We start from the raw sequence: 576,716 nt of genomic DNA, 5'->3' as shown, positions 1-576,716 counted from the left end.
GATATCAGTGGGGAAGAGATGCTTAATCCTCTCATAGGGAGACATCCATAGAAAGGGGCCTATGGGCAGAGGAATCAGTATTTTGAAATATAACATTATCCACTACATAGTACACAGGTGTCTAATACTTTTGTTCTTGCATATTTTGATAAGATCTGGGAGAGTAACAGGAAATGTGATGACTCTAATTTTACTCTTGGGGAAACCAAGACCCTACAGGATGAAGCAGCACCCACATTGCCTGGGAGAGTGAGTGTCCTGACTTGTCCTCCAATACATTGCCCCTTCTCGGGGTTTTATTTCCTTTTCACCCAGACCCAGACCTTCGATTCATCTTCTGATGCTTTATGATATCCCCTGATAACATTTTTACTTGTGGGATTTCTCTTAATATTAAAGTTAGGCCTTTCTATTGAAGAAAGAAAGAAATGCAAATGGAAAGAAAACGCAGTCTTCGGTTTCTAGTCGAGAAGCCCTGTATTTAACACCTTCTACAGACCATTAATATCTCATTTCTTAGAAGAACATTGAAGTGATCAGCTGGGTTGGTCTGTCTGTCACGGTTCTGACCCTGCTTCCGCCTGGTTCTGGTGGAACAAGACTCTAATAGGGAATTAAAATCAGGCCTCCAGGGTCAACCTCATCCTCTCCTCATTTTAGAGTGAAATGGACAGAAATGCTGAAGAATTAAGAAGCAGGTGAGAACCCAGACAATATACAATGAATATCTGCTTTGTCAGAAAGGGTACCTAAAGTTTTTCTGGCATAATCTGAACTTCCCTTTGGAAATGGGATGATATTTAAAGAAAAAAAAAGTGTGTGACTAGAAATGGAATTGAATGTGGCTGAGACAAAGCTTGGAGATGCTAAGGAGCCTCTTTTAAAATGCCCATGAGCAGCAAATAGAGATTTTTTTTTTCCTTCTGGCAAGTGAGACTCTGATTCTATAACCTTCATACATATTTAACAGCAGTTGACTTGAATTGACTCCAAAAACCTTCAACCTCATTTAACTTACCTCTATTTTGCTGAAAACATAAACTCAGAGTTCAAACTAGAAGAACATGTAAGTGATAGCAAAATAGGCTGAAAAGGCAGGAATCATGTAATAATAATTTGGAAAGCAGCAAAAGTCTGTAGCTATGATCACCAAGGGAAATCTTGAAGTAGTGGAATGTCTCTCCATCTTTTGGATATGCCTGCATTATGCCATGTACTGCTTATAAAACACTGAACTGGGCTTCCCTGGTGGCACACTGGTTGAGAGTCCGCCTGCCGATGCAGGGGACACGGGTTCGTGCCCCGGTCCGGGAAGATCCCACATGCTGCGGAGTGGCTAGGCCCGTGAGCCATGGCTGCTGAGCCTGCGCGTCCGGAGCCTGTGCTCCGCAACGGGAGAGGCCACAACAGTGAGAGGCCCGTGTACCGCAAGAGAGAAAACAAAACAAAACAAAACACTGAACTATTTCTGAAGCTTCAGAGAAAGATGGTCAAACACATCTTCATTTTATTAAATTTTCTGTTAACAGTTTTATCTGTTTGATGTTTACTACCAGAGAAAAGACACATCATTTTCAAGGAATACCCACAGGAGGGTGGTTGTTTCTGTTTGAGTGAACTATGGTGTCAGGCATTGAAATAAACAAGAGATCAAAGTGAATATTCACCCAATTTTAAATGTTTTGAATAACACTATTCCCTTGCTGAATCCCTTGGTGTGATTCTGCTAAGTGGCAAATAAATAAGAAAAAATCTACTTAGGAGCAAGAGTTAAAGAAATTGCACAAAGCGGGTACAGATGGATGCCGTGATGACTCATAACACTGGCTTTAAGTAGTCAGCTTAACGCTGATGTCCTCGTAGGCTTTTGAGAACTCAAGTGGCAATTTCATGTTTGCATAGCACCCTGGAGTCTCAGGCTTCAGGTGATCTCCCCATGCTCTTGCTTTCTTCTGTTGGTAGAGACTACTTTACATATGAGGGTTGAAATTTAGGGGTGAAATTGACTTTTTAAAGATGTTTAATTAGATTTTACTGCTTTATTTGCATAAACACAGTAATATTATACTGAGTTGTGGTAACTACTGTAGGATACAAATCTTTCTCCCAATTGCTCTTTTTTATCTAAAACTGCCAAAGCTAGCTATCGTATCTTTAGTCTTCACCTACGCTGTTCTTGTTTCCACTTCAGCTTTATGGCCAGAGAACCTTAACACCACCTCCCCTACAATGATACACACACACACACACACACACACACACACACAAAGAGTCACCACCACTGTGTCTAAGAAGGCCATGGTAACATTATTCCATTTTCTTTCTACTTCTGTGTAGCTTGTATTCCACCTTGTATTTTAGAAGTCTGGCTACATGATATGTCTCTCTCTCACCAAAAAGGTGCTATGCTGTGGTGGCTTATATCAAGGCTGGCAAACACTTTCTGTAAAGGGCCAGGCAGTAAGTATCTTAGGCATGCAGGCCATGTGGACGACTTCTCAGTTTGGCCACTATAATGCAAAAGCAGCCAGAGACAACTTGTTATCAATTGGGCACACCTTTGTTCCAATAAAACTTTATTGACAAAAGCAGGGGGCTGACCAGATTTGGCCTGTGGGCTGTAGTTTGCTGACCCTTGGCACAGGGTGTGAACTTTGGAATCACACTTCCTCACTTTCTGGCTCTGTGCCTTTGGGCAAGTCACTAACCCCTCAGTTTTCTCATCTTCATGGCAACAATGATCACACCTGCTTTACAAGGTTGTCTGAAGTTTAAATTAGCTGATACATGTAAAGTTACTAGATTTATGCTTGGCTAAGGATAAAGTCAATATAAATGTTTGCTATGGTTATAACCAACTTGAGCAAAACATACATTATATTTATTTTGATATTTCTTTGTACGCCCATGATCTCCTCACTATCCGTAATGCATAGAGTACAAGTTACACAGATGTTCAATGATTATGTGTTGAATTACTCTTGCCCTTACTTCTTTACAAAGAATAACTCACTACTTTATTTTCTTACTCTTCCCTCTGGTTAATAGATCATGTATATTTATTGCCTTCTTACTCCTGCAGCAAAATTTTATTTTGAGCTGCTACAACCAATATGGTTCCCCCCCCTTTATGGTTTAGACCTAAACTTTTAAAGGGGGCTTTCCTAAAGAGATTGAGTCTTTTGTTCTGACTAAATATTTTCATGGTGCTCAGAGTCTAAGGTATTCCCCCACTGATCCTCCCCTCCTGGTATTAATGCCCACGTGTAATCCCTTCCCCATGAGTTTAGGTGAGACCTGTGACTTGTTTCTCAACAGTAAATTACGGCAAAGGTGATGATATGTCACTTTCATGCTTGTGTGACATAAGGTTGTAATTTCCATCTTGCCAGTAGGCTCTCTCCTTTGATGCCTCCCTTGAGGGCTGATGAAGTAGCTGTCATATGGAGACATGAGACAAGGAACTGAGAGTGACCACCAGCCGATAGCGAGCAAGGAACTGAGTCCTCAGGCCAATAGCGAGCAAGGAACTGAGTCCTCAGGACAATAGCCAGCAAGGAACTGAGTCCTCTGGACAAGAGCCAGCAAGGAACTGAGTCCTCAGGACAATAGCCAGCAAGGAACTGAGTCCTCAGGACAATAGCCAGCAAGGAACTGAGTCCTCAGGACTATAGCCAGCAAGGAACTGAGTCCTCAGGACAATAGCCAGCAAGGAACTGAATCCTCTGGACAATAGCCAGCAAGGAACTGGAGTCCTCTGGCCAATAGCCCCCAAGTAACTGGAGTCCTCAGGACAATAGCCCACAAGGAACTGAGTCCTGCTGACAACCGATCGAGCTTGGAAGCAGATTCTTTCCCAGTCCAAATTCATATGAGACCCTGGCTCTGGCCACACCTGGTAAGAGCCTAGTGAGGACCCAGCTCAACTGTGCCCCCTGACCTTCAGAAACTTTGAGCTAAGATGTGTTGATTTAAGCCACCATGTTTGTGGTAATATTGTTATGCAGAAATAGGTAACTAATACAACATTGAACTATTGGATTATAACAGCAATTATTGAACATAATTACAGTGGTTTCTTATCAAGGATTTGGTTTGTCAATCATCAAAAATATTTACGAATTGGTTTTTAATGGCATCATGCTCATCAGCTTGGTTCCCTGCCAACACTGTGATACTTAATAATCTACTAAAGCTCATGCATAATCCAGGCTTCTTGGAAATTCAGTTCTCAGGAAGAATTCTAAATCTAGAAGACTGTGTCAGAGAAAGAACAAACTCAAAATTTTGTGAAATAAAAGAACTAAAAAAAAATTGAAAATTGAAATATTACAATTGTTCTGTGACACAGAAGCAAGGAGTTACTCTTGGTTCTAAATACAGACAAATGGTAGCTGGGCTTGATGGGCATGCAAACCATCGATATTATTCCTTCTAAACATGCCTCATACATAATAATGTATTATGTACAGGGCATAGCCGGTACAATAATAGTCCTCAGAATTAGTATGCTTGACCTAACGGCTTGAATATATACCAACTTCCTGAGCAGCCAACTTCCTACTGTGCAGGGCTTAAGCACTGAGGGAAATAGGTCCTAGGTAACTAGTAAGTTATCTATTTTCTTTTCCCTGTAAAGGACAAAGCACATGCGTAACCATGAGCTGGATGGACGAAACCAGTTTCTCCCATACCTGCCAGTGGTTTCCCTCAATTTCATAACCCAAAGGATAACAGGGCCATGTTTAAGTGGAATGGGGGTGATGCTGTAGCTTGGGGGTGGCTCCTTAATTATACTGTGTATTTACTTGTGTATAGGGAATGGACCACCAGAGGAGCTGCTTATAGAACGTGAGTGTGATGAGGATGCTTGAAAGCATGACCTCATCACCTGTCAGTGGAGCATAAACAGCTGGGCCCATCTCTCAGACAACTGGCTAATTTTATGAGGCAGCTTGGCATTCTCAAATACAGGATGATAAAACCCTACTGGATTGGACAGACTAATGGAGGTGAAGAGAGCTTTTCTCTCTCCTCCCTTGGACTCTTGGGAGACACACTCCCAAGAGAGGGGGAAAGGAGGTTATGATCAAAGAATGACCTACAAAGCCACTCAAGGCTCCATGTAAGTCTGAAAACTGAAACTTCCCCTTGATAAGGCGACAGGCAGAGAACTGACTGCTGGGAGAGTGACTTCACTTATAATCAAAGGTCACAGAATGAAGTTTTCAGCCAAGCTTTCTATAGAGTCATTTTTATGGGTTCAGGGTTCTGTTTAACTGATTAGTAGCTTCGAATCTCCGCTTAGCTTTGTCCTTGTAAGTGGAAACTACCTAATTGTGTCTCTGAGTCACATTACTTCAGTCCATTTCTAATTGGAAGACATTTTGTTCTTCCACAGGCATCATTTACAGTAATAATCCATGGAGTCATCACACCTAGACTATCAAAACTTACTCTACCTACTTCTGACAGCACGAAAATTGTAGTTGATTAATACTGTGGGACCATTCTGAATAAACTTCGAAGCTTGTCCTGATCAAAGTCGTTGCTTGCTGCATCGGTTTCCTGGTTGATTCCAGATTCAGCTCAGAGCTCCGAGGCTTGTAACTCCAGGCTGACGTCCAGCAGAGTCCCTGGAACCGTCTTGCCTCTGCCCTCTCTGTGTGAACTAGACTGGAAAGGTCTGCTTATCTGAGACCTTTGCTGTGCCCAGACCCACTATCAGATCCAATGGGGCTCCCAGCATCCTTATTGCAAAAAGAAATCACAACTGGCCATTGGTCCAAGGCTTCTCAGCTGATGGTAATCTAATTCTTTTCCAACAGTTGTATTGTTTTTGAAAGAATGTGCTTTCCATGCAGTGCGGGGGGTAGCCTGCCTACACTTTCAGATAACTAGAGGAGAATCTCTAGGAAAGTTATTTGAGACAGCTCGTGTGAGCCTTTGATTGTGTGTGTAACTGAGAACACCAGTGGTAAATTCTGGTTTTTCATGCCAGCAATTGGTTGTAACTTTTTTTATTTTTAAAGAGTACTTACATTAAATCCGTTCCTGGAGCCATCAGACCATGAAGTGCCCTAATTTAACACATGTGCTTTACTGCTCTCACCACCAACCCCAAGGTTAGAGATGTGATGTGTTCCTGTCCCAACAAGCCGGTGTCCTCTCCGTTCAAACCAGTTGCTTCTCTAACTCTGGGGTACATATGTCACCCCCAAAGGCAAGTGTCTCTAAGCTTCCAGGAAACTTTTCCAATGCCTGGGTAGTCTAGATCAACCAAAATGCTACATTATGCCACCTGCCAGGCTGCCTGTCTCCTCTGTCTCACCTCCCTGTCCCCCCAGCATCCACTTTCCTCCCCATCTCTCACCTGGAAACCTGAGTCAACTGCATTAACAACCCGATGGAACGAGGCAGCTAAAAGGAGGCCTTTTCATGAATCCCACAGTCCATTAACAACAGCTCAAGATTAAGGATGAGCAAAGAGTGCCAGCTGTCAGGAGAAGAATAGCCACACACGGGGCAGCTCAGTCATGCTTATCTCATACCCACTGGGGCTTTCAAGGAGCCATCCGGATCACATGCTGCACTCACGCTATAATTAGAAGAGGGGTCTAGTCATGGTTTGATATTTTCTCTTGCACCCTCGGTTCCTGTTCAGACAAAACACATTTCCTTTCTTTCTGTTGGTGATATAACAGCCTTCTGTGTTCACTCTTCCCTTTCTGCAGAGTTCTGAGATGAAAAGAAGTTCAGTCATGCTGCCCTTGATGTTAAGACATCCCACCCCCCTGCCACCACCGTTGGCCATTTCCTAGTCTGTTCCCGAGTGGTTTGGGTGGGCAAGGCCCAAGTTCTAGTCTCAGGGTGATCAGTGGTCGCTCACGGTGTGTGTTGGACACTCCCTACCACTACGTGCAGGGGAGAGCCGGTCAGAGGAGGAATAATGGAGACTCTTGCCTGGATCCCTCCAAGCTCCTCCTCCTTGAAGAAAGATGTCCTGGGTAAACTAGAAGCACCTGGGGCCCCTGTGAGTGTTTCCTACCTACGGCATACCAGTTTTAGAAGACGCCTTCCTGTCCTGCAGGGCACCCTTCATCACCCTTTCCGCCTGAGCCCAGGTTCGCCTCCAGCAGGAGACCTCCTCTGACCCCTGCCGGCCGGGATGGGGGCTGCCGCTCCCCCGCCATCCCCCCGTGGGCTGCACCACTCACACTGTAGTATCCTCCTCCTCTCCTGGGTCTGTGACCTCCACCTGACTGCACGCTCCTGAAAGCCAGGCTAATCCACGTCCTATTCCTTTTTATATTTCATGCCTGGCACACAGTGGACCCTCAACAAATAGTTTTGAGTGTGGTCATAAAAACATGACAGCAAAGAATATCCAAAGCAAACTGCTCCTCTGAGGAAAGGAAATGTTACAGAGTAAAACTGCTCCCGACAACACCACTGACTTGCCTCTTCATTTCCTGTCTGGTAGGTTGGGGTTTCCGGTTTCCTGTGAGCCCTGCCTCAACCTTCCACCCACTACATGGGAGTAATAATAATAATACTTGCCACCCTCTTACCACTGGTGAAATCTGGGAATGGTTGAGGTTGGAGGAAAATAAGTAAACAGGGTTTTGATTTTCCTGAATACTATCTAAACTTTTTTCTTTTCTTTCTTTCTTTTTTTTTTCGGCCACACCATACAGCTTGTGGGGTCTTAGTTCTCTGACCAGAGATTGAACCCGGGCCCTTATCATTGAGAGTGTGGCGTCCTAACCACTGGAGCACCAGGGAATTCCCTGAATACTATCTAAAGAACAGAGACACATGATGAAGCTTCTCATTTTTATTATCACTCTCCCTCCCATACTCTGGGCAACTGCTCTCTCTCTCTCTTTTTATTATGTAGCTGAGATTTTGTTTTGTTCTGTTTTGTTTGGAATATAGTTGACTTACAATGTTGTGTTAGTTTCAGGGGCACAGCAAAGTGAATCAGTTATACATATATCCACTCTTTTTTAGATTCTTTTCCCATATAGGCCATTACAGAGTATTGAGTAGAGTTCCCTGTGCTATACAGTAGGTCCTTATTAGTTATCTATTTTATATATTGTAGTGTGTAATGTCAATCTCAATCTCCCAATTTATCCCTCTCCTCCCTTTCCCCCCTGGTAACCATAGGTTTGTTTTCTCTCTTCTTGTATTCCTTTCCTCTGAGCTCAGGCACAACCTTAGGGCCTCCACACCCAGGCCAGGCAAGTCCCCCAGGCGTATCCCCTCCCAGGAGCTGCAGGGCACACACATGACAGAGATTTTTCCACTTGAAGGATGGCTGCCTCTGAGACAGGCTGGGACCTGGGACCCTTTGCTTCAGTGCTTGCACCTGGACAAATATCTCCTCAAGCAACAAAATACAAAGAAACTATAAGGACCTAAAAATAACTGCGTGCATGCACAGTTGGGGCAAATTCTGGACAAAAGATACAAGAAGGCCAAAAACCCAACTGCCACTTGTGAGGTGTCAGGAACAAAAGCAGGGTCCCATGCCTGATCCTTGCACACAGCACCATCAAGGGGGTGCGCAGACCACCTAAGCCTCTCCTCTGTCCCCACCCATGAGCCCACCCCTACACTCACCCCATTTAAGGGACCACCTCGCCCTCATTCAGGGATCGAGCAAGGTCACCTGTTACTTGCTTTTACTCCCTTGTGCTGCAGGACAAGCCCCGATAAAGCCTTGCCCGAATTTCTCATCTGGCCTCTTATCAATTTCTACTGATTAAGAAGTCCAAGAACCCAGGGCAGTAACACCTCCAGCTGGGAACCACCCCTGCTTGCAAGGAGCGTGTATACTCGGCTATTCCCAGTTTTACAAACATGGAGGGATGGGTGCCCCTTCCCTCCTCTCTATACCCCACTAACTGCCCTTGGTTCTAATCTCCCTAGGGTAGAAGTTCCTCAGTGTTAGAACTCAGAAACTACTGCTAACTGTGAGAGCTGAAGGGGGAAATCTCTTCCTCTCCCACCCACTGGTAACCAGGGTCTGGGCCCTTGACCTTAGACAGAGACACTTGGAATGTATACTCAGCTGCTCACAGGAGGGGGTGGGGTTCAGCGGTGGAGGCAGCATGCTGGCCACGTGTCCGGGTCCCTAGCCTCTAGAGCCCCCTTAATTCCCACCCACTTTCCAAGCCTGCCCTTCCCAGAGTCTGGGAGCCCTCTGTATCCTTCCAATAAATGCCCCAAATTTTGTGTTAATGTGCACCATTTTGTTCTAAAATACTTATTATTATAAAATCGCAGCCCTCTCTTCTGCCCATACACACCCTTTCGCCTGTCGTTGAAATGTGATTGATTTCATTTTTGGTTACACTTCCTTTTTTTTTTTTTTGCGGTACGTGGGCCTCTCACTGTTTTGGCCTCTCCCGTTGCGGAGCACAGGCTCCAGACGCGCAGGCTCAGCAGCCATGGCTCACGGGCCCAGCCGCTCCGCGGCATGTGGGATCTTCCTGACCTCTCTCTATGGCTTGTACGTGGCTGTCTTCCCCCTGTGCCTCTTCACATTGACTTTCCTCTATGGGTGTCTCTTTCTCTTCACATGACATTCATTTTATCAGGGCATCAGTCATATTTGACTAGGGCCCCATCCTAATCCAGTATGACCTCATCTTAATTTATTATATCTGCAATAATCCTATTCCTAACTGAGGTCACATTCTGAAACACCTGGGTTAGGACTTCAGCATAGAAATTTGGGGGCCCGTACGTTTCAACCTATAATAGTCTCCGAGTTTCATGTTGGAGCTTTCCTCAATTGTCTGGTATATGACAGAAGAGGCTGTCCTCTTGTACATAAGGGTAGGGCACTAAAAATTGAACTGGAAGCCCCATATGGGTGAGTTCCACCTGGGCTAGTGTACTACTATGTTAGCATCCATAGGTCTATTCTTGTGAGCTGATCAAAAACAACAACTTTCTATCCTCCACTTGCAGGGTATAAGCCTAGGTGCCAGCATTCTGGGAGCTAATTACAGGAAGAGGGCTGAGGTTTCCAGAATTCAATATATAACCATTATTCAAGTCTTTGTTTTACAAAGATTTTCCCACCCTCATCCGTGCCTGTTTTCCTCCAACCCAGAGATTCTTGTTTTGCCTTCTCCAAAGAACAAATACCCGATCTTCCGATGGGTGGCAGTGAGGGTTGTCAGCTGTCTGACTCTTCAGAGTAGAAGGGGGATTTGGAGGTCCGATTACTGCTTACCAGATTTTAAGCCCCACCCTGACCCCACTTCCAGAGTTACCTTGTGCCACCAATTCCTGAGCCTTTGGGTCTTCTGGGGTGCAAACCAAATTGTATAACAGCTTTTTCCTACCTCTCTCTCGAAGGAATTCTCTTTCCTTAGGTCTTCTGGTCAGATGACCAGTAAACCATTTTCTTTCCAGCTTCTAACAAATTTTTGATCTTATCTTTTCCTATTTTCACTGTCCTTGGGTATTTATACCATTAAAAAGTACATATATATATGATATATTAATTTTATTTCTTTACATAAATTGAGGAAGAAACATAAAACCAAATCTAAATATATTACAAGGCATTCAGGGAGGTGTGTTTTGTTGCCCACCAGAAAAATTATCTGAAATTTACTTTCGAAATTAAGATAGACTAATTTTTTTTTTTTTTTTTTTTTGTGGTACGCGGGCCTCTCACTGCTGTGGCCCCTCCCGTTGCGGAGCACAGGCTCCAGATGCGCAGGCTCAGCCGCCATGGCTCACGGGCCCAGCCGCTCCGCAGCATGTGGGATCTTCCCAGACCGGGACACGAACCCGTGTGCCCTGCATTGGCAGGCAGACTCTCAACCACTGCGCCACCAGGGAAGCCCAAGATAGATTTATTTAAAAGCACTATCCTGACTCCTTTTTTGTTTTGAATATATCGAGACTTTATTTCTCAAAGTCTCAGTAAATGGATTGAACAAATTCTGTCTTACAAGGTTAACATTCCAAATGTTCCAAAAAATCACACTCAACACATTCTTCCAGTTGCTTCAAAACCCTTGGGCTATCTGTGACAGGAAACTCTGAGAGTGGAGGGCCTCGGGGGTCAGCAGGCAGTCTACTTTGGTATATACTGACTTACTATGTTTTTAGTGGAATTTGAGTAGGGAGCACAGGTAAACACATGAATTCAATTTACCCAGTTTAACTAGAAACTCCTTAAACCAGTTTTGGGCTTAGAACAGCCAGAATTGGTTTCTGGTACATGTAACCAAGAATCCTGGCTGTGGGGAGGACAAGTGGGCAAAACTGAAGGGGGCTTGAATGAGGGCTGAAGCCACTGCTCCATCTCCAGACACATCCACCCTGCACTTTGGTCAGATTGTAGCCAAACTGGTTGCAGATGCCCGGCTGAGGTCAGGCTCTTTCTTTCCCCCATGTTTTTCCTCATGCTTCTCTCTGTGTCTGGACTAATCTTTCTGTTTCCCCTTCTCACCCCTGACTGCCAGGTTAAACACTCACCTTTCAAGAGTCAGTTCAAGACTTACTGACTTCATCAAAGCCTATTCTAGCCCATCAGGCAGAATCGGTCCCTCCATACTCCCCACCAACACACATCACATGCATGATGTTAATTTCATTGTATTTTTCTGTTAACCTGTGTGACTCCCTCTGGACTCTAGGCCCTGCTAGATGGAAACTGTTTTGTGTTCAGATTTCCCGTGCCTGACATACAGCAGGTTTTAAATAATCTTTTGATCTTTATGGACCAGTGAATCCATGAGGAGACATATCCCAGAGAAATAGGTTCTAGTATGTTCTCTGGATCTCATAGTGGGGATTCCACAGGAAGAGCATGTTTGTACACAACACTGTATAGTTCCTGGACAGATGTGGCATATTCGATTTCCTCCCCAGTCTGAACTATCATTTGAAAGCTGTAAACTGCCTCCATTTCTCCCGCTTGGTCTCTCTCCGGAAGGTGAAGAGGAGAATGGACCACAGGAGCACATGGCTTCCTGCCACCTTCTTCCTGGCTCTGCAGACACACCAGAACTTCTCTGAGCCTCCTGGAGAACACATGATAGTATCCATCTCGGCATCATGGTCCGAAGAGAAATAGCAGTCATTTCCTTGAGAGGGTCCCTCGGATGACAATAAATTTTATCAGACCAAGGTCACTTCTGTCTCTGAGTCCCAGATCTTTTAAGGCCAGGGCCACGGTAGCCCTCACAGGCCCAGCCTGGATGGGCTGTGTACACCAAGGTGATGGGGGCAGGGGTAGGGAGGATGCCTCTGAACTCAGATGGCCTCTATCTGTCAGAAACTTCTGATGTTGATGATAGTCACTAGCTGGTTCCAGCCGTGATCAATTCAGTGTGTCATTCGTGTATCACCCCCTCACCCCAAATATACTGACCCTCTGTTGCTCACTAGACAAGTTGTTAAACATTGAAATAAAATCATTAAAATTGCCTACCATTAGTAAGTGTCCACTATGTGCCAGGCCTCGTACTCAGTGTTTTATGTGATGATCTCATTCCATAGTAACCATCCATGGGCAGGGAAACAGAGGAGGAAATGAGACTTAAAGCAGGTCAGTAACTCAGCACAGGTGATAGGGATGGAGAAGCGGTCTGATTCCAGAAGCCCGGTACTCACGGGCCGCCCTCAGCTGCCTACTGCCTACGTGGGAAATGGTCCTCTCCCTTAGGAAGCTCCGCCCCAGCCCTTCCTGACCCACGGTTACCTCCTTGCTTACCTCCTTCTTACCCCAAGAAGATTCGATTGAGAGAAGAATATTATTCTTTCGGGACCAGAGAATTAAAAACAAGAGCCCATGAGAAGCCCAGTCATTAAAGTATTCAGTTTCACATCGATGCCATCCCGAGGCTAATAGAGCTTTTCAGGATGACTGCCGCACCCTCAGCACCAACTCCTCTTTGTCCTAAGGCCTCTGTCCTATACCCAGTGGATGTGTCAGCCAGGGGTCACCAGTTTCCATTTGAAAAATAGTACATCAGAGATTTTAAAAATCCCTGACAGTTAGAGATTAGCTGACACGTTTTGACTTTTAAGGCCAACAACGGGGGGCTCTCAGGATTATGTTTTCCACTTTCAGAAGTGGACATGTACACCCTGAGAAACGATTTGTCACTGCCTGGTTTTACCTTTCTGCCTGGAAAATAAAGATAATCACATCCCCTTCTTGATTTCAGCCAAGTCAGAAAGCGGTAAGGGGCAGGACCATCTTGTGGGAAAAACCACCAGTCCCCGGGGACTTTATGTTTTAGATGCACTGGTTTGAGCAATTTACAGAGGACGTCCTGTCTCTCTCAGAGACCCCACTGTCACTTTCATAAAGCCAGACTCACACAGGGGTGCAAATGAGGACAGGTGAAGAATGAACAATATGATGGCTTGGGGATAAAATAAAATGTTGGTACTTAAAAACAGAGGGCTTTGGGTTAGATCTGTCATAAAGTGGTACAGATCTGCAAAGTCTGTTTACTTCTCTTACTAAAGAAAGGGCTATATTACTCTACAATTGAGTGTAGTGGTTAAAAAGAAAGAAAAAGAAATAGAAAAAAAAAGGTATGAAATAGAGCCCCAGCCACTCTAGCTATCACTCAAACAATTAACCACCTCTGTGGGCACCTAACTGAACAAAGCAGAAATAATGAAAAAAAATGACATTGTCTGTAGAAGTCAAATGACATCATAGAGGCCATTTCAAACACAAAGCTCTTCATCCTGGAAATCTTTAAGCTCCTCTCTTGCTCAGTTTCGGTCTAAGAAAAGATTAGGATGCTGCAAAATTGTCTAACCTAGATTCAGGGATTCATGACATGCAATGCAGCAAACAGATTTGCTCACGCTCACACCCAAAGGGAAAACCATGGGACACACGTCAGGAGAGAAAATTTGGTGGCAGGTGGTCAAGTGCCAGTATCTGGATCTGTTTTGCTAAATAAATAAAAATAAAAATAAGTTTTATGTTCACTCTCAGAAAAATAGATTTTAAATAGCTAACATTTTTATTGTGTTTTATTGTGTTTATTGTGTTTCTACAGATTTAATCAATCAATAAAATGTGGCTAGGATTTTTCCTGAAACCCCACAGCTAGTTAGTAGCTGAGCCAGGATTAGTCTTCTGCTTTCCATCCTATTTCTGTTGTCACTTGCCACCCAAATTCAGCGAACCCTTCTTATTTCAAGTATTTTTTCTTTGGTAATTGCTGACTTTCCCATATTTTTTAACAGCATCTCCACTTAATCTTTTCTGGACATCTTAAAAACTGGAGCATGTTTATACACTCAAACATTTTCTCATTTGACTAAAAAAAATTCACTAGTAAACTGTTTCTCTTTATGTTTTGCCTAATCCTGTGAGCAGAGAGAAACAGCCCCTGCCTTCCCTCTGACTTTCTCTGGCACAATCCAGACCATCATGGACGCACCCGGAAAGGCTGGCCTGCTGCCTGCTGGCGGGAAACAAAGCTGCACGTTGATGGGTGGTCCCTGGGAGCACCTGGCTGGCTTCTGGTCCATCTGTAATTCTTAACAATCCCACAGATAGATAGCATTTTTACTGGATAAGAAACTGAGGTTCAGAGAGAGGTTAAGTTCCCTGCTTAAGCACACAGCTAGGAAGTGGCAGATCTTGCGTTTGAACACAGGTCGGCCTGTCACAAAAGTAAGTGTGGTTTACACTACACGCTGCTTCTCCTTGGAGGGATAGGATGCTGAAGTGAAAGTGTAGGGTTCTGTGTTAAAGCTAGGCATTGATCTTTCTGGAGATTATGGTCTAAAAGGGATAAATCATAAGAATAAGAATGATGTCATATCTATATATAGTTACCATCTTGTGCAAGACAGAGTGAGACCAACATAATATCTTTGATGTCCAGCAGACTGTAGAAGCGCAATAAACATTCAATAATTACATAAAGGAAGGGAGAAATGCAATCCCAAGGTGAACAGGACGCTGTGTGTATACTGGCACATCTTACAGTCTGGCTAAGGAGACAGAAGCATCCCTAACTCTATTCACGTTAAAGCAGGGTTTCTTAACCTTTGATGCATATTAGATTTACGTAAGGAGGGCAGTGGGCAAAGCTTCTGAAAAATACCAACATCCAGCACTCATCCCAGGCCAGTTAAAGCAGAATCTCCCACCAGGTGGGACCTGGTGGGTATTTTTCAAAGGCTCCCCAGGTGGTGCTGATGTTTTACCAAGACTGGAGACCACCCACGTGTACACGCTGCCTCTGCCATGAGGGTCAGAGAATGGAGGTATCAGTGCAGCATGATCGTCACAGGTCTGATGGGATGAGGTATTGGAGAAGGTCTGTAATTAACACCAGTGACAGTGCCAAGAGATGGACATTGACCAGGCAGCCAAGGAGGAGCAGGGAGTCACCTCCAATCACGGGTCGAAGCACAAGCTCAGGTCTGAAGTCCAAACTCGGGACCTCCAGGAGGCCACTGGTGACCCCAGGATGGCAGGTGTGGCAGGAACACAGCGTGAATTCAATTTGATGCTGGACTTTGAGATGCCGAAGGTAACTCCCTGCGGGCAGCTGGAACTGGTCCCTGGGAGCCTGGCATGGACTCGGCATGCATGGAGGTGAAATAAAATTGTGCTCTGTTTGGAGGTCTGGCTCCATCCCTCTGGAACTCAAGGGCCTCCCCTGTGAAATAAGGGGGTGGCCTCAGAACAGCACTTTTAAGCCCTGCTTTTGGAGTAATAGGCAGTGGTTCTCCAGTTTTATAAATAGGCGACTCAGTTGAGGGTTTTAGTAAAATGAAGATTCCCAGGCTCCCTCCTGGGACTCTGATTTGGTGGGTTGCAGGTGCGGGTGCAGAAGGCAGAAGTCTGGGACTCCTGCAAACAGCCTGGGGCCTACTTTGAGAAGCATGGCTTTGAGACAGGCTGGAACCTGGGACCCTTTGCTGCAGTGCTTGCACCTGGGCACACGTCTCTTCAAGCAACAAAATACAAAGAAGCTATGAGGGACTGAAAATAACTGAGCGCATGCACACTTGTGTGCAAATTATGGACAAGAAGATACAAAAAGACCAGAAAAACCCAACTGCCACTTCTGAATCAGGGTACCGCGCATGCCCCCTGCACTCAACATGCCCCCTGCACCAAAGTGGTGGGCAAGCCACCTAAGCCACCCTTCCAGCCCGACCCCTGGACACATCCTTACCTTCACCCTGTATAAGGAGGTAGCTGGCCCCACCTAAGGAAGCGAGCAAGGAAGCCTGTTACTTGTTTTCACTCCCCTCTGCTGCAGCAGGGGCCCCAATAAAGCCTGGCCTGAATTTCTTGTCTGAACTCTGATCAATTTCTATTCGTTGGGAAAGGCCAAGAACCCTGGTCGGTATCCGCTTCTCCATTGCCCCCTCCAAAAGTTTACTTCATTTGTCGTGTATTTTCAACTTCTCTCTCTCCTGTTACCTTTTGCTTCCAAATATTTTCAAGTCATCTTCTCCAGATGGTAGGAGCCTCAGGGGCAGGGGCCCTGGTGTGTTCATCTTCATAGGCCATCGGCACCGAATGCATAGGAAGCAACCATACATGTTTGTTGGCTTGAAGCCTTCCCATTTCGACGTGTATTATCAATATACCTGAAATTTATATCCTAATTAAAAACTGACCTTTGACTAAGAACCCTTTAAGAGGGAAAGGCTTTTATCAAATTCATTAGAGTCATTCCACTGTCAAGTTTATTTGCTCATCTGAACTGAAGTTAACTTAGATTTATGCTTTCATTACTACTACATGATAACGAGCTTGAATTTCACAGATATGTGTAAACTGCATTTTCAATAATAATTGTTACTATTGATATTTATATGTCTTTTATTCCTACAACAGGCCTGTATTAATTAATGTTTTTTTCATACTAACAGATGTCATGAAGTAAAAGGTCTCAGGGTAACTCCTGGTGAGAATCATTTCCACGTGTCCTTCCAATGGGCACTTGACCTTGGGAGTGCTCCGGGCAGGAAGTGAGAAGGCAGGCAGAGCTCAGATCCCCTGGGACAGTAGAGGAATTTGTCGGGGGAAAAAAGCTGCTTGAAGAGGTGAGGTTTGAATTGCAATTTAAGGGTGGGGGCGACACTCACAGCCACATGCCTGACACCCAGGGCGAGAGCGTGTCAGGAAGCTCAGAGCCCTCCTGGAGAGGGTGACACCGCCACTCAGATGGATGGCTCGTCTCGTTAATTAAGTCCGGGACCATATTCTTTCACAAACCTCTGACTGTTGGGCTGCTTCCACATGTCTGATTCTGAGCTCATTACAGACCTGTTTACAGCCTATTCCTGCATCTTCAGAAAAAGCATTTTCCCCCATTTCTGCTCCCAGCCCTTCCGGGTTCTCTCTGATGTGTCTGTGACCTAGTGTGACCACCTGGTTACCAGGTGTCCACCCACAGCTGGTGCTTTCTCTCCCCTCCACCTGCGACTCACACTTGGGCCCCGGGAGGGGGACACTCCTGGATTCAGGACACCGAGTTTCCTTCATCCCACCCTCCGCTGAGCCAGGGTCTGCGGAAGGCTCCTTATTTCCAGTGGCAGTGCCTCACCACCCTTTTTGTCATTTCAAGTCATCAGGTTCTTACTTATCTTTCTGGATCTTCTGAGGAGGATCCAGGTCTGTTAGACATTGGGGCTCTGCCTTGTTTTTTTTCTAGGCTTCCTGTGGCCTTTCCCACTTGCCGCAGAGTGAGTGGGCCGCCTCCAAGGGGCAGCCTCCAAATGCCTGCGGTCAAGTTCCCTCACACGTGCCTCCCTGCCCCTGGCTGCCGCTCTGCCCACCGCAGCCTCTTTCCTGCTCCCGGCCTCCCGGCCCATCCCTGCTCCACCCTCACCTATGCCGGGGACCTTCCACAGGCCTCCTCTGGTTTCTTGGGTCCCCAGAGGTCTGTATGAGTCTGTCTAGTTTCCCGCGAAGTTCTCACATTGAGTGAGTCAGAGAAACGAGGTGGGCACGAGGGCATAAAACGTTCAGTGGATGCAGTCCTTCCCAGCAACCGTCGTGGGATGTGGTACCTGCCAGGCCCTGGCGCCACCTGAAGGGGTACCCAGGGATGAGGAGAGATGACGTCACAACCATATGTCTGCTTGGGGGCTCCTCTCTCACAGCTCTGGTACCTACGACTTTCCAGAAACCGAAACCTGCTTTCCTGGATGCCGTGACCAGCCATGTTTGTGGTGCCTGGATTCTCCCCTTCATTCAGCAGGGTCCTTGCTCCCCCAACTTGTGAGGCCCAAGTGTTGCGGTTCCAAAAAGAAATGCCACTTGCAAACAAGAAATCAAAGACAGTGGGGTTTTTGTGTGTGCGTGTTTGTTTTGTTTTTTACTCAAAACACTTTCATCTTCTGGATTGAAAATGGGGAAAGCCTCTTTTTAAAAACTATGCCATGTCATGCCCAGTTCATGCATGAACGCTGGGGGAGGAGGGGGCAAGCCAGCATTTGGTGAGAGAGAAAAACAGATTATCTTTCATCAGCACTCAAGAAGCAAAGACCCTTTTCGAGCAGGAAATAGACTCCTCTGCTGAGGATGCAGCCTTGGCAAGAGGTGTTTCTAGAGCTCAGAGTCAAGAAGTCACTGCCTCGGGCCTCTAGGTAGAATGTGAGTCTGCAGGAACCTTCCACGGGATTCGGAGATCTCCAAGTCATGGTCCCCCCGTCTCCAAATCCTAGCACAAGCACAGGAAATGCAGTTTTTTAACGATGGACGGATGTCACCTCAATGGGCTTTTTTTATCCTCTTGAAATTTCTGATCCTGTGTTTTTATACCAATATTCAGATCCTGCAGCTACACTCCCTACCTTGGACGGTTGAATTCCTGGCCTCTCTGTGAGTTCTTCTCAATCTGCCGTTTCAGAAGGGATCTCAGGAGCTGCATTTATAGCAAACATCCTATTCCTGCTGTGATGCTAATAAGCGGGCCCGATTTCCTTGCCTTTTAATAAAGTCATCAGCAGAGACAAGTGGGCCTCAAAGGGGGGTGCAGAGAGGCGTTTATCCTCCATGGGGCAAGGGCTCTCTTCTGCATAATTGACAGTAAATAAAACTAATGTCTAATTAAGAGGTTGCTATAGCTTAAAATAGAGCTCCTTGCTTGGGAATTTAATGCCTTGGATCCTGGTTTAGCGGAGCTCTGATTGGGCACACTTTTGTGTCCTGATCCAATCAGTCAATGGCAGCATGTGCTGGACCCAGAAGGGACCTCAAGGTTCAGGAAGGAAGGATGTTGAGGTGGACACGTGCGGAGCCTTAGGCATTTCTGGCAGCGAGTGCCAGGCGGCATGCACAGTGACAAGCAGCCAGCAGTGGGGCAGACAGGTGGCCAAGGCCAGACTTCAGTTCCCAGGAGGACAGGTAGGAACAAGACAGACAAAGAGAAGCCTCCACATAGTTCAGAGAATATGATAAATATCATTACCGGATAAGCAAGAGCTTAGTCATAAGGAAGGAAATAGGAAAAAAAGGCAAAGCTTGGTTTCGGGAACTACAGAACAAGGTCAAGGGTGCAAAGGACAGCCCGTCCTATGTACCACACTCCACCCCAACGCACACCCACCAGGCCAGACACACGCACTGTAATCAGTGACCACGTTGAGTGAGTCATCCACGTGCTGTAGCTCTAACCTGCCTTTCTCTCCAGCCCCAGGGCACAGCCCTAGTTCAGACCACCCGCACCCCTCCCTGGACACTGGGACAAGGCCTCCTCCCTCTCTGAAAAGACACCCCCCCCGCCCCCAATCCAGTCCCTCTGAGGCAGCCGGGAGGAGCTTCTGAAGATGCCACCCCCATCAGGTCGGTTTCCTGCTGAAAGCCAGGCTCTGGCTCTGACTCCTTTATCAGCATCCTGGTTCCTGCCCCCTCCACCCCTACCTCGGGGTCTTCTTCCAGCTCCAGGAAGCTTTACACCTTCTTTCTTGCTCACAAGACCTTGCAGAGCAGTTCTTGCAGCGCAGAGCGGACCATCTCTTCCACTGGTAACCCCTGGTGTGGTCGGTTTCTACTCCAGCCTTGGAGACCAGCTTAGCCTTGTCTTCCTCCAGGAAGTCTTCCCTGATCTCCCAACTCTGAAACAGGTGCCCGTAGATCCTCCTACGACCCCTCGGTCACACATATAGCATGTGCTATTGCTACCCTCGTAGCAGTTTCTCCCACCACCAGGCCTGGAGCCTTGTTATCAGTGTGTGGTCTGTGGACCACCAGTATTGGTATCCCTGTCAGAAATGCAGAATCTCAGGCCCCAGCCCAGACCCTGCTTTCCAGCCGGGTCCCTGGGTGGTTCACACGTGTGTTAAAGTCTGAGGAGCACGGCCCTCCAGGAGAAGCCCCCTGAGAGCAGGCATTTGCTTTGCTTGTTCACTGTGATCTTCACAGGGGCTACACGATGGCCACACAGTACATGCTTCTTTAAGAGGTTAATTAATTAAGAAGAGGGGATTGGTTCTGAAATCACCCTGAGGTTCTCACCTCTCCACAGCTGGGAGCAAGATTAGTCCAAGCGGAGGCTGGAGCCCGGGGGGTGGGACCCGGGCCCTGGAGGACCCCACGTAGGTGGTGGCACCAGGGCTTAGTGGGCCAGGGGATTTGGGTCCTGCCTGCACCCAGTGAACCAGCCGAGTCACACTGGAAAAATCCCCTTAACTCTCTCTGGGCCTCATTTATTCATCTATAAACCACATGAAAATATCTTGCTGTTCTCCCCAAAGTCTTAGGAGGATTCTCTGAGACAACTTGGTAAACAGAAATCAATTACACGCGGGCGCGGGTGAGGAATCCTTGTTTGATCTGCCCTTTGATCTTGAACCCCAGCCCTGCACCTGCTCTGCACAGCCATCACCCTGCAGTGGGCGGGGCCGGGCTCAGGGGCGGGACTGGGTGCTGGCCGGCCTCACAGATCCCCAGCAAGGCCAAGAGCTTCTCAGGAGCACCGTGCCAGCTGCAGAGGAGCTGGTGGCCCTGCCATGGCCTGGCGTCTCTCCGCATTGAATTTATTCCAACCATTCAATAGGGATAATGAGCAACAAGAAATCTATCAGCCCCACATCAGCCCGGTAATGCTGACCCCATTTAGTAAATCTGATGATACTTAGCATATCAGCCTGTTTGCTTTCTTTCCAGCAAACAGTCATACATGATTAAACTCTCTCCTCATTTCCATATTAATAGCACACCCGTGTGAAGAATTCAGGAAAACACATTTCTGGAAATCTCAATTTTGATTTAAAATTTTCCAGTGTTGCGATGAACAGCAGCACACCGCCTTGCAGAATATCCCCTCCCATTACGGGCTCAGAGGAGATGCTGCTCCCTTTCTGGCAGCTGCTTCCAGGGGTCAACAGCTCCATCACTAAACACTTTCTTCCCCATGGGTTTCTGAGGTCTGCAACTTAGACATGCTTTTTGCTATTCTCTCCTTATTGGGAACAGAGGAGAGTCTCCTAGGGATCTGGGTAAGATCCGTCCTCATATTTCATAGTGATAATAAAATGATTCCATCCCCTTCCAGAATCTGGAATCTGAGACCCTTCCTCTTCTGATTGGATGGTTCCATTTCCTCTCACTTTTTTTCTGAGTTTGGCCTGAGACCAGTTTGTGGTTAAAGAATAGAGAGAAATAGGGGTCCAGCTGAGTGCCAGGTCTCCCTGCTTGCATCTTGCAGGCTGACAGCCGGTCACGTCATCATTTTTTTTTTTGAGTCTTAATTTTATTTTATTTTATTTTTTTATTTTTTATTAGTTTCTTCTTTATAACAAAGTGAATCAGTCATACATATACATCTGTTCCCACATCCCTTCCCTCTTGTGTCTCCCTCCCTCCCACCCTCCCTATCCTACCCCTCCAGGCGGTCACAAAGCACCGAACTGATCTCCCTGTGCTATGCGGCTACTTCCCACTAGCTATCAACCTTACGTTTGGTCGTGTATATATGTCCATGCCTCTCTTTTGCTTTGTCACAGCTTACCCTTCCCCCTCCCCATATCCTCAAGTCCATTCTCAGTAGGTCTGTGTCTTTATTCCTGTTTTACCCCTATACTCAGCCATAAAAAGAAACGAAACTGAGCTATTTGTAATGAGGTGGATAGACCTAGAGTCTGTCATACAGAGTGAAGTAAGTCAGAAAGAGAAAGACAAATACTGTATGCTAACACATATATATGGAATTTAAGAAAAAAAAATGTCACGGTCACGTCATCTTGCTTGCGGAGATACGGCTGCTCTAAAGCCCCATCTTCACCTCTTAGGAAACCGCCAGGAGGGGGCCACAGCTGCAGGCTCTGAGGGCAGGCAGGGCAAGGTTCACGTCCTGGCTCTTTGGTAGACAAGCCGTCTTGTTTTGGGCAAGAAACTTACCTAACACTGTTTCTTCACCCATCAAAAGGGGAATCAGAATCATATCCGCTTCATAAGGTTGCTGCGAGGAATTTTAAATAAGTGATACATATAGAGCACCTAGCTCAGTGTCTAGAATACAGTCAGTGCCCAGTCAAAGTTGGCTATTGGTATTTTGTTTTTGTTGTTTTAAATAGTGTATCACCATTCACTGTTCCCCTCAGCATCCCCTCAATAGTGGTGAAGAGAAAACAGTTCCCAGCTACCACCCATCTCTCTTGGTCTCTCCTGCAACAGGACTGGGGTAGGGGTGGTGGGGGGGAGGAGGGAAATTACAGGAAAATGAGGCAGGCTCCTTCCACCTCTGCTCTCACGCTGTGTTTGGGGGACGAGGAGATGCACTTTTTAGCCCCACTCGGTCTCCTACCATGTGGGCAAGTACTCAGTTTCTTTTTTTTTTTTTTTTTTTTTTTGCGGCACGCGGGCCTCTCACCGTTGTGGCCTCTCCCGTTGCGGAGCACAGGCTACGGACGCTCAGGCTCAGCGGCCATGGCTCACGGGCCCAGCCAATCTGCGGCATGTGGGATCTTCCCGGACCGGGGCACGAACCCGTGTCCCCTGCATCGGCAGGCGGACTCTCAACCACTGCGCCACCAGGGAAGCCCAAGTACTCAGTTTCTTAAAGCTCTAAAACTCAGGGATTCCTCAGAACTTGTTTCAAGTTTCTTGTATTCCTGGATTGGGTGTCATGAAAGATGGTTATGAAACTTCAGCCTACTTCTGGACCCTGCCGTCTGCACTCCAGGTTTTCTGCTCCAGATGATTCGTGATTCTTGCTCTGTGAATCATTCCAGATAATTTGGGTTTGTTTGTTTTTTTTTTAATCACAAAACACAAAGCAGTGAAAATAGCCCTCTTTGGTTTGGGACTGGGAGTAAATGGATGAAAGCAGGAAGGAGAAAGAGGACCCCTCTATCTCTGCTCTGTTGTTGCGCTGATTCTGTGCACATTAATTTCTGGATCAGGGATCCAGGGTGTGCCGGCCTGAGCCCACCGCAGAGAGGCCGCGGGGCACCCTCCCTGCGGCGACCACAGAGCTGTTTCAGCACCTCTTCCCACTTTCATCCCTGCTTCAGGCTCACAGATCCCTGTGCCTCTGGATGTCTGCCTGGGAAACACCATATGTGTGAACTAAGTTTATAAAGCAGTATGTTTAAGAATAAATTTCAAGATGCTATTTTTCAGCAGCCTATGAATCACTTCAACTCATTTACAAAAACAACTGTCTGCCAGAGGAAATTCGTTTTTGATGACTGTGGAGAGAATGAAAGTCGTAATACATGGGGCTTTTCCCTCCTATAGTCATGAGCTATCCTGCCCGGAGGGATAAGAACGGACAGCCATATAACTTACAGATACAAGCTCCGGGAAATAAAAATATATCTCGTGCAGAAGACAGTGGACGCAGCCTCTGGTTTTCAGAGCTGCATCGTGTTTTATCAGACAACGTGGATCTTATTCTGATCTTTCACCCGAAGTAGGAAGATGAATATAATTTTTTAAAAAAGATTTGATAGAGTTTCTCTGTGCCTTGATTGACCAAAGAGCTATTTATCTCACCACCTAAAAAGCATGTCTGGAGGATACTTCCCCGGGATGAATGTGAAGTGAGGGACAGGGTGCTGATAGAAGGTGGTTGGTGAGTCCCTGATGGGTGGAGAGAATTCGCGTCAACAGCAACCGAGATTTTCTACCCAGGGTGGGTCTCAGATGCATTGTTTTTATGTTATCGGATTTTGCTGCCTTTTTGTGTCTCTGGGATTGTGCCTCCTGAGCTCTCTCTGCTCAGTGTTGTTTTTTTTTAAGTATGATTTTTTAAAATTGAAATATAGTTGATTTACAAGGCTGTGTTAATTTCTGCAGTACAGCAAAGTGACTCAGCTATACACATATAGACATTCTTTTTTATATTCTTTTCCATTATGACATCACTTATATGTGGAATCTAAAATACAGCACAAATGAACTTATCTACAAAACAGAAACAGACTCACAGACATAGAGAACAGACTTGTGGTTGCCAAGGGGGAGGGGGTGGGGAAGGGAAGGGTTGGGAGTTTGGGATTAGCAGATGCAAACTAGTATATATAGAATGGATAAACAAGGTCCTACTGTATAGCACAGGGAACTATACTCAATATCGTGGGATAAACCATAATGGAAAAATCTGTGCCATCTGATCTGGAGCAGGGGAGCTGGGGCCAGCTCGTGATGATGAAAGATACGTGGAAAAAGCAATAGGCTCTGCTTCATCAGGAGCGAAGCCAGGATTTGGGTCACTCATTCCCGTGGATCAGAGCCCTGTGCAGTGACTTCCTCACTTCTTCAGGGAGCATCCCAGACTGTGCCTGGGAATTGTCTCGTGAAAATCAGCATGTCACAGAAATGTGCACCCGGGAACTGCGGACCGCTCCAAGATGGATTGCAGCAGGACTAAGAAGTCTTTATCTCCAGAACCTGTGAATATTAGCTTATATGGCAAGAGAGACTTTGTCATTAAATTATCTTGAGATGAGACTATCCTGGATTATAGGGTTGGACCTGGTGTCATCACAACAGTCTTTATAAGAAGACAGAAAGAGTCAAACCAGAGGAGAAGGTGATGTGAGGAAGGAGGCAGAGGCTGGAGGGATGCACTTTGGAGATGGAGGAAGGGGCCACAAGCTAAGGAATTCAGGCAGCCCCTGGAAACAGAAAAAGGCAAGGAAACGGATTCTCCCCTCTGAGCCTTTAGGAAAAATCTGTCCTACAGATCCCTTGACCTTACCCCAGTGAAACTGACTGAAATGTCGACTTCCAGAACTATAAGAATAAATATAAGTCGATTTATGCCACTGAGTTTGCAGCAATTTGTAAAAAGAAACAAATATGGTGTTTGAAGAAAAGTTTGTTGAATGAAAAAAATAAATGAATGACTATGAATAAGTGAATGAATGAATGAATTCAAGAGGTTCTGAAAGGAACCCCTGATCAATACCTAGTTTTCCTGCTTCCTACATCTAATTCTAATGGACAGCGAAGAGCATTCTTTAGTGGTCCTCAATATTTCTCTGGAGACCCAATTGAAATGCAAAGGTTTTAGCTGGGGTTCTGTGAAGATGGTGAACTAACCTCCCCACACCCATTGGCTGCCATTGTAGATGGGGCAAGATTGAGAGAATGTAAGGGAAGGCGGGACTCGGTGGGGACGGAGGATTTGAAGGGCCTGGTGAACTAGGTCTCTCTAAGGCAGGAGGGGAGGTCTTGGTTACACAGAGGGTTGCCCAGTGCAATATCCTGATGGCCCAGTCTTGATCTGGGAAGGCGACCAAGGGCAGGATGGAGAAAGACAAGAGTCATCAACATCACCCCACCTGCCTCCAAATTTTTCCTTGGCTGCTTTGGGTCTTCGTTGCTGCGTGTGGGCTTTCTCTAGTTGTGGAGAGCGGGGGCTACTCTTCGTTGTGGTGCGCGGGCTTCTCATTGTGGTGGCTTCTCTTGTTGTGGAGCACAGGCTCTAGGTGTGCGGGCTTCAGTAGTTGTGGCGCGTGGGCTCAGTAGTTGTGGTGCACGGGCTTAGTTGCTCCGCAGCATGCGGGATCTTCGCAGACCAGGGATCAAACCCATGTTCCCTGCATTGGCAGGCGGATTCTTAACCACTGCGCCACCAGGGAAGTCCCTCTTATTTCTTTCTAAGGACAAATTCTTATCAATTTCAGGTACAAAACTTCAGGATAAAAGTATTTTTGTTCAATATACATTTCAATTTCCAGTGACTGACATGCCCTCTTTTAACGTTAATTAGAAACCAAACTGAATAAAATACTTGACTTTGACATACTGTAGTGATTTTAAAAGACTTTTCAACTCCAGTACCAAAAAACACAAAACAGTAATTCAAAAGGCTATTAGCATGGCCCTCCCACCACCTTGCGGGCACAGGGAAAGGCTAAATTAATCAAAATGGTAATTGTGCCACAAATCAATTACTATTTAGGGTTTTTCCTAGTGAACCAGAAATTCTTCACTAAGCCACAATCTTAACTTTTTTTTTTGCAAAAATAAGCCATGTCTTATAAGACACACACACACACACACACACACACACACACACACATCATGGGTTATTAGCCGAAAGGCGATCATCTCCCTCATTTTCTCAAAAAGCATATATCATTCACACAGAGCCAGAGCATAATTTGAATGAAATAGAATGCGATTTTCCTTAGCTTCAAATGAATTGGAGTGGGAGATAATAATGTTTTCTATCTTTTTCTTATCCAAAAAGATCAGCATTCAGCTCTAAAATAAAGAAAAATTTCCCTGTGTTTCAGATTTAATTACATTATATTTAATGCAGTTTCTAAATTTTAACTACTTCTGATTCTTTCAACTGTTCAGAAAGGCATACCAAGACCTTCAGATCTCCCAATCTAATGAAAATCAAGCCCACAGGCATCAGCAAAAGCAGGATGTCACCTGACCTTCTCAAAAGGCTCTCCGGGCCTCCAGGTCTCTATGCTGGAACTGCATCTCTCCATCAAACTAAAAAATATAAAAATTAAAATTTCAATCAAATCAAATGTCTTCTGAGAAAGAGAGGGAAGGAGAGAGAATACTTGGGTCTAAGTTTTCAGTAAACCATCCTTCACACATAGATATAATTTTACGCTGGACTGGAGCAGTGTTTTACTTGCTACTATGATCTATTTTTTACCAGCCCTAAGAAAACTCTAATGCTCTGGGGAAGAATAAAGAAGGACATTCTAAATTAAGTTGCATAAATAATTGTTCACACTTTCTACTTGAGCGTCTGTGTGTGCATTTCATTGGCTTTCATGTTAGCTATGAAGGGGCCAACAGTTGTTTTCTACCCTTTGCCTATGCACATATTGCTGGATGGTTCTAAATTGCAGCTCCTGTTTTCTTAACTAAGTAATGTTTGATTCTATGCCTCTTGGATTTCCTCATCTCCCAGATTTTGCTCAGTTCTCCAATTCCTGTTTCATTCTTGCCCATAAGTCCGTAACTTTTGGCTTATTCTCACTGGGAAAGTTACTCATACTTTATGTGTACTGATAAATTATAGAATGTCTGTTCCTAGCCTGGTATTTCTTTAGACTGCTGATTTGTCTAACAACAAAAGTGACGTGACAGATACTTCTATAGCAAATGAGAATGATCTTCTCTTAAGATCACAGGTTCAGTGGGGTCAGAAGAAGGACAATATGCTTGGAATAATCTATTTTACTACAAGTTCTAGATTTCTTTAAAGAAAAATAATATGCTATTAGGCAGAAGTTTTTAGCTCTAAGGCCACAGGCAAAGAATTTGTCATCTCTTATCTTCTCTTGAATGCTTTTACAATGCTTCTCTGACCCCAGTGTTTTAGTCCAAGCGTATGTTGGCAGCCATTTGCACAGTGGCACTAAATACGAACTTCAAGGGGAAGAAAGCCACATTTGGAAGACAACTCATCTACAGACTTTAAATGTTTCAGAGCCACTGAATCACAAACCCCAGGGGATAGGGGTGGGGAAAGAGGAAGAGCCCAGCGATCTGTGTTTTAACAAATTTTCCGGGTGCATTTCTAACAGATGTCTGCAGGAGGCTGATGTCGCTGGTCTGAGGACCACACTTTGAGAACCAGTGGATTGTGTTAAGCTTCCTGGGGAAGCTGAAAATGCAGATGAAGAAGTTACAAAGACATTTTTGCCTATGTCAACAAATTGAATGATGGGGAAGACTACCTCCAGATGATATGTTTTGTGTTGGTGAAACTGGTCTCTATCAAAAGCAAATGTCTTGGGCTTCCCTGGTGGCGCAGTGGTTGAGAGTCCGCCTGCCGATGCAGGGGACACGGGTTCGTGCCCCGGGCCGGGAAGATCCCACATGCCGCGAAGCGGCTGGGCCCGTGAGCCGTGGCTGCTGAGCCTGCATGTCCAGAGCCTGTGCTCCGCAACGGGAGAGGCCACAACAGTGAGAGGCCCACGTACCGCAAAAAAAAAAAAAAAAAAAAAAAAAAAAAAGGGCATTTGGTACAGCTCAATAAATGTCAATGAATGTTTAAAAAAAAAAAAAAAAAGCAAATGTCTTCAGGGACCTACATCTTTTTTTTTTTTTTTTTTTTTTTTTTTTTGCGGTTCATGGGCCTCTCACTGTTGTGGCCTCTCCTGTTGTGGAGCACAGGCTCTGGACACGCAGGCCCAGCGGCCATGGTTCACGGGCCCAGCCGCTCCGCGGCATGTGGGATCTTCCCGGACTGGGGCATGAAGCCGTGTCCCCTGCATCAGCAGGTGGACTCTCAACCACTGCGCCACCAGGGAAGCCCGGAACCTACATCTTGAGTGAAGAAACATGAGCCCTAGCATATAGGGCTGCTATGATGTCTGGACTGTGAATCTAGATACAAATGCCAGCAGAGATTTAACTGTGCTAGTATTTTAATAAGGTTTTTGCTATTGTTTTTGTTACCTCTCTGTCTACCAAGTTTTCTAGGTTTTGAGTGATCCATTTAACCCTATTTTTTCCCACGAGTCCTGTAGCTTTAATCATGTGATTTTGCAGAATATAAAGATTCTTAGGAACACAAATATGGCATTAGACTAGTAGATTATAAGTTAATAAAGTGATAAATAATAATAGAAAAATAGTATTAGAATATAGCTTTATTAGAGCTAAATAAAGAAATTCTTGTCAAATCTAGTGATAATGACCCAAGTGCAGAGGATGGAGAAGAACCGGCAGATGTCGGTGAAGTTGATCAATCAGAGGTTTTGTGGGCCTGATGAACACTTGTGGCAAGATGGAGTTAAACATCTTCCCCGAATTCATCAAAACATCATGTCCAGCTGCTAAGTTAGAACAGCCCTCGGTGCCAAAGTTTGGGGGATTAAGTTTGGGGACAGAATACCTTTAGCCCTTGATCTCTCCTTAAATTAAACAAGCCTGCTCTCCTTGACCATATTCTGGACATCACTCCTCTCTCCAAATGCTTCCCTTTGGCGATTCTCTGTTTAACCCTCGTATTGCCAACCTGTTCACGGTCTGTCCACAAGAGACAACGGTTTGTTCTCCATGAAAACGGATCAGTGGGAGGCAATCCTGGGAGGCTACCAGGAGGAAGCAAAGGACAAGCAGCACTAGTGGCAGGTGAGGAAAGAGCCCGCGGGAGAGGGTCCCCGAAGTACAGAGATTTGAGGTCTTGTCCCATTGTGGTCTCCGTTTTTTTCTGCTGAGGAGTTAGCATTTCATCTTATTGGGTTTCCCCCATAAGCTGAAAGCACCTGCACAGCAGTGGGTTATGACATGGGACAGGATTCTTGAGCTTAGAGAAGCTAACTCTTCTATAATGAGTAGTGAGCCTGCTTTGATTTACTCTGAAAAGAGGCACCATTTCTCTTCTGAGGCTTTCAGGAAACTTTCCCTGTGTTCCAGAAGGAGATGCTATTCCTTTTTCAGGTCTGTTCGTATACAAACATCCTTGAAAAGATAGTCTGGAACAAAGGGCAGGTGGTACCTTGCTTGCAAGACATGCAGAATCAAAAGAGACCCACGGGACTTCCCTGGCAGTCCAGTGGTTAAGACTCGGCGCTTCTAATGCAGGGGGTACGGGTTCGATCCCTGGTCAGGGAACTAAGATCCCACATGCCGTGTGGCACAACCAAAAAAAAAAAAAAAAAGAGACCCACGAAGAATTGTCTCCCAGCCATTTGTTTCCAAAAACTAGTTTATAAATGTTTTAAATGTGTATTGCAACTTCTTATGGAAATGATATTGTCCCTGGTGCTTAGAATAGTAGTCCCACTAATATTGAAGTCTGGTACCTTTGAACCCAACCATTAAATGCAGTAAGGCTTCTCTAGGTAAATGCCTGGAAGTAAAAGAACTGGGGCAGGGTGTGGTGATGCCAAAGAGTTAGAAAGAGATGGATCCCAGACTACTATGCTTCATTTGGTTTTGTATTCATGATGGCTGGCACACAGAAAATTATTTCCCATATATTAGAGATTTAAATTGGTCATTGTGTCCCATTTCTTATACTAATGACAAATTGCTACTACCCTTGCCATTTATGGGACATTTACTACATGCCAGGCACTATGCTGAGATATACATAGATAGATAGTATATGTGTAGTATGTATGCATCTAGGTGTGTGTGTATATATGTGTATTTATCCTACGTATATATATATATATATATATATATATATATATATATATATATATATATACTACATAAAATTGTGTATACTTGTATATAATTCTAACAACAAGCCCACATGGTAAGTACTGTTATCTCCATTTTACAGATGAAATACTGAGCCCAAGAGCAGGTAAGTAACTGGTTCTACATAAGTCAGCAATTTTTCTGCTATTTGAACTCAAGTTTGCCTGACTCTAAAGCCCTTTTTTTTTTTTTTTGGCCATGCTGCACAGTTTGTGGGATCTTAGTTCCCTGACCAGGGATCAAACCTGGGCCCTCAGAGTGAAAGCTCGGAGTCCCAACCACTGGACGGCCAGGGAATTCCCTCAAACCCATATTCTTAAGCCCTGCCTCATTCTACCCTCCTACCAAGAAGCATGAACTTAGACACCCTTTGCCTTCTCTAGCCTTACTTTATAATCATCATGATTTATTTATGCTTTTTTGGGCACAGTTCTTATAGAGGCAATCTTTTCCACTAACAAAAAAATCATGGAAGCTACTAGATTTTTCCCCTCCTTATGTCCTTCCTCTGCTGGGCATTTACTCAATCAGGGCTATTTAGTAGGATCAACAAGGCCTTAGGAGGATTGGAGTTCCCTTCAAGAGCAGTTGTCTAGGGGGCAAAGCACATTCTCTCACACTGTTTCCATTTCCCGACCTCTTTCCATCCTTTGTACCCCAGTATTTTGTAACAGGTATTTTGGCTGGACAGGATCGTTGTTATAAGAGAGTTGATAAAATTCTCCATGCAGGGACTTCCCTGGTGGTGCAGTGGTTAAGAATCCACCTGCCAATGCAGGGGACACGGGTTCGAGCCCTGGTCTGGGAAGATCCCACATGCCGCGGAGCAACTAAGCCTGTGAGCCACAACTACTGAGCCTGAGCTCTAGAGCTGAGCCACAACTACTGAAGCCCGAGCGCCTAGGGCCCGTGCTCCGCAGCAAGAGAAGCCACAGCAATGAGAAGCTGCACACTGAAACGAAGAGTAGCCCCCACTTGCCGCAACTAGAGAAAGCCGGAGTGCAGCAACGAAGACCCAACACAGCCAAAAATAAATAATAAATAAATAAATTTATATTAAAAAAATTCTCCATGCAGACTGAGCTGAAACAGAGTTGGAGGAAACCTCTTCTTCCCCCTCGCCCCAGGAGGCCAGCATGCCAGGTCTCAGATAGGGGGAAGCTGGCACCTTTCACAAGGTGGTTGAATTCTTATAAAGAGCATCCTGGGCACCTGGACGCCCAGGCTTCTTCAAGTGGTCCTGCCGACCAGGGCAGAGAGCACAGGTGAGTTCTGGTCCTACTGGAACCTCTCATAGACCTGCGACTCATCTGACTGAGAAGGGACTGCCATTGATAATGACAAGAGGCTGTAAGTAAGTGTTAGAATATAGTGTCTGATGGACTTTTGTCTGATTGGAATATTTACTGCAAAGGAAAGCTTATTATAAAAGGTGACAGTTAAGGAGTCCCTTTTTATTGGAAAGAAAACACTGCATGAGATGGGGATTACTGATTCTGAAAGGGTCCTGTTTCAGAGTTCATCAAGATGCCTGTTAAAATGTAGACCCTTAGGTTCTACTGAATCAGAATATGCCAGAATATTGAGAATCTGCATTGTTAACACCAATTCAAGAGATTCTTTTGCCTGTGGAAGTTTGAGAATTGCTGATTTAGGATAGTTTATTTTCAGATTTGTCACTATAATGCGATATTTCAAGCTCTGTATTTGTGTTTGCCCATTTTGTTTAATAAGGAGAGATTCCCCACCCCCCCTCCAAGTGACTAAGAGTACCCAAGGGAGGGTGGTTTTAAAATTATTCTATCTAAGACCACAATTATAAATTAAATTAGGTCCTTCTTAAACTCTTCTGCTTTATATTTTTATTTAGGAGTATGTGGATGTCAGTGACTGACACATTCTCTATCTCAGCTTTCAACCTTAATTTCCACAAGTAATGCTGGACTTGACACTACCTTGGAGGAGAAACTGGTCAGTGCAAAATCTAATCTAATGCAGGGGCATGTTAAATCTCAACAAATCCAGTTCAATATTCTGTAAGGGGAGCTGGCGTGGAGCCTAAAAGAAAATGTTTAGCCATCTTTGAAAAGAGAAAGGTTTCTACCAGAAGTGTTGTAATGTCCTGTGATCATTCCAGGATGTCTTATTTATTATGACTCACTCATCTGACATCGCGGTTGTAATGCTTTAGACAAATTTTGCATCTTAGGCAATGGAAGAGAGTGTGGATGGAGGGGAGGGGACTTAAATTTAATTTTCATGATTGAATAGAGAAGTTAATGGTTTAACACTATGCCCTGCTTACTAAAATTGAACAGCAAGAGGCCATCCACATTTATGGAAAAGGACTCTTGACTTGGTGAGAACATTGAGGTTGACCTGAAGGAAGAAGTGAAAGACCTGAGTTTAAAGAGAAGTTGATTGAGACTGTTGGTTAGGATTCTCTAGGGAAGTGATGGAAGCAAGGTGCAGGGTTGGGTTAGTTTTCTTGGGCTGCCATAACAGAGGATCATAAACTGAGTGGCTTAAACAACAGAAATTTGTCTCACAGTTCTGGAGTGTGAATGTCCAAGATCAAGGCACTGGCAGGGCCATGTTCTCTCTGAAGACACTAGAGAACATCTGTTCCAGGCCACACTCCTGGTTTCTGGCAATTCCTTGGCTTGAAGCAGCTAATTCTGGTCTTCACATGGCATTCTCCCTGTGTTCTTGTTTCTCTCTGTGTCCAAATTCCCCTTTTTATGAGGGTACCAGTCATATTGTACTAGGGCTCACCCTATTCAAGTATGACCTCATTTTGACTAATTACATCTGCAATGATCCCTTTTTCCAGATTAGGTCACATTCTGACCTTATCCTGGGGGTTAGGACCTATATGGATTTGGGGGGGACAAAATCCAACCCATCACAAAGTATATGAGAATCTGTGAAATAGCTTCAGAAAAAAAGGATGTGAACAGTACATTGATGGTGAAAATTTCTTCTAATTTCTCCAGTGCTATCACAGGGTTCATTTTTCCATCTCTTTTAGAAAAGAAATATTCAATACTAAAGTAGAAAGTTCCTTACAGTCCACGTAATTTTGTATCTTATGATGTAGAGGGGAAAACCGAAGTCTCCAGAAGTAAAGCAAGGTGCTCAGAGTCAAACATTATAGTAGAAGTTCTAAAACTTGAAACTGAGTCTTCCTATTCCCTAGTCTTTGTCACCTTACAAGGAGCTGGTATACTGTGAACAGCTTTGCCCTTGAAACCAAACACTGGCTGTCATTCTCTGCATGTTAAAGGTACGGGCCAACACTTTCAGGAAGTAAAATCAGGCATCTCTTAAGTTGCTCCTTTCCGTTATTCACTGCATGGACCATATGACACTCCAAGGGCACAGACTGAAGTCTCATGCTGCGGCTCGGATGGTGCCCTGGGCTTTACACATCTCCCCTCTCTTCTCCAGCTTTCCCTTCACAAGTTCCCTGTCCTGTTGTCCCAGAGCCCAGCCCAGCTCCAAGATGGGTGATAGAAAATGTGTTCACCTAGCTTATTTGTTTCTTAATAGGTGATAGATGCTATTTTAATGGTAATAAGCCCGTTCTCCACTCTCTCTCCCTTTCTTCAAAGTCTTTTGGGTTTTTGGAGTGCCTGTCTTTGGAGAATATGATAAGACTTATCATTTCTGTGGTTCATTTTGGCCAAATTGAAGAGCTCAGGGTCATTAGGAAAAAGCAGGCAGTCATCATGGATGACTTTGCACCTTCAAATTGCAAAGAGTTGGTCACCATATCTTTTGTCTGTTCTTAAGACTTTGGTGTCTTGTGTGGTCTACAGTGAATTTAAGACATTGAGGGGTCTAGAGCTGCTATTGCAGTTGGCATGCTGTTCAGCTTCAAGACTTGCCTTGAGCTGTCTGGACAAACTCTACAGTATATTTAATCACACGGAGGTTTTTTTTCCCTCCCAAATTTCATCTTTTTCAACCTATTCAAAGATAAGCTTGAAATAATGCTTTCATGCTGTTTTCACGTAACTCTCTCTGTGCACAGGATTTCAAAAAGCAAAATATTGATCAGAACAACTCTCCTGGTTTGTCTCAGAAAATATCTATTCCCTGAAACAAGTTATTACCTTCAGTTGCTTTGGAAGATGCATCAGATTCACTCTATCAAGTTTATAATTGGAAAATGGCATGAGATTAATTATGGAAATGCTTTTCAATTTTAATAGTCAATTAACAGGCAACTGTATGAAGACCACAATAATTACATTGTTCTATAAGCATTGCACTAGAAGTCTTATTTTAGTATACTTCGACTTTTAAAAGAGAATCTGATTAGCACTATTTGTTTAATGAATTTGACATTCAAGGGATGCATGAATTTCCTTTGGATGTTGAATTATAAATTAATGCTTAGCAAATTAACATTGATTTTCTTTATCTAGGACCATCAGCACAGAGACATTTTCCTGCATGAATGTCTTCCATAGTTGGCATTAGGTTTAGGCTTAAGATTTCAGAAGGAATGTCAACTCCCACGGACCCTATCAAATGTATTCCTTCCTCATATTCATGGGATCTTTAGGTCTAAAGATCTATCCTATTCCCTTCAATGTGGAAATTGCTTTTCTCTTCTTTGACCAACAGGGAATATAAGTGCTAGCACAGTCTACTGAAGTTGGTCCTGGAAGTGTTCAATTTTAGTAAAGCTTAGGACTTATTTTGATATTATAATTGTATGCTGTCAAACACAGATGCTAAGTGTACAGTTAGATGAATTGGGACACATGTATGACCGACAGATGAATTGGGACAAATGTATAACCGACATTCAAATCAAGACAGGTAACATTTCCACCACTCTAGGAAGTCATATGATATTCTACAGCAGTATCTTGATAAGAGGTCTCTCTCTACACAGACCTACTGTAGCCCAAACTGCCTAAGAGTTTGCAGTTAAATTGCCTCCTTCCTCAAGGCTGTTATGGATTCATGTACTCATTGGTGCCCTCCCATCCCTTGGACCTTTGCTGGAGCACTGACTTTGGAGTCTAAAGAAACTAGGTCTCACCTCTTGGCTCCGCCCCTACTTAGAGTCATTGAGAACGTCTGAACTTTAGTTTCCTTATTTGTAAGCTGAGGATGCTAAAACCTACCTCATAAAGTTGTTGTAAAGATTAAAATACATCAAAGCACCTGACATTCAGAACATGCCCAGCTGATGTACCATTCCTCCATCTCTGGTTAAAATCTTGGGTGCTAGGTATTTTCTCTCCCTCTCTCCCACTCCAAGCAACCAATCAAAAGGGTATATTCTAGTCCTTTAGGATAATGCATTTGAAGGAGATACTTTTCTAATCAGAAAAACGAATCCTTGTTGATGCATTAATAAACTTGAATAATTTAGTGTTTCCCCTCCCAGGTAACATGTTTGCATTTTAACTTAAGCCTGTAAGAGATGCTGTTTTAACCCAAATAACGGACTTTGAGCTGAAAAAGTCAGGAGATTGGGGAACGGTGTAATATTTGAGGCCAGGCAGTTCCATTTCTAAATTTCAGACAGCCATCTGTCTGTCTGTGTGCCTGGCTGCCTGTGTTAAATGTAGGTGATTTTTCTCTGAAAAAGATGTGTACACGTTGTGGGCAAATTTGGAACAAGCTGGTTTAAACGGGCTCATGCAGGCATTAAACTCAGCACGTGGAATCTAAGTGCTGTCGCGAGGAGGCTGCCTTCTCACGGTTGGATGGCAGTTGCTGCTTAGCGAGTGAGAGGTAGAGGCCAAAGATCAATGCCCGGGAGATCTGGGCAGCAAGCAATGGCCTCTCCCCCATGTGTTCCTGTTGGTGAAAACCACCCTGTGGTTTCTGGAAGCACAAAGAGTGTACCCAGGAGGGCAGCTGATCAGCTTCCCATTTAAGGACTGGGAGTTTGGGGTTAGTAGATGCAAACTATTATGTGTAGGTTGGATAAACACCAAGGTCCTGCTGTATATAGCATAGGGAACTACATTCAATATCCAAAGATAAATCATAATGGAAAAGAATATAAAAAGGAATGTTAATATATGTATAACTGAGTCACTTTGCTGTATAGTAGTAATTAACACAACATTGTAAATCAACTATACTTCAATTTAAAAATTAATAAAAAATTTTTTTAATGTATTTTAAATTCAGGACCCCCCGATGAGTGTTATCAAAACATTCCAGATGAGCATAGAGGAGGGCTGCCCCTCTGTTTCCCTACCTTCCAATCCCTGAGCTGATGCAGTGCTAGCTATGCCTTTGTTTTTCCTCTTCGTTTCTTATAGAAAGTGGCTTCTAGCCTCAAGAACCTCACCATGTGGCTGTGACTGTTTGGAGTTCTGCCTTCCCATCATGGATTTTTTTTTTTTTTTAACATCTTTATTGGAGTATAATTGCTTTACAATGGTGTGTTAGTTTCTGCTTTATAACAAAGTGAATCAGTTATACATATGTTCCCATATCTCTTCCCTCTTGCGTTTCCCTCCCACCCTCCCTACCCCACCCCTCTAGGTGGTCACACAGCGCCGAGCTGATCTCCCTGTGCTATGCGGCTGCTTCCCACTAGCTATCTATTTTACGTTTGGTAGTGTATATATACACTACCCATCATGGATTTTAAAGCCTTCTTTGCCATTGGCTAGTCCCAGATTTTGTATCAATTACTTCTCCACGTAGACGGACACCCACTCACCTTTACTTTCATCTACTCCTCTAGAAAACCATACGATTTGTCTTGGTCACATAAGATACTCTATGATTGAAGCAATGTAAGTTTCTCTTTCCTTTTTCTCCTTGTGTGACTTTGTAGATTCTGGATAATATTAAGAACTTCAGGGAGGGGGCTTCCCTGGTGGCCCAGCGGTTGGGAGTCCGCCTGCCGATGCAGGAGACACGGGTTCATGCCTCGGTCCAGGAAGATCCCACATGCCGCGGAACGGCTGGGCCCATGAGCCATGGCCGCTGAGCCTGCGTGTCCGGAGCCTGTGCTCTGCAACGGGAGAGGCCACAACAGTGAGAGGCCCGTGCACCGCAAATAAAAAAAAAAAAAAAAAAAAAAATTCAGGGAGTTGTATGCAGTCTGATCCCAAGCCACTGCAAGCACTGATCCCAAAGCAGACGACTCTGATCCCATTATCACTCAGCTTGAGACTGATGTTGTGATGTTCAAAAGTGAGAATTCTTTTAGCTGTATACAAATTTCGTTGCAAGTATGTTTTCCCAACTTCAATTGCTTTAGTAAGTCATTAAAGGAAATACATTCAGGCATAACCCTCGGCTTCCCTTCTTTTTTGGCAGGCATTTGGAACTCACACTTAACAGGAATTCTCACAATCAGAATATCTATCAGGGAGCTGGATATGTATGACCCTGGGCACAAATGTAGTACAGTATAAAAAGTAAGAAAAATCAGATACTAGCGCCATTAAATCTTTGGCTCTAAATTGCTTTCTTTACACCTGTCTATTCAGTAGCAAGTTGTCAACGGAATATATGGAGGGAAATTTCAGCTTACAGAAAATAGTTAATTAGACCAAATGAATTAGGGACTGAGTGGAGGGTGCTCAGCAGAACACTGTGTTCCCTTGGCCATTAATCTAGTTTATGAAGAGCTGCCCCCCTGGGGATTTCTTCATAGTTTGCTTACAATACCTGCATCAATTGTCAATGTCAATGGCATTCGCCAACTAGGCAACTAGGCCAAAGCGCATTTTTCTTTCTTTTTTTTTTTTTTTGCGGTACGTGGGCCTCTCACTGTTGTGGCCTCTCCCGTTGCGGAGCACAGGCTCTGGACGCGCAGGCTCAGGGGCCATGGCTCACGGGCCCAGCCGCTCCGCGGCATGTGAGATCTTCCCGGACCGGGGCACGAACCCATGTCCCCTGCATCGGCAGGCGGACTCTCAACCACTGCGCCACCAGGGAAGCCCAGATTTTTCTTTCTTAATGTGACTCAACCCTCCATTTTACTGGTGTCAAGAAGAGGCAGGATGGTGATCAATGAATCTGATGAACATGAAGAATGTGAATGACCACTGAGTAATCAGTTTTGCAGCTTTTCTTTAGTCATCTTGGAGCAATTATGAGAATGCAATTCACTGGGTGTGTTACTAAAACATAAGTTTAGGGATTTTAGCAATATTCATTTTGAGACAAAATGCCAAGAAAAAATAGTGACCATGAAATTCTTGAAGCTTCTATTTGAAAATAGTCTGTTCAGTTCAGTGTGTCAGTGATAACCGTCACTGCAGAACTATTCCATTTTTAAGTACTTTTGGCTAATTTTAATCCAGCCACCTTCAGATCCCTGGACTTTCTGCATGGGCTGTGGGATAATTCTGATAGTTTAGAGTGAAACTATTCAGTATATGTAAGCCGGAGGCCACGTGTTGACTCTGTACTGGTGCCCCAAACCTTGGCAGACCTTATTATGGAAGATAAATAAGAAGTGTTTCCCACCCGTCCTTACTTTCCACAGAGTGAACTTTAAATCAAATTTTTAGCTTTATGTCACTTGAGGGGGCAGTGGGAAGGGCTTTCAGGTGGATGGAGGGCTATGATTAAAGCTTGCAAATGGCTGAGAACAGATACATGGTAAATGTATTTTTTTTAATTCTTTTTTTTTTTTAATTGTGACTGGGATTTAGAGTAGACAGCATTAGCTGGTGCAGAAGAAGGCACGTGATATACTCAAGGGTAAGAAGGGGTATATGTTTGATAAAGAACAGTTTCCTACCATCCAGAAAATGAATTTGGTGGGCAGATCTTTGCCACGACAAAGCATCAGGGAAAAAAATATAGGTGGAACCCAATACACTGAAACAATAGTGGATCAAATAACATCGCTAAGTGCAGGAGAGAATTCTGGAATAAGACATAAAGAGCAGCAAGCTTAGAAACCTTGCCTCTTCACTGGACTCAGGGGCCAGGGCCCCTCTCTGGGAGACCAGTGGGCTTCTGTGGACACCTCAGACCAGGTGTTACTCTTTTGTTCCCATTCAGAGTGAGGCGGGGTTCCCAGAGACTCTTGGGTGCTCCAGGATCAAGGCAGCATGGGATGAGCTTCAAGTACCAAGCTTTTCCGTCTTGGGAAACTTAGAATGGAATGCCTTCTGATCTGTCTCTACTTTGATAGAAAACCAGTAGGAGAGGAGGTGGCTCTGGAGTAAAGCCAGTCATCAACCTCCTGGTGTTCAGACAGTAGAGGGAGCTTTGTTGGATTCACTCTGCTCATGACCTTAAGCATCTTCATCAAAACTTGTGCAGAGTTGAATTCATGCCCGTCTCATCTGTGTTAATGGGTACGTGTTTGTGGGTGTGAGTACTTGAACTTGGGAGCTCCGTGGTGTTCTTTTACACTCATACTTTTCTTTCCGTGGATTCATACGTAGAGTTTCTTATTTCAGAGTCTTTAAAATACATATTTTACAAGGTATAGGTAAAACTCTTCAGGGGTTCATGAGAAATATAATGTGGCCAGGTACACGGTTAGGAGTCTCTTCAAGAACCAAGGCAACAGACGCGCTGAGAAGCAGATTGCATGGCCCCAAATGCCCAGCTGGGGAAGTGCGTGGGCTGAAACCATATAGCCCTCACCTGGACATGCCATGTGCCAGGGCTGCAGGCCCTGGAGGGAGGGTCATCTCTTTGCTGTTTGCCCGCCTGGGAGGTACAATTGAATAAATGCATGGTACACTCAGGTGGAAGCCTGGCTGAGAAGCCCCTGCTGTCAAAGGAAAAGAAACCACCTCCTTCAAGATGAAATGGAAGATCAAAATCATCTCAATCCTGTGTGGGTTTATGAAATTAACTGTATACTTATTTACTCACTCATAAAGGTTTTGAGTGCCTCCCGAGGGCCAGGCATTGGACTAGGTGCTTGGGTGGTCCTTACTATCATGGGCAGCAGAGGGTCGGAGGGACAGTCACGTGAACAAGAGAAGTGATACTATTGAATCAGTGTTGTAACCAAATTTACAGAAGATGCTAACAGGGGCCCAGAGGAATTAGAAATGCAACAGTAGTTACCAGCAGTTAGGGTGGAGGAATGTAAGTCTCCTTCTTGAGCCTTCAAATCAGGAATTATGTGAATGGTACAGCCACCTGCTTCCAGTGATCCTATCCCTCGTGTAGCCCTTTATTCCTTTCTCTTTGGCTGTTTTCCCCTTATTCCAGGGACCAATACCCAAGCAATGAACCTCTACAGTCTAATCAAGCCCCATCAAAGGGTATCTATTGTGGGTCCCAATCCTTCAATGCCACCTAAGAGAGAGATGAACTAATTGGACAAATGAGCTTATCCTAATAATGAGTGATTGTGTTTTATCCATTATGTCTCTGGGGTAACATGCATTTTAATGAGGCCCTCAAATCCTTAACCTAAGAGATTCACTCATGCAGGGGTGATAAGCTGGCAAGGAAGGTGTTTGGGAACAACTGGTCTTGGGTCATCTGAAATCACAGCACATATGGAGACCATTCCTCAAGCAAATGAAGTAATAAAAAGTTTATCGTAAGCCAGGAAAAAAGTTCCGATTTAAAACTACAGAGCTCAAACACTTATTAGCATCGTTTTTTTTGGATTCCTCCAAAGAATTACTAGGAAGGCCTTTGATGTATCAAATATTAAGCCTTTGATGTATCAAATGGTCTATGCCTGGAGGGATTCGTTCTGATTAGAAAATTCTGGTCTCTGGTCTCTCTCCAGGCCTTGAATGACTTGTGTATCCTTTCAGTAACAGGCAAGTGGCAGCTGGCATCGTTTGGGGACGGTGCCGTGTTTGTAGTGGCATGCTGTGTGTCTGTCCATCAAAGACAGTTCAGCTCCCGTCCTGCTGAGGGAGCTTGGTGGGGCTGGCAGGAGGGCTTGCTGATCTTGGGGACATTGTGCACGATATTATGACTGGGTGTTTTCATGCATCTTTTTAAGGAGGCACACTCCTTTCTGGGTCCCTGGTGCCTATGGAACCTCTGTTTTCTTTGTCTCCCAGGAAGGAGGGACAACCTGGTGGCCTTCAGGTACCTAATGCTTCTCCTTTTGTATGTGTCTTTCACCTGAGCTCTTTGGGTGTGAGGCAGAACAAAACTAAAGCAGAAGGCCTTTCACAAGGAAGGCTTCTTAATACGACATGATGTGCTGGACTGCTCTCCCCGCTGAGTGGTGTATGTGATGGCATCTGGGGAAGGACAGTGGACGCTGGGCAGGGCTGCGGGGAGGGAAGCTGATACCCTGATGTTGAACAGCCATTTGTGTCACATCAATCATGGTTCATCTACGATCTGATCCTTAAAGAATGATCTGAAACAACTCTGCTTAAGTATTGTTCAGTGGTCATGCCCCTATGTCATATGCACTCTGGAGGAAAATGAAAACATACCCTTACAGGGAGACGTTTGCCCGGTGTTCTGCAGAAGGGTGATCGGAGATGCTGCTGACGTGGGTCTCTCTCTACCCCGCCATCCTCTTCTCGCGGAAACCACTCTGGGTCCTGCTGTCCCACAGAGCCTCCACCCACAGAGAAAGCAAAAGCCAGAAGAGTTCCAGGTTTGGGCCACTTTCTGTGAAGGCCGCTGCTCACGGGCCTCCGCACAGTTTAGCTAAAGTAGCAGGTCTTTTGCTAGCTAGATGCAGTGACTCCAGCTTTACCCTTCCAGTACTGCTTACTTTTTTTTTTTTTTTTTTTTTTTTTGCGGTACGCGGGCCTCTCACTGCTGTGGCCTCTCCCGTTGTGGAGCACAGGCTCCGGACGCGCAGGCTCAGCAGCCATGGCTCACGGGCCCAGCCGCTCCACGGCATGTGGGATCTTCCCGGACCGGGGCATGAACCCGTGTCCCCTGCATCGGCAGACGGATTCTCAACCACTGCGCCACCAGGGAAGCCCCTGCTTACTATTTTTGAGTGAACATGTTAAGCCATACTTGGGTTTATGGCTCACCAGGTGAATCTGGAATGGCGTATTTGTTCTCCCTAAATAACCGCTTGCCCTGCAGAGCGGGAAGTGGTTTTTGGCCTCTCGGTGAATTCAGGGTAGGTTTGTGTTACTGATGCCCCAGGAAGCAGCTGTTGGGTGGCATGAAAGCACCTCTCAGAGGTAAGTTAGAGCTCTGCTTGGTACTTTGGACTCATCATGTGGACAGTGGAAAAACACAATCTCCCCGTTGTGAAGATTAAATTTGAATAAGGGCACAACGGGCCCACACACATGCCCACTGCACATACTTGATGCTGCTTTAACCTGATATCAACACATTTCAGCTGGGGACGAGAGCCACACTCCAGCCTCCCTGGGAAAGTGCTGAGTGATGAGATTGTGCCCAGGGTGGAGGTGGCCAGGGTTTGGGGACTGGTTCCAGACCGTTGGCAGATAGCTCTATTTTTCCTCTAGGCCCCAACATGGACCGGTGATTAAGAGGCCCAGATGCAAACCCCACTACCTAAGGGATTTCCTCCAAGTAATGGAATTACATGGAAAGCCTTTTTGAAATTGCAAGGGAGTAACATATTGAAAATCAAATTCTTATGCAACCAGATGATGACCTGGTCATCTCACATGTTCCCCAGAGCTTGTTGAAGATGTCAGACAGAGGATGTGGGCTGTGCGGGGGGCCCATGGCTCGTTCCTCGGCGCCCAGGAGGACTTCAAGGCCCTGGGACCCGAGCTCCTGGGCCTCCCGGGGACTGCTGCTTCGTGCTAAGAGCAGCAGCTGTCTCTGCCGGAGCCTGTGCCCTGAGGCTTAGGGTGTAAAAACTGCTCCCCAAGGTGCCGCCTTTAAAAACAGCAGAGCTTCAGTGCTGACAGTCCCCGTCTTATTTATAGCCAACCCTCATGCTAACTCGGAGCAGGGAAACCAAAGGAGTTGTTCTAGTTCACTTTTGAGCAAATCAGAGGCCCAGGCCCCACCCAGGCTGACTCCATCCAGCCCTGAGGTTGGGTCCTTAGATGAGTCAGGTGAGCAGCCCAGGCTAGGAGCCCCGGGAATCAGCTGCAGGATTAGTAGTGATGGTCCCCCAGTCTCAGTACGACAACGGGCCATTTCTGCATGAGGCCAGGAGAGGATTTCTCTGTTGCTTTTGCACTGCTGTCTCTAAAGAACGAGCCAAGGTCCACTGCAGCAGCTGGGAACCTGGGCATCCTTCCCGGGTGGTGAGCATCACTCCCGTGAGCGCAGGGTCATTACAGAGAGGGTTCCTGGCCCCTTTACTGGGAGAAACCCTACTGTGAGCACATCCCTAGTGAAGGAGGGGTCCTAATCTCCGCTACCCCCGGTGTAATCACATTGAAATACCCAGAAAATGTGGCAGAGGTTGATTGCATTTAATGGGCCTCCGTCAGCTGCGAGCTCACAGGTTTGCCTGCATCACTTCAAAGCTACCAGTCTGAATGCCAGGCTGCCAAATGAGACCTGCTCAGCAAGTTAAACCCGCAATCTCATTCTTCAACAGCTGGTAGGTCCCTTGTGATGGTTTGCACTATGCAGGCCAACCATAGGAACCCCTTAGATGCTCTGTTTCTCCAACGTCATATTTGTTTAGGAGGTTGGATGTGGCAGACATAATCTGTCTTCAACCACCAGATAGTTCAGACAGGCAGATAGAATTGACTAGAAACAGTCTTCTTCTGCAGGTGGATCGTGGACAGAAGTGTTCTTGCTAAGGGGCTATCACACGCTTGGCTATAACATACGCGAGATTCCTCTCTGGGTTTGTAGTGACCAGTGACCTTTTCTGACCTATAGCCCATGCAACAGTAATCTCTGAAATTTGAGCATCTGACCCAAAAAGTAGTTTTTGTTTCTTCGAATCCATGGAATCATGGCATGTGGATCTTTGAATCATTTTAGCTCAATTCCCTAGTTTCACCCCCGAGGGAGCAAAACTCCCCGAGTTTGTCAATGATTAAAATACAAGTGCATATACAGGCACGCACAGATCTGACTCCTGATCCAGTGCTTTTCCTATGACGCCATGATGCTTCCCATCTGATGTCTGATCTAACGAAATGAAAATGCGACATCCACGATGTATTAGTCAGGATAGGGCAGGGTAGGCTGTGGTAACAAAACCCCTCAACTCTCAGTGGCTTAAACCACAAAGGCTTATTGTTCAATCACCTCCCAGGCGAGGGGCAGAGAGTTCCACTCCTCATCATTGCTCAGAAACCGAGGGTGGGGCCCCTGGGGGGAGTGCTTGCCAAGGTGCTGTGACCTCATACATTCTAGGTGTTAACCTGGAAGCAACAGCCTTCACTTCTGCTCTCATGGAAAGACATGCGCGTGGGCCCTGATTGCAAAGGCCTAAGGACTCGTGGTCTCTCTGAGCACTGAGTTTGACACCTTATGGGGTCTCTATTTTACAAGCCTTCAGGGTGCACCTGCTCTAGGCCACGTACTACGTGAGCTGCTGAGACCATTAAGAGAAGTACTTATGCTGGAGGGTGCGTAAACTGCAGGGAATAAGGGGTGTGGAAAAAAGGGGGTTAGACTTGTAGGAAGATAAGTTACAACAGGACAGATGCCATAACGAAAGTACTGGTGGAGTCCTTTCCACTTCAGATAAGAGAACAAACACGACTGAGGAAATTGAAAAAAGCTAACAAAGTAAGTGACATTTGAGCTGGGTCTTGAATAAAGACCAGTATATATTCCTTAAGAACACATTGTAGTCTCATTTGAAATAATGCCTTTGCCCTTGTGAATGTTCTCAGAGGTTAGCTTTAGTCCTGTAAATTTCTTGACAAAGGGTCAGCATTCTCTGCAGCCTCAGGGCAAGAAATAGATTACCTTCCAAAGACTTGAGAAGTAATCCATGAGCACAGCTGTCTCACCAGTATGAGCTGAACTGTGTGACCCAGAAGGAGGTGGCCAGGGACCAGGTAGGTGCAAATAGGAGGTGAGCTAAGATGGTCATGGTCTTAACATAGAATCAGAACAGGAGGATTTAAAGGAATTTTGTATTTTCCTTGCATGAAAAGACCGTCTAGAAGATACAGTTTAGACACCCTAACTTAAGAATTTGAGATATTCCAGAGCTTGTAGCAATGGAGGAAAAGAATGTTAACTAAAATGATCCCAGAAAATCTAAGATTCGTTGTCACTGAAGCAAAAAATACAGCTCATGACAAGCATTCGTTTACTGAAGCCTTTCCCACTCAGGACAGCTAACAGTTAGCAGTTGCAGCTGCTTCATTTTCCCTTCCTCCAGAATAAGGAAAATTCCTTTCTCCTGTTGTCTTAGCAAGAACTCTCACCCAGATTCAGAGAAGTGATTTTAATGGTGACGAGTACTACAAGAATTTGCCGTGTGCCAAGCGTAATTCTAGGCACACACAGACTCATACCCAAACCACCCTCATTGTAAGAACCACCTGTATCTTTTTTTTTTTTTTTTTTTTTTTGCGGTACGCGGGCCTCTCACTGTTGTGGCCTCTCCCGTTGCGGAGCACAGGCTCCAGACGCGCAGGAGCAGCGGCCATGGCTCATGGGCCCAGCCGCTCCGCGGCACGTGGGATCTTCCCGGACCGGGGCACGAACCCGCATGCCCTGTATCGGCAGGCGGACTCTCAACCACTGCGCCACCAGGGAAGCCCAACCACCTGTATCTTTAAGTTACAAACTAAATGATGAGCAACTGCAGAACTAGGGCTTGAACCCTGATAGGCTGACTTTCGAGCCTGAATTCTTACTCATTCCACTACATCTGTCATAAAATGCTTTAGCCTAAAGAAAAAGCGAATGACAGTACTTCCTCCTTCATTAAAAAAAAAAAAAAAAAAAGCTGGTAGGTTGGTTTTAAAGTAACTAGGCTGCAAGTTTTTTTCTGCAGGTACCTAGGTGTATACAAAACTTGTCTTCGTTAAAAATGACTTGTAATATTTAGTCATTTTCAAACACTTCCCTCGCTCTCCGAGGACTTGGCTAAACAGATTCAGGTGGATACTGAGTTTGTTTGAAGTCCGGACCGGCTGTCACTCTGCTACCCAAACCAGGTTCTTTTTGCCCCAACGCCCAGCGAGCCAAACACTCAACCTCCGAGGTTTGCAGCAGAGAGGGCTTGATGCACAAGCCAGCCGAATGCAGACAGGGGAGAAGCAAGTCTGAAATCCGCCTCCCGGAAGCCGGGGCCTCCGGCGGGCATTTACGGGATGAGCTGGCGTCACAGGCGCAGGGATCGTGGGGACCAGGGAAAGATGATGGGAAACAGGTGCGGCATCCTCGTTCTGAGCAGGCGCAGCTCAGCCACAGGCTTCTTGCCCGTTCAGAAACCGTCTTCGGTCCTCCGAGGTCAAATGTCATGGGGCATTCGCGCATGCCCAGTTGGAGGGTGGGTTGTCCTATCCAGTCTTAACCAGCTCAGCTCCAACTAGGCACCGCTGATCCAAGTTCCTGGAAGACAACTCCGGCAAACGTCTCATTTTTAGGCTCCGTGCAGCTCGGAGGAGGAGCGAGCTTTCTGCAGCGACTGTTAAAAGGACCTTGATAAGGCAGATGGCCTTTGATAAGCTTGTCAGGTGGATCACCTGTATCTTTGTCGCCCGTCCCCTGTCAGGCAGTTACCTGCGAGCGTTTTAAAATACCTACTGATATGGACTGAAATCAAGATGTATCTATTTGCTCTACCTTTCTCTTGAACTCTGGAATAACTACATGTAATAAGTTGCTACTCACATTACCTTTCCAGGATAGTATATTTTCTTAAGCTACTTAAGCTTTTTAAGAAGCCATCATTGACCAGCTGCCGGTAGAAACTTCAGGTGAGTTAGGAGGGAGGCATTTTTTCGTAAAAACTTTCTGTTGTACTTTTCCTGTCTACTTTGTTAAAACACTGGTCTTTTTGATGGAGTTGTAGGTATTGGAACCTAGAGGCACGTTCTGTGGCCCCCACACTCACATATGCATAAGCTGCAGGACCTGTTTCTGGGCGCCGTGTCTCTGCTGCCTGCACCCATCTGCCACCACTCTCAGCAGGGACCCTGCACAAGCGTGCACACTGCACACGGCAGCGCAGGCCAGGCTTTCCCACAAATCCAGTGTCTCTGGAAGAACAGAGCTGCTTGAAGAAGCTACCATTAGAAGAAGTTGCCGAGAAGCAACGAGGCTCAAGTCAGAAGTTCCTGAATGGGTGCTGATGGTGCGTGGTGGATGAAAGGTGAGGTGGGGGACAAGAATGCAGAAATGGGATTCCCAGCATGTCAGCCAGGCTGAGGGGGAAATCCTCTGCTTTTTCCAAGGGTATAGGTGGGGATGCGTCGATCAGAGAGGATGTGTTATAACAAAGTAATTTTATGTGGTACTGCACTAAAATGAAACTATGCTAGCTTTGACTTTTCAGTGTCAAACTTTGGCTGTTCAATTGATGGGTCATATTGTCTAGATGGTCGGAATAAAGGTGATGAGGCAGCCCTGTGCCCCATTTCGGTAACTTTAAATCCCTTGTTTACCCCAAATTCTGGAGGGAGCTGTTGGTGAAACTAGCACAGATGTCACAGGCAGCAAAGGCTTCAAATCCCACCTGACCGTCCTCAAGCCTCCAGAACAGCTTCATGGAGAAGAATGGTAATTACGTTGATTGAATCCTCATGACTGAGCTCCTTTTTCAGCTGCTTTGATTTATTCTTTTGAGTAAAACGAGTTTTCAATGAGCATTACAGAATCGGCAATACCAGAGAAAAAGAGTGGCAGTAGGATGTATAACTCGAGATGCTGTTCCAAACAGCTATTGAATTCCTTGAATTATTCGCGTTCTAAAGCCCTGTCCCACCCTCCCTAAACCTACAAGCAGTTGTGATTAGGGAGGAAGACTGGCATCACAGAAAAGCTCCTGGATCTCCTGGGAATGACACCCTGACCCTTGTCTAAGTAGCAGCAGCTTCAAGCAGTAGAGCCCCGTGTCATGTCTTGCCCTTGATGATTTCTTATATGACTAGAGTGTAATAAATATTTTTGAATGAAGCCTTCATATCCTAAAGTAATAGCCTCTTAACAACAGGATCACCAACTAGTCCAGGTTTGTCCAGGATTTGACTGGTCTTGACACAAAGTTCAACATCTGGGAAACCCCTCAGTCTGGGGCAAACTGGGATGATTGGTCCCCCTACTTAAAAGGCATTTAAAATGCATCTTCCCTAGGATCCAATGTGATTCTATATTTGTTCTGTGGTCTAGAGTTCTTGTTACATCCATATTCTATAGGCAGTCATCTGCATTATCAGAATGGCACCAGGGAACGCACCTAGCTGAAGGGAGGGGTGGGTATGTTTTGGGCAGGGGGATTGGCTAAAGTTTGAGAGAGCAGGAAGATTAATGCCATATCGGAGTCAGACTGCATGGCTTCTTTTACACTATAAATATTGTATGAAGTGCTGATGTAACCTTTACTGCAGCATGACATGGGATTTGGCTGTTTTTATGGCTCGTGATTAAAGTAAGAAACAAGTCTCTGATTAGATTATTCTTTTCTCCCCACAGACCTCTGTCCTTCCCATTTCCAAGAATGCTATTTTATTTATACAGTCAATCTAACTCAGCCTCCAACACCAAAATACGTGGGTCACAACCTAGAAAATGTATCCTAAGAAATATTGTTTATTCTTTGCCCCAAATTATTTATAAGCTCAGATACTGACTTTGATATGCACTTCAGGGGAATAAAAAGAGTTGAGACTTGTAAATTTTGCTTCCTTTTAAAAAGTATTATTATCTGTGTGTGGTAAAATCCACTTGAAGTTCTCTTGAGGCTGCATAAGGAAATAGATGGGTTTTTAATGATTTTAGTTTGTTGCAGTTGCAGATAGCTAAATACAGTCAGCTGAAAAGCAAATTGAGCTCTAAGGAACAGAATTCAATCTATTGGCTTTCTCCTTCTGGTCTATCCTACACAGTAACTTAATTATTTGTGAAACTTTTAAACTCAATTGACTCCCATGGAATTTATCCACGTTGGAGGGTGTTTAGTGTTACACTCATTATATCTTTGGGGCCTGGTCCAGCAATTAGCAACTGGGCTTTATTCAGTCATAAAGAACTAAGTATGTGTGAAATGCCTGTGTGCAGTGTTTCATGTCTTTAAATTATGTCTGTTTTTAAAATTCAGAACATTTCATCTGCTTATTATGCTGAAATGCAGTAGAACTATCAGGTTCAAATAGAGGAAATTTTTTTTTGTCTCTTGTAGCCCTTTAGACAGATTTATTGGGTGGGAATTTAAAAATTCAACTGTGAGTAGAGCTCAAAATCAAAAAGATCCAATATAAATAACATCAGAGGGTGAGCCCTCATAAATCAGCAAGTCTGATGTGAAAAATAGGTATACGTTTAAAATCTTGCTCTGGCTGTTAGATGCCACCTACTGGCCATAATGACTGTCTGATACAACTAGCCATCATTTCATCGCAGAGGGAGAATCCTCAGGACCTGTTGTTAAAATTCAAGTAGCGTTATACGGCGTAGTCGTATAATTGTGCAAATCAATCACGGAATAAGCATAGCTACATTTTGAAATTCAGATTGCATTTTGAAAAAAAAACTACTATGAACTTAAAGTCTTGTGTAGATTTTACTTGATTTTTAAAAAATTTTGGTCTCCCAGGAATATCTGAAGAATATCTGTTACAGGACCATCTAACTGCTGTTGATTCTACAGCCTAGCTTTTTTCCAGATGTATTATCATGTACAGGCATCAGGATATAGTTCTATGGTCATTGTACCTTAATACGTTTTGTAAAATCGGTCAGATTCCAGCTATTGTCTGTGTAGAATACGGCAGGTGCCAACTAAGATGGCTCACGTGCTATTGACGGACACACACAGGCTCTATCTGCATTTCTACATTTAAGAATGATTAGCACTGGTATCCAGCATAGAGGAAGTTAAATATATAAACCAATCTCTTGCCCTTCACATCTATAAATTCTAGCACTTGAGTATGGGGACTGTGCTTGTGCTCTAGGTAGGAATAATAAGGTACAGTATGAACAAAGGAGTTAACAGTTCCTGGGTATCTTAAATTAGAGGGAAACACACATATAGCGTATTCTGCTAATGTTCTAGAACAGGTGTTGCTTAACTACAGCCAGCAAACAGGATCCAACCTGCCCCCTGTATTTGTAAATAAAGTTTTATTGGCACATAGCCATGCCCATTTGTTTACACATTGTCTAAGGGTCCTTGTGCATTTCTAAGTGGGCTGAGTCATTGAGACACACCCCAGGGCCCAAAAAGCCTAAAATCTTTACTCTCCGGGCTTTCACAAAATTTTTGCTGATTCCTGTTCGAGAAACTTAGACTCTTTATTTCATTAAGGCTATCTTTTATTTAAAATTCTAAATCAGCGTCTTTGCTTCAAGTAGCAGAAACTTTGCCACAGCTCTGGCTTGCCGTGAGAGATGGTTCCACCCGAAGGGAGGGGGGACCCAGGCTGCTCTGGGACAGCTCCGCTGGCTGGCCCAGGCTGGCTGGCTCCAGGCTCCCAGGGACAGCCCAAGGCTGCCCTCTAGGGCCTAGTGCAATGGGAAGGTTTGTTCCTGAACAGAGCAGAGGGGCCTTTTCCTTCCCCTTTTGGTGTCCAGTGGCTGAAACACATGTAGGAATGCTGGTAATAAAATTAACCTTCATGTTCACTAAGCTGGAGCTACCAGAGGCAGTGGAGGGACGTGCTTTCTAACAGTTTGGTGAATTGTGTCAGCAGCTTTGCATTGTGCAGACCATAACCACTTAGAACAACTTCACATGGCCCAAGGATCAGAGGAGCCAAAAGGGGAAGCAGTCGGAAACATTGGGCTGGCCAGAAAGTTTGTTCAGGTTTTTCATAGCATCTTACAGAAAAAACTGAACGAACTTCTTGGCTAACCCAATATATGAAAAGCAAAAGCCCACTTGTCTTTTTTAAAAAGTAAAGGCAAATAGGCCAATTGACAGGGGTTTGGGGAAGTGATATTTTCAAATACTATTATAATGTGGAAAAGAGATTCAGGAAACCCCCAAAGGTGATTTTTCAAATGCCCCATTTATACTTGAGACCTTTCTTTTTTTTTTTTTTTTGCAGTACGCGGGCCTCTCACTGTTGTGGCCTCTCCCGTTGCGGAGCACAGGCTCCGGACACGCAGGCTCAGCGGCCATGGCTCACAGGCCCAGCCGCTCCGCGGCATGTGGGATCTTCCCGGACCGGGGCACGAACCCGTGTCCCCTGCATTGGCAGGTGGACTCTCAACCACTGTGCCACCAGGGAAGCCGAGACACTTCTTTTTGTTAAAACTACCTACATTGGTGATAACAATGGAAAAAATAGAATTTATATAATTTCTTTCAAGGTCCTTCTGGAGGCATAATCATTTACCCTAGAACATGTTCAGTGGTAAAGAGAGGGAGAGCTATCATTTATCTCCAATTTCAGTGAAAAGAAAGACAAGATTCAGAACAGGATGTGTCATGGCTGAACTGGGTTTGGATGACAGCTGACTATTTCCTGGCTGTGTGATGTTATGGTAAATTAGCTCTTGGGGTAAAAAATCTCTAAGCCTCAAATTCTCTCAGCTGTAGAACGAAGATACTCAAAGATGTATGCGAAACAGCTAACACAGTCCCCTCCCATGTGTGCAGTAAAATGTGAGCCGTGGTGATGAGTTACTAGATGTGTCTTGGGGACCTCGATACACTGTATATAGTTTCCTCGTATTTTAATACTAATTTGACTAGGTTAACCCAGTTGTTCGAACCTCAGCTGTAATTAGAATTATCTGGGAAATTACATACATACACACAAATCCCTCTGACTGCCTGCACCCTGCCTCACAAGTCAAATCAGGATTTCTGTTGTGTAAGACCCAGGTATCAGTATCTTTGGTTCTGACATTTCCATTAGGTTCTTTTTTTGTTTTTTTTAAATAGGTTCTATGTCTTTGTGGAAATTCTCCTTCAGGCATGTTGTCAGTCTTTCCCACTAGATCTTGTGGCATCTTTTTTCTTTTTCTTTTAAATGTTATCTTGGAATCATTTTAGATTCACAGAAAAGTTGAAAGGACAGTACGGAGGGAGCCCGCATACCCTTCACACTGCTTCATCTGATGTTCACGTCGTGCCTAACCAGAGTCCAGTCACCAAAACTAAGAAATTCGTAGTTGTACATTATTGTCAAGTAAACTACAGACCTTGTTTGGACATCACCAGACCTTTCCAGTGATGTCCTTTTTCTGTTCCAGGATCCAGTCTAGGGTCCCACCTTGTATTTAATTGTCAGGTCACCTGAATCTCCCCAGTCAGTGACAGTTCCTCAGTCTTTGTCTTTTATAACCTTGACACTTTTGAAGGTACTGGTTTTTGTAGATTATCCCTCGATTTGGGTATGTTGGGTGTTTTCTTTTTTTTTTTTTTTTTTGGTACGCGGGCCCCTCACTGTTGTGGCCTCTCCCGTTGCGGAGCACAGGCTCCGGACGCGCAGGCTCAGCGGCCATGGCTTACGGGCCCAGCCGCTCTGCGGCATGTGGGATCTTCCCAGACCGGGGCACGAACCTGCGTCCCCTGCACCGGCAGGCGGACTCTCAACCACTGCGCCACCAGGGAAGCCTGGGTGTTTTCTTATTAGACTGAGTTTATGCATTATTAGCAGACACTGCAGAAGTGATGCACTTATCCCAGTGTATTATAACAGGGGCACGTCATGTTGCTGTGTCTTACATTGCTTTGATCACTTGGTAAAGGTGATGTCTTCTGGGTTTCTCCACTGTGAAGTTATCAGTTTTTTCTTTGTAGTTTATAAACCTCTTGGGGAAAGACATTGAGACTAAGCGAATATCCTGCTTCTCCTCAAACTTTGTTCACTGACTTTAGCAACCATCGGTGGGCCTTGCCTGCAACAATTCTAACTGTTGTGTCGAAGGATAATTTTCTGTTTCTGTTATCGCTTCTACGTTCATTCATTAGAATTCCATAAGAAGGCTGTTTCTTTCCCCTCGTTTATTTCTTCAGTTATCTGTTGGTAACTGTATGGACTTCAGTATGGACTCATGAGTATTTATTCTATTCTGTGGTTTATAATCTAACACCATCGTCATTTATTTTGTTGTTCAAATTGTTCCCGCCTCGACCGTCAGCAGCTTTTTCACATTGGTGCCTACGCCTTTTGACATATCCCATCCTCTTCTGAGTACTTCTTTCTACAAGATGCTCTAGTTTCATCCTGTATTTTCCCCACCCCGTGCCTACAATCAGTCTGTTTTGCAAGGAGCCCTGATTCCTTCTCTTGGAGGATGGAATTTAAAAACCAAGACCTAGGTTCTGAGCGTGCTCACTGCTGCTGTGGTGCCCTTGCCTCCAGGTGCTCTCAGTGGATGGAGTTTGGAAATACGTGTATGGATACTAACCCATCTCTGAATTTCCACCTCTATCTGCCAGATACACCCACGCACGTTCATACCCATGTCTCCAGTTCCCATCCAAGTTCCCATCCAAGTTCCCATCCCAGGGTCATTCTCGCCTTCCTCTGCTCCTAATTTGTAACTTTTTTCTCTGACGGTGAGAAACTTGTCTCTCCTTATCAAGCCCAGGACACATGTAAAGTAGTTGCAGAATTGCTGGCATTTTGAGAAACAAATTTACTAAATGGAGTTCAGTATTTGTGTGTCGTTCTTTGTGTCTTTATCCTGTGGCTTCTTTATCAGAGTTATTTTAAAAGTCCTTGTCTGGTCATGCCCATGCAGTGAAGCCATCTGGGTCTGCTTCCTATGACTCTTTCCTATTTTTGACCATAGATCACATTTTCTTGTCCCTTTGGTGTGTCTTATGGTATGGCTTTTTATCTGAATACTTTTTTTGTAAAAGAATGGTAGAAATGAAAGTAAATAGCATTTACTCCACATGAAGACACGTCCCTTCTTGGTCAGGCTGCTGGAGTGCGGGGATGGGCTGACTCAGTCTGATCTTTGGTTGAGCTGGTCTCAGCCCTGTGGCAGCTTCACTTTGGTTCAGTTCATCACCAATTTCAAATGCTCTAAAGCAGGACCAGCACTTGTCTTACTAAAGGGCCTGAGAAACAAGCACTGGTGACATGCCGGGGAGCTCTTTTGCTTGGCAACTGAGCCATCAGCTGTCTGGACCGTGGGAGACTTTTCTCTGCTTTCCGTCCTAGCTGCTGGCTGCTCTGGATCCCTGGGGAGGTTTTGTTCTCTAGTCCTGCCCCCTCCACACACTTTCTGGACCACTGGAGGGCTCTCCCGCCCTGCCGCCCAGCACAGCCGTACACTCTGTGGAGGCCTCAGATACCTCCAAGGTATTTGCCCTCCCATCGCCTTTGGTGGGCCCGTGCCTTGCACTTGGGGGGAGCGTTTCATGCTGTCGGGGGATGGCTCTCAGATCTCTGATGCTGCCCCTGCCTTTGATATGCTCTCTGTGGTAGGCAAGATAATGGCCCCCCAAAGATGGATGTCCGAATCCTAATTCCCAGAAGCTGTAAATATGTTAGATTACATGGAAAAGGGGGATTAAGGTGGCGGATGGAATTAAAGTTGCCAGTCAGAGGACGATAGATAAGAAAGGAAGATTATGCTGGTTTATCCTGGTAAACCCAGTGTAATCACAGGGGTCCTTCAAAGTGGGACAAGGAGGCAGGGGCACAGAGATAACGATGTGCTGGCTTTGAGGATGGAGCAAGGGTACCACCAGCCAGGGCTGCAGCAGCCAGGAGAGGCTGGAAGAGGCCAGGCGTGGACTCCCCCCTTGAGCTCCAGAGGGAATGCAGCCAGGCCAGCACCTTGGGGTTAGCTCAGTGAGACTGAGCGTCAGACTTCTGACTGCAGAACCGTTAGATCAGGAGTTGGGGTCGTTCTAAGCTAATAACTCTGTGGCTAATTGTTACTGCGGTAACAGTAACGTGATACACTACCCCCCAAGCCCTCAGGGAAGACCTGTGGGAATGAGTTGCAGGTGGGGGAAGTCTTGCCCCGTGGTCAGAGCCCTTGGAATTAAGATCACATGACCTTGGGCCACTCGTGGTCATGAAAAGCTCATGAAGGGGTGGTCTGGTGCTATGGGCTGAATTGTGTTCCCACATAATACCTAAGTTGAAGTCCCAACCCCCAGTACCTCAAAAGTAACTGTATTTGGAGAAAAGGCCTTAAAAGAGGTAATTCAGGTAAAATGAGGTGTTTAAGGTGGGCCTTAATCCAATATGACTGGTGTCCTTATAAAAGGACACAATTTGAACACAGACCTGTATGTGTACAGACGGAAGAACTTGTGAAGACACAGGGAGAAGGTGGCTGTCTACAAGCAAGGAGAGAGGCCTCAGAACAAGCCAGTCCTGCCGGCACCTTGATCTTGGACTTCTCACCTCCAGACTGTGAGGGAATTCCTGCTGTTGAAGCCGCCCCTTCTGTGGAGCTAACACAGCCGGTCTCTCCTTGCTCCTCTTTTTACACAGGGTTTCTCACAATTCTCCCAGAATTCATTGAGTTTACATGCCGATTTACACATTTCCAATAATTAGTCCCTGAGAGTCTCATTATTTAAGCGAGGGGGCCAACTGCGTTCGGAAGTCTGAACTCCTCACTCAGTTAGTGGATGAGTATCGTTATCAGTACTAAGTTAGACTCACCCAGGAGGTCCTCAAAGGAAGCGGCAAAGAACAAAGTATCTAGGTGTTGAAGAGATTTCAAGGTCATGAACATAGAGATGGTTCAGACTCAGTTACCCTCTGCAGAGGCAGAATACGTCTGCGGAGGCCCATCCCAGAGCTTTGTGTGTCCCTCTCGCCTTCGGGCGTTTCCCAAACTCTCACATACTTCCCCAACCCTCAGAGCAGGCATTCACAGTCACCTCCGGTGGACCACATCCATGCTGGTTGTGCCCTGCAGGTCCTCCCAGCGGGAGGTCAGCTTCTTCTCAGAAGGTGGCTTGACAGGCAGGGTCAGGGCAGCAGCAGAGCTCAGCAACTCGGTCATTGTAGAGCCGTGATGGTCCCCACTGTCCACCTGCCAGAGGGGTTTGAAATGGCCTATCTGCTGGTTAGGGCACTTTGACCCCAGGTCACAGAAAGAAATGGAAACCCTTGCTGTATGGCCTCCCTTTTTTTTTTTTGGTATTCCAAGATAACTTTGGATGTCTGTTGGTCTTTTAAGCTAGGATATAATATATTGATTCGTTTTCTTTTAAGTCACATTTCTTTACATAATTGCACTGACTTTTATCCCAACTAGAGTTTCCCAATCTCTTCTATCAAGTATTTAGAATATCTTGGGTTACTTCTGGGAAAGCTAACTTCTTACGTGTGGCTTTCCCAAGGTTTACATTTAAGAAAATCCTATTGAAATAGAACAGAACATCCCTCTCACCTGGGAGCTCCTGTAACAATAATCGTTACTATGTGATTATATAGTAAAGTGCTAGCAGCTAAGAGCTCTTGAGTTCTTGCCACGTGCCAGATTCAGAGCCATTTATTTCATATCTAGTGTCTCATTTAATCCTCAAAACAAACCTCGGAGACACAGGAATGCTTATTTTCCCCCATTTTATAGATGTAAAAACTGACATTTAGCAAATTGTAGTTGCCCATGTTTTTAACTGCTGTAAGATGTGGTCTCTACCCAGCAGGATGGGCATGATTGGTTCCATTAGACCAAAATTTCAGAATCAGGCATTATTTTAAGTGGTGGATAAGATATAGCTTGGATAGCTGTATAAAATGTAATTTGTCTAAGTTTTGGGATGGACTTAAACTTCTGTTTCAGAACTAACCATGTTTCATTAGATTGTTGTTGTATAGGTTTTTGTATTTCAGGGACATGATTTAGCTCACGGCATATCCAACGCCATGAAGCAAGGAAAGCTTGTTATAATAGAGTACCATTGTGTGTATTAACACACCCATTAGAAAAGTTTCCTCAGAACTAAAGGATTTATAACCCGCATGCTTAAACAGAATCAGGCTGAAGACTGCAAAAGAGCTGTCATATGGTCTAATTTGATGGATACTTCCTGGATACCTTGAACCTTAGGGCCTCTGCTTCCAGGAAATGTATAGATAGACACTCAGTGAGGGTACCTTCAGAAGGCTCATGTCCAAGAACCTGACAACATAGCCCACTGGAGACCTTTTTTTCTCCTTTTATCACTCAGAATCTGCCCAATAGATCAGTGGTTCTGAAAGCAGCTACTAGCAGTGACCCATGACAAGTTTCCACCAGTTCCTGGTTTCCTATAAAGTAAGAACTATGTACTTGGGAACATCTCTGTTAGAATATTTGACTAATGAGTCCTATGTTCAGGCCCCAGGCTTTGCTGGGAGAATGTCTGGAGTCTGTGATCGTGAGTTCTATCTCAGTTCTCCATTGCTGGAAGAAATATTTTCATACTCCCCTCCTGTTTTCAGTTCTATATTTTTTGTGTTGTGTTTGAATTCCTTTGACATTTCTTACAGTGATGTTGTTTGCAACCTAAGTAAACCCACCTGGATTCTGGATAATAACTCGTATCTTACTGTTTTCAATCATTAATATTCATATGTAATGACTATGATTCTCAACAGGGGGGCAGATCTGCCCCCAAGAGACACATGGCAACGTCTAGAGATATTCTTTTTTTTTTTTTTTTTTTTTTAATAACAAATTTAATCAGTTATACATATACATATGTTTCCATAACCCCTCCCTTTTGCGTCTCCCTCCCACCCTCCCTATCCCACCCCTCCAGGCGGTCACAAAGTACCGAGCTGACCTCCCTGTGCTATGCGGCTGCTTCCCACTAGCTATCTACCTCACGTTTGGTAGTGTATATATGTCCATGCCGCTCTTTCACTTTGTCACAGCTTACCCTTCCCCCTCCCCATATCCTCAAGTCCATTCTCTAGTAGGTCTGTGTCTTTATTCCTGTCTTACCCCTATGTTCTTCATGACATTTTTTTTTCTTAAATTCCATATATATGTGTTAGCATACAGTATTTGTCTTTCTCTTTCTGACTTACTTCACTCTGTATGACAGACTCTAGGTCTATCCACCTCATTACAAATAGCTCAATTTCATTTCTTTTTATGGCTGAGTAATATTCCATTGTATATATGTGCCACATCTTCTTTATCCATTCATCTGATGATGGACACTTAGGTTGTTTCCATCTCCGGGCTATTGTAAATAGGGCTGCTATGAACATTTTGGTACATGTCTCTTTTTGAATTATGGTTTTCTCAGGGTATATGCCCAGTAGTGGGATTGCTGGGTCATATGGTAGTTCTATTTGTAGTTTTTTAAGGAACCTCCATACCGTTCTCCATAGCGGCTGTACCAATTCACATTCCCACCAGCAGTGCAAGAGTGTTCCCTTTTTTCCACACCCTCTCCAGCATTTATTGTTTCTAGATTTTTTGATGATGGCCATTCTGACTGGTGTGAGATGATATCTCATTGTAGTTTTGATTTGCATTTCTCTAATGAGTAAAGATGTTGAGCATCCTTTCATGTGTTTGTTGGCAGTCTGTATATCTTCTGTGGAGAAATGTCTATTTAGGTCTTCTGCCCATTTTTGGATTGGGTTGTTTGTTTTTTTGTTATTGAGCTGCATGAGCTGCTTATAAATTTTGGAGATTAATCCTTTGTCAGTTGCTTCATTTGCAAATATTTTCTCCCATTCTGAGGGTTGTCTTTTGGTCTTGTTTATGGTTTCCTTTGCTGTGCAAAAGCTTTTAAGTTTCATTAGGTCCCATGTGTTGATTTTTGTCTTTATTTCCATTTCTCTAGGAGGTGGATCCAAAAGGATCTTGCTGTGATTTATGTCATAGAGTGTTCTGCCTATGTGTTCCTCTAAGAGTTTGATAGTGTCTGGCCTTACATTTAGGTCTTTAATCCATTTTGAGCTTATTTTTGTGTATGGTGTTAGGGAGTGATCTAATCTCATACTTTTACATGTCCCTATCCAGTTTTCCCAGCACCACTTATTGAAGAGACTGTCCTTTCTCCACTGTACATTCCTGCCTCCTTTATCAAAGATAAGGTGACCATATGTCCGTGGGTTTAACTCTGGGCTTTCTATCCTGTTCCATTGATCTATCTTTCTGTTTTTGTGCCAGTACCATACTGTCTTGATGACTGTAGCTTTGTAGTAGAGTCTGAAGTCAGGGAGCCTGATTCCTCCAGCTCCATTTTTCGTTCTCAAGATTGCTTTGGCTATTCGGGGTCTTTTGTGTTTCCATACAAATTGTGAAATTTTTTGTTCTAGTTCTGTGAAAAATGCCAGTGGTAGTTTGATAGGGATTGCATTGAACCTGTAGATTGCTTTGGGTAGTAGAGTCATTTTCACAATGTTGATTCTTCCAATCCAAGAACATGGTACATCTCTCCATCTATTTGTATCATCTTTAATTTCTTTCATCAGTGTCTTATAATTTTCTGCATACAGGTCTTTTGTCTCCTTAGGTAGGTTTATTCCTAGATATTTTATTCTTTTTGTTGCAATGGTAAATGGGAGTGTTTCCTTGATTTCACTTTCAGATTTTTCATCATCAGTATATAGGAATGCCAGAGATTTCTGTGCATTAATTTTGTATCCTGCAACTTTACCAAATTCATTGATTAACTCTAGTAGTTTTCTGGTAGCATCTTTAGGATTCTCTATGTATAGTATCATGTCATCTGCAAACAGTGACAGCTTTACTTCTTCTTTTCCAATTTGGATTCCTTTTATTTCCTTTTCTTCTCTGATTGCTGTGGCTAAAACTTCCAAAACTAGGTTGAATAAGAGTGGTGAAAGTGGGCAACCTTGTCTAGTTCCTGATCTTAGTGGAAATGGTTTCAGTTTTTCACCATTGAGGACGATGCTGGCTGTGGGTTTGTCATATATGGCCTTTATTATGTTGAGGAAAGTTCCCTCTATGCCTACTTTCTGCAGGGTTTTTATCATAAATGGGTGTTGAATTTTGTCGAAAGCTTTCTCTGCATCTATTGAGATGATCATATGGTTTTTCTCCTTCAATTTGTTAATATGGTGTATCACGTTGATTGATTTGCGTATATTGAAGAATCCTTGCATTCCTGGAATAAACCCCACTTGATCATGGTGTATGATCCTTTTAATGTGCTGTTGGATTCTGTTTGCTAGTATTTTGTTGAGGATTTTTGCATCTATGTTCATCAGTGATATTGGCCTGTAGTTTTCTTTCTTTGTGACATCCTTGCCTGGTTTTGGTATCAAGGTGATGGTGGCCTCGTAGAATGAGTTTGGGAGTGTTCCTCCCTCTGCTATATTTTGGAAGAGTTTCAGAAGGATAGGTGTTAGCTCTTCTCTAAATGCTTGATAGAATTCGCCTGTGAAGCCATCTGGTCCTGGGCTTTTGTTTGTTGGAAGATTTTTAATCACAGTTTCAATTTCAGTGCTTGTGATTGGTCTGTTCATATTTTCTATTTCTTCCTGATTCAGTCTTGGCAGGTTGTGCATTTCTAAGAATTTGTCCATTTCTTCCAGGTTGTCCATTTTATTGGCATAGAGTTGCTTATAGTAATCTCTCATGATCTTTTGTATTTCTGTAGTGTCAGTTGTTACTTCTCCTTTTTCATTTCTAATTCTATTGATTTGAGTCTTCTCCCTTTTTTTCTTGATGAGTCTGGCTAATGGTTTATCAATTTTGTTTATCTTCTCAAAGAACCAGCTTTTAGTTTTATTGATCTTTGCTATCGTTTCCTTCATTTCTTTTTCATTTATTTCTGATCTGATTTTTATGATTTCTTTCCTTCTGCTAACTTTGGGATGTTTTTGTTCTTCTTTCTCTAATTGCTTTAGGTGCAAGGTTAGGTTGTTTATTCGAGATGTTTCCTGTTTCTTAAGGTGGGATTGTATTGCTATAAACTTCCCTCTTAGAACTGCTTTTGCTGCATCCCATAGGTTTTGGGTCGTCGTGTCTCCATTGTCATTTGTTTCTAGGTATTTTTTAATTTCCTCTTTGATTTCTTCAGTGATCACTTCGTTATTAAGTAGTGTATTGTTTAGCCTCCATGTGTTTGTATTTTTTACAGCTCTTTTCCTGTAATTGATATCTAGTCTCATAGCATTGTGGTCGGAAAAGATACTTGATACAATTTCAATTTTCTTAAATTTACCAAGGCTTGATTTGTGACCCAAGATATGATCTATCCTGGAGAATGTTCCATGAGCACTTGAGAAAAATGTGTATTCTGTTGTTTTTGGATGGAATGTCCTATAAATATCAATTAAGTCCATCTTGTTTAATGTATCATTTAAAGCTTGTGTTTCCTTATTTATTTTCATTTTGGATGATCTGTCCATTGGTGAAAGTGGGGTGTTAAAGTCCCCTACTATGAGTGTGTTACTGTCGATTTCTCCTTTTATGGCTGTTAGTATTTGCCTTATGTATTGAGGTGCTCCTATGTTTGGTGCATAAATATTTACAATTGTTATATCTTCTTCTTGGATCGATCCCTTGATCATTATGTAGTGTCCTTCTTTGTCTCTTCTAGTAGTCCTTATTTTAAAGTCTATTTTGTCTGATATGAGAATTGCTACTCCAGCTTTCTTTTGGTTTCCATTTGCATGGAATATCTTTTTCCATCCCCTTACTTTCAGTCTGTATGTGTCTCTAGGTCTGAAGTGGGTCTCTTGTAGACAGCATATAGATGGGTCTTGTTTTTGTATCCATTCAGCCACTCTGTGTCTTTTGGTGGGAGCATTTAGTCCATTTACATTTAAGGTAATTATCGATATGTATGTTCCTATTCCCATTTTCTTAATTGTTTTGGGTTCATTATTGTAGGTATATTCCTTCTGTTGTGTTTCTTGCCTAGAGAAGTTCCTTTAGCATTTGTTGTAAAGCTGGTTTGGTGGTGCTGAACTCTCTCAGCTTTTGCTTGTCTGTAAACGTTTTAATTTCTCCATCAAATCTGAATGAGATCCTTGCTGGGTAGAGTAATCTTGGTTGCAGGTTTTTCTCCTTCATCACTTTAAGTATGTCCTGCCACTCCCTTCTGGCTTGTAGAGTTTCTGCTGAGAGATCAGCTGTTATCCTGATGGGGATTCCCTTGTGTGTTATTTGTTGTTTTTGCCTTGCTGCTTTTAATATGATTTCTTTGTGTTTAATTTTTGACAGTTTGATTAATATGTGTCTTGGCGTATTTCTCCTTGGATTTATTCTGTATGGGACTCTCTGTGCCTCCTGGACTTGATTAACTATTTCCTTTCCCATATTAGGGAAGTTTTCAACTATAATCTCTTCAAATATTTTCTCAGTCCCTTTCTTTTTCTCTTCTTCTTCTGGAACCCCTATAATTCGAATGTTGGTGCGTTTAATGTTGTCCCAGAGGTCTCTGAGACTGTCCTCTGTTCTTTTCATTCTTTTTTCTTTATTTTGCTCTGCAGCAGTTATTTCCACTATTTTATCTTCCACCTCACTTATCCGTTCCTCTGCCTCAGTTATTCTGCTATTGATCCCATCTAGAGTATTTTTTATTTCATTTATTGTGTTTTTAATCGATGATTGATTCATCTTTAGTTCTTCTAGGTCCTTGTTAACTGTTTCTTGCATTTTGTCTATTCTATTTCCAAGATTTTGGATCTGGGAAATAGAATCTTGGATCATCTTTACCATCATTATTCTGAATTCTTTTTCAGGTAGAGTGCCTATTACCTCTTCATTTGTTAGGTCTGGTGGGTTTTTATCTTGCTCCTTCTCCTGCTGTGTGTTTTTCTGTCTTCTCATTTTGCTTATGTTACTGTGTTTGGGGTCTCCTTTTTGCAGGCTGCAGGTTCGTAGTTCCTGTTGTTTTTGGTGTCTGTCCCCAGTGGCTAAGGTTGGTTTAGTGGGTTGTGTAGGCTTCCTGGTGGAGGGGACTAGTGCCTGTGTTCTGGTGGATGAGGCTGGATCTTGTCTTTCTGGTGAGCAGGTCCACGTCTGGTGGTGTGTTTTGGGGTGTCTGTGGACTTTTTATGATTTTAGGCCACCTCTCTGCTAATGGGTGGCGTTGTGTTCCTGTCTTGCTAGTTGTTTGGCTCAGGGTGTCCAGCACTGTAGCCTGCTGGTCGTTGAGTGAAGCTGGGTGCTGGTGTTGAGATGGAGATCTCTGGAAGATTTTCGCCGTTTGATATTATGTGGAGCTGGGAGGTCTCTTGTGGACCAGTGTCCTGAAGTTGGCTCTCCCACCTCAGAGGCACAGCACTGACTCCGGGCTCCTCAATTTGGGATGATGTGTTGTCTATTCGTGTATTCCACAGATGCAGGATACATCAAGTTGATTGTGGAGCTTTAATCCGCTGCTTCTGAGGCTGCTGGGAGAGGTTTCCCTTTCTCTTCTTTGTTCTCACAGCTCCTGGGTCTCAGCTTTGGATTTGGCCCCGCCTCTGCGTGTAGGTAGCCGGAGGGCGTCTGCTCTTCGCTCAGATAGGACAGGGTTAAAGGAGCAGCCTCTTCGGGGACTCTGGCTCACTCAGGCCGGGAGGGAGGGAGGGGCACTGAGTGCGGGGCGAGCCTGCAGCCGCAGAGGTCGGCGTGACGTTGCACCAGCCCGAGGCGCGCCGTGCGTTCTCCCAGGGAAGCCGCCCCTGGATCCCGGGACCCCGGCAGTGGCGGGCTGCACAGGCTCCCGGAAGGGCGGTGTGGGCAGTGACCTGCGCTCGCACACAGGCTTCTTGGCGGCGGCAGCAGCAGCCCCAGCGTCCCACGCCCGTCACTGGGCTCCGCGCTTTCAGTCGCGACTCGCGCCCGTCTGTGGAGCCCCTTTAAGCAGCGCTCTTAATCCCCTCTCCTCGCGCACCAGGAAACCAAGAGGGAAGAAAAAGTCTCTTGCCTCTTCGGCAGCTCCAGAGTTTTCACGGACTCCCTCCCGGCTAGCTGTGGCACATTAGCCCCCTTCAGGCTGAGTTCTCGCCGCCAGCCCCAGTCCTCTCCCTGCGCTCTGACCGAAGCCCGAGCCTCAGCTTCCAGCGCTGAGCGCCCCGGCGGGCGAGCAGACAAGCCTCTCGGGCTGGTGAGTGCCGCTCGGCACCGATCCTCTGTGTGCGGATCTCTCCGCTTTGCCCTACCCAGGTATGTGGGGAGTTTCTTGCCTTTTGGGAGGTCTGGGGTCTTCTGCCAGCGTTCAGTAGGTGTTCTGTAGGAGTTGTTCCACGTGTAGCTGTATTTCTGGTGTATCCGTGGGGAGGAAGGTGATCTCCGCGTCTTACTCTTCCGCCATCTTACCCGGAAGTCTAGAGATATTCTTGATTGGCACACATAGAGGACAGAAGTATTCCTGGCATCCAGTGAGTAGAGGCCAGGGATGCTGCTAAACATCTCACAATGCACAGGATACCCCCGAACAGAATGATTTGGCCCAAAATTTCAATAGTGTTGGGGTTGAGAAATCTTGGCTTAGGGAAAGCACTTCTAAAAATATTGTGTTTTTAACTTATGCTTAATTTTAGTTTGTCTACATACAGATTTTCATCATGCTTTAATCTTATTAATTAAATGATGCTTGTTTACTTTTCAATTAGCATTAAATAACTTTTCCTATATTCCATGGCTATAGAAAGATTTGTTCAGATCTCTATAAAGGCTATGATGACAGTCGCTTTGGGGCAGAAATCTTAAGTAAAATTGATCTGTGCTCCAGGCATAAGAAACAGCAGGAATCTGGGTGCTATCACTGTGAATACTCCAAATATCAAGCTCCTGGAAGCATAAAGCAAGATCATAGGGTACCAACAAAGACAGATTATTTGGAAGACATAGATGCAAAGTGTATCTCAATCCAGTCCCAGAAGTCAGAGAGGTCAGTAGGTGCTGCTGCTCTGTTTCCTGGGTAGCAGAGGATGATGATAAGCCAAACGACAATATTGCTACAGTCGAGACTGAAAGAAGGCAATTCATGAGTGAGGTGTTCATTTCAAAGGAGATCTTCACTATTGATGGAGAGACTTCACTGCCAGCCAGAACCTGAGCTTCTGCCAGTTCAACCAAATGTAATGAAGGAAGGAGATGAGGGATTAGAGAGGGCAGCGCTGACGGACGGCAGTTTGCGAAGAGTTGAATCAACATAAATTATATCTCATCAGTGAGCAGGGAAGAGGGGGAGGATGTACTCCAGGGCTCGGCTTACCACTGAGCTGGCGCATGCACCAGAGCACAGCCAGCAAACCACCAGGTGTCTTTCAGAGTTGGACGCAAGTGCAGGGGTAGAGAAATGCCCTTGGTTGGAAAGCCACCTGGATTACAAATCGTGGGTAGAAGTCTATTTGAAACAATACAGTACTAAAAGACATGGATATTGGGGGTATTGGAAGGCCTCAATCATAGACTACAGACAACCACAAGAAAAAATTGCTGATAACTAGATATGACTGATACACAGATACTAGTTGTAAGTATCTATATAACTAAATACTTCAAAATAAGACTCACCAGTTCAAAATCAAGCCACCAGTTTAATAGTGTTTGAAATAAATGTAAATATTATTTTCTGAGGTTGAGGAGAGTTCACCTAAACCACATATGAAATGTTCAAATAATAAAATTTTTTATCCTGTAGATTTGAAACTTGCTTCTTGGAGATTACATAATTAAACATTAACGTTAACTTTCCAAAATTTCATAACTATCAAGGGAAATAAAAAGTCAACCTGTCAGCCTTAATACATTATAATAACATACAATACAAAGTAATATAACAGATATGAATAGACATATGAATGACTGGGAGTCATGGCAATTATTGCTTTGGGAGTTAAGTAAAATGGAAATATGACAAATATCAGGTGCGTGTGAAGTAAAAATCGTTTAACAAAATCTCTGAGTGCAGATTTTTTTCATTGCTTTAAAAATTTGTTCTAAGTTTTCTTCAGTGTATTGAAGCTTACAAACCAGAACCTAGTCAGAATATCCAGACCAGCAGATGGTACTAATAGGAAAACCAATGGTCCCTGAGATTTTTCAAGGGAATTTAAAAATTATAGAAGGGGAAAATTCCAAAGTGAATGTCAAATAGGTTAAAATCTTGTACTTCCATTATGTACATCAAAGCAAAGGAATGGATTTGGGAAAAAGGAATGTAAGGCTTATGACATATCCTCCTTTGTCTCTCATTTTGAATTATTATTGACTGTTGGGAAAATTTTACAAGCCTCGAAGATTGTTTCTAATCCACAAATATGTTGTCTCAAGCTTCCACGCAAACCAGTATTAGAGATGCTGTCATAACAATTGTTCAAACTGGACAAGCAGCCGGTGGGTCACTACTCACAGGGGACCAGTAGCACAGCAACAGGCTGACTTTTGCAAGGAGCCCTTTGCAGCTCAGAATGAGTTTGGTTGCCCTCCTAGATGCTTCCACCATTTGAGGGTTTTGTTGTGAAGGCAGAAAACAGTATTTAATATTTAATGAAGTCATTCTCTGCTGATGTTTCTTGGCAGATGTGCTCTACTTAGTAGACTGTCGGAAAGAAAATGTAGAGGCAAACGCATTAAAAATTATCAGACATTTTCATAGCCTCTCCCGAGGTGTCTCTGAAGGGTAATTACCTTGTGCACAAGACGGAAATGAAATGGGGAAAAACATTTTTGTATAAAAGTACAAGAAGCGATTTTACTGTTGGCAGGAATCATAAGCTCCAGATGCATTATTTTTTGCTACTTCCAGCTTCTTCGCTTTTTATCCAGATGAGTTCTGCATTATATGCAGAACTTACAGGGCTTACAGAGGAACAATAAGAGACTTTAATAATTCATATCTGAGAGGAGTGAAAATAGAAGGGCACATCTTATTATGAGGACATCAAATAGATAACTTATTCTAACACATAGAAAATGCTACAAACCGTTCTAGTTCCTACTAAGAAAGCCCATTCTTCTCTGTCTTGGAAATTTCTGATATTGGAGGGCCCAAGATTCTTGGACAAGAACCCCTTCATTTCCTAATGGTTTGTGCCCCTTTGGAGTTTAATGAAGATCTGGACATAATTTTGTCAGCTAGCAAGAGGAGAAAGGGAGGGGAGGAGAGAGGAAGGAAAGAAGCTAGGAGAGTCAGAAAGGTCATTTCCCTGTCATGCTCTGGGCTGCTCTGATGGGAACTGGCAGCAGACTGTCGCCCCAGGAAGCAGCGTTGTAAGTGGCCTCAGCCCAACATTGTTGAACAAACTTAAAGTGTGTGCTGCTTCCCCTGGACCACGTTCTGTCATTTGAATCTGAAATGGCAGCTGCGTCAAAACAAGTTTGCATTATGTAGACCTAATTCCAATTTTTAAAATGCTGACTCAAAATCCTATGTAACCAGCAGCAATCAATTATATTTGTCAGCTTCTTTGAATACGGTTTATGAATTTCTCAACACACCAGGACTAGATTCCATGCCGCCACATGAGAGAGAAGCTGTGTGTTCTGAATCAATAATAATAACGACCATTTACTGGACTTGCAACGTCCGACAGTATGGCAGAACAGACATGAGCTGGGGATTGCAGGGGAGTGTTTGGTCAGCTGAAGTCCTGCTGGATTTGGAATAGATTCAGACAAACACGCTTGTTCAAGCAGTGCTGAGCTTATGAGCAAACAAGGGGAGTCTTCAGTAGCCAAAACATGCAGACATAAAAACCCCAAACAAGAAAAAGGTGACAGTGGGCTGAAAATGGACTTGAACATAGGCCAACCCCAAATCTGGATTTTTTCCTGGAGGCAAATGCCCACCCCAGCAGTGGATTTGGAATTTAAGCCAGGGACCCACAACGAATGGAACAGACAAACTTGGAGATGCTAGGAGTTCCTGCAGGCACCTTCTCTGTGGAGAAAAGCATCCCCAGGACTCAGAACTTTCATGGAATATGTGGTCAAAGATAGTCAAATTAAGTGAAATATAAGTGAAATATAATCATCATATGCCCAAGGAAACAAACCACCATTAAGTGACAGCAAAACAATCAGTCTGAATACTTCACCTTTTCGGGACTTTCCTGGTGGTCCAGTGGTTAACTTCGCCTGCCAATGCAGAGGGAGCAGGTTTGATCCTTGGTTAGGGAGCTAAGATCCCACATGCTTCGTGGCCCAAACAAAACAAAAATGACAAAATAAAAAACATAAAACAGAAGCAATATTGTAACAAATTCAACAAAGACTTTAAAAATGGTCCACATCAGGGCCTCCCTGGTGGCGCAGTGGTTGAGAGTCCGCCTGCCGATGCAGGGGATACGGGTTCGTGCCCCGGTCTGGGAGGATCCCATATGCCGCGGAGCGGCTGGGCCCGTGAGCCATGGCCGCTGGGCCTGCGCATCCGGAGCCTGTGCTCCGCAACGGGAGAGGCCACAACAGTGAGAGGCCCGCATACCGCAAAAAGAAAAAAAAAAAACTAAAAAAAAAAAAAAAAAAAAAATGGTCCACATCAAAAAAAATCTTTTAAAAAATAAAACAAATAAACATTCCACCTCCTGCACAAACACCTCAGATTATTGGAGTGGTCAGATTTGGAATGGGAAAGAACTATGATGACAAAATGTGGGTTAAGAAAAACAGGAACAGGGCGTTCCCTGGTGGTCCAGTGGTTAGGACTCTGCGCTTTCACTGCCGAGAGCGTGCGTTCGTTCCCCGGTTGGGGAACTAAGATCTGTGAGCCGCGAGGCGCGATGAAGAAAAAAAAATCTTACAATTAAAAAATTAAAATAAAAAACAGGAACAAAGGATTATCAAAAACATGCAGTTGAAAATTATAATTCTTGAAATGATCTAAATAGCATATTTTACACAAATGAGAATTAATATTATTCTTGAAATGAAAGAGTAAGCCCTGCACCTCCTGAAAAAAAGCATCAAAAGATGTCAAAATTACCCAGAATGCAGCCCACACACACACACGCACAGAGGACAGAATGAGAAGACTTGACATAAATTTAGTCGGGGTTTGAAAAGAAAATGAATAGGACGGAAGGACAGAGGAGAAAACCAATTTGACTGCAGAGATATCAACGGATATAATAGAAGCAAAATACCAGGGAATAATATCTTCAAAATGCTGAGAAAAACATAACTGCCAACTCAGAACTGTATACAGTGCAAATTTTTCTTTTAATAACTAGGGTGAATAAAGACATATTTTCATATATACAAAAACAGATTATGATCAGCAGAATTTTATCAAAGGGATTCCTAAAAGGTATATTTCAAGAAGAAAGGAAAATCATCACAGAAAGAAGTTCTAGTGGTTTAGGAAGCACTGCTTAGTTAAAAAAAAAAAAAAAAAAAGGTAAGTATGTAGGAAAATCTAAGTGAATATTTTGTATATAAAATTAAAATACCAAATTGGGTGAAATAATGAGCTAAAATACTGATTTTTAAAATACCATATAAGTTGGAGGGTGATTATTAGATCTGGCCTTCTAAGGCCCTGTTATTATTCAGGAAGAATGTTAAGATAGTGATGCATGGTAACATTTTGAGGATGAACACTAAAAGAGTGGAAACAATGAATCACAAATCAGTATAGGGAAAAAAGAAGAGTAAAAATAAAGCAATTCAAAGGAAGAAAAAGGGGAAAGAGGTAAAAGAATCATCAAAAAGCAGGACAAATAGAAGACACACCAAGTAAGAAACTTGTAACAAGTTTAGGATTTTTATTCCCAGCTGTATAAAAGATCTGATACCTGGAATGACTTTCTCAATATGAGCGAGTAGAATTTTGGACAAAATGAAAATAAATTGTTTAAGTACATGGAATATTAGATGGTATAAGATTAAGAAATCCACAAGATCCCCAAAGTTGAGTAAGAGCAGGAGCCCAGAAAGGAGACACCACAGCCAGGTTTCACCCTGAGGGTTTCTTCTGGACTTGTGCCCTCCCCTCTTTGGCCACTGCACAGGGATTATGCGTGAGATCCCAGGGCCTGCGTGAGGTGGGAGAATCTAATAGGAGCCATCTGCATAAATCTGTGATCCTACAGAACCACACCCTTTGTGTCAAGGTTAGCATGAAATAAACCTACCACGCAGAAGAGGCCAGCAATGAAACGCCATCTTGCCCTTGGTACTGGGTGAAGAGAGGAAATCTCCTCTGAGGATTTATGTCTGTAAGCTTATCTTCATGAGGGCTTTTGGTCCAAATTCGTATTGCCAACATGTACAAATTGCCAACATGTTCCAAAGAGACTGCAGACAGAGCATTTAGAACAAGACACTGTCTTAGAACAAGACACTGTTAGCATTATACTCAAGCACACAAATACTCCCTGGAAGAACACAACTTCAAATCAAACCTGAAAGAATTCCTACCAATTGCTTTCTAAGGAAAGTAAGCAGCTTCCAATCTAAAGCAACACTTGTGGATGAAAAACAAAATGAACAAACAATGGAAAGAGACAAAGACTTCCGGTATTGGAGCCATCACACCCAGATTACATGATAACTTTAATATGCTTTAAGAAATAAAAAGAAGATTGAAAGATGAGCAGAGTGCAGAACCTACCCTGTGGATTAGAGAGAGAACTAAACAGAATTCTAGAGCTGAAAGATACCGTGATTAAAAATATAAAACTTGGGGCTTCCCTGGTGGCACAGTGGTTGAGAGTCCGCCTGCCGATGCAGGGGACGCGGGTTCATGCCCTGGTCCGGGAGGATCCCACATGCCGCGGAGCAGCTGGGCCCGTGGGCCATGGCTGCTGGGCCTGCGCATCCGGAGCCTGTGCTCTCCAATGGGAGAGGCCATGACAGTGAGAGGCCCGCGTACTGCAAAAAAAAAAAAAAAAAAAAAAAAAAAATATATATATATATATATATATATATAAAACTTGGACACATTGAACAAATAACGCTGCTGAAAAAATTTGCAAATGAGAAGATAGTTCAAAAACACTATCCGGAATTCAGTACAAAATACAAAAGAGGTTAAGAAACAAGGAGACATGAGTGAGATTTGACATATTTAATCAGGGTTTCAGAAGAAAAAAAAAAGTTTCAGAAGGTGAAAAATCAAGCAGAGACAAAATTGGAAGAGAGAATATCAGATCCAGGAAACCCAGTGACAAACAAGAGACATAATTAAAACAAACAAACATCTAGATACATAATGAAACTTCAAAATACGAAAAAGAGAAGATTTTATAGAAACCAGAGAGGAAATGGGGAACATGAACTGACTATTAGACTAATGCTAACTTCTCAAGCAGAGTGATGGAAGCCAGAAGACAGTGGAATAATAGCTCTGGGGTGGTGAAAACTGACCATTTGGAATTCTACACTCAGAATATTTTTCAAGAATGAAGACAAAATAAAGCACAAAAGGAACAAACCGACAGCTTCCCAGGTTTACTACCCAAAACCCACATTAAAAGAAATAGTACAGAATACACTTGAGTAGATTTTAAAAATTCTAGCCATGCTCTGTTTACACCACAAACATAAGAATGCAAAGATTGACGGAGCATGGAGAAAGATTTATCAGATGACTATCAACCAAAAAGATACATTTTAATCAAATATGCCGGAAGATAGTTGACATAGCTAGTTAACATCTGATAAACGATTTCAAGCAAAAAGGAATACTAGTGGTAGAAGTTCAAAATGATAAAAAGTTCAATTCAGGAAGATATGAAATGCTAAAATTGTAATAGCATAATGTAATTTTGTTTAAATAGAACCGCAGAGAGAAGACAAATACCTGTAGGAGATTTTAACATATTCCCCCCAGAAATTAATAGTTCGAGCAGACAAAAGTGAGTAGTGATTGATATAGAAGGTTTAAACAGTGCAATGAAAAGGTTTAGGTGGTGCAGTATTGCCTGCAACAATTAAGGAATGCACATTCTTCCGAACACATGGGAACGTTTTCAAAAATTGATCACCTGTGAAGCCATAAAGGTACCTCAGCAGAGACAAAGGACTGTTATCACAGAAACCATATTCCCTGACTAAAATGCAACTAAGTTCAGAATAAAACTAAAAGCGTTCCATATGTGTGGAAATACTTAAAACTTTTAAATAACTCATAGGTCAAGGAAGAAGCAAAATGCTATGTGTCAAAAATTGTGAAATGCTATGATACTAGCAGGGAAATATACAACCCTTAGTGCCTTCATTTAAAAGAAAAAGGATTGTGGGCTGGCCTCCCACAGGAGTGGCCAGGCTGGGCATTACCCAGCAGCACCTCGCGGGGTCCTTCTTCTTCGAGTCCTTCTGCTCCACTGCATTCCCCGTCTTAGCATCCTTGTTGGTTTCTTCTCCAATCACACGTAAGCCTGGGTGTTTCAAGTCAGGCATACCCCGTTCAAATCCCAGCTCCTCTATTTCCTTCCTTGCTGAGCCTCCATGACCTCATCTTTACAACCAGGCTGACAGTCTGTACAGGTTTGTTGGGAGGACTGGGTGAGAGTCTGTGCGTGAAGTGCCTGGTTCTTGATAAATACCTGGTATGTGATAACCCGAGGCCACACTGTGTGGCCAGAGGTGATTTCTCAAAGTGCTGATGGCTCCGCTGGAAGAGGCCTGCTGCCCCTCACGTGGTCAGTGGGCTCAGCAGCACTGACCCCTCCTCCCATGCCCATCCCACCCCTCCACGCCCTGGCTCTATCTAGCATATCCCAAATAAAGTGACACTGTGTGCAGAGTCTGCATCCCTGGGCGCAGAGGGCAAGGGAGGAGTGGGAGTGGGGGTAAAAAAAGAGAAAAAAATTGGGCTTCCCTGGTGGCACAGTGGTTGAGAGTCCGCCTGCCGATGCAGGGGACACGGGTTCATGCCCTGGTCCGGGAAGATCCCACATGCCGCGGAGCGGCTGGGCCCATGCGCCATGGCCACTGAGCCTGCGCGTCCGGAGCCTGTGCTCTGCAACGGGAGAGGCCACAACAGTGAGAGGCCCGCATATCGCAAAAAAAAAAAAAAAAAATTAATTAATTGAAAATAAATAAAATAAAAAGGATTAAAATTAAGGCACTAAGCATCCAACATAAGAACAAAAACAAACAAAAACAGCAGATTAATCCCAAAGGAGATCTAATGAAAGAAAGTAATCATAAAGATAAAAGAAACCATTAATGAAATAAAAATCAAGTATAAAGGAGAGAATTAATGCCCAAAGTAGGTTCTTTGAAAAAGATGAATAAAACAGAGAAGCCTCTGTAAAGGTTAATCAAGGAGAGAGAAAGTAAGATATTAGGATGAAAGGTGGACTTAACTATAGACGCTTCGGAGATTTAATAGTTAAGAATTACTATGGCCCATTTTAAGCCCAGTAATTTGAAAATTTGTATGGAATGGATTAATTTTAAAATAAACTTGCTGCACTGACTCTAGAAGAAATAGGAAATCTGTATATTCTTACAATCAGTAATAAAATTGAGTGGGCTTTGACAAATTTGACTCTTAAAATTAGGGACTTCTGTTTATGGAAAGACATCAAAAAGTGAGTGTTAATACCAACCACAGACTGGGAATAGAAATTTACCACATACATAATAGACAAAAAAAGATTATCCAGAATGCTTAGTTGCTGCCTAAAGAGATGGGCTACAGACATGAACAAGCATTCCACCAAGAAGAAAATACAACAGATCATAGGCGAACAACAAGATACTCCTCCATCTTATTATTAATTAGGCAAATCAGAATTAATATTCCAATATTATTTTCTTTCTCAATCTTCAGATTGGCAAAAAAGTTAGAAGCCAAATACCAAGTATTATGAGGATGTGGAGCCAAAGGAACTTCCGTCACTTGTACTGGGAGTGTATATTTGTATAACCATTTTGGAAAACAGTTTGGCATTGCCTGGGGAAACAAAAGCATGCATACAGGGCTGCAGTTCCACTCCTGGAAAATCCTGCACACGTGCACTGGAAACACACAAAAGTATTGATCGTGCTAGCATAAATGAGTGAATGGGTGTATGAACAATGCACAAACAAATACTGGGGATAATGCAAATGTCCATCAACACAGTGGATAGATAAAATTTGGTACAGTTGCAAGAAGGACTATATGTACACAGCTGAAACTGACTAAACGATAGCCTCACACAATACCACGTATGATCTTTAAAACATAATGGTGTGTGCTTATAAGAAACAAACTCAGAAAAATCAATTCCATATGATTGCATATTTGTAAGTTCAATAAAAACACTACACAATGTGTTTGAGGAAGCACATGCATGGGTGATAAAACTAAAAGAAAAGCAGGGTAATGGTTAAAACGAAAAAGAGATTGGTCACCTTGAGGTGAAAAGAAAAGTTGCAATTGAGGGTGGGAATATCTGGAGTAATGACAAATTCAATTTCTTTTTTTTTTCAATAAGGAAAATAGTACATAAATTTTGCAGTGTGGCTTATAATTTCTTAAAAGGGAACAGTTTACATAGACATCAAATTAACATTTGAATGTTGATATTGAATCACATACCAGTTGACTTCTACAAAGTTATTTAATACAACATTCTGCTTTTTTAAAGGTAAACCTATCAGAACCATACATTATTGTTTAAAATTAATTTCCTCTCCATCATTGATAGTTTATTTTGTGATTTTAAATTCTGCCTAGTTTCAATGATGGCGGTTTAAAGTTCAAAGTGAGTATTTCTGAAAGCTGTTGTTATTGTTATTTAAGAAAATGCATTATTTTTTTTTCTGCGGTACGCGGGCCTCTCACTGTTGTGGCCTCTCCCGCTGCGGAGCACAGGCTCCGGACGCGCAGGCTCAGCGGCCATGGCTCACGGGCCCAGCCGCTCCGCAGCATGTGGGATCCTCCCGGACCGGGGCACGAACCCACTTCCCCTGCATCGGCAGGCAGACTCTCAACCACTGCGCCACCTGGGAAGCCCCAGAAAATGCATTATTTTTAAGGGTCAGTAAATTTTCTGCAGCATTACTAAGTCTTCATAAAATGACATACTTTTTTTGAACAAAAAGACATAAACAAAGCTAGAATAAAGTCTGACATTCAATGCTAGTATAGAATTATAATTTTTGAGGCAATTGGCTGTTCATGAAATTTATACAAAATAAGTCCTTTTCAGCTTATGCACTGCAAGCATTTTTTAAACAATTGCTGTTTTTTTTTGTTTTGTTGCTCAGTAATGCACCATTTTTTTCCCTGTATTTTGACTCCCTCCACCCCTTTCTCCCACCCCCCCGCCCCCCACTGTCTTTGGCAATCACCAGTCTGTTCTCTGTATCTATGAGTTCTTTTTTTCAAGGTTCCCACATAAGGGAGATAATATGATATTAAATATTTGTCTTTCTCTGTCTGATTTATTGCACTCAGCATAATGCCATTGAGGGCCTTCCATGTGGTCACAAATGGCATGACTTCATTCTTTTCTATGGCTGAGTAATATTCCGCTCTGTGTGTGTGTATGTGTGTGTGTGTGTGTGTATACATACCTGTATGACATCTTTATCCATTCATCCATTGGTGGACATTTGGGTTGTTTCCATATCTGGGCTATTATAAATAATGTTTCAGTGAACATGGTGGTGTGGATATTTTTTCAGTTAGTGGTTTTGTTTTGTCTTCAGATAAATACCTGGAAGTGGAATTGCTGGGTCACATGGTAGTTCTATTTTTAATTTTTGAAGACCTTCCATACTGTTTTCCATAGTGGCCAATTTACATTCCCACAAACAGTGCAGGAGGGTTCCCTTTTGTTCACTTCCTTGCCAACACTTATTTCTTGTTTTTTTGATAATAGACATTCTGACAGGTGTGACGTACTATCTCGTAGTTTTGACTTGCATTTCCCTAATCATTAGTGATGTAGAGTATCTTTTCACGTCAATATGTGTTGGCCATCTGTATGTCTTCTTTGGAAAAATGTCTGTGCAGATCATCTATTTTTTAATCAGATTTTTTTGTTTTTTTCTATTGAGTTGTATGAGTTCTTTGTATAGTTTGAGTATTAGTCCCTTATCAGATATATGATTTGCAAATATATTTTTCCATTCAGTAGGTTGCCTTTTCAGTTTGTTGATGGTTTGCTTTGCTGTGCAGAAGCTTTTTAATTTAATGTAGTCCCACTAATTGATTTTTGCTTTTGTTGTTTTTGCTTTTGGCATAGATTAAAAAAATCATCCCTAAGACTGATGTCAAGGAGATAACTACCTATGTTTTCTTCTAGGAGTTTTGTGGTTTCATGTCTTACATTCAAGTCTTTAATCCATTTTGAGTTAATTTTTGTGTATGGTGTAAGATAGTGGTCCAGTTTCATACTTCTGCACGTGGCTGTCTAGTTTTCCTAACACCATTTATTGGTAAGACTGTCCTTTCCCCATTAGGAAAGTTTTCTTTGTCATAAATTAATTTACCATATTTGCGTGGGCTTACTTTTGGGCTCTCTCTTCTGTTCCATTGATCTATGTGTCTGTTTTGTGCTAATACCATACTATTTTAATTACTATAGCTTTGTAATATAATTTGAAGTAAGGGAGAATGATGCCTCCAGCTTTGTTTTTCTTTCTCAAGATTGCTTTGGCTATTCAGGATTTTTTTGTGGTTCCATACAAATTTTTAGGATTATTTGCTCTATTTCTTTGAAAAGTGATACTGGGGTTTTGATAGGGATTTCAGTGAATCTGTAGATTGCTTTGGGTGATATGGACCTCTTAATAATACTGATTCTTCTAATCCATGATCATGGAATATTTTTCCTTTATTTGTGTCTTTTTCAATTTCTTTCATCAGTGTCTTGTAGTTTTCAGTATACAGGTCTTTCACCTCCTTGGTTAAATTTATTCCTAAGTATTTTATCCTTTTTGATGCATTTGTAAATGGGATTGTTTTCTTTTTTTTAGAAGATGTTGGGGGTAGGAGTTTATTAATTAATTTATTTTTGCTGTGTTGTGTCTTCATTTCTGTGCAAGGGCTTTTTCTAGTTGTGGCAAGCGGGGGCCACTCTTCATCGTGGTGCACACGCTTCTCACTATCGCGGCCTTTCTTGTTGTGGAGCACAGGCTCCAGATGCGCAGGCTCAGTAGTTGTGGCTCACGGGCCTAGTTGCTCCGCGGCATGTGGGATCCTCCCAGACCAGGGCTCGAACCCGTGTCCCCTGCATTAGCAGGCAGATTCTCATCCACTGCGCCACCAGGGAAGCCCCCTTGGATTGTTTTCTTAATTTCTGTTTCTGGTAGTTTGTTATTGGTATATAGAAGCAATAGATTTTTGTGTATTGATTTTTTTATCCTGCAACTTTACTGAATTCATTTATTCTAATAGTTTTTTGATAGAGTCTTCAGAGTTTTTAATATATAATATCAGGATCTTCCTGCAGCCGAGGGACAGTCTGTGGACCAAATAGAGGGGGGTAGGAGATGGGGTGATGGGGGGTGCCTCCCATATAAATGTACTCAGCGTAGAGGTTCTCCAACTTTTGGTCTCAGGAATCCTTTGCACTCTTAAAATTACTGAGATCCTAAAAAGCTTTTGTGTTGTGTGTGTGTGTGCGTGTGTACTATGTTAGAAATTAAAACTGAGGAGGTGTTTAAATGCAAGAATACACAAGCACATGTTTGTTAGCCTTCCACTGAGAGTGTAGTAGAATATCTTTGGAGAAACGTTTGGTGATAGATGTAAGATAATTAAAATGAATACCCCTTAATCCGTGAATTCATACAGAGTCCTAGCATAAGGAGTAAGGAAATGATCTATGACCACAGGTATGTGTGTGTTTGTGTTACACAATACAATTTATGATCCTCAAAGGAAACAACAACTATTAATATGATAACAATGGCAACAAAATAAAATGTTTATGTCTGATTCTGGTTCCACCACTTAGAAAATCCTTATCAATCCTCTATAACATCAATACCCTCATCTACAGAATGAGAATAATTATGATACCTACTTTATAGGGGTGTTGTGAATATCAAATGAGATTAGCCATGTCCAGTACGTCACATAGTTCCTGGCATACACTAAGTGCTCAATAAATGTCACATATTTTTACTGTTATTGCATGTGAAATACCATTCAATTGTATAAGCAATTAAAATGGTATACAATTAAATTTATTTGCATCAAAATGCATTCATAGTATACTAAGTAAAAGGTTAACAAGACAGCCTATACAACCTACTTCCATTTTTGTAGAGAACAAAATCTATCAAAAATTCTTTGAATGTATACACAAGTCATTAACATTGAGCCGTGCAGGTTATGTATGCATTTTTTTTCTGTGTATCTATATCTTCTAATTTTTCTTCAGTAGCAATGAACCTGCGTGATAAAATGTTTTCCTTTGGAACCGTACAGTGTACTGACACCAGAGGGCGCTGATGCCTGTGAGTTTTTCCCCCTGTGCTAACTTGAGGGTGGAGCCCACGGTGAGCTGTCCAGGGGCTGAAGAAGGCGAGAGCCTCAACCCAGAAGAAAGAAAGAATAGTAGCGTCCCTCCAACAAACAAACAAACAAACAAATACCTGCACATTAGGAGCTACTGATGCCAGGATTCCTCCCCCTGCAGTTTCTGTTAGACTTTCTGGGGGTGGGTCCAGATATCAGCATTAAAAAAAAAAAAAATTCCTCGGCAGTTCCAGTGTGTAGCCAGTATGGCGAATCCTGGATGCGAAAGGAAAGTAAAAGCCATGTGATCCCTTGTGCCAGGAAGGATGGGGAGGAGATACGCCTGTAGCTCTTACTCCCTCCAAGACGTGGTCCAGCTGCCCCTGCTCCAGAGCGGTGAGCCTCCTTCCTGCCTCTCCCGGCCCCTCCTCAGCTCTGGGAAAGACCAAGACTCCCAGGTCTCCTCCACAGGCCCCAGAACACAGAGCGGGGGCGGCTCTGAGGGGCTGATGCTCCACACAGACTACAGTCAACGCTGCTTCCTGCAGAGGCGCCATGTAGTGAGTTCTTCCCAAAGCTGAGGCTTCCTTGTTCTACCACAGACCCAAGCTCCAAAAGATGCTCATGTCATGATGAAGCAGCTTACCTACAGCTCCCCACAAGCCCTGCTTCTGGCTACAGAGAACAGTGCCTGGAGCTGGCGGTCGAGGGAACCCTGCAATCTGATTTCTTGGCTGCATGATTTGGGGCAAGCAGGACCCAACGGCCCAGGAAGCAGGAAAGGGAGAGAAGTAAGGCTGAGGACAGAGGGGAGTGCTGTCAGCCACGGTGGGCCATAATCCTCTGCCTGCAGAGCGCGGAAGACTGGCCCTGCCCCTCTCCAGTCCCAGCCCCCTTCGTGCCGCGTCCGGCTGGTCCTTGGCATCTTGCTGGGTGTATGGTTTACCTGGGTGGGAGTGACCGCGGACGTCCTGAGGCCTGCAGTCCCCTCATTCTCCTGGTGTGCGCGAGTAGAATGTGAGTCTCTCCTGGGGTTTTCCAGAGAGAAAACCATGGAATGCAGGAAGGATGTAACCACATAATGGTTTGATGGAGATTCTCGATTCTGCGCTGTTATTTGTTTTCCTCTCCTCTTCTCTCCCCTCAACATACCCCGATTGATACTGACTTGAGTTGAGTGGAAAAAGAGAGCAGGGCCCAGTGGTGGTTAGAATGTTTTCACTAGTGAAGAGTGTTTTCCCCAGAATTTCACTGGTTTGGTTTCATCACTGAAGGCAAAGAAGCAGTAGCTTTAGCTGCTGTCCTCTCCGGGACCACTTCCGGTAGGTTTCTTGTAAAGATCTGGTGGACCGTCGCTCGGAGAATGCTGGAGAAAATAAGCTTCGCGTATCCCCAAATTAGTTACCAATGGCTGCGTAGCATACCAGCCAGACCTTAGTGACACAAAAGAGCCAGTTTTTCTTTCTCACCATGCTGTGGGGTGGTAGGGACTCATCTGCTGACCTCGTGGGTACAGCTGGGACAGATGGGTCTTTCTATCTACTTGATCTTTCATCTTGGGCTTCTTCCTGGCATGATGGTCTCAGGGCAGCATCCTGAGATGACCTGGCAGATGGTCGCAGGGAGCACAGGAAGAAGCTAAAAGGCATCTTGGGACTTCAGCTCTGGAATGTGAGCATCACTTCCACTGTCTTCAGTTGGTCCAGGCCAGCCACAGCGGGAAGCACTCCATCTCTTGATGGAAGAAGTGGCAAAACATCTGGGGCCATATTTAATATATCACAGGATTTCTAGTTCTAGGCACTAATCAACATTTTGAGTCAATTAATTCTTTGTTCAGTGGGCGTGGGGAGCAGGGGAGAGAGGACTCTCCTGTGCATTACAGGATGTTTAGCAGTATCCCTGACCTCTACCCACTAGATGCCAGTAGCATCCCCACACCCCAGTTGTGACAACCAGAAATATCCCCAGACATTGCCAAATGTCCCCGGAAGGAGACAAAATCTCCCCCCAGTAGAGAACCACTGATCTGTTCCAGGTGTTGATTTCTTTTTCTAAGATGGATTCTCTATTTCTTGGTATCAGTACCTACTTTGTCAGAACAGCACTGACTCAGATCTGCCTGTATACATTAATAGCCCCATCGAGACTAACTCACTTGGCCAGAACAAGAAGTTACCAGCAGAGGTACGCCCCTCTGCTGAGCAGTATGAAACGTATCATCACATTTGGACACTTGTAAGCATTAGGAAGCAATCAGCTTTTCTTTTCTTTCCTCCCTTCCTGCCTTCCTTTTTTCTGTTTCCCACAATCAACATCCACTGATTTTGTTGGGCCCTATGGGGCCACGACAGGCTGGTGGAGGCCTCTTCAAATGAGAAGGGAAAAGATTTTCAGTGTGTGGATGGGAGTGGAAGAAGCATTTTACAATTTGCTAGGATTTGAGTTCATTTTTGTTCACATAATAGAAAGATTTACCAGCTGTTACATTCCTAGGTCACACAGTTTGGGAGTAATATTTGTAGAATGGTACTTTTTATGGCAGCTCTTTATTATTTCAACAATTATTTATTCCCAAGCAATGATTAATTTTCAGCTTTTTCTTCATTGTTCCCTTCCCCCAAATATCAGAGATGCAGTAATCATTACCAAATAACAGGCAATCTTAATATCTCCAAATATCTTAATATCTCTTAATATCATCCAAATGCTGGATGCATTTCTGGTTTGAAAATGGCATATACGCCCCTGCTTTAACAACCCAGCTTTTTTTCCAGCTCGGTGGGGCTGTTTGTGCTGATGCTAATGTCACCTGAGAGGTGTTGCTGACACCATTATTTCTTGAAAGAGACTGAAGGACCCAGCATTTTTATGTTCAGAAAGCATCCCATTTTGTCATCTTGGTTCTTTGATGTTGCCAGGCATTACTGAACTGTGAGAAGCTGAGAGGAAATTCATATTCCACAGAAAATATACTTTGCTCAGTAAAGAAGGAACATAATATTGGGGTAGAACTTTCTGCTTACGGAACTGGACATGCAGAGCGGCCAATGGTGAAAACCACCAGGAAGATGCCCTCAAGATACACGTCCCACGGCAAAGCCCTGGCACCGCTTGCCTTATAAGTAAAGGGCTCCCCAAATTTCTTTGTTGTTGAAAAAGAAGCTGATTTGGGGAACTGGAGCCAGTTTGCTCGAGTTAGGTGACGCCGCTAACACAGCTACAGCGCTGCCTTCACAGCCCTGATGAATTGCTGCCAGATTGTAATTGGAACCTACACATGAAAAAGACTCTTTTTGAGGTCTATAAATAGTCACAACACAGCGGAAATGTAGCAGCTATAGAAATAGTTACAGCAAATAAGAACTTCCTTTAGGAAGCTGCAAACTCTTTTTCCTTTTTTTCTCTCTTCTCTTCACCCCCGTCAACTCTTCGTGCCAGTTCATATACCTGCTTCCTTGTCCCTGGAATGATCCCCTAATCTACGTTTGCAGTACTGTCCATACAATATCTGCTCACTTCTGTTGCTCTCCAAAACTGGGCCAAGTTTCTCCAAAACTTGGTTTTCAAAGGCTCTGGTGTATATAATTTAAATTTTCATTTTCATTAATGTATTGGTTTAGGTCCTTAAGCTCTAGGGTCCAGAGAGCTATTGAAATCACCTGATAGGTGTTTGTTATTGTACCTCCTCAGGGGTTGTTTACTGTACCCAGGTGTCATTCACCCCAGCTGTAAGCCTTCTAAATCAAGGGTCACGTTAGATCTTTGAGATAGATGCCTACTGTTTAAGGGGTTAAGACTTGCTTCTCAAGAGCCACAGGCCTCTTCTAATACTTGGAGAACCCAAGGGCCCCGCACCAAGGAGACTATGTTGACCAAAAATAGTTTAACACTGAAAGATCTCCAGGCAGAATTGGGCCCTCATCTTTAAACAAAGCATGGGCTTCACTTTTGAGTTCCTTGTTTTTCAAATGGTTAAACAGTCTTGCCTTTGGCCAGTTGTGCCCATTTCACCAGGACCAGCATGTTAGGGGGCTCAGTATTTTCAGTCATATGAGACGTGATTGTATCATGTTAGGCAGGAGCATGGTTTTCTTAAGTCTTTATCTGGAAGTTAAATATGGTCAAAGGGGCGCGTGTCAGATGGCAAGTCAAGGACAGACGGACTCTGGTGTTTTTTCACCTGTGTCAACTAGGTTAAGTTGGATCTTTTTTTCCAGAATATACTGCCCCGTATAATTCTGAGTTAGGAATTGGCCAAAAGACCAATTTGCAGAAGGAGGAAGCAAAGCAGCTGCCATTATCCTGGGAAGGTGAGATGATATTACATCAGATGCAGAGGTGCTGGGGGTCCAGCTTGCCTTTGCTCTCCTCCACCCCACGCCCAGCTCTTGCTGACTGGTGACTGGGAGGGAACAGCGGCAGCTCCAGGCCCACCCCCAGACACTTGGTGCTGGACCCCGTGGGTGTTGGTACACAGGAACCCTGGGTAGTTCAAAATGATGTGCCAAACCAGCTGAAGGAATTTTGAGGCGTGAGTGGGAGAAGAGTGCTCATTTCAGGAAACCCAGACGATTGCTGATGACTATAACACCGGTCATAATAGCTGGCATGTATTGATCACCAACTATGTGCCAGACACAGGGCCTTATATACCATATATCATTTATTCCTCGCAAAAACCTTCTGAGGGAGGTACAGTTGTCATCATCCTATTTTGCACGTGAGAAAATTTCGGGGGTTAGGTCAGAGCTGAAAACGCTTGTTCTTAACAACTATGGTATATATATAGATATATATATGTCACCTCTCCACTTGTCACACATTAAAATTATTTGTTTATGTATACATATCAGTGTCTGCCACTAGAGTATGATAGTCCAAGGTCAAGAAGTGCATCCTTTTCATATTTTCACTGTTAAACACATGGTCTGAAAACTAGAAGGTTTATGATGAACATTTGCTGAATAAATGGACACATAAAAGGGACGGTGGTGGGCGATGTGATCGGCCTCGGTACCACAGGTCAAGAAAAATTGGCAGTGACCCTTGCCATGGACTGCTGTTCACATTGTCAGGATGTGAGCCTAGCTGCATAAAAGAATTCAGAAAGAATACAGAGTGGGCTTATGCTATTGATGGGCATAGTAATGATAGAAAGAAATGTTTATTATCTAACTTGCCTCACATTTTGGACAAGGGGAGAGGGGCAGCCGGGGAGGCCATTCACTTTATAGAAAAAGCCTAGAATATCTTGAAACATGGCAGTGATTTTTACTTTAGGGAGCATGGACATCTACTCAACAGTAGGGGGAGCAAGATGCAGAAAAATCTAAAATTGTAGCTCACTAAACAAAAAATGGGAAGCTCTCTGAGTCACCTAGGGATAAAAGCATGAGAAAGTGATTTTACAGAAAGCAGTCTGAAAATGGGGTGTTGATAAATTTTAAAGACTGACTCTTCTGTTGAAAATGGTTTTGGAATTGCTCACCAGGACAATTCTAGCACAAAATGGTTCGGGGAAGATTTCACAAGGGTCAACGTAGGTGTTCAGTAAGGATAAAGCAGGATAGATTGTTTTTAACCTAAATCGAGTGATTCATCCTTTGACAGTGGTAAAATTCCCACCATGTTTATGCCAATTAGACCCAGCCTTGAGCCCTTTATTGCGGTCTATGGAAAACCAGAACTGAAGTGAAAATTAATGGTGCTATTTAAATGAACTACCCTAGGCATAAAATAGCATGATAAGATAAAATTTGCATTGCTATTGCTGTGTTTTGCTTAGCATTATATTCTACCTTGAAATTCGAGAACTTCATAGACTGGTTCTAGGAAGACTAAACCAGAGAAAAGCACGTTCACATCCAGTGTGTGAACTCCACCAATGATTGTTTATGGTGTGACACTTTGAGTTCTTCAAACACTCTCCCTAGCAAATCTTCCCTTGAAAATGCCCCCCAACTGGCATTGGAACAAACATAAGCTCTTTCAAAATTATTTTGACCATCTCTGAATTTCCTAATTAGAGTCTAAGGAAAAAAAAAATCCTGTCTATTTAAAAGGAGCAGCTTAGTTGCATAATGAATTATTCCTATTTTCTTTTATTTTAATTTAATTATGCAAATTTGGTATGAAATCAATTCCAGTGCCTATAAAATTGACATTTGTTTGTTTTGTTTTACTTTCAGGGCTTCTTTCTAGTTTCATTAAGTCCACTTGGCAAAGCCTAGAGCTTCTAAAACATTCAGGCCTTCACTTATGCTCATAATATTGACTATAAAGTGCATAATGAAAATACAGGCTACTTGATAGGAAAATCAAAATATAATATCCAGGGCTTCCCTGGTGGCACAGTGGTTGAGAGTCCGCCTGCCGATGCAGGGGACACGGGTTCGTGCCCCGGTCCGGGAAGATCCCACATACCGCGGAGCAGCTGGGCCCGTGAGCCATGGCTGCTGGGCCTGCGCGTCTGGAGCCTGTGGTCCACAACAGGAGAGGCTACAACAGTGAGAGGCCCGCATACCGCAAAAAAAAAAAAAAAAAAAAAAAAAAAAATATATATATATATATATATATATATATATAAAATATCCAAAGTGGCCATGAAGTCTTACATATCTACTTTGCTACTATAAATATGAGCACCTTTTCTCCTAAGTCTGGGCTATGACAGGATTCCATGATGTAGAAATTAAGTTTTGGTATTTGGTGATTTTCTTAAGGTTGCAGTCTGTGTCATAAGAACTATTATCTGCCTGAATCTAGGTTTTCCTACTACGCTGCTTTTGTTCATAGACCTCAAGATAACGCAGTAAGTTGCAAAAGTGACCTTGCTCCATGTTGCACTGGGACCACTGGTGCACACGTGAATACCTCTGAGATCTCCATTCCTCTGTCACTTCTGCAACTCAGAGTCCTAGGAATCTTCCCACTTGATATTTTTATCATCAGTCCTAATGTTCATTTCAACAGACTGATTCCTGAATCTATTGATAACAATTCCAGGCCAAGATCCGGACATCAATCTCAGGCACTCGTATCAGTTTCAGGACATTATTAAAAATGCCCCAGATTTTAAGAGGTCCTCTGGCTTATCTTCTCAACCATCTTCCCTTCTTCTGCCTTAAAGACTGCATGGAATACTTATAAGTCAAAAGATACAATGGCTGGATTATTTATTCTGAGACCCTGTTTAATATTTTATCACTGTCTTTCTTCAGTGAATTAAGTGTGCTAAACAATACTGGGCAAGAGAGAAAGCATTTAAGTACAGATCTGTATTGCTGTTGAAGTTGTTCTTCCTAACGTGGGCAAATGTAATCAGAGTTGAGTGAAACAGGACTGTGACACTTCTAGGACCTCATCATTTTCAGGGGATAGAAACGTCTTTGCATTCAACCACCAGCTCCAGGGCTTAGAATCCAAAACAGCCTTTTAGAATTGGAACTTACAGTTGCTTTCCAAATGACTGTGGGAGCGTGGCTAAATAATTATACCTCTCAACCATTGTGTAAACCAGTTTAATTAACATTTTTCAGGCATGTCACAGTTATACAATCACCAAATAATTTTCTAAAATTATGCTGCATTAGAAATCGCCACACATCAACTTGGATTATTTTTACTCATGGCTTTAATCATGCCTGAAAGAAGTTTCTTCTTTTCATACCATTTTATTTACTTTTTTTTTTTTTTTACTATTATTTGGTACTTCCATTGAAGATGATTCGTTCTTACAGACTAGCCAGATGCTCTGTTCACTTTGTGTTATGTTTAATTGCCATCGACTTAATCAAAGATGGCAGTTTTTTTCAAGCAGTTATAGCATTATTAAATTTCTTTTTCATTTGCTTTATAAATAAAAAAAATTTTGGAAAGCATCCATCCCTAAATCTCGACTTAGAATATATCATAAAAATAAAAGAAAGTTTTTAGGGTCCAATGTCCGCGGGATGAAGAAAGGAGGACATTGCAAACATGCATTTTAATTGTGTTTTGGTAGCACATGTATCAAGAAGATATCATTCAATTTACTCTCTGAGAAGATATAAAAAACTGGGCACAAATAATTATTATTAGTAAAGTACTCAGATTACTCTTTGGGCTCCTCTAAGCCTATTACGATTATTATTATTATATAAATAATTATTATGACTGTTATTATAAATGCTTTCATTTTTTTTCTAAAATAGTAATCCCAGGCAAGACTAATAAATCAAGAAATGTTCCGAGGCATAAAGCTGAAATGAAATTAGGAATACAAATGGAAGAAATTGTACAACCGAATGTGCAAGCACCGAAGTAATATTTTGTGCTCCAAACACATTGAGATGTGTGCTTATATAAGCAGAAGGATTAGCATTTAGGTCACCAAATTAGTCTTTTGAATTTTCTTGCTCTATCAAGAATTCTGTTTTCTTCCTGACATCTTTTACCATGCCGAATTAACTGTAGCACTTTAGCTACCAGTATTTCCACATTTTAAATCTCTTACCGATAAATGTATCTCTATGAAAGATTTATTTGGTGGCTCGGATAATGACACTGCAGTTGATAATATATCTATTGATCTTGATCTGTAATAGAAAGTGCTTTTGCAAAGTTCTCACTTTGATGGATTAGAAAAAAGAATGAACACACTTTATATTTTTGCCTTAACTGTTTACGCACTAAAAAGATTTTGAAGAAATCAGAATGTGCAAAATTCAAAGGAAGAGAATAATACTTTTTTTTTACTTTATTAGAATATTTGTATTGAAAAAAGTAGATTTTCTCTCTATCTTTTAGTTTGCAGCTTTATGTGTAAATGAAGTATTAGGCTGCATTTATACAGTGCCAAACCATTATTCTGGCTGAATCTGGTTTCAGTGACTATCCCCAAATGACTGGCTACTTAGAAATTTAAAAGCATAGTCTTGGTGCTAGTCCATAAAGAATACCTAGACTTATCTCGTTCTTATTTGCATCCGGGACAACTAGGCCTTAGATAATCTTTCCTTTTGCTATAAACATTGATGTGAAAAAAAATAGGAATGGGATGCTTTATTAATAAAGATAAATTATTTTTGCTCTGACATAAATGATGTTGCAAATTAATGTACAAATGCATTCATTTATCACGTCTAGATTCTGGAAAAATGCCCTGCAGCCTTGATAAAAGAGCCCCGAGTTCATGCTGTTTCCAATCCTCACAGCATGTGGATCAACGCATTGTCCACCATGCTGGAAGCACATGCACGGCACTGCCACGTGGCTGATTGCCCATGCAGTCTTATCCCCTTTATACCACACAGAGAGAAATGATTTCCAGAACTTGAACATTTAAACTAAATGGTTATTTTAAAGCAATATATGATTCAGCAAAAGTAATTCTTGCTCATAAAGACAGCTTAGGTCCAATGAGAATATGGTGAGTTCCCATGTACTGATACTTCACAACTAAAAAGTCCTGCCTGTCAAGGTCAGTTATAAATGGGGCATAATTAAACGTCTAATAAATATCTAATGGTAGAGAATATATATTTTAAGTACTTTAATGCCCAAATTACTTTAATCTTTTTTTTTTTTTTTTTTGCGGTATGCGGGCCTCTCACTGTTGTGGCCTCTCCCGTTGCGGAGCACAGGCTCCGGATGCGCAGGCTCAGCGGCCATGGCTCACGGGCCCAGCCGCTCCGCGGCACATGTGATCCTCCCGGACCGGGGCACGAACCCGTATCCCCTGCATCGGCAGGCGGACTCCCAACCACTGCGCCACCAGGGAGGCCCTACTTTAATCTTGATTCCAAAAATGCTTCTACTAGTTATAAAAGGAGATACTTATCTATCTATCTGTCCATAGATAGTTTTGTTGTTTTTCATTTTTTTTTGAAACAAACACCTCGCTCTGTCTGCAATTGTGGGGAGTCTCGGAAAGAGACACATTGTGTTATGACAGTATAGCTTGTTAAATTGTGTTTTCCCTCCATGCAGTTGCTCAGGCTGGTCCCACTGTTTGACACACCTTTCCCACCTTCTTGCACCCAGCTGACACATTTTCTTCGTTTCTCAAGATTCAGCTGTAGGGTCCACATGATAACTCTCGTAATTCTTACATTGTATTGAAATGATTGGTTATGTGCCTGTATCAACAGTACTACTGCAAACCCCGTGGTCTGGAACTGTGTCTGCGTCATAGCTTCACTCCTCACACCTAGCACCATGGTGCCTGCCTGCTTCCTGACCCTCAGTTAAAAATCTGAACTGATCCGAAAATGAATTAGGTATTTTACCCAAAGAGCAGCAGCTTCAGCTAAAGCTGTTTATTCCTTCAGGTGAAATTATTTTCTTTTAAGTTATAAGCTATATAAAATGGAGTAAGGCAATTACCACATAACACAAAGGAATGGCCAAAGTCCTGCATTGAGACAAAGTAGTTTTTTGCCCTGTCTTGCTTTGATGGACCTAATACACCAGTTATAATAACTTGTGTACTTTCTCCCTTTGAAAGTATAGACATAGTTTAAAGATAGTTGAGTTTCTCAACAGGAAAGCAATTTGTAAATATGCAGATAAGTTTCTCTTCTTCATTGTTAAACATTATTAGACGTTTGGCAATCCCTAGTATCAAGCAGATTAGTGTCAGTGATACAATGCTACGTTGAATTTCTTAAATATTGGAAAATATACTCCACCATACATTTGCTGAAATAATATTTTCTAAGGAATAAAAGTTACCATAATGTTTCATTGTGAAACAATCCTTGGCATACAGATAATCTGCAAACAAGGGTAACCAAGTGCTCATGTGTGAAACAAAAAGTTTTCCTAGCCTAACTTTTTGTTTTTTGTCTTTTTTGCACGATGCTGGCTCTCCCACATCTGGATCTGCCCCCTTGTTTCCTCTCTTGTGATTGACAGTCAGCCTTCTCGCCCTTAGCAGGCCTCAGGCACAGCGTGGGATGAGGAGCGCAGGTAAAGCAGCACCGGTGCTGAGTCAGGCACAAGCTTTACGATACTCTAGGTGAATCTGCTTAACTTTTTTTAGTCTTTTGACGGCAATATTATGAGCAGAAAAAAACCTGTTATTTTAGTAATGGTTCAGCCAAACATCCCGTTTGCCATACAGGGCCAGTTTAAACTTGAATAAATATATTTGAGATGCTAGAAACCTGAAAGGACCCTGGCTCAGGGATGCAGCCTAAAGTCCCAGGATGGGGCCGTTTATAACTCCTGCTGTGGTTCGTGCCTAGAGGGACCCACCACCTGACCTAGGGCTTTTCTGCCATCAGAGAGAAATAGACAGCACACACAAAAGAAGTTGCTCCCCGGGTGTTTGGAGGTGGCAGGTAGCTGTTTGACTAAAGTTGTTAGTGCAGATGGACTCCCCAATTTGTGGTGACTTTAAATCACATATAATTTTCATATCCACTTAAAGAAAGTCATTCCTTTTGAAGAAAAGACCTAGGAGATGATTTCCCTAGAGAGAGACAGGAAAAAGAAGTGCCTCAGAATCCTTTTCAGAGTCTGTCATTCAAAAGTGAATTTTGGGGCTTCCCTGGTGGCGCAGTGGTTGAGAGTCCGCCTGCCGATGAAGGGGACACGGGTTCGTGCCCCGGTCCGGGAAGATCCCACATGCCGCGGAGCGGCTGGGCCCGTGAGCCATGGCCGCTGAGCCTGCGCATCTGGAGCCTGTGCCCCGCAACGGGAGAGGCCACAACAGTGAGAGGCCCGCGTACCGCAAAAAAAAAAAAAGTGAATTTTAAATTTACTTATTTATTTTGGATTTTTAGTCCAAAATAAATAAGTAAACAAACAAACAGTCTGGGTCTATAGAAAACAAATTCCACAAAGATCAGTCCTATTCTTCATGTGACTATAAAATGTGTGTGTGTGTATATATATGTGTGTGTGTGTGTATATAATATCTTGGCAAAAATAGTATTCTGATCAAAATACAAATTCATATACTTTGTTCTAATTTAATGTTCTTGGCAGGGTTTTCCTTTTCTCCAGTCCTCTAACTCAAAAAAAAATTTTCAAAACTGCAGAAAAACTAGCATAGAAAAAACGTTTGTCAAGATAATTTTTAAAATCCAAACACATCTGCTCATCACTTTAAGTCTTCATCCAGCCTCTCTCCCAGCCCACTCCCCTCACAGAAAGGGGTTGGGACCACGGGGGCGCAGGGAGAGGGGGGATAGCCTGGGCTTTCTGATGTGACCAGCCTCCGTAATCATGTCCAGAAACAGCCAAGTTACGTGGTTTGCGTATTCACTGCTTGTTATATAACATTCTGATGCCAGGACCATGAAGAGCACACATCCAGCGCTCGTTCATTCCATGGTCTACTGGGGGCATTGCAGAGGCCTCAGTCCTCACTTTTTAAGTTCTCTTCTTTCTAATATGCCTGAATTATAGAGACTTTTCAGTACAGTCAGTTATTGGTTGTCCCTAACAACTGAGCAGTAAATTTAACCTACTAGTTACTTTTCTCTATTTTGCCTTTAATAATAGTAGTTAACATTTACTGAAGGTTTATTTGTGCCAGGAGTTGTTCTGAGTTCTTTAAGTATATTAGTTGATGTACTTTAATTAAATAATTAATTCTGTGCGTTAGATGCTCTTTATTACCTCCATTTAACCCCGGTGCAGTGTTCTAATCCCCACCCCCCAAGTCAGGCTTCCAGCCACCATGCTATGTTGCCTTACTCTTTAGATTTCAAACCTAACATTATTCTGTTAATAAATAGCTGTTTAGCCATTGATTCTATTTTAACTAAAACTTTAAAAGCTTTTAAAAACACTTTCTACGTGCCAAGGTCGTTGTAAGCACTCTACACAGGTGTGAATTCATTTGATCTTTGCACTAGTCCTATAAGGGTAGGTACCATTATTAATCCCATTGTATGAGGAAGGAAATGGAGACAAAGAGACATTGAGTAGCTTGCCTATGGTCCCCCAGCTAGTATGATAGAAATTCAGGGTGTGGAGGCAGTGCATATGCCAATTGTTGCAATTCTTTTAACGTTCTAGTCCTGCCCCTGCTGTTTGCCTTCGAACAAATTATTTCATCTTTCTGATTCTTAGCAACCTCATTTATGAAGGAGGGGGGCTGATTCCGTGATCTTTTAAGATCTCCTCAACAAACCCTGCAAAGTCGCACTGAAAAGCCTTGATTATGCCAGTCTGAAGACTTAAGTGCAAACTCCAGCTTTTAAATGGCTGTGCATTCTGATTCCTCCGGATATCTCCAAGAATGGTTTCTGGAAAGGGATCAAGCAGGATGCTAAAAATGTAGAAAATATTTCGATGGTCTCCAGAAATGCCAGCTTCAGCTCAGCATGTGCCAGTGGGTACAGATAATCTTCAACACTCGGTGTAAATCCTGGCTCCACCATCCACCAGCTGTGTAAGCTGGGCGAGTACTCCATCATTTTGAGCTCAGTGTCTTTCTCTGTAAAGTGGGGATAATAATAATCCTACCTCGATAGAGCTGAGTGAGGATTGAGTGAGGAGTCACCGAGATCACATGTCCAGAGCGGGCAGAAGAGAACTTGGCCCACAGAAAGTAGTAAGTAAACATTTAACATTATTATTGCAGAAGATCTCTGCTCCTATGAAAGGGAAGGATTGCGAATCACTATGGTCATAACTACAGAGGATTCCTTTCTGAGGTCTGATGGCAGCCCAGCTCTTCCCAAGATTTGGAAAATTGGGCTCATTCTTTATCTCCAGGTTAAAAAAAAAAATCCAGTTAAATTGCTTAATGGTTAGGATAGATGTGACTTGATACTGAGCTAAATTAATTTGCTGAAGTTACTTAATTTCAGAGGGCCTGTGTCCAGATCAATATGAGCTAGAAGTTTTCATTTAATCTGATTAATATAACAAGGCAATCAGCGTTGTTAAGCCTAGTCAATTGGTTGGACTGAATTTTCTAAAGTTTGTAAGATATAAATATTCTGCCTGCCCCTTAGTTAAACTAAGAGGAAGTGGCTTAATTATTTGCTAAACGTTTTATAATATATTTTCTGAGGACTGGAAACAGCATTTTAGAGGACTAGAACCTATTTTCCCATTTAGACAACTCATCAAACTCTCTCAGTATATAAATTACCCAGTATGCAAGGTAATGGAGAAGAAAAACTAGGAAATTTTGAAATACTTTTGTAAGTGTGATAAAACAATTGAGACTTGAAATTTAACACTGCCTGGAGGTATGATTATACTCGCTTGTCACCCTTCTTAGAGGAAACTCACTTTTGCTCTATGGAAGAGCCAAATAAATTAATCCACAGCTTTAAAGTGTCTTATTAGCTTAATGCAAATTCAATCTGGGAAGAAATTAGGTCCTTCAAAAATTGATCACAGAACGTGACACTAAATGGTAGTTTATGAAGTAGTATATTCATCTGGCAAAGTTGTATGTACAAATATGATACGATTATATCCAGGACAAAACAAATACCCGGAATTTAAGTAAAGCTTTCAGACCTGAAGGCAATCAGAGAGATTATGTATCTTCCACCAGGGGCCCAGAGGGATTAAGTGATTTGCCTAAGGTTACACAGATAGTAAATGGATATTCCAGATTTGAGCCCCGGATTTCTTGAGCTCAAGGGGAGGGAAGGCCCATTCTTCTCCAGCATGCATTCAGACATTGTTATAATGGTAACAATTCCAATAACCACCGTCTTTGAGCCAAGCACTCCTCTGAGCCAAGCACTCGACCCGGCTCTGTCCACAGGACCCCTTGTCCCACCCCTCACAGCTCTATGAGGTTTGTCTAGTAATTCTCCTTTTATAGACGGCATCACTGAGACTCAGCATTTGTGACTTGTTCAAGGCTACACAGCTAGCAAATGCCAAAAGCTGGGGTCCAGCCTCACTCATGAATCTGCACTCTTTCTGCTGGACCCACTGTTTCCCTCATGGGAGCCGATATGGCCATACCTTTGACAAGGTTTTCCTTGAAAATCAGTATTTTAACTTCCTGCAATGATAGCCTGAGCTGTGCGTTACTGTAGAACTTGTAACCGAGTCGGTGAAAAAAAGCCATACCGTTCCCAAGATGCTCAGCTCACACTCCACGGAAGAGGGCATCAGAACGGTACATTAATTACCGTTTGTCTACTGGTCTTGAAAATTGCCTAATTGACTTTTAATAAAGTCAAGCATAAACAATCTACCACATTATTAAAACATCACCTGCTAGCCTATGTAGGCCACGGATTCAAGATCATCAACTTAAAAGCAAAAATCAAACGGTCAACTCCAAGAGGATGACGGCAGAACATTAAGCCTGATGCTCTGTAAATTAATACTTAGAGGTAAACTAGAAATACTGTAGAAGATTAGTTTATTTAACGTTTCATTCTATTTGAAAGACACACTCCCAAATGTTCAATTCTACCCTCTATTTAAAAGTTAAAACTATGATGGAAATTGATTGAGGATGGTGCTGGGCACTTTGCGGGAAGAGAGCTAGAATCACAGTAGCAGTATCCTAGCAAAATATCTTAGATTTACCAGCTGAACTGCCTAATGTTTTATGGGTGTTAGAAGTATTAGTTCCAAGGCAAAATGAGGGAGTATTATGTTTGTTTGGAAACTTGTTTTATTAAAAAAGATTTTTTCATGTTGATGCTATTTTCAGTCCAGGTGTGATAGTACTCCATAAAGTATCGTGTACTTGATATAGTAAATGTAGGAATGTAACAGTCCATCTAGGCGCTGGCCCCCTCTGGTCTCCATTAGACGCCCTAGTAGCAAAATGTAAATTCCCTTTTCAAAAATAGAGAGGCCTTTGGGCAACTGGATGAGCAGAGTGGGGTGGGGCGAGGAAAGTGCTCTTTCCCGACAAACGCATGCTTTTGGCTTTGACTTCATTTAGTAATATCAGTTCTCAAAGAACTGAGATAGACCCTTCTGTGCTCCGCAAAAGCATAGGAGGCAAAAGCTTGTCATTCACAAGCAGCTGTGGACAAAACCAGCGGCAGAGTACAGGTTAGGGAAATTAGGGGTCCAGAAAAAAAGTTGGAGTAAAGTGCACAGTTACTGTCAAAAATATATTATTTTGATCCTAAGAAAATTAAGAGAATTTTATCCATGAACTAGATTGCTGACCTTTTAATACATTTGGTTTTCATAGAACATACAATCACCATCGGACATATAAGACTAGTTTGCTTTTTTTTAGAAAAAATTGCTTGGAGTTATCTACAGGAATCTCGTGAACGCAATTCAAGGCTAACATTCTGCAGCTCTTTGGGTAGTGGACGATTTCCTCGGATAGATCCCCAAGGACAGAGGGAACTGTTAAGCTCACTGCTTCAAGCAGGCGTTTCTCCTATTTTCTCACTCTTTTCTCGCCTCCTCTTTCCCTAAATGCCAGTAGTTTCCAGTTCTCCGTCCTCGACCCCTGGGGCGTGAGATCGGGAAATCATGAAGAGTTTCTCCTCGTTTGTAAACTGCCTCCGCACCCGCTGGGGGGGCTCGCCCGCTGGGGGCTTCGGGCCGGGACCCTCCGGGGGACTCTGCTCCGCCCCCGGGGAGGTGGCGGCCTCACCGTCTGGACTTTCACCAGCCACCCGGTCCACCACCGACTCCAGGGAGGTGCCGGCCTCCCGCAGAGGGGTGTAGCCCTTATTGCTGCAGGACGGGTCATCCGACTGGGAGCTCGGCGAGTCCGGCCCGGCGGGGGGCGAGCGCTCCCGCCGCAGCGGGGGCTCGGGGGAGGCAGCTGGGGCCGGGACGGTCGAGTCCAGGTCCGCGCTGCGCGAGGCGGGCGGGGGCTCGGGGGACGAGGGCGCCCGGTAGTCCGGGAGCCCGCTGGTGCTGCGGCGTCGCAGGGCCGCGTACCTGCCGGTCCTGGGCAGGCGGCCACCCTGCCCCCTGGCGGTGCACGCGGCCGCCGCGCCCGCCGGCTCCTCCGGCTCGCGGGGCGCCCAGCGCGCGCCGCCCCGGGCGCCGCGGAGGTCGGTCAAGCTCGAGTCGAGCTCGCCCCGCGGGATCTCCCGGGAGCCGCGCTCCCCGGGCGGCCGCTGCCAGCCGCGGCTCGCGCCCGCTGCGTCCCCGTCCCCGTCGCGGTCCCCCGGCAGGGGCAGCAGCGCGAAGGCGCTCAGCGAGGAGCCCACGAGGGAGCTGGCAGTGCTCTGGCGCCCCCAGCTCTCGGGGGGGCTGCAGGGCGCCGGGCTGCTGCTGCTGCTGGCGGCCGCGGTGGCGGCGGCGGCCCGGCGACGGCCGGCCACGCCGGAGCGCTCGCGGTAGATGCTGTACACGGCCTCCGCCAGGCTCTGGGGCTCCCGCGGGCGGCTCGGGGACGAGGCCAGGTCTGGGGGGGACGCGGCGCCCCGGGCCCCGCCCCCGCCCAGCGCCGCGGGGTGGGGCCACGCACCCCTGCCCAGCATCGCCGTCGCCCCGAAGGCGTCCCCGGCGCCGCCGCAGCCTCCGGGCTTCAGCTCCAGGCCCCGCGACTGCACGTAGCTGAGGAAGCCGTTGAGCGGCGCGGCCCCTGGGGGCGCCGAGGTGGGGGCGGAGGACGAGGAGGCGGCGGCGGCGGCGGCAGCAGCCGCGGCGGCTGCCAGGTCTTTGGCGCGGAGGCTGTGCACGTCGATGACGGTGGAGTAGAGGTCCCGCAGGTTGATGATCTTGGTCTTCCTGTCCCGGTTTTCATGGAGCACTGCGTTGGCGCAGATGAAGAGGAAGATGCCGATGCCCATGATGAGGGGCCCAAAGACCTTGAGCTTGTCCGAGTGCAGGTAGCCGGAGAAGATGCGGAAGAAGAAGCCCACGGACGTAGAGGAGGACAAAGAGGGCGCGGGGGACCGTGCTGGAGGCGTGCTCCTGGGCGCGCCCACGGAACTGGCGGTGACACCCTCCGGAGGCCCCGGGTGCTTCCTGGACCGGTTTCTGCTGCCACTGCTGCTGCTGTTGGTCATGGTGGGGACGCGGTGGCCGCTGCCCGCGGGCGGCAGCTGCTTACCCCCCTCCCTGTTGGTCCCGTTGGCCTTGGGCCAGTAGCCCACCACCGCCAAGGCTATGCCCACCAGCAGCACCAGGATCCCGCAGAGGGCGATGAGCCCGGAGACGGAGCACAGCTTCAGCTTGCCTTTCACCACCACCACGTCGTTCTTGCGCCTCTTCTTGGCTTTCCGCCTGCGCTTGGGGACCTGGCTCGGGGGGCGGAGGGGATCCTGCTTTCTGGCGGAAATCCTCAGCAGGCCGCCGGTGGCGATCATGGCGAGCAGGTGCAGTGCGGGGCTAGCCCCTGGGGCGGAGGCCTGTGCTGGGGGGGGGGCACCAGCTGCCCACTAGCTGCTCCGCCACCTCCTCCCACTGCAAAGCAGAGGAAGACAGTCAGAGGGTGTAGGCTTGGCTGCAGCAACATCCCACGCGCTGCCATGGTCCCGCTCCCGGATCCCACCACGTGCGTGCCCCTCGCCCCAGGGCCATTACCCGCTAACGGGAGTGCCCTAGGTAGAGACCAGGGTGTGCGGGAAATGGATTAGGGAAGAGAAGCGCTGTTGCAATAATTGATCAGAGACGATAAAACACTTTGAGAGTCCACCTCCTTCTCCCCCCCCCCCGCCTTCCTCCACTCACTCTGTAGGTACTATTCCAGCAGTGCTCATTTCAAACGCTCCTGCCTGACAGCCAACGGAGTTCTGAGCATTAGTAAAAGCTATCAATAAATGTGGGACTCGGCGGTAGGGGGCGAGGGCTTTCCTGGCTTTCTCAGGGGAGCTGCCCCAGAGTTCCAAGTCTCTAACGGAGCAGAGAGATCTGTCAGTGTGGGGCCCACAGTCCCGAAAACAGTCACAAAAGTTACTGATTTACAAAGACAAAAGGAAATCATTTCACTGGATGGGAGTTAAAAGTCATATCCTGGCAGACGGATTATTTACCCGAGATAATTAATAAAGAGTTCATGGCTAGGAGAACAGCAGAGAACTGTCAGTGCTCTGACCATGGATCTCTCCACCAACTGGTCTCCCAGCCATCATTGTTCTTACAGCTAGAGGCAAGCTGATCCCTCTCACAGCCGCTTCCTCATTTCTCTTTTGCAACATCTGGACAGCTTCTTGGGGTGGAATATTTAGTTTTAGGTAACTGGTTATGTAACTGCGCTCTTCCTTCTGGCTTCCTCTCCTCCCTCAGAGGAACTCCCTTTAAGGTATCATGTGCTAGATCTCATCAGGGAATTTGAGAAGTCCCCCAGAATCTCCAAGAGAAAGATCTTTTTCTCATATGGGAAAATGCCAATCTAAAACCAAACCAAAACAAAAACTAAGAAACAAACTCTGCCATAATAGCATTCTGACCCCTTATTACTGTGCCAACAGCACATTCTAAAGAATCCAAATATTCAAATGAGGCAGTGAACTAGGTACAGCAGTCTACATAATAACGACTTGTAGAATGACATTTCCCCAAGTGAGAGCTGTTTTCATCTTTTTCTCATGAGGTCATTTTTAGGAAAGGACGGCAGCAACAGCCAATGGACTCTCCTATAGGAAGTTTAGTCGTTTATAATAAAGCTCGGGTAGGTAAATGCACAGACGCATCTCTGTGGATATCTGTCAGCTTCTAAAAATTTCAATCCTACTGGATCCCCAGAGTAACACATTTTGTTCCATTGGTTGTGTTCCCTTCTGTAATAGAGATGTTAAAATTAAGGGCATTGTATGAAATTGAAAGGCTTAGATATCACTCACAAGCCTTTGGGAATTATATCCTTTATAAAATAATGTTTTAGAATAAATTACCCTTTGGAAATGTGGGATTACCTAAGTAATTTTTGCTTTTAATTGGTGCCTGGGTGAAGAGCTTTGGCCCTTGATTCACCTCCATCATACCAGTTCAGGCAGGATCATTCCTCCACTGGTGGAAAAGCAAATGGTAATCAACTATTTCCAATGCTTGCAAATCAGTATCTCCTTGAACTTAGTTGGTTTTCAGTAAGGAGGAACGCCAGGTGGGTTAGAGAGGGGTTAAACATGAGGTAGGTTACAGAGGGTTAGTAGAGAGACATCTATAAACCTTTTGAATTTTGTTTTTAAGGAGCTGCACCAGTAAGTACAGATTGAAAAAAACAAACCCAAAACCAGAGTAGCTTACTGTCCATCCCTTCCTCCCACCCCCAAATGAACACATTCATTACGTAGCTGTAACACAAAGACTGCTTAGACTCTATCATCTTTAATGTAATAATCTGAAGATCTGTGATTATTTTAAGAAGGATTGAGGAAGCCAGACATTTTAGAAGCAAACCCAGACTCAGTTGGCAAGGTGGCTCTCCCAGAGGAGAGACATTTTGTTGGGCATTGATATGGATGCTGGACGTCTTGGGAGAGGAAGGTCCACACCTGTATTTCACCTCAGCAAGGCAGCTTTGGCTCTGGGTGGAGTGTAAGGAAGACTGGAATGGGTTTCAACAAATCGTTTACAGAAGATCTTTAAAATTAGTTCAACAGCTAGTAATTAACTCCCTAGTTTATTATTCCCTCAGCTCTGCTGAAGCCTGAACTCCTTTATTATGTATTTCCATCTGACGGGAAATACTGATAAAGGTCAGATGGCACGGAAAACCCACCTTTGAGGTTTTCTTCTTACAGAACGAAGGAAAACAAACTTATCATTCGAGCTTGGCTGCCCTAGCAGTTTACTGCCTGGTGCTGGTCTTTGGGTGGTTAAGGAATGGAGGATGGGGAAGCAAAGGAGGGATGTCTAAAAATACAACAGCTTCCAAGAGAGACATTCAAGTTCTCGGCTCATGAAGGATTAAACCCCACTCGGTGTCTGAGGCTCAGAGCCCACAGGACTGGGAGCGCCCTGCCCTGCCCGGGACTCGACCCAGGTCCTCGACCCCCGGTCCCTCACTGGCAGGGAAGCGAGCCCCTTGCCCTCCTTATTAGGTCTGCTTATTTATGTTGGAGTCACATGAGTGCAGCAGCTGGGAGTCCGCCTCTGGAAAGAAAACAGGCAGGAGCGAAGTGAGGGCAATCCTGAACTCGCTTTTATCTGGGCAGCGCATGCTGTGTAGCCCGCCCAGGAAAATTACTCTCCCGAACACCCGCCCGGGGGACCCAGGCTCGGGCAGGAGGGCTGGGGAGGGGCCGCTCGGGGGCCGGGGACAGACAGAATTGCTCAAAATGGCAGCACTGGAAGCAAACAATATCGCTCACTTACCCGGGAAGACTGGGGCAGCTCGAGGCCAGAGAACGGGCGCTCGGGCTACACAAAGGAACCATGGAGAAACTTTTTCAGCCCGAGCCGACGGCGGAGCGCAGGGACGGCGCCTCGGGGCCCTCCATCCGAGCGCGGCTCAGCAGCCCGGCGGGGGCGAGCGCCCGCCCGGGGTGCGCAGCCCCCTACGGTGCCGGGGCGGGAGCCATTTCCAAGAGTTTCCAAGAAGTGTCGGGTCCTCCGCACCCTGCATCCTGCCTGGAACCGCTCTCCTCGCCGCCGCCGCTCCGGTCCCTCGCCGTGCCCTCCCGCGGCGCTCCCGGCCGGGCCGGCGCCTCTTTGTGTGGCTGCGGCGCGCCGGGCTCCGCCGGGTGGAGTTGAGCCCGCGGCGGCGGCGGCGGCGGCGGCGGCTCGCTCGGCTCGGGGCGGCCGGACCCGCGGCTGTTGCTAAGAGACCGGAGCCATGACACAGGGAATTTGCTGCAGGATGGCAGTCGGTACCCGGCCCGACTCGGCAGCTCAGGGGCGCACCCGCCCCCCGTTCCCCGCCTCCTCCCCGGCTCCCCGCACCACCCCCCCGCCGGCCTTCCCCCGCTCCCACCACTTCCTCTCCCGCGGGCGCGCGTCCCTTCGGAAGAACCGCTTCCCCGAGGACTGGGAGGCGCGAGGGGAGGCGGAGGAGGGGGCCCGGGCCGAGGGCGCGAGCGCGGAGGGCAGGGCGCCGGGCGCCTCGGCCTCGGCCCTCCCATCCCCCGGGGCGCCCCGGGACCGCTGCCTGCCCTGGCTGGGAGCTTTGTTCTTTTCCTCCCAACTAACCTGTCTGAGCAGCGGGCTGGAGGGGGCCCAGAGAAAGGGCCGCCACTCCGGGAGGGGCTCCCCATCAGCATCCGAGGGGCGCTCTCGGGGAGCACGGGGTAGCGCCCCCGTCTCCCTTCCTCCCTCCCTCCCCGCCTCCCCTCTCCTTTCTCCTCTTTTGTTGCCTGTACTCTCGGACACGACACAGCCTTTGCTGTTCCCCCCCTCCCACTTGGGAGTTGGCAGTGTGGACGCAGAGCGAACACAGTAAGTTGTCCCCCAGCGAACTCGGGCCCGGCCGAGCGGAGCCGCCCCCGCCGAGCTGCACGCCCCGCGGGGCTCGTGGCAGCTGCGGTCCGCTGTCCTCGCGCTCCAGCCCAGCCGGGCTTTGTGGCCGGCCTCCCCGGGACCTCGGCGCGGGCAGCTGGGGCCCATCGGAGATTAGAATCGGCTCCGAGGCTCTCGCTGGGCAGCCCCTCCTGCTCCGACCCGCGCGGTCATCAGCAAACATGGAGAGGAAAACTGTCATTCTCCAGGAATCAGGGTTAGAATCAGAGGGGAGGTGGGGGTAGGGAGGCCGTCCAAACTCCCTACGTCATTTTTAAAAAGCGAGAGGGAGAGAGAAATCCTGTTTCCTAGCTCGTCCCTGCCCTCTCAACTGTAAAGTAAAAATGACAGGGAGAAAAGAATTTCAAAGTGGAACTTCCCCGTGGAGAATTGAGAAGAAAGTAAGAAAGTTTTCAATTATCTATTGAAATGGGGCAGCCGAGGTTCAAGAAGAAAGCAACAGAAGAGCAGGTGCTGTCTGAACTTTGGGGTCCAGACAGAAATATTCGGCTGGGGGCGCTGTTGTCTATTCTGAGTTTGGCTGTTTAAGGGTCCACGGGTCCCACCCAGGAGGGCTTTGCTGCCCACAGTTCCAGTTACAAGATTGTTCCTCAAGGTGCACAGCATTCTCTTGTGTTTAAAGCTAGAGCTTGCACTTTGCAAAAAGAACAATAAAGACCAAACATGTACGGGTTTAAAGAGAGAAGTGTGATGATATGGGGATGGAGATGGTGGGGAGACAGGAGGGGGTGGAGGAGAAATGTTTCCTCAGAGGAAACCTCCTGCACCTGCTTGTTTGGAAGGTGGCCTCTGTCCCCCTTTTCAAGCAAATAATGAAGCTGGATTATGATCAGGGTATTCAGAACCCACCACCTTCTACCTCTCTGTTCTTGCTCAGATTCAGAATGCTAGAAAACAAGCCGTAACCAAGGGAAAGTTTTCAATCCCACATTGGAGTGTTTCCTTTTAGAGAAATCACTGCAAAGAAGAAATCACTTGGTCTAATAGTGATTTGAAAAGGTTTTTGGGTTTTTTTGGGGGGGGGCTCTGAGCATCTAGACTTCTTGAATCCCAGTAATAAACTGGTGTTTTGCACAAAGATTGGATCTAAGATCTCATTTCACTACACAGCTAGCTGCCAGGGGCCACGGGTGGCAACTCCTATCCTCCTGGGCCTCTGTTTGCTGAGCTGTGTAAACAGGAATCATGCTGCAGAACTTCAATACAGCCTGAGGTGGATTAAGCCATTAATAGTTTCAAATTTTCTACATAAATTATAGCCCTTATTTGCACAGTTAAAACTCATTTGAGGGATGTGAGGAGAAAAGAAAAGCATCCTTTTCTAGACAAACAGGCCTTGGGACATATTTTTCTTATGTTGGTGACTGCAATAAAATTTATGGTTTATTATTCAAAGGCTTCCTTCCAAACTAAGTTCTTTGGAACTTTGAACTGTTTCATTTCACTTGAGTGTTATCACCTTCAGTAATTTTGTTTTCAGCTCAGGGTATCAGAGGAAATCAGATCACATCTGTTTCCAGTGGAGTCCTTTATCACCTCTGTAATAATATATCAACATACATTCCCACGCGTTTCCAAGTTATGTAGTTACTTTGAAAGGAACAATGATGCTCTTGGCCCTTCTGGAGTTACTTTCTTTCTAATTACACTGGCCGTTCAGTTGGGATGATTTCTGAGATTGTGGGACACTCCCTTTCACCCTGCTGGAAACTGAAGGGCCAAGGCTACCTAATCATAATAATTCACCGGTGTCTCAAGAACTCGGGGCTCAGCCCAACATTCAGAACATGTGGTAGCAGGACAGTAATGAAGGCCTTGGGGAAAAAAGAGAGAAAAGATGAGCTTAGTTTAGTTGGATTAAACTCTGACCTGAAATCTTTCATCTGCTCTTTTTTTTTTTTTTTTTTTTTTGCAGTATGCGGGCCTCTCACTGTTGCGGCCTCTCCCGTTGCGGAGCACAGGCTCCGGACGCGCAGGCCCAGCGGCCATGGCTCACGGGCCCAGCCGCTCCGCGGCATATGGGATCCTCCCAGACCGGGGCACGAACCCGTATCCCCTGCATCGGCAGGCGGACTCTCAACCACTGCGCCACCAGGGAGGCCCCATCTGCTCTTTCTTAAAAACAACGCTTATGTAATGTATTCCGTTTCATAAGTCATTCACAGTCCATTTACTGACCCTGATCACTTCATCACCCTGGGCTGGCGGCTTGCTTGCCTGTGCTCCTAGGGCCACTCAGGGGAGACACCATGGTGGCTGGCCTGCCATAGGCCCACTCAGGCCCCCCTTGGCCTCCAGGAATGTGCAGTGGGAAAGGCTTTGCTTGTGTCAGCCGCTCAGCGATTCCTACCTCTCCCCACACCCTGATCGCACAGATTGTTCAGGCTGCAGAAACAGAGGTAGTTTAGGGCCGTATATTCTGGAACCAGTTTGTATCCTCCAGAAACTAACGATGTAATTTAATCAGATAAGTAAATGATGTAATCTTCTCTGCCTCGGTTTCCTCATCTGTTACGGGGATCATGACGCACACCTACCTGATAGCGTTACTGTGAGGATTAAACCAGGTTAGTTCACGTTCACTAACGCTTAGCGCGTGGTAAACACTCATTGCATTTAGCCATCATGCTCGTTAGCCTGCACATCTTCTCCCAGCTTGTTACCCTCACTCTCCCGTTGTGTTCGCATTTGCCAGCATCTACATGGGAGGTCCCTGCACTTAATCACTCTGAAATGGAGTTACAGGATCAGCTGTGGTGATTGCACGACACCTGCCCTTGTGGCCCACGTGGCGATGGCCCAGTGCCACTCAAGAAGCCCACTCTCCAGGGGAGTGGAAACATTTTCCCCATTGCTACCTCACTCATTGTGCAATTACAAGGGCGCTTTCATTTCAGTTTGCTGGAGAACCCAGATTTCAAACTCATGTCAGTCTAGAGGCAAATTAGGAGTTTGCAGAAACACAACCAAGAGGACAGTCTTCAGACTGGAGGTTGAGGACTTCACAGAAAGGACTCTAAAGCCTTCTTCTGGCCTCTCTACAGCAGAAGAAGGAAACCACTATCTCGAGGTTGAATAAGGGACGCCAAACATCTCACTCCTCCTCTCTCTTTTTTTTTTTTTTTTTTTTTTTTTGCGGTACGCGGGCCTCTCACTGTTGTGGCATCTCCCGTTGCGGAGCACAGGCTCCGGACGCGCAGGCTCAGTGGCCATGGCTCACGGGCCCAGCAGCTCCGCGGCATGTGGGATCTTCCCAGACCGGGGCACGAACCCACTTCCCCTGCATCGGCAGGCAGACTCTCAACCACTGCGCCACCAGGGAAGCCCTCCTCCTCTCTTCTTGTTCCCTCTTCGTACCCCTGCCGATAAAAGACAATAGGACAAATAAAAACACGACCAAAGAAAACAATAAACCAAGCAATAGATTTAGCTAATAAAATCTCACATGGAACATACGCTCAAAAGCTATGTGTTGTTTAGCTGAAATTCAGATTTCAGCGGGCACAGTCTTTGATCTTTATCCCCACCATTACATACCTTGGTAGCCTCACACTTTTTTCATGGCACATGCAAAGGACAAAAGGGCCTGCTAAAACAGAAAACAGGAAATGCAACAGTGGATTAAAGCCCCATTAGATTTCTTTTGGAACAGAATAGGCAAGAAAGAAAACACCCAGCAGAGCCTGGATGGAGCAATAGAACTTAGAAGCCCAAGGATGGGAAAGCTTTGGTTTCTCACAGTTAGAGGTTACGTGGTTTGTGTTTCTAGCCCTTCCCCACGGACACTGCTATGCCAGAAGGACTGGCGCTTGCCTCTGCCTTTATTCCCCAGAGTCCCACAAATGAACCTCTGAGAGAAGGGACTCAGCATCGCTTTCAACAACTTCTGTTTGGAAACTAAGGGTAAACTCATGCTGTGTCAAGGTCACGATCCAGCCTGTTTCTTGTGTTTCTGAAAGTTGTCAGTGTTCAAGCCCAAATGCTTACACCACAAAGGAAAGGAAATGATGAAACGTCTAAAGAGGCCTCCGTAGAGCACATCGTACGGGGGCCTTTACCTCCATTCCAGACAAATGGCATGTGGCAAAGACAGCCTTCGTGTTCTGCCTTCAGCACCATTCATTCTTAATTTTGCAAATCACCAAGCTCTAGAGACCGACCAGTGGTTGTTTTCTCTAATAAGTAGGTTCATTTTTGTACATTCAGTTTCCCCCTATGGCCTGCATTTTCTACCATTTTCCAGGTACACCGTCAAAACTGGATTGTGTGCTTCATAAGATAATTGAGGTCTAAAGTGAGAAACCAGGGTGTGTTGGCAGGCCTGAAAGCTGATCAAAACCGAGCTTGGGAAGGGCTTTGCAGACAGGGCTCTATCAATGGAACAGCCAAGAAGAAACCCGCAGCTTGGGCTTCCCTGGTGGCGCAGTGGTTGAGAGTCTGCCTGCCGATGCAGGAGACACGGGTTCGTGCCCCGGTCCGGGAAGATCCCACATGCCGCGGAGCGGCTGGGCCCGTGCACCATGGCCGCTGAGCCTGCGCGTCCGGAGCCTGTGCTCCACAACAGGAGAGGCCACAACAGTGAGAGGCCCACATACCGCAAAAAAAAAAAAAAAAGAAACCCACAGCTAAATGTGCCCTATGTTCCCAAAACATATCCTGAATGTCCACACTGACACTGCTCCCATTATTTCTTGTAATCCACAAGCACTACAGGTAGAAGACTTGTCCTACTGAGAACTAATAAAAACTCACATGTCCAAGCTCCTTTCAAAATTAATTGTGATGTGAGCTGCTGTGAGTACCCAGCAGGAAAGGAGAAGCACAGACAAGGAACTCATTTTCAAAAGTAAAGAAACATAAGATTAGTGCTTGTGTGACAGGTCTCTGACTCATCCCACAGGCATTTTCTTAAGGGCCTCTTGTGTGCCCAGCTCTTTGATTCTTTCATTTATTCACTCAACAAATAACCTACTATGTTATAGTTACCATTCTAGGCACCGGTGGTAGAGTGATGAACAGTGTAAACAAAATCCCTCTCTGGGGTGGGGGTGGGGGCAGATAATAAACAAGTAAGTAAACAAGCGAGGACATTTCAAACCTTGATGAGTGTTACGAAGAAATTAAAAGAGGGTGCTGTGACTGGTCAGAGGGGGCATCGAGAGAGAATAATTTCTGTCAGTGCTCAGGGAGGGCCTCGCCAAAGAGTGGGGTTTGCACTGAGAACTGAAGGCTGAAAGGGAGCCGACCCTGTGAGAGTATTCCCGGAGAAAGAAGAGATTAGGGGACACGGCCCTATTAGCCTGTAATTTAGTTAGATTCATCAAATAATAACCAGTGACCAATGCAAGGCAAGAGGGCAAAATCTCTAAGTGCTAGAGGACTTCAGAAGAAAATGATCATTGGGGAGAAAAAAACCAGTTAAGGAATACCTCGTGGATATGGATCCCACCCTTGACTTGGGGTAGATTTGGGCCAGTGGAGGGCAGGGGTAGAACTGGGCTTGTGAGCATAATGACGTGAACATGACCTTTCTGATGGGTGTAAGGGGCCCAGGGAGTAGGGGCCAAGCATGCCACTGATGGAGATGTTCAGATGCTTAGAACGGGAAGGAACCTTCAGATGCTCTAGTCTCTTGCTTCTCCTTGTGTGGTCTGTGGACCAACGGCATCAGCATCACCTGGGAGCTCGTTAGAAACGCTGCATCTTGGGCTCCATCCCAAACCTGCTGAATCAGAATCTGCATTTTAACGAGATGCCCGGATGATTTGTGTGCACATTAGACTCTGAGAACCACTGCTCCGGCCCAATCCTGTCATTTGAGGGATGAGGTGACAGAATTCACCTCATCCCCATCTTTGTGTGCATCCGTGTGTGAGAGAAAGAGAATTCTGCTTTTAACTCTGTTTCAAGTAGTGCACCCAGAAGTACGTAACATCTGTGGCCAAATGTGTGGGTTTTTTTTTTTAAATACATTTATTTATTTAATTTATTTATTTTGGGCTGCCTTGGGTCTTCGTTGCTGCGCGGGGCCTTTCTCTAGTTGCGGTGAGCGGGGGCTACTCTTCATTGTGGTGCACGGGCTTCTCACTGCAGTGGCTTCTCTTGTTGCGGAGCACGGGCTCTAGGCGCACGGGCTCAGTAGTTGTGGCTCGCGGGCTCTAGAGCGCAGGCTCAGTAGTTGTGGCGCACGGGCTTAGTTGCTCCGCGGCATATGGGATCTTCCCAGACCAGGGCTCGAACCTGTGTCCCCTGCATTGGCAGGCGGATTCTTCACCACTGCACCACCAGGGAAGTCCCCAGTGTGTGTTTCTTACACAGGGCAGCAGCATGTTTTTTAGCTCAAACGGAAGAGGAAATTAAAATGTGGTGGCTTTCGCAGGTGTATGCGGCATTCTAGGAAACGGGTTTGGCGGAGGTGAGGCCTGGGTCCAGCTTTCCGAAAGGTCAGGTTTGCTCTCCTCCGGGCTTTGACTCTTTGGATTCAGACCATTTACACTGAAGCAGCTCTGCCCCTCCTAGCTGGGTATGAGATGGGTGGTGAGATGCCTGAGTGTCTTATTGCCTGACCCCTCCCTCTCAAGGTGGCTGTGGGGAAGAAGTGAGATGGCCAGGAGCAGCGTGGGGAAGAGGCCCTCCGGGCCCCCATCATCACCGCCACCCCAAGAAGCACCCCTAAGTGAACATAGGGAAGTAACAACTGAGTACTTGCTACGGAAATGCTCCTCCTGCCATCGTATCGTTAAGCCTATTCTATGTAGAAATTTTGGAGCTGCTACTGTAGATGTTGCTTGGGGTACAGGTGTGGAGGCCTGTGCAGCCTTATTCAGGTGTTGGTGGTTGTGATGATGGTGGTGAATCCTTACAGGGGGCTCATCGCGCATTGGGTGCTGGAGATGCAGTGGAGGGCAGAGGATGCCTATGAAGCTTGGGTCGGATCCAAAGACAGGGAAGCATTCCCCAGGGTGCTTTGCGCTTCCCAGTGAGTCCCAGCCAGGCAGGGGGCAGTGACTGCCACTCTCACCTCCTTATCTTCTAATCTTTGATACTCCTGCAGTCATTGTGGGTTTTCTTTTTGTTTGTTAATAAATCCTGAAGTGTGCTTTTCCTTTGCCTTTGGTTACTAAGCTTCACCAAGATGGTCACTTCCTCCGTAGATGGGTCTGGAAATGGCTTTAATTGCACTTGTAAAGCTTGGGATAGATTTCTTCATTTTCTCTCTGATGGAAGTAAATGGCATTTTCATACATTTATCTCCTATTTGTTGTCCCAGAAGGCAGGGTCCGGATCCCTTTCACTTCTGTACTGTTCTCCAGTTTCCAACTTAATTCCCTTCAGAGGAGCACATCTGTGGTGCCTGCCCCGCTACCCCTCCCTGAAAAAATAGTCACTGAACAACTACTTGTGTGGGAGCCAGATACTGTTCTAGTCCTCGGTTTGGAACAATACAAAATTATATATTTTTTGTGTATGTGACTATGGACTTGGGAAATTAGATTGATTTACTAGGGTGACTGAGGAGACCTTTATACCTGTCCAAGGACGGAGTATTGACAAAAAAGCAGCGTTTCCTCTTAAGTATCACTGTGAAAGGAGTCTTCACCAGACTATAACTTGAGTTCATACTGGGAACAGGTTATTGCTTCCTTTCTAAAACAAAGAGTGGGAAAAAGTTATGCATGTTATGTCAGGAGAAAAGCTGATATTATAAAGCCTATATAATTTTATTCAAAAGGATTAAGATAAAATTAAAATGTATCTACACTTGGAAAATGTGTCAGATATTTTGAGAGTAATTGTGTTTTGAAGTAGGCCTGGGTTTCCTCATTCTCACGCCCGGGGCCATTGCGACCATCACGTGAGTCCCATGCTTTGCTCCACTGTTCAGGAATCCAGGTGATAGGCCTCACGTGACCTCACCCTGTTTTGGAATCCCCGCTGCTGACCTACTGAACATGTAACTACAGAATCTTAACGTTTGGGGCTTAAGATCGTTAGAAGTCAAACGACCACAAGGAGGAATTAATTTTACATTTGAAGGGGGTGCCACCCAATTCATTTTTTAGTACACACCCCCTTCAGATGACCCCACTGTAACAACTGTAATATATTTAAATCCTTTTAGAGTATAAATAGTCAGAGCCAAAGAGAAAACTGCCTGCCCCTAACGACCATCACAAAGCACATAGATGTCTAATACATAAAACCAATAAATCAGCCTTGATAGAATATTTTTACCCAATGAAGAACTCTTATCAGAACCACAAAAAAAGTTACATGATTAATGTGGGCTCGAAGTAATATTAATATAAATGTTTTTCTGAAGGGGAAAAGCACACACATTTTACCCCACTAAATTTAGTTTCAAATTTCTATAAAATCTTACTGAAAACAATCTCAGCTGGCTTCTTTATACTGAAGAAGACAGAAGCATCATGACGTCAGAAAAGCATCACAAGTATTAATTTTCTGGCGAGAAAGATGCCAACATGATTTCTTGACAGGTGAAGTAAAGTGATTACACCGCTTTTTACAGAGCTGAAATATTGGTGTGGTATACTGGAAAATGATATGCAGAAAAAGCAGAGATAATGCCTCAAAATATTTCTGCTTTTTATTATTCTCCAAAGCCACTTCCTCCCAGGATTAGGGTTTGGCAACACAAAGGTCTGTAGTGCTCTGAATATTTACAGCAAATCGTATAAGAGTTTAATATATTCAGCTCACTGAAGGGCAACTGTGTCACAGATTGCCTTCCAGTGCCTCCTGATCACTTATAACTTCTGGCTTTTGATGACATTAATATGAATGAAATGATAGAAAAATTATACTTTCTGGAAATTTGATACCAGTCAATGTTACAGCTCTACTTTTTTTTGCCAAGGAAATGATGTTTTCCCCATTTACAGAGATAACTATGTTATGATCAAGGCAGAGAATTCACAAAGCAAAGGAGGAGAATGAGAAAAAATGGTCATTTGCAGCAGTCACTTTAAGAGCTTATACATCAGAACATATATTTAATGGCTTACTTTAGAAGTACTAGAACTCAGAGAATAGCTGCAGCTTCCTTTTGTAAGCAGTAAAGGAATCTCTCCAGGAGTCTGCAAAGGCTGAGGGCACAGGTGAGGGGGTGTGGGCCGAGGAGGGTGGTGGTACACAGAGTTGTCGATCTCAACTCAGAGGAAGTTACAGAGCTCCAAGGATTCCATCAGTGGAACCAGCTCTCAGGTTTTCTGTGCCTGTCTCTACTGGCATGTAGAGACATCAAAAAGTCAGCTAGCCTTTCTGTCTCTGAGCAAGACGGGGTTCTTAACCACGTCGAAATGATAAGTTTTTTACCCTTTTCCTGGGTGATCCTTAAATGTCCTATTTATTTATTTAAAGGATATGGAAAGTCAAACTAGATAATTTGATTCCCTCTTTGCCTTTGCAGCTGTAAAAATCTCAAGGTCATAGTGCATAACCTCTTGGATATCATGCATATTAATGCAGTATTTAAATGATGCATAATGTTGAATAGTTGGTATTGAATGATGGGATTTGAAGAAAGTACTAGCTGGCTTTTAAAGATTCCTTACTGTCTTCTGGTCCCTCATATTCTCACTTAAAGCTGTGGAAACCAGGGATAGGTCATTTCTGTAATGTTTATTAGGCCACTGTGTTTCACTGGTTTGTACAAACTGTAGTAAAATTACAACATCCCAAAACAGAAGCGATTGGGTTTGGTTTTATCCTGCTCTGGACTTTGCCCTCACTTGGGTTAGATTCTCAATCTTCTTCAGGAGGTGGGATGTTTGAAAATCTCAGAGCTCTTCTTGGACTATTTTCAGATACCAAACAAAATTAATTCACGTATGCTTTCCGACTGAATCACAAACCATCTAACATTAGATTCGTACATAAGCATAGAGTAAGCATAAAATATTGAATACTTATGGAAGAAAACCTTAAAACTGTGAACCTTTGTCTGATAACATTTTTTTTCCTAAAAATTGGAAAAGAACACAATCATTTATTTGTACCACGGGACACTTTGACCTAGTTACAAACACAAGTCTCCTCCAAGAGTATAATTTTAAAAACATGGGCTTAGCTATCATAATGGTTAGATAACTAAGAATGTTTGTCTTCAGCCATTATTTTTGCTTTTGCCTCTTTGACCTTCAGGATCACCCTGCAAACACATACCTGTTTCTTCTTCTCTCTCTGCTCTGGCTTCTTTCAGCAACACTGCTTTTCAGGTTTCCCTAGCTCATTAACTACCTTGTTTCTCTGGACAATACCCCAGAGGTATTATTCGGTGACACTTTTCCTCAGTTGAATCTGTTTCTTCCCCTGGCGCATTTTCTTTATCCAAGCAAATCCTTTGCTATCATTTCTCTATCCTTGTGGGTGTCTATCCACCTCCTTCGTTTGGTCTGTTAGTGAGGGTACTGTTTACTCCCTTCTCTTGGTCATTAGTGAACCCACAGAAGGTTCAGGATCACCGGGGGAATTGCTCTTCTGGTTATTTGTATTCAAAACTTCCCTATCCTCAGAGGGACAAGCACCTAGGGGCCTGTATTGTTTGAAGACAGAGAAAGGGTTTAACCCACTCTGAGTCCATCTTTGAAGAAACATTTCGTGAAATGTCTCTCTACGTAAATCAGGTAACAAGCTCAAGTTGCATTCTAACAGCTGTCTCTATTTCCCTCTGCAGCATTGTATCAGGAGTGTTCACTCCATGGATTATCTAACACTTTTTCATCACAGGATCTCTGTATGAGGTGGATGATGGGGGACTAGCTGTTTGTAAACATCTCTAGGAGGTTTTCAGGGGGGGGTTTCTTCCTTCACCCCCCCCCACCCTTGTGGGATTCTCAGACAGACGGTCTTCAGTCTCCTGAGGGAAGCTCCTCTTCCTTACCAGCGGCACTTCCTCGCTGTGCAGCCTCTCTGGCCCCCTGTTCTTCTTCTTAGCAGGCCCCAGGAATGCTGCTTACCTTCTCCTCTTAGTAAGTGGTATCCATCCACTCTCCTCCTTGGGGTTTCTCTCTCTCCAAGCTCATTCTCGGAGTGGGATGTTTCTTCCTGGCTACCACCTTTCTTATACCCTCCAAACAAGTACATTTGTTAGAGTTTTGCCGTCAATCACGTGGGCCAAGAGCCTGCTTCATATAAATAATACACCTGAAGAAGTTACAGGGATTACAGGATCTTACAGACTGATGAGATTGTCATGGAATTCTCATTGGCTTTGTCACAGGGTGTTTTATCTCTGAGAGTGTGGCTCACCCATCGTCCCCTCCTGGCCTGTAGTTAGCAAAGATGCACAGATCCATTCTCCGCCGTAGCCCCTCTTCCCGGCATCGTGGACCCGATGAATCAGGGTAGAATCTTAGGTGCATGCTAGTCTAAAAAATCTGGGTCCGTCGCATCTCGGAGAACTTCTGGATTGGAAAGATGGCCCTGGCCTCTACCTGGACCACTGATTCCTCCACTTCTCATTCTCACTCACTCATTCCTGTCACGGCTCTACCACTTCAACAGCTATTTTAAGATTTCAGGCAAACTGTCCCTTCATTCAGCTAGAAAGTAAGCTCAGTGAGAGCCGCTGCTAGGTCTTGCTCACTGCCATGTCCTTAACGCCAAAGAAAGTGACTGGCGAGCATCTATCATGTACTTTCCACGAACAAGACAGTGAATGGATTTGTGGGCAAAGGGGAAGTATACAAAAGTGAAATGGAAATTTACGACAGCATCCCATTAACCTAAGTAGAAAAATTAGAAGGAGGTTCTAACATTTGAACAACTGCAGGAACACACCATTTTTCTGGATATAAAGACTCAATATTGTAAAGATGTCAATTATTCCCTTAGCTTAATGCAATTCCAATAAAAATCTGACTTGGGCTTTTCCTTTTAACATATCAGCATTAATCTAGGGGTCTACTCAAGACGTGAAAACACATTTCCACATAAAACTTGTACGTGAATGTTCATAGCAGCATTATTCATAATAGCTAAAAAGCAAACAACTCAAATGCCCATCAAGTTGTAAATGGGTAACCAAAATGTGGTGCATCCATACAATGAAATACCACTCAGCAATAAAAAGGAAGTATACTGACACGCTACAACATGGACGATCTCAAAAATATTACGATCAGTGAAAGAAAACATATGTAAAAGATCAGATATTGGATTCTGTCACTCTGTTTATATGAAAAGTCTAGAAAAGCAAATCTATAGAGATAGAAAATAGATTTGTGGTTGCCTGGGCCTGGGGGTGGGATTGGGGAGTGATTGGAAATAGGTACAAGGTTTCTTTTAGGGTGATGGAAATGTTCCAAAATGAGACTGTGGTGATGGTTGTACAACTCTGCAAATAAACTGAAAACCATTGAATTGTACACCCAAAGTGCATCGATTTTTTGTTATGTAAATTATGTCTCCATAAAGCAAAAGAGAAATTCTTAAGTTTTTATATAAGAATGAATAGAGAGGTATGTGGAGCCAAGGGACTTTTGGGAAAAAAAAGAAAGAAAAAAACAAGCTGTGACAGGACATTAATTATTTCCTTTGGGAAAAGGCTTAGAAGGAGAATTTCTGGATTAAAGGATATACACAAAGTGAATAATAACAGTAATTGAATACCATACACCCATACTGATAATAAACAAAGCTAGGTCTAAACTTCACACCTTAAGTAAGGTGTAATCTAAAATATATTAGATTTTAAAGCAAAATGTAGAATTATAAAATGTTTAGAAGCAAACAGGAAAAAAATCTGTGGGACAAATTTGGGCTTGTGAATAGTTCTTCAACATGCATAATCCATACAAGAAAAAAAGTCAATAAATTGGACCTCATCAAAATTAAAATCTTCTGCTCTGTTAAAGACTGATCCTGTTAAGAGTGTGAAAAAATGAGCTACAGACTGTGGTATTCGTAAACCACGTAGCTGACAAAGGACTCATATCTATAATATATAACATTATAGATATAGATATAATACATATCTATACATATCTATATAGATATAATACATATCTATAATATATAATATAGTTCTAAATATATAGAACTCAGAACTCCACAGTTAAAAAAACAAAATCCACTTCGAAAATGGGCAATAGAGATGAACAGATATTTCACCAAAGAGGATTTTTGGATGACAAATAAGCCCACAGAAAGATGTTCAACCTCACTAGCCAGTAGGAAAATGCTAATTAAAAGCATGATGAACTATCACTACATTTCCACTAGAACAACTGAAATATATATAAAAAAAAGAAAGAATGGCAATATCAAATGCTCGTGGTGATGAGAAGAATCGGGGTCTCTCATACATCGCTGCTGTGACTGTATAATCGTAGTCACTGTTAAAATTATTCAGTGGCTTTTACAAAAATTTAACACACTCTTTTTTTTTTTTTTTCGGTACGCGGGCCTCTCACTGTTGTGGCCTCTCCCATCACGGAGCACAGGCTCCGGACGTGCAGGCTCAGCGGCCATGGCTCATGGGCCCGGCCGCTCCTCAGCATGTGGGATCTTCCCGAACCGGGGCACGAACCCGCGTCCCCTGCAGTGGCAGGCGAACTCTCAACTGCTGCGCCACCAGGGAAGCCCTATGCAGTTTTTAATACTTGTATTACATTGCACACAAATGGGTTTTCCTAATTTCTGAGCAGCAGTGAATATTATCTTTCAGGGGAAAAAAAGGATTTTTTTTGCCATTTTGAAAGGTGAATAATTGTATTGAAATACAATTAATTAATTGTAAGATAAATAAAATTCTTAAATTTGCTATTTTTGTTATTAGTGAAATTAATCACCTTTTTGATATTTGAAATTCTTATTTTAGGAATTGCCAGCTTTTTTCTCTTTATCCCTTATTTCTAATTAAGATCTTTTTTAGGTATTGGAAACACTTTTATCTGTTTTTGTATGTTTTATATGTTTATTGTTATATGGATATCAGCTCTTTGGTGACTATACTGAAACTTTTTTCCTCATTTTTTTGTTTTTGAATTTTCTTTTTGATATTCATTAATTAAAATGTTAAAATTTTTATGTAGTGCAAACTATCCATTTTTTTTCTTTACGACTTTGGTCTTTGATTCCTGGTTAGAAGGAATCTTGTTATCCTGTGATCCAATATATATTCACTCACATTTTCTTTAATTTTTTAGTGGTCTTTTTTTTTTTTTTTTTTTTTTTTTTTTTTTACTTTTAAATGTTTAATCCACCTGGAATTCATTCTGGAGTATAGTGAGAAGCAGGGACCTAACTTCTTTTTAAAAAAACTGAATAGCTAATCTAGCAAGATTTATTAAAAAATCTTGACCTGCCCACAAAAATATCATTTTTGACATGTTAAAAAATCATTCATTGATTTAGCCATCTATATATTTTTAAATTATTTATATTATTTTTATTATTAGAACTTTAATAATTTACTCTAATTATAATTTTACAATACATTTTGCAACACATTTGTATCTGCACACTTTTTTTTTTTTACCAATTTACTAAACTTTTTTTTTAACTTTTTATTTTATATTGGAGTACAGTTGATTAACAATGTTGTGATAGTTTCAGGTGTATGCAAATTGATTCAGTTATACATATACATATATCTATTCTTTTTCAAATTCTTTTTCCATTTAGGTTGTTACATAATATTGAGCAGTTTCCTGTGCTATACAGTAGGGCCTTGTTGGTTATCCATTTTAAATATAGCTTTTAACTTTAAAATAATTATACATTCACAGGAAGTTGCAAAGATAGTTCAGAGAGGTCTCATGTACCTTTCACCCTATATTTCCCAGTGGTTTTGTACTAAAGTACAAAATCAAAACCAGGAAATTAACATTGATACAATGTGTATATAGAGTTGCATTGATGCAATCAAGTATAGTCTATCACCACAAAGATCTGCCACCTTCTACCACTTTATAGTTACACACAGCTCCCTCCCTTCCCACCTTCCCAACCCCTGACACCATCCATAAAGCCCTGACAATCACTGATCTGTTCTCCATCTCTACAATACTGGCATTTAGAGAGGTTCCCTGAAATGCATTACACAGTAGGAACCCTTTTGAGATTCTTTTCTTCTTTTCTTTTCTCTCAGCATGAGGCCCTCAAGACTCATCCAAGTTGTTGCCTTTGTGAAAAGTTTGTTTCTTTTTGTTGCTAAGTCGTCTTCCATGGTGTGGACGTACCAAGGTCTGTTTAGCCATTCACCTACTGAGGGACATTTTGTTGTTTCCAACTTTCGGCTATTAAATATGAAGCTGCTGTAAACAATCGTATACAGGGTTTTGTGTGACTGTAAGTTTTTAATTCTCTGTGATAAATGCTCAGACTTGTGAGTGCTGGGTCATATGTTAAGAGTGTGTTAAGAAAAAAAGAAATGTTAAGAAAAAAAGAAAATAAGAACAGATCTTGTGAAGGAATTCTTGAACCAACTACAAGATATGAAATGTCAAATCTGTTTACAAATGAAGAAATGGACAATTATAGAAATAGAGAGCAGATTAGTGGTTTCCAGGGGTTAGAGATGGTGGGGAGTGGGGAGGGGTGTGGTTATAAAGGAGTATCCTAAAGGAACCTTGTGGTGATGGTGGAGTTAAGTCTCTTGATTGTTGTGTTGGTTACATGAGACCACAGATGTGATAGAACTGCCTGCAGCTACACACACACAAGTACATATTTAACCAGTGAACTTCGAGTAAGCTCTGTGGCTTGTACCAGGGTTAGTTTCCTGGTTTTGATATCATATATAGTGACGCAAGCGTTAACACTGAGTGGAAGCAGGGTGAAGGGTTCACAGGACCCCTCTCTACACTCCTTTGCAACTTCCTTTGAGTTTACAATTATTTCAAAATAAAAAGGGTTTTAAAAACCTTAAAAATATAGAAGAAATGGAGGTACAAGAAATGGAGGTACATGGAACTTCATAGTTTAGCCGAAGTCATTTTAGGATCCCTTCTCCTGTTTCTATCTCTTTTAAAAGTGCCTCCAATCCATCCACCAACACGGTGAGCCTTCTTGGGTGTGTAGGTCTTTCCTTGGCATCTATTGCACTTCTTCTCAGGAAGATTCCTGAGAAGGAACATGATTCTGAGCTTCTGAGAGCACAAAATACGTTGTTTTTTGCTTGTCTCAGGCAAGAACTTTAAAGTAGGAGAATACAGGCCTCCCTTCTTACATCTACAGCCTTCCTGGCTTTATCCCCATAATTCTAAAACAGGAAAGTTAATATCCTAAAATCCCACCTCTCATCCACTTGCGTCTGGCTCTTTGTGACTTCCTAGGTTTCATCCCGTGAATTTGATCAATTAACCCATACTAATGGGAAACATCTGTACGCTGGTCCCGGAAGACTCGCCAAAGCCCTTCTGGAGACAGCGTCCCTCCCCCTCCTCCTCGGGATGACCCCAAGTGACCCCAAGTCACTCAACGAATCTGAATTTCAGGGGTGGGGGGAGGTGGGGTCAGGCTGGTGGGGAACCTCTTTTAAATGTTGGCAGACGCATCCTGGCCAGTGGGTCTAAAGAGCTATTTGAATTTTCAGGAAGAACATGTAGTACGCCGGGAAGGCGCCAGATGGACCCCGAAGCAGTCCGCGTAGCCACAGGAGCGATACTGCGTGACTAATAGGTGCTTTGCACGCCTTTTGTCAGCGTAAACATCATCTTGTCAGTCTGTTAGGACAATGCAACCTAATAATAATTCTCAGCATTTGTCAAAGGCAGAGATCTTCACACACCTAGGTTTATATTCAAGACAACGCTGTCAGTGGGCTTTGATTATTTCCATTGTACACATGGAGAAATTGAGGCAGCATTTTACAGAGAAAAAGATGAGCCGGAGTGAGAATTAACCCAGGGGACAGTCTCTATACTTCTTCCCTCTGAGTTTGCTACAAAAATATCATTTACGAATTGTGTGAAATGATGATAGCGCCAAGACCACCGATTCAATCAAGAAACAGCACCTGCGTTGTAGCCCCGTTTATTTTTCACTGACCAGAGGTAGCTCTGAGCAGCAGTTGAAAAGGTGAAAAGTCACCACTTCCATTAACCATCTCTCGGGCTACCTACTGAAAGCAAAATGTCTGAAGAGCTTCTCCTTCTGGCTTCGGTTAGAAGTGCTTCCTTCTACCAAGCTCTGAGCCTTTTCCCAGAGGACTTCCTGCTTCTTTGCTTAGATAGCTCCAAGCAGACGTGGGCGTGCCATGTTTCCCAAAAGAGTTGCCTAAGACCCAAAAGGTTATTTAAAATAAAAATATACACCCAAACTCATTAAAATCATGGCAGAGGGAAAGTAGGGCAGAAGGCGAGGACCGATGACTGAGAAATGGCCGTTACCATGGTAATAACAGGGTGGGCGGGGCTAATTCTGGCCCCTCAACATTTACTTTAAATCACTGGTTCTCAAATGCTAGGGTGCATCAGAATTACCTGGAGGGCTTGTTAAGACACAGGTATCTGGCCCACCTCCAGATTTGCTAATTCAGTAGGTCCAGAGTGGGATCTTATAATTTGCCTTTCTAATAAGTTCCCAGGTCTAGCCTGAGGGCCAAATCTGTTTTGCCACATGTTTTGGTAAGGCCTGCAGGCTAATAATGGTTCTTACACATGGAACCTTTGCAACTGATTCCACAACAGGAAACACTAACTTTGAACTCCAGTTAAGGGAAATGCTGCCCCTGCAAAAGTAATTTCGTTCTTCTCATTAGTAGATCTGTATTACAAAAATTCATCAATAAAACTGGGGAATTTTGATTTCCTCCCTTGTTACATAAGTACCCAGATAATATCCTCAATTTTGCCTCTTGGCTCACAAAGCTTAAAATATTTGCTCTCTGGCCCTTTTCAGAAAATATTTGCAGGTCCCTGGTTGAGCAGATGCTGCGCATCTGGGAATGACTTTGAGGGCCACTGCTCCAAACTGATTTCCAAAACGCCCCTTCTGCTCATGGCACAGCTGGCCCTGACCTATTACGAGACACGCTCCTCAGTGTTTCTTGTTCCACTCAAGGCAGGGAATCTGCGGAGCTGAACAGAATGTGGCGAATGTCTTAGCATTTGTATAGAAGAGTAGAGAAAAGGGATTTGAAAAAATACGGTCTTTAGCCCTCAGCAGATTTTACAGGAGGAGAAATTTGTTTTGGGTGTGGTCCCACCTCTTTCTATAAGCCTTGTCTCCTTGGCATCCCAAGAGCTTGGTACTCTGGGGCTTTCCTGACTGTTCAAGGTCCCCAGCTTCTGCCCTCCACGTGGACCCACCCCACCCCCCACCGCTCGCACCCGTGGCTCTATAATCCCGTCCCAAGCTAAGTGCTGGGTACGTAGTCTGAAGAGTGACTCTTCTGAATTTGTAAATCTGTGATTCATTTCAAATATTTGTGGCACATATACTTGCTTCCTTTGTCATTTAATATAGAATTGTATGTTTATATATATATATATATATATATATATATATATATATATATATATATATATATATATATATATATTTGGCCTCGCCATGGGGCATGTGGGATCTTAGTTCCCCAACCAGGGATCGAACCCGTGCCCCCTGCATTGGAAGCTCGGAGTCTTAACCACTGGACCTCCAGGAAAGTCCCTATGTTGTAACATTATTTGGAAATGATTGAAAAATGTCAACTTTTTAAAGAAGGTGACCTTTTTCTTGCCCCCGCTCTCCAGCAGATTTTTGGTATTAAAAACCGCTGAAGGTTAAGTTTCCTTTCGTAGCTTGTCTTGAAGAAGGAGCACCACCCGGCTTCTGCCTACTAATGGAAACCGGAATTTTCTCCAAGGAAAGCTCCACCATCTTGACTCTCCTAACCAATGGATAAGTCAGCCGGGGTCTTCTTCCAGCCTCTTCCATGGGCTCAGACTGCAGGAAAACCCCGAGGAAAGCAGAGCGATCTCACAACAGGATGAAGATTGCTTTTGCTGTCGTGTTTAGCATGTCCCATGGCAGAAAATTACTCACCGCTTTTCCTTTTCCTTTTTAAATTTGGGCCCACAATTTGGAAGCTCCTGGCTTTTGTGAAAGCTGGGAGAGAGTAGTATAGTGTGGTAGTTAAGAGATCTAGAGTTGAAGACCTAAATCTGAGTCATCACTTTATCCCTGAGAGTGTGAGCTCGGGCCCAAGGCATGGGTGCTCTTCACGCCTGTTCCCCATACCTGCAATGGTGTGACATCACAGCTACTCAGAGGTGAGCGTCAGGATTAAAATAGGTAATTTGAAGAGTTTGTAGGACAGTACCTGGCACATAGCTTAGTGAGGGCTCCATAAATTGTAGCCTTGGTGTAAGTTTATGTATAGCACTGTATTAACTGGAAGTTAATAATTTATGCATCTGTGCGCCCACTAAACCCATCCATCCATCCATTTACTTGATAAATATTTTTGAAGACCTGTTATAAGCCAAGCACTCACATGGATTTGGGGGTGCAGTGTGAGCAGGCCAGATGAAGCTCCAGCCCTCTCACAGCTACATTTTAGCGGATTGTGGATTCTCAAAGATGGAGATCCTGTCCATGCTTCTCCATCTTGAGCCCAGGATAGCACTTAACCTAGAATAGATGCTTAAAAAGTACTTATTAAAGAATGACTGGGTAATTGACACTTCTGAAAATGCAGAGTCAGCTGTGGTGAGGCCTCCTCTTGGCTGGGACTTGGCTACCACTTGGAGCACCATCTCTGCAATGTGCTGCTGGACGGAGATCAGAGCTGGGCGTCCTCAGAGCTCTGGTGCAGTCTTGCTCTGGGGGCCGTGCCAGGACCTCTCTTCCCAGGGAGCGCAGAGGGGAAGTGATGACTCCCGGAGAGACGGTGGTCATTCAGACAATGGTCTTCTTATTAATTGCAGGATGTAATTCCGTACTGAATTCCAAGTGGCAGCAACACATAGATTGTTTTCCTACATAACTCGATGCTCTTTTCATTGCCATGATGAATCGAACTAACTGTTCGGCTCTTAGTGAGTTCTGGGGAAGGAAACACAGTATTAGGCTGCTTTGCACGTTGAGAGGCAGAGAAAGCTTTCAGATTATGGAGCAATTAATTAAAGAACAATCATGAAAATGTTCCTGATAATTCACATCAAGCAGCTACTCATTGTTCCTTTATTATTTCGGATAATATTCATGATTATTGTTTAATTTGTTTTTAATATGGATATACAGTTTTATGTAATCCTTTTGTAATTGTGAAGCACTTAGAGGTCCAGGTGCTCTGAGATACTTCTTTATTCAATTATCCAACTTTTAGAAGAATCCCGTTATGCAATTAACCCAGCTTATTAACAGGCATACATTCCGTCTCTTTTTTGCATGTAAATATAACTATAAGCTTATTTGATTTAAATGTTAAGCTTCACAGCAAAAGCCATATTGCCATCTCTGTGTGAGTCTAACTAATGTTAATGCATCCATAGCCCCTACTAGGGAAATCTACGAATAGTCAACAAATATTTCTTGGGCAGTTACCTTGTATAAGGTATGAAGTTGGAGTTTGGGGGCTAGGTATACAAAGAAATTTGTCAAGGTTTGTTCTGGATCTCTAGGCACTTTTAGTTTTGTTTGGAAAATAAGACAGATAGCATAGAATGATAACTAATCATATCAGGCAATATGTGTTGAGTGTCAAATGATAAGATAAGAAATAATTGCTGTAGAAGTTCACAGGAGACGGCAGTCTTGACGGTCACACTGGCTGTGGAAGCCTTGCCCACTTAATCGCGTCCACTTCTTGCAAGTTTGCCCAACTTGCCCGATGAAATAGAAGGATGGCAGGTTGAGTCTATTCCTTTGCTACTCGAAGTGTGAGCTGAGAACCAACAGCTTCAGGGGCACCTGAAAGTTGGTCAAAAATGCAGAATCCCAGCACTGCCCCAGAGTTTGAATCAGAATCTGCCTTTTAACAAGACCCACCTCCACAGTGATTCACAGAACATAAGGTTCTTAAGAACGTAGCCTGCACACCAATAAATAACTTGCTTTGTACCTGAGTAAAAATTAGACTAATGTTTGCTAATCTCCTTCTCACCCCAATTAAAAAAAAAAAAGAAATTGAAGGAAATCATTCATTCAGCAAGCCTGTATGTACCTTCTGTGTGCTAGACATTTGGTGTTTGTTCTGGTTATACTCTAAGTATACATAGGTAGCCCCATTAATGCTGGTGACTGCAGAAGACTCCAAGGTCTGAAAACCAAATATATTCTTAACACTCAGGGATCTTCTCTCATCAACTAGCAAACCTGGGTCACCCCAAGAAGTGGGATAAGTTAGAAACGCCTGTGGGCAAAGGGTGATGCCCAGGGAAGGAGGGACTGTAACATAGGTGACGGTCCCACAGCAACTACGATTTTGTGTTTGGTTTCCTCCTGTGCTGAATTCTATATCCAACAGCCTACTGGACATTTCAACATGTGTGTCTAACAGGCTTCTTAATCATCAAGCTCCAAAGAGAATTCTTAATTTTCTCTCACAAACCTGTTTTCCCTCTGATCTTCCTCTTCTTTTTTTTTTTTTTTTTTGCGTTACGCGGGCCTCTCACTGCTGTGGCCTCTCCCGTGGCAGAGCACAGGCTTCTGATGCGCAGGCTCAGCGGCCATGGCTCACGGGCCCAGCCGCTCCGCGGCATGTGGGATCCTCCCGGACCGGGACACGAACCCGTGTCCCCTGCATCGGCAGGTGGACTCTCAACCACTGCGCCACCAGGGAAGCCCCGATCTTCCTCTTCTTGATAAGTGGCACTGCTATCCACCGAGTTAATCAGCCAAAAAGAAGTGATTCTGAACACTTCGGTTTTCCTAGCCACATTACATCTGATCCACGAGCACTTCTTGTCTATTCCACCTCCAGGACGTGATCTTGGAAACATCCCCTTCAGTTCATCGCCATGGGCACCACCCACCATCTTGCGTCAGGGGCTGTGCTGGTCACCTAAGTGGTCTTCCTGCTTCTGCTCTTGTCTGGTCCAATCTCATCTCCATAAGGCAGGCAGCATGGTCTTAGAAAAATGTCAGACTCTTCATACCATTTATCTGCCCCAAACTCTGATTTCCTGTTTATCTTCAAATTAGGTTTGACATAGACACACTACCATGTGTAAAATAGATAGCTAGTGGGAACCTGCGGTATAGCACAGGGAGCTCAGCTCAGTGCTCTGTGATGACCTAGATGGGTGGGATGGGGTGGGGGGAAGGAGGTCCAAGAGGGAGGGGATATATGTATGCATATAGCTGATTCAATTTGTTGTACAGCAGAAACTAATACAACATTGTAAAGCAATTATACTCCAATAAAAAATTAAAATAGAATAGAATAAAATAGCAACCAAGAGACCCTGTTTGATCTGGGTCCCGTTGCCCCTCCCCCTTCCCCCATCTCCCACTATGTCCAGCCAAACTGACGTTTTACTTATTATTTCAATGTGCTCAGCTCTTTTCTACCTCAGGACCTTTGCATTTGTTTCCTCTGCCTAGAACGGTCTGCCCAGTTCTTCACATGGATGCCACAGCCTCGTCCTGCAGAGCTCAGAGTAACTGTCCTGCCTCAGAGAGGCTCTCCCTGGAGTTCAGCTGGTCAGCAACTCCAGCCCCGTTTATTTATTTTATGGTCCTAATGACAATCTCCAATCACATTTAAAATTTTTTGTGTGTTTTGCTTATTTGAGTCTGCCTTTCCAAACCCGAATATTACCCCCCAAGGGCAGAGACCTCATCTCTATTTCCCAACATACAAATGTGTGAATGGATGAAAGTGTAGGTTCTAGATCTGTGTGGCTGTGTTTTTGTCCTCTTTCAGAGTAAATATGAAATGCTTCTTTATTTCATGACCCAACTTTTAGAAGAATCTCATTATTCAGTTATCACAGATGATTAGCACAGGTACCCACATTCTATCTGTGCACACATGTATGTGTAACATAGAGCCAGATACATTTTGCAGGTAGAATAGAGGTGCCTCAAGCTAGCTGATCATCTAAAGGAAGGAGCACATTCCCAGCACCCAATTCTCTCTGTAATGCAGTCAAGGGTTTGCTTCTGGGATCCATTCCAAAGAGCACTGTGGCCACTTGTGCGTACATGAGCTTCCCTGAATGGAACACTAATAATAGAGGTAAGAGGTGGGTGAATCTCCAGCCCTGACAGAAAGTGTGGGTGAATCCCTATATCCTGACTTAAACATGAAGGAAATAAGCTTCACTTTCCTTAAGTGGTTTGGATTGTTAGGTCCTCTTGACCTATAAGAAAATTGGTAATAAAAAATAATTGTAAACACTTGTCTGTTTCCATGTCTAACACAATAGTAAAGAGGCTCACATTGGCAAGTGTGATGGGCAGGATAATGCACCCGGCCCCCCACAAAGACGTCCACATCCTAATTCCCTCCAGAACCTGTGATTATGTTTCCTTACAAGGCAGATGTGGTTAAGGACACTGAGATGGGGAGACTATCCTGAATTATCTGAATGGGCTCAATGTCATCACAACGGTCCTTAAAAGTGTCAGAGAAAGAGAAGTGATGACAAAAGCAGAGTGTGAGAGTCAGAGAGAGATTCAAAGATGCTTCTCTTCTGACTTTAAAGATGGAAGGAAGCTGTGAGCTAAGGAAAGCAGCATCTTCTAGAAGGAACCAGCCCTGCTGACACCTTGACCTGAGCCTGGTGAGACCCATTTCAGACTTCTGATCTCCGGAGCTGTAGGATAATAGATCTGTGTTGTCCTAAGCCAGTAAGTTTAGAGTAATGTGCAGCAGCAGCAGTAGGAAACGAATACAGTGATAGTGGCTGGTAAAGACGCATCCCTTCTTAGTTTTCTTTTTCTTTAATAAAGTAGTGCCAGATTGATACATATACATTATTGCTACTGTGTATAAAATAGGCAACTGATGGGAACATACTGTAGAGCGCAGGGAACTCTACTTAATGCACTGTGGTAACCTAAATGGGAGGGAAGTCCAAAAGAGAGGGGATATCTGTATGTGTGTGGCTGATTCATTTTGTTGTGCCGTGGAGGCTAACACAACATTGTAAAGCAACCATCCTCCAATAAAAATTAATTTAGAGGGCTTCCCTGGTGGCGCAGTGGTTGGGAGTCTGCCTGCTGATGCAGGGGACACGGGTTCGTGCCCCGGTCCGGGAGGATCCCACGTGCCGCGAGGCGGCTGGGCCCGTGAGCCATGGCCGCTGAGCCTGCGCGTCCGGAGCCTGTGCTCCGCAACGGGAGAGGCCACAGCAGTGAGAGGCCCGCGTACCACCAAAAAAAAAAAAAAATTAATTTAGAAAAAACAAGGTAAAAATTAGAGGAAAAAAAATATAAAGTAATTCCAGTGTTCCAAAGCCTTCCACATGGTCCTAATAGAGATTCTAAAATTCAAAGCACTTGAACTCGAAAGAGCGTCACCGCATCCCTCACTCAGAACCCCCTTACTCTTGATGTCACACGCAGTACTCACAGCTTTGTTAACTAGTTATCCAGCCTGCAGCAGATTTAAAATAACAAATGAGGAATTTTTGGAGCAAAAGTAATGACAGTTACAGTATGTGGCGATGGATGGCCTGGCTGTGAGAGAAAAGATAGAAAACGCACAGAGAGGCCACAAGAGGCAGACGCTTAGTGGTAATGGACGCTGAGGAAAGTGACAGCTCCTGGAGGAGAATTACTCACTAACATCACAACACATTACTCACCGTTTGACTCGTGACCCTGAAACGTGGAAAAAAGGCTCAGTCATACCTAAGATACCTCCCCATATGGAGGGAAGTGTGCCCTACATTTAAAAGAGATATCCATCAAGCTTAGTTAAAATAAAACTGCTCTGATGCTTCAAGGTAGCCAATTATCTGGAAAGGATTCTTCTCTAATGATACTGAATAGTGTGGTATTTTGAAGGCCGTCTCTTCTTCTCATAAAAACGATCATCTGACGTGGTTTTCTAGAAGATAATGAAGGGCCTCTCTGTGGGACTTGATTCCTATATCCCTTCTGGAAAATGGCATGAAGTGATGGATGGACTTTTGATTGCAGTTCGAAAAGGCTGCTCCTGCCCTCTCACCATCCCTGGAGAATAGCTGTCGACTGAAAGGCATTCTCAGCAAGCTTCAGCGCTAAGTGCTTACAATACAGTTAGACGGAGTCATAGTTGACATTTAAACATTTTTCATTTTTCACTTTTAACCACCCTGTAAGCATTCATTAATTAAGCCTCATCAGGCACTGAGGCGGAAGAACTGCCTCCAGTATTCTGTAGTTGAAAACAGTTTGTAGATGAAAACATTGGCAAGTTCACCTAATGATGCAAAGGAGGGATGGGTCTCCCACAGACCACTGCAGTATTTTAAAGCAGTGCTTCTCAGGAGGAGCCTGGTGTTCCTGAAAGGAGCCTATGTTTCCATACATGTAACCCAAAACGTCCCCTGGAGACTAGTTGTTGCCATGCATGTGGTCTCATCATGTGGACACTGGGAACCGGGGTGGTACACATACTGTAGCATATGCCCCCGTGCTGTTCTCCTCTCTCCTCAGCTGCTCCTACTCTGGGCCACGCGCCATCATTTCTCACCTGGACGCGGGCAAGAGCCTCCTGACAGACCTCCTGCTGCCCCCCTTGCCCCTACAGTCTCTCTGCTCACAGCAGCCCAAGCGGTCTTATAAAATCTGACATCGGGTCAATGCCACCCCCCTGTTTATACCCCCCCACACCATGATCCTCATCACACTTACAATCAAGGTCAGTCTTCTTACCTGGACTTCAAAGCCCTGTGGTGCCTGGTCCTGGCTGCCTCTTGAAAGCCAACCCCTGCCCATTACCCTGGCCTCTTTCTCTGCGTTGAACATCGCAGGCCCATTCTCTCCTCCAGGCCTTTACATTGGCTGTTGCTCTGATCTTCCCCCGACAGCTTCTTCCCGTCTCACCTCAGAGGTCAGCTCCTCAGAGAGGCTTCTCCTCCAATCTACAGAGACTGGGGGGCCTATAGGAGCACCACGGTGATTCACAAAATGCACATTAGTTTGAACATGTTTGCTAAAGGCACCATGGGTTTTGGTCATTGGGAATTTCTTTTCCCAATTTACAGTGGTCCGTGAAAGTGTCTGGCATTAAAATTTGGTCCTGATACTTGAAAAATTGTAAAAAGGATAAATTCCAGTATGAAAGAGAAAATAATTATGAAATGGGGACACAATTCTTTTTAAAAAGCTACTTGATACTAAAAATGATTCCACCAGTATATCCTGAGGTTGTTATTAAACATCGATATTTAGAACATTTCTCAAAAGTAATTACATTCTGACTTTAACGCTGTAGATGTAAATACCTAGCACAGAGTCAAGCATCGATTACTGGTAGTTCCTTGCCCCTCAGCTATGGGAGGACCTGTTTTCCTAAGCTTCTCAAAGCCACATGAGACTCTACGTTTATTCCTCAGGGCTTAGAAAAGCTTCCCGGCAACACAATCAGGGCCTGTAAAGAAGAGAAAATTACTATCAGTCTTACTGCAGGCAATTTAACTATCAGTCAAATTGTGAAAGAGTAAATGTATCCTATAAAATTTCCATTTGGGGAGCAAATAAGTTTGTTATGTCAGTGAAATGTGAGACTGAAGCTGAAAAAATATTGGATGGTCTCTGGCAAAAAGTGAAAAAGATGCAGAATGTTTTGAAAAGATTAAAAAACCCCAACCGGGGAAAATGTATACTGTGTGATGGGACAGTAATGTGTATAACCACATTGCCTCTCTGCGGGGGTGGGTCCCTGTAACCTGCGATGCTCTTGTGTGTGGAGCATCTCCGTGCATTTGGGAGAAGGACCTGGAAAGGGCAGAACTGCTCTGCACAGCTGCAGGGAGAGATGGGGGAAAGAATTCAGAGGGCGGTCCAGGAAGTCAAGGGGGTGGGACTGAGGAGAGGAGTCTGGGTAAGGGGTGAGGAAAGGGTGGTGAGAAGCCTCCTTGATGGAGGGGGTGGACAAAGAATGGCCAAAAGGATATTTAAGGACAGGAATATGTACTGTGGGATGCTCTATCATTTGACGTATGTTGAACACGTGACCTTTTCTCATGATCCCCCAACCCTCACTAGAGCTGGCTTTGTATAATGGGGTGTGTGTGTGTGCGTGTGTTGAGTTAGAAGCTGAATTTCTCATCTGTTTATTAGCAAGACACCAAGTGAAAAAGTGGCCATGAAAACATAAGCCTTTCAGGAATTCAAGGTTTCTTGGCTTTACGCTTCCATAGGGAGTTTAGCCTGACCTGATATGGTTCCTAAGAGTCTGGGAAAGCCACAGTGATGTCTGGGTTATGACTCCTTAGAAGCTTCCAGGGGCTTGTGGGTGGGAAGAAGTAGTGAAGGACTTATTGTAGCGCCTCCTTATAATGAAAGCTGTGTGCTCACTGATGGTAATATTTAACTGGGAAGCCAGAGCTTTTCTCTTATTGTTTACGCATCTTTATTTGGAGGACAGGCTTCAGTGCTGCACACCAACACCGCAACACTTTTCATTCTAGTTTTACTAAATTCCTACCTGGGCACATGTTCAGGAATAATAGAAACATAAATTTAGTTTCATTGAAGAAAATTCCCTGAGGTGTGATAGGATAATTGTTTCACAAACATTTGAGAAATAACAGTAAGTGCCAAGGAGGGAGGTGTTGCTTTTTCAAGAAGTCATTAGAATTTTCGATACTATGCCAAACTCAATGTGGTATAAAAGGCAGCTGCAACAGATATGAAGTCATCGTATTTAAAATCTGATGCAGTTTATTCCACACAGCACATTTCTATTGAAGTGGGAAAAAAATAGTTTTGAAGTAATCCAGTTAAAGATTCCTCCCTGGGGCAGCACCTGAAAATATTAGAACTCGGGTGGATGAGAAGTGAGAGAGGGTCTTCATTTGGGCTTTAGTCTGAATTTCTAGTCTGTGAGTTATTGTGGTTCTTTATTAAGCCAGCCTGCTGGCTTGAGGCTTGTAATATCTCCAGTTCTCAATGACTTTTTTTCATATACATTTCATATATTTTAAATGTGCCCTTTGAATGCATTAATATGAAATGTTATATGAGAATGTCAATCTCCCAATAAAAAGAAAAGAAGGTTTCAGTTTTGAGTTTTGTGTTTGGGAAGATGACTCAGTGACTTGGAGAGAAATCTACTGCTGCGCAAACAAATATAGTTCTGAAAGAACAGGCTGAAGTTATAGCTCCTTTCCTCTAGGCAGAAATCCTTCTGTTTCCTATAGGCTACGATGACAATTATATGAATCTGTACAAGGTTCTGAAAATAGGCAGACGTATGCAGTGGGCAGGTTAGCTTTAAAAGGGACCACTGCCTTAGTGGAGAATGAAGCTTCCATGTTGGCTGGAGTTTGAAATGAGTCATCTTTATCTGTCAGCATTGAAAATTAGAGGATGCTGTTGCTTTATCAAACTTGACAGTGAAACTTTCTGGAAAAATGCAGCTAGCAAGGTAGCACATAAGTGGCGATGGGGAAACTTCTTTAAGAGGAAGGGAAAGGAGACAGTGATGAGATTCCCTGTGGCTCCCCTGCCCCCCACCTTCCCTCACGCCTTCCCCACACCACCCCCCAGTTAGTTCCATTTTCCCCAATTAATTGGATGCCCTCAACCCCGCCCCCCGCCTCTGGCACACATGCGTTTACTCAGCCTAGGAAACTCCAGGCCAGAGAATTCCTAAAAGCTGTCTCTCGGTTGAAAGTCTCTCTGTCCAGTACCCATGGAGGCTTAGGTTACGCCACATGATTGCAAAGAATGTGAAACTCCTTCCAAACCAGCTGCCTCTGTCCACTGGAGCAGGGCAGTGATTTCTCAGGGACAGATCTGCATTCAGCTGGACAGCACACTGTAGCCACCAATGAGTCACACAGCTTCTCCGTGGCCTGTAAAGGACAGTTGATTGTCCACAAGCCGGCTTCAGCGGCCTCATCATTATCCCTCGGGATCCCACACCTCTTTCCTCTCAAAGACTTCAGAGGCGCTCTGAAAGGGACCCCTGCCTATGTGGAGAGTGAAGCCTGCTTGTCTGTTGAACTTTGAAACAAGCCATCGTTATCTATCAACATTGAACGTTAGGTATGTTGCTGCTTTATTGAATCTGGCAGTGCAATAAAAATGAAAAAAGAAGCAAGTTCTTTGCATCACTGGAGCGTGGTTAATGTTGTCAACATGCCCCTTTTTTTTTTTTAAGGAGTTTGCTGCAAATCAATGCCTCTTGGCTTCAGATATAAGGATAGTTTGTATTTGTCGAAAACCTACCATATGTCAGATACGCTGCTTGGCATTTGGCGTACTTGGTCTTGTAAGATCACTGCATCCTTCCTAAGGATGGACGTGTTACCTTCACTTTACAAATGAGAAAACTGCAGCTCAGGGATGCTGGGTCCTGTCATTGACAGATGCCCACGCAGGTGGTTTTGCTGCATAATCTGATCTTTCCATTATATGATGTTTCCCTCTTTATAAGAAAAGGAGTGCTGATGAAAAACTGTGGAATAGTCATTTGCCACCAGTCAGTGGGTAAGTGGGGGTCGTATTTTGTTTTGCTGTAGATAAAGAGTTGGCTTAGTAGGAAATCAAAACTAGAGGAAAACATTTGCTTTTCCAGATGAAGAAAATGTTACAAGTTTATTTAATAGTTTTATAAGTGATGTGGATCAGAGAGTACACAGGGAGATCTCCAAAATTAAAGATGGAAGTGAAATGTCAGACTGACAGGGATAAGCCATAGTAAGATCTCAGGAGGTTTTGTGAGTGGGTAGAGAAATAGCAAATGAGCTCTAGCGTGGGTGACTGTAAGGCAATATATTCAGGGAAAATAATATAAACTTTGCTTATGATATCTCTTGGTTTCAATACAAGAAAAGAAGCTTAGACTCAATATAAAATATTATAACATACATAATATTTCATATTTTTATTTTATTAAAAAATTTTTTTCTATGGGTGTATAGCTGTTTTACAATGTTGTAGTTTCTACTGTACAGTGAAGTGGAGTTCCCTGTGCTATACAGCAGGTTCTTATTAGTTATGTATTTTATACATATTAGTGTATACATGTCAATCCCAATCTCCCAATTCATCCCACCACCACCACCCACCCTGCGATCTGTTATTTTTTGACCTTCAAAAGGAAGCAGGGAGAAATATTAATTTTTAATAACACCATTTTATAGAGAAAATAAAGACCTAGGTGGCCGCAGTGGCTTCCCAAGGTCACTCTGGTAGTTAGTAAGTGACCTCTAACTAGAAACCAGGACCACAGAACACAGCCCATGCCCTTCCTCCTCCTTGGGTTCTTCTGTGGAATCAAAAAGCCAGTAATGAATGTGAGATTATCATCAGGAGACATCATCTCATCCTTACTATATCAAGGTCAAGGGTTCTGGCTTTGGAGTCAGACATACTAGATTCTACACCCATGCACTACTTGCCAGAATATGTGTCACAGAAGAGATTATTTAAGCTCTAGAGAGGGTTAGTTCTTCTTGTATACAATGGAGATGCACAATAGCACCTGCCTTACAGAAGCATGTTAAGAATGACATGAGGTAAGAGATGAAAATACCTAGCACAATGCCTGGCACATGAGTATTTAATGAATGGTCATTTTTCTTGTTGTCAATGGAGAGGAAGGTGCAGTGAATTCATGCTTTGAGTACCGTTGGTGCTCCAAGCACACAGCAATGATTGATGAAAAAAGAAAAAGAAAAAGGTGAATAACCACAGCGGGCTAAACATTCAGCATAAACCTCCCCTACACCAGAAATGCAACAACAATGCAAACAGTGGTTAGACTGTACACATGGGCCTGCGGGGGTCTCTGGGACAGGAAGCAGGCAGGGCAGGGGGGCTGCTGCAGGAGAGAGAAGACCACAGCCTTGCAGCCGAGGGGGGCCGGCAGCAGGCTGGGCGCCTGAAGCCTGGGGCTGGGGCGGTGCTAAGCCGTCCCTTATGAGAGGACAATGTGGAAAACTGCTGCAGACAAGCTGCTGCTTCAAGGAAGTTGTGGACCAGGGAGAGCAGACTCAGGGGCAGGGAGGAGCCTCAGGAAACCTCCCCCCCCACCGACTGGGAGGCTGAAGCTGAGATCATCGCACCGAACAGGAGGTCTGACATAATAACCCTAACCCTGGGCAATGGGTGCAGGCAGGTGGGTGAGGGTCACCCCTACCTTATGGACAGGGAGTTTGGAACACAGAGGAAGGAAGAAAGAAACACAAAACAAATAGCCAAATCAAACACCTCACAATGATCCTGCAAGTCTGTTGGCTTCCAAAAGTTTTTTGGTTCGTAAAATGCACAAAGACTTTTGAAGCTAAGAAAGAAAACAAAATTGATAATTAACATGAATTAAGTCCTGGAGTTAAAATGGTCTGTCAGCCTGAGAAACACATTTACAGGTAAGTTTAGAATGCTGCAAGAGATAAACACAGAGTATTCATAAAAAGAACAAAAAATTGTGAAACAAAACCCAAGCAGAAATAAAACAAGGTCAAGTAGATATGACTAAGAATCAACTTGAAACTTTGGAAACAAACAGTGTTGTTATTGGAATTAAAAACTTAATAGACAATTTAAACAATAGACTGGACACAAAGAGAGAATCAGTGAACTTGAGGATAGTGCTGAAGAATTACCCTAAATGCAGCACAGAGAGACCAAAGTCAAAATACACAAGAGAATTTCAGAGGCATAGTGGATGAACTGATAGAATTAATGGCTAAGAGCTTTCCAGAATTGAAGAAAGACGTGTCCTCAGATTGAAAGTACCTACCAAATGCTAACAAAGCTAAATGGAAACAAATCTAAGGCTTGACATCAGAGTGTAAACATAGAATATCAGGAACAAAAAGAAAATTACAGAAATCACCAGGGAGAAAAGACAGATTATTGGCATAGGCGTAGCAATTAAGAGAGACTTCTCATCAACAATAGATGCCACTGGACTTCCCTGGTGGTGCAGTGGTTAAGAATCTGCCTGCCAGTGCAGGGGACACGGGTTCGAACCCTGGTCCGGGAAGATTCCACATGCCACAAAATAACTAAGCCCATGCGCTACAACTATTGAGCCTGCGCTCTAGAGCCCTTGAGCCACAACTGCTGAGCCCGCATGCCACAGCTACTGAAGCCCGCGCACCTAGAGCCCATGCGCTGCAACAAGAGAAGCTACCGCTCACCACAACTAGAGAAAGCCAGTGTGCAGCAATGAAGACCCAATGCAGCCAAAAATAAATAAATAAAAACAAAAAACCAACCAAACAAAAAACAGTAGATGCCAGAAAAGAGTGGACTTCAAATACTGATGGAAATCATTTTCAACCTTGAATTTTATACCTACCTAGACTATCATTCAAGACTGAAGGCAAATCAGAGACATTTCAGACACATAAAGACACAGACCTTCACTGTTAAAGGTATTATCAAGAAGAAAGGGAACCTGAAGGGAATTCATGAGATGGGGAGGGGACAATAATACATACAGGAATTAATAGAATATGTCAGTAAATGTTATTAAAAAGAGACTATAAAATAGATAACTATATATTAGATAACTAATATAAAACAGATAACTAACTAGGGGTATGGTTTTAGTTATGCAAAAAACTTCTGAATAGATAAATATGCTAAATTTATAGTTTGGTATGTACATTATATATTTTAAAGTAATTACAAAAATAATATAACTATAATCTCTAGTTTCCAAACTGTCCATGGGAGACAAAAGTTGGACGTATAGAAAATCATATTCAGTAGAAATAGGAAGAGGAAATGAAGTGGACAAAAGGGATGATAAAAGAAAACAGTGTGATATGTAGATATTAGTTCAAATATAAGAGTGATTACAGTTATGATTATAGCTACCCACTAGCAAAAGGCAGAGGCTACTGGAATGAATAAAACAAAAATCCAGCCATATGTTGCTTTTAGAAGTCATACATAAAACAAAATATTACACATATGTGGAGGATGAAGATAAGAACAAAGATAAACCAGGTAAATAACTACTAACCAAATTTAAAAGGTAGCTAGTATAGCAATATTAATATGAGGCAAAATAGAATTTAAGAGAAAAAGCATTAACAGGAATAAAACAGCAGCAAAATATACAATCAGACAAGAAGCTATAACAACTGTGAACTTCGTAATATAGAGATTAGAGCTAAAAGACATGATTAGCATTTATAAAACTATGTCCATTGGCTTCATTTTTGTTCAGTTCAATAAATTGTGTTAAATCTTAGCTAAGCACTCACCTGAAGTTTTGGCTAAACTTACCAGGAAATTCTTTTTCTTTTTTTATGGAGAGTGTTAAAATTTGGCTGATATGTTCCATCTTGGCTGAAAAAAATAAATACGGTTGGAAAGGTTTAGTTAGGTAAATGAAATACAGAGCTAAATTTGTTATTTAGGAATTTTTTTGTACACCCTTAACCCCAAATGTTAGGATTTAAGCGGGCAACCAAGCTCTTCCATAAAATATCTGTTTGTTCTGGTGTCAGAAGCAGAAGGTTGTTCTGGATCATTTTTCTGACACGAGATCAACATTCCTTCTGTCATTGAATGTATGTGTGATGAAAGTACGTAAACCGCAGAAGTTCGTTCAGTGTGACCCCTTGGTATTGTTATTAATGCCCATTAATAATTCACACAGAGCTCCACGATTCTGGTCCTCCCTTCTGGGAGGCTGTGTTCTGAAAATCCGACAAGCTCTGGGTCAAGGACAGACATTCTGACGTAGGGGTGGAAATAGGAAACAGAATGAACCCTGAAGTACAACACTCTCCCCTCAACCAGCTCCGTCCATGACCTCTTTTGCCTAAAAAGCACCTCACCAGGCTTACACGCCAAACCCTGGAAACTCTTTTGTGGTTTTTAATGATTGTTGTGCATGAGTACTAGCAATGAGGTGTTCATAATCTTTTTGGGTAGGCATTTTCATTCATTAATTACAGAGGATCGATCATTTCACAATACATACAATTATTGAATCCTCATGTTGTATGCCTGAAGAAAATGTAATGTTCTATGTCAATTATATCTCAATAAAAATAAATAAAACTGGCATCGCACACACACACACACACACACACACACAAATAGCATTTTTAAAAGAAGAAAATAGTTGACGCTAGGAAGTGGCAACATTCTGCTCTGTAAAATTTCCCCCAAAGTAAATTATATATAATTTCCAGTGATAGAGCATATTTCACATGAAATTCTTTGGGCTTCTTTGAAAAAGAGATATGCTCCCTGTACATTCGCAGTCATTATTTTGGAATCTAGTCTTTGTTTTCAGATCCCTGGGGGATATTTTTCTTAAGATTAAAATAAAGAAGAAGAGGATCAGCTGATCAGAATGAAGAGGAGCCCTTCGAGGGCCCCCATCCGTATCTCTCCTCTCTGTAGGTTCGGGAATTAGGCAGGGGTGCGTGGGGAGGGGCGGGGCTTTGAGGATGGAGAGCAGGTGTGTAGGTGCATGCCTACTCATGCGCTTCTACCACTTGCAGTACACACACCAGAAGGAGATTGCTTTAAACAGACTGAATTGACTTGCAACAAGCTCTCCATTGTTTGAAGCTTGTTCCCCATTTTGCGGGTCACCAGACCCGGGCACTTTAGCACATCTTAGCTGGGCCCTGGGGGAACAAGGCACAGAAGAGTGTTCTAATGTTCTAAAGGCATATCGGATGCCAAAGGATGTGGCCCAAGCGGAGGAGAAATCTTCAGATGACTGACCTAAGTGTAGATGCCAGCACATTCCTTGTTCTGCGCTTATCAGAATAAAAATCTCATGCCTCGAAGGAGCTAGTGGACGACCTCCAAGGTCTTAACCATCTATAATTGTGCTGTTCTGGCTCTCCTGGTACTCACATTAGCCCAGTGGGGTAATGAAATTTGAGACATCTTTGCAACTATAATACTGTACAAGGGGATGCTTTATCAGCTGGCTGACTGGCCTGATGTTTGTATTCCATGTATCTTTTTCTTTCCGTAATGCTTTAAAGATAATTCTTGGTGCCTCCTGTAACTTCTGTGAGTCTCAGCCTCATGTTTCTGAAAGAAAAAAAAACACACACACACACACACACACACAACCCCCGCCTTTCTCTGCAGTTTGCAGACCTGCTCTTTGGTTATCCACAAGGCGACAGCCTTAGAATCAGGGGTGCCCCGGAGCTGACTTGTCCTGGCTCCAAGAGCAGATTTGGCCCGTCTCTTTCCAGTTCTGCATTCACTGATGTCATGTTGGCAGCTGGAGATCCACCATGATGGGCGTACTTAAACCATGGAAACTGGCACACACTACAGACCAGGGCTTTTTCTCCTGAAGCCAGTTGTTAAAGATTTACCAGCATTCCACTGCCTGGGATCCTCTTAGACCACGGTTCATTTCCCCTAAGACAACCTTCCAAAGCCGGAGGCAGGGTCCTCTCAGAGATTGCTCTGCTTGGCAATTTGGAAAGTCATGACCACAAATGCACCCCACGGCTTATAGGCATCTGTGTGTCTGTTAGCGTAACACTGAGTAGCAAGCTTTTTCTTCCAAGGTTAGTAGGAATACAGTTATCCCCAGCCAACAGAATACCTTCTAAAAATTCCCAACAAAAATGTGTCCTTTGGCTGAAGTTCTTGATTCTCTCCTATTAAATATCGCCTCCTCACTGTAATTTAATAATAATTATAAATAAAAATAATACATTATAGTAATTCTTGCCAAACATGATTTCCTATCAGTCAAGGAATGAAACGTTGAATGAGTATTTATCATATGTAAGACACAGTGACAGGCAGTACGCTAGATACAGAGACAGATTGTGTAGCCTCAGTTATCATCTTCAGGAAGCATATAATTTAGAGCAAGGCAAGACATGCACACATGAAAAGTTATGTGAGAGAATTTCTAGAACATGTATAATTTGAATGTATCCAGTCACCTTAAGGTCAGTCTCAGTACATTGTTACATCAAAACACACACACACACACACACACACACACACACACACGACCCTGTTGGAGATTCTTTATAAAGGTTTCTGAAGGGTGGACACCAGAAGACAAAGGCGGGAATTGCATCTTACATTATAAAGCAGAACTTTCTGAAAAAGCAAAACTTTCTGAAAATCCTCTGTCTCTTCCTCCTCTTCCTTCTTGGCCTTTCTTTATCCTCCTCTCTCAGGCCACATGTGGGTCATACGCTCCCATCTCTCCAGATATTCTTGAGAGTTTGGCAAAACAAGGATCCTTCGGGGAACCCACCATCCTTAGAAGGGAAAGGAGAAAGAGGGTGTAAGTCCATATGATTTCATGGGCTTCTGCCTCAACTAAAAGACAACAGTTCAACAAGTGTCATAAGGAATATTTGAAGTCAGAGGTCACAAGTTGGGAGTTTCAAATTCAGAGGGAGAAGAAAAGAGGAAAAGGCCATTCTGGGGGGTGGGAAAGCTTTAAGAAGGAGAGACTGGTAGGTGAGTAGAAGGTCTCAAAATAAAGAGAAGAGAAAAGGAGTGATCCCGGCTTCTAGCATCTGTGTTACCAGTGAGTCATTGAGGCCCCGCGGGGAGGGTGGAGTCAACATTCCACAGGTGTGCAGGTAAGCATCTCTTGCTTTTATCTTATCACTTGCTTCCACTTCCTCAAAGTGGCCCCAAATCCACCAGCCTTTTGCCCTCTCCCCAAAGAGGAGAAGTCGCTTGTGCTTCACGTAGACTGAGTGAAGGACGGACAGATTTCAGGACATCTCCAGGTTGGTACAGAGTAGGCTCATACCTCAGATTTTTGGCCTAACCAGGGCTCCAACTGCTAATGTATTGAGTGGGAAAGTTTTTCCAAATAACTTTACGATAACAGCATATTTATCAAAGAGATAAGCATGGGTCTCCCTCGCTGTGCACAGTTCTACACATGAACCTCAGTAACTGGCCGGACAGTAGCACTGCCAGGCTGTTCAGGTCACAAAACATTGGCTACCAAATTCAGAGGCTTTTTTTTTTTCTCAGTTTTGGACCAATCAACTAGAAAATGTTTCTAGACCAGTTTTTCCTCTTCTTGTCAATGCAGACTCCAGTGACTTTGGGGAAAAGGGGCAACTTGGCAGTGAACTCTATTGTCAGAAACTTTGCAAAGTTCCTGGCTTGAGAATTTTCAGCCTCCTCCTTCCAGCCCAGTTGGTAGGTTCCGAAATCTCACTGCACCATTATGAGTCATTTTCAAGACCTAAAGTTACCTCGGTGATTCTCACACCTTCCCTTGTCTTTGTGATGACAGAGCTGTGAGCCTGGGACATGGGGAGTCTAAGGCATTATGAAATCTCTGTATGAAGTCGTTAAATCCACAGCAACCTGATTTCCTTCATTTTCAGGCCTGAACATCTGTAATAATCTAAATAGCTTCTTTCCTGCTAACAATCCACTGAGAAGCACCCTCACTCTCTGACAGCATCAGAGGCACTTGAATCATTCAACCGAATCTCGCCGGGGCGTCAGAGATCACTGACTCATCTGGATTCTGGAAGGTCTTTCCATCAGAAGCAGCAGCTCCTTCTGGCCATGTGACCTTCACTGAGTTGTTTAACACCCTCCAGAACCTGAGTCTTATCATCTCCTAATTGAGCTAAGGTCACATCTCATGTCTTGCCAGGCACTTCTGAACATCCAGATTAGCTAATACCTAAGACATCACTTGGAAGCTAGAAAGCTCCCTACAGTGTATTAATAACTTTGATCCCCTTGGCTGATGAGAAAGGAAGACCACAGTGAAACGCATGCTGGGCCCGAGACCTGGACTTCAAGGTCAATTCTCAGATATCTTCTGTAACATTTTTAGGATGGGTAACCTGCAAAAGCATTAGGGGTTTTCTTAAGAAGGTTTCTTTTTCTCCTAGCTTCTGTTATGTTGCCCACAAATTCAAGTAGTATTGTCAACATGGCATATTATTATGCTTTCGGTGACACAGATAAATTTTGGGGAAAAAAACAGGGATAAACCATTCCCCATATCCACTAGTATTTTTACAGAAAATAATATGCAGCCCCATTGAAGCCACGACTTACATGATCTAAACACGATACTACACGAGAGAGGCTACCCCAAAAAAGGACCACGCCATGAGAATAGACACATTGTAAAATAACTCAAGACGAGGCCTGTGGCAACTCTTCTGAAGTTTCTCTTTCTCTCAACCATCAGTAAGTTCTTCTCAATTCCCACCTGGGTGCTTCTTCTCTTTCTGCCCCCCTTTCTCCTATTCTGCATCACACAAGGTTCAGCACGGAGCTGGCAAAAGCAGACTCTCCTTGGAGGGCAGGTGGAGAGGGTGAACTTGGTGGGAAGGCCAGAACTTTCCTTCAGGGGTGAGAGGGATGCTGGGGACCCACATACACTCAGAATTTTGACTCATCACTGGTATAATGATGCAGCAAGAATTCTGGCTTGAATCACTTCAGGATTTAGACATGTCAGGGACTGGAGTCTGGAGCAGGGCAGAGCCGCTAAAGGTCTCTGTATGAGGGACCAAGGAGAACTCTGGAAAAGAGGGCAGGCAGAGGGAAGGCATAGCTGAGCCGGACACATTAACTGAGGTCACAGGCGGGCTTTGGAGGAGGAGGCGATTCTAAATAGGGCAGGATATCTGCCTCTGCATGGTCCCCCTAGGAGCATAACTGATGGCCTTAGGGTCAGTGATGATGGGGGCAGCAGTTGGAGAGGAGGAGAAGGCCCAGAGGACCCCGCGGAACTCACTGGAAACGTCCAGGTCACGGGAGGGGTTGAGATCCCGAGTGGTTCCCTGTGTCTGTGCCTTCCCGTTTGTATCTTTTTTATGAGCATTTCTATAACCCGTACCATCGCTGCGAGCGCTCCCATGCCCCACCCCACCATGCTCCATTCTTCTCTCTGGCCCACCCTGGGTTCATGACATGTGGTTTATCAGCATGTTAGAGTTTCAGTTCTTAAAACAACTAGATAATGCTTTCAAAGGAAACACCAGTTAGAGACCATGTGAGACCGTTATGTCAGCAGATCCAACCCAGACGCACAATCTGGCTGAAGTTCTGCTCTTTGTTGTGTGTGGCCTGTGTGGCCTCCTTTGATACAGACGATCCAGAAGGTGCCTTTCAGCTCTCAGGGTCCACCTTCCTGTGTCAGCTGCCCGGTAGGTTCTGATTAGGTTCAGGGCAGAAGGTGGTTGGCACATTGAATAAACAAAGATGAATAAAGATCCAGTGAGGAGGCACGTGGCTTCAGGAGCCATCCACGAATGTGGAGGGACGTTGGCTTGGAAGTTGCATGAGGCTGCCTGGAATCGGGGAGGAAGGTCCTGTGCTGAGGGACAGAAGTCCCAGGGTTAGGTACAGATGGGTGGGTTAAGGTATTGGTAGGGGTCTCTGGATTTAATAAGGAAACTGGGGAAGTGCTTAGCAGACTTTGGTGTGGTGGGCACACCCTGTTGGGGCATCACAGCTTGTCCCTGGCACTTACTCCCCCAGTCCTATACCCACTGACTTGGATCTTGAGGTGCTGGGGAGCGGAGGGTGGGTGGCTGCGTGTCCCATGTGTGTTTCCAATTAGAACAGTGTTACTGACTAACGTTCAAATACGAACATTTGGAAAACAGAGACAAGTACCTAGAAAAAAATGTAAATAACCCATGAAACCATTACTTGTAGATAAAACTTATTAACATTTTGCCGGATTCCTTTCCTGTCTTTTCCTATACAGATCTAAAATATTACTAAATTGCTATATGTAATTTTGTCTCCTACTTTTTTCTTCCCTTAATATTATATGACAGAAAACATATACGGCTATGTAGCATTTTTTTTTCACTTCGATTCATCATAAAGAACTTGAACGTTTTTGCCCTATTGTACATTTAGGTTATTACTAGTATTTTTCTTTTAGAAATAATTTTTTAAAGAGGCCAGTTTACAAGAATCTTCTAAGGCATTTGAGCAGTTGGGCCATTAAGTTGGGGACAATGAAGTGCCATGGAAATGTCTTCAGCAGGAGAGGAAAGTGATCAAAACCTGTATCAATGTTTCTCTTGGGAGGAAGGTGGGAGAAGTAACTGTGGTGAGAAAAACAGTCATTTCAGTAGGGAAATGCAGCCAGGGTGGAGGGGCTAGTTCCCAGGTTGCTCAGGGGGCAAAATGGATAGGATTCGGTCACTGGGCAAAGCAGGTGGACACAGAGTCAGGGGGCTCCTGAGTTTGCCTGGCGTTTCCACCTAAAGATGCCAGCCAGGCTGAGGATCCGGCTGGGGGCCGGCAGAGCACAGGGGCTGCGTGCGTCAGGCATGTTGAAGATGCCAAACCTGGAGAGAAATACAAATGGGAGCAAAGGGAGCTTCTCCGTCTATAGGTCCGGAGGAACTACAGGCTGAGGACAACAGATTCGGGGCTCACTGATCTACACTGAGATGGAGGCCAGGTAGTTAGCGACCCAGGACCCTGACCTAGAGAGAGGCTAAATGTCACCAACAAGATAGAGAACAATGATATTTGCAAGCCCTCTTCTCAGGAAGGAATCTTGGGACAAGTCAGCTGGGATGAGGAAGTAAAATCCTCAAAAACTAACAGATTTAAAAATCTGCTTTCAAGAGGATGTCTGCTCGACTGTAGGGACTTTGGTTCTTCTGTGTGGAGCATGAAAACCTTGCCTTTAAATAAATGTTGAGCAATTATTTAGAGAATACTTTGTCTGAAGGGGCAGCCTGGCAGATGGAGCACAGACGGGGCAGGCTCAGGGGTTCAGGGGTCACTGAATCTCTAACGCCGCAGGCCCACGCCCCTGCTACTCAGGCCCACGACTGAGGCGCGGTCAGCCCTCCAAAGGTGAACTTGGGTGCCCTTGGCTTTAATGCGGCATGGGGAAAGCGGCCCGTGGACTGCCGTGTGGTTCTTGAAGCCGGGAGTCAGAGGCTCAGCTCATGAGCTCATGGTGGGAAGGAAGCGGACGGTGACGGATGCCAGTGCCACGGCCACCAAAAGTCCTGGGACGCTGGATCACGGTGGAGGCCTCCGAGCCATCTCTGTTCACTGAGTCATTTAGAAACTTCTACCTGAGCCCCAGCCTTGCACATTCACTGTTGCTGCTGCTGAGCTTGATGGGGTTTAATCTGGGAAGGGAACCTGAAGTCCATGCTGGGAAGAACATCAGAGGAGGGGCCGTGGAATAAACTCACGCAGGTGTGCAGGGCCCAGATGCAGCTCACCGCCAGCACCCGGTCACCTGGAAACGGACGTGTCACCCACCGGGCCCAGCATCAGGCCTGGCCCATCCTGAGTGCTCGACCAGTATTTGTGGAAGAAAGGCCTGGACCCGGGTATCTCTCCTGAAACCAGACACTGTATTATTCAGTGGATGTGCTTTTGGTCCCCTAATGGCCTGAAATTTGGGCTGCACCTCCTTCCCTCCTTGGGCGGCTTTGCTGGGTGAGGCTGGGAGTGCCCAGTGCCGACGTGTCTCCTAGAGGTCCCTCTGGGCAAGGCTGACTGGCCCCAGCGGCATCTGTCAGTCTCGAGCTGGGCCAGATCATCAGAAAAAATGTGAAGCGTGGGGATGAGTGGGAAGGTGGCAAATTTGGGTATCTTCTCAGAGTTTTTTCACGCAGGTCTTTGTTGCGGTGCTTCTAACATAGCGGTTAGCAGAGTGGCCCATGTGCTCAGAATACCTGGGTTCAGATCTCCCTTGCTACCTGTGTGACCTTGAGCGGGTGAAATGACCTTCCCCTGCCAGTTTCCCATCTGCAAGATGAAGATCATAAAAGAGCTGCTGTGAGAATTAAGGAAGTTGATGAGTGAAAAGTGCTGCTGTATTATTATCATCATTGTTGTTATTGTAAGCAGCAGCAGCAGCTTATGCTCGGCTAGTGCTCCTTCCTAAGAGCCTCCAAGAGAGGGCAGATGGTCCTGTAAACTCCAGCGGGTCACCTCTCTGGTCTCCGGCTCTGGGCATCCACACAGCCGGACCTTTCACCAGAGCTGCGCCCGCAGGCCCGAGGCAGGCGGTGGCTGGGTTCCACGCATAGGCTTTGGAACAGAAGTCTTCGCTATTTTAGTTTTCCTGAAGGGACGGAGCGTCTGCTGGACTGCCCTCACTGCAGTGCAGTGATGACGCTGGGCTCTGAGAAGGAGCTGGCGGCTGAGCCCAGGAGTCCAGTGAAGGAGCTCGGCCAGCTTTCTGCCTGCGGAAGGGAAATGCGGGGAGGGGAGTGGGGGAGGGGAGAGCTGGGTTCCCTCCACCTTTGCACCCGTGGCCTGAGCTTTGAGGACCCTCACCCGGTCGGCCGGTGCACTCCAGCCCTGCCTTGCTGTGGGCGTTCAGGCCATGTAACTTTAAACAAGTGCTTTGTAAGAGACAAAGTGACTTCCTCCTTTTTTTCACCTGTTCTTCCCTCCCCGGGGAGCTCGGGGGTGGGCTGGACACAGAGAAAAGAGTATTGTTCTTAAACCTGCCTCGCAGCTCAAGGACCTTGAAGGAACAGAATGGAATGGGAAACAGGAATTATTGCCTCTTTTGTTTTCTCTTTAAAAATATAAAAAGAGCCCTGAAACTGTGGTCTGGACAGCACCACGTGACTTCTTCCTTTTGTCATGGAAATATTTTGCATAAAAGCCTGTTTTCTGGATTGGTACCTTCGGGCCGTCCATCTCCAGCAGCAGAGAATTGCTGTCATTCCTGGAAATAAGATCAGGCCCCGGGGGTGGGGGTGGGGGTTAATCCGCCTGATTTTGCTTTTTCGAGGGTGACTGTGTAAAGTTCTTGGCTCTGTGGCCAAGCTGATGGCCCAGGGCAATGCTGCCCAGTAGAACTTTCTGCAGCTCTGCACGTGTTCTGGGATCCATGCTGAACCCACGGTGGCCACCAGCCCTGTGGCTACGAAGACTGAGGAACTGAGTTGTTGTTGTTTTGAGGCATAATTGACATACCACGTATAGTAGTTTCAGGTGTCAGGAGCTGTGTTCTTTACTCTGAATTTAACTAGTTAAATGTAAACAGCCACACGTGGTCCGTGCTGTGGTCCTGGATGGCGCCGGGGAACATCGTCATAGCGAGCTGCAAGCAGCATCCACCAGCATCACCCTTGTAAGAGGGGAAGGGGAAAGAGGCCAAAGGTCTAGACCCTGAGGACAAATTCTCTCGTCCACAGCAGCCGTTCACGTGGCAACTGTGGTTTCTGGCTATTCGGGATGACCTTTTATTGCTTCCTCTTTCTGCTGCGGAAGTAGCCATCTACTTTCTTAAAGAGGAAGGAGGTCAAGACCATGTTACAACACAAAGGTAAGTGATCTCCTAGAGTAGGTAATAGTTCTACTTAGAAGCTCTTCCTTGAGCTCCCAAAGCACAGGGTGGGATCAGTCATTTCTTCCAGGATTCTGAAGACACCCGTGCGGCCCATTCAGACCCCAATGAGCGAAAGCCCTGGAGTGTGTTGGATGGACACGGGAGGCTGCGGTCCAGGCTCGGTGTAGCCCAGAAGGCGGCACATCGAGGCCAGCCTGGGGCTCTGGGGCCAGGATCCTAGTCCGGGTCCTGAATCAGAAGGGCAGGCTTGAGGAGAGAAGAGAGGACGGCAGAGGAAAATGAGCCCTAGGGAAACCAGGACCTGGAGGCCTGAGTGGATGGCAAGGGCGGGGTGTCACCTGCAGCAGTGGCAGCTCTAAGGTTCAGGGTGGCGGGTCCTTGTGACCCTTGTGACGCAAGGATGGAGGGTTAAGTAAATGCAGGGCCCAGCAGAGAGCCCCTGACGCCGCAGGCAGGCGCGGGGCCCACCCAGAGAGTGAGGACAGAACACAGGATGGGCTTGGGCCAGGGCCGCAGCAGCCCTCATCCTGCCGTGGGCGGCCTTGGGGTCAGGAGTCTCACTGGACCCTGCTTTGTGTGGTGCTTCGTCTGCGTTGTCAGGACTGTGAGGCAGGTGGTATTCTGCCCATTTCACGAACGGATAAGCTGAGACTTGGGGGGGGCTGAGGTTCGATGTTCTCCTGGCTCCTGCCTGACTTGCCTGCTACTCCTTCTCAGGCTTCCTAATGAACTCGTTCCTCTCTGCCAGGTCTGGGAATGTGGGAGCCCCTTCTCTTCCCATTTTCCACTCTCCCCACACGGTTTCAACTGCTCGCTGGGAACTCCCCCACTTCTGGTGCAGCCTGCATCTCTCCCAGTCACGGAGAAGCACAATTACCCCAGAGAGTGGACCTGGAAGGGATGGAGAGACATTAACAGAAACAGTCCTAATTTACCGATGAGAAAAGCAAAACAAAAAGATTCTAAGAGAGGCTTTTCCTTTGACCAATAAAATAGATAAACTACAAACTGGCCTGAAAAAGAAAATGGGAGAAAACACAAAATTATAAATGAGGAAATACTGCAAGAGACCACTTTGCTCAAAGCTAGGTTGACCGCTCTGAAAACCTAAATGAAAAATACAATTTTCTAGGAAAATATTTATTACCGAAGTTCACACCACAAGAGAATCTGTAACTAGGGTGACCAGACTTAGCAAATAGAAAGATAGGACCCCCCAGTTAAATTTGAATTTCAGATAAATAAGAGTCTCGTGCAAGACATACTCATCCTAAAAAATTATTGGTTTTTTACTGAAATTCAAATTTAACTGGAGGTCCCACATTTTATCTGGTAGCTCTACTTAAATAGATAAATTACTATGGAGAAACACGAGGAACTTGTCAAAGGCCAAAAAAGCATCAAGATAAAATGGTTTCAGGTGAATTATATGAAATGAATTCAAGGGATGATTTAAACTCTATTTAAATGATTACAAACTCTATTTAAATGATGATTTAAACTCGATTTAAATGATTCCAAACTCTATTTAAACTCTATTTAAATGATTTCAAACTCTAAAAAAAGAGTAAAAGCTCCTAAATTAGTTTTATAAAGTTGCAACACACTGAAACCAAACCTGACAATGATAGTAAAAAAAAAAAAAGGGGGGCAAATCTGTTATAAATATCCATGATAAAATCTCAACTGTGATAATAATAAATACGGAGGAATGATATTTTTCTTTAAAGTTGACAGACTCTTAAAGAAAAAGGTAACTGAAAAAAATTATTGAAGTGATTTTACCAAGTTTTCTATATTTTTCCTCAGTCTTAACATGCCTATATATAGTGTATATAATTCTTAGCTATAAGTTGTTATAATAATAGATCATCATATATAGATTATTATTATTATAGATTATTATTATAATAATAGATTTACTTCCTGGAATCATCTCAAATTAAAACTTGTTTTGAAAGTACTGATCAATACAGTTAGATACTAGAAAAATATGGGGCATCAATATTTCAACTGAGATACAACATTATTACTATTTTCAGACAATGTGTTTACACAGAAAATGCAAAAGGATCAATTGGGGGAAATTCTATTAGCAACAGATGATAATTCAGTTAGGTGGACTGGTTTCAAAATTAATATCCACATTCAGTAGCATTTCAATAAACAAGCAGTATTTAGCAATGAAATATAATGAGACAAACTATCTCATTTCTAAGAGTGTAAAAAAAAAGAACACCTAGGTATAAACTTAAGAAATGTGTAGGTTACAACTGTAATAATTTCTTAAAGGACATAAAAATATAATCGAATAAATAAAAAGATCTATTGTGTTCTTTATACTGTAAACACATCAGTTTACCCTAAATCAATCCATAAATCCAGTGTAATCCCCATCAAAATACCAACAGTGACTTTTATAATTTGGCAACCTATTATTAAAGTTATCTGGAAATGTAAACTTGTGGAAACTATATAGATTCCCGTATCTGCAACAAGAGTTTTGGGGAAGAAGCTGTTAATAATGTTTAACTCCAGACAGTGGAAGTGAGGGGTAAGGAGTTGATCCAGAGTCTTAGTTTTTATTTCATAACCATCTATACTATTGAACTTTTCAGTATGTGCACGTATTACTGATATGATTAATATGATAGTTGTTTATTTTAAAAGAACATTTCCCATGATGTAGAGCAGTGATGCTAACCCCCGCTGCTCACTAGAATCACAGAGGGAGCTTTAACACAACACCAAGGCTCAGACCTCACCTCCAGATTTGGATTCAGTTGGTCTGGGACAGGGCCCAGACATCTGGTTGTTTTTAAAAAGCTCCCAGTGACTCCTGTGCAGCCAGGGCGGAGGGTCACTGCTGTAGTCCCCCATGGTGGTGCTTTGCAAACTGTGGTCACAACCCATGGTCATGAGAACAATTTAATGGGTTGGGACCAACAATTAAAAAAAACTACAGTTGACAGAAACCTGTGTGTGTTTATGCACTGGGTTGTGATCTAAAGCATCTCTCTTTCCGTGCGATGAAATTTTAAAAATTCAGAAGGCCACTGCCTTATGTGATTCAAACATTTCAGACCTTCTGAAACACTCTATCAGAGTTGGTGTGAACTATTAAAGGCTTTCCACAGTCTAAAAATTAGATTCTAATTCTGACTTTTGTTCATTTATTCAGTCATTCAGTTATTCATTATTACAGTTCAAAGATCAAAAATACCGTATATAATTTCTGGTGCCTATGTGATGAGCACGGTGTCTGACTTAGTAGATGCTCAAAAAATGTATAATGAATGAAAGAATGAGTGATTAATTATTAGGTAATGCTTTGCCTAGTCTTTCCAAGAGTTATTTTTATAAACTTGTTTCTCTTCTCCTGGCCAAGGCAGGACTTCCCTCTTTGCTGACATACTCATCCAAGTGAGGACGGTGCTTGGTTTGCATTGGGCCACATGATCACACTGATCGTGGTCGCATCAATGTTATCACAGTCACGGCTTGGATCCATTGGCAGGACATAAATACTCATGGAAGATAGAATCAGAATTTGGCCCAAATGGGTTAGCTTTATTCAAAGCAAGTTATGTCTTCAGAAAGTGAGGTCTTCATAAAAATGTTCTAATCCTCTATACAACCAACTTCATGTAACTGAGAAATATATTATGTGACCACAGTCTCAGCCCTGAGCAAAGTGCTGCAGGGAATGCGAGGAAGCATCAGAGTTGCTTAAACCAGGCCATACAAATTCTCCGTGAGAAAGAAATCCAGATTGGGCAGAAACCAAATGCAATGGGCTAAACAGAAAAGTCTGCAAACCAAACAGCTAGCCACATGGGACAGGAGCTATAGGAAACACAGTAGAAGTGCTCAGGTGACATCCTTAAGCCTGAAAACTGGATTGGATTCTAATTTGCCTAACGCCTCTTCCTTAGGTGCTTGTTTTGTGTAACATTTTACAAACCATTAGCAAAATGACCGTCCCTGGGAATTCTGCTCCAGGATGGCAGGACTCCCATGCTCCTTCCAGGATTCATCTCATAGCTGCATGATTCCATGGCTTTCTGGGCTGTTTCCACCTTGTGCCCCACAGGTCACACTGTTTTGAGAGTTGATAGGGAGGAGGGTGAATAGACCTATGGCACCATTAACTTTTAGCAGAAACAGGCCATAGGTCAGAGACAACAGCCGGCTTCTCAAGGACTATGCAGAGATAACGAAGGGAAGGGCTTTCTGATGAAGCTAACAGCAGTGAAGGTACGTAGGGACGAAGATTAGAAAAAAGCAGAATTAGCAGTACAGGCGTTTGAACATTTCAAAGTTAATCGATGAAGAGACTAAAAGTAGGGGGATTTAATCCAGAAAAGAGAAGACTAAGGGTGATTTCATTAGGATCTTCAAAAGTATATGAAAGATGATTTTACAGGGACTGGAGAACTAGCTGTTTTACATCTTAAGCTGAAGTTTGAATAATCGAAGCAATATATGAAAAAGTACATCTTTCTTTATTTCTACTTTACTTAATATTTCTCAAGTGCCTCTTCAACACCATCCGGTTGTTAAATATTAAATTCTATTGACCCGGTGTGGGTAAGACTCTGGGCAAGCACTGAATGGGGTGGAGAATTCTACAGGGCATCATCTTTTTTTTCTAAGGGCTCCTGAATGAGCCTGTGAAGCAGATTGGATAATTGCTTTACTAGGAGTTTTGGAAATGGGATAATGAAGGAGAGTGTAGTCACATGACCCAACTGTTCTGTCACGATCCATTCATCTATTACTTTATTTTCATATCCTCATTGAAGTTGAGAAAGCGATGAAGTTGCTTCTGAGGATGGGTGTGTGTGATGAGTTATTGTCTCCAGAGAAATGGAAAATAGGGGCTAAACAGATTTGTGGAAGCAAATACTTGTTACCAGTTTAATACCAGTAAAAAATGGAGTACGGAACTTTGAGCTTGAGGTTTTGAAATCGGGAGTTCTTTATTTCTTTATTGTTTCCTCCTGAAGGTATTTCCTTCTGTCTGCACAGAATGTAGACGGAATTGTGAAATGAGTTTCTGCAGCCCAAGTCAGCTGAGAGTGCTCACAGGTTCTAAAGGACTTTTCCAGTGTCAAACAGCTACCCAGACATGGAAAAACTGGTCTTTTCTCTGAAAGTTCATGATTCCAACTCAGATCACTGTTACACACTGTTATAGACTTTTCAGGTTAAGAGAACTTGACTGGCATGAACTAACTATTGCTTTTCCTAAAATTGTACATCCTCTAAGGCTAATCAGTTTTCAAATTAACATGCACCCAAATGATTAATTTGAAAAATGAGGGCATTGAAACCAGTTGTGACTTAGGACCTACTTTGGGAGCGTTGTGTTGACTCACATAAAAGGTCAAGTCCTTCCACCTTCTTATCAGACCCATTTCATCAAGATGTTATCCTTTTTAGTTCAGCATTGCACTCGACAATCACATTATTAACCTTTAGCTTCCCTCTGGGAGGGAATTATTAGTTGGATAATTTTTTTTTGCGGGGGGTGGCAGGACTACCGAGCATAGCAATGTGAAAACATATTCACATTTAAAATTCTTCTGTATGCATAATAAATATTAGAACACCACTGAGCTAAAATTAATGAGTCTGTATTTAAAGCATGGCTGTATTTAAAATTACCTGCCTGATGACAATTTTACTTAATCACATTACAAGTATCTCTGATTACTTCTTGTTAATTGCTGCTTAGAATCTGGAGGGAAAAAGGTCCAGAAATTTCCAGGTAACAGATTACTTAATTGCTAACATCAAACTGGCACTCCAAATAATATTCCCACCCTTGACCCAGTCAGTCAGCAATGTGTGTGGGCCGTACCTCTGGTGGAAGATTGTTCTAGGTCCTGTGGGAAGGTATGAGGACTTCTCTGCTGTTTACTATGGCAGAGCAAGAAGAAAGGCCTAGAAAGAGTAGCAGCAACGCCTGGGGCTGCACAGGTGTGTGTCGTGTGAATCCTACATGGACCTGAGTGCCAGGGGACTCCACCCAGCGGTGCCACCTGATGGTGTGTCCTTGAGATCTGAGGACCAGCAAGGTCATATTTCCACTACACGAGACCCTAGACTTTTCTCCTTTTCCTCCCTCCTATTCATATTTTTATGCTTATGGTTTATTGTCCGTCTCCACCCACTTGAGTTTAAGCTCCACGAAAGGAGAGATTTTTAGTTATTTGTCTGCAGATACATTCCCAGTGTTCAGAACACCTGGCACGTAGTGGGCTCTCTGTAAATACGTGTTGAATGAATGAATGTAATAATTTCCACAATGGACGAAGATAAGGACCTCTGTTCAGATGCATTTGTTGATTCATTTGAAGAAAATATTCTGAATCAACATAAGATGTGTGTCTGGACTAATTTCCTTCTACTCAACTTTCAAAGGCACGGGGGTAAATCTCTCTGAAAACCCAGGAAGGACAACCTCAAGTTTCAAACTGATAGGGTTCATAAAAAACAAATCTATTCTTAAGGAAAAAATGAAAAGGAAACAAAAAAGTAAGCTGGCTGTTCCAGAGGCAAACTTTGCAAATTGGTTGAAAAATGAAAAAGAAAAATTCAATCACCAACACCAAGTAACCTGTCTGAGTGATCTTCCTTTAGTTAACTATTTTTTTATTGGCTTGACTCTCTTTTGGAGAGGCTGGGTCAAATGATACTCGAATTGCTTCTTCTTGGAAAAAAAACAAAACAAAACCAAACCTTGGCTGGCGCCTGAAGCACAGTGTTCATGCGGGTCCCAAGTGCAGATTATGGATGAATAACTGCATTGGTGGAAGCACATGTCACTCACACCTGACCTTTCTCACAACAAGGTGGCGAAGCAATTCTCTCATCTCAGGGAAACAAATCTTTTAAGTACACTTTCTATTTCTTTATTTTTTAAAAAATGAAGCTGAGCTAATATTTCCCAGTAGTTCTTGATATTTTTTTCCCACTAAAAGACCTTTCAGCCCCCAGCATTCCACAGTAAAATACTGGCTCTGTATTTCCAAACTGTCCCCATGAATATTTAACACAATTGCTATCAGTTGCAGTTCAAGGATTGTGAAAAAGCCATTGTGGGAACATTCTGGGTTCATCCTGGGATTTCTCACCACTTTGTGTATGTCATGAATTGATTTGCCTTGATGCCTAGATTCTGCAATCAAAGGGAACACGATCTGAATTCAAACCAAAGTGAATGGGGAAATGGATGGGTGTTGTCTTGTAGGCAAAATTGCACGAAACAACTAAGCCTGATTGCCATGAAACAGAACAGTTTGGAGAAAAACTCTCAATATTTTAAACTCGGTCTCATTTCTCCAACCTTTGGCTTTCCATTCCCATTTTAATGGTGTTTTTTTGTTTTGTTTTGTTTTTTTACCCCATATCCCTTTTCCCTGAATTTCTTCCATCTCAGTGCCACTCCTTTGGCCACCATCAGCAGACAGTGATGTGGATACCACAGCTTTGCCCCTAAAGGTTCTGAGGCTGCATGGGAGGGACGGCGCATGCTGTCAACATGCCTGTAGCCCTCTGGGCTCACCATTAAGGAACTGAGTCTTTACTGCTGCCTTTAAGGACTCCCCTGTGCCTCTCAGCCTCAGCCTGGGCATCCAGGGGCAGCTAGGCTGTGTTTTATTATCACTGGATTCAACATCCATCATCTGTCCAAAGGGACATATGGGGCAAAGACTTGGAAGCAGAAAATCTCACTGAGAAATCAAGTTGTGATCACCAGTTCATTAAATGGCTCACCAATGGTTAGTCGTTTAACTCTTGAATTATATTTATCCAGTTTTCACTCTGTCTCCCCAGCAGCATTTTTTAAAAATTAATTAATTTATTTATTTTTGGCTGCATTTGGTCTTCGTTGCTGAGCATGTGCTTTCTCTAGTTGTGGCGAGCGGGGGCTACTCTTCGTTGTGGTGTGCGGGCTTCTCATTGCGGTGGCTTCTCGTTGCAGATCACGGGCTCTAGGTGTGCGGGCTTCAGTAGTTGTGGCTCGTGGGCTCAGTAGTTGTGGCTTGCAGGCTCTAGAGCGCAGGCTCAGTAGTTGTGGCTCACAGGCTTAGTTCCTCCGCGACATGTGGGATCTTCCCAGACCAGGGCTCGAACCTGTGTCCCCTGCACTGGCAGGTGGATTCTTAACCACTGCACCACCAGGGAAGCCCCCAGCAGCATTTTAAGGAGTTGGCCTGTGCCAGCTCCCTGCCGCAGCTAGAAACTGAAGGGCAGAGAGAGATGGAGACAGAGAGTATAACAAGGATATATTTTTGAAGAAAGACTTCTTGTGAATATATTATTCACTAATATATTTATTCATAGGAAGAGTATATTTATAAAGATTCTGAATATTCAAAAATCTATTAACAAATAGATTCTTCATGAATATATTTATAAGCAGAATACGTTTTTAAGAAGAATTTATAAGAAAATATATTCATGACAAATATATTCTTGAATATTAAGAATGTATTCACAGGAACACTTCATATTCAGGAATATATTTTTACGCCCTGGGAGTTGGAAAGACAAACTGAATATTCTTCAAAAGGATGGAGCAAAATGTAACGCAATCAAAATTATTTCAAAAGGAAGGCGTGAACGTGGCAAGCTGGTCATTTGCTGGGTGGTTAAGAAATGCTTCCAGATCAGGCACCTGGTTAGACATAGGACTCAGGATTCAAGCCTGGGCTTGACTCCAAAGCCCTAGCCCTCCCTCGGCAGATGGAGATTCCATAGACACAAGAGACTCAACCAAGAAATCCCACGGATGTCTGAGAGTCAGCGGTCAGGCAGGGGAAGATGTCACAGGCCAGAGCCCTGTGCTAACAGGAGTCAATTTCCTGGCTGTCACTCTTGCGATCTGTTTAGAATGTGGGTTATACAAGGTTAGCATCTAATTACAGAGGGAGGAAAGCGGGGTTCAGAACTGATTAAGGATAGATTTTTCGTAGAATGTCTGCAGGTTGTTAGAAGTGACAGAAATTTATTTTTGCAAAAATTACCTGAAATTACAGGCGTTTAAAGTCTATAGTCACACAAGTCCTAGCTCCCTTAGGATTCTTGCTAATGATCTAATTTCCAGCATCATGATGTGTTGTATGAATGGTCCTTTGGGGGAACTCTTTCTAATATCCTAGAAGTTGTATTTCTTGATGCCCTGATGGCATTTTTTCCCCTTTTGTCCCTGACTCACTCATGTTCCGGGTGGGACTCAGGCAAAGAAACGGGGAGTAAGGGCTGAGGCTGGTACCCGGGGCAGTGGAGGCCTTCACACCATCCGGGCATTTCTGGATGCTTCCTGACTGCTGAGTGTGGCTGGGGCCCTCTTGGCAGAGTGAAGGACACCAACTCCTAATGACCCAAGCCTTTCTGGAGAGCATGGGAAGGGGGGAGGGAGCTGGCTGGCGCTGCTTCTGGGTGTGGTAGCCTGGAGTCCAAGCCGATCAAGGGCCCTCAGGAGCATCCCAGGGCCCGCCCCACGTGCTCCTGGGCCCCTAACACGTAGCCACACTAAGAAGAGTGGGCCCCTCGGGGTCAGGCTTGATGCAAATTTGAATATGTACGCGGGAGATTCCTACAAGATTATTTTAAAAAATGGATCGCTGTTGCTGTTACTTTCCTGACCCCTATTTAGTGGCTACTGTTAGGAGTCAGGCACCTTATTTGTGTGTTGTGTCAGTTGCAGTCACACATGCACACCTCCTCAAAATCAAATTAAAAAACCCCTCGGGGGTAGGTATTATTTTCTCATTTTATGGAGACGTTACAACTATTTAGGAAGTCACAGAGCTGGAATCTAGATTTGAGTTTGATTCGTTTGCTTCGTTCATTGATGCAAAAAATGACTTGCTGTGTGCCCATTACGTGCCAAATACTATGCCAGATGCCAGGAAGAAGTGAAGAGGAAGAGGCCACGGTCTTGGTCCTCACAGACCCTAGACTAGTGGGGAGAGACAAGCAAGTAATAACAATAAAGACTGAGGAGCATAGGATGGGAGGCACGGCTGCTGTGGGAACCCAGGAGCTAAGGCGGTAAGGAAGCCTCTGGAGGACGGGGGAGGGGACACCTCAGCAGAGGGGTCAGCAGATGCAAAAGGGGAGGCCCAAAAGAGGGGTGAGTGTGGAGACGAGGAGGGGGTTCAGTCTTGGTCCAGCCCAGACTATGTGTGTGTGAGACGAGAGAGAGAGAACAGAGCTGTGCTTGAGGGGAAGGGGGGTGCGTGAGAGCCCCAGTGCTGGGTGCCGACTGCACACCTCGCTGCCCATGTCCATGTCCAGTGATGCCGTGTTGGTAGAAGAAGAATTACAGCCCAGAAGCTGACAAAGAGTCAGAGGATTCTAGCCTCCTGGCTCAGGCAGCTGCCCTGGTGAAGGTACTGTTCACATTGGTGGGGCCATTTGAATGTCAAGGTCGAGGCACTTGGATGACAAAGTGTGCTGCAGCAGGCGGCTACACTCCTGGATCAAGCTCTTTCTGTCCCATCATACTGTCTTCTAGGGACACAACAGTTCAACCCTAATCTGGCTTGGAATTATCTGTCCTGTTCTAGATCCTTCTCTTAAAATGACATGTATTAAATATACAAACCACAAATCTCATGTCTTCCATGGAGCCTACATAAATGAGCAATTTTGAGGTTCTGTTTAATTTTAAAAAAACTCAGACTTAAACACTCAAATCATTAACACCTAAATTTACTTCCCTGAGAAAACATACTCCAAAAGTGTTCAGAAGCGGCCGATTTCTCTACCAGCCGACGGGTGCAGGGCCACTGCCTCTGTTCCTTCCCAGCTGGGAAGACAGCCTCCAGGCTATTACAACATATTCATAAAAGCAGTGAGGTGGAGGTCTTATTTTATCTGTTTATTATCATTTAAAATATATTAAAATTTTAACATAGCAGAAGCAGGAATTTTAATTGTACGTGGCAGTCAAAAAAACAAAACAAAACCCAAACAACAAATAAAACATTACAGAAAGAAAAATGCACATGAACCAATAATACATTAAAATTCCATTTAGTTAAGGTGAGGATCTAAAGAATGAAATATAAGTACACCTCTTAGAGAAGAATTTTTTTTCCTTCGGTGACTTGAAGTTTGATAAACTCTCCAAGCAACTTTCTTAAACCGCAAGATTCTTTTTTTTTTTTTTTTTCTCGGTACGCGGGCCTCTCACTGTTGTGGCCTCTCCCGTTGCGGAGCACAGGCTCCGGACGCGCAGGCTCAGCGGCCATGGCTCACGGGCCCAGCCGCTCCGCGGCATGTGGGATCCTCCCAGACCGGGGCACGAACCCGTGTCCCCTGCATCGGAAGGTGGACTCTCAACAACTGCGCCACCAGGGAAGCCCTTTTTTTTTTTTTTTTTTTTTTTTTTTTTTTTTTTTAAACCGCAAGATTCTTAACTGAAGCAAGTAGGTACTGCAGGTCTGACTCATTTTATGTATTTCTTTTCTCTCCCACCTGCAAAAAAAAAAAAAAAATACAACCCCTGCCCCCCAAAAAAACCAACCAAAAAGATGGAGCTCCCATACTGTGAGGCTGACTCCACGTAACTTCAGCTTCAAATGTAGTCACTTAAACAAAACAAATAAGGGCTGATAACAAATAAGAATTGTTTGAACATATCATAGACATACAGCTCCCCACTTTATAAATCTTCCCTTTAATGGAGTGTCTCTGTAAAGATGTACCCAGGGCCCCCATGTAACACGGCTCGTGGCACACACGCAGACAGCCCGCAGGACAAGTCAGCCCCCCTGAGGTGACCCTCAGAGCGGAAGCTGTGAAGAAGTGGTGGTGGTGGGGAGGGAGGTGTGTGTCTGTGTGAGGACACGGGTCCCTGCGGGGACACTGCAGGTGGAGGGTTCTCAGGAGACTCCTGCCAGCTTCTGCCAGGTGCCCGGCTGGCTGGGCACACTCGGGAGACCCTGGCAGCACAACTGAGAAATGGTTTGTGGAACACAAAGGAGAATTAATAGATCATGAAAACATGTGCTTATTATTAATTTTTTTTAACGATCCACGCTTTCCTGAGTAAAGTACACAAATCTCACAGAAGTCTGTTTAAAGCACCAGGCCTATCTCTTAGACTCACTGCACCCGGAGGGCAAATCGCAGCCCAGCTCAGAAGCCGTTCTGGTGAAAACAGAACAATGTGTGTGTGAAAACCGTTTTCCTGATACTCTACCACTGGAGAGTTGCATCCTTGCAAATGGGAAGTGGCCTCCTCCGGGGCGAGGGAGAAGGATAGAGGCGCGCGTGTGGGCTTCTCTGGTCTGGTCGCTGCAGCACGTCAGAGCCGAGATGAGGGCGGTCAGAAGCCTGCATGTGCCTGGGCCTCTGTGTCACTGGTGCTGGACCAGCCATCACACCCTCCAAACATAAAAACCGCAGCCACTTTACAAGGTCCAGATCAAACCTGGACATGACCACGGGCACACCGAAATCAAGTTCATGTGGCTGATGCTCCTGCTGAGAGAACAAGGCGTGGTGGCCACAGCCCATCAGGTGCAGAGTTTCCCCGTGCCTTCCTGGCCCGAGACAGCACCTTCCCTGGCGAGGTCCTGGGAGCTTCTGAACGTGAGGATGGAGTTGTAAATCTTCAGGGCTGGACCCAGTTTGATCTTCATCACCTGGACAATGTCCTTCTGTGTCAGGAGGAGGAAGGCTTTGCCATCAATCTGCTGTACATCAATAAATCAGCACAAATAAACATATCCTGCTGTTCAAGTCTGGTTGCCCTCCAGGGGCCCCTGGGTGCTGAGCTGTGTGACGGGGACGCGGTGGCCTACCAGAGCTTGGGGACCACAGACCACGACGGCATCTTAGTCCAACCACCGTCAAATTCTGTTTTCCCCAGAATGCTGAAGCTAAGTTAAATTAAAGAGGGGTTCATTCTGTGAAATGTGAATTCAGTGTACATCAACTGTCCCTAGGCTGAATTTCTATTGTTACATTTTTAAAATTTTGGACTGAATTTGTATCAAGGGCCTTAACAATAACCCACTTTCATCTACCAAGTGAAATCTCCAGGAATGTTTCCCATGAGAACAATGAACAAGAGGACGCGATGGTGTTATTTATAACAGTGCAACACTGCAAACAACCGGGCACTCCAGAAACAGCAGAAGGAAATAAATGACAGGGTCACCTAGGATGAGGGACCAGGCAGTCACCAAAATTCATGTTACAATGAAACAGTTAATGATTTGGGAAATTTTTCATGGATTGTCACGCAACGAAACATGATCTGATGATACAGAAAGATCTGTTTTAATTTGTAAAATTAAATGTGCACGATCGCTGTAAACATACACAGAGTTAAAATACTTGAAGTCTTTATACCAAATGTGAAGGGGTTTCGGCCAGTGGTTTGGTTTGGTTTTTGTTTTCTCCTTTTAACCCTCCTGTATTTAAAATGACTCCTATGACAAACACCCTTATAAGCAGAAGTACATTCAAAATGAAGGCTTTATTTATTAACTTTTAAAACATACTGTGGTCTGAAATGTCATGGCTTTCCTGAGGTCACGTGATGGCCAGTGCCACCGTGCAGGCCGTTTTTCCGGTTTCTAGAAGCCCCAGGGTGGTCTCAGAGTTTGAGTCCCGGCGACTGTGGCCTGTCCCACAGTCACGCTGCCTGTTTTCACAGATGGGCTCAGAAGGAGTCCAGGTTCCAGAACCAACAGGACAGAATGAAGTTTGCTGGGGTGACACCCTTCCATGAACCCAGCCAGCCCTGTGGTTCTAACCCTTTTTAGTTAACAATACAAACCATGGTGTCAGTGTCTCCCTGAGGAAGGAGGGATCCCTGGGGACCCCACGTGGGGTGTTGAGAGTTTTAAAAGCTTCCATGTCTAATATATTGTCTAATGAAGAATCGTCCATCTAGAGAGAGGAATCCCCTTCCCTTGGGGTAACGAGCACATTCCCACAGCGGTGGAGAGCACCACCCTACGGCCATACCCCAACCCTCAGAACTTCAGGCAAGACTCGCGGGCCAAGTGGCCGGTAGTCCTAAGAGTGAAGCAGTGATGGTTATCATGTGAACAGTAAGCGTTTACAGAGCTTTACTAACCCTTCTCTGTGCTGATCCCACCAGCAACCCCGGAGGCAGATGAGGAAACCAACAATTTCAAGGATTGTGTGGTTTCTCCGGGTCCCCCTGAGTAGGGGCAGGGCAAGGACAGGCAGGGCGGTCCTAATTCCACTTTGGAGCAGACAAGCCCCCCTTTTCCTGGGTGCAGGCCCGTGGCAGGTCCCCTCTGCCCCAGTGTGGCTGCAGTCACAATGCAGGTATTAACCAAGTGACGTGTCCCAAGAGTCCCTTTCACAAGCGGCTGCAGAGATGAGGCTGCAGACTCCAGCGACAATGCACAGCTCACATCAGCGACCCAGACAGAGGCTGCCCCGCTGGGCCCCCTCCTGCCGGGACCTCTTTCTCTTGCCTCCCCCAAACTGCCCTTATTTACACTTAAGTAAATGGAAACAAAGCACTTCCGGGCCTAGTTGTAGAGAAACATATGTAATTTTTCCATTTCCTACCTCTTTCTTGAAGCACTTGGCATGCTCTTCGCAGCCCAGCAGAGACCGTACGAACTCAGCCACCTACAGCGCGAGATGAAAAGCCTGATTCAGAACGTGCACCGGAAATAATACCTTGGGTTGTAGTCATTCAACATTTGAGTAAAATACACTTTGAATCCCTCAAACGCTTGGGATTTAAACAGTAGCTATGAAGCCCCAGTAGCACTCGCCAGCTTGGAAGTGAGACCAGCTCCTACTATCTTTTCTGGCCTCATTGTCAGGCTGACCTACATAGGGTTACAGCCACCATGGTGCCAATGACAGCCTCCATCTGTGTGGAGCCCTGGCATCCTGGAACCTTCCATCGTCTGACCCTCCTGTCTAGCCTGGGGGTCAGGGAGGGCAGGCGGCAGTGGCCTGTGCACAGCAGTGATGACAGGCACTGTCTGCCTTTCCAGACCTGGGCGGTCCCGTCTCCCATACCCGAGCCTCCAGGGTCTCCCCCAGCGTCTGGCCAACAATGGGGACTCGGACCTCCCTGCGGAGGGAATTCCCACAAAAATGATGAGGAAGCTGAAGCCCAAAGAGGTTTAATAACTTCCTCAAGGCCACACATGGCCAGTGAGTGCCCCGGGGCAGCCCTTCTCCACCCTGGACATGCACTGGAGCCACCTGGAGATCTTTAAACACGATCTCAGGCCAAGCTTACGCTGCAGAGATTCTGAAACAGTCAATTCGATTCACGGGTTGGTTCTAATGCGCACTCAGGGCCAAGGCCCTCCCCCCACACCGCCCCAGCGGCACGCCCGCGCGCGCGCGCGCGCGCGCACACACACACACACACACACACACACACACACACACGAGGCAGGGGAGGCCTGGGAGGCCATCCAGGCGCCGCTGGGGGGCAGGCTGCAGCGGCCCCTCCGCCGGGCGCTCTGAGGGCTGAATGCTCCGCAGGGGCAGGGCCCCGAGCTGGGGGCGGGAGGTGCTGAAGGTGAAACCCTGACGTGGGGTCACAGGGGACAGCTGGGGGCGGAGACAACACGCTCAAGGGCAGGTTTCCTGCCCAGCGCGACTCCAACGCTGGGCCTGATCCTTCTTCGCTGTGGGGCTGCCCTGCAAACGGCAGGGTGTTTGGTGACATCCCCGCTAAGTGCCGGGAGCAGCCCCAGCGCGCACGATTGTGACAACGAAAAACGAGTCCAGGTGCTGGCGACACCGCCTGGTAGGAGCCACCGCGCCGAAGGAGGGCTCTTCTGGGATGGCTCTGTCACAGGAGGGGGCCGTGGGTCACAGTAGGGAAAGTGAACATAGAAAAGTGGCTCTAGGAATTAGCTAAAGACACACCCTGGTGCCTCTCAATCACTGGTTCCCCTGGGGAAGCCATGCCAGCACCAGGGCCCCCGGATGCCCGGCCTCCGGGACAGGGACACGCCCCACAGGCAGTCTCTCGTCAATACACGCTCCAGGAACTTCTGTTCTCAACACAGGGCTGAGTGTTGCTCTGATGGTTTTCAGAGGTTAAAATGTCCTTTTCTGGGCAAACAAATACAAATTTAAAAAAAGGATCACGTTGCCTCTTCTTAGTATCGTGAGCCAGGAAATCACTGTCCATGTCAGAGGTAGACTGGATTTTAAGTGGGGATAAATAATGTGCTAAACCAAAGAGTAAACAGGGCTGCGCTGTGGGGCAGGTCCTCGCACGGTCCTTGCTGTCTTCCTCGGACAGTTTTATTACCACCATGTCTGAAATTCTCTGTCTTTTTGGAAAGAGATTCTGATTCTATTCAACCTGCCTTTTTCCAAAGTAAAGAACAAGTTCCATGAAATCTACTGAGGCAGACTCTTCTGGCCTGGATCATGATTTGGTATCATTATTCAGTACAGCCAGTCAGGATTTCTTCCCCCGAGAATAAATGCTATTTTGAGCTTCAGTAGAAAGCCCATTTGCTGCAGATTTCCTCGCTGTAAAGTGGTGAAGGTCACTAGACCGCAGAGCAGTAACGGAAGGGTTCCCTCTCACGCTCCCCCTCAACACGTGCTTCCTTCTTCACGTCGTGGTCAATGCGGAGAACCGTTCACACGGTTCCATGAGTCCACAGGGGAGGAAGCTGCCACCCCGTCCTTTGCCTCCACCCAGGACAGCTGTGTGGACTTGGCTGTTTTCCCCAGGTGATGGCGGCCCTGCTGGAGCCCAGGGTGGCCGGCCTTGGCCTTGGCCTTGGCCTTGGCGGGGGCAGCACACCTGGTTCCCCAAGTTCTTGGGAGCACAGTGTCCACAGCAGACACCCCGGTTTTGTTTTGGAAGGACGTGGAGTAAGTTAGTTCCAGGGATGACACAGCAGTTTGGAAAGACTAAGAAATGAAACTGTGCAGGCTCTGAGCTGAGCCCTTTACTCCACCCAACTTCCTTCCCAGGCAACCTCCTTTTCCTGGCATCCTTGGGCAGCCCAGCAGGCCTGCTTCCTTCAGTGTAGCTGCTGCTTCCTTAAATCTCTCCCGATGCCGACGTTCCCATCTTGCTGAGCCAGCGCCGGGTGCCTGACTGTCCTGGCTTCGGGTCCACTGGGGACCATGTTTCCAGCCCGGGTCTCATTTCTTATCAGTGGAATTCGTTAGTTGCCCTTTTTCAGGGCCCAATTGTATAAGGCTGCTATGCTTAGGTAGCAGTATCCTGAATTTTTCAAAACACTCCCTCCTGGGCAAAGATTGCTTGGAAAGCGACCACCATCTTTTAGATCTAATGGACATTTAGGGAGCCCTTGGATAAGGCCAGGGCGATCTATATGTGCTGCTTTAAAAGGCATTTTTGAATGTAAGAAATAGAAGTACCCATATGGGCACCAAGCATCCCCGAGTTGCACCCGCGGCTGTAGTGTGTGTACGTGTCGCATCTGGCCTGCGTGTGCCCATGGACGCCTGGCAGGAGGGGCTGCAGAAAATTCGTCTCCTAATTCATCCACTCACTCGCACATTTGTCACACACCTGCTCTGGTGTACTTGCTATAAAGATGTAAAAAGATATAAAAATAATTTAGTCCCTACTCTTAGATGCTTGTACCCTTCTATAGAACATTTCCATGACCACAGAGTAAGAAATACGCTCCCCAGGGACCACAGCTTGAGCGTGTACACACTCACGCATTCCTAACGAAGGTTTCACAAGACAATAACCTCTACTACAATGATGTACTTGCATCTGGTCTTGTCTCTCCTTTTAGAACCACTAAACTAACTTCACAGCCTGCCGGTGCTCTGAAAGAAATTGCTCTGGCAGAAACACCACAGAAACAGCAAAGGAGTTAAAAGCCAGCCCCTGCCTCCAGGCAACGTGACAAAGGTCCATCAGGTAACACAACTCTGGAGCGGAGGTCTCCTCCCAGCCAGGACGGCTAAGAGGGACTGTCCTTGTGCTGCATCTCCTGCCAGAGACACTCACCCGCCTTAAGTGTCCCTGGATGGCACTTAGCACAAGGACCCACAAGTCATTTTCCACACACCCTGTCCCTGGCCCCTGAGCTCCCATTCCTGCCCTGTGGGAACAAAGCAGAAAGGCATAGCCCCGCCACGCGTGCCCTGAACTGCCTTCTCAAGTCCTCATGACCCGACTCGCCACTCTTAGTGCAGCATCTGGAGCAGACACAGTGGCCCCTGTGGCTGGTACTCACTGGGATCCCCCCTAGGGAGCCCCCTTATTTTCAATGATACAAACCCATCACAACGCCCACACTTTGACCACCCAAATTTTCTTCTTGAGGACCAGTTTTTGTGCCAGGAAATGTGCTACAGAATGTGAGAATACAGAGAGAAATTTAGGATGTGGTCCTCGTCCTCAAGGGCATCTAATTCGGGAGCTATCAAGACAAAGGTACATCAGTGTTAGGGACTAACCCAGACTGTTTTCTCTGGGATGCATCCCATGGGCAGCCGCGGTCAACGAAGTGCTCCAGGAAGCCAGCCTCTCCGAAGGCTGCATTCGTTTTAATCTAGAAAATGTCTAAGGTCACCTTGGGCAGGAAAAGGCTGGGATCCCGTGTGTACCCATCACAGAGAATTCAGAACTGTGATCGCAGCTTCCTGATCATCCTCCGCGCCATCTTCGGTCCTCCCCGCCCCCTAGTGAGTCTCTTCCTTCTGAGACCCGCCCCATCTAACGATGGACCAGGTACTTCCCTTTAATCACCCTCCAAACTTCACTTTGTTCAGTGTCAGACTTGAAACTGGTCAGATCAGAGGCCCCACCCTTGAATTTCCTATTTATTCCCTAAATAGTGTGATCCCTGCTCCTTTGGGGTGATGCTCCCCCCACCCCCCAAGAAGTTAATAAAAGCTGTGGCCCTCTTCTTATGGGGAAAAACACACATTCTGTACACAATTTTCCCCAATCCCCTGAAGCCCAACCCCACATCACTAGCCGGGAACCCTGTGACCTGGGACGCTCACTTCCAGCCTCCGCCTGACACTCTTCTTCCTCGGCCTCCCCCCAACTTCTCGCCCCTCCTCCTGCACTTCCGCCGTGGACCCACCGGCCTCCATCCTTGGCCGTGCTCTCTGGGGATCGTGCCTGGTGAAGCCCTGTCTCGTGTAACCTGAGGGAACCCTAACTCAGAAGGTCCCAGAATAAATTCATCCTCTTATTCCTTGGCTCCCAAGCTGGATCCTGTCCCCAGAGTCCCATTCTTTGACGGCACCACTACTTTTCCATTCTTTCCAATGAAGTGTGCGGGCCTTGTAGTTCTCACACATCATTATCCTAATTACCAAACTGCGTAGCGCTGAGAGTGTAAATGGAACCACGCTGGCTCATTTCACCTCCTCGTCTTGTGCCTCCTCTATTTCCTGTGCTGTGGCTTCGTCTGCTGAGCCCGGGTGGCTCTGGACAGTGGCGCCCAGCCCGGCCCCTTCTTACTCTCACCCTCCTTGCTGGCCTGTGCTGTTTTCATCTCCCTGAAGCACCAGCTTCACAACATGACTTTCTGCCTTAGAACCTAAGAACCTGGTATTGCCTGACTGGTGCGCCTGGCCCATCTCCCGCCTGCTACAGGTCGCCTTCCCCAAGCCCCAGTGGGCAGTGTGCTTGGGGTGCGGTGAGACGTCGGCTCAGGACCTGGCTCTGACCGTGCGGCCTTAAGGGTTTCCTTAGTCTCTGGTGCCTCCACTTCCCTGTCTGTAAAATGGGCAAAATAAGCGTGCATGCCTCACTATCATTACATCAACACTGTTCACTACCATCATTAATGTCAGTAAGGGACACATGTGTGTCTGTCATCCTTGCACGTGTCACACTCACCCCCACTTCTATAGTTTTCCTCCCCCGCATGGCATCCCGTCTTTTCTCTGCTTGGACTTACTGCACTCTTGTTTCAAAATGCAGCTCAGATGCCCTTGCCATTCACTCAACAAACACTTACTGGGTGATCTCCTCAGTGCCAGGCGCAGTGAGAAGCTCTCAGGACGCAGGCCGAGTGAGGAAGGTCTCCGCTCACGTGCTGGAGGTACAGGGCCAGCAGTGAGCAGCCGAGGTGCAGCCACGGAGACTCTCGGAGGAAACGGGGGCCCCGAGGGACGTGGGAGCAGCCTGAGGGCTCCTGCAGGAGGAGAGCCTGCGCTGGGCAGTGACCGTGCACGTGACAACAGTACACGGGGACTAGGGAGGCGCAGGGCGTGGGGCCCAAGGTCAGGGGCGGGCGGACAGCCAGGCAGGTCCTACGGGCTCGTCTGGGGACCAGGATGCTGTGCAGAGCTCGCCCTGCTCTGCCCAAGGGACTCCGTCGGGATGCAGTCGCTCTGCACACGTGGGGCTGGGCTGGACGTCTGAGCAGGACAGTGACACGCCAGGGGCCAGGAGCACAGGAAGAGGAGGGAAGAGGGGCCACTGTCATCCAACTTAAACGGTGCAGAACCTCAGATGAATGGCTTGAAGGTCAAAAGAGAGAGAGACTGCCCTTGAACCCTGGGTTGTTATTTCAAGGGCAAAACCAGCAGTGCTTTGATTACAGACACAATAGGTTTTAATTCAGTCGGCTTTGTAAACTGGTAAAAGTTCACAGATGGGCGGGCGCAGACCATGAATACTCTCTAGGGAGCAGGGTCACATTTACCCCCAAACAACCCCGCAGCACCTGGCATGTCCTGTCACCTCTCTGTCCTGCGGGACCCACAGAGCCTTGGAAGGAGAGGGACCAGGCGGGCGGGGAGGGTGTGCTGGGCCCCGTCCATGCGGAGGGTGCCAGGTCGGGGGAACCCACCAGGCACACTCTGTGAACTGCCTGGGAGGAGGGGGGCGGGAGGCCCCCCGGACCTCTGACCCCTGCAGGGCCTTAGTCGCCTGCTCCTTTTCTGGGGCTGGAAAGGAAGCCTCTGAGCGAGATGGAGTCCATGCTGGACATGCTCAGTGAGTGTCCGTGACTAGTTTAACTGCAGCCCTACTCTGTCTTGTCAAAGGAGTGACCCAGGCTTTTCTTTCATTAAAAAAAAACCCCAAAACTTAAGGCCTGATGAGTGAGAACAATACCTTCATCAAAAGGACTGTCAGTCAAAGAGTGTGTTGCTTTAAGTATGAAGCATTTCCACAGCATCACAGGAAGCAATGGCACTTACCCGATTCTTATGTAAAACCAACATTGTAAGGTGTGTTTATATTACAATCAAATCCACTTTCCCCTCGGTTTGGCATCTTATGCAACATTGTGACCTAATTTATTAATAAACCTGAGGTTGACCTGATCCCCCGTGGCTGCGGATGGACACACGGCAGCACGGTGCTGCCTGGGCGTGAGAATATGGGATCCCGGGGCCTCGGGGGCACCAGGCAGAGGGAGCCCCTTGGGCACAGAGCATGCGGGGTGGGGGGCATCGCCCGGGGCTGCCAGGACACAGGCATGGAGGCCCACACGTTTGTGTTTCCTCAGAGCAAACCTGTGATGCGGGGCTGGAGGCCTAAATCAGCACCCCACCCCGGGGGGCAGGCAGTGGAGCCGGCGCTGGGAGAAGGCTGGGGAGGGCAGGGCCCCACTAAGGGGCTTCCCGGACGTCCTGAGCGTCAGCCTGCTTCTCCCTCAAGCGTGAATCTGGAATTTGGACTCAGCACCTAAGAGAAACCCCGGCCCCGGGCAGCCACTCACCTCATCCACCGTCCACCGGGCCACCTTGCCAGCCTGCACGTCGGCCACGCCGGGGAGCAGCTTGAGGTGCTGTTCGCGGCCCAGGGGAAGGTCCCGGAAAGGCTGGGCGGACGAGGACGACATGAAGACCGACTGGTGCAGGGCCTGCTGCGTCCGCGCGGCCAAGCGCTCTGCCAGACAGGCAGGCGGGCGAGGGGGGCAGCATCCTGGTGGCCCCTCCCTGCCGAGGCCCGAGTCAGACCCCCTGGAACCCGGGACGAACCTCGGACAGACGGCATCACTGCCCAGCAGGCCCTCCCCAGCACAGCGACACCGCTGCTCTATTTCAAAACCACAGTCAGGAGAAACAGGAGTTATGAAGGCCCGAGACTGTGGCCGTTTGCTAAGCAGGATTGAATCATCTCTGTGACCCACTGATGCCAGCGAGGAGCCGGCCTGTCACCGCACTGGCCTCTCTCTCCCTGAGTCCGAGTCAGAGCAGGCTCAGAGCCCCGCTGGACGTGGCTCTAAGTGGACGGGCACACCAGCCACCAGGGATGTGCCCGCACACGAAGCCCGGTTCCCTCCTGGAAGCTGCTGCCTGCGTCACAATGGGCCCAGGTCCACATCTGGCTTCAAGGGTCTCCTGGGGGACACCGTATGTGGAATTCAGCTCAGGATCCCAGGAGAACCTAGGTGGCAGCTGCTACTGTTGGTCCCTGCAGGGCACGCTGGCCTTGCCGGGCTTGGGGAAGAGGCTGCAGCTGAGAGCTTGGTGCCCCACGCACCCACCCACCCAAGCCCTCCTAACTGGGCCCTCCCTCGGGAGCAAAGCTCTGAGTGGCCAGGGTCCTAAGGCTCCAAGGGCACTGGCCGGTGTCTCCAAGGAGTCAGACTCCACTTCCACCCACACTCCTCCCCAGCCTTTCTGAACTTGTTTTCCACCTTCAAGAGGGACTTTAATCTTCTGTTATATCCTGACATTTAGATGGAGCCATGGATCTCAATTCCCTCATTATTCTGCTTTGAATGTACAAATGGATAAGGACAAAACCACTACCGAGATTCTAGAGAAAATTCATGCCTTTATAACGACATCTTTTAAGATACTTTCAACACACATTAGCTGAATAAAGCTGTTGATATTTTAAGACTTTGAAAGGAAAGACCACAAAAGGAAATGTTCTACACCCTCTAAAAATCTACCTTTCCTAATGCAAATGGCAGGTAAGTAAGCAGTAGCTATATCATTTAAAGTCTATTGTGAAGGCTTGTGTTTTACTGACCATGTCTGAAGAGGTATTACGCAAGTATTTCCATCTCAAATTAATTAACAGTTGTTAGTAGGTGAGGCTGTCCTGCGCTTTGCATGTTCACATAATCGCCTACTGGTTAGTGACCAGAGAGGTTCTAAAGTACAAGGGGGCCTGTCCATCTCTGTCCGACCGCTGAGCACAGACATCCAGCATCTTTACCCACGTGTGTGGTCCACACAGATAAACAGACGGAAAAATTGCGGCCTTCTCCCAAATTCTTCTGCTCCAGTTGCAGGCAGCAGCAAGTTCATCTCTAACTGCGGATTGTGCGACACTGACCTTTTAAGTATGTAAATAGGTTATCTCCTCCGTGTAGTTCAGCCAGCAGCACGTAAGGCTGAAACTTCACATCTTCACAAAGCCAGTAGGTTTACAGATGTGAGTGTTCCTTAATGAAGCTGTCAGGTTGGACGGGAGCAGGTACAAAACAAGCCCTGGAAACCCAGGGAGGAAGCGTCACAGAGCATCTGCAGCTCCAGCCACGCAGAATCGCCAAGCTCTCCATGGAAGCCAGGAGTTAGAGCTCTGTGCTCTTAGGGATTAAGACCTGAGCCAAAGCCGGGCTTTATTCTGGAAAAGTGCCGCATCCATCAGTTGGTTGCTCTTGCTGAAATGGCATGGGCTTAAAAGACAAATCACATATGTGTCCCAAACCCATGCCCTAGGTAACCAATCACGTGTAGTTTCTGAAACGTACAGGACTCTGAAAAGCCATGAGGAATCAGTCTTATGCTTGGAAGGAACGAAGATGTCTAGTGATGGTGATTGAGTTCCTGTGTGTGATTCACAAATAAAGGCTGAAGGCCTCCGAGATGCAAAAGAACCCCCTGTGCTCCCAAGCAAGGGAATTTCCCACACGGTAATTTTGGAAGCAGATTGCCTGAGTGCTGAGGCAGCCACTTGGAAATGAACCCAAGGTGCGGTTGTCAGCTCCACCGAACGGCACTGGGTTCCTCCGTCCACTGCTGCCCACGGCTCTGGCCCCGTAGGACGGGGATTCAGTTCTAGTAGCAAGATGGCGTTGAGGTCACCACTCAAGGCAGGGAGGGAGCCGGCTGGGTGCCGTGCACTTGCGCTCAGGCGGCTTTATGCTCTCAGTGGCTTTGGAATTCGTTCTTTGTCCCCATTAAATCAATCTATTTGTTTTGAGGAAGGTTGAGGCTGGATTTCTGGAAGGCTGAGCAGAGCTTGGTGGGGATCAGGCTCTGGATGCCAGAGTGGGCGGCCCCCCCCGGGGGGGACAGCAGGCAAAGGTCTGCAGCCACCAGCTGGGTGAGATCCCCTCCTGGGGGAGGGCTCTTGCCTGTGTGCCGGCAGCCCCAGTTTGGGGGCGCCCCGCCAGAACTACTCACATGCTGACCACGGATAACATTTTTACTACTCTCAGCTTTACAGCGTGAGTCGGAAAGCCGGGAGTTGAGTTTTCCTGCTCTAAAAGACGTGAGTTAGGTTAGGGAGGGAGGGCCTGAGCAGGGACATTGCAATAACCAGCTGCCATCGCTACGATACGACTGGAGGTGACAATACCTACAGCGCAGAGCTGGTGGGAGGGGACGACAATGTGCCTTCAGTGACAGGTGCCGCTCTAAGCTCCTGAGGTCAGGCGGACACTCTATGCACGGAAGTGGCTTTATTCAAAATCAACACAACGCAAGACGAATTCTCCATAGTAACACGAGAGAGGGGAGGCATTTTGGAGTGTTTCGTGGTGGTTGTTTTGCCTTCTTTGTACCATTTACTGGGTCTGATTTCTTCCGGAGCTGAGGGTTTGGGGTAGATAATCAGTCTACCAGGGAGAGGACGGTGACATCGGGGGAAGGGCTGATCCCCGCCACCCTGCCTGGGTATGATTCCTGGTCCCATGCAGCTGCTGAGTGACCTTGGATGAGATGCTTAACTCTTCTGTACCAAGGTTTTCCATCTTTAAAATGGGGTAGGGCTTCCCTGGTGGTGCAGTGGTTGAGAGTCCGCCTGCCGATGCAGGGGACACGGCTTCGTGCCCCGGTCCGGGAAGATCCCACATGCCGCGGAGGGGCTGGGCTCGTGAGCCATGGCCGCTGAGCCTACGCGTCCGGAGCCTGTGCTCCGCGGCGGGAGAGGCCACAGCAGTGAGAGGCCCGCATACCGCCAAAAAAAAAAAAAAAAAAAAAGGGGGTAGTTGCAGTACTCACAGTTCACTGAGTTCTTGGGATTAGAACGGCTCCAGCACATAAGTGTTCAGTGCACATCAGACATAACGCTACAGCCGTCCCCGCTTCTCTGTGGGGTAGATGTTCCAAGACCCCCAGTGGATGCCTGAAACCCAGGATACTACCAAACTCTATATATACTATGTTTTTTCCCTGTACATACATACCTATGATAAAGTTTAATTTATAAATTAGGCACAGTAAGAGATTAACAACAATAACTGATAGTAAAATACAATTATAAAAATATACTGTAATAAAAGTTTTGTAAATGCAATCTGTCTCAAAATACCATATTGTACAGATTTAGTGCCTTTCCCATCTTAACTAAGCACTTATCAGGCACTGTGGGTATAACTTTTGCAGCTTGAGGTGCAAGAGCAAAACGAGCACAAATTTCTTTCTTCACAATTTCATGGATAGAAAATTCGTTCTTACCAGAGATCTTAGCAACCTCAGCATACAGTTTTTTTTCTTCCCTTATTAAGTTGAGAACTTTAACCTTTTCACTTAAAGGAAGCACTTTATGATTTCTCTTTGGCACATCCCAACTGCCAGCATCACTATCTTGTGCTTTGGGGCCACTGTTAAGTAAAGTAAGGGTCACTTGAACACAAGCACTTCGATAACACGATAGTAGATCCATAAGTGAGACGGATACTAAGTGGCCAAAGGGTGGGACAAAGGGATGATTCTCATTCCCAGTGGGAGCAGGATGGTGGGAGATTTCAACACCCTACTCAGAAGAGCAGCCAATGAAAAACGTATGAGTTGTTTCTTTCTGGAATTTTCCCTTTAATATTTTTGGACCACAGTCGACCACAGGTAACTGAAACCATGGATTGCAAAAACACGGCTGAGGAGGGACCACTGTACCGTTACAAGATACAGAGATACTCTAAGTTGTGACGATAGTGAAGGTGGGGACTTAGATTTCCAAAGCCATTGTGGCTGGATGTTCCTAAAACCTATGGAAGCTGAAATTCAGACCGAAACTCAGGATCCTCAGGGCCACATTCAGATCTCACACCCAAGTGGCCCCAGAATGACACTGCAGGGGTCACCAAAGTCATCTGTGGAGTCCTGGTGCGCATGGATCCCCTGGCTGAGGCCGACGGAGGGCGGGCGTCTGTCTCCCAGGCAAACCAGTGCCCACGTGTGGCAACAGATCATGCTGTGAACACACGCTCAGCCTGCCAGCTTTGAAATTATGTGGCTCTTGACAGACTTTAGAATGTGGGGTGATCTGCATTATTTTAAATTCTGTGCATAAAATTAGACTTTTGAAAATATCCACTGAAAATTTTGCATACATTTTTTTTTTATCGAATATGAACACACCGATTTTAGCTTTTTACCAAGCCCAGCATGGCTCACATCACTACATCGTTGTAAATAAATTAAAGCTCGTGAGCCTGTGATGAAGGTATTACTGTATTCTCATAAAATCAAAAGGATCAGATTATTCTATCCTGGGGCACTATGAATAAACAGAGCCTTCTAGATTAGGAAAGGATGCCCACCAAGAAGAGAGGGCAGAAAGGTTCTCCTAACTGGGTAACATACATACATCTCACCCACCGGGCCCAGCTTCCAGCTCTGTGTGCAGCGGGATTCTTTCTGGGCGTTTCCCAGTTGTGTTTCCTCACTGCAGCAGTGCCTCCTACCCAGCTCCCCTAAGAGTCAGCCAAGAAAATTCAGCCTGCAAAAGCAGCCCGACCACTGGAGGTCTTAGCAGTTTACTTAATCAAAATGTCTATTGCATCAGAAAATGAAATGTATGTGTAATCCTGGCTTTGCCTCTAACACCAATGTGTGAGTGACAGTAAACAAGTATATGCCTACACATAAGATAGATGTATTTCCCCTTCCAAAAAACAGCATGGAATGCTTGTCACCTCGGTGGTTTGCCATTTGTAGAATAGTTTGGTTGGAAGAATTTTTGTGCTATTTTTCTCTCCCTGGGTATTTCTTTTGGGTTTTATGCCTTAAAAAATATAATGAAGTGTTTAATGACTTCAGTCAAGGTGCTCTGAGATGGAGCACTCTCAAATGCCCATGGCCAGCAACTCTGTGTCCAGCTGCAGGGTCTAGGGAGGCCCCGACTAGAGCATCAAGACTTGGCCGGGGGTCTGAGTCCATCCAGCAGCCCTCAGAAAGGAGTGAAAAAATAGTTCCATCTCCCAAAGCGCTATGTCATTACCTTTCTCGCAGATGCAGTAACTCGCTTGGAATCCAGCTGACTTCTTGATGACACAGGTCTCCGTGGTGAGTGCTATTATCTGCCCTTGAACGGAAGACCCCAGCCCATGCAGGCCATCTTCTGCAAGTCCATGTACAGCTGGATGGGCCAGCTCTGGATGGCATGTGACTCAGGGGCGGCTTTCGGGGTGAAAGGACCTAACAGACCCATGGCCTGGTGTACAGCACAGGGCGCTTCCAGATTCCAGACCTAAGAAAGTCTTTAGAGACTAAAGGATTTTAATTCATCTGAAAATAACAGGAAAGCGGGTCCCTGAGCTCTTCTCTAACCCTCTCTTCGTCCTTCCCACTTCTGTTCTAGCCCCCGGAGGAGAAAAATCCTTTATGGAAATGCTCTGTAAACACGGCTGTTTCTTCACAAAGGCTCACACAACAAAACTGAAGCAAGTGAGTCAAAAATGGTAACCAGAGGCTGCACGGCTGGGCCTTGAGTTATTTTTAATCCCACTAGAAACAGGGGCTATTTCACAAGTACCCGCTTCAATGAAAGGGGCAGGAATTCCACCATGCTCTCCATTCCAAAGAGGAGGGAGTAAAAAATAAGATGGCGATGGGTCCCAACATCCAATTCCATGATGCCTCTCGCCTGCTGTATAGACTGGGACGGCCGCTGGCTTTCCTCAGTTTACCCGGCACCGACTGAGCATCCGCTCCCTTTGTGGTGGGCGCCCTACTCCGGTGGTGACTTCCGCCGCAGAAGCAGGGAGAGTCAGGCCCTGCACTTGGCGATGCTTCTTCTCCCCACCATCACCGAGTTTCAAGGTCTTTGTAGTTACCATGCTTGGAGCCTTCATTCCTGGGCTGCATCATCTTCTCTTGATTTTGATGGCGTTGGACTCAGACCCTCCTCTTTTCCATTTGTTCCCCGAAACAACAGTGAGAAACAGGACAAGAGGAGCCCAATGTGATCGGCGAGACAACTTTCTGTGCCTTCGTGGGAGCAGCTCCTGAGTCACAGGTGGGACGAAGTGCCCTGGATGGTCTACACCTGCACACTGTCCCTTCCCCGCGGGCCACCTGCAGCCACCTGAGTGGCGGATGGTGCACACCGAGAGGTGCTGGAAGTGTAAACTCCATCCTGGATTTTGATGACTTAGTACAAAAAGAAAGACTGTAAAATACCTCCTTAATAGTTTCTCACATCTTGATTCACATGTTGAAACGATATTTTGGATATATTCGGTTAAATCGTCATTACAGTTTTCCAGGCGGTCACGGAGAGGCCTGGGCTCCTCGGAAGCCCCACCTTTTGGGCTTTACCACCAGGGACCTGTGCTCAGAATCCACTGACCTTCCTCTTCGGCCAGGCCCGCTCATTCAGTGAAAAGCAGGGACCTGCCCTCGTCCACCCACCGCAGGTCGCCCTCCCCCGGGTGCCCCTCTCAGCCACCCTTACAGGCAGCATCCGGCTCACACCCTGCCTTTGGCGCCCCCCGTCACCCAGGGGCTCCCGCGGTCCCCCCTCAGCACCACCCAGCTGTGTCCACCCTGTGCAAGACACGGTGTCTCCAGTTCTCCCCCAGCTCGTCTGTCCCTCCTCCCTGGCCCCGTCCTCCCTCCTTCGGGGGCCACCTCAGGGTGCTTCTCCTGCCCGCCTGCACCTGCTGGCCCAGGCTCCATCCACACAGGTGCTTCTGAGGTGCATGCTGCCAGACACAGCCAGGTCCCGACAGAGCAAGTCACTGAACAAGCAAGGGACACTTCGCAGAGCCGGGCCCAGCCCTCCCCGCAGGAAGGGATCTACTGTTCCTGCTTCTGGTCCTGAGGGCGGGGTTTTAGCTTCTTCTTTTGGTCCTCTGCAGCAAACACTCTTTTTTTTTTTTTTTCTGCTGTACGCGGGCCTCTCACTGTTGTGGCCTCTCCCGTTGCAGAGCACAGGCTCCGGACGCGCAGGCTCAGCGGCCATGGCTCACGGGCCCAGCTGCTCCGGATCTTCCCGGACCGGGGCACGAACCCGCGTCCCCTGCATCGGCAGGCGGACTCTCAACCACTGCGCCACCAGGGAAGCCCGCAAACACTCTTTTAAGGGGTCTTGAATCCCAGGAGTCAGTCTATCGGTTCCCAGTCCCAGAGGCTCAGGGCTCCCTGGCACGAGGCCCTCAGGCCTCTCCCCTGTGCACAGCCCTCTCCCAGCCCATTGGGGGATGAGCCCTGCCTCCTCGGGGTGCCTCCCATAGGATCCCCACCTTGCCGCCCTCTATGGAAATCGTCTGTTTGCTCTGCAGCTCCGTGAGTGGAGCATCGGTTCAAGGGCAGTCATTTCCAATGCAACCTCACATCCCCACGGGGTGACGCAGACCTGACACATGGTACCCAGCAGCACAGGTGCTTGCCACCTGATAGGGCTGTTGGACCATCTAAGGAATTTTACTGCAGAGACAAGTAATGCAGTGGCAAATGCTAACTTAGTCTGTGCCAGTAAACAATGAGTTTCCATCCTGTGGGCTTTCATTTGCCAAGTACACTCATTACTGAAAAGGCTGGGAATTGTTTGTGATTTGGACACTTACTCCTTAATTTGGTATGCGAGAAGCAGATATTCCCTGGTTTCATTTTAACAAAAATGCAACAAAATCCATGTTAACTTCTGTTATGTTAGTCATACAACAAAAGACTTCAGGGCAGCATGTTTTTTGATGGCTAAAGGGTGACCTTTTAGTTTAATATCTGCTTCACACAGCTCGAGACATCATTAATTAAGTTCTTCTGATTGAATACTACATCTCAATCACCCAATATGTCTTTTCTTTTTTTTTTGAATCCTCTGCAAGACTGTTTTCCTCCACATGCAAAGGTGAGACCAGAACTGAATGAACACTAGCATCAACTTGACCGACAACTGGAGTTGCTCTTCTCAAAGCCGGCCTCCCCTTCCTGGGACCTCCCTGCCTCTTCCTCGGGTAGTTACCAAAGAACGAGCCCGGCTGGGTTGGATTTACAAATGGGAAGCCCCTGCTGTCTTTACATACGTAAAGAAATCACTACTGTGCGTGAAGAAACTTTAACTCCAGCAGTGGATGGTAGCACATCCTTGAGGGAAATGGATTTGGAAGCGAAGCCCCCCGAGCTGAGGGCAGCGTGTGGTCCCTGCTCCTAGGCTGGCAGCACAGTGCGACCGGGGCCAAAGCCCAGGTCGGTCTGCCAGCCGCGCTCTTATCACGTGGAGGCTGGGAGGGCAGTGAACTGATACAGGCACAAACCTTAAAACATTACACGGCCGGCCGACCTCTGGGGGGCAGATGCCTGGTGCTATTTCTCTAGCTCACCAGCATGGCACCTGGTCCATAGAAGGTGCTCCGTAGGTGTTTGCTGACAAGTGACAAGGCAGGTATAGGTCATGGGAAAGGGCAGAAGAACAGACCCTCCTGCCTGATGGGAAGCTGAAGCGCCCACTGTGGACGTGCCACGAGTGACACTCTGCCGGACCTGCCTCCTTGTTCCCTGTCGTGCCCTCTTCCCAGCTGCCGGTCGCACTGTCAGAGCAAAGGGTCTGTGGGTCCTCAACCTGATCAGAGAATCCCCAGGTCAGATCCAGAGAGAGGACTCCTCGGTTTCCTAGGCTTGCGGTGACGCCCCATGTGCCCGGGGCACAGCTCCGTGCCTGCCGGCCAGGGGCACTCAGTCAGAATGACCAACAGCACGCACGGGATGCAGCCGGGGCTCCAGGACCATGGGCTCCAGACTTGGGGCCAGCTGGGGACCAAGGGGACAAGCTTTTACTCTTTTTAAAAAAGATAAATTTCTTTATTTTTGGCTGCGTTGGGCCTTCGTTGCTGCATGCAGGCTTTCTCTAGTTGTGGCGAGCAGGGTCTACTCTTCGTTGTGGTGCACGGGCTTCTCATTGCAGTGGCTTCTCTCGTTGTGGAGCACGGGTTCCAGGTGCCTGGGCTTCAGTAGTTGTGGCCCGTAGGCTCTAGAGCGCAGGCTCAGTAGTTGTGGTGCACATGGGCTTAGTTGCTCCACTGCATGTGGGATCTTCCTGGACCAGGGCTCGAACCCGTGTCCCCTGCATTGGCAGGTGGATTCTTAACCACTGCACCACCAGGGAAGCCCAACAAGCTTTTACTTTTGATTTTGTTTACCCCACGTGACTTCATGGGGGCGGTGCGATGAACCCTCTTTTACAGATAATGCAACGGTCTCAGACCCAATCAATAACTTGGCAAAAGTGATTCTGACGCAGGGCTGGGATGCCGACCGCGGAGCCCTCCACCCTGGCGGGGTTCTTCTCCTCCCCTCCTTCAGAAGCGGGTTCTTTCTGTCACTGCCTTTACATTTCAATCCGAAGGCGGAGGCAGAAGTGACACTTGGGGGTCATTCTCGGGAAGACAGGGTTGCTTCTTAATAAGGAAAACCGACTAAGACCCATCTGTCTCCAGACAGATCTCTGGAAGAAGCATGGTCGGATGTAACTCAAAATGAACAAGCTTACAGGGAGTCGACCCAGGACCCAAGGGGGCCTCATCAGAGATGCTCTGGGAGCTTTGGAAGGACCGGGATGGCGCTCAGCCTGCCAGGAGGTGACAGGAGGCTGCCATCCGGGGTGAGCAAGCCGAGGGCCCGCTCACCGCCTGGGCACGCGCGCAGCTGGCCGTCCTTCTCAGCTCTGGCAGGAGAGCTGCTCCTTCCTTGGCAAGATGCTCAGCACAGATGCCTGCACCAGGCCGTGCCAAGGGTCCCCCTCGTGGAGGTGCAGACGTGTCACAGAGAGAATCAGAAACAGGAGTCTGCATCCTAGGGCCCGAGTGACTGATCTGCATGTCCCGGGGCCGGCGTGCTGTCACAGGGCTCTGTGCTCCCCTCAGAGAGTGGTCCCGGGGGAGCTGTTCCAGCCCAGGGCAGCCCTGGAGGGTCTGCTCTGGGAGAGGGAGGACCTGGTGGAAGCTGGGCCGCCCCCGTGAATTAAAACTGCACCCCCCTCTTAGGTGTTGATGACATATTTTACTTGTGATCCTTGTTTTGTTGAAAACACATAAATACACTAGTATTTCACATCTCACTTTCCACATTTGACTTTTGGGCAAATTCAATGAGGAAGCAGCTTATGGGATATTTTCTCTTTTTAGGAGTTGTACCTATTTCCAATGTTTTCTTTGTTTTCAGGGAAACAAGCTGAAAGGATGCACCTGGGAGAGGCTGCGGCTGGGGGCTGGGGCTTGATTCTCATCCCTGCCCCCCCTCTCCTCCTCACCGGGGTCTGCACCCGTGCCAGAACTCCCCAGGGCTTTGTGTTCTGAGGAACCCCTCCTGCCTGTCGCCCTGCACACATGGACCTAAAGGGCGTCTCAGCCCCATGGAGTCCTCTGGGCTCCTTGGCCTGGTCTCACCTGCTGGTAACAGGGAGCACAGAGGGGTGAAGACTGGAAGAAGTGAGGGCAAAACAAAGCGATGTTAAGGCTAGTCCTCCTTGTTGTAAGAAGAAATTAATAATGCTGGTATTCTATAGACTTCAGTCTTTTCTTTTAAAATTATTAGGATTATAAGAAGAAATGTTATACCAATACTTAAGAAAAGCTCTTTTCTCTGGAGCTTGATAAAACATGCAGTCTCTCCATAGTCTTCTTCATGTGATTCAAGTCTTGTCAGAAACTCGGTTCTAAGCCATTCAAAGGCTATTCTTTTCAGTCTTCTATCTTCTCTCCCTAAACATCCCTTGAATCCCTCGATGTCAATATGCACAGATGACATATACGACCTCTTTTCCAATTTATTAGCATTCAAGAAAATGGAAAGCTTTTACTATGCTCAGGTTGTGTGTGTGTGTGTGTGTGTGTGTGTACGTGTGTGTGTGTTTTAGGAAAACAGGAAAGGAAAAAACCCCTCCAACCATGTAAGCGGCAGGAACAAGCACCTGGCAAATACGAGGCAGAGAGATAATGAAGGAGTCTGATCGGTCACGACACTCGGCATTTCAACCTTCTTCTGCAAAGTGGGAGCCCTGCCAGTGGAGACCTCCACCCCCAACCGGAGCAGACCTGTGCAGGCTGCCCCCTCCCCCAACAGCTGCCACCCTGCCCTCACATGTGTGTCCCACGTGCCTGAACAGCTGGCCTTGAGCCATCTCTTCTCCTCATTTTGTCCTGCGTGCTGAGCTGATTTTCCAACCCCCACCCCCTCGCCCCCCGAGCTGCAGGCACAGTCAGAGGCTGTTTTTGATAATAACTCAGCACAGGAGGCAAGAACATTCATTGGTCTGAAGCAGGGCCTCTGCTGCCTGAAATTCACATCCTTCCATTAGAATTCCCTGTGGAAGCCTGGAACCAGAAAAACCCACAGAACCAGTCAGGAACTGGGCTGCACGGAGTCTGCAGGGGCCCGAACACGCCGGGCACACAGCCCATCATGTGCTTTGAGTAAGTACAGATTGAAAACTATGCTCTCTGCTGTTGGAAAACCTAGCCAGGATAAATTAAGGCTCAGAAAAGTACGTTTATGATCCTACTGCATTTACAGTATACATTTGACTTAGATGCTAATTTTACACATTCCTAATATCTTGCAGAAATGACAGTCTATCTGTAATTTCCAGTTTTAAAAAGTGCAAGAGATTGGATCAAATCTCTGGCATCTATCACGTGCCTGTGTAGAGAGGTCGGAATGTGATGGGATAAGAGGTAGTATGATTTTTCCTGGAATGACTTAATTGACTATTCTTTTCCATTTATGTGATTATATCAAAAGGTACACAATTTGGAAATTATATATTTTACGCGTATCAGTAAAAGTACCTACTAGGCAAGTATCTCCACGAAACTTCTAAGTAACTATTCCAAACCTATCATATCAGACATTCTAACAACAACCAAGGGGCACCTGAGGACATGGACTGGGCTGCATCACCTCGGCAGGTGGATGGCAGTTTCCTCGGGTCGCTTACCTCAGTGCACAGACAGACATAAGAAACACTGACGGGTCTCTGTTAGGGGAGCCCTGACTTGCTCATATGAGAGGCAGACAGTCTGTTGTAAATGGAGCCTCAGCTCCCACATGAAGGGGACTTTGTGACGACAGGGTAAGCCCCCTTCTCAAGTAAATGACACCGTTTTTCAGCTCTGCAGGAACAACTGCCTTCGGGATCAGTGATCTTGTCGGAAAGGCTACCTTCCACTGAAGACCCTGTGGAAGTCATGAGAATGAGATTATGTCTGAAGGATTGAAAGTGACGGATTGCTCGGTCACAGGATTACCCATCACTGGTAATGAATTATGGGAGTAAGGTGGTTACCAACCAAATCCTTCTCTTAATTATCCACTATAAAAGGCAAGATGCCAAGATCTGTGTGTTTATGTGGGTGGGTGTGGATTTAAAGGCACAGCAGTGTTAGGGATGAAGAGAGCCGGTGTGTGGAGAAGACCCGCTCAGGTGAGCTGTCAGCACGCTCTCAAAGCCCTGCTCTTGTGACGTGTCACATTTAGAAACATTCTGCAGTGCTTCTAATAAACCATCTGCAAGAGAAAACATGGGGAACAAGATGGAATGCTGACAGAGGACAAATGGCAGTGATGGAAAATGTGCCTGAAATAAATGTAAAACAGCACGTTTCTGAGGCCAGACGACCCCTCCTGCTTCCCACGTCACCTGTGTGCGTTCAGAGAAGGAGCCCTCCCTCCTGGCCCAGGTCTCCTTATGGCCAGTGTCCCCACTCCAGACACTCCTCCATCACGTGGTCAGGCTGCGCTGCGGCAAAGTCTTTTCTAACCTGGGCAGCAAGATCTGTTAAACTCTGTTTAAGGTCGTGTCCCTCTACCAGGACACACCCGTGTCACACTCTGGGGGATGCAGGGATAAATCATTGTGGCAACAAGTCTGCGGGATGAAAGTACCCCTGAACCCCATCACTGAGCTCCACCTTCTTCTAGAACAGCGCCCACCTCAGATCCGTTGCTGCCACTTTAATAAACCACCCCAAATTGCTGCTTCTCAGCCATTCTCAGGGCCTCCTCTTTTCAGGGGTACCCACTGAGTCATTCAAAGTGGAAGATGATGATGGTTGAATGCAAGTCCAAAGAAAATGTTAAACACACTTCACCATGTAACCGTAACAACACCAGACGTTCCCCACGTCACTGACTATTTGGGGGAAATGCCATTCTATTTCAGACTCTGAACAGGAAGGGGAGAATTCCAGGGAACCCTTCCCCACCTCTCATCTCTGCATGTTATTCTTTCAAAGGTTGGCTATTGTTGCTTATGCTTCCGTTTGTTTCTTGGTGAGAAAATTAATTAATAAGCTAAAATAATTTGCACTGAGTGAATCTGAACCTTGTTTCTAAATTATGTTTGGACTTTGGTTTTCCTGAATCATGGGTAATGATCTAAGGGTCGTTAGGAGAGTTTTTTCTCAGAAGGAAAAATTTTACAGGTGTAGATTAGTGGCCCAAATCATATTGGTAAATTCTAGGTGGGGAAAAGGAAAACTGCTGGTTGGGCCTCAAATTATGCTGCCTTAATGACTAGGAAAATATAATTCACAACTTTTCCTTTCTGGGAGCTCCAGATAACAGTGCTGCAGGGAGGAGAAACAATTTGACGAAAGCTTTTACCTGCTGGCTGAAACTAAGCAGCCTATTTATAAACTGCTCTGAAGTTTAAGTAAAAAGCTCTTATCTACTCAAAGTTCAAATGAGAGAGCTGGGCAGACGGGTGAAGACACAAAGGAGAAACACAAGCTGGGAAGGAAAAACATATTGGACTGAACCAAAGACAATAACCTGACAGGCGATACAGGGGTCAGTGGGGACCAGAAGACGAATCCAGTTAAGGTCGGCCTGTGACAGCCCTGGAGGGGAGACAACATCGTGGGTAAAGAGCGTCCTATCAAATACCGGGTGAGACGCTCAGCTCGCCCTGCCCCCAACTGCTAAAAGCCGGTCCTCTTCCCCTTTGCCTCCCCAAGCTGACCCCACCCCACAAGGCCCAGCCCTCAGGCAGCACTAAGTGCCAGGCACCGTTTTAAGCCACAAAGAGGAAATGGAGTTTGCCTAAGCACCTGCTAGAAAGCAGACTCGCAGCTGAGCTGTCTGGCCTCCTGGCCTCCCTTGACCCCGACATTACTCTGCCTTATGAAGGAACTGGTGGGTATTTAAGTGATGGAGGAATATTGCCAACACATAGGCAAAGGCCGGTCTGGAGACGAAGGTTTAGTAAGAATCCATGCGGAGGACTTATTTACCTGCCTGGGACGTAGGAGTTAGGCCTTGAGGTGTGACATCTATGGGGTCAAGTTTAGAGCACGGGAGAAGAGGGTAGAGGACACAGAATGGAGTGGATTTGGAGTAAGGGGTTTGCGGGGGGGTGGGAGGGGCGTGGCGCCGTACATACGCACCCCAGGAGACAGGCTAATTCAAGGGACGGATTTTGTGGTCGGGGTCGGGGGATGGATGCCGCGGAGTGTCCACGTGACTCCGAGTGTGCGCACCGTCCGCAGGGCCAGCCAGCAGCCAGGGGTGCCATCACACCGTCTTGGCTCAGGTCTGGCAAGTAAGAGTGACCTGGTCAGAGACAGCAGCCAATTCACAGAAGTGGTGTTGGTGGCACAGCTGGGGCTCCAGAGAACAAAGTAAGAGTCTGAAGGAGATGCAGCCTTTGATCGGCTCCACTCCGGCTATGGACCAGTAAAGGCACATGAACGCGAACACCTTTCACTGGAGATCCCTCCCCAGTCAGAAGTGCAGCTCCTATGCCATGGTGGTTGAGCTCCACACAGCCTAGGGAGGTGCTGGGGGTCCAGACCTGTCCCCAGTCCCAGGGCCAGCAAAGCACACAGTGGGGATCAAAGCTGGCCCCCAACTCTCACCCACCTCACCACTCTTCCCATCAGCCTCATGTTGTTTTCTCGTCTCTACGAGGTTGATGTGTCTGTGTTCGCCTGCAGCATCACAGATGAGGTGACCTTTAATAAACATTCCCTGGGAGCCTCTCGTGGGAGTTTGCATCTCCCCTCTTCATCTCTGGTGGCTGTAAGGTTTTTCTTTTCTTTTTTTCCTTTTCTAAACTTTACAATGTGCCCTTAAGGAAAAGATTTCAAAATAGGCAGTTAAATTCTGCTAAGAGCAAAACGAACAGTTCTGAGCCAAAGAGTGCCTGTCCTCCTCTGAGCCAAAGCTGCCTGCGGTTGTGACCGGCCTGCTGTGACGCCGGGACAGAGCCGTGGACTCGGCAACAGGCTGCCCTGAGCACTCGCCTTGGGCACCTTGTCTAGACGTGTGACTTCCAGAGCCTCAGATTTCTCCACTGGCAAATGGCGTGAGTTAGTAACAACACAGGATTGTTAAGGAATTACATGGCTTGGATGGGGTAGCACTGTGTGAATGATAGGAATGACCCCTTCTTTTGGTTTTCGACCCTCCCTTCCAGCCAGAGAGCAGGTGACTCCCAGGTGAAAGAGCAGATGGGCGTCTCCTTTCGTGAGTGGGCAGGGCGGCCCCTCTGTTTCTGGGGCCTTCGCTGAGGCCTGAGTCTGGCTGGCTGTCAGGCTTCAGGTGCCACGCCTCGGGGGCCCTTGTAGGGAACCCGCCTCAGTGGGGTGGGGAAGGGTCTGAGCGGCCCACACGCTGCCCCCTTCTTTCTGTCTTTCTTGCCGTCTCCCGGGAGAGACGAGGACTGCAGAGGAAGAGAAGGATACTCTCACATGGGCTTCTTTCTCCAAAGCAGAATGAAAGTGAAGCCTTAAGGAATTCACGTGAATCTTAACACCTCTCCACTGCCCTCCATCAGTCCAGCCCTGGCTGCCGACACCCGCCTCCCAGGAGTGTGGGAATGTCACCGTCGGAAGCACATTGCTGCTTTGCTACACGGACGGGCCAGGCAGGAGGGGCTGTATGTCAGTTCCTGCTGTGGGTGTCCAGTGGGGTGTCTGCGCACAGTGGGCAGCACAGACGAGCCACACTGAGACCCCACCCTCATCCTGGCATTAGTTCCCCCTCCCCCTCCCTCTTTAACGATGATCACAGTAAATGACAGTATTTGATATATGTCTCTCTATATCTCCGCCACGCTGACTGTCTTTCGATAAAACCTCATAAAACAAATCAGAAATGACCAAAAGTAGGTTAGGGGAAAGGTGAGAAATAGCAACTCTGAAATAATTCTAAACCAGTGTATGATTTTAGCCCAGTGAGCTGATAAACTAGGCCATTCAAATATATTACACCAATATTTTCTCCAGCAAGAGATTGCTTGTTGGATTTGCATTCAGTTTCACTTTAGGACTTAATTCCTGGTTTAAAAAAAAAAAAAAAAAAAAAAAGATGGGAAGGGCATTTTCCATTAGCTGTATTTTACTTAGACCCAGATCCAAAGCCTGGCCAAGGCGTATTACAATATATAATCAAGCATAATTACATTAAAATATTAAACCACCATCAGCTATTAGAAATAATGAAATTTCTTGCATACAGTCATCGCATGAATTGCTCTGGCGATTGTCAGACTCCCTCATCAAGAGAATCTGCCTGAAGTTGCAGGGATTTCACTGGCCAGAGTGCTGCAGGCCATCAGCAAATCTGTGGACTAGGGCGGGGTGGGAGAGCTTCCATCAACGCTGCAGCATTAGAGGAAATTCTCTCTTTAATGACATCCTTGGATGAACAGTTCTGTGGCATAAACAGCTGAATTCCAACAGTAATAAACATTAGTCTAAAGTAATTAAAGTACTGGTAGAATTTTAGGCTATGTGATAATAGACAATGCAATAAAAGCAGTTCTACGATTGTCAGAGGGGCCCTGTATGATGTATTCACAGTGCTTGCTGATATCCTCCAAATTTTTGTTTTTGTAATAGAGAATTTAAATTATATTTAGCTCAAGCGGGCATTTGAATTTAAATCCTAAAAAAAAAATCGAGTTTCTCTAAAGCATTTTAAAGCAATCTTGCTCATAGTACTTATTTGCTTGGCCAACTCTTTGTATAGATAAGAAAAGTAAATGGCAGGCCATTAGACAAAACATCCAATACTCTGGAATTACCAACGTCCAGAGTAAGGAGGCTTAGGTGTAAATCCTGTCAATGTATGTGTGTGTATACGTATGTATGTATGCATACATTTTTTCCCTTCACTTTGGCATATTCCACTTTTTTTGGCAAGTTATGTGGATGCACTAGCTTTGTGGTTCTGAAGCCAGATTAGAATCACCTGTGGAGACTTTAAAATCTGGTGATGCCCAAACCGATTAAGTCGGACTTTCTGGGGGTGCCGATGGGGAGTAGGCAGTGGTGCTTTTACAAATTCCTGTCACCAGGGCTGAGAATCGCTAGCCTAGGGCCATATCTCCACCCTCACCACCTGTCCCGCTCTCTTCTCTCCTCCTGTCTGCACGGAGACCCTGAAGGGAACTATAAAGGGGCACACTCCCCGAGGCAGGGTCAGCTCTGGTGCCTCCAACTCCTGCCTGGGTTCTCAGGCTGCACAGTCCAGGGGGCCGAGCAGGCCTAGCAAAGGGGCTGGCGAGGTGGGGGGCTGGGTGAACCAGTGAGCACGCCCCCAACTTGCAGGAGGGGCCCCCCAGGGCCAGCCTGTTGTGCCATCAGGAAGGTGAGCCCAGGGCTGCCCGATTTTCAAGAGAAGGCAGAAGTCCGGGTTTTCATGTGAAAACCTCTTGGTTTTTAAATGCTTGCAATGAATTAAACATTTATGAAAACTCTGTGCTGGCCACACAAGCACCTGCACGGCCAAGCCTACAAATACCAATTTACAATGTGTGAGCGAGCACAAATACCCCGGCTGCAAGGATAACTGGATAAATATCTGCAGAAGGAAACACGAGCAACGTCTGGAAAGTTGTCACTTTTTGAACAGTAGAGATAAATCTGCATTTGCTTATTTGTAATTTAGTGGTGCTCTCCGGCACCAAAGAGTATAACTTATATTAACAAGCCCTCAAAAAGACTTTGTTACATGAAGGACAATTTAAACCCATAGGTTTACAACCACTGTAAAGCAAGCATACAAGCAACGCAAGCAACACACCCACCCAACTTGACTGTCTGAGAGCCTCAGGACAGAGCTTCTCACGCTGCCGTGCGATGCAGCTCTCGTGGGCGTCTGGCTAGTGCAGAATGGGTGGCGCGGAGCTGAGATTCTATCGTTACTACAAGCTCTCTGGTGATGCTCATGTGACAGATCTCAGGACCAGACTTCGAGAAGCAAAGCCTTAAAAGTCATGTAGGCTGGTTATAACCCCAGGACCCTTCCAAACAATAAGACTGATTCTCCCTGAAGGCCTGGCACCTATTAGGAGCTCAATAAATACTTGCCAAGCGATGGAGCAAACGAAATTAACTTGGAGCATCCCCAGGGCAGGGCAAGCAAAGTGCTGGGCGGACGCCGCTGGAGGTGGGGACAGGACGAGGGGACGAGGCAGCAGAGGGGTCTTGCCATCCAGCTGGGGAAGAAGCACGACCACAGGGCAGGTGGCAGTGAGGTCGGCTTGCGGTTTCTAACTGGGAGCTGTCAGAGGTACCCCCAGAAGACACAGGGAGTCTCAGGTTGAGGCCTCTGAGAGTCGCTCGGAGGGGTTTGGCTTTGTCCCTTTGGCCGTGGGGAGCCAGGAGCGGCTTTTAAGCAGGGAAGTAAGGTGATCAGATGAGGATTTTAAGAAGATCATCGTGATAGTGATGTGATGGAGGGCTGCTGGGAGGAGACCCCCAAGGGCTCTTGTTTAGGAACTAAGTTCAGGATGGTGGGAAGGTTATGTGTACTGCCGGCTGCTGGGCCTTCAAATTTCCATTCCCGCTACAGAAAATAAACCTCCTAAGATGGCAATGGCCTTATAACTCTGGTCTCACTTAAGTGCCTAGTTACAGATGCCTGAGAATCTTTTACCCAAAGGAATCTGTGTCTCTTTGCAAGGAATAAGCCCGAAGAAAACAATAATACAGAAAGAAGGCAATCTCTGGTTGTTATTAATTCACATGGGGGACTTCAGGAAACTGAAATCGGCTTGTAGAAGAGAATGCACCTGACCGTTAGTAAAGCTGAACAATTTTACCTCCAAACAAATGAAATTTAGTCACAAACCTAGAATGATCTCTTTCCCTACGAAAGAGGGCTGCTGTTAAGAAAGTGAGCATGTCCTAATCCCTACATCCTGTCATTATTAATTCTGCTTATGTGCATGGAGAGGAATTTATCACATTTGTTAAATAAATAGGAACTGAAGTAGGGCCATGAACAATACAAGCCAGAGCCCTTTCCTGTAACAGGACAGAGACCTTGCACAGAAGCCCAGCATTTCAGATGGAGAAGGAGCTGAACCACCATTTCCCTGCAGTGGAGGCCCTGTAACATGATCCCTGTGCTTTCTGTGCTGGAATAAAGGACCCCTGCCTGTTTTCCCATAGCAGTGCGTACTTCTCCCACAGCAATTATTTTATTTTGCTCAAAGCATACTGCTGCGGAAAGAGCAAGCATGGATTTTAGAGTCAGACAGATCTGGGTTCCAATCCCAGCTATTCCAGAGTCAAGCTGTGTGACCTTGGGCACGTTACTTTACCTCTCTGGACCTCACATTTCCTCCTCATAAAGCGTCATCTCATCTGAGATAGACATCAGTTCAACCTAAGAGTAATTACACATTCCAAGCCCTGAAAGTCCCGTAGATGCCTTGGGAATCCTTTTCAGTCTTCAGTATGTTTCAATTTTTTTTTTTTTTTTTTTTTTTTTTTTGCGGTACGCTGGCCTCTCACTGTTGTGGCCTCTCCCGTTACGGAGCACAGGCTCCGGACGCGCAGGCTCAGCGGCCATGGCTCACGGGCCCAGCCGCTCTGCGGCATATGGGATCTTCCCGGACCGGGGCACGAACCCGTGTCCCCTGCATTGGCGGGCGGACTCTCAACTACTGCGCCACCAGGGAAGCCCTGTTTCATTTTTTTTTGTTGTTCAATGAAGGAAGGTGGGCTGCCCTTCTGTCCCAGGGTCCCAGTGGTCCCTTCACATGATAAGAGCAGCAAAGGGTGGTTGTGGAGATTAAATGAGATACATGTGTAAAATACATGGCACCTAGGATTAAATACATAATATTTTCTTTCTCCCTAACTTACTCATTGATGTCCCTACCTCTCTGATCTCATCTCAGCATCTGTCCACACTGAGTGTGAAGCTGAGAGCAGAGTGAGCAGGTCAGGTGGCCACTGTGACTGAAAGTTCTGGGAAAGGTGGCTCCTGGGCCTTGTGGCCTTGTTCTGTATCCTGAGTGCACGTCAGAGGTGTTTGAGGGTGTCTGTGATGCACGAGAATGACTCGTTGATGGTCCTGTTTCCACACGACATTGTTCCCATATAAGCCTCTCACTGGTGACTTCCAGCTCCCCAAGGAATTCTTTCCAAATGGAATGAATGTTCTAGGTAAGCGTGGGGACAAGCCCAGCCTGGGGAGATGGGCCAGGTGGCAGGTCTCCAAGAAATAACCAACAAAGGTTAGAACATTTCACTCAGTTTCAAAGAAAATATGCCCACTGTCGAGGGCAGCGAAAGGACAGTACAGCCTTTGGTATTTCAGCCTTTATTTCCAAACTATTTTTTCCCCACATTTCAGTGATGGGCTGTAACCTGGACAAACTCTTTTTAAGCACATTGATGTTTGTGTCTGTTTGTCTTTTGTTTTTCTACTTTCTTAAGATTAGGCCTAATCAGCGATGTTAATTTACACCAAATGAACTTAGCCATTTGCAGCTCACCAAAGAAAATAGTTCCACTGAGAGATCCTTCAAACAAAAATTTTACAGAAGTATGCATTATAATAATAGTCATCATTTATACAACTTCTGTGGCTAGTTTAATCTGTGTAGTAAAAATTATGAAAAAGTGGAATTGTGATAATAGCTATTATTTCTACAAGGACACAACCTGAATAAAAACTGTTTTCTCCCTAACAGTTTTATTCAGACAGCACAAGAATGGAATTTGCAACAATTCCAAAAACTTACATATACTTCTAACTGAATAAAGTTTTTGTTGGGTAATTTAAAAAAATACATGTTTTTGCATTAAGGAGTTTTAGACCCTTAGCTTGTTAGTAAAGTTACGTGAACGAGTGAATGAATGAATGAATGAGTCAGCGGCTGTAAAGAACCACAGCCCTAAATGAAGTCAGCGGCGTCTCCGAGTGCCCGCAGCAGGGAGGACAGGGGATCGGAATCGTGGGCCCAGCCACCCTGGCTCATACCGCTTCCTCTCCCAGGAACAAGAGCCCACCATCTCCCCTCACCCTGGTCCCTGGGCCCTTATTGCCCTTCCCCTGGGTTCCAGGAGCTGCTGGGAGTGCCCTGCCCTGAGTTCCTGTCCCCGAAATCTTCTCCAGGCCACACTGGGCACCTGCCTGACTCCTTCTCCAGCATGAGCTCTGAGATGCGTGGCGGCTGGGCCCAGGCCCACCTCGTTTACTGCTTAGCGCAAGAGATGTGCTCAAAAACGATCTCTGGTGTCTCTCAGACACCTTAGAAAAGATCTTCCTTCTTCACATTTAAGAGACAGTTACACGGCGCTTATTATGTCCCTGTTACTCATTGTTCTAAGTCTAAAAAATTTTCCAAATATCAACCTCTCAAAATTATCAAGCCTATTACAGGGGCGGAAACTGAGGCAGAGTGGGGTTGGGTAAGTCGCCCGAGGGTCCAGGGTTGATTTGCAGGATTTGGAGCCAGCAGTGTGGGCTCAGACTCAGTGATGGCCGCTTGGAGGGAAAGGGGTCTGGGGTTTCTCGTGATGCAGGAGCCAGTTTCCGGCGACAGCATCACCCCCGCGAGGTAAGGGTCTGCCAAGCACAGCCACGCCTGCCAGCGGGGCTCTCCTTAGGGGGAAGTGCAATTGCCTCCTACACTTCTCTCCACTGGCCCCCTTCTGCTCTCTGGAATTGCCTTGAAACAGTCCATTTTCTCTTCCTCATAAAAAATCATGGTCTTATTGTCCATATAGATGTCACACCTTTACCTGCCTTTACAAACGGTCCACAATTCAGTTGTTTTCCCCAAATGGAGATAAGGCTCATTTTCATCATTCTGATTTAGTGAGACTTTGTTATTGGTAGAACAGGGTGCATCCAGAAATGTGGTTTTCCAAAAGTATATTTAAGGCTCATTTTCAAAATGGTTGGAAAATCGCTACATTCAGAATGCCAGCCGGAGGAAATGGTTGCCTCCGGGAGGGCTACGGGTTTGATGCATGGGTCTGACAGTCACCATCTGTGCTTTCTGCAGGGGCGGCCACACCACGCAGGGATGTGCAAGGTAAAGGTGCAATCGAGGACTTTAAAGTAAAACAGCAGTGGGCTCACTGAACTGATTAAATCCCACTTCCCACCATGGTGTGTGTTCCACCTGCATCCAGCCTTCCCATCATGGAGCACTGCACGTGGAACCTAAAACTTGTTCTTTAAAAAATTCAACGCATTACAGATAGGCTGTTTCTGAAAAGTTATTTACACCACGGCCTTTCCTATTTATGAAAATAAAAGGAAAATAGAACCTCAGAGATCAGCCATTTCTACACAAAGTAGAAATGCAATCATTTGAAGAAGAGATAGCAAGTTAACAGGAAGAGAGGCAGAACACAAACAACAAGTAGAAGGAAAAATAAAACGTAACAGGAATGAAGATGAAGCTGGAGGGAGCAGAAAGGGAGAAGAGACCTAGTATATAATACAGAGCAAAAGACATGAAAGATAAAAATGAAAAATTCTAGCAAAGTAAAATTGAAATAAAAAAAGAATTTTTAAGGAAAGATTAGAGAAGGAGATCCACCAAATACGTAACTAGTGTCTCTGAGAAAAAACAAAACAGTAAAACAAAATAAATACTTGTATATATAATAAAAGATACCCTTTCCTGAACATTTTGAATCTATACGCTTAAACATGCTTGAATCTATACACTGAAAGGGCTACCATGGGCCACTTCAGGTGAATGAGAATACAATACCAGGATGTATCTTAGTAAAGCTATTGCAGTTTAAAGATAAACACTGATTTGGGCAGCTAGGAAAGCCTCCGCTCTCTCCTCAGATTTCCAAAAACAGAACCCAGGAATGGCAGGGAAGATGGTGAGTAGGAAGTGCCAGGAAGCCATTTCCTCTCTAGACAGCAATTGCACTGGCAGAATGTCTGATGTAACTATTTTGGAACGCTGGAGTCTATCTGAAGGCTTGCAGCTTCCAGGGGAGGCTTGGATGGTAAATCATGGTTAATTTTGGTTAACTCTGGCTCTTAGCACAGTGGTGGCTACCCATTCCCCACCCTCAGTCCTGTGGCAGGCAGCTGTGCCCACATTCCTGGACCAGCTTGCATGTGACCTGCAGGAGCCAGGTGAGCAATGAGGACCGTGTCCTCCAAATACCAGGACTCTGTGTTCTGGCCGATTCTGACTGTGGAGCTGTGGGCACGGAGGCAGATGCTGTTGCTGCAACCCTCACTGGCTGAAGTGGCTTTCATGGTATTTAAAGAAGGAGTGCCTTTCAGTTTTTTTCCCTTCATTCTCCTCTCCCCCTTTTATCCCTTTTGGGAGCCAGGTACTTAAGGATTAGAGCATTCAAAAGCAACTGCATAAAGGGAGAGTTTAGAAAGTCACTACACATACCCAGGGAAAGATGTGGCTCAGAAAAACCCTAGAAAACCTTACGTTTATACCTCAGGTTGATCCCCAGTACAGAAACACTCTACAATTATTAAAAACAAAAACAAAACAGCAAACCCTGGGCGAGGGGAAAAAATGTGATTAATAGAGACACCATAGTATGAGATTCAAACGTCCAGTTTCCCACAAAAAACAGCAAGGTATACAAAGAAGTAGGAAAGTATGACCCATTCAAAGGGAAAATATAAACAGACAGAAACTGTCCCTAAGAAACTGTCTAGTAAGTCTGCCACCCTGCTCAGATGGCAGACTTACTAGATAAAGACTCTGAAATAACCATCTTAAAGATGCTCAAAGAGATTATTAGATGCTTAAAGATGCTTAAACAGCTAAAGGAAGATGTGAACAAAGTCAAGAAAACAATGTATTAACAAAATGAAAATATGAATAAAGAAATAGAAATCATAAAAAACTAAAAAGAAATTCTGGAGTTGAAAAGTATAATAATTGACATGAAAAATTCACTAAAGGAATTCAAAAGCAGATTTAAGCAGGTAAAAGTAAGAGTAAACTTGAAGATAGGAAAATTGAAATTATCAAGTTCTGAGGAATAGAAAGAAAAAAGATTGAAGAAAAGTGAACAAAGTGTAAGGGAACTATGGGACAGCATCAAGTGGACCAACATATGAATTGTGGGGGTCCCAGAAGGAAAAAAAAGAAAGAGGGAGGGGAGAGAGAGAGAGAGAATACTTGGATAAATCATGGCTGAAAACTTCCCAAATTTTAGGAAAGATATGGATCTACAAATTCAAGAAGCTCAATAAACTCCAAGTAGGATAAAGTCTAAAAGAGACACATTGAGACACATTGTAATGAAACTGTTGAAAGCCAAAGACAAAGCAAGAATCTTAAAAGCAGCAAGAGAAAAGGAACTCATCATGTACAAGGGATTCTCTAGAAGATTATCAGAGGACTTCTCAGCAAAAGCCTTGCAAGCCAGAAGGTAGTGAGATAATATATTTAAAGAGCTGAAAGAAAAAACTGCCAACCAAGAATTTTACATCCGGCTTTCTTTCAAAACTGTCTTTCCAAACTGAGGAAGGAACTAAGATGTTTGCAGACAAGCAAAAGCTGAGGGGATTCATTGACACTATACCTGCCCTGCAAGGAGTGTCAAAGGGAGTCCTTCAAGTTGAAATGAAAGGATGCTAGACAGTAACTCAAAGGCATATGAAAGTATAAAGTTCCCTGGAAAAGATAAATACACAGACAAATATTAAGTATTATTGTAATTTTGGTTTGTAACTCTATTTCTTATGTTCTACATGAGTTTAAAGACTAGCACATCAAAAACGATTATTAATCCAAGGTTTTGAATGCAGAGCAGAAAGATGTAATTTGTGATGTCAGTAACTGAAAGATGGTGAGGATGGAGCTGCACAGGAGCAGAGTTTTTATATGCTGATGAAGTTATGTTGTTGTAAATTCAAATTAGAGTGTTATAATTTAGGATGTTAAATGTAATCCCCATGGTAACCACAAAGAAAACAGCTGCAGAGTATACACAAAAGGAAATGAAAAGTGAATTAAAACATTTCACAACAAAAAATCAGCTAAACACAAAAGAATACAATAATGCAGTGAATGAGGGACAGAAGTCCTATAAAGTATATAGAAAACAAATAGCAAATGGCAAAAGTCAATCCCTTATTATCAGTAATTACTTTAAGTGTAAAATGACAAACCTCTCCAATCAAAAAAATAGAGGTTGCAGAATAAGTAAAAACCCACGATCCATCTATACGCTGCCTAAAAAGAGATTCATTTTAGATCCAAAGACCTAAATAGTTTGAATGGGAAAAGATATCCCATGCCAATAGTAACCAAAGAGAGTGGGGTTGTTATACTACTATCTGAAAAAAAGAGACTTTAAATCAAAAAGGGTTACAAGAGAAAAAGGACATATATATGAAATTATATATAAACACTTACATACCTAATAACAGACTCTCAAAATATATGAAGCAAAAATTGACAGCATTAAAGAGATAAACAGATAGTTTTAAAATAATCACTGGAGACTTCAATACCCATCTTTCAATGATAGATAGAACAACCAGACAAGAAGATAAGTAGTGAAATAGAGGACTTGAACAATAAACCAACTAGATCTAACAGACATATACAGAACACTAGCCCAACAACAGAATACACATTCTTCTCAAGTTCATATGGGACATTCTCTATGACAGACCCTATGTTAGGCTGCAAATCAAGTCTCAATAGATTTTAAAAGACAGGTATCATACAAAGAATCTTTGTTGACTACGATAGGATAAAATTGGAAATAAGTAACAGCAGGAAAACTGGAAAATTCACACATTTGTGGAAATTAAACAACACACTCGTAATCAATGAGTCAAAGAGGAAATCACAAAGAAAATTAGAAAATACAAGTATTTGTCTCTTAAAGATACAAATTTAAATGAAAACACAACATACTAAAACTTATGGGATTCAGTGAAAACAGTGCTAAGAGGAAAATTTATGGCTGTAAATGCTTGCATTAAAAAAAAGAAGAAAATTCAAATCAACAATCTGCCTTTACAACTTAAGGAGCTGGAAAAAGAAGAACATACTAAACTCAAAGTTGGCAGAAGGAAGGAAATAATAAAGATTAGAGTGGAGATGAATAAAATAGAGAAGAGAAAAACAATAAAGTCAATGAAAGCAAGCATTGGTTTTTTGGAAAAATTAACAAAACAGAAAAGATTAACTGAGAAAGAGAAGACTCAACTTACTGAAATCAGAAATGAAAGTGGGTACATTACTACCAACTCTGCAGAAATAAAAAGGATTATGAGACCACTATGAATAGCTGTATGCCCACAAATTGATAACATGAAGTGAAGAAATTCTTAGAAACACAAAACCTACCAAGACTGAGTCATGAAGAAATGGAGAAGCTGAATAGATCTATTATAACTAGTAAGGATATTGAATCAGTAATCAAAAACTCCTCAACCAAAAAAGCCCTGGACCAGATGGCTTCATTAATGAATTCTACTGAACATTGGAAGAACTTACATATACTCTTCTCCAACTTTTCGAAAAATTGAAGAGGAGAGAACATTTTCTAACCCACCAGAAAGCATCTAAATTGGAAAAGAAGAAATGAAATGATCTCTGTTCAGTGATGACATGAACTTAAGTGTCCATTGATGGATGAATGAATAAACAAAACGTGGTAGATCCATACAGTGGAGATTTATTAAGCTTTAGGAAAGAATGAAATTCTGATACATAGTGCAACATGGATAAATCTTGAAGACATTATGCTAAGTGAAATTAGCCAGACACAAAAGGATAAATACTGTATGACTCTTATTTATATGAAATACCTAGAACAGTCAAACACACAGAGACAAAAGTAGAACAGTGGTGACCTGGGGCTCGGGGGGAGGGGGATGACAATTACTGTTAGAGGAAGACAGAGCTCCAGGTTGGATGGAAGGTGGTGAGGATCCCACGACAATGTGAATTTATTTAATGCCACTGAACTGGGTACTTAAAAATGGGTAAAATGGTGACTTTTCTGTTATGCGTATTTTATCACAATAAAAAAAAACTAGAAGACAGTGGAGTTACATTGATCACATATTCAAGGAAAGAAAGTGTACGAAAGGATTTAATGTCTGACTAAATTGTGTCTCAGATACACAGAGTCGGTGTTTGTCCCCTCCATCTCATCATGTTTTCCAAGGCTCTTTTACATCCCAGTCATGACTATTCAACAAGGGTTTCTTTCTTTCTTTCTCTCTCTTTTTTTTTTTTTGAAGATGGTAAATTGAAAATAATACACTTCTGATTAAGAAGCCTCTACTTTCTCTTTCTTTATAAGACAGGCATTAAAATTTAAAAGCCAGAACATGGAATAAGTGCTAATGAAAATGTCAGCAACTGAGAGTTTAGGTTTTAAAATGTCGAGAACAAGAAATACAGGATGAGTGTGAAGGGTCTAGCAGCTCTGTTTTATGCCTCTGAAACGTCCTCCAAAAGTCACATAAAATACCATTTGTGATGCATTTTCATGAATGATGATTTAAATTATTAAAAAAAAAACCCAAGTCTGGAAAAGTCTAATAGAAAAGCAGCGTCTACGGAGCCAGGGTGAGTGGTTTCTCCAGTCAGAGCCACCTGTGTCAAAGACTTAAACCTGCACCGTTTCTCTTGTAAGACAGATCTGGTTTCAAGCTGTGTTTCTTCAATTTTTATCAGTGTTGGCCTAGATTTCCAAAGCTGAGCTAAAATGGAAATAGTCTTTTCTCCCTTTAACCCATCTGTCTCCTTTTATTTACATAATATAATATTTTTTCCCTGAATAATTCTGTTTTTTTTTTCTTTAAAAAGTCAAAATGGAAGTAGAATAAACAGAAACTTTTTCATCACAAAGGGAAATTTAGGATCTTCTCTTGGGGTTTATACTCAACAGGGCCTCAGGACTAGTCCAAATTCAATGAAAATTAGCAGGAGGTGAGGCTCTAAAGTAACAAGGCCCTTTCTCTAAGGCTCCATCATCTCAGGCTCTCATTTCTCAAGCGACTAGTGACTCCTCCCAAAAGACAGAATAAAGGAGAATTTCTGAAAATCTGCTCATGTCGGCCTCCTTATTCTGAAGTGAGGAAATCAAGCTGGATAATTACTTTGCTAAGTACCAGCGAGGGACGGGTTTACAATTATGCGGGTTCTGTTGCTGTTAACTGCTGCCAACGGAATAATTGATCAAGTTACAGCGTCTCATTGAGGGAACTGAAAAGCACATTACCAGTAAGAAATGATTTCTAAAGAAGACTTAATTACCACTATATGTGTTTTTAAAGTTGGCTGAAGATACACAGGGAGACAGGCTAAAGTGGCATGTGACAAGTCCTCAGTTAGTCTGTCAGCCCTGAATGCATATTGAGAAAGACATAAAACATTTAAGAAAGATCAAGACGTAGAAGCAGATTCCCTTGTCATCCCCAAATAACTACAGTATTTGCCGGTGAGGTGAAGGTTCCGGCAGGCAGATACCTGACAAAGATAGTTCTGTGGATTTCAGCTGCAAATTAGGAGAGGGGCTGGGTGACAAGTCGGTGTGGAGAGATGTAGATTTGGTTGTATTCTGACTGATCCACGCCTGCATGGTTATTTAATCCATTCCCATATTTCCAGGTCACCAAGGTCTTTTCACCTGCTATTCAATCTATTCAACACCCCCCTACATACACACATTTATTTATCCTCGTGAAGGTGGCAACATACCAAATCCTCCAGGTGCCTCCACCTTACCCGCACCATCTCCAATGAGCAAGTGCTCCTGGCTATTGACAGACAGGCTCAATGTAAACACAGGGGCTTCAGGAACACAAGTGACCTCTTGGACACAGAGGACAGAGGTCAAACTGTTCTCCCATGTTCATAATTTCTTGTGATAATACAAACACATGGTCCAAAATAATAGAATGATTGGCTGATGGAGAACTGTTAAAGAGATTTTTAAGTCAAGGAAAAACCATTACATCCGGTTTAAACAATGGCCTGGGCTGCCTTTCTGATTCCCATTAGTAGTCAACTTCGCTTCTGGATGGAAACCTTTTCTTTTGTCCTTTGGCCTGACGCACAGTAAAACCAGGTTTTCCTTAAAAACAGAATTTGTGGTCACTACCCCAAAGTGCCGGCTGGACATCTCCGAGGCTAGTTCAGGTGGCAGTGCTGCGTGTGGCATAACTAACATCTATAAACTGGATGCAGATTACGGGGAAGCAGAAATGTGATGTAAAGACGGTCAAAGAATATACATGGAGAGTTGAAGAATAGTTTCCCTGGAGAGCTGTCCGGCAGGGACACAGCAGTGCTCTGGGAAATTTAGTTAATTTATTTGCCTGTCAGTGAGATAAAGATCAGAGAGGAGAAGAAAAACCTCAAGGAACAAGGCGAGTTGTCACTAAGGTCATAAAGAAGAATTGCAGGTTTCAAGCCCCTGGCATAGAAAATACATTTTGAAAACATACACAAGTGTCTGATTCTGATGTCCGTTTTGCCGGAAATCAACAGGATGAACCGCTTTTCTCCTGAGTAGTGGTGACGACGTGAGGACGTACTGCGCGTGCAGTTTCTCGTGGTCTGCACCCTTGCACAGACGACTTGCCGCACTTTACTCTCCAGACGGGCTTGTCCTCTTGTGCCACCCCTGACCCACTCTCTTCTCCCCCCACCTCCCCATCCTCAGGTCCCCCGGATCAGAGGGACCTGGCGGATCACTGGTACACACACTCCCTCTTCCGAGGGGATCTGAATCTGCAACACTGTTGCAGCCGCCCCCTCGGGGCCCCCGCAGGGCCGCAGGCAGAGAAACCCCAGTGCGGAGCCCAGAGCGGCAGGCAGCCCAGGGTGCTGGGCCGCGGGCAGGGGTGCAGGCGGAGGCCGGGAGGCAGGTGGAGCTGGGTCCCCACGGCCCCCGAGTCCCCTCGCAGAGCTGAGGCACGGGGCCGAGGGGCAGGCCCACGGCCCACGTAAGCGGGTCTCTGGGGGGCAGGGTCTCAGGAGCACACACTCCGCAGGGCCCCGGTTCTGCCCATGTTAGAAACTGGGCAAAAAGAAAAGAAAACACAACAAGCGCTGGCTGTCCTCAACAGAAGAATACATTTTTTTCCCCTCGGAAAAATATTTCAAAAGCTGATGTTGAAAGAAACATGTAAAATGGATTTAAGGCAGTTTAAATTCAAACGGACGGCTCTGGACAGTGTGAGATGCCGGCCCCATGGCGGCCCAGGAAGAGGGGAAAACAACCTACCCTGGATCCTGACACTGAGTCACGGGACAGCAGCTGTGGAATTTTATTTACTTTTTCTAGATTTTACATGAAATGAAGATGACCTGGCCCTGCCCGATACACACCATGGGCAGGAGCCGGAACACTAGCAGAGAGGCACACGAGGGGGAGCCCTGGATGCTGAGGGCGGGACCGGGAAAGGTGTGCAGAAGCCACATAGGTCTGGCTCCGTTTCCAAATTATAATCTCTTGGGTGGGGCCTGAGCATGTGCATTGAAAAAAGGTTACACAGGTGGTTCTGATGTAGAGGATGAGGACCACTGCATAGGCCATGTAGAACCATGGGAGGCTCTGAAGAATCATATCCAGGTCCTCTTTCCATGGACATCCAAATCCAAGTCCTGATACACAACAGTGGTAGATTCTAGAAGGGCGATTACCACTGACTATTTACTATAGAATTCAGCGGCATCTACTACATCTGAAAGTGAGAAGAGATATTTCATGTGTTGTGAGCATGCAATGTGATTTATAAAAAGTGCTAAAACAGGGCTTCCCTGGTGGCGCAGTGGTTGGGGGTCCGTCTGCCGATGCGGGGGACGCGGGTTCGTGCCCCGGTCGGGGAGGATCCCACGTGCCGCGGAGCGGCTGGGCCCATTGGCCATGGCCGCTGGGCCTGCGCATCCGGAGCCTGTGCTCTGCGACGGGGGAGGCCACAGCGGTGGGGGGCCCACGTACCGCAAAAAAAAAAAAAAAAAAAAAAAAAAGTGCTAAAACAGGAAAAAGCCCTACCATTTTCTCCCCACCCTGAACTCTGTGGGCAAACTGGAATTTGTACTTCCTGTAAACAAACGATTTCTAACTAGGAACACTGATTCTTAGATAACTGGCTAATCCTTTAGAGAACCTCAAACCAACCGTATGCCTGGGCTCCAAGAGTTAAGGTTTAGAAAACGTCTGAGAGCAAAGATTCTGACTAGCTATGCTACCGAGAGAGGGCTGCGAGGATTCCAGCAAAGTTGCCTAAAGCTGTGCAAGTTCATAATGATTTAACCTTTTCTCAGGGACCCCAAACTAACTGCAATCAACTAGTTGGCCTTAGGAAAGTGATGCAGAAGTGGGTGGCAGAAATTTTATATTACCTCTTAGGATTAAAGTACTCAGATATTTTAGATTGCAAACAACATAAAGAATACACTTCTAGGACACAGCTCTTCTCCCAAGGAAATAAAATGTAACATGTGGCTGTTACCTATACAGCTTTTGGTCAGAACTATATTTCGTAGCACGTGTCTTCAAATACATTTCTGCTGCTGCACAGACAGCCACAGATGTTATACTTTTAAAGTGTCTCTAAGTATCCCAGGCTGGAGAGGCTGAGGTCCAGGAAAGGGCAGCTTATTGTGTAATATTTTGCAGAATCAAAATCGTGGACAAATAAAGATGGCTTGGTGCTGGTAAATCACTCTCTGCCCAAAGGCGGTAGTGCAGATAGTCCCCTCGGGTTGTATTAAGAGGAGGTTTCTAATATAAAGGCTGCCCCTTTGGTCCTTAATAATTTATTATGGTTTAGTGGAGGCAAATGATAAATTATATATTAGGCCATAGGCCAGAAACTTCCCTCATGTACACCTAGGCTGAAGTTGTCATTTTAGTCACATTCAAGAAATAGGTTCTTTTTTCCTCACTTGTCTTCAGGGGCATTCATTCAAGAAGCATTGAATAAACACATTTAAATTCATTCCAGTTATAAGATAGTCACTACCTACTGAGCACCTACCTATACTAGGTGCCATGTTTTGTATTTGTCGTTTAAGTCTCTCTATTTAATCCTCCCTCCAGTTTTTTCAGGGGACGTATTACTATCTTCACTTTTCTAGAGAAGGAAATTAAGGTTCAGAGACTATAGGCCATTTACCCAAGATGAAAAGGCTAATCCGTGGCAAAGCCAAGTCCAAAGCCGGACCACCTTACATTGGCTCCTTTCACATTTGAAAGACCAGCTCAAGCCTTCAGACAAAGCCAGCAGTTCCCTTGGTTGTGCTCATCTGGATGGTGTGTGTGTTTCTATGACTGCGTCTATTATGCAGTAATTATTTATAAACTTTTCTTCATGAGATTACAAGCTCCTTGAAGGCAGGTTGCACGTCTTCTTGTCCATCTCTGCAAACCCAGGGGGCAGCATCCACTCACTCAAGGTTTCCTAAACGACCACGGTGTGCTAAACGCTCACTTAGGGCTGCTGATGCAGGAATGACCAAGATGCATGTGGCCCTTGTCCCCACAGAGCTCACATTCCAGGGGAGGAATGGACAGTTAAACGAGCAACGGAGCATATTAAATGCTACAAGAGGAAAGGTAAAGGGGTTACAGAGTCTATGAGCTTAAAACGTGGGACTGTTCTTATCCTACTGGGAGAAAAGAGGGCAGGAAGGGACGTGGTTCCCTTTAGTGGGGACAGTGGCTGAAGAGGGAAGATGTCTCTGTTGAGGTGAGAGCTTGACGCTGATTTAGCCAGGGACTGCATGGAGGTGAAGAAGGGGGAGACGATGCTGGGAAGAGGAAACTGTACGAGCAAAGGCAGGAGGTGAGAGGAAGAATGAGAAGGAGGCGGTGGAGAAAGCTGGGGCTGCAGGTGTGGGCAGGACCAGACCAGGAAGGTCCTGGAAAGCGTTTATTCTAAGGTTACTGGAGAGGCCGCTGAAGGGATTCACACACTGAGTGATACGATTAGGTTTGAAAGTTACTTTAACACAAAAGGGAGAATGAACTACATAGTGGAGGAAGCGGAGGCAGGAGACCAGATAAGAAGACAGGCTCGGAGTCCAGGGGAGAGATCCTGGGGGCTGGACGAGGGCCTGACAGCAGAGATGGAGAGAAGGCTCTGGATGCAGGATCTGCAGGTTTGGTTTCTAATTGGATGGAGGTGGTCAGTGAAAGAGGACTGAAGGGCCATCCTGGGACTCCGGCTCGGGCAGCTGGAGAGACAGTTTTCGATTGGAAGACAGGAGAATGAGCATCGTTGAGGACCCGTGCCATGCCTGGAGTGGACTCGGTCACTAAGAGATGGAGACCCACGGTGGGATGTGAACTGGACACAGAACGTTGGAAGTTACCAGCTATCAGACTGAGTGGAATTTCTCAGAGATGGGTGGAGAAGAGAGCTCCGTGGAGAAGTATCTACAGTCAGACGGAGAGAAAGGAGGCATCAGAGGCCCCCGAGAAGGAAGACGAGGCCAGAGAAGAAAACTGAGGAGAGGGCCACGTCCAGGAAGCCAGAGTAGAATTTCTCAAGAAGGTGGGAGTGGTCTCACAGGGCCAAACACTTCTCCACGGCCAAGTAGGTCAAGTAGAAATTAAGGAACAAGCAGATGAAGTGACCTGGTTTGGGGCCACCCAGCTACAGTGAGCCAGAAGCCAAACCCGGAGCCTGTGTATCTCCCAATGTTTTACTGTTTTTCACTTTTCCGAGTCAACAAGTGCCTTCTGCGGGGAGAGCACAGCTGTCACTGCCAGGCTGCCGGCACAGCAGTGGCTCCTGTAGCCTCACTTCGAGCCGGGTGACCATGCCCTTAGGCCTCTCATGGCTCGCTGGCAAACCCGGGCGTGTGGGACGCCGTTAGGACTCAACGAGATCATGGGGTGCCTGGAGGTGGGCGGGGCTCCAGGTGGGTAAGGCCTCCCTGGGCGCTGGTCCTGGGGTTCCCAGCGAGGGTGTGCTGTACTGAGAGTCTGAAGAAGGCACTTCTGTGGCCACGCAGACTGACGGACGTGGGCAAGCAGACACCAGGGCAGCTGCCCTTATTAGCTTTGGGGATGACAATAACAACTAGAAAAGATGAGAAAGGAGGACAAGGCTCTTTGCATATGACTGCACTGATTCTAGATATGCAGAGAGATGAAAGGAAGCTCCACTTCTTATAGCCCCTAAATGTCAAACGGAAAGGAAAGTAAAGACCTATAGAAAGTGAGTCAGCTTCGATTCCTTGGGAAAAAAGTAGGTATAAATGGCTGATTTTCTGTGAAAGAATTTGGCTTTCTGAGCAATGAGAAAATAAATTAATTAGGATTAAATAAGTCAACACGCAACAAGTATTTACAAAGTACCACTTTGAGCCAAACACTATCCAGGACTCTGTGGGAAATACTTAAAAATAAGAGGGGGGGTGTGACCTATTAGAATTGCTTGGAAGATGTGTTAAAAGTAATTTTAACTGAAAACCATTTTCATATAAAATGATAATAAACCATGTGCCAAGTGCTGGGCTGTCCCCTCCCACAGCATCTCTGGGTCCTCAGTCCCAGGGGGAGTGTGACCATCCCTCATTCAGGTGGAAACTGAGGCTCAGAGAAGTGAAGACGCTTTCCCATGTGTGTATAGTTTAAAAGTGGCAGATTGATGATGCGAACCCAAGGTGCCTTCCATCCCTACACAATGCCAATGCAAGTACACAATCATTATGTTTTTTACAAGTCTGCTCTTCTCATCTAAAAAACTTACCAGTGTGGGCTTCCCTGGTGGCTCAATGGTTAAGAATCCGCCTGCCAATGCAGGAGACACGGGTTTGAGCCCTGGTCTGGGAAGATCCCACATGCCGCGGAGCAACTAAGTCCGTGCGCCACAACTACTGAGCCTGCGCTCTAGAGCCTGTGAGCCACAACTACTGAGCCCACGTGCCACAACTACTGTAGCCCGCGCGCCTAGAGCCCAGGCTCTGCAACAAGAGAAGCCACCGCAATGAGAAGCCTGCTCACCGCAACTAGAGAAAGCCCACACGCAGCAACGAAGACCCAACACGGCCAAAAATAAATAAGTAAGTAAATAATAAAAAAAAATCCCAAAACTTACCAGTGTGCCTTATTCATATCATATTCCCCACGTTGAAAAAAGTCACATTGAGCTTAAAAATAAATGTACCTCCACTTTATGCAACTGAAAAGTGGCTGTGAATCAACATTTTCTTCAGAGTGTGGATTTTTGTTGGTACCTACCACAGATTTACAGAAACTCTCAGTTTCTCATTTACATAAAATGGATAATTGTTACTACTCTGCTGTAAGGTTTCCCTATTTTTCATTGGACAGTACCCTTTTGCAATGTTCACAAGTACCCTGATTTATTTATTTTGAAGTTTGGACGGTCATCTATGGAATTCCTTCAAATGGGGGCTTATCCATACATTCTTTATAGAGAATTAGTCATCACAACCCAGTTAGGGTGTCCTGAGTTCCCCTCTCCTACTCTCCTCTCACAAGCACTGAATGAGGGGCAGGCAATTTCCAAGCATTTTTATATTACAAACATAGCATTTACATCTACATAAATAGCTTTTCAGGGCACAAAATACAAAGTGGATCTGTCATTGTTATTTCCTAATACATTCCAGAATATTGCCTTGCTAAATCATAGTCCCTAAAACCCATAGAGAAAAAAATAACACAAACCACCTACCTTTTCCACTGTAAGGTACACAGGCTGAAAGATGCTGTTACATAAGCATGCCTCTGCTAATTAATCAGAGCTGGCCATACTCATTTTTCTAAAGTAAGGAATAGAACCAAATAGTGTCATTTACTTTTTTTTTTTGTGCCCTGCTCTAGTTAAAATTAAAAAGGCCAGGATAAACTCAGCAGAAGAATGTTGCTTACAATTCTTTTTTTCTAATTACTCAAATCAATGGGTATTAAAAAAAGCATCCTCATATTCAGTTTGATTGTTGGTTTTATATAAGATGGCTAATTAAAACTACTGCACATTCTGGCACATTCCAGTGCGCAGTTTATGATTGTGAAAAGGTCACACACTTGAGAATAAAGTTCAGTACGTCTCCCGCGTTTAGCTAAATAATCACAGAGGGTGTTTAAAAAATAATTTCTAGCCCTCTCTTTTGAGAAGCTTCTCTTCTTTTCCCTGTTTACTCATGATTACCCATCAATACACCTCTCTTCCTCAGGGTGATCATATTTATGGGATCTCTCCAAATGCCTCAGCAACTTTACAGTTCTGTGGAGGGCATTAGAAAACAAGGATTCTGGTTTGGTTCTGGTAAAGACAAAACAAAATCCTGGAAAAATAACATTCCGGAACTAGGATACTTAGCTAAGATCCACAAGATATCCGTGGCATTGATCTTATGGTAAATGAGACAAAGAAATATACTTGAAAGCCGCTGCTCCTTGGTGAAGGAGAGAACACACCTCTGCCTCTCCTTGGAGGTCTCTAAACGCAGACAGGGCATCCGCTGGCCCCGACCCCATGCCACAGCCCTTACCTTCTCACAAAACCCAAGCTTCACCTGGTCTTTTCAAATGAATCATAATTGTGGATGCCCAAGTATCGTATAATATTGCTTATATGTGGAATCTAGAAAAATGACACAGTTTAGAGACACAGATGTAGAGAACAAACATATGGACACCAAGGCGGGGGCGGGGGGAGGGTGGTGGAATGAATTGGGAGATTGGGATTGATATATACATACTACTATGTATAAAATAGATTACTAATGAGAGCCTGCTGTATAGCACTGGGAACTCTACTCAATGCTCTGTGGTGACCTAAATGGGAAGGAAATCTCAAAAAGAGTGGATATATGTATATGTATAGCTGATTCACTTTGCTATACAGCAGAAACGAACACAACATTATAAACAACTATACTCCAATAAAAATTAATTTAAAAAAAAAACCAAAATGAATCATAACCTCAAGACGAGCCTAAATCTTTTCATGCTACTGATGTCTGATTAACCCATTTGTGTAAGCACATACTCCAGTTTCTACTGTGTCTAAAAACATTCACTCTTTCACGCTTCCAAACCTTTACTGTGTGTAGTTTCATACTGCTCAGCAGTTTCAGGACTCCTCCTCCGTATTTTAATGTGTTGGTGGTGGGCTTCCATGGTGGCGCAGTGGTTAGGAATCCGCCTGCCAATGCAGGGGACACGGGTTCGAGCCTTGGTCTGGGAAGATCCCACAGGCCGTGGAGCAACTAAGCCTGTGAGCCACAACAGCTGAGCCTGTGCTCTAGAGCCCATGAGCCACAACTACTAAAGCCTGAGTGCCAAAACTACTGAAGCCTGCGTGCCAAAACTGCTGAAGCCTGCGTGCCTAGAGCCTGCGCTCTGCAACAAGAGAAGCCACTTCAACGAAGAGTAGCCCCTGCTCGCTGCAACTAGAGAAAGTCCACGCGCAGCAACAAAGACCGCACACAGACAAATAAATAAATTAAAAAGAATAAAAAAATAAATAAAGTGTTGGCGCATATTCTGCCTCTCCTCTGTCTCAGGTCTGGTAGGATAAGGAGTGTTAGTTAAGTAACATGATTTAAATAATGTCAGCCGCAGATAAACAAGAACTCAGTGAGTTTGCAGACTCAGCACGGTGTTACTGACTTCTTACACATGTTTCTTCCTTCTCTTGACCCTTTTCTAGTCTTATACAGGGATGTAAAGATAGGCCATCATGAGAAAAGTGCAGCTAGAACAAGAGACAAATAGTTGTGTACTTGATTAGAGGAAAGGAAATGACTTGTTCTATATAATTTAAAGGAAATCTTGGTGACTGCTCCCTTTGACTTTTATTTCAAATAGGGTTTACTTTCTTTAATTAAAATATTGTATACACCTTCACAATGCTTTTCAATGCCAGTGTCTTATCCATAGGAGGTCTACTTTGATTTATATTATATATATATATATATATATATATATAATTTTTTTTTTTTTTGCGGTACGTGGGCCTCTCACTGCTGTGGCCTCTCCCGTTGCGGAGCACAGGCTCTGGACACGCAGGCTCAGCGGCCATGGCTCACGGTCCCAGCCGCTCCACGGCATGTGGGATCTTCCCGGACCAGGGCACGAACCCGTGTCCCCTGCATCGGCAGGTGGACTCTCAACCACTGCGCCACCAGGGAAGCCCTGATTTATATTATTTAACATTTCCAATTTGCAATGACTTTAGCAAGAGGTGAGAGTCCATCCTTATCTACTTTCTGAGAAGGTGGTAGACAGTACATTGCAGAGGCCGCCTGATGGATGGACGCTGAGCTACAGGCAGCGGCTGAGGGAAAACCTATGGCTGTGGGTTCTTGGCCCAGCTGCTCCTTCAGTCCGCTGCAGTTCCCTGGGAGAAGTCCTGAAGACCAACCCATTTCCTTATCTAAAATGTCATATTGGGATCATAATAACCAGAGTGAGTAACAATATCAACACCAAGGGCTGTTAAGTGAGGCCTAGAAATAATGACTGTAGAATGTGATGACAAATGTAAGTATAGGGATGAATACTTTTAATTAAGATCAATTATTAATTGATATTAAATATTAATTAATTGAGTATTTAATAACAGTCACATCCCCAAATTGAAAATATCAAAGCAGAGAGGTTAAACGATTTGTCAGGGTTGCACAGCAAGGTGATTTCTGAGCTAAGATGAAATCTGTAACTTCTTGCATTAATTCTCCTCACCCTCTGTTCAATTCAACTGCAATACAACTAAGCTTATCAGTACTCTCTCAGGAGGGGATCGTAACTGCCCTGCATGCCCCCCAGTGCACAGCTGAGGTTCCCACTGCTGAGACCAGGGCACATGCATACGGGAGTTGCCTGAAGAAGTCATGGAAGGAAGGGCACTGGCTCCTCCCAAGACTATTAATTTCCAGGTAATGACAGTGCTCAATATTACAGGAATCCTCCATGTATTTTAAACTGGGCAATTTAAAGCTTCTGCATGTTAAACAGAATTTATAAGGAAACTAATAAAGTAAAAGTTTAAATCGCAAAAACCATGACCAGCTCCTATCCCACTCTTCTTTAGCACTGAACAAATAGGAGAAATGAGTTACTCTAATATCTTTTAGTAAGTAAGAGACTAACCAAACAAAATTAAGATAAAAGCAAAGGTAGGACTAAGAGAAAGCAGTAACAGGGTCCTTGTTGGTCCCAGGGGAGATGGGGTTCTGTGGTCTCAGAGAGACCCCCTTCCTCCTCGCCAGAGAGAAGCCTTATGTCCACCATCCAAAAGTTGCTAAGCTAGTCAGTTCAGGGAAAATCAGAAAAAACAGCTTTTAATTGGTAAAATGATAACTATTTGTAGATGATCCACTTATTTACTGGGAAAACAATTACATGAAAAAATTACACATAAGAAGAGAATTTGACATGGTAGCAAAGTCAAAATTACGGTACAGAAATTGACAGCTTTTACATACAAACAACACTAGCTCCAGGGTATCAAGAAAGAAATGATTCCATTTATTGTAGCTACAAAAATGATGAAATGCTTAGGAATTAAATTCATAAGAAGGGTGCAATTTCTACGCAAAGGAAACTGAAAATGCTATCAAGGGACAGGAAAGATTTGAGTGTGGGAAAGGCTTATTATGTGTAACTTCATAAAGGGAAAAATTTAAACTTAAACCATAAATTTAATACAATCTCAGTAAGATTACCAACAGGATTTTGGTGTCATAACAGAAAAACTGATGCTGAAGTACATTTGGAAAAACAAACAAGCAAGAGTAGCTGGAGAAATTCTGAAAAGGAAGAATGTTAAGAGGAGCCTAGCTGCTATTTAGATTTTAAAACCTACTATAAAGCTGCAGCAGTTAAAACAATGTGGTACAAACACAGGCACAGACAAGCAGATCAATGCAAGTAAATAAAATACATAAGGGAATTTAGTATATGATGAAGGTGAGATTTCAAGTCAGTGGGGAAAAGATGGACCACTCAATCAGCAGAGTGTGGATGCCTGGATAAACAGCCAGGACAAGGGTAAGTTACTTCTCCACCTCTAACCTTGCACAAGTACAGAGGCCAAAGGGAGCAAGCAATACTTTCAAACTGAAAACCATGAAGCAATAAAATAAAGAAATGGAGGATTTCTTTTTTCAGGAAAGAAAAGCCCAAGTGTGATATAAAACTAGAAGCCACAAAGGAAAACACTGATATACTTGAATCCAAAAACTATATTAAAAAAACATAAAAAGTACTATTAGAAATTCCAAAGACAAATGGAAACTGAGAAAAAGTAGTTACAATTTGCAATACATAAAAGGAGCTAATTTCCCTGTATATACACACACAGAGACACAACTAAATCCTGTGGGAACAGGATTTAAACGAGTGTTCGTAGAGAAATGAGTACAAATGGCTCCTGAAATGTGAAAAGATGCTCATTTTCAGTCTTAAGCCTTTTTTTTTTTTTTTTTTTTTTACCTATTTTATTGGTTTAGATGAAAAAGTTTCCCAATACAGTAGGTGGGAAGAGAAGCCCTCTCACACATTGCTGGTGGAGGTATCTTGTACAAGTTTTACGGAGAAAAATCTGGCATTATTTAAAATGCACATCCCCAGTGACCAGCAATTCCACTGCTAGAACCCACCCTGTAGACTCTCACAGTGTGAAATGAACGTGGAACACTCTTTTAAACATTCTTTACATGGCAAACGTGGAAAACCACCTGGATGGCTATCGACAAAGTTAGAGTCCATCCACGTGGTGAGCGAGGGCCAGGGTGCTCCCCATGCACTGATGCGAACCGTCTGCCAAAAGTTATTGCTAAACAAACAGAGGGAAGTGGCTAACCATGTGCATGGCTGGCCATCAGTTGTGTCCACACACACACACACACACACACACACACACACACACTATCTCTCTCTGTCTCTCTCTCTGTCTCTCTCTCTCTCTCAATAAGGAGAGAACAGCCCTGGCCCAGGGCAGGCGTGAGCTGGGGCTGCAGAACAGGGCAAGGAGGGGACATATTTTCCCTGTGAACTCTTCATACCTTTTGAATTTTGTACCAAGTACATGTACTACCTATTAAAAAATCAATAACATATATTTTTCCCTCCTAAAAATTCTGGATTATAGACCCGTGGCTAGTAAAAAGCTAAGTCTGGGAGAATTAGATTGTTAAGGGAAATAATGCAAGAACACATACATATGTACATTTTCTGACCGTTTACCAAGTATTAATTTTCATTGTTTTACTAAATGAGTAAAGTATTGGGCTTGTTTTCACAAGCAAGAGGCTTTCATGGGAAAAAAGGTAACACAAATTTACTTTCTATGTGGCCTCTCTCCTCAGACTTGCCTGGGGTTCTTGTAACGACAGTTGGCAATATTGCAAGTTCATTACAGAGAAGGGAGAGAAAAGGGAGAAAAGAAAAATGACCTTTTCGATTCCAAAGTATCAAGGGTGATGAAACTTAGTCAACAGTCTTATCTGAGCAGCCCCAAAGCATCTGCTTTTACCCTCGACTTCAACTTTTCCAAATTAAAAAACTATTTCAAAATTTCTTTTATGTATTGCTATCTTAATTTCTCTCTATTTCATGAATTTTCTAAGAATTTTCTGACTTGAAATTTCACTGCATTTAAAACTTCTTATAATAATGAGGTAAAACATTTTAAAACAAGCATATGGACAAGGAACACACTATAACTGCACTGTATAAACCATAAACAGCCAGGCAGCTAAATTAAACCCAATGGTGTTTCTTCCTTTATAAATACAGTAACTGCTTTGTTGTGAAATACTCGAAGTGCTAACAAACTCATTATTTCTACCATTTTGTCTTTATTGTTACCTAGCTGGTCCCCTGAACGCCGCCGGGACAAATGCCCAGATTAAATCGCCCCTGTAGGACATGTCTCCCTGCTACCAGAACACACTCGGCAAAGAGCAGCAAACAGGCCCCAGTGCCCTGGGGATGTGAGCCCTGGGGATGTCAGGGCCCAAAGTCACTTCCAGGGTCTGAGTAGCCCCCTGGGTCCCACATACCGACCCCAGGGAGCCCACCTCCCCACTGACTCCAGTCCCTGCCTGTGTGTGGCAGGTTCTGGTCTGACACCTGTGAAGACCTTGACCTGGAGGCCTCAGCCTGAGACTCAGAGGGGATGGAGCTTGTGCAGCGTCTGGCAGCTTAAATGAGACACGAGGCCAGGGAAGGAGGGCCGCCTCTCTGCTCCCGCTCCGCTCCTGAGTCAGCTAGTGAGTGCCGGTTACTTCCTGTCTGAGCTGTACAGATTTAGCATTAATTTTAGATATATGTCTTATTTTTAACCCTGGAGGCTCTTACATCAAGCGAAATTGATCTCCTCCTTGGTTTATTTTTTAAACATTTCTATGTAAAATAACACACAAGTGTAGAAAAGCACCCTCCACAAACGGAGGGCTCAGTGAATTACAATGGGCGCTCCACTCTGGGGAGCAGTAGTTTTTCCCTCTGTAAAAGCCCAGATGCTTCTGAAAAGCTCTTCTCAGCTTCCTTACTCTGGCCCCAGACCTCCACAGTGGAAATCCCAAAGGGACTGGATTCTCCCAGCCCTCCAGCGCCCTCCACTACTTTCTGATTGTGCTGCCACACTAATTTTGAGTTGTTTGTGTGTAAATCACTGCACTTGGAATATACATGGAGTAACTGATTTCATTCTTATAACTGAATAAGTTAGCACTTATTCTTCTCCCCTTCTACAGGGGGCTGCCAGGGTGCTGGGGACGTCCTGTATATTGAACTGGGTGTTGGTAACAGATGTGTCTATATTTACAAGAAACCATGAAGCTCTACGCTTAAGATCTGTGCCCTGTACAATACACCAAGTAAATTTCAATTAGAAAGAGATGCAAAAAATTTCCCCACAATACAAACTTCAGGCCCAGGTGGCTTCCTCTGATTTCTACCAAACATTTAAGACAGAAATGATGCCCGTCTCCTACACACTCTTCCAGAGAACAGATACAGAGGGAACACACCCACACTGCTTTCATCGGACCAGGAGAATACTGATGTCATCCCAGCAGCAGATATTACAGGACAGGAGAAATCACAGGCTAAACACTTCTGAATGTCGATGTCAGAATCCAAAAGCAAATATTAGCAGTGTAAATCTAGAGGTTTTCAGAAAGGAAGGAAACTGGGATTTCGTGGCGGTATTTCCAGTGGTTGATGTGGACAGGATCACTGGGTGTTTGGGCGCTCCCTGGGAACGTGGAGAGAAGGGACAATGCCATCGGTTCGGGTTAGTGGAATGAACATTTATTTGGTGACAGAGATTAGGAGGGCCTGGGTCACCCTCAGAGACAGTCCTGGGATGGGGTCTCTAGGCTGTGGCTATGGCAGGGTCCCTCTAGGAGGACATGGGCCTCTCTCCTGTGCCACGGCAGGGTCTAGGGATGGATGAGGAGTTTGTAGGGGCTGGATTTTCATGAGGAAGGAAGAGCAGGGAAGGTGCGCCCGCAGAGCCAGTGCAGCCACGGCCCCTCCCCAGCCAGGCCGTAGCCCAGGCTACTCAGACGGTGCTCACGTCAATAGTCAGGCGACAGTGGGGCACGCCAGCTTCACCCACTAAACCACCAGGCACAGCCCAGCAGGCCACTGTCATTAATCAGCACTAACCGTGCATCCGGCGCTGGTTGTTGAAGACCCAGCTCATCTGTGAGAGACATGCCGTGTGGGCAGCTGGCTTGGAGAGACCAGGGCTCTGAGCCACGTGGAGACAAGCCGACCACTGGTCAGACCACCAGGAGGCTCACCCAGTGTGTGAAGATGCTGAGGGAGGAGGGACGTAGATGGGACCCCCTGATCCTTCAAGGGACCTTCTTTCAGGGATATTTAACAGCTGTGGGGTCAGGGATCAACATGTAAGGGAGGCAGCGGGTCAGGCACGGGCCCTCCTGTTGGCTCAGACCCCTCCTGTCCTTGGAGCAACCATGGGGCAGGCAGGAGGATTGGGGGGATGGAGGGAGGAGAGCCCTGGGCTCAGGAGTCCAGGGCACCATCTAGAGGATTCAGAGGTTCAGGGATTTCTGTCCCAGGGAATCAACTACATTCCTGTCCCACATCCATCTGTCATCAGCTTTGCGACTCTGGGAAAATCACTTAAACTCTCAACATTTTAGTGCCATGTACCATTAAATATGGATCACAGCACCTGCCGTGAGTTCCCCACAGAGCTGATGTGGGGATCACAGGAGATGATAACAGATATTCTTCACAAGCTCTAAAGCATCACACCCATAACCTTCCCCGCTCCCCTGGCCTGTGGCATCCAGGTCCCCTCTCTGGAGGCAGCACTACTACATTTCTTGCTTATTCTTCCAGACATTTAATATTTGAACACTTAGGTAGCACCTATGAAGTACCCATCATTTTTCTTCAGGCTTTGTATTTACTAATTTTTAGCCTCAGAACATAATACAAATAAGCAGGTCCTATTAATATTTCCATATCACTGGCCAGGGAACTGAGAAACAGAAGGGCTAAGTAACTAACCTTCCCAGGTACATGTGGCTTTCAAATAGGATTTGATTTCAGGCCATCAGGCACCAGCACCCATACTCTCCCTCATTGTGTTGTGCTGACTTTGTACTTGTCTCATATAAATAAAGTTATTTTCCCCATGCGATCAGCCTGTTGGGCATTTTAAGTGCACGCTAAAATGCAAGGTCCATCTTTGTAAGCCCTACTTTGATTCAGGGGGCTCCCCGGGCAGCTGGTAATAAGGAGATCTGAAGTTTGACCTGTGAATTAGTTAAGACTTTTGCCAGGAAGATGTCAACACCTCTCGCTATTGTGAATGTATTTCCTAGGAACTCGTTTCAGGAATATGAAGAGAAAAAGACAAGGATTCAAACCAAGAATACATATGGAGATTGATCCTCAGTGAAGAAAATATACTGGCTGGCCCTCACCGTCATTCAACAGCTCAAAATGAACATCTAGTCCCAAAGGGTTGAGCCTCAAATATTATCCCATACAAGCCACTCCATTGAAGTCACTGTGGGAATTCCATCATGAAACTGATCAAGAGTAATGACTATAAAAATGTTAAGTCATATTATCTTTTTATTGAGATATAATTCACATTCCATCAATTCACATTTTTTTTGGATCTGTGTGATTTGGCGGCTTTTAGTATACTCAGGTTTTGCAATCAACATCTCTAATTCCAGTACATTTTCATCATCCCCAAGAGAAACCTCATACCTAGTATCAGTCATTCTCATTCTCTCCTCCCCTTTCACCCCAGCCCTGGGTCTTTCTGTCTCTATTGATTTTCCTATGCTGGACATTTCATATGAATAGAACCACACAATGTGCGGACTTCTGTGTCTGACTTTTGCAGTAAGCAAAATGTATTCAAGGTGAATCCAGGTTGTAGCATGTAACTGTCCTTCACCCTTTTTATGGCTGAATAATATTCATTGTATGGATATAACACATTCTATTTTTCCATTCATCAGTTGGCGAATAGTTGGGTTGTTTCCACTTTTTGGCTATTATGAATAATGATACGACAATATAACACTCATGTACAAGTTTTTGTGTGAACATATGTTTTTTATTTCTCCTGGACATATACCTGGGAGTGGCGTTCCTGGGCCATATTGTACCTCTGTGTTTAACTTTTTGAGGAACTGCCAAACTATTTTCTTTTTCATATTTGCACCAACAATGCTTGAAAGTGCCAATTTCCCCACATCATTGCCAACCCTTGTTTTTTTTTAAAATTATATGCATACTAGTGGGTGTGAAGTGGTATCTCACTGTGGTTTCAGTTTGCATAATTTTGACTAATAATTTTGGACATGTTTTCATGTGCTTATTGGCAATTTGTGTCTCTTCTTTGGAGCAGTATCTATGCAAATTCTTTTTCTCATTTTTAAAATTTGGTTATTTGACATTTTATTGTTGAGTTGCCAGTGTTCTTTACATATTCTGAATACTAGGCTTTATCAGATATATGACTTGGAAACATTTTCCTTCCTTCTGAAGGTTGTATTATGTCTTTCTTGATGGTGTTCTTTGAAACACAAAGGATTTTAATTTTGATAAAGTCCTATTTATTTTTCTTTTGTTGCTTGTGCTTTTGCTATCATATTTAAGAGATCGTTGCCATATCCAAGACTATGAAGATTTATCCCTTTTTCTCTTCAGAAATTTGTATAGTTTAGCTCTTATATTTAAGTCTTTGATCCATTTTAAATTCAAAGTCTATTTTGTCTGATATTGGTATAGACACTCCTGCTCTCTTTTGGTTACTATTTGAGTTTTCTCACTGAGTTTGGAATTCCTTTTTCTATCCTTTAACTTTCAACCTGTTTGAGTCTTTTGATCTCAAGTGAGTCTCTTGTAGACAGCATATAGTTGGATCATATGTTTTTACCTATTCCGCCCATCTTTGTATTTTGATTGGAGAGTTTAATCCATTTACATTTAAAGTAATTACTGACAAAAAAAGAGACTTATTTCTGCTATTGTGCTATTTGTTTTCCATAAGCCCAAAGGTTTTTTGCCCCTCATTTCCTGCATTCCTATCTTTTGTTGTGTGTGTTTAGCTGATTTCTTACAGTAAAACATTTAAATTACTTTCTCACTTCCTTTTGGGTATATTCTATAGCTATTTTCTTTGTGTTTACCATGGGGATTACCTTTAACATCCTAAAATTAAAACACTCTAACTTGAATTTATACCAGGTTAATCTCAACAACATCCAAGTTCTTGAAGCTAAAAGAGCTTCCTACTGTCTCAATGCAAAAGACCTTCTCCAAGACACATTATAATGAAATTGTCAAAAATCAAAGGATAAAGAATTCTAAAAGCAGTCAGGGGAAAAAAGATTTTAACTTACAAAGGAACCCCCATTACACTATCAGCAGATTTCTCAGCAGAAACCCGACAGGCCAGGAGAGAGTGGAATGACATATTCAACATGTTGAAAGAAAAAAAAATGCCAACCAAAAATACTCTATCCATCAAAGTTATCCTTCAGATATGAAGGAGAAATAAAGATTTTCCTAGGCAGACAAAAGCTGAGGGAGTTCATCACCATTAGACCTGCCTTGAAAGAAATGCTGAAAAGAACTCTTCAAGGTGAAATGAAAAGACAGTAATCAGCAACATGAAAATGTATAAAAGTATACAACACATTGGTAAAGGTAAATATACAATCAGAAAACTCTAAATCTGTAACAGGAAGGTGTGTTAGCCACTTAATTATAAAAGTCAAAGGAAACGAGTGTTTAAAATAATTATAGCGGGCTTCCCTGGTGGCGCAGTGGTTGAGAGTCCGCCTGCCGATGCAGGGGACACGGGTTCGTGCCCCGATCCCGGAAGATCCCACATGCCGCGGAGCGGCTGGGCCCGCGAGCCATGGCCGCGGAGCCTGTGTGTCCGGAGCCTGTGCTCCGCAACGGGAGAGGCCACAGCAGTGAGAGGCCCGCGTACAGCAAAAAAAAAAAAAAAAAAAAAAAAAAAAAAAAAAAAAATAATAATAATAATTATAGCTACTGTAATGTATTAACAAACACACAATATAAAAAGATGTAAATAACGACATAAAAACCATGAAGAGTGGGGAGTAAAAAGGTAAAGTTTTTGTAGGCAATTGAGGTTAAGACGCTGTCAACTTAAAATGGACGATTAATCTATGAGATGTCTTATGTAAGCTTCATGGTAACCACAAAGCAAAACCTAGAGCAGATGCACCAAAGATAAACAAAGGGGAAACAGCACACCACCACAGAAAATAACCAATTTACAAAGGTAGGCAGAAACAGAGGGGAAAAGGGACAACGGGAATACAAAACAACCAGAAAACAGTAAGATGGCATTAGTAAGTTCTCAATAATTCTAAATTCAGTGGATTGAATTCACCAATCCAAAGGCATATGGATAGATTTTTAAAAAAAGATGCAACTGTATGCTGCCTACAGTAGAATCGTTTCAGCTTTAAGGACGCATACAGGCTCAAAGTGAAGGGATGGAAAAGATAGTCAATGCAAGTGGAAAGCAAAAGTGGGAACAGCTGCAATGATATCAGAGAAACTAAACTTTAAATTGACAAGAACAGATACTACACTTGATCTTAGCCAAAAGGCTGAGATGAAATAGACAAAATAAACTTTAAGCTAAAATTACTGTCAAGTATACATTTTACTAATATAGTAATTCCAAAGGACCAAGGAGCAAGGCAGTGGCTTTATTGAGAACCCAGGATTTCCGACTGTCCACTGTGCCCAGTCAGTTTTAAATCATCACCACAGCCCTATAGTTCAGAGATTTAGGTGAAGTGACTTGCCCAGGGTCACACAGCTAAGTCTTCTGGGACCAACAGTAACTTTTGCAAAGGCATCTCTTGCTATACTTAATCACTGCCACCATCTGACACTCACATTCTTTCTTTTTATACTATTCTGTTTCCTTGGGTCAAAGAATCTGACCCCTGAATTAAGGTTAAATAGGAACTAGTGGCAGATCAAAAGCCCAAATCGCTTCAAGATATTCTTTTAATTCCCCCAAGTAATGCCTTTAGTCACAAAAATATAGAACAATACAGAAAATTACAAATCAAGTGACCTTAGTGTTCACAGGCAAGCACTAACACATTTTAATGTACCATGATCATATTAAAATAGAATTAACTATGAAACATTTTCTGCGGAGAAGCAGCCCCTGCGGTAGGCAGCGGGAAGGGACAGGAAGGCTGCGTGGCGCCCTGGCCCCCGATGGCCTAGGTCTCACCCCGCAGCGCACTGTTGATGCGCCAGAGCGCTGCTTCCTTCTCGGAGTCTAGGTCTTCGGCGGTGACCCAGAAACCCAGCTGAGGGGGTGAGGGCAGCCTCAGAGGCTCCCCTCGCCTGTGCGGCAGCAGAGGAAACCTGCATTTTCGGGGCCTGGGACTGTCAGATGTAGGGGAGCAGTCCCTCCAGGCCGGTTTCTGCCCTCTTGTTGCCTCTGCATCCTTGTCAGGCTGGCCTTTTCTCTGGGAAACCACCGGAGGTGCAGAGGAAGATGTAGGGCCCTCCTCGCTCCCTTTCTTTGAGGACTTCTGGGGCAGCCCTTGCGGTATGGCGGAACCCCTCCTACTGTTCACGGGCGGGAAACCTCGGGTGGAGCTATACGAGCTCGTGATGGCGTTTCTTTTAGGGCAGGAGCTCATACAGGAGGTGTGGAGTGTCCTGTTGGATCTGTCTTCTGCCCTCTTGGCGTGGAGGTTTCTCTGCAGAGGTCCGGGCCTGGGCACGAATAAAGAGACCCCCAGGGGCCTAAATGCGGATCGTGCGCCCTTGCTGCCATCGGGGCCGCTTCTCTGGTCGTCGTTCCTCCCTATGACTGTGGGGACTTCCTCCGGCTTGGCCATCCCTTTCCCGCTCTCTCCCAGGGTCCTCAACGCCGTCTGCTCTGTGCTGCAGTTCGGGACACAGCTGGGTGTCGTGGGTGGCACTGGCTGCCCCCGCGCCACACTGACAGTGACTGTGTCCACCGTGGACACTGAGCTGTGGGACGTCGTGGAGATGAGAGCACCCATCACCGCCTTCTTCCGATGGCCTCGCCTGCAGATGGAGATAAGGACCCCCAGAAAGGAGCGCAGGGCCTGCGGGATGGTAGAATGGGGTCTCAGAGACTCTGTGGCAAAGCGCAGATGCAGAGTCACTGGACCCTTGTGGGCTGGCCTGCGAGTGGATAGCCGGCCATAGACAGCTGGGTGACCCGGGCCTGCCAGGGGAAGTCGGTGGGCGCGGGGAGCGGGCTGGGGGCAGCCCAGCCCTCCTGGCAGGTGTGCTGGTCCCCCAGTGCCCGGGGCGGGGGTGAGGGGCAGGGCCTACCTAAGTAACTGCCCGTAGTGGACTTGGGTGATATCGGTCCTTGGATAGAGGCTGGGCGCCGAGCACTCTCCTTCAGCTGCCAACTCGGCCAAAAGCAGAGTGTGCACCGTTTGGCCTGTTGCTGGTATTTATAGCCCGGCAACCTGTGAGCGAACAATGGGCTTGCGTTTGTGGGACGCAATAAATAGGTTAACGAGGGGTGGCGCATGCGCAGAGTACACGTCAGGCCCTGGGGCGCACAGGTGAGGATATGCGCCTGGACCGTCTAGCGCTTCTGAATCTCCCGGGGTCTGAGGGTTGGAGGTGTTTGCCTTGAGGGTGATGAGCTTCTTGCCAGGGCAGCTGCCCCTTCTCCCCTGGCCGGCTCTAACTGTACAGAATGGGTCCCCGGCCACCAGAGCGGGAAAGCTGGAGAGCAGGGTACCTGGCTCAGCAGCTGCCGCCCGAGGTGGCAGCTTTGGCATCAGCGCCTGTGCGTCCGCCTGCTCTCCCACCTGGTAACATTGGAGGGGAGAGCTGCTAAGAACAGAAGTGCAAAAACAAAAACAAAAACAAAAACCGCTGAAGTGCCCAAGCCACCCCGATCCTTCTGGGGTGACAACTGAAGGGGCAGCCAGGGCGGGCTGGGAGGGGCATATATACCAGGTCCAAACCCAGAAAGATCTGAAATGCACGAGTCAGAATAAAAGTCCAGAATCATCCTTGGGCTTTGGGCTGAGCTGGAAGTATAGCCAAACTTTTCAAGGTCTCCAGCTCCACCTGCAGTTTCTGCCTGGCTGGGACATTGCCCCAGAGTGGGGTTGAGTTTAAGGAGCCGAAGGAGGCATACATTTCCATCCTCTGGATCACTGCTCACCAAAAAATACATAATGCCAGGCACATATGTAATTTTGAATTCTCTAATGAACACACCAGGAAAATGAAAATGGTGAAGTCAATGTAAATAATAGATTTTTAATTCAGTATCTGCAAAATGTTAGAATTTTTACATGTGTCACGAGAAATGTGGTCTTATTACAAGGGTTCAAGAGCTGCATGGAGCAAGATAGAGGACAAAAAGCATGAACTTGAAACTCTTAAGAAGTGAACACTAACAGGCAGATGGGGCCTGGAAGTCCAAAGTTGAATAACAGCCCGTAACAGGGTGATTATGGGTTTTTTTTTCCTGCCTCTGTCTCCCAGCTTACGCAAGGCACACTAAGTCCAGCAGCAGCTGAAAGTTAAAACCATGGGATCAACCTTTTATTTCTAGCCAGATAGGTGAGAAAGTGGGGGACTTGTATGTTGAGGAGTAAGGGGGTCATCCCCATTGGTCTTTTTCTCCCCAGTTACCACATCTCCCCTGCAACCTCAGTGATGGCAGAGGCCTTCACTGAGAAATGGCCTGTGTCTCTGGACAAAGGAACAGGTTAAGAGGCTCCTATTGTTTGAAGAGTGTGGGGGAATGCCCGTTATTTTCCTTTCTTTTCTCTTGCTATTTCACCTGAAAGGTCAACCTGGCCATAGGGAACTGCATGACAGCATGGAGGCTGAAACACTTTGAGGAACATGTAGGAGGGGCCCCTGAAATCTGAGAATGTGGGTAGAAGCCCAAAGAGGAGAGAGCTAGAGGAGGAGACTATTTAAGTCTGTGTATGAGCCAACATAAGTCCTGGGATCCCCCTGAGCCTCATGCACAGACACACCCAACGAGGCAGAGTAGAGGCTTGCAGAAGTGAACTACAGTATAAACTGCCACTCACTTCCCAGATTAACGCCCGAGTGGTACGTGCACCACGTGGACACAAACAGCACAGCAGTGTCCTGAAAACTGCACCAAGACTGGAACAACTCAGAAGACAAGGCACAATACCTGTTGGACCATAGGTTCATGAATTGCTTAACAAAAACAACAGAAAAAGAAAAAGTAACAATCTCCAAAGGATTTTAATAGGAACCAGACTCCCGAAACAAAATAAGCAAAAGTTCCAGGATACCACCCAAAATCACACAACAGAGCATACAAAGAACTAGGAAAATGTGACAAATTCTCAAGAGAAAAAGGCAATCAACAAACGCAGCCCTAAAATAACCCACATGGAGGAATTAGCAGACAAAGCATCAATTACAACCATCCTCAATGAGGTAAAGGTAAATCCTCTTGAAATTAATGGAAAGAAGTTCTTCAGAGAGAAGTAAAAACTATGAAAAAGAAGCAAATGGAAAGTTTAGAACTTAACATGCATTATCCAAAAGCAAACATTCACTGGATGGACTGAATAACAGAATCGAGAAAACAGAGGAAAGATTCAGAACACTAATGGATGAATAGAAATGGCACAATCTGAAAAACAAAGAGGAAAAATGACTGAACAAAAATTAAGTCTAAGACACATGAGAAACAATATTGCAAGTTCTACCTTTTGTACCACTGGACGGTCTGAAGGAAAGATACAGAAGAAAATATATGAGGAAAAGAATAGTTGAAAATATCACTGATTTAGAGACACAGATCAAGGCTCAGAAAGCCTCACCCTGACACACAGTCTGATAAAAAAAAAAAGGCAAGGTGAAGAATAATCTTGAAAGGAGTCAAGGAAAACGACCTGTTATACATCACAGAATGTCAACTTGAAGGACTGTGATTTCTCATCAGAAAACATAGAGACCAGAAAAGAATGGAATAACATCTTTAAAGTATTAAAGGAAAAGACCAAACCAGGATATTATATCCTTAAAGCAGGGATATCCTTAAAGACTGAAAGCCAAACAAAAGCCAAAACGAAGGCTGATGGAGATGAGAGAACACTAAGAGAATTCATCACCAGGCAATTTGCTATAAAAATATTACATGAAAGGAAATTCTTCAGGCTGAAGTGAAATGACCCAAGAAAGAAGTAAGCTTGCAACTTCGGGAACAAAGGAAGGGCAACAACAACGGCACGTGTCTGCAAAAATTATCTTCTTACATTATTTTATATATGTATGACTTTTTTTTTTTTTTTTTTTTTTGCCCGCGCCTGCGTGGCTTGCGGGATCTTAGTTCCCCTACCCGGGACTGAACCCGGGGCCCCAGCAGTGAAAGTGCTGAGTCCTAACCACTGGACCGCCAGGGAATTCCCTGTATATGTATGAAAAAAGGATACCACAGTCTCAGAGGGTGGCGTTCAAGTCACATAAAGGTGACCCATATGACAGCTATGACAAAGAGTGGAAGGTAAAAGAATCTATATGGTTGTAAGGCTTCTGAATTTTATTGAATGGGTCAAATATTAACTCTAGACTGTGAAACAATACGTATACATAGTGTTATTCCAAGAACAATTAAAAAATGACAAACTCAAGAAAATTGGATCACCTCAATAGTCCTATATTTAGGAACTGTGGACAAGATAGCTAAAACATTCACATACGTGTTTTGTGAAAAGATTTTCTCTTGGTTAATTGCCTAGGAGTGGGCTTTGGGGTCATATGGTAAGTATGGCCCTCTCAGCCAGCCCTGGCCACCACTTCAGGTGTCACCCCAGCAGGATCTGGGTGGTGTGGGCACTTCCGTTCTTAGCGGCTCTCCCCTCCAGTGCCGCCAGGGGAAAGGGCAGGAGGACGCAGAGGCGCTGCTGCCAAAGCTGCCGCCTCTTGTGGGAGCTGCACAGCCAGCAGCCTTGCTCCGCTTTGCTGGGCAGGGACCCCGTCCAGTACGGTTAGTTCCCCCGACAGCACTGGGGCCAGGCCAGGGGAGAAGGGCCAGCTGTCCTGCCAGGAAGCTCATCACCCTCAAGGCAAACACCTCCAACCCTCAGACCCCGGGAGATTCAGAAGCGCTAGACGGTCCAGGCGCGTATCCTCACCGGTGCGCCCCCGGGCGTGACGTGTACTCTGCGCATGCGCCACCCCTCTCTAACCTCTTTATTGCGTCCCGCAGACGCAAGCCCATTGTTCGCTCACAGGTTGCAGGGCTATAAATACCAGCAACAGGCCAAACGGTGCGCACTCCGCTTTGGGCCGAGTTGCCAGCTGAAGGAGAGTGCTCGGCGCTCGGCCTCTAGCCGAGGACCGATCTCACCCAAGTTCTCTATGGGCAGTTACTTGGGTAGACCCTGCCCCTCACCCCCGCCCCAGGCACTGGGGGACCAGCACCTGCCAGGAGGGCTCGGCTGCCCCCAGCCCGCTCCCCGCGCCCACCGACTTCCCCTGGCAGGCCCGGGTCACCCAGCTGTCTATGGCCGGCTATCCACTCGCAGGCCAGCCCACAAGTGTCCAGTGACTCCGCATCTGTGCTTTGCCACAGAGTCTCCGAGACCCCATTCTACCATCCCGCAGGCCCTGCGCTCCTTTCTGGGGGTCCTTATCTCCATCTGCAGGCGAGGCCATCGGAAGAAGGCGGTGATGGGTGCTCTCACCTCCACGATGTCCCGCAGCTCAGTGTCCGCGGTGGACACAGTCACTGTCAGTGTGGCGCGGGGGCAGCCAGTGCCGCCCACGACACCCAGCTGTGTCCCGAACTGCAGCACAGAGCAGACGGCGTTGAGGACCCTGGGAGAGAGCGGGAAAGGGATGGCCAAGCAGGAAGAAGTCCCCACAGTCATAGGGGGGAACGACGACCAGAGAACCGGCCCCAATGGCACCGGGGGCGCACGATCTGCATTTAGGCCCCTGGGGGTCTCTTTATTCGTGCCCAGGCCTGGACCTCTGCAGAGAAACCTCCACGCCAAGAGGGCAGAAGACAGATCCAACAGGACACTCCACACCTCCTGTATGAGCTCCTGCCCTAAAAGAAACGCCATCACGAGCTCGTATAGCTCCACCCGAGGTTTCCCGCCCGTGAACAGTAGGAGGGGTTCCGCCATACCGCAAGGGCTGCCCCAGAAGTCCTCAGAGAAAGGGAGCGGGGAGGGCCCTCCGTCGCCCTTCGCAGCTCCGGTGGTTTCCCAGAGAAAAAGCCAGCCTGACAAGCATGCAGAGGCAACAAGAGGGCAGAAACCGGCCTGGAGGGACTGCTCCCCCACATCTGACGGTCCGAGACCCCGAAAACGCAGGTTTCCTCTGCTGCCGCACAGGCGAGGGGAGCCTCTGAGGCTGCCCTCACCCCCTCAGCTGGGTTTCCGGGTCACCGCCGAAGACCTAGACTCCGAGAAGGAAGCAGCGCTCCGGCGCATCCTCGGAAGCCTGGCTCCTGACGGGCCCGCTCCTGCCGCTGCTGCGGCTTCCCTTCCCTGCTCCATCTCTGGGGCCCCTGATCGGCAGCAGCGAGGAACCCCCGCCTATGACAGCTCTCGCCGGTATTTGAAAAGGACAGCTCCAGCCTTCGCCTCTGCTCCAGCTCCCCCAGCTAAGCGCAGCTGCGCAGAAGCATCTTCTGGGGGTGGTTCATCCACAAATTCCACCGTGGGCACCCATGCCAGCACCCAGCTGCGTTTTGGGAGCACAGCGGCTGCCCAAGATCTGAGCTGCCTCTTTTCAGCGCTCAGCCTCACAGCAGGAACCAGGGGACCCCGGCAGAGTCCACGGCAATAAGAATGAGCGTCGGTTTGAAGACACTACTGCCCACCCCCATCTTAAGTCACATCCCTGGGGGCACACCCAGGCAGGGCCCCCCTACTTCCAGTGGAGGGCCCAGCCCACGCCCAGCCAAGGCTGCCTTTAGGGGCGTGTTGGTTCCGGCCTCTACTCCTAGCAGCCTCACCTCCGCAGTGGGCGCAGCAAGGTGCCGCCTCGCTGTTAGGGCAAGGCGCTTGGCTGGACATAAAACCACTGGGCCGTGGACCAAGTCATTCTCCTCCAGGCCGAGATTCATCATTACCTCGGGGCGTAAGAGGAAAAAGTTGGTCTGAGCCAATAAGTTTGGGGAGGGTCCTCCCAGGCAGGGCCTCGTGTGGACCCTGTTTCGATGTGAAACGGACGTCTTAGCCCTAACCTCTGTAATCCTGGAGCAAACCGGGCACCCAGAGATACCGCATTCCGTTCCCACCCCCGGCCTGCAGTCTTCCCCCCAAAGGTGGATGGTTTGAGGCTGTTGTCCCATCCCAGCGCTCAGAGTCCTCAGGACAGTAAACAAGAGGCCCTAGCCTCGTCCCCTTCAGTCCTGGAACAAGGGGATGCCCCCTGTTGCCTGTAGCTGACTCCTCCCCTCTCCCTGTTTTCCTTCCAGAACCCTTGTGTTGTCTTCATAACTTACAATAAAGCGTTGTTCTTGTTCTTTTGCATAATCCTCACGTGTCTGTGATCTGTAGATCAAGTGTGGAAAAGCACTGGCTTGTGTGAGTGGTGACATGGAAAGCCAGACCTGTTTACAGTTTCCTGTGGACCCACGCATAGGGTGTGGAGAATAGCACAATGTGATGGCTACAAGGACTGACCCCTGAATATTAAAAGTGTCTTTTGAGTTTATGTGATGCGGCCCAGGATAAAATGAGCCCAAGGTAGGGATAAATAGGGAGGATCATCCTTGTCTGTTGGAATTGCTACTTCTCACCCACCTCTGACTTGGAGGGGGCTAGGTCATCCCGAGTGTACAACAGGAGCCCACACTCTACGCACTAGTCTTTTCTAATGCAGCAAATCCCTTTTTTATTTTCTACTTTTTTACTTTCAGAGTCCTAGGCAAATCACCTACATACATATCTCCCCTAAAGAGTATGGGCTTGGCATCAAAGTTTCTGGAATGGGTCAAACAAGGAAAGCTTTAATTCTAGGATGTGACATCTCCTGGAGCAACCTGTGACGTTCTGCTGTAAAAAAGGCAGAAGGACTCCATGAATACATCTCTTCCCTTTTCCAACAAAGAAAGATGAAAGGGAACTATTTGCAGAGGAAAGAAGCAAACATTAATTTTAATTATGAAAGATTACAAGACTTCCAGTTTGCGGCGCCTCTCGTCCCTCTGAGGGAGGCACAAGTGCAAATGAACATATCTAGGAAACAAAAACAGACTCACAAATACAGAGAAAGGACTTACGGTTGACAAGGGGAGGGTGAGGGAGGGAAGGATGGGGAGTTTGGGATTAGAAGCTGCAAACTATTGTACATAGGATGGATAAAAATCAAGGTCCTACTGTATAGCACAGGGAACTATATTCAATATCCTGTCATAAACCATAATGGAAAATAATATGAAAAAGACTATACATGTGTATAACTGAGTCACTTTGCTGTACAGCAGAAATTAAACACAACGTTGTAAATAAGAAGAAGAAAAAAGAAGTATTTGAACAGGGGAATGACATGTCCCTGATGAGTTCTTTAGCATCTACAGCAAAGTTTGAAATGAACTAATTCAAATCTTTCCCTAACCCTTTCACATCTAGCTTTTAATTTATATAACCAAAATACTGAGGAGGATGTGATTTAATGTCTCAATAATTCCCAGCCAGTAAGACTCCCTTATGCATAAATGACACATCACTAAAATGTAAAACTGTTGTGATTCAAAGGACACCATTAAGAAAGTGAAAAGACAAAAGAAAACGACCTGTTATACATCACAGAATGCCAACTTGAAGGACTGTGATTTCTCATCAGAAAACATAGAGACCAGAAAAGAATGGAATAACATCTTTAAAGTATTAAAGGAAAAGACCAAACCAGGATATTATATCCTTAAAGCAGGGATATCCTTAAAGACTGAAAGCCAAACAAAAGCCAAAACGAAGGCTGATGGAGATGAGAGAACACTAAGAGAATTCATCACCAGACAATTTGCTATAAAAATATTACATGAAAGGAAATTCTTCAGGCTGAAGTGAAATCACCCAAGAAAGAAGTAAGCTTGCAACTTCGGGAACAAAGGAAGGGCAACAACAACGGCACGTGTCTGCAAAAATTATCTTCTTACATTATTTTATATATGTATGACTTTTTTTTTTTTTTTTTTTTTGCCCGCGCCTGCGTGGCTTGCGGGATCTTAGTTCCCCTACCCGGGACTGAACCCGGGGCCCCAGCAGTGAAAGTGCTGAGTCCTAACCACTGGACCGCCAGGGAATTCCCTGTATATGTATGAAAAAAGGATACCACAGTCTCAGAGGGTGGCGTTCAAGTCACATAAAGGTGACCCATATGACAGCTATGACAAAGAGTGGAAGGTAAAAGAATCTATATGGTTGTAAGGCTTCTGAATTTTATTGAATGGGTCAAATATTAACTCTAGACTGTGAAACAATACGTATACATAGTGTTATTCCAAGAACAATTAAAAAATGACAAACTCAAGAAAATTGGATCACCTCAATAGTCCTATATTTAGGAACTGTGGACAAGATAGCTAAAACATTCACATACGTGTTTTGTGAAAAGATTTTCTCTTGGTTAATTGCCTAGGAGTGGGCTTTGGGGTCATATGGTAAGTATGGCCCTCTCAGCCAGCCCTGGCCACCACTTCAGGTGTCACCCCAGCAGGATCTGGGTGGTGTGGGCACTTCCGTTCTTAGCGGCTCTCCCCTCCAGTGCCGCCAGGGGAAAGGGCAGGAGGACGCAGAGGCGCTGCTGCCAAAGCTGCCGCCTCTTGTGGGAGCTGCACAGCCAGCAGCCTTGCTCCGCTTTGCTGGGCAGGGACCCCGTCCAGTACGGTTAGTTCCCCCGACAGCACTGGGGCCAGGCCAGGGGAGAAGGGCCAGCTGTCCTGCCAGGAAGCTCATCACCCTCAAGGCAAACACCTCCAACCCTCAGACCCCGGGAGATTCAGAAGCGCTAGACGGTCCAGGCGCGTATCCTCACCGGTGCGCCCCCGGGCGTGACGTGTACTCTGCGCATGCGCCACCCCTCTCTAACCTCTTTATTGCGTCCCGCAGACGCAAGCCCATTGTTCGCTCACAGGTTGCAGGGCTATAAATACCAGCAACAGGCCAAACGGTGCGCACTCCGCTTTGGGCCGAGTTGCCAGCTGAAGGAGAGTGCTCGGCGCTCGGCCTCTAGCCGAGGACCGATCTCACCCAAGTTCTCTATGGGCAGTTACTTGGGTAGACCCTGCCCCTCACCCCCGCCCCAGGCACTGGGGGACCAGCACCTGCCAGGAGGGCTCGGCTGCCCCCAGCCCGCTCCCCGCGCCCACCGACTTCCCCTGGCAGGCCCGGGTCACCCAGCTGTCTATGGCCGGCTATCCACTCGCAGGCCAGCCCACAAGTGTCCAGTGACTCCGCATCTGTGCTTTGCCACAGAGTCTCCGAGACCCCATTCTACCATCCCGCAGGCCCTGCGCTCCTTTCTGGGGGTCCTTATCTCCATCTGCAGGCGAGGCCATCGGAAGAAGGCGGTGATGGGTGCTCTCACCTCCACGATGTCCCGCAGCTCAGTGTCCGCGGTGGACACAGTCACTGTCAGTGTGGCGCGGGGGCAGCCAGTGCCGCCCACGACACCCAGCTGTGTCCCGAACTGCAGCACAGAGCAGACGGCGTTGAGGACCCTGGGAGAGAGCGGGAAAGGGATGGCCAAGCAGGAAGAAGTCCCCACAGTCATAGGGGGGAACGACGACCAGAGAACCGGCCCCAATGGCACCGGGGGCGCACGATCTGCATTTAGGCCCCTGGGGGTCTCTTTATTCGTGCCCAGGCCTGGACCTCTGCAGAGAAACCTCCACGCCAAGAGGGCAGAAGACAGATCCAACAGGACACTCCACACCTCCTGTATGAGCTCCTGCCCTAAAAGAAACGCCATCACGAGCTCGTATAGCTCCACCCGAGGTTTCCCGCCCGTGAACAGTAGGAGGGGTTCCGCCATACCGCAAGGGCTGCCCCAGAAGTCCTCAGAGAAAGGGAGCGAGGAGGGCCCTCCGTCGCCCTTCGCAGCTCCGGTGGTTTCCCAGAGAAAAAGCCAGCCTGACAAGCATGCAGAGGCAACAAGAGGGCAGAAACCGGCCTGGAGGGACTGCTCCCCCACATCTGACGGTCCCAGGCCCCGAAAACGCAGGTTTCCTCTGCTGCCGCACAGGCGAGGGGAGCCTCTGAGGCTGCCCTCACCCCCTCAGCTGGGTTTCCGGGTCACCGCCGAAGACCTAGACTCCGAGAAGGAAGCAGCGCTCCGGCGCATCCTCGGAAGCCTGGCTCCTGACGGGCCCGCTCCTGCCGCTGCTGCGGCTTCCCTTCCCTGCTCCATCTCTGGGGCCCCTGATCGGCAACAGCGAGGAACCCCCGCCTATGACAGCTCTCGCCGGTATTTGAAAAGGACAGCTCCAGCCTTCGCCTCTGCTCCAGCTCCCCCAGCTAAGCGCAGCTGCGCAGAAGCATCTTCTGGGGGTGGTTCATCCACAAATTCCACCGTGGGCACCCATGCCAGCACCCAGCTGCGTTTTGGGAGCACAGCGGCTGCCCAAGATCTGAGCTGCCTCTTTTCAGCGCTCAGCCTCACAGCAGGAACCAGGGGACCCCGGCAGAGTCCACGGCAATAAGAATGAGCGTCGGTTTGAAGACACTACTGCCCACCCCCATCTTAAGTCACATCCCTGGGGGCACACCCAGGCAGGGCCCCCCTACTTCCAGTGGAGGGCCCAGCCCACGCCCAGCCAAGGCTGCCTTTAGGGGCGTGTTGGTTCCGGCCTCTACTCCTAGCAGCCTCACCTCCGCAGTGGGCGCAGCAAGGTGCCGCCTCGCTGTTAGGGCAAGGCGCTTGGCTGGACATAAAACCACTGGGCCGTGGACCAAGTCATTCTCCTCCAGGCCGAGATTCATCATTACCTCGGGGCGTAAGAGGAAAAAGTTGGTCTGAGCCAATAAGTTTGGGGAGGGTCCTCCCAGGCAGGGCCTCGTGTGGACCCTGTTTCGATGTGAAACGGACGTCTTAGCCCTAACCTCTGTAATCCTGGAGCAAACCGGGCACCCAGAGATACCGCATTCCGTTCCCACCCCCGGCCTGCAGTCTTCCCCCCAAAGGTGGATGGTTTGAGGCTGTTGTCCCATCCCAGCGCTCAGAGTCCTCAGGACAGTAAACAAGAGGCCCTAGCCTCGTCCCCTTCAGTCCTGGAACAAGGGGATGCCCCCTGTTGCCTGTAGCTGACTCCTCCCCTCTCCCTGTTTTCCTTCCAGAACCCTTGTGTTGTCTTCATAACTTACAATAAAGCGTTGTTCTTGTTCTTTTGCATAATCCTCACGTGTCTGTGATCTGTAGATCAAGTGTGGAAAAGCACTGGCTTGTGTGAGTGGTGACATGGAAAGCCAGACCTGTTTACAGTTTCCTGTGGACCCACGCATAGGGTGTGGAGAATAGCACAATGTGATGGCTACAAGGACTGACCCCTGAATATTAAAAGTGTCTTTTGAGTTTAAGTGATGCGGCCCAGGATAAAATGAGCCCAAGGTAGGGATAAATAGGGAGGATCATCCTTGTCTGTTGGAATTGCTACTTCTCACCCACCTCTGACTTGGAGGGGGCTAGGTCATCCCGAGTGTACAACAGGAGCCCACACTCTACGCACTAGTCTTTTCTAATGCAGCAAATCCCTTTTTTATTTTCTACTTTTTTACTTTCAGAGTCCTAGGCAAATCACCTACATACATATCTCCCCTAAAGAGTATGGGCTTGGCATCAAAGTTTCTGGAATGGGTCAAACAAGGAAAGCTTTAATTCTAGGATGTGACATCTCCTGGAGCAACCTGTGACGTTCTGCTGTAAAAAAGGCAGAAGGACTCCATGAATACATCTCTTCCCTTTTCCAACAAAGAAAGATGAAAGGGAACTATTTGCAGAGGAAAGAAGCAAACATTAATTTTAATTATGAAAGATTACAAGACTTCCAGTTTGCGGCGCCTCTCGTCCCTCTGAGGGAGGCACAAGTGCAAATGAACATATCTAGGAAACAAAAACAGACTCACAAATACAGAGAAAGGACTTACGGTTGACAAGGGGAGGGTGAGGGAGGGAAGGATGGGGAGTTTGGGATTAGAAGCTGCAAACTATTGTACATAGGATGGATAAAAATCAAGGTCCTACTGTATAGCACAGGGAACTATATTCAATATCCTGTCATAAACCATAATGGAAAATAATATGAAAAAGACTATACATGTGTATAACTGAGTCACTTTGCTGTACAGCAGAAATTAAACACAACGTTGTAAATAAGAAGAAGAAAAAAGAAGTATTTGAACAGGGGAATGACATGTCCCTGATGAGTTCTTTAGCATCTACAGCAAAGTTTGAAATGAACTAATTCAAATCTTTCCCTAACCCTTTCACATCTAGCTTTTAATTTATATAACCAAAATACTGAGGAGGATGTGATTTAATGTCTCAATAATTCCCAGCCAGTAAGACTCCCTTATGCATAAATGACACATCACTAAAATGTAAAACTGTTGTGATTCAAAGGACACCATTAAGAAAGTGAAAAGACAAAAGAAAACGACCTGTTATACATCACAGAATGCCAACTTGAAGGACTGTGATTTCTCATCAGAAAACATAGAGACCAGAAAAGAATGGAATAACATCTTTAAAGTATTAAAGGAAAAGACCAAACCAGGATATTATATCCTTAAAGCAGGGATATCCTTAAAGACTGAAAGCCAAACAAAAGCCAAAACGAAGGCTGATGGAGATGAGAGAACACTAAGAGAATTCATCACCAGACAATTTGCTATAAAAATATTACATGAAAGGAAATTCTTCAGGCTGAAGTGAAATCACCCAAGAAAGAAGTAAGCTTGCAACTTCGGGAACAAAGGAAGGGCAACAACAACGGCACGTGTCTGCAAAAATTATCTTCTTACATTATTTTATATATGTATGACTTTTTTTTTTTTTTTTTTTTTTGCCCGCGCCTGCGTGGCTTGCGGGATCTTAGTTCCCCTACCCGGGACTGAACCCGGGGCCCCAGCAGTGAAAGTGCTGAGTCCTAACCACTGGACCGCCAGGGAATTCCCTGTATATGTATGAAAAAAGGATACCACAGTCTCAGAGGGTGGCGTTCAAGTCACATAAAGGTGACCCATATGACAGCTATGACAAAGAGTGGAAGGTAAAAGAATCTATATGGTTGTAAGGCTTCTGAATTTTATTGAATGGGTCAAATATTAACTCTAGACTGTGAAACAATACGTATACATAGTGTTATTCCAAGAACAATTAAAAAATGACAAACTCAAGAAAATTGGATCACCTCAATAGTCCTATATTTAGGAACTGTGGACAAGATAGCTAAAACATTCACATACGTGTTTTGTGAAAAGATTTTCTCTTGGTTAATTGCCTAGGAGTGGGCTTTGGGGTCATATGGTAAGTATGGCCCTCTCAGCCAGCCCTGGCCACCACTTCAGGTGTCACCCCAGCAGGATCTGGGTGGTGTGGGCACTTCCGTTCTTAGCGGCTCTCCCCTCCAGTGCCGCCAGGGGAAAGGGCAGGAGGACGCAGAGGCGCTGCTGCCAAAGCTGCCGCCTCTTGTGGGAGCTGCACAGCCAGCAGCCTTGCTCCGCTTTGCTGGGCAGGGACCCCGTCCAGTACGGTTAGTTCCCCCGACAGCACTGGGGCCAGGCCAGGGGAGAAGGGCCAGCTGTCCTGCCAGGAAGCTCATCACCCTCAAGGCAAACACCTCCAACCCTCAGACCCCGGGAGATTCAGAAGCGCTAGACGGTCCAGGCGCGTATCCTCACCGGTGCGCCCCCGGGCGTGACGTGTACTCTGCGCATGCGCCACCCCTCTCTAACCTCTTTATTGCGTCCCGCAGACGCAAGCCCATTGTTCGCTCACAGGTTGCAGGGCTATAAATACCAGCAACAGGCCAAACGGTGCGCACTCCGCTTTGGGCCGAGTTGCCAGCTGAAGGAGAGTGCTCGGCGCTCGGCCTCTAGCCGAGGACCGATCTCACCCAAGTTCTCTATGGGCAGTTACTTGGGTAGACCCTGCCCCTCACCCCCGCCCCAGGCACTGGGGGACCAGCACCTGCCAGGAGGGCTCGGCTGCCCCCAGCCCGCTCCCCGCGCCCACCGACTTCCCCTGGCAGGCCCGGGTCACCCAGCTGTCTATGGCCGGCTATCCACTCGCAGGCCAGCCCACAAGTGTCCAGTGACTCCGCATCTGTGCTTTGCCACAGAGTCTCCGAGACCCCATTCTACCATCCCGCAGGCCCTGCGCTCCTTTCTGGGGGTCCTTATCTCCATCTGCAGGCGAGGCCATCGGAAGAAGGCGGTGATGGGTGCTCTCACCTCCACGATGTCCCGCAGCTCAGTGTCCGCGGTGGACACAGTCACTGTCAGTGTGGCGCGGGGGCAGCCAGTGCCGCCCACGACACCCAGCTGTGTCCCGAACTGCAGCACAGAGCAGACGGCGTTGAGGACCCTGGGAGAGAGCGGGAAAGGGATGGCCAAGCAGGAAGAAGTCCCCACAGTCATAGGGGGGAACGACGACCAGAGAACCGGCCCCAATGGCACCGGGGGCGCACGATCTGCATTTAGGCCCCTGGGGGTCTCTTTATTCGTGCCCAGGCCTGGACCTCTGCAGAGAAACCTCCACGCCAAGAGGGCAGAAGACAGATCCAACAGGACACTCCACACCTCCTGTATGAGCTCCTGCCCTAAAAGAAACGCCATCACGAGCTCGTATAGCTCCACCCGAGGTTTCCCGCCCGTGAACAGTAGGAGGGGTTCCGCCATACCGCAAGGGCTGCCCCAGAAGTCCTCAGAGAAAGGGAGCGAGGAGGGCCCTCCGTCGCCCTTCGCAGCTCCGGTGGTTTCCCAGAGAAAAAGCCAGCCTGACAAGCATGCAGAGGCAACAAGAGGGCAGAAACCGGCCTGGAGGGACTGCTCCCCCACATCTGACGGTCCCAGGCCCCGAAAACGCAGGTTTCCTCTGCTGCCGCACAGGCGAGGGGAGCCTCTGAGGCTGCCCTCACCCCCTCAGCTGGGTTTCCGGGTCACCGCCGAAGACCTAGACTCCGAGAAGGAAGCAGCGCTCCGGCGCATCCTCGGAAGCCTGGCTCCTGACGGGCCCGCTCCTGCCGCTGCTGCGGCTTCCCTTCCCTGCTCCATCTCTGGGGCCCCTGATCGGCAGCAGCGAGGAACCCCCGCCTATGACAGCTCTCGCCGGTATTTGAAAAGGACAGCTCCAGCCTTCGCCTCTGCTCCAGCTCCCCCAGCTAAGCGCAGCTGCGCAGAAGCATCTTCTGGGGGTGGTTCATCCACAAATTCCACCGTGGGCACCCATGCCAGCACCCAGCTGCGTTTTGGGAGCACAGCGGCTGCCCAAGATCTGAGCTGCCTCTTTTCAGCGCTCAGCCTCACAGCAGGAACCAGGGGACCCCGGCAGAGTCCACGGCAATAAGAATGAGCGTCGGTTTGAAGACACTACTGCCCACCCCCATCTTAAGTCACATCCCTGGGGGCACACCCAGGCAGGGCCCCCCTACTTCCAGTGGAGGGCCCAGCCCACGCCCAGCCAAGGCTGCCTTTAGGGGCGTGTTGGTTCCGGCCTCTACTCCTAGCAGCCTCACCTCCGCAGTGGGCGCAGCAAGGTGCCGCCTCGCTGTTAGGGCAAGGCGCTTGGCTGGACATAAAACCACTGGGCCGTGGACCAAGTCATTCTCCTCCAGGCCGAGATTCATCATTACCTCGGGGCGTAAGAGGAAAAAGTTGGTCTGAGCCAATAAGTTTGGGGAGGGTCCTCCCAGGCAGGGCCTCGTGTGGACCCTGTTTCGATGTGAAACGGACGTCTTAGCCCTAACCTCTGTAATCCTGGAGCAAACCGGGCACCCAGAGATACCGCATTCCGTTCCCACCCCCGGCCTGCAGTCTTCCCCCCAAAGGTGGATGGTTTGAGGCTGTTGTCCCATCCCAGCGCTCAGAGTCCTCAGGACAGTAAACAAGAGGCCCTAGCCTCGTCCCCTTCAGTCCTGGAACAAGGGGATGCCCCCTGTTGCCTGTAGCTGACTCCTCCCCTCTCCCTGTTTTCCTTCCAGAACCCTTGTGTTGTCTTCATAACTTACAATAAAGCGTTGTTCTTGTTCTTTTGCATAATCCTCACGTGTCTGTGATCTGTAGATCAAGTGTGGAAAAGCACTGGCTTGTGTGAGTGGTGACATGGAAAGCCAGACCTGTTTACAGTTTCCTGTGGACCCACGCATAGGGTGTGGAGAATAGCACAATGTGATGGCTACAAGGACTGACCCCTGAATATTAAAAGTGTCTTTTGAGTTTAAGTGATGCGGCCCAGGATAAAATGAGCCCAAGGTAGGGATAAATAGGGAGGATCATCCTTGTCTGTTGGAATTGCTACTTCTCACCCACCTCTGACTTGGAGGGGGCTAGGTCATCCCGAGTGTACAACAGGAGCCCACACTCTACGCACTAGTCTTTTCTAATGCAGCAAATCCCTTTTTTATTTTCTACTTTTTTACTTTCAGAGTCCTAGGCAAATCACCTACATACATATCTCCCCTAAAGAGTATGGGCTTGGCATCAAAGTTTCTGGAATGGGTCAAACAAGGAAAGCTTTAATTCTAGGATGTGACATCTCCTGGAGCAACCTGTGACGTTCTGCTGTAAAAAAGGCAGAAGGACTCCATGAATACATCTCTTCCCTTTTCCAACAAAGAAAGATGAAAGGGAACTATTTGCAGAGGAAAGAAGCAAACATTAATTTTAATTATGAAAGATTACAAGACTTCCAGTTTGCGGCGCCTCTCGTCCCTCTGAGGGAGGCACAAGTGCAAATGAACATATCTAGGAAACAAAAACAGACTCACAAATACAGAGAAAGGACTTACGGTTGACAAGGGGAGGGTGAGGGAGGGAAGGATGGGGAGTTTGGGATTAGAAGCTGCAAACTATTGTACATAGGATGGATAAAAATCAAGGTCCTACTGTATAGCACAGGGAACTATATTCAATATCCTGTCATAAACCATAATGGAAAATAATATGAAAAAGACTATACATGTGTATAACTGAGTCACTTTGCTGTACAGCAGAAATTAAACACAACGTTGTAAATAAGAAGAAGAAAAAAGAAGTATTTGAACAGGGGAATGACATGTCCCTGATGAGTTCTTTAGCATCTACAGCAAAGTTTGAAATGAACTAATTCAAATCTTTCCCTAACCCTTTCACATCTAGCTTTTAATTTATATAACCAAAATACTGAGGAGGATGTGATTTAATGTCTCAATAATTCCCAGCCAGTAAGACTCCCTTATGCATAAATGACACATCACTAAAATGTAAAACTGTTGTGATTCAAAGGACACCATTAAGAAAGTGAAAAGACAAAAGAAAACGACCTGTTATACATCACAGAATGCCAACTTGAAGGACTGTGATTTCTCATCAGAAAACATAGAGACCAGAAAAGAATGGAATAACATCTTTAAAGTATTAAAGGAAAAGACCAAACCAGGATATTATATCCTTAAAGCAGGGATATCCTTAAAGACTGAAAGCCAAACAAAAGCCAAAACGAAGGCTGATGGAGATGAGAGAACACTAAGAGAATTCATCACCAGACAATTTGCTATAAAAATATTACATGAAAGGAAATTCTTCAGGCTGAAGTGAAATCACCCAAGAAAGAAGTAAGCTTGCAACTTCGGGAACAAAGGAAGGGCAACAACAACGGCACGTGTCTGCAAAAATTATCTTCTTACATTATTTTATATATGTATGACTTTTTTTTTTTTTTTTTTTTTGCCCGCGCCTGCGTGGCTTGCGGGATCTTAGTTCCCCTACCCGGGACTGAACCCGGGGCCCCAGCAGTGAAAGTGCTGAGTCCTAACCACTGGACCGCCAGGGAATTCCCTGTATATGTATGAAAAAAGGATACCACAGTCTCAGAGGGTGGCGTTCAAGTCACATAAAGGTGACCCATATGACAGCTATGACAAAGAGTGGAAGGTAAAAGAATCTATATGGTTGTAAGGCTTCTGAATTTTATTGAATGGGTCAAATATTAACTCTAGACTGTGAAACAATACGTATACATAGTGTTATTCCAAGAACAATTAAAAAATGACAAACTCAAGAAAATTGGATCACCTCAATAGTCCTATATTTAGGAACTGTGGACAAGATAGCTAAAACATTCACATACGTGTTTTGTGAAAAGATTTTCTCTTGGTTAATTGCCTAGGAGTGGGCTTTGGGGTCATATGGTAAGTATGGCCCTCTCAGCCAGCCCTGGCCACCACTTCAGGTGTCACCCCAGCAGGATCTGGGTGGTGTGGGCACTTCCGTTCTTAGCGGCTCTCCCCTCCAGTGCCGCCAGGGGAAAGGGCAGGAGGACGCAGAGGCGCTGCTGCCAAAGCTGCCGCCTCTTGTGGGAGCTGCACAGCCAGCAGCCTTGCTCCGCTTTGCTGGGCAGGGACCCCGTCCAGTACGGTTAGTTCCCCCGACAGCACTGGGGCCAGGCCAGGGGAGAAGGGCCAGCTGTCCTGCCAGGAAGCTCATCACCCTCAAGGCAAACACCTCCAACCCTCAGACCCCGGGAGATTCAGAAGCGCTAGACGGTCCAGGCGCGTATCCTCACCGGTGCGCCCCCGGGCGTGACGTGTACTCTGCGCATGCGCCACCCCTCTCTAACCTCTTTATTGCGTCCCGCAGACGCAAGCCCATTGTTCGCTCACAGGTTGCAGGGCTATAAATACCAGCAACAGGCCAAACGGTGCGCACTCCGCTTTGGGCCGAGTTGCCAGCTGAAGGAGAGTGCTCGGCGCTCGGCCTCTAGCCGAGGACCGATCTCACCCAAGTTCTCTATGGGCAGTTACTTGGGTAGACCCTGCCCCTCACCCCCGCCCCAGGCACTGGGGGACCAGCACCTGCCAGGAGGGCTCGGCTGCCCCCAGCCCGCTCCCCGCGCCCACCGACTTCCCCTGGCAGGCCCGGGTCACCCAGCTGTCTATGGCCGGCTATCCACTCGCAGGCCAGCCCACAAGTGTCCAGTGACTCCGCATCTGTGCTTTGCCACAGAGTCTCCGAGACCCCATTCTACCATCCCGCAGGCCCTGCGCTCCTTTCTGGGGGTCCTTATCTCCATCTGCAGGCGAGGCCATCGGAAGAAGGCGGTGATGGGTGCTCTCACCTCCACGATGTCCCGCAGCTCAGTGTCCGCGGTGGACACAGTCACTGTCAGTGTGGCGCGGGGGCAGCCAGTGCCGCCCACGACACCCAGCTGTGTCCCGAACTGCAGCACAGAGCAGACGGCGTTGAGGACCCTGGGAGAGAGCGGGAAAGGGATGGCCAAGCAGGAAGAAGTCCCCACAGTCATAGGGGGGAACGACGACCAGAGAACCGGCCCCAATGGCACCGGGGGCGCACGATCTGCATTTAGGCCCCTGGGGGTCTCTTTATTCGTGCCCAGGCCTGGACCTCTGCAGAGAAACCTCCACGCCAAGAGGGCAGAAGACAGATCCAACAGGACACTCCACACCTCCTGTATGAGCTCCTGCCCTAAAAGAAACGCCATCACGAGCTCGTATAGCTCCACCCGAGGTTTCCCGCCCGTGAACAGTAGGAGGGGTTCCGCCATACCGCAAGGGCTGCCCCAGAAGTCCTCAGAGAAAGGGAGCGAGGAGGGCCCTCCGTCGCCCTTCGCAGCTCCGGTGGTTTCCCAGAGAAAAAGCCAGCCTGACAAGCATGCAGAGGCAACAAGAGGGCAGAAACCGGCCTGGAGGGACTGCTCCCCCACATCTGACGGTCCCAGGCCCCGAAAACGCAGGTTTCCTCTGCTGCCGCACAGGCGAGGGGAGCCTCTGAGGCTGCCCTCACCCCCTCAGCTGGGTTTCCGGGTCACCGCCGAAGACCTAGACTCCGAGAAGGAAGCAGCGCTCCGGCGCATCCTCGGAAGCCTGGCTCCTGACGGGCCCGCTCCTGCCGCTGCTGCGGCTTCCCTTCCCTGCTCCATCTCTGGGGCCCCTGATCGGCAGCAGCGAGGAACCCCCGCCTATGACAGCTCTCGCCGGTATTTGAAAAGGACAGCTCCAGCCTTCGCCTCTGCTCCAGCTCCCCCAGCTAAGCGCAGCTGCGCAGAAGCATCTTCTGGGGGTGGTTCATCCACAAATTCCACCGTGGGCACCCATGCCAGCACCCAGCTGCGTTTTGGGAGCACAGCGGCTGCCCAAGATCTGAGCTGCCTCTTTTCAGCGCTCAGCCTCACAGCAGGAACCAGGGGACCCCGGCAGAGTCCACGGCAATAAGAATGAGCGTCGGTTTGAAGACACTACTGCCCACCCCCATCTTAAGTCACATCCCTGGGGGCACACCCAGGCAGGGCCCCCCTACTTCCAGTGGAGGGCCCAGCCCACGCCCAGCCAAGGCTGCCTTTAGGGGCGTGTTGGTTCCGGCCTCTACTCCTAGCAGCCTCACCTCCGCAGTGGGCGCAGCAAGGTGCCGCCTCGCTGTTAGGGCAAGGCGCTTGGCTGGACATAAAACCACTGGGCCGTGGACCAAGTCATTCTCCTCCAGGCCGAGATTCATCATTACCTCGGGGCGTAAGAGGAAAAAGTTGGTCTGAGCCAATAAGTTTGGGGAGGGTCCTCCCAGGCAGGGCCTCGTGTGGACCCTGTTTCGATGTGAAACGGACGTCTTAGCCCTAACCTCTGTAATCCTGGAGCAAACCGGGCACCCAGAGATACCGCATTCCGTTCCCACCCCCGGCCTGCAGTCTTCCCCCCAAAGGTGGATGGTTTGAGGCTGTTGTCCCATCCCAGCGCTCAGAGTCCTCAGGACAGTAAACAAGAGGCCCTAGCCTCGTCCCCTTCAGTCCTGGAACAAGGGGATGCCCCCTGTTGCCTGTAGCTGACTCCTCCCCTCTCCCTGTTTTCCTTCCAGAACCCTTGTGTTGTCTTCATAACTTACAATAAAGCGTTGTTCTTGTTCTTTTGCATAATCCTCACGTGTCTGTGATCTGTAGATCAAGTGTGGAAAAGCACTGGCTTGTGTGAGTGGTGACATGGAAAGCCAGACCTGTTTACAGTTTCCTGTGGACCCACGCATAGGGTGTGGAGAATAGCACAATGTGATGGCTACAAGGACTGACCCCTGAATATTAAAAGTGTCTTTTGAGTTTAAGTGATGCGGCCCAGGATAAAATGAGCCCAAGGTAGGGATAAATAGGGAGGATCATCCTTGTCTGTTGGAATTGCTACTTCTCACCCACCTCTGACTTGGAGGGGGCTAGGTCATCCCGAGTGTACAACAGGAGCCCACACTCTACGCACTAGTCTTTTCTAATGCAGCAAATCCCTTTTTTATTTTCTACTTTTTAACTTTCAGAGTCCTAGGCAAATCACCTACATACATATCTCCCCTAAAGAGTATGGGCTTGGCATCAAAGTTTCTGGAATGGGTCAAACAAGGAAAGCTTTAATTCTAGGATGTGACATCTCCTGGAGCAACCTGTGACGTTCTGCTGTAAAAAAGGCAGAAGGACTCCATGAATACATCTCTTCCCTTTTCCAACAAAGAAAGATGAAAGGGAACTATTTGCAGAGGAAAGAAGCAAACATTAATTTTAATTATGAAAGATTACAAGACTTCCAGTTTGCGGCGCCTCTCGTCCCTCTGAGGGAGGCACAAGTGCAAATGAACATATCTAGGAAACAAAAACAGACTCACAAATACAGAGAAAGGACTTACGGTTGACAAGGGGAGGGTGAGGGAGGGAAGGATGGGGAGTTTGGGATTAGAAGCTGCAAACTATTGTACATAGGATGGATAAAAATCAAGGTCCTACTGTATAGCACAGGGAACTATATTCAATATCCTGTCATAAACCATAATGGAAAATAATATGAAAAAGACTATACATGTGTATAACTGAGTCACTTTGCTGTACAGCAGAAATTAAACACAACGTTGTAAATAAGAAGAAGAAAAAAGAAGTATTTGAACAGGGGAATGACATGTCCCTGATGAGTTCTTTAGCATCTACAGCAAAGTTTGAAATGAACTAATTCAAATCTTTCCCTAACCCTTTCACATCTAGCTTTTAATTTATATAACCAAAATACTGAGGAGGATGTGATTTAATGTCTCAATAATTCCCAGCCAGTAAGACTCCCTTATGCATAAATGACACATCACTAAAATGTAAAACTGTTGTGATTCAAAGGACACCATTAAGAAAGTGAAAAGACAAAAGAAAACGACCTGTTATACATCACAGAATGCCAACTTGAAGGACTGTGATTTCTCATCAGAAAACATAGAGACCAGAAAAGAATGGAATAACATCTTTAAAGTATTAAAGGAAAAGACCAAACCAGGATATTATATCCTTAAAGCAGGGATATCCTTAAAGACTGAAAGCCAAACAAAAGCCAAAACGAAGGCTGATGGAGATGAGAGAACACTAAGAGAATTCATCACCAGACAATTTGCTATAAAAATATTACATGAAAGGAAATTCTTCAGGCTGAAGTGAAATCACCCAAGAAAGAAGTAAGCTTGCAACTTCGGGAACAAAGGAAGGGCAACAACAACGGCACGTGTCTGCAAAAATTATCTTCTTACATTATTTTATATATGTATGACTTTTTTTTTTTTTTTTTTTTTTGCCCGCGCCTGCGTGGCTTGCGGGATCTTAGTTCCCCTACCCGGGACTGAACCCGGGGCCCCAGCAGTGAAAGTGCTGAGTCCTAACCACTGGACCGCCAGGGAATTCCCTGTATATGTATGAAAAAAGGATACCACAGTCTCAGAGGGTGGCGTTCAAGTCACATAAAGGTGACCCATATGACAGCTATGACAAAGAGTGGAAGGTAAAAGAATCTATATGGTTGTAAGGCTTCTGAATTTTATTGAATGGGTCAAATATTAACTCTAGACTGTGAAACAATACGTATACATAGTGTTATTCCAAGAACAATTAAAAAATGACAAACTCAAGAAAATTGGATCACCTCAATAGTCCTATATTTAGGAACTGTGGACAAGATAGCTAAAACATTCACATACGTGTTTTGTGAAAAGATTTTCTCTTGGTTAATTGCCTAGGAGTGGGCTTTGGGGTCATATGGTAAGTATGGCCCTCTCAGCCAGCCCTGGCCACCACTTCAGGTGTCACCCCAGCAGGATCTGGGTGGTGTGGGCACTTCCGTTCTTAGCGGCTCTCCCCTCCAGTGCCGCCAGGGGAAAGGGCAGGAGGACGCAGAGGCGCTGCTGCCAAAGCTGCCGCCTCTTGTGGGAGCTGCACAGCCAGCAGCCTTGCTCCGCTTTGCTGGGCAGGGACCCCGTCCAGTACGGTTAGTTCCCCCGACAGCACTGGGGCCAGGCCAGGGGAGAAGGGCCAGCTGTCCTGCCAGGAAGCTCATCACCCTCAAGGCAAACACCTCCAACCCTCAGACCCCGGGAGATTCAGAAGCGCTAGACGGTCCAGGCGCGTATCCTCACCGGTGCGCCCCCGGGCGTGACGTGTACTCTGCGCATGCGCCACCCCTCTCTAACCTCTTTATTGCGTCCCGCAGACGCAAGCCCATTGTTCGCTCACAGGTTGCAGGGCTATAAATACCAGCAACAGGCCAAACGGTGCGCACTCCGCTTTGGGCCGAGTTGCCAGCTGAAGGAGAGTGCTCGGCGCTCGGCCTCTAGCCGAGGACCGATCTCACCCAAGTTCTCTATGGGCAGTTACTTGGGTAGACCCTGCCCCTCACCCCCGCCCCAGGCACTGGGGGACCAGCACCTGCCAGGAGGGCTCGGCTGCCCCCAGCCCGCTCCCCGCGCCCACCGACTTCCCCTGGCAGGCCCGGGTCACCCAGCTGTCTATGGCCGGCTATCCACTCGCAGGCCAGCCCACAAGTGTCCAGTGACTCCGCATCTGTGCTTTGCCACAGAGTCTCCGAGACCCCATTCTACCATCCCGCAGGCCCTGCGCTCCTTTCTGAGGGTCCTTATCTCCATCTGCAGGCGAGGCCATCGGAAGAAGGCGGTGATGGGTGCTCTCACCTCCACGATGTCCCGCAGCTCAGTGTCCGCGGTGGACACAGTCACTGTCAGTGTGGCGCGGGGGCAGCCAGTGCCGCCCACGACACCCAGCTGTGTCCCGAACTGCAGCACAGAGCAGACGGCGTTGAGGACCCTGGGAGAGAGCGGGAAAGGGATGGCCAAGCAGGAAGAAGTCCCCACAGTCATAGGGGGGAACGACGACCAGAGAACCGGCCCCAATGGCACCGGGGGCGCACGATCTGCATTTAGGCCCCTGGGGGTCTCTTTATTCGTGCCCAGGCCTGGACCTCTGCAGAGAAACCTCCACGCCAAGAGGGCAGAAGACAGATCCAACAGGACACTCCACACCTCCTGTATGAGCTCCTGCCCTAAAAGAAACGCCATCACGAGCTCGTATAGCTCCACCTGAGGTTTCCCGCCCGTGAACAGTAGGAGGGGTTCCGCCATACCGCAAGGGCTGCCCCAGAAGTCCTCAGAGAAAGGGAGCGAGGAGGGCCCTCCGTCGCCCTTCGCAGCTCCGGTGGTTTCCCAGAGAAAAAGCCAGCCTGACAAGCATGCAGAGGCAACAAGAGGGCAGAAACCGGCCTGGAGGGACTGCTCCCCCACATCTGACGGTCCCAGGCCCCGAAAACGCAGGTTTCCTCTGCTGCCGCACAGGCGAGGGGAGCCTCTGAGGCTGCCCTCACCCCCTCAGCTGGGTTTCCGGGTCACCGCCGAAGACCTAGACTCCGAGAAGGAAGCAGCGCTCCGGCGCATCCTCGGAAGCCTGGCTCCTGACGGGCCCGCTCCTGCCGCTGCTGCGGCTTCCCTTCCCTGCTCCATCTCTGGGGCCCCTGATCGGCAGCAGCGAGGAACCCCCGCCTATGACAGCTCTCGCCGGTATTTGAAAAGGACAGCTCCAGCCTTCGCCTCTGCTCCAGCTCCCCCAGCTAAGCGCAGCTGCGCAGAAGCATCTTCTGGGGGTGGTTCATCCACAAATTCCACCGTGGGCACCCATGCCAGCACCCAGCTGCGTTTTGGGAGCACAGCGGCTGCCCAAGATCTGAGCTGCCTCTTTTCAGCGCTCAGCCTCACAGCAGGAACCAGGGGACCCCGGCAGAGTCCACGGCAATAAGAATGAGCGTCGGTTTGAAGACACTACTGCCCACCCCCATCTTAAGTCACATCCCTGGGGGCACACCCAGGCAGGGCCCCCCTACTTCCAGTGGAGGGCCCAGCCCACGCCCAGCCAAGGCTGCCTTTAGGGGCGTGTTGGTTCCGGCCTCTACTCCTAGCAGCCTCACCTCCGCAGTGGGCGCAGCAAGGTGCCGCCTCGCTGTTAGGGCAAGGCGCTTGGCTGGACATAAAACCACTGGGCCGTGGACCAAGTCATTCTCCTCCAGGCCGAGATTCATCATTACCTCGGGGCGTAAGAGGAAAAAGTTGGTCTGAGCCAATAAGTTTGGGGAGGGTCCTCCCAGGCAGGGCCTCGTGTGGACCCTGTTTCGATGTGAAACGGACGTCTTAGCCCTAACCTCTGTAATCCTGGAGCAAACCGGGCACCCAGAGATACCGCATTCCGTTCCCACCCCCGGCCTGCAGTCTTCCCCCCAAAGGTGGATGGTTTGAGGCTGTTGTCCCATCCCAGCGCTCAGAGTCCTCAGGACAGTAAACAAGAGGCCCTAGCCTCGTCCCCTTCAGTCCTGGAACAAGGGGATGCCCCCTGTTGCCTGTAGCTGACTCCTCCCCTCTCCCTGTTTTCCTTCCAGAACCCTTGTGTTGTCTTCATAACTTACAATAAAGCGTTGTTCTTGTTCTTTTGCATAATCCTCACGTGTCTGTGATCTGTAGATCAAGTGTGGAAAAGCACTGGCTTGTGTGAGTGGTGACATGGAAAGCCAGACCTGTTTACAGTTTCCTGTGGACCCACGCATAGGGTGTGGAGAATAGCACAATGTGATGGCTACAAGGACTGACCCCTGAATATTAAAAGTGTCTTTTGAGTTTAAGTGATGCGGCCCAGGATAAAATGAGCCCAAGGTAGGGATAAATAGGGAGGATCATCCTTGTCTGTTGGAATTGCTACTTCTCACCCACCTCTGACTTGGAGGGGGCTAGGTCATCCCGAGTGTACAACAGGAGCCCACACTCTACGCACTAGTCTTTTCTAATGCAGCAAATCCCTTTTTTATTTTCTACTTTTTAACTTTCAGAGTCCTAGGCAAATCACCTACATACATATCTCCCCTAAAGAGTATGGGCTTGGCATCAAAGTTTCTGGAATGGGTCAAACAAGGAAAGCTTTAATTCTAGGATGTGACATCTCCTGGAGCAACCTGTGACGTTCTGCTGTAAAAAAGGCAGAAGGACTCCATGAATACATCTCTTCCCTTTTCCAACAAAGAAAGATGAAAGGGAACTATTTGCAGAGGAAAGAAGCAAACATTAATTTTAATTATGAAAGATTACAAGACTTCCAGTTTGCGGCGCCTCTCGTCCCTCTGAGGGAGGCACAAGTGCAAATGAACATATCTAGGAAACAAAAACAGACTCACAAATACAGAGAAAGGACTTACGGTTGACAAGGGGAGGGTGAGGGAGGGAAGGATGGGGAGTTTGGGATTAGAAGCTGCAAACTATTGTACATAGGATGGATAAAAATCAAGGTCCTACTGTATAGCACAGGGAACTATATTCAATATCCTGTCATAAACCATAATGGAAAATAATATGAAAAAGACTATACATGTGTATAACTGAGTCACTTTGCTGTACAGCAGAAATTAAACACAACGTTGTAAATAAGAAGAAGAAAAAAGAAGTATTTGAACAGGGGAATGACATGTCCCTGATGAGTTCTTTAGCATCTACAGCAAAGTTTGAAATGAACTAATTCAAATCTTTCCCTAACCCTTTCACATCTAGCTTTTAATTTATATAACCAAAATACTGAGGAGGATGTGATTTAATGTCTCAATAATTCCCAGCCAGTAAGACTCCCTTATGCATAAATGACACATCACTAAAATGTAAAACTGTTGTGATTCAAAGGACACCATTAAGAAAGTGAAAAGACAAAAGAAAACGACCTGTTATACATCACAGAATGCCAACTTGAAGGACTGTGATTTCTCATCAGAAAACATAGAGACCAGAAAAGAATGGAATAACATCTTTAAAGTATTAAAGGAAAAGACCAAACCAGGATATTATATCCTTAAAGCAGGGATATCCTTAAAGACTGAAAGCCAAACAAAAGCCAAAACGAAGGCTGATGGAGATGAGAGAACACTAAGAGAATTCATCACCAGACAATTTGCTATAAAAATATTACATGAAAGGAAATTCTTCAGGCTGAAGTGAAATGACCCAAGAAAGAAGTAAGCTTGCAACTTCGGGAACAAAGGAAGGGCAACAACAACGGCACGTGTCTGCAAAAATTATCTTCTTACATTATTTTATATATGTATGACTTTTTTTTTTTTTTTTTTTTTGCCCGCGCCTGCGTGGCTTGCGGGATCTTAGTTCCCCTACCCGGGACTGAACCCGGGGCCCCAGCAGTGAAAGTGCTGAGTCCTAACCACTGGACCGCCAGGGAATTCCCTGTATATGTATGAAAAAAGGATACCACAGTCTCAGAGGGTGGCGTTCAAGTCACATAAAGGTGACCCATATGACAGCTATGACAAAGAGTGGAAGGTAAAAGAATCTATATGGTTGTAAGGCTTCTGAATTTTATTGAATGGGTCAAATATTAACTCTAGACTGTGAAACAATACGTATACATAGTGTTATTCCAAGAACAATTAAAAAATGACAAACTCAAGAAAATTGGATCACCTCAATAGTCCTATATTTAGGAACTGTGGACAAGATAGCTAAAACATTCACATACGTGTTTTGTGAAAAGATTTTCTCTTGGTTAATTGCCTAGGAGTGGGCTTTGGGGTCATATGGTAAGTATGGTCCTCTCAGCCAGCCCTGGCCACCACTTCAGGTGTCACCCCAGCAGGATCTGGGTGGTGTGGGCACTTCCGTTCTTAGCGGCTCTCCCCTCCAGTGCCGCCAGGGGAAAGGGCAGGAGGACGCAGAGGCGCTGCTGCCAAAGCTGCCGCCTCTTGTGGGAGCTGCACAGCCAGCAGCCTTGCTCCGCTTTGCTGGGCAGGGACCCCGTCCAGTACGGTTAGTTCCCCCGACAGCACTGGGGCCAGGCCAGGGGAGAAGGGCCAGCTGTCCTGCCAGGAAGCTCATCACCCTCAAGGCAAACACCTCCAACCCTCAGACCCCGGGAGATTCAGAAGCGCTAGACGGTCCAGGCGCGTATCCTCACCGGTGCGCCCCCGGGCGTGACGTGTACTCTGCGCATGCGCCACCCCTCTCTAACCTCTTTATTGCGTCCCGCAGACGCAAGCCCATTGTTCGCTCACAGGTTGCAGGGCTATAAATACCAGCAACAGGCCAAACGGTGCGCACTCCGCTTTGGGCCGAGTTGCCAGCTGAAGGAGAGTGCTCGGCGCTCGGCCTCTAGCCGAGGACCGATCTCACCCAAGTTCTCTATGGGCAGTTACTTGGGTAGACCCTGCCCCTCACCCCCGCCCCAGGCACTGGGGGACCAGCACCTGCCAGGAGGGCTCGGCTGCCCCCAGCCCGCTCCCCGCGCCCACCGACTTCCCCTGGCAGGCCCGGGTCACCCAGCTGTCTATGGCCGGCTATCCACTCGCAGGCCAGCCCACAAGTGTCCAGTGACTCCGCATCTGTGCTTTGCCACAGAGTCTCCGAGACCCCATTCTACCATCCCGCAGGCCCTGCGCTCCTTTCTGAGGGTCCTTATCTCCATCTGCAGGCGAGGCCATCGGAAGAAGGCGGTGATGGGTGCTCTCACCTCCACGATGTCCCGCAGCTCAGTGTCCGCGGTGGACACAGTCACTGTCAGTGTGGCGCGGGGGCAGCCAGTGCCGCCCACGACACCCAGCTGTGTCCCGAACTGCAGCACAGAGCAGACGGCGTTGAGGACCCTGGGAGAGAGCGGGAAAGGGATGGCCAAGCAGGAAGAAGTCCCCACAGTCATAGGGGGGAACGACGACCAGAGAACCGGCCCCAATGGCACCGGGGGCGCACGATCTGCATTTAGGCCCCTGGGGGTCTCTTTATTCGTGCCCAGGCCTGGACCTCTGCAGAGAAACCTCCACGCCAAGAGGGCAGAAGACAGATCCAACAGGACACTCCACACCTCCTGTATGAGCTCCTGCCCTAAAAGAAACGCCATCACGAGCTCGTATAGCTCCACCCGAGGTTTCCCGCCCGTGAACAGTAGGAGGGGTTCCGCCATACCGCAAGGGCTGCCCCAGAAGTCCTCAGAGAAAGGGAGCGAGGAGGGCCCTCCGTCGCCCTTCGCAGCTCCGGTGGTTTCCCAGAGAAAAAGCCAGCCTGACAAGCATGCAGAGGCAACAAGAGGGCAGAAACCGGCCTGGAGGGACTGCTCCCCCACATCTGACGGTCCCAGGCCCCGAAAACGCAGGTTTCCTCTGCTGCCGCACAGGCGAGGGGAGCCTCTGAGGCTGCCCTCACCCCCTCAGCTGGGTTTCCGGGTCACCGCCGAAGACCTAGACTCCGAGAAGGAAGCAGCGCTCCGGCGCATCCTCGGAAGCCTGGCTCCTGACGGGCCCGCTCCTGCCGCTGCTGCGGCTTCCCTTCCCTGCTCCATCTCTGGGGCCCCTGATCGGCAGCAGCGAGGAACCCCCGCCTATGACAGCTCTCGCCGGTATTTGAAAAGGACAGCTCCAGCCTTCGCCTCTGCTCCAGCTCCCCCAGCTAAGCGCAGCTGCGCAGAAGCATCTTCTGGGGGTGGTTCATCCACAAATTCCACCGTGGGCACCCATGCCAGCACCCAGCTGCGTTTTGGGAGCACAGCGGCTGCCCAAGATCTGAGCTGCCTCTTTTCAGCGCTCAGCCTCACAGCAGGAACCAGGGGACCCCGGCAGAGTCCACGGCAATAAGAATGAGCGTCGGTTTGAAGACACTACTGCCCACCCCCATCTTAAGTCACATCCCTGGGGGCACACCCAGGCAGGGCCCCCCTACTTCCAGTGGAGGGCCCAGCCCACGCCCAGCCAAGGCTGCCTTTAGGGGCGTGTTGGTTCCGGCCTCTACTCCTAGCAGCCTCACCTCCGCAGTGGGCGCAGCAAGGTGCCGCCTCGCTGTTAGGGCAAGGCGCTTGGCTGGACATAAAACCACTGGGCCGTGGACCAAGTCATTCTCCTCCAGGCCGAGATTCATCATTACCTCGGGGCGTAAGAGGAAAAAGTTGGTCTGAGCCAATAAGTTTGGGGAGGGTCCTCCCAGGCAGGGCCTCGTGTGGACCCTGTTTCGATGTGAAACGGACGTCTTAGCCCTAACCTCTGTAATCCTGGAGCAAACCGGGCACCCAGAGATACCGCATTCCGTTCCCACCCCCGGCCTGCAGTCTTCCCCCCAAAGGTGGATGGTTTGAGGCTGTTGTCCCATCCCAGCGCTCAGAGTCCTCAGGACAGTAAACAAGAGGCCCTAGCCTCGTCCCCTTCAGTCCTGGAACAAGGGGATGCCCCCTGTTGCCTGTAGCTGACTCCTCCCCTCTCCCTGTTTTCCTTCCAGAACCCTTGTGTTGTCTTCATAACTTACAATAAAGCGTTGTTCTTGTTCTTTTGCATAATCCTCACGTGTCTGTGATCTGTAGATCAAGTGTGGAAAAGCACTGGCTTGTGTGAGTGGTGACATGGAAAGCCAGACCTGTTTACAGTTTCCTGTGGACCCACGCATAGGGTGTGGAGAATAGCACAATGTGATGGCTACAAGGACTGACCCCTGAATATTAAAAGTGTCTTTTGAGTTTAAGTGATGCGGCCCAGGATAAAATGAGCCCAAGGTAGGGATAAATAGGGAGGATCATCCTTGTCTGTTGGAATTGCTACTTCTCACCCACCTCTGACTTGGAGGGGGCTAGGTCATCCCGAGTGTACAACAGGAGCCCACACTCTACGCACTAGTCTTTTCTAATGCAGCAAATCCCTTTTTTATTTTCTACTTTTTTACTTTCAGAGTCCTAGGCAAATCACCTACATACATATCTCCCCTAAAGAGTATGGGCTTGGCATCAAAGTTTCTGGAATGGGTCAAACAAGGAAAGCTTTAATTCTAGGATGTGACATCTCCTGGAGCAACCTGTGACGTTCTGCTGTAAAAAAGGCAGAAGGACTCCATGAATACATCTCTTCCCTTTTCCAACAAAGAAAGATGAAAGGGAACTATTTGCAGAGGAAAGAAGCAAACATTAATTTTAATTATGAAAGATTACAAGACTTCCAGTTTGCGGCGCCTCTCGTCCCTCTGAGGGAGGCACAAGTGCAAATGAACATATCTAGGAAACAAAAACAGACTCACAAATACAGAGAAAGGACTTACGGTTGACAAGGGGAGGGTGAGGGAGGGAAGGATGGGGAGTTTGGGATTAGAAGCTGCAAACTATTGTACATAGGATGGATAAAAATCAAGGTCCTACTGTATAGCACAGGGAACTATATTCAATATCCTGTCATAAACCATAATGGAAAATAATATGAAAAAGACTATACATGTGTATAACTGAGTCACTTTGCTGTACAGCAGAAATTAAACACAACGTTGTAAATAAGAAGAAGAAAAAAGAAGTATTTGAACAGGGGAATGACATGTCCCTGATGAGTTCTTTAGCATCTACAGCAAAGTTTGAAATGAACTAATTCAAATCTTTCCCTAACCCTTTCACATCTAGCTTTTAATTTATATAACCAAAATACTGAGGAGGATGTGATTTAATGTCTCAATAATTCCCAGCCAGTAAGACTCCCTTATGCATAAATGACACATCACTAAAATGTAAAACTGTTGTGATTCAAAGGACACCATTAAGAAAGTGAAAAGACAAAAGAAAACGACCTGTTATACATCACAGAATGCCAACTTGAAGGACTGTGATTTCTCATCAGAAAACATAGAGACCAGAAAAGAATGGAATAACATCTTTAAAGTATTAAAGGAAAAGACCAAACCAGGATATTATATCCTTAAAGCAGGGATATCCTTAAAGACTGAAAGCCAAACAAAAGCCAAAACGAAGGCTGATGGAGATGAGAGAACACTAAGAGAATTCATCACCAGACAATTTGCTATAAAAATATTACATGAAAGGAAATTCTTCAGGCTGAAGTGAAATCACCCAAGAAAGAAGTAAGCTTGCAACTTCGGGAACAAAGGAAGGGCAACAACAACGGCACGTGTCTGCAAAAATTATCTTCTTACATTATTTTATATATGTATGACTTTTTTTTTTTTTTTTTTTTTTGCCCGCGCCTGCGTGGCTTGCGGGATCTTAGTTCCCCTACCCGGGACTGAACCCGGGGCCCCAGCAGTGAAAGTGCTGAGTCCTAACCACTGGACCGCCAGGGAATTCCCTGTATATGTATGAAAAAAGGATACCACAGTCTCAGAGGGTGGCGTTCAAGTCACATAAAGGTGACCCATATGACAGCTATGACAAAGAGTGGAAGGTAAAAGAATCTATATGGTTGTAAGGCTTCTGAATTTTATTGAATGGGTCAAATATTAACTCTAGACTGTGAAACAATACGTATACATAGTGTTATTCCAAGAACAATTAAAAAATGACAAACTCAAGAAAATTGGATCACCTCAATAGTCCTATATTTAGGAACTGTGGACAAGATAGCTAAAACATTCACATACGTGTTTTGTGAAAAGATTTTCTCTTGGTTAATTGCCTAGGAGTGGGCTTTGGGGTCATATGGTAAGTATGGCCCTCTCAGCCAGCCCTGGCCACCACTTCAGGTGTCACCCCAGCAGGATCTGGGTGGTGTGGGCACTTCCGTTCTTAGCGGCTCTCCCCTCCAGTGCCGCCAGGGGAAAGGGCAGGAGGACGCAGAGGCGCTGCTGCCAAAGCTGCCGCCTCTTGTGGGAGCTGCACAGCCAGCAGCCTTGCTCCGCTTTGCTGGGCAGGGACCCCGTCCAGTACGGTTAGTTCCCCCGACAGCACTGGGGCCAGGCCAGGGGAGAAGGGCCAGCTGTCCTGCCAGGAAGCTCATCACCCTCAAGGCAAACACCTCCAACCCTCAGACCCCGGGAGATTCAGAAGCGCTAGACGGTCCAGGCGCGTATCCTCACCGGTGCGCCCCCGGGCGTGACGTGTACTCTGCGCATGCGCCACCCCTCTCTAACCTCTTTATTGCGTCCCGCAGACGCAAGCCCATTGTTCGCTCACAGGTTGCAGGGCTATAAATACCAGCAACAGGCCAAACGGTGCGCACTCCGCTTTGGGCCGAGTTGCCAGCTGAAGGAGAGTGCTCGGCGCTCGGCCTCTAGCCGAGGACCGATCTCACCCAAGTTCTCTATGGGCAGTTACTTGGGTAGACCCTGCCCCTCACCCCCGCCCCAGGCACTGGGGGACCAGCACCTGCCAGGAGGGCTCGGCTGCCCCCAGCCCGCTCCCCGCGCCCACCGACTTCCCCTGGCAGGCCCGGGTCACCCAGCTGTCTATGGCCGGCTATCCACTCGCAGGCCAGCCCACAAGTGTCCAGTGACTCCGCATCTGTGCTTTGCCACAGAGTCTCCGAGACCCCATTCTACCATCCCGCAGGCCCTGCGCTCCTTTCTGAGGGTCCTTATCTCCATCTGCAGGCGAGGCCATCGGAAGAAGGCGGTGATGGGTGCTCTCACCTCCACGATGTCCCGCAGCTCAGTGTCCGCGGTGGACACAGTCACTGTCAGTGTGGCGCGGGGGCAGCCAGTGCCGCCCACGACACCCAGCTGTGTCCCGAACTGCAGCACAGAGCAGACGGCGTTGAGGACCCTGGGAGAGAGCGGGAAAGGGATGGCCAAGCAGGAAGAAGTCCCCACAGTCATAGGGGGGAACGACGACCAGAGAACCGGCCCCAATGGCACCGGGGGCGCACGATCTGCATTTAGGCCCCAGGGGGTCTCTTTATTCGTGCCCAGGCCTGGACCTCTGCAGAGAAACCTCCACGCCAAGAGGGCAGAAGACAGATCCAACAGGACACTCCACACCTCCTGTATGAGCTCCTGCCCTAAAAGAAACGCCATCACGAGCTCGTATAGCTCCACCCGAGGTTTCCCGCCCGTGAACAGTAGGAGGGGTTCCGCCATACCGCAAGGGCTGCCCCAGAAGTCCTCAGAGAAAGGGAGCGAGGAGGGCCCTCCGTCGCCCTTCGCAGCTCCGGTGGTTTCCCAGAGAAAAAGCCAGCCTGACAAGCATGCAGAGGCAACAAGAGGGCAGAAACCGGCCTGGAGGGACTGCTCCCCCACATCTGACGGTCCCAGGCCCCGAAAACGCAGGTTTCCTCTGCTGCCGCACAGGCGAGGGGAGCCTCTGAGGCTGCCCTCACCCCCTCAGCTGGGTTTCCGGGTCACCGCCGAAGACCTAGACTCCGAGAAGGAAGCAGCGCTCCGGCGCATCCTCGGAAGCCTGGCTCCTGACGGGCCCGCTCCTGCCGCTGCTGCGGCTTCCCTTCCCTGCTCCATCTCTGGGGCCCCTGATCGGCAGCAGCGAGGAACCCCCGCCTATGACAGCTCTCGCCGGTATTTGAAAAGGACAGCTCCAGCCTTCGCCTCTGCTCCAGCTCCCCCAGCTAAGCGCAGCTGCGCAGAAGCATCTTCTGGGGGTGGTTCATCCACAAATTCCACCGTGGGCACCCATGCCAGCACCCAGCTGCGTTTTGGGAGCACAGCGGCTGCCCAAGATCTGAGCTGCCTCTTTTCAGCGCTCAGCCTCACAGCAGGAACCAGGGGACCCCGGCAGAGTCCACGGCAATAAGAATGAGCGTCGGTTTGAAGACACTACTGCCCACCCCCATCTTAAGTCACATCCCTGGGGGCACACCCAGGCAGGGCCCCCCTACTTCCAGTGGAGGGCCCAGCCCACGCCCAGCCAAGGCTGCCTTTAGGGGCGTGTTGGTTCCGGCCTCTACTCCTAGCAGCCTCACCTCCGCAGTGGGCGCAGCAAGGTGCCGCCTCGCTGTTAGGGCAAGGCGCTTGGCTGGACATAAAACCACTGGGCCGTGGACCAAGTCATTCTCCTCCAGGCCGAGATTCATCATTACCTCGGGGCGTAAGAGGAAAAAGTTGGTCTGAGCCAATAAGTTTGGGGAGGGTCCTCCCAGGCAGGGCCTCGTGTGGACCCTGTTTCGATGTGAAACGGACGTCTTAGCCCTAACCTCTGTAATCCTGGAGCAAACCGGGCACCCAGAGATACCGCATTCCGTTCCCACCCCCGGCCTGCAGTCTTCCCCCCAAAGGTGGATGGTTTGAGGCTGTTGTCCCATCCCAGCGCTCAGAGTCCTCAGGACAGTAAACAAGAGGCCCTAGCCTCGTCCCCTTCAGTCCTGGAACAAGGGGATGCCCCCTGTTGCCTGTAGCTGACTCCTCCCCTCTCCCTGTTTTCCTTCCAGAACCCTTGTGTTGTCTTCATAACTTACAATAAAGCGTTGTTCTTGTTCTTTTGCATAATCCTCACGTGTCTGTGATCTGTAGATCAAGTGTGGAAAAGCACTGGCTTGTGTGAGTGGTGACATGGAAAGCCAGACCTGTTTACAGTTTCCTGTGGACCCACGCATAGGGTGTGGAGAATAGCACAATGTGATGGCTACAAGGACTGACCCCTGAATATTAAAAGTGTCTTTTGAGTTTAAGTGATGCGGCCCAGGATAAAATGAGCCCAAGGTAGGGATAAATAGGGAGGATCATCCTTGTCTGTTGGAATTGCTACTTCTCACCCACCTCTGACTTGGAGGGGGCTAGGTCATCCCGAGTGTACAACAGGAGCCCACACTCTACGCACTAGTCTTTTCTAATGCAGCAAATCCCTTTTTTATTTTCTACTTTTTAACTTTCAGAGTCCTAGGCAAATCACCTACATACATATCTCCCCTAAAGAGTATGGGCTTGGCATCAAAGTTTCTGGAATGGGTCAAACAAGGAAAGCTTTAATTCTAGGATGTGACATCTCCTGGAGCAACCTGTGACGTTCTGCTGTAAAAAAGGCAGAAGGACTCCATGAATACATCTCTTCCCTTTTCCAACAAAGAAAGATGAAAGGGAACTATTTGCAGAGGAAAGAAGCAAACATTAATTTTAATTATGAAAGATTACAAGACTTCCAGTTTGCGGCGCCTCTCGTCCCTCTGAGGGAGGCACAAGTGCAAATGAACATATCTAGGAAACAAAAACAGACTCACAAATACAGAGAAAGGACTTACGGTTGACAAGGGGAGGGTGAGGGAGGGAAGGATGGGGAGTTTGGGATTAGAAGCTGCAAACTATTGTACATAGGATGGATAAAAATCAAGGTCCTACTGTATAGCACAGGGAACTATATTCAATATCCTGTCATAAACCATAATGGAAAATAATATGAAAAAGACTATACATGTGTATAACTGAGTCACTTTGCTGTACAGCAGAAATTAAACACAACGTTGTAAATAAGAAGAAGAAAAAAGAAGTATTTGAACAGGGGAATGACATGTCCCTGATGAGTTCTTTAGCATCTACAGCAAAGTTTGAAATGAACTAATTCAAATCTTTCCCTAACCCTTTCACATCTAGCTTTTAATTTATATAACCAAAATACTGAGGAGGATGTGATTTAATGTCTCAATAATTCCCAGCCAGTAAGACTCCCTTATGCATAAATGACACATCACTAAAATGTAAAACTGTTGTGATTCAAAGGACACCATTAAGAAAGTGAAAAGACAAAAGAAAACGACCTGTTATACATCACAGAATGCCAACTTGAAGGACTGTGATTTCTCATCAGAAAACATAGAGACCAGAAAAGAATGGAATAACATCTTTAAAGTATTAAAGGAAAAGACCAAACCAGGATATTATATCCTTAAAGCAGGGATATCCTTAAAGACTGAAAGCCAAACAAAAGCCAAAACGAAGGCTGATGGAGATGAGAGAACACTAAGAGAATTCATCACCAGACAATTTGCTATAAAAATATTACATGAAAGGAAATTCTTCAGGCTGAAGTGAAATGACCCAAGAAAGAAGTAAGCTTGCAACTTCGGGAACAAAGGAAGGGCAACAACAACGGCACGTGTCTGCAAAAATTATCTTCTTACATTATTTTATATATGTATGACTTTTTTTTTTTTTTTTGCCCGCGCCTGCGTGGCTTGCGGGATCTTAGTTCCCCTACCCGGGACTGAACCCGGGGCCCCAGCAGTGAAAGTGCTGAGTCCTAACCACTGGACCGCCAGGGAATTCCCTGTATATGTATGAAAAAAGGATACCACAGTCTCAGAGGGTGGCGTTCAAGTCACATAAAGGTGACCCATATGACAGCTATGACAAAGAGTGGAAGGTAAAAGAATCTATATGGTTGTAAGGCTTCTGAATTTTATTGAATGGGTCAAATATTAACTCTAGACTGTGAAACAATACGTATACATAGTGTTATTCCAAGAACAATTAAAAAATGACAAACTCAAGAAAATTGGATCACCTCAATAGTCCTATATTTAGGAACTGTGGACAAGATAGCTAAAACATTCACATACGTGTTTTGTGAAAAGATTTTCTCTTGGTTAATTGCCTAGGAGTGGGCTTTGGGGTCATATGGTAAGTATGGCCCTCTCAGCCAGCCCTGGCCACCACTTCAGGTGTCACCCCAGCAGGATCTGGGTGGTGTGGGCACTTCCGTTCTTAGCGGCTCTCCCCTCCAGTGCCGCCAGGGGAAAGGGCAGGAGGACGCAGAGGCGCTGCTGCCAAAGCTGCCGCCTCTTGTGGGAGCTGCACAGCCAGCAGCCTTGCTCCGCTTTGCTGGGCAGGGACCCCGTCCAGTACGGTTAGTTCCCCCGACAGCACTGGGGCCAGGCCAGGGGAGAAGGGCCAGCTGTCCTGCCAGGAAGCTCATCACCCTCAAGGCAAACACCTCCAACCCTCAGACCCCGGGAGATTCAGAAGCGCTAGACGGTCCAGGCGCGTATCCTCACCGGTGCGCCCCCGGGCGTGACGTGTACTCTGCGCATGCGCCACCCCTCTCTAACCTCTTTATTGCGTCCCGCAGACGCAAGCCCATTGTTCGCTCACAGGTTGCAGGGCTATAAATACCAGCAACAGGCCAAACGGTGCGCACTCCGCTTTGGGCCGAGTTGCCAGCTGAAGGAGAGTGCTCGGCGCTCGGCCTCTAGCCGAGGACCGATCTCACCCAAGTTCTCTATGGGCAGTTACTTGGGTAGACCCTGCCCCTCACCCCCGCCCCAGGCACTGGGGGACCAGCACCTGCCAGGAGGGCTCGGCTGCCCCCAGCCCGCTCCCCGCGCCCACCGACTTCCCCTGGCAGGCCCGGGTCACCCAGCTGTCTATGGCCGGCTATCCACTCGCAGGCCAGCCCACAAGTGTCCAGTGACTCCGCATCTGTGCTTTGCCACAGAGTCTCCGAGACCCCATTCTACCATCCCGCAGGCCCTGCGCTCCTTTCTGGGGGTCCTTATCTCCATCTGCAGGCGAGGCCATCGGAAGAAGGCGGTGATGGGTGCTCTCACCTCCACGATGTCCCGCAGCTCAGTGTCCGCGGTGGACACAGTCACTGTCAGTGTGGCGCGGGGGCAGCCAGTGCCGCCCACGACACCCAGCTGTGTCCCGAACTGCAGCACAGAGCAGACGGCGTTGAGGACCCTGGGAGAGAGCGGGAAAGGGATGGCCAAGCAGGAAGAAGTCCCCACAGTCATAGGGGGGAACGACGACCAGAGAACCGGCCCCAATGGCACCGGGGGCGCACGATCTGCATTTAGGCCCCTGGGGGTCTCTTTATTCGTGCCCAGGCCTGGACCTCTGCAGAGAAACCTCCACGCCAAGAGGGCAGAAGACAGATCCAACAGGACACTCCACACCTCCTGTATGAGCTCCTGCCCTAAAAGAAACGCCATCACGAGCTCGTATAGCTCCACCCGAGGTTTCCCGCCCGTGAACAGTAGGAGGGGTTCCGCCATACCGCAAGGGCTGCCCCAGAAGTCCTCAGAGAAAGGGAGCGGGGAGGGCCCTCCGTCGCCCTTCGCAGCTCCGGTGGTTTCCCAGAGAAAAAGCCAGCCTGACAAGCATGCAGAGGCAACAAGAGGGCAGAAACCGGCCTGGAGGGACTGCTCCCCCACATCTGACGGTCCGAGACCCCGAAAACGCAGGTTTCCTCTGCTGCCGCACAGGCGAGGGGAGCCTCTGAGGCTGCCCTCACCCCCTCAGCTGGGTTTCCGGGTCACCGCCGAAGACCTAGACTCCGAGAAGGAAGCAGCGCTCCGGCGCATCCTCGGAAGCCTGGCTCCTGACGGGCCCGCTCCTGCCGCTGCTGCGGCTTCCCTTCCCTGCTCCATCTCTGGGGCCCCTGATCGGCAGCAGCGAGGAACCCCCGCCTATGACAGCTCTCGCCGGTATTTGAAAAGGACAGCTCCAGCCTTCGCCTCTGCTCCAGCTCCCCCAGCTAAGCGCAGCTGCGCAGAAGCATCTTCTGGGGGTGGTTCATCCACAAATTCCACCGTGGGCACCCATGCCAGCACCCAGCTGCGTTTTGGGAGCACAGCGGCTGCCCAAGATCTGAGCTGCCTCTTTTCAGCGCTCAGCCTCACAGCAGGAACCAGGGGACCCCGGCAGAGTCCACGGCAATAAGAATGAGCGTCGGTTTGAAGACACTACTGCCCACCCCCATCTTAAGTCACATCCCTGGGGGCACACCCAGGCAGGGCCCCCCTACTTCCAGTGGAGGGCCCAGCCCACGCCCAGCCAAGGCTGCCTTTAGGGGCGTGTTGGTTCCGGCCTCTACTCCTAGCAGCCTCACCTCCGCAGTGGGCGCAGCAAGGTGCCGCCTCGCTGTTAGGGCAAGGCGCTTGGCTGGACATAAAACCACTGGGCCGTGGACCAAGTCATTCTCCTCCAGGCCGAGATTCATCATTACCTCGGGGCGTAAGAGGAAAAAGTTGGTCTGAGCCAATAAGTTTGGGGAGGGTCCTCCCAGGCAGGGCCTCGTGTGGACCCTGTTTCGATGTGAAACGGACGTCTTAGCCCTAACCTCTGTAATCCTGGAGCAAACCGGGCACCCAGAGATACCGCATTCCGTTCCCACCCCCGGCCTGCAGTCTTCCCCCCAAAGGTGGATGGTTTGAGGCTGTTGTCCCATCCCAGCGCTCAGAGTCCTCAGGACAGTAAACAAGAGGCCCTAGCCTCGTCCCCTTCAGTCCTGGAACAAGGGGATGCCCCCTGTTGCCTGTAGCTGACTCCTCCCCTCTCCCTGTTTTCCTTCCAGAACCCTTGTGTTGTCTTCATAACTTACAATAAAGCGTTGTTCTTGTTCTTTTGCATAATCCTCACGTGTCTGTGATCTGTAGATCAAGTGTGGAAAAGCACTGGCTTGTGTGAGTGGTGACATGGAAAGCCAGACCTGTTTACAGTTTCCTGTGGACCCACGCATAGGGTGTGGAGAATAGCACAATGTGATGGCTACAAGGACTGACCCCTGAATATTAAAAGTGTCTTTTGAGTTTAAGTGATGCGGCCCAGGATAAAATGAGCCCAAGGTAGGGATAAATAGGGAGGATCATCCTTGTCTGTTGGAATTGCTACTTCTCACCCACCTCTGACTTGGAGGGGGCTAGGTCATCCCGAGTGTACAACAGGAGCCCACACTCTACGCACTAGTCTTTTCTAATGCAGCAAATCCCTTTTTTATTTTCTACTTTTTAACTTTCAGAGTCCTAGGCAAATCACCTACATACATATCTCCCCTAAAGAGTATGGGCTTGGCATCAAAGTTTCTGGAATGGGTCAAACAAGGAAAGCTTTAATTCTAGGATGTGACATCTCCTGGAGCAACCTGTGACGTTCTGCTGTAAAAAAGGCAGAAGGACTCCATGAATACATCTCTTCCCTTTTCCAACAAAGAAAGATGAAAGGGAACTATTTGCAGAGGAAAGAAGCAAACATTAATTTTAATTATGAAAGATTACAAGACTTCCAGTTTGCGGCGCCTCTCGTCCCTCTGAGGGAGGCACAAGTGCAAATGAACATATCTAGGAAACAAAAACAGACTCACAAATACAGAGAAAGGACTTACGGTTGACAAGGGGAGGGTGAGGGAGGGAAGGATGGGGAGTTTGGGATTAGAAGCTGCAAACTATTGTACATAGGATGGATAAAAATCAAGGTCCTACTGTATAGCACAGGGAACTATATTCAATATCCTGTCATAAACCATAATGGAAAATAATATGAAAAAGACTATACATGTGTATAACTGAGTCACTTTGCTGTACAGCAGAAATTAAACACAACGTTGTAAATAAGAAGAAGAAAAAAGAAGTATTTGAACAGGGGAATGACATGTCCCTGATGAGTTCTTTAGCATCTACAGCAAAGTTTGAAATGAACTAATTCAAATCTTTCCCTAACCCTTTCACATCTAGCTTTTAATTTATATAACCAAAATACTGAGGAGGATGTGATTTAATGTCTCAATAATTCCCAGCCAGTAAGACTCCCTTATGCATAAATGACACATCACTAAAATGTAAAACTGTTGTGATTCAAAGGACACCATTAAGAAAGTGAAAAGACAAAAGAAAACGACCTGTTATACATCACAGAATGCCAACTTGAAGGACTGTGATTTCTCATCAGAAAACATAGAGACCAGAAAAGAATGGAATAACATCTTTAAAGTATTAAAGGAAAAGACCAAACCAGGATATTATATCCTTAAAGCAGGGATATCCTTAAAGACTGAAAGCCAAACAAAAGCCAAAACGAAGGCTGATGGAGATGAGAGAACACTAAGAGAATTCATCACCAGACAATTTGCTATAAAAATATTACATGAAAGGAAATTCTTCAGGCTGAAGTGAAATGACCCAAGAAAGAAGTAAGCTTGCAACTTCGGGAACAAAGGAAGGGCAACAACAACGGCACGTGTCTGCAAAAATTATCTTCTTACATTATTTTATATATGTATGACTTTTTTTTTTTTTTTTTTTTTGCCCGCGCCTGCGTGGCTTGCGGGATCTTAGTTCCCCTACCCGGGACTGAACCCGGGGCCCCAGCAGTGAAAGTGCTGAGTCCTAACCACTGGACCGCCAGGGAATTCCCTGTATATGTATGAAAAAAGGATACCACAGTCTCAGAGGGTGGCGTTCAAGTCACATAAAGGTGACCCATATGACAGCTATGACAAAGAGTGGAAGGTAAAAGAATCTATATGGTTGTAAGGCTTCTGAATTTTATTGAATGGGTCAAATATTAACTCTAGACTGTGAAACAATACGTATACATAGTGTTATTCCAAGAACAATTAAAAAATGACAAACTCAAGAAAATTGGATCACCTCAATAGTCCTATATTTAGGAACTGTGGACAAGATAGCTAAAACATTCACATACGTGTTTTGTGAAAAGATTTTCTCTTGGTTAATTGCCTAGGAGTGGGCTTTGGGGTCATATGGTAAGTATGGCCCCCTCAGCCAGCCCTGGCCACCACTTCAGGTGTCACCCCAGCAGGATCTGGGTGGTGTGGGCACTTCCGTTCTTAGCGGCTCTCCCCTCCAGTGCCGCCAGGGGAAAGGGCAGGAGGACGCAGAGGCGCTGCTGCCAAAGCTGCCGCCTCTTGTGGGAGCTGCACAGCCAGCAGCCTTGCTCCGCTTTGCTGGGCAGGGACCCCGTCCAGTACGGTTAGTTCCCCCGACAGCACTGGGGCCAGGCCAGGGGAGAAGGGCCAGCTGTCCTGCCAGGAAGCTCATCACCCTCAAGGCAAACACCTCCAACCCTCAGACCCCGGGAGATTCAGAAGCGCTAGACGGTCCAGGCGCGTATCCTCACCGGTGCGCCCCCGGGCGTGACGTGTACTCTGCGCATGCGCCACCCCTCTCTAACCTCTTTATTGCGTCCCGCAGACGCAAGCCCATTGTTCGCTCACAGGTTGCAGGGCTATAAATACCAGCAACAGGCCAAACGGTGCGCACTCCGCTTTGGGCCGAGTTGCCAGCTGAAGGAGAGTGCTCGGCGCTCGGCCTCTAGCCGAGGACCGATCTCACCCAAGTTCTCTATGGGCAGTTACTTGGGTAGACCCTGCCCCTCACCCCCGCCCCAGGCACTGGGGGACCAGCACCTGCCAGGAGGGCTCGGCTGCCCCCAGCCCGCTCCCCGCGCCCACCGACTTCCCCTGGCAGGCCCGGGTCACCCAGCTGTCTATGGCCGGCTATCCACTCGCAGGCCAGCCCACAAGTGTCCAGTGACTCCGCATCTGTGCTTTGCCACAGAGTCTCCGAGACCCCATTCTACCATCCCGCAGGCCCTGCGCTCCTTTCTGAGGGTCCTTATCTCCATCTGCAGGCGAGGCCATCGGAAGAAGGCGGTGATGGGTGCTCTCACCTCCACGATGTCCCGCAGCTCAGTGTCCGCGGTGGACACAGTCACTGTCAGTGTGGCGCGGGGGCAGCCAGTGCCGCCCACGACACCCAGCTGTGTCCCGAACTGCAGCACAGAGCAGACGGCGTTGAGGACCCTGGGAGAGAGCGGGAAAGGGATGGCCAAGCAGGAAGAAGTCCCCACAGTCATAGGGGGGAACGACGACCAGAGAACCGGCCCCAATGGCACCGGGGGCGCACGATCTGCATTTAGGCCCCAGGGGGTCTCTTTATTCGTGCCCAGGCCTGGACCTCTGCAGAGAAACCTCCACGCCAAGAGGGCAGAAGACAGATCCAACAGGACACTCCACACCTCCTGTATGAGCTCCTGCCCTAAAAGAAACGCCATCACGAGCTCGTATAGCTCCACCCGAGGTTTCCCGCCCGTGAACAGTAGGAGGGGTTCCGCCATACCGCAAGGGCTGCCCCAGAAGTCCTCAGAGAAAGGGAGCGAGGAGGGCCCTCCGTCGCCCTTCGCAGCTCCGGTGGTTTCCCAGAGAAAAAGCCAGCCTGACAAGCATGCAGAGGCAACAAGAGGGCAGAAACCGGCCTGGAGGGACTGCTCCCCCACATCTGACGGTCCCAGGCCCCGAAAACGCAGGTTTCCTCTGCTGCCGCACAGGCGAGGGGAGCCTCTGAGGCTGCCCTCACCCCCTCAGCTGGGTTTCCGGGTCACCGCCGAAGACCTAGACTCCGAGAAGGAAGCAGCGCTCCGGCGCATCCTCGGAAGCCTGGCTCCTGACGGGCCCGCTCCTGCCGCTGCTGCGGCTTCCCTTCCCTGCTCCATCTCTGGGGCCCCTGATCGGCAGCAGCGAGGAACCCCCGCCTATGACAGCTCTCGCCGGTATTTGAAAAGGACAGCTCCAGCCTTCGCCTCTGCTCCAGCTCCCCCAGCTAAGCGCAGCTGCGCAGAAGCATCTTCTGGGGGTGGTTCATCCACAAATTCCACCGTGGGCACCCATGCCAGCACCCAGCTGCGTTTTGGGAGCACAGCGGCTGCCCAAGATCTGAGCTGCCTCTTTTCAGCGCTCAGCCTCACAGCAGGAACCAGGGGACCCCGGCAGAGTCCACGGCAATAAGAATGAGCGTCGGTTTGAAGACACTACTGCCCACCCCCATCTTAAGTCACATCCCTGGGGGCACACCCAGGCAGGGCCCCCCTACTTCCAGTGGAGGGCCCAGCCCACGCCCAGCCAAGGCTGCCTTTAGGGGCGTGTTGGTTCCGGCCTCTACTCCTAGCAGCCTCACCTCCGCAGTGGGCGCAGCAAGGTGCCGCCTCGCTGTTAGGGCAAGGCGCTTGGCTGGACATAAAACCACTGGGCCGTGGACCAAGTCATTCTCCTCCAGGCCGAGATTCATCATTACCTCGGGGCGTAAGAGGAAAAAGTTGGTCTGAGCCAATAAGTTTGGGGAGGGTCCTCCCAGGCAGGGCCTCGTGTGGACCCTGTTTCGATGTGAAACGGACGTCTTAGCCCTAACCTCTGTAATCCTGGAGCAAACCGGGCACCCAGAGATACCGCATTCCGTTCCCACCCCCGGCCTGCAGTCTTCCCCCCAAAGGTGGATGGTTTGAGGCTGTTGTCCCATCCCAGCGCTCAGAGTCCTCAGGACAGTAAACAAGAGGCCCTAGCCTCGTCCCCTTCAGTCCTGGAACAAGGGGATGCCCCCTGTTGCCTGTAGCTGACTCCTCCCCTCTCCCTGTTTTCCTTCCAGAACCCTTGTGTTGTCTTCATAACTTACAATAAAGCGTTGTTCTTGTTCTTTTGCATAATCCTCACGTGTCTGTGATCTGTAGATCAAGTGTGGAAAAGCACTGGCTTGTGTGAGTGGTGACATGGAAAGCCAGACCTGTTTACAGTTTCCTGTGGACCCACGCATAGGGTGTGGAGAATAGCACAATGTGATGGCTACAAGGACTGACCCCTGAATATTAAAAGTGTCTTTTGAGTTTAAGTGATGCGGCCCAGGATAAAATGAGCCCAAGGTAGGGATAAATAGGGAGGATCATCCTTGTCTGTTGGAATTGCTACTTCTCACCCACCTCTGACTTGGAGGGGGCTAGGTCATCCCGAGTGTACAACAGGAGCCCACACTCTACGCACTAGTCTTTTCTAATGCAGCAAATCCCTTTTTTATTTTCTACTTTTTAACTTTCAGAGTCCTAGGCAAATCACCTACATACATATCTCCCCTAAAGAGTATGGGCTTGGCATCAAAGTTTCTGGAATGGGTCAAACAAGGAAAGCTTTAATTCTAGGATGTGACATCTCCTGGAGCAACCTGTGACGTTCTGCTGTAAAAAAGGCAGAAGGACTCCATGAATACATCTCTTCCCTTTTCCAACAAAGAAAGATGAAAGGGAACTATTTGCAGAGGAAAGAAGCAAACATTAATTTTAATTATGAAAGATTACAAGACTTCCAGTTTGCGGCGCCTCTCGTCCCTCTGAGGGAGGCACAAGTGCAAATGAACATATCTAGGAAACAAAAACAGACTCACAAATACAGAGAAAGGACTTACGGTTGACAAGGGGAGGGTGAGGGAGGGAAGGATGGGGAGTTTGGGATTAGAAGCTGCAAACTATTGTACATAGGATGGATAAAAATCAAGGTCCTACTGTATAGCACAGGGAACTATATTCAATATCCTGTCATAAACCATAATGGAAAATAATATGAAAAAGACTATACATGTGTATAACTGAGTCACTTTGCTGTACAGCAGAAATTAAACACAACGTTGTAAATAAGAAGAAGAAAAAAGAAGTATTTGAACAGGGGAATGACATGTCCCTGATGAGTTCTTTAGCATCTACAGCAAAGTTTGAAATGAACTAATTCAAATCTTTCCCTAACCCTTTCACATCTAGCTTTTAATTTATATAACCAAAATACTGAGGAGGATGTGATTTAATGTCTCAATAATTCCCAGCCAGTAAGACTCCCTTATGCATAAATGACACATCACTAAAATGTAAAACTGTTGTGATTCAAAGGACACCATTAAGAAAGTGAAAAGACAAAAGAAAACGACCTGTTATACATCACAGAATGCCAACTTGAAGGACTGTGATTTCTCATCAGAAAACATAGAGACCAGAAAAGAATGGAATAACATCTTTAAAGTATTAAAGGAAAAGACCAAACCAGGATATTATATCCTTAAAGCAGGGATATCCTTAAAGACTGAAAGCCAAACAAAAGCCAAAACGAAGGCTGATGGAGATGAGAGAACACTAAGAGAATTCATCACCAGACAATTTGCTATAAAAATATTACATGAAAGGAAATTCTTCAGGCTGAAGTGAAATGACCCAAGAAAGAAGTAAGCTTGCAACTTCGGGAACAAAGGAAGGGCAACAACAACGGCACGTGTCTGCAAAAATTATCTTCTTACATTATTTTATATATGTATGACTTTTTTTTTTTTTTTTGCCCGCGCCTGCGTGGCTTGCGGGATCTTAGTTCCCCTACCCGGGACTGAACCCGGGGCCCCAGCAGTGAAAGTGCTGAGTCCTAACCACTGGACCGCCAGGGAATTCCCTGTATATGTATGAAAAAAGGATACCACAGTCTCAGAGGGTGGCGTTCAAGTCACATAAAGGTGACCCATATGACAGCTATGACAAAGAGTGGAAGGTAAAAGAATCTATATGGTTGTAAGGCTTCTGAATTTTATTGAATGGGTCAAATATTAACTCTAGACTGTGAAACAATACGTATACATAGTGTTATTCCAAGAACAATTAAAAAATGACAAACTCAAGAAAATTGGATCACCTCAATAGTCCTATATTTAGGAACTGTGGACAAGATAGCTAAAACATTCACATACGTGTTTTGTGAAAAGATTTTCTCTTGGTTAATTGCCTAGGAGTGGGCTTTGGGGTCATATGGTAAGTATGGCCCTCTCAGCCAGCCCTGGCCACCACTTCAGGTGTCACCCCAGCAGGATCTGGGTGGTGTGGGCACTTCCGTTCTTAGCGGCTCTCCCCTCCAGTGCCGCCAGGGGAAAGGGCAGGAGGACGCAGAGGCGCTGCTGCCAAAGCTGCCGCCTCTTGTGGGAGCTGCACAGCCAGCAGCCTTGCTCCGCTTTGCTGGGCAGGGACCCCGTCCAGTACGGTTAGTTCCCCCGACAGCACTGGGGCCAGGCCAGGGGAGAAGGGCCAGCTGTCCTGCCAGGAAGCTCATCACCCTCAAGGCAAACACCTCCAACCCTCAGACCCCGGGAGATTCAGAAGCGCTAGACGGTCCAGGCGCGTATCCTCACCGGTGCGCCCCCGGGCGTGACGTGTACTCTGCGCATGCGCCACCCCTCTCTAACCTCTTTATTGCGTCCCGCAGACGCAAGCCCATTGTTCGCTCACAGGTTGCAGGGCTATAAATACCAGCAACAGGCCAAACGGTGCGCACTCCGCTTTGGGCCGAGTTGCCAGCTGAAGGAGAGTGCTCGGCGCTCGGCCTCTAGCCGAGGACCGATCTCACCCAAGTTCTCTATGGGCAGTTACTTGGGTAGACCCTGCCCCTCACCCCCGCCCCAGGCACTGGGGGACCAGCACCTGCCAGGAGGGCTCGGCTGCCCCCAGCCCGCTCCCCGCGCCCACCGACTTCCCCTGGCAGGCTCGGGTCACCCAGCTGTCTATGGCCGGCTATCCACTCGCAGGCCAGCCCACAAGTGTCCAGTGACTCCGCATCTGTGCTTTGCCACAGAGTCTCCGAGACCCCATTCTACCATCCCGCAGGCCCTGCGCTCCTTTCTGGGGGTCCTTATCTCCATCTGCAGGCGAGGCCATCGGAAGAAGGCGGTGATGGGTGCTCTCACCTCCACGATGTCCCGCAGCTCAGTGTCCGCGGTGGACACAGTCACTGTCAGTGTGGCGCGGGGGCAGCCAGTGCCGCCCACGACACCCAGCTGTGTCCCGAACTGCAGCACAGAGCAGACGGCGTTGAGGACCCTGGGAGAGAGCGGGAAAGGGATGGCCAAGCAGGAAGAAGTCCCCACAGTCATAGGGGGGAACGACGACCAGAGAACCGGCCCCAATGGCACCGGGGGCGCACGATCTGCATTTAGGCCCCTGGGGGTCTCTTTATTCGTGCCCAGGCCTGGACCTCTGCAGAGAAACCTCCACGCCAAGAGGGCAGAAGACAGATCCAACAGGACACTCCACACCTCCTGTATGAGCTCCTGCCCTAAAAGAAACGCCATCACGAGCTCGTATAGCTCCACCCGAGGTTTCCCGCCCGTGAACAGTAGGAGGGGTTCCGCCATACCGCAAGGGCTGCCCCAGAAGTCCTCAGAGAAAGGGAGCGGGGAGGGCCCTCCGTCGCCCTTCGCAGCTCCGGTGGTTTCCCAGAGAAAAAGCCAGCCTGACAAGCATGCAGAGGCAACAAGAGGGCAGAAACCGGCCTGGAGGGACTGCTCCCCCACATCTGACGGTCCGAGACCCCGAAAACGCAGGTTTCCTCTGCTGCCGCACAGGCGAGGGGAGCCTCTGAGGCTGCCCTCACCCCCTCAGCTGGGTTTCCGGGTCACCGCCGAAGACCTAGACTCCGAGAAGGAAGCAGCGCTCCGGCGCATCCTCGGAAGCCTGGCTCCTGACGGGCCCGCTCCTGCCGCTGCTGCGGCTTCCCTTCCCTGCTCCATCTCTGGGGCCCCTGATCGGCAGCAGCGAGGAACCCCCGCCTATGACAGCTCTCGCCGGTATTTGAAAAGGACAGCTCCAGCCTTCGCCTCTGCTCCAGCTCCCCCAGCTAAGCGCAGCTGCGCAGAAGCATCTTCTGGGGGTGGTTCATCCACAAATTCTACCGTGGGCACCCATGCCAGCACCCAGCTGCGTTTTGGGAGCACAGCGGCTGCCCAAGATCTGAGCTGCCTCTTTTCAGCGCTCAGCCTCACAGCAGGAACCAGGGGACCCCGGCAGAGTCCACGGCAATAAGAATGAGCGTCGGTTTGAAGACACTACTGCCCACCCCCATCTTAAGTCACATCCCTGGGGGCACACCCAGGCAGGGCCCCCCTACTTCCAGTGGAGGGCCCAGCCCACGCCCAGCCAAGGCTGCCTTTAGGGGCGTGTTGGTTCCGGCCTCTACTCCTAGCAGCCTCACCTCCGCAGTGGGCGCAGCAAGGTGCCGCCTCGCTGTTAGGGCAAGGCGCTTGGCTGGACATAAAACCACTGGGCCGTGGACCAAGTCATTCTCCTCCAGGCCGAGATTCATCATTACCTCGGGGCGTAAGAGGAAAAAGTTGGTCTGAGCCAATAAGTTTGGGGAGGGTCCTCCCAGGCAGGGCCTCGTGTGGACCCTGTTTCGATGTGAAACGGACGTCTTAGCCCTAACCTCTGTAATCCTGGAGCAAACCGGGCACCCAGAGATACCGCATTCCGTTCCCACCCCCGGCCTGCAGTCTTCCCCCCAAAGGTGGATGGTTTGAGGCTGTTGTCCCATCCCAGCGCTCAGAGTCCTCAGGACAGTAAACAAGAGGCCCTAGCCTCGTCCCCTTCAGTCCTGGAACAAGGGGATGCCCCCTGTTGCCTGTAGCTGACTCCTCCCCTCTCCCTGTTTTCCTTCCAGAACCCTTGTGTTGTCTTCATAACTTACAATAAAGCGTTGTTCTTGTTCTTTTGCATAATCCTCACGTGTCTGTGATCTGTAGATCAAGTGTGGAAAAGCACTGGCTTGTGTGAGTGGTGACATGGAAAGCCAGACCTGTTTACAGTTTCCTGTGGACCCACGCATAGGGTGTGGAGAATAGCACAATGTGATGGCTACAAGGACTGACCCCTGAATATTAAAAGTGTCTTTTGAGTTTAAGTGATGCGGCCCAGGATAAAATGAGCCCAAGGTAGGGATAAATAGGGAGGATCATCCTTGTCTGTTGGAATTGCTACTTCTCACCCACCTCTGACTTGGAGGGGGCTAGGTCATCCCGAGTGTACAACAGGAGCCCACACTCTACGCACTAGTCTTTTCTAATGCAGCAAATCCCTTTTTTATTTTCTACTTTTTTCTTTTTAGAGTCCTAGGCAAATCACCTACATACATATCTCCCCTAAAGAGTATGGGCTTGGCATCAAAGTTTCTGGAATGGGTCACACAAGGAAAGCTTTAATTTTAGGATGTGACCTCTAGGTAGGCACGATTAATCAAATCATTGGCCGAATGACTGAAGTCAATCTCCAGCCCCCTCCCCTCTCCCTGGAGGTCACTTTGGATTGAAGTTCCAACAATGTATTCCTGCTGTTCGCCTTTCACTCCCATGCTAAAGCCATCCAGGTATCCAAGATGAGTCACCTCTTTGGCCTAACAAAGTCTATCTTAGCATGCATGAAATTCCAAGGATTTTTGAAGCTTTGTGCCAGGAGCCAGGGACAGAGACCAGACACCATCTTTATTATACTTTAGGATGTATGTCCAAATTTATCAAACCTCAAACCTTCATTATGTACAGTATACTGTATGCTAAGCACACCTCAATAAACTGGAACGAAATACTGTTGCCTTCCAGGAAAACATTCACAGAGTTCTAAGTGGACAAAACTGTGGCCTCAGAATCACTATTACTGAGACATTAAGTATTCGTTTAATAATAAATCTCCAGTCTGAGTTGGCCTTTACGTTCCCCTCATTTTGGTTGGTCAAATACATGAAAAGAATCTGTAACTGTATTTATTTGACTTATGAGAAATGGGAGGCTTGAGAACCTGGGGGTATTCTGAAAAGCTGTACGACCAGCAAATAGGGAACCAGGCCCTGTAGATTAATCAACCCTTGAGTTCCAAATCCTGTGGACTTTCTCTGGTGCCTCTGCTTCTTGGGACAGACTCTAAACTTCTCCTATGAGTTTGGCATATCAATTATGACTTTAATCCTTGTTCTCAATCCTTGTGTGGGATGCTCAGCAGGCCTGAGATTGCAGTAATCCCAGCCCTTGCTCCTTCAGATACTTTAACATTAAAGGAGTACTTTCTCAAGGACGCCTCCTTCCTGTCCCTCTCCACATTCCCAAAGCTTCTTTTTGTTTTTACAGGAGGCTTCAGAATTAATCCTCCCCCATCTCAGCTGGGCGCTGGGGCAGCATTCCTTCCTTTTGCAGGAGCCCCAGGTGAACCCACATGTCGCACCCAGTTCTGGAGGAATCTGAGTAAGTAGGATCCTCCAGGGATAAACGAAGGAGCTTCACTCCAACTTTCACCAACTAAGGTCTAGTATTTTGCTTCAGAAAATGTTGCCAAGAATAGGAAATGCCATTCTGATGTGGAAAATCAGTCTCCCATCACTTATGCCAGCCCTGGTTTCTGTGTGCTGGGCACGAAACACCATACAGAGATCTCCTCAGGCACTGAGCGTCAGGGTAGACACTGGGCTCCCTTCCTGGGAGGATGAAGGGGAGGTTATGCATTGCAAGGTGGGGAGAGGGGAACTCAGCAGTGGGACAGGAACATCGCCACTCATGTCCCTGTCAAACCTGCCAGAGGAAATAGGGTCTGGGTTTCTTCTGAAGCCTTAGCAAGTAACAAGTCAAGGGAGTTGTTTGAAGTCAAAGCAAATATAAAATGAGACAGCGTCTGACCTGAGGATCCTTTTGTTTCATGGCTCCTGTGTGAAATGCATGGCGTTTTAATAGAATTTGATTGTCCTACAGGAGTGTTGATATTCTTCCCCACAAAATAAAAAGAGGAGACTACTTGATTAAAAAGATCAATTTTTCCCCCCAGAAGCAAGTTTCTCATAACAAGATTATCCTAGAAATCTTTCATCTCTAGATCACAGATTCCCAGGGGTGCTTGAGGGGACCCTGGCCGTGTGTGATTAAAGGTTACAGTGAGAGATACCAAGAGCAGCTGCCCAGTGGGTTCCATAGGAGACATCAGGGCCCAGAACCTTGGGCAGGACCTTGAGAGGGAAAAGATATGGAGGGACACGAGAAAGACACAAGAGTACCCAGGCCATGGGAAGGAAGAGGGGTGATAGATTCCGAAGTCTTCAGATGGGAAAAATCAGTAGAGCATCACCACCTGTGTCCAGCCATGGCCATCCCTACCTCTGTGCTCCTTCCATGTGGGGATGAGGGAGGATGAGGTGCAGTGGCTGCAGTGAGAATAACAGGGACATCCACCTTATTGTCTGCAGAGAGGAGCTGCCTTCCTATTCTGTTGTCTTCTCCATCAGCTGGAACATACCTGGCACTTTGCATCATGGCAGTTGGTGAGAGGCAGAGAAGAGGAGTCAGGTCTGACATGGGTCAGCAGGAATGGACTACGGGGTCCGGCCAGAGACAGGAGGCTCTGAGACCTCTTCTCCCTCATGCTGGGACAGGGACCAGTTTTCACTTTTCATCAGCTTCTAGAGGTTGCATGACTACTACTCCTTTTCTAGACAATATTAACCAAGGATTTTTCGGCCCAGAAAAGCGTTTAACCTGAAGAGAGCTCACAGCATGTGGCCAGGCAGCTGTAGAACACTCCAGGGGCAGTGGAGGTGGGGAGGGGCACAGGCATTAGCACCGGGCAAGCTCAGCAAAGACATGAGGGATGTTCCCAGAGTTGAGGTGGTCCTTGCTACTCTTCTCTGACTGAGAGGCATCTATTTGAGAGTTTCTTCGAAATCGTCTTGGAATTCTCAGGCCCAAACTCTGCGTCCTCCCACTTGTGGGGACAGGAACCTTGGACGTAGGTGACCACTGCAAGGGCACTGCCTGTATCTTCCTCATCAATTCTCACCCCAGTGGTCAGCCTTGGACAACCCGTCTTAGGCCCCATAAATGTCTAATGTACATCCCCCCCACCCCAGACTGGGATCCAATTCAGGGGTGGAGAGGGTCCCTCCTCAGCTTGTCCAGGCCTGCTGGGTCCACACCAAGCCAGGGACCTGCCCAGGATCTAATCCAGATCAGGAATGAGACGGGTGGGCTCCTGAAGCATCCCTTCCTCACCCCTGACCCTGCTGTTCTGATTACATCTAGGACAGCTGTGCCCGGCCTTGCTCTTCATCTCTGCTGACAGGTGGGCCCCCTGCTGGGAATCCTCTAGGACCTGGGGGTTGACCTTACTGTGTCCCCAGGGCCTCACTTAATGCCTGGCACGTGTGCGTGAGTCCAGGAAGAACCTACAAATGCATGGTCAGATAAGACCAGCAAACTATACTTACAAGGAACAAGTTGGAGCGGGGAAGACTCTGTCTTCCTCATCTTTGGATTCTATAGCTGTGACATCCAGTGTGGTGTTCCCTTGTCAGATTTGCCTGTTTATAACTAATTAATTATAAATAAAATGAACATTCAGTCCATCCATCACACCAGCCACGTTTCACGTGCCTTATAGAGTTATGTGCTAGCGGCCACTATATTCAACAAGGCAGAGAGAACACTTCCATCCTCACAGGACACTGTCTTGTGCAGCTGACCTGATCCGGGCACAGGTCTATTGGCTGAACTCATCTAATTCAAAGTGTTTCAATCACAGGTGGAATTTCAGGTTGATAAATTTGCAGGTGAGAGTGGTACTTATCTGGTGGGAACTGGGGTGGTGAGAAGTTGAAGAGGGACCCTCTCTCTCATGAGAAGATTTGCAGCTATTATCTTGGTGAAGGGCTCTGGCTCCAGGGAGCCCAGGGAAGGCTGAGAACCCAGAGGAAAGAGCCGGGTGATGCGAGTGAGCCAGCATGGCCTCCACTGGAGTAGAAGGAAGGAGTGAGCCACTCTCTCCAACAACGTTATTGCTCAAGTTTGTGTTTCTAAAGAATGGCTTGAGGAGAGCATAAAGGACTCAAGCAACGAGGATGAAGACGCTCCAGGTAGGGAACAAGGCTCAACTGCTTTAGTAGGCTGAGGAAGAAAGGTGTAAAATCAGAAGGAAGAGGAAACATGGAGGCTTGTTTTGTGTTTTCCGTATTTTTAAAAATTAATTAATTAATTAATTAATTTTTGGCTGCATTGGGTCTTCATTGCTGTGTGCGGGCTTTCTCTGGTTTCAGCAAGCGGGGGCTACTCTTTGTTGCGATGCGCGGGATTCTCATTGCGGTGGCTTCTGTTTTTGCAGAGCTCGGGCTCTAGGCGCACAGGCTTCAGTAGTTGTGGAACGTGGGCTTGGTAGCTGTGGCTCGCAGGCTCTAGAGCGCAGGCTCAGTAGTTGTGGCACATGGGCATAGTTGCTCCGCAGCATGTGGGATCTTCCCGGACCAGGGCTCGAACCCGTGTCCCCTGTATTGGCAGGCAGATTCTTAACCACTGCACCACGAGGGAAGCCCTCATTATATTTTACATAGTAGTGTTTTCTATAACCTTTTCACATTGGAGTACTTAGGCCATAAACCTTATTTTTTTTATTACTACTGAATAATCTTTTTCTAAAGTGAAAGAAGCAAGCAAGGCTTGGTGGGGATGTTAGGAAAAAAATTATTGGGGGTAAAACATGACTTAACAATTAATTGTTCATTTCCACTGTGCAGGTGTCCTGATGGGTCAGGTTGAGTAGGGCTAGAGGGACAGGGTCACTACTCCCACCTGTGGCATCAGACCTCCCACTCCTCAGAGCGCCCAGGTGGGAGGGACCCACACTCTTCACCCTGGAGCCCCAGAGCCTCCCCTTTCCTCTGCATCAATTTCACTGTTCAGGGGACCAGTCACTTGAACGCCGCCTGGCCAAATGCCCAGGTTAAATCGCCCCTGTAGGACATGTCTCCCTGCTACCAGAACACACTTGGCAAAGAGCAGCAAACAGGCCCCAGTGCCCTGGGGATGTGAGCCCTGGGGATGTCAGGGCCCAAAGTCACTTCCAGGGTCTGAGTAGCCCCCTGGGTCCCACATACCGACCCCAGGGAGCCCACCTCCCCACTGACTCCAGTCCCTGCCTGTGTGTGGCAGGTTCTGGTCTGACACCTGTGAAGACCTTGACCTGGAGGCCTCAGCCTGAGACTCAGAGGGGATGGAGCTTGTGCAGCGTCTGGCAGCTTAAATGAGACACGAGGCCAGGGAAGGAGGGCCGCCTCTCTGCTCCCGCTCCGCTCCTGAGTCAGCTAGTGAGTGCCGGTTACTTCCTGTCTGAGCTGTACAGATTTAGCATTAATTTTAGATATATGTCTTATTTTTAACCCTGGAGGCTCTTACATCAAGCGAAATTGATCTCCTCCTTGGTTTATTTTTTAAACATTTCTATGTAAAATAACACACAAGTGTAGAAAAGCACCCTCCACAAACGGAGGGCTCAGTGAATTACAATGGGCGCTCCACTCTGGGGAGCAGTAGTTTTTCCCTCTGTAAAAGCCCAGATGCTTCTGAAAAGCTCTTCTCAGCTTCCTTACTCTGGCCCCAGACCTCCACAGCGGAAATCCCAAAGGGACTGGATTCTCCCAGCCCTCCAGCGCCCTCCACTACTTTCTGATTGTGCTGCCACACTAATTTTGAGTTGTTTGTGTGTAAATCACTGCACTTGGAATATACATGGAGTAACTGATTTCATTCTTATAACTGAATAAGTTAGCACTTATTCTTCTCCCCTTCTACAGGGGGCTGCCAGGGTGCTGGGGACGTCCTGTATATTGAACTGGGTGTTGGTAACAGATGTGTCTATATTTACAAGAAACCATGAAGCTCTACGCTTAAGATCTGTGCCCTGTACAATACACCAAGTAAATTTCAATTAGAAAGAGATGCAAAAAATTTCCCCACAATACAAACTTCAGGCCCAGGTGGCTTCCTCTGATTTCTACCAAACATTTAAGACAGAAATGATGCCCGTCTCCTACACACTCTTCCAGAGAACAGATACAGAGGGGACACACCCACACTGCTTTCATCGGACCAGGAGAATACTGATGTCATCCCAGCAGCAGATATTACAGGACAGGAGAAATCACAGGCTAAACACTTCTGAATGTCGATGTCAAAATCCAAAAGCAAATATTAGCAGTGTAAATCTAGAGGTTTTCAGAAAGGAAGGAAACTGGGATTTCGTGGCGGTATTTCCAGTGGTTGATGTGGACAGGATCACTGGGTGTTTGGGCGCTCCCCGGGAACGTGGAGAGAAGGGGCAATGCCATCGGTTCGGGTTAGTGGAATGAACATTTATTTGGTGACAGAGATTAGGAGGGCCTGGGTCATCCTCAGAGACAGTCCTGGGATGGGGTCTCTAGGCTGTGGCTATGGCAGGGTCCCTCTAGGAGGACATGGGCCTCTCTCCTGTGCCACTGCAGGGTCTAGGGATGGATGAGGAGTTTGTAGGGGCTGGATTTTCATGAGGAAGGAAGAGCAGGGAAGGTGCGCCCGCAGAGCCAGTGCAGCCACGGCCCCTCCCCAGCCAGGCCGTAGCCCAGGCTACTCAGACGGTGCTCACGTCAATAGTCAGGCGACAGTGGGGCACGCCAGCTTCACCCACTAAACCACCAGGCACAGCCCAGCAGGCCACTGTCATTAATCAGCACTAACCGTGCATCCGGGGCTGGTTGTTGAAGACCCAGCTCATTTGTGAGAGACGTGCCGTGTGGGCAGCTGGCTTGGAGAGACCAGGGCTCTGAGCCACGTGGAGACAAGCCGACCACTGGTCAGACCACCAGGAGGCTCACCCGGTGTGTGAAGATGCTGAGGGAGGAGGGACGTAGATGGGACCCCCTGATCCTTCAAGGGACCTTCTTTCAGGGATATTTAACAGCTGTGGGGTCAGGGATCAACATGTGAGGGAGGCAGCGGGTCAGGCACGGGCCCTCCTGTTGGCTCAGACCCCTCCTGTCCTTGGAGCAACCATGGGGCAGGCAGGAGGATTGGGGGGATGGAGGGAGGAGAGCCCTGGGCTCAGGAGTCCAGGGCACCATCTAGAGGATTCAGGGGTTCAGGGATTTCTGTCCCAGGGAACCAACCACATTCCTGTCCCACATCCATCTGTCATCAGCTTTGCGACTCTGGGAAAATCACTTAAACTCTCAACATTTTAGTGCCATGTACCATTAAATATGGATCACAGCACCTGCCGTGAGTTCCCCACGGAGCTGATGTGGGGATCACAGGAGATGATAACAGATATTCTTCACAAGCTCTAAAGCATCACACCCATAACCTTCCCCGCTCCCCTGGCCTGTGGCATCCAGGTCCCCTCTCTGGAGGCAGCACTACTACATTTCTTGCTTATTCTTCCAGACATTTAATATTTGAACACTTAGGTAGCACGTTCCACGTGTTTCAATTTTATAGTTGCTCTTTCGCTAGACTGACTCTTAAGAATACTTAATAAATCCAGTTGTTATTTATTAGGAGGCTGGAGTTTGTGATCATTGAGAAAAGCCTCATGTGACCCACGTTCCAAGCCTGGTTGTCTTTCTGATTTCTGTCCGCCCCCCCACGCCCCTTCGCCATGGGAGTAGAATGACCATTGAGCATTATTTTAGCTTCTATTTCAAAGGGGCCTTTGTAAGTTGGTCCACCTGCTCCCAAGAAGCATATTGTGTTCTTGAGAAGATAAATCCCTTCTTTTACCTCATTTCAGAGAGGCAGAGAATATACAGGACATGCTACTTCTCTGTGCTTCTCTAACTTTTGAACCATTTACAACTTGCTGCGAAGAACCATCCTTCACCTCTTGAGAAATTCACAGAGATCAGTAGCATCTCATTCTTGGGGTGGAGAAATTATCTGGGATGTAGTTACCATGCTCCACGCAGAGACATGTGCAGGGCACCTCCCTTGGAGGTGTGATGCAAGACTGGAAACTTGATTTCTACAAATTCCAGATTAAACTGGCTTCATGTATAATACAGGCTAAGTTATCTTGCTTGCAATATGCAAACTGATAACTGGTAGAACACACATCTGTAACTCCAGCCACTTGCAACTACAAAGCAGACTGTTGCCTCTGCTAACACGGGCTTGAAGGATTATGGTTTAGGAAGCTCTGTTTTGTGCCTCTGTGAGATGACAGGTGAGGTCACATCGCGGGGGCTTACTGATAAAGGTTAGTGAGCATGTGGTTCTCTAGAAATCCAAGGGTGGTACTCACCGCAGCCCCAAATCTCCCAGGCTCTCAGGTGAGGGCACCACGGAAGTTAGTTAAAGTATAGAAGTGCCATTTTTATACAGAACAGGGAAATAAAAGGTAGGAGTAGGCTCCTGAAGCGTAGCTGGCCCCAGGAAGAAAGAAACTTGGAGAAAGCGTAAGAGGCCAAAATGACTGCTGCATCCACAGGTGGGAGAAAGAATACCTGGGAACACGTTAGGACGAGTGGTTAAAGGAGGAGTTGGAAGTATGTGTCATGTTCTGGGTCAGTGACTTAGAAGGACAAGGACGCGGCATCTGTCCCCCAGGCCACTAGTGGGCTTCACTCTCCCCAGGTTGGGGGCTGAGGTCAACCACACGTGACAAATGTAAAACACCTGAAAAATAATGTGTGACCAAGTTCCCAGGGCACTGCCTTGGTGGCAGGCCTCCACAGCACTGGTGATTCTGCAAATAACACAGCCATATGCGGGGTGAAGGGAATTACTGCCAAGGAGACACACTGCCACTGCAGAAGGTCTAGTAGCAACACTTACTAGATAGATTGCATTGTCTATTCTTATTATATTTATACACTATGTGTGTGTGTGTGTGTGTGAGTTTCAGCAGAATGAATGGGCATCATCTAAAAACATTGCACTTTGCAGCTGATTCAGTATCAGCACTTACTGGGGACGAAGAGGGAGGGTTTATGACCCCATTCAGCTCAGGAGAGGCTGGGAACTGGCCCCACACCTGGGGAAGCTGACCCCAAGCTCTGCCCAGACTGACTCCAAGTATCATGTCAGATTTGGGAAAAGAGAAAATCAAGGATAGAGAAAGCAAATCTGATGCTCAGCTCTCTGTGAAAAACACGGTTCTATATAAAGAAAATGCAACAAGTGTCATATCCACAGGTGGCTTCTCCAGGGGAAGAAACTCATCTGCCTACCAAGGAAAAGCAGGATTTTCTAGAATGGAAGATGTATTTTTGAAATGATTCAAAATATCTCCCTTTTGTTTCATCATCACCTCCTCCCCACTTCTCAATACTGACTACACAAGTACTTCACCTACATGCTATAGTCATGCTTGCTTTCTCTCTCCTCCCAAGCAGTATTTTGGTGATTTATGTTTCTGCTGTATTCTACTTTTGTCTTAGTAAATGAATGGAAGTGTGCAAGGGTGTATGGTGTTATACAAAGCTCCATAAAATAAAAACACTATGTAAATTCTTCAGCATTAATGCACTGTTTTTCTGATTTCATTATAATGGAACCAAGGGATGAGCAAATAGCTTTCACTGTAATGAAATCTCACTGTATTGAATACTTGTGCCCCAATGAGATTTAACCAATATTAACACAGATAAAAATAAGTTACTGGAAGACTTCCGGGGAAGATGGCGGAAGAGTAAGACCCGGAGATCACCTTCCTCCCCACAGATACACCAGAAATACAGCTACACGTGGAACAACTCCTACAGAACACCTACTGTACGCTGGCAGAAGACCCCAGACCTCCCAAAAGGCAAGAAACTCCCCACGTACCTGGGTAGGGCAAAGCGGAGAGATTCCCGCACAGAGGATCGGTGCCAACCGGCACTCACCAGCCCGAGAGGCTTGTCTGCTCACCCGCCGGGGCGGGCGGCGCTGGGAGCTGAGGCTTGGGCTTCAGTCAGAGCGCAGGGAGAGGACTGGGGTTGGCGGCGTGAACACAGCCTGAAGGGGCTAATGCGCCACAGCTAGCCAGGAGGGAGTCCGGGAAAAAGTTTGGACCTGCCGAAGAGGCAAGAGACTTTTTCTTCCCTCTTTGTTTCCTGGTGTGCGAGGAGAGGGGATTAAGAGCGCTGCTTGGAGGAGCTGCAGAGACAGGCTCGAGCCGCGGCTGAAAGCGCGGACCCCAGAGATGGGCGTGGGACGCTGGGGCTGCTGCCGCCGCTGCGAGGCCTGTGTGCGAGTGCAGGTCACTGTCCACGCCCCCCTTCCGGGGAGCCTGTGCAGCCCGTCACTGCCGGGGTCCCGGGATCCAGGGATGGCTTCCCTGGGAGAACGCACGGCGCGCCTCGGGCTGGTGCAACGTCACGCCGGCCTCTGCCACTGCAGGCTCCACCCGCACTCCGTGCCCCTCCCTGCCCCCCGGGCTGAGTGAGCCAGAGTCCCCGAAGCAGCTGCTCCTTTAACCCTGTCCTGTCTGAGCGAAGAACAGACGCCCTCCGGCGACCTACACGGAGAGGTGGGGCCAAATCCAAAGCTGAGACCCAGGAGCTGTGAGAACAAAGAAGAGAAAGGGAAATCTCTCCCAGCAGCCTCAGAAGCCGCGGATTAAAGCTCCACGATCAACTTGATGTACCCTGCATCTGTGGAATACATGAATAGACAACAAATCATCCTAAATTGAGGAGCCAGGAGTCAGTGCTGTGCCTCTGAGGTGGGAGAGCCAACTTCAGGACACTGATCCACGAGAGACCTCCCAGCTCCACATAATATCAAATGGCAAAAATCTTCCAGAGATCTCCATCTCAACACCAGCACCCAGCTTCACTCAATGACCAGCAAGCTACAGTGCTGGACACCCTATGCCAAACAACTAGCAAGACAGGAACACAACGCCACCCATTAGCAGAGAGGCTGCCTAAAATCCTAAAAAGTCCACACAGACCCCAAAATACACCACCAGACGTGGACCTGTCCACCAGAAAGACAAGATCCAGCCTCATCCACCAGAACACAGGCACTAGTCCCCTCCACCAGGAAGCCTACACAACCCACTGAACCAACCTTAGCCACTGGGGACAGACACCAAAAACAACGGGAACTACGAACCGGCAGCCTGCAAAAAGGAGACCCCAAACACAGTAACATAAGCAAAATGAGAAGACAGAAAAACACACAGCAGGAGAAGGAGCAAGATAAAAACCCACCAGACCTAACAAATGAAGAGGAAATAGGCAGTCTACCTGAAAAAGAATTCAGAATAATGATAGTAAAGATGATCCAAGATTCTATTTCCAAGATCCAAAATCTTGGAAATAGAATAGACAAAATGCAAGAAACAGTTAACAAGGACCTAGAAGAACTAAAGATGAATCAAGCATCGATTAAAAACACAATAAATGAAATGAAAAATACTCTAGATGGGATCAATAGCAGAATAACTGAGGCAGAAGAACGGATAAGTGAGGTGGAAGATAAAATAGTGGAAATAACTGATGCAGAGCAAAATAAAGAAAAAAGAATGAAAAGAACAGAGGACAGTCTCAGAGACCTCTGGGACAATATTAAACGCACCAACACTCGAATTATAGGGGTTCCAGAAGAAGAAGAGAAAAAGAAAGGGACTGAGAAAATATTTGAAGAGATTATAGTTGAAAACTTCCCTAATATAGGAAAGGAAATAGTTAATCAAGTCCAGGAGGCACAGAGAGTCCCATACGGAATAAATCCAAGGAGAAATACACCAAGACACATATTAATCAAACTGTCAAAAATTAAACACAAAGAAATCATATTAAAAGCAGCAAGGGAAAAACAACAAATAACACACAAGGGAATCCCCATCAGGTTAACAGCTGATCTCTCAGCAGAAACTCTACAAGCCAGAAGGGAGTGGCAGGACATAATTAAAGTGATGAAGGAGAAAAACCTGCAACCAAGACTACTCTACCCAGCAAGGATCTCATTCAGATTTGATGGAGAAATTAAAACATTTACAGACAAGCAAAAGCTGAGAGAGTTCAGCACCAACAAACCAGCTTTACAACAAATGCTAAAGGAACTTCTCTAGGCAAGAAACACATCAGAAGGAAAATACCTACAATAACGAACCCAAAACAATTAAGGAAATGGTAATAGGAACATACATATCAATAATTACCTTAAATGTAAATGGACTAAATGCTCCCACCAAAAGACACAGATTGGCTGAATGGATACAAAAACAAGACCCATATATATGCTGTCTACAAGAGACCCACTTCAGACCTAGAGACACATACAGATTGAAAGTAAGGGGATGGAAAAAGATATTCCATGCAAATGGAAATCAAAAGAAAGCTGGAGTAGCAATTCTTATATCAGACAAAATAGACTTTAAAATAAAGACTATTAGAAGAGACAAAGAAGGACACTACATAATGATCAAGGGATCGATCCAAGAAGAAGATATAACAATTGTAAATATTTATGCACCCAACATAGGAGCACCTCAATACATAAGGCAAATACTAACAGCCATAAAAGGGGAAATCGACAGTAACACACTCATAGTAGGGGACTTTAACACCCCACTTTCACCAATGGACAGATCATCCAAAATGAAAATAAATAAGGAAACACAAGCTTTAAATGATACATTAAACAAGATGGACTTAATTGATATTTATAGGACATTCCATCCAAAAACAACAGAATATACATTTTTCTCAAGTGCTCATGGAACATTCTCCAGGATAGATCATATCTTGGGTCACAAATCAAGCCTTGGTAAATTTAAGAAAATTGAAATTGTATCAAGTATCTTTTCCGACCACAATGCTATGAGACTAGACATCAATTACAGGAAAAGATCTGTAAAAAATACAAACACATGGAGGCTAAACAATACACTACTCAATAACGAAGTGATCACTGAAGAAATCAAAGAGGAAATTAAAAAATACCTAGAAACAAATGACAATGGAGACACGACGACCCAAATCCTATGGGACGCAGCAAAAGCAGTTCTAAGGGGGAAGTTTATAGCAATACAATCCCATCTTAAGAAACAGGAAACATCTCGAGTAAACAACCTGACCCTGCACCTAAAGCAATTAGAGAACGAAGACTAAAAAACCCCCAAAGTTAGCAGAAGGAAAGAAATCATAAAGATCAGATCAGAAATAAATGAAAAAGAAATGAAGGAAATGATAACAAAGATCAAAAAAACTAAAAGCTGGTTCTTTGAGAAGATAAACAAAATTGACAAACCATTAGCCAGATGCATCAAGAAAAAAAGGGAGAAGATTCAAATCAATAGAATTAGAAATGAAAAAGGAGAAGTAACAACTGACACTGCAGAAATACAAAAGATCATGAGAGATTACTACAAGCAACTCTATGCCAATAAAATGGACAACCTGGAAAAAATGGACAAATTCTTAGAAATGCACAACCTGCCAAGACTGAATCAGGAAGAAATAGAAAATATGAATAGACCAATCACAAGCACTGAAATTGAAACTGTGATTAAAAATCTTCCAACAAACAAAAGCCCAGGACCAGATGGCTTCACAGGTGAATTCTATCAAACATTTAGAGAAGAGCTAACACCTATCCTTCTCAAACTCTTCCAAAATATAGCAGAAGGAGCACTCCCAAACTCATTCTACGAGGCCACCATCACCTTGATACCAAAACCAGACAAAGATGTCAGAAAGAAAGAAAACTACAGGCCAATATCACTGATGAACACAGATGCAAAAATCCTCAACAAAATACTAGCAAACAGAATCCAACAGCACATTAAAAGGATCATACACCATGATCAAGTGGGGTTTATTCCAGGAATGCAAGGATTCTTCAATATATGCAAATCAATCAACGTGATACACCATATTAACAAATTGAAGAAGCAAAACCATATGATCATCTCAATAGATGCAGAGAAAGCTTTCGACAAAATTCAACACCCATTTATGATAAAAACCCTGCAGAAAGTAGGCACAGAGGGAACTTTCCTCAACATAATAAAGGCCACATATGACAAACCCACAGCCAGCATCGTCCTCAATGGTGAAAAACTGAAACCATTTCCACTAAGATCAGGAACAAGACAAGGCTGCCCACTCTCACCACTCTTATTCAACAGAGTTTTGGAAGTTTTAGACACAGCAATCAGAGAAGAAAAGGAAATAAAAGGAATCCAAATTGGAAAAGAAGAAGTAAAGCTGTCACTGTTTGCAGATGACATGATACTATACATAGAGAATCCTAAAGATGCTACCAGAAAACTACTAGAGCTAATCAATGAATTTGGTAAAGTAGCAGGATACAAAATTAATGCACAGAAATCTCTGGCATTCCTGTACACTAATGATGAAAAATCTGAAAGTGAAATCAAGAAAACACTCCCATTTACCATTGCAACAAAAAGAATAAAATATCTAGGAATAAACCTACCTAAGGAGACAAAAGACCTGTATGCAGAAAATTATAAGACACTGATGAAAGAAATTAAAGACGATACAAATAGATGGAGAGATATACCATGCTCCTGGATTGGAAGAATCAATATTGTCAAAATGACTCTACTACCCAAAGCAATCTACAGATTCAATGCAATCCCTATCAAACTACCACTGGCATTTTTCACAGAACTAGAACAAAAAAATTTCAAAATTTGTTTGGAAAAACAAAAGACCCCGAATAGCCAAAGAAATCTTGAGAACGAAAAACGGTGCTGGGAAAACTGGACAGGGACATGTAAAAGTATGAGATTAGATCATTCCCTAACATCATACACAAAAATAAGCTCAAAATGGATTAAAGACCTAAATGTAAGGCCAGAAACTATCCAACTCTTAGAGGAAAACATAGGCAGAACACTCTATGACATAAATCACAGCAGGATCCTTTTTGACCCACCTCCTAGAGAAATGGAAATAAAAACAAAGATAAACAAACGGGACCTAATGAAACTTCAAAGTTTTTGCACAGCAAAGGAAACCATAAACAAGACCAAAAGACAACCCTCAGAATGGGAGAAAATATTTGCAAATGAAGCAGCTGACAAAGGATTAATCTCCAAAATTTATAAACAGCTCATGCAGCTCAATAGCAAAAACACAAACAACCCAATCCAAAAATGGGCAGAAGACTTAAATAGGCATTTCTCCAAAGAAGATATACAGACTGCCAACAAACACATGAAAGAATGCTCAACATCATTAATCATTAGAGAAATGCAAATCAAAACTACAATGAGATATCATCTCACACCAGTCAGAATGGCCATCATCAAGAAATCTAGAAACAATAAAAGCTGGAGAGGGTGTGGAGAAAAGGGAACCCTCTTGCACTGCTGGTGGGAATGTGAATTGGTACAGCCACTATGGAGAACAGTATGGAGGTTCCTTAAAAAACTAAAAATAGAACTACCATATGACCCAGCAATCCCACTACTAGGCATATACCCTGAGAAAACCATAATTCAAAAAGAGACATGTACCAAAATGTTCATTGCAGCTCTATTCACAATAGCCCGGAGCTGGAAACAACCTAAGTGTCCATCATCGGATGAATGGATAAAGAAGATGTGGCACATATATACAATGGAATATTACTCAGCCATAAAAAGAAACGAAACTGAGCTATTTGTAATGAGGTGGATAGACCTAGAGTCTGTCATACAGAGTGAAGTAACTCAGAAAGAGAAAGACAAATACCATATGCTAACACATATATATGGAATTTAAGAAAAAAAATGTCATGAAGAACCTAGGGGTAAAACAGGAATAAAGACACAGACCTACTTGAGAATGGACTTGAGGATATGGGGAGGGGGAAGGGTAAGCTGTGACAAAGCGAAAGAGAGGCATGGACATATATACAGTACCAAACGTAAGGTAGATAGATAGTGGGAAGCAGCCGCATAGCACAGGGAGATCAGCTCCGTGCTTTGTGACTGCCTGGAGGGGTGGGATAGGGAGGGTGGGAGGGAGGGAGACGCAAGAGGGAAGGGATGGGGGAACAGATGTATATGTATGACTGATTCACTTTGTTATAAAGCAGAAACTAATAAAAAAAAATAAGTTACCTAGGGGCTTCCCTGGTGGCACAGTGGTGGAGAATCTGCCTGCCAATGCAGGGGACACAGGTTCGAACCCTGGTCCGGGAAGATCCCATATGCCGAGGAGCAACTAAGCCTGTGCGCCACAACTGCTGAGCCTCCACTCTAGAGTCCGTGAGCCACAACTACTGAGCTCATACGCCTAGAGCCTGTGCTCCGCAACAGGAGAAGCCACCGCAATGAGAAGCCGGCGCTCCGCGACAAAGAGTAGCCCCTGCTCACCGCAACTAGGGAAAGCCCACGCACAGCAACGAAGAGCCAACACAGCCAAAAAATAAAATGAATAAAATAGGGCTTCCCTGGTGGCGCAGTGGTTGGGAGTCCACCTGCCGATGCAGGGGACACGGGTTCGTGCCCCAGTCTGGGAAGATCCCACATGCCGCGGAGCGGCTGGGCCCGTGAGCCATGGCCGCTGAGCCTGCGCATCTGGAGCCTGTGCTCCTCAATGGGAGAGGCCACAACAGTGAGAGGCCCGCATAATGCAAAATAATAATAATAAAATTATAAATAAATAAATAAGTTTATAAAAAAATAAATAAGTTAGTTAAACATATTTTTAACAGAGACACTAGAAAATAATTCCAGAGGATACTAGAAATCAATTTCTAATGTCAGTTTTTGACTGTTAACCTGACTTGGTCATCTAGTAAGAGACAGCAACACAGCAGGGGCAGTGGGCACACTTGGTACATAAACGATGGGAGCTAGGGTGCATCACTGTCAAAGGGGCATCTCACAGAAAGAAATCAACAACAAAAATGCAGACTTCTTACCGAACAAGCAAACTATTCAAGAGAGAGTTTTTGATCAAACAGTCATGCCTTATAAATAATGAGCAATTCTATCATCCGTTTTTGCACGTTATCACCAAGTAGGTGTTATGGACTGAATATGTGTGTCCTCCCAAAGTTCATACGTTGAGGCCCTAAGCCCTGAGTTGATGGTATTTGGAGACAGGGGCTTTGGGAGGTAACTAGGGTTAGATGAGGTCATGAGGGTGAGGCTCTTGTGATGGGATTAGTACACTTGGACTAAGAGACACCAGAGCATATATTCTCTCCTTCTCTCCCCCCCGCTTTTCTCCATGCACACAAAGAAGTGGTCACATGAGCACACAGCAAGACGGTGGCCCCTATGAGCCAAGGGAAGAGGCCTCAGAACGAAATGTACCATCCTGGCACCTTGACCTGGGACTTCCAGCCTCCAGTACTGTGAGAAAGAAATTTCTGTGGTTTAAGCCACTCAACCTGTAGTATTTTGTTATGGCAGCCTGAGTGGATTAGGACAGTCGTTATCTAAGATCAAAGTGATGAAAATACCAAAAGAAAATGAAAAAGGAAATCTTTCTCCTGCTTTTGAAAATACACTGCTCACCCACATCTGAATGCCAGGGCTGTCAGCTCTTCAACACACATCTTGTCTAATGACTTCTTTTTTCCCTTCTGAATGTCTGTGCTGAAAGAAAGCCTTCACTTCTGGGTTAGCCCCCTCATTTAAACCTGTGCAAATTAAGGGGTGAGGAAAGAGTGCCCCAGATCCTTTCTTTTGAATCTTCCTTTGATTTGGAGTTTTGCAGAATCTCTTAGTTGACTTTTTTTTTTTAAATCAAGTTTTACTGCAACTTTAATACATTATATACACATACCTTCTTCTTTCCTGTGTTTTGGGTCTGGGGACTCCAAAAGTGTCACTTGACAAATGTGGTTATTCCAAAGTCACTTGATGCTGGAAAAGTTCCTGCCTTTATACAAAAGGGTCAAGTGTCTCTGAGAATGAAATCCAGTGCTTAGCTGACCAATGAATTTGGTCAATATCTAGAACTTGAATTAATAGATTATGACACTGCTGCTTGAAATACTCAGAGTAATTACAATTACCTAAAGAAGAGATAATTAAACAAAATTAATAATAATATAAGAAGAAGAAGAAGGAGGAGGGGGAGGAGGAGGAGGAGGAGGGGGAGGAGGGGGAGGAGGGGGGGAGGAGGAGGAGGAGGAGGAGGATACAATGTTCAGTGGCTTAAGTCTATATGATTGTTAGGAATATCAGGATATGAGGAAGAAATCAATTATACACTTAAAAAAATCATTTTCACGCATTAAACTTTTTTCATTCTCTCCCTGTTAAGTTGTAAGAGCAATACATGTACAATAAAGAAACACAAGAAATTTCAGAAAAGCAAGAAGAATATAGAAAGAAATTACAAACACTTAGAATCTCATTTCTCAGAAATAAACCCTGCAAGACAATTTGGGTTACAGTTCAGACTTTTTCCTCTGCAAATAATATAGTAAACTTAAACAAAAAAATCAACACAGTAGATCACATTAAAGATTTCCTCTAATGCAGTGGTTCTCACCCAGAGGCAGTTTTGTCCCCCTCCCCCTGGAGACATTTGGAAATGTCCAGAGTCATTTTTGTTTGTTACATCTTGTAAGGGGTGGCGGTGGCTACTGCCGTCTATCTACTGAGTGGGAGCCAGGGATGCAGAGGACGGCCCCACAACAAATAATTATCCGGCCCCAAATGTCAAGGGTGCTGATGTGAGGAGAGAGCCTGCTCTGACCTCACAGACTAGGGTCCACCCCACGCGACAAGCAGCTGATGAGTGTCTGCCCTGAATCTGTAAATTCAAAGACAAGCAGGACCCAGGCCCACCTCTGATGAGCGTGGGTGACAAACAGACAAACAAACGGAAATGAGTGAACTCTGTCCTCACACCTCTTCTGAGGCCAGGACCCCTCCTTGTGGCCTGAGTCACCCAGTGCCTGAAACTTGATGTTACAGTTTATGAAAGGAGCCTGAATTAGTCCTGGTCTGAAGGAGGAAGGTGCTCAAGGACAGCAAGCACCTAAGCCCCTGTTTGCAGGTCAGCTGGACCCTCCCTCTGGCTTCTCCTGGAGCCCCTTCCCTGCTGGCTCTCAGGTCTCAGCTGTAGGGTCTCACGGAAAAGATTCAGTCAACACAATAATACTGTTACGAATCACTCCACTTCTAAAACATTCAGAATGTCTTTTCGCCTTGACTCCTAGAATTAAAAATATAAAATAATAACAACAAAACTCGTGGTCTGCCTAGAAAAGCCTGTGTCACAAGAAGAAAACAGCAGCTTCTGACAGTGACTGGATTCCCCATCAGGAGTCAGGCCAGGTATCCTGCTGTTTTATACCAGGGACCTCATTCCACCCTCGCAACCACAGAAAGACAGCATGGTCAGCCCCATGGCTCAGATGGGCAAACTGAGGCTGGGGCTGAGCAGCCTGCCCCACACGTGGTCTGCAGACAGCAAAGGCAGCCTGCACCACTGGGCCGGCTGTCCTGGGTCCAGCATCACCTCCTCGGGGAGCAGGACCGTCCTCCAGCTACGAGCCTTTGGGGACCAAAGCCACCCCGCCTGGCTCCCCTCCTGTCGCCACTCGGCTTCCAACAGGTGAGCTGGACCTCGTGGGCATCATCAAACCATTCCTTCCCCAAACTGCTCCCCATGTATCGGCCCCTTCTCTCCCCACTTCCCTCTGCTTTCTGCTTAGAGTCTGTGGACATTCTTTAGGTCTTGCAAATACTTCACATGTTCTCATTTCTCTTTTTATTGACCTACAAACGTCAATCTCCAGCCCAAACTTCACCTCTGAGCTCTAGACCCATACCCTTGCTACGGAACACTTCCTCTTGGTCTTCTCAAAGGCCTTGCAAAACTCCGCATATTAAAACTTAACAATCTCACTCCTGCCCCCACTGTCCTCGAATCCCAAACCTGGCTTGTGCTCTTCAAGTTCCCTAATTTTAGTGAAAGACATCCCCACCTCTTCAGTGGCCCAAGTCGTCCTCAGCGCCCTGTCTCTCACCCCCAGTATCCAAGCCCTGCTGACTCTCACCTCCTCAGCAGGATGTCTCCTTTCTTCATCTCTTCCACACCGCTAAGCATCTCCAAGCCATCACCCACCTCCATCCTGGAAACTTCAGGAGTTTTCCAACTGGCCGACTTGTATCTACCCTGCCCAGGTCCCGTCATCCCAAAGCCTCGCCGCTGTGTTCAGAGCGAAGCCCAGGCTCCACTTCTATAGGCTCCGCTCCAAGCCTGCTCTCCTCACACCTGCCCACTCACTCCACTCGAGGCTGCTGACCGTCTTTTGGTCCCGAACACTCTCTCTGTCCCACTGTCCGCGAGGCTTTTGTACACTCCGCCCTCCCTGCCATGTTCCTTCTTCCCTCCCCTCACCGCATCCCTTAAGCCAGAAGTCCCTTCCTCAGCAACTTCAGCTTGCTTCCTCAGTTACATCAAACAGACTCTTTTTTTTTTTTTTTTTTTTTTTTTTGTGGTACACGGGCCTCTCACTCTGTGGCTTCTCCCGTTGCGGAGCACAGGCTCCGGACCCGCAGGCTCAGCAGCCATGGCTCATGGGCCTAGCCGCTCTGTGGCATGTGGGATCTTCCCAGACTGGGACACGAACCCGTGTCCCCTGCATCGGCAGGCGGACTCTCAACCACTGTGCCACCAGGGAAGCCCCAAACAGACTCTTAACAGCCTCACATAAAGTCTTCTTTATAGCACTTGCCACAGGTACAGGTTGATATTTTAAAAACATGGTCATTTGATGAATCTGACTTCCCAGAGGGAAGGTAATGGTCAGGGAGGGTGAGGGCAGTCTCTGGTTTGGGTTAGCAAGGTGCCCCCATGAGCAGCTCAGTGCTTGTTAAGTAGTAGCAAGTCAATGAGCGAAGGGTCCAGTACTCGTGCTCTTGACCACGGTGCAAACACAGATCGAAGTTCTTGAGTTAAATTACAAAGCAATGAATCCTTTTATCTCACTTCCAATGACCAGAATTTTCTAGAGCTTTTCAACTAAAAAATTTTTTGCTCTGTGTTTCTTTCCTCTGATCTAGCTACAATTTGGTTGACTGAAACTCACAGTGCTGGAAATGTAGTAATTGCTCCATGAGATGTTTGTTGAATGGTTGATCTTAGAGCAAAAGTATCCTTTAGGTTCATTATTTTGTAACTTACTTTCATTGAATCAAAGTTAAATATGAATGTTTTCTCAGGAGCAACTTTGTAAGGGACGACTGCTTTTGTTTTCAGGTGACGCTTGGAGGACACAGGATTTTGATTTGTGTTTGGAAAGTAAGTGCTCGGGTGACTGCTTTAAGAAAAATCCCTGTAAAATGCAGTACAAGAACATGAATATTGACCAATGGCACTAGTTCTCTTTAGCAGAATGAGAACACTCTGCTGATTCATTGCCCTTTGATGAAAATACACACATTCTTCAACGGCGTCTGTGCTCATGCCATGACCACAAAGGACCGCGGGGAGCTGGCCAATCCATCTCTCATTTTGTCTCAAAGTGGCTTCAAGAAGGGGCTTCTCATGCAGATTTAACGCAGGTTGGAGACCCCAGCCGCTGCTGCCGAACTACTCATCACCTCTCCGCAAGTATCGGTGCGGGTGCCAGCCAGCCGTTTACTGGCTGTGTGCCCCGGGGAGGTTATTCACACTCTGTGCACTGCAGTTTCTCCATAGTTAAAAAAAAGAAGAAGAAAATACAACGGAACTTGGAGGGCTGTGGGGAAGGAGCGGGAGAAGCGCGCGCTGGCGCCCGTTGCACGGTGAGCAGCCCTCGCCTTTGCCCGGGCTTCTTCCGGTTCTTAAGTGGTTCATCAGATGAGTCACTTTTGCCCCCAGAATCATACCACTGGCTTTGCTTCCAGTTACCTAAGTTTTTTTTTTTTTTTTCAGTTTGAGTCTTGACAATAGATTTGCTTGGGAGTTGAACTTACATCTCCCCAGAAGACCTGATATGGGCCCTAATAAGCCCCCAGGGCCCCTGGGGGTGCCCATAGCTCTCTGGTAAATTCAAGAGCTCTTCTTACAGTGTAAGAGTGGCCACGCCTGCAGCTCAGTCAGCTTGGAGCCTTCCTCTCCATGACTCTGATGGTTTCTTGAAGAAGGAGAGAGCGAAAGCAACAATGGGAACTTTTTTTTTTTTTTTTTTTTTTTTGTGGTACGCGGGCTTCTCACTGCTGTGGCCTCTCCTGTTGCGGAGCACAGGCTCTGGACGCGCAGGCTCAGCGGCCATGGCTCACGGGCCCAGCCGCTCTGCGGCATGTGGGATCCTCCCGGACCGGGGCATGAACCCGTGTCCCCTGCATCGGCAGGCGGACTCTCAACCACTGCGCCACCAGGGAAGCCCAACAATAGGAACTTTTTGACTTGTGTTATTAAAGTGTTTTCAGAAAAGTAATTCTGCACAATAAGCCCAATTTGGAATTGCACCTATGCAATTCTACCATGTTCTGTACTTGTTAATTTTTTTTTTTTTTTTTTACCAGTCAAGATGTGAGCTAGCAAAATGCTGTTGAAACACAGGTGTGAGTTTGGGAAGGCAGTAAATGCAGTATTTTCAGTACAAGAAATCATTATCCACAACACTCATGCTACTCAGCTTGGTACAATAATTATGAAGGGAACAAACTGTGAAAAAATCATTAAGACTTTATTCAATAAATGCTACAAAAAGTGACAAATTATTTGGAGGTCAAAAGATGGGCTCAAAGTTAATTCTCTGTATGCTTTTCCTCTAGATAAAGAACTTTGCATAATCTAACTTCTCGCCAAACCCTATTTTCCCCAATACTTCCCCAAAGTATGTCAGAGAAATTCTTTAGGACCATATAAAATCCTGCTATTCTAGTCCTAGCCTTTTCCTCCTTTAGGTAGAAATTGTATGAAAACTGCTTAGTCTTACTATTCTGAAAGGCAATTAAGCTTGTAGTCTCCAAAATGATGAAAATATTAATATTGTCACTGTGCAATTCTTACAATTTAAGAGCAAAGTTCCGCAATTTTTATAAATGGTGATACTCTTCATTACTAACACCTGTGCACATTAATTCCTAAAGTATCTAATTTTAAACAACTCTACAAAATCAATGCCTAACATTTTCCAAAATGCAAATACGACCGACTCCAGTGAGCACAGAGCTCTCTAACGTGCTGTTTGACTGAGAGCCACGTTGTCTCCCAGAGGCTCTGAGGGCTGCTGCTGTGAAGGGTACAACTTCTGGTTTTTAATGGAGTGGTTCTTATTTTTTTCCTCTTAGGGCAATAACATGGGTCTGAAACGAGCTCTGGAGAGAGGGAGAGACAGTATAGGGAAAGATCTTTTTCTCCCAGTAAGTGACATGCTCATAATGGTGAAAGATTTTTTTATAGCAAATTTTGTTGCAGAACTCTTATTGACATGCTCTTAAATTATCAGACGTTTTCTCAATATGCTACCTATTAAAGAATCATGGACTTGTGATGTCAACACAGTTGGTAACTTATTTAGTCCCCTTCCAGGCTGTGATATTTGTTTTCCTCCTGTCTCTGGTCTCTGGGGGAAGGGGATGTGAAAGGCGGTGGTGGCCGTTGCTTTGAGGGTCTTGGTTTGGCCGTGAGGGTCCTTGATGTTGGTCTGGGGACTCTCAGCCTGCGATGTGGCAGAGTCCTTCACGGAATGTCCTTGGTGACGTTCCCTGCACTCTTAATCCCGCTGTGGCTTCACCATATACAAGTCAACAGGACACACAGAGCAGGTCTAATCTGCTAGGCTGCCAGTGCGGAAAGATTCTGATTGAAGCCTTGCGGGCTCTGGGGCAAGTGAGATGCCTTCGAGAACATCACAGTCTGCGTTCATGTCTTCTTTCCAGACCTGGGTAGAAATCCTGGTGCGTTTCCTTGGTAGGGCAGACTCAGTGGGTGAATTCAGCCATTTCTTGAAAATTTCAGTTGTGGACTGAATTCACTCTGTAACTTTGATGGAGACATTAACCCTCGTCCTGGGGAGCAGCCCACCATCCAGTATTTTGCTAGGACTCTGAAGGACAAGGGAGTCGTGCTGATGAAAGGTGTCCCAAGGGTGCCGTGCTATATGAGGGACCCCGGCATCATAAACACCCGATTTTTCATAAGCACCTGATTTTTCAGCAATGGCTTTCAGTATATTATATTAAAAATTCCTGGCTTTGCAGGATGTGTTCATCGTAGGGATGGCTGAAAGGGGCAGCTGTGGCTGCATGAGTAGATACCACAGAGGCATCTGAGGGGTCCTGCAATATTTCCCATCGGTGAGCTTCTCTGTCCCATTAAATACAACGGGGCGTGCCTGGCTGCTAGCTCTGTGCCTGATTACAGATGGGTCTCCTTCGAGGCTTTTCTGTACCGACACTGTTGTTCAATGACAAAATGTGTAGCTCGGAGTTGTCTGAAAAGCAATTGGGGGTAGTTCCAAAGGCGTACTAAAAAACTGCCTTTAAGTCAATTTCATAAACATTTTTTTCTTTGATGTTTTGGATTAAAAATTATGGATATAGGTTGATACTGAGAGCACATTATCGATCGAGAATTCCTATTAACCGGCATTATCACATTGCAATACAATTTAAAGTGATGTTAAAACAATGGCTCAGAAGTTTAGGAAGTCTCTGGAATGCTTTCTGAATCATAAAGCAATAATATCTTGGGCATATTTTCAGTATCAAATTAATTGCAATTTTCAGAATATGGCAGGGGGCTGACACATAGCTGACTTTCAATTATTCAATATATTGGATTACAATAACTATGAATCAATGCCTACTCCCTGCCAGATGCTAGTCACGATGGACACTAGGACGTACTGTACTTTCTCGGCTTCTTGTGGACTAATAAGCATCAGTTTCCAGACATTTAAGCAAACAGTAAAAAAAAAAAAAAAAAAGGTCAAATATCCTTGTTTGATCTTTTCAGCTGAAAGGACAGTGAGTTCCAAAACTCACATGCATTTTTTTTCCCCATCTAACCTTCTGAGGTTAAAGAGAGACTCTCCATTCAAGTTGTGCAAATAGCCTAACTCTTCTGTACTTTGCCAATAGTGAAGAATTTTCTCTTTCAAGATTCAGTAGGCTAACGGGAATAAAGAATTCTGACACTGTTAGTTTTTAGAGAAAGAACAAATCAACATACTGTAAAACATACTGCGATGGCCAGAAATTGGACCATGCAAATAGAATGGCATGATCCCACCCTACAGCGCACACGGGACGGCTGGCAGAAACCATCTACGGCTCACGGAATCCCAACAGAAAGTTCTGTCAATTTACAGTCCCCACAACAAGTTTGGTATTTGGAAAAACAAGTCCAATTTCTGAATGTGTGATCATCATCTTGCCCTTGTTAATGATGTCTTCCTATTTTCAAATGTTGTAAGGAGATTTCTTATCTATTTCCAGCAAGTGTTAGCTCTTTAAAATACACCACGCTGAGAGAGTTAAGACAATTCATAATCTAATTATATGTATTTGTAAAACAACTGCTTGCATAGCTGAAATATAAATTCGATAAGGCGATAAATACAGAAAGAGGGGCAAGAGAATTAGTTCCAGAAATGCTACAAAATGCATTCAGTACTGAGTGTCCGCTGCAGGACTGGCACAAGGCCAGGTCCACAGGACACAGAAACAAGCAGGTTTCCGGCCTGTGAGAAGTTCGCGGTCTCGTGGGCACATCAACAACATGCGTTCAGGGCAGATAAAGTCAGTATTATTCGAGGAGGGACCGCAAGACGACTCAAGTCATGCGAATGGTGGTGCAAAGTCTAACTGACCGGGTCAGTTAAGCTCTGTCCTCCACACATTGCGCTCCTGCTGATGCTCTGACGGGCGGCTGGCGAACGCACGCCTCATTTCCCGCGTTGTTCCCCTGCCTCAGGGACAGAGGCTCCCAGGGCTCTGGTGGGTTTGCCCCATTCTGAGCCCCGGCAACTTTCCTACCAAGGACTCTGGAAACTCCCTCTTCACAGCACTGCACATCTCAGCGTGGGAAGTCATGGGCTGAGACCCCTGACTCTCTCTGATCCTGGTAAGGGGACCACCACACGCGTCACTGTCTGCAGCCTCCACAAGGCCTGCTGGGCTCACGTTAGGACGCAGAGCAGGGAGGAGGCCCAGGGTGGGGACTCGGCAGTAAGATGGGTTCGAGCCCCGGCTCTATCACCTTTAGCTGTAGGGCCAAGGATACAGGGACCTGGCTTCCTCTCATCTGTAAGGCAGGGTACCCCCAAATAGGATGAAGACTATTACGTCGATGATGCGAACACACGACTTAGCACAGACAGTACCCAAAACATCAGCTCGTGGAAACACCCAGCAGGCATCCTTCCCTTCTCCCCTCGCCTTCAGTCCCTCCCGTCCCTGAAGTCCAGTTCACTTCTGCTCCCCCTTCAGCTGCGGCCCCTCTCCCTCCCTCAGAGATGCCCTCCCTGACCTTCTGGTGCCCTCTTCCCTGGACCTTGACTGTCAGCGGCAGTCGCTGGGCCGGGAGCTCGTGACGACTAAGCCCAGCTCTGCTCTCGTCCACAGCGGCCACCCCCGGCCTGGAATAATGCTGCGCGTGAAAAAAGAATGTGCTGAATGACCACGGGAGAAAGGAACGACTCTGGCACCAGGGAAAACGGTTGTGCGGAAGGACCTCGAGGGCCCCGCAGGGTTAGGAAGGCGGCACCAGGCGGGTGGCTCGGCCTCCTTCCCCTCCGGCAGCTCGGCTTTCGTCTGTTTACTTCTGGATTATCCCAGACTCCACTGGAAAGCACTAAAATACAGTTTAGAAACTGCTTGTTTTCAAAGCTCCTTCTTAGGACTTACACCTTCTGCCTCAGGAATCTGTGAGATAATGTGCTGGAGACTTCCATGCTGTCTGTTACTGAAGAGGCAACTCACCTGAACACCTGTCACGTGTTCATCACCCGAAGACACACAGGAGGGGGCCCACTTCACCTCCTGCGACTTCTCCAAGGAATTCTCTAGAGGGGTTCAAAGAGGTGTAACCTTCAGTATAATGGAGCCTCAAAGAACATTTCTGACATTTTGGCATTTGTCCTGAGATGAATTTCTCCTGATTTATTAATGACACCTGCTATTCTGCTCACGTCACCCACACCTAATGCTTTTAAGTCACTGGGCTCACAAGGTGCTGAGCACTGGGTATAGGTGCCATGACCACCAAGACCATGCTTGAGCAGGTATATTTGAAAGTAAGGTTTCTTCAATAGCGTGCTCAAGATGCAGAATTTGGTGTGTGTGGGGAGGTTGATTTAGAAAGATTTTTCAGAAAACATTTTTAATTTTGAGGCTAAACAGTGAAACAAGACGCAAACAAGGATTCCTTTGAAACTTATTATTCCCCAACCCCTATGTTCGCAGAAGTGAAAAAAAATCTTCTGATGTAAACATCATGAAGAAACAAACACTGCCCACCCCTGCAATTTAGTCAAATGCAACCCATCATCTGACAGATGTCCCAGGGAAGGGGGCCCGATGCCAAGGAAACAGTTAGTGACCCAGATTCTCAGCCCCTCAGGGAAGGGTTTTCCATGAAATTTCAGGGCACCTGTGTGAAACATGGTTGATTAAACTTTACTCTCAGCCTCCTCTCTATATGCAGCAACCTCTTCTTTTTTATATAAACTAATATCCACTGTGAATGTGACTGCTTCTCCAAGGGGCTAGAAGGCACTTGTCTGAAGGTGCACTACCAGTAAGGGTTGAGGAGACCTCGGGTTTTAGGACAGCAGTGGTTTCCTCTAGCCTGTGATAAAGCGAGGCTTTGGGTAGATATGTCCACATGTCTTTCAAATAAAAAGGATTGGGGCTGTAAAATTCATTAATGGTAAGACAGCAATTCTGTCATCTCCGAGGAGAAATTTCTGGCTAAGCAGAAAGGCATTCTTCTTAAGAAAAGAAAGACTGTCATTACACAGAATAAGAATGTCAGAGACACTGAAACGGCTTTTGACTTCAGACTTCAAGGCCAATCTGTCCAACAGAAAGTAAAATCCCCAAAGTTTTTGCAGAAGAAGGCTGCTTTTGTGTTTAAAGGACAATATAGCAATGGTCAGAGAGGAAGCAAAAGTCACACAGTGTCTAGGGCACACCTACCACTGGGGCCCAGTCGAGAGGGTAAATCTAAGGAGTTTTGAATCCACTCTGATGAATTTAGAGAGAAATGTTTGAGTACTGGTCATACCTTCAAAAATATAGTGCTTTATTTTTAATGCCCTTTCATGTTAATTCCCTCTTTTGATCCACTCAACTACCGCTTTGAGTAGAGAAATGCTCTCCACCTGACAGGCCAGGAAACGTAGGCTCACAGTCTCAAAGTCTTATTAGGTCATTGGGCAGCAAGTTGGTGGCTGGACTCAAAGTCAGGTCCCCCCACCCTCCTGCCAGGACCCTCCGCTAAGCCACAGTCATGAGGACAGCCTGCTGCAGGGCAAGAGCTTCAGAACTTCCAGGAAGATCTACACTCTGCCTCTGTCCTTCAGCAGCGTGGGGCCCTGGACCGGCTACTCAGCCTGCTCTCCATCACCTCAACAGGAAACGGTGACCTATGAGAGGGTCTTTTAGACGGAAAAGGAACACGAATCTGCTTTATAACTTGGGAAGTGCTGGATGAATACGTTATTATCACCGTTACCATAATAGCCAGCATATTAAGGAAACAGCTATTATTTGACACTACTGCTAATAAATGTTTTAGAAAAGAGTGTCTTTTCAAAGTTATAGAATAAAAACTAGGCAAAGCATGTTAATAAAAATCCACCACCACTGGGGAAGGGCATTTTTTTAAAGGCTCATCTTTCTAAAGGCAAATAAAAGAAAAAAGTCATCAGAGTAACTACATCTAGAATAACTCAGGAATCTTATCTTTTTTTTTTTTTTTAGTTTAGGTTCTAGTTTCCTTAAATACTTGTTATTTTATTATTTATTTTATGATTATTTTATAGTCTGATTTTCTACACATCAAAACCATTAAAGGCAGTCAAAATTCGAAGGAAAATGGCATCATCTAAAATTAATTCAAAAAGGAAAACAAATCAATGAAGAAAAGCAAGAAAACAGTGAATGAGGGAGAACCATGTAAGTAACAGAAGAAACTGTTGTCTTTGCTAATGAAGTCTATGACATAAATGATATGCGATGTACCCTCACAAGGCAACAGTAACTATGGCAACAGGAAGAGATGCAATGCACTCAGAGTGACTCAACCAAATACCTAATTGACACACTAAACATATTTCAGGTATATTTTCATATGGTACTGAAGTATATTTTACCCTTACTTATGCAAAATTACTCACTTTAATAGGCACACCCCTTTAACTTACAAAAAGATTAAGTTTTCTTGTACCATCAGCATGACTTTTACAAAAACAACCCAAGGGTACTGTGGTCAGCAACAACACTCGTCTTCTACTTGGCAGTGATGATTTTTAGGTCTGAAGAATCTCAGTTCAGAAATCTAACATGATGACTGTCTGATGATATAGCTTAGAATCATTTACGTATATTCAAGACATCAAATTGTGATTCTCTATCTAGACATACGGTGCTTGGCATTACTATTTGAAGTCCTCTCTCTCTGCAATAATGGAATGTCACAACAGCAGTGCTGTCTGGGTAGAGAAACCCAAGACAATGCTTGGCTAAAGGCCTTTTAAGAAAAGGAACTCCACCGTCTCATTCCCTCAGCTGCTTTGGCATCTCGAACCTTCTCTCCTGTCTAACCTTTCTGCATACCCTTTAGAACAAGACCTGAGCTCTTCTTCACTGACTATCCTTATGGGGTAATAAATCCCAAGTTTACAAAACGTTTTCTCATAAAATAAGTGCATTCTCTCCAAGGAGACTGTGCACTTGGGCAGTTTTTTTTTCCAAGTTTTTGGACCTCTCATGAAGGCAAAAATGTGTGTCACACCGTCCACCTGATGGAGAGACACGGAGGCTTTCTGTGTTTGATCCTGGAAATGCTTGAGAGGTAAAGGTGCTTCGCTGTAGTCTGGGGGTATTTCCCTTTAGCACTGGAATTACAGACAAGGAAGACCAGCCTGGCAACACCCTGGGCCGAGCGATGAATAGAAGAGAGAAACGGTCGGCTTTGGGGGTGTCCACTCCCCACAGACACCCACACAATTCTCACATGTTCACAGACTCTGAGAAGGGAGGTGTCCAGCCCCTGAAATCTGACACTGGGAAGAAGATGATGTCATTAGATTCCCTATCATCTGGCCTGGGAGGATGGGTGGAGCATCTAAGAATCTAGGGCTCCTGTGCTGGCCCAGGAGAAGGAGTGCTGTGCAGGGCTGGAACACGAAGCTGTAATTCCGGGCCAGGAAAGACCTCTGCTTCTCTGCTTGTCTCTGGGGTGTCTGCTCTGGACAGTGAGGAAGCGGAGGGCCCTCAGCTTAGTGGCTTGTGTCCGATCACTGTCCCAGGACCCTGTGCCTGCAGGCGAGCAACTTGGACAGGTGAAGCTGCATTCTAATATAAGCAGAGCCAGCAGAGGAGGTGTCAGAGGCAGATTCCAGTGCCGGAGGGTTATTTCTGGAGTCCTCTGAGGAAGCTTACAGCGTGGCTGCCCACACGGCACCAGAAGTGGTGCCGTGGGATTTGGTTTCCAGAGTTGTCAGCCCCTCAAGCCTCAAAACTAAAAATAAGTATCTACTTATTAAAGCAGATTTATTTTTACTAGACATTTTGACTCTTGTGCTGTAACTTTTTCCACGTTTGAATTTTCTAAATATTTTGTCAATAATGCTTATAATTCTTCAAAATCCATAAACTATAAACTATGCCTCGATTCCAGCAAGAAAACTGGCTTTCTCATTTTCATGTTTTTCTGGAATGTGACAGCAAAAGAATTTGCTCTGAAAATCAGGATGAAGGGAATTTTAGGAAAGGTAATATAGAATATATTAAAAATCAAACTTAAAACAAAAAGCTCACGATATCCCTGAAAGGAGGCTAGAGGCACCCAGACCCCATGCTCAGTTCCAAGAATTTTCCTCCTGCTCTGAGCCTTGGAACCGGCAGGCCTGCGAGTGTATGTGTTTCAGAGCATCTGGCAGGGAAACAAATTAATTACTCAAATCTCAGCACCTCTAAATCTCTGTCCCAACACTCTTAATCTCAGCTAGCCTCTAACTCGGGATACAGTTCTCTGTTATTTGTCATTTTAAGCAATGTAAAGCTGATAACTCTCCTTTTTAATGAGAAACCTGTTACATTCCATTCTGTCTTGGAAGCTCTTACAAGTAATATTTTGACTGACACCTGAAGAAAGCAGCAGAGGGCCTGCAGGAGGGTCTGATCAAGAGGAGGTGCAGTGCCTACTCTCCATAAGAACCAGGGCATCGTTTCTTCTGTCTACAGCACTACAGACACTATGATAGCTGACGCAAGTTTTCTAGTCTGAAGTTGAGAATATTCATCATGCGCTCTTACAAGGCCACCAGCTTCCTTTCACTTGTCAGCATATCCTCCTCGAGTGAACTGTGGGTACGAAACTTCTGCCCTTAGAATCGTCTTTTAACCCAGTGCAAATAATTCTCTTCCTCCCAAGAACTCCAGCTTGTCCCATCCCACCGTATGGATCACATTACCGCACCAAATATTGGTGTCATTACAAAGATAATAAGTACTTACAATTAGTTTTCTTAAAAAACATTAGTGCTTTCTTTTGAGGGCAGTTTTAGATTTACAGAAACATTGAGCAGACAGTACAGAGGGTTCCCATGCACGCCCCTAGCCCCTAATCTCCCCAACAGTTTCCCCTATTGTTAATATCTTACATCAGTGGGGTACATTTCTTACAGTTGATATACCAATATTGATTCATTATTATTATAAACTGGACTCTACAGTTTATATTAGAATTCAGCTTTGTGTAACAGAGTTTTAGGGGTTGTGACTAATGTATAATGCTGTGCATATATCATTTTGATGAATAAGTTTCATACAGAATAGTTTTACTTCCCTAAAAATCCCATGCTCCATTTAGCCACCCCTCCTTGCTTTCCCCAAGCCCAAACGCCTAACAACCACTGTTCTTTTTTGCTTTTTCTATAGTTCTGCCTTTTATAGAATAGCATATACTTGGAATCATCCAGTATGTAGCCCTTTCAGACTGGCTTCTTTCACTGAGTAAAATGCAGTTAAGGTTCCTCCATGTCTTTTTGGGGCTCATTTATTTTTATCGCTGAATAATATTCCATTGTATGGATGTACTATAGTTTGTTTATCCAGTAATCTATTGAAAGACGTCTTGGTTGTTTACAATTTTTAGCAATTATGAATAAAGCTTCTATAAACATTTGTGTGGACATTAAGTTTTAAACTATTTTGGGTAAATACCTAGAAGCAGAATTGCTGGATCATTTGGTCAGACTGTGGTTATTAGCTTTGTAAGAAACGGCCAGACTCTTCCAAAGTGGCCAAACCATTTGCATTCCCACCAGCAATGAATAAGAGTTCCAGTTGCTCCACATCCTCATCAGTTTTTTTGGATTTTAGCCATTCTAATAGGTGTGTAGTGGTATCACACTGTTGTTTCAGTTTGCACTTCCCTCATAAATATGATGTTGAGACTTTCTTCATAAGCTTATTTGCCACGTGTCTTCTGAGGTGTCTGTTCAGATCTTTGCTCTTTAAAAATTGGGTTGTTTTCTTATTGTTGAATTTTAACAGTTCTTTGTATATTTTGGACACAAGTCTCATATCAGGTAAGTGTTTTGCAAATATCTTCTCCCAGTCTGTGGCTTGTCTTTTCATTTGCTTAACAGTTATCTTTCACAGAAAAGATTTTAGCTTTTTTAAAAAATAAATTTAATTATTTTATTTATTTATTTTTGGCTGCATTGGGTCTTCATTGCTGCGTGTGGGCTTTCTCTAGTTGCGGTGAGCGGGGGCTACTCTTCATTGTGGTGTGCAGGCGTCTCATTGCGGTGGCTTCTCTTGTTGCGGAGCATGGGCTCTAGGTGCGTGGGCTTCAGTAGTTGTGGCACATGGGCTCAGTAGTTGTGGCTCACGGGCTCAGTAGTTGTGGCTCACAGGCTCTAGAGCGCATGCTCAGTAGTTGTGGCACAAAGGCTTAGTTGCTCCGCGGCATGTGGGATCTTCCCAGACCAGGGCTCCAACCCGTGTTCCCTGCATTGGCAGGTGTATTCTTAACCACCGCACAACCAGGGAAGTCCCGATTTTAGTTTTAATACAGTCCAACTTATGAAGTTTCTCTTTCATGGGTCATGCTTTTGGTGTTGCATTTAAAAATTCATTTAAAACACAAGGTCATCTAGATTTTCTCCTACGTTGTCTTCTGGAATCTTTATAGTGCTGTGTTTTATGTATAGGTCTCTGACCCATTTTCAGTTTATTCCATTTTGAATTTGTTAAATTTATTCTTTCTTTTTTTGTCTTCTCCCTCTTTTTCTCCTTTCTCTGATTCTAACTGAGCATTTTTTATGATTTGATTTTCTCTCCTCCTTAGCATATCAATTATACTTCCTTTTACATTTTTATGGTGGTTGCACTGGAGTTTGCCATATGTATTTACAACTTCTTCGATCCTCTTTCCAATAACACCATATATAATGCTTCATGAGCAGCAACAAGCACCTTTTGACAGAGTATTCCCAAATCTTCCCTCCCATCCCTATAATATTGCTGTCATCCACTTCACCTATCCATAAGCTGTAATCGTCCAATACATTGCTATTATTATTTTGAAAAGCACTTGAACAAACTGTCATCTACTAGAGCAATTAAGAATACGAAAAACAGGAGATTTTATCCTACCTCCACTTTGTTCCTTCTCTAATGCTCTTTCTTTATATAGGTCCGAGTTTCCGACCTACATAATTTACTTTCTCTCCAAAGAACTTCAACATTTCTTGCAAGGCAGGTCTACTGGTGACAAATTCCCTCAGTTTTTGTCTGTCTGAGAAAGTCTTCATTCCTCCTTCACTTTTGAAAGATAATTTCATCATGAACAGAATTGTTGGTTTCAGTGTTTTCTTTCAATACTTAATGTTTCACTCCACTCTCTTTTTGCTTGGATGGTTTCTGAAGAAAGTCCAATGTAATTCTTATCATTGCTCCTCTATAGGTAGGGTGTTTTTTCTTTGCCTTCTTTCAAGATCTTTTCTGTCTTTGACTTTATTCATAGTTTGAATATGATATACTAGGTGTAGAATTTTGGGTATTTTTCCTACTTAGTGTTTTTTGTGCTTCCTGGATCTGTGCTTTGGTGTCTGTCACTAATTTTGGAAAATTCTCAGCCATTATTATGTCAAATGTTTATTTTGCTCCTTTTTATCTTTATTCTGGTATTTCCATTACATATATTCTACACCCTTTGCAATTGCCTCACAGTTCTTGGATATTCTGAAGCATCTTTTTAATTCCTTTTCTCGTTGCTTTTCAGTTTGAGAAGTTCTACTGACCTGTTTTCAAGCTTGCTGATCCTTTCTTTGGTCTTATCAAATCTGCTGATGAGCCTATCAAAGCCATTCTTCATTTCTCCTACAGTATTTTCGATTTCTAGCATTTCCTGCTGATTCTTCTTTAGAGTTCCCATTCTCTGCTTATAGTACCCAGCTATTCTTGCATAGGTCCTACCATACATATCATAGTTATATAATTATATAACTACATCATAGATTCCAGTCTGATTATTCCAAAATATCTGCCATATCTGAGACTGGTTCTGATGCTTGCTTTATCTCTTTAGTCTGTGTGTTTTGTGTTGTTTTGTTTTGCCTCTTAGCACGCTTTGTAATTTTTGGTTGAAAGCCAGGAATGATATATCAGATAATAGGAACTTAGGTAAAAGATCTCTGGTGTGAGATTTTATGTTAATACAGCTGGGAATTAGGCTGTGTTTGATTTACCTATAGGTGTCAGAGGCTTCAATTTCTTCTAGTGTCCTTTTTCTGTCCCCTGTTGTCTTTGGGTTTCCATAGAAACTCCTTCTTAAACAGAGTCTGTGCCTTACAGTTCTCTGTTGTAATATAAAGTTATTATAATGAAGCCCTATTAATGTCAAGGTTTGTGGGGGGAAGTATTCTAGAGTCTTATGATTAAAACCACTTTTTAAATGGGCTTGAGTACCTGGACTGTGGCTTTTAAAAGAGTTTCTTGGCTTTTGTTTCCTTCTCTGATGTGAGACATATGGCTAGACGGGATTGGAGTTGTCTAATTGCCTTTCCTCAAGGACCTAAAAGCCACTGGTAAAGTAGTTTCCCTTGAGGGCAGGACCTCAATTCTCTGATGGATCTAAGAAGAGTAGGTGATATTCAGTTTGTTCAGCTTTTTTCTTGTTGTGAAGTTGGAAGTGATAACTTACAAACTCTTTACATGTCACAGCTGAAGCCAACAGTCTGCTTTTTCACTGTGATTATTCCCATGGACAATGTCAGTAAGAAGGCTTTACAGAGTCATTTCTGTCTTCAGCTCCCTGTGACAGCAAGTCCTTAAGGCATGAACCCCAAGAAGGCCCTTAAAATTCAGTATGCATATAGCTCATAGTATAAGTAGGTCATTTACATAGTGTGATCACCGATCATTTTCTATGTTTCTATTTATCCTTTACCACATAAACTAAAAATGGCAGAATATGTTTTCACCAAATTTCAAGGATATATTAGTGATAGACTCTAACTTACTGAAGGAATCATGTAGTGAGTGCATGAGATTCATTGTTGGGGATCATGGGGCACTTTCAAGAGCTGGGCAATCATCACCTGCAGAACTGCTACTGGGGTCAGTGCCTGTCTGAGGAGTCACACCACACAGAGTAAGACAGATACCTTGGACAGACAAACACTAATTTCAAACATGCGTCTCATGGAAAACAAGCAAACAAACCACAAAGCCCCAAACCAAAAACCCAGAGCAGATACAGGGACCAACTTGCCAATAAACTCCTTCTCTCACAGGCAACTCCCATGTATGCTCCACGGTGAGCAGCAACAATTTATTCATTCAGTGGTGGTTAAAAATCTTTAAAGCATGCACAGAAACAACAACTTCTGTGATTACTACAAAACCGGTAGCACTAACTCCAGCCCTTTGCACAGACTTGCAGCCTAATCCTGTTAATTAAAAATTCCTGGTAAACAGAAGCACAGAGGCTGCCCAGAAGGCTTTTAATGTGTTTGTAAAAAACCAGTGAGTTTTGTAAATCTGAGCAGAGTACTAAGTGAAAGAAAAGATGTCCAGGAATATTTGTGCCTTTCTAACCTATGCAGGAGGCCCGCAAGTTGTGGCTTCCTGATATACTGTTTAAGCCTTTCTTGTCTTCATTCTTTGGTTCCCCAGTTGTGGTTTTTCTTCTTCCCAGTAGATTGATGACATTTATCTGATTGCTCTTATTTTCCTCAGTCCCTCTTGACTCTGACTTTCTGGTGATACCTCAGCACTGACTTTCTTCCACTGGGTTCAGATTCCTCTAGAACAAGGCAGCACCCACAGTTCTGTGTATGAAGACAGTCTTGGACACACACACATAATATCATTGATGACAGAGCTTTTAAATTTCAAGTATACAATAGAATTTCCTATATGAAGATTGTATTCAAGTGAGTATGGAAAAAGATGGATTGTTTTTTAAATGATATTGAAATAATTCAGAAAAACAACAATAAGCTGGTATATTACCTTAATCCTCATCAAAACCAATTCAATACAGAGTACAGATTTAAATGTTAAAAATAAGAGGCCATAGCTTTCCTAACACAATACATGAGTAAACAGTTGTATGACTCTGATGTTGGAATAAGAATGAAATAAAAGCTATAAACCATGAAAGAAAAAACTGATCAATTAGATGACATGAAAACTTATTTTTTGTTAAGAAATGAAAAGAAAAACTATACAAGGTGGGAGCATGTACAAAAATTATTGGTAAGATATATAACAGAGTGAATTGGTATCCATAATAAATTAAGACAACTTCAAATCTATAGTAATAATATAAGCAATTTAAAATATGGACAAAGGACAGGATTAGCAATTAACAAAAAACATGACTGACATGGAAAAATAGAAACTTATTATTAAAGAAAAATGCTTAAAAGTATATTTTTCTTCTATCAATTGGTAAGGTAAAAGAGGTGAAATAGTCATTATTTGCAAGGTTAGAGTGAAGTGATTACTCTCATACATTATTAAGAGTGTAAATATCTACAGACACTTAAAAGCCAGGCTGAAATAACACTCATAATTTATAATGTGTGTACTTTTTGATCAAATAATTTCACATTCAGATATTAATCGTATACAAATACTCCCACAAATGCCCACATATGATGGTACAAGAATTTACTATGTCTTTGTTTTAAATATAAAGACTGAAAATAATAAAAATGTTCATGAATGAGCATTTGATTAAATACATTATGGTAGAATCACCCAGTGAAATTCTTTGTGACCATTAAGCGAAGATATGGTAGGAATTCCACTCCAAATTATGATGGAATAGCTTTAGTAGAACAACTTTCCTACAAAGAATGACAAGGAAAGCAAGCCTACAGGTGATTCAGATACTGATATTATAGGGCATAGAATTAATAACTGCAACTGATTTGTTTAAGAAGTTAGATGGCAAAATAGAGAATTTTATTAAATAACTAAAATTATTTTTTAAGTAATGTATATGGAAATTCCAGAACTGAAATATATAAAGAGTTAATTAAAAATTCATTGGATGGGTGTAATAGCAGTTTGGAGACAGCTGAAGAGAGCATTAGTGATTTTGAAGAAAGGTCAGCAGAAAAAAATCCAAGCTGAAGCACATAGATTAAAAAGGAAGGAAATACAGAAAATAGCATAGGATGCATATGAACAAGAGAAAGTCTAAAATGTGTAGACAGAGTCTCACAAAGGAGGAGAAGGGAGAGAATGGAGCATAAGCAACATTTGAAGAGATAATGGTTAAGAAATTTTTCAAAGTAATGAAAGACATATACTCACAGACTTAAGAAGCACTATGAATCCCCAAAAGACAGAGAGAGAAGTACACTTCATAATAAAACTGCTGAAAATCAAAGACAACAGAAAAATCTTATAAGCAGCCAGACAAACTAAGATGTGCTCTAAGACACACTTCCCTCAAAGGAGACACACTGAAGCTACAGCAGACTTCTAGAGGGAAACCATGGGGGTCAGAAGACCATGGTATGTTATCTTTAAAGCCTGAAAAAAAATCAACTATCAATGCAAAATTACATAACCAGCAAAAATATTATTCAAAAGCTTAGGCAAAACAAGAACATTTCTGGACAAGAAAAACTTACTTTTTAAAAAACATAGCTAGAATACACGCTAAAAGGGATACAAGAGAGTTTTTCAGACAGAGGAAAAATGATCCTACACAAAGATGTGTATTTTACTAGCTATAACGTCTACTAAAAATATTAAAAGTGCATAACCAACACGCTACTATAGGAAAAATGGTATAATAAAATAAATTCTTGGTTAAGAAAAAATAAAGCCAAGAAGTACAGTAAGTCCCCTACATATGAGCCTTCCAGTTGCGAACTTTCAAAGATGCAAACATGCGTTCGCACGCCCAGTCACGTAAGTTAGTTCACGGGTCTGGCGTACATTGTCACGTGCATGCATCCTCTACAAGTGGTTGTGCTTCTGTGTACTTTACTGTACAGTACTGTATAGAGCACAGTAGTACAGTATCTTTTTTCAAGCCCAGGATGTCTGGAAGCAAGCATAAAAGCAGTGGTGTTGTAGCTGGTACTGCTAAGAAGCTCCAAGCAATAACAATGGAGACAAAAAGTGACAATAATTGAGAGAGTGGAGCAAGGTGAAAAGATGGTAGACGTTGTTCATTCTTATAACATTCAACCAACAGCAGGATTCTAAAGAACAAGGACAAGATCATGGAACATGTGAATTCTGCTGTGCTGATAATATCGAAGAAGTGTGGAAAAATGATGGAGGAGATGGAGAAACGTCTCAGTGTGTGGATGCAGGATCAACATCAATGCTGAGTCCTGCTCAGCTTAATGCTGATTCAAGAGAAAGCTAAAAGCCTTCACGAAAACTTGAAGAAGAAACACAATGAAGAATCAGAGCGTGCATCTTGTAATGCCAGCCATGGCTGGTTTTATCAGTCCAAGGCTAGAACCAGCCTTCACAACATAAAAGTAAGTGGTGAGGCAGCGAGTGCAGATATGGTAGCTGCCCGGGGACATCCTGAAACGCTTCAAGAAATTACTGAAGAAGGTGCATATTTATCTGAGCAGGTTTTTAATGTGGATGAGACAGCTGTTCTGGAAGAGGATGCCAGACGGAAGTTACATCAGTAAGGAGGAAAAGTTGATGCCAGGCTATAAAGCAGCAAAGGATAGGCTAACTCTGTTGTCTGGTGGCAATCCTTCCTGCGATATGAAGCTAAAGTCTCTCTTAGTTTATCATTCAGAGAACCCAAGAGCCCTTAAAAACATAGCCAAGGGTTCTCTTCCTGTTGTGTGGAAGAGTAACCTCAAAGCCTGGGTTACATAGGCCATTTTCCAGGACTGGTTTTTCCACCACTTTATCCCAAAGGTAGAGAAATACTGCTTGGAGAAGGACCTCCCACTCAACATTCTTTTGTGGCTTGACAATGCTCTGGGCCACCCCCATTCATGCACGACTTTCATCCCAACGTCAGAGCAGTGCATCTGCCACTGAATACTAAGTCGCTCATCCAACCTATGGACCAGGGAGTTTTAGAGACTTTCAAGAAATATTATTTACGTCACACTTTTTGTCAGGCAGTAAAGGTGAGTGACGAATCAGGGACAACCTTGCAACAATTTTGGAAGGACTATAACATCTACAAGGCCAAAAAAACATTGACTTTGCTTGGCGTGAGGTTATGGCCGTCACCATGAAAGGGGTTTGGAAGAAACTTTGCCCGTAGTTTGCTCACGATTTCCATGTATTTGAGAAGGTGGACGAGGAGTCCAAAGAGGTCTTCAGCAACTTAGTGACCCTCAGTGAGAAGCTGGAGCGAGATCAACAAGAGGATGACTTCACTGAACTCCTTGCTGTGCAACACGAAGCGCTTACGGAATTGGAGGCCCAGAGAAAGGATGAACAGGAAGAAGTAACTGAAGAACTGAAGAGATTCACGATGCAAGAAATGGCAAGGGGATTTTCTTTATTTGACGAGGCGCTGTTAGTTTCTGAGGCACAAGACCCGAATGTAGAATGGTACACGAAGGTTGCAGCAGCCGTTCAGAATGCAATCCAGTGCTACCGTGTCATCTATGATGAGAAAAAAAGAGCTACTACCCAGACATCACTGGATCATTTTTTCAAGTGGGTAGATAGAATTGGATCCAGCAAGGAACCAGAACCTGTACCGTCAACGTCAGGCGTGAGTGAATTTGCAGCTTCTTGCCCTCTGTCTCCTATTGCCGACGATCTGATACTTCAGCTCTACCATCTCCCACCTCCTCTCCCTCCTCCAGTCAGTAACTCTTCTTGCCTGTTCACGCAATGCCAGCCCCTGTATGCCAGCTGTTGTACTGTACTACCGTACTTTTCAAGGTACTGTACTGTAAGATTAAAAACATTTTCTTTATTTTTTATATTTGTTTTTTATGTATTGTTTGTGTGAAAAGTATTATAAACCTACTACAGTATAGTACAATTATATAAATGATTGTGTTAGTTGGGCACCTAGGCTAACTTTGTTGGGCTTACGAACAAATCGGACTTATGAATGTGCTCTCAGAATGGAACTTGTTTGTATGTAGGGGACTTACTGTATAAAAATTAAATATAAAATATAAAAAAAGCAAAAAAATATAAAAAAGCAAGAACACAAAACTGTTGAGAAAAATAAAAAGCAATCATTAAAATGATAGCTATAAACCCAACTTAACAGCAATAACATTACAAATGTATTAAATACTCTAATAAAAAGACTACTATCATCAGACTGAATGTCAAAGTAAATATCACACGCCACTTACAAGAGATACACTGAAGCACAGGACAATGTTGGTCACTTGCTTTATGATGAACAATAGGGGAAAGGAAGGGTTTTTAAAAAAATAAACGATGTTGGGTCAACTGGATATTCACATAAAAAGTAAATCTTGATGCCTATGCTTCATCAGGTATAAAAAATAATGTCCAGGTGCACTGTAGATATAAACGTGAAAGAAAAACAAAGATTCTAGGACAAAGAATAACAGAACACAGTAATGACCGTGCAACAGGCAAATGTTTTAAACAGGACACTGAAGAGCTAACCACAATAGAAAGGACTGATGGACGGTGTCAAAATGTGGAATTTCTGTTCCTCACAAAGCATCACTGAGAGTGAAAGGCAGATCACAGGCTGGAGAAGAAATCTGCAACACATCTATCCAACAATGGACTCATGTACAAATTCAAAGAACTACTGCATTTCAGTAAGAACAATACAACCTAAAAGATGTATTTCACAAAAGAGGATGTTCGAATAGCCAACAAACATGAAAATGTGTTCAAGTTCATTAGGCTTCAGGGAAATGCAAAATTAGAAGCATAATTAAATAATACCGTAGACCCAAAAGAATGGCTAAAATTAAGGTGACTGACAAAAACTAGCTGTCAGCGGGGATGGAGAGTACTTGTAATTTCCACACTGTGCTGCGAGGAACGTACTGGGACAACTGATTTGTAAAAATATTTGACACCAGCTCCTCCTGAAGGTGAACTTATACAAACCCAGTTACCCAGGAGGTCCATTATTAGGAATGTGCCCTACAGAAATGCATACACATATCCACCAAATCACATATGAGAATGTTCCTAGGGGCACCATGGGTAAGAGAGCAAAACTGAAAACAACCAGCACTAAAATAAATAAATTGTGGTTATCACCATAAAATTGAACAACATGCAGTAATGAGTATACACAAACCATGATTTGGATGGATCTTACAAACATCATGTTAGCAAAAGTCAAACATGAAAGAGCACACACTGTGTGATTACATTTATAAAACGTTCAAAATCAGGAAAAAGTAACTGATAGCGACAGAAATCAGAAGCGTGACCATGGCAGGAGGTGGTAAGTGCATGGAATAAGGTGAGCTTCCATCAGCTTCTTTTCTTGACCCAAGATTAAGTGGATGTGATCTCTTGTGGACGTGGGTACAATTTTTACTTAGGAAAAAAAAAAAGAACCTAGCAGATGTATATGCACTGACTTAGGAAGACAGTCATGATGCATCAGCAAGTGTAAATAAAGATCACCAAATACACTATGATTCTATACTGGTAAAGAAAACAACAAGGTGAATTGTTACATCCAAAATAAATCTATGAAGGATTTATTAACAATGTTTATCTCATATTTTTTGCTTTGTGAAATTTTGGGTTTTTTTTTTAAAAAGTGAACATTAGTTACACATTTGGGGCCAAAAAAAATCAATAGTAAGGAACCCCCCCCCCCCAGTTTCCCAGCTGAACACTCCACAAGACCAAAGCTGCCCCTAGGGTGGGACAGCGTGGTGGCCCTGCAGGGCGTCTGCCTGTGGTCCAGTAGTGAGGTTCGGGTGCTCTGGTCCAGGGGCCTCTGAGGGGCAGGGGGGCAGATCGCGTGGGTGAGCAGGTCCCTTGGACTCAAGGAAACGCGCTTCCATAGCCTCACTCAAACTTGTTTTCAAAGGAGCAGATTTAACGCAGTACTTAGCAGAACAGTCCAGAGCAGAGGGAAAAACCTGACAGGCCACTGTGCAGAAGCCAATTCCATTCCAGAGAAGGGACACGCTTGGAGTCTCTCTGTGCTCATGCCTTATTTACTTAGCAAATGGTACAAAGGCTAAGTACCACCTGCCACCTCTCAGGTGTAACACCCAGTAAGCCTCCCTGCAAACCCTCAGAGGAGTTAAAACAGACTCCAACTTACTTCTGTTAATTTTATTACCAAACATCCTTCAAGACAATCATGTTTTTCCTCAACCAATTTACATCATTATAAACTAAATGTTTCTATCATCTGATCTAATTCTTTGGAAAAGGAAAAATGTTTAATCTCTAAGAAGTATGCTGGAAAATAATGATGGCCTTTAAAATACTTTCCATTATATCTGCCAAGCATATCAACTGTGAATAAAACGATTTAGAAAATGAAGATGTTTCCAAGTAAATATTGAAAACATGCCAAAGATATGAAGAGGAGAAGCTACATGTGCTCGTGTACACATGTGCACACAATCTCTAAAAATCAAAGATATACTATTTTCCCTCACAGGAGAAATGAGGAACAGATTTTAACTCATTTTCCTTAAAAAAAAAAAAAGGAAAAAAATTCCTAATGAATTAAAGAATGTGTTTATTCAATCTCTGGCCAGACTGAAGAAACAAAAAACAAAGGTAAGGATTTAGAAATTATACTCAGATTTATAGGCTTACAGAAAATAACAGGGAAATATTAAATAATCACTTAATGTCACAGTAGCAACATATTTATTCTCATTATTTTGTCTCACCCAGGTTAGAACCAGAGAAAATGAGCTTAATTATAATAAGAAGGGTTAGATCAATATGAGGAAGAACCACTTTGGGTGACAAAAGGCTAGGCAGAGAGTAGGTGCTAAATAAATCCTGCTCGGATGGACCCCTGAAGGCATCTTCTCAACAAGAAGCACAGTGGCCCCGGCAGCACGCTCTGCACCAGGTGGGGGCTCCTCGTCATTAATGTCCCGGGTCTGTGAACACAGGCCTTCTCCGGGAGGAAATCAAATGTTTAAGAAGCCCGGTAAATACACCAATAAATAAACACATGTGGTTATGAACTTTTTATAAACTACACAGAAAAGCACAGGTGCTTACTAAACAAGATGGATTTCATCTTTCACATTATGCAGTTGCTTTTTTTTTTTTTTTTTTTTTTGCGCGGTACGCAGGCCTCTCACTGTTGTGGCCTCTCCCGTTGTGGAGCACAGGCTCCAGACGCGCAGGCTCAGCGGCCATGGCTCACGGGCCCAGCCGCTCCGCGGCACGTGGGATCTTCCTGGACCGGGGCACGAACCCGTGTCCCCTGCTTCGGCAGGCAGACTCTCAACCACTGAGCCACCAGGGAAGCTCCATGCAGTTGCATTTTGCTAGGGATATTTTCTATATTTACAAGGATGATCCTCATTAGTATTTTACTATGTGAACTACTAAACTGACTGTGCATTTGTTTTAACAGGAACATATACATAATTACTCTGTGGAGATACTTTCAAAAGTGTCAAAATGTTAATTGAGACACTGATGCTTTTTTAGGGCTCTTCATGCAGTTCCAAACATGTTGTTTACAGAATGAAGGCTGGTAAAATGGCTTAGAACATTTGTATGGAGCAGCTTCCAAAATATCAGTTATTTATTTCATTTTATTTAAAGAGATGTTCCTATCTAGTTATATTATATAGAAATTCTTCTGGCTAGGGAGACACATATAGATGCACAATCCAAACAGAGTAACTTAACTTCCCTCCCTTTTCTGAGGAAAAGATTCCTCCCCGCTTTGTGGATGAGATAAAATCAAGTGTTCTTCCAGTTACGAGAGGAGCTTGGCCCTGCCTGAGATCAGCCCACAGAATCCACAGCCCTTTTGGACCCTCCTACACTGGTGGTGGGAATGTAAATTGGTACAGCCACTGTGGAAAACAGTATGGAGGTTTCTCAAAAAACTAAAAATAGAACTACCATATGACCCAGTAATTCCACACCTCAGTATATATTAGAAAAAAATAAAAACACTAATTCAAAAAGATACATGCACCCCAATGTTCACAGCAGCATTATTTACTATAGCCAAGATATGGAAGCAACCTAAGTGTCCATCAACAGATGAATGGATAAAGAAGATGTGGTGTATATACACAATGGAATACTACTCAGCCATAAAAAAAAGAACACAGTTTTGCCATCTGCAGCAACATGGATGGACTTGGAAGGCATTATGCTAAGTGAAATAAGTCAGACAGAGAAAGACAAATGTCGTATGATATCACTTATATGTGGAATCTAAAAAATACAACAAACTAGTGAATATAACAAAAAAGAAGCAGACTCACAGATACAGAGAACAAGCTAGTGGTTACCAGGAGGGGGAGAGGCAATATAGGGATGCGGAGTAAGAGGTACAAACTATTAGATATCAAATAAGCTGCAAGTATATATTGTACAACACGGGAAATATAGTCAATATTTTATAAAAACCATAAATGGAGTGTAACCTTTAAAAATCGTGAATCACCATATTGTACCCTGGTAACTTATATAATATTGTACAGCAACTATGCTTCAATTAAAAACAAAAGAAGTCACAGCCCTTTTGTTCAATGACTGTAAAGCACACTCCTTTTCTCTTAAGAAAAGTCGAACGGGTAATTGTTTTGGAGATGAAGTGCAATGCAACCAAATTGTACTAACTTGAACTTTTAGCCAAATCAGGAGAAAACTCACTAATTTTCTTTTCCTCTAGAAGATAAACAGATCGCCTACCATGTTCTGGAAGATACAAACATGTAGAACTACATTGCTGAAGACACAAAAATACAACTTACCAACATTTTTATCTGACCAAATAAAAATTATTGTACCAAATTAACACCCAAGAGGAAATTTATTCCTTAGCTTGCCACAGTATAACCTCAAAATTATACATGACATTCCGTGTATATTGAGCCTTAATTGCAAAGAAACATAATTAAGTGAAAACGTGCAATTCTTTCCCCTATACTCTAATAATCCCTTAGCTTTTAGCACTTAAAGTTTGCCATAACCTTCCTGCCTGTCTTGCTAACGAAGTACATTCTGCAGTCCCCCAACTTATAAGAACGCAAGGAGACACTTCTGCTTTCCCTCCACGCCCTGTGCAGATGGCAGAGAGAGATTCCACCACTGAGACGTGTTATTTCTACAGGTTTAGATTTGTCTTGTCATCAGTGAGGACCACAGAGCAGATTATAGAGTCTTTCACTTTAAAAATGAGGAAATGAAGGTCAGAGCAGTGAAGTAGGGCTGGGATGTGAGGAGAGCACAAGTGTCTGGGCCCCTGGCAGATTCCTTCCCCCATTCCTTCCTGGAATGATAACACCAACCAAACACACAAACAAGACATTCTTCCCAACAAAAAAGCAGAGTCTGCGTTTTTGCTAGTGTTTTTGTTTTTACCTCTGAAGAGAATATCCAAGTCAGTATCTTCTTTTCCTTTGATTTTCAAACACTTTGACTGCTGTACAAGTCTGGGCAAAGAACAGAAATAAAACCTAGATTCATTATCCTGTGAGGTAGGAATAAACCATGACAGCAGCTCAAATTTAAATAGAAATCACAGGGTAAACAATAGTGAATTAGCAGGTATTTTTGCTGCACAGAGCCTTGTTAGAGTTTTTCTTCAGTTTAAGATTTAAAAATACACTTTTGTTCAGAAACTGTAAGTTTGAAACCTGAAAGTTGAAAGCTCCCAACACCCTGTTCTATTATAGCAAAAAGTTTCTAAAACTCTCTGGAGAATAACCTCTTCAGATTCTGACGAGGAGCTATTAGGGATGGTAGGTGATGGTGTGGTAGGTAGTAAATAATAATTGCTACTGATGATTTCTGTGCTTATTTTAATCAGAAGATTATAGACATTGTGCTCAAACAACTGTACAAAGTAATTTAGTTACACTGTTGAATGTCAGAGAATTAATTAACTTCTAAAAGGCTCCAGAATACAGTAAGGACTAATTCTGTAACTCTTTCATCATGGAACTTCATTAAAACGTGAGGCTCATAGTTTGTAATGAATATGGAAGTTTCTCAAATGAAACTTTTCCAGTGTTGCTAATTACCTAGTAAACTAATTTTAGGTAGACAGAACTTGAGATGGTTCATTAATTTATCTGCAGTATTTAAGAGTTTAATGAAAATTATAATACCTTGCTTGGCAAATATATTTTCTGATTGCACTTGGATAACTGCTCTCTCATTTTATCTTCACTGACAAGCCATTAAGGTAGGCCAGTACTGTTTCAATTTTTTTTTTTTTTTTGCGGTACGCGGGCCTCTCACTATTGTGGCCTCTCCTGTTGCGGAGCACAGGCTCCAGACGCGCAGGCTCAGCGGCCATGGCTCAGGGGCCCAGCCGCTCCACGGCATGTGGGATCTTCCCGGACCGGGGCACGAACCCGTGTCTCCTGCATCGGCAGGAGAACTCTCAACCACTGCGCCACCAGGGAAGCCCCTGTTTCAGTTTTTGTTTTAGATGAGGAAACTGATTCAGTTACTAAAATCTTACATAGAAACCTAAGTGACTGGTACATAATTTGAGGCAATTTTATCTGTATGTTCCAAAAACATGTTATGTCATGATAAAAACACATTCTATTAACCAGATACTTTTTAACCATGAAGAGTTTTTTAATCAAAAAAGCAATTAACTGAGAAAAAATTTCTGTTGAAATCCCACCTTTGGACCTTAAAAGAAGGTCCTACACAGCCATTGTGGCGCACACCAGCCTCAGGTAGTTAATCTCCTGTGGTGCAAGCAGAGACCAGTCCACCCAAAACCTGGGTCTGTGTCTTAGGCCCTGTGCCCTGGGTTTGAGGCCCAGAGTGAGCAATTAGATTCTAGAAGCCTCAGCTTCCCAGCCTGCAAAACCAAGACAGTACTTGCCTTTACAGGGTTTGTTTGGAACAATCAGTGAGACAATATATTATAACATAGTCTACAGACTCTTACGCATCATGGTCATGCATAAAAATATATGGAATATTTTTATTAATTCCATATGTTTAATTTCATTATATATATAATATATACTATAAAATTATTTATATATCTCATCAGGATTTATCTACATTCTTGTAGGAAAGAACATTAATGGTGGAAGGAGGGCTTAGTCCTAAGCAGCGAGCCTCTGGGGGAGAGAGCTGGTCAACACGGGATGTCAGAGGCACATGTGCACAGTAAAGTCATTTTGCAAAGAATAAGATGGAAAAGAAAAGAACAATTTCAGCTCTGCTTACATCTTTTTGGCAAATAGTTAGGTATTCCCCCCCCCCAAATTTACAAATTATATGAAACCTGAGTTGATTTTCAAACCATCTGAAATCATCCCTCTGCAAATACATGCTGATGAAGATGGCAGTTCTATCTCACAATTTTTTTTTAAAAAAAGAAGCCAGTATGCCTTACATAACTTTGACAAGGATTTTATAAAGCAATTTAAAAATAAATCAAATAAATTTACTGAGTGGCTTTTTAAAAAAATGCAAGGTGCTGCAATCAATCACAGATATATTTAGGAATAGTTCCTGCTTTCAAAATTATTACATCACCAGGGAGATACACCAAGTCAAACCCTGTAAACCAGCGGTCCCCAATCTTCTGGGCACCAGGAACCAGTGTCATGGAAGACAACTGTTCCCAGGACCGTGGCGGGGGTGGGGGTGGAGAAGGAGGCAGGGCTGGGGATGGTTCAGGCAGTAATGTGAGTGACGGGCAGTGACGGGCAGTGACGGGCAGCAGCAGATGCAGCTTCACCGGCTCGCCTGCTGCTCGCCTCCTGCCATGCGGCCTGGTTCCTAACGGGCCTCAGATGGCTACTGGTCCTTGGCCCGGGGGGTGGGGACCCCTGCTGTAAACTGTTCAGACTCCTCACTCAGGAGATGAGGCAGGTGCCTCCTAAGGACTCCCAGGTTCTTCACTTCATTTAACCTCATTTCATTCTCACAAAAACTCTATAAGGTAGGTGCAGGAGGCTATGAATCAAGAAACTGAGGCTCAGAAATATTAAACCACTTGCCCATCTTGGGGGCAGGGCGAGTCAGCGGCGGAGCCAGAGTGCAAACTCAATGGACTCCAAATCCAGGCTTCCTTCTATCCTACACGTCATCTTGCAGGAACGGAGGGTTTCCTGAGTGCCTACAGACGGCCTGGAGCTGGAGACTGTTGACACAGGTAGGGGAGAGAACGGCGAGGACAGTAGTGCTCCCGGGGGGCTGGAGGGAGGGTGCGGCTCTGTGCAGGTTGGTCGGGAGGAGGCTGGGGATGCAGCCGGGTCTGTCCTGAAAGGATGGGGACGTGGGTGACCGATGGGGCCATGAAGGTCTAGGGAATGAGGGTGGGAGGAAAGCACAGACCAAGCATGAGCAAAATGGAAGCGAGAGCATCTGGGGACACGAATAAGCCAGTCAACTGATGGGGCTGAAGCATCTGCACTGTGCGAGGAAAGGACGGACCAGAGGTGGGGTTAAAGGAACTGGCTAGAGCGGAGCTGGGGAAGCCTGGCACGCTGCTCGAGAGCACTTGGGCTTTATCTTGACGGCAGTGAAAGAAGCCACCGCAGCACTGGCCTTGGGAGAATCTACTGCACACGGTCAGAAATGTCTGGAGGTGATCAGGCCAGTCATGTGCTGAAGATTAATATTTCTTTGCATTTTAGCTGAAAAGGTAATACTACTAAAATCTCAGCTCTGACCATTTCACCAATTCTTCTTAAAGCCCAGCCTCCACCTTCTATGTAGTCATAATAGCTCCAGCATCTAAACAACCTTCAAAACCTTTTGTTAATAGAATCGCTATTTTGCTGCAGCAAGTGTCAAGCTACCCGTCTGTCTGTCTGTCTGTCTGTGATTCATTTTAGAGGAGTGCACGTGACTACCAGTGCTTGTGTTGGAGACATGCCCCTGCCATCCCGTTGTTTTCACTATCTTTACTATCCGTTGGTCTTTACTATCTGTTGTTTTTCCAAATGACTTGCCTTTTCCTTAGGATTTTGCTACTTCCTTGAAAAAAGGAGCTGCATATTCTCTGACCCTCCTTCTATGCTTCCACTACTTTTAATGAGGCAAATCAGTGGCTACTGCTTTGTGCTCAATAAATGCTAGGCCTGAACCAGAGGCCTAACACGAAGGAGGTAATATTAATCTTATATGTGTGTGTTGAAAAAGACAGAGAGGTTAAGTAGCTTGCTCAAAGTCACACAGCAAGTAGAAGAGCAAGAATTTGAATTTAACTCAGGTTAGTCTACATGTAAATAAACACCTTCTAGAACATGAGTTGGAAAACTACAGTCCACGAGGCAAATCCTGCCGTAGCCTGTTTTCATAAATGAAGTTTTATTAGAACACAGCTATGCTCATTGGTTTACTTACTGTGTATGGCTGCTTTCATGCTACAATGGTCAAGTTGAACAACTGTAGCAGAGATCTTACAGCCGGCAGAGCCTAAAATACTATCTGGCCCTTTACAGAAAAGGTTTGCTGACTCCTGTTCTATAAGGAAAAGGTCCCTGAGGCCAAAAATATACACACAATCTGTGACTGTTTTGTTTCACATGGCTGTTTTTTCCCAAAATTGCCTAACAATTGTATTTAGGTATAACTTATAGTGGGACTTGGAAAGCAAATATTGGGCTCCGACTGCTTTTTATTTTTAGACAAACTGTCCAAGTCCAGCCAACATTTCTTTGAGCTTTTCCTACCTGCAGGTGTCACATTCGGCCAAGGTGGTGTCTGTCACCAAGAGACATAATCTATCTGAGGATACAGGTGTGTTCACCGCCTACCTTCACAAAGAGCAGACTGAGAGAAGGGCCGCAAGGAAGAGATGAAGAAACCACGATGGAGTCACAAAGTAAGAGGGTGTTTTCTGCTTTAAAGGTCCAAGAGGTTAGAGAACACCTTCAGGAGGACACGAGCTTGAACCAGGCCTCGAAGCAAGTTTTACTGAGTGAAGTGCAGAGAGGGACCCTGCAAAGGCACAGACACGTGGAGGGTGGGAGTGAGAAGAATCAGTGGTGGGGCTGGAGAGTGATGAGCTGGGGTGGAGGCTGCGGGCAGGTTACGAGTACTGCACATGCTTCCTATGTGCATCCACACCTATGTGCTCTTGTGTGTAAGGACGTGGGTAAATGTGAACTCATTTACAGTAAAGCAAAGGGATCGAGGACCTGCAAGACTCCCCCAACAGAAAGAAGAATTCATACGATACGTTTAGTTTGTCAATAAAAGGTAATTAAACTTTAAAGAATACTGCATTATAAAGCATCAATAAACGATATGCATACTTGTGAAAATGTTTACCGCAGCATTATTTATAAGAGGAAAAATACTGGAAACAACCTAAATACCTGTCAATAGGGGAATGAGTTGAATAAGTTCGTCCACACTAAGGAATATGATATAGTTATTAAAAATAGTGCATTGAATCCACTTGTGTTGATATGGCAAATTATTCATGACAGGTTGTCAAATAAATAAGACATATTTTAAAGCTAATATCTTTTATCATCAGACTTTCTTTGAGCCAACAATTAATGTTTTCACATGGCTTTCCATAAGGAAGAAGGCAAATTTGTTTTTCCTTTGTGGGTAGACTTAGTTGCTTAGGTCTTTATAACTTTTCCATATAAAAATAAAAGTCCAAGACCAGAGTATTTTTCTTCTGGTCATAAATGCTGACTTATTTACAGGTGCCTTGTTCAAAACTCCATTATAAACTTGGGATAAAATATGTGTGTATGTTATTAAAGCCTCAGCGTTGAATGTCTGGGTGCTTTAAAGGTTTGCTCCTGTGTTAAACTTTCAGGAACACAGCATCCTTCCTCCGTGTTCAACAGGGTTATATTATAAGCTGTCCAGAGTGACACAAGCTAACCTTCAAAGAAACATTAACAAAGAATGAATGTAATTAAAATTTAAAAAGTGACAGCCATAAAAAGAAATTGAGTTATTTGTAGTGAGGTGGATGGACCTAGAATCTGTCATACAGAGTGAAGTAAGCCAGAAAGAGAAAAACAAATACTGTATGCTAACACATATATATGGAATCTAAAAAAAAAAAATGGCTCTGAAGAACACAGGGTCAGGACAGGAATAAAGACACAGACGTAGAGAATGGACTTGAGGACGTGGGGAGGGGGAAGGGTAAGCTGGGACGAAATGAGAGAGTGGCATGGACATATATACACTACCAAATGTAAAATAGATAGCTAGTGGGAAGCAGCTGCATAGCACAGGGAGATCAGCTCCGTGCTTTGTGACCACCTAGAGGGGCGGTATAGGGAGGGTGGGAGGGAGACACGAAAGGGAGGGGATATGGGGATATACGTACGCAAATAGCTGATTCACTTTGTTATACAGCAGAAACTAACACAACATTGTAGAGCAATTATATTCCAATAAAGAAGTTAAAAAAGAGTGAATGTGTATCTGCATATCTGTATGTATACGTAAACAGAAAAAGCGTAGAAAAGAACATGCAAATCTATTCACACAAGTAACCTCAGGATGCAGCATTAGAGCTAAGGAGTGGAGAGTGAGAAACTATTATTCTTAAAAACTTCTATATTACCTGAATTATTGCAGTGGGAATTTTATCATATTTTTATAAGACTACAAGTTATGCTGTTTGATAGGAAAACACCTGAGTATTAATAATGTTTTTAACTTTTATTTTTTCTTACTAACCTGTATTTTCCAATTTTCCTATAATATACAAGCATTGCTTTAGTTATAAGAAAAAACTGACATTAAATGTCACAACTTTACTATTTACAATAAATAGGAAATAATTATTTTAAAGCCAGATGAAGTATGTGTATGAGAAAAAAATGCCCGCTGTTGCTTAGGCAACAAAGTTTTGTTTTTCTGGGGATTGGGAACACCAATATTTCCTTGACGGAAGAAACCACGGACACTTTAGCACACACTGTTCTCAGCATTTAATTACTAAGGGCCTGAGCCAAGGCAGGATTCCAGAAATCCAGAGATCCACAATAAATCATAAAATGCTTCATGAAAATCAGTAAAGAAGGATATTTTTAAAGATCTTTCTAAGGCATACATTGGTTATTTTATCACATTTTAGCAAGACTATAAATTCGTTTAGAAACACAAGACTACAATGAAGGTGCCAGAGGCACAGAGGCAAGTGGAATCCAGGAGGCCAGGTCCTTTCATCGCATCACAGCTTCTGTCTACACCCCTGAGCTGATCTTGACAGGCTGGTTTCGGTTTCAATTTGCAAAACAGTCAACAGAACCTTTTAACTTGTCTTAATGGCCTGGATCTGCCTAGGGCCTCCAGGAATTTAAGGTGGGTAACTGCTGAGACCAAGGTCCCCTTTCACTCCTTGCCAGTTACCACAGTCTGTGAGTCTCTCTTCCATTTGGTTTACCTTTGTTTTCCCTCCTCCGTCTCCTCTCCCTGAAAATACGCTCCCCGCGGGGATGGGAGTCGTTGTTCCCCACCTGATCCCTGGCCCCTAAGGCACCCCTGGGCCACAGCAGACGCTCCGCGCGTACCCGCTGGATGAAGAAACATCAGTGCTGTGAGTGAACTAGCTCAGCGCCTGGGCTGCAGGACGAGCCGTCCTGCCTGAGTTCGGATCCTCATCCCGCCACTTACCAGCATGGGTTTTCGTACCACTAAGTGAAAGCTTAATAAGAACAAGGATTTTAGTCTGTTTTCTTAACTGCTGTATCACTGGAATTTGGAACAGTGCCTTTCTAAGGGTTTGTTCAATGGATAAATGATGAATAAGTGAACGGCTATGGTCCGGATCCTGAATTCAGGGACGTACGTGCTGTTCGGGTACTTATATCACCATAAACCAGCTCTGTTCTGACCTCACTCTGGGGGAGGAGGAGGGATGGGATGGTGAGCAGAGCAATGACCCGGGGTCAGAGGGCTCGGGGCTGCCACTAATGACAGTGTCAATAAGGGACTAAATGCTTGACTTTCACATCCTTATTTCTCTGTTGTAGAAGGTGGACGAGATAACCTTCTGAGTCCTTTCCCACTGTAAAGCTCCAGGATCGTCACACTTGGCTAGAGGTCCCTCAGAGTCCAGCTGGAAGTATGGAGTGGGAGGGGGCTGTCCAGACGGCCGGGGGCTTCCTGTCCAACCACAGTCCTCCACAGACCCTGAGGACCCTGGGTGTCTCGGTGTTTTGATCACTGCTCACTTGATTAAGGGGTTTACTTTAGTTCCGAATAAATAAACAAAGGGCTAAATTTCTATGTTTGGTGCAAAGATGTGAGCTAGAGACACAGCTAGAACCAGTCCAACTGCAAGACTTTAAGATTAACAAGTTTTATAAAAATGGAAGAAAGATATGGAATTATTATTTCAATAGTTTCTACTATGTTCCAGGCCCAGTCATACATCTATATCTGTCTGCATCTATACACCTCTGTTCAAAAACCTAAGCCTCGGATATTGTATTCACTTTACAGGTAAAGACATTGAGACTGTTATGGGAAAACAAATGTATGTATGTACCTGAATCAGTCAACTACGATTCACTAAGAACTATAATGCGAACAGTGGTAAAGGAAAAATGCAAGCATAATAAAAACTGCTTCTCACTCCTTAGCAGCCTCCAATCTTTTTGAGAAAATAAGGCACGTGTGCAAAACAAGTATCAAAAAGGCTCAAGGAGACACAGAGCGTGGAGCAGACCCAAAGCACAAGGAAGGGGCCTCGCTCTCATCCGATCCACACCCCAGGGCCCAGTGGAGTCCTGGCACCGCGCGAGTCTCAACAACTCTTTGATTTGTCAAGTACCGGCTAAGTGTCAGGCATTGAACTACACGTGAAAAATACACAGATGTGTAAAACACCATCTCTAAGGTCAAGAAGCTCACACGGGCTGAACTGCTGTGGAAAGTTTCAAGACAGAGATGCGCCTTGGAGAAGAGAACACGCAGCAGGAGTAACGGAGGCAGGAAGAATGGGAACAAAGGCACCCGCGCAGGAGGAAGAACACGATTGCGGATGCTGACAGGGCGTGAGTGGGGGCCCAGAGGCTTGGCCTCCGAAAGCAGAGAATTTACATGGGAAGGAGCAAGATCAAAGGCTGATGGACTCAAGGAAACCTCTTTTAAGGACTTGGAAGGTTCATACACGAAACAACCAGCTAATACTGGCTAAATTCTGAGGACGGACCTCATAGAAGGTAATCTGAGTCGTGCAAACAAACTAGTTGGCTCAGAGCTGAGCACTTTATTACGAGGATCATTAAGGAAGTACTCCACTGCCTGCCATCCTCTGTGATTACCATAATTTTTCCCTGCCATTTTTATTGTCAATATAGGCCTTTGGGAAGTACGTAAAATTTATAACATGGCAGGCATTAGGAAAAACAAAGTGAGCTTTATTAGGCATTTTCTTAGGTTTTCTTAATAGCCGTGACTGAATATGACAGCTCTTTTAACTAATGGTCCTGCCGACTGTGTAAGTTAGAGGCAGAAGTTGTTATTAAAGAATACCCAGGTGGATGGGGAGGGGGCCTGGAAAAAATGTCCTACACTGGCCCGGGGAAGCCAGCTAACATAATATAGGGTGTGTGGGGGGACAGCTGCATTTCAAGTAATTTTCTTATGATGAAACTGTCTAATGAGTATAATTTTATTCCCTTGTTGCAGATGGAAGCCTTTAGTACCTATTACAAAGAAACGTGTTCAGGTGGAAGTCTTGCATTATATAGTATACATAAGAATAAACAGTCTGGGGCGAACATGGTTGAGATTCTTCCCCTTGAGTAGTTCTGTTTTCACAAAATAAGAAATAAATGCCTCACAAGATAACCCTGAGAATCCTGAAGAGCAGTAGAACGTCTAAATATAAACCCAGCCAGGCATTCTCAGAGCCTCCAACTGCCATTCTTTTGCCAGCCTGATGCCACTGAAAGCACGTATAGGATTTAGGGTCGGGTAGTTCTGGACTCAGACCCCACCTTTTCTACTAATTATCTGTGTGGTCCTGCACACTTTGCCTAACCTCTCTGAAACTTCAGGTGCCTACATGATAAAACCAGAGTCAGCATACTTTCCACGCACAGAGTTGTTGTGAGGATTAAATAAAATTCACAAGGCCATGTATATGAATTGTTCAGCAGGATGCTTTGCAGCACAAGCTAAGTGTGTGGCATCAGTATTAGTATTATTGTCGATAAATCTCTTGTTCCTATTATCAGTTTACTGAACTAGAATATGCTGGATTTAACCAGAAGACTTATGTCCTGGATTAGCTACTAGTAAGAACCTCTACTTCTTCATCAATAAGTGACAGTACTATATATACAACATATACAATATAACGCCAATAATGTCTGTTTTGCCTAAATCACAAGATTATGGGAAACTTTAAAGGTAAGGTATCTGAAAACTATAAACTGTCCAACACATTAAGGTATCCACCCTAGAGTATGTTCCCAGATGAAAGACACTCAAGCGTTGAACTAATCACTCTACTAGCACCACAGAAGGGAATATATTGACAGCACGACAGGTTTGGTTTGTTTGTTGGTTTGTTTTTGGGGTTTGTTTGCCGTACGCGGGCCTCTCACTGTTGTGGCCTCTCCCGTTGCGGAGCACAGGCTCCGATGCGCAGGCTCAGCGGCCATGGCTCACGGGCCCAGCCGCTCCGCGGCACGTGGGATCTTCCCGGCCCGGGGCACGAACCCGTGTCCCCTGCATCGGCAGGCGGACTCTCAACCGCTGCGCCACCAGGAAGCCCACAGCCTAACAGTTTTTCAGTAATGGCGACCTATTGTGAATCTGACTCTTTAAACTTATATTAACATGCAATCGTACTACTATGAAGATGAATCCTATAAACATTTAGTAGTATATAATGCACTCGAATTCATAACTTGACCCCCTACTAAGAAAACGTGAACATAAATAGACTGTTTCCACTACTAAATCACGGAGACTTAAAATTTACCAATAATAACTCCCTCTCCAAAGATTAACATGAGAACAAACATGCTTTTTAAAACTAAACGCAAAACTGGGATGCAGTTAAGGAAAATACAGAATTCCCTAAACTTTTGGGCAGCATCTAATTGATTTTGGAAGAAGGTCAAGAGATAATTTTATATTTTGCACTGGAATTGCAAGAAGTCTGGAGATACTAAGATGACAGTGTTGCTTGTATAAGAAGTTAGAGCAGGCCTGTCCAGAGCTTGGTGACCATGGATGCGCTGGACGCCAGAGGAAATTAAAACCCTGATTTTCACTAATTTCACCCTCTTGTCTATCCTTGGACATGTGCCAACCACAAATTATTTTTCCTCAGCATGCAGAAGAGGAGAGATGGGATTTAAACATTCTCCTCCACCTGTACATGGTATCTTGTGATTTTAAGAGCAAAGGTTTGGGTTAGAGGAGAGGCAGCCTCAGGAGATGACCACAAATAAACTGTGAAAAGAGTTGAAATAAATTTTAGCTGCTCGTCATTAGCCTACATATTCTTCCATGTCGATTTCCTTGTTCTCTTTTTTTCCTTGAGCTGGAATTCTGGACCGTGAACAGGAGGTCATGGGGATGGAAGCAGGTCAAAGTGAGCACTACTGCCAAGACCACTTGACCCGAACATCGTTTTGTCATGATGACTGGTTTAAACAAAAAGAGGACGGGGATTGGAGTGCAAGAATGGCTTTGGTCTTGGGATGTGAAAGACAAAGAAGGCTTAACAATTCGAGACGTGGACCGTGAGACTCCCCCTCTTCCGCGCAGCCGCTCACACAGCTCTGTGCATTCGTGAAACAGGATCTGATGGAAGAGGATCATGTGTAATTTTTTTGTTTGGTTATCAACTAACATTCTCTACTTTTTCTATCTGTAGTAATTATGCTTATTTGACACATTTCAGTGCAAAACCCCTTCAACGGTAAAGCACACAACAATGTATTGAAAGGCGAGTTAGGGACGGGAGAGCCATACACCCGTGCTGAGGAGAAAGGCCGGGCTCACCTCCGAGAGTACACGATGGAATCATTGTTTTATAAAGCAGTTCAAAGAGCTGTTTATTCTCTCTGACTTTTGACATTGAGGATGAATGTCTAAAATGTTTACAAGAGAGGCTGAGTTTTCATTTGGGGGGAAGAAAGATAACAGAACAAAAAGAGTAACAGCAAATGGATGCACTGGTCTCTGGACTAAACAAGCGCTGTTCCTTGGAAAACAGTTTAAAAAAAAAAAAAGAAAAAACTCCCTCAACTAGGAAATGGAAAAGCTGTTCGAGCTCTCAGCCACTTGAAGTTGTAAACGGTGTGGGTGTGAAAAGCAGTAAAGAAAAATAGACCCCGTACAGCTCCGGCAAGAGGAGTGGGTGTACAGCAAAGGAGAAAACGCAGGACAACATGCTGCAGAGGGGCTGCGCGGTACCCGGAGGAAGAGGACGGGGCGCGCGCTGCGGAGGGTGACGGTTGGCCCCGTGCACAGCGACCACGCTCAAAATCAGCTGCTTAACGAAAATGCAACGTCACCTAGATACTCTATAAAAAGAACAAAATGCACAGTCCAGGATGTAAACTCCACGTGAGAAGTGTGTCCTAGGAGCCAAACACTCCCAGTGAACAGACCTTGGCAGTAAAGGAGCATCCACGCTGGGACTGAAGGGTGAAAGGGCAGAAGGGGGTTCCTGGAAAGTCTGCCCCCGAGGAGAGGCGCGCTCCTTCCTCTCCCACGTGCTGAACGGGAAGGGCAGGGCTGGGTGAGGGTTGGGGTGGGGGTCGGGGGCGGGTGATGGTGGTCTGGAGAACCAGCAGCCCCTCCCGTAGCAGCTCCTCCAAAGCTCAACCTTGAACGCCAGCGCCTTCTGCCTGCAGCGGGGCCTGAAAAACACCCACTTAGCACCTCTGCCGAGCCTTTCATGGCTCCATCTCTGTCTGGTCTCCAGTTGTTTACTTGTAATTAGATTCTCCTGTGTTTATAATTCCCAGCATGGAGGATGAAACTTTTATCTTAAAATGTTATTTATTTACTCATTTAGGTTAAAAAAGAGCAAATAAGGTTGCATCTGTAGCTTCTTAGAAAATGATTATAAGTAAATAAAAATTGAGAACTGATCCTTAAAGTCATAAGTTTACACTTAGGAACAAAAGGATGATGTGCCATCGATAAATCAAAACAGCAACTATTCAGAGCAAGGAAACGTATCTGAGGGACTTTTGGATTAAAGATGACAAGTACCAGGTGAGCGAGGGGATCCTGATGGGACCAAGAGGATGCGAACACTGGGCCACATGCCCAAGAGATGCCACCTGTGAGATGACTCCAGAGATACAGGGAGTCTTACAGAATTTACACGTGAGATTTGCTTTCTGTTGCCTACGTATAATATCTACACTTAGAGGTAAATTCAAGTTTTCGAGGATGAAGTAAGAAAAAATATTTTTAAAATAAATGTCAAGGCTTAGATGAATTCTATGAGCCAGTGAACACAATAATATACAGAAGAAAGATTTTGAAGAAACACAAGAAACTATTATTACCAACACATTTGTTCTTTTCTGTTCTACACACTTTACTCTCTGGTTCACATTTTCAGAAGTTCCTTACCTGGACTGGCTGTTCACCTTTTCATGTTTTCCATTAAAGTTCAAACTACAGAGGTTTTTCGATTTTGAATGTGCAGAGTCTGAGTACACATTTGCCTGTGTTTGTTCTCGCAGACGATCGTGAAGCGTTGCCTCCTTTTTCAAGTTCATGTCCGAATACGGGCAGCCAAAGGCGCTGGTTTGTATAAAAATGAGAGCACAGGCGTCAGTTTAGGGTGATACATCAGGGCTGTACTGTCATTGGAACAGACGTACATCCAATATTGAAAAGCTGAATAGAGACATTCTCCTTTCACTGGACACACTCAGGTTAAGTTTCTTTTCATATTGCCCTTTGCGAAGATCTCAGGCGCCAGACCATAGACACCGGCCAGCAGACATTACAGGTACAGTCATCAGCAATACGGTTTTCACAATCTAAAAAACTTAAAAATCTAAGGGACTTCCCTGGTGGTCCAGTGGTTAAGACTCCATGCTGCCAACGCAGAGGGCTCGGGTTCGATCCCTGGTCGGGGAACTAAGATCCCATATGCCGTGAGGCCAAAAAAGAAAAAAAACAGAAAACTTAAAAATCTAAGAATAACCTAAAGATGTACATCCAATGGAGCAACAAAAATGTCATGTAAACACCTAACTCAGTTTGTATCCGCCAATATTCAAGCCCTAATTTGACTACCTGTATCACAAAATACTATAGGGTAACTAAACATCTTTACCAGTATCAGAGAATATCATGCTTTTACTTCTTATCATTCATGTATCCAGAAATATTGTATCTGGATGACTGCTTCATCCTCCTGAAACCAGCTAGGAAGTTTTGTGTTTGAACGTGAAGGGCCAGTTGTGGGTGAAAGAGGAGAGACCACAGTCAAGGCTGAATCCTGACTCCAGGATGTGTTAGGAGGCTGACAGCAGGCTCAGGGCAGAGGCTCTGGCCCCTGCCACAGGTGATCGGTTGTCTCTGGTAGATTTCTGTGCCCACGTTCCTGTCCCCAGAGGCCCCCAATCTCTGTGCTGCCGGGAACGAGGCAGATGCTGTCAGGGGTCGACCAGGCAGGACGGTGCCCCGCCCACAACCCTGAGGGAGCTGGTCCACTGAGCTCCAGTTCCCCTCCAGTGAAATAGGAAAATCAGATCCAGCTCCTACGGGCTGTTGTGACCATGAGGAATCTCACACACACACACACACACACACACACACACACACACACACACTAGTGGTAGCTGCTCTCAATACGACAGTGCTGTCATCCTTTACATTTGGGGAGCACAGACTCAGATGCATCAGTATCTTGGCAGTTGGCTCTTTTTTTAGGAATTCACTTCCTGTTTACTATAAATCTGCTGGTATACGGTGCATAATAAATCCTTTCTGATACGTGAAAGTTTGCTTTTGCTATTTTAAAGTCATGATAAAATCAGGGAGCAATGCAGTTTCCCTCTGTTTTACAGTAGATTGAGTTTTCCAGGGAGCACTTATACACAGTCTAACCTCAGAGGACTTTAGTACCACCCTGTATCTAGAATGGGCCTTCTGGACTTTGGGATGGGGTGGTTCTGATAACACCAGCCTTGCCCAACATGCCAGGGTGGACCTGTACTTTGCCAGACAGGGGCGCCCCTGTGGATGCATGTTCTGTAATTAATATTAATTGGCACTATTTCTTAGTTTATTCCGTTTTTGATTCAACAACCCACTAACTGAGCACGTGCTACATGCTAAGCACTTTGGAGAATATAAATCTAGTGAAGAAGCTTGGATATGTACCAATAAATACAATTTATAATAAGAACAAAAGCTACCCCTATTGAGTGTTTACATGGACCCATTGCAATACAAGGTGTTTTACATATATTATCTCTAATATTTAGTACTAAATACCCAAAGATGGAATTGACATATTTTTTTCTAGGTTAGAAAACAGGCTCACATAGGATAAGCAATTTCCCAAAGTTACCTGGCACCTTCTTGGGAAACCCCAAAATAAATCACTTAATTATTAGCATCAATCACGTGGGCAGAAGTGGGAAAACATTTTTAGCACCATAAAAAAAAAAGGAATGTAATTTTTGTGCAAAGTGTAGCCAAGGCAAGCATTCACAGGGAAAACAGTACAGGGTTTGCCACGGTTAATGTCTAGGGGAAAATAAGTCAGCCCATGCTGGGTCCTGGGTGAGAAGTGCAGAGGTGATAAAGCAGTTTCCAGCAGGACCAATTGGTTTAGGCTTCAGCATATGAGATTTAAGGGAGATTTTTAGAAAGAACTTTCCACAGATGAAAATTGAAAGGCATTAGCCTAACCTAAGGGAGATGGGGAAATGTTTATTTTAAGCACAGCTGAGTTTTCATGAAGACACTATCACTCAGAAGCTTTGTTATCCATCTAATACATACTCCCAATTTGAGATTTTTTAATGATCATTATTGTCATGAATTTTCTAAATTTCATGTAATTACCCCACATGACTAGTACTGCATGACACTCATGCTGTCTCGTCCTCAGGCTTATCTATCCAGGATTGTAGAAGCTACCATTCATCCTCTTGCTCAGTACTTGCTTAAGTTGAGAGAAACTGTGTTTCCCTCAATCTTCATTCATTAATCAATCTTTTTACTCATTTAAACATTTATTTATTTCCTAATCCCATTCTAGCTCTTCTTTGTCTCTCGGGTGCTCAGGCATGCAAAACTAAATGCAATGCCTCGGAGCATCAGTAGAATGGAATATGTCTCGATTGTGGGAGGTGACGCATATGAGAAAGTATCTCAGGATTATACAGATCAGAAAAAAGCATGAAGTTTAAAAGAATATAGTGGGTTGGCTAAAAAGTTCGTTCCAGTTTTTCCGTAACATCCCAAACAAACTTTTTGGCCCACCCCATATTAAATGACAAAAACATATTTTGCAGAAGATGCTGGTGGAGAACCTGAAAGAAGATAATGATGGGAGACAAAGGAAGGTACGAAAGGAACAGGATGAGGGGGCTTTCGGTTGCATTGTCTGCACCATTTTCAACCTGGGCTCTGCTGTGAACAAGCTTCTGGATTGCAACACTGTGCTTACTTGCGTTCAATGCAGAGAAATATTTATGTTAAAGAGATGACATCCCAAATGGCAGCCTGCACTCCTGCACATGTAGACCCTTACTCATGCACGCCTGCGCACGTGTGTGTGTGTATGTGTGTGTTTGGAAGAACATACATGACTGCATAAATCTGTACACATAGGAAAAATCTGATTGAAGTGGTTGTCCTAGGTGTGATACAGCTACTTAACGCTTACTTTTGATTTAGCCAGATACTGGGGGAAAAGGTTCTGAAGACACAGTTCTTTTAGAAAATTGCTGACATAAGCTGAAATTTCTCTGACTTAAGGCTCTGTTGGTCAAGGTAAAATGATAGCTTCTGACGGATAGGTAAGTGGCATATTCAAATGTAAGCTCATAACGGACCAAGATAAGGAGGCATAAAAACTGAAGGCCAGGAGGGAAGGCCTGAGAGGGCGTCCTGGGGGAGGCGGGGTTCTTCTGATGGAGCAGACCAGCTCCCCAACCCTCCTTAATTCAACATGTGTTTGCTGTGGGCAGGAAAAGAAGGAAGAGATAGCAGGAACTATATAGTTTTTAAAAGTCAGAGACAGTAGGATATTGGGAATTTTATACAGTTCAACCAAATAATTTATAAAATATGTCAGGCCCAAGTTCATCAGCAAGACAGATGAATAGAGGGTGAATGCTAAATAAGCAAAAAACTGCTAGGCAGCTGCAGACAAACTTTAAAAGAGATTTTTGGAGAGAGCTAAAAACTGAGATCCTAGTAGCCCTCTTGATAAATAGAAGGAAACATAAAAATGACTGACATTAAAAATACTAGTTTTGCTTTTCAGAATATTTAAGTAGAATTTTTAACATCTGAGGAGAAATAGAAAAATAAAACTGTATCCGTATATATTTTTTTCCTTAAAAACTGTCGTGCACTCCTCTTAGGAGCAGCGTCCTTGGCTGCTCCCCTGCTGGTTGTAATGGGGCGGGGGCGGGGAGGGGGTGCTGGGGCAGCCGGCACTGAATCACGGCAGGTGGTGTCACGCCCGGGAGGGTCCTCAGCCTCTGAATTCTCCTTCCTTCCACAGCGGGGCACCTGATTCCACAGGTCGGTGCAGTTTCCTCATATTCTCAGGACGGGTCCTGACCCGACGGACAGAGGCCCTACGCTCCTCCTTGGCTCTTGCCGGGCCACCTCTCATTAGGAGGCCCTCTGCCTCCTCATCCCAACCTAGGCAGCCAGGCCCCCCGCTTCCCCGATACCAGCTGGCAGTCGCCTATGTGCTTCTCCCCCTGAATTATTCTCTCCTACTCTGCTTTACCCACTGGCTGGGATCCCACCTTCATCGTGGATTCTTCCCGTGCAGCTCCAATTCCAAGAGTCTAGATAGCACCTGCTGATTCCCAAACCTCTTGGACTCCACATTCTGGTCATCCAACCATATGATCATCTTGTATCTACAATGTTTTCATCTTCTCATACCCAAGCAGCAAGTGTGGTTCCTGCTTGTCTCCGACTACCTTGTTTTGCTGGAAATAATGGGCCATGATCTGTCAAATCCTGGGAGATGGACAGTCTGGACCATGAGGTTATAACTAAGCTGTCACCACACACCTAACTGGTAGCTTCCCAACCCCTGTGCAGCTACACCCTCAGGGTGGCCGGAGGGGCCTCAGGCACCAGGGTCCTTCCAGCCAGAGCAGCCTCCTCCAGACTCTGAATTCCCTCCCTTCCCAAGTACTGATTAGCATTTTCTCTCTGTGACATGACGTTATAAGGGTAGGGAGGCATTACAAATTTAAGCAAAATGGCAAAGATGAAAGAGCCCCTTGGGTGCTGCACTTCAAAACATAAATAAAATCACAGAGGTCAGCAATATTTCAGGAAGAGTGTCAGGTTGCTGACAACATTTTTGCTGATCCACAAAAGCGGAGTCATTCGAAAAAGGCAAGTAGCTCCCAGGAGGAGCCCTGATCTAGGAATATGCCCTCACGTAGCCCAGGAATTAGGGATGTAGTTAAACTGTAAAGAGTTCTCTAATGCAACTAAGCCACCCCTCCGGGAAGCCCACTGCCTTTTGTATTTTAGTCTCAATTATTTTATTATCCAGTTATATTCTTTTCTTTCTAAGACCTAGATAAGACAACATATCTGAGCTGGGAGGTTACATGCTAAAGTCTCTTCGCTGAGGTTCAAAACATAAGAATTTACTTGTTGGAGTGAGTGGGGGCCTCGTATTGGGAAGTGCTCCCGGAAGAGACTGTCTGAGGGGTTGGCCTCCCGCAGCAAAGGCGGCAGGAAAGTCCTGGATGCTGCCCCTGCCAGAGGGTAAGGGGCTGAGACTCTCAGAGAAGGGGGTCAGCCAGGAAACGGGAGGGAGCAAGGTAAGTAAATGCTGCCTGCCTTGCAGCCTGGCCTTGGGCCCTGATGACACCAAGATCCCCATCCCGCTGGCAGGTCCTACATCCTACCTGTCGCGTTAAGAGCAGCACCCGCCTCCCACTCACGATGTTCCCAGGTGAACAGAAGACCATTTGTCCCCACTGCCATTTAACTTTAATATGTGGGTAGCTTAAACTTCCATAGTATGTTAAAGGAATATCTTTTATTTTTAAGGAAATATTGATTTCTTGGCCAATGGTATTGAAAGGCATGATAAACACTGAAATGCAGGTTACTGAAATTATAGAATACCTGTAATACTTTCTATGGAAACTTTTAAAAGCAAACATACGACTTAAACTGTTACCAATTTTACTTCTATGAGGATTGTGAGCAAGTATAAATGAGATATATATATATATATATATATATATATATATATATATATATATACACACACACACACAGAGACAGAGAGAGAGACCAGGGATATAGACCAGGAAGGTTCCAAGAATACGTTATAATATCTACTGAGGATATAACACAATTCCTATTACATCGTTCTCAAATACAGAGATGAGCAAAACCCAACTGGTATATGTAAGATTCTAAGGTCTGAGTCAATTCTCTTCAAATCCCTGAGGCTTTAAAATGTGTTTACCTGACCCCCTCCCCCCAAAAAAGGAAAAAGTGAGTTTACCCAAGATATATTAAAGTGAGTTTACCCAAGATATATCACAGGTAAACTTTCTAACTTTTGTCCATAAAATAGCTGATATTGTCACTTAATTGTCATTAAAAATACTAGAAAATTTAATGCACACAGTAAGAAAAATGTATGAATATTAAGAACAAAAGTTTCATAAGTAGAGTTAAAAGAAGTCTACATCTATGTAACTCAGACTTCAAAGAGTTGGATGAAACAAATTTGACTCTAAAAATACTTTGCTGATTGACATATACACACTACTATATATAAAATAGATAACTAATAAGGACCTACTATATAGCACAGGGAACTCTACTCAATACTCTGTAATGACTTATATGGGAAAAGAATCTAAAAAAGAATGAATATATGTATATGTATAATGGATTCACTTTGCTGTACACCTGAAACTAACACAATATTGTAAATCAACTATGCTCCAATAAAAAGTTAAAATAAAAAATAAATAAATACAAATACTTTTCTCTGGGGTAATTCAGCCTGTAAAATCATCCTACGTATTATAAACTTGTTAACATGGCCAACTAGGAAGTTAGAAGAGAATTACTACTCAAGGTAAGCATTGAAAAGCACAGATATAAGAACTAGAAAACTGTATTAAAGCTACTAGTACCAGAGGCTTGCTTTTCATTTCCTCATCTATAAAATGGTGACAGTACAGGGATTTTTGTGAAAACTAAATGAGACAATCTAGGCAAGGTCCTTGTATAGTGACTGGCACAAATTAAATGCTCATGAGTTTTTAATCTTAAAAAAGTCATTCTGATACAAAATATAATACTAATGATCCCTTTTATTTGTGGTTATTATATTTTTCATTCTAAAATTTCCATTTATCTATTTCTCACTCTACTTCTGTTAATATTTGCTTTATAAATTCAGGTTCTCTAATGGCGACTCCATATATATTTACAATTGTTATATCTTCTTGATAAATTGACTTTATCATTACATGATGACCTTTGTCTCTCACAACAGTTTTGGACTGAAAGTCTATTTTATCTGACATAAGTACACCTCTGCTCTCTTTTGATAACCATTTTTATGGAATATCTTCTTCCATCCCTCCACTTTCAGCCTGTGTCCTTAAAGCTGAAGTGAGTCTCTTGTAGGCAGCATATATTTGGAACCTGTTTTATTATCTATTCAGTCACTCTATGTCTTTTGATTGGATAATTTAATCCATTTACATTTAAAGTAATTATTGATAGGGAAGGACTTATTAATGCCTTGTTAATTGTTTTCTGAAGGTTTTATATTTTCTTTGCTCCTTTCTTCCTCTCTTGTTGTCTTCCTTTGCAATTTGACGATTTCTCTTTTCCTCCCTGTGGTACGCTTTGATTACTTTATCTTTTTGTATCTACTACAGGTTTTTTCTTTGTGATTACCATGAGGCTTACATAAAATATCTTAAAGTTATAGCAGCCTATTTTAAGCAGATAACAACTTAACTTCCATTGCATATAAAAACTATACTTTTACTTCTCCTCTCACTTTTCATGTTACTGATGTCACAATCTACATCTTTTTATATTGTGTATCCATAACAAGTTTCTGTAGCTATATTTATTGTTCACATCAGCGTGAACTGAATAAACCTGGGCTATCTTGTGCCTAAGCAGCATATCAGTTTCTAAAGAAATAAGTCATAAAACTGTTCAAGCATAAAACTTACAAAATAAAGACTGAATATCTCAGTCATCACAGGACTTGCTCTCAATTTCTCATCCTCCTACCTTAATCAATGTCCCCCAGGTCAGCCCACGTGGGCTCCCCTCTTTCCAGTCTCCCTATTTAGCTACCCCAGATTGAATCTTTCCTCCTAGGAGCGCCTCTATCCTTACAGAAAAAAACACCTGCCCCTTTTTGCTTCCTGGCATCTCTACTCATCATCCAGATGAAACAACAAAGGCCCAACTGCAGAGGTGGAGAACCAGCCCCCTCCTGGAGAGGACTTGGCCCCCATCACAACCTAGCCTACTGGGATCCTGATATGGTATTTGGAATATTCACAGATTTTAAACTGCTAAAGACTAGAGTACATCCCAAGGTTATGAACCCTGTTGATGTATACAGAAATAGATAAAAATTAAATGCAATCTACACTTATTTTTGTTTCATTAGAGATATGAGCTTAGTCATTTCATTAATGTCAGTTCTAATACCAAAAAGTCAGATCCAACATATGACATTTACTTGGTATGCATTAGGAGATACCCTTTGATTGTGTGCAAAAATGTTACCTGAACTGTTCTGTTGTAGTTAATATTTTCAGTAAACTACACAGGGAAGGAAAAATGCATCAAGAGTGAAGGTTAAAGTGTGTGTGTCTGTCTCTTTCCTCTAAAGTACTTTAGTGTATTGTTACTAGAAACTTCCAAGGTATAAACTATTCTCAAGGAATATGATCGTATACTAAATTGCACACTAATGGCCTTTAAAATTTTATGCTGTAACCAGCTTAATGTACTAAGTAACTTGTATAATCTATACATGGAGATCTGATAGACAGAATCTACAGTTTAAAATTTCTAACAGAATATTATCAACATAGTTAACATTAAGCAGTAAATTAAATAGTAAAGTGATGAATATGCTACATTATTAATCCAATCAAAACAATTTCAAGTGGTAAGTGTATGTTTCCATTATTACGATGAGTGTTTCCGTTACTATCAGTTGTTTTTACCCTTTTAATTTTAATATTTTGGTTAAGTGGTATGAATATGTCAATATTATTTTTTATAGCGTAAACTGTCAAATGCATTTTAAATTGGAATATTCTGGTTTGAAATACATTTAATTTCTGCAAAGGTCTTAAAAGTGTTTTTTCTCTTTTTATAAATATGCATTGTTTTAAAACAAAATTTCTCTTAGAAGTGAAAGTCTTTTTCAGGACAGTTGTCTGAGGAGCACCTGGAGAACAGTTCAACTCAAAAATGCTCCAAGCATAATTTTTAAAAATTATCCATAAGTTAAAGGTATATATTTTGGCTATGGATCATAATGAAATAATCCCATCTTTTGGATGGCTTTAAATTCAATTTAAGTGAAATTGTAAAAGTTATTTGGGTATGCATGAGGGTATGTTTACATATGTGTATATTTACATATACCCACACGCATCTAACCCTCATGTTAAATGCTAATATTGACTCAGTGTCAACAGGGCATTCACATGTTGTCTTGAGATGTTCTCAAGTCACAACTCAGTCAACCTGACAAACCTATGAGCTAAGTTTAGGAGTGTAGTCTGTGTGATGGAAAAGGAAAACCAAAGTAGCCCACATCAGAGAACAAAGCATCCTTCGACCTAAGTCCTCCAAACTCTAACAGATACAAGAGGATTTGCCAGAGTCCGGCTGCCCCTCCCTCCCCTGTAAGCGATGCATTAGAGAGTCTTTTGGAGAATTACTGAGCATACATTCTGGATCGCTATTTTAAGAGGTGACCTTTTATCATTCCACAGTCTGCAAATAAAACCTCTTCTGTAGGTTCAAATACTTATAGGCAGGCTCCATATTGAATATATTGTCAATTCTCTTCCCCCTAAATTAGTTAACACACCAAAGGCAAACGTCTACTGTAATTTAATGTGTCTAAAGCAATGCCATCCTAATTAGAAATAAGAACAAACATTAGGAATCTCACTAAATCTTGAAGGGAGCTGTCTAAAAACTTGTGTTTTTTTATTAAATAAACAACATTGAGATATTAAAGGTTGGGGGCATCCATGTAACCGCGGATAAAGATGAACACTTATTTCTTTCAAGAAAATATGATTCAATACTACTTTTTCTGCCATAAGCTATTCTGAAATATGGTCTGAGTAATTTGTTTCAACTATTAGTTATTGGGAATCAACATGTAGAATATTTTACATAAGATGACCAGACTAATCTAAACTAGATACATAGATTTTTTATTTCTACTAAATTTAGGCAGTAAAATTATTTAAAAATTTAAAGAGAGAATACCATCAAAACACAACTTGATTAGTCTAATATTCATAATAATATCTAAAACAGACTATAGTTCTACAGTTTTTACTCTGTGCTATACCCTGATGTAAGCTCTCTTTATATGTTAACTCTTTCAAGCCTCACAATATACCGTAAAATAGGTACTATTATTATCTGCATTTTATAGATGAAGAAACTGAGGCACAGAGAGGTGAAGTAAGTCATGCAAGGCCACAGAGCTAGGAAGTTGTAGAGATGGGGTTGAAGCCCAGGCAGCCTCAAGCCAGATCTAGGCTTTGAAATACTATGCCAAACCGCCTCTGGGATTAGACTTTTCTTTCTTAATTTATTTAGTGCTGTGTTGGGTCTTTGTTGCTGCACGCGGCCTTTCTCTAGTTGCGGTGAGTGGGGGCTACTCTTCGTTGAGGTGCGCGGGCTTCTCATTGCAGTGGCTTCTCTTGTTGCGGAGCATGGGCTCTAAGTGTGCAGGCTCAGTAGTTGTGGTGCACGAGCTTAGCTCCTCCGCGGCATGTGGGATCTTCCTGGACCAGGGCTCGAACCTGTGTCTCCTGCATTGGCAGGTGGATTCTTAACCACTGCACCACCAGGGAAGTCCCTAGACTTTTCTTTGAGTACATTAAACACAAATAAAAATGATGGAATACCTGACATCACCTTGTACGTGGTGGGTGCTTTGCCAAATGGATATTGATGATGTTAATAAATTTATATAACATCTTTGGCACTGCTGATTATACAAAAAAAAAGTAGGGAAATTAGAACACTTTGAAAGAACTTAAGCTGTTTAGGTTTTTTTTTTTTTCAATTTCATTCCAAAATTTACTGAGTTGCTGCAAGAATAGAACATGTGGTAAGAAAGGAATTCTTTAGAAACAAAGACACGTTCTCTGCATGGAATAAAATGTAACGTGAAGAACTGACCATCTGGATAATTTTTTATTGGGACAAGCTGTAATTTATAAAATCATGAGAAAGGAGAAGAAAATAGAGAAGAGACAGGCTTGATTTTCTGCCAGAAAAAGATTTTGAATTCCACCCTAGCGTGTTTTTAAATGAGAATTTAAATATTCATACCCACATACACACAAACATTCCATCTACACACAGCCAAATAAAACATTCCACCTAACCCGGCTACACAGGAGTCCAAGCAGCCCCCTGTGTGAGTGGAGGCCGGGGGTACGAGGCAGAGCTGTGGCCGCTTCATTCCATCCATGAACACTGACCGGACGCCACTGCATGCACAGCTCTGTACTAGCCATTACAGGACCCAGAGTACTGTAAAGCGCCTACCCCAAGGGACTTTGACCCGAGGGTCAAAAACAAATGAATTAAAAATCTAAAACGCAAAAGCAGTGGATATTATATTGTGGTTTGTTGTTATTATGCACGGTACATGTTTAATACTGATATAACCATAACAATAGGAATATATACTTCTTAAACGTTTAATATGTATCCAGGCATGATAAGTGCGTATCACATTATATGCATTATTTCATTAAATAAATAAAATCTGGGGAGGGAACGTTTTCATAAAATTGTTTTTGCTCTTGCTGCTGTTGTTTATTAATTTAGGACCGAGGAGGGCTCAGGGGCAGGTTCTTGAAATAGGACTGGCCTCCATCAGTCCCAAGCGTGGAGACAGAGATGCTCGATCCCGGGAGGAGACCAACTGGGCTGGGAAGCAGAGCTGTGGAGACACTTCCTCACCATATGGGGGCCCCAAGAGTTTCAACTGCCTGGAGATGTGGGAGGTTCTTGAACTGGGAAAGAAAGGTCAAAGGTCGGGAAGGTTATCCTGGCAGCTCTGGCCGAGAGAGGGCCAGCCTCAGGAATCAGGGGGTGAGGGGGGCGGGATGTGGACAGCAAGCAGGAAGAGCTGGTTCTGACTCATATTGTAGAAAAATAGCCAGTGGGGCTCGGAGACTTATTTAATCTGGGAGTCAGACACTGAAACATAAATGTCTTGAGTGTGATGGTACAGGTGGGGCTAAGATAATGTCCTCTGTTGCTAACCTTTTAAACCGCAGGACTGAGGGATCCTTCTGGACTCCTTCTTCAGGTGGGCAGGGACAGACAGCCTCTCAGAGTGAGAAGGCCAGCACACACCGGGACTTCGGGGGTCTTCTGCTTTGAGCTGGAGGCCTTGGCCCTCCCGCGTTGCCCCCAGCGAAGCCAGGCACCGGAGGAGCAGTCCGAAGGGTCCATAGCCTCGAGCTGCAGCAGGCTGGGGACAGATTTCCTAACAGCCTTATGGCGGTGTGAGCACGTGTGACTTCCTGCTGAAGAGCACCCTTCACACAAGAGAGACATGGCTGGTGAGGCCGGGGGAGAGGAGGGGAGGGGGCCAGGCAGGAGGTGGGGCTCCGGCATGGCCCTGAGGGTAGACAGTATTTGAAAAGGCCGAAAAAATGTTCTTTTGTCTTTAATTTTGTTAATTACCATCTTTTAAAAACTTGCTCGTACAAACATACATAGTTTCAATAGAAATGTTCCAGTTGTATGTGTGTGTTGGCAAATCTGTCTAGGTAAGCTGGCATTTTAAGCTCTGTATTTGCATTAGTTTTGCAATCTAAGAAAGCTGGAACTAGGTCCAGTTTGCAATAGCATAGATTATTCAGGCCCTTAAACCACTCAGTGTGATTCTGTAGAACCGGATCTCAGAGCTAGAGGCACTGACTGGCAGCCCGTTCTGAGAACCGAGTGAAGCAGAGTCAGTCTCGGGGCAGGTGGGCTGTTCCCGGACTCAGACGCGGAGCAGGGCTGTGCTGGTCACTTCCCTTCGCTCCCTGGAGCTTTCTGGGGAGGCATCTCCACTCCCAGCCTCCTCCTGTGCTTGGTTATTGAAGCTTCCAAGGGACTGGGAGTCTGTGCAGATGCGTGTTTTTGGGAGAGTTGAAGGCAGAGATGTTCCAGAGGAAGGAAACTAGTGCAGGTAACTCAGGGTTTCTTCTGAGTCTAAAATATGAACCCTTCTCAGTGGTATCATACATTGGCTTCTCCCTGATAAAGACTCGGTTTCTTTTTCGACCAGTCGTGGGCCACTTTTTAAAGCAGCACTTGACAGGAAAGATGAAAGGATGAAATCAACCCATGACTTTACCCTCGAGGTGGTTGTTCTTTGGAAGTTTCTTTGAAACTTCAGGTTCTAGATGTTCACTTTGTTGGATTTTTAAAAATTGTTTAAATCTCTATTGACTCATTAAGTTTTACTTTTGACAGTGTGTCAGACTTCAATTTCTACTCCATGCTTTCTATCCACATGCAAGGTTTACTTATCTATTTAGACCATGAACATTACTAGGAATTTTACTACCTTAGGACCTGAACAAGGTTTGACTTGTCCTTATTTTAGATTGTAAACTATATACTGAAGTTTATGTTCTTAGAAAAATTATCACATATAATTGACAAATGATAAACCTTCTAGTACAGAATGTTAGTAGATGTTTTCCCATTGCAAACCATCAATAGTTTTCTCTATTTCCTTCTGGTTTTATTGTTTATACCATGTCTGTGGGCATGACTGATGCAAGTGTGTCCATGCACAGTGGACAGTGTGGTCACTGTCACCAGCACTGTCACGGAGCTCGCATTTTGCTGTCTGGGATGACCTGTCTCCTGCCAGCCTCACTCTCTGAGATGCGCTCTCTCCCCTGCAGGTCCTTTCTGAGGGATTAATAAATAGTATTTCAGAGCCTGTTTGGAGTCGAAATCCTTTTGAGAATCTGCTGAACATCGTAGATTCCCTAGCTGACAGATGCACATGTGCAGATACAAACAAATGTGGCCCATACTTTCACTAACTTCACAGCCCCCAGAGGCTGCCGTGAGTCCAGAAAATGCCTGGGCCAGTCCGAGTCTCAACATACAGAGAGTCGCCAACAGATCCAGTTCTCCTGACCGTCTCATTTTCTTTAGAAATGGCAGCAGTTTGCATTACTTTTTCATACCTTCCTGTGGTCTCTTTCTAATATTTTCTTTTTCCACTGAAGCAAAGAGAAGAAAAGCAGAGGGCCACCGTGCCTTCTTGGTACCCCACGGGCGCCACTGCTAACAGAATTTACATCCAGAACCAGTTTGCAAACTCAGTGTGACAGAGGGGTGACCCTCTTAGGCGCTGGGCTGCAGAGCCGAGATGTGTCCTAAGGTGAATTTTTTTTTTTTTTTTTTTTTTTTGCGGTACGCGGGCCTCTCCCTGTTGTGGCCTCTCCCGTTGCGGAGCACAGGCTCCGGATGCGCAGGCTCAGCGGCCATGGCTCATGGGCCCAGCCGCTTCGCGGCATGTGGGATCTTCCCAGACCGGGGCACGAACCCGCGTCCCCTGCATCGGCAGGCAGACTCTTAACCACTGCGCCACCAGGGAAGCCCCTTAGGTGAATTTTTACTTTAAGTGCAAAGAGATGATTTGAAGGTGGTGAAGTATGATAGCTCAGTATTCACTAAGTCCTTTGCAGGCTGGGAGTGTCTCTGTTTCCAGAGGGAAAACTCTAATCCCATTTACGCCCAAGACCCCTATGGTTTCAAACTTTAACCTTTTGGAGATAGAGCAAATAAATGTTGTCTCTGATATGTCACATCAGCACATTTACGAGTCAGTTTCTACACACATACAAGAGTGCTTGACCACGTCTTCAGAAGTATCTCGGTGGAGTGTGTCACAGTCTAGAGCCTATAAGGAACATTCATGGGCCGTGTGCACACTCTTTGGTTGCATGAAAGCCTTTCCCTGCCCATGTTCTCTGTCTGAGCTTTGTTCTACGTTGATATCGAGTAATTCTATCTCCGCGTTGCAAGGGATGTGCATATTTTGAAATCTCTACTCCATATAGATTTCTGAGTCAAATTAAGAAAAACAATTTTTGTTTTCTGAATCTTGAGCAGTACTTAAAACACAAAGTGAATGTAAGTTATATTTAAAATATGGCAGGTATATGCTCTTATTATCTGGAAACTTAAGGAAGACTATAGCGCCTAGGATGTCATAGATATATTTATAGAAAGAATTGGTTTTTGGAGAGGATGTCTCTTCTCAAAGGAATTCATATTTAAATTAGTGAGAAGTAATCTTTAAGATGCATGATTGATAAAATACCTCCTTTTTGAATCTTAGTACATTTAGAAGTAACCGAGTTATATAGTGAATTAGGGGGAGAACTTGCCCTACAATGTCTGGAGATGCTCATGGTAAATGAAGAATTTGTCCATTAGTGTTAATGAACTGTGCCTGGTTAACTCCCCAGCACATCAGAGGAACAGAGCCAAAGTCATCCGTCTTTCATATTTAATTCAATTTGTTTGTATATTTATTGCATCTTTCACTCGATATTTCCCAAAAAGCAATTTCAGGAGAGAGAAAATTATGAGAAAATACTTTATAGAATCGGATATACTGATAACAAAACAAAGGTGGGCAGGAGTCTTTGGAGGAACAAAGACTATTCTCTCATGTTTTATGCGTGTCTGAGTTTTATCTGATTAGAATTAAAGGCTAACGTAGTCGTACACTGAAATGGGAATTGCTCCTTCTCTTTTCAGAAACTGTGACAGAAGAGAACGAAGGCTCAAAAAAGAAAGCATATTCAAAATAGTTCAAAAATGCTATTGTATAACCACAAAAACCGATAGAGCTTTGTTGCATTTAAAGTAAAGCTATGACACAGATAAAACTGGAGGGATGTGTGAAAAAAAGCAAATGAAAACCAAGGAGTAACAACTTGTATTTATGGAACATTTCACTTCCAAAATACTGGAGGAATCACAAGTAAATATGCAATAGTGGGCGCTTCCCTGGTGGCGCAGTGGTTGAGAGTCCGCCTGCCGATGCAGGGGACACGGGCTCGTGCCCTGGTCCGGGAAGATCCCACATGCCACGGAGCGGCTGGGCCCGTGAGCCATGGCCGCTGAGCCTGCGCGTCCGGAGCCTGTGCTCCACAACGGGAGAGGCCACAACAGTGAGAGGCCTGCGTACCGCAAAAAAAAAAAAAAAAAAAAAAAAAAAATGTGATAGTGGCTCTCACAGGCTCGTTGGAGTCCTCTGATTGCTATTTTTCCTTATTTGGTAAATACAAACAAGAGGAATGGAAAAGGATTTCTCAGAGGTATTCACTGATTCATCTGTTTCAAGAGCACTAAACCACTGCCTTCCTCTGTGCCACTCCTGGGGCAGTTTTCTTTTCCTGTCCTACCAATCATGGACAGCTCGAAGACAACTTGACTTTACCGTCACAACTATTTTTTCCAAAACTGTATATTTAATGCCCAGATAATAGTAAATATGAAACAAGGCGTTTTAAATTGCTCCAGTGTACACTTAAGCTAAGTATGGAGGATCCTGCCATCTGGAACACGTTTTCATCACCTCTGTAACATCCACGGTCTACCTACTTGGAGATGAAGACCAAATTCAAATGCAAATCCTGTCCCCCTTGTCTTCTCTCCTCCTTCCTTCCAAAAATATTAATTGAGCACCCACCATATGCCAAGAACTGTTCTAGGCATTGGAGCTGCAGTGATGCACATCACACACACACACACACGATAAATATGTATTTCTGATGCAGGTAAGTAAAGCTGGGGAGAGAGGCGATGCTCACGTGTTTGGGATGTGCCCTCACTGAGGGAGGGGGCGAGCAGTGCCGTTCCTCTGCCAAGAAACCACCCCCGCCCCTCCTCCCCCTCCCCCCTTCTGGTCCCCCCTCCCCCTCCCAACCTTCCCCACAGGCGCACCTGGCTTGCTCCAATCACGTTACAGCCTGAACATCGCTTCCTCTGGGAAGCTTTCAGTGACGGCTCCACCACTAATTAATCTCTCCCTCCCGTGAAACCCTAAGTACTCATCTGTACTTCCTCTAAGAGACTCATCATTCTCTACTTTGTATTAAATCATCTGTATTCATGTTTCCTATATTTTCAACCTCATTAGACAACAAGGTCCTTTTGAGAGTCTTACACTCCCTTTATCACTTCTTGCAGCTTCTACCGTAGTGCCTGGGACACAGCGGTATTTCAACAATGTTGCTGGAATAAATAATTAGTCCGTGCTGTGGTCTGAATGTTTGTGTCCCCCTCCCCCCAGTTCATATGTTGAAATCCTAACGTCCAACATGATGCTGTAGGAGGCGGGGCCTTTGGGAGGTGCTCAGGCCACGGGAGCAGAGCCCTGGTGAAGGGATCACTTCTCTTAGAAGAGGCTGCACAGATGCCTGGCCTGTTCCACCAGGTGAGAACACAGCCAGTGGATGGCAGCCTGAAGCAGGCAGAAGGCTCTCACCAGGCTACAACTGCGCTGGCAGCTTGACCTTGAACTTCCAGCCTTCAGAACTGTGAGAAATACATATCTGCTGTTCATAAGCTACCTAGTTTGTGGTATTTTGTTATAGCAGCACAAATGGCCTAAGACAGTCAAGAAGCTCACTGAAACAAAATCCAATTTCCAGAATTGCATCGCTCGTTGCTCAATAAATATCTGCTGTTTGATTTACTTGGAAAATGTCTTGTTATTTATTTCTTTATAATTCTTAAATATATATTTTTTCAAACTTACAAAAGCTGTTTTATCACTTTCCACCACCTGTGTGCCAGGCACTTGGCTGGGATGCAGGGCTCAGTGATGGTCAACCCATCCGCCTTCAGGGATGCCATCAGTGCTGGAGAAAGACAAGCCAAGGGCCTGCAAGCATGTGGCAGGTACACCGGGGGTTGGGACCCTGTGCTGAGGGGCACGTAGGAGGTCGCACTTGGCACAGAGAGGGGGGAAGCCATGGAAACTGTCTAAGGAGTGATGTCCATGTTGCCCTGTGATGAGTGGGGTCACCAAGTGAAGGGAACTTGGGAACAGGAATCACGAGAGGGTTTCCAGCAGCAAGAGAAACATGGGGGGACACTGCGAGGCTGGAACCTGTACCAGTCTGGAGTGTGAGTGGGCCTTGTAAGCCATTTGAATTGTTTTTGTAAGGAAAGGAGAGCCGCTGGGCGGTGCTTCTGGAGAGTGGTGAGAGGGTCAGCTCCCCATTTGGGAAAGACCAGCCTGACCATAGCCAGAGCAGCAGAGTGGAGGTGCTGGTTCAACCAGGAGGGCGCCGAGCAGGTCACTGAGGAAGAAAAGCACGAGCCAGAGCAGCAGTGAAGACACAAACACACAGACCCATTGGAGAGCACGGAGGAAGCAGAATCTATGGACAAGACTGGGTGGAGGACTGAATATCAGGGGGTAAGGGGGGACTGGGTCAAGAATGATTTCTCACTTTGCTAGCGGGGTAACTGGAGAAAGGAGCAACCCCCATCATGGAAATCTTGGTGGGAGAGGAGGCTTCGGACATGGCAAGACTCAGGAGCCAGGCACTCATCCAGAAGCGGCTGCTCGCCGGAGCAGCTGGACACACAGGTCTCTGCCCGAGTGACTCGGGCTAGAGCCGTCCACGAGGTGACACGAGGAGAGTGTGCCGGGGGAGCCAGGAGAGGTGGTTTCAGCCCCGTGTGCACTGGACCCTCGGGGAACCTGAAAGCTCCCCTGAGCCCTGGGTCCCACCCCATGTCAGGAAAGCCTTACTCTCTGGGAGGTGAGGCCCAGGCAGAGCTCTCCTGGTGGCCAGTCCACAGCCGGCATCACGGCTCCTGATGGGGAGCCAGGGGAATGGCAGCCGAGGAAGGACCCAGAGGCAGAGCCTTTCAAGAGCAGGTCCAGTAGAGGTGCCAAGGGAGACTGAGGAGGAAGAGCAGGATGGGAGAAGGTGATGCCGTGGGGACCAGCACAGAGAGGGGGTCACAGCAGAACCGGCTGTGCTGCAGAAAGGCAGGACTGGGAGGGTTTATGACCTCGGTGCTCAGCAGCAAGGGGGGCTGCGGGTGACCTAGGAGAGCATGTCAGTGGGCAAAGCGGCCAGAAGGGGTGCTGGAGGGGCGGGTGGGTGCACACGCCACCCCTCAGAGTGCCCGGGGCTGAAGGGAGGGGCATGGAAAACGTTACAGAGGGACCTGAGTTGAGAAAAGATTTTTTAAAAATATAATAGATTCGGGCACGTTTAAATTTTAGTATGCTTTTTTGTTGTTGTTAGAAACTCCTACATATAAAAGGGCAAAATATATGTGTGTTCTGTTTAAAACATAATTATGAAGCAAACACCTACTTATCCAGCATCATGGCCAAGAAAGAGAGCACTGCGTGCACTGCAAAAGCCCCAGGTACGCCTTGCCAGCCCCAACCCCTTCCTGCTACCATTTTTTTGCTTTTCTTTACAGTTTTTCCAGCTGTGCATGGATCGCCATACAACACCGCTTGCTCTGGCCTGTTGCAGAACTTTATAGAATTGGCATCATGCTGGATGCATTGTTTTGGTCTTGCTTCTTCACTTAACACGATGAGTTTGTGAGATTCAGGCACCTCCTTGTGTGTAGTTTATTTATTACCACTGCTGTACAGTTTTTCTCTCCAAGGATACTCTAAGCATGTTTGGGTCTCGTGCGGAAGATGCTCTTAAAAAGGAAGAGGCTGAGGGTGGAGAAGAGGGACAGATTTACAGATGGACGGGGGACAGGGGTGGGTTCAGAGATCAGCACCGTCAAGAGAAGGACTCCTGTTTCGCCAGGAGGGAAGGAGTCATGATCGGATGGTTCTTACTTTCCCAGTGAAGTAGGAGCTGAGGCCAGCCTGCAGCAGCGAGCAGAAGAGGTGGAGAAGTAGGGAAGGAAGGAGCACAGAAAGTCCATGCAACAGCTGCTGTGAGGGAGGTTCGCCCACTTCCCAGAGGCTGAGCCCGTGCGAGGGTCTGACTACCCAACCATGTCCCTGGGGATACAAGTCCCTCAGCAGCATGGCATCCTTATTTCAACAGCGGGAGAGGGAGGTGGGACTCAGCGTAATGATGGGCTCAAGCAATCTACGTTCAAACTCTGGCTCTGCCACTTCCCGGAAATCAGGAAGACGGCCAACCCTCCAAAATCAACCACAGTTTCCTCAGCTATGAATGGAGATCAGGTCTATCGTAAAATGTGTGTTGTGATAATTAAATTCAGCATCATATGTCAAAATCTTGGCATACAACAGAAACCCAATGTTGAAGTGTCATTAAAAATTTTTCTCAGTGGATTGTTAACAATAAAACCACTGTAACATTGTTAGAAAAGATGTGTTCTTGATGCCACACCCTTGACCAGCTAGCTGGAGGTCGTCCAATAAACTCACAGAAAGAAGATCTAATATTCTGTATTAGTAACACGAGAAGGAAGAGCTAGGCCTTCCTTTCACTACATCAGACGTGCTAGTGACAGGCACTAGTCGGCCTCCAGCCCAGGAACCCGAGGACAGACAGCAGCCGGGCTGAACGGGCTCAGACCCGAAGGCAAGACAAAACGTCCATACTCGCAGCTCTTACCTGAGTGGCTAAGAAGGCCCGCAGCCAGGACGGCTGGAAAGGACCACGATGGGAACAGCACCGGCCACTTCGTCGGCCTCATCATCCCCCCTTGTCCCCCATTATCACCACCCAAGTCCAGGCTCTAGGTATGCGAGATTAAAATTAAGTGCAATCACACACACACACACACACACAGACACATGTACACACCCACACGCACATGCAGACACACACATGTTCTGTGTCTCATCTGGAATATCCCTCCTTCCCGTCTTTGCTTGGGTAACTCTTATTCACCCTTCAGGACACAGGAAGGTATCTATTCTGGGAAACTTTTCTTGAAACTCTTAGACCAGCTTCAGAGACCCTCATAGGACCACCTGGACGTGGCTCCCCCAACAGACCTTTCTTTCTCATGTCATTTAGTCAACGTCATCTCCTTCCCTAGACTGTGAGCTTCTAGAAACGGGGTAGATCTTACACAGAGCACAGCCCTGGGCATATAAAGGGCGTTCGATAAAGGCTTGTTCAACGAACGAATAAAAACTGTGAGAAAAGAAAGACACTTAAGCCATTCCAGGGGATATATTTCTGTTAAAGACTTTTATTTTTTACTGACGATAAATGCAAATTCTTGTTTTAACTATTTTTTAAGTCATAAATATCTACAGTGCGTTTCTTTGAAGTACCCAGCTATTCTATTCAGAAGAAACCCTTAAAACACATAAGAATTTCACCCGCCAATTATGGACCTTATTTTAAAATATTGTCTAGTAACTAATGCCGGAAGTGACTGACCACGTGACGGGCAGCCTCATCCTTCGGGGATTACACTACAGAAGGGCGGGACTTTGATCAGCTGGCACAAATGTTCCCATCGAGGTGCAGTTACACGTTTGAGCATCTCCAGCTCTTCCCAGAACAGCACCCTTCCCTGCAAAGAGCCCCCTCCACAAGGCTGATCCTTGCCTCGCCTGGAGCTGCAGCCAGCAAGCCTGCCGCGGAATTCCCGCCAGTTACGAAGGACATTCACTGCATGACGTCGCAGCCGAGGAAAGCGAGAACGCTGGTTTCCTTCACCAGCAGCAGCGAGCTCGAGCTTTTAGAAACGGGCAGCTAGGGTTACTGCGCTGAAATCCCTATTCACTTCCGTCTGCAAACACGTTTGGACGTGTTTGGGACGACTCTCCAGAGGAGGCCGGGTCTGCAGAAGGCACGGGGGCATGAGGGCGGCCACCCAGGACAGCGGACACCCCAGACGCTCCTGTGCTCTCATGTGACAGCACTTTGCCGCTTAACAAAGCCTGGCTCTTCCTTCCCTTTCAAAAAGTATTTTAGTGTTTGTGAATTACCAGCAAAGAATTCTCAGACCAACGTGCTCGTGGGTCAGGGTTCAGGAGACGCTCAGGTAGGTTCCCGCTATTTCATTCTTCCTAAGATTGTACTTATCATCTACTGTACAATCTAGTTTAAATAGCACGGAAGCCTGGCCAAATTCCGTTTGACAGCAGACTCCATGCCTCTTCCACGTGTGTGGCAGGTGGATGTGTCCCAGGCTTAATTCCAGGATGAAACCGTGGTTTTTTCATAAAATATAAATCCTAGTAGAAGGAACTTGAGGTCAGCATCACTATCCTGATATGTCTCTCTGCCAGACCTGTTGTCTCACAGAAGGAGAAGTCATTTCTCCACCCGACCCAAAGTCAGGTCAAGGGAACCAAGAACAGGCCATCAGCCCGGGAATGCATGCAACCCACAGGGCAGAAAAGCTGGTCTCCTAATTCCTAACTCAGGGAAATTTCCACATTTTACTCTGTTCTGTTTGTTCATTTTTAATCCATGATAGAGACACGCAAAGCAGATTAAAACCTAAGATGAGCCCTGTGGGCTGTGAAACTTCAGTGAGACCTGAAAATAGCCCAGCTGCATCTGGACCTCAGTGAGGGGGGCGGGCCTGGAGTTGGTCCCCGAGCCCAGGGGCCGGGCTGCGGCTGTTTCCCCTGGAAACGTCAGATTTCCGTGGAGAGGTAGAGATGGGAGGGCCATGTCACATGGGCGCAGGGTCCACCAAACACAGAGGTTCGGCTTGTAGAAACTTGGGAGAAATGCCAGCCAGGAGGGCTACTTCAATATTTTTGAGGTAATTGTTCGCAAACGTTTTTCTACTGACGTAGACCTTACACACAGAACACCCGGATTAGCTGTTTTCACAGACTGAACACATGCTGGTGGAGCACCAGGTGAAGAAACAGATTATTTTCCCAGCAGCCGCTCCCTCCCTCTCCGCCAGGCACCCCCCAGGGGTGACCCCGTCCTGGAGTTTAGAGTGTAAGTGTAGTCCGTTTTGCCTGCTTTTGTCCCTTTCGTTGATGGAATCACTCAGTGTTTGCTCTTTGTGTCTGGCTCAAAGGTTTCAGTCACCGTGGGTCCGTGAGCCTCATCTGTGTTGCTGTGTGGGTTAGTCTGTTCCTTCTCCTCCCCGCGTAGCTTCCACTGTATAAACAAGCCGTGGTTCAGCACTCACTGCTGATGCACGTTTGGGAAGATTCAGGCTTGGGTTGTTATAAATGTGCTGCTACAAACATTCCGGCACATGTCTTTTAGTGAACTTATGCGTGCATTTCTGTTGGGCATTTAACCAGGAATGGAATTGCTGTATCCTGTGAAATTAATTTTGCTCTTTACTGCATAGCTGATGCTTACGACATTCTATAAAAGGCCTCCAAGATCAAACTCCGTTTATTACCGGCACAGCTATGTGCTCTCCTTCACACTCGCGCCTCTGGGGCATGTATTATTGTAACTGAGGTCAACGCCATGCGTCTGATTTAGTCACCAGGGTCATCGTTTGTAGAAACGTGACCCCATGTTATTTACTTTGGACTTTTGCTCTGGCATTTCTAATGCAATCCTAAACGATCCTCAACACGCCCACTGTTTTTGCTGAAGTAATCTGGAAAATTCAGTAGTAACAGCTAGTTCTTATAAATAGGCAATACACCTCTCCGTCTGGCTCCACACAAAGACAGGCAAATGAATATTAAATCTGACATGTGGGCACTGAACTATAATAACAGAAACTGGAGTATGAGGCTGTATTTATTATTTCATCAAAATGAGAATAATTGAGACAAAGGGATAATTAAAATCATCATATCTAGCTTAGTACTTTCATAACTAGAGGTTTTATTTCAGATTTCTGATTTGTAAGTTTCTTACTGATAGTTCATGTTTTACAAGGATTTAACAGTTCTACGTACCAAAGTGGAAAGAGACATTCAGATAGCTTCTAGTCTTGGTTTCCATAACAAATTATGAGGAACAACTACCATTGTCTGTAAGAGTCTGTAAGAGACAGGGAAAGAGAGAGAGAGAGAGAGAGAAAGAGAGAGAGAGAGAGTGTGTGTGTGTGTGTTTATTTTGGAGCTGAGAGGCAAAAGTTTAGTTTGAAAGGAATCATGGAAGTTCTCTTTGCCTTTGTCTCAAGTGAGAAAACATTTTTTTTTTTTTTTTTGTGGTACGCGGGCCTCTCACTGCTGTGGCCTCTCCCGTTGTGGAACACAGGCTCCGGACGCTCAGGCTCAGAGGCCATGGCTCACGGGCCCAGGCGCTCTGCGGCACGTGGGATCTTCCTGGACCGGGGCATGAACCCGTGTCCCCTGCATCGGCAGGCGGACTCTCAACCACTGCGACACCAGGGAAGCCCTAGCCATCACCTTTCAATAATCGTGTTTATCTAAAAATTAAGAAAACACAGTCTCCAAAAGAATGGTATTTTTAAGCTTAATTCATCTATAAGAAAGAAACTATAGAGAGTGACAGACTTCCTAGGCTTAGGGATGTTATCTCTTGGGAAAAAAATAACGCATTTTAATTCACATTACAGAGTTTTCCATGCATTCAGATCAGCTAGGACAAATTCTTCAAGAATTTGAGTAACTCTAGGAAATCAGAGAAGTTAATTAATGGAATTATATATATTTTTCCTATGCCTAGTAAATAATGGAAGGATCCCTAATCTTGATTCTTGAGGCATTTTTAGGAAAGGGGTGATTCCAACCCAGTTTCTTCTGCTAGCAACAGTTTTGCGGTTATGTGCCTTGCATTTGGAATACACATCCTTGACTCAAGATATTTACATTTTAATAAACACTGAAATCCACATATGGGTAAGTTACTTGCAATTGGAATAAGTTTTCTCCAGACAGTGTGCTGCAGATCTTAAGACAACTGCATTGAGATGGTTGATATGTAAATAATATTGTACATATTGTAACTAAAAAGGAAATGTGAAATCACCTAGTCCAATTGTCATGCTTTGCAGATGAAAAAACTGAGACCCTGAGATGATGGGAACTTACCCTGTGTCCAACCACCTGAAATTATAAGGAATATTCTTAAATTAAATTAAGGGTAAGACCACATGAAACTGTTTTTATTTTGAAAGAATAAACGGAGAAAAGATGCTTTCCATTGCGGGGACTTTTGTGTGTTGGGATAAACTGTATCTGAAATGTCTCCCTCAACACCCACTTAAAACAGTGCCACTCAAGGCGGTAGACGGCAGTGGGGATGTAGGAAGCTCCCAGGAGGTGGAACACAGCCACTGCGTGGAAGGAGGGCTGGCAGCAGGGCACAAAGCCTCCTGCCAGCTACGCAGAGCGCACACTCACGCGAGTTCCCCACCTCTCCGAGGGAAGGGTGAGGAAATGCACGTGATGAGAGGCGACGGAGACTGCAGAGGAGGCAGGGGATCCTGTGTCGTACGACAGAAATTCTGGAGAGAGGAATAGAGTCAGAATACAAAGAAAACTGTAAAAAATACTCGGAGGAAAAAATGACTTCTTTAGGACTTTGGCCTAAAAACGGCGAGAGTACATAGTGTTACAGGTGAACTCAGTGAAAAGAAAACCATATGTAGACATATGCAGGGAAGTTTAAATTTCATTTATATACATGCAGAGACATAAAAGTATCCCATGGGAAACCTTGATAAAAGGACAGTGGGCTACTGTGAAGGACCATCGGTTGGGCTGGACCAGACTCTGCCTGCACCACAGTGAGAACCAGAGGATGAAGGAGGCACCATGGACAGAGCTCTGAGAGAGAAGGGTCTGGGCTACAACCTGTCTCCTCTCAAATGGCTCCTGGGGGAGATGCAGTCTCCCACATGCGAAGATCGTAAACAAAATATGCAGGCACCAGTGGCAAATTACAACAAACCTTGAAAAGAACTGTGCCAGAACAGGGAATAAAAGAGGTTAAGTCAAGAAAAAAGAAGGAAGCTGTAGCTGGAAAGGACCGAGGTCACCACTGGAACCAGTGAGACGTATAGAAATAAAGATACATGGCTGTTTTAAGTATGACTGCAAAGTTGTTTGCCCACTTTTTCCCCCCAAGAGTTGATTGCTTTGCTTAAAAACTGGAAAGAAAGAAAAGAATAAAGTATATAACCTAAAATTCATTTAATACAAGTGGGTGTTTTGGATTAGGGAAAAAAGAAAAGCATTCAGCATCTCAAGTTTCACAAAAGAAAGCCAAAGACATGTAAGACCAGACACTATAAAACTTCTGGAGGAAAACATAGGAAAAACACTCTGTGACATAAACCACAGCAAGATCTTTTCTGACCCATCTCCTAGAGTAACAGAAATAGAAACAAAAATAAACAAATGGGACTTAATGAAACTTAAAAGCTTTTGCACAGCAAAAAAACCATAAACAAGACAAAAAGACAACCCTCAGAATGGGAGAAAATATTTGCAAATGAAACAACAGACAAAGGATTAATCATCAAAATATAGAAATAGCTCATGGAGCTCAATATCAAAAAAAACAAACAACGCAGTTAAAAAATAGGCAGAAGACCTAAATAGACATTTCACCAAGGAAGACACACAGATGGCCCAGAGGCACATGGAAAGATGCTCAACATCACTAATTATTAGAGAAATGCAAATCAAAACTGCAATGAGGTATCACCTCATGCTAGTCAGAATGGCCATTATCAAAAAAAGCTAGAAACAATAAATGCTAGAAAGGGTATGGTGAAAAGGGAACCCTCCTACACTGTCTGTGGGAATGTAAATTGATACAACCACTATGGAAAACAGTATGGAGTTTCCTTAAAAAACTAAAAGTAGAACTACCATATGACCCAGCAATCCCATTGCTGGGCATATACTCTGAGAAAACCATAATTCAAAAAGAGACATGCACCACAATGTTTCATTGCAGCACTATTTACAATAGCCAAGACATGGAACCAACCTAGATGTCCATCGACAGATGAATAGATAAAGAAGATGTGGCACATATATACAGTGGAATATTACTCATCCATAAAAAGAAACAAAATTGAGTTATCTGTAGTGAGGTGGATGGACCTAGAGTCTGTCATACAGAGTGAAGTAAGTCAGAAGGAGAAAAACAAGTACCGTATGCTAACTCATATATATGAAATCTAAAAAAAAAAAAGGTACTGATGAACCTAGCTGCAGGGCAGGAATAAAGAGGTAGACATAGAAAATGGACTTGATGACATGGGATGGGAAGGCGACGCTGGGGTGAAGTGAGAGTAGCATCGACATATATACACTACCCAATGTAAAATAGTTGGCTGCTGGGAAGCAGTAGCATAGCACAGGGAGATCAGCTTGCTGCTTTGCGATGACCTAGAGGGGTGGGATAGGGAGGATAGGAGGGAGGCTCAAGAGGGAGGGGATACGGGGACATGTGTATGCATATGGTTCATTCGCTTTCCTGTGCATCAGAAACTAACACGGTACTGTGAAGCAATTATATTCCAATAAACATCTATTAAAACATAAAAAATAGGGGGCTTCCCTGGTGGTGCAGTGGTTGAGAGTCCGCCTGCCGATGCAGGGGACACGGGTTCATGCCCCGGTCCGGGAAGATCCCACATGCTGCGGGGTGGCTGGGCCCGTGCGCCATGGCCGCTGAGCCTGCGCGTCCGGAGCCTGTGCTCTGCAACGGGAGAGGCCACAACAGTGAGAGGCCCGCATACCGCAAAAAAAATAAATAAATAAAAAATAAAGTACATGAAAAAACTCTTAAAAAATATAAGTTAGAGAAAAAATGGCAGACTGGAAAACTGAATTTATCATTTTTCCTTGATAATCAATCTTTTCTCTCGATACTAAAAAAAGTAATAAATAAATGAAAGGGTATAAATACACAAGGACAAAACACGAGAGAAGAAATGATAGCAGGTAGCAGAGCTTCATGCAGTTTCAAGGCTGGAAAAAGGGCAAGCTGGGAGCCAAGAGTCTGCAGAGAGAAGATGTCACAAAAACCCACCTGGAAATATTTGGAAGCAAGTTTCTGCTGGAAGGCCCTTACTAGAAGAAGGGGTCCCTGCTGTGACTCAGGCTCCTTGACATTGGCCAGTCCTCTCCTGACCACTGCCCCTGAATCCCACCAGCTGGCAGGCCCTGAGCACACAGGCAAGGTTTGCTGGTGCCTTGTTCTCAAGAGTGAACTTGGAGGGACTTCCCTGGTGGTGCAGTGGTTAAGAATCCGCCTGCCAATGCAGGGGACACGGGTTCGAGCCCTGGTCCGGGAAGATCCCACATGCCACAGAGCAACTAAGCCCGTGTGCCACAACTACTGAGCCCGCGAGCCACAACTGCTGAAGCCTGTGCACCTAGAGCTGGTGCTCTGCAACAAGAGAAGCCACCGCAATGAGAAGCCCGCGCACCACGACGAAGAGTAGCCTCTGCTCGCCTCAACTAGAGAAAGCCCATGCACAGCAATGAAGACCCAACGCAGCCAAAAATAAATAAATAAATTAATTAATTAAAAAAGAAAGAGTGAACTTGGAGAAGGACCACCAGGACTTGAGAAATGCCTCTCACATGACAGAAAGAAGCCGACCGACCTAACTGGAAAACGAATCAAAACACAAGTACCTGGGGAAAAAGTCAATGCTGGGTTAACTTAACCAGTCAATGTTGGTTAAGTTAACCCAGCAAATAAGAACAGGATACAACAAAAAACAAATCAGAGAATAAGGACATGTTCTCAGAGACTGAAAAAAAATCATAGTATGGTTAAAAAAAAATCAAAGGATTGTAAGACAAAGTTGAGGAGCTATTCCAAGGAAGCGAACAAAAGACAAGGCGTTTAAAGATAGGAGAGAAAAATTGAGCATCTGTGAAGGAAAACAAATGGAGCAGAGAGAAAAGATGGCAGAAAGAAGAACTCACACAGGGGCTTCTGGAAATAAGATGTGTGAGTCTCCAGACTGAACCAGAGAGCGAGGAAGGCGCATTCTAGCACAGCGGGAACACACTGAAAGTCCCGACCGTGTCCGGGGTGAGATTCTCGTAGTGGGTGGGAGGGAAGGACAATCCTTTCAGTGAAGTGAAATCTGAACAACAGCCGACTTCCCATTAACTTAAGGAAAACGCAGCAATGTCTTCAATAATCTGAAGGAAAAGTTTTCCGACTGGAATTCTATCCACAACTAAACAGCTGTGGGTGAGGAGAGAGAACACATATTTCGACACACACAAAATAAATGAGTAACTATCTCCCACAGCCCTATGCCCCAAAGCCAGGAGAAATAAACCAGGGAAATGAAGACAGAATCCAGGGAGGATCTGACAGAGGGAGCTGGAGGGGATTCCAGCAGGCAGGTAGGTCCCAGGAAGACGGCTGTGCAGCCCACCTGCAAGAAACAGGCTCACACTGGGAGGTGAGCAGAGGCGGCTCCAGAAGGGTCACCTGCAGGGGCTGTGTTGGCTCGGGGACCACCTGACATGCCCAGTGCAGCTCAGAAGGGCTTTGCAGGTGAGGGGTGACCAGGCAGGAGTCTGAGGCCAGCCAGGGCTGGGCTGTGAGGAGAGACGCCTGACGCAGTGTGAAACGACCAGGTTGTGTTCACCCAAAACCCACCAGGAAGATCAACCATTTAAAAGAAAACATCATACGGAAAGTCAGACAAACGACGGAACAAGAAATCCAAGAGCTGTGGCTTGGGGGCCCCACCTCTCAGAACACTGCACTGTCCACTGCACCCCCATGGATGGTCTACTGTTGCAGTGTCGCTGCTTTGTTTCAAGATACTCTGACCCGTTTACTCGTTTTCTGTGTTCCAGTTCATTCACTTCAACTTCTAGTTTGCTCTTACTTTCCTTTTTCTACTCATTTAAAAAGTTAGTTAACTTTACTAGTTGAATATTTAAGTAAGTTATTTTCACTCTTTCTTGTTGTGTAGGGTTTACATTTACCTCTGAACACACACACAGTGATGTCCCAAACGTTTATCTCTTTAGTGTCCTCATTAGACTCCATCTGGATTTTCTAAGATTTGGGTTTGGGTCTCCTTTGACCCTCTGATTGCTTAAGCTGTATTTGTGAATGTTTTTGCGTGTCTTCTAGATGATTGGCTTTCCCCCCCAACAACTTCTTGTTTTATTGCATTTGATCAGAGAATGGGTCTGAATTGTTTTGGTTTTCAGAATTTATAAGTTGTCTGTGGCCTAATAGTTGAGTTTTGAAAAGTGCTCTTAAGTAGGCTTTTTTTTTTTTTTTTTGGACATATATCTTCCGGTCAGTCTTCGTCTTTTTAAAATCATGTTATTCAGATTCTATATATCTGTATTTGCTTTCCCTATTTAACCTATCATAGTCGTAAATAGATGAGTTAAAATCTCCTAATGTTATTGTGTTTCTCAGTATATTTCCTGCAGTTATGCTTTCAGTAACATGATCATAAAGCACATTAAGACTTACATGTGTCTTAGTCTCATTATGAAATTTAACCTTTTCTATTGCAAAGACCTCCCAATTACAGATGGAGAAACTGAGACTAAGCACAGTGTGGCCATTTGCCCCCTAGTTATAGTAAATGGCAGGTCTGCAAGTCGAACTCAGGCCAGTCTAAAACCTCAGACGTTAACACAGTGACTGACACACACCACATACACCACACACACCACACATCTGTGGGAGAACAGATGTGAAGAGAAGAAAACAACCTGAAATCATTTCCATCATAAGTCTTGAGCTGGCAAAATAGTTCCAGGCAAACCACAAATAGAGGCTGAGTTGTGCTAGCAGGTTCCACGAAGAGCACCCAAACGCCTTAGATCTATCTGACCCCTCACTCCTGAGCAGCAGGTGCTCCTTTCCATCTGTGCTCTTTACGGCATGACACTGGCGATTCAGGTCCTGCATCCCACCTGGAGCACCGGGGTGGGGGTCCTTACACTCTGACGGTACCTGGCTCTCTGTGTAAAGAATAATCATTACTTCCTAAGTAAATTACCCTTGTATGTTTTATGGCACAGAGGTAGATCAAGTCTTCCGGAGTCTATGCTCTGCTCATTTAGAAAAAACAACATACCTAATCTGGACCCTGGCTTAAAAGTAGGTTTACATCTTGTAGTCCCAGTATTGTCATCTTTAAAAATTTCTGGGGCCTCCCTGGTGGCGCAGTGGTTGAGAGTCTGCCTGCCGATGCAGGGGATACGGGTTCGTGCCCCGGTCTGGGAGGATCCCATATGCCGCGGAGCGGCTGGGCCCGTGAGCCATGGCCGCTGGGCCTGCGCATCTGGAGCCTGTGCTCCGCAACGGGAGAGGCCACAACAGTGAGAGGCCCGCATACCGCAAAAAGAAAAAAAAAAAAAAATTCTGTGTAAACAAATACACCTACTTCTTTTTATTCACTATGTAAATTCATTCAAATAAAATGTAAATTGTGTGATAATTTTGTGCCAAAAGGCCTATTTTCATACAGATAAGAACTGATGCAATTTCTTTCCAATAATGGTTTATGCAGCTTCTACATGAACTCTAAACAGCTTTGAATATTATTTTTAATCCCTTGACTATTTACATGAAAACAAAAATAAACCTGTCTGAAATTCATCTAAAAAGGATACCAAGGGGTCTGCCTGATCTCTGAAAGTGGTATGTTCTCTTCAAACATCTTCAGCGACATCCTCATGTCACTGTTCTTGTCAGCTGTACAAAACAAGATGCTGACAACTTATTTTAAGAATGTTGTTTACTTCCTTTCAAAACACCAAACCTTCAACATCTGAATGAGAAATACTGACATGAAATGGTGAAAACAACATTCACTCCTTGCAGGCACTTCACGGCCTGGGAGAGTTTCATGGAAAAGCAGCTGAAACAGCCACCTTCCTAAAAGCAGCTTCCCGAAGGCTTTTTTGGGAGCACAAGTCAATTGAGTTGTTTTGTATGAAACTGCAGGGGGGCTTCTTGTTTTACTTTTTCTTCATTTTTTAAGATACAAAAATATTTGCTTAAGAATCTTCTGGACTAGAGACTGTAAAAAGCATTTTATAGAATGCTGACTCTTTGGTAAAGGTATGCATCTGAGACAAGTTAAATAAAAACTTTCATTTTAGAATGTTTAATTTAAATTCTTCAGGAAACTCAAGCTAGACATGATTATAATAGTACATCTAGGATTCTGGGAGAATGCAGCAACATTTTAAAATTCTCATCTCTTGCTTTGACATATAAGAAGCAAAATGTATAATGATAACTTTGGGCGTGTTACAGCAAATTTCTAGCACGTGTAAGGGTGTGTGTGCATGTGTGTGTGTGACATGCTCAACAGATACCACCAAGACATGCACTGAAGAATAATATTCTTCATCTTTTACAGCTATGTAAGATTTAGACTACAATAACATGAAAGAAATAACATGAAAACAAAACCCACAGATTATGAATGATGTAAAAATTTTTTTACCCAGTTAATTACAAAAGGATTTAAATAAATTCTTAAGTTATACACATAGTCACATAAGTAAACTGACTAACCTGGGAAATGACATTCAGAATGTCATGACCTAGAGTGAATTAAAAACAGATTTGGGCTTCCCTGGTGGTGCAGTGGTTGGGAATCCATCTGCCAATGCAGGGGACATGGGTTCGAGCCCTGGTCTGGGAAGATCCCACATGCTGTGGAGTAACTGGGCCCATGAGCCACAACTACTGAGCCTGCATACCACAACTACTGAAGCCTGCATGCCTGGAACCTGTGCTCCACAACAAGAGAAACCACCGCAATGAGAAGCCCACACACTACAATGAAGACTGATCCCTGCTCGCCGCAACTAGAGAGGGCCCGCATGCAGCAACCAAGACCCAACACAGCCAAAAATAAATAAAATAAATAAATTTATTAAAAAAAAAACAGAACAGATTTGGTTGTTAAAAAGAAATCAGTGTATTAACTGAAAATGGAATCAGTCAGTCAATGAGTAACGAGCACCTCAAAGCTAAAATTGGCAAAGACAGACCATCACTGAAAGTGATTAAAGCAGGAGACAGAAACGCCCGGTGCCTGCAGGAGCCGACCTTCCTTCACCCGCGACCCCACCCTCCTACACTGCCTTGCGGTCACCACTCCTCCAACAAGATATTCCTCCCGCTTCCTTGAGCACAACATAGTGTTCAGTGTAAGAAAAGCTTTTCACAGGTAAGTCAGAATTTATTTACCTGATGGTCTAAACACTTTATAAATTCTATATAAAAATGCAAGTCCAAGGAAAACTCAGTTCTCTAACTTTTGTCTTTTTCCATTCTAGAGAGAAGCCAAGTACAGGTGCTCATCACTTTTTATTTTTCTCCTCTGAGACAATGGAATCACTAAGGTGATTCCATTTTGAAGATGTTTCTTTTTCTTACAGGAGCCCTGCTCCAGCATAACAAGGTCTAGGCCAGCAGAAGAGCTGTGGCCCAGTCACCCAGTCATAGCGCCGTCAGCAGGGGCTGCCCTGTGGATGTGAGGTCTGGATACAAAACATATCCTGCCTCATAGTTCCCTAAAAATGTTCCATCCTTCAACAAAAAACCACAAATAACAAATTCTGGCGAGGACGTGGGGAAAAGGGAACCCTCATGCACTGCTGGTGGGAATGTAAACTGGTGCAGCCACCGTGGAGAACAGTATGGAGGTTCCTCAAAAACTAAAAATAGAGCTACCATATGACCCAGCAATCCCATCCTGGGTATATATGCCCCCAAAACGAAAACACTAATTCAAAAAGATATGTGCATCTCACACCAGTCAGAATGGCCATCATCAAAAAATCTACAAACAATAAATGCTGGAGAGGGTGTGGAGAAAAGGGAACCCTCTTGCACTGTTGGTGGGAATGTAAATTGATACAGCCACTATGGAGAACAGTATGGAGGGTCCTTAAAAAACTAAAAATAGAACTACCATACGACCCAGCAATCCCACTACTGGGCATATACCCTGAGAAAACCATAATTCAAAAAGAGTCATGTACCACAATGTTCATTGCAGCACTATTTACAATTGCCAGGACATGGAAGCAACCTAAGTGTCCATCAACAAATGAATGGATAAAGGAGATGTGGCACATATATACAGTGGAATATTACTCAGCCATAAAAAGAAACAAAATTAAGTTATTTGCAGTGAGGTGGATGGACCTAGAGTCTGTCATACGGAGTGAAGTAAGTCAGAAAGACAAAAACAAATACCATATGCTAATACATATATATGGAATCTAAAAAAAAAAAAAAGGTCATGAAGAACCTAGGGGCAAGATGGGAATAAAGACACAGACCTACTAGAGAATGGACTTGAGGATATGGGGAGAGGGAAGGGTAAGCTGGGACAATGTGAGAGAGTGGCATGGACATATATACACTACCAAATGTAGAATAGATAGCTAGTGGGAAGCAGCCACATAGCATAGGGAGATCAGCTCGGTGCTTTGTGACTACCTAGAGTGGTGGGATGGGAGGGTGGGAGGGAGGGAGACGCAAGAGAGAAAAGATATGGGGACATATGTATATGCATAACTGATTCACTTTGTTATAAAGCAGAAACTAACACACCATTGTAAAGCAATTATACTCCAATAAAGATGTTTAAAAAAAAAATGATATGTGCACCCCAATGTTCATATCAGCACTACTCACAATAACCAAGACATGGAAACAACCTAAGAGTCCATCAACAGATGAATGGATAAAGAAGATGTGGTATATATATATACAATGGAATATATATATATATAATTGTATATATAATTACATGGAATATATATAATGAAATTTTGCCATTTGCAGCAACATAGATGGACTTGGAGGGCATTATGCTAAATGAAGTAAGGCAGAGAAAGACAAATGTATGATATCACTTATATGTGGAATCTAAAAATTAAAACTAGTGAATATGACAAAAAAGAAAACAGACTCACAGATATAGAGAACAAACTAGTGGTTACCACTGGGCAGAAGGAAGTGGGGAGGGGCATGATAGGGTTAGGGGATTAAGATGTACAAACTACGTATAAAATAAATAAGCTACAAGGATAAACTGCACAACACAGGGAATATAGCTAGTATTTACAATAACTATGAATGGAATATAATCTTTAAAATTGTGAATCACTATGTTGTACACCTGCAATATATAATATTGCATACCAACTATATGTTAATAAAAAAAGTAAAAAAATTTTTTAAAGTCCCATTCTTCTATCACGTGTTCAGTTATCTCATTTTTTTCTAAGCCTCACAGAATGCCTTTCTTAACAAACACTTCTTTATTTTTACATTTTTCTGGTTTCTTCCAAAGTTCTGATGCCAACCCGGTAAAGGCTACTTGCTGGAGAGAATCACATCAGATATTCTCACATTATTCATAATCAGATACTATAACTAAGAACAGCAATCAGACCCACTTGGGCCATACTGGATGAGAAAGTTCAGGGAAGCTGCTGAAACACAGTGGAGTATGCCCACTGTGATCTGGTCCATGTTTTCAGAATCCAAGTAGGGGAAGGTGAATAACCTACACATAAGAATCGTGGTCGGGGGGGAGGGGGGCAAGTCAGCTGGGGTGAGTGAGCTCCTCGGTGGTCCCAGGAGCTGCCCAGGTGATGTCTGTGACCCCAGCCCTGGTGCCACAGGCGGGCAACTGCAGAGGACAATAAGGGACAGACCGACCACCACGTACTGGCTGGCTCACTCTGAGGATAATGATTCAAGCTTTGAAGGAGGCACCAGGATGTCCAGTTATCCATCCAGAAATACCTGGCACTCAAAAATCCACCATGAGGAGGCAGAACCTGGTACACTCTATCAGGGCTGTCCAGAGGAACTTTCTGGGCCATCCAATACGGCAGCCATGAGCCACAGGCAGCTCCTGAGCAACTGAGATGTGGCTACTGTGACTAAGAAACTGAAATTTTCATTATTTTTAATTGTAATTAATTTCCATGTAAACAGACCCATATGACTACAACTACCATGCTGGACTTTGCAGCTCTAGGTTTTTAAAAACTAACATAAACACCCAAGAAAAGCCTGAAGAAGATTATTCACAGCCACACACCCCTAGTAATGTCTGGAAAGTGGTTCTATCGACAGGGTCCTCACCTCACACAGACCCCAACCCGATGATGGGATGGCTCTTCCCCCACCCGCTCCCCCGTGTCCTTTTCTCTCTTCCTCCCTTCCCTCGTACAGAACTCCAGCTTAACCGCCAGGGCCCCTCTTATAATCTGCGAGTCCTGCACTTGTCCAAGTAACCAAGGTGTCTACATGTCTTCAATTTCTTTCTTTTTTATGGTTGCTATATTATAATCTTTTAAGTGTTAGGTTTTTTTTATTTTCAACTTTTTATTGCTGTATAATACATTCATAAAGAAAGGTACAAGTATTATTAGTGTACTTAAGCTCAATGAATTTTCACAAGTTGAATACATCCCTGGTTATCAGCACCAGATCAAGAAACAGTATTACCAACACCTTGGAAGCCCCCTTTTTGAGCAGAGAACTCAAGAAATGCTCCACCACTAAGGTTCTTAACGATACAAGTGTTGTGTGGAAAAACATGGGCATCCAGGATGCCAAGTCAAACGGAGATTCACGAGAGTCTGATTTTGAATGTAAAGAAGCTTATGTAATACTTTAACCAATTTGTGTCACTTTTTCAAACATGTGCAAGAGTAGGTATTTGATTTTTAAATATCTGTGACAAAAGATTTAGAACTCTTTCAATTAAGTGTTAGTATTATATTTACACATATAACATATTTACGTACATCAGCATTATTTCTTATAGTAACACTTGCTTTGGTTCATTTAGAGCTGTTTGAAGCACTGGTTTCCAGAACTGCAAGCACCTGACACAGCGACGACTTCTCTGTGGATCTCTTTTATCCAAACAAACATTTCCTTGTTTCACATATATGATTTATCCTTTTCTCTTCATAGTTATCTACGTGTTTGTTTTATCTGTTTGTGTATTTGGACAAATCTGATGTCAATTCTGTTCAGCTTTAATTTACATATTCTGTAACTAGATCACCAATATGAATAATTTATCTATATGTTACTTTACCACTTGATGGTGACAGAAAAAGCAGCGAGGACTTCAACACTTATTTGTACTTATTTTTCATTATGAGCACTATCCTCTCCATACTACTATCACATATTTAAAACACAGGCATATTCTGCAATGTAACTTCACGCTATTTTTTATCCTATAACAGAATTATCTCACCCCCAAATAAATAAAAAATAGAGAAAAAGAAACAGAGGCAAGGTGAGAGCCAGGGGCGAGGCGGCAGGAGGTTCTGGAATTTCTTGAGAAGGCGGCGAGACGGGCAGATGTGAGGGGAGGATTCAGGAGCGCGAGGGACGAAGGGTGGGGCATGTGTGCACCTGCTGAGACAAGTGTCAGAGGGCAGAGGCCCTGGGAAGCTTGGTGGTCTGGGCCGGGCCTCAGGAGGCCAAAAGGCCCAGAGGAAGCGGGCTGGGCAGACATTGGAAATGTTGAAGATGGGCCTCGGGACAGGGATGGGGGAGTATGATGGGGAGGTGTCCGGCTCCCAGAGGGTCATTACGATGCTTCCTACAGCTGCTAATCTGCATCATGTTTCACTGCATCCCTGAAATAATTTAAATAAAAAATTTTACCTGTGATGTCCTGAATACCGCGGACCACGGATATGGCCTATCCCTCGGCACCCTGGAGTGGGACAAACAGCTTGATCTGGAAGGATTTTCACATCATTTGCCCCTTCAGGAAGTAAAAGAACACACCTTGAAAACACCCTCAGCAAAGAAGAACTGGAAAGACTAAAATATGCAAATGATATTCATCAAGACTTTACAAATTAAAAACAAACCATCACCGGAAACACTTATTGGGTACTTGCGATGTTTTATAAAACGATTTAGCAGAAAATATCAGTGCTGTAATATATAATATGAACAGCAACTAACATCAGAGGCTAAGCAAAATGAAGAGGCATTGAAGAAATTTAAGGAAAAAAAAACAAACAGAAGAACATGACATGTCTTTCACAGAATAACACTGGCTAGGGCAACACAGCCATGAGCTGAGCAGGTGAGTGGGCAAGGTCTGGTCTGTGGTTCCCCATGAAACTCCCTTCAGCCACAGCAAGGCTCCCCCAAAGGGTGGACAGAAACTGAACCAGCAAATGGGGCGCAGAGAAGACAGTGACATGGCCCTCCCTGTGCCACTCAAGTGTGTCCCAGCGGCTGAAGAGCCAACTGCCTGACCATTCTGTACTGGGCTGTGCCATGCTATATACACTACCTGATACTATCCTATACAGAGCATATCATACTGTACTGTACCATACTGTATATATATAGCGTACTCTACTATACTGCACTATACTATACTGTATTACACTATCCTAAACTATATACACTATACTTTATATGCTATACCGTACAATGCTATATATACTATATTATACTATACTATTCTATATTTTACTACCAATATATATACAATATTACAGTATACTACATATACTATACTACACAATACATAACCAATTCAGGCCAGAGATGAATTCTGTCAAGCCCAAGAGGCAATGTAAAGATAATCAGGACTGAAACCCCCTTGCTCTGCTCTGTGATTTTTCTCAGTCTGGTTTGCCGCTTCCCTCTCCTCCCCTTCCCCCTACACACACACACACACACACACACACACACACACACACACACACACACACACGCTCCTGGAATGTTCTACCCCCTCCTGTCATGCTGCTCTGGGCCTCGTTTCGATGAAGATCCCACGCCTTCCCCCTCCCTCCCCAGCTCTTAGATTTCCATCTCCTGTTCAAGCTCCTGTCTCCTTGTCCTCGTCTCAATACTTTCTCCGACTCCCAGCTCTGATTTAACTTGCCTGTTGGGTGAAGACATTGCACCCTTCAGCTTCTTCAGGAAAAGATGTGCATTTTCTCACACTCCACATGCCCCGGGATTGGCAAAGAGGAAAGTGCCCTCTTTTCCCGGCACCCCTCCTGGACTGTGCTTCCTCCCTGCTCCTTGAAGACTCCCGACGCAACAGGCCCCAACACCGCCGGCCCCTCGTGGCTCACTCCCCAGCCCCCATCACCCCGCACCGCTCAGGAAGACCTCGGCCCCGGCTCCCCGGGTGCCGCTGCGTCCCTGCTCCACCGTCACCCGAGGCGGCCCCAACGCCCGCTGTCCCGGTTGTCCTCCCCCATCTGCTGCCCTCACAGATCATTAACCGGCTCATCCTCGGGGCCACTTCACCAAACCCGGCTGGGCCACACACGCAAAGAAAACCCTCTGGATCTTGTCGTCACCCAAAATGGCACCGCTTCCCAAATCATCTTGTAGTTGGGCTGCCTGCTCAGGTAACCCTACTGCTGAGGCTCTTTTCAACATCATGGGAACTTCCAGGCCACTGATCTCCCTTCCTTCCCACCATCAGTCCCCTCACATCACAACTCCCTTCCCTTGTCTGAGTCTATCCACCAGTATTTGACCTTCTGTTGCACATGACATAAACTCTCTTTCCTCTCTGACCTTTTATCACATCTGGTTGTGAAAAAAAAAAAGCCAGCCATGAATCAGCTGTGTTATCCTGCTGCTCTGTGTTCTTCATAACTAACTCTTCCTGGGAAAAATTACACAGCAGTGTGGATTAGGTGTTATCAAAACATCTGTCTTCAGTGTCACCTGAGCCCTCTAGGCTCTCCCAAACCTCCCTCTAACCTCCATCCTCCGGGACTCAGTCGCTGGCTCGCCTGCTGCTTTACCGAGAGAACAGGAGCCTGCTCACCTGTGTGCCTTCCTATCCCCCCTTCCTTCCCATCACAGTGCAGGGAGCACTCTGCCCTCCCCCAAGCGAATCCTCACTGTTTAGGTTTGGATCTTATCTTCCTCCCACTCTTCAGGAGCTTTGGGCTATCAAATATTCCAATTGCACCTTGACTATTGAATCCTTTCTACCAACACTTAAACATACTCCAGTTTCCCCCGTTGGAGCCACATCCCCTTTAGCTGCTGTTCCCTCTTCTTCCGTTCACAGCCAGACTTCTCAGGAGGTTCTCTCTACTTGCTCACATCCCATTTCTTGAACCACATCAGCCTGTCTTCTGAGGTCGCCCATGACCTCTCTGCATTAGGCCCAACACGCACTGCTGAGAGCACACCACACTCAGTGCCTTGGTGCTAGGCTGACCACAGCTGGCTACTACCTTCTTGAACTGTTACTGTCCACTGGCTTTGGTGACATCACACTCTCGCCATCAGCATGTGGGCATTCTCTTCTTTGCCAGCTTTTCATCCTCTGGTGAAACTTAAAATGTCAGAGAACCCCAAGGTTTGTTCCTGGGCCATCCCCATCCATTTCTTCGTTCACCAAATGTATACTATAGATGCTCAAAGGCTACAGCCCAGACACTCTGTAAGTTCTAGACCAATGCATCCAACTCTTCACCCAACACCTCTGTTGGGAATCTCTCAAAGGCGTTTCAAATTCAACATGTTCAAAACTGAAGTCACCGCCTGGTCCCCAAACTTCTTTTCCTCTAGAGCCATTCATCTCAATAAACCGCATTAATCCTTGATATCTTTCCTGCCCTCATTTCACTCCACCCAACTTCCGGCCAATTCTCAATCTCTTAAGTATTTCCACCTGCCAACTTATTCCCATCACTACTGGGTGCCCTGACCCAAGCCATCATCGCCTCCCCCTTGAAGGACCTCAGTACCATCCTTCATTCAGTTCAAGTTCCCATCTTGCGCCCAGGGTGACATTTTCAAAACACAAATCTCACCACATCACTTCCCTCTTAGCTTCTTTCAATGGCTTCTCATGGCTCTTGGGATTAAGTCCAAAATCCTTAGCCTGGCCTACCTGATCCCAACTCCTATTTACTTCTCTAGATGCGTCTTACTTGATCTTTCTCCTTACTCAATATTCTGCATCTATACTGGCCTTTTCCTGTCCCTTGAACCCACCAGGTTCTTTCACAGCTGAGAGCACTTGCATGTTGGAATGAGCTTCCTACCTCTCAGCCTGGAAAACTCCTACTTATCTTTCAGGTCACAGCTTACATTTCACTTCCGCAGGCTAACTTCCAAGAGTAGGTTAGGTTCCCTTTTTTAATAGCACTTACCTCTACTACAAACTAAATGATGTATTTGTTTAGTGTCTCTCTCTCTCTCATATTAGAATCGTGAGCTGCGAGCCTGGGTGTACTGCACCATTGTGTCGGCACTGCCTAGTATGTGACATAGTCAGTGCTCAGGACATGCTCACTGAATGACTCGATGAGCTTTCCATAGCTCTTCCCTCAAGATGCTCAGAGTCTAGAAGAGAGGCTTACATAGAAACCAGAAACTGGCATTACAGTACGATTCTGTTGCAAAAAAGCACTGATCGAGGCTGGGTCCCAGTGTATGATGATGTTAGAACAAATATTTACACCTCAAATAGATTTTTGTTAAATTTACTGAACAATAGGAAAGCATGCATTAGACACTTATTACACCCTCACAACCTGTGCAACACCTTGAGGGACAAGCAGAAATAAGAGTTGCCCGCCCCCAAGGTAGCTTTCAGAAAGAGCTTGGAAAAAGAAAACAATTATTAAACAAATGAACGTTTAAAACTTGTAAACAAGCCCCTAATTAAGAAGTATGCTTGTGTCAAACAGTTTAACAAAAAAATCTATGAGAAAAGAAAGAAACACAGGGTATATAAAGAGACTTTCTCCAAACCGTGCCTCACAACACGCTCCCAAGGCCACCAGCACAAAGGCCTAGAACCTAAACCCACAGACAGGGCAACAAGCCAGTGCCCACCTGCCAGCCCAGGTGCAGCTCTGTGCGGACAACGTTTCAGCAGCCTCCCAATGAAGGCTACTGAATATTTCAGGACTATTTTAATGCACTTGATTCAATCAAGGCTTGAAGTGATATTTTATCAAATATTACTTTTATCAAATATCACTTCAAGCCTTGATTCAATCAAGGCTTGAAGTGATATTTTATCAATGCATATTTATCTCCAGATCCCTGATGGGTGTCGTAATTCTCTCCTTGTAGGATCTGTAAGGAGAGGCGTGACCCCGACTATCGGAGAAGAGTTATTACATTAAGAACCACAGCAAGGACGTAACATAACATTACATTAAGAACCACAGCAAGGACATAACAAAGAAGAAGTCAAGGAGAACATGCAATGAAAATGCACAGAACCTAACAGTTTTCTTGGTAATTTTGTATGATGAAGTTTAATGGGTTGACTCGATGGTGAATTAGACAGAGAACCGTCTGTTGGTGAAAAGAAACAGGTAAATTCTGTAATAGTTCATGTTATTGCCTCTAGGAAAAAAGGGAACCTATGATAAAATTAATGCTTTTCCCCAGAAAATAACTGCATTTTTGCCAAGAATATCTTACTTGTAACTTGGCTATTTGAAGAATTAGGTCTCAAGAAAAAATGTTCTCAGCTCGAAATCCCTTCCTTAGAGAGAGCATCGCTGACCGTATCACGCTTTCTTGCCTTCTTTTTACCACTTTGCCTGAAATGCCCTCCCTAGTCTATCTGCTCGTCGCCTGGCAGGTGAGTCCGGGGTGGGAGGACATCCGCCTCATCTAGCTTGTTAACCGCCACACCCCACCTGCCGCAGTAGGGACAGCACACAGGAGACGCTGACTAAGAGTGTGGTTTGTGAACGAATAAATAACTACAAAGACAACAACAGTGACCACCTCTAAGCGCTGTTTTGGTACATCCTGACCACAGTGCTGTGAGATAATCACATATTATTCTCATTTCAGAGCTTAGATTGTCTAAAATCAGCCTTCAGTCTGCTAACTCTTGTGAGCTACTCGCTACAACTAGCAGCATCGATAGCTCCTAATTTAATCCAAGTCTTCTACGAAAATTTTACTCAGGCAGGAGTAAATCCAATGGTAGACCTGTTGCTGCAAGGAAAAAGAAGAAATGGAAAATACCCCTGTGAACTGGAAATTATCTGAGTCACGAACAATGTTTGTACTAACGCGAGACCACAGCGAAGCATCCTCACGGAGCCCCATTCTCACAGAGTTCCTCTGTTACCACAGCTGCCAGGGCGGACACTGCAGGTGCCCACCCAACACCCGCTCCCCCAGCCCTCCTTGCTAAGGAACCCTGACTCGGTTCAGGGCAGCAACGAGCCCATGCCTGGCTGACACGGCTGCCTTTCCCAGCCTCTTTCACACCTGGAAGTGGCCATTCGACCCTCTCCAGACAGTACAGTCTGGGGGAGGGCAACGCTGGATGTTCATAAATACTTTTTTTGCCCAATTTTAGGTGGTGCTGGTGCTGCTTTTCCCGTTTCCCCCTTCCTCAACCTTCACGGAACGTAGATATAAGGGCTCATGAGGTGACAAGCTCAAGGACAGAAGCAAACGTGGTGAAGAGGGCAGAGAATGAGGGATGACGGAGCCTGGACCCAGGACCTGCCCGCGTGGGCCTAGCACATCAGTGTCTGTCGTGTAGGAAAAACAACCCTCTCTTTGATGAAGGTATTGGGAACAGATTTTTATGGTACTTGCGGCTGAAGAAGCCCTACAACAAGACAGCAATTGTATTTTGCTTTTCCTTTTGTGAAATCAAGGGATTGCTCTAAAACAAAAACTAGGGCTGCATGTGAGTGGTAGACCTATTGTGATGTAAAGATGATGTAAGGGGTCAAAGGCAAAATCGAGAAATACAAGAGCCTGTTCTCATCTCTAGAAAATGAGAAAGGGAGCTGTCCTTATTTCAAAATGGCCTGAACTGGCAACTGTGAGTGATGTGGATGAGAAGGGTCCTCATCCCAGCCAGGGTGGGGTAGAAGCTGAAATCATCCCCCTCCTTCTGAGCAGAAAGCAGTTTCCTCTCCCAACTGTTATTTGGTACAGAGACGACCCAGAGCAGAATGACAACACTGACACTGACTGAAGCAAATTAAGATGATCTATTCACTTAAACATATAAGTGAGCCCCAGATTGATGCCGGCCGGCACTGCAAGTAAGGATTGAGCAGCAACATTCTTGGCCTTATTTCAACCATCATTACCCGCAGTCACTTAGCAAGCGTTTTATAGAGAAATGACATTAGCACCTGGTGGTAATAGCCACTAGAGTGGATACAGAAAAGGAAAACAGATTCAAATGTCACTGATAACAGACAAGCAAGATACATTATTTCTTCTTAATTTTAAAATAAAAATAACCACTGAGGATTATTCATTCATTTAAAGAGATACCAAGTGCCTGTTATGTGTACCCTGGGTGCTAGAGATACAGTGAACTAAATAGAAGACCTGCCCGCTTTGAGCTCACCTTCTGGTGCCAGAGACAGAGTAAACTACAAATAGAAACAGTGTAGAGCCAGGGGACACGGGTTCATGCCCCAGTCCGGGAGGATCCCACATGCCGCAGAGCGGCTGGGCCCGTGAGCCATGGCCGCTGAGCCTGTGCGTCTGGAGCCTGTGCTCCGCAACGGGAGAGGCCACAACAGTGAGAGGCCCACGTACCGCAAAAAAAAAAAAAAGAAAAAAAGAAACAGTGTAACGTCAGTGACGGTGCAAGGGAGGAAGAGAAAGTGACCGGGTGGCAGCGGGGACCCTGGTTCAAGGCAGAGTTGTCAAGGAAGAGGTCCTGATGTTCGGACAGGATCCTGTGTGCAGTGAAGGCACGAGCCATCCTGGGACAACAGCAGGAAGGCCAGCGTGGCCGGAGCCGCGTGGACAATGGAAAGGGCGCAAGAGGCGAGGTGGCGAGGGCCACGGTGAGGTCTCCGCCGGACGCCGGGCTTGACAGGGCACGCCTGAAGGACCGAGTGGGGAGTGAGTCACTGTGGACTGAACTTACTGCAGCCTGTTCTTTGAGCAGCGCTTACTTCTTCTACTCAGAGCTCGGGAAGGGCTACAGGCTGGCTCTGCGCTGTGGTTGAGGCATCCGTGGCTGCCATTAAAGCCGTGACCAGCATCAGAGAGATTCTTAACTGCTGGTAGTTAAGGGATGTCTGGAACCTTGAGGTGGGAGCCAGTGATCTGCGATGTTCTGAGCTCCAGCTTCTACCCACGTGGCCCGACCCCCGAATGAACATGACTCACAGGGTGCCACCCCTAGGCACCGGCATGCAGGGGAGATGCTGGATGGATACAGAGCAGGTTAAAACTGCATTTCCCTCGTGCGAGCTGCACTGAGACCTGGGGAACAACATGGAGAAGAGTTATTTCAACCACATCCTTCCCTGAGATGCCACAGTGAGTCTGTGTCCGTGGAGTGGAGGAGAGGCCTGAGGACTGAGCTCTGGGCGACACAATGGGTAGAGACTAAAAGGAAGGAGGAGGGAGGAGGCCGGGAAGCCATGTGCCTGGGGCCAAGGCATGAAGGCTGTGATGCCTGGGGCCTGCAGTGGACAGACACCAACAAGCCAGACTGACCTTCAAGGGAGAAGGGAGAGAAGAAAGGGGGAAACAATGGCAGAAACTACTTTTTTGAGGCGTTTTAGTAGAAAAGGTGATATGAAAGTGGGTTGTGGTCAAGGTGTGTTCCTTACTGTTTCTCTTTGAGTGATGACAGGAATGTTTCCGTAGAAGGAACCGGACAATGTAGAAGGAGAGGCTATAGTTGTGGGGAAAGGTCCTTGAGTCACGGCCAGCGAGGCCCGAGCATGGCCAGCCTCCGGGGAAGGAAGGCAGCGCGTGGGGACGGGAGGACCAGCTTCTCCACCGAGAGCTTTCATTTTCTCAGTCAAATAGGCAGTGAGATCATCAGCTGCGATTAAGGGCAAGGAGAGCAACAGGATTAAATCTAGGACTAAAAATTTAAAAATAAAGCAAACCGTTAAAATATGGACATGTTCTCACTCCAAGTAATTAAGCTTCCACTATCTTTATTCTGGATTGGAAACTTTTAGATTAGTATCCTGTTTTGTTTTGTTTTCTCCCACCCCACCCCCGGGAAATTTATATCATAGTTTGCTAAAAAGATTTAATGAACTAATTACCCCAAATGTTTGAGGATGCAAATAATAAGCATATCTTTCCAACTGAAACTATAGGTTAATCATACCTATTCTCCATCTCCTAATGAAATTAGGGACAATAAATACCCGTTCTGCTATAATAATGAGTTTCTCAAAAAGAAGAAGAAAATAATGTAACCAAACACCATGGTTGCCTGTACTAGGTTTCAGGCTGTCAGATTTCATGATATATAAATGAAATAGAACAATAATTTTCTGAAATGGGAATGCAGTAAAATAATGTTTAAAAAGAATTCTAAAAATGTAAATATCAGCTGATCTAAAAAACCTTTAAAGTATAACAAGGGCAGTAATAGTAGAAGAGGGTAAACTAACCACCTACCTAAGGCAGGAAAACATTTAGAAGGAGGTAGAGTCGGGAAAGACCCGTGGACATAACAGTAATCACACTGGTTCCACCTCACAGAGTGCCCTGGGGTAAGAAGAGACAGCCGCGTGGACAGAGCAGACCTGAGAGAGCTTCTGAGCAGCCACGGTGAAAAGTGAAACATGTCACATGGGGCTTTGCTCCATATTTAAAAGGAGACAGCAGAGCAGCTGGCAAAGATTTTTTTAGCAAAATATAATAAAATGCACTTATCACATGTAGAGTTTTAAATGAGAGGCCGAATGGCACAGTGTGCAGCTGGTAAACTACACAAGGATGCTGGGCAGGGAAAGTCTCCTGTCTACGTGTGGGCACAGGACCAGGGACACCAGGGCTTTGCTGGAAAACGGGGTGATTTGGCCCAAGGGATCAGATGAAGCACCTTAGACCTGGCTGTGCACTGGCCTGAGCCACTGTGAGGAGGGTACAGGGCTGGGAGGAAGTGTGAGTGGTGATGCGTGACATATGGCTATAATGACATTAAGGACAGAGGAAGAAATACACGTTTGATCCCATACACCTCTCCTTCAAACATTCTAAAGTAAAGAATTTGTACCACCTATATATACCACAACTATTTAAAAACGCAAGACTAGGCTCTTTTTTCATTACTGAATAGCACAGGCCTTCATAAAATGCCAACCTGCCTGGTAACCCGTTTTTAACCTTTCAAAAACTCAGGAAAGTGACATCCCTGATTTATGGAAGGGGAAACTGGGAGGGGTCCACAGAGATCACACAGAAGCACAGAATTTTAGGAACAGAAGAGTGGTAGAGACACAGGCACACAGAGAAACTGGTTTACATGCAACTGAAGTAAATTGAATTAAACCTACTTCTTTCAATAACTGATAACCGTCCTGTGAGCATCGAAAAGCATCCAATACAAATACTATTTCACTAGACGGTCCTATTTCATTTTTTTCCCATTATTTTTAAGAAAGAAATCAAAGCAAATGCACTTGTCTTCTAAACCTTAACTTTTATACAAATTCTCTCTCAAAGATAATATAGAAAACCAAGACTACTTTCTTACTTTCTGAAACTCCTAATTTAGCTGATCTTCTATATGAAAACCGCTTTTTTTTTTAAATGACAAAAGTGGTGCTTGGTTTATGTAAATGGATTACTCCCACCTAATCTAAGTGAAAATGCTGCAAATCCACCCCCTCCTCTCCTCTGATTCTCGTGCATTCTCTCTCCCACTCTCTATTTCACTTCTTCGTTTCTACTTCTCTCTCTTCCCCCCCCAACTATGCCTTGTGCAACAAGGTACTAAATAAACAGAAGCCACAAGGCTGTCCTTATTCCCAAGATTTTCCTTATTCATATGAAGGGAGATAATGGACGGGCCTAAAACTGTAAGTAAATCACGGTTGCTTATGACTTGTTTTTGAGCTTTCCCAATCCTTGAACTAATTTTCCCCCCTTTTACTAAAAGAGGAAATTAGTTAATAAGTTCCATTTTCACTGAAAGTGTCACACATAATTTGCTGACTAAAAAATCAAACTGATTAGTTGCTGACAGAAACGTCATCTGTTCTCATAGCCAAACATGCATAAATATAAAAGTTATTTAGAAGAATTAAACACACTCTATAACTCAAGACTCCAAAGTGGGGTAATTAGAACACCATCCCGATAACCTGCAGATTACACCTAAAGCAGGTACCACGGCATCCACAGTCTCTCCTCAAATTGGCCTTGACCTCATGTGCCCACACTAAGAACTTTCCTCACCACGGAGCTTTTGGACATTCTTAATGGAAAATGCTGGGAGTCGCTTGAGAAACGCTTTTAAATATTTATTAATAATTACGTTTCTCCCCATGATTCCTACTCTAACCCTAAACTGACAGTTCATGAAGTTCCCATGTTGAATGACTTGAGAACAGTGTTGTCAGAACTGCCACGTTTCTAAGGGGAAGGGAGCCTCCCTCCTCCGTCGTGTCTGTAACAGATGCTCCGATAAAATGGGAGAAGCAGCTCACCTTCCCCCACCGAGACCCAAGCCCAGATCACAGTGACTCTGAATCAGGCTGGATTTCAGGCCTGAGAGACAACAGCCCTTCCTGGGTGTGTCAGAGCTGCCCCGGGGAGGGGAGCTCCATGGAGGGGACACCATCGGCCGGGCGTCCACGTGCTGCCGGACGGAAAGAGCAAATAACAGACACAAAGGCCTCCGTTCCGAGAAGGCGCCTGTCGCAGGCTCCGACCACCCCGAGTCTGACTTGCCTCTGGCTGGACGAGTGTCCCCGGAGCATGGACCCTCACTGCCCTTTCGGTCCGGTCTGAACACCTGGTCAGAGACCATGGACACGGCAGGATCCCAAGAGCCTGGGAGTCCACCAGAGGACAGAGGAAGGGGCACAAAGATGTTCAAATATGTAAATCTGCAGGTCCCACAAAGTCAGAATTCCAGAGGCAAGCTTCTGAATCTTATATCTTAAGTGTTCCCCACTCAGGTTGGGGACCACTGACCGAGTCCATCTGGTTATTTTTGCAAGGAAGGAAATAAAGGGTTAGAAGTTTAAATAATTTGTGCTAGATCATAACTCATATTTTGGCGGTTCGGACAAGAATTTAAGGCTCCTGGCTTGCAGATCTGTGCCCTTTCCCTCTGCTACATTGCCCCGTAAGTAACTGCTATAATCTCAACTTTTATATGTTTATACACACAATCTTTCTTAATCAACCATCCCTAGCTTTAAAAGTCAGCGGGAGTAGCCACGCATGTCAAAGTCATCGTCACACACCTGAAATGAACAGAATGAACACTGGGTGATCACACCAGACCACCGCAGATGGATATGGGAAGGGGCACGAGCTCGGAGTCAGAGACCCCACTCCTCTCCTCAGCCCCCTGCCCCGTGCTCCCCATAATGGGAGCAGACGCCCCAGCTCATGCTGGCCCGGGTGTTCACAACGTGGTACCCACAACAGGACCCTCACCTCTCACCCATCACTCACCTCCCCGACCCTGCCGACCGTCTAGCTGGCTGATGGAAGGGTAACCCCCTGTGCTGGCCTTACACAAACACACTCTTCAGTAACTGTGACTGAACACTTTTTTTTTGCCTCACTTGCTGAATTTAGAAGCTACCCCTAGAATAAGAAGTGACTCCACTGTGTTGCTAAATTTTCCCTGGATGCCTGGCATTGCATAAAATTTGGTCAGAGGAATTATATTTAAAAAGTCCCCTCCCATTCTGATGATTTTCATGACAAAACAGGTCCATTGACGTGAAAAAGAGGACGATGACTTCAAAGAAAATGATGGAGGATGTTCTTGCCAAGCTAGAAAACACAACGCACGCTGAAGAACAGAAGCTTGCCAAACCACGTTTCTTTTACTCAGCTTTACAATTCCTCAGGACATAAAGGTTTTTCATGTCCAGGAAAAGAGCCAAGTAAACCAGCAGTAAGGAGAATGTAGGATGATTCAAGGGCACGGTGTCCTGAAGGAGAGGGTCAGGGCTGCAGAAGGACAGGTGGCATGCTGTCAGCAGCTGTGTCCTCCTGCTCAGTGCCTTCAACTGTTTGGTGCTGACAGAAATAATGGTGCGGATGGAAAACGTCTGTGAAGGAATGACGCCAGTCAAATTAGGAGCATTCTAAAGAATGCTCTAGGGCAGCTCTGACTGTGCGTCTGCAGCCTCGGCTCAAGGAGCTCCCAGACGCATGGGTCCCTGGAGCAGGGCATGGAGGAAAGGTCTGTGGTTGGGCTGCCGGGTGTGCAGGCACGGAGAGCTGTTAGCCCAAGAAGTGGCCGGTGATCTGCCCTCTCTGATCATCACAGTGATCTCACGTGAAGTGAAACTCGCTCTTTTGCCAAGGAAAACAATTCTAATTTTTACTTTCTGGCTTAAAATGAATATCAAAGCATGGATGAAAAGTAACGTATAAGCCAAAGGCTCTTAGTTACCCAATAATTCTGTATATTTTCAGTTCTGTAAGTTTGTCATTTGCAGTATTCATTCAATTTTAGGTTTGTGTATAAATTTTCAACTTTTTGATTCTTGGTTGCTTAAAATGCAGAGTGAACTGGAAAACAAAACCCATAATCTCCATACAGCTTCTTTTATAATGCAAATATATAGTGTTTATTTTACATGAAAAATATTTGATTCTATCATCATTCCATGGAGTCCTTTACAGATGTTATCTACTTATAAAATAAAACGGACAAGTATTTTTTAATCTTTCTAATACGAGGAAAGACAAATGAACAAAACATTTCCAAGATGCTAACAGCACTAAGCTTGTCTTTAAAGCAACTGTGGAGTTGCCCTCACCTACCTCCAAGCCCTAAGTGTGAGAGAAGAAGTAGGTGTGGACAGGAGAAAGCATCTCGGGAGGAGGAATTTCTCTCTCCTCACACCGCATCCCGGTGCCCAGCTAGCGCTGCAGTGCCCTGCATGACCTCCACCAAGGCTCCCAGAGGTACCGGGTAACAGGGCCAGCTCTCCCTCCAAGCTTTGTCATCCTGGTCACCAGTGCACAACTATGTCCCAAAGGACTTTCCAAGTCCTGGCACAGCGCTCAGTATACTGGTGATACCAAGTAAACCTCCATTCAGTGACAACAGAAACACTACCCCCTAAGAAGGGAGGACCTTCCCTCTCAAGTCATATTTCCAGGCAGGCAGTCAATCACCCAAGGATCCCATCAATCAGGCCCCGTAGGGGGCCAAAGGAATAGGAGTATAATAATTGCATCTTGTCCCCTTTTCTTGAAAGCATTATGGTCTTCTGAAGAGGGTGACAACTCTGTCAGAGAAATCCTGAAAGGTGGACATCCATGTGCTGACGTCCACAAATGTGGCCTGATGTGACTCATAAACTGGAACAGGGTAAGGACCCGTTTCACCCACTGTCAAACCACTGGGTTATTCCATGACTTTTAGGAGTTAGTGTGCATTTGTTTTCAGTGCCAGTGACTTTGCCCAGAGATGTACCTTGTTTAGACACAGTCTACCAGCATCTGTAATGGACAACTAAGACCACCGGGTCACAGGACACCTCAGCTGTGAACAGCGTGTGGCTACGGGGAGCAGGTAACCTGCACAGGGCACCAGAGACCAAGCTTTAGAACAAAGTGAGTGAATCCTGCCTTCACCCCTCCAGCAGGTAGAGTATACAAGATGAGCACTTCAACAAGGAACATTTAAAACACTAATATCATTAAGACTATAAGTACATTTTGGAATGTATTATTTTTCCCTGATAATTCTATCATGTAAATCTGTAATTAGGGACTTCTAAAATAGCTAACTTTTTTTTTTAACACAATATGCTGTAATTGTCTATCAAGTCAATGAGTACTTAGGGACTCTTAAAACTGCTGATTACTTGCTTGCTGTATTTTGGAAGAACGAGTACTAAAGATTCCTTATGAAATTCTCCTTAAAACAGAATGAAAGAGGCCACAACAGTGAGAGGCCCGCGTACCGCAAAAAAAAAAAAAAAAAAAAAAAAACAGAATGAAATTGGAAATGTGCTGTTACCTGGCTAAGTTAACCATCTTCAATTTTTCCTTGGAAAGACATCTATCCATCATCATATTTATCATTCCATATCTGGGCTATAACTGCATTAACTCCTATTTTATAATCTAAGTGAATTTCCACCTCTGACAGAATAAAACTTTTCTAATTCCCAATTTGAAATTGGGTCCCAAATGTTTCTAATCCCAAAGGTCCCAAAGAGGGCTTTATTAATCATTTATTCTTTAATGTAGATTTAAGTCGTTTATCTCACTTAACAGGATAAACAATGTGCCAGGCCACATGGTACGGTATTTATGATTCATTCTGTCGTATTTATACACCTGCTAGGTAATGAACTAAATGGAATAAAAATGAGCTATATCTTCTATCAAGTTGTGTTCTGTTATGCTTATTTATGTTTAACAGTTAAATAAATTAGCAATGTTCCCAAGGTCCTTAACATAAGTTATAAAGGTTATAGATGTTCTTATAGTAGTTTGTACTACTATTAATATACATTTTAACTTCATAATAATGTTTTGTTTATTTTGTAATTAAGCATCATAATTACTTCCAAACATAAATCAAGCAGAAGCTAAAGAAGAATGATGACAAGATTACTTAGACACAGACGCCAGCTAGGAAATCTCCTTTTTCTGCCTGTCGACTTCCTATTCATGAAAGATTCTTTTGTTAGCTGTGGGAGATGTTTGGCCCACATGTCCCCTACTAGGGCCTGAACAGACTAATTGCATAGCTACTACTCAAGACCTCACTCCATAAAGGTTGCAGGCCAAAGCCCAGGCTGGTCTCTCGAGATGCTTGTTGTTTTGGCATAAGTGATTAACCAACTCTTAGAGAGAGAAGTGGATAAACAGATAAATATTTATTGGAAGCCAGACACTGGGGAAATGCTGACAGATACTCCACTCATGAAGCTGACAGTCTCATGGGGACTAGTGACAGAAAGCAAGGAAACAGACAATTAGAGTAATTACGTATTGTGATATGCACAGAGGAGCAAAGGGAGTGGTGAGATGGAAAATCACAGTGATGTAATGTGGCCAGGGAAGGCCTTGCTCAGACGGGATCATTTGAGATGAACTCTAAGGGTGGGAAAGAGTCATATCTTAGAAGAGCAGATGGACCATTCTGGACAGAGAAGATGGCGTATGCAAAGGCCCTGGGGTGGAAAGAATTTGCATTTAAGAAATGGAAAGAAAGGAGTGAGTGGAGCACAGGGAGGTGAAAGGAAGACAAGAGGGTCAGAGGTGTTGTGTGTTCACCTCACATTCTCTCTCTCTTCCTGCATTTCCCCCTCTGGTCTCATCCTACCCCCTCCTCAGGCTGGTGCTGAAGTGGGCATTTATTTATGAATAGGGAGCCCCCAGACAAGGCTGGGTGAGGGCCAGCTATCTGCCCTCCTTTGGTATACTAAGGAGTGGCTGTGCATCACTAGGGAAAGATCCCACGTGGCAGAAGGTGATGATGCAGCAGTGGCCAGTGGCCAAGTTAATGAGCCCAAGGCTGTCCTTCTGCTTCAGCACAGCCTGTGTGGGATCGCAAGGGACCCAGACGTTCATACGTGCCTTAGTGAGGAAGCTCGGGGTCTCTGAAAGGGCTGGAGGGTAAGCAGAGGCCTGGGGTCAGGATACAAAAGCCACGTAAAGAGAGAGTTGAGGACTAGAGAAAACAGCCAGACCACAGTATCTTGGGGCGTGAAGCTACTAGTCCCCAAGGCCCAAGAAGGATTCCTCTTTATGGATCAGTGAGGCTTATCCAGCCTTTTCCCTAGAAGCAGCTGCACACCCTGTGAGCTGCTGATTTTCATGAGCAACGTACACTGACTGAAGACTCTCCAGGCATAAGGCTGTGATGCAATGTCACCTATTTCTATGTTTTGCCCCCCACTTCCCATATCATGCCTCCTGCAATGCTGCTGATGCTGTAAAACAGAGGCTGCTGTCCCTTTCTGGAAACCCAGGCTCAGCACTGCCAGAGGCCTCTCTGTGGCTGGAACCTCATACCGGCTGGGTCACCCCACCCACAGCGCACCTGAAGAGGGGTAACGGGAGTGGAGCCTGACCTGATTATAAAGGTACACACTGTGGATTCAGCCAAGTCAGGAAGAACATTCTGACCAGGGCCAGAGGCCCACCTTTGTCTCTAACAAGGTGGGCAAACCACTGCGTCTCCAGGCCCTGAATGATGGCTGGGGGATTGACGAGCTCAGAGGATTCTGGCAGGTTTATGTTCTACCTCCACATCGTTGGTGCCTCCCAAGGATAAAGCGTTTTTTCTAGTTGGCTGGAACTTTCCGAGAATAAGAATCAAAACCTCTCTCCTACACCTGCTGGGTCCTGTACCCTTGCTGAGAGGGCGGTTTGTTCCTCTCAAGCTGGGATGGGGCATTCACGGCTCCAACACAGAGGCCAGTCCAGTCTGCTGGGAGGGTCACCTGCCGGGAGATGCTCTCCCTGGAGGGCTGGTGGCCCTGTGTCACCCACATCCCCACCGGTTCCTGTGATGGCACTTGGTACTTTGTCATTTCAGAAAAAAACACTTTATACTTAACGCTGGTGAGAAACGTCGATTGGTTACCACATGGCGCGTCCAAATCTGCATTTAATTTAAACGATGATTCTTTTGTCTCCAGCTATATCTACTTTATTAGAGGCACTGGGACCTGTCATATTTCTATTTTATTATTTCTATTACTACTTTAAAATATGAACAAAACTTTTCCATGCAATTGAATATTTCCTTCTGTTTAACTCTGATTTCTAAAAGAGTGTTGAAAACAAGGCCTGAAGGGGCAAGGGGGTGAAATAAGTACAGACAAATGACATTTATAAAGTGTAGGGAGTCAGGAAGATGACAAACAGATGGGCCAAACGTTCAGCGGCCCACTGTGCATGGCGGATGGGGCCGAGCCATCCTGGTCCACGGGGTGGGGTGGTGGGGGAGGTCAGCTAGGGTCAGAGGGCCAGGCCAGGTGGCTGATTAGCATACTTGACTCTGGCCCCGTCACAGGCATTTTTCTGACACGCATCCACCACCTGCAAGAGCTGTGAACAGTCAGAGCAGCAGAGGTGAGTGATACAAAGAGCCTGCCCTGCAGACCTCGTGGTCTCCGGGAGCCACCGTTCCCCACTCAGCCTGTGTCTGCAGCCCGAGCCTGCCTGCTCGTGGCGGCGGGATGAGCCTGCGATGGGGACCAGCAGCAGCGGGCGGCCCCTGCCTGCCAGGGAGAGCTATTCTAGAAAGCAGGACGGAGGGCACAGAGGCACAGAAGCACATCACACCAGTCGGTACGCAGGGACTGTGCCGAGAAACAGAGGCGGCTCCGGGGCCAAAGGGTGCAGGGGGCTCGTCTGGGAGGGGACACCTGAGCGAGCCTCAGGAGGTAGCACGCGGTGGCATACCGCTGCAAGCCAAGGAACGGCAGCGGCTCAAGCGGAGACACACAGCTGGTGTGCTGCGGGCAGTGCCAGGGCCAGGGCGGCGGGCCGGGCGATGCCAGCTACCAACTGGCAGCTGCCATCTACCTCGACGAGGATTAAACCACGAGCCGCTGTAGCTGCTGACCTTCTACACCCCCTGAAACGAGCTCAGGGCGAACTCTGTGCTTTGGGAAAAACTGGCACAACGGGTCTTCAGATAGTTAGATATTTTCGGGAGCTGATTTTATGAGCCCAACTCTTGTATCTCCTTGTGTCTAGAAAAGCACTAAAATCCTTCATGGTGACGTCTGCTCCTTGTCACTAGCAGTAACCTTCTGCAAAAAATATGTGCTTGGTTGCACGCTTCACCCTTCACCAAAATCACATCTATACCAACCTTCCCCCTACATCTTTGGAACAGTTTCTCAGAGCTTTCTGAAATGCTGTCTTCTGGGCTATAGTCCCCATGTTGCCCCAAATAAAACTTAACTCACAACTCTCGTGTTGTGCGTTATTTTTTCAGTTGAGAGCGAGCAGGGACAAGAGCCAAAACCCTGGCGGGAGCTTCCAGGGGCCTCCAAGTGAGGGCCCCCAGGTGAGGACTCCAGGGCAGGAGGGCGGCAAGAAGAATGTCACTGTAACACAACAGAACAGAGGTCAAAATCCTGCGGGATGACGAGGATGAGGAGACAACGCATCTCCCTGAGGACATCAGACAAAGCTTTGGAGAGGAGTTGACCCTTGACTGCAAAGAACTTCACCTTCCGCCCAAATGCTGTGGCATAAACACTGGGCACAAGGAACGCAGAGCCCACCCAGAGGCCAAGGAGCCACCCCTGTAGACTAAGGAGAGAGGCAGGAGCAGACCGGAGGACAGAGGACAGGGCCACAGCCCACACTGGGCGTGAAGGAGCTGCAAGCTGTGCCGACCGACTGAGGAAAGCGCAGAGGAGAGCTGCTGACATGCGTCTTGTCCAACAACCAGAAAGCTACCGGATGACAGTGAGAATAACTTCATGTCTCTAGTGGTGTACATTTACGGCTGCTATCGTGAGTTATAATAAGAAGTATGTACTGAGTCTTCATCCCTGTCCTGGCACAGAGCTCCTAAAGTCCTTGGAATTTCCTGTGTCTTCTGTTAACATTAATGAGGTGACTTTTGGAAAGCATGGAGGGATGGGGGCCGGTGGCCAGGAGAACCAATCATCAGAGCTTTGGAACTTCCAGACTTCCAGTCCAACCTGAGCCCCGACCCCAGGGAGGGGAGAGGAGCTGGAAGTCAAGTTCCATCACCAATGGCCAATGATTTAATCAGTCGTGCCTCCGTAATGAAGCCTCCACAAAAACCCCAAAGGATGGCCAGGTTGGCGAAACCCTGGAGACTGGGGGAGAGTGGGGCCTGGGGAGGGCAGGGGAGCTCCGACCCCTCCCCCAGACCTCACCCTGAACATCTCTTCCACAGGCTGTTCCTGAGTTAGATCCTTTAATGATGAACCAGTGACCTAGCGGGTAAACTGTTCCTCTGAGTTCTGTGAGCCGCTCTAGCAAATCAAACCTAAGGAGAGGGTGGTGGGAACCTCCAGATCTACAGCCAGTCCCCCGGAAGCACAGGTTGACCACCTGGACTTGTGACTGGTGTGTGAACTGGGGATGAGGATGGGGGGCAGTAATGTAGGACTGAGCCCTAACCTCCAGTAAACAGTATTAGACTTGAGCTGAACCGTGGGACACCTGGCTGGTGTCAGAGAATTGCTTGGTGTGGGTGAAAAACCCACACGCACATTGGAACTGGGTGCAAAACATATTCACAGATTTTTATTTTAAAGAACAGCAAAGTTCTTTCATTCATAGTTTCATGGGGCTTATGGGGCCTTCTTTTCTTTTTTTTTTTTTTTTTTTTTTTGCATTACGCGGGCCTCTCACTGTTGTGGTCTCTCCCGCTGCGGAGCACAGGCTCCAGACGTGCAGGCTCAGCGGCCATGGCTCACGGGCCCAGCTGCTCCGCAGCATGTGGGATCTTCCCGGACCGGGGCACGAACCCGTGTCTCCTGCATCGGCAGGCGGACTCTCAACCACTGCGCCACCAGGGAAGCCCTGAGGGCCTGCTTTTCTTAAGTCTAAGTCAGTCATTCTAAATTTTTCAAACTGTCCTACATGTCATTCCAAATTCGCTCAGAGATCAGCAACCCCTTTACGGACAGTGCAATTGTAACAAAGAACCATACTGGTTGTTTAAGCTTTAGGAAGTAAAGTCAACTCCCAATTTTCTGGATCAATGAAGAGAAATGGCGGCCTAGGAAGCAAATGTGCCTGTGCTCTTCACCCAGCCCTGCTCCTTCCTGTAGGGTCACTGAGCCCAGACAACCAGCAGCAGACATTATGGTGGTCAAGGCATTTCATCTCCCAAGCCTGCGAGTCCCAGAGGTGAAGTAACTCGCCCAAAGGCACAGGCAGTCAGAGCAGAATGGAAATCTAAACCCAAGTTTTTCGAACTCTGAAGTCTATCATCTTGCTTCTCAAGCTTGGTAAATTTCCAAAGCAAAAAACATCGGGCATCCCATTGCCTGGTGGATTTGTGGGTAAATGATTAATAATCTAATAAAAGAAAATGAGCTCTATTTAAACAAATTTAGCATTGAATGTGACTGGGATTACAGTTCCCAAACGCTATGACTAAAAAGACTGCCAAAAGGCAATGCTGTAGCTGCCTGAAGTTGGCATGGGCTTTTGATTCTGACATTTTTATATCTTTTTAAGGACATTCAGGGAATGCAAAGCACAACAGAAAGATCCTGACACCTTAGTGCTAAATCTTCATTATTTAATTTTGATTCTACTTGTAAAAAAAGTCCACCATGCAGGATTATATGTCAGATAAAACAGGAAAATTGTGCCTGCATGGCCTAAGAAAAGGAGATCTCAATCCGGAAGTGGACACAAGGTGAAGTGCCAGTGAGCACCTGGCTGGTAACAGAGGCTAAGAGGAAGTCATCGTCACCTGATCCTACAAGCTGGCGCTCTTCCCAGCTGAATGGGGACATTCAAGTTTCACTCTCAAGAGGCTTTTCACAGTTACCTTTTCAAGAACTTACATTTGTCCCTTGTGATTGAATATTATGAATTATTAAATATCATGGTCTTGGCCAAAATACACTGCACAAACATTTCTACAGAAGTATGGGGCTATACAGCATGTACTACATCTTGGCTTGGTTTCTGCAGTGAGTATAAATATATTGATTGAATGACATTAGAAATAGATACAAACTCATTTAGAAAAACAAAATTTTAATTAACTCTAATAAAATGTGCATGAGAGGGCTTCCCTGGTGGCGCAGTGGTTGAGAGTCCGCCTGCCGATGCAGGGGACATGGGTTCATGCCCCGGTCTGCGAAGATCCCGCATGCTGCGGAGCGACTAAGCCTGTGCATCACAACTACGGAGACTGCGCTCTAGAGCCCGCGAGCCACAACTACTGAGCCTGCGAACCACAACTACTGAGCCTGCATGCCACAACTACTAAAGCCTGTGTACCTGAAGCCTATGCTCCGCAATGGGTGAGGCTGCCGCGGTGAGAGGCATGCACACCGTGGCAGGGAGTGAGCAACTGGAGGGAGACTGCACGCAGCAGCGATGACCCAATGCAGCCAAAATTAAATAAGTTACAATAAAAATTAAGCCTTTTTCCAAGCCCTAAACGTTTAGTAGTCTTTGCAATATTTGATCAACAAAGCTATCATATTATATATAATAAAGCACTGAAGGCAAAGGTTGAATCCCATAAATATCACAGAAGTAAAACAACAGAGTACTAACAATGTCTGAAAGTTAAAATATCTGAAAATACCTTAAAATATCTGAAAATTAATGTCGGTAAGATGACTTTATCTGCTCATATGTGATAAAATGCTCTATGTGGTTTTATAGATCTACTTACAAAATGTATCAGGTTGGCCGAAAAGTTGGTACAGATTTTTAGTAAAATGGTATGGAAAAGCCGAATGAACTTTTTGGCCAATCCACTAATTACTTTGATCTGATTATCAAAGATATTGAACATACAAATTTGGTTTGAATTGTATGAGTAAATAAGATCAACGCTTTGACTTAAAATAGCATGGGCAGTAAAAGATGATTTGATGTGGTTGTTTGTACAAATACACCCACAAGAGATGGGACAGGAGTGAAGAGGCTACATATGGTCCATACTGTGGAGCAAGTGCCCCTGCCAGCTCCCCACCACACAGGCTTCTGACACCCACTGCAGGGTGTGACTTTCTGTAAACAAAGTTCAGGGAGCAGAGTGTAGCTGACATATTGTCTTTAGAATCTGATGAGGCCAATGTTCAAGGCACTATGGGTCATTCTGTTTAGTATAAATGAAGTAATTCTGTTCTTGGTGGAAAACGGTGGAAGGGTAAGGCATAAGGTGAGCAGAGGACAGACTGCGACAGGCCTGGTACACGTGAAGGAGTCTCAAGTCTAAAGATACTGCTAAGAGGTTAGATTTGGGTTTTACACAGACTATGACAGCAAAGAAACGAGACAAGATAGCTAGGAAGCTGTTGCAACATCAATACTAGACCGTCAAATTTTGTTTTGCTGGAGGACCTAGACAAGCCATTTGTCTTTACTTTCCAGTGGAAAAAGATTCTGTGATAAATAAGTAGGCAAATAAATACTGGAGTAGGATTGTGTGTGTGTGTGTGTGTGTGTGTGTGTATTTTTGCTTTAATGATGGGGCCATGGATGATATATATTGAACCACACTATGAATATGTCTTAAAATCTAGGTATTTAAAAATTAATAAGACTAATGATGCAGATATGAATAATTACAAAAAATAAGGTTAAACAAGTAACCTATAATAAACTGCATTAATAATAATTAATCCAAACAAACACATTTATAACCAAAAAGCAAGCACAGCAGTAATACAATATCATGACCAACTGAAGACATCCAATTCCCCCAAATAATAGGGATTCCAATTACTTAAGTGCACATACTCAAAACAGGAGTCTTATATAATATTGCCAGGAATACATGAAAGCCTAACTTAAGAAAAAACTAAATTTAAATATTTGGAAAACTCTAGTCGCCTATTCATTTTGGCACAATTTTGAATTTTGTAATCCTTAATAATTCACATAGTTTTAGGTAAAAATGAAAATCTATAGAATGTTACATCATTTTCTGATAGCAGCTAACACTAATTGAGCACATCCTGTGGGCCAGGCAGTTTTTGAGGTGTTATGCACGAATTTATCTCATTTCATCATTACAGATTATGAGACTGACACACTAATATCACCTCCATTTTCTAGATGAGGAAACAGGCACAGATCACACAGCTAAGCAAGGCAGTGATACTGAGATTCACATCCCAGCATTCTGACTCCAGATTTCACATGCTCAACCACTAGGCAATCCTGCCTTTAGAGCCTGAATTTTTAGATTGGGAGGATCAGTGTGACTCACTAACTAGCAAATTACAGACCATATTCTGCAAACCATTTGTACCTATGATGAGAACTCAAATGCAATGGTACTGGCAAGGGGAAGAAGGGGTCAGAGATGGGTTCTGAGAAATTAAGAAAGAGAACCATCAAGACTTGATGACTGGCTGTATGTGTGGGGTGAGGGAGGGGAAGGGAGGAGGCAGAGTCTAGAATGACTGCATGGGAAGCAGCAACTTTGGAATCAAGCAGAAGCTATGGTAGAAAGACAAGCTTTTGGCTTGGGATGGAGCTGAGGTTCGATCCATAGACTTTGCGAAGCTTCTGAGACATATGGGTCGAGAAGCCAGGTAGGCAGACTGACCAAGGAACAGGTAATGGGTGAGGCGGAGTGAAGACAGCTGTCTCTGTACCTGAAACGCTGATCCGGGCCCACCTCCCTTGAAATCCCTACTTGAGAAGCTTACTGGGATGAGGGACAGAATGTGCGTGCTGGTGGGTGGGGAGACACCTCCCTGGCAAGATGGGATGCAAGATCAGGGAGAACAGAAAGTGGGACCAGCAAAAAGCCCAAAGCAAATATGCTAACCCTTCCCCCCTCTATGGAACTGACTTTGTTCCCCCAGTTTTACATTCTCTGTATGCTGACCCTGCACTTGCTAATGCACTGTAAGTTACACGAGGACCTGCACCTCATCCATGTGTAGCTTTTGAAGAATCTAGCACAATGTCAAAATGTCTGTCAAGTTATTAAGTCAGTAATTCTCCTTATTTCTAAAAGAAGTTAAGGAACTCTTTCAAAGACGCAGTTAATCCTTTTAGATCTAAGGTTCAAGCACGTTGGGCTGATTTATCCTCATTAACAGGATAGAAGGCTACCTTCACCCCAAGAAACCAAAGGGAGGACAACAGAAGCAGTGGGGGAACAAAGCAAACATAAGGATAGAGAGTGCTCACAAAATGTCTGAAACTAGTTATTAGTCATGTCAGCCTAATCTGATCAGAGGAATCCTGCAGACGAAAGAATAAAATATTTTGGTTCGAGGTTTATTAGAATTTAGAATGGTTAATTACCTCCTTAACTTTAAGTACCTAGAAAGACAGAAATAATGAAGAGACCGATATAACAGAAGGTTGCCTTTTTTCCAATTTTTACAACTACAATTTTTTTAATTGTTGAATTTTAAAATACTTCTGTTCTTCTAAAACTTTTTGAACCTACTCTATAAAACAAAATCAATTAAGATAAGATGTTTAAGAAAACAAAAAGTACTTCAGCTAAAAGCGAAGGCCAAAATTAGATGGATTTAGACCTGGCTCAGTTTTCCAAACAAAAATGTGGAAAACAAAGATTCTGCCAGACACCATTATCAAAATAATTCCTTAATGTTGATAACTCTTCATTTATATAGAGCATGTCTTTTGAGGCTTAACTGTGAATAACTGGCTTTCAGTGTAGCTGTAGTGCTGATTAATCAATTCACCCATGTGATATTGAGCTTTAAGATACTTATAATGACATGAAATAAACAGCATTAAGATAGGCTCCAGGCTAAGTATTTAAAAAGCAACAACACAAAGAGCAAGATACTCACGATGAGGCACTTCCAGAGGATGACCTGTGACATCACACCATCTGGTTGGGCGAATGTCAGGGTTGTCTGTATCCATCCAATAGTCATATTTGTGGTCCCAGCCATCAAAATGAACCTGTGGGAAATGAGAACTTAGTAATCAGTATATCACTATGCCTGTGTCAAAATATTAGAGAACATATCTCTGAAATTGAGATTAAAATTGTTGTAATCTCACATTACAGCTGAAACAATATTGAAACTGTGCTATGAAACAGCTTTCTAGGCTAACCACCAAAAGCTGTTGTACCAATTTTTCCAAAAAATTTAAAAAGTTGTTACATTAAAAAATCTGTCGGGACTTCCCTGGTGGCACAGTGGTTAAGAATCCACCTGCCAATGCAGGAGACACGGGTTCGATCCCTGGTCCAGGAAGATCTCACATGCCATGGAGCAACTAAGCCCATGCACCACAACTACTGAGCCCACGGGCCACAACTACTGAAGCCCACGTGCCTAGAGCCTGTACTCCACAAAAAGAGAAGCCACTGCAATGAGAGGCCCGCACACCGCAATGAAGAGTAGCCCCCGCTCGCTGAGACTAGAGAAAGCCCGCGTGCAGCAACGAGAACCCAACACAGCCAAAAATAAATTTAAAAATTTATAAAAATAAAGAAATAAAAAACCTGTCAAGGATTGATTAGAATTTGAAAGGATAGGACGAATCTGTTTTCCCATCTAAGATATTCTATGATGTTGTTGAGAGAACACTTCCTGTTCTGCAGCCACTGCAAGAACAATGTCAGCACCCTCAACAATGAGAGTCACCATCTGACACCAGTATAAACCTTACACTGACAGGAAATATATGGAGTAGAGTGAAAGGAAGCAATAAATGTCAAAATCCTGACAAATGAGAGATGGGGCCATTGCACCAAAAGAGGCCAAGAAGGCAGATAATATGTGCTGCTAAGGTAGAAGGATTGAGAGCTATCTTAACTGCTATTAAAGGATGAAGTGTAAGTTGTCAGGAAACCTGAGGACACGACAAGGTAGAGCCCGGTCCAGCAAGCCTACTGGTTATCACTGTTTCACATCTCACCTACAAAACACACACACACACACACACACTTACGTCACATATATACAAATAAGTCTGAGAATAATTAAAATAAAACCCAATTTCTGAATCAAAAAGCAATTACTTCTGAAACTTATCACACTCCATGTTTTACAAGTTTCATAACTTGAAAGAATCAAATTTATTTGTGAAAGCAAAAAAAAAAAGAAGAATGGTAGTATTTCATTGTTAAATAACTTTACTTATTCTCTCGTGGATTTTCTGTTTCTATCAATTAAACGGAGAATCTATCCTTCTCAGTGCAAAAAAAAATCCTCATTAATTCATACTTTGAATGAAAAGAGCAAGATGTATAGCATTATAATAAACTGAGATGTAAGTATTATTACCCCCCCCAAAAGAAAGGTAAAATTGTGTGCAGTAAGTGCCAAATAAAATCTCAACATTTTTTTCTCAAGATCCATCTTTCCAAGTAAGTGGTTCTCAAAGTGTGGTTCCCAGACCAGCAGCATCAGTTATCACCTGGACAATGCAAATTGTCAGGCCCCAATCCAATCCTACTGAATCAGAAATACTAAAGGATGGGGCCTAAGGGTCTCTGTGTAAACGAGTCCTCCAGATGCATCTGATGCAAGCTTAAGTCTGAGAACAAGTAATCTTAGGAACAACGTTCAAAACAATACTTCTACCACACTGAGGCTTCTGCACATGACAGAGTAACAACTATAAAACTGGACAAAATATATGAAGTGGTGATTTCAGACACTGGACAAGAGGCAGCACAGAAATGTGATCCCTAAGTGCACCAAGATGAGCCCCAAATGTCAGCCTGGAGACCATTTCCTCCCAGCAGCACAGGGAGAAGAAACATAAAAAAGGAGTTGGGCTGTGCTGAGGAGACAAAGATTACGGTTCAGAGCTGAGGAAGCAGCTGGAAATTGGAGGACAAAGACTGGAGAAGATAGAGCTCCAAGAAGGGGACCCCAGAAGTCTAGGTGGGCTACTCACAGGACCTTGGCCAAGGGCTGGACTGCACATGTGCAAGGTGAGACTTGGTGAAGCCAAGCAGAGAGCAGCTGATACAGAGCTGAGAGTGAGACAAAGACACTAGAGGACACACATCACTGGGAGAGTAGAGACCAGAGTGGAGAGGGCTCAATAATACCATGAGAATTTGACCGAGACACCAAAAAGTCCATAGTGTCGGAGTCAAAACCATGTCCTACATAAGGGCTACTCTAGACCAGCCCTAAAAAAGGCTAAAATTAGCCTCAACAAGATTAAGAAACCGCCAGTAATTAACTGTCTGATAAAACAAACTACCCTTTTTAAAGGAAGACAAATACTCCCAACTCTGTACACTGTATCATTCATAATGTCCAATGTAGAATAAAAATTTATTAGACATGCAAATAATCAGGTGAATGTGAGCCATACTCATTTTTTTTTAAAAAGCAGTCAATAGAAAGAGACCCTGAGTTGACCCAGATGTTGTAGCTAGCAGACAACATCTATTTGTTGTTGGGACTTTAGCTATCAAAATAGGTTCAAGAGTTTAAAGGAAAAATGGTCTTGATGAGGGAACAGATAGGGAATCTGGGCAGTGAAATGGAAACTATAAAAGAGAAACAAATGGAAATTCTACAAATGAAAACCAAAATCAGAAAGTTTCTGGATGGGCTTAACAGACTGTAGCTGGCAGGATAAAAAGGTGAGTGAACATGAAAACAGATTCATAGAAATTATTAATCTCAAGTATACACAATAAAAGATTTTAAAAAATGAAAAGAGCCCAAGTACTTATGAGATAATATCAACTGGTCTAACATACATGTATTGGTATTTGGGGTCCAGAAGGAGAGGTGAACATGGAGCATAAATAATGGCCAAACAAGATAAAAGTTGAAAGAATAATGTCAAAAAATCTCCCTATTTTGGCCCCAAATGCCAATTTGTAAGCTTAAGAAGAACAGCAAAACCCAAGCAAAATAAAAAGGAAAAAAAAAAACTAGGCAAATCATAGTCAAACTACTGAAAATGAAAGACAAAGGAAAAAGTCTTGAAAGCAGTCAGAGAAGCACAACAAATTACATATAGAGGAACCATGACAGGAGTGTCAGCCAACCTCTCATCAGAGACAGCAGAGGCACGGAGACAATGAAATGACACCGTCAAAGCACTGAGAGGAAAAACACTGTCAACCTAAGATTTTACATTTTATAAAAATATCCTTCAAAAAGGAGTAAAATAAAGGAATTTTATTTTACTGAAAAAGCTGAAAAAGTAATCACCTGAGGATTTGCACTACAAGAAATATTGCAGGAAGTATTTCAGCCTGAAAGTAAATATTACCAGGTGGAACAACAATTTTGGGAAAAAAATGAACAAAGTAAGAAAATCCATTCTATCTGAGCTCTACACTTACTGTATGTAATGCCACAGTCTTGAGACAGTGTTGTTCTGGCATAAGGATAGACAAATATATTTTTGGAACAGAATAGTGTACATATATTGACATATATATACAGTCAATTGCTCTTCAACAAGCACAACAAGGGCATTCAATAAGGAAAGGCCAGTCTTTTCAACAAATGGTACTAGACCCACTGGATATCCACTTGTGAAAACAAAACGAACCCGCTGACAACTACCTCACATCCCACGTACAAATTAGTCTGAAATGGATTACAGACCTAAACATAAAAGGTAAAACTATCAAACTCAGGAAGAAACTTAAGATAAAATCTTGATAATAGTAAGATAGTCAAGAATTTCTTAACATAAAAACAGCACTACCCATAAATGAATAAACTGATAAATTCAATTGTCATCATAATAAAAAACTTAAGTTCTTCAAAATCACCGTTAATAAAAAGGAAAATGAAGCAATAGGCATTTGTAATACATTTACCTTAGAAAAGACTTAACAACCCAATAAATAATGGGTAAAAGACTTGAAGCTTCTTGGAAAAAAAGGTTCATGAATGGTCAATAAGCAGATTAAAAAATCCTCAACATCCTTATTCATAAGAGAAACCAAAATGACCAGCTATTACACACCATAAATTAAATGACTGACAACGCCAATTACTGGCAAGGCTGTGGAGCTCCCAGAACATTCATACAATGTCAGTGGGGCGGTAAAATTGTACAATCACTTTTAGAAATGGTTTACTAACGTTAAATTGTAAATCTAAATATGTGCCTACTCTGCGATGCCTGGAAATTCCACCCAAAACAGATGAAAATACAAAGCCCTGTGAACAAGTATGCCTTGCGGTTTCATTCAGAACAGCCAAAGCTGGAAACAACCTAAATGCCCAACCCCAGGTGAATATCCATTCACAAACAAGTGTGGTATATGCATACAAGGACCACTGTCACCAATATAAAAGGATGAACTGTTGATTCACACATGAACATGCATCAGTCAAACAGACACCATGTTGAGCACAGAGGACAGGCTCGGGAGAGTTGCACACGGTGTGTTTCCGTTGATGCGAAGCTTGACAACAGTCACAGAAAGTCCTGGCTGTCTGGAAGGGGGCGGGGAGCAGCTCTGACCACAAAGGAGCACAGAGGAACCTTCTGTGGCATTGGAAACGTTCCAAATCTTGATTGGGGTGGTCGTTATATAGGCTATACATTTCTCAAACTCATCAAAATCCACACCTAAAATCTGTACATTTTCCTGTTTGTAAATTATCTCTCAATAGGGCTATTAACAATTAAAATATCTCTACATTCAGCAGCTGTCATACAGGGCTGGCTGTTCCAATCTGGTCCTATATTTATTTATGGTGACATTTCAGCACTCTGGACACAGCCAAACTGCATGTGACTGCCAGTACCAGGCAACTAAGCAGTCCAGCTGTGAAAGGGCAAAACTGGCATCCTTTCCGGAATGACAGCTGCTGCTTTGGATTTACCAGTAGACAGAAGTTTATGTTCAGTGTGTATAATGTAGTGAAGGAGAAAGAGATAATTTTCTCAAGCTTTAATTTTTCAACCCTTTCAATGTCCTTCTCTTTTAATTTTGCAATGCAATTGTTTATGTTTCAAAAGCAAGGAAACCACCTCTAAACACAAACAAGGCAGGTCAAGCGCTCCAGCCAGATCCTGCATACAGGAGAGCAAGGCCTTTCTATTTCAGCTATTGGACCCGAACCTGGGAATCCTACTGTGGACTTTAGGTCTAAAACTGAAACAGTAAAAAGATAATATCTTAAAAAATGTTTTGAAAGCAGATAGAAATGATTTTTTATGTACTCTATTCAACATTTTCCCCTTATGTTCATTAAGAAATATTATTCTTTCCAAGGCTGTATGTAATTACTTACAATGAAAACAGCAGAAATTTGAAATACCCCTTCCTAATCCAATGATATGAGGCACCCTCCCTTACAAGGGCCATCTAAACTTGGAATATATAACCAAATTCTGTATTCATATGTGTCTTTATGAAAGATATTTTCATATCTTTGGATCTTCATAACTTTGGAGGAAAATCGAATTTTAAGAATTCTAACCAGATGGTCCTGTTACTGAAGGAGAGTGGCACTTTAAGGATATTTACAAAGAGTCCTTTTGTAAAGCAAAGAATAATTTTGAAAACCAAATCATCTCCAGCACTGTATTTCATACATTTATGATTTTTCATGTATTTGGGTTTGCATAAAGCTAAGTAAATATAGAGAGCCTTCTTGCTCAGATTTTGATAAACTGGAAAACAAAGGTCAGAAAATCAAATTGGCCCCTGTCTCAAGTTCTTATCCTTAAACAGACAGTGATGCTTCCTGATGGTATTACCACTATATGCATTAGTTATCAAATGGCTGGTAAAATAACTTGGACACTTAAGCACTAGATCAGCATATAAAAAACCAAGGGCGAATCCTTCGTAGCTGGCCATCATCTGGACTGGCACTGTCCTTCTGGCTTTGCCTCATCATTTACCAACCAGAACCCACACCGGGGACTTTCCCTGGACCCCGGAGCTTGGCCACTCTGCCTCCGTCATCCTGCCGCCCTCAAGACTCCTGGCACCTTGGCTCACACACTGTCACACCTCGAAAACCATCAGCTGAGTAAGATGCGCGACGGTAATTATCACTCCTCGCTGCCCCTTCGGGCAGTTGGAAAATAAGCAGTTATTTATCTGTCAAGGAAGAGAGGAGCTAAATTTCACGCTCAATCACAACAGTTTTATTAGCCTAAGTGATTGTTATACTTGTTTGCTCCTGCTATATGGTTTTAAAATGTTTAATTTCCATTTTAACAGCCTTACTGGATATGTGTATTTTATTGTCAGAGGCCTCAAATCTATTTTTAAAGGCTTATGGTGAATGAATTATAAGCACTTATAGGTATGATGTGAACTTATTTAGAAAGAGGCTCTACTGCACCTGAACCTGTCTACCTTTAAATGAATACATTTTCAGTTAACTAGACTTAGACTTAAATTTCATTCTAGAAAGAAGAACGGAGTTTTCATATATTATTCCAATACCCATTACTCATAACTAGTGGTGCTAATAAGACCACAGTAAATCTTGCTTCCAATGATGCAGAGCTCTGCTGTGGATCGGGTGGGGGACACAGGAATAGCAGTGAGGACAGACATCTATTCGGGGAAGGACAAGAATGCTCGTATCGCGCCTTCAAAACACTCCACAGTCTAAGAGCAGGCATGTCTGGTAAGGCAAAGGGATTCACTTTTGCTGTGGGCCTACATATTCCAGGCATAGTTGTAAAATATATATATATTCTCATTTAATGACCACTAAACATTGTTTTCATAGATGATGAAAAGGAACCTTTTAGGAGGTTTGCAGAGAAGAGATCAGACAGCCAGTAAACGGCAAAGCCAGATTTAAGCTGAGAACAGTTTACTGAGAGAACCATCCAAGAATAAAAATTGTGAGGCTATTTGGGAACACTCTATCTAAGAATCTATTGTAGCAGAGGTAAATTACATTTTTAAAATATAAAAAGGCATTTTCTGCCATTTGCAGTGACACGGATAGATGTAGAGATTGTTATACAAGAGTGAAGTTAAGTCAGAAAGAGAAAGACAAATATCGTATAATATTGCTTATATGTGGAATCTATAAAAGTGGTACAGATGAACTTATTTGCAAAGCAGAGACAGAGTCACCGATGTGGAAAACAAACTTATGGTTACCAAGGGGGGAAAAGGGGGTGGGATGAATTGGGAGACTGCGATTGACATATACACACTACTATATATAAAATAGATAACTAATGAGAACCTTCTGTATAGCACAGGGAACTCTACTCAAATGCTCTGTCATGACCTAACTGGGAAGGAAATCTAAAGAAGAGTGGGTGTATGTATATGTATAACTGATTCACTTTGCTGTAGGGCAGAAACTAACACAACATTATAAGGCAACTATACTCCAATAAAAGTTAATTTAAAAATATAAAAAGGCATTTTCATTAACGAAACAAAGCAACATGGAATAACACGGGACTGCTGTCCAGAACTACCTATACTTTCACACATTAAACATTAATTCCATGTTGAGCCAATCTGCTTATGTGTCTATCCGGACAAGAACTGACACGGAGGGACCATGAAGGAAAAGAATTGCAATAAAAAAGTGAATATACCTTTTTTTTAAATTGGAGTATAATTGCTTTACAATGCTGTGTTAGTTTCTGCCGCACAGTGAAGTGAATCAGCCGTATGCACACACACATATCCCCTCTCTCTTGGACCTCCCTCCGCCATCCCACCCATCTAGGTCTTCACAGAGCACAGAGCTGAGCTCCCTGTTTTACAGCAGGTTCCCACTTAGCTATCTATTTTACGCATGGTAGTGTATATATGTCAATCCTACTCTCTCAATTCGTCCCACCCTCCCCTTCCCTCCCTGTGTCCACAGGTCCGTTCTCTATGTCTGCGTCTCCATTCCTGCCCGGGAAATATGTTCATCTGTACCATTTTTCTAGGTTCCACATATATGCGTTAATATATGATATTTGTCTTTCTCTTTGACTTACTGCACTCTGTATGACAGACTCTAGGTCCATCCACATCTCCACAAATGACCCAGTTTTGTTCCTTTTTATGGTTGAGTAATTATACTTTAAAAAACTACCCTCGCTGCATATTAGCTCTGTTTGACATAGATACACAGGGGTTAAGAAATGTGCCCGGCATTTCCAAGTCACTGATCGTGATTTGAAAACCCTGACTCCCCTGAGCTACTGCTCTGTAGCTGGAACTGTTGCCCCTACATTCCTTCCCACTCTTGGAAAATTAGCTCCGTTTCCTTCCCTGCTAACTGCCCCCAAAGCTCATCTGCTTTTTCACAAATACAGCTGCTTCATCTTTCATCTAGTCCGTTCCTATAATAAGTATTATCGAAAAAAACTTTTAATCATTAAACTGGAAAATAGTTTCACTATAGCTATTCTAAAATTCTTTCTTTTTCAAGGCCACTGCCCAATTCATCATATTTCTTGGACAGTGGTTTTCAAAATTTATAAATGAGCAAAATACCAACTTTTCCCTGCCCCTGCCAGGACCTGAATTTGCGGCTGGGGGAGTGGATGTCAGGAATAATGCCTGGAAATCACTTTTTTTAAAACTACACATCCTAGATTATTCTGCTGAAGATGGTTTTTGGATAAAAATTTTTGAAATGCCTCTTTAGTGCGTCACCATGGCAACAAGTTGTTAATCAACTGAAGTTGCCATCAAACTCACAATTATAGCCAAAGCAATCAAAATAACTTAATTTTTTAAAAGCGTAGACTTTTAAAGAAAATTTTGTAAGACAATGGGTCCAAGAGAAACGTGGTTGAGGGCATAATGCAGAGGACATTCATCTCCAAATGTTTCCATTTGTGATAAATACATCTATATAAGTTTCCACTTCTCTATTTCTATGGTTACTGTTTTAACAAATACAATTAGTTTTTCCCATTAAGATATGTTTTTTCCACAGGATTCTTGCAAGAAATAAAAATGCCAAGTTTCTAACAGCATCCCTAGGGCTTTAATCCTTGTTAACAGACCTTTAAATATTTCATCAGAGTTGTGCATAAAACAGCCACATTCGGGGCTCCATGGCCACAGATCTGTGGGTAATGTCTCAGGAAGAAAAACCTCCTTCATAAGCTGTGTGAGGACAAACTATCTCAAAATCAGTTTATGGTTATAACTAACATAAATATTTTCAAAAGCTCTGCTGTAAGATCTGTAAAGTTTTAAGCACCAAGGCGGTTCTGGCTGCAGGTTCCCTGTTAATGTAAAGGCCGTTCCCAGTGCTCCCTCCCCAGGCTGCCACCCTTCCCTGGACTTGGGGCACCGGCCTTCGCAGTGGACACTGTTTCAGCATGTGCCCTTTAGTCGTCCTCATGTGATGGAGTTCCACTTTGGATCCTATATCAAATTATCAAGGATTTTCTATTAAATCACACACTACAGGCTACCTACTAGATATTTTGGGTTCAGTTCCAGACCATAGCAATAAAGCGAATAAATCGTCACACCAATATTTTGGTTTCCCAGTGTATATAAAACTTATGTTTGCACTATGCTGTAGCCTTTTAAGTGTACAATAGCATTATGTCTGAAAAAACAATACATACTTGACCCTTGAACAACACGGGTTTGAACTGTGCGGGTCCACTAATATGTATTTTTTCACTAAATAGGTACTACAGTACTGCAGGATCCCCCTGGTTGAACCTGCAGGTGCAGAACCATGGGTACAAAGGACTGTAAAGTTATATGTAGATGTTCAGCTGCTCAGCGGCTGGCACCCCAACCCCTGCATTGTTCAAGGGTCAACTGCACATACCTTAATTAAAAAGTTATGATGTTGGAAAAATGGCACCAGTAGACTTGACCGATGCAGGGATGCCGCAAATCTTCACTTTGTAAAAAACACAATATCTGCGAAGTGCAATAAAGTAAAGCATAATAAAACCACTAACCCAAGAGGGACTCGAGCTGCTTACAACAGAAGATAGGAGTTCTTGTTAAGAGTAGTAGGACACGAGTCACGTGAAAGAGAAGAAAAACTGGTTAGGTCTTGAGGCACCACATAACTTACTGTCCAAATGGGACCTTTTTTAAAAAAAAAATTATTTATTTATTTATTTTTGGCCGCATTGGGTCTTCATTGCTGCACGCGGGCTTTCTCTAGTTGCAAAGAGAGTTGTTGTGGTGTGCAGGCTTCTCATTGCAGTGGCTTCTCTTGTTGCGGAGCATGGGCTCTAGGCACGTGGACTTCAGTAGTTGTGGCACGCTGGCTCAGTAGTTGTGGCACATGGGCTCAGTAGTTGTGGCTCGTGGGCTCTAGAGCGCCGGCTCAGTAGTTGTGGTGCATGGGCTTAGTTGCTCTGCAGCATGTGGAATCCCCCCGGACCAGGGCTCGAACCCATGTCCCCTGCACTGGCAGGCAGACTCCCAACCAATGCTCTACCAGGGAAGTCTGAAATGGGGCATTTTTAAGAGTAAGAGGGAGCAAGCATTATTAACGATTACACAATTACAACAGGCATAATCCAGGACTATCCCAGGTAAGCCAGGATATGTAATTTCTCTCGGTTGTCTAAGGATGATTGCTGCAAATAAATAATTCCCAGAAAACCAATGGCAAAGGGGAAACAGTACACAATTCCAATTATAATGTGGAAAAACACACACCAGTTAGTCTAAAAGTTCCAAAATTTCCACTGATAGGAATTCATTGTACAGACATTTATACATTAGGAACACTGAGTAACTCAATGGGCAATGACATAGTGCATGAATAATGATACCAGGATAGTATCAGCAAAATGGAAATGTGTATATAAACACACACATACAGGAGTACTTGTGAACCGAGTGTATCATGAGCACTGTTTCTAAAATTCTGAGCCATGGGTGGATTAGATATTTATCCTATCTATTCTTATAATTTACCCATTGGTACAACATCAACTTTATTGGCAGGAAGTCCTAAATTGGTCATGTAGATAACTGAGAGTTTTAATCATGAATGCGTGTTACACTTTGTCAAATGCTTTTTCTGTATCTATTGATACGACCATGTGATTTTCCTTTTTTTTTTAGCTGGTTGATGTGATGGATTACATTGATTTTCCAATGTTGAGCCAGCCTTACATACCTTGGATAAATCCTACTTGGTCATGGTATGTAATTCTTCTCATATGTTGTTGGATTCAATGTGCTAGTACTTTGTTGAGGATTTTTGCATCTACATTCATGGCAGATATTGGTCTGGAGTTTTCTTTCCTTATACCGCCATTGTTGGTTTTGGTATCAGGGTTAATGCTGGCCTCAAAGAATGAGTTAGGGAGCATTCCCTTTCCTCCTATCCTCTGAAAGAGACTGTGGAGAAGTGGTATAATTTCTTCCTTAGATGTCTGATAGAATTCACCATTGAACCCATGTGGACCTGGTGCTTTCTGTTTGGGGAGGTTATTAGTTACTGACTCAATTTTTTAATAGACACTGGCCTACGGGCTCATCTGTTTCTTGTATGAGTTTTGGCAGATGGTATCTTTCAAAGAATTGGTCCACTTCATCTAGGTTATCAAATTTGTGGGCACAGAGTTGTTTATAGTATTCCTTTATTATCCTTTTCATGTCCATGGCATCTATAGTGATGTCCTCTTTTCATTTCTGATATTTGTGTCTTCCCTGTTTTTTTCTTAGTTAGCCTGTTTAAAGGCTTATTGATTTTATTCGTCTTTTCAAAGTACCAAGTTTTGGTTTCCTTGATCTCTACTGATTTCCTATTTTCAATTTCATTGACTTCTGCTCTAGTTCTTATTATTTCTTTTATTCAGCTTACTTTGAATTTAATTTGCTCTTCTTTTTCTAGTTTCCCAAAGTGGAAATTTAGATTACTGATTTTAGATCTTTCCTCTTTTCTAATATATACATTCAATGTTATAAATTTCCCTCTAAGCACTGCTTTCACTGCATCCCACAAATTTTAATAAGCTGTGCTTTCGTTTTCATTTAGTTCCAAATAATTTTAAAATTTTTTCTTGAGCTTTCTTTTTTGAACAATGTGCTATTTAGATGTGTGTTATTTAATCTCCAAGTATTTTGGGGGATTTTCCAGTTATCTTTCTGTTTTTAATTTCTAGCTTAATTCCATACAATGTCTGAGACAGATACCGTATATTTTCTATTCTTTTAAATTTGTTAAGGTATGTTTTACGGCCCAGGATGTAGTCTATCTTGGTGAATATTTCATGTGAGCCTCAGAAGAATGTGTATTCTGTTCTAGTTGAATGGAATAGTCCATCAACAGTTGACTGAAGGTTTTATTCAGGGTTCAACTATATCCCTACTGATTTTCTGCCTGCCGCATCTGTCCACTTCTCAGAGAGGGGTGTTGAGGTCTCCAATTATGATAGTGATTCATCCATTTCTCCTTGTAATTCTATTAGTTTTTTCTGGTGTTGTTTGATGCTCTGTTGTTAGGTAGAAATTTGGAGAATTGACAACTTTATCACTATCTCTTCCCATCACACATATGTTACTCCTTCTATAATTGTCCCACAGTCCTTGAGTATTCTAGCTTTTTTCTTTGTTATCTTCCCTTTTCAGTTTTAGAGATTTCTATTGAGATATACCCTAGCTCAGAGATTCCTTCCTTAGCAATGTCCAGTCTACTAATAAACCCATCAAAGGCATTCTACATTTCTGTTACGGTGAGGTTTTTTTTAATCTCTGGTATTTCTTTTGGTTTTTTCTTAGGGTTTCCATCTCTCTGCTTATATTGCCCATCTGTTCTTGCATGATGTCTACTTTATCCATTAGGACCCTCAGCCCATTAATAATAATTAGTTTTAAATTTCCAGTCTGATAATTCTAACAACCACGCCATGTCTGGTTCTGATGCTTGCTTGTCTCTTCAAATTGTGGTTTTTGCCTTTTGGTATACCTTGTAATTTTGGGGTATTTTTTTTTTTTTTTGGCTAGATGGCTATAATGTATCAGGTAAAAGAAACTACTATAAACAGGCGTTTACTAATGTGGTGGTGAGGGGGAGGGGAGGGGATGCATTCTACAGTCTGTGCTGAGAGCTTAGGCTGTCAGTGAGCCTGTGCCTCTGGACAGTGACCTTCTCCACTATTCTCAGTTTTGCTCGCCTCCCGCAGGAGGGTCAGGGTGGCTAGACCTGGCTGCATCCCCCCCCAAGTCACTTAGGCTCTGATAATGCCCTAGCAGGGTAGGCTCTGGTTAAGGAGTTCCCCCTAAGGGCAGGCCTTGTTAAAAAGAACCAAGTGCTCTGATACATTCCAAAATGGTTCCTTTGCCCCTCCCCGTGCCAGATGTGTGAGGGGAACTTTCTCCCGTGTTCGTGGTGGTTGAGCTCCTGGTCAAACTTGGTCTAGCTCCTATTGGTAAATCTCACAGTACCGTGGGTGCCCCGCCCATGACTGGGCCCCAGGAGTATTGAGCTCTGGGTTGTCCACATGGAGCCTCCAGTAAGTCATCAATTAAGGTTCAGGTCTTCCTGCCCCAACCCTGGTTCCCAAGTTGGCTTCTGCTCATGATTCTCTGTTCCAATACGCCATGACTCCCTGTGTCCGCCCATCTGTCTCTCCACTCTTGGGGAGAGTGGTTTGCCCTGTGTCCTCCCCGCACTTTTGGATCCAAGAAGAGCTGTTGATTTTCAGTCTGTTCAACTTTTCACTTGTTAGAATACAGTGACAACTTCTAAGCTCCTTCCATGAGGAATTCAAAACTGGAAGTTTCTTCTAATTTTTTTTGTCACCAGTACCAGATAATACCTGGAATATGTTTGTTGAAATATTTTAACACTCTATTTGTTGGACAAATGAACAAACAAGTGAATGTATACATTCAAATATCCCCATTCAAATTACGTAAACATTATCGAACAAATATATCTAAAGAGCCCGTTTAAGCTTAACCAAAACCTTATCCATTTATTTTATAGACCTACCTTCTGAGCTACCCACACTTTTTTTCCTTTCTGGTGATATTGAAACACATGAAAGTGCTTAAACTTCTGTTGAGCCATTTATCCTTTTGGAATACAAAGGGGACACATGAGCCTCTTGGTTATGACGGCTAATGTGCTGTGGGTAAACAAAAACTTTGATCTAACTAAAATTTTGATCTCTCCACACTGAGAGGATGGATGGAAGGAAGAGTATGTATGTGAGGAGAAGGCACGGGGAGGGGGAAAGAGGTCCATCTACATAGAAAGAATCCCACACCAAGTCAAGACATTGCAAAACAAGCCTATGTTTAGAGTCACAGATAAACACCATAACAATTAGCTAAAACAAAGGAAAGTGGTTGCCTCTGCAGAGAGGGAAATGTGGGAGATGGAGGTCCTGGGACTACTAGTGTTTAATAACAAAACTTGGAGAATTAGGTTTTGCACTTCGTATAAGTGTAACTTTGATAAACGTAAAAACAAACTCTAAGATGGGCAACCTAGTTAATGTCTCTGTCGTTGCTACATAAGGAACACAAGAAAAGAAGCAGGGTTTTAGTGTTTGTTTCGTTTGACTTATTTTCATTGAAGGGGAATTCTATTTGGATTTTGTTAAATTTGACATGTCTACAGGATATTCAAGTGAAAATGTCTTGCAGACAAATGAAATTAGTTCCTGAATCTTGGTCGAGAAAGGAGTCATAAACACGGAGGTGACAGAAGAAGCCACAGGTGTGATATACTGACAAAGAAACAAGGTGAGAAATGCATAGAGAAATAGGCAGCGCTAGATGGTATATTCTCTCTTCTCCCCTCTGGATCCACATGGTGCCAAGGAAACTCACCATCAGGGATGGCATCAAATCTGCCTCTGTCTTCAGGTTTCTGGTTGGGATTTGGCCAATGAGAAGTATCAGCAAGTCTAAAAGGACAGGTGGAGAGGAAGGCGGATGCTAACCCAGGCCTCCTTCAGTTTGGCAGTGGCTTTTCCTACCTGAGGCCAGGCTCCTGCCCTGGGCCCTCTGGCCGCTCCTGCTTCCTCTGGGGGGCCAGCCCCTCCTCACTGGCTTCTCTCAACCCTGCCCCGGATGACATAAGCTGCCCTCGGATCCCGACTGAGAGATCTCTACACAGAAATCCTGTGGAATTCCAGCCTAAGTGGGCAGAGGAATGACAAGAAATAAAGAGCCCCTAAGACAATAAGGTGGAGATTCAAGACAGGATGGTGAAGAAAAGCCGAGGGAGGGAGGGCTGGTTCACAAGGTGTGGTCAGCTGTGCCATGGCCACAGGAGAGACACGGGAGAACCTACGATGCCCACAGAGGGCACGGCAGCCACAGCAAGGTGACGGGTCTCGGTCTGAAGAGTGAGTAGGTACCAGAAAGGAAACAAATGTAAAACACGTTTTCATAACCCTGGTGGCATAGCACTGGAGCTTCCTCAGGAAGGACGTGGTGAGGACTGCACAGCTCGGTCCTGTGATGGGGAGACCCTGCAGAAAGTGACTGGAGGGGCTTCTCTGGTGGCACAGTGGTTAAGAATCTGCCTGCCAGTGCAGGGGACACAGGTTCGAGCCCTGGTCTGGGAAGATCCCACATGCCGCGGAGCAGCTAAGCCCGTGCACCACAACTACTGAGCCTGCACTCTAGAGCCCGCGAGCCACAACTACTGAAGCCCGCGTGCCTAGAGCCCGTGCCCCGCAACAAGAGAAACCACTGCAATGAGAAGCCCGCGCACCACAACGAAGAGTAGCCCCCGCTCGCCGCAACTAGAGAAAGCCCGCGCACAGCAACGAAGACCCAACGCAGCCAAAAATAAATAAATAAAATAAATTTATTTTAAAAAAAAAGAAAGAAAGAAAGTGAATGGAGATGGTGATGAAGAAACGGGGTGGAAATGGGATAAAGTGACACCGTCTCAGGAAAGAGAAGCGGCGGCTTTCTCTGAGGCATGTGTGACCGGTATGCGTGGCAAAGCTGGAGGGATGAGAAGTTGAGGGCGAACACAGGGTGGCCTCCAGACTCCCAGGCGCATTAAGGCCAGGTCATCAGCTGAGGCTGAGGTGGTACAAGGTCAGAGAGGCGAGTCAGGGCAGCAGATTATAATCCATCCAGTCGACGGCAGGAGCCTTCTCCTCTTTTCATGTATAACTGAGTAATTATCTCAACCACAACAATGTGTTCTGAACATGGATTAAATTTCTGGAGGAAATAAATAATGTTCAAGCCAGTGAATAACTTTCAAGCAATGGAGGAGAATGAATATTTGTATTTAACATGTTTGCTCATGTTTTCTACATTTTTGTTTGTAATTCAACATCAGAAATCTAAATTTTTTCTGTTGAAAATATAGTTGCTGGCCCAGAGGGCTCTTGGTACAGAAAAAAACCAAAACCAAAAACCAACTATTCACGACAACGTGGCTTCTGCCCTCTAAAACTGCAGGCCACACAGCTTAACATAATGTAAAGTAAAGTATCATACAAAGGTCTAATCTTCTCAAGCTCGTTATCTTTTAGATAAAAGCCAAAAGAAATCATCAATGTCCAGCCAGAAACTTGTTTCCAGTGTTTCGGTACATATGTCCTGAATATTTATGCCTATCCATTCATTCCCCGCCTCTCTCCCACTTTTCTACCCTGAAAGCCTTGGCCTTGAAATCTGAAATCAGCAACTGTTGGCCTTCACTCAAATCATACACCAGTCCTGCTAATCTCTACACAGATCATTCTTAAGAATTAATTAATTACATTTTAAATTATGTGTATAGTTATATATAAATATTTTTAATATAATTATGTATATATATGCATGTTTATATGTATATATCTATTACATATATACATATATTTTAATATCTATGGGCAATTACAAGTACTACAATTAGGAAATATCTAGAAACTAACTACAAAACTATAAATGTAGAGTTTTTAATGAGCTGTATGTACAGAGAAGTATAAATGATCTAAAACCAGGCAAGGCGGGCCCTTCCTCAGCAAGCAGAGGGTTCTGCTGGGAGGAGGGGTAGCCAGTGTGGGGCTAAGGAGCCAGAGGGGCTGGCTAGATGCACTGGCACCTGGAGGAACCCAGATCTGGACCTGGTTCTCTCCTGACTGGGTGTTGGTGAGTGCCTACAGGCACAGGAGGCTGGCGGGGCTGGAGATCAGAGAACTCTCTTGCAATCTCCTGTCTTCAATCACCAGGGAGGGGGAGGGGCCTGTAATGCATACATAAAGCTTTCTCAATACTTTTGAAACCAGAGCTGAAATAAAACCAAACCTGCAGCCGCTCCCAAACCTAGCTCAATTCCTACCTGACCCGAAGTGGTCAGTCCCTGTATGAGTGTCCCGTGCCTGCTGTAACAAACTACTGCAAACTTGGTGGCTTAAAACAACAGAAATCTATTCTCTCACAGTTCTGCAGGCCAGAAGTCTGGAATCAAAGCGTTGGCAAGGCTGCACTCCCTCTGAAAGCTCTAAGGGAAAGCCATCCCTCGCCTCTTCCAGCGTCCCGGGGCTCCAAGTACTCCTTTGGCTGGGGCTGCGTCTCTCCATGCTCCCGTGTCTTCTCATCTGTTTCTTACAGGACACTTGTCACTGGAGTTGGGGCCCATCTGGACAATCCAGGATGATCTCATCTCAAGATCTTTGACTGAATTACATCTGCAAATACCCTCTTCCCAGGTAAGGTTCCAATCATAGGTTATTGAGGTAGGGAGGTGAATCTTTTTGGAGGTCACCATTCAACTCACTATGGTCCCTTACACTAGCTGCCTAAGAAAAGAAAAAGCATGGCCTCTCTGGAGGAAAATAATATCTACTTTAGTCTTTAGAGTAGATATACACACATCTTTTATACACACATCCAGCATATGTGAAAAATTATGAAATGTAAAGAACAAAATAATGCAACTCATAATCAAAAGATAATACAGCCAACAGAGGCAAACCTACAGATGATCCAGATGTTGAAATGAGTGGTCAAAGACATTAACATTATTATTTTAAATATGTTAAAGGAAATAGAAAAAAGATAAACCAAATGGATAAACGATGGAGAAGTGCATCAGAAAAACATATTATCTACAAAAGAACCAAGGGGATATTCTAGAATTTAAACTTCCATATCTGAAGTCAAGAATTCATTGATGGGGCATAACAGCCAACTAGGGAACAGCAGCAGGAAGGACAAGCAGTAGGAAAGACAGACCAATAGAAACTGTCTGAATTCAAGCACAAAAAGACAAAGACTGGAAAAAAATAGAACAAATTATGAGAGATGTGGGACACTCTCAAGTGGTCTAACGTAAGTGTAACTATTATTCCAGAAGGAGAGACACAGCATGGGCACAGTCGATGTTTGACGAGATAATAGCTGAGAATTTTCCAAAATGTATGATGAACATCAACTCACATATTCAAGAAACTAAGTTAATTCCAAACATGAAAAATATGAAGAAAAACCCACCAAGGCACGTCAAGTCAAACTGCTAAAAAGGAAAGATCCAGAGATTACCAGACCAAACAGAAAGCAAGACTCAACTACATCTGCTTTTATATCTGATTTATATCTGCTTAAATCCATAAGGATAGAGAGACTGAAAATAAAAATGCTGAATTAAAGAAGTCTGACACAAAAGGGTACATTGTGTAAGACTCCACTTATAAGAAAGGCAAGAACAGCAAAAAATTAATCTATAATAAAACAGAAGTCAGAATAATGGTTACCTCTGGGGGTTCTGTGAGGGGGCTGTAATACTGACTGAGGAGGGCTTGAGAGAAAATTTTTGAGGAATGGAAGCTTGATGGTAGTTACAGGGACAGATACATATATAAAAATTAATTAAGCCGTACACTTAAGATGTGTACATTTAACTCTTTATAAATTATTGTATAGTTTAAAAAAACAAAACAAAGCAAAACAGGAATGGGCCCATAAACATTTACTCCAATGTGACATGCTTGCTAGTTCAATAATAAGATTCTGAATTGACAAAACCCTACATAATCCTTCATTTATTCGTTCATTCAATACACCAATACTAACTGAGCACTTACTACACACCTGTGAGTATTTTAGGCACTAGGAATATATCAGTGAACAAAACGGGAATAAAATTCCTTGTTTTTTGAAGCTCACGTTCTAGTAGGGATAATCAGATACTATCAAATCAAGTAAATGTTTTAGTAAGTTAAAAGGTGGTAAAAACTGGGGAAAGAAATAGAGCAGAGGGCTTCCCTGGGGGCGCAGTGGTTGAGAGTCTGCCTGCCGATGCAGGGGACACGGGTTCATGCCCCGGTCCGGGAGGATCCCACATGCCGCGGAGCGGCTGGGCCCGTGAGCCATGGCCGCTGGGCCTGAGTGTCCGGAGCCTGTGCTCCGCAACGGGAGAGGCCACAACGGTGAGAGGCCCGCATACCACAAAAAAAAAAAAAAAGAAAGAAAAAAAGTAAAAGAAAAAAATATAGAGAGCAGAGTTAGGAGGGTTAGGAGTGTGCCAGTTGGGAGTTGTTGCAATTTTAAATAAAGTGGCAAAAGGAGGCTTAACAGAGTTGAGGGAGTTAGAGATCTGGATTATGGGGGAGAATGTCACAGATATGGGGAGCAGCCGATGCGAGGACCCCAGAGCCACAGCCTGTGTGCTCAGAACAGCATGGAATCTGGTTCAGCGGAAGCAGGGTGAGCAAGGGAGAGAGTGGGGAGGACGGAGGCCAGAGATGTGACGTCAGGAAGGGCACGGGCCTTGGCTTTGACTCGTGGGAGAGATCGGGGCGCTAGAGGGCTTTATGCAGAAGAGTAACATGCCTGTCCTGCGTTTCCAAGAGTCGGTCTGGCTGCTGCCCTGGGATGGCCTGGAGCACAGGGCAGGTGGCCAGGTTGGAACCTGGGAGACCAGGTGCAGGTGAGCAATCTGGTGGCCTGGACAAGAGCAGGGTTAGCAGAGGCGGTGAATAGAAGCCTGATTCTATGTATGTTTCAATGCTGGAGCCAAACAGTTTGCTGTCCAATTTCAATATTAGTTATGACAGAAAGGGAGGAGTCAAAGATAAGGTCATGTTTTTGACGTGAGCAATGGGAAGGATGGAATGGCCTTTGCCCGAGAGGGAGAAAGCAGTGGGCGGAAAAGGCTTAGAGAAGAAGATCAGGGATTCAAATCTGGGACACGCCACGTCTGAGATGCCAATCAGGTACCAACTGGACTCGTGGAGCAGGCGGTTGAGACAGGAGTTTGGAGTCCATCAGCATATAAGTGATATTCAAAGCCATGACATTTGATGAGATTTCAAAGGAAGTAAATACAGCTGAAGAGGTCCGATGACAAGCCCTGGTGCACGCAGGTATTGAGAGTTGGGGAGACAAGAAGGGATCCAATAAAAGGACTCTGAGAAGGAACAGCCAATGAGTAAGGAGGACAGGCAGAGAACGTGGTGTCCTGGGAGCGAGACGAAGAAAGTGTTAGCAAGAGCAAAGACATCTTCTCCAAAGAGGTCTCCTTCCAGCGGAGGCAGAAAAACGCCAGGAGACTCCAGAGGGCGCAGGGCACAGACTGGGACCGGGGTGGGGCAGAGTCGGGCGGTGACCTGGGAGTCTGGGCTTCTTGGTCCAACAGCCATAAACAGGGATGAGGGGCACAATTCCCCGCGGAATCGGAGTGAGCGGTGGAGGGGCTGGGGTTCTGCGGGGTCGGGCGGAGTGGCTCCTGGGGGTGAAGGAGAGGCAGAGCGGGAGGCCGGGCCCCTCCCAGCACAGGGACCACTCCTGAATGTGCTCTATATCCTCTTCCATCAGCTCTCACTCACTGTCCAGCTCGTAAGCCCTGCTCTCTGGCCGAAAGCACCCCAGGCAACACCGAGGACAAAGGAGTCTTCCAGCCCCAGCAGGAGCTCGCAGGGCTCACAACACTGTTTTGTGGGGTTGGGGAGAGAAGACCTACCCCCATTCAATGTCTTCCAGGCAAACTTCCAAAATTAAGTTGCAGAGAGCAAAGAAGATTTGATCCTATTTAAGTCCTTCCCACTGGAAAAAAAAAATCAAAGAAATTCTGTAGTTTTAACTTTTAAGAATTTTAGGCGCCAGTGAGTGTTACAGGGATCAGCTTCACGCTTTACTGAAATTCAGGAGCACAGCTGCCCACACTGCCACTGAAATAAGTAAATATCCTGTAACTCAGGTGAGGAAACTGACTCAGTGAGTAACTCTGCATGAGCTTCTCCCCTCAAGGGGGTGGGTGATGGTCACTGCAGCCCATCCTCCTCTGAAAACTGGCCCAAATGCCACACATCGGCTGCTAAATGCCATCATCATAGTCATCTTTGTCATTTCTTTTAAAAATATTTTTTTGGGGACTTCCCTGGCGGTCCAGTGGGTAAGACTCTGCGCTTCCACTGCAGGGAGCATGGGTTTGATCCCTGGTTGGGGAACTAAGTTCCCGCATGCCACGTGGTGCAGCCAAAAAAATAAAAAATAATTTTTTTTTTTTTAGTAAAGGAACAACTATGGCATCACAGCTATCACCAGTTTAAAAGCAAGCACAGTGGGAAGTAGCCCATTTAACTAATGACAGCCCATGTGCTGCGCAGCCTGAACAACGGCCTGTCCCTGTCATTTCAGGAAAATCACAGCATCTAACAGGAAGGTCTCTGATTCTCCACTCTATGCACTGTGGTTCTTAGCCTGGAACTGCCAAGGCAGAGAACACCGGAGCACCGGAGGACCAGTAAGGAAGACAGAGGCCCCCAGACAGGAAGTCGGCAATAAAGGTGCAGCCGACACAGTCAACTAGGAGAAGTACCGAGGAGCCCCGATCCCCACCCTGCTCTAGGTGGGCAGGTGAGCTGAGCCCTCGCTGCCACAGCAGAGTGGCTGATCCTCCCAGCGCGGGGTGGTGGGAACACTGCGGTCCTTTCAAAACCGACAGACCCACAAGGGATCCAAGTTCCACCTCTCGCTAGCCAAGTGACCTTGAGCGCGATGCTTATACAGCCTGACCTTTGAAGTCCTCAGCACAGAATGGAGGTGATGGTGCCAAGCTCTCCCAAGTGCAGGGTTTCCTAACCGTGAGCTGTGATGTATGAAGGTGCCTGATGCAGAGCAGGCGTCACAAGCAGGGATCATGGGTGATGATATTATCAGGTGAAGAAGAAAAAAAAAAAGCAATCTTTGGAGGTGACAGTGGCGTTAGGTAGGGAACCCGACAGTTCATCAGGAGACCATGGTCTGGGGCTCTAGTCCATCAACCTCCAGTGTCTGTTCAGGCAGCTGAGAGCAAACGCACCTGAGCCGCACTAGGGGATCTGGGCTCAGCGGCAGGTGGTCCAGGGAAGGGAGGCAGGCTCCCATCTGGCCTCAGAGCCCCATCGCCTCACCTGGATGTGTGGAAGCCTCCCACCTGGACCCGTGCAGTCTGGAGACAGGGTGTCAAACCTCTCACCCCTTACTGGGTACTGGAATACCTACTTTCATATTTACCAAGTAAAGCTGAGCTAACCGATTTGCCAGGGTTTTCTGCCCGGTGTTAGAGCTGCACGTGGCCAAAAGCAGCTGCAGTGGATCGTGTGACACGATCATCCATTTGGGGCAGATACACTGGGATGAATCAATCTCTTCTAACTCTCAGACTCTTTGAGGAACAAACACAAATGTATGCAAACAGCAAACGCAGAAAAGCCTCACCAACATTTCTGCAGCTGAAAAATGGCTGAAATTTATTTTTATTATGAAAACATTATTTTAGGGATAAAATATTTTGTCACTGAGGAGAAAACATTCTTAAAATTCCATGCAATCCCTGTTCCCTCTCAGTTTAATTTCTGCAGATGCCTATTGCTTATCTGATTGGCCTTATTAGCTATTCCATAGAGCCTGGTTTCCCTGTGCTAGAAAAACAAAATGGAATTTTGAAGAACGATTTGCAAACCAACCCACAACAGACAGCACCGTCATACGTGTTGGTGGACCCTGACGGTCGGCGGCCGAGGGGACGAGGGGTTGGCTTCCCCACCCCAAGGACGGCTCCTCTGTTCTCTGCACTCCTGCCTGTGCCTGTCCGCTACAGCCTCAGCCTCACCCCCTACATCTCTCCTGCATCTGCATCCCACTCACACGGTCGGTCCCACAGTGACTAGGACACGCCCAAAGCACATAGGGCGGTGTCAGCATCACTGGTGACTACGTCAATGGCTACTTCTCCCACAAGTGCAAGAATTACCCCCAATTAGTCCCTAACCTACAGCCCCTCAAACAGAACCTTGGAATCTCAACTTGACTTTGGATACACATAATTCTTACCCTTAAAATGTGGGTCTTGGGTTGAAATTCTGAATAGATTATCACTAGCTAAATCACATCATTTATGAAACTGTTTGCTCCTACAGAGCTATCTATCCAAAAAAACAGTGTCCAAAGCCTTGTAAGTGTAAAACCCTGATCCCCTCCCCCAAGTGAAGAATGCTCCCACGGGAGTTGAGAGACTTCAGTGCAAAGCCCGAATTCTCTGAGCATCTAACAGTATCAGTGACATCCCCAAGTGTGTCCCCAGAGGGCAGAGAAATGGCTCTGACTGCAGACCTTCATCCTGGGATCCAGAGGCTGAGGACCACTGCTAAGGGCGAGTGGCGTGGCGGTGACTGTACCGCTTTTCATCCAAGCCTGAGCTGCCTTCCTCCGGGGTCCAGACCCTGCAAGCACAGGCAGCGAGACTCAGCCAGTCCCGACCCCGTGGAGGGAACAGTGGGCCACTCAGAGGACCCTAAATCCTGGCTCCTGACCCCTTGCGCCCTCCCCTTTCTTCTGGGGCAGGAGGACAGACTGTCCCCACGGGGCCGCTGTGCCACGTCTCAGTGGAGGAGCCCTGCCAGGAGGAGAGGGCTCCCACCCTCCTCCCACAGCGGGGGCAGGGCTGGGGGACAGACATGGAGACAGACCTGGAGAGCGGGTGGGGGAACAGGAGAAAGACTGACAATGCTGCTTCAGACTCTGGGTTCAGCCGTGCGTGTCACCTGGTCTACACCCGCGTCGGTGAGCCAATCACTCCTGCCCCTTTTCACCTGTGCTAGGTTGGTTCTGGATTCCTCAGGACTGCAGCAGAACCTTGACAAACACTCCTTAAGGAATTCCTTCAAGATCAGAAATTCCACCCAAAAGGCATGCCGTGCGGGGCCCTGCGTGACTTAGAGACAAGGCTAGAGAACTGGGCCTAACAGAGCCACTGACAGTTATGGTCGGTACCGGAGGCCCTGGCGCTCCCGCCACTCTGGACGGTACTGACCAGGCCTCTGTCTTGGTCCCCAGAGGCCGACACTGGCCTTTCTCAGGTGTCCTCTGCCTGCGCAGCTGCAACCTGGGCTCTGCTGTCCTCTCATGGTAGCCACTGGACTCCTGCTTAGGGCAACTGCCAGACTCACATTTGCACAGGTGTAAACCCACGTGCGTTCACGGCCACCTCGGGGTTCTGGGGAGAGCCCGGCCCAGCGCGGTGGACGGCCTCCTCTTCCCTCCCCGCTCACCTGCACCCCGCACCTCTGAATCCAGCCCGCTTCTTCCACCCCTCCCCCTTTCTCGATGCCACTCTGACTCCCAAGCTAATCTAAAGCCAGCTTTCACCTTCCTTAGTCTCTCTTTGTATTTTATTGTTGATGAAACATCATATTCTTCCTAGTAGACACACCTTCACAGAGAAGATGTGAGGAACACAACTCGAACACAACACAATCCTCACACCGAAGCTCACTTGGAGGCCTCTCACACTCAACACTCACAGAGTGGGTGGTCATCTCAGCCCATTTGTCAGTTTCATCTCCCATCCCTGCTCATCTGATTTATTACCTGCTTGTAATAAGATGTCTGATATGTATCCCGGAGAGATAAAACACTATTTCAAACCCCAGAAACTCTGCACTACTCTCAATGTACACTTCACTTATTCTAAACTTTACTGAGATTTTGAGACTTTTGCCTCATTTCTGTTTCTCGTGTCAGTATTCTGACCACTGGCTGTATAATAAATATTTTTAAAGAAATAAATAACCACGGGTCTAAAAACATTAGTTTCTATTGTGTTTTTTTCTCATGTGTCCCTCGGTCTGCTTCTCCCTTTCAGCCACTTGCCTTGAGCTTCAGCAAATTCAGTGCCACTCCCAGAAGCCTAAACTTTAATAGAATTCTACAAATCAGTCAAAATGGAAAAGAAATGACATGTGTTTAACAAGTAGTGACTGAAGGTCTCTCAGCCTTTTCAAAGTGGACAGGACACCTAACTGACAAGGAGTTTAAATGTCGACAAAGATGGGCTGGTCCCGCAGCCCTGGAGCGTGACCGTTAAATCACTGAACAGAAGACACGGTCCCTCAGTCTGGTGAGGCAACACCTGGTTCTGAGGATGCCCACAGGCCAGAAAACATTTTCGAGGGTACAATCAGGTCAGGTTAAATATTTAGACCATTTCACTGATTTTGTTAGTGTTTAACGAGTCTCTCTCCTCTCGTCTGAATTAGATTTTGGCTTCCAAAAGGGATAAAAATCTCTTCAATGCTCTAAGCTTCTGATATTTGCTAGTAATGTTAAAGAGATGGCAGAAACCTGACCTTCAGATACAAGCTGACATGGCAGATGCAAGGATCAGGTATGGAGGATCCCAAATCCAATGCAGGCTTGTTCACATCTTGGGACAGCTCACTGGCCCTCACGCCCTGGAGAGGGCTCTGCAGGTGGATGTGCGCTGGCCACCAACTCTGTGTGTCACCAAATGCCCTAGGGCTGCACCGTCCACTGCTACAGCCATTCCCCACATGTGGCTATTTTCATTTAAATTAATTAAACTTAACTATAATTGGGTGAACTAGGAGTTTGGGGTTAGCAGATGCAAACTATTACATATAGAGTGGATAAGCAACAAGGTCCTACTGTACAGCACAGGGAACTATATTCAATATCCTGAGATAAACCATAATGGAAAACAATATTTACATATATATATATTTATATATGATTACTGCACAGAGCCTACTGGTAATAAATACACATAGAACTTACCACCCGGACAAGTGGGCAACGTGGGCTTGAAGAGGGACACTGAGCCCTATTGCCATGAGATGGCAGGAGTGGCGGGGTCGGGGGAGGTTTCAGCCATGCTATCCACAGCCCTAAGCAAAGGGGAACCTCTATGACCTTAGTCTTGAATAAATATAGTTTCTGGGGCTTCCCTGGTGGCACAGTGGTTGAGAGTCTGCCTGCCGATGCAGGGGACATGGGTTCGTGCCCCGGTCCGGGAGGATCCCACATGCCGCAGAGCGGCTGGGCCCGTGAGCCATGGCCGCTGAGCCTGCGCGTCCAGAGCCTGTGCTCTGCAACGGGAGAGACCACAACGGTGAGAGGCCCACGTATCGCAAAAAAAGAAAAAAAAAAAATATATATATATAGTTTCTGGAGGCAATGGAAATGGAAACAATACAATGAGCTTCAGCAGAAGGGAATCACTGGTCCAGCACAGACCATGAACTATGAGGAATGACCAGAGAAAAACACATCTCTGAGCTCTCACTGAAAACACTCAGCCTCAGGGCAGCTAGAGAGCCTCAGAGTGTCAGGCAGGAAGGTGCCGGGCGGGAATGCCCGCAGAGTGGACAGCACCCCTGCAGGGGGAGCCGCCCCAGAAGCCAGCAAAGGAGGGGTGAAGGAGGCGCCAGAGCAGAGGCCAGGCTGCAAGTGTCCTGAGGGCAGCACAAAGCACCGCGGTGCAAATTGCTTGTTCCTTCCAGAATCCTGGATGCAAATGGGAAATAATCAGCGTGCAGCCCAGCAAAGGACAAGGTCAGTCTGCGGCTTGGGGTTGTGTATTTACTGAGATAGGCCATCCTAATACACTGATGGGGGGACATCGTGGGGTCAGGTTGTCAGAGGAATTTGCCTCGGTGGCTAGGAAGCAGAGATGAACCCAGGTTTCTGGAAGGAGAAGCTTACGCCAAGTGAAGTGGGACACCCCCAAAAGCAATGTGGACCCTCCATGTAGCTGCCAGTTTTTGACATTTAATTTGCATTTATTTTAAGAGAAGGAGGTTATTACTACTAGAAAATCACTAGCAACTGTTACCGTTCAGAATCCCAGCCATTTGTTATCCATTATGTATCCATTACCATCCATAGCCCCACTGTTTGTCATGTGCTATTATCATAATGGCCCCATAATGGGCTCTGCTTCTCTGACACCATTGTAACTGCCATGACTCACTGTGTCAATATTCCAAGGGAGAAAACATCATACACAATGAAATAATGCATGATTTTAGTTATTCAAATATTATATCATTCTTAGCCATGCTTATAGCTACCATGTTGCCTATTAAAAGTCTATTAGTAATACAGACGCACCAATTAAAATCCAGTGTTCCATTATAAATAGTTTCTCTTTTATGGGGGATTACATAGAGGATATCTAGTTAATGCCAAGGGTTAATGCACATTTGTTTTGATAAGGAATAAGGAATAAGGAATCCTTAATAATAGCAATTTACTTCCAGTAAACAACCTATCAGTACATTTTTATTTATAATCCTCATTCATTCATTCAGCAAGTGTCTATTTGGTGCCAATGAAATGCCAGGGACTGTTCTATAGGCACAAGGATGTCAAGAGTACTTGGGTGGGACTTCCCTGGTGATCCAGTGGTAAAGAATCCGCCTTCCAATGCAGGGGACGCGGGTTCAATCCCCGGTTGGGGCACTAAGATCCCACATGCCGTGGGGCAGCTAAGCCTGCACACCACAACTACTGAGCCTGCTGCGCACTGCAAACTACAGAGCCCACGCACCTTGGAGCCTGCTCGCCATAACTACAAAGAGAAAACCCGCATGCCATAACTAGAGAGAAGACCTCGTGCCACAACAAAAGACCCCACATGCCTCAGCGAAGATCTTGCGTGCTGCAACTAAGACCCAACACAGCCAAATAAGTAAATAAACAAGCAAATATTAAAAAAAAAAGAGTACTTGGGAAATCAAGAGAGAAAAGTGCTTCCTCCGTGAGCTTACATTCTAGTGGCAAAACATGATAAAGAAATAAACACACGAATGTGTAATCTAATGTCAGATAACCGTAAATCCTATGATGCAGATTAAATTCATATAAGAGGAAAGTGAATGCTTTGATAGAGCCGGGATAATTCTCCCACGGAAACTCTGAGCGTGTGTTCAGACATGGACGGGAAGGGAGAGTGGCCGTGGGGACAGGGGTGATTTTATTTTGCATTTCTTCTGTCTTCCCGGTGAACGAAAAGCAGGGTTCTGAGAGGAAGGAGGACTGTGAAGCAGCCTCCTTGGCTGATGGGGGGGCGGTGAACTGAGGGGGAAGGAGGGGGTGGAGTCACAGAAATGGACTCAGCGTCCCTGGACACCTGCGGAGATGACTTTAAAGCCAAACCCCTCGGAATGGCTCTTTGTCTTCTCTGGCCGCAGGACTCAACCTGGCCTCATTTAGAAGTCTGTAAAAGGCAACGATTAAAGAATGGGCAAAAATCCCCTTCCCAGTGGAGAGAGGGCCTGCAGAAGGACAACAGAAGCGGGAGAAGAGGAAGCAAATGCCAGTGACACGGCACTTGTGGAAACGAGACGACAATGTCTGCTTCCCTGTAGGTTCTTGATGCAAAACCTCCAACTTTGGTACATTCACATAAAATTGAGCCCGATTCCACTTATTAGGAAAAAAAATATCTACTGACTTCACAAAGCAAATCTTTGCTGTAAAAACCATGAAAATGGAATTCTTCTATTTCCCTGATTCTACCGTGCGCATCCCTCACGCACCCTTGTAGCACCGTTTCAACAATTATGAAATCCAGATGCACTGTCCATCCCTGTGGAATGGCTCTGCCAGGTGCCAGGGGCAGAAGCCTGTCGTGAAACAGCTGTCATTGCCCACACGGGTTCTGAGTATGGCCGGTTCCCCAAGAAAGAAATGAACACCAGTACTCAGAGGCATGAGAGGGGGCAGCGCGTGACCACTGCTGTGAGGTAGAGAGTGGGGCGTCACTTCCACTCCAAAGAGAACTGTTAATACTAAGCCCAAAGTCTCCAGCCAGATCCTTGCACTTTTCTAAACTGTACAGCTGCCTCTAAGGTGATAAAGGATGGGAGAAGACAGGTCGGGGAAGTGAGTTGACAGTGGAGTGTGAGGGACCTAGTCGGGCACACTAAGAGTTGATTCTTTTTACCTCAATGCACGTGCTCCAATCCACATTTTAAGTCCACTCTGGCATCTCTGTGCAGCAAGGATTGACAGGGGCTTGGGGGTGCAGAGAGCCTAGCTGGAAGGGAAGTGTAGTGGCCCATGTGAGAGGTGATGCCGGCTTTCATCAGGGTGGTTGTCATGGAGATGAAGAGAGGTCAAGAGACGAGGGACACAGTACTGGGAGTTAGAATCAATAGAATATGGTGGCGGGCTGTATGTGGCTGTTCTGAGACGGGCAGATTTTAGGAACGGCTCCCAGGTGTCTGGATTGAGCAATCTGGTGGATAAGCTGCCCTTTACTAAGCTGCGGACGCTGAGGGAAGAAACAGGTCTGGGTCTGCGTGCTGTGGAGTTCAACCAGGACATATTAACATGAAACATATAAGCGATATCAAGTTATGGTTAAATACATGACTGCAGCTCTGGGGAGGAGGCTCTTGTTCAAATGCAGATTCTGACTCAGCGGGTCTGGGGTGAGGCCTGTGCCTCCATTCCTGACCTGCTCCCAGGTGACGGGGAGCCTGGAGCTGCAGGGAACCCTCATCTGTGCTAAGTGTGGAAAAGTCACCCCAGTTCCACCCGGAAGGCGGGATACTGATATTTTCAGCAGCGCCTGTTCCCAGTTTGTGTCAGCCTGTGTCCCTGATCATCAACTGTTCTCGGGGGGCTGCCACCCTGGCCAGCCTGCACCTCTGGACCCCACCACAGTTCCCTGTTTGGTTCGACAGTCCTGAAACACAGATCCACCCTCTGAGTTTATGAGATCTACCCCCCTTCTTTTCTGTCAAAGGCCTCCTCGGAGCTGGCGGAAGAGCGCCACGTGAATGCAGCCTGGTCCCACTGTTTCCACAGCTGCATGCTGGTCCCGCCAAGGAAGCAAGGGCACAAACGCCCGGAGGGAGGCCCAGAGTAGGACGCACAGGGAATAAGCCTCTAAGAAGTAGTAGCAGGGAAAGAAGATCCTCCCCACCTGCTTGAGCTGCAGGCCCCTGTACCCTGTTCCCCACAGCTGAGCCCCAATGGCTCCACAGCCATGCAGCTTCCTGTGATGCCTCTGCTCCCAGGTCCAAACACAGAGCTTGTATAGCCTGTCTGCCCAAGGGCCTTTCAATTAAAATAAATAAATAAATAAATGTGTGTGTATGCGTGCGTGTGTGCAAATACATACATACATGCATGCACACACACCTTTTAAAACAGATTAAATCTGAAGACTCCTTTGTCTCTACATGATAGTAAATAAAGGCATTTGGTGTTTGGAAATGCAAATATCTCTAAGAGAAGATAAACTGTTCTTCTTGAGAAGCCATCTGCCCCTCGGCATCTTTGCTCACAATGCTCGCTGCATTGTAGTGAACTTGCACACACCTTACGGTTTGTGTCATGCACTCTACACTGAACTGTGATTTAACCCGTCTCCCAACTAGATTGTGAGGGCCTTGTCTCAGGGCCCCTGGCTCCTAGAATGGTCCCTTCTACCCTGGGGTGCTCAGTAAATAAAAGCTGTTGATTGCATAGTAGACCTCGCCTCTTCTACCTGTTTTTAATGTGTATCTTAACTTTAACACCACTGCAACAGTCAGAATAATGGTTCTCAGCGATGTCCACATCCTAACCCCTAAAACCTGTGAAAACGCTCCCTTACATGGCAAGAGGGATTTTGCAGGTGTGATTAAGTGAAGGACTTTGAGATGGCAGAGACTATCCTGGGTTATCCTGTGGGCCCAAGATAATCACAACCGTCCCTATTCATGGGACACAGAAATGTCAGAGGGAGGTTTGAAGATGCTACCTGCTAAATGTGGAGAAAAGGACCAAGAGCCAAGGAACAGATGCTGCTCCAGAAACTGGAAAAGGCCAGGAACAGGATCCCCCAGAGCTTCCAAAAGAAAGACAGCCTTGCTGAAACCTCCATTCTAGCCCAGTGACACGGGGCAATGTAATGTGCTACGCCTGTGTGATTTTAAGCCACTAAGTTTGTGGTAATTCGTTACAGTAGCAATGGGAAGATAATACAAGTCCATTTGGGGAATAAACTAACCTGAGTAAGAATCTACCCACTGCCTCCTCATAGAAGCATCTCCTTTCCCGGAGTCTATCGCCTGACCTTATATCACAAGAAATGACACAGATTTTGTAACAAGGGGGAAAATGCCTAATCACCATCTTGCCTAATCAGTTCATTCTGGGGTGTTTTCATTTAGTTATTTATATTTGAGAGATATTCTCCTGGTGGTAAAAATAGAGTGTGGGGCTTCCCTGGTGGCGCAGTGGTTGAGAGTCCGCCTGCCGATGCAGGGGACACGGGCTCGTGCCCCGGTCCGGGAAGATCCCACATGCCACGGAGCAGCTGGGCCCGTGAGCCATGGCCGCTGAGCCTGCGCGTCCGGAGCCTGTGCTCCGCAACGGGAGAGGCCACAGCAGTGAGAGGCCCAAAATAGAGTGTGAAGCAGGATGTGAGAAAAAGAGATGATGCCCGGCATAATTAGCGAAGCATCAGTATCAGTGAGGGCATTTGTGATGTCAGAGCTGCAGCTGGTCAGAAACAGCACACTTCTGTTCAGGAGAACAGCCGAGACCAGGAGTGTCTCCTCCAAAGCTAAGACACACGCCAAAGACTCTCTCGTTCGCTCTGCAGACAGACAGCAAGTCCAGACCGCACCTTCCGACTGAGGTCTGGGAAACCAGTCTTCACTATCCGGCAGGCAAGCGGCCCCGTACTTTTTGAGTAAATACACAGCTTTGAATGAAGTGATGGAGTATAGTGGATGGAGGGCCTTTTACTAACTTAGCCAAAAGTCCATGAATCCTTGAAACACAAACATAATCCAGTATCTATGTAGACAGGGGCGTGCATTTTGCAGCTGCACCATCTACAGCATTCCTCAGACACGCAAAGAGATGCATAACCCTAAAATAAGGGTTCAAATCAACCAGTGCTACCGCACATCACCTTTTATTTAAGACTTTCCACACAAGACAGTGTTCTGCATAGAAACTGTGAAACGTGCTATTTCTATTCTTTGGAGCTCATGACTAAGCTAGTGTCTCTAGCCAAACAGTCACAGGTCAGGATATCAGCAGGTCCTGCAGGGCAGGCTGGTGAGACAGGCAGGGTGAGGTTACCCAGGGAGAGGGAGCGCCGGCAGCAGCTCCAGCGGTTCTTTACGCTGTTGGAAAGATTTCTGTTCTGGATACGCTGACTTTCATAAAAATGTTCAGTGTGAGTCTCTACTCACAGTTCTTGGAGAATACAACATCAGCGGCAGATAAGCTGACTCTGGGAAAGAATGTACATTATGGCAGGGAGGGGCTTGACTACACTCACTCTGAAAATCAGATGAATGGCTGGTAATCCACTGATACTAGGAGGCATGCATTTAAGTCTAGAAAGTGTTGATTCCGTGGCATCATCTCATCTACCTCCTTGACTGACTACATAAAACTTACCTAAAACTAGACTGAAAATTAAATATAGATCTGGTTTGGTTCACAAATCAAATATCCAGAAAAAAAAAGGCATGGATATAAAACTGCTTATACTAAAGGTAACAACTCAATAAGTTCATCTCATCATCTAATCAGTATGGCGTATCTATTAAGACAGGCACTGGCAAATTACAGCCCAGAGGCTAAATAGGGCCCTAGCACCCATCTCTGTGCATGCCGGTAGCTAAAAATTGTTTTTACATTTTTAAATGGCTTGAGAAAAATCAAAAGAAGAACACTTCATGACATGTGGAATTATCTGGAATTCAAATTCCAGTGTCCATAAATAAAGTTTTCTAGGGACCCAGCCATGCTCACCTGCTTCCATAAAGTTTACGGCCACTTTTGTGCTAAACCACAGAGCCAGCGGCTGCGGCAGAGACACTTGGCCCCCAAGGCTGGGTTACTCTCTGGCCCTTTAACTGATGGAGATGCTGCCCTGCAGGTTAACAGCTCCGGCTGAAGACCCGGGCCACCTGGTCCCTACCTGCTCTACCGCTTAGGAGCCACGCGACCTCGGGCAAGTTGCTGAAGTGCCTGCACTTGTTCCTCCATGAGACTCCCTTGTGGGGTGGCGTGTGGATGGGGAGAGGAAAAGGATGTGAAGCACGCACAGGGTAGCATGTGGCACCACACCCGGGTGAGCCGTCACAGATGTTATTATTGCTGTTTGTTGTGACCATGATCGCACTAACGCAACTTTACCAGGTAGAGCCTTCTACCTGCTTCAACTTTCCTGGAAATCATGGTTGACACTAATTTATAGTTTCAACTACTCTGAAAATGAACTCTTCATTAATTGGTCATAATATTTTTGATAGTTGTCCCAGTCTCCTTCCCAAATGAAGACAGTCATCAATCACTGTGGCACGTAATGGCCATTAATTAGAAGTTTAGCTCAAAGGACTGTCATTTTTAATGTTAGTATCTTGTTCTGGTCTCGTATTTCAAAATCATTTTCAAAAATGTGCCCGAGATGGAGATGCTGGTGAGTGAGAGGATGCACTCCACACTCTGCTCCCTCTTTGATAGATAATTACGCCAGGACTTGTAGGGGTCAAGCAACTTCCTCAAAGTGCTGGCAACCCTCAATTAAAATGAACATTCACAGGTTTGTATTTGGACTTTTGCTTTGCATGAGTCCACCTGCAAGATTTTTTCAAACAAAAGCTTTGAACTTATTAATCTGACCTAAAATTCAAACTAGTTTCAAGTCACACACATAGACCACTTACTGTGACAATTTCTCTTGGTCATGATGCTCTTATTTCATTTAGAAATGCCACAAATACATCCAGTTAATGCATTAAATATGAAAAGACTTGCTGAAGAGACTCAATTTATTAATGATTCAGTAGAACTTCCTAAAACATCTATTTGGAATTCATTTATAATTCATTTCACAGCTTAGCTGCGGTTCCCACAGGGCAAATATTTATCAAATATTACTCGGTCTTAAGTCCTCCCTTTATGTTTATTTGTAGAAGAATACGTTTTTTTTCCAAATAAAGTCTAAACTTCCTAAAAGCATCCATCTGTCTATTGTAATTTAATGCGCAATTCCTGATAAGGTGACAGTAACGGGTTTTCAGATATAACAGAGTACACTGTGCAACCAAACAAAAGAACAGTTATTAAACATAATAGCTGGCCATAAACTGAACAAGACACACATTGAGTACATCATAAATATTTATTAGAGAGTAAACATGGTAATTAATAAACACAGTAATCAAAACAAGAGGGAAGTAGCATCTTAAAACCCTGCCATTGTAAGAAAAACTTCACAGCTCACCTACCAATGAACGATACACAACCAAATTGACATTTTCAGTATGAAAATCAGAATATCTGGCCTGGCTAGCACCAGCGGAGTATAGAGTGTCTTGAATAGGGCTGCTATCGTCCCTAACACTGACAATTATAGCCCCTAATGCCAATGGCTCATCAGAGCTGCAGAGTAAGGGCTAAAATGAGTTGAAACATCTAAGTGTAAACTAGTTGTGCAAACCTGGTCAAATTCAGTTCTCCGTGCCAACTGCAAAGAAGAAATAACACCTACCTGGAAGGGCTGTTGTGTAACTAGACTTATTGTGGTGATGCTTTCCCAACATATACAAATCTCCAATCATATGGCACACCTGAAACTGTCAATAATATACTGCTATACGTCAATTATATCTCAATAAAAAATAAACAAGAGAGTTGTTGTGACGACAAAGATGCGATATGTGACATACTCAACGAGCTCCCTGGAACAAAGCCCACATTCGGCACCTGGGTCTTCTTACTTTCCTATTACTGCGTCTGTGACTCCTGAGACTGATGTCACCACACCCACTACTGCTCCTGCTTCTACTACTGCAACCACGAAGCAACAACCGCTGCACCCCCCTTCTCTTTAGTGGTCACACGTAATAATTCAGATTCTTTGGAGCTAAACACTTCAGGCCCAGTGAGATGACCATAATAAATAAAATAGACAATAACAAATGTTGGTAAGGATGTAGAGACACTGGAACCTTTGTATACCGCTGGTGAGAATGTAAAATGGTGCAGCCACTTTGGAGCACAACATTAAACAAGGAATTATCATAGGATGCAGCAATTCTACTCCTAGATATATACCTAAGAGAAGTGAAGACATATGACCACACAAACACACACACAAATGTTCACAGCACCATTATTTAAAACAGCCAAAAAGCAGTGGTTAAGAATCCGCCTGCCATTGCAGGGGACACATGTTTGGGCCCTGGTCCCCTGCTCAACATGCCGTGGAGCAACGAAGCCCGTGTGCCACAACTACTGAGCCTGCACTCTAGAGCCCACGAGCCACAACTACTGAGCCCACCTGCCTAGAGCCCTTGCTCAGCAACAAGAGAAACCGCTGCAATGAGAAGCCTGCGCACCGCAACAAAGAGTAGCCCCTGCTCGCCACAAGTAGAGAAAGCCCGTGCACAGCAACGAAGACCCAACGCAGCCATAAATAAATAAATAAATAAATAAATTTTCAAAAGAGTAAACAAGAAAAAGCTACAAATAAGAATTTATGCAATATGCTTAAAATTAAATTTAAAATAAAACCTTAATAACAATGTATGTGGGAGAAAATACCTATAACATATTATTCCTGAATAGCGTTTAGCACAGTTTTCATTTGTCAGAAAAATAAAGGACATTGCCAATATCTGCTTTTGATAATCCATGGCCAAGGCAAATACGTATCTCTATGTTTTACTAAAATGTACGTACTGATTATTCTCTATGAGATGAATTAGAAGTTGTTTTCAAATTAGGCATATAGCAAATAAGATTTCTTTTAAATTATATCAAACTGTATATCGAACTTAAATACATCTTTCTTAATAATTTCTATAAATATTAGTTGGCTTCAATCTTTTTATTAATATGAAAATAAACTGTGCTTGGGTGGAAAATAATTTTTGAACTGTCATATACTGTAGAAGATTTACTGAATTCCACAGATGCTTTCAGCTCTCTGTATAAAAAAATGAAAGGCTTTCACTTAAGGATAATTTAATTTTGAAGATGTGTATATTTTTAAAAAAACAGATGTCACAGCAAGGATGGTATAGAAATCTGTGAATCAAATTTTCACTTAAAAATCTAACCTTTTGTTTGAATAGGAGAGAACAAGGAGGTAATCGTTCTTGTTAAGGTGTTTAATGACAACAGTTTCAAGAAAAATCTGATAATACCAACAAAAAGAAGCTTTTTTTAAAAAAGGAACAAAATATATAACGTTTACGCAGCAAATCCAAACAGGGACGTGTAAGAACCCTCTGAAAATTAGTCGTGTCTAATCTACAGAGTCCCCTTCCACACACACTGGCTAGAGGACCTTCTACCAGAGTCTCGTGACCAGCAGTGAAGTCAGGCCAGTTCGATTCTCCTGCTGAGATAAGAAATCAGAGCCTCTGAAGCCAGTCTCACAGGAAATGTAGGGAAAACGCCAATACAAGATCATACTAATCCAAGCATGTACCTTTATTCTTTGGTCATCAACATCTATAATCGTAGCAACACGAATTAACCTGGGGTTTCGTTTATCCACGACTTCAAGTTTCATATTCGGGAGAAAACCATGGGGCAACCGCTGTAACATTACAAGAGCAACAAGTCATGCGAAATCCAATAATTCAGATGTGCTACTAACGTTTTCTAAAATATGACTGTTCTAACTTTACATCAGATATTTAATACAACTGAAATTTAGTTTTAAGAGCACATAGACCTTCATGCATATTATTTTATCCACTTTCATAAAAACCTGCAGGAGGAAAAAGACTATTTTGGTAATTTTCAAGATAGCTAAAAGACAAAGATTAAATCATAAAGTCATTAATGGTCACAAGTTCAAAAAAGGATCTTATTATAATTTATCTATTGGTTTAGATGTTATTTTTTCTAAAATTAACCTTTTAAATTAAGAAATCATTGACTATTATCACTGCCCAGTTTTGGAGTGTAAGACACAGAAGGCAAAATTAACAAATAATTAGAAAGGATAAACATGATCTTTTAAATTTTAAAATAGATAAAAGCTGCCATAATTATAAAAGTTAAATGTTTTAAAATCATACCACAATGTAATTTAAAGTCATCATCTGTGCTTTTGTTGCTTCATCTTTAACATAAGCATGTTAAACTGTATTAATTTAAGGTTTCTTCCAAGTCTTAAAATGCTGGGAACCAGGAGTCTACAACGATGGACACTCAGGAAACACTAAAGAAAATGGAGTGGGGAAAAAATGCACTGGGGCTTACCAAATCATTGAAACTGAGGAAATTTACCAAAAATCAGTCAAAAGACAACTCTGCCAGTGTTTAAGGATGGCAAAAAGTTTCACTTTGAAAGCTATTACACATAAAAGTGTTCAGTTGACTTTCTTGAAAATGAAAGGGTACTGAATTTCTCAAGTCTAGATAATGGCAGTAGCAAAATAAAACTGTTGATGATGCCTGACTTACAAAACAGTTAAATCTTTCTACAATACCTAGTTTGTTCCTCTCCAGCTTCTGTGGAAGCATATTTCTTTCTAAAATGCATTATTATGTCTACTAAATGGAGCAAACTGACTATAATTAGGTCTCTGATCCTTGAAAATATTTCTTTTCTCCCCGAGGTTACCATGCTGATAACAAAGGTAATTGTTTCATATTGCAGATGCCAAAGACATACAGCTTGAGGTGAACCCTTAATAACCCTGTGACAGAGGCTGGAGGTTGCCTTTTTAACTGCATCTTTTCATAGTATGATTTTCTTGTAATTTTCTTCTTGGAAGAGTTAGATGAAGTTTTGACATAAAGCAAGAGAGGAAGTGAGACTATAAGCAGCTGGTATTTTTGCTTATTGAATTTTTGCAATTCTTAAAATGCTTTCTAGCACACCAGAACTTCTAGCCCTCTTAATTTGATTATACCTCTTCCTCCAAATTCTACCTATTTTAATCAATTGTTTTAAAAAACGAAATAGCATTCTGTTTTAAACCCCTTTTGATCTTTAGAAAACTTTCAGTAAAAGAAATCACATGGAGAAGCTCACTATATAACATTCTGATTAAAGATGAGTCAGGGACACATAGCTGAAAGGGAACAGAGCTTGAAAACCACTGGTTTAGAACATAAGTATCTCTAACTATGCTATCAGTACACTTTCTTTATACTTGGTTTAATCCTGGAATAAATGTGTAAGTACAAATTTGAACTTTACAAGTTGGTATTCTGACAAATTGCTAAAAGCAATGTTCCCTCAGAATAGGTGAAAGGGTAACACACAGGGGCTACATACACTCCATCTATTTTATCCCGGCATCATCGACCGCCAAACAGTCCCTGAGACCAAAAGCTCAGGGTTCCCACTCAGAGGACCAACAGACCCAGAAAGGAAGGGCTCAGTCATCAGAGGCTGAGGGGTCTTCCAACCGGACTTCAAGGAGGGAAATCGTCATCTACACTGGTGTATAAGAACAACAGTAAATGAGTCACCGCCTTTGTATTTTTAACTGAAAAGCAAAGCAAATTGGTCATGGAAACAACACTTGAATTTAAAAGGAGAAAACTAGAATGATTTTGAATTGCCAAATGAAGGCACCATTCCACACGGACACTGTTTAAAAAAGCTGGGAGTGTTACACATCCAAACTTACCATTTTAAAAACTTCGGCAGGTACTGCATTAGTTCGAGTAGCTTCCAGATATTCTGTCCAGGAAAATTTTTTCTGGCTCAGGATAACCTGATAAATAAATAAATATCAAATGGTTACTCATTGACATTTTGATTCCCATATACTATGAGACATCTGCTAATAATAATGCCCACTGTTAACTGAATGCTCACTCTTCAAGAGCCCCTATTAAGAACGTAAGTCTGTGATAACCTCTGCGAGGGCTGTTTCGCCCCCACTATGCTCGTGTGCACGCATTCACTGGTCCGTGCATTCACTCCATGAGGGCAAGCAGGCGAACCGAGGTCGAATGGGGGGTCTGAGCACGGGGCAGAGCCAGGCCACCCCCAGGAGGCCTCTTGAGATGCTTGAAAACAATCACTGTCTAACCTCACGCCATGAACGGATGATCTTTCCAATTCCTCCAATAATTCTGCATCGATTAGGGTTTTATTCTCATAATTAAATGTTTGTAATTACAATTTCCCAGGTTTGTTATTTATCATTGCAATTTTAAAATATATATTGGTATAACATGATATAAAGCACACTATGTTTAAAAATTTCTGTCTAATTGGGTTTCTTATTTCTCTTTATGCTTGTGTTATTTTATTCCGAATTACATTTGCTAGAGGTCTGTCTATATTACTGTGTTTTCTTTTTCCTTTCAAGAAATGAGTACTTAGACTCACCCATCAGATCTATTGTTTTCTTTTGCCTTTCCTAACTATTTCGTTTGCTACTTTTAGTCTTATCGCCTCTTTCCTCATACTTCCCTTCGGTTTGTTTTACAGTTGTCTTGCCAAACGGAAGTGTAAACATAATTATTTTCATTTCTTTAAAAATAAGATAACATTTAAGACTATGCATTTACCACTGCTGTCTCTCACTACAGCTTTAGACATCTGGACAAACTTTTAGGAAATATTTATCTTGCTCACTTTTACTTTCTAAAAAACAATTATAATGTGTAATTGTCATCTTGATTTAATCATTGGCCAAAGATTTAAGAGACAGCCCAAGTGGTTAATTTTTGAAGTTGTTTAAAATATTAATAATAATTTCCAGTTTACTACATGGTAGTTTCAGAATATCACATGGTCCGTACAATTCTTATTTGGGAGACTTTAAGATTTCTTCTTGGTATAACACAGGATCAACAGTTAAAAAATATTTAAAGTATATATCAATACATACACACAGACACGTTTTAAGGTGTAATATCAATATGCATTAATTCAATCTAAATAGCTGTATTACTCAAAAATCTGTTTATTTCTTATTTAAGCAAAAAGCCTGAAGCAATATGCAGGAATCTCTGAAATAAATTTTCTGTACAGTTTTCCAGTACTTCTGATAATTTTTTGGTTCACATTTAAATGTTTTGCCAAAATAAAATATATTTTTAAAAAATATACGAATCAAGTGGACAGACTGAGAAATTGTCATAAACTCTCCCACGTAACCAGAACGTGGGACACCCCGTCCCCATCCCGCCCCCGTCTGGTCACGGCCCCACTCTCCTCAAAGGGAGCCACCTGTTCTGGCTTCTGCCCTCTGAGATGAGCTCGGCTCATTCCCTTTTCTCCTTGTATGAATGGAATCACACAGCCTGTGCTCATCTGTGGTCCTGGGCTTTTGCTCAGTAGTCTGGCTTCAAGGTTCTGTAGACTGCTGTGTGAGGGTTGTTCATTTTCACTGCTGTATAGTACTCCATTCAGGGGTATCTCACAATTTATTCATCCTTTCTACTGGTGATGGTCATTTGAGGAGTTTTAATTTGGGGGCTATTACAGAAAGTGCTGTTACAAATATTCTAGCGTGTTTTTTGCAGGGACCAGAAGTAGATATTTCTGTTGGAATGCATCTCCAGGAGTAAAACTGCTGGATCTTGGGGTATTTTGCATCACATGTTGACGTTATAATGTTTAACATATAAAAGCATATGTAATATTCAATATTAACTACACTTTTTATTATTTTATTTATAGAGAAATTTTATCTTTTGGACACATTTATTGCATTTCACCTCAAATTCTCCTTTTTACTAAAAATTAAATTGTATGCCATTTGGTTATTTTCTGTTTATGTTTGTCTGATAAAATTTTGCCCATCTTTTTTACTTTTATATTATTTTGTTTCAGGTGTATCTGTTAAACACCTCCTAAGTGGATTTTAAAAATCATTTACATTTACTTTCATAACGGGTTTGCTTTATCTAACGTCTGTAAACACATTTAAGCTGGACTTTTTTTAAAAAAAACTCTTCTAGGATTTCTTTTGATTACTGTCCTTCTCTATGTGAGTTATGTTACATAACTTACGTTTCAATAATTATTTCTGCAGTTGCATTTACCTTTATAGCTCATATGTTTAAAAACCGTCCAAACTCACTCCTTGTATCTTGGGCCTCCACACTCCTGCGTGGGTTCTGAATCTGCTCCTTCAGCATTGGCTCCCCTCTGCCTGCTCCAGGTTCCTGGCCCAGGGACCTGACCGGCAGATTCAGGGCAACGGTGACAAAGGAAACCAGCGTGTGGTGGGTTGAGGGAGGAATGCATGGTGCGCAAGAGAGGAAGCAACTAGTCCTGGCCCAAGAAACCCAGCTGCTGTTACGAGAGGGACAATCCCACCCTGATTTACGTGATCAATACGTGAAAATAAAGACTATGACTATTTTAAGTGATTCTTAAGTACTAACTGCCTCTGTGCAACTCTCTAGAAATGAGCTATGCATGTGCAAAAAAGAGGAAACACATGTATTAGGTCTATCTTCCCTGTTCAGTGAACCCAAGGAAGAAAAGAGCGTCTTCCAGCCCCAGGAGTCTTGCAAACACCACCCATTCCCACTGTCCTCCTCCTGGCCCAGCCCTGAGCAGGCGCACCGCCACGAAGAGCAGACCCCGCTCGCTGCAACTAGAGAAAGCCCGCGCGCAGCAACGAAGACCCAACACAGCCAAAAATAAATAAATAAATTTATTTTTTTTAAAAAAGAAAAGAAAACCTTGTCTAACTGGCTTCCATTTACTGGTAACACTGTAATGCCCGCTCCACCCACACTAATTCATTTATTCCTCACATACACCTTTTTCTCCTCATTTTACAGGTGAGGCTCAGGGAGCTTGAGCAGTTCACCCAGTGTTGTACAGTTAGGATGCAGAGGAAATGGGATCTGAAGAGTGATGTCTCACTCAGTTGTCCACATCCTTCATCACTGCTCCCCCAGTATTCTAGGGCGTCCATCCTCCAGGCCTCAGGACGGTGGGGCGAGCTCCCCCTGGAGGCCAAGGTGCAGGATCACGGGGAGGGGACGCGGGCGGAGGACAGGAGACAGGGCTACAGGTGTCAGTGCGTTTATTCACAGCCCACCGCATCCCGCACTATTTAGAGTCTGAAATGTCAGGGACGGGCAACACTGGGAGAAAACCGGGCACAGGTGTGGCGGACCTGAGGGAGGGGACAGGGGACCACACACAGGGTGTAGCCGGGTGCCTAGGGCCTCCCCATGGGGAGAAGAGGGAGAGAGGGGGAAAAGGGTCCTTGGGCAGATGACAGCCTAGGGGGATGGCGTGCGGAGGAGATTAGGGCTCAGGGGCCCTTTCCGAAGGCTGAGGACCACGTCCGGAGAAGCCGTGGGGCTCCTCCTGGAAAGGGCGACGCCCGCCTCCTTCCTGGTGTCAGGCAGCTGGGGGGACAAGGGTCAATTCCAGAGCTTTGAGTTCAAGGGATCTAAAGTCAAGAAAAGCCCTTAAAGAGGATACACACTCAGGGAAACTCAAGGCCAAACCAAGGGAAGCATAAGTGAAAACTCCTAAATCGTGTCGTTCCAAGGGCTGCCTGCATCACTCAGGAAAGAAGCAGGCCCTCACCCGACCCCAGGCCCTGCACAGCCGGCCTCCCCTCTGCTGCCACCGGACGCCACGGCCTCCTCCCCGTCGAGCTCTCCCCCGGAAGGAGATGCCCCCCACTGCCTCCCCACTCCCCAGATAACCTCCTCCTCTAGGCTGCTGTTCCAGTGTCACGACCTCCTGAGACAGCCCGTGCCCCTCCCCACCGCATCACCCGCCCTATTCTTCTCCACAGCACTGACCCCCTAACTATTCATATTTTGCATTTTTCTCTTGCCCATTAGAACATTACTGCCTTCTGACAGAAATTTATTCACGTCACTGCTATTTTCTCTGAGCCTAGAATAGTGCTGTCATTATCACGCAATAACTATTTGGTAAATATCTGTTAAATGAATGAAATGTATTTCCTGAGAAGTCTGCACTGAATACTGTGGTGACTGGAGCTGGTATGATGCTGCTTTCCCGCTGGCGCTGCTGGGATTCTGAGGCACCGTTAGGACAGGATGATGCTCCTGAATCATCCCTGGCTCAGCTCCCAAGCAGCACTGCAGCCTGGACAGAGCCCAGGCAAGGCATCTGATGTGCGGCATCTGTGCGGGCAAATAGCACTCCTCAACTTTCCATGTAAGAAAGGCCAGCTGAGGGGTGAAATTGGTTACAGGATCTTCTTACAACAACAGCCTAAATCAAAACATAATTCTGCCACCGGATCCTTACTTCTAAAGAACCGGGATCATGAATAAGTAGCACAAGTCCTTATGTTCCTGACCTTCTGGTCTGGGTAACCTGTCCCATGGAAGCAAGACAACAATAGTTATACCAGGGGCCAATTCCGGAACCAAAAACCACTGGTGTCCCAGGACAAGCAATTTTTAAGTAATGGACAATAGTGCTGTTTAACAACCAGCAATAAACAGGGATCTGCTAAGAGTCTTATCAAGAAGATTCAATAAGAACAGACAGAACATTGACCATAAATACATGTTGGAAGGACTTAAGAGTCCTCTTCATCTAACTCTTCATTTTACTGATGAGGAAAGTGAGACCTGGTATTTTAAGTGACATGTCAAAGGCAAGACAACTGATAATGAAGCCAAAGCTAGAGCCCAGGTCTCCTGACCTGCAATTTACAGAGATCAAGCCTTGCAGAGAGCTGCTCTGAGGCCCAGTGATGCTCCGCAGGCTGCTGGGCACTAAGGCAGGAGAAAGCACCAGCATCAGCAGGCAATGAGGGCCGGACCCCCAGAACCAGGGAAGCCTGAGTGGGATTCGCCATCATTCTGAGAGACTGATTCAGGCAGCGCTCACAAGGCAGAGCAGCGACTTGTCCAGACTCCGGGCCTCCCAATGGTAGAGACTGAGAAAAGGCACCACTGACTGGGACCTGCCCTCTGGTTCTGCACACAGAGGGGCCAGTTATGAAAAAGCATCTTAACACTGCATGGCCACCAAGCATCCTGGGTCAGACACTGTACACCACTGACCACCAGACGTGAGGACAGTCATGGTTAAGCCTACTTCAGGTTCCCCCAATTTGGTTTTCAAAAGACACATCGAAACTCACCTCACACTGACCGTACCTTAGATGCCAGAAGTCCTGGACTCTCATTCAGCTCATTACAATTAAAGTTAAAATATCCTTTCTGGCCAAAGAATACAAATTAGACTCCCTAATATTTATGACATGACATCAGATCTGCTACTTGGTCGTCAATCACATGCTAAATAAAGCACACGGAGAACTCTTGGGTCTATAGTGTGGACGAGCAGGACCTCACGCATGTGTCAAAGAGCTTGCTTTGCTCAAATTATGGCTGAGAGGAACTGTCTTCAGCATAGACTGAGGAAAGAGAGATCACGGGAAGCAACCAATCTGTGCCACCCTGGCCAAGCTCCCAGCAGAGCTGTCTTCAAAAAGCCCATGGCTCCCACAGCACCTAATGCAGCCCAGGCATGCGAGATGGGGTTAATCCCCTCCTTCTCTGTCTCACTCTGTCTGTCTGTCTGTCTGTCTCTCAATAGCTAACATTATAGAAAAACACTAAAAACATTATAGAAAAATTGTTTATTTCGCTCCCATTTTTCTCTCAATGTCACTAACTACATAATATTTCACTGAGTAATATTCTATGACTAACATAATGACCCTTATACGTTATGTTTTTACCATTCTTTGTTACACCCTCAGGTTCTAGCGGTACCTCACTCTTCACAGGCACTTAATTAATTAGTTTTTCTCTGAACTCTCACCTTCCTTATGCCAGTAGAATCTATCCACAGGAAAGAGTACAATGCCATTTAAAATATAGTAATTCTTTGTTTGCCTAAAACAAGTTAATAGTTAATGTTGCAATTAAATAAAAGATGTATTTATACTGTAAATTTTGCTAATGTAATCTTAGCTTTACAAATTATGAAGTAAACTTAAGTAGTTATTTGGTATCAGAACATAGCTTGCTAAATATTTCTATGTGCTCCTCAAACATCTAGAATATTTGCTCATAAGTATGCCCAGCCAACTGATTCTGGAGAATCTAAAGAAACAAGCTGCTGTTATTCCTACAAAGTACATTCCATCGTCTCCAAAATTATCAATCATTATAGCTTTATTTCTGAAAATAAACTTGCATTTAGCATTTGTTCACAACAAGTTTGAATGCTAGACTTCCAACTTAAAAATGTAGAACAGGGCTTCCCTGGTGGCGCAGTGGTTGAGAGTCCACCTGCCGATGCAGGGGACACAGGTTCGTGTCCCGGTCCGGGAAGATCCCACATGCCGCGGAGCAGCTGGGCCCCTGAGCCATGGCCGCTGAGCCTGCGCGTCCGGAGCCTGTGCTCCGCAATGGGAGAGGCCACGACGGTGAGAGGCCCGTGTACCACAAAAAAAAAAAAAAAAAAAAAAAAAAGTAGAACATTTAGCTCTGCTCCCTTCTAAATGCCACCAAAGCATCAATAGAGGCGTTTTTAAATGAACACTTATCAACAGAGGAAATACTGAATCAATTTTGATACAACACATCGTGGAATATTATGTAGGCTTTATAAAGAATTAGAACTATAACAAATGAGCTGGAAGAGATTTGCCATGAGACATAGTTGAGCAACATAAAAAAAGATGGAAAAAGATGTACATAATGTAAGCCCATTTTTACAGCACAAGCAATAATCTAAAAAACGACATGGGTTCATGAACATAAGAGTGTCTGAGTGTGTACATGTGTGTGTATATGCAATTATATGGGAATTAGCAAAATATGCATAGCATAGAATGGCTAATTGTTCATTTCCCTCTTGGGAAAATAGCTGAACTACATTTCCTTTACTCCCATGCATTTGAATGCAGTTATGTGACCAATGCATTTGGGTAGAAATGATTGTAATAAGCTACTTCTGAGGTTGGCCCCAAACCCCTCTCGTGTAACCATCAGTCCTCTTTCCAATCTCAGGTCAGATAGAAAGATTCCCAAGGGCCTGGGGGAGTCCCAATCCCAGAGTAATTAAATGGAGCAGAACTAACCCCTATCAACCATTACTGTACTACGACAGGAGCTCCTGTACTATGACAGGAGCAAGAAATCAATTCTTAATTGTGTTAAGGCACTAAAATTTATGAAGTGGTTTGATATGCTAGTTAGCTCATGGTAATTAACATGGAGGGATTACCACCAATTGCTATGGGCTTGGCCAAAAATTTCGCTAGGGTTTTTGTAACGTCTTACAGTAAAACCCAAACAGACTTTTTGGCCAACCCAATATCTACTTGGGGAGAGTAACTCGGGTGGAAGGAGAAATGAACATAAAATGAAAGTATAAATAAAACATAGGTTATACAAAAAAATTTAATAAAACTAATACAAGGACATAAAGTCACAATGACAACAGGTAAAAAGCCAAAAGCAGATGAGAACTGTCAACAAAAATTCCTGGAAGTGTGAAAAGGAAATAAGTGAATGAAAACTGATTTAACATTCAGTAACTAAGAATGCAAAACATAAATCTGTTACAGAGAAATGCCAGTAGGGAGCAAGTTCATTTACATTATAGAACCCTGGAAAGCTGATTAAAGACATGAATGCTAAGTCCTGAAACCTTAAAACTCCTAGAAGAAGACACAGGCAGTAAGCTCCTTGACATTGGTCCTGGTGATGATTTTCTGTATTTGATACAAAAAGCAAAGGCAACGAAAGCAAAAATAAATGAGTGGGACTATATCAAACTAAAACGCTTATGCACAGCAAAGAAAACTATCAACAAAATGAGAAGACAACCTACTGAATGAGAGAAAATGTTTGCAAATCATTGATCTGATAGGGGTTAATATCCAAAATATACAAAGAACTCATACAACTCAACAGCAAAAAAACAAATTTTAAGATCTTCACAGAAAATTTGTGCCTATATTTTGAGAGATCTGGTCTTGTTCTTTTTTTTTTTTTTTCTTTTTAACGTCTGAATTTTCTAATATTGTTGTTGGAAGAAAAAAACTATAAAACTATGTGGAGAGTAATCTAGAAGTATTTACCTAATGCTTAAAAGTTATCTCCAGGGACTTCCCTGGTGGCACCGTGGTTAAGAATCTGCCTGCCAATGCAGGAGACATGGGTTTGAGCCCTGGTCTGGGAAGATCCCACATGCCGCCCACCTGAGGCGCAGAAATAATAACATAAAACAGTATGGCACCTTGTATCAAACGGCCACAGAAAGCTGTCCCACAGCTAGCAAAATATGCAAGTTAATTTTTTTTCTGCTTTGGAAGGCTTTTTGAGATTGCATTAAAATGCATTTACTGTAGAACACAATATTTACAAGAAAAGAGAGCCTTGCTAGGTCAGGAACCCAATTTACTTCTGTGGCCCATCAATTCCCAGAGCCCTGCAGACCACAAGAAACTCTGAATAAAGAGCTCATATAGGTCTGCTTAGTCAGTCACCTGCCAAATCAAGTAAGCAGCAATTCTAAAGAGCCTTACCCCTCCCCAGCCCCAGACCCACAGCCCTGGTTAAGGCCCACGCTCCTTATTTTCATGTACAATGAATCTCCCTAGTGGTCGTTCCAGCCTCCTTTCTAATCTGGCCTACTATTGCCAAATAAATGCTTAACCATAGTTACATCAGAGATTTGACTATAAACTCCTCACTCCAGCTTTTAAAGATCTTTCATAAAATGGTCTTGATCTACCCATCCTACTAATCCCTTATAAATATCCCAAAACTGAAGTGAAATCCATTTGGGACTCCTGCCTTCCAGAACTGTAAGATAGGAAACCTGTACTGCTTTAAGCCACAAAGTTCATGGTAATTTGTCATGGGGCAGTACACCTTCATATAATCTTCTCAGTGAAGCACGTCTTTCTCTTTCTGGCCAGGTGTTACCTCTGACTAATTTCACTGCTATCATCTATAACAATATTTATAAACTCACCAAACAGGCCCCAGTAGACTGTCAGATCCTTGAGGTCAAGAAAGGCTGCTCACCAGCCTTTCCATCCCACCCTCCACCAACTAAGGTCCTACATAATGATAGTAACAGATTATAAAAACTGAATAAATAAATCATGGGGAGCATAAGTCAACTAATAAATATAGAAGGAATAATGAAATTAGAAAATCACCATTTGGCAAATATCACATTAGTAACTAATTCATCTCATGAACATCAACAGATGCTAAAAACTAGTGGGTGACAGTTTGATGAGGAACAGAGTACTTCCATAATCTCAAGTCACTCTCCAGCAAATACATATTAACTACAAAAGGAAAAAGAGTAATTTTACAGTGGAGAAGCTTGCCACACACCACTGTAATCAAGTGACCAAGGTCAATGTCGACAGCAAAGGGGCCATGAAATCGTGCACCTGAGCGGATGCCGTGAGAACTGAGCAATGCTTCTGGGACACTCCTCCCCAGGTGCAGAACCCACATCCACTACATCAGACAAGCCCAAGGTGAGAAGCATGTTACAAAACAACGGGCCTGTACTCCACCAAAGTGTCAAGTTCATAAGAGTCAAGGCAAGACTGAAGAACCACTGCAGATTGAGGGACACTAAAGAGACATGAAAAGTAAGCACAACCTGTGAGCCTGGATTAAATCTGTTTTTCTGTTTGCTTATTTGTTTTTTACATAAAGGACATTATTGGGTGACGGGCAAAGCGTGCAGCTTGGCAACTTAATCTCAAATGTTTTGGCAAAGGAGGAGGTTTTTTTTTGTTATCGTGACTCTTCTGAATCTTAAAAATTATTTCATATTTTAAATAAAGTAAAAACATTTACAAATCACTAATCAGTGTGAGCCTAATGTTCTACGTCACTTCTCACCTCCTCTTCCCCCTCCCCCAACCCCTACCCTGCAGCCCAGCACGTTGCTCATAACACAGATAATTCCTAAATTTGCCAGGAACTTCCTGCCATCTTACTTCCTACATACTGTTCCTTTTACAGAATATTCTCTTCCACCCCATTTCTCACATCCTTCAAAGACTAATGCAAACACTGCTTCCAATGTGAAGACACCCACGTACAAGGTCAGGATTGACCTCTCCCTCTCCTGTGTTCCTGAAAGCTTTCCTTCCATTACCATCAGAAGCCCATGGGCATCAGACTTCAAGCAGGGTGGTGAAGGAGAAAGGGCAAAGGAGTTCTAGAGACCAACTAACAGGGCGTGCTCCCAAACCCCGAGCCTGCCGCGTGAGAGGTCCAGGGCCCGTGACCTGACCTCTCTGTACCTCAGTTCTTCAACTATGAAACTGATCACTGACAAAAGCTTCACAAAGTTGCCATGAAAACAGATAAATGTGTGACACTGAAATGGAGCAGGACCTTGGGCAGGTCCTTGCCCCACCATGTCCTCAGTCTGCCTTTGTCTGTGGAAAAACTCTAGGCAAAGAATAAGCTTAATCAGAGAAGTGAGAAAATGCAGAAGCAGAGGAAAACAGTTAAAGGAGACCAAATAATAATAGCTTAGTCATTAAGCACAGTCAAGGACCTTCAGTTCCTCCTTAAGGGCTATAGATAATATTCTGAGCCATCTCCTGTGAGCTGTTTTGCAGATAATGAAGCCCCACCAGGTGGAGGAGGATGACTACATGATAACCAAATTGAAGCCATGACATAAGCTACTCCACTTCACACAATTCCGAGTGCTGGCCTCAAAGAAATGGGAACAAACCTTGGAACTAAAGATTAACTGTACTTAAAACAACCAAGATGGGCTTCCCTGGTGGTGCAGTGGTTGAGAGTCCGCCTGCCGATGCAGGGGACACGGGTTCGTGCCCCGGTCTGGGAAGATCCCACATGCCGCGGAGCGGCTGGGCCCGTGAGCCATGGCCGTTGAGCCTGCGCGTCCGGAGCCTGTGCTCCGCAACAGGAGAGGCCACAACAGTGAGAGGCCCACATACCGCAAAAAAAAAAAAAAAAACAACCAAGATGATGCTGATCAGACCACCACATTACTGATTTCAAGATGACTGTCAGAACTGACTGTGCTGTTCTGCTCCCTCCCTCTGCCTATACAACCTTGAAACCCCCCTTTAAAAGCCCCTGCCCCTGAACAGCAATCGGGAGTTTGTTCTGGGACAGGAGTCCACCCTCTCCCCCGGTTGCTGGCCTCCGAAATAAAGCAACCTTTCCTTTCCTACCAACACCTGTCTCTTGAGAATTGGCTTTTGAGCAGCAAGCAGCCAGACCTGGGTTCGCTAACAACATCATATTGGGCATTCAAGAAAAATGAGACCCAAGATGAGATTCCACTTCACAGTCACTATGATGCTATAAACAAAACACAGACAGCAAGTGTCATCAAGGATGTGCAGGAACGTAACCCTCACACACTACTGATGGGAATTAAAACAGAGCAGCTCCTGTGGTGAAGAGTCAGTAAGTAACTACTCAGTAAGGCAAACGTAGAATTACTATATGACCCAGCAATTTCACTCCTAAGTATATATACCCAAGAGAACTGAAAACATGTTCAAGCAAAAACTCATACACAAATATTCACAGCAGCAGTATCTGAAATAGTCAAAAAGTGAAAACAACCCAAATGCCCATCAACTGACGAATGAATAAACAAATTGTGGTTTATCTACACAATGAATATTACTTGAAACTAAAAAGAAACAATGTACTCATACATGCTGCAACATGGATGAACTCTAAAATCTTTATGCTAAGTGAAAGAAGCCAGACACAAAAGGCCACATATCACATGATTCTATTTACATGAAATATTCAGAAGAGGCAAGACAAAGAGTAGATTAATGGTCTCCAAATGCTGCAGGGAATGGAGGGTGGGGATAACAGCTAAGTGGCTCAGGGTTTCTTTCTGGGGTGACGGAAACTTTCTAAAATTGATTGTGGTGACGGTTACACAACTCTGTAAATATGTTAAAAAAAAACACTGAAACTTACACTTTAAATGGATGAACTGTATAGTATGTGAATTAGATCTCAATAAAGTTTTTACAAAAATATAAATAGATCCCTTCCTTCAGGGCAAGAATCATGTTTTATTCTTACTTGGTTCTCCACCTTCTGTAAACACAGAAGTCACTGTGGAGATGATGTTTGCTGAACTGAATTTGAGTTCAGTTGACAGCAGATTTGGAGAGGATCTCAGTGCAGGACACCATCCCTCAGGGGGACGTGGTCCCGCTATCAGTCAGCAGGGTCCGCAGGGCTCCACGTCCACCTGCCCAGATTGAGCGGGAAGCTCGTTCGTGTGGAGGCTCCTGTCGCTGACTACAGAACAGACTTTCACACATATAAGACCGCTGAAAAAAACCACTGTTTTAACTGGTAAACAAGTCACTCTGAGCAATAAAGTGTACTGGAAACTTCGCATACTTACAGAGCAATCAGAGTTACTTTTAAAATAGCAATACCATTCAAAAGAACTAGAAAAGAAAAAAAGGTAACTTTTAGCTAACAATCTAACAATCTATTAATGTTCTTTAATAGACCAATCTAATTTTTAATTGTACAGAGTTGGCTATATGATGTACTACCTAAAACTATGCTACTAGGAGATTGTATTTCAACAAAAGGATCAGAGTTACCCCTATTTGTAAGGAGGTGACTCTTAACTGGACATGGTGTGCCCATCACCAGATGAAGATGAGGACCTCACTATGAAGCCTGGCAAGCCATCTGGACAGGGACTTTTCCTCCTCAAATGTAACATCTGTATTATCAGGGTTTTCTATGCACCTACCTAACACCTTTTTGTCATTTTGTGACTTTGACTAAAATCCCAGCAGATTGCATCTTCTGAAGGATTAGAGGGCCCTGCCGTATTTTTTAGTCCTTGTAGAAAGATCCTGAGTAGAGTATGGAACATCTTGGATTAAACTTACATCAGCAAAATAACACCTTTACAATTTATAGGTCACATGTTTCAAAAACTAATCTTTTTTTCTCTTTCTCTGAAGAAGTTCTTTTATCGGGAATCCATGAGAATGTGAGTGCACACCAGGGGTAACTATACAGATCAGCACATGCTGTTCCACTTTCAAGAGACTTAATCGCTCTCAGAAGTACAATTACACACACACACACACACACACACACACACACAAAAGCTATGACGAATATAGCAAATACATTTTTTCTGATATGTAATTACAACCATAAAATAAAATTTAATGTAAAATTAAATTTTATGTATTTAAATTAATGTAAAATTAAATTTTATGTAATGCATAAATGATGTGTAAAACACAAATTCACTTTAAGTAAAATAACTACAGTGAACAAATTGTGGAGCCAAATTACTAACAGAAACAAATCATCCAAACAATGTTAATTTCTTATCTTTTCCTATATTTAAACTCTGAATATATATATACAAATATAAAACCTATATGACAGATAATATATATAAAATATAATACATAACATATATGTGTATTTCAAGCAGTTGTAGCTCCAGCCTTGTCATAGGGGAGAGAATATCTGAAGATTATGTGGGTTGGTAGGTTTTCCTTTTAAAATCTCATGTTTAATTCCCATTTGTGAACTATCTGAGTGCACAGCATTCTAATTATCCTGTCTCAGGGCTCCTTCTACTCCATGGCCTCAAACCTTTCCTCTCTTGTGCATCTATCCAGGGACTAACATCTCTGGTGCACTCGTGCTTTCCCACAAACCTAGAGGTCAGCATGATCACAACTCATCACGAGCTTTAAGCAATTTTGTTTATTGCTCAGCTTTAATTGCCTTCACCCAATTTTTACTCACAGTTCCTTTGCATATATTTTCATTACACTCCACTCTCTTGATCATACCTTGATTAAGTGGCTAATCTGCTTGAATTTTCATTTTACATTTACTTCCCAAACCAAATGGGAAGCTTCCTGGCATTCAATGAAGGCCACTGTGCAGGGTCAACACCCTGCAGCACCATAAGAGGGGACCCCTTTCTAACATGGTTGAGTCCCCACTAAAGACGAGTAATCATATGGTGGATTAAGGTTTTAAATAACCAAACTTCTTGACTTATTGTTCATCCTGTTTTTCCTTAGCACTCAGAGCAGCTTTAGATACTCTAATGGGAATAAAAACATTTTAAAAGAGTGGATGACTTTGGGACTTCCCTGGTAGCGCAGTGGATAAGACTCCATGCTCCCAGTGCAGCCGGCCTGGGTTTGACCCTTGGTCAGGGAACTAGATCCTACATGTATGCTGCAACTAAGAGTTCGCATGCCACAACTAAGGAGCCCCAGAACCGCAACTAAGGAGCCTGCCTGCCACAACTAAGACCTGGTGCAACCAAATAAATAAATAAATTTTTTAAAGTAATGTATTAAAAAAAAAAGAGTAGATGGCTTTATGAGCACAGACACAAAATTCCTCAATGAAATATGAGCTAATCAAGTAGTGCAGCAACGTGTAAGAAAAAATATATTTATACACACACACACACACACACACACACACGAGATTTATCCCAAGAAGACAAGATTGTTTCAACATATAGAAAGCAATAAATATAATAAAACCATATTAATAAAGGACGACCCTTTCATGATAAAACAACTAGGAATAGAAGGGACCTTCCTCAATCTGATAAAGGGCATCCACAAAAAGCTCACAGCAAACATCAAGTTTAATGTGCAAAGACGAAGTGTTCCCCTAGGATCAGGAACAAGAAAAGGATGTCTGATCCTGCCACTATTGTTCAACATGCACTGGGAGGTCCAGACAGAGGATTCAGGAAAGAAAGAAAACGTATTCAGATCGGAAAGGAAGAAGTGAAAGTATCTTTACTTATAGATGACATAATTTCACATATAGAAAATCCTAAGGAACACACACACACACAACTATTAGAGCAAATAAATGAATTCAGAGTATAAGGTCATTGCACAAAAATCAATTGTATTTCTACAAAGTAGCAATGAACAATCCAAAGATGAAATTAAGAAAACAATTCCATTTACAGCATTTAAAAGAACAGACCAAAGACATGACAAGAAAACAACAGACCAATACCCCTTATGAATACAGATACAAAAGTTCTTAACAGAACCATAGCAAACTGAACTCAACAGCACATTAGAAGGATTATACACCATGAAACAAAGGGGAAGAAAGTCCCACACAATCTTCTCAATAGATGCAGAAAAAGCACTGGACAGAATTCAACACCCTTCTATGATAAAAACGCTCAGAAAACTAGGAGTAAAAGGGAGCTTCCTTAACATGATACAGGGCATTTATGAAAAACCCACAGCTAATATCATACTTGATAGTGAGAGGCTGAAATCTTTTCACCCTAAGATTAGGAAAAAGACAAGAATGCCTACTTTTACCGCTACATTCAACACTGTACTGGAAGTCCTAGCTACCATAATTAGGCAAGACACAAAATTAAAGGCATTCAAATTAGAAATATGAATTTTTTGGAACTTTACTATTTTGATAGGCTACACAATTCTATATGAAAAAATCCCATAGAATCCACACAAAAAACCTACTAGAGCTAATAAACAAATTCAGCAAAATTGCAGACTATGAAATCATTTGTGTTTCTTTATGCCAGAAATAAAAAATTCCAAAAATAAATAAATAAAACAATTCCATTTACAACAGCATCCAAAAGAATAAAATACCAATAAACTTAACCAAGGAGGTAAAAGACCTGTACACCCAAAATTAAAAAATACTGCTGACAGAAATGAAAGGAGGTCTAAGTAAGTGAAAAGACATCCCATGTTCATGGATTAGAAAACTTAATACTGTTAAGATGGCAACACTCCCTAAAGCAATCTACATTCAACATAACCCTTACCAAAATCCCAATAGTCGTTTCTCCAGAAATTGAAAAGCCAATCCTCAAATTCATAAAGAACTGCAAGGGGCCACAAATAGCCAAAGCAATCTTGAAAAAGAAGAACAAAGTTGGAGGGTTCACACTTCCAGAGTTCAAAACTGACTAAAAAGCTGCAGTGGTCAAAACAGCACGGTACATATTAGCTAATGCAACAGGACAAGAAAAGGAAATAAAAGATATACTGACTGGGAAGAAAGAAATATAACTTTGTTCACAGAGGTGTAGAATATCCATAAGCATCAACAAAAAAACTCCAAGAACCAATAAGTGATTATAACAAGGTTGCAGGATACAAGGTTAACATATAAAATTCAACTGCTTTCCTATATACCAGCAATGAACTAGTGAAATTTGAAATTAAAAACACAATACCATATACATTAGCACTCAAAATAATAGAATAGTTATAAAATCTAGCAAAATATATGTAAGATCTATATGAGAAAAACCACAAAATGCCACTGAAATAAATCAAAGAACTAAATAAATGGAGAGATATTCCATTTCTGTAATGAGAAAACAGATAAATAACAAGAAAGTCCCTATGTCAGTGTTTAGCTGAGCCACTAAGTTGGCTTGGTGAAGGGGTCTGGCAAGTCTAGGCCCTCATTATTAATTCTCACTTCTTAGGTTTCTGCATTTCTTACATTTAACTCCAAAGTTAAGTATATTTAATAACCTAATGGTCAATTAATGAATTAACATTGGTAATAAGTTAAACTACATAGGTGGAAATAGCTAGTTTTAAAAGTCAGTTCACAGGGATTGCACTCATTTCGTTGGATAAAAAAATAGCAATTTTTTAAAATGGCTGCCTAATATGTCTTTATAAACACAGTCCATTTGCATTATGGGGAAGGATGTGCAGATTTCAGACATCTGCGTCCCTTGATGGTCCACAGAATCTTGCACGATATTTTTATCATACACTTTGTATTGAAATGTGGTTTCCATAAACAAAAATAAGAATGGGCATTGCCACTCACACAGAGATGACTTCAAAGAGAACCCAGCCAGTCCACTCACCTTGGGGTGTTATCAGAGTTCTTCCATGCTCCTGACACCAACCAACTGGCTGAACATAAGGACTATTGACATCACACCTGCAAAAACAGGATTCTATTTTAGATCCCATATTAACACCAGAGAAAGAATCCAAGAGTAATGATCATTCTAGATATTAAGAGAAGACATGGAAAATACTACGGCATAGCTAAAATATTTTATAGCCTAAGAGAAACGGAAGTAATTTTAGTTCTATATTTTGTAACCTGAGTGGCCAAACTTCTCTTTTACATAACCTTCTTGAAATTTAAAAGTATTTCTTTAAAAAGTGTTTGACTAGGACCTGAACTGCCAGTGATCTCCCCAGAGAGTGAACATTTTAATAAACCCCCTTCTATCACTTCTTGCTAGCAGCAAGGGAAAATATTAATAGGCCAGTCCAAATTTTAATAAGACGGACCAGACTCCATATGCCCACAATTTCCTCCCTCTCCTTTTCAGGAACCCAGACTATACTACCTAAGATACATACAGCAATTAACCCATGCTCTTCTTTAGTTCAAAGAAGAAAACAGCCCCCCTCCTCCCACCATGCACATGAAGAATCACAGCCTCAGGCGGGGACTTGTCAATTATTCAGGATATGCTCTTAAGAAATGCCATAAAAATTATTTTTGCCGTGCCGTCTTCCATATTTCAGGTTTTCACCTAGGAAATCCTTTTAACTCATGCAATGTTAGTTTAATGGCATCGTGAGCATACGTTTTCTCTGCTCTTCACAGGCTTTCAAATAATTCACTCCATTCTCCCTGAATCTTCTCTTTTAAAAATATGACAGTCTGAGTTCAACATTTTTCAGGAAAAAAATAATACTGCAAGTTCTTAACTTCCTCTTTACAGAAATGCTTCCCTTACAAACTAGACACAATATAGTGGAGTGCCCTGAACTGGTCACATTATTTCAGATGAGGCCTCATTAGGCAACCTCTCAGAGACGGAAAAAAAACTTTCTCGGGTTCTTTAATTCAACAGTTCATGAGGAAGAGAAGGTAGTGACAAGCCAGCCACTAGATTCCTCACGTTCATTACTATAAGAACAGCAAGAACAGTGACAGTCATGGAATGAATATAAATTCTTAACGGCAAACACGAACACACAAAAATACAACGCACATTGGTGTCTCACCAGTAATCGTAACTATCATCCCAATTGTCAAAATGCACTAGCAAGCGATCTCCAACAATATCTGCTATGTTTGCCACACACACCAAGGAAGGGTTCTTCCTGTCGACAGCCTCCAGCTTCATTCCAACCTGAAATTCCTTAGGCACTGGCCCGTTCTTCTTTTTTTTTTTTTTTTTGCGGTACGCGGGCCTCTCACTGTTGTGGCCTCTCCCGTCGCGGAGCACAGGCTCCGGACGCGCAGGCTCAGCAGCCATGGCTCACGGGCCCAGCCACTCCGCAGCATGTGGGATCTTCCCGGACTGGGGCACGAACCCATGTCCCCTGCATCGGCAGGCGGACTCTCAACCACTGCGCCACCAGGGAAGCCCCTGGCCCGTTCTAACACGGGGAAGAGGCACAAAGAGAAACAGGACACCAAACAGGACTGAGCCACTGTCAAAACTTCTGTCATGTTTAGCATCAGAAAAGTCCACAGGGTATCAACACTTACACTGCAGAATGAAGCCAGCCAGTAAAAATATTCCAACAGACTGCTACCAAGTGTACATTCATAAAAAAGGAATCCCAGGAAATGAGCTTTTACTCTGTGCTTTTTTCTTCTGTTGTGCAGGTAGGTTTATTTCCCCTTTCATCATCATTTTCCCTCTTCAGTTCATAGAATAATCTGTATTAATTTTAAAATATACTGTTTACTGAATACAGTAATATCAAATAATTTTCTCTGGTCCCTGTAGGCTTTAGATGGGTGCTATATTTCCAAATACCACTATTTGGAAAAGTTTTAAAGATATCTCTTTAGCACTAAAATTACCACTTATATTTTGATCAAGTGTTGAAATTAGTGGCTTTCTCAACATTTAAGGAACACATGTGCTTATCTATAAATAAATCATAGTTGAAAAAAAAATGCTTTTTTTAGTACCTGCACATATTTTTTAGTATTAAAAATACTAAGGGCTATGATTTATAATAACATGACAATGATAAAGCCCCACTTTTCCTGTAGCTATAATTAGCCAGGCCTGGGATTTAGAAAATATACACACAATATCCAGGGACTAGAAGAGGGTTTTTTTCCCCTACTTCTTTACTATCTATACTGGACCCTGATTTTTGGTTTCCTTTAGCACATTACTTTTCTTAAAGCATTTTCACATTTCTCTAACTCTCTTCCTTGATACGAGTCTATGAAACATGTTGGACAGTTGTGGAACACTGATTCAAGAGCAGGACACTGAAGCCTGGGGAAGGGGGCGGGGGGTGGGGACTGTCCTCAGGGGACACAGCCAGCAGGTGGTGGGGCCTCCCTGGCTCCAGGCTTCCCGCCCCTCCGTGGTGTGTGGCCTCACCTGGGCCCAGAGGAGGCGGGGCTGCGACTTTTTCTCCTTCTCTCCTGAACACCTGTTAGGCTGCTGGGACACAGAGGGTGAGTGTGTTCCACCCAAATCCTCACACACCCTTCGAATCTATATGAACCGTCACCCTCTTTTTCATTACACATAAATACAACTGGACCAGGTACAGTCAAAGTCCACCTGGCATATCATCAGGTCTCAAAGCATCAAACCAAATTTAAACGACTAACTCACTAGAAGCAAAAAGAAACACCTTCTAAAAGGCATTTTAAATTTTAGCCAGCTTTACATGTAAAGTTTTCTACTCTCTCCATCTAATTATTTAATTGTATGTTTAAAAGAAAAACAAATATGCCCATAGGAAACTGACAAATCTAGTGAGAAAAGTCATAGGAAGCTAAGGATTCTTAAAAGATTAAAATACAACATAATACATAGTGAATTTTAAGAAATTTAAGTTGAAGTAAAAATCTGATTTATACTATGGAAGAAAATACTTACAGAATTTCTGTTTCTGAATAATTTCTTGGGAGCATTTTGCAATTTGCAGGCCTTCAAGTAATCCATCCAAACAAATTTATCTTTTCTATAACCTAAAAAAACGTACGGACTATTCAAAATACCCACAAGATGTAACCATGTGCATAATAAATGTATCAATACTATTCTTATTCAGTTTTCTGCCATAAATTCAACGTCCTTTAGCAGACACAAAAGATTTATATTAAAATCTCGAAACTGTTTCAGTGCTGTTTTAATGTATGGAATTCCAAACTGTTGAGTTTGATTTCCCACCATGCATGTCATTCCCTACAAAACTCATTCAAATATGGAATCAGTACGCTGGTGGCCTGACAGGAGTCTCGTCTCCTGCGTCCCTCAGGCCTCCTGAAGCAGCCACGTCCCCGAGGCCAGCGTGGGCCTGATGTTAAGCAGCCCCAGGGGAGCCAGACACTGCAGGGGCGACAGGACCGCCCCCCAGGCCACATGGCAGCTCCAGCTTTCTGCCCTTGTCTTTACAGGCTTCCCAATAAAATGCCTGACCCTCCCGTCCATGTGCCCTAAAGCAGCTCCTGTGGGAGCTGGCCCAGGCTCAGGTAATACTCAGATTGAGTGTCACACTCAGAATAGACGTCAAACTCCTTGCCCGGCCTTCAAGGCCACGGCGACACCTCTCACTTATCTCCTCCCTCCTGGCCCTTGCCCCTCCGCTCCAGCGCTCCTGTGATTCCTGGTCTGTGCCACACCTGCTGCTGGGCTCTGATACGTGCTCCTCCGCAGGGACCTGGCTGTCTCTGTTGTGCATCCGTCCAGGCATCTGTCAGACGTCACACCCCAGGACTGTCTTCACCTCGCTTATTGCAAGGGCAGCCCTGGGACCCCACTCAGCGCTCCACGCCTGTCGCTGCTAGACACGCACCTTTCTCTCTGTTTCTTCTCCTCCTCCCCTCTGGAATGAAAGCCCCACGGAGACAGAGACAGTTTCCTTTATTCACTGCTCTGTCCCCAGGGCCTGCACACAGGAAGGGCTCCACGAACACCTACCACCCACGGGGTGAATGAGCCTGGGGCCTGTTCCAACCTCCCTGAAACCCAGCAATCTCAGGGGACCCTGCTGCCAGCCTCAGGGGTGGATCCCAGAGGACACCCTGAGCTGCTTCCTAAGAATAAAATGACTATACAGTGACTCGAGAAGTTGCCACGGTCAGCCAGGAGTCTAACACCCAAGCAGAAGACCTTATATACAAATTTGCTGGTTGAGGAAACAGGCCCACTGGCATCCCAACCTATGAATCCTCACCTCACTAGCAGACAGCAGGTAAGAAAGGTTTCAGTCATGTCTGCCAACCCAGTTCCTCTCCCACATAACAAAAGACAAAGATGAGATTTTTAATTCCCATGGAAAGAAAACAGTGAATTTTTCACTTTCATAGTTCCCTGTGCTCTATGATTTCTGCTTGAAACAAATGATATACAGTGAATCAAGTTTCCTCACTGTACAGCATCACTGATTAAGTGAAATATTTTATTTCAACTGTAATTTAAACATTAGTTTCTTCATTCCTTATAAAGTTTAATAAACTTTATGCAAGATAAAATGCTCTCATGAGATTTTACTTCTGCCCTATGTACCTCAGAATATCTGACCTAAACAGTCTTTGATGCTTTTCTTTAAAGACATTTATTTATTTCTAACAGTGATATCCTTGTAGTCTTACTGCTTTTTGTGGGTCAAACTTTCATTTTGAAAAACAATTCACACCAGGCTCTCTTGTTAGTATTTCATTAAAAAGATGACTGTCTTTTCCTCCTGACTTACCCTTAGGGATGTGTAATTCATGTTTGGTCTTTTCACACCATCCTACTGGATCAATGTCAGGGGAACCAGCATTAGTCCAAAAATCATAGCAGCTTAAATAACCATCAAAATGAAGTCTGAGACGGTAACCACACACCTGCAAAACAGAATGTTTACAATCGTTCATTAAGCATGCATTTGAAGTGTACACAAAATTAACAAAATATTCATTTATTCTGTCAACACCATCAATATATATGAAACAATCCTTACATCCAAATGTCTTATACTAAAGAACAAATTCATAGATGAATCTGGATAAGACAAATGCTGACAAACTAGACACTATCTTTCAAGTATCAAAAATTTTTCTGCAAAAAAACTATCCTTTTATTCAGTCTAGGAATCTGCGGTCAATTTACATAACCATTAATCGACAAGTTTGTTTATTTGTTCATTCAATACCTAGCAAATATTCCTTTCAGAAACCCCATCTCCTGCTGTCTGGCTTGGATTCATATCCCAAAACAGTGTAACCTAAAGTACACAGCAAAAACCAAAATGGGTATGACCTTATTTAACTTAACATATGGATCCAGCATACTCAATAAAGAAAATAATAAAACAGTCTGAGAAACACATCTCCTAGACATGCTATACAAGTTCAATAACTATAATCATTCAGTAAATTAAGTGAATAGTGTTTTCTATGTTTGATGTTATTCGAAATACTGAGGTCTTTTATCAATTTAATAACATAAAATGTTTACTAAATATTATATAAGCCATTTACTTTATCAATGGCTCCTCACCCTATATAATTTTCATAAAATTCATGTATTTATATAAATATATAATTCGTAAGCATGGATTTTTTCATATACATTTCTCATTAGTTCAGATAAAACTTGAATAATTGTCTCTTTTAACAGACAAAAGCAACATTGTGGGATTCACTGATTTTATCAACCTCAGGTGAAAACTATTTACCAATTAAATCAAAAATAACCACTAGTAATGAGAAACTTATTAGAAAATTAATCTTCAGAGAGGAAAAAAATTTCATTAAAGAACGTACTTCACCCATCACTGAATAAAATAAATCCATAATGTACTTGGACTTGTTTATAACACAAAGTACTCGTCATTCTCTAGAAAATTCTCTCCTGTCACTGTAATTAGCCCAAGACAATAGCACTATTTCTTACCTCAGCTACAGAAAGCACACAAAACACAGATGGATGACGGGGGTCAATGCCTTCTAATCTCATCCCAACCTGAAAACCATTTTCACGCTCTGGAAAGGACTGGTCCTAGGAAATTTCATGATATAAGATTAATCACTGAAATATCTTCACTGTTTGATATTAAAACACTTGGTGTCTCTATGCACACAATCATACAAGTTTGGAAGCTCAATAATATAACCAAAGATAGAAGCCTGCTCTTGGAGATTTTGCCCTCAAAGATGGCTTGATCGGTTGTACATTCCTTGACATAGTTCATCTGCCAAACTCTATGTCCTGTGAACTCCCCATCTACTCCTTTGGCCCATTTTTCCTTAATGATCTGAAGGAGCTCTTCCTGTACTCTGGACACAATCCTTTGTTGATTATGATGGTTACTTAGTCCCAATCTGTAACTTACTTGGCTTTTCACTTTGTTTATGATGACTGTGGAGAATTTTATTTTAAGGTAATAAAATATATCGGCTATTTCCTGTACAGTTGGCACATCTAGCCTATGAAATCCCTTGCAACACTGAAGTTACATAGATATTCTCCTACTGTTATTTTATTTTTTAACATCTTTATTGGAGTATAATTGCTTTACAATGGTTAGTTTCTGCTTTATGACGAAGTGAATCAGTTATACATATACATGTGTCCCCATATCTCTTCCCTCTTGCGTCTCCCTCCCTCCCACACTCCCTATCCCACCCCTCTAGGTGGTCACAAAACACCGAGTTGATCTCTCTGCGCTATGTGGCTGTTTCCCACTAGCTATCTATTTTATGTTTGGTACTATATATATGTCCATGCCTCACTTTGTCCCAGCTTACCCTTCTGCCTCCCCGTATCCTCAAGTCCTTTCTCTAGTAGGTCTGTGTCTTTATTCCCATCTTGCCCCTAGGTTCTTCTGACCATTTTTTTTTCTTTTTTAGATTCCATATATATGTGTTAGCATATGGAATTTTCCTCTTTCTGACTTACTTCACTCTGTATGACAGACTCTAGGTCCATCCACCTCACTGCAAATAACTCAGTTTTGTTCCTTTATATGGCTGAGTAATATTCCACTGTATATATGTGCCACATCTTCTTTATCCATTCATCTGTTGATGAACACTTAGGTTGCTTCCATATCCTGGCTATTGTAAATAGAGCTGCAATGAACATTGTGGTACATGACTCTTTTTGAATTATGGTTTTCTCAGGGTATATGCCCAGTAGTGAGATTGCTGGGTCATATGGTAGTTCTATTTTTAGTTTTTAACAAACTTCCATACTGTTCTCCATAGTGGCTGTATCAATTTACATTCTCACCAACAGTGCAAGAGTGTTCCCTTTTTTCCACACCGTCTCCAGCATTTGTTTGTAGATTTTTTGATGATGGCCATTCTGACCTGTGTGAGATGATATCTCATTGTAGTTTTGATTTGCATTTCTCTAATGATTAATGATGTTGAGCATCCTTTCATGTGTTTGTTGGCAATCTGTATATCTTCTTTGGAGAAATGTCTATTTAGGTCTTCTGCCCATTTTTGGATTGGGTTGTTTGTTTTTTTGATATTGAGCTGCATGATCTGCTTGTATATTTTGGAGATTAATCCATTGTCAGTTGCTTCATTTGCAAATATTTTCTCCCATTCTGAGGGTTGTTTTTTGGTCTTGTTTATGGTTTCCTTTGCTGTGCAAAAGCTTTTAAGTTTCATTAGGTCCCATTTGTTTATTTTTGTTTTTATTTCTATTTCGCTAGGAGGTCGGTCAAAAAGGATCTTGCTGTGACTTATGTCATAGAGTGTTCTGCCTATGTTTTCCTCTAAGAGCTTGATGGAGCCTGGCCTTACATTTAGGTCTTTAACCCATTTTGAGTTTATTTTTGTGTATGGTGTTAGGGAGTGTTCTAATTTCATTCTTTTACATGTAGCTGTCCAGTTTTCCCAGCACCACTTATTGAAGAGGCTGTCTTTTCTCCACTGTATATTCTTGCCTCCTTTATCAAAGATAAGGTGACCATATGTGCATGGGTTTACCTCTGGGCTGTCTATCCTGTTCCATTGATCTATATTTCTGTTTTTGTGCCAGTACCATATTGTCTTGATTACTGTAGCTTTGTAGTATAGTCTGAAGTCAGGGAGCCTGATTCCTCCAGCTCCATTTTTCTTTCTCAAGATTGCTTTGGCTATTCAGGGTCTTTTGTGTTTCCATACAAATTGTGAAATTTTTTGTTCCAGTTCTGTGAAAAATGCCAGTGGTAGTTTGATAGGGATTGCATTGAATCTGTAGATTGCTTTGGGTAGTAAAGTCATTTTCACAATGTTGATTCTTCCAATCCAAGAACATGGTATATCTCTCCATCTACTTGTATCATCCTTAATTTCTTTCATCAGTGTCTTATAATTTTCTGCATACAGGTCTTTTGTCTCCTTAGGTAGGTTTATTCCTAGGTATTTTATTCTTTTTGTTGCAGTGGTAAATGGGAGTGTTTTCTTAATTTCACTTTCAGATTTTTCATCATTAGTGTATAGGAATGCCAGAGATTCCTGTCCATTAATTTTGTATCCTGCTACTTTACCAAATTCATTGATGAGCTCTAGTAGTTTTCTGGTAGCATCTTAGGATTCTCTATGTATAGTATCATGTCATCTGCAAACAGTGACAGCTTTACTTCTTCTTTTCCGATTTGGATTCCTTTTATTTTTCTTCTTTGATTCCTGTGGCTAAAACTTCCAAAACTCTGTTGAATAATAGTGGTGAGAGTGGACATCCTTGTCTTGTTCCTGATCTTAAAGGAAATGCTTTCAGTTTTTCACCATTGAGAACGATGTTGGCTATGGGTTTGTCATATATGGCCTTTATTATGTTGAGGTAAGTTCCCTCTATGCCTACTTTCTGGAGGGTTTCTATCATAAATTGGTGTTGAATTTTGTCAAAAGGTTTTTCTGCATCTATTGAGATGATCATATGGCTTTTCTCCTTCAATTTGTTAATATGGTTTTATCACATCGATTGACTTGCATACATTGAAGAATCCTTGCATTCTTTGGATTAATGCCACTTGATCATGGTGTATGATCCTTTTAATGTGCTGCTGGATTCTGTTTGCTAGTATTTTTCTGAGGTTTTTTGCATCTTTGTTCATCAGTGATATTGGCCTGTAGTTTTCTTTCTTTGTGACATCCTTGTCTGGTTTTGGTATCAGGGTGATGGTGGCCTCACAGAATGAGTTTGGGAGTGTTCCTCCCTCTGCTATATTTTGGAAGAGTTTGAGAAGGATGGGTGTTAGCTCTTCTCTAAATGTTTGATAGAGTTCTTTCGCCTGTGAAGCCATCTGGTCCTGGGCTTTTGTTTGTTGGAAGATTTTTAATCACAGTCTCAATTTCAGTGCTTGTGATTGGTCTGTTCATATTTTCTATTTCTTCCTGGTTCAGTCTCGGAAGGTTGTGCTTTTCTAAGAATTTGTCCATTTCTTCTGGGTTGTCCATTTTATTGGCATATAGTTGCTTGTAGTAATCTCTCATGATCTTTTCTTTTTCTGCAGTGTCAGCTCTTACTTCTCCTTTTTCATTTCTAATTCTATTGATTTGAGTCTTTTTTTCTTGATAAGTCTCGCTAATGGTTTATCAATTTTGTTTATCTTCTCAAAGAACCAGCTTTTAGTTTTATTGAGCTTTGCTATCATTTCCTTCATTCTTTTTCATTTATTTCTGATCTGATCTTTATGATTTCTTTCCTTCTGCTAACTTTGGAGGGTTCTTTTTTGTTCTTCTTTTTCTAATTGCTTTAGGTGCAAGGTTAGGTTGCTTATTTGAGATGTTTCTTGTTTCTTTTTTTTTTTTTTTTTTTTTTGCGGTATGCGGGCCTCTCACTGTTGTGGCCTCTCCCATTGCGGAGCACAGGCTCCGGACGTGCAGGCTCAGTGGCCATGGCTCACTGGCCTAGCCGCTCCGCGGCATGTGGGATCTTCCCAGACTGGGACACGAACCTGTATCCCCTGCATTGGCTGGCGGATTCTCAACCACTGCGCCACCAGGGAAGCCCTGTTTCTTGTTTCTTAAGGTAGGATTGTATTGCTATAAACTTCCCTCTTAGAACTACTTTTGCTGCATCCCATAGGTTTTGGGTCATTGTGTTCCAAGAACAAAATAGTACAGAGAACATGTATAGCCTTTACCTAGATTTATTTATTGTTAACATTCCACCTCATTTGCTTTATCATTTCTGTTTGTCCCCTCTCTCAAGTGTCTGTGTGTATACAGATCCAGATGTATACATATACGTATATGTGTACATATGATTTTTTAATCATTTGAGGGCTCTTTACCCCTAAATACTAAATTTTTTCACTAAGAGCAGTCTATTTTCCCTAAAAATAGGAACGTTCTCTTACTTAACAACAGCTCATTTATCAACGTCTGTAAATTTGACATTATTCAATACTTTTAACTAATCTTCCACTCATATTACAATTTTTCCAATTTATCCAACAATGCACTTCATAATATTTTCCCTCCAGAATAGAATTCAGTTTAAAGGCAGATATTAAATTTAATTGACATGTCTGTTTAGTCTCCCTTAATCTGGAACATTTTCCATTGCCTTTCTTTATGTTTTATAATACTGACATTTTTAAAGAACACAGTGTTTTCCCTCCTGTATTTTTTAAAATAGAAAGTTCCTCATTTTGGATTTGTCTGATGTTCCCTATGATTAGATTCAGGTTATGCATTGTTTTGCCAGCCTGCCATATGGGTGATGATGTGTTCTTCTAAGGACATCACATCTGGTCCATTGGTGATGTTAATTTTGATCACACAATTACAATATTCTGCAACTCCTTCACTATAGTTACATACAAAACACATACACATACATAAACATTTACACTTATGTATACACATATATGTATATACATATATATATGATAAATCTTAAGTTCAAACAGATCCATCTAATTCTATCCATCCTCAGAGGGCTTATTCTGTCTTTTTTTATCTATATTTGTATTTCTCCTCTAACAAGGTCAACACACTTACTCAGGTACTAAATCCTATAGTGTATGTACTGCAGTTTCAGAACTCTTTTACCCCCACTACTATAATAAACAAACCTACGAAAAGAGTTCAGGATTTGTTTGCAATTTTCCCTTCCTGCTCTGCCATCCAAGAATGGGTTATATAAACACTGTGTTCATAAACTACTTGGATTCATTCTTTTTTCTCTCTTCAGTCCAATTATGGGATCCACTTAAAATATGGCTGAGTTCATTTGTTTCTGTTTTCTTTCACTTCTTAATGATTTATTTCAATTTTAATATGCAGAATATTAACGTACTTCCAAAAGTTAAAGCTCCAAAAAGGTACTCAAAGAAGTATCTCTCCTTCCCATGTCCTACCCACCCCATTCTACCTCTTAAAGGTAACCAATCTCACTCTTTTCTGGTTTATCCTTCCCGGGTTTCTTCTTGCAAAAATAAGCAATTATGTTTATATTTCTTCTTATTTTTCCCTCCCTTCTTACACATAAGACAGCATATTATACAGGCTGTTTTGCATTGGCTTTGTTCACTTCCTAGCGTCCCCTGGAAACCACCCCATCAGGTCACAGCCACTGCCCACATTCTCTTTTAAGCTGCACTGTCCTCCACTGTGTGCATGTAACATAGTTTATTCAACCTTCTTCCACACTTGGGTACATGCTTTTTTTTTATAAGGACATGAAATTGTTTTAAAATCTTTATGAATTGGCTTGTAAAATGTTGTTAGAAACCTTCTTACATTCACAGCTCAAAACCCAAAAATGAAATGGCAAAATTGACGAAAACCAAAAATGAAATGGCAAGAATGAATGATTTCTCAGGAATACTTTATTTCTACAAAAGTAAATGTCATGTGTGTGTTTAACTCTCCCAGCCTTCTTCTCACTTCTGCTCTGTTTTCCAGCAGATTGTATTTAACAAGTTTTGTTTGACTACCTCCTGTTCACTGCTTTGAAATGTCTCAGTTAACTTCCAAAGCACCACATCCATATACATAGATACATACACATGCACACAACATGGGTAAGAAAAGCAAAGGGGAAGGAGAGACCGGGGGAGAGTATAATAATAAGGCTGAAAGGAAATTTAAGAAGCTGCAGAAAATGAGAGAACACTTTTCATGTTCTAACAAAACTGAAAGATGTAAAATTGGGGATGGGGAGTAACTAGTATTATATCACGTATGAATGATAAATGCAAGACACTGGCAATGAATCACAGCCAAGAGGTTGGGATGAGCAATGTCAGTCTTGTCAGCATTTCAAAATGGTTTCTCAGTTGAACATTTGGGAGCTTTTATGTAATGTTGCAAGGAACCAGTATGGCTCAAGCAGCCACAGCAGTCTTTGGAGGGTTTCAAACAAAAACCAAGATAGTCATTTTAACAATCCAAAAGGCAACATTTACTGAGAAACATCATTGCCTGTCTTCCATCTCTTTTCTGTGTGATGGTTTATTCATGGCAGATAAAGATGTTTTTCCTTTCTAAAAATCTTGTATTTTATGAACATAATTGAGAGCTGTGCTTATAAAATTATATTTTATGATGAAGAAAAGGGAACTGGAAGCACACACTTAAAGCAAACAATAAGCCCATTAAATTCAGTCATAAAAAATCACAAGGTTTTTGGACCTGAAAACCACTTTTACAGCTAAATAAACTCAAGCCCAGAGAGGTTAAGAGACTTTCTCAAGGTCACACCAGTTTAGTGGCAGAGCATAAGTAAGGACATAAGTCTTCTGAAAGCCTGCCAACTGTTTGTTCCCCTAAGGGGACAGAGCGGCAAAAAAAACGCAAAACAAAACCTGGCTTGAGGCCACAGAAGGCTTCAAGGACATTTCCAGGGAAGCGCCATGTGCTCCTGGGTACGGAAGTTGTTTTGTTTTGTCATTTTCTGTTCTCCAAACAGTTGCAAAATAATGCTTTCTAGTATAAAATTGATGAATTTTGTCACTACTGTTGGAGAAGGATTATTCAAAGTTCCATACCTCATATCAAAAGTAGATACAAATGATATACTATTATTTAAAAATAAAATGAGTCAGAGCACTAGAAAAAAACAAAGAAAAACAAAACACCATGCCTAGAGAAAAGTAGACAGGCTATTGGCAAAATTCCTTTATGAAATACAATCGTGTTCACCGGTGTGTGCCAGCAGGTCTTTGCTCCACGGGTAGACAAAGTCAAAAGTGCACAGTGGGAACAACTCTTGGGCAGTTGGCAGATATACCTGTTCATCACTGAGAACCCCACTGCAAGAGCAGAGGGATGATCCTGTGATGACAACTTCTGAGCCACTACACAGACTGCAGAAGGTCGGTGGCCACCAGCACCAGCAGAGCATCAGTGAAATACGTGCCCCACAGAAGAGTGCCTACACACTAAGTGGACGACGCCATCTGAATGTCGACAAGCATCTTACGTTATTCACAGGCAGGGGCTGGCAGCCAACAATACTCCCCTGATCATAATTCAATATTGAAAGAAATGGGAGAAGCTGGGCATGGGATGGAATCGCAGCTACGGAGGCACAGGTTTTTAGCGAGCTTGCAAAGGGTAGGGCCAGGGCCACAGGGCAGCGGTTTCTCAGTCCCCATATGATGGCTGTCAGAGGGAAAGAGGTTCCTAGGAATTTTACAAGCAGACGATAAAAACTGAATTTCTTATAACACCAAAGACCACTGCCATGAGTTCAGCATCCTCGTTAAATGGTTTATCTCAGCAACATCTTCAAAGTCTTAAATCATCTCAATGTGTACCTTCAGGGCTGAAATGTCACAATTTTAGACGTGAAAGGTGAGCCATCAGGAAGTCTTATGTAGGCAAACTGTGATATAAACAGCTTGACCACAGAGAATTTAGCTTTTTGTCAGCACTTGACTATTTTCTTTCCTCAATGGGGGAAAAATCAATTATGTTATTGGTAGAGTAAAAAAAAAAAAATTCAAATACTGCAGAAGGGAACGTGAGAAAAACATTTTCCAGAGACAAACACAATCAAAGAGGAAGTTACAAAATGCATTTGCAGCTCTCTCTGAAGCAGAGAGACTCAACCTGCCAGGTTTTGAGCATAGTATGTGTCAACGTAGGATCTGATAAAATGAGTCTGGGTCCATGTTCGATCTGAATATCCAGGACAATCCGCATGTATCTGAAGAAGCACTAACACTTGCTGTCACAGCCAAAAACCTAGGAATGGTTCAATGCAACTTTCTCACTAAACAGAAGAGGAAAGAATGACAAGGATGGTTACAGAGCTGAGCTACCCGTCATCGAGCCATATACAGGGGCCTTCTATGCCACAAGCCCTTGTGCAGCACAGAACTGGGCCACACCCTGTTCTAAGCACTTTACAAACATTAACTCATTAAGTCATCAAGAAAAACCCTATGAAGTAAGCATACATTTTCCAGATGATGAAACTGGGCCACAAGTGGTTATGTAATGTGCCTGAGATCACAGTGTGTGTCTGTTTTTAACGGGCAGTTGGTCACTATGGGAGGTCATTCTGAAAGGTTATAGGCAACACTAAAGACATCATAATTTTTAAGCTTTTATTTTATAGTGAAAACTTGGGATGAGCTTTTTTAGATATTAAAAACTGGAGGTCTGAGTATGTGCTACATGACCAATAGATGATCCCCAGATGCCAAAAGTTTGTAAACAGTGCCATGTTGAATGCCAGACCCCATGTGCGGGAATTTACTCTAGGATCAATCAGGAGAGTAAGGACACGTGGCATCAGGACCCGTGACTATCCATTGGGGAGGAAAATGGAATTATATTCCCACCACAATAGCACATATAAAAATAATTCTAGATGGAGAGAAATTAGACACAATTCAACAGAATTCAGTACAGCTATCAAATAAAAGCAAGTCACAGACCCGGATCTGCTGAGGCAGCATGATGACCATGAGGTACTGATAAATATAAAGCAAGTAACAGATGAGGAACACGCAACCATTTACATGGACATTATTCACATATCTACATAACTACATTATGCATATCTGGAGGCACAAACATCACATTATTTTGAGTGGTTCACCTAGAGCGGGGAACTGACAGAGAGAAAGCATTTTATTTTTATACTCTTCTGTCTTGTTAGAATTTTTAATGGCATTGTAAGTTTTTTAAAAAGATCAATACACACACATGATCAAGTGATGAAGACACTAGGCATATAGGCAGGACCCAGGTCATGAAGAGCTTTGTATGGTTTGTTAAGGACCTTTTAGTTTATCCTTAGCCAATGAAGTAGAAGCAAAAGCTTTTAGTCATTGGGAAGAAAAAAAAACATGATTGCATTTTATTAAGATCTTGTTAGTGGCAATGTGGAGAATTAATTAGAAACATAGTAAAATTAGAGGTAGAAAAGATGGGAAAGGAGGCTTTTAATATCTACTAATAATTGAGAATTTACCATGTACCATGTACAGCATCTAACTCAGCTCATTTAAGCCTTAGCACCCCTGCACTGGGACTGTTACAATCCCCACATCACCTACAAGGAAACAGAGGTTCACAAATTGCCCCATTGGCCCAGCTAGTCAGTAAAAACCTGGAATTGGAATACAAACCCTGGTCTGTGCTTACTCGCAAAGTGATATTGTATTTGGGAATGTTGTGACCGCCTGAACAATGGTGATGAGGCCCTCAACCAAACGCAGAGCAAGAGCTGGGAGTGGGGACAGGGGCCAGACTCCGTACGTATCTGGGAGGTAAAATGGGTGCCACCTGCTGACTGGCTGGATGCACAGGATGAGGAAGGTGGGGAATTTCAACTGACACCCAGGTTTCAGGCTGGAAAGAAATCTCCATGTTTTCCAAAATGTGATCATGTTTACTTTTATAAAGTTATTAGTATCTACTGAGACCTCCAAGGACTTGATGAACAGCTTCTGAAAACTCTACTTCTGTACCTGCTTTTCAATTCCAACTTTCTGGTGCATTACTATAGCTTCTATGTTCTCCTGGGCATCTTGCAATGAATCTTTCATCCTAGAAGTGTCTTCACCAAGAAATACTGCACACGATGAAAGGTTATGAAATGCCTTCCTTGCTTTTTCCTCAAGAAACTATGATTTTCACCTGAGCTAAGAGTGGAAATTACCAAGAATATTAGAACCCCTTCTGACTCCCGCTTCCTTTAATCACAGAGAAAATGGAGAACTTGAAAAATACACACACAGCACACACTCACATACATATACACACACACTGTTGTTTTGTACTCTTACTTAATGTGTTCTTAATGGTGGAGAAGTGGGGTCCATGATGTATTCAAGGGTTCTGGAAACCTTCTGAACTTTATATAAAATTTTGTGCACAAATCAATATAAGCACTTCTCTAAGGAGATTATCAATAGCTTACATTAGATGTTCAAAGGGGTCTAAGGGGTCTAAGACTCCCCCCACCCCCCCAAAAAAAGACCAAGAGCTGCATGGCTGTCCTTTAAAGGAACCTGCCATTAATCAAGCCACGGGGGCTTCCCTGGTGGCGCAGTGGTTGAGAGTCCGCCTGCTGATGCAGGGGACACGGGTTCGTGCCCCGGTCCGGGAAGGTCCCACATACCGCAGAGCAGTTGGGCCCGTGAGCCATGGCCGCTGAGCCTGTGCTCCGCAACGGGAGAGGCCACAGCAATGAGAGGCCCGCGTACCGCAAAAAATAAATAAATAAATAAATCAAGCCACGGACTAAATAACCGATTTAGGAAACTTCAATAATCAGAACACAGAAGCTCATTATGAAAATACAGGTGAGGCAGCAAGACCTGCTTCAGATTCTGCTTCTTCAAAGTGATGCCTATTTTTGCCACCTATTTGTTAGGCTAATGGAGAAGAATCATCCCCTACCTAATTAAACCTAACTGGCTGCAAAGCTTCAGAGAAGATGGCAGTGAAGGATGGCTGACTGCGTATTTTTAAACTCTCATTTTAGAGACTACGTCCTCGTTATTTTGAACGTTTTTTGTAGGTTAATTTTGAATCCCAAATTGCTATCAAGATTATACCAGGAGGATCCTACAAACAGAGAACCCAGAATGCATGGCACAACAAAAGTGCACTTTAATAAGTTAGTCGATGGAAATCCTACTGTTTCTTTGTGAATCTATTCTACTGTAATCTCAGATGCAGAAATTCTCATTTCCCTGGAACCCACTGACCTATTGATAATAGGAAGTTTGGTGCGTGTGTGTGTGCGTGCGTACGTGTGTGTGTGTGTGTCTCCAGCGACCCTAACCTAACCACTGACTGAATTATAGTCCAAGAAACAGAAAGAAAGCACAGATCAGAGCAGGTGAAATATTGCTGAACTTAAGCAGCTTCAGTCTAACAAAGATCTTTATGAACAAAGAAAAAGAACCCACACAGTATAAAATAAAGAAATGCACAGAGAGAACTTTTAAAAATAACTCCTGAAGTCATCTGATAATTCATTGGCCATCAATGAGTGGATTCCACAAATCCTCTGAGCCTAGGGTCTAAAACAATAAACCCATATATTTTTTTCCTGAATAACTAAACTCTCCCAGGAAAAAGAGACGAGGATACTTCTCATATAAATTTCCTTTAACTGCGGGAAAAGAGCCGTGAAACGGTCCACCCTTGACTCTAAACGCCACTACTTTCTTCTTTTAATTTCCCTTCCTCTGAACATGACATTGGGCTCCCAGTTGGAAATGCAGATAAGCCGCCCTGACGGGGGCTTCAGGCCCCTCCCAAGAACAAAAAGCGCCTGATCTGTCTGGCTCCCCCGGCTTCAGATCTGCTGAACTGCTTCACAGCCCGGGACCTTTGAGTCCCACCACTTCAGAGGAGTGGATTCCAAGAGAAGGAAAAGGCTCTGACACCCGAGATCAGGATGCAGCTTCAGTTTTGCTCCATAACTGAGAGCTTTGGAGAATATGAGAAACGAACATGAATGGGAATTCACTCTGTTCTTCAGAGTCCCAGCAAGCAATCGGCTTAAATGACTGCATGGTGTAAGGCCACATTCTGGTCTGCAAACACACTTCTTTCCCTGCCCTCGATACGTGCCTTGTGTTTTAAACCCCAACCAAACATCTGAGTATAACTGTTTTCAAAACATGTTTGGTTTTTCTGGGGGAGAATTGTTAAACACCAACGAAGTTATCTTAAAACTGGGGGACAACACAATACATATAGAAGACAAAAACAAATAGGTAGACAGACAAGCAAACACTTGAGGCAAATAAAAAAAAAAGCATATGAACTGAGGCTGTCGTGTGATCCTCAGCATACGCAAGTTCACAATATAATGAGGAATTTCATTACAGCTTATAAAGCCATCCCATGGTCATCACGTGGCTCGTGACTAATATTTAAAGTGTTAGCTAAGACGGATCTACATTAAAACTCTGAAGGGGCGCTCAGTGATTATCAAGTACTTTGGAAACATGTTCAAAGCACAGAAAACCTGACATCTGACTGAACTGTTTCGGTTGGAAAGGGTCTAGGTTTCTCAAATAGTTCCACACGGGGTTACATCAAATGTGAATGTTCACGGCAGCATCTTTCTGCACTGCGGAACTACACACAAATCCAGGCTTTATTGAAAACAAAACACACACACACATTTTTCAGATTCTATTTAACGTACTGGCATATTGGAAAAAGTAGAGGTTTAAATATACTTCAGGTCTGGGTGAAAAAGTTAAATTTAGGGGGAGGATGAGTTAAACTCACTGCTCCCGCGAGGACTTCAAGTAAGGAAGGACAGACAGCGGGAATGTGTCCGCACAAGGTGCCTTGTATTCGGGACCATCAGGAGATAACTTAGGAAGGAGTCTTTTCTCACTGGCTACCCTCCGCCCGTCATCCTACAGCTGGCTGGAGTTTCCTTATCAGGACACAAAGCAGTTCTTTTCGAAATCATCTAACAGGGGGTCACGGACAGCAGGAGGGGTGGGGGGCAGAGTAGAGCCCGGAGCGGGGAGCATCAGGGGTGCAGGTGGCACTGAGGGAGCCACAGGAGGACAGGCAGGCACCTTGAGTCCGGAAGTCTGGACAGTAACTCTGTCTCGCTGAGGAGACGGAGGAGGTCACCTGGGGAAAGTACCTCCGCTCTTCCTCATGAAGGAAGTCAGTACGTCTTCAAGTGTGAGGGTAACAGGGAGAGGCTGGAAGGCCAGTACCTGCCCACGTTAGGATTTCAGATGAAGCTCCAATGGTGGATAGGCTGTAGCCTGGGCACACAGCCCGAGGTGTGCAGGTCGGGACATGGAGATGATGACACCTTGGCTGGTAGGCCAGGTACAACAGAGGGCAGCCAAGGGCGTCTCCATGTCCATCCAGGCAAGTCCTGCCGGGAGCATGCCCAGGGAGCAGGGCCCTGAGAGCAGGGCCCAGAGAGCAGGGCCCGAGGAGCAGGGCCCGGGGAGCAGGGCCCGGAGAGCAGGGCCCGGAGAGCAGGGCCCGAGGAGCAGGGCCCGAGGAACAGGGCCCGGAGAGCAGGGCCCGGGGAGCAGGGCCCGGAGAGCAGGGCCCGGGGAGCAGGGCCCGGGGAGCAGGGCCCGAGGAGCAGGCCCGGGGAGCAGGCCCGGGGAGCAGGCCCAGCTGGCATTCCAGACAAGGGACGGTTCCGGGGAGCACAGGACTGGGACCCAAGAGAAGAGTGGTTTGAATAGTTGCTGGCATTTAGTAAAGTGAGCTACACGTCAGACACGGTATCATGCTTAACATGTTATGTGCATCGTATGTGATTCTTCAGCGGTCCCGGAGAGAGCGTGATGCTGGCTGCCATTTTCCGCTAAATCAACTAAGAGTCAGAAGAATGCACTACAGGCCCCTTCTCTATACGGTGAGGGGGGAAGAGGCTGGAAGGACCTGAAGGGGCAGCCTATGAAAAGCCCCGGAGTAAATAAAAGGCGCTCAAAAGTGTTCCTGTCCCAGAGAACCAACACGCAGAGAGGAATTAAGAAGGAAACCCAGTCAGTCTTCCCGGAGATTACAATTCCACTAAGGGGCAAAATACACCTACCTGTCATCCCAGAGAATGACAACTAACGTGGTCAAACACACCCAGGACACAAACGATAAACAGAACCGCACTTTACAAAGATGATTCTGGCAACCACCTGCAGGAAAGGTTCACGGTGGGGCCAGCCTGGATTGAGAGCATTTAAGAAACTTTAGCTACAATCTGTGTGGGGAAAAAAAGCAGGGCTTATTCCTAACTTAAGGCAGGAGTGGTAGGTGCACAGAGAAGGTACTGAAGAATTAGAAGGTGAAGTTGAGCTGACTAGACCACCGAACACACACGGGGCACAGAGAGGAAGGACCCCCGTCAACCTCTCCCAGGACAAGGGGCCGGGGATGCAAGCTGTGCTGCATGCAGGAGAGCTGTGTGTCGTCGCAGGGGCAGGAGGTGCAGGCAGAGAGACGGAGGGGAAGAGCCCCAAGACCAGGAACCCGGTGCATCTGGAGGAACGGGGTTTAGGAGATGATGAGATGCCCGGGGAGCCACAGAGAACGGCCTCAGACTACATCACAGGAGAAGGAAGGGCCTGCAAGGAGGGGGCCGGACTGAGCACCATCAGGGGCTGAGCATGGACAGGGTGCTGGGGTGGGGAGGTGTGAGATGAAGCTGAGCACGTGGCGGATTTGAAATCCTGGGGGTCACTTCTGAGGGGGAGCATCAGGCAGTGATGGGAGGAAAGGTCAGGATGCAGAGGCTAGAGGAGGAAAAGGTTAGAAGAACCAAGGAAAGAGAAAACGCGGCCTGAAATTTTAAGAAGTTACACGGGACTCCGGAGATAAAATGGAGAGGAAAATGAAGAGCCCGGGGCAGTGTTCGACTTCAAGCGGGAATCGACAGGCATGTTTGTAACCTGGAGGGTGAGGACCGGTGTGAGGGTGAGGACTGATGCAGTTGACGCAGCGGATCTGTGATCTCCCGGGAAGCAGGACTAGGGGGGCTCCGCGCACAGGTAAACGGATGCCAGATGGTGGAGGGAACTTCGTCCAGGGCAACAGGGGAAGGAGGAAGGGCGGTGCAGGGAGTGAAGGCTGTTGACAGGAAGCGAAGAGGGTCTCACCATATCCATCCCAGGGGTGACTGCCTCCTGCCGGGAGTGAGGGAAGATGCCTCAGAGAGCCGCCCTCCTAGGAGACAGGGGGCGACCGGCCGAGGCCCTGGAGAGCGGCCAGGCCCGGCCACAGCGCGCAAGGCTCTTTGGAAGCAGAGGCCACGGGGGAGCAGGTGTGCATTTAGGCTGGAGCCACTGAGGATGCTGCAACGCTTGTTTCACCCCAGATGAGGATAGCGGAATCACGGCAGGATAAGGCAAGGGAACAGACCCATAAGAAGTCACTCGGGCCAGGGGCAGGGACAGAGAAGCACCAGCAATGGAAAGGAGATGGCACCTGTGGTCGGCAGAATAGTGGCCCCCGAAGATGTGCGGGTCCTGATCCTGGAACCTGCGATGCTGCTATCTCACACGGCAAAAGGGGTTTTGTGGGCGTGATTCAGTGAAGAATGTGAGGATGGGGAGAAGCTCCTGCAATGTCCAGGTGGCCCAATGCCATCACAAGGGTCCTTGTAAGAGGGAGGTAGAAGGACCAGGGAAGGAGACGCGAGGATGGCAACCGGCTGGAGTGACGTGGGCCCCCAAGCCAAGGGATGCAGGTGGCCCCCCAGAAGCTAGAAAAGGCAAGGAAATAGATCCTCCCCACAGCCTGCAGAACGAATGCAGCCCTGCTGGCCCCAGTGTAGACTTGGGACGTTCTGAATTTTAAGATAATAAATTTGTGTTGTTTCAAGCCACCGTTTGTGGTAATTTGTTACAGCAGCAAAAGGAAATTAATACGACACCTAGCCACGTGGAATTCAAATTAGAACTATATTACTAAACTATAAAAGATATATGAAGACATCCAAGAGACTTTTAACTTTCTCAGGATTACTTTCATTTTGTTCTGAAATACCAAATTATTTTTTAAATGTGCAAGTAGCCCTGCTTTTCAGGGGCCTAATCTACCTGGCAACCCCATGCCGGCTGGAGACAGGAACACCTGCCTGGGGATAAGAAGCAGAGCGTCCCGGGAGGACGGCCGAGGACAGCAGGGATGTGGGGCTTGGTGGGGCTCCCTGTCCCCAGAGGGCAGTTCAGAGCCAGGGCGGCTGTGCTCCCTCAGCTGGAGCCCGACAGTGATCTGACCCCAGATGGAGATCTGGGTCCCGTCTTCATGCTACTCCTGTCCCGTCCCCCGCCCTTCAGATGTGCAGATGGAGGCGCCTGGCAGGTCCGAGCGGACAGGGCAGGGTGAGTGGGCCGGGGCAGCTTCATGAAAGAGGGGGGTCTGAGGGGGACACGGACCCATGAGGTTCAAAGAACAAGAGAGACACAGAAGGCCTGCAAACTTGAATAAAGATGGAATAGTCAAGCGGAGCCAGCATGGGGGCCATCCGCACAGGCCCGGAGAAGCCCCGTGTGGATGGGCCAGACCCCGCGGCCTCGACTCCAAGCCCACAGGTGTGGACCTGTGATGATCAACAGGAAGGAAGAAGGCTTTAGGGAGACACGTCTGACGAGGAGATGACGGTCAGGGAGAGAGGACAGAGAAAAGTTTTTAAAACCAACCTCAAAACAATCTTTTAAAGTTTAAATCAAATTGAGATTTGCACATTCCACCAGTAAGGAAGAGAAAATGTTTTTAAGTTTTCTACGTCAACAGAAGGTGTTTACATCCTTGTATACTCATTACTCCAGATGGTAAAATAAATTGTAAAAAATGAAAAACTTTGTCTTCTACAAAAAGATATTTAAAATAGACCTACAAGATGCAAAAAAAAAAAAAAAAAGGTGCAAATGAAATAAGTGTACTCTTCTTTAAAAATACCCACACACTTTCTTGGTAGAATCCATATCTGATCTGCACGACAGAATTGACAGTGTGTGTTTGTGTGTGTGTATTTGGTATGTTTTCTAAAACTTGAATATTAGAATGGAAACTATATATTAAAAGTAAAGCAATACTCTTCTGAGTAGTTTTCCATTCAGGATATGCAAACTATTCTAAGTTTTATTTTCAACATTTCACTATTAAAAGCTGAAGAGTTCCATCTCAGCTGGCTGACCTGAACACCATGGGTATAATATTTACACAATGAAAATGAACATTCATAGTCAAGAGCGTAACGCCAGCACAAAACTGAGTTCAGTCTGGTCCTCCTGCTTGGAAGGCTGGCATGTACCACCTGCCTTTTTTATCCTATTGAAACCTGTTTTCGATCATAAACCATGCTTACTTCATCTTACATATATATATATATATATATATATATATATATATATACACACACACACACACACACATAATATATGTATTGTGTATATATAGCATATACAGAGCATATATATATATATACACACACACACATATATATGTACAAATGCTCAGTTAGGGCAACATCTTCCATCCTCAGGACAAACCAGATATAATAGGTGGTGACTTCCCCTTCACACGCAGGTGGGACAAAGTCCCATCTCCGCACAAAACACCTAGTAAGCTCATTACTTGCATATTCCAACGACAACCAACAATTCTCCCTCGTGCTGTTATCACGTTTTCTGAGCGTATCTTACACCCCAACTGGATGGCAAAACTTTAAGAGTCTGTGTCACAAGCACACTAGTGTTTCCGTCCAGGTCTTACATGGTGCTTCGCACGCACGGAGCCTGAGTTTCACTGTCAAGCCACACGTGAGCGGCTTGACTGTGAAACCCCGAGTGAAGGGAAAGGCAGCCACCACATCAGATGCGGCTGCTGCCCCCTGTGCTAAAGCCTTACTGTCACTTCAGAGCTGACAGAGGTTAGAGTTCAGAAGCTTGAGGAAGTCATAGTTTTAGCCAAGGAACCATGCAGATGGTGTGCCCTGCCCCATGCTCCCCTCCCCAACTGTGTTGGGTCTCAGAAGGTCAAGGGGGAGGCTATATGGCCCACAGCCCATCACTACACGGTCCCCAACACAGCATCAGGATCTACTTCAGGACAGAAATCTCACACTTGCCCTGGAGGTGCCTCAGTCAGCACTAGGACCCAAGGGGAATCTGGGGAGAAGCTCCATTCTGCAGAAGTTCCTGCATGAGTTGATGGACCTTAAAGGATCTGAAAGAAGAAATTCTGAGAAATAAAGTGAACACACACTGGCTGAGATGAGAGGAGAAGGTGGGAGCTGGACGGGGATCTAGCACTTTGCTGCCATTGGCCAGAACTCGCCCTGCCCTGGGAACCACACACACTTCACCCCCGATATCCAAACACTGGACTCAGTCCAAGAGGATCCTGGTGGAGGTAAGAAAGGATCCCTGTCCTGGGGTCCTGGTCCGAGGACACACGCAGGTCTGATTCCTAGGACACTGTGTCATTCTTGGTCAATCTCTGCCTTTGTGGCTTCTGGCTGCCTTGAGATCCTGGACGGTCATCTCACCAAGCACAGCCATCGGGTCACAAGCCTGGCCTGTGCCCTCGCATCCTGGACCCCAGCTAGGCTACACCTGCCCTTGCAGGTCACAGAAATGCACAGGCCTTTGCTGGCTCCTGGCCTGAGCCCTCTACCCTCTGACCTGGAGTAACCACTGCAGGAAGGGCATGAGATGGCACAGGCGAGCTGGAAAGGGCGACTGCAAGTTACACTGGGTCACCCCGGTCAAAGCCAACCCTCTGTAAAGAGCATCCACACTCAGAAGTAAGGAGAGGTTTCTGGAAGCCACTCAACACAGCTGGTGACAAGAGCACACTGAGAACAGGCACTGTGCATCCTGTCATCTCGGGAACTTACAAGCTTAGTGGAACGAACGCCTTAAGTCTTGTCCCGTGACAGCAGTGGGGGCAGCAGGACCCGAGTCCTCAGCAGAACCTGCACAGACCTTAAGCCTTCTCCCCCAGGGGACCTCTACCCGCGCACAGGAGCCCCGAGGAGGCTTCCAACCCATGGCCTCCCCGGCCGCACCCTGAGGGTCTAGTTCAGCAGGTCTCAGGAACATGCACATCCGTGTTTTCCAAAGCCCCCTGGAAGCATGTGGTAGGAAGACTGGGTGGAGAACCCACAAGTCGATATTCAGCATGTCTTAAATTGTGAGGTGCCAACACTTGGCTCTGCTTTCGTTCCGTGCCGGCTACACCTCTTCTCCCCGGTTCGACTGCCGTGTCCTAGATTAAAACTGCTAGCCTTCTTCTCACACAATAAGTGGGAAAAAAAGTTTAGGAAACAAAATGATCCTTTTTGGTAAAATATATAATGGAAACAAAAAACACTAAAATCATGTGAATCAAAATCGTAAATGAAGTCATCTTTAGGTGCCGGGATTATAAATAATTTCTTCCCCTTTTTCTTCGTACTTTAGTTTTCTGCTTTTCTAGATGAATAACTATCCTTTGTAATTCAATAAAAATATCATTTTTAAATAATACGAATCTGGCAAAAAAGATTAATAATTGTTTTAAGTTTATATTCTATGTTCCAGTAACCCCTTCTCTAGGGTTAATACGCTAAGGAAGTGGTCCTGATAAAAGCTGATGGTGAAAATGGACATCACACCATTATTACAGCAAAAATTCAAAGTAATATTAACATGGGAGAAAAGTTAAATAAATGATATTTATATATACATATACACATATATACATATATGATTATGAAGTCAAAAACTATACTTTTTATAAAATATCTTGGGAATTTTCTGGGATATCTTGAGAATTTATGATCAAAGAAAGGACACAAAACAGCATATATTTTATGATCTTAATTTTTAAAATACAAATTATTACATATATTAAAACATTTGTTTTTCACATACTTATAAAGCCCCTTCCTCATGCAAGGCAATAGGCACATATGTGTGTCTACATATACAAGCACACACGCACAGAAAAGAAATTGGAAAGAAACAGCAAAATATTAACGGTGATTATACGTGGGTGGTGGGATTAAAGTAAATATTCTTTCCTTGTTACTTTCTGCAGTTTTAAAATTCTCGACAAGCATTATTATAACCAACCACACACACACGCACACTTGCACACACACACTCATACGCGTACGCTCCTGGAGAATTCTGGTCAAAAGTGCTCTGTGAACATTACTTTTCACATTTATCTTGTTGTGAAGTGTTCCCGAGGAAGGTCCAGATGGTGACAGGTCAGCACTACATGCACGCTGGTGGTGACAGGTCGTTAGGCACGCCTCGAAGTCAAACATTCGGAACCTCTCAAGACGGTGAAGCAACCTGATGGAATGACAAACACGAAACTCCACCAGCTGTGCAGGAAGAAGCAATATGGACTTTTAATCACTTAAAAAATATGTTCTGAGCTCCTCTTCACATGCCAAGAAGCATGCTGCCCGCTGGAATAAGAATATGACCCAGCCCCTGGTCTAGTAAATGAAAAAGAAATCAATAATGTGTATTATTTTTCCCTTTAATATTCATATATACAATTGACAAAAAAAGCAATTTAAGCTCAGGTTATAAGGAAAAAATCATATCAAATTACAGTTTAAAACAGACCCACAGAGCGTGCACATTAATAACTACTGTTTATCAATCACAACACACTGACCTGTTCTTGCTAAGAAATACACTTATTAAAGTAAAAGAATCTTGGGCCTCCCTGGTGGCGCAGTGGTTGAGAGTCCGCCTGCCGATGCAGGGGATACGGGTTCGTGCCCCGGTCTGGGAGGATCCCATATGCCGCGGAGCGGCTGGGCCCGTGAGCCATGGCCGCTGGGCCTGCGCATCCGGAGCCTGTGCTCCGCAACGGGAGAGGCCACAACAGTGAGAGGCCCGCATACCGCAAAAAAAAAAAAAAAAAAAAAAAAAAAAAAAAAAAGTAAAAGAATCTTAAAAAGCACTTTAACCATCAAATTAGGCTAAGAGAACTGTTATCAATGGATTTCCTTGCTTTGTTTGGAAACAGTGCAACATCCCTGTGTGATTCCCACCAAGGAGCTCGCAGTCTGTCAGCCATCACAGCACTAGAAAATTTGCTGCCATTTCTACATGACATGAGATATTTTATTTTGCTAAACACAGAAAGCAATTTGACAAACCCTGAACATTCTCTGGTACGATTATTCAACATCCCTATTTTCACATAAGCATTTTACAACATCACAATTATAAGCGTTACCAAAAACGTTACAGCAGCCTTGGCTCCGAAGCAAATATAAATGTCTCGTTTTCTACAGCAGCTGGGTTCCTGAGAAACTTGTGTGTGAGGGGTGACATCACCATGTCGTCCCCAACGTAGAAGAAGGTCATTCCTCACAAGAAACATGAATGACTATTCAAGACCAAGACACACTGAGAGAACCCAGACCCGGGGGTGAGGCTGAAGCCGCCCCTGCACCCCAGAGACCCAGACGGATGCCCAGACGGACACAGTGGGAGGAGAGAGGAGGGGCTGCCCCTCCCCCAGGCCTCCCCAAGCCTCAGGCTCCTCCAGTGGGAAATGAGGACCCCGGGGACAACCGGCCCTCACCCCCAGCATCCTGGGTCACTATGTGGGAGCCCCTATTCTGACGTCGCTCCACAGGAACTGCAGTGGAATCTGGAGGGCACAACGCTGGGGACTGACTGTGATGGAGAGGGGGGAGGGGCTCGTGACATCCGCACAGGGATCTCGGGATGGAGTTCACACCTGCATCACCCAGGTGGGGGCCCCAACCTGCAGCTCTGCTCACCTGCAGAACCAAGTCAGGGCGCAGTCTGATGAGGGAGCTCGATGGGGTGCATACTGCCTGAATCGGACCCTCAGGGAGGAGTTCTGTTGGCCCTGAGCCTGCTCGGCCCAAGCCCATGCCAGGTGTTGCGTCCCAGCCCACCCACGTAGAGAGAGCCTTCCAGACCCATCGACCAGAAGCGCTGGGACAGTCCTGGAAGAGGTGTGCCTGGCGGCACTTGAGCAAAGCCAGTGGCCCTGTTCAGCCAGGGAACTGGGGTGTGGGTCAGCTTGAGGTAAGATGACAAACAAAGAGCTTTACTGGCTTTCAAGCTGCTTCACCCACTGCACCCGGGCAGGGGACCTACCTCACAGCCCTGCTCACCACCGAGTATAGCCTGTCCCCCGGGAATCCACCCAGACCACAGGGGACACTGCGAAGCCCACTCCACAGCCCTCCGCACGTGGGCGTCTGAACAGGGAGCACAGCCTGGGGCCTCCTCTGTCTGCAGAGCAGAGCCAGTGGCCTCACCCTCAGTGCACACTCAGGCCCCCAACAATGAGCTGTGCAGGCCCTAGGTCCCAGCCTGCTGCCCTGCCAGGGAGGTAAGCTAACTCACACCCCGTCCACTACTGAATACGTGCCCAGTCCTGGGCGTCCAATGAGCCTGACCAGAGAGCCCAGGCGACCGCAGAGCCCACCCTCCAGCCCCACCTGGGGAGGAACCCAGCCAGCTGTTCTGTCCACCTGTTCTCGGCCGGGGCACAGCCCCCATCCCTGTCCTCTGAGCTCAAACAGATGCCTCACCCCAAATAAACCCTACAGCAGGCCCACCTGCCCAAGGGCTTTACCAGCAGACACGCCCAAAAACCCAAGCCGAGCTGACTGGTAAGGAACCATCTCTGCCAAAGCAAACTGCACGGCCTGGAAGACGAGCCCCACTACTCAGATGCACAAATTCCAACATGAGGAATCAAGGATCATGAAAAGCCAGGTAACTATGACACCAGCAAAGGAAACCAATAAAGCTCCAATGACTGACCCTAAAGAAACAGTGAATTATGAACTGTCAGACAAAGAATTCAGAATAGTCCTCCAGAGGAAGCTTAACTAACTACAAGAAAACACAGACAACTAAATGAAACTAGAAAAGCAATGCATGAACAAAACAAGAAGTTCAACAAAGAAACAGCCACCATCAAAACAACCACAACAATAACAAAAAAGCCCTAGAGTTCAAAAATACACTAACCGAACTGAAAAATTCAATAGAGAGTCTCAAGAGTAGACTGGACCACGCAGAAGAAAGGATCGGCAACCTGGAGGATAGGACACTGGAAATACCCCAGTCAGAGGAGCAACAGGAAAAAAGGAGGATAACAGAGAAGAAAGCGGGGGTGAGGTGGGCGTGGAATTATGGGACACAGTGAAAAGAAACAATATTCACATTATGGAAATTCCAGAAGGAGAAGAGAAAGAGAAAGGGGTGGAAAGTGTATCTGAAGCAATAATGGCTGAAAACTTCCCAAATGCAGGGAGAGAAATGGACATTTCACATCCATGAGGCCCAAAAGGGCCCCAAATAGGTTGAACCCAAATAGGATTACACTGAGACACATTATAATTAAATAGTCAAAAGTCAAAGACAAAGAAAGAATTTTAAGAGCAGCAAGAGAAAGAGAGACGTCAAATACAAGGGAAACCCCGTAACACTATGAGCAAATTTCTCAGCAGAAACCTTTCAGGCCAGGAGAGAATGGGACAGTTTATTCAAAATGCTGAAAGAAAGCAGGATCAGTGCTTGGATGGGCTGGAGGCTGGTGGCGTGTGCATGTGTGTTACACCCTATGAAAGCACAGGTGCACTTGAGCCAGGCCACGTCCTCACAGACAGCAGACACTGGGATGCATAGGGTTAGCTCTTAGAAGCACCCCCTTTACAAAGGGCTCACCACGTCTAAGAGGACCAGGCAGCAACATCGCCCTTGGAAAAGGGGTTGGCACACTGAGAAGGATACATCCCAGACCAGATACCCGTTAATCCTGTAAACCACAATTGTGTCCTGCTTTATCATTTCAGATCTGGAGTTTGGAATAATTCAGTTTATTTAAATTGATAGAAAACAACCTCTACTCCTTTATTTCAGACCTTTACATGAACAGTCCTCCATATGTGCGTGCTAGTGTTTTTTGTTCTCAACTCCTCTTATAAAATTCCATAACATAAAAAGCACAGCATGCTGTTTAAAAATGGAAAGAAGCCCTAGCTGTCATCTAGCTCTGTGATTTTTTTCAAACCTTAAATTTCTTTCTATCTTGTAATACCCTACAATGGAAAAGAATCTGAAAAAGAATATATATATTATATATACATATATATACATTATATATATATACACACACACACACGCATATAACTGAATCACTTTGCTGTGTACCTGAATCACTATAAGTCAACTATACTTCAATAAAAAAACAAAAAATATTATAACCGTATATTGTTAATTGAAGGTAATTTTACTATATTTAATTATATTGATGATTTTAAACAGTCTCTTCCTCATTTAAAAAGTGATACATGCTGATTTTAAATTCATTGCCAAAAAAAGGCATGATCTGTCAACAAACAAAACGATATATCAAGTTTTCTTTGGGGACCAAATGTACATTAAAATTTAACCATATATTATAGAATCAAAAATAGATAAAAACTGTTTCAAAAAATAAATAAATAAAATTTTTAAAATTACATTAAAATGTTTCATCAATATGGGGGCTGTAAGAATATTCTCTCTAGTATGACCCCATTTTTACCTACAAAAGTATCTTTCTAGGAGCCCCACCATAAGACACCCCATGAGTACAGGTACACTGCCTGCCCCACGCTCTGGCCACTTGGCATCACATTCATCCCCCTCGGAGAGCAGAGACTGACAGATGAAGCCTCACCTGACACTAAGAAAACCTAGTCCTAGGAAACTGCACAATATTTATTAGTGATTTTCTAAACTAAAATTAAAAATGGCCGGGGGTGAAGAATGAATAAACTGTCATTCTTAAGGACAGAACCACGTAAATCCTATAACTCATGTCCCTGAGAGACACCTTCCCAATTCCATTAACCATAATCACAACCTTTCACACCAACGTTTCAACTTCATTTCAAAAGTTATGTTGCATCCGGCTCCATCGGCAGCATCTTAGAAAATGTGAGAAAACCATTTTTTTTTTGTTGGTTGTCGGTAGCAACCAACCCGTTTTATTACACACAGATATAAATAATGCCTCCCTTTGTGGTACCAACTGGAAATGATACAATTTTCCCAACGTTATAACAACTTATCACTGCTGGGAAATAACCCCAAAACAGAAGCTCCATGAATATAACTGCACTTCCCAACCTCTCACATGGTAATAACTCTGCGTGTCTCCGTAGCAAGGACTTCTGCCTGCTCTGCTGAGAACATTTTTCATTTGCAAATGTAGGCTGTGTCTCATTCCAGTACTGAATTCAAAACCAGTTGTTGCTCATTTCCCTGCACGTAGTGGGTGCTGAGAGCCCAGGACACGCCAAGAAATGCTCGGGGACTTGACTCGTGCTCACGTGACACCTACTCTAGTGGGGGAGACACACATGCAGACAGACAAGTGTCACCCTCACCCGGCATACGGGGGGACTCAACGTTCCTGTGAATAAATAGGCAGACGCAAGTGTTAACGTGCACCAGTTAAGAAACCCAAACAACGCATCTGGGAACAAAATAAAGAAGGATTAATTGGGACCAGAGGACGCTTCCTGGAGACCGCTGCTCTCCCAGACAACCAGAAAATCAGCAGGCGGCCCAGGGAGGAGCAGCAGGAGCAAAGCGACAGGCTGCAGAGGGAAGAGCCCCGCCAACGCCCGTCTGGGCATCACCACGGAGCCTGTGGGACACACGGAGCAGAAGGCAGGGTCGCTGCACGGGGAGGGAGTAACCGTAAAATCAGGCAAGTTCTTCCAAGTCGGAAGTAAGAACTTGCTCTAGCACCAGTGCTGAGTAAGAAGGAAACAAATGCCAGAGACAGAGACTGAAGGCGGAACGATGACAACAGTCCAGGCAGAGGTAACGAGGGCGTTCCCTAGAGAAAGGCGGGGAGCCAAGGGGCGACGCAGAACTAAAACCAAAGGACCTCGGCCAACATCTAACTGCCAGGGGCGGGGTGGGGCAGGGCGAGGCGGTCCAGGGAGGAGGATCCATTGGGGACACCCAGCGGGGGATCAGCAAATCGAGGGAGCAACGCAGGAGGCTGCAAGGAGGGCGGGTTATTGTCAGAGACGTTGAGTTTTAGGTATCTGGAAGAATCTAAGCATATATATATCCAACAAAAGGAGATCCCAAATTTTTCAGCAAGAGGCAACAACTGAGAAACATGGAGAAAGAAGAACCAAGGTCAGAATGTGCACATCCACGTCAGGGGTGAGTGAAGAGGTGGGGAGGAGGACGGGAGACAAGAATTGGCAGGGACCCAGGGACACACACAAGACCTGGAAGTCAGGGCGGCAGAGGGTCCCAAGGGCTGAAGGACCAGCACCGTCTGATGCGGAAGAAGGTCCAGTGAGACCAGCCTGGGAGAAGCAGCTGCGGCCAGGGTGTCACGGTGACCTCAGGAACAGAGGCTTCGGTGGAAGAATGCGCTCAGAGGTCAGGCTGCACGAGGCCAAACACTGAAAAGAAAGTCTCAGGGAGGCAGCAAGTGTGCCACACTCTGAGAGGCTTGCAGACGAGGAGAAGAGACAGGTCGCAGGAGAGCTGGAGGGGCACCAGTCACATCACGAAGAAGGAGCTCTTCTCGTTCTTAAGAACTGCAGGCAGCAGAGGGCATTTCAATCCATCAGCTGAGGGACAAGAACCGGAAGACAGAGATGAGGCTCCTAGAAGAGGGGGTGACCCCGGGGGATGTGCAGGACAGGAGGCTCTGAGAACACAGCAGAGGAAGGGCCCTACTAACGTCAGAGAACCTTCGGGAAGCAGAGAGAAGACATCACCCCAGGACCTCGATCTCCATGACCAGGAGTGCGTCATGCTGGGAGCACAGGGGCAGGACAGTGACGGAAATTCCTCCGGGACCAGATGTGAGGCCCACGAGGCCGTCCTGAGAGCCACTCGGCCAAGCCGGTGACTCTCAGAGGGGCTCCCAGCAGTCTGGGAGCGGAGCAGACAGTTCAGTCCATGGACAGCTGGGCACCGATGAGGAGACAGCCCAGTGGATGAGGGGCACCAGCCTCGAGCACATAACATGAAACACTCCAGAGGCCCCACCTGGCCGGGGGCGCAGGAAGTCGGGAAACTACTGACGAACACAGAGGAACAGAAAAGCTAACACACGGGACACGAGTGCTTTGACAAGCTTCCACGGAACAAAGGAGTAGAAGGACCCGTGGTTCTGAGGGTGTGACCAAAAGAGGATGTCAGGGTCCAAAATGCGGTGCCTCAGCCACTTCCCCAGGTGCTGCCACCAGTGGACAGAACAATGCACAGGACCAACACTGGAAACCTGGGTGCAGCAGAGCAGAGAGGTGTGCAAACAACTTATTCTAACATGGTGGTTTTCAAAGTGTGGTCACCCCCTGGAACTTGTGAGAAAGGCACATTTTGGAGGCCATACCCCAGACTTAATGATTCAGAAACTCTCCGCTTTAACAATTTTTCTAAGCGATTCTGATGCATGCTAAAGTTTGAGAACCACTGTTCTTAATTAACATGAAGAAACCTACAAAGTAGAGAGAAAACTAATTATGGTTGATGTCATCAAAGAAGGCTTCCCAGATGACGTGACATGTGCCTTAAAGGATAAAGTTCTCCAAGTGTGGTACTCAGAACTACAGCATCAGTATCACCTGGGGAACGGTTAGAAATACAAATTTGGGGCATCTACTGAATCAGAAACTCTTGGCGGGATGCCTATGAGCTGTTTTCACAAGCCCTCCCTCTGAAGCAGCTCATGTTTGAGAGCTCCAGCTCCGGAATGAGGGTCAGACTCCAGCTGCAGGTGGCCCTAGAGGCAGGGGCAGGACTGAGAACTCTTTGACCACAGTCCTGTTCTTGAATTTCCATGAGTCCCCATCCTCCCCCAGCATGAATTTTACAGTACGGCCCATTTCCTGAGGAAGGTGGAGTGATCTCTCTTCCTTGCAAAAGAAATCTAATTAAAACACCACGGGAAGAATTTTAATCTTAAGCCTATATACATGCTGTGAAACCAGCAGAAGTTTTTAAGGAAAGAAATGCCATAATAAGTTTTGGACTTGTTTCTCCTCTGCCCTGCCCATTGCTGGTTTTTTGGTAGTTCTGATTTTTTTAAAGACACTGCTGGTTGCAGTTGTAGAGATTATGGAGTAGAATAAGGAGAGAGAACTGATACCAGAGGTAGCAGAAAGGTGGCTGTTTCAAGAAGCCAGCCCGAGATGAGGAGGTCTTGATGTGATACAGCTGGTGAGGATGGAGAGGAGTCAGGGAGAGATCTGAGTAGGACCTGACATGCTGGACATCAGTGAGGTGAGAGGGAGACCGAGTTTACCACTGCGCCGAGACAGGCTTAGAGGGCAAGATGAATACGTTGTCAGAGATGCTAAACCTCTGAAATCTAAAGGGTCTAAAGGATATGCAGGATGAACTATCTAGGGGGCATTAAAAACGGGTTTTTCAGGAGAAAGATCAGGACTGGGAACTTGGATTTCATGGCCATCAGTGTACAGGGGGGTTGAGATTCTCCAGGAGTGTACGAAGAGCACAAAGTAGGCAGTGGGACCAAGAGCGGAATTCTAGGGAACTGAAGTATTTCAGATGTGGGCAGAAGAAAAACAATCAGTAAAGGATAGTGAGAAGGAGCAACCAGAGAACAGGACGAATGAGGGAAGAAATATCTTCAAGAAGTAGGGAGTAGGAGCTATCAAATTTAATAAAAATACAAAACAACTTGAGGACTCAACAAAGGTCACTAATTTTAGTAACTGGAAGGACTTACATGGCCTTTACCTGAGACTTTAACACAGAGAATGACTAAAGATGTAGGGAAAAGCAGGGACCTGAAGCTGGGGAAAGAGATGGGACCAAAGACAGGTGGTGGGATTAGCCTCAGGATGGTTTCTATAAGAAAACAAGGAAAGGGTGCTGGTCCAACGAAGCCCAGAGGTGAACAGGAGAAAGGCTGGAAGCACAGTCTGTGAGGAGGACAAAGTTTACAGGTATGCAGGTGGAAATGCAAACTGGAAATAGTAACCTTCAGAAGTAACAACTCGAAGAGCTGCCAGACTATGGTGACGGACGAGTCATGTATGACAAAACAGAGAAAACCAATGCAAATATGGTTAATAATATTGTAATAGCTTTGTACAGGGACAGATGGTTACAAGCCTTATTGTGGTGATCATTTCATAAGGTATGCAAATATCAAATCACTATGTAGTTCACCTGAAACTAACAGAATATTGTGCATCAACTATATTTCAACAAAACAAAACAAGAAAACAGTGCAAGCCAGGTGTGCTCATTGATTCAACAAACAGGATTTTCTGTGACACAGGCCCTGTGTTAGTTGCTAATGATTCAAAGAAGATATAGTTTTTTTCCCCTTAAGAAGCTTACAGCTTAGTGGGGCACCAGGCAACTATTATACAAAAAGGAATATCCAACTGCAGAGACATGAACTAAGGGCTATAAGAACACGGTGGACAAAACAATCGACATTGTCTTCAGGGCATTACATTTTCTTTTTTCATTCAACAAATATTAACCATAATGCTTATATGCTACAAGCTTATAATACAGCACGAAACAAACTAACAAAAATCCCTACCATTACCCACCATAAATTCTAGTGTGTGAAGACAGATGATAAATAAGTAAAATACATAGTATGTTAGATGGCAATAAGTGTTAAGGAGAAAATATAACAGAGAAAGCAGCAGCTAGGCAGTATTAGCAGGAGGGGCTCTGCAGACTTCCCACCAGAAAGAATAGAAGCAACAAGGCAATGGAATGACATCTTTAATGCAATGAAACCATGAAACTGTCAAGTGAGAATTATACATCCAATGAAAACACCCTCCAGAAAGGGTGAAATAATGAAATTTTCAGATTCATTAAAACTCATTTTGATATGTCCACATTTCACTTACAGAATACAGATTCCATTCCTGACTGAGTTCTTCTTCACTCCTACAGAATTCATTTTGTCTCCTACAGATATCCTTGTAAAACTTTTTTTTTTTAACATTTAAGTCTTCGATCTACTAGGAATTAATTTTTTAGACAGATGATCAGTTTGGCAAACACAACCTACTAAATAATGTATGGTCTGTCCTCCTAAAATGATTTACCCATGTACATTGCGTATATTAGCCTATGTGTAATATATTACATTCTCACATCTCTTTCTGGTTTCTCTATTCTGTTCCACAGATTCTTGGTCTATTACTATACTACCAGAATGTCTGGGATTTCAGTATAAAATACCTGTATCCAATTTAAATTAAAACCAGTTGGGATTCTATTTTGGAATTGAATTAACTGTTAATTTGATGGAAATTGACATTTTTGTGGCATGTATTTCCATTTGTTCACATATTAATTTATATGTATCAATAGAATTTTCTAGTTTTCTTAACAAGGTCCTTCACATTTCTTGTTCAACTTATTCTAAATATTTTATACATTATTGCTTTTATGCATGCAATATTTTTCCCTTTTCAATTTCCAGGTGCTGATGACATACAGAAAAAGCTAATGACTTTTTATACTTATCCTCTATCCAACCACCTCAACTTCCTTATATTAATTCTATTGAATAGTAGCTTATAATTAGATTCTCCTGGGTTTTCTAGGTATGAAATCACATCATCTACAAAAAAATACAGCTTTATCTCTTTCCAAAGTTTATACCGCTCATGAAATTTTGTTTTTTATTTCATTCACTAAAATTGCCAAGAGAGTAGTGAATAGCAATGGTGATAGTGGGCACCTCTATTTCCTGATTTTAATTTAAATGGTTTTGATGTTTAGCTATTCAGTGTATTTGCTATTACATTTTGGTAAATAATTTTTATTATATTCAATGCTATTTTACATACAAATTTTTGCTAGGAATGGCAGTTAAATTCTACCAGTCTTTTTCAGTGTTAAATATCATTATATGGCTTTTCCCTTTTAATCTGTTGATGTGTGAATTATGTTGGCAGATTTTACAATATTGAACTCTGTTTCACTGCTGAAGTTTACACTACTGGATACTATACCCTCCTTGGTAATAGGACATCATTTTTCTAATATATTGCTAGATTATGCTTGACAATATTTATTTAGAATTTCATATTTGTATGTGATATGCATTTTCAGTCTAGAGTTTTAGTTTTTTTGTTTTTGGGGGGTTTTTTTTGGCGGTACACTGGCCTCTCACTGTTGTGGCCTCTCCCACTGCGGAGCACAGGCTCCGGACATGCAGGCTCAGTGGCCATGGCTCAGGGGCCCAGCCGCTCCGTGGCATGTGGGTTCTTCCCAGACCAGGGCACGAACCCGTGTCCCCTGCATCGGCAGGTGGACTCTCAACCACTGCGCCACCAGGGAAGCCCTAGAGTTTTGGTTTTTATATTACATTCCTCAAATCTCATATGCTGGCTTCATAAACAATTTTTCACCTTTTTATGTGGCTTGGAAGAGTCTGAATATCATTGGAATGATCTGTTCTTTTAAAGTTGAAGAATAGTTCAGCTGTGATCCTGGCTGGACCTCATCTTCCAGTCTCTTTTACTGTATGACCTATTCAAATGTTCAACTTTTCCTGGGTGCATTTTGATAATCATTAGGTAGGAAATCATCCAGTTACTCCAGAGTTTCAAACGTGTTGCTAAAGAAATGCCTGTATTATTCTCTCGTTTTAATTAAAAAAAAACAACAACTTCTCCCACATCTTTAGTTAGTTTTCCTCACTTGCTTAGTAATTAAGGTTAAGATGCGTATATTTAGGAGAATGGGTAGATGGTGACAGCATTAAAAGAGACCAAGAACAAAGAGAAAAGAAGATTGGGGAGAGTGTGAGCTGATATGGTGAAGAAGGATAACCAGGTGGAATCCACTTCCAGCTTGGAGCTGAGATTTGAACCTGCAGTGAGGCAGAAACAACCGGGGTACCATCCAGATAACAGAAGTCATCAAGAGAAAAAGTGCAAAATGGGAAGAGAATCATGGCTGAAACATAGGGGAATCTCAACACTCAAATGGAAGGCAGAGAGTAAAAACCTGATAGAAGATAAAGCACTGAGACATAAAATCCAGGACAGACTGATGTATCAGGATACAAAGAGAGAGCAAGTGATGAAGGAGGAGGAGAGAAGAAAGGAGGGGAGGACGAGGAAGGGAAAGAAGAGGAAGCAGAGGAGAGGAAGAGATAGTCATCACCTCAACTGAGAGATCAGACCAGGTGGGTGACTGTGGACACAGGGACGAGAACAAGGAGACAAGGCCAAAGAGGTGAAGGGCCACTTGAACAGGGGGTTGAATGTGATCAGGATTCCTGAGTGGGCCCAGGTCTGTCACTAGAGGAGAAAGAAGAACTAAGAAAGCTCCAAGTTCTTACGGGAATATTCAGGTGATGGTGAAGTTTACAGTAAAGAGACATTTGTGTGCAGATCTGCCCATGTTAACTGGTTTCCCCCTTGATATGTAGTGGATGTGGGGAAGGCAGGTCTATGAGAATAACCTGTATTACCGAGACACCGTGAAGAAGACCCAAATAACTACAGGTTGATATTAAAATACTCCCCTATGAATACCATGCTATCAGTCATCAACTTAACATCCATCTGTATGAGTTGCCAATATCCTCTTCATAAAATGATTAACTACATATTTCCCTTGACCTTTGCTTCTCTGTATCCTAGAGACATCTCCTGTAATCTGGTGAATATAATAGAGCTCCAGTTGTTACTGCTACTTTCATCAATTTAATTAATTCTGTCGATCAGAATTTAGAGTTTCCTCTACTCAAGACATCCCCTGCTGGACTTCAATTAATGGACATACTTAAAATATTATTCAAGATTGTTTAGGGACTTCCCTGGCGGTGCACTGGTTAAGAATCTGCCTGCTAATGCAGGGGATACGGGTTCAAGCCCTGGTTGGGGAAGATCCCAAGTGCTGCGGAGCAGCTAAGCCGGTGCGCCACAACTACTGAAGCCTGTGTGTCCTAGAGCCTGAGCGCCGCAACTACTGAGCCCACATGCCACAACTACTGAAGCCCGCACATCCAGAGCCCATACTCCGCAACTAGAGAAGCCACTGCAATGAGAAGCCCGCGCACCACAACAGAGAGTAGCCCCTACTCGCCACAACTAGAGAAAGCCCTCGCACAGCAACAAAGACCCAATGCAGCGCCCCCCCCACCAAAAAAAGAGATTGTTTGTTCTCTTGACACTGAAAGTGTTTTAAATAAATTATTCCCCAAATCATATCTTAACCTCACAGCTTGCTAACCTTCAAAACACTAATCATTCTCAGGGAATGTAAGTTTAAAATCCATGAAGGAACACTGAATTTCAGTTCACTAGCAGACCATTTAGGGCAAAACAGAGTACTTTTATTAGTTGAATGATAAATTAGCACTGTTTAAAGAAAATTTGTAATGTAAAAACATTTAGAACAGTTTTGTGAAATTAAATTCCTGAAAAGCATATTCAAAGCAGCAGCAAAGATTTCATTAGTCCCCATCGGCCTCTTTGCCGCTGAGCTCTTTAGGACTCTTTTGTTATGAGAGCACCTTGGTCCTGACTAGAATATTAATGCTGTGTACATGCAACAGGAAAGTGCAGTAACTGTAGACCTCATGACTAAAAAACCCTAAAATAAAGGAGCTCAATAATGGTGCCATTCCCTTAGCAACAGGTACATGATAATTCCCACTTCCTGCAAGGAGGCTCAAAGTGATTCTGCAACTTAGAACTTGTGGAGGCAGAATAACAGCCCCCAAAGATGGCCCTACCCTAATCCCCAGAAACTGTGAACATGCTATGTTATATGGCAAAAGTGATTTTGCTGCTGTGATTAAGCTTCTTGAGATGGGGAGATCATCTTGGCTTATCCATGTGGGTCCAATATAATCACAGGGGTCCCTGAAAGTACAGAAGTTTTCCTGACTGTGGTCAGAGGAAGATGTGACTATGACAGAAAAACCCGAGAGATGCTCCTTTGCTGGCTTTGAAGACAGAGGAAGGGGCCACGAGCCAAGGAGTACAGGTGACCCGTAGAAGCTGGAAAAGGCAGGAAACAGTTCCTCCCCTTGAGCCTCTGGAAGGGACGCAGCCCTGCCCACTGACTCTAGCCCAGTGGGACCCATGTCAGGCTTCTAACCCGAGGAACTAGAAGACAACAAACTTCTGCTGTTGGAACTGCTAAGTCATGGTTACAGGAAACTAACACTGAACTGTAATCAGGAATAACTGATATTTAGTAAACTGTTCAAACTCACTACCAAAAAGTTTCTAAATGCTCAACAAATGGATCAAATAATCGCACTTCATTAGCCTGAAAAATAAGTAGGAATCCACAAATAATAAAATAGCTTAGGACAAGAGGTATCACATAGCGTTTACTGTATTCTCTGATTTGAACTGAGGTTCACTGTATAAAATACAGAAATTATACAAGAACTTTAAAAACACATCCATAGGGCTTCCCTGGTGGCTCAGTGGTTGAGAGCCCGCCTGCCGATGCAGGGGACACGGGTTCGTGCCCCGGTCCGGGAAGATCCCACATGCCGTGGAGTGGCTGGGCCTGTGAGCCATGGCCGTTGAGCCTGCACGTCCAGAGCCTGTGCTCCGCAACGGGAGAGGCCACAACAGCGCGAGGCCCACATACCGCAAAAAAAAAAAAAAAAAAAAAAACACACACATCCATAGCTAATATTTTCCCGTCCCATTAAGCTGATGCTTGGGAAGCTAATTTATAACAGCACACGTTGTCTACAAAAACCTTGCACTATCCTAGCGTTTTCTGTACAGAAAGCTTATGATGTTAACTCTCCAAAATAGGTTTAAATATAGCCATAAAGCTTCGGGCTGGGAAGTATCTAATAAATCAGCTAATCATTCTAAATATGAAAAAAGTGATTTCCCCAAGGTTTAGTTTTGGCATAAATGTCTTATTTCATGGCTCCATCACTCTGATAAGCCATAAATGTGCACTAATTTAAATAGCTGGTTTCAATTCCCAAGGATCCTTTCTGGGCTTTAAAAATCATTAATAAGATATAGCTTCCTTGTCAAACTACACCCTGAATTATTGAATTCAGACTTGCTATTATAAAAAATTAATTATGACAACTATCAGCGAAAAATAATTTCTCCTAAGATACCAAGCCCTGTGAAGACAATGACAGATAATTAAAAGTACAAAGAAAACGGCAAACCATAGGCTCATCTCAGTAAAATACTTTTTAACACACAGCAAAATTAAAATAGCAGTGTTATAAACTTCTAAAACCTGGCTTTCTATAGCTTTATGCTTAATTGCATAAAGCAACATATTCAACATCTCCATCACAGAGACCCATCCATTCTGGATAGAAAGTGTGCGTCCAGAGTCCTGTGCGGGGTCCTGGCCCTGGTTCTGGGGGCTCCGTCTGAGATTCTCGCTGGCTTTTCCTCCTCTCCCCATGGCGGGGCGGGTATCCTCAGCCTTCTGCTCAACATACTCTCCAGAGAGGTCTCCCTGCACTCACAGGTTCACCACTACCTACACACCTGACGATCCCTTCCACCCCTCTCACCAAACCCCTGGAATGTTCCGCAGACCCTCAGTCTCCACACGAAAGCCCAGCCTCGTCCCTCGAGTGCAACCCCCGTGTATCTAAGGTCAGTGAGCAGCATCCACACTGGCTCTGGGGTGGCTCCTCCACCCTGAAGTCAGCCACCCACCAGTCCCAAGGCTCCTCCCTCTGGGATCTGTGGAGTCTTCTCGGCCTGTGAGAGCCCAGCAGGCCTGTCTCGTGGGCACCCGGCTCCCTCCACCCCCTCCTCTGCCCACACGCACTCCGGCCCTCTCCAGTGACAGCCCAAGTCCCGACATCCACATGGCATAGCACAGCACCCACGGTCCTTCCCCACCGGTCCCCCCAGTTCTTGGCCTCGTCAACCACTTTCTCTAGTCACTTCTGTAAACACGTATGGAGGACCCACTATGTGCTGGGCTCTATGGACACAACCGTGGACAAAAACAGGCATGAGGCCTCACTCTCAAGCATTAAAACCTAATGGAGAAATAATCCAAAATACAATTATGAACCGAGTGCTTTTATAGAACATAGGGCCTTGAGAGCACAGAACAGACCGCCCGGCCTAGTCCAGGAGATCAGGGGAAGCCTTCCTGACACATGGCTCAAGAGCCCAAACCCAAGGGTCAGCGGGCATTAGCAACACACGGACACAATGATCAGGCCAAAGGCGGCCCTAGAGGGACAGGCAGGGAGAACAGCGGGTGTGGGGCACTGGGGCAGCACCCCAGGAAACAAGGCCAGCACTGCCAGAACATGAGGGGTGAGTGGGCACACGGCTGAGACCAGGCCGAGGAGGGGAAAGGGCAGAGTCTGTGTGTGTGAGGCCTCGGCAGGGTCTGCCCGGATCCTACCCACCAGGCAACAGGAGGCATCTGAAAGGTTTCAAGCAAAGCAGGGTGGACGTGTGGGCAGGATGAGGTGGGTCAGGTCATCTCGAGCGCAGTTCTGAGGACATCAGTGGGGACGTCCAGGCGACGGATGACAGCATGGATGCAGGTGGATTTCCCCTGGGCATCACAACTTGGGGCTTTACGTTGAAATGCAAGGGAGGGAGGGGCGGGGAGAAGAGTAAGGACTCCCAGTTAAGGAAGATGAAAGGAGTAGCAGACTGGAGAAATATTCCAGAAGCAGAAGCCACCGCCCGGACCAGAATACAGAGGAGGGTGAGCGAATAGGCAAACACGCAGGGTAACAGCAGCCGCACTGCTCACTGTCAAAAACCGAGACTCAAATACTTAAATGCAGAAAACTAGAGTGAATCCTGTGGGATCAGGATGGAATTGGAGGTATCACTGTGAATTCAGGGATTTCAGTACCAGAGATAGACTGACATATAAAACTCAACAGTGCCAGAAAGCCTGTGTATGTACATATACGCAATGCATAAATCTCTGTGTGTATAAATGCACAAACAGATGTTACTCAGGGAGTAACAGAGACACATCACAAAGACACCAAAACCAACTTGCAGGGGTCCCTACTGACCAAACTGGGCTCTGCTTGAGCACCAAAATAACAGAAATTGATTTAAATTCAATGAATAAAATAAGGAGCTGTTAAGTCCACATTAAAATAAATAAATAGGGACTTCCCTGGTGGTCCAGTGGTTAAGACTTCGCCCTCCAATGCAGGGGGGTGCAGGTTTGATCCCTGGTCGGGGAGCTAAGATCCCACATGCCTCAAGGCCAAAAAACCCAAAAAACATAAAACAGAAGCAATATTGTAACAAATTCAGTAAAGACTTTAAAAATGGTCCACATCAAAAAAATCTTTAAAAAAATAAATTAAATTAAATACATAAATAGAAAATTTGGTGAAAAATAGAATATTTATACCTTTTAATTACCTCTCTGTAAAACACTTATTATTTCAAAAAAACCGTAACTTTACAGTTGACACACCTGTCAGACACCATTTCACCATCAAGAGATAAAAGTTATCAGCAGAAACTGGACAAATCAGAATCATGTGCAACTGGTCATGCCACCAGAAGAAAAAGCACCACTTCTGTGATATTCCCCCAGAGATGCAGAACCTGAATCTAATCATGAGGAAATACCAGACAAACCCAAAATGAGGGGCATTTACAGATTAAGTGGCCTGTTACCTCCACCCGTGTCAAGGTCCTGCCAGTCCAGGGAAGGCTGAGGAACTGGTCCAGACTGGAGGGACAGGCGACTAAACACGGTGTGTGCTCTGAGCTGGGTCCACCATTGCCAAGGGCATTATCGGGGCAGCTCTGATGGCTGACTGGGGCATGCAGCCTGCGTGGCAGAAGCCTCCCACTTTGAATGGCTTGACCTAGTCGTGTCAGGCGTGGTCTTGTTTGCAGGAAACACATAATGAAGTATCTGAGGTATCAGGCTGGCAAATTGCTCTCTGATCGTCGGGAAAAATTCTTTAAACCATACTTGCAACTTTTCCATAAGTTTGACATAGTTTCCAAAAAGGTTTTAATGTATTTAGGAAAAGAAAAAATGCTTTCACTCTACAGTGTGAAGGAAGCAGTTATTAAACATAGGCAGCTAATAAGCCACTTGTCCATATAAAACATTTCACATGAAATAGTGTAGGTTCAAATGAATACTGAAGTGCCCCCAAAGGAGCAGCTTTAATCTCTGTAGCAAAAGGTAATTATGCTGAACAAAAATCAAATATACTTTAAAAGTGCAAAGCACATTCATGGCAAGAATCCTTTGGTTCAATCTCAAAAGGAAACAAAAGTCTCTGGTTTGAGAAGCATGCAGGAAGGGAGGACGGGGTTCCATTCGGGCAGGAGATGGAAGCTGGACGTCTCCAGGCCCACCCTCCTTAGAACTCGGCGAGGCCCCCGGGGCTTGAAGGCTTCACACGTCTCCACTGGAAGTAAGTGCTGCTCCGTGACATTTTCTTCTGCTAAATCAATCTAAAAATCAGGGTACTCAGTCCCCTTTCCAGAGTTCAAGATTCTTACTGCCCACTAGGGACCCCTAATGACAGGGGTCAATTTGTCCTCTGCAGGACAAATTGGGAGCATAAATAATCTGAAGGCTCCTCAGCAAGTTCTCTACTGAAGTAAAAATTTAGGACGGTATCTGCTTTCATATACTATTAAAGCATTCACAGAATTAAAGAATTTTTTTCAATACATGTAATTGACAAAGTTTATTATCAAGAAACTTCAGTAGGTTTTTAAAAAGACTGTGCTGGTTTTACAATACCAAAAGATGACAAACCAAGAGAGGACATATACAAAAAAGGATAATTAAAATATTAAGTACCGTCTAAATTAAAAGACCGTATACAAAAATAAACTCAAAATGGTTTAAAGGCCTTAATATAAGACATGACATCATAAAACTCCTGAAGAGAACATAAGCAAAACATTCTCGGACGTAAGTCATAGCAATATTTTCTTAGATCAGTCTCCCAAAGCAAAAGAAATAAAAGCCAAATAAATAAATAAATAAATAAACAAACAAGCAAGTGGGACCTAATCAAACTTAAAAGCCTTGGCAAAGCAAAGGAAATCACCAAGAAAACACAAAAAGCCTCTACAGAATGGGAGAAAATACTTGCAAATGATGTGACTGACAAGGGTTTAAAAATAATATCTAAAATATACAAACAGCTCATACAACTCAATACCAAAAAAACCAGACAACCCAATTAAAAAACGGGCAGAAGACCTAAATAGACATTTCTCCAAAGAAGACATACAGATGGCCAACAAGCACATGAAAAGATGCTCAACATCACTAATTACTAGAGAAATGCAAATCAAAACTACAGTGAGGTATCACCCCACACCAGTCAGAATGGCCATCATCAAAAAAGTCTACAAATAAATGCTGGAGAGGGTGTGGAGAAAAGGGAACCCTCTGCTGGGAATGTAAACTGGTGCAACCACTACGGAAAACAGTATGGAGGTTCCTTAAAAAACTAAAAATAGTGTTATCATATGATTCAGCAATACCAATCCTGGGCATATATCCAGAAAAGATGAAAACTATAATTCGAAAAGATACATGCACTCCAACGTTCATAGCAGCTCTATTTACAATAGCCAAGACATGGAAGCAACCTAAGTGTCCACTGACAGATGAATGGATAAAGAAGATGTGGTATGTAAATACAATGGAATATTACTCAGCCATAAAAAAGAATGAAATAATGCCATTTGCAGTAACGTGGATGAAGCTAGAGAATATCTACTAAGTGAAGTAAGTCTTACAGAGAAAGACAAATATCATATGATATCACTCATATGTGGAATCTAAAAAATAATACAAATGAATCTATATATAAAAGAGGAACAGACTCAGACATAGAAAACAAACTTATGGTTACCAAAGGGGAAAGAGCGGGGAGGGGTAAATTAGGAGTTTGGGATTAACATATACACACACCTATACATAAAATAGATAAGCAACAAGGATTTACTGTATAGCACAGGGAACTGTGTTCAACATCTTGCACTAACCTATAATGGAAAAGAATCTGAAAAAATATATATGTATATAACTGAATCACTTTGCTGTACACCTGAAACTAACACAATATAATAAATCAACTATACTTCAATTAAAAATAAATAACATAATTCAACAGGGCCCATACAAACTGTCTTTATAAGACAGGCTTTGTGAACATGGTCCTTGCCCTATCTTGTACTTTATACAGTTTCATTCATTGTATCATCTACTGACTGACTCCAGGAAGAAAACAAATATGTTCTTTTCCTTTGCGAGAGTGTATACATACACACCACCACTCATCCACCCAGAAGGGACAGCAAACTAGAGGAGAGGTTTGGCAACTTAATCAGTTAAATTCAAAGATTAGCTCATTTGTAAACTAGTATCAACAGCAAATAAATTACTTGAAAGCATTTACTGAGAGCTACTTGTTACAGAGGAGTACTTTTGCTGCAGTGCATGTGGATGCTTCAGTTATTGATGTTTCCCCCCAAAAGCTCATTAGTTAGAAAGAAGTCCCCTGCTGATCCTCCAGTGACAGTTTCACGGCTCAATGAAAATGCAGTTCTTTAGGTTCAAATACCCAAATGCCTGAATACTTAACTGCGTATTTAATGACTGTAAATGCCATCCGAAGATAAGAATCTTCTAAATTAAAATTGATTTGGTTTTCACTTTTCTGATGTTGATATGCTTTCTTAGGTAGAGAATCACCATGGTGGAAATGAACAGATCTCTCACAACGTTTAAAAAGTGCAGACATTAGTTCCACTGGCATGTAACTACTTTGCAAGAAAGCACCTCTGTGTGTACACCCAGGAAGCAGACCAGTTACTCTAACAGAAGACTGCAGGGATAATGCTCAAGGGGCCCTCTGAATCTTTCAGTCACTTAATTAGCCACATGCCCTAGCATAGAAACTACTCCTTGGAAGTGTTAAGCACTTTTAGAAGCTGTGTTAATTCTTCTTCAGGCCATTTAGCTAATTAATACTTGAGAGTTTTAGTAAATCATTACTTCAGCATACTAAACAACAGTTCCTATGGGCTGGACTGGACCTGATTATACGTCTTTTTAAAAGATGCTAACTTAAGTGAGAGATACAGCATCACATAAAAAATTTCTTCAAACCAAATGCCCTAGGATATGCCGAGAGAACATAGAATAGGGAGAAAAACACAAAATAAGGCAAGTAGGGGAGATACTGGGTTTTGAAGGAGCCGGCTACTTGGTTCAGGCCTGAGGAAGGATCCTCCAGGCAGAAGGAATGGTTCTTCAGACAGCATGGTCTAGACTGCAGGTTCTGTTCAGCCGAGCAAACCAACGACTGCGGGTGGTGGCACGTGATGGGCAAGTGCAGACGGTGAGAAGCCTCGAATGCTACTGTACAGAGAGGACCCAGGGCCCTCGACTAACAGGATCTCAGCTCAGTTTCCATTGGGTTAGAGAGGGTATAAAGAGTGAACAACAGAAAAATGACCAGAGGCAGCTCTAAGTTGGAGGATATGACTTGAGAGAAATCAAGAAGGATGAGTAGAGAAAGGGTGGTGACCGTGTGGCCAGGCTCCAGGGTAAGTGAGAGGGAGGGGTCCAGGGTGTGTCCAGGATCTGGACTGACTGCAGGTGGACGACGGCGCTGCAGGAGGAGGGGCTGCAGCAGAAGCAGGCTGACCATCAGGGGGACCAAGACGGGTTCATTTTTAACATCTAAGTGAAATCCAAAGAGTAAGACAAGTAACAGCATGAAAGCGTCCATTGATTTGGGACGTCCCTGGTTCCATTCAACCCACAAAATGTTAACCGCCATCCCCGAGGCCCTGGTGAGCTAAGCAAGAGCAGCTTCAGGGGAGTGGCAGGGTGTAGGTGCCCGAGGGTGGACACGGGATGAGTGGTGGCCAGGGAGAAAATACTGGAGCCCTCAAGAAACTTGGATGCTACTGGCCAGCTCGGGCCATGAGAGAACAACATGAGAGACTTTAAAGTAAAAGAGATGTGTGTGCAGTGATGCTGCAAAGGGATGTTCTGGACTGGATCTTGGAAGAAGAAAAGGACATTAGTAGAAAAACTAGTGAGATTTGAATAAAGTCTTCAGTTTAGTGACCACTGACATACCAATATTAATTTCTTAGTTCTGACAAATGTCCTGAGGTCATGTAAGATACTAACCTCAGAAGATAGTGGGCGAAGCATATACAGGACTATCCCTGTACTACATTTGCAACTTTTCTCTAAATCTAGTTAATCCAAAATAAAAAGTTTACTTACAAAAAAAGAAATAAATCTAAGAACAGATATTCCAACAATACCACCCGCAAATGGAAGTTTTTAGTGTTCAGGAATTTCTGAATTTATTTTTTTAATATTTGGCTGACTCTAACGTGATTACTAATCGTAAAAAAAATACTTGGAAAACGTAGAAAATCTACTTTTTATCTCACAGCTTGAGAAATAACAATTTTTAACATTTTTTTCTCATTTATAGATATGAGATTTTTTTAAAACCATCACTGAGACTAATAATCCCTCCTGGTGGGGGTGGGGTGGTGTCCCCTTAATATTTTTTCATAAGCTTTCCTTTCCATATAATTTAAAGTTCTTCAAAAGCATTTACATGACTACACAACTGTCTATACAAAATTGTACCACAATGTTTTACCTATTCCACATTTGTTGGACATTTAGATTATTTCCAACTTTTCTCCATTTATAAATAGTACCATGAGTATCATATGCATAAATTAAATGCTCATGCTTATTTCATTAAGTAATTCCAAAAAGTGGAGTCCCTGAGTTGAAGGAAATGTTGACTTAACATTTTTAATAAATACTATCAATGTGCCCCCCACAACGGAAGAGCCAACTTATACTCCCAGAAGCAATGTTCAGAGAGCCTATTTCCCTGACCCATCAGCAAGGGGGCATTAGCACTTGGTTGACTGTTCAGTTGGTAGGTTAAAAAATGTCATAATTGCTTTTAAATTTGTCTGTCTTTGTTTTCTGGTGAGACTGAATATATCTAAACATATTTGCTTTTTAGCTACTTTCATTTCCTCTTCCATGAATTACTTAGTTCCTAATGCCTTTTGCCTGTTTTTGCACTGATATTTTAGTGTATCTGATTATTTTTTCTACTTCCTTTATCTATTTTGGACCTTCTGCAAGTTGTAGTTGTGGTAAATACTTGCCAGTTTGTTATTTCCATTGTAATTTTATTTATTATGAGGTTCTTTGGCGTACACAGTTTAATTTGGATGTATATATATCTCATATTCCTTTATAATTTCTTCTACTGCTTTTACGATTATAAAGACCTCACAGTCCTAACATTAAACGAAAGAAATATTAGCATTAGTTTAAAAGAGCACTTAAAATTACGAAGGGAAAAAGCCAGATCACTTGTCCAACTGAAGAAATCAGTTGTTTTTATTTTGGAGACTTCAAATGTAGAGGTCTGGGATTATATAGTGATTGACAATACTAATTCTATAAACTCCGTCATACATAATTATTAGTAAATAATTCTTACCAAGACAAGTCTGCTCTTAAGGGTATCTAAGACAGTTGGTAAATTTTTTGAATAATATACGAATAATATAGCTGAGAGTTTCCAAAAGAACCAAAAAATTAATCTCATGGCATGACTATGTCAAGAAAAATTTAGTCCAGCCAGTCCCCAAGGACACAGAGGGCCATATGAGACACGCTTAATACTTTAACTATTAGCAGTTACTCTTCCCATCCCACTTCTAAGCAAGATTCCAATTTTCTCTACCTTAGTCTTAATAGCTACAGAGAAGGGGAAATGATAAAATAGAAAGACCACAGGTAAAGTAGAAAGACCACAGGCTTTAGAACTTGCTAGATGTGGGCTCAAACCCTGGATCCACCACTAACTAGTTAGTTTTACCCTAAGTAAGTCAAATGGCCCCTCAAAGCTTCATCATCTGTAACACAGAGGTCAGTGTTAGTGACAGAGATTGGGCATTCAATAAATTAGTTTGCAGTGATTTCCAAAGAAATGCCTTGCTTGTTGTAAAATCACTACAGAAATTGTTTATTTTTCAATACAATTTTCTGTTCACATATAAATATGTATGAGTACACAGTTTTTGTTTTTCTTTTGTTATTATTTTTAAGGCCTAAGGTAAGTGACTCAATCTATTTTGTTTAGCAAGCAGCCTACAGAAAGGATTAAACTATTTCCAGGAACTATAGGAGGAAGATCCCCATTATAATACCAAGACAGGAGGCAATTCAGGGAATAGTTTCCTTTATCGCATTAAAAGTAGTAAAGATATAAATCCTCAAAAGCCCCTCAAATAATTCAATTTGTATTCAACGAGCAGTTTGCAGCATCTGTATACACAAACCAAATCTCATCCTTCTTCTAAACATTTAGTGATGTTCCACAGCTGGGGAAAACACCAATGACACCAGTGTCAGATTTGGAGAAGAACAAGCCACAGGATGACACTTTGGGGACTTGACCACTAACTACAAAATAAGTCTGGCAAAGGAAAAACAACAGCAAAAAGCTATTTCCTAGTAAAACTGAAAAACTACTTAAGATAAACATGTAACTGGCTACAATGAAAACTATAAATACTAAATTACCAAAAAATCTTAGTTTTGAGGACTGAATATTTTTAATTTGTTGGCTTAAGTCTGCTTTTCTTTTCCTACAATAAATGCTCCAACTGTGGAATAAGAGAATCTAAAACAATTTACATTAGTGTGGAAAATATAGCTGCAGGGGAGAGACAACAACATAATAAATCACAACCTCTGAGAAGAAAAACAATTGTTTAAAAAAAAAACCCTGCTGTTGGGGCCAGGTACAGTCCAAATTTATTTCTAGAATTCCAGTGTTGCATAACTGGAGTGTATTTCAATGAAACTGAGCATCAAATAACATAACTGTCAAATTACTATATTCTATTTTGCTTTTTCAGCAAAGAACATGATGGGACCTGGGGTGACAGCAAAAGAAGAAAAGAAATTTAAAGCAGTATATTTTGCTTCTAATAGAAAACAACTTTTATTTTTAAAAATCATTTAGGTAGAAGATCACAAATTTTCAATATTGCGTGCCAAGACTAAGCATTATATATGGTCTTTAAAAACCTCAAATCTTGTTTGTAATTTTTTAAGATATTTTCAGTTGTTTCCATTATTGGAGGGAAAGAAACTTAAATACTTATGGTACTTTAAAAGTTCATTAGAGGAGAATTATCAAATTTACATGCTTCTTTCCCACCAAGAGTAGCACAAATGTTGGACATTCAACTATATTTTACAGAAAATTTAATAACAGCTGCCTGCTTGTATAGCAGTAATCACAATATATATGGAATATATATTCCAGGGAAATAGCATCTGCATTTGCTGATTTAAATTTAAAACATCAGAGAATTAGTTGAATATTAAAAAGCTGTTATCTAAAACCTATGGATGTATTAAAAACCATAATGAGGGACATTTATCTTGGAGCAAATGTACAACCTCCTGTAAAACATGACTCCAATAGAAGAGTACGAATGCCATCATTAGAAGATTAAACCAATTGGGGAGAAGCTTAAACAAAGAATTATTAAAAAACTAAGCAGCATCATTTGTTTTCTTGTTCACAGGGAAAGTTTACAAATCAGTTCTTTTTTCAAAGGCAAATAAATGAGTTAAGAGCTTCAGACTTTCTTGATATACATATTTGAAAGTCTTAGATGACACTGATGAAGTCTACAGGGGAGCATGTGACACTGTCAACAAGCGATACTATTATTATAGATTTAAATTAATAAACCTAAACCAACTGTAGCTATCTAATAAAACTGTCACTTAAAAGTAATTCATTATAAAGCAAAACTGTAAAGGGTGGTGACAATTACCGTGACTCAGAGGGGTCACACCATCCCTGGGCTTCTTTTCTTCTTCAGCTTGCTCCTAGAACACAGAAAATGTGGTTTAGACCCTGTTTCTGGGTAATTGTTTGAAACAGTGAAAACTGACTTTTCTGTTTGCTGGAAGCCAAGCCATGAAGAGCGCTGTGAATGGAGGGGACCTACATCAGCAGCCAGTGCCCGGCAGCAGAGGGAGGGGGGAGGGGGGGTGCCACACCACCACCCATTTGGAAGTGGGAGGAACCCTTTGTTATTGTCTTAATTCTCTGTTGGCTCAAATATGACAGAAAGGAAGGTTCAAAGGCTGGCTGAGGGAAGAAGGGCGTCCCCTGCCCCCGCCAAGCCCTCCATCCTCCCCTGGCTTTCGGCCTGCCGGCACCTGCTACAGCTTATGAGGCTCAGTTAAGGTCCAAGTTTAGCCCAACCAACCCTCACAGAATGGGCAAATGCCTTCAGAGATGCCTGCGAAGAAACCACAAACACAAGTGACCCTAATAAGGTAGAGCTTCTGTCCACGGAGCCAGCAGTGCATCAGGCCAGGCTCACAGCAACTCCTGGAGGAAAGTCGACCATTTAGCGAAGACTAAGAGAATCACTTCTTTTTTGAAAGATACTCCAGGAGCATCTGTCCAGATGTGTGTCTTACTTACCTAGTTTTGTGGCCATAAAAAAATGTATGCCCCCTACTAAAAAACTCATTATAATGTTACACTTAAAACTTGAGGGACAGAGTTTCCCAATTTTAAGATCTTTCAAATTAAGAGTTTCAGCGGGCTTTCAACTCATTTATGGAAGTATAAATATGCAATACTTTTGAATAGTTTCCAAGACAAACTGATTGTCATCCAAGAAGATGAAAATCAGCAGCTGAATTACACAAAACCTTTGCATAATTGATGGATGATGCTGATAAAAAAGTATCAGGATTTAGTAAGTTTGGTCAACAATCATTTCCTACAGTTTATTCCTGTAATTTTGGGGGCATTTCTTTTTTCATTCTTTCACATTTTATTCTTTATTTTTTAACATCTTTATTGGAGTATAATTGCTTTACAATGGTGTGCTAGTTGCTGCTGTATCACAAAGTGAATCAGCTATATGTATACATATATCCCCATATCCCCTCCCTCTTGCGTCTCCCTCCCACCCTCCCTATCCCATCCCTCTAGGTGGTCACAAAGCACCGAGCTGATCTCCCTGTGCTATACAGCTGCATCCCACTAGCTACCTGTTTTACATTTGGTAGTGTATATATGTCCATGTCACTCTCTCACTTCATCCTAGCTTCCCCTTCCCCTTCCCCGTTGCTTCAAGTCCATTCTGTACGTCTGCGTCTTTATTCCTGTCCTGCCCCTAGGTTCATCAGAACCATTTCTTTTTTTTTTTAGATTCCATATATATGTGTTAGCATACGATATTTGTTTTTCTCTTTCTGACTTACTTCACTCTGTATGACAGACTCTAGGTCCATCCACCTCACTACAAATAACTCAATTTCATGTCCTTTTATGGCTGAGTGATATTCCATTGTATATATGTGCCACATCTTCTTTATCCATTCCTCTGTCAATGGACACTTAGGTTGCTTCCATGTCCTGGCTATTGTAAATAGTGCTGCAATGAACATTGTGGGACATGACTCTTTTCGAATTATGGTTTTCTCAGGGTATATGCCCAGTAGTGGGATTGCTGGGTCATATGGTAATTCTATTTTTAGTTTTTTAAGGAACTTCCATACTGTTCTCCATAGTGGCTGTATCAATTTACATTCCCACCAGCAGTGCAAGAGGGTTCCCTTTTCTCCACACCCTCTCCAGCATTTATTGTTTGTAGACTTTTTATTCTTCTTAAGCCAGGCCTAGGGTGACTTATTGTCCCAGTTTGCCTGGGACTGATCCGGTCACAGCACTGAAGTCCCGTAACTGGAGGACCCTTCAGTCCCAGACAAACCAAGAGGGTTGGTCATCTAAGCTATGACAGCCATTAAAACTAAACCTAAAAAGTAAACTTCAGATAACAGGAACACAAGGCTTTAAAACAACATTTCAAAAAACTAATATTTTAATGAGAGCAAACTAGTTTTTAACTGTTAATCACTACTAATTTCATTTCTATATTGTACTTGTTTCTTTTTTAGTCTATGGCTTTAAGGTACAAAATACAATTTGTATAGTAGTAAATCATATAATTTTCCAATAAACAAATAATACATATATATCCAGATATGTGACTGAAGTTTCTTTATTGATGAGGTGAACAAACCAACAAGTCTGAAGATGACTGCGTCAGCCTGCCACTTGTTTATATAGTCATATAGAATTGATTATGATAGATTCCTTGAGATGCCTTAGTTTATACATACAATTTATTTTTTGAGTTCACATTGTTCAAGGTAAAAATAAATAGAGAAACAATTAATACAGTGAAAACTCCCCTCCCACCCCGACCCGTTCTCCCCCATCTGGCCTACGTATAATACCTCCACCCAGAAATCTTCGTTACTAGATTCTTAAATTTCCTTGCAAAGTTTCCTTTATAAAAAAAGAGAATATATTTTCTTATTTTCTTGTTCTTGTACACAAAGATAGCACTGTTTTCTACCTTTCTTTTCACTTAAAATACCCTGGAGGTCTTTATCAGGTTGTAAGAGCACACTCCTTCTTTTTGCAGTTACACAGTATTACTCTGAATGGATACCTCATGATTTATTTAACTGATTCCATGTTTATGGATGTCCAGGTTGTCTCAAATCTTTTTTCCAATCACATAACACTGCGGTGGAAAACCAGTACATGGAGCGTTTTGCATATGTGCCCGGATATGTACACAATGACTTCCCAGAAGTGGACCAGCTGGGTCAAACCAGACTTGTGTTTTCCTGCCAGGTCTGGCGCCCAGCAGGCCCCTCTCAACAGCCCCACAGCCTCGGATCAGGCCCGTATTCACAGAGCCTTGCCCACAGGGTGTGATAGCAAAGTTCTGGATTTTTGCCAAGATGATGATGAAAAAAATAATATCTCACTATCGTTTTATTTGCATTTGTTCCATTATGAAGAAGCTGAAGGCTGTATATTTAAAAGCCATTGTATTTCCTTTTCTGTAAAATATCTCTTTACATCTGTGGCCCATTTTTTTCTGTTGGAATGACTATTCATCTTTTGGTCTGGATAAATTAGGAAGATTAGTCCTTTGTCTACAATATGAGAGGCATTATTTATTTTTTCCTGGTTAGTCATTTCTCATTTTCATTTCTTTCTTACAGTATTTTTAATATGCAAGGATTTTTGTTGTTTATTTTGAGAAATAAAATTATCAAACTTTTCTTTTATGGCTGCTATGGTTGAGTAATAGAAGATCCTTCTCTACTCCCACATCATAAAAACCTTCTTTGTTTATGTCCTTTACACTTATGGTTTATTTCTTATACTTAAATCTTTGACAAATTTGAATTTGTACCAGGACATGGTGTGAAGTTGAGACATACTATTTTTACCCAGGTGGCTCGTCACCTGTCCCAAGACCACTTATGGGATAGGCCCCCTCCTCCCATCAGTCTAAGACCTGTGTCCTATACACTAAACCCCCAGGTGCATTTGCCTCTTCTGTTTCTTTAGTTTACCTGTCTATCCAAGTACCAGAGCCATGATGCTTTACTTATTACAGCCTGATGTTTTGATATGCTTCCTGGGCTACTTTGTGTTTCACACACAGTAAGAGGTTCTGTTCTGTACAAGTCTTAGGGTCACACAGCTGAGGGTTTACACCCCTGCTTCTCCCCTCACCAGCTGTGTGACCCTGGACAAGTGATTTAACCTCTCTGAGTTTTGGTTTCCTAAATTGTGACTTGGAGGTAATCATATCTTGTTGACTGAATTGTTTTGAGGATTAGAGATACACGGGTAGAGCCCTACTAAGCACACGCCACATATAGACTCTCAGTTAATGGCAGTTATCATAGGTGTTTTGTCAGATTTCAAACTGTCAAGAGTGTATCAAGACTTAATCAAAATTAAGTTATCTGCTATTTGTTTTCTAACTGAAAAAGCATATCTTGGATGAACAAGATCTCTGATGGAAGAAGAATCCTGAGGGAGGAGTAAAGAGAAATCTTAAAACCCTGAGTTAATTACTTATTTAAAGAATATTTATTGGGCAATGAATGTGCCAGGAACAGTGCTGGGTTTTAGGGAGCAAATGGAATGCAATGTCCAGTGTTTGTGCACCGGCTGCCCTTTACTTGTCAAGTGTCTGCCAGCTGTTCATGGCTGATCGAGGACAAAGTGAAGGCTGGGTGTCCCCGCCGTTCCCTCCTCCCTATCCCACTGTGCAGGGCCCGTCCTCCACACAGCTCGCTTGCACCGGCCTCCACCCCTGCACAACCATCACCCTGCTCTCCAGGGCTTCCACCCCGCCCCCCCGCCTCGCTCAGCCCCTGGCATCCAGGTCACTCAGTCTCACACACGGCGACCAATGGACCCACGTCTCCCTCCATCAAGTTACAGACGTGCAGATCCCAAGTCCACTGTACAGCTTCATCTGGATGCCCTACAGGCTCCTGAAACTCAGCCAGCACAAAATTAGTTCCTCGTCTTCACTCTAATGCTCTTGCATCCCCTGTTCAGAGTCCCCAGAACTCACTCTGCGGCTTCTGGGACCCACGCCTCGGTCACGCTGTCCGTCCCGCTCTCCCTCCCAGCCCCAGCGAAATCACCTCACAGTGGGCAGGATCCCCAGATGACCCCAAGGAGCCACCCCCACGTCCCCTCCCCATCACTTGCTTCTAGACCACAAAATGGCAGAGGTGATGGGATGGTCACCCCCTCGATTGCATTACAACGTATGACTCCCCTCAGCTGAATGGAGGAGAGTCTCCGGCTGGCCTGAAAAAAGCAGGCTGCCTTGTTGTGAGAGGACCACATGGCAAGGAACTGTGGGTCTCCCTGGAGCTGAGGCTGGCCTCTGCGTGATAGCCGGCAAGAAGGCAGGAACCTCTGTCCTACAACTACAAGGAACTGAATTTTGCCGACAACCATCTGAGCTTGGAAGAGGCCACAGAGCTCCAAAAGGAACTCAGTCCAACCATTTGATTTTACCCTTTGAGTCCCTGAGCAGAGAATCTATTTAAGCCATGCCTGGACATCTGACTTACAGGCAGTGTGAGGTAACATCCAATGTGTTGTAATAAGCCACTAAGCTTGTGGTGATTTGTTATCATCAATGAAAAGCTAACATGTGCCTATTTCTCCCCCGGGAAGCTTTCTCTGATCCTACTTCCTCTCCTCTGCTTCCCACCTCACCCATGCTAAGTCGGGTAACCTTCTGAAGCCTGGAAATATCCTGTATAAATCTCTAATACTGGGCCTACCACACTGCATGACCAGCTTCTCTCTTACTGGTCTCGTCTGCTTTGCTGAGCTTACTGAAGGCAGACAGGGCCTTAACCATCTTTCCTCCCCAAAGCACAGCCTGGCCCCTCGTCTAGCTTAACAAATACTTGCTGACTGAAGGCATGAATGCAAGGTTCAAGAATGGTACTTTTGTGCCTAGCAGATTTCATGTCCAAAGTTATCATGGATATCTTTGTGCAAGTAATACAGTTGCATCCTTATAAAACGTACTATATAACCCAGAGCTCCTCAAACTTTAACATGCATGTGAATCATCTGGGGAGCCTGTTAAAATGCACATCTGGATTCTGTGGGTCTGGGGAGGGCCTAAGAGCACGAGTTTCCAACAAGCCCCCAGTTGATGCCGCTGCTGGAGGTCTGTGGACCACACAAGGCGCTGCAAGTCCACGGTCACGGGGCAGGGGAGAACGGGGAGGCAGCAACCCAATCCTATCCACCTCTGTTCCACTGCCCGTGAGATGATGAACTGAATCAGGTCGAATTTTCTACGGCAGCTCTTCACCCCAACTCCATCCCTCTTTACCCACTCAATGCACAGGAAATTTACATAATTCAAAACAAGGCAAGGCTCTTCTCATAAATGTTCTACTGCAAAACTGAAATGGTAACAAGAAACAGCGTTGGCTATGTGAGCACAACAGCTACTGAAGCATTTCTATAATCACTGTATCATTCAAATATAAAAAGAAATATATAATATGCTGTCTGTCAGCGGATTAGAATGTTTGGTTCACACTTCTTTATTTGCTACTGAAAGTCTACCTAGACAGAAAAAACACATTCCTCACAAAAATAACATTACGTTTTGCTTCAAAGTTAAATTACTCAAGCTCCTGATGTCCGTATGTTTTTTAAGATGGAGTAAGGTTATAGATATGTAGACATACACGTGAAAGATCATGATTTTGTATTACAGAACAAATTTACCTTTCTCTTACAATATACTGACCTCATTTTTAGGACTTTTTTTTGCAAACAAAAAATGATTTAATATCATATAATAAGGCAGAAAAAAATGCTGAATTGGGGGTCAGGTAACCTAAGGCCAAATCCCAACCCCACCTAGTTACCCGAAGAGCTACGTAACTGGGAACAAATGACACGTATTCTCTGGATCTGATTTCTTTTGTCTGTAAAATAAAGGAATTGGACTAAATGTTCTCCAAAGCTCCTGCTAGCTTTAACATTCTTTGAGTCCGTCTGGGTTAATTAATTATTTCCTAAAGGTAGTAAATCCACACTGCTATTAATGAATAGAGTTAATCTTTTTAAAAAAGGAAAAATGAGCACTTTTCCTTATCCTCTCAAACAAAACACTTCAGGAAATCAGGATGAATTGAGAAAAACAAAACCATTACTATGCCTTCTCAGGTTTCAAACTTTAGTTCTGAAAACTGAAAATAAAGCTTTAAGAAAAAAAAAAGAACACTGCTCTGAAAAAGGGGAGATAATAGTTTAAGGAACATAAAATAAGTCTTTGCTGTGGTACATTTCCATTAGCCAACTCAAATCCATCGTTCTGGAAGAGAGGATTATGAGCTGGGAAAATAACCAAAAAAAAAGCTTGACATTCTGTTCCTTCCTGATGGCCCTGGATGCATCATATACTTTTACTACACGTTACAGTGATGTTTTCTAATTAATCAGTGCCTACTGTTCCCAGTCTGAGAATTCCAATCAAGGAAGCAAAGCAAAAGGTTTTTAACCCACTGATTTGTGTTTAGCAATTTCAGGTCATCACCGTGGAACCATCAGATGACACCCCTTCCTTTTGCTCACTGTCAGACAGGTCCTTGAGCACAGGACGTTCAAGCATCCTGCTGTTCCTCTTCCACAAGGAAGGGTGATACCTACTGGTTTCCGGAACTATAGAAAACACTAAAATCCTATACAGTATCTCCAGTAATAAACTACTATTTGAATTTCACCTGCTGTGTCAAGTCTACTTCTCACAATTCTCTTTTGCTCTGATCCCACGTGGGACGCAAACTGAAGATAACTGAAATTAACCTTTCAGATAAAAATACAGGACAGGGTGGTTTCCCATTGCTCTACTGGAATTGTGATGCAGACACAGAGGCAAACGCCCTCATCTTGTTCAAATACCCCGAATGGAATCTCTCTTTCGTAATTGCATTCATCACGATTTTTATTTTCTGTACTTTGTGACTGACATTTGGGGGTCTTGTGGACCGGGGAGGGACTGTCCCTCTCAGTGTGAGCCGATTCCTGGAGACAACAAACAACTAGCCCGGGGTCATGCCTCCTGAGTCCACAGCCCACTCCCCTTTCCTTACCGGCTCCTGCAGTCTGGGACACTATCCACTGGCCCTAAACCAACCCTGGGCCAGGTACTGGACGATCAGAGACAGCCCGGTAGCCAGAGACCACAGAAATGATCCAAACTAGCCAATCCTGAACCCGCTTAGCTTGCTCACCTTGCCTCCCCCATTCATTTCCGAGAAAACCACAGTAACAGCTCCTGCCCCTGTTTTCCCCTCGCCCCTGCTGCCCCCTGACCGACTCTGGTGCTTCCCCACAGGGCCCTGTCTGGTGTGATGTGCCCCCTCCTCTTTCTTGGGAAATGTGAATCACAAACTATCCTTTTCAATGGCAATCGTCTCGATCCGTTTATCTGGCTAAACGTGAACAGAAACAAAAACTCAGGTATATTTTAAAACAGTATTTGTTAAGACTTATACCCCAAAAAAGGGAAAAACATCTAAAACACTTTTATTAACATCCCCTTTCTGCAGTTCCTCCACATATAAATGGACTCTACTCGCTGATACAAGCTGCTATCAGTCGTGTGTGGGGCAACCAAAGGATTTAAAAAGTCAGATACTACTGAAAAACTAAGACAATGAAATAATCCTACCCTAAACATTTTTTCCATGTCTATTTAAGGATATTATAAAAAAAAGACTGCCCTGCACTCCGCCCCAGCTGCAGCCAACCAGGGCTCCCTCCTGTCGGTATGTCAAGTCCAGTGGCCCCAACATTAAGACCATCTGAACTTGGCCACCCACATGCACCCCACTCACCTTACTGTGTACCAAAACTTAGACTTGTTGAAATTAAAAGGCCCTTAAAAATCTTCTAATCCAAGACTTTTGTTCTAGAGACAAAGAAACTGAGCATCAGCCTGGCGAAGGGCTTGTCCTTGGTCACAGAGCTACTTACCACCAGAGCCAAAGACGGAAATCCAAATACCCTGACTCGCATCCCAGCACTCACTCTACAAAACTGCTCAGTCAGAAAAGTCATTACAGCCACTATAATCCTGCCAGATGTCACACAGGTCGTCGTATCTGCTTCCAGCCCCCTACCCAGGCTCCTGCTGCTTCCTTGGCCAGACAGTCCCTGCTATGACCGTTCAACTTCCTTCTCTCTCAAGGTTAGAGACCTACAGAACACCCAGATTTTAAGCAAATAATTTGTATTCCCTCATTTTGCATTTTACCAGGTTGTATTTTAGAGCCATGTGTTATAACAGCATTACATGTGCATTAGATATTTTTATTTTATATAAACTAAATAAAGCATTAAATGTGGACATCTTAGATATTCTTCATCCTTCAAGGGCTTAAAATAGGGCTTCCCTGGTGGCACAGTGCTTGAGAATCCACCTGCCAATGCAGGGGACATGGTTCGAGCCCTGGTCCTGGGGGATCCCACATGCTGCGGAGCAACTAAGCCCGTGCGCCACAACTACTGAGCCCACGCGCCACATCTACTGAAGCCCACGCGCTCTAGAGCCTGTGCTCTGCAACGAGTGAAGCCACCACAATGAGAAGCCCACACACCGCAACAAGGAGTGGCCCCCACTCGCTGCAGCTAGAGAAAGCCCGCATGCAGCAACAAAGACCGAACACAGCCAAAAATAATAAATAAATAAAAATAAATAAATTTATTTTTTAAAAATTCCTTAAAATACATCTCTCTCTACAAATATACATACAATTCATCGTTATCAAGTAGGGACAGAGATTGTGACAGGGCTGTCAACTACTCTTATTGGTTCTGATCCTCTGGAGAACCCTGACAAACACAACCCCTACAGTCAGTTCACGATCTCTGTCCCTTACTTGATAATGATCAATTACCTCCATCTTTTTAAAAGAAAAGGCCTCCTTTCACCTTTAATATGAAGATTATCATTTTTTTTGGCTGCACGGCATGACTTATGGGATCTTAGTTCCCCGGCCAGGGATTGAACCCGGGCCCTCAGCAGTGAAAGCACCAAGTCCTAACCACTGGACTGCCAGGGAATTCCCAAGATAACCTTTTAATATGCACCAGAGTTAATGACATATATTCTATACCACTCTACATAACACTCAACCAGAAGCAACTGGTTTCGGGTGATTGAAAACAACACCTCTGCTGACGCTGTAGGAGGTGCACAATTACACTGCGAATTCCCGCAATAAGCACAAACCACAGGAGGGGTCCAGGAACTGACAACTTACCAAGCATCCATCCTGACTCAAACGCTCTCTGGAATCCATACTGAGCTTCCTCTTCCTGTTGGGCTGTTTCATTGCCACTTTAGCACTCCTTAGCAGTGTTTTTCTGCAAAATAGTGCCACAGAAAGAGTGATGGGGTTTTTTCTCCTTTAGAATTACAAAAACAAACAAACAAAAATAACCATGCTTTCCATTATACCTCTTATAACTGGTTGCCATAAATACCCTGATAAATAAGCTGACACAAAAATTTCACTGTTGGGGCTTCCCTGGTGGCGCAGTGGTTGAGAGTCCGCCTGCCGATGCAGGGGACACGGGTTTGTGCCCCGGGCCGGGAAGATCCCACATGCCGCGGAGTGGCTGGGCCCGTGAGCCGTGGCCACTGAGCCTGCGCGTCCGGAGCCTGTGCTCCGCAACAGGAGAGGCCACAACAGTGAGAGGCCCACGTACCACACACACACAAAAAAATTCACTGTTGATTTTATAGCCCCTAGTACAATAATAAATTAATGGGGAAAAGAGATAAGTTTTCCACTTCATCTAGAATACATGTCACAAAAAATAGATATTATTTCTTTGGTCCTCCCTCTCACGAAATTTTGGTTTTCTGCTTAGCTGAACTAACCAGTTAGGATTCACTGCAATTTTCCTATACAGCTTCTGTACTCACGTGGTCTGAGTCTCCACAAGTGTCAAGGCAGAGGTGTTCTAGGTACGAGGTCCTAGTCACACAAGGCATAGCAGGGCAATCTGCAACAGAGAAGAAAACTTTTCACCAATCCAATTTATCATGACCATCCTTTGGTACATTAGTAAGTAGTAGGCATTCTTTAATAAGTTACTTGGAATTAGTTTTTTTGATAGAGAGATTAACCATGCTGGAGAACCAACCACTAGTATTATATAAGTCCCACTGGAGCTATAATTCAGAAGGTCATTCCCTTTGAATAATTTTAACTACAATTTACCTGTAAGTTTTTAAAAGTTCAATGGACTCAAATCACCTGTACTCCCCAGTGCTTCAGAATCATATATCCAACTTCTTATTTGATATGTCCCCCTGAACAGTGACCCTAAAAACTACAACCTGAGCACATTCACCACTGAGCGTGTCACTGCCCCCTCACGGCCGCCCAGTTCCACGCGCTCTCCATATTTGCACTATTGATGCAAGTGGCCACGTCCACCCCTTACAGTTGCTCAGACTGTGCACTGCACAGGAGCACCGAGCCAAGGGGCCAGTGGAAGCTGAAACCCACCCTGGGCTCTGCACACACGCCATTCCTCCTGCCACAGGCTTTCCATCCGCCATGAAGAAAATGTACCTTTTTTCTAGTTCAAACAAAGACCCCTTTTGGGCTAATGGCAGCCCTGACATTGCCAGAGATGGAGGAGCTGCTGCCATCGCTTCATCCTTTCCATCCCAGCCCACACTCTCACCAGGTTTGGTGGGTGTTTAATCTACTCAGCATGTCTGGAATCCATCTTCCCCCTCCACTCCTAACTCTGACCGCCTCCGGTCTCGTGCCCCGTGACGTCCGCTGGAGCATGATGTGCCCGTGGCTTCGCAGCCCCACACTTTTGCGGGTCCCTCAACCTCAGAACCGCCCCTCCTTTGTCACCCTCTCTAACTCTTACTCATGCTGCACGACTCCACTGAAAAGACTTCCCATCCCTGAGAAAAGCCTTCCTCGCTCACCTCCTGCCTCCAACGGGCCAGGTGCGACTCTCCTCACATGCAGCATACCTGTCCTTGCCTCTGCCACAGTATTCAACACTTCAGGCATGTCATGTTTTTCACTGTCAGATATGTCTCCCCTTTCGAGGCTGTAAGCACCCTTGATGACCAGGCCTGTGGACACCTGATCCCTGCTTTCCACTCTCTCCACGGTGCCACCTCCCAGCAGACTCTCAACATGCCCTGAACTGCATACGCACATCTCTGAATCACAGAGAAGCCTTGAGCCCAGTGGATATTAGTTCTCGACCCATACGATACCCCTGTTAGAATGCTGTATGACTGGAGCAAGCATGTTCTCAAACTCTGTAACTCCCTGCTCTTTCTCCTCCGTATACAAAAAAAAAAAAAAAAAAAAACAAACCCACAAACAAACAAAAAACACTTCCACATATCCGTTTGCTTCTAGTCAGATAATATTCATGTCCTTAAGATGGGCATTTTCGAAATAAAAACAATGACCAGGACTTCCGGGTAAGATGGCGGAAGAGTAAGACGCGGAGATCACCTTCCTCCCCACGGATACACCAGAAATACAGCTACACGTGGAACAACTCCTACAGAACACCTACTGAACGCTGGCAGAAGACCCCAGACCTCCCAAAAGGCAAGAAACTCCCCACATACCTGGGTAGGGCAAAACGGAGAGATCCGCACACAGAGGATCGGTGCCGAGCGGCACTCACCAGCCCGAAAGGCTTGTCTGCTCGCCCGCCGGGGCGTGCAGCGCTGGAAGCTGAGGCTCGGGCTTCGGTCAGAGCGCAGGGAGAGGACTGGGGCTGGCGGCGAGAACTCAGCCTGAAGGGGGCTAATGTGCCACAGCTAGCCGGGAGGGAGTCCGGGAAAACTCTGGAGCTGCCGAAGAGGCAAGAGACTTTTTCTTCCCTCTTGGTTTCCTGGTGCGCTAGGAGAGGGGATTAAGAGCGCTGCTTAAAAGGGCTCCACGGACGGGCGCGAGTCGCGATTGAAAGCGCGGAGCCCAGTGACGGGCGTGGGACGCTGGGCCTGCTGCTGCCGCCGCCAAGAAGCCTGTGTGCGAGCGCAGGTCACTGCCCACACCGCCCTTCCGGGAGACTGTGCAGCCCGCCACTGCTGGAGTCCCAGGATCCAGGGGCGGCTTCTCTGGGAGAACGCGCGGCGCGCCTCGGGCTGGTGCAACGTCACGCCGACCTCTGCCGCTGCAGGCTCGCCCCGCACTCCGTGCCCCTCCCTCCCTCCTGGCCTGAGTGAGCCAGAGTCCCCGAAGAGGCTGCTCCTTTAACCCTGTCCTATCTGAGCGAAGAACAGACGCCCTCCGGCGACCTACACGCAGAGGCGGGGCCAAATCCAAAGCTGAGACCCAGGAGCTGTGAGAACAAAGAAGAGAAAGGGAAACCTCTCCCAGCAGCCTCAGAAGCAGCGGATTAAAGCTCCACAATCAACTTGATGTACCCTGCATCTGCGGAATACATGAATAGACAACACATCATCCCAAATTGAGGAGCCCGGAGTCAGTGCTGTGCCTCTGAGGTGGGAGAGCCAACTTCAGGACACTGGTCCACAAGAGACCTCCCAGCTCCACATAATATCAAACGGCGAAAATCTTCCAGAGATCTCCATCTCAACACCAGCACCCAGCTTCACTCAACGACCAGCAGGCTACAGTGCTGGACACCCTGAGCCAAACAACTAGCAAGACAGGAACACAACGCCACCCATTAGCAGAGAGGTGGCCTAAAATCATAAAAAGTCCACAGACACCCCAAAACACACCACCAGACGTGGACCTGCCCACCAGAAAGACAAGATCCAGCCTCATCCACCAGAACACAGGCACTAGTCCCCTCCACCAGGAAGCCTACACAACCCACTAAACCAACCTTAGCCACTGGGGACAGACACCAAAAACAACAGGAACTACGAACCTGCAGCCTGCAAAAAGGAGACCCCAAACACAGTAACATAAGCAAAATGAGAAGACAGAAAAACACACAGCAGGAGAAGGAGCAAGATAAAAACCCACCAGACCTAACAAATGAAGAGGTAATAGGCAGTCTACCTGAAAAAGAATTCAGAATAATGATGGTAAAGATGATCCAAGATTCTATTTCCCAGATCCAAAATCTTGGAAATAGAATAGACAAAATGCAAGAAACAGTTAACAAGGACCTGGAAGAACTAAAGATGAATCAAGCATCGATTAAAAACACAATACATGAAATAAAAAATACTCTAGATGGGATCAATAGCAGAATAACTGAGGCAGAAGAACGGATAAGTGAGGTGGAAGATAAAATAGTGGAAATAACTGCTGCAGAGCAAAATAAAGAAAAAAGAATGAAACGAACAGAGGACAGTCTCAGAGACCTCTGGGACAACATTAAACGCACCAACATTCGAATTATAGGGGTTCCAGAAGAAGAAGAGAAAAAGAAAGGGACTGAGAAAATATTTGAAGAGATTATAGTTGAAAACTTCCCTAATATGGGAAAGGAAATAGTTAATCAAGTCCAGGAGGCACAGAGAGTCCCATACAGAATAAATCCAAGGAGAAATACGCCAAGACACATATTAATCAAACTGTCAAAAATTAAACACAAAGAAATCATATTAAAAGCAGCAAGGCAAAAACAACAAATAACACACAAGGGAATCCCCATCAGGATAACAGCTGATCTCTCAGCAGAAACTCTACAAGCCAGAAGGGAGTGGCAGGACATACTTAAAGTGATGAAGGAGAAAAACCTGCAACCAAGATTACTCTACCCAGCAAGGATCTCATTCAGATTTGATGGAGAAATTAAAACGTTTACAGACAAGCAAAAGCTGAGAGAGTTCAGCACCACCAAACCAGCTTTACAACAAATGCTAAAGGAACTTCTCTAGGCAAGAAACACAACAGAAGTAAAAGACCTACAATAATGAACCCAAAACAATTAAGAAAATGGGAATAGGAACATACATATCGATAATTACCTTAAATGTAAATGGACTAAATGCTCCCACCAAAAGACAGAGTGGCTGAATGGATACAAAAACAAGACCCATCTATATGCTGTCTACAAGAGACCCACTTCAGACCTAGAGACACATACAGACTGAAAGTAAGGGGATGGAAAAAGATATTCCATGCAAATGGAAACCAAAAGAAAGCTGGAGTAGCAATTCTCATATCAGACAAAATAGACTTTAAAATAAGGACTACTAGAAGAGACAAAGAAGGACACTACATAATGATCAAGGGATCGATCCAAGAAGAAGATATAACAATTGTAAATATTTATGCACCAAACATAGGAGCACCTCAATACATAAGGAAAATACTAACAGCCATAAAAGGAGAAATCGACAGTAACACAATCATAGTAGGGGACTTTAACACCCCACTTTCACCAATGGACAGATCATCCAAAATGAAAATAAATAAGGAAACACAAGCTTTAAATGATACATTAAACAAGATGGACTTAATTGATATTTATAGGACATTCCATCCAAAAACAACAGAATACACATTTTTCTCAAGTGCTCATGGAACATTCTCCAGGATAGATCATATCTTGGGTCACAAATCAAGCCTTGGTAAATTTAAGAAAATTGAAATTGTATCAAGTATCTTTTCCGACCACAATGCTATGAGACTAGATATCAATTACAGGAAAAGAGCTGTAAAAAATACAAACACATGGAGGCTAAACAATACACTACTTAATAACGAAGTGATCACTGAAGAAATCAAAGAGGAAATTAAAAAATACCTAGAAACAAATGACAATGGAGACACGACGACCCAAAACCTATGGGATGCAGCAAAAGCAGTTCTAAGAGGGAAGTTTATAGCAATACAATCCCACCTTAAGAAACAGGAAACATCTCGAATAAACAACCTAACCTTGCACCTAAAGCAATTAGAGAAAGAAGAACAAAAACATCCCAAAGTTAGCAGAAGGAAAGAAATCATAAAAATCAGATCAGAAATAAATGAAAAAGAAATGAAGGAAACGATAGCAAAGATCAATAAAACTAAAAGCTGGTTCTTTGAGAAGATAAACAAAATTGATAAACCATTAGCCAGACTCATCAAGAAAAAAAGGGAGAAGACTCAAATCAATAGAATTAGAAATGAAAAAGGAGAAGTAACAACTGACACTACAGAAATACAAAAGATCATGAGAGATTACTATAAGCAACTCTATGCCAATAAAATGGACAACCTGGAAGAAATGGACAAATTCTTAGAAATGCACAACCTGCCAAGACTGAATCAGGAAGAAATAGAAAATATGAACAGACCAATCACAAACACTGAAATTGAAACTGTGATAAAAAGTCTTCCAACAAACAAAAGCCCAGGACCAGATGGCTTCACAGGCGAATTCTATCAAGCATTTAGAGAAGAGCTAACACCTATCCTTCTGAAACTCTTCCAAAATATAGCAGAGGGAGGAACACTCCCAAACTCATTCTACGAGGCCACCATCACCTTGATACCAAAACCAGGCAAGGATGTCACAAAGAAAGAAAACTACAGGCCAATATCACTGATGAACATAGATGCAAAAATCCTCAACAAAATACTAGCAAACAGAATCCAACAGCACATTAAAAGGATCATACACCATGATCAAGTGGGGTTTATTCCAGGAATGCAAGGATTCTTCAATATACGCAAATCAATCAACGTGATACACCATATTAACAAATTGAAGGAGAAAAACCATATGATCATCTCAATAGATGCAGAGAAAGCTTTCGACAAAATTCAACACCCATTTATGATAAAAACCCTGCAGAAAGTAGGCATAGAGGGAACTTTCCTCAACATAATAAAGGCCATATATGACAAACCCACAGCCAGCATCATCCTCAATGGTGAAAAACTGAAACCATTTCCACTAAGATCAGGAACTAGACAAGGTTGCCCACTTTCACCACTCTTATTCAACCTAGTTTTGGAAGTTTTAGCCACAGCAATCAGAGAAGAAAAGGAAATAAAAGGAATCCAAATTGGAAAAGAAGAAGTAAAGCTGTCACTGTTTGCAGATGACATGATACTATACATAGAGAATCCTAAAGATGCTACCAGAAAACTACTAGAGTTAATCAATGAATTTGGTAAAGTTGCAGGATACAAAATTAATGCACAGAAATCTCTGGCATTCCTATATACTGATGATGAAAAATCTGAAAGTGAAATCAAGGAAACACTCCCATTTACCATTGCAACAAAAAGAATAAAATATCTAGGAATAAACCTACCTAAGGAGACAAAAGACCTGTATGCAGAAAATTATAAGACACTGATGAAAGAAATTAAAGATGATACAAATAGATGGAGAGATGTACCATGTTCTTGGATTGGAAGAATCAACATTGTGAAAATGACTCTACTACCCAAAGCAATCTACAGGTTCAATGCAATCCCTATCAAACTACCACTGGCATTTTTCACAGAACTAGAACAAAAAATTTCACAATTTGTATGGAAACACAAAAGACCCCGAATAGCCAAAGCAATCTTGAGAACGAAAAATGGAGCTGGAGGAATCAGGCTCCCTGACTTCAGACTATACTACAAAGCTACAGTAATCAAGACAGTATGGTACTGGCACAAAAACAGAAAGATAGATCAATGGAACAGGATAGAAAGCCCAGAGTTAAACCCACGGACATATGGTCACCTTATCTTTGATAAAGGAGGCAGGAATGTACAGTGGAGAAAGGACAGTCTCTTCAATAAGTGGTGCTGGGAAAACTGGATAGGGACATGTAAAAGTATGAGATTCGATCACTCCCTAACACCATACACAAAAATAAGCTCAAAATGGATTAAAGACCTAAATGTAAGGCCAGACACTATCAAACTCTTAGAGGAAAACATAGGCAGAACACTCTATGACATAAATCACAGCAAGATCCTTTTTGACCCACCTCCTAGAGAAATGGAAATAAAGACAAAAATAAACACATGGGACCTAATGAAACTTCAAAGCTTTTGCACAGCAAAGGAAACCATAAACAAGACCAAAAGACAACCCTCAGAATGGGAGAAAATATTTGCAAATGAAGCAACTGACAAAGGATTAATCTCCAAAATTTATAAGCAGCTCATGCAGCTCAATAACAAAAAAACAAAGAACCCAATCCAAAAATGGGCAGAAGACCTAAATAGACATTTCTCCACAGAAGATATACAGACTGCCAACAAACACATGAAAGGATGCTCAACATCTTTACTCATTAGAGAAATGCAAATCAAAACTACAATGAGATATCATCTCACACCAGTCAGAATGGCCATCATCAAAAAATCTAGAAACAATAAATGCTGGAGAGGGTGTGGAAAAAAGGGAACACTCTTGCACTGCTGGTGGGAATGTGAATTGGTACAGCCGCTATGGAGAACGGTATGGAGGTTCCTTAAAAAACTACAAATAGAACTACCATATGACCCAGCAATCCCACTACTGGGCATATACCCTGAGAAAACCATAATTCAAAAAGAGACATGTACCAAAATGTTCATAGCAGCCCTATTTACAATAGCCCGGAGATGGAAACAACCTAAGTGTCCATCATCGGATGAATGGATAAAGAAGATGTGGCACATATATACAATGGAATATTACTCAGCCATAAAAAGAAATGAAATTGAGCTATTTGTAATGAGGTGGATAGACCTAGAGTCTGTCATACAGAGTGAAGTAAGTCAGAAAGAGAAAGACAAATACTGTATGCTAACACATATATATGGAATTTAAGAAAAAAAAAATGTCATGAAGAACATAGGGGTAAGACAGGAATAAAGACAAAAAAAAAAAAAAAAAAAAAAAAAAAAGATGGGCATTTTCCTGCTAAATTCAATAACACTGCATTCATTTTGTAGGATGTAAATACAATTTATCATGCCTAGCTCCGGGTAATACTCCGAACATCTCCGCAAATGAACAGTTTAGACTTGATGCCTGTAGCAAAGTACTTCTGCACAAGACAAGCACGGCCAAGGCTGGCTTGCACATGACTAATAATACCCCATGGCTTGTCAAACTGAAATCATCTGGCTACTGAGGATTTTCTCCTCATGGTCAAAGTGATCCATCTTGCTAATACCTGGTAACTATCTCAGTAACTCTGACTGGTTTAAAAAAGCAAGAAAGCCTGAATTTATATTATCATGTATTGGGGGGGGGAAATGGAAAATTTTTATGCTGAGGAGAAGTTTCAAAATACAATTTAGTAATAATTAAATTCCCTTTACACTTAGAAATAATAAAGCAAAATATAAAAGGCACCTAGCAGCCCATATAAGATTTTGCTGCCAGGCAAAAAAAAAAAAAAAGGAATCAAATACAAATTCCATCAAATACAATACAAAGGAGATGAATGATATGTAGATAGATGAGAGATAATGGATGGATCGACAGACAGACAGGTGGGAGACGCTGACACACAGACAGACAGGGAGGGAGGAAGGTCTGAGGTGGTCCCTTCCACCGTCAGTTCACAGGACGTATTCTAAGCAACCGAACAGAACGCCTGACATAAACTGAACCTGAGTCCTTGGCACAGTATCAAAATATACAGATTACTCTGATTTCCCATGATATGTGGGCTACCCCCAGTGGAGCCCCAAATGTCATGTCAGCCGCATGCCTCCTTGCTGAGCTTTGAAGAAATAAAAAAAATTTAGAGCCAAAGAAGAATAATGTCAGATTCTAAAACACAGTAAGGAAGCGTACCGTCTGGAAGAAGCGAAGGTGAACAGAGACAGCGGCTGGGCAGAGCAGTGCCCCAGTGCACTCTGGCACCGCGACAGCACCCAAGCACTGGCTGCAACAGACAAGGTTATTTTAAGTGATTTTAACTAAGGAAACTTCTAAATAGTATTTTATATTTAAACAAAAAGACAGATGAGTATATAGAACTGATTTGTATTTCTATGAAGAATGTGGAAATAGTGCACGGATTTTTCAAATTAATCCTCTTAATCATTTTGATTTCCCTCATGGTTCATAGAATTTTCCGTCTGCACATGGCCAAACACCTGTCTTACTGACCTCCTAATTAAGCAGACAAATTAGATTTTTATTTAGAAGGCACATGGTTCTAATACTTCAAATTAAAGGAGTCTACAAACAACAAAAATAATGCACAGTCCGCCTATGTCCAGTTGCTATTCGGTATTTGATCACCTACTATCATCAGGACAGTCACAGGTACTTTGCAGAATCTAAGGAAGGTTCTTCAGACATTGCAGAGAGGAAGAGAAGCACAGTAGCCGTGCACCCTGGATAACCCAGCATAGTTCTGACTCATGCCTCCCATCCTGGCAGAACTATTAACAGCACTGCCTTTCACTCCCCAAAATGTTCCCAATTTAACAGGAAATCGTATGGTCACTGTATGGGTAAGAAACACACATAAATTAACAAGAAATATAATGCATGCCTTTAAAGAATTACCAACGGGCAATTCACGTGGTGCTCCCAGAGGGAGAGAAGGTCCAACACAGATCAGAAAACATACTATGGGGTAACATTTCAGCTGCTTTCAGGACGCTGCAGAGAATTTAAAGTGAATTTAGCACCAAAATATCCAATACAAATATCCAATGACTGCACTGATTTCCCACCATTCCAAAGATGTAACCAGACTAAAATGTATTCACCCAGTTGATACTCAATGCCAATAACACATAGTAGTGGGTGTTTGAATAAATTAAGTAACTACAACTGAATGCACTGCGACAGCTCGTGCATGAATTGCTGCTCCCCTTTGACTGTATTGGCAGTAACAGCTAACGTGACCTGAGCACCCACATACACCAGGCACAGCCGGAGCTCCTCTGCAGGTAGACTTTCAGTTCATTCTTCTTCATTAATTCTTATGACAATGCAACATTTAAAAAAAACATTATCACCTCCATTTCACAGACGAGGAAACACTGCCCACAGCTGCACGACAAACAAGTACCCAGCACAATCCTAGAGCCACTCGTTTCAGCACCAGACTATGCTGCACCTTTACAACTGTTGTGTAAACTTAGTGATCTTAGCCGTAACCACTCAGGTGCACCAGCCAAGCTCCTGCCGCTACGAGGATCTAAGTAAGAAATGGATATGAAAGTTCCTCACAGAGCTTGTGTCCACAGGTGACTTGTATTGTCTCTTTACTTACATCAGGGCAGCCACCTACTCTCATAATTTAAAAAAAAATTTTACCTTTATTATCTATGTTGCAATCTTAATGGATTAACAGTAATGGTGTATTAATGGTACACTCATTTGTCTTGCACAATGCCTTATGATCACAGCACGAAACATCCCAAGATTCAGGGTCCAAAGGGTTATCACACAGGGTTACCCGAACGCAAAATATTATAAACAGATACTTTACTAGATGTCTCTTCAAATTTGAATCCTTTCTGTCACCAGTGCAGCTATAACAAAATCAGATAATGAAAAACATATTCCCTTTCCTTGCATGTCTGTCTGTGTGTCTCTCGCTCCCACACACACACACACACACACACACACACACACACACAATTACAGCAGCAGTACCAAAGATAAAGGTCCCAGAGAACATTAGCACAGTAATAAGTCTGGTAAGTCTATTTTAAGGACCACCTGTCTGAATTCTTTCTAGAACAATATTTAACAATTTACACTCCATTCAAAAGTACCTGGTGGCTAATATACACACACACTTTACCTGTTTATAAGACAGTATCTCTTAAGAGGTTTCTTCCATACTGAGGTCTCCATACTTGAACCAGCTAAGTTTCTAAAAATTCCCTCTTGAGAACTTCCTGCCAAGATGGAATTGTACATCTTTGCTTTGAGATATCTCTTGGCTCCAAACAAAGAACAAAGCCATTAAAATACACACCAGTTAACCTTCTCTGTAAACCAGCAGCAAATGAGAAACTAAGTGGCCAGCAAGGCTAAGGCCTAAGTCTCCTGGGCTCAGAGCTCCAGAGCAAGAGAAAACGGAGAGGCCAGAAGTCCAGCTCCCTGAGGGAGAGGGAGCCGACAGGGTCAACAGGTGAAGGTGCTGGAACCAGGCTTGTCCTTGAAGCCAAGAGGCAACAAGGAGGCTCTGCCGGTCTCGCACGGGAGCAAACGGAGCTTCTGACACAAATGTTCTGGGTCTCAGATGCAGGAAGAGCAAACGCTAGTCCCGACCAGGAAGTGGGCTCCGGGGAACCAGACTAAGGCACACTCACAGCCAAAAAGCCATGGGACAGGAGGCCCATATCAGTGAGAAAACAAAATCCTCCCACCCACAGTGTGCCTGCAAATCAAAATTCAATTCACAAATACATAAAGAAATCAAATGCTAAGAAGGACAGTCAATAAAATCAGCCACTGGGAGAAGAATTCAGTCCTGATGAAATTTATATAATAGAAAATACTGGTGAACATTTTTAAATGAATAAGCTTAAGATGCTCAAAAAGATACACAAAGGAAAAACTTTAAAAATGAACAAGAAGGGCTTCCCTGGTGGCTCAGTGGTTAAGAATCTGCCTGCCAGTGCAGGAGACATGGGTTCGATCCCTGGTCCGGGAAGATCCCACATGCCGTGGAGCAACTAAGCCCGTGTGCCACAACTACTGAGCCTGCACTCTAGAGGCCACAAGCCACAACTACTGAGTCCACGAGCCACAGCTACTGAAGCCCAAGTGCCTAGAGCCCATGCTCCGCAACAAGAGAAGCCACCGCAATGAGAAGCCCACGCACCGCAATGAAGAGTAGCCCCCGCTCGCCACAACTAGAGAAAAGCCTGTGTGCAGCAACGAAGACCCAATGCAGCCAAAAATAAATAAATAAATTTATTTTTTAAAATGAACAAGAAATTATGAACAATAATACAAGTAAGTAAAAAAAGAGTTGTATATGGAAAAGCTAAAAAATATTGGAAATGTAAAGTGAAGTCAATAAGATAAACAAGCCTGGCATACTTTTAGCTCAACAGACCAGGAGGAAAAAAAAAAAAAGAGCAGATTCAAATTACTAAAACCAGAATGAGAGAGGTTATATCAGTACTGATCTTAATCAAAATGAAATCAAAATGATTATAAGGGAACACTATGAAAACTGTATGCCAACAAATTAGTAACCTAAGGTGAAATTCCTAAAAATACACAAATTACTGAAACTGACTCAAGAAGGAAAAGAAAATCTGAAAAAGCCCAGGCTCAGATGACTTACACCAAATATTCAAAGAATTAATACCTATTCTTCACAGACTCTTCCAAAATAAAGAGAATAGGAAGGAATACTTCAGATTCATTCTATGAGACCACTATTATCTTGATTCCAAAACCAGACAAGTGTATCACAAGAAGTGAAAACTAAAGACCAATATCCCTTATGAATATAGATTCAAAAGCTTCAACAAAATACTAGCAAATTGAATCCAGCAACATATAAAAGTATTAACCAACATGACCAGGAATGCAAAGCCAGCTTAACATTAGAAAATTAATTAATGTAGTAGACCATAGTAAGAGAATGAAGAACAAAACCACACAATAACATCATTAACACAGAAAAAGCTTTTGACAAAAGCAATATCCTTTAATGACTGAAAAAATAACATTCAAAAAAAACAGGAATAGAAGGCACTTCCTAAACCTGCTAAAGAGCACTTATGAAACACCTGTAATTAACATCATACTCGTTGCTGAAAGACCAAAAGCTTCCCCGATAAGGTAACGGACAAGACAAAGATGTCTGCTCTCACCTTTTCTGTTTAACAATCTTCTGGAGGTTCTAGGTCAGGGCAATTAGGCAAGAAAAAGAAATAAAAGGTATCCAGATGGGAAAGGAAGCATTCTCTTCTCTTCAATTTTTTGGAAAAGTCTAAGAAAGAATGGCATTAATTCTTATTTAAATGTTTGGTAGAATTCACTAATGAAGCCATCTATCTGGTCCTGGGCTTTTCTTTACCGGGAGTTTTATTATTATTGTTATTATTATTATTATTATTACAGATTCAATCTCCACAGTAGTTATGGATCTGTTCAGACTCCCTATTTCTTCATGATTTAGTCTTGGTAGGTTGTATGTTTCTAGGAATTTATCATTTACCTAGGTTATCCAGTGTCTTGGCATATAATCGTTCATTGTAATCTCTTATGATCCTTATTTCTGTGGTATCAGTTGTAATCTATCCTCTTTCATTTCTGATTTTGAGATTCCTCTTTGTTTGTTAATTAGTTTAGCTAAGGATTTGTCAATATATTGTTTATCTTTTATCTTTTCAAAAAATCAACTCTTAGGGGTTTTTTTTTCTATTTTCTATCTTATTTATTTCTGCCCTAATCTTTGCTATTTTCTTCCTTCTGCTAACTTTGGGCTTAGTTTGTTCTTCTTTTTCTACCTTCTTTAGGTTGAAAGTTAGTTTCTTTGAGATCTTTCTTCTTTTCTAATGTAGGCATTTATCACAATAAATTCCATTTTAGTACTGCTTTTGATGTATCCTCTAAGTTATGGTATGTTGTGTTCTCACTTTCATTTGTCTCAAGGTATTTTCCAATTTCCTTTCAGATTTCTCCTTTGACCCAAGGGTCGTTCAAGAGTATGTTATTCAATTTCCACATATTTGTGAATTTTCCTCCTGCTGCTCATCTCTACTTTCACTCCACGGTGACTAGTAAAGATACTTGGTGTGATTTCAGTCATTATAAATTTGTTAAGACTTGTTTTGTGAACTAAGCGATGACCTATCCCGGAGAAGGTTCCATATGCACTTGAGAAGAACCCATATTCTGCTGCTGTCCGGTACAAGGTTCTGTACCTGTCTGTTGGGTTCATTTGGTCCACAGTGTTGTTCAAGGCCTCTGTGTCCATACTGACCTTCTCTCAGGTCTTCCATCCATTACTGAAAGTGGGGTTCTGAAGTCTCCTACTGTGCCTGTGATTGTTGCCTATGTCTCCCTTCAGTTCTGCTAATGTTTGCTTTACACATTTAGGTGCTCTAAAGTTAGCTACAGATGCATTTGTAATTGTTATATCTTGCTGGTGGATGGATCCTTTTATCATTACATAATGTTCTCTGTCTCATGGCACTTTTTGACTGAGAGTCTATTCTGTCTGATGTAAGTAGAGCTACCCCTGCTCTGTTCTGCTTACCATTTACATGAAATATCTTTGTCCATTCCTTCACTTTTCTCAGTCTCAACTCTTGACTCTCCTGTAACACAGTGAGACATCCTCACTCTTGCCATGGCTCCATTTGGAGCAAATGCACTTGCCTTGGGCTTGGTCTATGACTTGCTTTGGCGACTGGCAGATGCGCTATGAGCTGAGGCTTAAAATGTGCTTGTGCAATCTGTCCTGACCTCACTGCAGTACAACATCTGCCGTTAAAACAGCGTGCCTCAGTCACCCTCTGCTCCCTCAGAGCGGGCCCCAGAATGAACACGGGTAGAGCACACCTGAGCCTGACTCACAGCCTGCAGCCCGGCCCAGCACACCGAGCCTGGAGCCTATTGTAAACCACCCAGGCAAGCCCAGCCTAGATCGGCCCAATCACAAAACACCTAAGGATCTATTACTGTGCAAATAAGTGTGTATTGTTTTCAGATGTTGAGTTTGGGGAGGTTTGTGAGGCAGTATTTTTGGTAGCAATAGCAGACAGATATAATAATTCATGCAGGGGAAAAAGGGCAAAACTATGAATAAGTATTTCACACAGAAATTTATGCAAAGTTGTTCAACCTTGTCAGTGATCAGGGAAATAAAGACTAAAACCACAAGGACATAACCACGTCGTGGCCATTCAAGGACTCAGGCAACACCAGATGCTGGCAAGGCTGCAGAGCGCTGGGAACACTCACACTCCGCCACCCAAGAGTAACTGGTGGAAAACAATACAAGACGGCATAAACTTGAGAGCTGATGATGTTCCAGCAAATCCCATGGCCCAGGACTCCAGCAGTTACACTCCATTAGGAGACAAGTTCATATTAATGGGCCAGGGGAAGGGGGGTGGTGATGGAAACAATCCAAATACCTACCTACAAGAATCTGAAAAACTAACTGGTGTTATAGTCACACAACATAACATTGCGTGGTGAAAATTAATCAACAGCAACTACATTTATAAGAACAAAAATATAAGCAATGATATTGAATGAACAAAGGAAACCAGAAGCCTGTTTACATTTTTAAAACAGGAAACTATGCAGAGGCACTCAATATGTGCCTTAGAGATATAGTCTTAAGTGGGAAATTATTTTGAAGAAGCAAAGAAATGATAAACATAAAATTCAGCACAGCAGTTAGGAAAACAAAGAGTATTGTAATGTTTTCATTAAGTTGGATGTTGGCTTCATGTACCTTTCTTCTGTTATGCTTCAAAAGTTATAAAACTTGTTGTTTTGTACCTATAAAATGTTAAGGATATTACTTTAGTCATTTGAAATGGTGTACTTTAGTGATCCAATATAAGAAGAGAAAAGCTGAGTAGGAAGAATGGACACAGTATTCTCTTTTAACCAGTCTGTGTTTTCCTGTGTCTTAAATCCCTTTTCTCAGCAAGATTCGCTGCTTTCCTCTTACATTTGGGGGAAAAAACTCTCCCTAGACCCTTTCTGAGCATGTACGATGTGCAGTTAGCGAGAGACAGGTTGGCCGGGAGCCCGCGATGCTCTGCCCAGCCTCCGACCATGCGGCTCTGGAGGAAGGAGGAGACCATGGCCGAGGTAGGCATCAGCCTCCTCCACGGTCCTCGACAGGTACAGGGCAGAGCTGAATCCAGCATCTTTCCTCCATTGAGTCAAGTCTGAGCAGGGACAGAAGATGGGGATGCAAATCACACGGAGGAGAAACTGAGTCTCGGTCTCTTAAGGAAAAAGGTATTTTCTGGAAGAATATCCAGGGCTCAGAGATTCAACATCTAGGGCAGGATCAAACAGAAACAAGGAAATGCATATTAAAAATAAATATCCTCCCGCATCCATGAATGCGACTGGCAAAGGTCAGTCTTACCAACTGACAGCAGGAAGTGGCAGGAACTGTCACATGTCGCTGAACTGTAACCTGGTACAGCCACCAGTTAGGTTCAGCTGTCCCCAGATGTACAGAAACACTAGCACATGTGCAAAAGGAACATGTTTACTATGGCACCATTTGTAATAAGAAAAAACTGGTAATACCCCAAATACTTATCAATAGGAAATGGATAAATTGTCATATATTCAAAATTGGAATACAATACAGCACTTAACACAAATGAGCTGGAGTAATATATATTCCATCATAGATAAATCTCAAAAACATATTTGGACAAAAAGATGAAGTTGCAGGGTACCACAGACCATGTACGTAATGACTGCTGACAGAGCATCAACATCTAGGCAAGATATAAAAACATGACTGAGGATAAAACAAACTACAGCATCGCAGCTGCATCTCAGGACGGGTGGAAATAAAGAGGTCCGGGGACAGGAGGCTTCAGCTGTAATCACAATGCTTTCATTTCTTTCAGAAAATGGAAGCAAATAGGGCAAAATATTGTGATTATTAAATCCGGATGGCCAGCCTAGCGTTGTTCATTTTCTTAGTCTCTACACTTCACAGCATATTTGAAATATTTACAATAAAAATTCAACATTCAGGGGTAGTTTTATAGGAGGAATTCTCCACGTTCTCATATCTACTTCTGTAAGGGTTTCACTTGCCCGTGAATACAATCAAGTAACAAAGTTATACACTCCCTCAAGATCAGCCATTTGCTCAGAGCCTCACAGAACATCTGGGACACATAACAAACCACAAATATCATCATCCCTGCAACCACTTATTTATTAAGGTAGCCACTCCTATGCACCAAGCATGGGGTGGCAGCCTCTCAACAATCCTTTCAGAGTTAATAAGCCCCAGGTGACACAGCCAGTCAGTGCAAAGCTAGAATTTGTCTAATTCCAAAAGTGTACACCCTACCTAATGGCTCCATTTCCAAAAACAGGTTGTTGTGGACTCCGGTACAGCATGGAGGCAAAGCATGTGTTTAATGTGAAGGAGTAACATTAACATATATTTTTGATTGTGAAATAATGGGAGAGTGTGCAAAATTACTCGCCTAAGCTCACGTGGCTGGCTGACAGCAGAGCCAGAACTAGGATCCAAGATTCACACAACAGACCACTTCGTATCTTTATCAAGAACAGGCTACACTCATTATAACAGATTTTCCAACAAATGCCAGTCTGGAGCCTTGCCCAAACCAAATTCCTAATATCACACCACTAAGCACATTCAAATAATTCTCCTTCCAGGAGCAGCTTTAATACATTGGCATTTGCATCATGACAACTGGTACTGCTGCCTAAAATGACACGCCACATTAAAATGACATGAAAATACATTAGTTGCAGAAATAAATTGTTTTGTTACTAGCACACATCTCTATTATGAGCATTTCAAGATTGCAGCAGATATTTGTGAATTCTGTTCATCAGAATTTTCATCAGGCAAATTAAAACCCGGTCCTACAGAAACTTTCTCTAATCTGATACAATGACAGGGAGGAAGTCAGACCAGAGCAGCGGACCTGTCATCCAACCGAAGTTCTGGATCCGACTCCCCCAGTCACTGGCTATGAGACCAAGCCTTATCCACACAGACCAGACTGCAGAGCTCTCTTGGAAAACGACACGATGTTTGGGACACGTTCTTTTTTTAACTGAAGTGTAACATACACACAGAAATATGTATAAAAGATAAGTGTATAGTTCAATCAATTTTCACACACTTGACACATGTAACTAGCACCCAAATCAAGAAGCAGAATATTACAAGCATGTCCCCTTTCAGTCACTACCCACCAAGGATAATCTCGATGGTTACCCCAACTTCCTACACAACACATTATTTCTGTCTCTTTTATATTCTATATACGTGGACTTACACAGTACGTGTTGTTCTTGTATCTGGTTTTTTCTGCTGATAACATCACGTCTGTGACACTTACTCGTCTGGGCTGTTGCATGGAGCTGCAGACAGTCACTCTTATTGTTGTAGAGTAGGTGGAGTGTGTCACAACATAGTTCTCTGTTTTGCTCCCGATGAGCATCTGGGTAATTTCCAGGTATGGGGTGTCACAGGTAATGCTCTTGAACACTCTACAACACGTCTCCTGCTGAAATGCACATGCAGCACATTTCTGGTAGGGGTGGAATTGCTGGGTCATTTCTGCATTACTTTCCTACTGTAACAAATTACCACAAACTCAGGCCCTTATAACAACACAAATTTATTATACAGTTATGGAGGTCAAAAATTCTAAATGGGTTTCACTAGGCTAAAATCAAGGTGTCAGCAGGGCTTTATTCATTCCTGGAGGCTCTAAGAGAGAATCCCTTTTTTTTTTTTTTTTTGCTTTTTCCAGCTTCTAGAGGTCTCCCACATGCCTTTGCTTGAAGCCCCGTGCTCCATCTTCAAAGCCAAGAGTGGTCAGTCAAGTCTTTCTGACAACTTTCACCCTGACTCTGATCTTCTGCTTCCCTCTTCTACATTTCAAAGACCCATGTGATAGAGTAATCCAGGATAATGTCCCTATGTTCTGGTACACTGATTAGCAACCTTAATTCCCCCTTGCCTTGCAATATACACTTCCGTAGGCTTTAGGGATTAGGGTGTGGACATCTTTGAGGGTCTTTATTTTGCTTCCCACAGTATGCATATATTTTGAAAGTGTTCTTGAAACTTGTAAGTATTACAAACGTTTTACTATGACATTATGGCAAACTCAAGTTTCTTCCTTTCTATACAGCAAATCTAGTTTCTTCTGTCAGCCCTGTAATTCTTCTCTCCAGCCAGAAAAATCTTTTTGCACTTACTAAGCATAAAAATAAAATTTTCTTTAAAGTTAAATTATATACATATGGAAATTATATAATTTCCACTATGTGAAAGACAATATACTAGGGGCTACAGAAATACAAAATAAGTAGGTGACTTCTGGTCAAGATGGTCAATTCAACAGATGCAGGGAAAAAAAGAAATATTGGAAAAACATAAAAAATATATTTATATTACATAGCTGAGCTCTAGATTATTAAAAAAAAAAAAAGGAAATCTGCAGATACCAGAAACAAAGATAAAACTGAGGAAACTAAATCATATATACATATTAGGGCTTTGCTTTTCATTCCCACCTGGGGATAGGAACTGAAACCATAAGCTGCAGGCATGGTTTTGAGCTAGAAATTGTCTCTGTCAAGAGCCAAGAGCCAGGAAAATGTTGTCCTATCTTGGATTAAGGACTAATAGGCCTTCACTCACTGGCTTAGGTAGCAGCACAGAAGAAGCCCACTTTCACTAAAACACTGGTGGAAAAGTCACCACTGAGAAGTCAGAAACCCAAATCTGTAGTAGGTTTGGGGCTCCACTGCCCCCTACACCCAGCAATGCAAAGAGCTCAAATCAGTGACAGCAAAACTGCCCCATAGCAACATCCTGACCACCCAGGCCACTCTCGGAACTCACATGAAACTCTCCCTGGAGATGAGCTCACAGACTAAAACTACAGAACACACGAGGAAAACCATGAAGGTACACAAAACCGCCAAACAAAACAACAAAGAAAAGATGAACACCCCAGAAGTCTTCATAATAGGAAAAGCCTAGAAGGACATAAAAATAAGAATGTGTAAACTCTTGAAGAAATAAATGAAAATAGACTCTCTAAGACAAGAACAGAGCACTGTTCAAGTAAAAGAAACAAAATAGAAAATCTAGAAATGAAATACATAATACGGTATGAAAACCTCTGTGGATATGTTAAATAAGCATACTTTTTAGAAGTGAAAACTAGAAGACAAATCCAGAGCTGAAACAAACATCCAAAATAGGAAAGCAATTGCTAAAAATTATGAAAGAGAAGAGACATAAAGGATGATTTTTTTAACATCATTATTAGAGTAAAATTGCTTTACAATGGTGTGTTAGTTTCTGCTGTATAACAAAGTGAATCAGCTATACATATATATATATCCCCATAACTCCTCCCTCTTGCATCTCCCTCCCACCCTCCCTATCCCACCCCTCTAGGTGGTCACAAAGCACCAAGCTGATCTCCCTGTGCTATGTGGCTGCAAGAGTCTCCAACATACAACTAAAAGGAGACCCAGAAGGAGAGACTAAGAAAAAAAAAATAAAGAGATTTAAAAAGCAAGATCCAGGGATTCCCTGGTGGCGCAGTGTTTGAGAGTCCGCCTGCCGATGCAGGGGACATGGGTTCGTGCCCCGGTCCGGGAAGATCCCACATGCCGCGGAGCGGCTGGGCCCGTGAGCCATGGCCGCTGAGCCTGTGTGTCCGGAGCCTGTGCTCCGCAACGGGAGGGGCCACAACAGTGAGAGGCCCGCGTACCAAAAAAAAAAAAAAAAAAAAAAAAAGCAAGATCCAGCACAGCTGCTGCTCTCTGGGAGCTTACAATGCAGCAGAAAAGTAGAGTTGGCTTCTGTCCTCAGAGCTGAAAGTGGCATCTGGGACTCCTGACTCTTCCAACCTTGACACTCTGCCTCCCTCAGCTTCTCGCCCTTCAGACATGACTGACATAGTTTTGAAGTGGGGAAGTTACGTTGCCCTACAAGCCTGACAGAGTCAGAGCGGAGGTGATCTCTAGAGATCTAGTTCCAGGTTCTCTGCTGTAGTTTATACTTTCTCTTCTTGTTCGGATAAGCCAAATGGCTTACATGTGCCGAAGACCACTGGGGTGCCGCTCAGAGTGCCAGTTAAGAGAACCCACTGGTGTAGCCAGCCCAACACCCTCCTTCTTCCCCCAGCTCATTGATTTTCACCTTGGGGATTCTCATTCTGAGTCCACGTCGTTCCAGGGTAGGCAATAACCCAGGAAAGGCCAAAGCAATAAAATCCACCCTCTCAGCCACAGTAACTGCTTCAGGGATAGATATACAAACTAAGAAAAGCCAAAGAGATTCGATTCCAGGACTCTGATTAGAAATACTGGGCAAAAGAACCTTTCTTCTGAGATTATCAAATTAGCAGAAGTAAGTCTGGAACTGCAGAGGCCACCGAGAGTTTCACTGAGACCAAAGCCAACACAGAAGAAGGCAAAACCAAGTGCTGAGAGTGACAAGCCCCTGGATCCAGCCATATGTGATCCACCACCACACCAGGACTTCTTAATGAGCTAATGAAGTCCCTTTTCTGCTTCTGCCAGATTGAGTTGGATTTCTGTCATTTGCAACTAAAAGCGTCAAGACTAATAAAAATTTTAGAAGCAAGGAAGCAGCATTGGCTGCAGCAACAGAAAGAGGACGGCTGCTCTCTAAATAGTTCCCCAATTTAAAACACTGAGAAAGATTTGGATTGCAATCCCAGTATAACTCTAACTCATTAACCATATCAGACTCTCTGAATCCAATCTAGATTTTATAAGGTCTTAGAGCTCCTCCAACTACCTTAAAAGACATCACAAAATTAGAAATAACAATTCCAAAACAAAATAGTTTTTAATTATTTGGAATTTAAGAATATATGACATTTTTATTTTAGGGAGATCAAGAGATGACAGAAAATAAAAGTATCAATTAAAGCTTTAAAAGGTTCGGAATCAAAAATAATGACAATGAAGGGGTTTTGGAAGGTGCAGCGGCAACACAGGTGAGATCTGGGGGCAAACAAGGCACCTAATTGTTTATGGATAAAAGACTAGCAAGTAGCGTGGAGAAAACGGTGGGGCAGAGGGTGGTGCTCATGTATGTGTTTATATAACTTTGAGTGTAACTCCAGGTCTACGAGAAGAGACTATAACAATCTCCCAGGGAAATCAATGGAAATAAGACTTGTTTCCCGTCATCCACTTTCCAAGTCTCTCGTGCCTCTTTAAGTTCCTAGTCACTCAATAACGTTAAAACGATCTTTCCCATAACCCCCTGAATATCAAACATGAATGTCAAACAGTGCACTAAACGCATCCTTTCTCTCCATTCTGTCTGCCAGAAGACAGGTATGTCTGTGGCCAGAAATACAGAACATACCACGTATAGAGTAGCCGGATATTTAGTGGTCAAAACAGATGCCAATGTAGGCCATAGGTGATTGATAACAGAACATATTTTGTGCATTTCAGCACACCTGAAATCAGGATGGTCTTGCAGTACTGCCAGCCAGGTGGCAATTCTTACATGATGATCACTGCCTGCCCCTGCCCAGACCTGTCTGTCCCTCCTGGTGGGTTGACAGAACAACTGAAATCCTTTAATGGGCACAAGTGGTCAATAAACAATATGTAGGTCATTTGACGAAGGAATAGGAGTCCTAGTTGTTGACAGGTAAACCATGTGATGAGACCATCAAAATGTGCAGAATGGGGCTTCCCTGGTGGCGCAGTGGTTGAGAGTCCGCCTGCCGATGCAGGGGACACGGGTTCGTGCCCCGGTCCGGGAAGATCCCGCATGCCGCGGAGCGGCTGGGCCCGTGAGCCATGGCCGCTGAGCCTGCGCGTCCGGAGCCTGTGCTCCGCAATGGGAGAGGCCACAACAGTGAGAGGCCCGCGTACCGCAAAAAAATAAAATAAAAAAAAAATGTGCAGAATGTATGTCAACAGCTTGGAAGAAAATCCCAGAGACAATACTGAAACATTCTTTTAAGAAATGATTAGACATTAAGACCCCTGAGGGCACAGGCTGATGTGAGGGAAAACACAGATGTTGATGACAGAGTCAAAAGTGAATCAGTAGAGTTGGACTCCGAAGGTGATCAAGTTTCAGAAAAGCCCAATCCAACTGATTAAGCTCATGTTTTCTTTTTTGAATATGTACAGTAGTAATAAGTAATAAAAACATATATGCTTAAGTAAGTATAGAAGATTTCTTTCAATAAAATGTAAATTCTTAGTGATAAGGAAACATTAGGTAACTGTTTGATTTGGCATTTCTTTTCCTTACCACTGGCTGTTAAAACAATGGAGCAGTTTACAATCAATAGTGTCTGATATTAGATGAAATGCAGTAGTTACTATAAAGAAGTCATACGTAGCAAATCTACTTTCTAGTCTGTTGAAAGTATGGCTTGTAAAAGGTAAGTAGCCTTTTACCTCACCATCATGCCATCTGCTCCCAGCTCTCTTTCGAGCTACTAATAAAAGCCACAAGAGCCATCTGGACTTACCTGTCTATATATTTTAAATCCAAAATAGCTTTGTGTTTGCACAGGACCTGGTGCAAGATGACATTAACACTCCAAGGAAGGCCTTGGGGAAGCAGAGGGCACTGCCCCCACTCAGGAGGAAGCCACAGGCCCACCACGGAGAGGAGACACGAATCAACGGGCCAGAGACCAGCCTTCTTCCAACCCCACGTGTACTACAACTTCAATATCTGTCTACAGATCCTGGCATACAGGTATTCTTCCTGATATTCTATATCAATCTAAATATATTTGACTTTGGCTGTACTTCAATCAAAGCACAGAGAGCTTATCAAATTAGTTCCCGCTTGAAACTTCATTTTAGCTTAAGTCTATCCAAAAACTGTAATTAAGAAACACCATTTATCTTAAACACAAATGGTGATGACAAGCTGGAGTCTTTGCTGCTACTTCATATTTTGTTACTTTCTCACCAAACCTTGGAACATCATATGAATTTACTGAGTGGTATTTCCTAAGAGAAAATCTGGCGTGGAAAACACTAAACAAAACACCCTGAACAGTGAGATAAATAGAGCCTTCTTCCCATTCTGCAGCTCATTTAACTTCGGTATCTTTTCTACTAAACCATCTACCCCACCACCCTCAACCAGTGAATTATTCTAATTCCAGGTGGTGAACACTTGACAGAAAAAGAGACTGCTCTTCTTCTAATAGGAATGCAGGAATCCTCCAAATGCTGATTGCCTGATTTTAAACTGCCCTTATCAAAATGCCACAGACACACAGGCAATTGTGAAAATTCCCTTCAACTACTGGGCCCCAATTATCACAATCAGGTCTTTTGAAAAAATCATTAGAGAAAAGTCAAACCACACACATAAAGGACAGAGACGCAGGATTTTCTAGTCACCTGAGGGGTAAGTCAGCTGCCGAGCATTACAGGTTATGCAAGGTGCAGCCATCAGAATGGAATGACTCGTACCCATCCATGAGCAGCTTTGTCCTCAGGCTGACTTCTTTTAGTGCTTCCAAGCTCAGAACAATCTCTCACCATTCTCTTGCTGTTCATGTGAAGACACAAAACTGTAGCCACTAAAAAATGTCCTCAGCTAAGCCCCGGGCAGATAAAGATAAAGCGGGACAAGCTTCACAGAAAGCGTTTGTCCTCCTATGCAGCCTCACCTACCTCTCCCTTCCTTCAAGGTGGAGAAACGAATCTCACTCTAAATTTTGCAGCTTCAAGGCAGGGACTTCACTGCTCTGCGAGTTATGACCTCCTTTGTAAACTAAAGTGGGTCAGATTACCTTAGAAGATGATCTTAAGACCTCTTGTAGGTCTGATTTACACTTCTGTAACTCTACTTTGGGCAATTTCTTTAAACTTCCGTGCCAGCCAGTTGTGTAAAGAAGGTCTACAAAGCTGACAATACTCCGGAGCAGAATCCCAACCTAAGAAACGTGTGACTCACTTCCACGTGTGTGAGCGAAAGCAGCCCGGAGAGGAAGAGAGCTCTCTAGACGCAGGATCCGAAGCCCCGGTCCAGTCCTGGCTCTACCGCTTATTCAAACCATCGCCTTCATCAAGACACGCAAACTCTCTAACTTCCAATCATGTTGCTTACAAAATAGAAACAACTCTTTATCTACCACCATCGGAGAAAACTGTAAGCATCAAGTGAGATATGAGTCAATCATGGAATCATAACCGATTATTTCTAAGACTTGCTAACATATATTGAGCGTTTACTAATTCCAAGGAATTTTACAAAATGCTCTACAGACGTTATATAATCTTCAGGGTCCCTGCTTTACAGATGAGAAAACTGACTGTAAGTAACTTGCCCGAGGTTAGACAGCTAGTAAAGAGCACAGCCAGGATTCAAACCGAACTCTCTCCAAAAGCCCACGCTCTTAACCTTTATACCCTATGACCTTATTCACACCCTGTGACCGAATGAGGCTGAGGAACCCTGGACACTAACTCTCTCCTCTTGATGAGTTTTAACAAAGTAAAAATAGTGAGATCTGTGATTGAAAGAAAAGTTTTAACTTGAATCCAAACTGTAGTTGAAAATAGATCCTTTTTCCCCCAGAGCGCCTATTAAATGAATTTATGTTTGATGGAAACACAGTTTATGAAATATGGATCCAAATCAATCCAACCTTTTCATTTCACAGAAAGAGAAACTGAATCCCAGACAAATGAGAGACGAGGTCACAGAGCTCACTGATGGCAGAGAGTCATTGGGAACATTTTTATTTTTAACCAAATTCTTCATGATTAAGTGAGCTGCTGAACTTCAAAACCGACAAAATCAGATTACACCATAAATTTACACTTAACATAAATTTACACTTAACATAAATTTACACATAAGTGTAATCAAAAGAATATATTTTTCAAATGTAATTAAAAGGATATGTTTCTGTGGTTAACTAATTATATTTAAAGTTAATTAGGATTAATTATAACATAAAAGTGTTACCTATCATATATACATTCTATACAACACCTAATAATTTCATAACCATAATCTGACTTCAGTAGATGTCTTTAACATCTAAGCAATTCAGGTTAATGGCTTATATTATAAATGAAATTCACGGCGTGTTTCAAAAGCAGCCACAAAAAAGGCATTGCTAACTTCCATACTATCAATGATAATAAAGACTAGTAACCAAGTGTGAAGACAGGTGTTTGGCTTTTTAAAATATATTATGGCAAGAAAAATCATAAGTATAATGTAAGTTCTCAAATTAAATAAAATGTTGATTCATGCTGCTACTAAGGTATGTTTATATATCTTTTAAAACTTAAGCTTGAATATTTATACTTATAATCAATGCAATTACAATCATCCTCACCAAAAACATCTATTAAAAGGCTGAGATGATCACATCATGATGTAAAGTATGCACAAATATGTTTTATGCAACAGATATGTTTCCTTCTAGACAAAAAGTTTATAAAGATTACAAAATGTATAAACCCAAAATGCATAAACATGATGTTTTATACGGGCAAAAAAAAAAGGAGACAAAGAAAAAGACACACACAAACAGACAAAAAGACAATGAGATCAGAGAAATACACTGTCCCAGTGGAATGTCTAAGGAGCCGTTATTTTCCTTTTAACTTTGTGAAATAAAGTTACACTTTATAAAGTCAAAAAGAAATATAAGTCGGTTAATCATAAATGTACATGATAACAACTATTTAGGCCACTTCAGATTGGGTCTAAATTATTCTGTCTGCTTCCTCCTCAAAAGAAGAAAGAAATGGAGGATTTCTCTTACTGTCGCCTTCCTATTTGAGAATAGAAATTTTAGCCTCTAAACAAAGAAAATTATTTCAGACTTTTCTTACAAAGACAAGGCTGCAGTGGTGGCTTGAACTGTCAGATCCCACATTTCAGATAAAGAAAACAATGGCCACAGAGCAAGAAAAGCTTGTAAAGTCAAGGAAAGAACAAAATTCAAGCCGCTATCTCCTAATACAAGCTGCCTCCTCAACCCCTCATCTTCTGCAAAAATGCCAGCTTTTCAAATGTTACTTGAAATGCTGCATTGTTTGCAAATAAAAAGTTGTTCACATTATCACTAGTTCCTCAAGGGACACCGGATTTGCCACTGGTCACTTATTTTTTATAATTACTAGGCTACATTGGCTTAATCAAGGTTATTCTCTTGTATTAAATAAAGAGGAGGCTGTCGATGGACAGGCTTTGGCACCACTGCCTGGCCTGGCCAAGTACACCATGGATGGCACAGCCCCAGGGCCCCTTGTGTTAGGGGCACGGCGTGAAGGCGGTGGTACCTGCCTCTGTGAATTCAATACATATGTGCAAGGGCTCGACTGAGGAAAGTAACTTTCAACCTTTAATTCCTTCTCTAAAGGTATAAACTGCATAATTATGTATAAACTTCATCAAATTGATAACTAAATAATTTCTCCATGCGGGACAGACAAGTAATTTAATATACATTTTCTGACAAAGTATTAGCGGGACCTTCCTGTCCAGAGACAATCAGCGCATTCCTCATTAAACAACTGTGATGTACACAGAACCCCCGCAAATGCAGCCATACACAGGGTACAGATCAAAACTCTCCTGTCCGAGGACGACTGTGGCTTCTATGTGGAAACCAAGGCATCATAACATGATAAGTGTCTGTTTTAAGGTCATCTTCCAACATCTGGAAGTGTTCACAGTTATCACTGAATTCTTAAGACAGAAGAGGAAAGTTAAGATTTTTAAATAATGACATTAAGAGAGGCTCTTTTAGGGCTTCCTTGGTGGCGCAGTGGTTAAGAATCCGCCTGCCAATGCAGGGGACACGGGTTCAAGCCCTGGTCTGGGAAGATCCCACGTGCTGCGGAGCAACTAAGTCTGTGCGCCACAACTACTGAGCCTGCGCTCTAGAGCCCGTGTGCCACAACTACTGAGCCCGTGCTCTGCAACAAGAGAAGCCACCGCAATGAGAAGCCAGCGCACCGCAACGAAGAGTAACCCCCGCTCGCCGCAACTAGAGAAAGCCCGCGGGCAGCAACGAAGACCCAACGCAGCCAAAAATAAATAAATAAATAAATTTATTAAAAACAAAAAAAAGAATGGCTCTTTTAGGACGGAAAAAAATGAAGTGCATAGAGACTGGGGAAGATTTCTGAATTTTTCTACATAATAAAACATATTGCTAGTAAATTCATGATGCAAGAGAAGTGATATTCACAAGTTCCAAATACCTCAATTAGCATCACAAAGCAAAGGTATGAACACAACTTGAAATGGGTGTGTAATTTCCTACTTCCCCAAAAAAGAATATTCACAGAAAGAAAATCTAGTTGAATCGACTATGCTTTGACATTAATAGTCTGCTGAATGCAGATGTTTATGCCCAAAGATGGTGGTAAGCCATCAAAATGCTAGATTTCCTATCACAGTTTGCCTGTCTTTTTCTAAAAGATTCAAGAATGATAAATCCTTGCTTTTAAAGGAAATTCATGACTTAGTTACACCCCTCTAACCACAGGAAGATCTCATGTTATCCTAGCCCAAGAAACTACCATCCGTGGGACAAATCTCTGCATTAAAAAGAGAAGGAACAGCAGTAACTGGCAGTGAGGTGACTAATCGAACCCCTACGCGAGGCGGAGACGCAATTTCACACAGGACCACGGGGTTCCAGCGGCAAAGCCAGGAGGGATGCCCACCCCACAGGAGCCGGGAAGGTTCGGGACCCTGGAGTTGACCCTTTCCAGAAAGGTCCTACTGACGGCCACCCTGCCCGGTCCAGGGGGTCGAAGGACTAACCGTCCCACTGGCAGAGGCTTTGTGGACACACGGACACACGGGCTGGGCCTTCTCTGGAAAGCCGAGACCCACGGTCACCACCACACCCCTCGCCCAGGAGCTGGAGCAGCTAGCTTATCTGAACCGCCAGAAGCTGCCTAGCTCCAGGGCAGGCCGTTCTCAGACAAAGCGCTCCCAGGGGCGGCTGCTGCCAGGACCCCCTCCCCATCTCCAGATGCCCCTGGCCACACGAAAGGCACAGCATGATCGGTGGCGATGGGCACAAGGGACTATGGTGGCTTTTAACAGCTGCCACGAGCTTTACTCAAAAAATATGGGTGCGACATTCGGTGGAGTAGGTAACAGTATCACAGTCCCACTTTATAAAGGAACAGGGGCTCCAGGGTTTACAGAGTTGGTCACCAGGCTAGTAAGCCGTGAAACCAGAATTCAAATCCAAGCTCTGGAAGGAACATGGAAGAAAGATTTGGTTGAAAGAAATTTCGCTTGAGCTGCCAAAGTTTCCCTTGGGTGAAAACACACACACACACACACGCACGCACACACAGCCCATGGAAACCACGGTCTCCCAAGCCCACCAGGAATCTGCTCTATGGTGCTCTTCCATGACTAGGGGTGAAGTACTTATTTGGTACTTATTTTTCTGCGACATCACCAGCATACAATGCGTGGGATACAAACGTGGGAGAGAAGACGCCAAACCATCTTTGTTGAGGCCACAGCCCATCTACTCGCATCCCAGTCACTTCCCCAAAGAAGTAAAAGCAAAACAACTTGACCATCCATCGGGTTAACTGCTTTGCTAGAGACAGGAGGAACAGCTGAACAGTTCTTTATTATGTGATCACGATCCGCCAAGAACCCCTCCTTTTAAGCACTTGCATGTCAACCCTGAGATATAAGGGATAATTAAGGGATAGAAGGGATATAAGGTAAGATATATCCCCATTTTTCAGATAAGAGAACTAAGGTATAGAGAGTGTAAGTAACTTCCTAAAAGTCACACAGTGGTAGCATACCTCACGGTCCCTGACTTCAGGGGCTGACAACCCAATTATGGAAACAGGATTGACTCACTTAAAACAACTAGCAAACAAAACTAATTAAAAGTTCAATGCAGGGTATGGACAAGCCCTGCAGGGGTCAAGGGAGAGGAGAGGGAGCACCCGAGTGGACAGAGGGCCTCGGGAGGAACAGGGCTGTGACCCTGCGTGGGCAGTGGCTGCCAACAGCACGACCCTGTGCCCGGGGACGGAGGCAGGGAGTGCTACTTGCTTCTAGTGGGTAGAGGCCAGGGACACTGCTACACACGTTACAAAGCACACGGCAGCCCCCGCAACAAAGAACTATTGGACATAAAACGTCCACGGAGCTGAGGTTGAGACACCCTAAACTAGCGGATGGGAGGGTACTTAGCCAGGTCCTCCCAGACCAGGGGTAACAGAGCGATGGCTCGGACCAGGCAGAGCTCAGATCCACAGGAGAGCGTGTACCATGGGGACTGGAGGAGTTAACACGGCTAAGGACGACTGCTTAGAGGGCTCTGAAAGCTAAGCAGAGGGATAAGGAATAGATCTGTGATGACACTCACAGGATGAGAACAAGGGTCAGGGAGCCCCGGAGCCCAGCCAGAAGGTTTGATACAACAGCCCAGGTGTAAAGTAACGAGAGGTGTCCGCACGGAGAGGAGAAAAAGCAGCGGAAGACACTATAATGGAAGGACGGACAGAGCTGGCAGACTGCTAGGTACAGGGGTGAAGGTCAGGATGCTGTTCTGTCCCACCGTCACCTGTGCACCCAACCGTGGTGCCCAGGACACGGCCGAGCCCTTTAGGTCCCGGGCAAGCTGGGTTCTAATGTCCCCACATAAAGGAAAAACGTAAGAAAACGACAAGCTGCCTCTAAATGAGCTCCACAAAGCCAGGGCTTCTTGCAGCAAAGGGCAAGCGTGCCGGCTCTTCAGTGGACACCAGGCATGTCAGGGATGCGGCACCCAAGGCCCCGTGCAGAGCAGGGATTCCAGCTCCTGCGCAGGCTGCCTGGCACATCACACCCACGGCTGATCAAAAGAGAAGAAGTCCCAGAAGTGAAGTTCACATGTGACGCAGAGGGGCTGAGGTACTGGAGAGAAGAGGCTGGAAGGCTGAGAGAAGGTGACCAGAGGTGGCCTCCCACCGACTCCCCAGGTGAGTCACCTGGGCTAAAGTTCCGCCCCCATAACATACACTCTTGAGGTGTGTGACCGTGGACCAGCCCTTTCACTAAATGTCACGTTCCTCCTTCGTTTATCAAATGTGGACAAAGTGCTTTCTATGCACATAGCATTTTGAGCCTGGAAAGACCCAGACACATCACGGAGTGTACTGTCGGGTGGATTTATTAACTTAGGCCAGGGGTTGGAGAGCTCTTCCTTTAAGAGCCAGACAACCAACATTTAGGCTTTGAGGGCCATACAGTCTTTGTTGCAATGACTTTGACTTTGTTGTCCTATGAATGCAGCCCCAGGCCACATGTAAACAAAGGGGCCTGGCTGGGTTCCAATCAAAGTATTTACAGAAACAGGTAGTGGCCCAGGTTTGGCCAATGAGCCTAGTCTGCCAGCCCCTGGTTCACACCGTGACTGTAGCTGACTATCCAGAAGATACGCTCTCAGAGCACCTAGCAGAAGAGCAGAGTTCTGCAAACATACATGGAAAGTACATCTTGGTGAGGGAGGAAGAGGACTGGGTGGCCCTGGAGAGAGCCTCTTGGGGACATGAGGATGCTCGGACCTGACCCGAGGGCAGCCCAGCCTCAGCCCAGCCCAGCCTCTGGGAAGGGGGGCACACCCAGAACACTCCACGATCCTAAGGAAAGCGAATCCTGCCTGGCAAACACTCCTCTGAAATTTCACCAAAACCCCCTACTGCAGCAGCCTGCGCCTTCCAAAGTCAGCCCACCCCACAGCTTACTGAACTGATAAACAGGGCTATGTACGGGTGCCTGGTCATAGTGGAGGGAACTCAGCCACAAAGGAATACGTCACTTAACTGATGTTAAGGAAATAGATGCCAACGTACAATGAAGCAGGAAGCCTAATAATTTGATCTCTAAGCCTTGTATTTCTTTCCCAAACACTCTCAGGACATTTCTTTTAAAAGACGCCTGGCTCAGTTTCTCAGGAAGCTTATCAATATCACCATAAAAAAGCCCTTCTAAACTCCATGAGCCTCTCCCCAGTAGGGCTTCTTCACCTCCTACTTCGATGCATCAAACATAAAGCCATAAGGACGATACACTGAAAACAGACCTGCTGGGAGACAGTCCTCCTCTGCGTCTTGGCAGGTGAGCCAGGGCCTGACTGCTCCTTCAGCCAGGCCACTTCCTAGGGTTGTCCACGCCCTTGGTCACCTTGCCAGGTGAGCTAAGCTCTCCTCCCCTCTCCACCTCTGCCCACCCGACTCCGTCTCAGCCAAGGGTGACCTACTGCTTGCTACAGAAGGTGCCAGAAGCCCCTCGGTGTGTGTGTCGGCTGTGATGCAAACACATCCTGTTCACAGCCTCCACCTGGGTCTCAAGTTGCCTGGCAGGGCCCGAGGGCAAGGGAGACCCACACAAACGTGCTGAAGCCCAGAACGGCAAACCCCTCCTCTCTGACCCAGGAGCCTCCTGTCTTCTGACAGCAAGAGGCGAACTTTCTAGTCTGTAAGTAGGGTAAAGTCAAATCCCAGATCCAATTATAGTTCTCTTCCATATTAAATAAAAATGTGCGACTCTTTACTTTATTCTCCTTTTTGAAACATTCATTCTTTTGCAAGCGTTCTTATGCTGAGGGTGATCAAAGCTCCTGGCTTCCACAGGACAGTCCAGTCACACCTGCTCACCTACTGTCTCTCGTCCATAAGTTCCCCCTTTCACGCTCCAAACTGCTGTGCCTTGTATGTTATTCAAATACATGATCACCCTAGTCATAACCCAATGGACAAACGCATACTTTTTGCAAATATATAAATTGCTTCAATTTTTGTTTGGGATAATTTTTCTTAAAAAAAACAAAAAATGGAACAATGTGGTCTGACTTATTTCTTTCACCTAAAAACCTTTTCCTCCAAGAATTAAAGCCACTATAATTACATTTTGCAAATGGGAAGAAAATTTTAAATTCAGTATCTTCCTAACACAGGATGACACAGAATGTTAGTTAAGTGCTTTATCGTTACAGAGCACATTAATACATGCACTATTTTTCCTTTCAGGAAATCATCATCTAAAACTGGAAATGATGCAAAATAATATACATTTGATGTTAAGAGTTAAACCCAGGTCCCTCCACCCACAATATTCTGGGGGGAAAAACCCCTCAAGAAAAAGAATGAGGCTGCACCCTGAAGATGTGATTTTGTAGATTCTGGAAGGCTCTCCAGTCCCCACATCCTTGTCTCCGCAGCCCCTCCATGCTGGGAACAGGGCAGCCTGTCTCCTACTCAGAAGAGAAATAACCTGCACGGAGCGGTCTTTTATCAAACCTCCCCAAAAGGCAGACACAACGTTTTGCCTTTCCTCAGCTTTCCGCAGGCTCTCCCCTCCTCTGTGAGCTCCTTACGCAGAAACCAGGCAGTCTCTCTACCCAGGGCCCCTGATGTGTTGGTTCCTCTCTGGTTTACACACTGCAGGGTCAGCAGCCAAGCACAGCAAACCCCCGCTCCCGTCCGCCCTGCAAGCACCCTACACACCCAGCGAGAACTTGAAGATGTGATGAAACCAACAAAGAAGTCCCTCTACCCAAAACTCGGGTGACTCCTGCCATAAACAAGGACACTGACCCAGTGTCAGCAAAGCAAGACTAGTCACTGCACAAAACACATCTTCCCGGGAGCCAGAGGGTAACCCCAGAAGCAAAAGGGAATTATGGCGCAGGCCTTGGTTTATAAACTGCTTCAGATGTGCCCAAATGTCAAGTGAATGAACAAAAATATATGCCCACTCCACCATTTCTATAGACTAAAATATTTTTTAAATAAAGTAAGTTTGAAAGTGACAGACTAATCCAAGTAGAAACTGTGTTTGTTTCTTTTCCTAGGTGACAGATGAAGCTAAACTATTTTCTTCTTTAAAGGATGGTCTTAGAAATTTATAGCAGAGACGAAAGTATGTGTCTAAAAAGAGGATTTCTTAAACTGTTCTCATCTTTTGTTTTCCACGTGCATCGCTGGTCTCCCAAAGCATGAAAGTGGAACAAAAGCCCTACCTGGTGGCCCCCTTTACCCCACGGACACACGGTCTCCTTTAACACCCCTCCTGCGCTGTCTCTGGGTTTAAATCCAGCTCCGCCACCTGAGGGCTGTGGGACTTGGGCCACTTGGGCAAGTTCCTCCCTCTGTGCGCGAGTCCCTGATGTGTAAAATGCTGATAATAACAGCACCTACCACACAGGTCACGGGTGACACAGTGACACAGTGACACAGGTCACTTGCTGAGCTGTTGTGAGGATTAAATGGGTCAATATGGGTGAAGTTCTTAGAACGAAGCCTGGCACACAGGTATCTGTTAAACAGTTTTACGAAGGAAGCTGCAAAGTAAAATCCCTCATAATGCCCCCCCCCTTTCAGACAAAAGGCAGGGCCGATGTGCCTTACCTGCAAAGGCCCCACTTTTTTGTAAGGTGGCACCTACCACATGGTGTCAACAAATGTGTGGGAGACACGTGGGGACAAAAAGCTGGACAAAGAGAGAAACCAATCACCTCTTCCATGATTGTGCCTATAATTCCAAACGGCTGATTAAATTCCACCGACCAGGTGCCAGTTGGAGGCTGAGCACTGTCCCGCCCAGGAAGGGCTACCACCTCCCCCTCCACAGCCGGGCCTGGTCCCCAGTCGTCTGCCCGCCTCTGCAGGCCACTCCCTCCCACCACAAAGAGGGGGATCCACTCAGACCATCGCCACCCCTCGCACCATCACTGCCCTCGTCACAGCTCTTCCACGGCCAGTATTTACTGTCAATGCTAAAACACAAGGCAAAATGAAATTTCTAAAGGAGCGTGAAATCTACAGAAAAATATTCAGAAGCCGGGTTTTTAATTAATTCAATATTTAAATGACATTCGTTTCAGACCCAATGCAATCAAGCTTTCACATTCTAAAGACATTCTCAATAAGATGAAAAAAAAGGTTGGTTTCCCAAAAGGCTCTGCTTTAGTGCATTTGGGAATCTGGGCTGCTACTCCAGCGGAACTCAGATGTGGCCTCATGAATGCAGACATCCACACAGGGAGTCCAGATACCGACTCCCCGGTGCTCTTCTCTGGGACCGCCAAGATCGCTGCGTCACCCCAATCATCACTGTAACTCTAGTCTTTCTGCCTCTAAGTCCACCGTCCGGATGTGGCCCTAAAATGCCCTGATGACCTCATTTCTCCCCTGCTGACCGCCCGTCAGTGGCTCCACTGTCCAATTAAAGTCCAGACTCACCTGGCCCACAGGTGCCTCCTGACCTAACTAACCCCCTGCCCAGCTGGCTGACCTCTGACCCTAGCCTGCAAACTCACCCTGCTCTCCTCCCACCTCCAACCAGTTCCAAGGGAGCTTCTTTATCATTGCAGCTCCAGCACCTGGAATGTGCCTGGTGCACAGGACGCAGCCAGTACACGAGGGCTTCGTGAAAGAGGTGATGATGACTTACCCCCAGCAGTGAAGATGGCGAAGCAGAGAAGAATGCAAACAGAAGGTGCTGTGGAATCAGGTAGGGCTTGGAGACAGACAGACACAGGCAATAAGAAGGAAAGAAGGGACTGGGGTGCCGAATTTCCACCTTGGGCAACACCACAAACAGTGTCCTTCACCAAGAAACAGGCAGAGGGGCAAACGCAGGGCACAAGGTAATGAGTTGAGTCAGGACACACTGAATCTGAGGTGCCCCAGGACACCTGTCTAAGAGGTGTGGCTAAGAATCCGTCACTCCCCACCCAAGACCCATCAGAGGGCAGCACCGGGATCTGAAGGTAGAAGGAAGGGAAGTTGATAAGTTCAAAGCCAAAGATCTCAGTATTTCTGAGCAGTCAGAGTGTGATAAAAAGCTGAAAGGAGAAGGTAAAGACTTGCAACCGTCACTAACACAGGAGAGAGATGACTCAGGTACCGCGCAGAAGCACCATGTGCAGCAAGGTACAGACTTCATCCCTCTAAACCAGCGGTCCCCAACCTTCCGGGCACCAGGGACCGGTTTCGTGGAAGACAATTTTTCCTCAGGTGGGGGGCAGGGGGGAGTGGATGGCTCAGGCGGTAATGTGAGCGACGGGGGGCAGCAGATGAAGCTTCGCTGGCTCACCCGCCGCTCACTTCCTGCTGTGCCGCCCGGTCCCTAACAGGCTGCGGACCAGTACCGGTCTGTGGCCCGAGGGTTGGGGAGCCCTGCTCTAAACCCACTACCGCCTTCATGCAGAGCAGCAGTGCTTTAACCACTCCTCAAGGTCGCCAAGAAAATATTTCAGGGCTTTAAAATTATTAGTCCAAAGTCCTTTCATGAGTTAAGGTTTAAATTTTTAGAGACGTGGATGGTCCTAGAGTCTGTCATACGGAGTGAAGTAAGTCAGAAAGAGAAAAATCCATACCGTATATTAACGCATATATGTGGAATCTAGAAAAATGGTAGAGATGATTTTATTTGCCAAGCAGAAACAGAGGCACAGACTAGAGAACAAATGTATGGATACCAAGGGGGGAAGGGGTGGGGAGGGAGGAACTGGGAGACTGGGATTAACACATATACATTATTGATACTATGTATAAAATAGACAATTGATGGGAACATACTGTAAAGCACAGGGAACTCTACTAATGCACTGTGGTGTCCTGAATGGGAAGGAAATCCAAAAGGGAGGGGATATATGTATATGTATGGCTGATTCATTTTGCTGAGCACTAGAAGCTAACATTGTAAAGCAACTATACTCCAATAAAAAATATATAAATAAAGAAAAAATCATTAGTTACTATATAAATTAATTCTTTACTTTTTTGAAGGCAAGAGTAATTGTCCAACATTACTTTTGAAAAACCCTTCCCTATTCCTAAATCTCTCTCCAAAAAGGCAGATAAACTCAATTCCCATATGGTCCCTATTGCCAGTTCTTTAATTTCTAATATTATCTTTAAAAATATCACCCAAGTCTTCAGTACTCCTTACATCAACTAGAATTTGAACCTGTCTCTAAATCTGAGCCAGTGCCATGGGTAAAGGCCTAAGTACCCAGCACCAAAACACCAGAACAAGCACTTGGGAAATACAGGGATTTCCTGAAGGCTTTTGCCACCCAGGAGGAGAGATCAGCCATGTATATAAATAACTGTAACTCAAGTTGGAAGGTAATAAATAGAACTGCAAACAGCACACTGAGCACACGAGAACAAAGTGCTCAACTCAACACGGGCATCGAAGGTCTTCACTGAAGAAACTGCACTTGCGTTGTGCTTGAAGAAGAGGAAGATCTGAACAAGTAGAGAAAAGGAAAAACATTTGAGAAAATGTGAACGTTGAGAGCAAAGGCATGACAGGAAGAGGAGCCCAGGGCCTTGGCACAGATGGCATGTGAGAAATGTCTGGGATTTCATAGAATAACTGTTTGACCAGAGTCAGACATCGAGGCCGGGGAGCAATACAGCAAGATTCATTCATTTTCAACAGAGATTTTTACTGAGCACTTGCTGCCAGGCACTGTTCACACATTGCATATAATGGTGAACAAACGAAAGGTCCCTGTTCTCCTAGAGCCTGCATCCTAGCCAGGGAGAGACCACCAACAAGTAAACGTGGGACACAGACATCAGGCAGTGATCAGTGCTAAGGTCAGAGACACCCCTCTGATAAGGTAGAATCTGAAGGAATGAGGGCACGGAAGACTGACACAGCTGTGTGAGGAGAGTTCCCAGCAAAGGTAAGTGCAAATGTCCTGGGGTAGCTAGCTGCCCACTAACCTACTCAAGGAGTAACAAGGAAGCCAGAGTGACAGAGCAGAGTAAACTGGGGGAGAAGGTAGGAGACGGGTCAGGAAGGCAGAGGAGAGCCAGTGATGAAAGACTTGCAGATCATGGAAAGGGCTCTCCTTTAACTATGAATGAAACGTGAATGCGATTAAAGGGTTCTGAACAGACAAGACCTGAACGGACCCCGTGGAAGGCAAGGCTATAAACAGGGAGGCCAATCGAGAACCTGCAGCTGTGGTCCAGGTGAGATGACGATGGCTTGGACAGAGGTGGCAGTGTCTAGGGACATAAGAAGCGGCCAGAGGCTGGGTACACTTCAGAGACAGAGCCACCAGGATCTGATGACAGGCTGGATTATGTAGAAAGAAAAATGACTCCAAGGTTTTTGGCCTGAACATACTCAAGAGAAAATAAGACTGGAAATACAGGTTGGGCCTGAGCATAGATCACCTACCAAATTGAAGTCTTAGGAGCCACAATGGACCGTGAAATATGAGGTCCTCACCTAAGAGAACTTGGGCAAATCACACCAACTCTCTGTGCTATGACTCCCATATCCACAAAATGAAGCAAAGAATTAATTTGTGCTTCTCGAACTAGGATCCCCATACGAGTACTCAAAGTCACAATACAATCTTACAAATCTTCCCAGAAAGCTAACTGTATTAACAGATTCAGGGAGTAATTTGTTTTTTATCAGTTTTATTTATCATAAAAGAAAACTGGTATATGATGGGAGTGGAAGAGAAAACACTGCCTGAATATGTACATAAAAGTCTGCATTCGTGAATGAAGTACATTTTTTCTCAACTGGCATTCGGCCACTTTGATGGAAGAGTTTGAGAAGTCCTGGTTTCAGTGGTATCTCTGGGCCCTTCTGCTTTAACATTCTGCTTTAGACACATTTTACTGGCTTTCAATCTTTAAAGTCTTCTAGTGGGCAAAACAGAGGAGACATGGCTGTGGCTAGGGCATAAAATACAATTCTTTACATCTTTCACAACGTTCAAGTGTAAATAACAGAAGGTAGACTGTAGAAATGGGGGAAGATGGAAGAAAAAAGAGAGTGAAAGTATCCTAATCTTGATAAGGAGGAGCCAAGTGAGACGATCAAAAGTTGACAGGACGAGAAACAATCACACCAAAAGGAAGAGAAGGGAGGGAAGCAGTATGAGAACAATTCTTGTCCTTCCCATCTGAATGTCAACAGACAGTATATGAAAACGGATAAAACGAGGTAAAGAGGCACAGACACATCATCCAGAGTTACGGAGGCACAGAGCAGCAAACCAGCCAACAAATAGGTGAAAAGATGCTCAAATAGACTCCAGGTAATGCACATTAAAATAATAATGAGATACCTTTTATACCCATCAGATTGACATGAAATTAAAAGAAGCTCTGGCTAGAGATGTGGGGGAAAAGGTACCTTCCTGCTGCTGGATAAACGATGTGCTTTTGGAAAGCAATCTGAGGTTTCTGACATCATCAAGACGGCGGAGTAGGAAACCCCAGCCTCCATCCCTCCACTAACAATGAGACAGCGATCCCCCAACCAAATAGCTCTGAGAGAGCTCTGGAGTCCAATTAAGAAGCTTCAGCAATGGGGTAGAGCAACAAACCGGAGAACAATGGCACCAAATAGGCAGGAAGAAGAATTTAATTCTGCATCACCCCACCTCCCAGGCTGGCAGTGCTCAGCACCAGGGGGGCTCCCTAGCCTGACAGAGATCCCCTTGGCAGGAGAAGGAGAGCCAGGTGAGCGACCACCTCCCCAAGCTATCGGGGCACTGCACAAGGGATCACCCCACCAGGACTGGCAGAGGTGAGACGGCCAAGGCCAGCCAGGAACAAGGAAGCGGGACAGGGGCTGCCAGTATCCGCCACGCAGTAGGAGCGGACCCAGACCCCAGCGCCCTGCTCTGCAGAGAAACCACCAGCCCTCTCTGCTGAGCACCTCATAGCCCGGCAGATGCTGTGGACCCCACAGCTTTCATCTGAGGACTTTGTCACAGACCCCAGGAAACTGCTCTATATACACTATTTTATATATATATTTGTTTATTTACACACACACACACACACACACATATATATATATAATAGATAACCAACAAGGGCCTACTGCATAGCACAGGGAACTATAAATATATTTTTATATATATGTATAACTGAATCACTTTGCTGTACACCTGAAACTAACACAAAGTTGAAAATCAACTGTATCTCAATTTAAAAAAAAAATTTTTAAGGCTATAAACAAGGAGGAGACAGACCCAGGCAGGACATTTTTGAATGTTTATTCCATCAAAGATGTAAACATTTTAAGTGTAAAAATGGATGTTTAGGAATTCTGAGGAACTGAACAAAAAAATGCTGATGAAGTATGAGCACAAAAACCAACTAGACTAAGACGAAACTTAGATGATCTGAGACACCAAAGGAAGTGAGGAAAGAAGTGCAGCAGGGCGGGACTAACCAGAGAAGGACCAAGACAAACTGTCCACAAGATAATCAACAGGGAAGTCCAAAGACAGAGTGCGTTTCACATCTCTGAACACCACAGTGCAAGATACTGGGGCACAAGCATGAAAAACAACAAACTAAAACTTTTTTTTATTATTTTAAAAGCTACTGGGCTTCCCTGGTGGTGCCTTGGTTGAGAGTCCGCCTGCCGATGCGGGGGACGCGGGTTCGTGCCCTGGTTCGGGAGGATCCCACATGCCGCAGAGCGGCTGGGCCCGTGGGCCATGGCCGCTGAGCCTGTGCGTCCGGAGCCTGTGCTCTGCAGCGGAAGGGGCCACAACAGTGAGAGGCGTGTGTACCGGAGGAAAAAAAAAAAAAAAAAAAAAGCTACTAAAACCTACAAGCAGCCTATTTATGCCAAGTTTGAAAAGCTGAGCAAACCTGTGTTCACTGCTGCCACTTCTTGTCATTAACTATGTGCAACTACATTTTTTCAAGTTGTTATAAAAATCAAAATGCCAGAACAACTAGACATCCAATCTCTATTTCAAATTATCACCTAAAAAGCCCAATATCCAAAAAATCCATATCAAGAAAACAATTGATATGAAACAATGATATCACAGTGTGATAAGAAATCTGCCTGATAAACAGTTCAAAGAAGAAATCATAAAGATGCTCACCGAACACAGTAGAAGAATGGATGAAGTCAGTGAGAACTTCAAAAAAGAAATAGAAAATATTAAAAAAAAGACCAATCAGAACCACAAAATAGAGAAACTGAAGTGAAAAAATACACTAAAGGGAAACAACAGCAAATTAGAGGATGCAAAAGAAAAGGATCAGCAATCTGAAAGACAGGGCAGTGGAAATTATCCAACTGGGACAGCAAAACAAAAAATGGATTTTAAAAGGAGGCTAATTTAAGGGGCCTCTGAGACATCATTATGTGTACTAACATTCACATTATAGGGGTCCCAGAAAAAGAAAGGAGAGAGAAAGGGGCAGTAGACATATCTGAAGAAATAATGCTGAAAACTTCCCTAACCTGGTAAAGGAAACAAACATCCAAGTCCAAGAAACTCAGCAAGTTACAAGATGAACCCAGAGACCCACAACCAAGATACATTAAAATTAAATGTCAAAAATTAAAGATAAAGAGAAAATCTTAAAAGCAGCAAGAAAAAAACAACTAGTTATGTAAAAGAAACTGTCATAAGACTATTAGCTGATTTTTCAGCAGAAACTCTACAGGAAAAGACTGAAACAATATATTCAAAGTACTGAAAGGAGAAAATTTACAACCAAGAATACTCTACCCAGCAAGGTTATCATTCAGAATTGAAGGAGAGAAGAAGTTTCCCAAACAAGTAAAAGCTAAAGGACTTCACCACCAAAAAACCAGCCTTATGATAAATGTTAAAGGAACTTCCTTAAATGAAAAAGAAAAGTCCATAACTAGAAACAAAAAAATTACAAAAGAAAAACTCTCAATGGTAAAGGCAAATATATAGTAAAGGTAGTGGATCAACCACCTGTAAAGATAGTATGAAAGTTAAAAGACAAAAGTAGTAAAATAACTTATATCTAAAATAATTTGTTAAGCAATACACAAAATACAGAGATACAAAATATTATGTCAAAAACATAAAACATGAAAGAGAGGAGTGAAAATGCAGTGCTTTAAAAATGCACCCAAACTTAAGCAACCATCAACTTAAAATCGACTGCTGTATATATAGGTTGTCACATATGAACCTCATGGTAACCATAAAACAAAAACCAAACACAGATACACAAAAAATAAAGAGAAAAATTACAAACACAACACTAAAGTACATCATCAAATCACAAGGGAAGAAAATAAAAGAAAGGAACAGAAAATAATGACAAAAAAGAGAGAGAAAACAATTAACAAAATGGTAATAAGTACATACCTATCAATAATTATTTTAAATGCAGACAGACTAAATGTTCCAATCTAAAGACATAAGGTGGCCAAATAGATAAGAAAGACAAAACCCATGTATATCCTGCTACAAGAGACTCACTTCAGATATAAAGACACACACAGACTGAAATTGAAGGGATGGAAACAGATATTCCATGCAACTGGAAACAAAAAGAAAGCTGAGGTAGCAATACTTGTATCAGACAAAATAGATTGTAAAACAAAGACTGTGGCAAGAGACAAAGAAGGACATTACATAATGATAAAAGGATCAATCCAACAAGAGAATATAACACTCGTAAATATCTATCTATACACCCAACATAGGGATGGCTAAATACATAGAGCAAATACTGACAGACAAAAAGGGCATACTGACAATAATACAACAGTAAGGGACTGACAACAATGTATAGGTTACCTAGGCAGAAAATCAATAAGAAAACATTGGCCTTAAATGATACATTAGACCACATGAATTTAATAGATAAATATAGAAAATTACTCAAAAACAGCAAAATACACATTCTTTTCAAGTGCACATGGAACATTCTCCAGGAAAGATCACACATTAAGCCACAAAGCAAGTCTCAATAAATTTAATAAGACTAAAATCCTATCAAGCATCTTGTCCAACTACAATGGTATGAGAATAGAAATCAATTACAAAAAGAAAATTGGAAAAAAACACAAATATGTGGAAGCTAAACAATGTGCTACTAAACAAGCAATGGGTCAAAAAAGAAATTCAAAGAGGAAAATTTAAAATACCTGGAAACAAATGAAAATGGAAACACAACATTCCAAAATCTGTGGTATGTAGCAAAAGCAGTTCTAAGAGGGAAGTTTATAGCAATGCAAGCCTACCTTAGGAAACAAGAGAAATCTCAAATAAACAATCTAACCTGACATCCTAAGGTACTAGAAAAGAAGAACAAATGAAGCCCAAAGTTAGTAGATGGAAGGAAATAATAAAGATCAGAGCAGAAATAAGTGAAATAGAAACCAAATAATAATAATAATAGAAATGATCAATGAAACTAAGCGCTGGTTCTTTGAAAAGATAAACAAAATGGATAAAACTTCAGCTGAGCTCATCAAGACAAAAAGAGAGAGGGCCCAAATACATAAAATCAGAAATGAAAGAGAAGTTACAATCAATGCCACAGAAGTACAAAGCATCACAAGAGATTACTATTAATAATTACACACCAACAAACTGGACAACCTAAAAGAAACTGATAAATTTCTAAAAACATATAATCTTCCAAGACTGAAGCAGGAAGAAACAGAAAATCTGACCAGGCTGATCACTAGTAAAGAAATGGATTCAGTAATCAAAAAACTCTTTACAAACAAAAATCCAGGCCAAACGACTTCAGAGCTCAATTCTACCAAACATTTAAAGAAGAGTTAATAGCTATCCTTCCCAAAGTATTCCAAAAAACTGAAAAGCAAGGAATGCTTCAGACTCATTCCATGAGGCACCATTACCCCAATATGAAAACCAGACAAGAAAATTTCAGGCCAATATCCCTGATGCATATAGATGCAAAATCATCAACAAAATATTAGCAAACCAAATACAACACATCAAAAGGATCATACACCATGAACAAGTGGGATTTATTCCAGAGATGCAAGGATGGTTCAACATCCCTAACTCAATCCATGTGACACCACATTAACAAAATGAAGGATAAAATCATATTATCTTCTCAACAGATGCTGAAAAAGCATTCGACAAAATTCACCATAATTTCGTGATAAAAACTCTGAACAACCTGGTAGAAGAAATTGGTAGAAGAAATGTAACTCAACATAGTAAAGGCCATACGTGACAAGCCCACAGCTAACGTTATATGCAGTGGTAAAATGCATAAAGCTTTTCTTCCAAGATCAGGAACAAGACAAGGATGCCAACTCTCACCACTTTTAATCAACATAGTACTGGAAGTCAGTAACTAGACAAGAAAAAAAAATAAAAGGAACCCAAAATGGAAAGGAAGAAGTAAAACTATCACTACCAGCACACTTTTTTTTATTGTGCTTTGCTTTACTGTACTCCACAGACATTGCTTTTTGTTTTTTTGTTTTTTTTAACAAATAGAGCATTTGTATAAACCTTGCATTGAGCAAGTCCATTCGCACCATTTTTCTAACAGGATTTGCTCATGTGTGTCTTTGTATCACAATTTGGTAATTCTCACATTTCAAACTTTTCCATTATTATTATATTTGTTATGGTGATCTGTGATCAGTAGTCTTTGATGGTAATACTAAGACTCACTGAAGGCTCAGATGATGTCTAGCGTTTTTAGCAATAGAGTAATTTTTAATTAAGGTAAGCATATTTTTTTAGACATAATGCTACGCACACTTAATAAAGTACAGTATAGTGCAAACATAAACTTTATATGCACTGGAAAACTGAAAAATTCATGTAACTCACTTTATTGCAATATTTGCTTTCTTGTGGTGCTCTGGAACCAAACGCCCAATATCCCCAAGCTATGCCTGCATTTGAACATGACATGATGCTATATATAGAAAACCCTTAAGATTCCACCAAAAACTGTTAGAACTAATAAGTGAATTTAGTAAAATTGCAGGATACAAAATCAGTATATACAGAAATCTGTTGCATTTCTATACACTGATAACAAATTATTATAAAGAGAAACTAAGAAAACAATCCCATTTACAACTGCATCAAAAAGAATAAAATATCTAGGAATAAATTTAACTGAGGCAATAAAAGACCTGCACTCTGAAAACTATAAGATATTAATGAAATAAATTGAAGATGCCACAAATAATTAGAAAGATGTACCATGCTCATGGATTGGAAGAATTAATATTGATAAAATGTCCATGTAATCCAAAGCAAACTACAGATTCAATGCATTGAATAATTTTTCACAGAAATGTAACAAATAATCCTAAAATTTGTATGAAACCTCGAAAGACCCCTAATAGTCAAAGCAATCTTAAGAAAGAAGAACAAAGCTGGAGGTATCATGCTCCCTGATTTCCGACTATACTATAAAGCTATAGTAATCAAAACAGAATAGTGGTCAACTAATCTACAACAAAGGATACAAGAGTATACAACAGGAAAAAGACAACCTCTTCAATAAATGTTGTTGGGAAAACTGGACAGCTATGTGCAAAAGAATCAAACGAGACTACTCTTTCACATATACAGAAATAAACACCAAATTGATTAAAGACTTAAATCTAACACCTGAAACCATAAAATTCCTAGAACAAAACATAGCATGCTCTTTGACATGGGTTTTAGCAAAATTTGTTTGGATATGTCTCATCAGGCAAGGAAAACAAAAGCAAAAACAAATGAATGAGACTACATCAAATTAAACTAAAAAGGTTTTGCACAGTGAAGGAAACTATCAACAAACCAAAAAAGCAGCCTACTCAATGAAAGAAGATATTTGCAAACAATGTATCTGACAAGGGGTTAATATTCAAAATATACAAAGAATTCATACAACTCAACATCAAAAAAGCAAACCCAACTGAGAAGTGGATAGAGGACCCAAACAGACATTTTTCCAAAGAAGGCATACAGATGGACAATAGGTCCATGAAAAGATGCTCAACATCACTAATCATCAGGGAAATGCAAATCAAAACCATAATGAGATATCACCTCAGACCACTCAGAATGGCTATTATCAAAACAAAACTAGTGTTGGTGAGGATGAGGAGAAAAGGGAACACTTGTGAGCTGTTGATGGGAAGGTAAACTGGTGCAGCCTCTATGGAAAACAGTATGGAGGTTCCTCAAAAAATTAAAAATGGAATTCCCATATGATACAGCACTTCTGGGTATTTATCTGAAGAAAACAAAAGCACTAATTCAAAAACATGTATGTACCCCTATGTTCATTACAGCATTATTTACATTATCCAAGATATGGAAGCAACTTAAGCATCCACATATACAGACATGGAATATTACTTAGCCATAAAAAAGAATGAAATTTCACCATTTGTGACACCATGGATGGACCTAGAGAATATTATGCTTAGTGAAATAGGTCAAACAAAGACAAATACAATGTAATTTCACTTATATGTGGAATCTAAAAAACAAAACAAACAAACAAAACAGAAACAGACTCACAGATACAGAAAACAAACTGGCGGTTGCCAAAGGAGGTAGGTGGGGGATTGGGTGAAATAGGTGCAGGAGGTTTAGATGTACAAACTTTCAGTTATAAAATAAATAAGTCACAGAGATGCAATGTACAACACAGGGAATATAGTCAATAACATCAGAGTAACTTTGTACAGTGACAGATGGTTCTAAACTTATCATGGTCATCAATTTGTAATGTATATAAATGTCAAGTCACTATGTTGTACACCTGAGACTAATATAATATTGTATTTCAATAAAAAAAAGAAAAAGCAATAGATAGATAGATAGGACCCAGGAAATTACATAAACATTTTAAATAACTAGATTTCTGACTTTGATTGTGAGGGAAGAAAATGGAAAAGAAAGGAATATTAAGCCCGGCAACAAAGGATTCAAACTCCCAAAGGCACGAACACATGGCACAGGCCTGCAGATGCACACCAGGGCACCGCAAGCCCATGACTCCCGCCCATCTTACATCCAGGCCACTTCACCTACTCAAGTTACCTGCCAGTCCCAGATGACTCTAAGGTTCCAGACCCTTGAAGCCTGCCCTCAGGAACCCTTGAGAGCACCCCAAATGTTTGCTCAGCAGTCCTAAAACAATCAGTTGCTCTCTGCTTATGGGTTGGAAGATATGTTTCAGTAACACACCGGGGCTGGATCTTCACCTCAAACTGGTTTCTAACTTACCTTTCCTATTTGTCTTTAATCTGGCTAGATCTAAATAAGGCCACATGAAACCTCTTTACATTTTAATTACACTTAGTCAAATATTTGAAAAGAAAAAGGAAACAGTGCCACCTAACTGTATAAGTGGCTTTCTTATTAAGGGTATTTTCTGTTGTTGTTTTTGCTGTATGTTAATTGTCAGCCATAACCATTTATTTCTTATTCATTTTTATCTTAACTGACTGGGTATAATTTATCAAAGTTCAGCAGTTACTATCTTCTCAAAAGCTAGCAACATGTCAAGCGTCACTGTACTTACATCTTAGAAAATGAGTAACTCTTTTAGGTAATATAACTAATGGAAAATTAACATAGTAAATTTTATTGTTAACCTTAAGAAGATCTTTCATATGTATTTTCTTTATATGGTACACTGAAATATTCAGAACACTGATCAGTTTAGTTCCCTCAGAAAACCATTTCTTCTGTTACAGAAATTCTTGATAGTTGATGACCTGTAAAACGTAACATTTTTATCCAATGAAAAACTTTTAAATAAAAACAAAGACAGATATCTTAAACACTCTGGCTAGGAGTTAACTGCCACTAAGAACTCTGACCTTAAGCAATCACCGTGCAGCAAAATCAGCACAAGTTTTAAAAAAGTAATAACTAACATCCATATGGACAGGCTCTAAAAGTATAAAGTATGGTAGAAATACCAAATAAACTTTAAAAATATCTTTATATAGTGCTAAATAATAAATATGGGGGAAAACCAAGTTAGGATGTTCTTCATCTGACCTTGCAAAGTTCTTTTCTGTTAAGTCTACCAAAAATTATACTTCAGCAAGCCTTCCAAAACACAGAGTAAGCCTTAAACAACTTAATACATCAATTTCCTGTTTCCTTTACATATGGTATAAGTGTAAATCCATTATTAGCTGATAAACCATTGAGTGCATTTGCCCAAGTGTTTCTAAACTCAGCCTATAGATATAGAGTGAAACACGAGACAAAAGAGTGACAGAAAAGCCAGAGATGATATCAAAGAAGAAGACTGCAAAAATCTGTGGGTCTGGTATTTGTAAACTTCTTGAGAAGCTTCCTGAACACTCTGCACATACAGGCAATAATCAAGAAAACGGCCTATACCAACCCCCAAAATCAATACACAGCTCCTGAGAACTGTAGGCTACAGACAGGTTCAGAGAGACAACAGGTTTTGCACTCCAACCTCAGACAGAGGCAGACAGAGGCCAAACCCAGTGAGCTGCCCCACTCAGAATCCCACATTTTCCTCCAGCCTCACTGCTGAGTGTCAGGACCTATGACTTACAGTGTGCCCTCCATTTGCACACTTGGACTAGGACACAATTTTAATTTGAAGTTACCTGATGTGTTGGCCAACTCTCACCTCTAGTCTGCATCATCAGAAAAAGACTTCATAAAACCACATGCCCTACCCTTTAAACACAATCTTATGTTATATCTAATTCTAATTACACAGTGGTCACAAACTGAACTGAAAGAGGAATATGTCTTTATATCTCTCATGGACAATAATAGTTACCCAAATCAATAATAAACCCGAAGTCGTCATATGCGAGGGTGAGCGTGGAGATGCGGGGGTGTGTAATAGCATATGTGGCACATATTTAACTTGAGTGCCTACAGGCTCCATTTATAGACATCACTGTGAATTCATTTCATATGCTATATTTCATTTCATGCTCTGAATTCTCACTAGTTTTCAAACACCATTAAAATATTACTTTGTGGAAGTTGGAGCCCCCATTTCTTCTTACATGGTATTCAGGCTGTAAGAATGTACTGGAATCCAGTCCTACCCCCATTCTCACCCCAAACCTCAAAACGTACCCAGAGCTGCAGCTGCACCAGGGCAACAACACAGCGTATAACGTGTAGTTAAAAGTACAAATGAGGGGGAAAACAGTTTGCATACAAGGACTAGAACGTTACATGCAAACCACGTAAGAGTAAACCCCAAATGCTAAAACTAATTTTCATTCTCAATTCCTATGTTTAGATAAAAAATGGAATAGGGTACTTACTGCAAAGGCTCTCACTTTTTAAAGGTGAGAGTCAGTCCCACCTGACATTCATGTATTTGAAAACCCTATTTATGCTTCTCTAAAGCTTGAACAAAATTCTATTTTACATATAATCAAAAAGTATTTTGCATGGTTTTCATATTTCCTATCTTTCCCTGGAATGCAACTCTGTGTAAAGGGAGGAACGGTTTTACTTTGTTTCAGGTGGAATTCCAGCAAATGCTGTCTACCATTTCAGGAGAAGCAGCCATGGATGCTCAGACACCCTTGCCTGATGCAGTCTCCCTGCGTCAGCATTTTGACTGGTCCCTTTCACACTGAGTCCACCCGTAGGTACAAGCATCCAAAGACTTCATTTTATTTTCTAGACTAATCATACCCAAACATTTTGAAACACATACCATTTTACTATAAATTACCTTCCATTTATTTCTCCCCCTTATTATATATGGACATTATATTGACTTTTTGGAAGTCTGAATAGGTGAGTTATTTCCCTACTAACTTATTTCAGGATACTAAGTGGGATGTTACAAAAACGTGTTACCAAAGAGTTGATAACATGGGCAAAGCAGGTCCTGTTCCGTCCACATTCGGTTCAACAACCAAGTGAAAGGGACTAGGGGTCAGGTGCGCCATCATCCCCTCTAGCTTCATCTCACGTCTGGGAGGGGCGGCACATTCAAACTCTGGGAACAAAATGATGAGGAGAAGCTCCATTTCCTGTCCCCTCTTTAAAAGGTTCCCTCCTCTTATTCCCAGAAGGAAGATCCTCATTGCGGGTGGGTCAGCGTGACCCTAAGGAGGGTATAAAAGAGACCAGAGCACTTACCTAACTATGGGACCTTCATTATGAAAACTCAGGAGTGGATTAGGTGGAAATCAGAACAACTTCAAGAAGGTGAGTGAATTAAGCCACCCCTCAAAATAAGTTATTAACTATTTCATTTTATTTTCAGTTTTGACCGACATTTTCAGTGATTCAGCCTGAGGAAACGTTGGAGAACTTTTCAGTCCTCGTACAGAAGGGCATATGGATTCTGCCGACTCTATTATCCTCACTTGTAATGTAACACTCAGTGAGAACGCATGAAGGTGAGGACAGAGATTTTTCAATTTGCAGGAAGTGACTATCTTTCTTCTTTTGTGCAACATGCCAGCAGGGGCCACACGAATGATCTGGAAATAACACAACCCTGAACACACCATTCATCCCCACGAGGGCCTGATTAAAGCCGTGGGCTTCTCCTGTCTGGGACACAGGTCCCGTGGGTGGGGGGGGCGGTGCGATGGGACCCAGCTGGCGGCCGGAAGGTGACTGGCCCTGCACTGCGCAACCCGCCAAGTCAGCTTCTGCTGGACCATACATGGAGCAGAACAAGAGCGCCTGTGCACCAGGGACTGGATGCAGGTGTCCTCCCTCTCTACTTTCAGAAAGCACGTGCCTTTTCGTCAGCACAGGCACTGACTTTTTCACACCTCTCCCATGGAGTCTGAGGGGCCAGTCCCTGGCAAGCCCCCTCCCCACATTGATTCTGGGTATTTCGTAGTGCTTGGGCCTGGCGTGCAGTAGGTACTCAAAAGCACCACTGAATGAATAAATACACGAATACACCGGTGCGTCCTCCCTGATGCGATACACAGAAACCACAAACTCGGCTCTGTGTCCCTGGGGGTGGGGCCGGCGTCTCAGCGTCCCTTTGGCTCCATCTCAACCCGGGCGATTCTGCCCTCTCTGGCCCCTCTTCAGGGGACCTTTGGAAACATCTAGAGACATTTTTAGTTGTCACAACTAAGTGCGGAGAAGTGCTACAGACACTCAGTGGGTAGGGGCCGGGGATGCTGCTGTTACAGACATCCTATAATGCACATGACAGTCCCTTAGAATAAAAAAATGACTTAATAGTAGAGACTGAGAAAACCTGAATTATATTACTTCTAAACTCCCTAAAACTCAAGAAAATGATAAGTCTAAGTTGCTAAATGTGGGACAGGATGAAGCTTCTTCATAAGCCATAGTTGACCTACGGTAGATGCTACAGCTACTTTGAGCTGAAAGTTCTAGAAACTTGAAAGACAATTTATATGGACATCAACCCAATTTAAAACCAGGCCCACTGGGGCTTCCCTGGTGGCGCAGTGGTTGAGGGTCTGCCTGCTAATGCAGGGGACACTGGTTCGAGCCCTGGTCTGGGAAGATCCCACATGCCGCGAAGCAACTAGGCCTGTGAGCCACAACTACTTAGCCTGCACGTCTGGAGCCTGTGCTCCACAACAAGAGAGGCCGCGATAGTGAGAGGCCCATGCACCGCGATGAAGAGTGGCCCCCGCTTGCCACAACTAGAGGAAGCCCTCGCACAGAAACGAAGACCCAACACAGCCCTAAATAAATAAATAAATTTTAAAATAAATAAATACTCCTGTTCTCTGTTTAAAAAAAAACCAGGCCCACTAACCTCACACCTTGCAAATCACATTGGTGATTAATGTATGACTGTACCCTGCATGGCTTCCTTTCTTTTTCCTCTCTCCATTTACTCCATAGACACTGTATGTTTTGGACACAGGCGTGAGCCGGTTCTCAAAAGACTGGGAGTGATATTCTCCTTGTCCTCACAGTAGAAGAATAAAGTGGTCCTAAGGATCACATATGATCGTCTGCTGTAAAATAGAGGGGCTTTGCATTCACACAAAACACAAAGATGGCAACAGCTGGAAGGGGGACGCTTCCATTCTGTACGCAGGCTCCATCCACAGGGTGGGTGTAAATTGACAGCTGCTAATTTACATAGGATGCAGGACCCAGCAACATACTATTTCCTTTCCGAAAAGAACCAAGTATCTGTGGCATTCGATTAACAAAACAAATGAAATATACTCATCACCCTACACAGAAGTCTATCAACTTGGGAATCTCTCTAAGCGTGGGATCTGCTCTCCTGTGCTGGTGATGACATCTCAAATTCTTGGTCTGTCAGCCTTGATGGTTCCTACTCTAAGCTCAGTTGTATGCGTTAAGCTGCCCGAAAAACATCCACATACCATGTGGGAATAAAATCACAGCGAGCTCACTGTTTTCAAAGAGAAAGGGAGAAAAAAAGTCTTTGTTCTAACCATCCTCAGAAACTGAGTGCATAAAATATAGATTTGAAAGCGCCATGTCGGCATCTCTAATAATTCACCTTGATGATATCTAGTTCCAGGACTAAAGCGTGTAACGATCTGGAATCAAAGGATATTCTTTGCCATAAAGCAAAAGAGAAGAACCTTTATATTTCCTTTGACATGTGACCATGATAATAATAAAATGAGTGGCTGAAAGGTCAGTGCTTACATTTTCAATCAAACTCAAAGTCTAAGCTGGATAGTCACAGAATCCCCAAATGCTAGGGATTTTGTGGAATTTCTTTTCTGTATGAGCCTGTCACTAATTGAATCAAAATCACTCAACCTTCGTTTACTGGTGTCTAACATGTGTCAGGCAATCGCTGGGCTTTGGAAAGATACAGTGAACTGAGCAAGCCCTCACTTAACCCAAAAAGTTCCGTGGGGACCAAAGCTCTACCCTTCAGAGTGAAATACGCACAATGGCACATCGCGGTAGGAAAGCACAGGGAAGAGGGGGTGAAACCCAGTTTTAGGGATGCCTGGAGGCTTGTTGGAGGAGGAAAATTCACAACGAGAAAACCAGGTACAAATGAGCAAGAGCCCACAGGCAAGAGAAAGCACCGTCCCCTCCAATCATACAAAAAGTAGTGTCCTGAAGTCACACAACCCCTAAGACAACTGGTTAAAAAGAAACACTTTAACACAGGAATATGTTTTTAAAATTCCAGAGAAGCATGATGGAAGGCTTTAAAAAGCCTAGGTTCTACCCAGAGTTTGATAACTCTAGCCTCTCACACAAGCATGTGCCTTACAGAGTCACAGGGCTGGGCCCAGCTCCCCACTCCTCACTACCAGGTTTAATCACGTCAGACTTAAATGACAGGAATCAGCAGAATAAGAAGCTGATGTGCTTGCTGATATTCTCCATCAGGATTAATAAGAAAGTGAAGGAAAACCACGTGAGTAAAGGAAAGTACATTCAGCACATCATGGAGCCGACCCCATAAGTCAGAGGCTGTGAAACAGCCACAAACGGTATCCGTCAGCAAACATACTCTGTTTACCTTGGCAGTGTCCTAGCACCTACTAGGGAGCCCGCACTTTTAAGTAGGGAGGTTTCACATTTACTTTAATGCAGGTTTCCAACTTGGGGTAGTTTTTTAAATAATAATACCTACCCCTTTAGAACATATAGGAGCAGTAGTTTGCCACAGTCTCCACCACTCCCTACTGTCTCCATGGTACTGAGGGGATTTTCCTCCCTCTCACTATCTTTGTACTTAGAGAACTCCTTATACTAAACAAGTGCCTGTGCGCAGGTTTCAAAGGTGAGAAAATGAAAGCAAAATCAAGAGGACGCTGAGTTTTCTTCTCTCTGCCAGCTTCACTCAGTTCCCTTCCCTGCCTAGCCCCTGACATCGAAATTGGTGACCCCGGATTTAGGTCTGAACCCCATCTGCCAAACAGTGCCAAGTCAAGGTACCCTGCATGGCTCCATCTAGAAAACCAAAGGCAAGAGCAGCACATGTGCTCATCTATGAACTGGGCCTTGGATTGGACCAGTGCTCACCTGGATCCATTTACACAGGCCTGGAATCATGTCTGTAACCTGCTCCTTCATTTTTACTTAGAAAGAAGTTATAGCAATAATAATAGTGACGAAGAGCAATTTTGTAGCTGCCGTCACTCGAAAAAGTCCCATTTTTAAGTTTGATGTACTCACAAAAGAAGGAACCACGAAGAATAAGCAATGGCTCCTAACTGCAGGGCCAGAGACCTTTCAGGGGCTTGGAGAGTCTCCTGGTGTTGAGATCAGTGTTGGGACACCAGGCTGCAGGGAAAACTGAGAAACAGATGGTCCACACAGCATACCGGGTCATTTTAGACCTTCCTGGTCAGGGCTGAAAATGCTCCCCGCAAGGCTGCTTGATGGCCGCCCTGAGACCGCGTGCACTTGGGCACACGTGTCCACCTGCAGACAGATCTGCTGCTCCAATTCAAGAGGGCCGGTAGGTCTGGTATGAGCTGAGCAGAATACAAAAAAACCACAGCCACAGAAAAGGGAAAGAAAGCCCACATTTGTTAAACTCCAAAACCATGTGCCAAGCACAAAGCCGGGTGCCTGACACATGTCACAACCACACCAGGTTGTCTCCCTAAAAATAACCAACATCCAGTGGGTCTTACACAGGAAAAACGGTCAAAGCCACATTACGAGGTCTGCTTCATCCCAGTCTTCCCCCATCTATGAAAATTCACCCAGTTTCTCATGTGAAAATTCAGGGTAGTAATTTTACCCTCCCATCCATAAGCAATTTTGTAAATTCTACCTCCAAAGTACTCCTGGAGCCCCTGCACCTCTGCCCATCTCCACACCCAGCTCCCCTCACCGGGACCCCCGAGGTGGCATCCTAACTGGTCCTGCCACCCGCACAGTATTCCAGAGGCGGCAGCCCACGGGAGCCTCACCCAACACAAAGCAGATTCCACCACGCCCTGCTCAGCCCCTGCAAAGTCTTCCTGTGGGAAGCAGAAGAGAATGCACGACCCTCAGCGCGTCCTTCCTGGGGCTTCCCGCTCAGGCCCCGACTCCCCCAGCCCCTCACCCACCCTGGGCCTCGCCCTCCCCCTGCTTGCTTCGCACACGTGCCTCCCTGTCCCTCAACTTCTCTCTGCCCTGCCCCCTGCCTGGTCAGTGGCTCCTCTTCTCAGAGACGCCTCTTCTACCCACAAAACCAAATTAGGGACTTCTGTTGGTCTTTCCCATAATACACTTCAAGTCTGTCCTTAGACATTTATGGGGGAGATTGTTTAATGTCTGTCCCCTCGCTGGACTATTCGCTCCATTACGGCAGGAGTTATCTGCACTAGTCACCCCCATGCACACCGCACACAACAGACACAAAGTGGATGCCCAGCAAAAATGCCTCATCCCCATTTAGGTTCCTTAATTCACTACCCCTCAAAACACCAAGGAGTAAGTAGGGCAACCATGATTTAATCTGAAAGCTATCAAACAACAAGGTCCTACTGTACAGCACAGGGAACTATATTCAATATCCTGAGATAAACCATAATGGAAAATAATATGAAAAAGAAGGTATATATATATGCATAACCGAGTCACTTTGCTATACAGCAGAAACTAACACAACACTGTACATCAACTATACTTCAATAATTTTTTTTTTAATTTTAAAAAGCTATCACGCGGGCTTCCCTGGTGACGCAGTGGTTGAGAGGCTGCCTGCCGATGCAGGGGACACTGGTTCGTGCCCCGGTCCGGGAAGATCCCACATGCCGCGGAGCGGCTGGGCCCGTGAGCCATGGCCGCTGAGCCTGTGCTCCGCAACAGGAGAGGCCACAACAGTGAGAGGCCCGCATACCACACACACACACAAAAAAAAGCTATCACGATCTTAAAAGCTATTTTAAGAGCTTACACACCAAAACGCTGTGTATGAAAGTGTCCTGCTGTCCACCTGTCCCTCTAATTGAATGCGTCCTCTGGCCAGGCACAGGGACCAAAGATGCATCACTGCTGCTCTGTCACCCACATCCCCCACCTGGTAACTTCCAAATGAGCTGTCAATCAATTATTAATTGTGGCAGCCACCAAACTCTCATCACCTAAGATCCATCGTCAGAAGGGATGCACAAGCCTTCTCCACAATGTCTAGGCTCATTAAGAAAACGCCTTGCCCTTGAGCTGAAATCTACACAACAGGAAGAAGAAAAGTTCAGGAGGTTCCCGGAGCAGGAGGCCCTCCTGCAGTGAATCCTCCCAGAAGGTACACATGGGGCCGGAGGAGCAGAGAAACAGCTCTGATGGGCTCAGGGCAAAGGTTTCGTTTTTCCACTGCTACTGCGGAAAACTGTTTGTATTTGCAAAATAAAATCGGGGTAAATTCTTCTAAGGCACAGTTCTAAAAAAAGAGTAGTGCAAGTGTTTAAAAAAAAAGATATTATGTGTGTGAAGTAACTGGAGTTTTATTTCTCCCAAATATATTCTAATTCATTGTTTTTGATTTATTTTGCTTAAGTCCAAGATAATATCCATATTTATACTAATCTCCGCAAGGGCCCTTTGGAAGTATGTCCACTGCTTTTTTCGATGGACCTCAATAGTTTTCTTCACTTCTTCACTTTCTTCACAATAAACTACCCTCAAAATGTTCACCAACACTACAAAGTGGAAATGCTTTGTAAACTGCAAACCACGATTCACAAGAAAGGGGAGCATGTATACACCTAACACAGAAAGCAAAACACCACCGACGGCTCACACTGAGCCTTGCTACCACCATCACCTCCTTCTAGCCAAGCTCAACTCCATCTCCTCAGCTGGGATTTTTCATCAGTACGGACCTAACACAGAGCTCCCCCTCTGGTCCTGCAGGGGCTCCCCATCACTGGCTGCCTGCTTCCCCCCCAACCCCTGCACCATCTGACCATCAGGGACCCATTCAGTGGGTGGAGGAGCCTCAGTCACCAGTCAGGGAACCGCTCTCTCCTCTCCGGGTAATTCACTCGCTCCGACCCGTGCTCCTTTTACTGTCACCCCTGTGACAGCTGAAGACTTCCTGGCTGGCTTTCTCCCAGCCCAACGTCAGAGCGCCTCTCTCCAAGCTCACCACTGCAGCCACTCTGTGAATGCAGCTTTTTAAAGACTGAACTTGTCTGCCCCCCTCTGCTCCCAACTCGCCAACGTGGCTCTCCTGCCAACGTCCCCAATTCACAGCAGCAGTGTTCTTCATTAAAAGAATTAATTGAAACAATCAAGACCCATTTAATGGTGATTGTCAAATCTCCTTCAGCTCTGAAGAAGGGACCCTAAGACACACTGGGAGGAATGGGGGTCGTCTGGTGCTTCCTGCACTGCTCCCCCACTCCCAGTGGCTTTCCGCCCTCCCTGCCCTTCAAGGTGACAACTCCAGGCCTTCCAGCTGCAAGTCCTCCTTCATCATCCAATGGGCTTCCTGACCGCTGCCTTCCCACCCAGCCTCTGCTCCCACCCGGGATGCACCCTCCAGATACCCGGTGAGTGTGTGCTTAAAGCACCCGCCAGGTACCAAGCCAGGCACCAGAGGCTTGTTATCATTTACGTTAAAAAGCTATGACCACGGTGCCAAAACACTCTGAATAAAGAGAACTGAGGACCTGTTCCTGCCCTTGAAGGACATATATATGCTCCTTAAAGACAGAAACTAAGTCTTGAAGAATATATACAACTTTTTTTTGATGACTATAGTTAATGATGACTATAGTTAATAATATTGTATTACATATTTGAAAGTTGCTGGGAGAGTTGCTCTTAAAAGTCCTAAATCACAAGAAAAAAAAATTGTAACTGTGAGGTGATGAATGTTAATTAAACTTACCGTGGTAATTATTCCACAATACACACATATATCACATCACTGTGTTGCACACCTGAAACATAAAATAATGTTATATGTCAACTATACCTCAATTTTTTAAAATTAATAAAAAGAAAATGGCAAAATCTAAAGTCTGGGCCATTAAAAAAGAACGTGTCTATATACAGATGAACCAGGAAAAGTGCAAGTCAAAGGGAGGAACTCGGGTTGTGAGAATCGGGAGACCCTTCACACAGGAGAAATTACGCTGAATCATGAAAAATGAATAGACCTTTTCTCGTTTGGGAGGGTAGGGGCTGGTGGGGAGAGCATGTATGTCCACAGTGCCCAAACTGGGCCCTGCAGATACTTTCTCTTTGTTCTAAATAAATCATAATCATCCTTTTTGGGGCATGAGACCCCCTTTCTCCCTCCTAGGTTCCCACACGCTACTTCCTTCTGTCCATCTACACAAGATTCAGCTCAAGGCCTGACTCCTTCTGGGTTCTTTTCTCATCACTCCAGACCCCAAAGACCTTCTCCTTGACAAACCCTCTGACCACGGTCTGTTTCATAACGCTGGCATTTTATTTTAGATTGTTTTAGTCTCAGATCCTATATATTGCCTCGTCATATCATTTTGTTCACAAGTTTTTGGTCTGCAAGTTTTATCTCCTCAACACACCAAAAGTCAAGCTATTAGTGGTTTGTCATATGAATGTATGACCATACATAGGAGATGGTTAATTATACAAATGACAATTGAAAATTTTTTAAGTAAAAATGAATTAGAAGTGTAATTTAAGATACAAATCACACAGCTACTGACTGCAAAGAAATATACAGATGGCAGAGCTCACCTAAGATTCTTACAAGGAACTTAAAAATACACTTACTTCTCTTTAAAGCAGAAGTTAGGGCAGTTCCTTAACTTTCCTTAATTCTGTTTTCACCAGATCACCTTCCCACCAACACCCTTTCTTAGGAAACAGATTGAGAGCTGGCTGCAGAGGGAGACCAAGCTTAATACTTCCCTTGACCCCAATAGTGTGTGCGAAGTAAACAATTCCACAGTCAAGGTCACCTGCAGTACAAATCCATCGATGTGCCTCACAATCTGAGAACATAATAAATAGCAGTTTTAAGCTCATCTTCCTTACTACTCACCAGTTACACACCAAGTTGAGTATAGCAGAATCCAATCCATTTGGATGCTCCAAAGATCTCTACTCTGAAAGCTTTCTCTGGATTCTCAGGTACAATAAGGAGTAATTGAGGTTACTTAGCATCTTGTGAAGAGCTAAATGCATCCAAAGTCTTTATATTACCAAGGATCAAAAACAAAGTGCACGCCACCACCACTACTTGGCACTTTAACCTTTTCGAAAACACCAGGAGACCCCACTACGCTTATGTCGGCTAAGGACTGAGACCAGAGCCCTCCAGGAGCATCTAGAGACCAGCTCCAACAGCAGGATCTCCGAAGCCGGTGCCTCGGGCAAGGTGTAGACCGAGTAACCTGCAGGGAGACTGAGTGGTGGGCATGGCCACGGCCTGGCCGAGGGGGTCCCCACGGGGCTGCCTTCCCTGGGCTTCCACACGTTGCAGCCTCAACAGTAACAAAGACCAGGCCGTCCTTTTACTAAGTTTCCACTCCCTGGCATGGACGGATCAACGATGCCCCTCTAAGTGTATGGAGGCACATCTGGAATGCAGACTTTCATCTATCACCACGGGACGTAAAAGGCAGGGCCAGAGCCCGCCGGAGCGCCCCGACCTCGGGGACACGCCCGCACCGACCCCGCAAGTAACCGCTCGACGCCCAGGTGAGCCCAGCCCGCCGCGCTCTGGGCGGGGTCCCCGGGGAGGGCGGCAGGTGCGACCCAGGCCCCCACGTCCCCGCGCCGGGCCGGGCGGACTCTGGGCTCGGGTCTCGGCCCACAGGACGGGAGCCGCGGGGACGTCCCGCCCAGGAGGAAGCGACGCCCCGCGCGGGGGCCCAAGGGCCGCGGGAGTCCTGCCGTCCCCGCCCCGGCCCGTCCCGTCCGAAGTGGGCGACAAGTGGGCAGCGCCCCGCGGGGGAGCCCGGCCCGCGCCCGCCGGCGAAAGAGAAAGAGAAAGACACGGCGCGGGGTGAGGCGACTCCCAACTGCCGCCGCCCCCCGCCCGGCCCCGCCGCGGGCGACGCGCGCTTGGCGGGGAGCGGGGGCACCCGGGGCGGGAGCACCCGGGGCGGCGGCCCCGCGGCTCGGGCGGCGGCGCCCTCCTTACCCGGAGCAGAGCCGCGCCGCCCGAAACGCCGACTGGGCGACAGGCCCGGACGCGAGCCGGAGCGCCGGGGCTCGGGCGGCCCGTCTGCGGCGCCGCGGGCCAGGCGGTGCGGGCGGGAGGGGCGTGCGGCGCGGGGCGGGGCGGGCCGGGGCCGGCCGGGGCTGGGGGCAGCTGCGCGCGCATGCTCCCACCCCAACTCCCGCCGGGGGGTCGCTCCGGGGAGCCCGGCGGACGTGGGTCCGGCTCCCCCTTCCGGCGTCGCGGCACGGGGCGCGCAGCCTGCCTCTCCCCGGCTCTCGGGGTTCATTTGCCTCCTCCCGATTCCTCTCCGTCCTGCCGCTCCCTCTGATTTTGCTACCCCCTCTCCGCTGCCCTTTTCCCGCTCTTGACTTTGCTACACGCGCGTCCGCGGAAACCACTTCAAAATAAAAGGAGACTTTTCAGGTGGCCCCAACAGATGTTCAGGGACCCTTTTGTAGCTGCTTGAGGTGGAAAAGGAAACGGGAGAGGCCGCTGAGCCCCTGCCCTCAGGGAACTTACGGTTTCGCTGGTTAACGTGAGGCTTTCACAAAGCATTGTCGCTGGTTTGGGGAGGAACTTATTACATCATTTATTCTGGCTTATAATTAAAAGTAACTGGTAACTGAAGACTGTATTTCGTGACACTTTCATGAAAGTGTCCTGTGTATAAATTCTAGTATACACATAATAGCTGGTAGGTATAAAATAAATATTAATTTGTTGCTTCCAGCAAGAAGTTCAATAATTTAAAACGATTAACGGTAATTTCCAAAATGATCATTCTGATTTGTTGTTGACTACCATAAACCAAAAACTTTTGTTTTTCAGGTGAGACTGGTCCTTTGGTAGAAACATCATTTGGTGTTGTTATTAAAGATAGAAATATAAAATCCTTTGCTAATTCAGTTTTTAAATTAGGAACCATGATCATAGAAATTTACAAGTACAAACACGCACATACAAACTGTGTTCTGTACCCTAATCAGTTAAGTAAAAGAGATTTGAGTCAAAGAGAAAAAGGGAAGCAGAAGGATTCAATGTAGAGAGAACATCTAAAGAAGATCTAATAAAGTGGAGTACTTACTTTCACCCCATTTTAACATGTTTATGCTGAAGACCTTATGGAGTTGTGATGTATTTCTATGACAACAGGTACCCTTCAGGGTATGACCTTTGCATACTTGCACACCTGACTGCATGATATTAGTGTGTGGCTCAATGGGTGGATGAGAATTCCTCTTCCCTGCTCCTTGCCTGGTCACAGATAGGGTTTTTGGTGAAGGGTAGGAGCTTCGATCACTGCAGTGTAACCCAGTCCACACCAGCGGTGTTTATCGTTGAGACTCCAGGTCTCAATGATATAAACATCAAAATGTTCCCAGCACAGAAAGAGTTAAGGCTACATCTAGTTCCACCTGCCTCTTAGAAATACCAATATTAATATTATAGAAAATCGAAGAAAGCTGGATTGAAATCCAAATAGTGAATTTACATCACCTTGTCTTCACTTTGGGGGGGAAACAATTATTATTACAACATGTTTATTGTATATATTTGGCTTATATTTACAAAACCAGAAACACTGTTTTCATGGGCTAGGTTTAAATAAGAAAAAGGATGCCCCAATAAAACAGGTGACACAGACAGAGAACCTCATCCTGGGTTACTTAAGTGTAAATCTGTGGGTGCACAGTGCTGACAACAACACGTGATTATATTCAAAGAAGCTGACGTCTATTTTAAACAATACTGTTATTCAAATTATATGGAAATATAAGCAGAAATGCATTGCTGCACTTATTACAGAATTTTTCAGAAGCTGTTGTAGTAAATACCTTTAATTTGAACAGTTGCAGATTGAAATGAAATAGCCACATTGTTGATTACTGTATTACCAATGGTCCATTATGAGCATTGGGGTTTAGAAAGCTAATGGTTACTAGGCATTCTATTTTTATAATTCAATCGTTGACAGACTCTAAGTAGCAAAGCTGATGTTGACCAGATAGATAAGGATGGTCTCTTGTTAGGTTAGGACCTCCGGGTGGCATGGTAAACACAGAAGAACTCCTTTCTGCAGGTCAGTCAAAACAGAGCAGAGTCATGGTAGGTAGGTTGAAACAAAACCTTCCCATTTGCTAAGACAGCTATCAGCTTTATTCAAGGAACACTCCATTTTAAAATTTGCTACATTTATTTAATTTTTTCTGGTTGGGTGTTTTTATTTCATTTTTATATATTATATATATATATGTTATTTTTATAAGCGTATGTTATTTTTTCCAATTAGAATTAAATTACATTGCTTTATTATCTAATCAATAGCAGGATTGGCCGTTGACACAGATTTGTTTTTTGTTTTTTTGTTTTTTTGTTTTTTGCGGCATGCAGGCCTCTCACTGTTGTGGCCTCTCCCGTCGCGGGGCACAGGCTCCGGACGCACGGGCTCAGCGGCCATGGCTCACGGGCCCAGCCGCTCCGCGGCATACGGGATCCTCCCGGACCGGGGCACGAACCCGTGTTCCCTGCATCGGCAGGCGGACTCTCAACCACCGCACCACCAGGGAAGCCCCACAGATTTGTTTTTAAAACTCAAGATTGTTTCCTAGGATATACTTAGGACCATTTGCAAGAGTTAAGCACAGTGTCATTGAAGAAAAGTTTTCTTAACAGCATTCTATGCTTGCTCCACAAGTAAATTGTCCATTGCAGCTAAAATCATTTCATTGGTCACCATTTATGTTCAGTAGTTATTATCATAAAGTTTATTTTCATATTAATGCCGTTGTTAATAATTTTACCTATACCACACTATATTTTCTGTTACATTTTCTCTGTTACAGCAGTATTTCCCAAAGTGGACTGTCCAAAATTAGACTTCCTTTAATGGGTTTAGATATAAATAATTGCACAGAGATCTACTTAAATGTCAGTGTTGGTTCAGAAAGACATTGTGTAAATAATAGTGAAGAATTAAAACTAATTTTAAAGAAATTATACCAAAAGCTTCAAAAACAAGGTAATATGTATATTATAGTATTTTGAGTTAATGACTTAAAATCTGTATAGAAATCTTTTTATTTTCACATTTGTACTTTTTTAGTAGAACAAAGCTATCAAAAAGTAGCATAAAAACACTGTTCCCAGGTATATTCTCTTGAATTTTTAAAAATCCAACTTACACACAGTATTTCTGATGATACTTAGAGTCTATGTAAACTGAACAAGGTAAGTACCCTCACATCAATATGCAAACTTCACTTCCCAGTGCAACCTCTACTGAATAAACTAATAGGATTTGGAGAAGGGCGTGAAAACTACAGAAGGAAAGCTATCAATGCCTTTAATCTTATTTTCATAGATATTGATGACATACCCATACCATCTCTAAGGTGAGAGACGTAGAAAAAGAAAAAAGGAAAATTCAGAGGTAAGCAATTCATATTTTCTTGAATAGCAATAAGCCCAAAACAACTGTAGCTAGAATGCCTTCTCTAAAAAATAACAGGTGGTATAATATGATGAACACACGCTAAATGTTAGGAAAGGTGGTTGTTATTCCTGCCTCTGCTGTGGATCCATCTTGGAAGAAATAAGCTGTCTCCACATGACATGTTTCACCACACACGGCACTTACTCTAGGGGTTACCAAGTTCAGGGTCTGGGTCTAGTTCTCAACATTGCAGGTCCAGAAACTTGAGTTTGTTAACACTCCAGAAGTGCTCAGGCTAAGGGAACCAGCCAAATACAAGAGTGCTAATTATACTGATAGATATAAGTGTTACCGATTCGGGGTCCTTGGAGTCTTTAATCAATAGAAATTGATAAGAAGCCAGACGAGGAATTTAGGCAAGCCTTTATTGGGGCTCGTGCTGCAGCACAAGGTAGAGAAAACAAGAAACAGTTGCCCTTGCTCACTCCTCCATGTGGGGCAAACTGGTCCCTTAAATGGGGTGACAGTGGGGGCAGGCCAGAGGGGTAGATTAGGTGGTGTGCCCACCCCTTTGGTGGTACCGGGTGCAGGGATCACGCGCAGTACCCTGCTTCTGCTCCTCCCAGCACCTCAGAAGTGACGGTTTGTGCCTTTTTTGTATCTTATTGTTCATAATTTGCCACCACCGTGCATGTGTGCAGTTATTTTTAGTCCCTTATAGTTTCTTTGTATGCTGGAGGAGACATTTCTCCCGGTCCAAGCACTCTGGTAAAGGGTCCCAGGTCCTAGCTGTCTCCTAAGTGCCAAAAAATTCCACGTTTTCAGGTCAGAACAATCCCACCACCATAGTCTACAAAGGAAGGCAAACGGTTAAAAGATTGCCAAGTGACCATGAACTCAGGACCAGGAGAGCTGGCTTCTCTTACTGGGTGGTGTCAACAAGTGACAACTGTCTGATACAAGGATTCTCTCGGAGGGATGCCTCCAGCTAAGAGACCCAAACGCTGCATCAGCTGGATGGGATACTATTCACTGAGGTCCTTTCCTTTTGCATTCCAGTCCTTGAGACATTCCTTGGTCACCTTGACTGGATCCGCGTGCTTTAGAAACTCCTTTACAGACCATCCCCTGGGGAGGGAGAGCTGCTTCTTCAGATTGTGAAGCCTTATGCAGGAGCCCGCTTCACTCACAGCCTTTTCTCAATTTTGAAATGTGACCTATCTTCCAGGATTCAGCACTCATGACATCTCTTCCCTGAAGCATTTTGTTGCTTTACTTTTTTTCTTCTACGTACCCGTACATTTTGTTTACACACATCTAGATTGAATTTATATTATTTGGGGTTTCACTATAATTACTTATTAGATTATATATAACTCTGATAACTATGGTTTTCTGAAGAAGAGGATCCATATCTTTTAAGTTAGTGTTTAAATTTTTAATTATCTCTGGGGTTTTGCTTTTAGTTTTTGTCCTTTCTTTAGAAAAAAAAAAAATGACTCGTTTCAAAAAAATGCAGGAGGTAATGCAATTAATGCCCGTATATCCACCAATCAGAAGCAACATTTGTTAACACTTTACACTTGACATTTTTAAGATACAAAACATTACACTGTCTATAAGGTTGAATTCCTTTCTCATCCCTTCATTTTCTCTGTGCCTCCTTTCCCAGGGGCAGCCCTCATTATAAATTTGGTGCCTATCCTTCTACTATAAGCCTTTATGCTTACAATATCTGAGTCTTGTCTCTTTTAAAGAAATCCTCCCTTTACCCAAGGTTATAAAAGATACTGTTTTTTAAAAAAATATATTTTTAATCTTAGTGAATTAGTTAGGACCTCAAGTACATATTGAGCTGTAGGGGATCCTGGGCAGCCTTAATTTGCTCCTGACTCTAACAAGGATGCTTCTAAAATTAGCTTATTTACTGTAGGCTCTTGTACAGACCCTTTTTCAGGTTAAAAGAGTCCATTATCTTTTGTTACTAAGTGTTTTTTGTTTGTTTATTTGTTTTTAAATTTATTTTATTCAAGTATAGTTGATTTACAGTGTTGTGTTAATTTCTGCTGTACAGCAAAGTGGTTCAGTCATACACATCTAAACATTTTTTTTCATATTCTTTTCCATTATGGTTTATCACAGGATATTGAATATAGTTCCCCATGCTATACAGTAGGACCTTGTCATTTGTTTATTTGTTTTTACAATGAACAAGTTTGGATATTCTCTGATGCCCATTCAACTTCTATGGAGGTAGTCACTTTTTTTCTTGTTCATAATGACTTATTTCATAGAATTTATTCCTTTATTTCTGGGAGGATCTTAAGCATACTTATTTAAAGGCCATTTTGATGTTGTTCTCTCCTTTGTACTTTATTACTTGTAAATTCGTCTTCCAATTTGGGTTTGGTGGCTGTTTTTCTCAGTGTTAATCATCTTGACGTAATTCTGAGTGAGGCCTGTTTCCTCCTCTCCCTCTCTTCACTGCCCTCCCTCTTTTGCCTCTGCCTGGGCCTCACCGTCTTGTCCAGAATCAGGTCTTTTCTCGGCAGCCTTGGCCTCCCATCCTACAGTGATGTGAGGGAAATGTAGGCACAGTCACCAAGGCCGTGAGGGACTTGGCCCAGGTCCCATACTCTCCTCTCTCTGGCTGCACCACAGGAATGCAGCAAAAGTAGCCATTTTCCAGCCCATTTAGTGCTAAAAGAGAGCACCCAGCCCAAGTTTTAGATACTAACTCTGGCTCCAGACCTCCATCGTGCAGGAGATGTTTCTGTTTCAACAAGATGACTGCCATTCATCTCTGATATTTCGGGACCCAGAAACTCCCAGGTTCAGCCCCGGCATTCCACTGTGTGCCTGTGTGTTTCTAGAACATGGAAACAGCTGCCTTATCATTTTAATTTGTTTCAATGGCTTCGTTTGCCTCGGGATGGGTCCTTCAAAGATGAAGTCAGTGATTTTTCCAAGTTCCCATTTCTCATTTGACTGGACTTCCCTCTCAGTGCCTTGCACAGTTCTTTGCACAAAAGAAGTGCTCAACAAATTTTCTGGACTTGAAGTCACTTCATCGTATGCAAAGGGAAGCTGAATGAATGCTCATCAGAAATGTACTATAGAGGAAAGTCATTCAGTACAGCCTTGACTGGGATGGCCTTTAGGCCTTTCTGTGTCAAGGATCCCAAGATTTCATCCCTGTTTACCTGCGTGAAGCAGCTCCGAAGATGGGTGGGCACACTGGAACCATTGCCAGAACAGGCCATCACCAACTACTCAGTAAACAGGCTGATACGAGAAGAGTTGCTGTGTCTACAGTTCAACACTAAGGAAGCTATTTAATATTTCCTATGTATGTTTTCATTATTATATCCTCGGATTTTTCTTTCTCTGTCTGCCTTCATTCATCGTTGTTAGGTTGAAATTTATGCACGTAACCAGTCTATATTTGGAGTTATAAGTCTACTCTTCAGTCCCCATCTCATTTCTCAAGCTAAATTAACTTCACCTCCCACCCACCTTTTATACACTTTGCCTTAGTCCTTGTCTCTGGTGCCAACTCTTTGGACTCTGGCCTTTAGAATGACCCAGAGAGGCTATTAAACAGAGCTCTAGACATGCAACTCTCCATCTTACAAAAAAAAAAAATCTGATTGCCCTTTTGAATCTTACGTTATCTTACCTTTGGTACCAACTCAGCACATCAATCTTAAGACTCTATTGAGGTTTCTATTACAGAGTTCCAATACATAAGCCAGTCCTCTGCTTTCATCTTTCTTCCACAGGCTTTACTTTAAGCCTGGAAATGAACCACCACCAAGATAAATGAACAGCAAACATGAATCAAAAGGTGGGACTTCTACTTTGTCACAAATAGTTTTAATAATCAAACTTAATTTTTCATGTGTACAAGTACCAATAAGCCAGAGCACCACGCATTGATTTGTGTTCATTGAATTGTTTCATTGTCTACTCAGCGAGTAGATAAGATCTTACACTCCACTTATATTTTACCATTCTTGTCCTGTATTTCAGTAGTATTTTCAAAATTTTGTACAATAATCTTCTCTGTTAGAGGCTTTGGTCAACATTTATCCAGATGTTTCTTCTTTATCATTGTTACATTCCATTTTAAGCCCTGAGGGAAAATTTTAAGTAGCAAATTATGCAAATTACATAATTGTTTTCTTGTACAATATTGTTTTTTTGTCATACTGTCAATGCCTCTTTAATGCTTTTTTCTAAGTATTTCGCTCAGTGTTAATATCATCTCTGACCACCTTGAGTAATTAGTATCATTTTTGCTATTTCGCAAATGGAAAAACAATTATTATTTCTATGGTTTTCCTTTTTTTCAATAATGTTGTTAATTAGGTTTCGCTGATTTGTGACAATCCAGCCTTGAGAACATCCTATCTTAAATAACCAGATATCTGATAAGAAAACATTTAGTGGCATTTTTTTTGTAGGTCCACAAATAAAGATATGACAAAGCAAAAGTTAATACTGTATATTATTTTTCACCAAGTGTAACTTGTGTTTGGAAAACAATTTATTAAACTATGTGCAAACTCGTTTCTAGATATTAAGTGTATACATCCTTTACTTTGGAAGGGATTTACTAATTTCATTTTCTTTTTGAAATAAGACAAATTTAAATGCAAAAACAATCCTATGAGCAAAGCAAACATCAGCTTTTCATGACTTTAAGTCTTTATTCAAATCTGCCCACTCAGGGTGTACTCTTGAGCCCCATTTCGCAAATGGGGTTTAGTGTCCCCCCAGGAGTGGGCAACCATGAGCTGAAAGTACACAAACCCATAGGCATCTTCCTGAAACATTGGTTTGTCTATAGCTTTGGCAGGAGGGAGAATTAAATTATTTGACTGATGATTAAAAAACATTATTTTTACATTAAAATAAACACAGATATATTATGGAGCAGAGACAAAATGTGCCTGGATTTTTAAGATAAAGCAGGTGACTTCAAAGATAATTTTGTTCTTCTAAAAACATTGTTCACATCGTCTGTATCCCAGAGAGCTAATTTTATTTTTCTAATGTTATCTTTCTGTTAGAATTTTATCTCTTCCATAATTTCATACATGCATTCATTTATAACAAAAGATTTCTAGCAGGGGGACTAAGCTAAATTGTTTGTGAGTTATATGTCCCTTTGACTTGTATGTATCTTGACCCAGGTAGAAGATTGATCTTAGCCATAGCACAGAATAGCCTACGGAGTCATACCTGAAACACAGGTTTGTAATTCATGGTAACATGATTGTTATAAACTCTTATAACTTCTATTGTATGAAGAGATTTAACATTTTGTTGTGCATCAGCTATCTTCTTTACAAAATAAGAAACTAACCAACAACTATTACCATTGTAAAGTATTAACATGATTCTGGTTAACATTTGATATTAATATTAAGGCCCTGGTTAATATTCAGGGCATATCTATTAGGAAGAAATGTTGTTCCCCAGTACATCACCTGCCTTGAGGGTGAACATGTCAGAAGTGAAAAGGCAGGTGCTTCTAATCACACCACATGGGCACAGACGTGTCTGTTTATTCATAGACTCTTGTGCTACTGATAAAATCCCTGTGGTCTTGTTTTATTAATGAATACAGGTCAACTTAGGCAACTTTGAAGGAAAGAATAAGAATCCAGTGAACCCAACTCAATTCATTTATTTCCCTCTAAATTCTCTTCTTATTTTTGCCACATGTTGTTTTTTCATAGAGGAAATCAGGAAATGGTATGTTCTGCTCTTTCAAATTAATTTTAATTTTTATTTCCATGTGTCAACATAGTTTTCACAGTTGACATTATCACTCTGCTTTAGAAAATTAATTTTATTTCATATTTTCATGCATCAGTCACTCAGTTGATTTTTTTTTTTTTTTTTTTTTTTTTTTGTGGTACGCAGGCCTCTCACTGTTGTGGCCTCTCCCGTTGCGGAGCACAGGCTCCGGACGCACAGGCTCAGCGGCCATGGCTCACGGGTCCAGCTGCTCCGTGGCATGTGGGATCTTCCCAGACCGGGGCACGAACCCGTGTCCCCTGCATCGGCAGGCAGACTCTCAACCACTGCGCCACCAGGGAAGCCCTCAGTTGATATTTTGATAGCCCTGCAGTGGCCTTCTGTTGTAATAGGACAGATTTGGCTTAGCCCTCTCCTATTCTTAGCTGTTCGGGTTTTCCCAGTTATGTTTTTGTTTTTGCAATCATAAATAGCATTACTATAAATATTGCTAAGTAAATAACTTTTTAATCTGTGTATTTCCTTGGAGAATGTTCCATAGAGCAGGATTATTCTGCCAAATCATATCCAATAGTTTCATAGTTCTCACCATGTCTTTTTTTTTCCCCAGAGAAACTAAAACAATTGAAAATGTGACCAGAAACATTTAAAAGTTATGTCATTTAAAACAATTTATGTCACTCTCAGATCCAACAGATCCCAAATTGACAGTCTATACTTTCTATCTATTTAGTAAATATGTATATGATGGTATCTTAATGTTGCTAAAATTTATATTTATTAAATAATGCTGGAGATATGGATTAATCCGTGTGATGATTTCTTTACTGCAGTTCCCTATTATTGAATGCTCAGTTCATTTCCTTTAACCAATTATCAAATGGAATTTGAGGGTGAGTCGTTATA

At 44.5% G+C, this 576,716-nt stretch overlaps 2 protein-coding genes across 2 annotated transcripts; both read right to left on the bottom strand.

Moving 5' to 3' along the window:
* Positions 1 to 94,471: 94,471 nt before the first annotated feature.
* On the bottom strand, positions 94,472 to 100,482 carry TMEM200C (transmembrane protein 200C). The gene is made up of 2 exons (XM_082641169.1): positions 100,017 to 100,482; positions 94,472 to 97,163 (listed from the first exon to the last, which is right to left on the bottom strand). The coding sequence occupies exon 2, from the start codon at positions 97,064 to 97,066 to the stop codon at positions 95,210 to 95,212; it is 1,857 nt and encodes a 618-aa protein (XP_082497295.1). The 5' UTR covers positions 97,067 to 97,163; positions 100,017 to 100,482; the 3' UTR covers positions 94,472 to 95,209.
* A 56,558-nt stretch (positions 100,483 to 157,040) lies between these two features.
* Positions 157,041 to 565,344, bottom strand: L3MBTL4 (L3MBTL histone methyl-lysine binding protein 4; the record flags this gene model as incomplete). The annotated part of the gene is given in 21 exon segments (XM_082640598.1): positions 157,041 to 157,220; positions 159,082 to 159,144; positions 166,191 to 166,360; positions 313,040 to 313,110; positions 326,210 to 326,383; positions 363,679 to 363,781; positions 388,446 to 388,560; positions 425,199 to 425,309; positions 427,363 to 427,431; positions 427,433 to 427,449; positions 444,588 to 444,664; positions 445,753 to 445,907; positions 447,609 to 447,700; positions 449,428 to 449,563; positions 450,615 to 450,719; positions 464,013 to 464,251; positions 496,506 to 496,560; positions 506,398 to 506,500; positions 507,066 to 507,145; positions 564,338 to 564,389; positions 565,213 to 565,344. Coding segments are annotated over 18 exon segments (2,004 nt in total). The 5' UTR covers positions 506,470 to 506,500; positions 507,066 to 507,145; positions 564,338 to 564,389; positions 565,213 to 565,344.
* Positions 565,345 to 576,716: the final 11,372 nt, after the last annotated feature.

Source organism: Mesoplodon mirus (assembly GCF_964341445.2).
Source record: "Mesoplodon mirus genome assembly, chromosome: 13".
In the NCBI taxonomy this organism is placed as follows: Eukaryota; Metazoa; Chordata; class Mammalia; order Artiodactyla; family Ziphiidae; genus Mesoplodon; species Mesoplodon mirus.
Note: the sequence above shows the minus strand (reverse complement) of the source record. Positions and strands in the feature narration are given on the sequence as shown.

Bases quoted from the DNA above. Each gene is read 5' to 3' on its own strand.
- TMEM200C (XM_082641169.1), bottom strand. From the start codon at position 97,066: ATGATCGCCACCGGCGGCCTGCTGAGGATTTCCGCCAGAAAGCAGGAT.